Consider the following 576,716-nt stretch of genomic DNA (forward strand, 5'->3'; position numbering starts at 1 on the left):
GTCCCCATCCGAAACTGCTCTACTCTATCTCAAGTTCTGTCTTCCTTTCTCTCCTGCTCAGTCACAGTCTCTAGCCTTTTAGTACTCAATCAGAGACTATTGGGGAGCATTCTTTACAGCACATTTGTCAATACAATGTCCATGTCCGGACTACAACCTGATCATGGGGGTCCGTACTCAGCATCTGAATACACAGCACACAAGACCAACCCCAACATTTCCCCTGAGGCTGCTTCATCCTCTGTATCCATCCTTTGAAACGTGTGTCCTGCCAGGCCATAGGGGTGCATGCCTTTAATCCCAACTGGGGAGACAGAGGCAGGTGGACTTCTGTGAGGATAGCCTGGTCTACAAACAAGTTCCAGGACAGTCCAGGATATACACAAAAGCTTTGTCTTGAAAAACAAACGAACGAACAAACAAACAAAATGAAACAAAAAGGAAGAAAGGAAAAGAAAAAAGGAAGAAAAGTTGTGTCCCATAGTCCTTGTCACAGGAAGGCACTCAAGACTCAATCCCTTTTATCATGGAAGCTTGACTGTGGTGTGAAAGTCCACAGTTCCTCCTTCTCAAAGGAGAAAATAGAAATTCTTTTCTTGCAACACATTTCTAAACTTTCCCCATCAGAACAACCCAGTAATAGATTTTAACACCTATTGTATAGTAGGTTATTAAAATAAAGTGTGTGGATACTGGCCCAGTTCCTGCATGGACACAAAAATAGTGTCATGGTCTGTCATACTGTAAAAATGTGGCATTTTAAGAAAACCAAAGCTAACAAAAAGTACTGCATCTCAAAGTTGTACTAAGTCCTGCACACCACTTCAGCATTTGTGTAAAGCTTTGATACAATGAGATGCTTCATATGTACAAAGACAGTACGAAATTGTCTGGTGATATATTATATTTTAATGGGAGAAATCCAAATAATAAGTTAGGAAATAACATTATATTTATTTTTGTGCTCTCTTCTCCTTGTTTTGGATCCATTTGCATCCTTAAAGTATCCCTCATAGTTGAACATATGGTATTTATTAAGAAGATTTATTTTTAAAAAATTTATTTACATGATTTTTTAGCTTGCATATATGTGCATGCCAGGGTCTGCAGAGGGAAGAAGAGAACATGATTCCCCTGGCACTGGAGTTATGGATGGTTGTGAACCACTATGTGGGTGTTGGCAAGTGTCCTCTGCAAGAATGGTAGGTGCTCTTGACCACTGAGCCATCTCTCCAGCCTCAAACATACGGTGTTTGTCTTTGTGCGTCTCTCTTGGTTTGTTTAATGTAAGGATTTCCAGTTGCATATAATTTCCTGACAGTGTCACATGGCCCTGGCATCTAACTGTTTTGTTTATCTGGGCATGGTATGGTCTCTCTTCATTGCCAGCCTTCCTACTCAGGGCACATTCACGATGGGTGTATGTGCCAGGATTCACAGAGGACAGTCTAGGGCAGAGGCAATGTACTTCCACTTCTGTCCAGAGGAGACCCTACCTCTTGCCACTCTGGAGAAGTGTCTAATTGGTGACACATGTGGGTACTTGTAAAGGGGTTCTGAGTGGCTGCATCCAATTTAAGTGCCCCATGAAGCTTGCAAGTCTTGGGTTTCCTGAACCGTATCAGAGTTGAACAGCTCTGGAAGGGAATGGAGCCACTGATAGCAAAGAATTAAAATAGTGTCTTCTCTCTGGTTTTCTGTTCCCATTCTACTCCCCTTCATGGGATAGAAAAAGGAAGGAGAATAAAAAGAGGAGAGAAGCAGCAGAATAAACATTCTACTGCTAGGCAGTGATCAAGAGGCATTGAAAGAGGGACGGCAGGATTCATCATGTTCCCATATTCCCACTGCTTGGCCTAGAGACTGATGTAACATCAGGGACTCAGTAGGTGTCAATTCACTGACTCATAGGAGACTTGTCACAGCATTGGGTATGGAAGCAGGGGCTGATTGAGCCTTCATGTGAGTGAAAATGCCATCCAAACTGACCCTGAGGTGAAGACAAATATCTAGTCATTGAAGTCCCTGGCAATTACTTACAAATAAACTATCTGCTGATAAAAGAAACCAGTAAAGTTGATCTCAGGTGTGTGACTATCCAAACATAGAATTAGAGTATTTGTTGATGAATGATAGTGGAAGAGATTTAAGAAAAATCACTTAGTCATAAGGACTTACATGTAGTCTCACAAATGCTATGTGCTATTATCCCGCAAGAGTGATGCCCTATGCAGACTGAAAGACCACTATTAAACCTGAACTGAGTCCCTCACAATGCCATTATTTCAGGTTAAAGAGAGGAGAACTGCAGAGTTTGTTAATAAGCCCAAGCCCTACACAGCCCCTGAGTAGCAAAACCAGTATCCAAATCTTTGGTTGTTGTTCACACAAACATGCAGTGAGCCCTGAGTGATCAGAGAAACAATCCTGCCTTCTGCCCCACTACTGTTGTGTTGAGGACAGTCGTGTGTCAAGGGCAGTGGATGAGCATCTGAGGAGCCTGGTGGGAGGCACCATACTGTCTGGAGGAGTGTGGAAGGAGGGCAGGGAAGATGAGAGTATGTGTGGAACCCAAGGTAAGCAGGTGTTAGTAGATGTAGGAGCAGGGGGTCACAGAAAAGATGGCATGGAACTGTAAGGAAGCAAATGATAGAAGGATGGTTATAGGAGTGGGCACGCAGACCCTAGGTGGAAATGGAGTAGGGATGAGGGGGAGGGGAGACATCAGCCACTGCCTTGGCTCTACCCCGGTTACTGGCACCTGAGTAGAGCCTTGTCACCTTAAGTCAGTGCTCTAAGACTAAGACACAACCCAACTCTCTCTGTACCCTGAAGGTGAAAGTGGATCTTTGTGAGTTCAAGACCAACTTGGTCTACAAAGAGAGTTCCAGGACAGCCAGGAAGCCAGGATGAAACACAGGGGAAATTAAGAAATGTCTGTCTTGGTAAACAAACGAACAAACAAAAATTAGAAAAATCTTGTCTTCTAAATAGGGTATGTATTTCTTCTGTCTAAAATAAAAGATAATTAAAGGTCAATTTGACTTTAAGCTACCATTTGTCTATTGCTTTCTATTTATATAACCTGAGTTTTCGTCCTTTCTTCCCCTATCCTTGGTTTCTAAAGGATTATTTTTAAGTATTTTATTTTTATGTAGTTATGTGTATAGGTGGCATGCATGTCTCTGTGTGGGTTTGTGTATGTGAGTACAGCTCATCATGAAAGACATAAGATGTTGAATTTCCTGGAGCAGGAGGACTTAGAAGTGGATCTCCCAGTGTGAGTGCTGGGAATGGAACTCCGGGACTGTGGAAGCGTAGCAGTGCTCCCAGCCACTGAGGAATCTGTGCAGTTCCAGAATGAATCATCTCTAAGCCTTCTGTCTTCTCATTAGCTTATTGGCTATTTAACCTTTGGCTGTTTATTGAATGCATCTTTGATACTTTTACACTTATTTATTTAGTATGTATGTATATATGTATGTATGCATGTATGTATGTATGTATGTATGTATGTATGTATGTGTGTATGGACATATATCAGGGTGTATGTGAGGAGGTAAGAGGACAACTTATGAGAGTGAGTCAGTTCTCTCCTACTGTGTGTGTGTTCATGGAATGAACTCAGACTGTCAAAGTTGGCAGCTTTTACTGACTAGACCAGCTCCCCAGCCCAAGGGAAGAGATTTATTAAAATCTAAGCTAAATCGATAACTTCATTCTAGGCCAATGCCCTTGATGATATGACTTTAAATTTTCACTTCTCACATCTCTTTCTCTATATAACACACAATAAATCACTATTTATATTGTCCAGTTTTATGAGGATAGACCCATATATCAAGTCTTTCTGTTGAATTCCCTTGTTTTTCTGCATTTCTGAGCTTCCATTTGGGTCCACTTCCATTTGTATAGTCTGAGGCAGGATCTCTGTGTTGTCCAGGTTTGCATATTGAGTAGGTGGTGCTGCTTGTGTGCCCAGCTTTAATTACTTTCCACACTAAAACCATTGAGATAGGGCCTCTGTAATTAGCCCTGACTGTCCTGGTCCTCTATGTAGACTGATACGGCCTCAAACTCACAGAGATCTGTCTGCCTCCTAAGTGCTGGGAGTACAGGCGTGAGCCACTATGCCCATGACCACTCTATGTTCAGCTTTTCGTTTTGTTGTTAGTGGTGTGTGTGTGTGTGTGTGTGTGTGTGTGTATTGGTGTTGGTTTTGTTTTTTTTGTTTTGTTGTTTGTTTTGTTTTGATTTTTTTTGTGGGTTTTTTTTTTTTTGGTGTTTTGTTGGTTTTTTTGTTTTTGTTTGTTTGCTTTTTACTGTCGTACTGATGGGATAATCCAGGACCTTCTAGGCAAGTATTCTGCCCGGACCTACTTCCTTAGCCTAACAAGTAATAGTTTGGTTTTTGTTTTCATCTTTCCCCTTAATGGTTTGGAAGTAATTAAAGTAATTTGAATCTATTTTTTCTTCCCTCAACTATCAGATTTGTCTTGTTCAAAATTTAATCATACTCTTTTTTTTTTTTTGAGGCAGCTTCTTACTGTATAGTTCAGGCTCGTCTCTAACTCAGAACTCATGGTCCACCTGCCTCAGCCTCCTGTCAACCATTGTTTTTAGTGTTGATTCTCTTTTGTTGGCATTTTTCAAGATAGGGTGTCTCTGTATAACCCTGGCTGTCCTGGACTCACTCTGTAGACCAGGCTGGTCTTGATCCACCTGCCTCTGCTTCCGTGGTGATGAGATTTAAGGTCTGGGCTACCACCACCAGACTTCTGTTGATTTTTTGAAGCTAGTAAGCTTTTTTCTGTTCATTGTTGTTAGGTTTTAACTTTCTGTTTCTACATGTTGAAGTCCCAAATTAATTTTTCACCAGAGTGTGTTGGTTATTTTTGTATTACTGTGACAAAATACCCACAGAAGCTCCTGACAGGAAGGAAGACTGACTTTAGCCCATGGTTTCTGAAGGTTGCAGCCTATCACAGCTGACAATGCAGAATATCACCATGGCAGCAGGAGTACTGAGCCATGGCTAACTAGTCACACCCCAGCAGACCAGGGAGCAGGGAGCTCTAGGCAGAAACATGATACATTATAACTGTCAAGAGCCCACCCTGTGACTTTTTTCCTCCAGATTGGTCCTACCTCCTAAAGGTTCCAGTCTTTCAAAACAGCACCAGTCAGGAGATAATCACTGGAGATGTGAGCCAGTTGGGGACACTCAAGATTCAAACCACTACATGTAGTTGGGTCTCCTTCCTTCCTTCCTTCCTTCCTTCCTTCCTTCCTTCCTTCCTTCCTTCCTTCCTTCCTTCCTTCCTTCCTTCCTTCCTTCCTCCCTCCCTCCCTCCCTCCCTCCCTCCCTCCCTCCCTTCCTTCCTTTTTTCCTTCTTCTTTTTTTCTTTTTTTGAGATAGGATCTTACTTACTATGTAGCCTTGGCCATCCTGAAACTCACTGTGTAGACCAAGCTGATGTCAAACTCACATAGATCCATCCACCTTCTTCTCCCTCCAAAGCACCAGGGTTAAAGGCCACCACCACCAAACATGGCAAAGTATTAAATTTTTTGTTGTTGTTGTTTTTTGTTTTTTGTTTTTCGAGACAGGGTTTCTCTGTGTAGTCCTGGCTGTCCTGGAACTTACTCTGTAGACCAGGCTGGCCTCAAACTCAGAAATCTGCCTGCCCCTGCCTCCCGAGTGCTGGGATTAAAGGCGTGTGCCACCACGCCCGGCTCAGTATTAAAATTTTTAACTCAATATTTTATTTTACTTTTTTCCCTAAGAGTTCTGGTCTGTAGAAGAGACTATTCTATCCATCACATGTTCTCATTTCACAACATGACAGGATACATGACAAGTAAATATTTGATGTCATGAATATTACAGGGTTTCTCTGTATAGCCCTGGCTGTCCTGGAACTCACTTTGTAGACCAAGCTGGCCTTGAACTCAGAAATCCGCCTGCCTCTGCCTCCCAAGTGCTGGGATTAAAGGCGTGCGCCACCACGCCCAGCCTATTACACTGTTCTTTTAACCATTTAGCAGAGTCTTAGTTTGGATTTTATTGCTGTGAAGATACACATGACCAAGGCAACTCTTATAAGAGACAACATTTAATTGGGGCTGGCCTATACTGTCAGAGGTTTAGTTCATTATCATCATGCCGACCCACAGTTTATTCTTCATTCCAGAATTGTATTCTTAATCATCCTTAGGAAAATAACGATCCATGCTTGCTATCTGGACCAAACAACACCTATGCTGTCTTGGGACTCTGCCAGCAAGAGGGTCATCACCTGATGCAGACCCTCAGTCAGGGATCCCTGGAATCATTCGTCAGAATAAATCTGTTTTTCTAATAGGGACTGTAAACGTTCCTGTCTGTCCCCATTTGCCTTGAAAGACTGAATCAGTCTGCGATTTGTCATTGACAGTGTGAGTTAGTCAGAGTACTCAGTGAATGCCATGGATTCTCCACCGCTTTAGAAATGTTAGGAGGATGATATTTCTTGGTATCGATCTGGGTGAGATCCTTGTATTTTCGGCAACAGTGATTCATGTTGCTTCCTGGCTAGAGAATTTGCTTGCATATCAGCTCTATCTAGCAACCTCCTTCCTGTTGGTTAGGGTCTATTTTGACCTGATGAATAGAGAACCCTTGCTGACTCACAGTAAATGTTCACTATTGAGGGAAAAATATCTTATGTGATTTTTGGTGATTAAGATTGTGAGGCTACTTATAGCCATCTGTATCAGTGCTCTACCATAAGAATAAAACACACACATACACTAAATATAAACCTATACTATATATACAAACATACAATACACATACACTATACATACGCTACCCATGTGCATACACTACACACATGCTAAACACACACTATAAGGTACATACACCACACACACACACTACACACACCACACACATTGCACACACACATACTACATATCCACGTACATACACTTACATTCATACACATACATATGATTATTGAAATGTATTGATAGAGATTGTATGGGATGCTAGGCAAGAGTGAAAGCCAGAGGGCAGCCTGTCTTACTGATGGGATGGGATTCAGGTAGGGATGAATCTGACCCACAGTGGGATTTCTTCTTGAGAAAGCTTTAATTCTGTCTTTACCTCTTTCCATTGATTGGTCCAACCTCTCACAGGTTATTGAGGATACATGACAAGTATGGTGGTTTGAATGAGAATGGCCCTCCCATGGCTCATGTTTGAATGCTTAGTCCCTAGCTAGTGGAGCTGTTTGGGAAGGATTAGAAAGTGTGGTCTTATTAAGGTAGGTTTGTCACTGGGGGGTAGGCTTTGACATTTCAAAAGCTTATACAATTCCCAGTTAGCTGCCTCTCTCTTTCTACCCTGTGCTTTGCAGATCAGATGTAAACTCTTAACTACTGCTCCAGCACTGTAGCTGCCTGCCATGTTCACTGCCATGATGATCATGGACTCTAATCCTCAGAAATCATGACTCTCCCAAATTAAATACTTTCCTATATAAGCTGTCTTGGTCATTGTATACTAACAGACAAAAAGAAGAATAAGTCAGTAGCTTGTAACTGTCCTTCACTTCTAAGTGTGTGCTCACTCACTAGGGAGGCAAACTTAACTCTGGGCCTTCTGATCTTACCAACCTCTGCTCACACTGAGCTGGAACAAAGCCAGACTCCATGGGTCATGTTCCCGCCAAGACTTCTTCCTCTCTCCCAAGTCACCTCCAAGCCCACTTTTTTTTTTTTTTTTTTTTGGCCTGGTTTCTAAAACCTGCTTTCTCTTCTGTCTCCTAAAAAGTCTTGTAAACTATTTACTTATATCAAATATTTAGCATATAATTAGCATCTTATGCATTTATTTAGTCATTAGAATTTATACTTAAAAACATTTTCTAAATTTGCCACACATCTGCCTCTATTTAACTCAGTGTGTGTTTTGTTCTTCATTGCTCTCATGAGAAAAATAATGGTTGATACTTTAAGACTTCCATTTTCTCTTCCATCCCAACAAGTTCTTCCTTTCCTTTCCTTTCCTTTCCTTTCCTTTCCTTTCCTTTCCTTTCCTTTCCTTTCCTTTCCTTTCCTTTCCTTTCCTTTCCTTTCCTTTCCTTTCCTTTCCTTTTCTTTTTTCTTTTCTTTTCTCTCCCTTTCTTTCTTTCTTTCTTTCTTTCTTTCTTTCTTTCTTTCTTTCTTTCTTTCTTTCTTTCTTTCTTTCTTTCTTTCTTTCTTTCTCTCTCTCTCTCTCTCTCTCTCTCTCTCTCTCTCTCTCTCTCTCTCTTTCTTTCTTTCTTTTTTCTTCGTTTTGAGATAGGAGCTAACTTTGTAGCCTGGAACTCACTTTGTAGACTGTGATGACCTTGAACTCACACATATCCATACAGAAGAGGTAGCATCTGCCTCCTGAGTTTTAGTCCAACAACTTCTTTCATGTAGTTATTGTCTGTGTTCATGATATCTGTGCTCTGTGCCTCTAATTCATCTTTATGAGTCTAGCAATTTTTGTTAACTATTGATTTGGTATTTAATACTTAGGGGCAGATAGCATGGTTCATCACAAAGACAATTGGACAGGAATCCATGACTAAGAGGTCAAATTTCACTGTTACTTCTTTTTCTTCCTTTACTTTCAAGTTGTTTATGGGGCTTGTCCCCATAAACAACTGTAGCAAACAACTGTAATTCCCTCCCACAATTGGGAGGCTGAGGCAGGAAGATTATCCTGTCTTTGAGATCAGCTTGTGTTTTATAATGAGCACTAAGCTAGCCCCTTCTATCCCCAGTTAACCAACCACACAAAACAAAAAAAGAAAGGGGGAAAAAACAGAAATTAAGAAGGGATGGCTTTCACTTCATTCCATTGTAAGTCAGAAATCTCTGGACCACAAAGAATAAACAGGTAGTTAAGATATGCCAGTTAATATGAGTTTATTTATACCAATACATATGAAAGTAAGGAAGATAGGAAAACAACCCAGTGCCCACAAAGTTTAAAGTCCTTGGTAAGACTCAGCCATTTCTTCAGCAATAAAGAGCAGTAATGGTGACTCAGAGAGGATGCTGGCTGTCACTGTGAACACAACTGTCTTTTCTGCTTAAAGATGGCTGGCCACACAGAGAGGGAGGCCTGCCCTGGGTATATCTTACTGCTCCTTGCTTACTTTCTATCTCTCATACTGAGACTCACATGGTAAGGCCATCCACTTCTGGCTGCATCATCTTTTCTCTGGGCTTCTCTTTGCCCAATCTGTCAATCTGTCCTTGGAAGTAAGGTGAGCAGCTGTGGTGGGTGTGGGGAGAATGAGCTTCCCTGCATGGAGGTTGGCCTGATCACTGGGGCAAACTTACATCCTGGCTTGGAGTGTAAGAAGTAACAGAAAGCTTTACTGCTGGGAACTGAATACCTTTGTTTCCCAGTGGCACGAAGTCCTCTCTCCAATACAGTGTTGATTCTGACCTTTGCTCTCAGTGTGGGGTTTGGATGCTGCCTGTCATATATGCATTTGATAAAGAAATAAAAGTGAAAGAAGATAGAGGTGTAGGGGAAGGCATTAGTCACACGGATGTTGTTAAATTAGATGTTCTGAGTTGTCTTTTTAAAACATCCATCTTTATTTAAGTTGGAAATTCAGATGCAATTTCAGTAGGTTTAATCCTGGAAATTGAGGTCACTGCTCCCAAGATGGTTTGTGAACCCACACAAGAACTTCTCGATTAGAAACCATGCTTGTCTGTCTGCTCAGTATTTCTGTTGTGCTTTAGGATTTTCTACCTATGGCAGTGGCGGGGGGGGGGCAGTAGAGGAAGGTAGAGTTGATAATTGAACTGTTTTCAGTAGATCTATGGCCCAGAGGAGTAGTTTCGAATGCCAGTTATCTATTTTGCAAAACAACATCCCCCTTTACTAATATTCCTATCAGAGGAAATAAAAATTAATTATAAGTAATCTTTACCTTGCTATGACTTAGTTGCATACATTTCCATAGAATTATATTATCATGATTTTTAAAAACCATGAAGCTATAGGACCGAGACACAGCTGATCAAATACAATTACTGACTTGAAGATTCAGAAAGTTCACTTTACTAAGTATCTGCTAAAACCTCAAGTGACAACTTTGAAGAAAGTATGCCTCAGACTTCTTCCTACGAGGGTGCTCACCTTATGCATGTGCGAATACCTTCCCTCAGAGGTAAGTCCTGCCATAAGTCCAAATTGCTAGAGTAAATCAGCAATTCATTCCATGTGGGCCCCTAGCAAGGCTTTGTACTACGTGCTTTGAGTTGTTTGAATAGGATCACTTCCTCAGCCCCTGCATGGCAAATTGGAAAGGGGGTTCATGATATGATAGTTTGCTGGCTTAAACATCTTTCACTATAAGTTCTAGACTTCAGACTCCGGATGGAGTTGGGTGGGGCTGGGGTGTAGTTCAGCGGGAAAGCACTTGCTAGCATCCTCAAGGACTTGGCTTTGGTCCTCGGCTTTACAAACAGAGCCCAACACCAAAGGGACTTTGCAGAGAAGACACGGTGTATTTACTATAGATTTTAGGCACAAATCTGAGATAGGGCAATGGATGAATATCATAGACAGCTGGACCAGCTCTAAGTCCAGGACATGGTCTACATGACATCTCTTCATCAAACAGCATTTGTTTGTTTGTTTGTTTTCTCAAAGTCTATACACCCTGACGTCAGTATTACAAGGATGACGTCAGTATTACAAGGATGTTTGTTGGGTGAAGCACTCCACAGTGGTCCAAGCTCCATAGGGTCAACTGTAGCTCCCTCATTCACTGCCTAAAGCAGTACCTGCCTTCTAAGATCAAGCTGAGGGAAAAAGAAATGGCTAGCTTCACAGTATGACAAAGATTTATAATACTTATGCTTGAAAAAGAAAGCCTTAGTGTTTGGTTACATAAAAGAATTGATCACTGTAAAGCCCCCCCTTCAGCCTTTTATTAGCCAATTTAGTTAATTGTCTGAAGATTGATATCCCCAAATATAAGTTTATATAAGGGTGTATTCGAAACACAAATGTCCCTTGAAACAGAATTAAGTCAGTAGTTGCATATAACAAAAGAAAATGCAGAAGAATTTATTACATCTTACATTTCTTACCTTTTCTGTATTTATTTTAAATGCTTATTATTTATTCATTTAGTGTATACATGTGTGTGTGTGTGTTTATCACACATGAGTGTGTGTGCCAAGGCACATTTGTGAGAGTCAGAGAACAGTTTGCGGAGTCAGTTTTTCCTTCCATCCCGCAGGTCCTGGGGATTGAACTCAGTTTGTTCAGTTTGGTGGTGCATGTCTTTACCCACAGCCATTTTGTCAGACAGGGTCTCATGTAGTCCAGGTTGGTCTTGTGGTTGCTATGTGGATAAAGATGTCATAGAACTGACTCCTCACCACTTAAGTTCTGGGATCCTAGGTATGCACTTAATTCACACAGCTAAGTATCACATTTCTCTTTGTTAGATTTCCAACTGAAGCCAACTGACCAGTGGACTTTTATAATCCCAGTATAAAACTGCCTGTGGATCAAAAGTAAGAAGACTCAATTTCACAGTTTCAAGAAACTGCTTTAGAATACCCATCTAGTTACCATAAAAAGCAGTGCCTTCTAGTTCATCCAAAGGTGGGGATTCTCTCAAATGGAAAAAGTAGGCTAAGAGTTGGGGATAGCCTTCCTTATTTCATTTAGGTCAGAAATGACAGGCAGCTCTCTGGTTAATTAGCTATGTGATGGTATGTATATGCTTGGCCCAGGGAGTGGCTCTACTAGGAGGTATGGCCTTGTTGGAGTAGGTGTGTTACTGGGCACATGACACTCACCCTAGCTGCTTGGAAGTCAGTTTTCCACTAGCAGCCTTCAGATGAAGATGTAGAACTCTCAGCTTCTCTTGCACCATGCCTGCCTGGATGCTGCCATGTCCCTACCTTGACTGGACTGAACCTCTGAGCCTATAAGCCAGCTCCAATTAAATGTTATCTTTTTTTGTTTGTTTGTTTGTTTGTGTTTGTTTTTGTTTTTTGTTTCTCGAGACAGGGTTTCTCTGTGTAGCCCTGGCTATCCTGGAACTCACTTTGTAGACCAGGCTGGCCTCAAACTCAGAAATCCACCTGCCTCTGCCTCCCAGGTGCTGGGATTAAAGGCATGAGCCACCATGCCCGGCTTTAAATGTTGTCTTTTATAAGACTTGAATTGGTCATGGTGTCTGTTCACAGCAGTAAAATCCTAACTAAAACAAACTATAAGGGGACAAGGAAGGCAGTTGAAAGCATGGGCTACAGAATAATTTATCTAATATATCTAATATAAATTATAATATATCTAATATAATTCTTATAATAGGGTACAGCAATTCATTGGGAATACAAAGGCAAAGGAGAAAATTCACCCATTATCCAGGGCTGTTGATAGGATGGAGTTTGAATAATAACAACAAAGTGTTTACATTACAGGAGCTGACTGCTCTATGCAGGGGAAGGACACAGTTTCACATGAAAATATGAAATAATATTTAAAATATTTAAATTTAAAATGTATGGAACTTTTAAATAATTTAAAGTATTGGAATTAATTTAATTATAATGGTATTTAAGTTTTAATTTAATGGAATTAAAAATAATTTAAAAATAATAGAATAGAATTTGGAGAGAGAAACCCTTACAAAAGTCATGCATTTAGGCGAGAAATATAAATTTCAAAAGGATAGCATTCCTGAGACAGATGGAGCCTGGATCTGATTCTACCAAGAAATTCTCACTGTCTTGTTGTTTTTGTTTTTGTTTTTAATTTTCTTCCCCTGGAACTTAGTTCCACAAATTTCTATAACCAAACAGGAATCTCAGGATGAACGAATCCAAGTCACTTGAGAAGAGCTACAGTGGGATACGAGCCTCTCTACCCATCCCAGGTTCAATGAGATGCTTCTGACAAGCCAGTAACCATGCGTTAATAAAACACCTTTTTCAAAGAGTAAGATCAATCAACAGAATGTGATCCAACCAATCCGACTAAGAATGGCGTCAGAGTCTCAGATCAAGCAGAGCAGATTCCAAGGGAACAGTGCCCCGAGCAACACAGAAGCAGAAGCTTCACACATCTTTCATTTCTCTTGCTGAGCCTGCGAGACTCAAAGACATCAATTTTCACCTTAGGTTCCACAGGACCTTGGCAGCATTTCTTACACACTCCTTAAAGTCAGCACAAATGGGGGGTGGGTTGGGCTGGGGGAGGTATTTGCAGTGTATCTTGTTTCTGTCATTTTCAGGCTCAGAAAGTATAGTATTTGCAGAGTGTGGTTCCATGTTCCCCTTCCTTTCCCATGGCCTGCTAGCTCTGTGACTTCATATATGAGTAGCCAGTGACAGTGTAGTGGAAGTCACCAGGACAAGCATAGGAGAGTGTGTGCCAGTGACTGGTGAGGATGCTATATACATTTTATGTGTCTTGGGAAAACTGCAGGATGCATAGAAACTGTGGGTTCCACATGTTTGCTTTCAACCAGTTGGTCTGTCTGAGGCCATACTGACTCCAAAGTGAGCAGATATGGCCCATATGGTGGGTCACTGTTGAATTTTGAAAACCAACATTTGAGAATAAATAAGGCACTAAGTTATTGTTAGTAATGGAGGAATCTAAAATGTATCTCAAACTGTGTTTGGTCTCCATTCCTTTGAAGAACAGACCCCAGAATATTCATGGAGAAAAAATGTAGGACCGAAGTCACCTTCTTCATATTTTCCATCAGGGTATATCTCCAAATTACAAGTAGTCTTGGAGTGTTTTTTGTTTTCTGTTCTTGAGAAATAGATCCTAAGTTATTTGGAAGGGGAAGAATGGAAGTTAGTTATTTATCTTGCAGAGACTTAAAGTCTAAAAGATAAATGTCCCCTTTGTAGGACAGCATCCTGCTGAAAGAGAACAGTCTCCTGAATTAGACATTCTCTCAGGGGACAGATGACACTGGGCACTCTGCACAGGGATCATTTCTCTGGGTGCTGCAGAAGGAGAGTGTTGCATGGTGGGGTGATGTGCTTAGCTGTGATGGCACAGACAAGGGTTACCAGGTCAGGCAGGGCTCCTGGTGTGTGGCAGATGCCTGTAATACATGCACAGGGCTGCCATGATGGTAGGTTTGGGAATAAGTGACCTGCCAGTCATTTCATAAGTGACAATGATCTCTTTTCCTATTGCACAATACCCAAGGCAGCAACAGGGAGAGGGCCCATGTCCCCAAACCTTTGTTTGCCTCATGAGACTATTGACAAGGAATCTGGGCGACAATGGAGGGAGCCCAAAGGGAGACAACCTTTGAAGTTTCCCTTTGAATCAACCCAGGTTCCCTTTGTCTGACCAAGAGTGAACAGGCTAGTATGTCTCCACCTTGAACCATTGCCTCCTTCCTTCCTTTGAAAATTATCCCCAAAGCTATTTTCGGACACCTGCCAGGATGACATCCAATTCAAGGATGGAGTATATGGTAAATACTTAAGAGTCTTGTGGGCTGGCCATTATTAATGAAAAGTATCACTGAAAGTCTTCAAATCGGCCCATAAAACTTGATACCCTTAAATCATAGCTTTCTCATGGGGTGCTCTGTCTCTGTCCCCTCTCTTTATCTCTGTCTCTCTCTCTTTTTCTTTCTTTGTTATTTTTTGTTTGTTTGTTTGTTTTGAAACAGGGTCTCTCTCTATGTAGCCTTGGCTGTCCTAGAACTCTCTATGTAACCTCTATCCCACAAAGATCTTCCTGCCTCTGCCCCACCCCCACCCCACCCCCAGCGAACTGATATTAATGGCATGCATCGCCATGCCTGGATACTGTCCCAGCTCTCTTGACTGGTTTTAAACACCCAGTGAGGTGACAGGTGTCCTTGGCAGGAAAAGAACAGGGGGGTGATCAGTAGGACTGTGAACAGCCATTCTGTGTCAGTGAACCTTTGAGTAGGGAACCCTTTTTGACATCATTAAAACCAAGTCTCTCAAGTTTAAATGAGATTGCTCATCCTTGTTCTAAAAACACATGTATACACTGGTGCTAATGGACCATTTGCAACGCAGCATCTAGTTATGTGTTATTATTTATGTCACCGTGACCAGGCTGCATGTTCCATTCAAATACCTACCATTCAGATGGTCACTCTGACCAACCTTCTCCACCCCTGGCCCCCATTCGTATCACCCGTGTTTGCAAATAGATGGTGCTTTATTTTGCCCTCTGGATTCTTCAGGAGAGTGCCTGGTATCGGTGCTACCAGGATACCACAGAGATTATTTCAAGAAAAAGATTATGCAATGTTAATGCTTAGCATTTATATAGGTTCTTTTGATTTCAAAAACAACTTATAAATATCGCCTACCATGACAGCATCCTTGCGAGGTAGGTGAGTATTATTGTCTACATTAACAATAGAAAACGGAGGCCAAAGAGGGCTCTGTTCTGAGCACAGAGTCAGGAGCCACACTGGGCATAGGCATCTTGACCACTTACTTGCTCTGGCCCTGAAGAGGTCACACCCCTCTCGTGTAGCAACAGTCTTTTTTAATACAGGATTATATATTATATAGATATAAAACAACACACAATGACATTATAGAACAATAATCCAATATTTCTGTTTCTTAGTAAAATATGTTAAGCACAGTATTTAAATTGCATTTGTCTGAAAAGCATTTGGTATATTAAATAGCAGAAGGTATATTAAATAGCTCTATTATAAACATTTGCTGGCATACTCTTAACAGCATAATAATTCTAAATAAATTAAAATCCACCGACGCATAGACCTTTCCTTTATAATACTGTTAACCAAACAGAAATGTGAAACTGCTTTGTTCTTCAAATGCAGACTTAATGGCTTGCTGGGTATTAGCAGGGGCACTTCATTTTTTTTTTTTTTTTTGAGCTTGAGGAAAGGATATGTGTGTGTGTGTGTGTGCATGTGTGTGTGTGTGTGTATAAAAAATGTAATTGAAAGGAGAAAGTGAAAGACTGATTTCCATTCTGTGTACATTCTGGGGAATTGATATCATTTCCCCAAAACATTCTCACTTTTTGAACCAAATGCTGAGATGAATCCAAGGATGATGTAAAACAAGAACATGTTTGTCAGAAGACAGACTGATACCCTCAAAACCCTGGAATCAGAAGACAAGGAACAAGGGGACAGAAATGAGTGTTTTTCAGAAGTCTTGAAGGTTGGCATGAAATGGAGGCGCCTATGCTCAGCTGCCTGGATAGGCCTTAGAGAGGATATGTCAGGGCAGATGCTTGGTTCTGTCTGCATCGTCTCTCCCCCCCCCCCCCCCGCCCCCGTCCTCTAATTCCAGAATTCAGCAATATTAAAGGAAAGGGCTCACCTCATGTTATTCTTCTTAAAACCAGTGCAGATGGGTCAGCAGAAAAGATTCTAAAACCAGTAAGAATCAGGAGACAAGAACCAAGTCATAAAATGTGTTTGCAGTCATTAAAAACTAACTCCTAGGCCAGAACAACATTCTCTGTCAGAGCTCATAGATACAAAAGTCTTAAATTTAATATACAGTGCTAAGATGTTGTTAGCTAGATATTACATGTCATTCAGAGAATATTTTAAATAAGTGTGCTTTTTATTTCTCCTTAATAAAAGAAAAGATGTAGTAAATTGTTGTCTTTCCTCTAGTCCTTCCTGCATTTGGTCTGAAGCCTTGCGTGTCTGTTAGTGAGCTATACACTCAGTGGCTCCCTCCCGGTGGCATTGGCAATGGCAGGTTGGTTGGAGGGAGACTTGAGTTTGGACAGGCTTGAACAGTTCGGCTGTTTGGTGGGCTGTATGGATTTGGCATAAGGCGAATACCAGTCCCTCTCAAACACGTCCTTCAGTTGCTTAATGATGCTCCTGTTGTCTCTCACATCTGCCTGGTTGATGACAAGGCCCGTGCCAGCGTTCTGGGTAAAGTCATTCCCTACCCAGTCAAAATTTCCTACAAATAAAGAAATGATGATGAGAAGGTACAGTCTACTGGGAAAAGTCCCAATATAATGAAATACAGAACAGATTATATATATATATATATATATATATATATATATATATATATATACAAACAAATAAATAAACACCCAAAAATAATAAGAGAGGCAGAATCCTGTTGACAGCTCCCGAGGAAAAAAAATTGCTAGAAGCTCCACATATGGCAGATTAATATTTGCATATTATTTTGGCATTTTCTTCAGCTTCGCTCAAGTCGAAACTCAAAACAAGAAATCTGCTGTTCTTTTCCGGTAAATGTTATTTCTTATTGATGTTCACAAGACACACTAAATACAGCAACATTTTAAATATATAGGAATACACTTAAAAATCCTGTGAACAATTACTACCTTCTCAAAGAGACAACATCGAATCCATATGCATAAACATTATTATGCAGGGATGCTTCGCCACTGAGACAAAGCAGAAGGCAGAGATATGACTACAGCATTCCCTAAGGAGACTGGAAGGTATCTCCCCAGGGTAGGACTGGAGGTTTGGCCAGGATTGATGGCTGATTTGGTTTTTCTCAGAGCTTTCTTCACAAAGTGCCAGAAACTAGTTGGTTTAAATGGAAGAAATGTTCTCTCATGCCTTTGGAGACAAAAAGCAAGGTTGTTTCCTTCTGAGAACTACAAGAAATATGATGGCTACATTTTGTTGCCAAGTTGACACCTCTAGGAAGAACAATCACCATCAGATTAGCCTCTCGCCAGGTCTATGGGGTATTCCCTTGACTGCTAATTGAGGTCGAAGGGTCCAGCCCATTGTGGGCATCACCATCCTTGTGTAAGTTGGCCTGGACTGAATAAGAAAGGTAGCTGGCCATGAGTTCTGAGATCAAGACAGTAAGCAGTGTTGTGCCTGTGGTGGCTCTTTCAAGCTCCTGCCTTCTCTTGATGGATCATAATCTGCAAGCTGAAACAAACCCTTTCCTCCCCAAACTTCGTTTGCTCATGGTGTTCATCATGGGATTGGGGACGCAAACTAGGATGGAAAGGATGCATTGCAACTTCGTCTCCTTCTGGGTGGCCCCTTTCTCCCTGTCTCTCCATACCGTCTTTCCTCTATGCGTGCCCTTATCCAGCCTCCTTCCTTGTTTTCTTTCTTTTGAAGCCAGATGTTACTATATAGCCTCACCCTCACAGCAATCCTTCCCACTCAGGCTTCTGAGAGCTGGAATTGCAGGCAGGGGGCACCCTGGGTACACAGTTCCTCTGTGGTTTTGTTGTTGTTGTTGTTGAAGGACATGCGCCACATTAGATTAATGCCCACCTTAATGACCTCTCTTGAGAGTGATTTTCTTTCATCACATTCTCTCATACTAGGGACCAGGACTTCCACAGATGAATTTTGAGGTTGGGATCATCTCAGAAGAAGCTGATAATGGCAATGCTATTAGTGCTGAATGCATCTCTAAGGCTAGGGCGATTTGAAGAAAAATGGCCCTCATTGGCTCATGTATTTGCATGCTTAGTCCCCAGTTGGATAGCTGTCAGGGAAGGTTTAGGAGCTGTGGTCTTGGTGGAGGTGGGGTGTTACTACATGTCGTGGTTTGAATATGTATGGCCCAGGGACTGGCACTTATTAGGAGGTGTGGTGTTGTTGGAAAAGGTGTAGCTTTGTTGGAGGAAGTGTGTCACTGTGGCGTTGGGCTATGAGACCCTCCTCCTAGAGGCCTGGAAGCCAGTCTTCTGTTTGCTTTCAGAACAAGATGCAGAACTCTCAGCTACTCCAGCACCATGCTCCATGTCTTGATAATGTACTGAACCTCTGCACCTGTAAGCTGGCCCCAATTAAATGTTGTTCTTTATGAGAGTTGCCTTGGCCATGGTGTTTCTTCACAGCAATGGAAACCCTAATGAAGACACTAGGGGTGGGCTTTGAGGTTTCAAAAGGCCACAACAGGCTACAGTGTCTTTCTCTGTCTGCTTGTCTGCTGCCATAGGGTCAGGTTGTAAAGTTCTCAGCTACTTCTCCAGCACCATGCCTGCCTGCATACTACCATACTTTCCACCAAGATGATAATAGAGTAAGCCTGTGACATTGTAAGCAAGCTCCCAACTTAAATACTTTCCATTGTAAGATTTGCCTTGGTCATGGTTCCTCTTCATAACTATAGAACACCAGTACAACAAAGGTACAGGAAATGGCTCACCTCCCATGTATTTCTCTTTGGTGTCAAAACCAAGGTCTGTCCTTGGAAGGGGACAGTGCTAATTATTTATTGGATCTTCATTCTCCTGTGCTATTCACTGAGTTACCCAATGTCTACTGGGCCTGATATTAAGAGTGTAGATATAAAACTGAAAATGAAGGTTCCTGCCTTCACGGAGTTCCAGAAAGAGTCACTACAACAGAGATGGTAAGAAAGAGCACACTGGGATTTCATACCCAAGCACCAGAGAGAAGGATTTCCATCCCTGGCTTAATATGTCAAGAAGAAGCTGTGCCTTGAGTAAATGAGAGACACCCTCAAGCTTAACTAGGACAAGAGATATCCAGATTCCAGGAAAGGAGAGCGACACCTTGTGATCTGAAATCAGGTTGGAAGTCTGGAATATATGGGGTTGTAGTCAAGCTGCAAGGGAGTCTGAGGGGAGACCAGCCTTGAGTTACTAACTGTCTACTTTGGGCAAAGCATAATACTTGTGTTTATGTCCAATATTTTGTATGATGGGAGGGATTTGCCATGAGAAAGGAAATGTTCACAGAGATCCCTACAGCTTCCCCATGTTTTATGGCTAACCAATGGTGCTTCACAGAGAACTATTGGAGCTGAAGTTCAAAGCCAAATTTAAGTCTATAGGCTGCATTTCACCTTTGACCCTAAAGACATCCTCTGCCCACTTCACCCTGAACAATGACTTCAGCTCAGGGTCTGGGGCATTGCAGCAGCCATACTGAGATTTCTGCTCTATGCACTGGCAGATGAAATTTTCTGGAGGAAACACATATAGGTAAATACTAAAGGGGCATCCCTGGGAAGAGAAAGGAGGATAGAGGCGGGTGAGGAGTTTGAGGCCTTAGCCTGTAAATCTAGCCTTTGCCCTGCCATAGAGAATGAGCCAAAAGCATGGTGTTTGTGGATTGCAAATGCCTTAGTTGGCTTCTTTCACGACAGCTCTGGGAAGCATCATGTTGACACAAATTTTGGCGGACCTTCAAGGTGACATATGCCTCCATAATTTTTTTTGAAGCTGGGCTACAATTTTTTTTAATCTTTTACCTTTTTAGACTATTTTAGTTCCCTCTCCCTCTCCCGCCCCCTCCCTCTCCCCGCCTCTCTCTCTCTCTCTCTCTCTCTCTCTCTCTCTCTCTCTCTCTCTCTCTCTCTCTCGTGTGTGTGTGTGTGTGTGTGTGTGTGTGTGTGTGCGCGCGCGTGTGTGTGTGTGTGTGTGTGTGTGTGTGTGTGTATGTGTGTGTGTCTTAGGGTGCCAGAGAGCTCAGCTTCTTGGTAGGCAGCCTTAGGCATCTTTGAGCACCTTCAGTTAACCTCCCCACCCCTCCTTAGCTGTCTAGTTGCTCAGACACCTTCCAAACAAAATTTCCAAGCTTAACTCAGATACACTGGTGTAGAATATAAAATGAGAAAGATCATGCTCTCTGAAGAGTCTTCGGCACATCTCATACAAACTTAAGGGAGTTATACTCCCATGTCCTGAGATTTTTTTTTCTTGGTTCCACACTATCAATGAGTTAATTTCCTTTTTGACATGCTTTGAATGTTTTTGTATTAGAACTCTGCTTCTTTCTAGAGATCAGTGTTCTACTAAAACTGTTGTCTATAAAATGAAGTTATTTAATAATGTCTTATCCTATGTTTACTAAGACTCCAGAGTCAATGTTTGGAGCCATTCATATATTATCTCATTTAATCACCACACCATCAAAGAGTGGGTGCTATTATCCCCCTTTCACAGATAGAGAGACTGAGGCTTACAAGAGATTACATGGATTGCTACTGTCTCCCAGTTTGTGTCAGTGCTATAATTCAAATATAGATTTCTCTGATCCCCAAACACTTAATTAATTTGTCCAAGAAATGTTTGTATATCAGGTGAGTCATTTCAAGACCAATAAACATTAGTTTACAATCTACTGCCAGCCCATGTGGTCTCGGCTGAGTTCTGTTTTCTTCTTTGGTTAAAGAGTCACTGAATGTGCACATGACACCTTACTTTTAATGAATGCTATAATAAAATATCTTGATTTGGGGGTCTTAAGCCAGTAAGTACACCTGGATTCATCCCAAAGTTTTAGATAATTTATCTAGAAGTTTCTATTTTTCATAAGCAATTTTGGTGGTTCTTCACTTGCTTTCAAATTTTTATGGTTGTTTATTACTTATTTATTTAATATTTTTGAATGTTTCACCTGCATGTACATATGTGTGCAATTTATGTGCCTGGTGTCCTCAAAGGTCAGAAAAGGACAATGGATACCCTAGAACTGGAATTAGTGGATATTGTGAGTCCCTTCATGGGTTCTAGGAATTTAACCCAGATCTTCTCTGCAAGAACATTGAGTGCTCTAAACTGCTAAGCCATCTCTCTGCACTTTGCCACTTGCTTAAAAAAGAAAAAAAGAAAAGAAAAGAAAAGAAAAGAAAAGAAAAAGAAAAAGAAAAAAGAAAGAGAGAAAAAGAAAAGGAAAAAGAAAAGGAAAAAGAAAAAGAAAAGGAAAAAGAAAAAGAAAAGGAAAAAGAAAAGGAAAAAGAAAAAGGAGCTTGCTCTGGTGTGATGATGCATGCCTTGGGAAGTAAAGACAGGTGCATCTTTGTGAGTTCGAGGTCAGCCTGACCTACAGAGCAAGTTCCAGGACAGAGAGGACAACACAAAGAAACCCTGCCTCAAAAAACCAAACCAAAACAAAAGCCCAGGAGTAGTGTTGCATGTCTCTAATCCCAGGACTTGGAAACTAAAGTCAGGTTTATCTTTGTGAGTTTAAGGGAGGACAGCCAGGACTTGTTACTCAGAGAAACCCTGTCTTTAAAAAAAAAAAATCAAAACCTAACCAAGCAAACAAACAAAAGCTAGTTTCATTCTATTTTCCATAAACTGAGAAAAATGAGGAAATTCAAACAATCCCATTTTGAATCACCTTTGAATGTGCTTATAATGTAAAACAATCACAATTACATATTTAATTTTTTTTTGAGACAGTCTTTCTATATTACCTTGGCTGTTTTGGAACTCACTATGTAGACCACACTTGCTTTGAACTCACAGAGATCCATCTGCCTCCTCCATCTCAATGCTGAGTTTAAAAAGTGTGCACCACATGCCTGGCAAAAATCTTCTTTTAAAAAAATTTATTTTATCTTTAATTGTGTACATCTGTGTCTGTGTATGGGTGTGCGCATGTGAGTGTAGTACCCATGGAGGCCAGAAGAGGATGTCATATCCACTGGAGTTGGAGATAAAGGAGGTTGTGAAACTCTCAACAGAAAGTGCTGAGAACTGAACTCCCGAAGAGCAAGCAGTAAATGCTACTGACCCGTTAGACACCTCTGCAGCCCAAAGTATCAAAAACAAACAAAAACAACAAACAAACAAACAAAACCCTAAATGCTCTATTTTTAAGAAGGCAATGACATACTTAGGAAAAAATAGAGACTGATATCTTGGGGCTGAGATTGCAGTGACCCTGTGGCCTGGGCTGGACACCTGTGTGGTCAAGTTACCTCTTTCTTCACAACCCATATCCTCACTTCTAAACCTGGATTAGAGTCTTCTCTCCATTGGCAGCAGTGTTAGGACTAAGTTCTTTACTCCTTTATGAAGTAAAGATTTCTTTTTTTAATTCAACCATGGAACTTAGAGAAATAATTGAGATGGATTCCATATTCATTTCTGCATCCCACAGATGTGTTTTTCTTTTCTGCGGAGGCTGCTGCTTCACCTCTGTGATGTAATAATCACCCTGATTCTTCAGGTTTGAACGTCTTCTTTTTATAGGCAATGTCAGCTCTCTCTGTGATAAATCCAGTGAAGGAGTTACCCTTGCCTCCCACTCGCCGTGAAGACTTAGAATAATCCCACCAATGTAATGGTGTATGCACCTGGAACTTTAGTGCCTTAATAGTAATAGCTAGCATTAACTGGGCATTGTCAGCAGGCCAGGTGCTTTGTGTATATTATCTCTCATTTAAACTTCACCCCATGAAGTCAAAACTGACACCAGCTCCATTTTACAAGCCAGTGAATTGAACTTCAGGGAATTGTTCCACATTAGGTATCCACACAATGGTGGCAGAGGTGTCATAAGGAGATGGTGTGGATTCCTTTGCAGCCCAGAAAGTGTGATGACTCCCCAGAACCTCAAGACAGGGTGTCGCACAACACTGCAGACGAGCGAAAGAGCACTGTGCTTGTTCCATGCTGGAACTCACCTCGGCTGAGCCCTTTGCCTCCTCACTTATAAAATGAGCCAAACAGCAGAGAATGTCTGCAGAGAATAGATGGAAAACTGTCTTCCATGAGCTCTAGCCGTGGAGTAGAGATAGTGTCTGTGGGGCTGAAGAGCTCTTGGCTCCAGTCTTCTGCTTCTTACCTGCACAACCTCCTTAGTGGCTACAGCTTCCAAGGTGTCAGCTCCCCCTACTGTCCTACTGTGACCCCGGAGGGGCTTCTCAACCCCCACACCTACCGATGTAAGCAGCCCCGTCTGTCACCATGTACTTGTTGCGGTTTAATTTGGGAAAGGTCTGGTTCTTTTGTTCTTTCGTTGCACAAGCATTCTCTCTTTCCAGATCAAAAAATTTCTGTAAGACAAGAGAAAAGTAAGAAAGCAAAGCAGGTCAATTGAGAATGTTTTCGGTCTTGTTCACAAGCACAAAGGAGTCTATTATCCAAATATCAACAATAGACCTCATATTGAGTTACTAAAATGACACTCTCGTTACATCCTATAGAGGAAGCTATTTTTACTCTTCATCCATATAGGGCAACAACAAAGAAAATTAGCATGTTCAACTAGCTCTATAATTAACTCTGTGAAGCTAACAAATGAACACAAAATTCATTTTCTGAGCAGGGTGAGGGATAGAAAGCTGTTTAATTCTCACAGTCGTATTCAGCAGGGCGCACTGGCATTGGCAGCAGCTCCCAGGCGCTGTGTGCCAGGCATGACAACGAACTGAGTGAATATTCTTATCCACTACATACATTATGTCAACGACTAGCTGATTCACCTGAGAATCTGCAAAGGTCAAAAGAGATTTTGCTACAAGAACAAATAGTTGGAACACCTAAGCCTACAGGACTTTTTTTGAATGGGCAACTAAAAAATAAATAAGTAAATAAATAAATAAATAAATAAAAAATTCACAAATTACAAACTATGTAATTCTAATGTCAGTGTGACTGCAGATGACAAAGATGATGATGATGTTGACGATGAAGATGATGATAATTAGCAGTCTAATTCACCCAAGGCCCAACTGGAGGAATATGGGAAATGATCTATAGAGAGGAAAGGCCTTAGCAATTCGGTCAGTGTTGGATTAAGTGTCCATTGTGAATGAGCCCATGGGACTGTGAAGGCTGAGCTGAGAGGAGGAGATACACATTGGAGACAAGGATCTCAGGTCTCCACTGCAGTGGAAAACTTGGGTTCTAGAATCCCTTTCAGCCCTAGCCTCTGCAGGCTAGGAGGGAAGAAGCGGCAGAGAGCATCCATGGGAGATGGGTCTTCATGGATGATTTTGTGTAATATCCAAGGTTGGCCCGCCCCTATTTGGTTCAGAGAGACAATGAGAGTTGTTTTATGCTGAGGGAAGGGTAACCTGGTGATCACTAATGTTCCAAATGTTACCCAATACTCTATTCTGAGCTTTATCTGGGAGACTGATGAGGTAGTAGAAACCAGATGAGGAGAGTCTCTGACATTATTAGAGGCGTTAATGCATTGGAAGATAAGCAAAATGACCAAAAAGAATTGGGTAATTTATTAACTAAATTAATTCAAGTCAGCCATGATAAATATTATTTTGGATTACATTTTTAAAAAATTAAGTGTATGTATGTATGTATGTTGAAGTGTGGATATGTGCATATATAAGTACAGTGTCCACAGAGGCCAGAGGTGTCTAATTCTCCCCAGATGGAGGTTTAGATGGTTGTAAGTCACCTGAATTGCCTTGTGTGGATGTTGGGAACTGAACTCTGGTTCTTTGCAAGAGCAGAACATGCTATTATTTGCTGAGCCCTCTCTGTAGCCCTGAACTGTGACAATCTGCCAAGCAGCAGCCTTTCTGTTTTCCTCAGTGGTACTGAGCTACATCTGCGTAGGTGATGTAAGCATCTACTTTCCAGAGACAGAGCATCCCGCTCGCTCCCAGGTCACCTATCTGTCTTGCCAGGGCTCTGTGCCTCCTGAAGACATACTGTCTCCAAAGTTCTATACCCTACTTTTCTCTTAAGTGCTCACCAGCCATCTGTGTCCTAGATGACAGGACCACAAGCTGCCTTTACACCCAGGCTTGTCTTGACATTTAAAAATACATGGCCTCTGTTTCATAAAGTGGCCAGCAGCGAGCTATTAATGTATGGTTTCAAGATTCATGACCATCTGTGTCCAAATGGTGAAGCTGATGGAATTTTGCAGGGGCTACTATCATGGATTTTTCTTTTCCTTGTAGGATTTCAAATGCAAGGGCCTTAGATTCAAGCACACTGTGGTTCAGAAAGCAGCATGGTGGGGAAGACCCCTGAAGGGCGATCAAGAGTAACCATGGGAATGAATGTATGGGGCTGTATGCACAAGCTCCTGGAAATCTCATAAACTTGACAGCAGATCCTCTGATTTCCCTCACTGACCTCCAGGATGTGTGATGCACACTGGGGATACCAGATCATAGAGGACAATTAAGAAAACTCTGGGCAATGCTTGATCCACAGGAGGGAATCCATATCTGGTACTATAAACCCAGACAAAGGCCCATGTCTTGGGAGGCACATACTGTATTAGGAAAGCTATTGCCTTTGTTTTGATTAATGAGCATAATGTGTCTGTCAAGTTGCCTTCTAAATAGCTATGTCTATGCACTCAGATTAGTGTAGCAATCAGCTTTGGTCTGCTAAGCCTTTTTTTCTACAGTGTTCAGTAGTTAATACAGAGGCACATGACTGACCAAAGTGTTGAGGAGAAATGACTATTACATGCCCAGTAGATAGATAGAATCTATACTTCAAGGCACCGGGACCATCAGAAAGTATGTAAGAATGTAAGAGCTGGGAGAAGGAGCAGGGAGAGGTGGAAAAAATCCTTACTTTTTTTTGGCAATGACATGGCTGTTAAATCCTTGAAATTGAAAAAGAAAAAGTTGTGATAATGTGCACAAAAATTTCCATAAAACTGGGTCTGTCAGCACTCTGTTTTGGAAGTGAGGTGTGGGTAGGGGTGTGGGGGAATGGGAATGGGACCGCATGGTTCCACTCTTCCCTGATGATTTACAAGCAGTTTGTGGCTGATGGGGGATGGGAGAGACATTTCCTTTAGGGGCATATACTCCTGTAAACAAGTTGCCACCCATGTTTCTGCAGACAACCACAGTGAGACTCACTGGGGAGAAAAGACCTGGACCTTGCTCTAGGCTCTCTCTTCTCTCCTCACTGATGATAGAGCCTCTCCTATCACTGCCTTTCCCAGTCCCTTTCTTTCACTGCCTTCATTTGTGAATCTACCAGTTTAGCACATATTTTGAACACTACTAGCCTCATGGCAGGCATTAGGTAGAGATAGTGACTAGACACCTAGTCACTGCTCATCTGACTTCCCTGGAGTCCTGAATGCCACTTTAGTTTTCTGGAGGATGCTGTCCCCAAGCTGAATTGACTCCAGCATTCTCTTCTCTATGAAGAGGTATCAAACACAGCTGAGCTGGTATTTCAGGCCTTGCTTGGCTCCCTATTATTAACCTCTGCTTCCATCCCCAGTATTTGGCTTCACATTCCAGTTAGCGTCCATACTATGGCCATGTCGTACATGCTTTTAAATCTGACCTACAAGACAGATAATTGGTGGTAATCACTGACTTGTTTTCATATTTCCAACGCTTACAATGATTTATGAACTCATTGACATGAGGGGAGTGTCTGCTTCAGTTTTAAAAATTAAACACTTAAGTATAGAGTTGTACAGAGGCGGGAATGGAAACTCTAGGGTTCTCTGTGGGAAGAAGGGAAACATATAGCTGGTGCTGAGACTGTCTTACCAGGATAACCCTCAAGCCTAGTTCTTTGTCTGGGTGGGCACAGCTCCTAAGCCTCCCTTGCCCTTTGGTATCAGCCTGTGAGTGATGTCTGTAATGGAGCAAAGCTGAGAAGATACAAACCACCTCTAGGCCTAAACCCAAGTCTTCCACTACTCTCCTCTGTCTCTTGGATATGGAGGCTCAGAGACTTGCTGGAAGCTGACTCAAGAAGGATACTTCATAGGAGACTTGGTTTGAAAACTAAGGCCTAAGCGATTAATAGTCACCAGTCAGATGAAGGTGGAAGAGGGTATTGTAGGAGAAGAGAGCACATACAAAGGTCCTGAGGGGAGGAGGCAAGAAAACTCAGAGAAGAATCTGAGAGTTAAGGTCACACATTTCATGTGTTCTATGGTTTGAATGTGAAACGTCTCCCATGGGCTCATGTGTTTGAACACTTAGTCTTTAGTGGGTGGTATTATTTTGGGGGGATGGGGAAGCTTTAGGAGGAGGGCCTATCTGAGGTAGGTTTGTGGGCAGGAGTGGAATTTATGGGTTACACCTTATCCCTAGAAACAGTCCCATATCTGTACTTCATGACAGAGCAGGATGGAACAAGTTAAATTATCAATTCATGCTAGACCATGGCACGAATCCTAGTCACCACGGAACTGTGGACTCAGATCAATTGTTCCTCCTTTAAATTGTTTCTTGTCAGGTAGCGACAAAAAGTCACAGAAACAGGGAACCAGCAGTTTCCCACCTTGCTTTCCTGCAGGCATTCCGAGGTGGATTAGCATGCGACACAAGAGATTGGACTAGTGTGACAGCGGGCAGGGGTCAGTGCGTATTGATGGGTGATTCAACTCTTTGTCCATGTTACAAATAAGGTCAGTAGGGAAATGAAGCAGTTCAGATGAAGTGTGCACTGGAAGGGGCTGAGGAGGCTGAGGAGGTGGCTAGGATGGTAAACTGTTTGCATTGCATGCATGAAAATCTGAGTTTGAATTCCTAGCATCCACATAGAGCTTGGCAAGCAGCTGTCAATAACATTAGTCCTGGGGGTAGATAGAGCCATGAAGCCCCAGGAGTTTGCTTGGTGACTAGCTACTCAAGCCAAATCAGCGAGCTTCAGGTTCACGGAGAGACCCTGCCTTAAAACAATAAGGTGGAGAGTTACTGAGGAAGAGACATGATGTTGACTTCTGGCCTCTACATGGCCCCCCTCCTGTGTATATGTGTGTGTGTGCATGTGCATACATGTATGTGCGTGTGTGGATGTATGTGCGTGAGTGCATCAACAACTTTCATGCAAAGGGAATAAGCCTTTTTTATTGAATCACACGGTCACCATAACACTTACAACTTTCAAACTGCAGTTGGCTATTTCAGTGCAAATAGCTTTAAGAGACGAGATGAAGTTGAACGTGAGGGGGTCAGTCTCCTTCCAGAAGCTTATGAGCAGCCGGACTTTAACGCTTCGTAAAACTAATGCTTCTCTTATCTTCCCATCTAAATCTGGCCAGTAGGTCCTGCAGAAGAACAAATGGAGAAAACTATCTGTGAAAGAAATTTTACAAGGATATGGAATGTTTTGTTATTGCTTTGCGTATTATTTCATTCTGCATTGTGGCAACCATTTTGTGGGATAGATTGATGATGATACAGGCCTTTGGAGTTAGACACTAAGAGAGGAAGCTTTTCTGGGACCTCTTACTGCCTTATAGAAGGTCTCCGGTCCACAGGATGAAGCTATACAGATCTAGTATTCACCACTCTGGGTTGCCTTCACTAGACCTTCAGCGCTATTCAGGCCTCATTGTGGTGTAAGCATTTACTTTTGAGCGGAATTCTAGCGAAGAGCCTTGCATACCTTGTACTGCATGTCATGCCATACCCATGTCATGGGGCCTCTTTGGTAATACCATCCCGTCTCCAATGGACTTCTGTTTAGTTACCTGAGCTGTCCCATGTTGCAGATTGTCCTTAGCACCATCTTCCCAACCCTGCCTTCCACAGCTCCCCTCCTCTGGGTGGGGCGCTGGCATCCTCCATCAGTTTCCTCTGTCACCTAAGCCTTTTCCCACTCTAACTCTTACAGAAGGCATGGCTTCTCAGCTCTTGATGTGTGTTTCTATTACCATTTGGCTCCTTGGCTTAAGGTGTGTGTATACTCTTCTGCTCTCTCTATTTCCCATCAAGTCAGTTCACAAGTGTCATGTTAAGACAAATCAGGGCATTTGATGGGCCTCAAATCAGGCTGTCTTCTCTCACCTCTTTGTAGGGATTCAAATATTGCCTTGATTCCAGGCATAGTCACTGTTTGGACTCAGGCCATGTTATTGTGCACCGTGGCCTGTCAGTGTTCTAACCACAGCATCTTCCGGTGGGCTGCTGTTTGTATCCAACCCCCTGCCCTGGAAGTTCCCTCTCTTCTCACATGCACTTTGTCCTTTAGTCCTGCAGGGTGCAGATTTATGATCTCCAGGCCCCAGCTCCTTGTCTCTCTTGCCTGGACAACTCCATTCCAGTTATGCCCACCTATCGGGCACTTGTCCCCCCACCTTCCTCTTGATCCCTGTATGACTTAATTAAATCTTGGGTGGTGCTAACATTCTTTCTGTCGGTTTCCAGGGACTATTGGGAACAGGCACCTCAGCCTTGTGTTCTACAATGGTTCCTGTGCCTCGACTCTTATCCCTGTGACCACCCACATGACTGTCTAAAAGCAAGCATGGTCCTATTACTCCTTTTATTAGAACACCAGAGCCTCTCCCAAATCACGAGACTCTAGCAAGCCGCCCCCTTTACTCCCATCCCTGCCTTCTCTCCAGTGTGGTTTTCCAGGGCCTTACTTTTTAGGCTTTGCAATCCAGCACTGAACCTGGCAGCTCTTTTTCTTCATCTTAATGCTTGCTTATACTGTCCCTTTCATCAGGAAAAATCCCTCTAAATTTGTCATGGCATTGTGGGTGCTTTTCAGGGTCCTGTTCTCTGAACACACCTTCAGTCCCATACACATATCTGTGTTCTAATAATCTCCCTTGTGCCCCTCTGTCCCCTTCAGATGGCATTTCAGGGACCACATATGTTCATGCTTTAATCATAAATGCACACATGTCAACAGACATTTGTTAAATTCATATGAAGGAAAGCAGTTAGCATAGTAGTTTCCCCGTATTCAGAGCACCCGCCTCACCACCCCCTCACTTCCACTCAAGTGGAGGCTCGGAAAACTGCTCTTCAGTGTGCAGACTCAGCAAAAAAGGAATTGGCAATAACGACTAATACAATTTTAGCAATATAATATACTATGATAAAATCTATTTAAAACTCATAAATTCTTTTTTAAAGCAGTGTTTTATGACTTCTTGGGACTTTCATACAATATATTTTGATTGCATTCATCCCCCTCCACAAATTGCTTTATTTCTGCAACTTTCCATTTGATATTTTCAGACTCTGGTTGACTGCAGAAGGAGAGGGTTACTGAAGCTTAAAGGTAAATCAGATAACATTTTTACTGGTCCTTCACACATTTACCTATCTCCTTCTGAAAGATGCATGTCACATGACTGAGGAGACAAACCAGAGACAGCTCAAAGCTGGGACCCAGGCAGTGAATCATTTAAAGAAAGCGTGCTTGTCTGTTTATCAGGAACAGCTGAAATCAGCCTTTCTGCTTTTTAAATTTTTATCTATATTTTTATTTTTATTTTATTATTCTACTTTCTTTTTTCCTTTGATTTAAGTTTTATTGCATTATGATGATAAAAGATACGTAATTTCAATTCATCTGAATTTGTTAACATTTAAAAACATATTTTGAGTAAATAGACTTACATCACATTCTTCTTTCCCTTTTGTACCCCAACTCCTCCTGGAGAGCCTCCCTTCTAAACCTGCAATACCTTTTGTTTTTTTATCATATTCTTTAAAATTTATAAAATATTGTAACAATAAAAATGAGTAGTACAAAAGTTGTTTGATATAAAACAAAAATCAATTGAACAGTCTTATGTAGATGTTTATCTACAGCAATACTGAAAATACATACGTTTTTCTCAATATACATTTTAAATAACTCCAAGTATACTAACTGTATGATATTTTAAAATAATATATCACTATTAGTTTTTTTTCTTTTTTAGAAAACAAAATGGAACATTTATTTTTTTCTAAAACTCAAAAGCAATGCCAAGTAGATAGGGTAAGAAATTAAATATAAACACAAGGTCCACCCTAGCCCTGTTTATCCAAGGCAGCATAACCAAATGGACTTGTAGAGAGACCACCCAGTCAACAGAGGATTTATCAACGGCGTCTCCGGTCTGGACTCCTGCTTCGTCTTCGGCCTCTTCTCCTTTTGCCCTTTGGTGGTCCACGAACAAAACACCAGTCAACACTGATTGGCTGTCCCATCAAATCTTGACCATTTAGTCCTTCCATGGCAGCCTGAGCCTCTTTGTATGTTTCATATTCAACTAGAATATACCCCTTCAAGTATCCCGTGCGCCTGTCCAAATTAAGGTGGATATTTTTTATTTCCCCATATTCAGCGAATTTGTCATGGATATCTTCTTCAGTGGCTTCTTCGTGGACTCCAGTGACAAAGAGAATCCAACCTTCAACAGAGCGCTGTGGTCCAGGTTCATCGCCGTCCTGCTTCACACTATCGTAATCCTCCTGCATCCGAGCTCGGGACCCCTCTTGGGAGCCAAAGCCGCGGCCCTTCCGTTTCTTCGCTTTTTCTTTTAGTTTGCGGATGCTTTCGTCCCCATCCTCATCCATGGCAAAATCTTCGCCCCCTGCCTCGTGAAGATACAGCACGTCCGCCATCTTGCTTCTCTCGGCGCTTTCTGAGTCTCTAGAAGCTAAGCACCTCGGGAAAGGGCTGCAGTCCAGCTAATTGGAGAGTAACTAAATGTGTCCAGAAAGTCGAAGAATCTAGTAGTTGCTTAGTTCCACAAGGCTGGATGTCTCAGCTGGTCTAGAATCCGGAAAAAGTAGGCTCCAATGCCTGTGAAGAAACGGACTTAAGAGCAAGGCGAAGTGCAAGTTTCCTTCATCCGTGTTTTTATGTAGGCTTCAGCAAAAGGTGTGGCACAGGTTAAAGGTGTGTCTGCCCGCTTTAAGATTTAAGGAAAGCGCGGGGTGTGGTGGCACACGCCTTTAATCCCAGCATTTGGGAGGCAGAGGCAGCCTTTAATCCCAGCACTTGGGAGGCAGAGGCAGCCTTTAATCCCAACACTTGGGAGGCAGAGGCAGGCAGATTTCTGAGTTCGAGGCCAGCCTGGTCTACAGAGTGAGTTCCAGGACAGCCAGGACTACACAGAGAAAACCCTGTCTCCAAAAACAAAAACAAAAACAAAACAAAACAAACTAACAAACAAAAAAAGATTAAAGAAAAGCCTGTGTCTTCCTGCCTCAAGATGTGGCTCAGAGGTGTTCCTTCCTACCTAAAGTCTGGACTAGAGGTGGATCTACCCACACCACCACCAAACAGAAAATCACAGGTGTGCCCCTCATTTCTGGATTTGTAGTTCATTCCAGAGAGAGTCAGCCTGACAACCGAGAAGAACCATCACAGGTGTTTTTGGTTTTGTTTTCTTTTCAAGACAGGGTTTCTCTGTGCAGCCCTGGATGCCCTGGAACTCACTCTAGGTTTTTTGTTTTTGTTTTTGTTTTTTTTTTTAAATGAACACAGATAAAGTCTTTTTGTTTGTTTGTTTTGTTTTTAGTAGAGCTTAAAATCTTGGCGCTTAATGTGGTACAAACACAAAATAAGAACAGTTTTTGGACATTGGAGTTCACTGTAATAAGGTTGTACTTCAATGTCCCTCACATCACCAAAGGATTTTACCTCCATAGTAGCTAAGCTAAGAGTTGACAGTTCTGCTGTGCCAAGGAATGAATTGTAGGCACGATTTTTGGATACAGATTTCCTGCTACGGTCAAAGCTATTTGACTTGAGTGATTGTCATCATTCTCAGCCCACAGGGGACAGTTTACATTCATTTAAGAAGTGGTGTGTGTATTAAGATGGTCTATCCACGAAGTCATTCATCAACTGTTTCAATAAACAATAGTTCTGCTTGGAGGGTGGCACAGACTTTTCATTGGCTATGATGAATTTGAAAAGCATTCATCTCAGAAAAAGAGTAACTTATAGAGTCCTCTTCTTCAAAATTGATATAATAATTATAATTATCAAGCAAAGCCTTCAGCTTCACTCTTTGCTGTTCTCTTACAAGCTACCTCCCAAATTAATTGTCTACATTTAATTTGGCTGTATGAATAATTTTGAAATATGTAAGCTGTTCTGAAAAACCATAGTAGAATATAAAAACATCAAATAAACAATCCTACTAATACAGAGGCTAAGGAAGGAGAAGAATGATTTCAAGACTATTATGTGGCATACAGCAAGAGCCTGTCTTGTACAAACAAGCAGAAAGTGTGTATGGATTGGACAATATTGGACCTATTTCTCCCATTACCAAATTAGAGAGACCACGAGATGACAACTGACAAATTTCTAATTTCTCATATTTTTGAATTTCAATTGATTATGATATGTTGGTGATATTAATTTTCATATTAAGGAAAAGTGATTGTTACTTCCTGTTAATTGTCTTGTTAGAGGTGGAATTCTGTTTATGTGGGTTTGTTGAAAGATTACTTTCTTGCTTTTTCTAGAGTGTAGTTTCACTCCTTGTGTTGGTGTTTTCCATCTATTATTCTTTGTAGGGCTGGATTTGTGGAAAGATATTGTGTAAATTTGGTTTTGTCATGGAATATCTTTTTTTCTCTGTCTATGGTGATTGAGAGTTTTGCTGGATATAGTAGCCTGGGTTGACATTTGTGTTCTCTTAGGGTCTGTATGACATCTGCCCAGGATCTTCTAGCTTTCATAGTCTCTGCTGAGATCTGGTGTAATTCTGATAGGTCTGCCTTTATATGTTACCTGACCTTTTTCCCTTATTGCTTTTAAAATTCTTTCTTTGTTTGGTGCATTTGGTGTTTTGATTATTATGTGACAGATGGAATTTATTTTCTGGTCGCATCTATTTAGAGTTCTGTATGCTTCTTGTATGTTCATGGGTATCTCTTTCTTTAGGTTTGGGAAGTTTTCTTCTATAATTTAGTTGAAGATATTTACTGACCCTATAAATTGGTAATCTTCACTCTCTTTTATGGCTATTATCCTTAGGTTTGGACTTCTTATTATGTTTTGGGTTTACTGGATGTTTTGGGTTAGGAGCCTTTTGTTTTTTTTTACGTTTTCTTTCACTGTTGTGTCAATGTTTTCTATGGTATCTTCTGCACCTGAGATTCCCTCTTCTATCTTTTGTATTCTGTTGGTAATGCTTTTACATCTGTGACTTCTGATCTCTTTCCTAGGTTTTCTAACTCCAGGGTTGTCTCCCTTTATTGTTTCTAGTTCCATTTTTAGATCCTGAATGGTTCTGTTCCTTTCCTTTGCCTGTTTGATTGTGTTTTCCTGTAACTCTTTAAGGGATTTTTGTGTTTCTTCTTTAAGGGCTTGTATCTGTGTTCTCCTGTATTTCTTTAAGGGAGTTATTTATGTCCTTCTTAATGTCCTCTATCGTCATCATGAGAAGTGATTTTAAATCCAAATCTTACTTTTCTGGTGTGTTGGGGTAACCAGGACTTGCTATATGGTGGGAGAATTGGGTTCTGATGATGCCACATAACCTTGGTTTCCGTTGCTTATGTTCTTACCCTTGCCTCCTGCCATCTGGTTATCTCTAGTGCTACCTGGCCTGGCTATGTCTGGCTGGAGCCTGTCCTTCCTGTGATCCTGGATGTGTCAGAACTCCTCCAAGTTAAGCTGTCTCTGTGATCCTGTGATTCTGGGATTCTGGGATCCTGAGATCCTGCGTATGCCCGAGCTCCTGGGAGTCAAACTGCCTCTGGGATCCTGAGATCCTGGTGTGACCAAACTCCTGGGATCCTGTGATCCTCTGATCCTGGGCATGTTAGGGTGCCTGGAAGTGGAGCTGTCTCTGGGTGTTGTGGGGCTGGCTCCAGAGTTTGTGCCCAAGGTCTGCTCAGGGCTCTGGCCCAGACTGACTGGAAGGAACTTGTGCCATTGGTCTGGTGGAGTTCTTGCATGCCTGAGTCCCACCAGTACCAGTTACTCCCGGTGTTGGGGACAGATGTTGTGTCCTCCTCACCTCTGATCCTGGGCATGTTGGAGGCCCTGGGGTGGAGCTGCCTCTGGTTGTTGTGGGGTTGGCTGCGGAGTTTGCATCCAAAGTCTGGCTTTTATTTTATTTTTTAATATAATTAAAAAAAATAACATTTTAGTTAAGCATCCAAGGTAACAGGTTTCATTATGGCATCTTCATGCATATCTGCTGTCGTGACTTGCTTTTATTTCTTATTTTTGACCATCATTGTTGGTTTGTGATACTGGGGATAAACTCAGAACCTTGCAAAAGTTAGGCAAGGGCTCTCTGTCTGCTTCTGCTTTTTTTTTCCCCCTTTGCAGGATTTATTACTTCACTATGAGACTCTCTGTTACCCTGAAAGGCAGAACTTCTAACACCCTTTCCAACAGACAATGTATGTTTAGATCATTTCTGACTCAAGAGTTCATGACTTACCACCTTTCATTTAGGTATTCGGCATTGAAGAAACTAAATTTTAAGTCAAAGATATTAATTAGTTCTACAAACACACTGAATTCGCCTTTGAACATCCCTTTTTTTAGGGTTATATAAACACAAGGCCCGATTGATTTCTGAATAAAATGCATTCATACGATTGAGAAGAATGTAATTATAATCTGAGTCTAATCTCCGCATTTCTCTTTTGTTTAGAAAGCGGAGTATAAGTTTGATATTTTATTTTGTTTCCATCCACATCTGTGTAGGTAGCCCCAGTAAGCTTATTTATTTGCTGAGCTGGGTTTAGTGGAAGCTTTCTTTGGTTTGTTAAGTCTTACTATATTTGAGGTGAATAAATGTTTCTTTTTAAAAATTATTTTCTTTTTTTTTTTTTTTTTGGTTTTTCGAGACAGGGTTTCTCTTAATAGCTCTGGCTGTCCTGGAGCTCACTTTGTAGACCAGGCTGGCCTCGAACTCAGAAATCCGCCTGCCTCTGCCTCCCGAGTGCTGGGATTAAAGGCGTGCGCCACCACGCCCGGCTTAAAATTATTTTCTTAAGGTTACCACACAAAACAGTGAGTTGCATCATAGTATCTCCACACACAGTACCAGAAGTATTTAAATAACAGCAGGAATGATAAATAATTAAGAGGAGATTTCAGTTTGGCTCTGAAACATTTCAGTTTCTCTGGCTTTTTAACATTCTTTACATATTCCCCTAATTGTAAGATTTTAGTCTCTTTGAGACAAGTTTTCACCCTGTAGCCTAGCCTGGCTTTAAACTATCTTGAACTCATGAACCTCCTGTCTCAGCCTCCCAAGGTCTGTGGTTACAAGTGTGTATCATCACCCACCAACAACCTCCCACCCTATGGAAGACCTGGTTTGCCCATGGGAGGCCATGGGACAAAGTTTTAGTCTTGGCCATCATCATCCTAGAACTCCATAAACTTGCCCCCCGTCCTCCTTGGCCACAGGACAACCAGGCACCATGTGTTAGTTATGTTTCCAGAAGGAAGCAGACATCGAAAATTTAGGCTAGTGCCAAATAAACAAGAAACGAGAGGGGCATAAAAAGGAGGACAATGGGAAAGTGTGTGGGAAAATCCATGAACATTCAAAAGGCAGATAATATTTTAAAGTAGCTCTGTCTTAATAATGTGCTCTTACAGCTCAAAATGCTTTCCTGCTGTCATAAAGTGATGTTTTTTTCTGGCAGGCTTTTTGCAGTCTTGCAACCATTTGCATAAAGATGGTACATATTATGCACATGTGGGATTGGCAAGATGAAAAAGTATTCAGGTAATATTTGGCACACCTAATCATTTAAGCTAACTAAATGGCTATTTTGAAATTATAATTTTCAGGATGATGAAGGTCTTCATTTCGAAAACATGCATTTTGGAAAGCATTTCCTGGTTAAACTTAATTGTTGAATACACTGACAAGCACCCAAAGATCTGCCTTTACAGCAAGCAAGAGCGGGAATGCCTGGGCGTGGTTCCGCATTATGTGTGATTATTGTGCCTGGAGCTGTGTAGTATCTTCTGTCCCTGAATCATTTCCAAGTTACTGTGTGATCAAACAGGAACTGAGAAGCTACCCACTGTAAAGATAGCCTTCTCATTCAGAAGGGCCCGCTCTCTGAAAGCATGTGTTTTAAACCCCCTTCACCTTCGCATTGAGAGCACAGAAGGATACGATTTTCTATTAATTACCCAAACCTTTTTTCTGAGACTGTTCCTGTGATTGTGGGATAACCTAGTGACGCACTCCTGTAGCGTGAGACTCTGAGTATTTAAATTGGACCCGCTAGGGGAAGAAAGGCATGATGGGAAAACTGCAGATGCACACGAGGCGCACTGGAAGAGAGTGTGCTCTTCCTGATACAGCCTGACAGCATCTCAGAGCCCAGAGGCCGGAGGACCACACGGTACAGGTCGGAAAGTCCCTGACCTTTTGCTGCTCGTGCTGGAGATAGGCAGGTAGTCGGTGACCGCAATGTACACGTACTGTTTGGCATCGTCAATCACGCTGTAGATGGCATCGATGTCAAAGCTTCTGTTTTTAGGGCAAAAGAGTTTGGGAGAGTTCTGTGAAAATACAAAGCCCAAGATGTTAGAGGTGAGCTGTAGGCATTTCAACATTAAAAACATTTGAAGTGTTTTTCATTTGTGTTGGTAGGTCTTGGTATATTGTTAACTACATGCTATTTCAACCCCCCATTTGGTTTCTTGATCAGATTACAACAAAGATACTTTGTGTTTTGTCAAAGCTGAGGCGGGATTTGTTTCAAGTCCTTGAAATCTGTCTCAAGAGGGGATTTTTGCTTCCAGTGCAGTTCTTGCTCCTTTGAGAGTAACCTACTTCAATCTTATTTGATTCTAGGACCCTCTTCCTGTTGTATGTGGCTGATGAATTTTCTAAAATATAATTTACAGACATATACACATATAGTAAGAAATTTATTCTAGAGTAGGGCCACAGGCCTCATCCGGCCGGATCAGTGCCTGGGTAGCAGGAGCTCGCAGGGTTGCCTGACACCCGCCAGCTACCCACGACCCCCGCCGCAGGATTTTGGGACTGCTGGTGAGTGGAACACAGCTTCTGCTCCAATCCAATTGCGCGGGACCTGAGACTGCATTAGTTAGGGAAGCAGAAACCGGCCTGAGTAGGGCCACAGGCCTCATCCAGCCGGATCAGTGCCGGGGTAGCAGGAGCTCGCAGGGTTGCCTGACACCCGCCAGCTACCCACGACCCCCGCCGCAGGATTTTGGGACTGCTGGTGAGTGGAACACAGCTTCTGCTCCAATCCAATTGCGCGGGACCTGAGACTGCATTAGTTAGGGAAGCAGAAACCAGCCTGAGTAGGGCCACAGGCCTCATCGAGCCGGATCAGTGCCGGGGTAGCAGGAGCTCGCAGGGTTGCCTGACACCCGCCAGCTACCCACGACCCCCGCCGCAGGATTTTGGGACTGCTGGTGAGTGGAACACAGCTTCTGCTCCAATCCAATTGCGCGGGACCTGAGACTGCATTAGTTAGGGAAGCAGAAACCGGCCTGAGTAGGGCCACAGGCCTCATCCGGCCTGATCAGTGCCGGGGTAGCGGAAGCGCAGGGTTGCCTGACACCCGCCAGCTACCCACGACCCCCGCCGCAGGATTTTGGGACTGCTGGTGAGTGGAACACAGCTTCTGCTCCAATCCAATTGCGCGGGACCTGAGACTGCATTAGTTAGGGAAGCAGAAACCGGCCTGAGTAGGGCCACAGGCCTCATCCAGCCGGATCAGTGCCTGGGTAGCAGGAGCTCGCAGGGTTGCCTGACACCCGCCAGCTACCCACGACCCCCGCCGCAGGATTTTGGGACTGCTGGTGAGTGGAACACAGCTTCTGCTCCAGTCCAATCACGCGGGACCTGAGACTGCTCTGGTTGGGGAGAGAGAAATCCGGCCTACATAGGGCCACAACCCTCTTCCAGTCAGAAAAGCACCTGGGCAGCTGGAGCGCAGGGTCTGCTGACACTCACCAGCTACCCACAACACCCACCACAGGATCTTAAGACTTCTGGAGAGTGGAACACAGCTTCTGCTCCAATCCAATTGCACGCGGGACCAGAGACTGCATTAGTTAGGGAAGCAGAAAAACGGCCTGAGTAGGACCACAGGCCTCTTCCGGCTGGACCAGCACCGGGGTACCATCAGCTACCCACGACCCCCGCCACAGGATTTAGAGACTGCTGGTGAGTGGAACACAGCTTCTGCTCCAATCTTTAAACAGTGACAACGATAACAACTAACCCCAGAGATTACCAGATGGCGAAAGGTAAACGTAATAATCTTACTAACAGAAACCAAGACCACCCACCATCATCAGAACCCAGCACCCCCACTTCGCCCAGTCCAGGGCACCCCAACACACCGGAAAAGTTAGACACGGATTTAAAAGCATATCTCCTGATGATGATAGAGGACTTCAAGAAGGATGTTAATAACACACTTAAAGAAATGCAGGAGAACACTGCTAAACAGGCAGAAGACAATAAAGAGGAAGCACAAAAATCCCTTAAAGAATTTCAGGAGAACACTGCTAAAGAGTTACAAATCCTTAAAGAAAAACACGATAACATAATCAAACAGGTAGAAGTCCTTAATGAAAAACAGGAAAACACATCCAAACAGATGATGGAAATGAACAAAACCATACTAGACCTAAAAAGGGAAGTAGACACAATAAAGAAAACCCAAAATGAGGCAACACTGGAGATAGAAACCCTAGGAAAGAAATCTGGAACCATAGATACGAGCATCAGCAACAGAATACAAGAGATGGAAGAGAGAATCTCAGGTGCAGAAGATTCCATAGAGAACATCGGCACAACAATCAAGGAAAATGTAAAATGCAAAAAGATCCTAACTCAAAACATCCAAGAAATACAGGACGCAATGAGAAGACCAAACCTACGGATAATAGGAGTGGATGAGAATGAAGATTTTCAACTCAAAGGACCAGCAAACATCTTCAACAAAATTATAGAAGAAAACTTCCCAAATCTAAAGAAAGAGATGCCCATGAACATACAAGAAGCCTACAGAACTCCAAATAGACTGGACCAGAAAAGAAATACCTCCCGACACATTATAATCAGAGCAACAAATGCTCTAAATAAAGATAGAATACTAAAAGCAGTAAGAGAAAAAGGCCAAGTAACATATAAAGGCAAGCCTATCAGAATTACACCAGATTTTTCACCAGAGACTATGAAAGCCAGAAGATCGTGGACGGATGTTATACAGACACTAAAAGAACACAAATTCCAGCCCAGGCTACTATACCCAGCCAAACTCTCAATTAACATAGATGGAGAAACCAAAGTATTCCACGACAAAACCAAATTCACACATTATCTCTCCACGAATCCAGCCCTTCAAAGGATAATAACAGAAAAAAACCAATACAAGGACAGGAACCACGCCCTAGAAACAACAAGAAGGTAATCCCTCAACAAACCTAAAAGAAGACAGCCACAAGAACAAAATGCCAACTTTAACAACAAAAATAACAGGAAACAACAATTACTTTTCCTTAATATCTCTTAATATCAATGGACTCAACTCCCCGATAAAAAGACATAGACTAACAAACTGGCTACACAAACAAGACCCAACATTTTGCTGCCTACAGGAAACTCATCTCAGAGAAAAGGATAGACACTACCTCAGAATGAAAGGCTGGAAAACAATTTTCCAAGCAAATGGCATGAAGAAACAAGCTGGAGTAGCCATTCTAATATCTGATAAGATTGACTTCCAACCCAAAGTCATTAAAAAAGACAGGGAGGGACACTTCATACTCATCAAAGGTAAAATCCTCCAAGAGGAACTATCAATCCTGAATATCTATGCTCCAAATACAAAGGCAGCCACATTCATTAAAGAAACTTTAGTAAAGCTCAAAGCACACATTGCACCTCATACAATAATAGTGGGAGACTTCAACACACCACTTTCACCAATGGACAGATCATGGAAACAGAAACTAAACAGGGACACAGTGAAACTAAGAGAAATTATGAATCAAATGGATCTGGCAGATATCTACAGAACATTCTATCCTAAAACAAAAGGATATACCTTCTTCTCAGCACCTCATGGTACCTTCTCCAAAATTGACCACATAATTGGTCACAAAGCAGGCCTCAACAGATATAAAAATATTGAAATTGTCCCATGCATCCTATCAGATCACCATGGCCTAAGGCTGATCTTCAATAACAGAATAAATAATAGAAAGCCAACCTTCACGTGGAAACTGAACAACACTCTTCTCAATGATACCTTGGTCAAGGAAGGAATAAAGAAAGAAATTAAGGACTTTTTAGAGTTCAATGAAAATGAAGCCACAACATACCCAAACTTATGGGACACAATGAAAGCATTTCTAAGAGGAAAACTCATAGCTCTGAGTGCCTCCAAAAGGAAACTAGAGAGAGCACACATTAGCAGCTTGACAACACACCTAAAAGCACTAGAACAAAAGGAAGCAAATTCACCCAAGAGGAGTAGACGGCAGGAAATAATCAAACTCAGGGGTGAAATCAACCAAGTGGAAACAAGAAAAACTATTCAAAGAATCAACCAATCAAGGAGCTGGTTCTTTGAGAAAATCAACAAGATAGATAAACCCTTAGCCAGACTCACTAGAGGGCACAGGGAAAGCATCCTAATTAACAAAATCAGAAATGAAAAAGGAGACATAACAACAGATCCTGAAGACATCCAAAACACCATCAGATCCTTCTACCAAAGGCTATACTCAACAAAACTGGAGAACCTGGATGAAATGGAGAAGTTCCTAGACAGATACCAGGTACCAAAGTTGAATCAAGATCAGGTTAATGATCTAAACAGCCCTATATCCCCCAAAGAAATAGAAGCAGTCATTAATAGTCTCCCAACTAAAAAAAGCCCAGGACCAGATGGGTTTAGTGCAGAGTTCTATCAGACCTTCAAAGAAGATCTAATCCCAGTTCTTCACAAACTATTCCACAAAATAGAAACAGAAGGTACTCTACCCAACTCATTCTATGAAGCCACAATTACTCTGATACCTAAACCACAAAAAGACCCAACAAAGATAGAAAACTTCAGACCAATATCCCTTATGAATATTGATGCAAAAATCCTCAATAAAGTTCTTGCTAACCGAATCCAAGAACACATCAAAACAATCATCCATCCTGACCAAGTAGGTTTCATCCCAGGGATGCAGGGATGGTTCAATATACGGAAATCCATCAACGTAATCCAGTATATAAACAAACTCAAAGACAAAAACCACATGGTCATCTCCTTAGATGCGGAAAAAGCATTTGACAAGATCCAACACCCATTCATGATAAAAGTCTTGGAAAGATCAGGAATTCAAGGCCCATACCTAAACATGATAAAAGCAATCTACAGCAAACCAGTAGCCAACATCAAAGTAAATGGTCAGAAGCTTGAAGCAATCCCTCTAAAATCAGGGACTAGACAAGGCTGTCCACTTTCTCCATACCTATTCAACATTGTACTTGAAGTCCTAGCCAGAGCAATTCGACAACAAAAGGAGATCAAAGGGATACAAATTGGAAAAGATGAAGTCAAAATATCACTTTTTGCAGATGATATGATAGTATATATAAGTGACCCTAAAAATTCCACCAGAGAACTCCTAAGCCTGATAAACAGCTTCGGTGAAGTAGCTGGATATAAAATTAACTCAAACAAATCAATGGCCTTTCTCTACACAAAGAATAAACAGGCTGAGAAAGAAATTAGGGAAACAACACCCTTCTCAATAGTCACAAATAATATAAAATATCTTGGCGTGACTCTAACTAAGGAAGTGAAAGATCTGTATAATAAAAACTTCAAGTCTCTGAAGAAAGAAATTATAGAAGATCTCAGAAGATGGAAAGATCTCCCATGCTCATGGATTGGCAGGATCAACATTGTAAAAATGGCTATCTTGCCAAAAGCAATCTACAGATTCAATGCAATCCCCATCAAAATTCCAAATCAATTCTTCAACGAATTAGAAAGTGCAATCTGCAAATTCATCTGGAATAACAAAAAACCTAGGATAGCAAAAACTCTTCTCAAGGATAAACGAACCTCTGGTGGAATCACCATGCCGGACCTAAAGCTCTACTACAGAGCAATTGTGATAAAAACTGCATGGTACTGGTATAGTGACAGACAAATAGACCAATGGAATAGAATTGAAGACCCAGAAATGAACCCACACACCTACGGTCACTTGATCTTCGACAAGGGAGCTAAAAACATCCAGTGGAAGAAAGACAGCATTTTCAACAAATGGTGCTGGCACAACTGGTTGTTAACATGTAGAAGAATGCGAATCGATCCATTCCTATCTCCTTGTACTAAGGTCAAGTCTAAGTGGATCAAGGAACTTCACATAAAACCAGAGACACTGAAACTTATAGAGGAGAAAGTGGGGAAAAGCCTTGAAGATATGGGCACAGGGGAAAAATTCCTGAATAGAACAGTAATGGCTTGTGCTGTAAGATCGAGAATTGACAAGTGGGACCTCATGAAACTACAAAGCTTCTGCAAGGCTAAAGACACCATCAATAAGACAAAAAAACCACCAACAGATTGGGAAAGGATCTTCACCTATCCTAAATCGGATAAGGGACTAATATCCAATATATATAAAGAACTCAAGAAGGTGGACTCCAGAAAGTCAAATAACCCCATTAAAAAATGGGGCTCAGAACTGAACAAAGAATTCTCACCTGAGGAATACCTAATGGCAGAGAAGCACCTGAGAAAATGTTCAACATCCTTAATCATCAGGGAAATGCAAATCAAAACAACCCTGAGATTCCACCTCACACCAGTCAGAATGGCTAAGATCAAAAATTCAGGTGACAGCAGATGCTGGCGAGGATGTGGAGAAAGAGGAACACTCCTCCATTGTTGGTGGGATTGCAAGCTTGTACAACCACTCTGGAAATCAGTCTGGCGGTTCCTCAGAAAATTGGACATAGTACTACCGGAGGATCCAGCAATACCTCTCCTGGGCATATATCCAGAAGATGTCCCAACCGGTAAAAAGGACACATGCTCCACTATGTTCATAGCAGCCCTATTTATAATAGCCAGAAGCTGGAAAGAACCCAGATGTCCCTCAACAGAGGAATGGATACAGAAATTATGGTACATTTACACAATGGAGTACTACTCAGCTATTAAAAAGAATGAATTTATGAAATTCCTAGCCAAATGGATGGACCTGGAGGGCATCATCTTGAGTGAAGTAACACAATCACAAAAGAACTCACACAATATGTATTCATTGATAAGTGGATATTAGCCCAAAACTTATGATACCCAAGATATAAGATACAATTTGATAAACGCATGAAACTCAAGAAGAATGAAGACCAAAGTGTGGACACTGTGCACCTTCTTAGAATTGGGAACAAAACACCCAGGGAAGGAGTTACAGAGACAAAGTTCGTAGCTGTGATGAAAGGATGGACCATTTAGAGACTGCTGTATCCAGGGATCCGTCCCATAATCAGCTTCTAAACGCTGACACCATTGCATACACTAGCAATATTTTGCTGAAAGGACCCAAATATAGCTGTCTCTTGTGAGATGATGCCGGGGCCTAGCAAACACAGGAGTGGATGTTCACAGTCAGCTATTGGATGTATCACAGGGCTCCCAATGGAGAAGCTAGAGAAAGTACCCAAGGAGCTAAAGGGATCTGCAACCCTATTGTTGGAACAACATAATGTACTAACCAGAACCCTGGAGCTCTTGTCTCTAGCTGCAAATGTATCGAAAGATGGCCTAGTCGGCCATCAATGGAAAGAGAGGCCCATTGGACTTGCAAACTTTATATGCCCCAATATAGGGGAATGCCAGGGCCAAAAGAATGGGAATGGGTGGGTAGGGAAGTGGGGGCCGCTATGGGGGACTTTTGGGATAGTATTGGAAATGTAATTGAGGAAAATATGTAATAAAATAAATAAATAAATAAATAAAAAAAAAGAAATTTATTCTAGAAGTCATTTCATCTGGGAAGTGATATTGGCTATAAAAACATTCCGACACAAGTTTTAAAATCTTATTTTTTTTATCCCTGGATCTTTCATAGGGTTAGGAAGAGGAGTGCTGGTTGTATAGAGTGCCATCAATAACCCTCCAAGGAAAACGGAAGTGACTGTGATGCCAGAATCCATCAAGAGAGACAGAGGACAAGGATATTCTGCCAGACATCAGCAAAATGAAAAAAGAGGAAAAATGATTCTGGGGGTATTTTTCATACATCTAAACTTCATATATATATATAGTCCTTAAGTAGAGTTAGTGTATATATATATAATCAAAAAGGCTACCTCTCTTGTCAATGTGATTCCAGACCATATGCTGCTTTCCCTTTCTTTTTTTATTTTTTTTTTGGTTTTTCGAGACAGGGTTTCTCTGTGTAGCCCTGGCTGTCCTGGAACTCACTTTGTATACCAGGCTGGCCCCGAACTCAGAAATCCAACTGCCTCTGCCTCCCAAGTGCTGGGATTAAAGGCGTGTGCCACCACACCTGGCGCTTTCCTTTTCTTATCATTTCCTCCTCCTTCCTTTATTCTCTCTGTCTTTCCATCCCTGGGCAGGTGGGAACCAGGGCTTTCCTTAGGCTAGGCCAGCACTTCACCACTGAGCTATATCCCCAGTCCCATCTTCACCATTTCAGTCATGTCCAACGGCATCAAGTGACTTGTACCATTGCACAACCCTTCCCACAATCCACCTCCAAAATTTGCTTCCTATCTTATTTAGCACATTCAGAGATATAATTGCCTGTGCTTGTCTCTCGTCAGCCAGACTGTTTCTAGCTTGATTTTAGGGGGTGTGCTTTATTCATTTTCCTATATCATTAGCATCATACATACACATGATTCAATTTCCTCAGCCTTGTTTGGTCTGTGCATGGCTCCGGGTGCCAGGGAACAGCTGAGGAACTTATCTCTGGAAAGGTCCCTGGGCTCTGAAATGTGTCAAAACACCCAGGGGTTTGTTTCAGTTAAGAACTTCCTGTGTTTTATCTTGGGGTCCTAAACTGGACATTGCTCTTGTAGAAAAGCACATTTTGGCGAGGGCTGGTTGGGGGCCACTGTGAGAGTGTTGGTGGTTTAGGCCAGACTTCACGCTCATATCCCAAGAACATCAGCACACCTTCTACCTTTAGTCTCCTTTCCTTCCCACCTTAGCCACCACCCACCTCTGCCCCCTTCATCTCCCTCTCTTCCTTCCTTCCTTCCTTCCTTCCTTCCTTCCTTCCTTCCTTCCTTCCTTCCTTCCTTCCTTCCTTCCTTCCTTCCTTTCATGAGACAGGGTCTCATTGTGTAACCTCAGCTGTCCTGGAAATCCCTCTGTAACCCAGGCTGACCTTGACTTTGTAGCAATCCTCCAGCCTCTTAAGTACTGGGATTACAGGTACCACCAGGCCTGGCTAGTTTGCTTCTCAATGGCGTTAATAAGAGTCTCACCGGTTTATACTGGTATCCTCTGAGGACTGAATAGGAGAAGAGTCTGTTCCCTGGTAGGGTCATAGGCATGCTGCTGCTCTATCAGAATATATTCCCAAGTGCCTGTCATACTCCGGGCTTAGGTCTAGGGGTGGCATATATCAGTGGTCAAGGTAAGCTCTGTGCATTGTAGAACCTCATTCCAGCACCTGCTATGTGGCACAGCTTCAGTTGAACGGATGCTTGATTATCTGCCAGCTCTTGGGCTGTGCTATTGGTTTTTTTGTACAGCTCCTATATGCTGCACCATGTACATATCATATCATATTATATGCTTAGTAAGGAGCTGTGAAATGAACATGAATGTATTTCATAAACCGATAAATGTCAAAAGTTTGTCTCATCCCAACCTTCCTCCCTTCCTAGTTGGAGTAGCTTCAGTCTATTTTTTTTCCTCAAACACACGTGGACACCTTTATTGGTGGTATTTATATGCCTTAGTCTTTCCTGAGGTCCCTTTGCCTAGCACAATGCCTTGGGTTTGGCAGGCGCTCACATTCGTTAAGGGAGGGAATGATTGTTTACACCAGTGTCTTTACGCCCAAGGTGGTGGTTCTACTTTACCAACAGTATGGATGTTCCTTAATATAGAACAGCACAAAAGAATGCTGTCCTGCTTGGCTAGAATGCCGACAAGTTTCCACTGTGCAGAGGTGGCTTCTATATTCCCCTCTGCATTCTAGAAAGAATGTGGTAAGTCTGGTTTTCAGTGTTTTTTTTTTTTTTTTTTAAATTTATTTTTTTATTAGGTATTTTCCTCCTTTACATTTTCAATGCTATCCCAAAAGTCCCCCATACCCACCCCGCCAATCCCCTACCCACCCACTCCCCCTTTTTGGCCCTGGGGTTCCCCTGTACTGGGGCATATAAAGTTTGCAAGTCCAATGGGCCTCTCTTTGCAGTGATGGCCGACTAGGCCATCTTTTGATACATATGCAGCTAGAGACAAGAGCTCCGGGGTACTGGTTAGTTCATATTGTTGTTCCACCTATAGGGTTGCAGTTCCCTTTAGCTCCTTGGGTAATTTCTCTAGCTCCTCCATTGGGGGCCGTGTGATCCATCCAATAGCTGACTGTGAGCATCCACTTCTGTGTTTGCTAGGCCCCGGCATAGTCTGACAAGAGACAGCTATATCTGGGTCCTTTCAGCAAAATCTTGCTAGTGTATGCAATGGTGTCAGCATTTGGAAGCTGATTATGGGATGGATCCCTGCATATGTCAATCACTAGATGGTCCATCCTTTCGTCACAGCTCCAAATTTTGTCTCTGTAACTCCTTCCATGGGTGTTTTGTTCCCAATTCTAAGAAGGGGCAAAGTGCCCACACTTTGGTCTTCGTTCTTCTTGAATTTCATGCGTTTAGCAAATTGTATCTTATATCTTGGGTATCCTAAGTTTCTGGGCTAATATCCACTTATCAGTGAGTACCTATTGTGCGAGTTCCTTTGTGATTGTGTTACCTCACTCAGGATGATGCCCTCCAGGTCCATCCATTTGCCTAGTTTCAGTGTTTCTTTATTCCACAGTTGAAGTAGAAGGCAACACTGCAGAGCCCAGTTTATGTTTCAGCTGCCTTTTACCTCTCAAGAACGATTGAGGCACCCCATGTCTGGCTTAATCTAGGTTTTCTCTCGAATCAGTAAGTGCTACATGTATGCATATTTTATTTTGTACACTCATTCAGTATGCACTTTGTAGAGAATTTAGTAGGTTTCTGATACTTTATAATGGTGTTCTGGTATTTAGAAAGCTCACTCTATCTTTCTAGACTATACCCACTGAGATATAACCAAACACAGACTTAAAAAAAAAAAACCCTAATGGAGGAAAAGATTCACAAATCACCCTTCTGTTAAGGGCCACATATGGAGAATGTTTTGAACCTCCCCAGGAGGTCTCTCGGTGGACACTGAGTACAACTGAAAGATGCAATCAGCGCACAGTGATGTTTATGCCACACCCACCAGGATGTTAATGTGAGACAAAAATAATAAGTGTTGACAGGAACACAGCCACACTAAGGGTGGGACTTTAGAAGAGCACAACCCATTTGGAAAGCAAATGATCATCACTCAGCAATTCTATTTCTAAGAGTAACCCCCAAAGACCTGAAAAGAGGTCTTCAGATAGAGTCTTGGATAGGAGTGCTCACAGGGGCCATATGCACAGATCTAGAAGACAGAAACACTAAACACCTACCAACAGACAAACAAAATATGGCATATTTACAATACAATATTATTTAGCCAGAAAAAGGAACTACCTATAAATCTACAACCTTAGGCTAAAAACTTCTTGGAGAAAAAAAAAAAAGGTGAAAAAAAAAGTCACAAAAGACATTTTGTAATAACGTTGTATTTAGATAAAAATTCCCCCAGGGAGGGTACATACATGAAGGTCTGGGTTAGACCTTTCCGAGGCTGAGGGAGGGAAAAACAGGATGTAATTGCTTATGATTATAGGGGTTCCCTTATGGTGAAGAAAGCATTCTGAAATTTGAAAGTGTTGATGACTACAGAGCTTGTGGGCACACCAACTCTAAAAGGAATAAGTTCATGGTAACTAACTTGTATTTCAATAAAGATGCTAAAGTGTAAGTATTAAAGTAAAGTGGAAGCTTTAAGAAGGAATGTGGCATTTTTTTTCCCATGACAGATGTAAGTTCTTCTGAGTGTTTTCCCCTCTCAGGAGTACAGCCCAGTCTCTATGACAGATGGGCATTTGAATAGAGAAAGAACAAGAAATGAAGCCTACCTCACACCCAGATCAATATAAGCAGACTGCGAACAAACTAAGCTCTGTCCTAGAAAGCAAATGTAATTTTTTCAAATACATTAAGGTCTGTGAGAAGAAATCTACAAGACATAAATTATACAATCTCTCATTTCCACCTTCTGACTTCAGATACTCGATAATTACAATTATCTGGAACCCAGTCACTAGAAGTCATTTAGGTAATTCTAACCAAGTATCAATTTGTGGTTCAAGAGATAATGAAAAATAATCCCTATCTATAATCAAATTGGAAATTTGTATTTAACTGAGCTAAGTTATGAATGATCAAAACTCTATATTGTAACTGGAAATTGATATTTAATTGTGGTGATTTAGCAATGATCAAAACTGTAAATTTAGGGCTGAGAATTCTTCAAATCTTCAGATATTTTCTGCATGTGTTCAACTTAGTTTTGGGACTGCCAGCTTCCAAAAATATGAAGTACTATTTTAAGGTTTATTTTTTACAACAAATATATTGAACTTAAATTTGTTTGCCTTAGCATTTGCTTGGCAATTACTGAAAAAGCTATATATGTTCTGGAACTTTCCACTAATATCACTACCAATAAAGTCAACCTAATATTTATTTATTTACTGATTGATTGATTGATTGATTGCTGCTTTCAAAGCACTGAGTTGGATCCTGGAAATATCAATTATAAAGAGGATATGTAATTTTCAAAGCCTTACAGAATTATGGGGAAACCATCATGAACAAATAATTACAAAGTTTTGGTAAACACCAGGGTGAGAGCAAGGAGCCCAGTTATTATGGTAATACTTCTCTGAGATTTTTTTTAAATAGAGGTAAGACTTGATATTTACTCAAAACTAGGTTTATTTATGCATGTGTATACACATAGACAAATACATATACATATGTATGTACACACATATATTTAAACTGTATACAAGTGCGCTGGTCATTGTCAGTTTTATATAAAACTTAAACATATTTGGGAAGAGGGACTCTTTTCTTCTCCTATACCTCAGTCCTTTTTAATTTAGAGGGAGATGATTTTGATCTAACCTTGCTATAGCTACCACAGATTGCCCTGGGCCTTTAGTTAAACCCTTTGAAATGGCAAAGCCTTTTGATTTGTTTGTTTGTTTGTTGTATTTTGAGACCTTACTAAGATTCACTCCTTAAATTCAAGCTATATGATTGCCCAAAGCATTGCTCATTTGTTAATTTATTTCTTGTTGCCTCTCATCTAGTTTTCTGGATCCCTTGCTTGAGGCATCCTGTTACCTTGTTCCCCATTGCTGCTTCTGTACAATGGGAATTCACTCAGCCTTCTGGTACTATTGTTATTCTTAGGTGCAGTGGAAGTGCTTCTTCTAAAAGGCTCTATGTAGAGCTTCTACTTGCTACTGCTTTTAGGAGTTACAGAGACAATGTTTGGAGCAGAGAATGAAGGAATGACCATCCAGAAACTGCCCCTCCCGGGGATCCATCCCATAAACAACCACCAAACCCAAACAGTATTGTGGATGCCAACAAGAGCTTGCTGACAGGAGCCTGATATAGTTGTCTCCTGAGAGGCTCTGCCAGTGCCTGACTAATACAGAAGTGGATGCTCACAGTCATTCATTAGATGGAGCACAGGGTCCCCAATGAAGGGTCTAGAGAAAGTACTCAAGGAACTGAAGGTGTTTGCAGCCTCCTAGGAGGAGCAACAATATGAATTAACCAGTACCCCCAGAGCTTCCTGGGACTAAACCACCAATCCAAGAAAACACCTGGAGGGACTCGTGGCTCTAGCTGCATATATAGCAGAGGATGGCCTAGTTGGTCATCAATGGGAGAAGGTTCTAGACCCCAGTAGAGGGGAATGCCAGGTCCAGGAAGCAGGACTGGGTGGGTTGGTGAGCAAGGGGTGGGGGTGGAGGAAGGGATAGGATTTTTCAGAGGGGAAACTAGGGAAGGGGATAACATTTGAAATGTAAATAAAGAAAATATCTAATAAAGATAAAGGAAAAAAAAGATGGCGGTGGTGGTGGTGATGGTTTCTACTAAGAAATTAAAACTTTTTGAAGACAAAAAAAGTCTCACTGCTCCATTCAAATCCTTCATATCCATTTTCTGTTCTTCACATTTATGTGATATTTTTTATTTTAGACAAACAACTTCAACCTTCTCTTGACCATCTTGTAGTGTCTTTTGAATATTCAGGTCATGTGTACTTTCATTTGAAAAGGTAAAGAGGATGTCGTTTTCTACTCTCAGGTAAATGCTCTTGGGTACATAAGGGTCCTTGGCATGAGCATCCTGGTATCTCTACAGGGACAGAGAACAACAGTCACTTGGGAACATGGTCTAGAGAATACTTACTAAGCATGAGATTATGACCCAGGTCAGACTGGTGAAGCCCCACCCTAGATTCTGTGGGTCAGATCCAGGGTGACTTTGGGGGCCTATAAATCTGCACTGTAAAATGCTCCCTAGCTAATTCTTAGTTGTTCTAGAATTTGGAGACCAGGGTTGGAGGCCCAGGTATACACATTATATACACATTCCCAGTTCCTAGTGACAGCGTGACCAGATGGGTAGTGGGGTTGTTGGGGCAGGGGGGTGAGGATACGGTGTTAGTCTTCATCAAAGTCAGAGAAGCCTCAGACATCAGGGGTGGCTTTGTGCTGGCCTGCTCTAAGCATCAGTACTGGCTTTGTATGTTTTACATATTGGGTTACCTCAGATTTGTCTTACCAGGGATCTACTGTTAGATACATCTGGAAATCACAGATAAAGGGCTTATCAGCTTAGGTATCCATCAGCCCAGGAAGCTCAGGCCTCCGTGGTGTTTCCTATGTCATGGACTTTGTGCCACCGGAAGTTTTTAGTGTCTTCTTTATCACCCCACCCCCATAAGCTCAGGGAAGTTGCAAAAGAAAGTGCAGAAATATTTTAAGAGCCAGAGGTCAGTGGGGACTGTCAAGCAATAGTGTCTTCTGGATGTGACAGCGCTATTGTACTTATGAACTCACGTTACAATTGTGGTTGTTTGTAAGACATGCATGATTGACCCACCAGTCAACATTCCATGATGGGGGCAGGGTTTATAAGACACCACCCTTAGCTGAGACTATTGGCAGTTCGTGGTGTCCAGGGGAGGAAGGTTCAGTTTTCGAAACTTAAAGACCTTTGGTAGGCTGCCCTTCCTCTAGCCAATAATGGTCTTACCCATGGGCAGCGCTAACTGGAAAGGACAGAAAGAAATAGGCTATGAGGCTGGGATGTGAGGGAGCCTGAAGGAGTCAGAGAGGCCAGTAGACATAGCCTTTGGAGGACAAAAGTTGGGGAATGTAGCAGCGACGGGGCATGACTCACCGACACAAAGGCCTGTGACTTCGTTTCGTTCAATTGGAGCTGAAGCTTCTTCTCATTGTCATAGACTCCATAGAGTCTCTTGGACCAGGTCTGAGGGACTCTGCTCTTGAATTTTAATGAGCTATATAAAGCGAATATCCTTTGTAAATCTAGGACCAGGCAGCTGCAGTTGTAGAAGATGACACCGAGTTCTTTCATCTGTGAAATTAAAATCGAGAGCATCAACGTGGGATGCAATTGATGCTGTTATTTTTCAGAGAAAAAAATTCATAAGAATGCTATAGCAGAGACATCTTTTTATGCATTTTTTGTTACATGGAAGTATGTAGATAGAACCACATTATAGCATATAGAAGAAATGTATCCTAAAATGTTCATGTACAGGAATAGAACTTTTCCTCCCTTTTTGCATTTGGCCTTTTACAGAGACAATTTTACCAGCTACAGTTTTAATATTTGGCTTTTCATATTTTTTCCCTTCAACACCATTTTTAAATGAACAATTAAGCAGCAAGACAATGGCCCTCCATTGCAACATCACAGAATGGTTATCATCACAGATTCTGGAGCCAAGTTGCCTAGAAATTGGCCTCAGCTCTATAGAGCTGTGGTTTTAGGGTAATATACTTCATCTCTGGACCTCAGTGTCTTCTTCCATAAAGTGGAGGTAATCGTGTTAACTGCATAGCTGCAGTTGCTATGACAGACTGGCTAGTACACATAAGAACAGTGCTTACAATCATTAAAAAGTCTCAATGGGAGAAGAGGCACCTAACCTTTGACTCCAGGGAGGCCTGATGGGGGTCTGGGGGTGGGGTAGGCATACATCCTCTTGGAGACAGGAGGAATGGGATGAGGAACTATGGAAGGAGGTACCAGGAGGGAGGCAAAGGCTGCACTGTTAAAAATTAAACATAATAAAATAAATTACTTTGGAAAATAAAAGTACGGCACTTGCTACTCTCACTAAAAGCACACAGTAGACTATCACCCTGTACCGTAGAGTCCGCGGAGGTCATTCTTTGTTCCCATTTCTTCAGTGTAAGAGAAGGAAAGGGAAATCCAAACAGTTAAGTAAAATTACAAGCCAGAGAATGAATCAGTGGCAAGTTAACAATCGGACTACAGGTTTTGTGAGTGGTGGGTAGATGTACGAAGACTGCAATGGCTTTTTCTGAGTCTACAGTACCCTGTGAAAACTCTTCATTATATCTGAGTTACTCAAAGTAACATGTAAAAGTTTGACTGGAAAATAGCAGGCTGTGCCTGCTTTACATAACTTCAGCTCCCAGCTAAGGTTTGTTTGGGAGTCCTGAGCTACTGAGGAGCCATAGCCCAGAAATATGAAATTCCCTGCCTATCTATCTCTTTCTCCAGGAGAGACTGTCCACAGTGTAGGGATATGTATGCCATTGACCGCTAGGGATCCCAGTACAGCACACTATGGGAGCCTCTCTATGTTCATCTGTTCTGACTTGTCTTCATTATTCTAGGTCCACAACAACCACAAATTGATATATGGAGATTATTTAATCAGCTCAAGGACTTCTCTCTATTTTCTTGCTAATGCAAACAAAACAAAACAAAACAAAACAAAACAAAAAGAACATCCTTGAACATGTTCTTGTCTGTGTTTGTAGCAGTATTTCTTCAGTATTGAATATTACAGTCAGAGGAACAGATATATTAAGGTTAAGAAAATGAAAGGTTTAAGTGGGCAGGTGGCTCAGGAATATACAAAGACACCGATTCCACTGGACATCTAATCAGAGCTGAGTGGCTAGAGCAAAGAAGGAAGAGCAGAACAGATATGCAGCTCTAAGTGTGCACACATCTGTTTCTAGGCAACAGGGGCAGAACTAGAGGCTGAGGATATTGGGACCCAGGAACTTTTGGGCTGCGAGGAGCAGTTTGGTGTTTCTACTAAAGACCCTGGGGAGGCAGATAACAAGGAGAGGGATATTGTCAAGCTGTGATTTGGGGATTTTCCTTTGGCTATAATGTGGAGAGGAGGTGGAAAATGTGGGCAGCTGAAGTCAGGTGATTCAGTCCTCGGGCTTTGGCAATGTCTGACAGGGCAATTTCCATGTTCACATGTGTTTCCTGGTCTCAGAGATTTACAGAAACAACCCTTAGTAACAGTTTTAACTTTTTAAAAAATTATTTGTGTATGTGTATGTCTGCATGTGGGCATGTGTTTATGAGTGCAGATGCCTGAGGAGTCTAGAAGATATCAGATCTCCTGGACCTAAAGTTATAAGCAGTTGTGAGCCTCTCTGGCATAGGTGCTGGGAACCTATTCAGGTTCTCTGCAAGGTCAGCATGTACTCTTAACCATGGAGCCATCTCAGGCCAAAGCAACCCCTTTGTTAAAAAGCAAAATCTTCTGTTTTATACTTGTGTTCTTTTGTGAGTTTCACGAGCATCATCTGCATGCACTTCATGCAGAGGCCATAAGAGGGCATCAGCTCTCTGGGAACTGGAGTTACAGATGCTTGGGAACCATTATGGGGGTGTTGGAAACCAAACCTATGCAGGAGCAGTAAGACCTTTTGGCTGCTGAGACTGCTCTCCAGCACCTCACATTAACTCTTAAATATTTCTTGTGGCAAGTTAACTGTCTGCAGTGTCCTCAGAGATAAACACTGGTGTGTCTAACTGAGTGTGTAAGTAGCATGCCGTTATGTGTCTACAAGACACATTCACTGAGGACACCATCTGCTCCATTCAGTCCATGACTTAAAAAACACACCCTGTGTTAGGCTCTACACCACCACCTTGTTATAGGTGTTGGGAGCTTTGGCAGAGGAGAGATGGCTCACTGACCCATCGAAGGCCAGACTTTCTTAATGATGATTGAATGTCAGGCTTCTGGAAGTCTCCAGATGAGTCTCGGGTTAGCTTCACCAGGTGATCTCTCTATGACCGTCTTCAGCTTTGTTACTCCTGGGTGCCTGCACTTCGAAGACTGTTCAGTTAAATTCACATCTCAGGATCATCATCTGGTTAGAACAGGGCTTGTTTGCTTTTCAGACTGACAGTTATTTCAAGGGCCAGACAAGCACACAATAGACAATTTCTGACCAGCTACTGTTAGCGGGTCCTGAAGCTGGCACAGTTTCCATCTCTGCACGCACAGAAGAGAAATAACATGTATCACAAAATCATGATACACTCTAAAAATGAGCCTCACTGGAGATCATCAATTAGCTGTGTTTCCTCATATAGGTGTGATTAGGTGAGCAAAAGCCCGTCTCCATCAGAGATGGGGAAAAGGGAGGGAACCCAGTTGCCACTGAAATTAGGTAAGTTAATTAGGCTTGGGGTCTCACTGAGATCAGCAGACAGCACTGCTCTGCAGACTGAATGTACATCTCTCCATGGATTCTGCCGAGAAGCTCAGAGGGACTCTCCTGGGAAATCAGGCAGATAAAATAGACTTTTTCATAAGCTTGGATCACTACCATGTGACTTAACTCAGGGACAAGGAAGAATTGTTTTAGCATCGTGGCGCCTCAGTTCATTAGCTGTGTGACAGTAGACAAGCCTTCACTGAGAAAGAGAAAAGCCACCATGACACCCGAGCACTGGCTGGCATGCAATCCACAGCCAGGCCTTTGTGTCTCTGGCATCTGGTCCGAGCCCTCAGCTTGCTGTCAAACAGTATAGAACATTGTCTCAAACAAGGTCACTTTGTGTGCATTCATGGATGAAGCAAGCTAAAAGCAAGACTGAGTAATCATGACTGAACACACACACACACCACTTACACATGCAAATGTGAACATCATTCAAGCCATGAAAATGACCAAACATCCCTCAACCAAGCCGGCTCACTGGCTTATTTTCTACAGTTAGATGAAACTTACAAAGACTTCCAATCATAGAATCTCCATCCCCTCCCACCAGCATCCAATCATGAACAAAGCTTCCTCAAGCACTTCCCCAAACCACCCAACAGAAATCCCCAAACCATAACACATCCTAGAACCCCTTTCCCGAGATGCCTTACAAACTTCCCAACAGCTGGTTGTCTCCCTATTCCTGTTGGCCTTTGGCTGAGGGCAGTGGCACTACCTGGTTCCTACATCCATGTCATAGACTGTGAGTTCAGACAGGCCAGTGCAGCAGCAGAGTGTGCAGTGCTCCACAAGTTACTTCTGGACAAAGTTCTGGGTATCCAGTATCACTTTAGTTAAAGTGTCAAGTTGTTTGGCAGTAGTGTTGAGCTCCTCCAGGGGTAATGAACAAGTGAAAGCAGTAGTGATGCCCGTGACAAGCACATCTTCAGAAGGGTCTTGCCTGCTGGCACATAAAACCAAATAGTGCTCTTGAGATATTTCTGTCCCCTTTCTGTGATAGAGTTTGTCGTGAAATGTGTGCCACCACCCACTTTAATCTGGGTATCCGGTGAGTCTTCAAAGGAAAACGGGGACATTACATTAGGAGCATGAGATAAACGCGTTTATTTCATAGCACCACAATTGTGCGTGATATTTGTCCCGTTAGATATGATCAAGTGGAGGGAAGTGAGATTTTTAAACATTCTCAGCCCCCAACTCTCCTCACCCGATGCTCACTGTGAAGATACAAACGGGCACACTTTCTTTGTTCCTTCTAGAGTTTCTCTTACTGTAGCTTCTTTATTTCAATGACTAAGTTTAAGCAAAGCCTCGGCATCCCCTTCCCCCTGTTGTATGAACTATGGGGTGTTTCGGGAGCTCTTGTTTGCTCTGCCTAGACCCACTCTATCCTGGGACTTACTGACAGCTGTAGGATCTGAAGGCACAACGGAAAGCACAGCCCCATTTGCTCAAGATGCAGAGAACAAAACTTGAGAGGCATAAGCACATTTCTAGTTATATATTGCAATAATGTTTTTTCATTGCTGGGGCCAAATACCTGATGGGCAGTAAATCAAGGGAGTAGGGATTATCTGGGCTCTAGTCTATGGGGAAATGGTTAACTGTGGTAGGGAAAGATCCATAATTGGGATTAGCTTGGTCCTGAGTTGAGGGCTTCTGTAACTCACCTTCCTCACATCTCCACAGATGAAGAAGCTGAGGGCACTTAGGTTAGATCTAGGCTGCTTATGGTCCCTGTGGCCATATATATGATAACTAGGCTTCTTGTTCAAGAGGCTCCACAACCTCTGAAGATTGTGTCACCAGCCTGGAAGTAATTGTTCAAACATGATATTGTGGAGAACCATTCACATTCTAACCCTAAAATACATATTGGCTTTAGATTGCTGTTGAAGATGTAATGTTGAAACTGGCTTTTTGTCTTGCAGATTTTTTAATACAGAAAGCAAACTCTGCATAAATTCTCTACATGAATTCACTCTGGTAAATTTCAACATATATAAATGAGAGAAAACAAATCTAAAGGTGTAGTAGATTGGTGGTAGCCATATTTAATTGTTAAAATTGGCAGCAAGACCAATTTTTCCTGCCAGAGACTGCCTGTGCCTGATGCTCCACCCAATTCAACCTCAGCACACATAAACCGGGCATCCTGCTGGCTGCCCTGACTTTACAGTTGAGGTATTCAGGTGATTAATACAGTTGTTGCTTGATGGGTGGTTCAGCTGTTCAAAATAAACCATCTTGAAAAAGCTGATGGCTTACCTGCTGCTTACTCTTGCAAGAGGGTTATTCTGGGTTATGAGGTCACTTTTCTTTCATTTCCAAGAAATGGACAAACAATTCTATGGTGCTAAGAGGGGCTCAAGGCCTCAGGTGACCACTCTGTACAATCAATATGCTGCAATATAGTGCTTATTTTGCCTAATACAATCTATCCTAATGTTTCTCCTCCTTGTTTGCACTGGGGCGCTGAAGAGCAGGAGGCTTGGTGAAGGGCATTTGGGTTTCATAGGATCTAGGACCTCCTCTCAACCAGCTTTTTGGGGGAGAAATAACAGAAGCAGCATTCATTGGTCACTGTGTTGTGGGGACTGCTGCAAATGTCTCCCACACCTGTAATTTAAAGTCATTTTCTTTAGTAGGCATCCTTTTATTCTGGCACACACAAGGATGAGTTTTCCAGAGACATTTTCACGTAAGTCTGTCATGTACTTGGACCACATTTACTGTCCTGCCCTTCCACATCTCTCTATCTTGTTCACTTAGGGCAGGCTATCTCACTGGTCTTTTCACATCTTATACATCCTATGGTTTCATAGATCCTCAGAAAACAGAAGATCTACAATGTGCAAAAGCATGACATTTGTTTTCCTGAGTGATGCAGGTCATGTACTATTAGAATCTGTTGCATTTGACTTCATGGAAATGGCCCACCTTTGTCCTCCCTCAACGCCACATAATATTGTGTTGTGTATTTATTCCACATTTTTTCACCCATTGAGCTGCTGGTGGATACCCAGCCTGATCTGCAACTTGACTATCATGAACACATGTGCTTTCTTAAACTTCTCGTGGCATCAACCTCAAGTGCAAGGAAACTGATGTCTGAAGAGATCAGATGTAGGTGAAGGCCAAGTTCTCTGTTGATTTCTGTGTCCTCCTTTTGTCTGATCAGGTGTTCTGCATCTCAAAATTAAGTAAAAATTAGGAAAAACATGATAGCACACTAAATCTTTTGTTGTTGTTATTTACCTGTTATTTGTTTGAAATAGGGTTTCACAATGTAGCCTTGGCTGGCCTAGAAGCTCTTATGTAGACCAGGCTGACCTTGGATAAACAGTGATCCCCTGCCTTTGTCCCTAACTTCAGGGTTTGCAGAGTGCTATGCATATCCATCATGCATAGCTAAAAACCATTTCTATTTACTGTTTCCTTAGGATTGGTGGGCGGCAGGGATCAGAGTGAAGAGATTCCTTGTCAGTAGGACACCAATAGAAGCTTAGCATCAATCAGGCTGGAAGGGTTTGTAGCACAGGAGCCAGGGCGGGCATCTGATGGATGCTCTTGTCAACATCACAGGGAGTAGAGAGGCATTAGCCTCATTGTCGGCTGCACTTCAGAGTAATTACTGCAACTAGCCAAACTATAGCTCAATTTATCATTGGCTCACGTCCAGACTGTTGTTTTCATAATTTCATAAAAATGTAAACAAGTATTTTTTAAAAATTCCTGACAAAGACAAAAGAATCTGCAAGTATGGACAGCTTCCAGGTACCCAGTTAGCTGCTGATTAATATTTTGAGTTACTGCAGAAAAGTTAATCACTGCGAGGTCTAGCTTCATTTTATTTCAACCTTGAAGGTGAACTCTTTGGTACTTGTGATAAAAGAATAAATAATAGCACCTTGAGAGCTCTAAGACAGCTTCCTGTACAGAAACACACCTACTGTCCTGGTCTCTTACTCCCAGGCAGGTAGCTGGTACCATTTAACTCACTATTTTCTATGTCTGCCTATTTTTTATGTCTGCCACATGGACTAACAGAGCCTGCCTGAAGGAGTAGAACTAATGGAAGAGACAGGCAAACAACCAACGGCTTTCTAATTGGCTTTAAGGCCAGTTGGACAGGAGGGAAATCATGTCTGGTCCTGGAAACCCAACTAACCATACGTGGCTAGTGGACCTATACATCTCAAAAGAGAACCTCTTCCTGCTACTTCCTGGTACAATTCCCAACGGTATTGTAAATTCATATCCTTATAGCCACAGACAAGCATGGCTCTCATCCCTCAACAATGAAGCTTCTTCTTGCAGATGGAGACGGCCACAGAAAGCCATAACTGTTAAAATTCATTAACTGTGGGGTGTCCAGCCCCAGTCAATGCATCCACAACACTCCCCTTACTTCTAATGCTCGCTCCGGAGGGACATTGTGGAAGAGGGGCTGGTAAGATTGAAAAGAGCCAGAGGAAGTGTCCTGTAAGATTGAGTCTTCTGTGTATGGCAAAGGAGCTACACCCATGAGATCTCAGCAGTATGGTCACTTAAAGACCTGAACAGGGGCAACCCAGCTGACAGGGCAATGTGCTTGAGGGAAATCTTGAGGATCCTATTCCCCAAGAAAGAGCTTTAGGGAACTCAAAATCTGCTAGGGAAGAATTAGCTTTTGCCAGAAAGGAGCACCCCAAATAATTATCTGATCCCAAGTAGTCAGTCCTGAAAAATTATCATACAAATAGCACTGAATGGGCATAACACACACACACACACACACACACACACACACACACACACACACACACACACAACACACACACACACACACACACACACACCGATAATGAAATTATTCGAAAAGAAGCAGGGGAAGAATATGGGAGAAATTGGAGGAATGAGAGGGAGGGGGAAATCATGTAATTATATTTTCATTTAAAAAACAAAACAAATATATGCTTGACCGTATATTCATGCATACATATCCATAAATATGCATATACATATAGGTATTAGCTACTTTTCTATTTCTGTGATAAAACACCATGATCAAGACAGCTTATGAAAGAAAGGGGTTATTTGGGTTTGTGATTCTACAGGGATAAGAGTCTATCACTCTCATTCTCACAGTGAGGGAATTGAGGCATCAGGCAGGCATGGTGAGTGGAGCCGAGCACTCAGATCTGGAACTGCCAGCAGGAAGTGGAGAGCAAACTGGGAACTGGGTGAATCTTTTAGCTCTCAAAGCTTGCCCCCTAGTGACATACTTCCTCTATGAAGAGTATGTCCCTTATCCCTCCCCAAACAGATTTATCAACTGCCTAAGTCTGTGTGGGAAGGAATATATCATTTGAACCACCACAGTACGGATCTACCTCTGTGTGTGTGTGTGTGTGTGTGTGTACAGGTTGAAGTCTTGCACATAGAATAGTAAGCATTTACTATCATCTTTCTCCTTCTCTCCCCGATCCACCATCCTTTTAAGCAAACAGGAATCAGAAGAGATCATGCTGGCTGGCTAACAGCTGGCTCCTCGCTTCCATCACTTCCACACTCTTCAGTAAATCCATACTCTTCTGTCAGACACCCAATGACCTGCTGCACTTGCGTATAGGACTCACAGAGAACCCCCTGTGCCCTGCTGTGGCACTGCCCTTCTCTCTCTTCCTAGTTCCAAGAGGCAAATTCACCTGATTTGATATTTTCCACAGCTCACGTTATCACTATTGCAAGCTGATAAACAGAATATCCAGGGAAGCTTCCTAAGGGAAATTGAGAGAAAGAGGCTGCAGATTATAGCATGATGAGCCATTCACATAAAATAGCTAATAAGGTTGTCTAAAATACAGAATGGTGAATCACGACTGAATCTTCACCTACAGTCTTCCAAGGTAACTTGGTCATCAGTGTCTCTATCCAGACTCTCACACCCGTGCTCTCCTCTCCTCGCTATCCCACCTTACCCAAGGCTTGCTTTGGTCCAAAGATTAAGGGCTTCCACTGACTTGGAAGTATTGAGAACTATAACTTCTACCTTCTCATTACCCCTCATTCCTCTTCCTGCGGAGGGCAGAGTGAGGCCATCTAGTGAGACTGGTAATGAGTTCAGCAGGCAGCTCCCTGTTTTTTTTCCCCTTAGCCCAGCAGCCTAGCCTCTGGATATCTTGAGCCTGCACAGAAATGAGATTTTATATAGAAATAACCCACAGATTTATGGATGGTACATTCCTTTAATTTTGGAGAAGTCATTGATAGGGGAGTGGAAGGAGGCCCAGGTTTGATCACACATAGAGCATTTCTTAAACTACACTTTCCGTTTTGACCTTACCAACAACAAAAGGACATGTATCCACCATTATCTGATTCTTAGAGGCATTAAAAAAATGTCATAGAGCTCGTGAAATTAGAATGATATTTTTGGCATCTTTACAGTTCCACAGTCTCTGGGTCCAACACTCTCAGCTACATTTTCTCTTGTGTAGTTACTCTTACATGTTTGAATCAGGTATGAACATTCCAATCAACTTCCATTTTCTTTCTTAGTATTTACTACCACTTCCTGCACAATGATCTGAATGGAACATTGACTAACACATTCCAATATTGATTAATAAATGCCAGGGAGTAGCCCCGGTAGTTGACACAGTTCCTGAGAGGAGATGAGTAGTCAGGAGCAGAGGTTAGGGGAATCTTGCAGCTCTGACTGACCAGCAATCAGTTTGCTTCTTTATTTTTACAGGTGTCACAGAACAAGAACAGACCAATGATTACCCAAGAAGTGCAGATTACATCATTTTGTTTCTGGACATGCTTTTGATTTTTCATTACAGGTCCAGGATTACAAGTTCAGTCACAATTAGAAAGTACAAATAGAAAAAAAATTATTTTTATTACCAGCCCTATAACTCCAATTCAAAAAATCTAAAGAATGTTTCCACCAAAGCAAACACATTTATTATATGACAGCCTGCTTTTAGGCCAGCAGCATTTGTAGTGCTTCAGACAAATAGAAAATATCTGAACCAGTCTTTTAGGAATAGCAAATACTAAACCTAATTCCTGCTTGTATCCTTTCATCGTCTATATTATTAAGTAGGAAATTATCTTAGTCAATCTACCTTATTTACTGAGTTCTATTTCTCTGGGGTGTACCCTATATGATCCCCTATGTTTAAACTACATTTTCAGAAACCTCTATACATATTATAAAAAGAGGCCTTAAATCTATGACCAGTCTGAAGATGAATCCTGGCCAGCCAGAGTTTGTCAACTATCTCTAAGGTTACACTGTTCCAATTATACTGTTTCAGTTTGTGTAGGGGCAGATACCCCCAAAAGATCCCTGGGATCATAGCCTCAGCTAAATATCCCTAACTTCTTTGTGCTTGTCTGTGCTTATTACGGTCTCCAGGGCATAAGGGAGGCTTCCAAATAAGGCCAAATAAAGTTATTTCCCTAAAAGCAGAAGGGATAGTAAGTTTAGGGCTTTCCTAAAAAGACACAGACATAATTTTCTCAGGAAAAGACATAAAATGAATGACAATGCAGAAAGTCTCCAAAAATGCAACACACAGAGACTAAAACCTAAAAGTGAGAGACAGAATGACGGGGATTGCTGGAGCTGTGTCAAAGAGCTGCAGGCTTCATGGCTTTCAACCATTTCCAGTGGACATGGCTGTGCCAAATAAAATGAAATTGTACCCTTAGAAAGAAACCACAGGTTAGACTTTGAAAACACAATTAACAAGGACTATATCCTTGTCTGATTCTAGATCCATGTTCCTAAAGCTTAATCTCCATAAAGCAGCCAAAGCAGGGCCAGGTGAGATTGTGGCAAAAGGTTTGTGACCCTGTGGTGGACAAGTTGTCCTGCAGTGTCCATCTCTTGATCTTGAGACAGCAATGTTGGAGAAAGTACTGAAACTCTCAGGTAACCAAAAATCCCAGCATCTTATCTTGTAGGAACTTCACAGGTACAAAGTTCTCAGAATCAATTTTGCAGCTCCCAAGATGGAATTCTCTTAAGGGTCACAATGGATCCATCTTGAAAGGAGCCAGGAGACACAGTCCAAAAGATGCTGACAGTGGCTTTCAGAAGCTATGAAAGGGACTCATAGTAGCAGGAAAGCTTACAGCAAACAGCAAATAATGTAATCATGTTTCCCCATGAATAGGACCAACATTGTCTTTAAATCAAACAACAACATCCAGGTCTTAGAGGCTTCTTACTAGGAAGTACATTAGCAAACGTACACAATGGGAATGTATTAAAGAATCCAATAGAAAGAAAAGTTTGAGCGAGCGTTATCCATCAGCCAGCCCAACAAGGTTTGAACATGCAGAATTCTGAAAAGTTAGAACCATCATATAGAGTGTGTCCAACTCTCGAATGACTGGGACAGCAACAGAATCCAGGGCCTTGGGCCCAGACTGGAAACACCTTCAAAAACAAACATTGCAACCTCAGAGAGACCAGATATCAGGGAAAGAGTCAATGAGGACAATGCCTGTTGGATGCCCAGAAAGGAGATGGCAAATGCCATGTTGCTGATTTCAAACGACTTGTTTGGACTGATAATGGAAGCTGTATTATTCCCTTCTTTACAAGGTTGGGAATTACTAAAACATGGCTGTCATCAATAATTCAAATGAACAAAGGCCCAAGGGCAGTTATATCAAAGGAAACAGTTTGGCAATCAAACATTACCAGGAGGGTGTGTTGTCATATGTAACAACAAAATAATTTCCTAATCTTATTAGTAATGCCTTTTGTATAGAAAGCTGGCAGCTGCTTAATCAGCTCATAGCATGGTGTTCAGGGTTTGTAAATCAATTCAATCCAACAATTAAAAATTTGGCATCTCTGATGTGTGAGGCCCTAAGTTAGGCACATAGGACAAGCTGACATCTCTGATGTGAAAGCGAATACACAGGAGTGGCTGGATGTGTGAAGCAGCCAGTGATGGTAAGTAGGAAGAAAAGCACACCCGAATGGTGATGAGAGAAGTTGGAAAGATGGCTCAGTGGTTAAGAGCACTGACTGCTCTTCCCAAGGTCCCGAATTCAAATCCCAGTAACCACATGGTGTCTCACAACCATCCGTAATGAGATATGACACCATTTTCTGTAGTGTCTGAAGAGAGCTATAGTGTACTCACATATAATAAATAAAGAATGATGAGACAAAAGAGAATTGAATAAGCAGTGTAAAGAAGATACCACCATTCTTCTGCAGAATTTGATGTAGGGGAATTCTGCCAGATTAGGATGGGTTTACAAGCCCTGGTCCAAGTGTGGGGCTCAGCAGTGAAGTATGCACCTACATGGCTTTAAGAAGAGAGTTCACAGGCCTTTTCAAAATGCTCTGGGATTGAAATAGCTACAAGCTCGACTGGTAGATCACTGCTGAAGAGGATGTGTGGAGATGCAGAGATCTGAAATGATCTTGAAACTATAACCAAAGTTTCAAAAGATCGTTGGGAAGATGCACCCCAAAGGGATCAGAAAGATCATGAGCAGAGGTTGACACAGAGGGTGTCTGGTGAATTGTGGGCTCCAGTTTGTAGGACCACAGAGGCTAGAGCGCTGTCTGTGCTCTGAGTCAGAACTGGGCCTTGGACACTAGGATAAACACCTAACATGAATTTTGTTAAACCTCCACAGGGACTCAGGACCCAGTGGAACCTCTGTGCTTGCTTGTTCAAGAATATTTGGAATTACTAGAGTGCTCTGTACCACCAGACTGCTGATATATGAAAATATATTCATTTTAATGACAGTGTTTATTTATTTGAAAAATCTTTATTTTTATTTTATGTGTATGTTAGTCTGGATGTATATGCATGATGGCACCATGTGCAAAGCTGGTGCCATCAGAGACCAGAAGAGGGCATTAAATCCCTTGGAACTAGAGTCACAAATTTCTATGAGCTCCCATATGGGTACTGGGAACCAAATCTTGGTCCCCTGAAAGAGCAGCAAGTGCTGTTAACTGCTGAGATGTCTCTTCAGCTCCCAGTGACAGTTTTAAAAGCCAACACAATTATAGAACCACAGGCATTAAGGAAATGATTTTCTATTTGTATTGTGGTGCAATTTATATATCATAGAATTCACCTTCCCCATGAAACTGCTACAGCTATCAAGAAACAAATTAGTGCCACCACCGGACCCTTCCACCCCCAGGCCTCTTTGTACCCCAGACATGGATAATCATTCATGTGGTTTTATGTACCCTAGGCTTAACATTTGCAAGTGTGCAGAGCACATCCTTAGAACATGGTTTCTTCAGCTTAGCATGAGGCATTGAGATCTATTCACCATGCGGAGCACAGTATCTCTCTTTCTCTCTCTCTCTCTCTCTCTCTCTCTCTCTCTCTCTCTCTCTCTCTCTCTCTCTCTCTCTCTCTCTCCCTCCCTCCCTCCCCCTCTCTCTTTCTCTCTCCCCCTTCTCTTTCCCTCTCTAATTGCTGAATAGTATTTCATTGTATGTGACATTCCACAGTTTATTCTCCAGCTGTGCAGTTTTGTGTTATCACTTATCCACGGTTATCACTTATACCAAATGCTCTTGATATATCAATTCCACTTGAGCCATTTTTCCTTCATAGATACTGCTTTGTATATTTTTAGAAAAAGTTCCCTCTCATTTAGCTATAAATATTTCTATATTTTCTTCTGGATTTTTTTTTTATAGTTTTAGTCCTTGTGTTTAGGTCTACATCCCATTTGAGTTGTTTCTTTTATAAGGTATGAAGCCTGAATCTGTTTTAAGTTTGTTTATGGACGTCCAGTTTAAAATATTTTAAAATTTCTATGTATGTGCATGTTTGCCAGTACAGAGTAAGGTTAGGGGTTGCGCCTGTGGTTGCAGTGTCTGTAGAGGCCAGAAGAGGGAGATGACTCCCAGGGAGCTGGTTTTACAAGGGATTTCAATCCACCTGATGTGGGTGCTAGGAGCCAAACTCTGACCATGAAAGAGCAGCAAGAGCTCAGAACCACCAAGCCACCTCTCCAGCCCACAGACACCCAGTTCCTACAGCAGTATTGCTAGTTATTGATTGTCAGTTGTTTTATGCTAATGTTAAAAAGAAATTAGCCATACCTCTGTAGGTCTATTTTTGAATTCTCTGTTCTGTCTTATTCATCTACATGCCCATCGTCTGGCTAGAATGACACTGTCTGAATGTGCTAGCTGAAAGTAGGTCAGAATATCAAATCCTATAAGCCTTCTGCCATTGCTCTGTCTCAAAACTGTTTCATCTATTCTCATGTTCTGGTCTTTCTGAATACATTTGAGAATACAACTGTCTGTTTCTATGACGGTGATGATTAGATTTGGATTTGAATTGTATTGAAGCTGACGAGTAGACTGAGGATGAGTAGAGGAGTAGAGTAATATTGCAACTACACTATTTTCTAACCCTGAAGCCCATTACTCTGTTTAATGTACTTCCTTTTTTTAATATATACTGCATGTATACATGTATGTTTGCATGTTCACATATGTGTGGGCATGTGTATTTATGAATTTATGTGTATGTATGTGTGTGTGTATGAGAGTGTGTGTGTGTGTGTGTGTGAAGATCCAATGTTGATGTCAAAGGTCTTCCTCAATCATTCTTTTACCTTATTCTCTGAGGCAGGATCTCTCACTTAAACCCAGAGCTGACATGGCTAGTATCATTAAATAGCTTGCTCTGGGGAGCCCTTGTTTCTGCTTCTAAGATGAAAATTACAGGTAGGCTGCCTGACACACCCAGCATTACATGGGTTCAGGGATCTGAACTCCAGTTTTTTTGATTGAATAGCTAGCTTTTCAACTACTGATCAATCTCTCCAACCTCTCCATTAAAATTTTTTAATTTAATTTTATGTGTATGAGAGTTCCATGTACCATATGTGTGTCTGGTACCCACAGAGGTCAGAAGAGAGTATCAAGTCCCTTGGAACTAGAGTTGCAGATGGTTGTAAGCCACCATGTGGGTACTGAGAATTGAACCCAGGACCTCTGCAAGGGTAACGAGTGTTTTCAATTGTTAAGCAGTCAGTGCTGTTAGGCACTGAGCCATCTCTCCATCGAACACTGGCATCTTTATACAGAGACATTGAATATAAAAATGTACATACCCAGAGAGCTCTACAACCTACTACAGAAATGTCTGCATCCCCATGTGTATTGCTGCTCTATTCATGAAGCAAAGAAATGACATCAACCTTAATTGTCTAAAAAAAGATAAATGGATAATGAAAATTTGATCCATGACCATAGCCACTATTATAAAGAAAAATATTTAGTTGGGGCTGGCTTACAGGTTTAGATGCTTGGTTCATATATCATGGTGGGAAGCATGGTGGTATGTAGGCTGGACATAGTGCTAAAGAAAGAGCTAAGAGCTATACATTTAGATTGGCAAATAGCTGGAAGAGAAAGAGACACTGGCCCTGGTTTGAGTATTTAAAACCTCAAAGTCCATCCCTTAGTTATGCACTCCCTCCAACAAAGCTGCACATCTTCCAACAAGACCACATGCCCCAGTTCTTTGAGATAATGCCTATGAGGGCCATTTTCATTCAAATCACCACATAGCACATCTATAAAACATAAAATGAAATACTATTCAGCTCTAAAGAAATGTGAAACCATGAAATTTACATGGACTTAGACATATAACATTAACCAAGGTCGTATAACCTCAGAAAGAAATAAATCACATGTTCTTTATATGCAGATAGTAGCCTATTATACACACACACACGTGTATATATGTATGTGTATACATATATACATGTGTGCATATATACACACATATACACACAAATATACATGTGAGTACAGTGGCCTGTAAAAGGGAGAACAAGAAAGGGTCATTTAAGTGATAAGGATGAAGTCCAGACATGGGCAGGTATTTACGAGAGGACATAAAGCTGATTGTTTTCTTGTTGTAACTGTCATTGATGTTTTGGGTTCTTTGTAGTGGATAAGTATATAAAAATATAATTGATAGTAAAGAGTAAACTCAAAGGTGAGTTTGCAAAGCTTCAGAATGTCTGTTCTAACTGAATAGAAGTCCACTGAGATGTGTAAGCTTTGGATCTGGTGGATCTCACTGCATAACGTTCTTTATATGAAAGCTACTTAACAATAAAGTTTAAAAAAAACATTTCTCTTTGTAGAAACACTAAATCTATATGTTGCCTTTATATTATAGAAATTCTAAACTTACACGGAGTGACTATTTTTTAGCTTCTTCTGGACCCCTTATGTAGAGATACTTCTATTTTACATAAAGTTTCATCTCATCTTTCTTACTCATGTGCTTTTGTTTCCTCTTCTTGCCTCTCTGCACTGGGTGTGGCAGGATTGGTTCAGTAGACATCTTTGCCTGGTTGTTGACCTCAGTGGGGAAGCAACTTGTCTTTCATCATTAAACATGACGTTCCCTGTGGGTTTTTGGTAGATAAGCTTTTGGGTAGATCAACACACTGGCCTTTTAGTTCTATTTCTAAGAGTTTCCTGAATGGCTACTGAATGCTGTCCAAGTTCTTGTCTGGGGCTATTGAGTTGGCTCAGTGGGTAAGGACACTTGCCAGCAAACCTACTGAGCAGAGTTCAATCTCTAAAACCTACGTAAAGATAGGAAGAGAGAACTGGCCCTACATAGTTGTCTTTTGACTTCCACACACAATGTCATGCCCATCACATACATCATCCACATACATGCATAGTAATAGAAATCTCTTTTAAAGGTATTATCTGTACCACTTTTGATGATAATTTTATAATGCTTTTTAAGCATTCGGATATATTATTCTGGTCAGATTTTAAATGCTAAAGTGACTTTGAATTTCTGGGATCAATGCTACTTGATCACAGTATATTATCTTTTAATATATGGTTGCATTTGATCTACTTTTGGGTTGTTGGAACCTTCACATCTGTGTTGATAACTGGTCTTCCTGATAATTGGTCTTCCTGATCAGCTATCTGTCTAATGCCAGTATCTGGGAGCTGCTGGCATCATGAAAGAGGTTGGCAAGTTCTTTCTTCTTCCATGCTGTGGAAGAGTTTATGCAAAATTGCTTCTGTTTCATCCTTAAATATTTAATAGAATATTCAGGTGAATCCATCTGCAGCTGGCATTTTTGTGATATGAATTATTTATCTCTGATTCAATTCCTTTAGAAGACAAAGTAATGGTATTCTGGTCATTTTTTTTTTCTTAATTGGACTTTGATAGCTGGTGGCTTTCAAGACACTCTACTTCTTCTAAATTGTTAAAATCATTGTCATAGATGTGTTAAGGGTCTTCTTCCTGTTTACATAAGCCCTCTTTATCCCCAGCAGCCTGGGAAGGTGATGAATGGCCATTTCCCTTTGCATTGCAAATGCCCCCATGGTCTCACTTCCTGGAGGCATGCTTCCCTGTATCTGACAATTTGGGAAGCCTTTTAGTTATTTAGGCTTTTTTTTTCTGTCTAGTTTTTTTTTTTTTCTTCTCGTTTTGATAATTCAACCAAAGGTCCAGTCTTTGACATGGTTCAGTGTTTGGACTCTGACCCCTTTAGCTTTTAGGATTTTTTTTTTTCCCTTCGTCCCTTCAGCTTGAGTAGTTTCTACTGACCAATGGTCTAGTTCTCTGATTCTTTCCTCAGTTATGTCCAGTGGTCTGATGAGACTAGTTGACCCATTTGTTTGTTGTCTGTCTACTTTTGGGATCTAGAACTTTCACTTAAAATTTCTACATATTTCACCTCTCTCACAAAATTGTCTGTCTGTCCCAGAATGGACTTATTTCTTCTGATAACTTTATTAATATATTGGCCATAGTTCTTTTAATTCTTTAATCTGAATGTGGTGATACCTATTTCATGTATGGCTGTGGTTCTTTGGATTGCTGTGTCTTTGTCAAAAACATGCTTTTATGTTGTATAGCTTAGACATTTTTTTTTTTCTTTCAAGAAAGCTGGTTGTCTTGCATGAGATAGCACAGATGGAGACAAACAACTTTAATGCTTGTAGATGACAGGCACTTAATTACTGAGTGAGGAAAAAGTGAGCCAATCAGGAGCTTCATATTCCTGCACCAATTGCCTTGGGGTGAGCATGGCTTGCAAAAGGGGGTGACATCAGTGCCTCCTCTGCAATCCCCATCTCTGCTTTGCACTAGCTCTTAGTTCCGATTCCAGTCTCTGCTTCACACTGGTTCTCAGTTCCATTCTCCACATGCTTTCTCCTTTTCTAACAAGAAAATCCCTCCTAGCTCTTGTTAGAAATCAATTTTCTTTTCTGGGAAGCTTTCCTCTCAGTCACTGTGTGTATGATTCTCAGAGGCAGATGGTTTCCAAGCATACCTCTCTACCTCCTACCATGGCTCCATGACTGGCAGGTATCTCTTTCCCTACCTCCCACAAGGTTTGGAGTTCCATCCCCACAACATAAATTTTATTTCTACCAATCCCCTAAGGGCACAGTTTATTGTCCCCCTCCCTAGTAGTCTAAGGACAGCCAGGGGAGAAGGACCCAGGTACATTTTATGCATTATTTTATTTTATTTTATTTTATTTTTGCAGCTGCTGTTTCTGAACCCACACTCATACGATAAGCAAGGCTTCCACACAGTCCACACTCACGTGATGAGCAGCCTCCATGTTAGTCTGGACAGTAACTTTCCTGATACCTGGTGAGGTCAATCCATGGAGAAACTTGGGGTCGGGTTCTGTATCTTCTGGTGATACAGAAGTGCTTTGGTCGTTTGGGGAGACAAAATGGCTTTTATGAAACCTTTAGAAACAATACTGAGTTATTGGTATCTACAGAGAGAGGTGACTTCTTCAGCTAGCTCAGTGCCTGTGTCATGTTTCTTTGTCCTGTAGTGACTGATTACACTGTCAGTTCCATGCTTTAGTCAAGAAAAAGACCTCGGTTTCTTGCAGCCAGGAAGCCCATTGAACGCATCAGAATTACAGGGCACATGCATAGCCCCTCCCAGCTTTCATGTATGTGTTTACACAGCTAATACTCCTCTTACTGAACTATCTTCCTACTTCCCTACTTGGCATACTTTTTAAGCAAAATAAACTTCATCAAGATGACATTTATTCAAGTAACAAGTTGGATTGGAAGTTGAAGTCTGCTTTAAGTCTTTAAACAAAACTAGATTTCCAATTATAATTTCCCAAGGCTGACATCCCCATCCTGGAAGGAAGGAACGGGAAGAAAAAAAGCAGAGCCTTTGTTTAGACTCAATAGGGAGGAGCAGCTCTTTCTCCTCTGAATAAATTGAAGCTTTTTGCTGAGTGTAGTAGCAGCTAAAGTGCCTTTCCATTGTCACCCTTCATCAATTGTTCACCCTCAGCAGGTCACTAATTTGTCAGCTGAAAAGCTACTAGGCAAGACTACAGCCATTACCTATAGAGCAGGTCAATAGAAGAATGGTCAGTCTGTAACTGAGAAACCTGACATACAAAGGAAACCGTCTAGTCTGGGACCCCTAGGAAGCCAGTGTCTATTATTTCTGAGGCTAAGCTATTTGGTTTGGCTTGGTTCTGTGGACAACTTGAATGTATTAAAAAGAAAGAAGAAACCTGCCCCAGGAAGAGCCTCTTGCAATTACACAGAATATCAATGTGCTTCTGTTTGAAGATTTCCAGCAAACGTTCATTTCCCTCTTAGGATCAAGATCTTGGTATTTCCAGTGACTGTGTCTAAGGTACAGGGAATACCATGGAGGGAGTGGAAGGATTGTAAGAGCCAGAGGAATAGGAAGGTTCCTGTGTGACTGTGTTTCCTAACTATGACAAGGAAGCCCCATCCATGATACTGTAACAATATGGCTGCACAAACAAGACCCAAACAACGACAGCACTGAGTTACATGCTAGTGAACACGGGAGTGTCAGCATTGATTTTGTATCTGAAAGTAGAGGTGGGAATGCATGCAGTTATGTGTGATATATATGGAAAGTCTTTTGTTGTTGTTGTTGTTTGTTTGTTTGAATGCTCATGGTTATGAACTGTGTACATATGTCTGTCTGTGCACCTGTGTAACCACATGCATGCCTGGTGCCCAAGGACCCCAGAAAGGGGCAGCAGATCCTTCTTGACTAGGGTAATGGATGGTTGTGAGACACCATGTAGGTATTGGAAATGAACCTGAGTCCTCTGGAAGAGTAGCCAGTGCTCTTAACCACTGAGATGTCTCTCTAGTCCGCCCTCCCCTCAAAAAAAAGGTATTTTAAAATGCTGCTCTATTAGCCCAATGGATATTAAAACTGTGGGGGTTTCCATACTTTATGCAAATGGAGCTATAAGACTTCACCGTGTTTCTCCAGTGTGCTGGCTTGATTTCTTTCAGCTTGCCACAAGCTAGAGTTATCTGAAAGGAAGGAACCTCAATTGAGAAAATGACTGCATAAGATTCATCTGTAAGGTAGTTTTTTAATTAGTGATTGATGCGGAGGGGGCAGTTTGTGGGTGGTGCTATCCCTGGACTAGTGGTCCTGGGTTCCATAGGAAGCAGGCTGAGCAAGCCAGGAGGAGCAAACCAGAAAGCAGCACCCTTCCACAGCCCAGGCCTACATCAACTCCTGCCTCTAGGTTCCAGCCCAGTTTGAGTTCCTGTCCTGACTTCCTTTGACGATGAACAGTGATGTGAAAGCATAAACCAAATAAACCTTTTGGTCATGGTGTTTCATCATAGAAATAGAAACCCTCACTAGGATATCCAGTATGTTTGGGGTATGTTTTAGAGCTTCAAGAATGCTCACCAGTATTATTCTTGAGGCATGGCTAGTGTCTCAGTTCACCGATAATCTTGCAAATACTGAACAATCAATGTGTGAATAACCATGGCGTGGATATTTCATTGGCAATGGAATTTAAAGCTAGAGAAAGATGCATGAGAAGGTGAGGAAACGGAGTTTCAGAAATGTCTCTTTTAGGGCTGGCAAGATGGCTCAGTGGGTAGAGCATTTGCTGCACAACCCAAAGCTGGAACCCACAGAAAGGCAAGAGAAGAGAGCTGACTTCATAAAGTCCTCTGACAGCTTTGCATGCCACCGGGCACACACCCACACAACACAACACTGAATAGAACTGAAAATTAGAAAAATGTTTTTCTTAAGCACAATGTTTTTCTTAAGTGTAGAAGTTAATGCTCAGTGGGGTGCATTCATTAGTCAGAGGTGCTGGGCCTTTGTGAGGGCTGTAACTACAGGGGAACTCCCACCTCTCCTGTACCTGAAGGAGTCTTTTCACGTTCAAGCCTTCAGAGTCCGAGCACACATTGGAAGCCCCTCCTAAGTCTCACTTGAGGCTCCGACAACTTCTGCAACTTACTGTACAGCTGCCTAACACCTCTGCCCTCGGATTAGATGTGATTCATTTCTGCACATTTAAACCACACTTGTAAATCTTTTTGGTCCTTTTCTTTTATAGGTTTCCCACTGCTCTGACTAAAGGGCACATTCTGTTTCTAGCCTGGCACAGACAGCGGGTCCCACTGTTGTCCCACCTGCCACTATCCACCCAGGCTTCACAGGAAATCTATCACTCCTTTCCAGGCAGAAGAAGCCCTTCTCCCTAGGGGAAGACAATGCCAGCATAAGACCCCTGCCCCTGATGACATTTCTACCCACCCCTCTCTTCTCATTCCCTTTTCACTTACAAGGCAGTAAAGCCCTCTTTCTGGTGAGAGAGTGAAAGCAGAGACCTTGCTTGGCTTTTCTACAAGAAAAAACAAGGGATTGCAGTGGAAGCTGCCTGGCCCAGCAGTAGCAACAGGATACAGTGCTCACATTAACTTGAGGTTTCATTGACCTTTTGCAGGGGGTGTTTCCTCTACCACAAGATGTAGCTTTTCTTTATGGAAAATTAAGAAAAGCCTGTTCACAACGTTATAAATAGCATCTGTATGTGGCCTTGAAGAGAACTAACAGGTCCTAGCATCTAGCAAGACATGAAATACAGGTTGTGTAGAAATGTCTTTCAAACCCTCACAAGTGGAAGAAAACATCCAGAAAACAACAAGCCACCCATAGGTCCTTCCTGAACTTAGGTACGCGATCGAAGGACAAATGAAAACCAAAGCACAATGGCCTCTGGCACGGACCACATAATTAACTGTTTTTGTCTTTGGCATGGAAGCATGCATTGAACTCAGGCTCCCTAAACTCCAAGATAGTTAAAAGAGAATATATCAGGAAAGCTACTGAATTTACTCACCAAATCATCTTCTACCTCGTTAGCTACTACAGTTTTTATTTTAAACAGAGAAAGCATTTGTACCTAGGTATGATCATTATGGAGACTTGGCACATGCATAGAATCCATAATAAATCAAATGGGGGAGTTATTTTTGTGTGTCTGGCTTTCTGTGCCTTCTTTTTCTTGCCATTTTGTAACACATCGTCGATTGTTGTAACCTTTCTGTGCAATAGAAAACCAGAACTAATTCCTCCTCTCTGATCTGTTGCCCTTTATCTGCCTCTTTCCCTGTCAAGTCCTCCCGCCCCTCAGTCTCATGCCTACTTCTCCCCATCTCTTCTTTTCAGGCCAAGGATCCTTTCCATGAATGATGAGAGCTCCTGATCTTTGTCTTTTTGTGACTGGCGCTTTTCACCTGAAGGCTTCCAGTTCCATCCATGTTGCTAAACATGAAAGCATTTCCTTCCTTCCTTCCTTCCTTCCTTCCTTCCTTCCTTCCTTCCTTCCTTCCTTCCTTCCTCTCTCCCTCTCTCTCTCTTTCTTTCTCTCTTTCTTTCTTCCTTTCTCCCTCTCTCTATATCTCTTTCTTTCTTTCTTTCTTTCTTTCTTTCTTTCTTTCTTTCTTTCTTTCTTTCTTTCTTTCTTTCTTTCTCTCCTTTAGATTTACTTATTTATTTTATGTATATGAGTACACTGTAGCTGTACAGATGGTTGGAAGACATCATGTGGTTGCTGGGAATTGAACTCAGGACCTCTGCTCATTCATGCCCCACTCACTGCATCCCAGAGATTTTTTTTATAAGTACACTGTAGCTGTCTTTAGACATACCAGAAGAGGGCATCAGATCTCATAACAGATGGTTATGAGCCACTGTATGTTTGCTGTGATTTGAACTCAGGACCTTCGGAAGAGCAGTCAGTGCTCTTAACTGCTGAGCCATCTCGTCAGCCTAGGATTTCTTTTTCTATGACTGAATAATAACTCGTGTACATACTGTCTGCTTAAAATTATCCATCCACTCATCCACTGATGGGCATCTAGGCTGAGTTCATAGCTTTAACTGTAGTGAATAAGTATGGATCCGCAGGCATCTCTCATAGGGCGATAGTCCTGTTGTCCCCAGCAGTAGAATTGCTGAATCATATTGGATTTTGTTGTTAGTTTTTGAGGCATCTCCATACTGTTTGTTTCCTGTAATGGTGGTCCTACTTACCTCCCTACAGTCTATATAAGTCCATGTTCACAGAGGACCTGGGAATTAGCCTGTTAACTTTTAACACTGTAAATATAAAGTTATGATATTTTGCTAATATGGACAGGGGAAGGCTCATTAGGCCTCAACCCTACACACACACACACACACACACACACACACACACCAGCTAAGAAATACTCAGAGTGGGAGAAATCATCTTCCCTAAGAAAGAGCACAGTAACTGCTTATACAACACTAAACAGGCAACCATAGAGCATATATACAAGTAATATTATTATACAGTCTACGCAGGTTGTATTTATATATTTAGGCTCTCTCTCTGTCTCATGTGCATATAGATATAGTATGGGAAGGAAAGAAAAGAGGAAAATGATAAAATTATAGTATAATTTCAAGATATAATTAAAAAAAAAGAGCAGTGGGGAGTAGGGGGGAAGCTGGTAAGAATGAAGCTGGAACCAGTTAGTAGTGAGGAGAGAGGACCTCGAGGACGACTGGACCAGCAATGCAAACTTAAACATATCAGGGGGATTTGAATACCACCACTGGTGTGCAAGGGAGGCTGCTTAAGGATGAGTTATTGGTTCATTAGCAGAGCAATCTGCTGCTGCACAGCTGTGAGGGAGCGGGTGTCTGTAGCCACTTTGGTGCTGCGTATGAAATATGTGTTTTAAACATCAAACTAGCATTTCCTTTAGTATATTCCATATATCAAGCTTCACTCATCCACACAGATTATCCATAACAGTTCCAAATTAATTTCATTTTATAAGCTGAGCTTCTGGGCCTCTGCTCATCATAAAGACGAAGAATGAGGAGGCCTTAATGAACATAAGCAGTGGAGAGGTGTTTTAACTCCCTCATAACCAGCTCAGGGTAAAAATTAGAAGGTACACAGGAACCGAATAAAAACGACTTCCAGAGTGCCATAAGGAGTGGCATTATTAGGAGGTGTGGCCTTGTTGGAGTAGGTGTGGCTTTATTGGAGGAAGCAGGAAGCGTGTCACTAGGGGGTGGGTTTTGAAGTTTCAAGTGCTGAACCCAGGCCCAGTGTCTCTCTCTTCTTGCTGCCTGGTGATTTTGATGTAGAACTTTCAGTTAACTCTCAAGCAACATGTCGGCCTGCATGCCACAGTGCTTCCCACTGTGATAATAATTGACTAAACTTCTGAACCTGGAAGTCAGCCCCAATGAAATGTTGTCCTTTATAAGAGTTGCTATGGTCATGGTGTCTCTTCACAGTAAAAGAAACACTAAGACACTCCCCAACCATTACTATATCTCAAAACCCAGAGAATAATAGTCCCAGCTAAGTGGCTTTAAATTATATTTTGCAAGTCTACCCTAATTGGCTTCCTCTTGGCACACTGGAAACTCCTGATAAACTCACAGTTTCTCTTAAAATCTGTAACTGTTCTTTTGAGAACACTCCCGGGGAACCACACCTTTCAGAGAACAAGTCAGTCAGTTATTTGCATCTAGTAAAATGAGCTGAACATGGACAAATGGATCCTTTAAGAGGCTCAACTGTCAAAAGCAGCCTCCGGGTTAAAGATGGCCATCTTCATTCCTCTCTGTATACTGAACTGCTACTGTGATTGTTCCTGTTAGAATTAAGTGCTGCATCATTGAGGACCACTAACTTGTCCACTTCTCTGTAGGTATCATAGGTGTCCTCTTCTAGCCTATGTTTCTGCTTCTTCTACTCAGCTGGAGACAGAACAGGCCTTCCCATTGATGGCATCTCCCTAAGTCCTCACACAGTGCCCTGTGTTGCTTTTTCTATGGGGTCCAATTCTGTGCCCTGGAGTGAAATGAACCCTGCAGAATGAGACTCTTTCTTCAAACTCGTTCTAGGGCTGGAGTTTTCTTCTCAGTGACTTTCTTCTAACTACTTTGGTGTTGATTTTCCCTATCATCAAGCATACATTTTCAAGGAAGACAAGAAGATTCCATTTCCATGGTTCTGTTTAATGAACAGGATATTCATATTTTGTTGCCAGCTATGAATGCCTTAATTAGCACTCAAAGCACAATGTAATCTTCACTGAATTACAACCTGCTGCTATGTTGTAGAATTTGTGCTGTTACAGAAAGAAACAAAAATGATGGCTGGCTTCAGAAAACAAGTACTGAATGGGGCTCCATCTCAAAGCCACCGACCTCTCTACAAGCGGAGAAAGGATGCGCACATTTTATGGTTGAGGAAAATGGCCTCCCACTGAAAATGCACTGTGCCGTGGGACTGAAAAGAGCTGAGAGGATGTCAGGGTTCTCCTTAGCTTTACACCACATCTCCTATTAGAAGCTAGATACCTGTGGGCCTCTGAAGAGACTACCTCAGCAGCTACATTTAAGTGTTAACAGGATTGCTCTGGATGACGCCATGAGCAGACACTGTCAGGTGAGTCACCAAGACGTGGGAGACAAGGGACGTAAAGAGCTGTCTTCTCCCATGAAGATGTTTATGCAGTTGATTTTGCCATGGTGGTTTTGTTGTTTCTTTTCTTCCCCCCCCCCTTTTCTTTTTGGGGTGTGTGTGGTGGTGGTGGTGAACTCTGCTCCTTAAAGTCGAAGTCTACCACATCCAGATAGCTCCTCTCACCCTGGAGCAAAAAGAGGACTCCTTTTTTTTTTTTTTTTTCCCAGCAAGGCTTCCTCTTCTATGACTGCATCTGGGGAGCCAGGCCCCCACCTGAGGAAGATCAATAGGCCTACAGGTTCAACTTCTTCTTTCGTGATAGGAACCCACACGGCAGGTACTTAGGATTCCTGGACTGCCTCTCCATACAAATGAGGCACAGTATGTTAAATTCTAGCCAGAGATTTTGCATTCACCCTAAAACTCCTTCCCACTCTCCAATGTTCATACACAGCCCATGGTCACCCCAATAAAGTGTACATGCACCAGCTGTTTCACTGAAGATCATCTAACAGAGCTGTAATATTAAAATCCTTGGTGAATGCCTTTTTGGGAGAAGTGACCCCACCCCCACCGCCACCGCCACTCTCCCAGCTGGACCAGGATCATGCAGTAGACCTCACCCACTCCCAGCTTTGCTTCATCCTTCTAGTCTGGTGTGCAGCAGTGCTTGGACACCCGAGGGAGAAAACAGAGGATGTGGAACCACAGCCAGTCCCCAACACACACACCACATGTGTGTATAAGCAAGTGAGTGTGTGCTCATGTAGAAGGCAGAGGTTGATATCAGTGTCTTCTGCTGCCACCTTTTATTGTATTTTGGAGACAGAGTATATCTCACTGAGCCCAGAGCTTACTGACTGGATAGACTGGCTGGAGTTCTGCTTTTACATGGATGCTGGATGCTGGGGAGCTGAACTTAGGTCTGTGTGCTTGGGTGGCAGACATTGTACTAACAGAGCCATTTTTCCAGGCCCTGGTGTTTGTCTGGTTTGTTGGTTGGTTGGCTTGGGTTTTTTTGTTTTTTGTTTTTTGTTTTTTTTTTTTTTTGTTTTTTTGTTTTTTTTTTTTTTTGATTGGGAGTTGGGAACACAGGGTCTTACATAGTTCAGAATGAATGGTCTGAGAGTCAGTACATAGGTGGCCTGGAATGCCTCATTGTCCTGCTTCTGTTTCCTGAGTGTTAGCATTATGAGTGTGAGCCACTTCACCTGGTTTAGAGTTCATTTCTTATGCCCCCTCAGGTGAGTGTTTCATTTTTTGGGAAATCAGCAAGAGAGACCCTGAGCAACTTCCCCCACCCCTGCCCCATGATTTTCTGTAAGGAAAAGGAAGAACAGAGGACGGAGAGGGCAATGTGAAGCAGTTTACCTCACATTGCCTTGGCTAAAACACAGACATTTACATTGCAATTCATAAGAGTAGCAAAATTGCAATTCTGAAGTAAAACAAAACTAGTTGAATGGTTGGGGTGCCTATAACACGAGGAACTGTATTAAAGAGTCACAACAGTAGGTTGGTTCTGAGCCACTGCACTAGAAGAAGGTGATTCTCAAACTTTACCATGCAAACCTGAACAATGTCCTTAGAACTTAGATGAAGAGTCAACAGGTCAGACAGAGACCGGTAGGAGAATTTTGCATTTTTAGGATGTTCCCAATGACATCACTATGGTAGTGCTCTGTAGATCACACTCGCAGAGTGACGCTCCAGAGCTGTCCTCTCCTTGTGTGGCAGCAAAGAATCCCACGTGACTACTAAGCACTTCAGACAGCCTAGTCTGAACTGAGAAGTATGGATGAGCATAAAACACACACTGGATTTAGAGCGAAAAGATGTCAATGTATTTCAAACTGATTATATCTAAAATGCTAATATTAGTGATGTCTTCGGTTAAATAAAATATAGATTACTCTTAGTCTTTAATTTTATCCTTACTAATGTATGTATGTGTTGATGCTGGGTGGAGCAACATGTCCTATGTTGTATGTGTAGAGGTCAGAGGATGCCTTTGTGGAGTTGGTTTTCTCCTTTCATCTTTATGTGACTTTCAGGGATCAAACTCATGTGGTCAGGCTTGTGTAGCAAGTACTTTTACTCTCAGAGCTATTTTCCTGGCTTAGTTATTTAATATTTAAAATATTTTTAATATGTAGAAAATGTAAAGTAGCACGCATGAGCCTTGTGAGGCTACTGTTTCCCATGGCTGCAGAGCACAGGCTTTGCCTTCTACCAGTGAGTCCAACATTATTCTTTTTTTTTTTTTTTTCTTTTGTTTTGCTTTTGGTTTTCAAGACAGGGTTTCTCTGTATAGGCCTGGCTGTCCTGGAACTCACTTTGTAGACCAGGCTGGCCTCAAACTCAGAAATCCACCTGCCTCTGCCTCCCAAGTTCTGGGATTAAAGGCGTGTACCATCATGCCCAGCCCAACATTATTCTTGAAGATGCTCCTGAAAGAAGGCTCTTAAAGCATCACTGACTGCTTTCTCCTCTTCCTGCTGGTTTTTTTTTTTTCTTATAAGGACAGCATTTACTTGGGACTGGCTTACAGGTTCAGAGGATCAGCCCATTATCATCAAGGCAGAAGCATGAGAGCATCCAGGTAGGCATGGTGCAGGAAGAGCTGAGAGTTCTACATCTTTATCTGAAGGCTGCCATCTTAAGACTGGCTTCCAGGCATCTAGGACTAGGGTATTAAACCCATGCCCACAGTAACACACCTATTCCAACAAGGTCACACACTCCCTTAGCTGAGCATATACAAACCATCACATTCCACTCCCTGGCCCCCATAGACTTGTTCAAACATATGAGTCTATAGGGGAGATACCTAAACATAGCATAATGCAAAATACATTTAGTCCGACTTAAAAAGTCCTCATAGTCTATAGCAATCTCAACAATGTTAAAATTCCAAAGTTCAAAGTCTCTTCTGAGATTCATCCAATCACTTAACTGTAATCCCCAAAGCAAGACAGAAAACTAGCTGGGCAAACTCCAAACTCTGTATCTCCATGTCTGATGTCAAAGTGATCTTCAGATCTTCCATTCCTTTTTCATCTTTGTTGATTGCAACAAAAACTTCTTTCTCCTGAACTTGTTCCATTCCCTGTTAGCAGCTTTCCTCAGCAGATAGCCCACAGCTCTGGCATCTTGAATATCTTGGGGTCTCCAAGACTTTAATGTAACAGCTTTTTGTTTCAATCTGGGATCCAAACATGAACTTCTGGGCTCTCTCAAAGGGCTAGAGTCACTTCTCCAGCTCTATCCTCTATAGCACTCTAAGCTCAAGTTGATCCACTCCATTGACACTGCTGTTCTTGGAGATCATCCCATGATACTGGTATCTCCAATATGCTGGAGTCTTCCATTGCAACTAGGCTCCACCAATAGCCTCTCATAGACTCTCTTCATGGTTTTAAGTCTCTAATCCTTTTCATGACCCCTTCAGTTCTGGGCCATCAACTGCAACTGAGGCTGCCACTTCACCAATGGCTTTCCCTGGCTTCTCACAGTCCCAAGCCTCAGCTGCTATTCAGGAACCCTTCATGCTTTCAAAATCAATATCACTAGGATGACTCTGACACATTATCAAGTACAGCTGCAGCATGAGGTACAACCTTGGCTATCTCAGGAACACAGCTTCTTTGTGCTCTCAAAAGCACTTCACAGAAGATTTCACCTCAGTGTTGTTGGTCTTTTTCTTTTCTTTTCTTTTCTTTTCTTTTCTTTTCTTTTCTTTTCTTTTCTTTTCTTTTCTTTTCTTCTTTTCTTTTCTTTTCTTTTCTTTTCTTTTTTCTTTTTTTTTTTTTCAGAGACAGGGTTTCTCTGTATAGGCCTGGCTGTCCTGGAACTCACTTTGTAGACCAGGCTGGCCTCGAACTCAGAAATCCGCCTGCCTCTGCTTCCTGAGTGCTAGGATTAAAGGCGTGTGCCACCATGCCTGGCTGTTGGTCATTCTTAATCACTAATTTCTTAGCTCCAGCTAACCAGCATCAATTGTCCCAGTAGTCCCTTCTATTCTGGACTCTCAAGCCAGAGCTACTTGACCAAAACTGCCAAGTTCTGAGGCTTGCTGGGGCTGGAACATGGCCCCCTTGTTCTATTACATTATCATCAGCTTTCTGTTTTCCAACTCCTTCACTGCCTAAGCTTGGCTGACATGAAACTTGCTCTGTAGACTGACTTTGAACTCAGAGATCTGCATGCCTATCTCCTAAGCACTAGGATTAGAGGTGTGGTCCACCAAGCCTGGTTTTAAGTTTTTCTTCACCTAGAACTTGCTCTAGGCTGGCCTTAAACTCAGAGATCTGCTTGTCTTTGCCTCCTGAGATTAAAGGCTTGTACTACCATGCCTAGACCTAAACTTAGATGGGTAGGATCTTGCTCCTTAATTCAATTTAATATCCTTGAACACAGGATTCAGTTCCATTTCACTTCCTGGTGCCCCTTTAATACTCAAACCATATATTTTATATTTTTCCTTTCTCAGCTTGCTACACTTGTTTAAAATGCTCTTCAGGAGACTTAACCAGAAAACAAAGTCTATGATGGGCATCTCCAAGGCTTCCTTTGTCAATGCAATAAATCTGAGTCTCTTCACCTTAGCCTCAGGCAGACTCTTCAGATAAGGGCAAAAAGTAGTCACATTCTTCACCAAAATATCACAGAACAGTCTCTAGGCCACATGTTGAAATTCTCCACTGAAACTTCTTGGGCCAGGTCCACACAATTCAAATCACTTCAGTAACAACTCTTCCATATTTCTACTAAGATAGCTCACTAAGCCCCATCTAAAGCATTCTACTGCCTTCCAAATCCAAAGTCCCCAAATCCACATTCTTCTAAACAAAAATATGGTCAGGCCTATCACAGCAATACCCCAGTCCCTGGTACCCACTTCTGTCTTAGGGTTTTCATTGCTGTGCACAGACACTATGATCAAGAACTCTTCTTATGAAGACAACAACATTTAATTGGGGCTGGCTTACAGGTTCAGAGGTTCAGTCCATTATCATCAAGGCAGAAAGCATGGCAGTATCTAGGCAGGCATGGTGCAGGAGGAGCTGAGAGGTCTGCATCTGAGGGCTGCTAGCAGAATACTCCTTCCTGCTGTTTTTAATGTCAGCTGCGATGCATACGATGCATTGGCTTTATACGATGCATAAAGCCAATATCAAATATCATTAATGGCCTTCCATTGCCTTAAAAGGTAAATGTCAAATTTGACTCTCAGCTTTCCAGGTCATTTGTGTTCTATCTAATATTCTTTTCCAATTTATGGATAATTGCTTATTTCAAGATACAGGTTAAAATATCAGCTTTCTATTTGACTAATGATGATTGTGAACAACACTGAGAAAGTGTTTACCAGAACAGCCTGGCCTACCATGTGCTTCTGGGGGGAGCTTATTTTAATCTTTACTTAGTTGTGAAAGTCAAAATTATAATTTCTACCAACAATAAGGTTTTATTGAGGCAACTAAAATGATGAATTACTTCAAGAATTTCAAGGTGACCAAATACAGCAATAATTTTTGCTGTACATTCTTTACCGATATGGATCTGCTGCAATGTCTCAGAATACCTAAATATGTAGTTTGGGACATCTGGACAATCTGTGTTAACTCTGAGGAGTGAAAAGGGATTTTTAAAAATTGAAATTTCAAACTCGTTACTCTTCATTGATGGCAACCACCATTTAATGTTCTAGCAGGAAAAGGTAGAATGTTAAGAAAGAGAAGGCTGTATATAAAAGAAGGACTGTTTCAGTGTAGGGCAGGGCAACACATGCTTAGATGTCATCCAATAACCAGGTCTGGGGTGAACCACGCAAACTTTCAAGCAGTCCAAAGCAATTCTTACTTCTTCTCAACATCATAGCTGGGTTCTTAAGCATGGTGGATTGACTTAGATCCCATCTCATAAAACAATGAGCTGAAGACCTGGGCAGTGATGACTTACAAAGACCTTACTGTCTATGCTTATGTCCTGTGGAACCCACCTATCCACACATACATTCATGACGGGTGTGTTTCTGAAGCAGATAAGAGCAAATCCCAGCCAGCCTCCAGACATCAAAGCAGTTCACACTGCCATGTACACAAGCAATGCCTTATTTCTCAGATGCCATGGAAATCTACCACAGGCCCAGGGCCTCCAAACCTGTGAAGCTCAGAACCTGTGAAGTAAGGGAGAGTGAAGCTCAGTAAAAGTAATTATCAACACATCCAAGTAGAAACTTCTAGAAGACAATGATTTCACAAACATGTTATTTTGGAGAATATTAATAACGATGACTAATATATATCCTTTTTATAATTTTGACTTGAGGGCTATTTTCTAGATGGCCTGATAGAAGATTCTGTTACTTCCTCAGATAAGAAACTACCACAGGGTTTGCCTGGGGCTTAAAGCAATTATAGAAGGGAAGTTGTTTATTTGCCAGGGGATCAGACTCACAATTTCCTGGGGGCTCTCATTCTCTTAAATAGAACGTTAATGCCTCTCCTCACCATTTAAACTCCCGATGTCACTGAACACAAAATGAAAAAGAAGCCTCCACTTGAGTAGTTGTTTTCTTTTCTTTATTTCTTTTTTTTTTTTTTTTTTAAAGATTGGTGGTTTAAATTTAACTTGAGATTTTATTTTGTTCCCTTTTTGAAAATTCTTGGAAAGAAAAAAAAAAAAAAGAAATCTTCACAGCTTGTGGTGTTGACAGTGTTCCAAAAGACCCAGGACCCCTGCAGCTCCCTGATCACTGCTGTGGAGCCAGCATCTGTCAGCACTGCTCCCAGGGATCAACCAGAAATAGGTGCCTGGTGACAGTCCCAGGTCATTACCCATATTGCAGCCCCAGGGATGGGAGAAGGAACCATACAGTTACCTAGCACTTAGCCTGTTATGGATAATTCAATTAATAAACTAACAGCTCAACCTTAATCTATTTATTGGCCATGTATTGAGGGATAGAGACTATTTTGTATTCTATGGGAAATTAAAAAGAAAATGTCATTGCTTTCATAGGAAAAAGCTGAGCTTATGCAGCTACTATAGGAAACAACCTAGAGGGAGCATGAGAGAAATACTGCATTTTGTGAGTTCCTTCAAGGAAGAGAAGTAGCTATGGAGAAATTACTAAGCATCCTTGGCATGTCTTCATTGAATTTCCATATACTCTCCAAAATGTTCATAAGAGAAGGGAACCATTATTTTATAGATCAGGAAATAGGTTCTTCAAAGGCTGTGCAATTTTGTCATGGACATAAAAGGAATAGAATTTTAGTTTAAAAAAGCTACTCTCTTTCCACATGTTACTTGAAGCAAACAAAAGAAAACAAAACAACACAATAATTCATTAAAATAAGGTCTTCACAACAAGCTCACCAGTGATAGAGTGTGACAGAATGACAGTTTTTTTTCCTTAACACTTTCAAGTAAAATTTTCTTTTCTCTGTCTTGCTCGTATTAAAAAATCACACACACAAAACCATGTAATACTGGAAGTGATTAGCAATTTTCCACAGGGTAATTCCCCAGGCATATTAGGTAAGCATGGTTGCTTGGTTGGCTCAGTGTTCAATCATAACTCAGTTAGACATGTCCAGGTGGCTGGAGGTAAGAGTAGAGGCTAGGGAGGTCACCCAGGCCAAGAGTCACACCCCTCGGAGAAGATACTTTGTTCTCGGCCTTGTGCACTATTGGCCATCTTATTATCTGTATCCTGGAAGGTAAAGTTTCTTCCCCCTTGTGAGCATAATGCCCCAGATGTAAGCATGAGGGTGAAACACTGACATGATTATGGCTATGAGATTTTTCTTACATAAAACAGCTGGACTCTGAAGACCCTACCTCAGGAGAGGGAGAGAGGGGTGTGGGGCTGGGGATAGATATGATGGATAGTAGTTCAGAAATGATTACACCAATATTTCACTTAGATGTTATTTTCTGGCTTACACACACACACACACACACACCTTGGATCTATTCAAACCTATACTAACTTTTATTGTTATATGTAGAAATTCATTGATAATTGAGATGTGCACTATGAATGTTATGATACATTCAGACACCCTGCCATACATACAAGTTTGAACACTAAGCTTTTCACTATGTCCTGAATGTGTAATGTTTAATGCCTGCATGTGGATTGAGTAAATTTGGTACTATTCATTTTAGAATCCTTACATCATAGTTTTCTTTCCTTTTCAGTCACTGTACATTAATATTTGTATCTATCTCATTGTTTTACATCATTGAATATGTGATTTGGAAGGTTGTTTTTGTCTTTGCATACTGACAATTGTAAAGGATTTGTTTCTAGTGAGCCTGTAATCATCGGAAAGTTTTGCTTCTAGGAATGGTTAATAGCCTTACATTATGTTAAAAAAAATTGTCTCTGCTTCAATACAAAAAGCTAGGACTTTGAATCTTTCAGTGTATATTGTATATTATATAGAGAGTATTTTATTAGCTAATCCTTTCAAGGAAAACTTACTACAAACCTTTGCTCTTACACAATGAACTTTAAAATTTTTGGAATAGTTGTTGCTCCAGAAAAGATTCAGAGGCAATATCTTTTTCAATATTTGGGCCTCTGTTATATCCTAGAAAAATTGTGTTGCAGAAAATTCAGGAATGAAAAGATGATTTGCTTACTTCAAATTATTTTCAAAAGCTTCTAGGAGATGTTAATTGACTAAGACCTCACCTTAAGCTCACCACAGGAGGACTTAAGCCTTTGTTGGATGTTATCAAGGGGGATGCAAATCAACTAGTGAGAGACAAATAGCTTTGCAGAAAGTAGAGGAAGCTTCTGCAGTCAATTGTTAGCTATTTATGTTAGTTATTGTAACTCAATGTGTTCACAGCAATTCTTTGGCAAAGGGACCATTAATGTAAATTCATCTTTCTTCATCTCCAAGTAAAGTCTTAACATTCTATTATGAATCTTTTGTGGTGTTAATAAAGAATTGTAGGACAGAATCATGAAAGTATTTTGGAAAGAATGTCTTAAAAACCTGATGAGACATCTATTCCTTGTTTCAAACAGCAATTAAATTGGTTATTGCAGAATACTGATATTTGGCATACCACATGGTAAAATTTTTAGGCAAAATTGATAATCATTATTCAAAAGACAAGTTGTTAAAATTTACTTCTATGCATGCTTTTGTATTTCCTGTAAATTTATGCATGCATCCCATAAAGAATGCATCTACTATATTTATAAACAGCCCTTCTATGGGAGAGAAGTATACGTAATTGGATCACATGTTTATTCATGTGCATTTCCCTCTACTTCAGCACAAATAATCAAACTATATGCTATAACCACTGTTTTTAAAGAGTTGAAAATCAAGCTTTTAATTTGTATACTGATAGCAATATATCTCTTTATCTATCTATCTATCTATCTATCTATCTCTATCTATCTATCTATCTATCTATCTATCTATCTATCTGAACACTCAGGGCTTACAATAGCTTGAAATTGTTCCTTTTTAAGATACTGCTGAGAAATCCGGCCTCAGTAGGGCCACAAGCCTCTCCGGTCAGAAAAGCGCCGGGGTAGCTAGGGCGCAGGGTCGGCCTACACTCGCCAGCTACCCACAACACCCGCCACAGGATCTTAAGACTTCTGGTGAGTGGAACACAGCTTCTGCTCCAATCCAATTGCGCGCGGGACCTGAGACTAGATTAGTTAGGGAAGCAGAAAACCGGCCTGAGTAGGACCACAGGCCTCTTCCGGCCGGACCAGCACAGGGGTAGCTAGAGCGCAGGGTCAGCTGACACCCGCCAGCTACCCACGACCCCCGCCACAGGATTTTGAGACTGCTGGTGAGTGGAACACAGCTTCTGCTCCAATCTTTAAACAGTGACGACAACAACTAACCCCAGAGATTACCAGATGGCAAAAGGTAAACGTAATAATCTTACAGAAACCAAGACCACTCACCATCATCAGAACCCAGCACTCCCACTTCACCCAGTCCAGGGCACCCCAACACACGGGAAAAGCTAGACACAGATCTAAAAGCATATCTCATGATGATGGTAGAGGACTTCAAGAAGGACTTTAATAACACACTTAAAGAAATACAAAGGAACACTGGTAAACAGGTAGAAGACAGTAAAGAGGAAGCACAAAAATCCCTTAAAGAATTGCAGGAGAACACTGCTAAAGAGTTACAAATCCTTAAAGAAAAACAGGATAACATAATCAAACGGGTAGAAGCCCTTACAGAAAAACAGGAAAACACATCCAAACAGATGATGGAAATGAACAAAACCATACTAGACCTAAAAAGGGAAGTAGACACAATAAAGAAAACCCAAAATGAGGCAACACTGGAGATAGAAACCCTAGGAAAGAAATCTGGAACCATAGATACGAGCATCAGCAACAGAATACAAGAGATGGAAGAGAGAATCTCAGGTGCAGAAGATTCCATAGAGAACATCGGCACAACAATCAAGGAAAATGTAAAATGCAAAAAGATCCTAACTCAAAACATCCAAGAAATACAGGACGCAATGAGAAGACCAAACCTACGGATAATAGGAGTGGATGAGAATGAAGATTTTCAACTCAAAGGACCAGCAAACATCTTCAACAAAATTATAGAAGAAAACTTCCCAAATCTAAAGAAAGAGATGCCCATGAACATACAAGAAGCCTACAGAACTCCAAATAGACTGGACCAGAAAAGAAATACCTCCCGACACATTATAATCAGAACAACAAATGCTCTAAATAAAGATAGAATACTAAAAGCAGTAAGAGAAAAAGGCCAAGTAACATATAAAGGCAAGCCTATCAGAATTACACCAGATTTCTCACCAGAGACTATGAAAGCCAGAAGATCCTGGACGGATGTTATACAGACACTAAAAGAACACAAATTCCAGCCCAGGCTACTATACCCAGCCAAACTCTCAATTAACATAGATGGAGAAACCAAAGTATTCCACGACAAAACCAAATTCACACATTATCTCTCCACGAATCCAGCCCTTCAAAGGATAATAACAGAAAAAAACCAATACAAGGACAGGAACCACGCCCTAGAAACAACAAGAAGGTAATCCCTCAACAAACCTAAAAGAAGACAGCCACAAGAACAGAATGCCAACTTTAACAACAAAAATAACAGGAAACAACAATTACTTTTCCTTAATATCTCTTAATATCAATGGACTCAACTCCCCGATAAAAAGACATAGACTAACAAACTGGCTACACAAACAAGACCCAACATTTTGCTGCTTACAGGAAACTCATCTCAGAGAAAAAGATAGACACTACCTCAGAATGAAAGGCTGGAAAACAATTTTCCAAGCAAATGGTATGAAGAAACAAGCTGGAGTAGCCATTCTAATATCTGATAAGATTGACTTCCAACCCAAAGTCATTAAAAAAGACAGGGAGGGAGAGGAGCGCTGGAGCAGCTGGGGCACAGGGTCGACTGACACTCGCGAGCTACCCACAACACCCGCCACAGGATCTTAAGACTTCTGGTGAGTGGAGCACAGCTTCTGCTCCAATCCAATTGCGCGGGACCTGAGACTGCATTAGTTAGGGAAGCGGAAACAGGCCTGAGTAGGGCCACAGGCCTCATCCGGCCGGATCAGCGCAGGGGTAGCGGGAGCGCAGGGTTGCCTGACACCCGCCAGCTACCCACGACCCCCGCCACAGGATTTTGGGACTGTTGGTGAGTGGAACACAGCTTCTGCTCCAGTCCAATCACGCGGGACCTGAGACTGCTCTGGTTGGGGAGAGAGAAATCCGGCCTACATAGGGCCACAACCCTCTTCCGGTCAGAGGGTCAGAGGAGCGCCGGAGCAGCTGGGGCGCAGGGTCGGCTGACACTCGCCAGCTACCCACAACACCCGCCACAGGATCTTAAGACTTCTGGTGAGTGGAGCACAGCTTCTGATCCAATCCAATTGCGCGGGACCTGAGACTGCATTAGTTAGGGAAGCGGAAACCAGCCTGAGTAGGGCCACAGGACTCATCCGGCCGGATCAGCGCCGGGGTAGCGGGAGAGCAGGGTTGCCTGACACCCGCCAGCTACCCACGACCCCCGCCGCAGGATTTTGAGACTGCTGGTGAGTGGAACACAGCTTCTGCTCCAATCGTTAAACAGTGACAACGATAACAACTAACCCCAGAGATTACCAGATGGCGAAAGGTAAACGTAATAATCTTACTAACAGAAACCAAGACCACTCACCATCATCAGAACCCAGCACCCCCACTTCGCCCAGTCCAGGGCACCCCAACACACCGGAAAAGCTAGACACGGATCTAAAAGCATATCTCCTGATGATGATAGAGGACTTCAAGAAGGACTTTAATAACACACTTAAAGAAATGCAGGAGAACACTACTAAACAGGCAGACGACAATAAAGAGGAAGCACAAAAATCCCTTAAAGAATTGCAGGAGAACACTGCTAAAGAGTTACAAATCCTTAAAGAAAAACAGGATAACATAATCAAACAGGTAGAAGTCCTTACAGAAAAACAGGAAAACACATCCAAACAGATGATGGAAATGAACAAAACCATACTAGACCTAAAAAGGGAAGTAGACACAATAAAGAAAACCCAAAATGAGGCAACACTGGAGATAGAAACCCTAGGAAAGAAATCTGGAACCATAGATACGAGCATCAGCAACAGAATACAAGAGATGGAAGAGAGAATCTCAGGTGCAGAAGATTCCATAGAGAACATCGGCACAACAATCAAGGAAAATGTAAAATGCAAAAAGATCCTAACTCAAAACATCCAAGAAATACAGGACGCAATGAGAAGACCAAACCTACGGATAATAGGAGTGGATGAGAATGAAGATTTTCAACTCAAAGGACCAGCAAACATCTTCAACAAAATTATAGAAGAAAACTTCCCAAATCTAAAGAAAGAGATGCCCATGAACATACAAGAAGCCTACAGAACTCCAAATAGACTGGACCAGAAAAGAAATACCTCCCGACACATTATAATCAGAACAACAAATGCTCTAAATAAAGATAGAATACTAAAAGCAGTAAGAGAAAAAGGCCAAGTAACATATAAAGGCAAGCCTATCAGAATTACACCAGATTTCTCACCAGAGACTATGAAAGCCAGAAGATCCTGGACGGATGTTATACAGACACTAAAAGAACACAAATTCCAGCCCAGGCTACTATACCCAGCCAAACTCTCAATTAACATAGATGGAGAAACCAAAGTATTCCACGACAAAACCAAATTCACACATTATCTCTCCACGAATCCAGCCCTTCAAAGGATAATAACAGAAAAAAACCAATACAAGGACAGGAACCACGCCCTAGAAACAACAAGAAGGTAATCCCTCAACAAACCTAAAAGAAGACAGCCACAAGAACAAAATGCCAACTTTAACAACAATAATAACAGGAAACAACAATTACTTTTCCTTAATATCTCTTAATATCAATGGACTCAACTCCCCGATAAAAAGACATAGACTAACAAACTGGCTACACAAACAAGACCCAACATTTTGCTGTTTACAGGAAACTCATCTCAGAGAAAAGGATAGACACTACCTCAGAATGAAAGGCTGGAAAACAATTTTCCAAGCAAATGGCATGAAGAAACAAGCTGGAGTAGCCATTCTAATCTCTGATAAGATTGACTTCCAACCCAAAGTCATTAAAAAAGACAGGGAGGGACACTTCATACTCATCAAAGGTAAAATCCTCCAAGAGGAACTATCAATCCTGAATATCTATGCTCCAAATACAAAGGCAGCCACATTCATTAAAGAAACTTTAGTAAATCTCAAAGCACACATTGCACCTCATACAATAATAGTGGGAGACTTCAACACACCACTTTCACCAATGGACAGATCATGGAAACAGAAACTAAACAGGGACACAGTGAAACTAACAGAAATTATGAATCAAATGGATCTGGCAGATATCTACAGAACATTCTATCCTAAAACAAAAGGATATACCTTCTTCTCAGCACCTCATGGTACCTTCTCCAAAATTGACCACATAATTGGTCACAAAGCAGGCCTCAGCAGATACAAAAATATTGAAATTGTCCCATGCATCCTATCAGATCACCATGGACTAAGGCTGATCTTCAATAACAAAATAAATAATAGAAAGCCAACCTTCACGTGGAAACTGAACAACACTCTTCTCAATGATACCTTGGTCAAGGAAGGAATAAAGAAAGAAATTAAGGACTTTTTAGAGTTCAATGAAAATGAAGCCACAACATACCCAAACTTATGGGACGCAATGAAAGCATTTCTAAGAGGAAAACTCATAGCTCTGAGTGCCTCCAAAAGGAAACTAGAGAGAGCACACATTAGCAGCTTGACAACACACCTAAAAGCACTAGAACAAAAGGAAGCAAATTCACCCAAGAGGAGTAGACGGCAGGAAATAGTCAAACTCAGGGGTGAAATCAACCAAGTGGAAACAAGAAAAACTATTCAAAGAATCAACCAATCAAGGAGCTGGTTCTTTGAGAAAATCAACAAGATAGATAAACCCTTAGCCAGACTCACTAGAGGGCACAGGGAAAACATCCTAATTAACAAAATCAGAAATGAAAAAGGAGACATAACAACAGATCCTGAAGACATCCAAAACACCATCAGATCCTTCTACCAAAGGCTATACTCAACAAAACTAGAGAACCTGAATGAAATGGAGAAGTTCCTAGACAGATACCAGGTACCAAAGTTGAATCAAGATCAGGTTAATGATCTAAACAGCCCTATATCCCCCAAAGAAATAGAAGCAGTCATTAATAGTCTCCCAACTAAAAAAAGCCCAGGACCAGATGGGTTTAGTGCAGAGTTCTATCAGACCTTCAAAGAAGATCTAATCCCAGTTCTTCACAAACTATTCCACAAAATAGAAACAGAAGGTACTCTACCCAACTCATTCTATGAAGCCACAATTACTCTGATACCTAAACCACAAAAAGACCCAACAAAGATAGAAAACTTCAGACCAATATCCCTTATGAATATTGATGCAAAAATCCTCAATAAAGTTCTTGCTAACCGAATCCAAGAACACATCAAAACAATCATCCATCCTGACCAAGTAGGTTTCATCCCAGGGATGCAGGGATGGTTCAATATACGGAAATCCATCAACGTAATCCACTATATAAACAAACTCAAAGACAAAAACCACATGGTCATCTCCTTAGATGCGGAAAAAGCATTTGACAAGATCCAACACCCATTCATGATAAAAGTCTTGGAAAGATCAGGAATTCAAGGCCCATACCTAAACATGATAAAAGCAATCTACAGCAAACCAGTAGCCAACATCAAAGTAAATGGTGAGAAGCTTGAAGCAATCCCTCTAAAATCAGGGACTAGACAAGGCTGTCCACTTTCTCCATACCTATTCAACATTGTACTTGAAGTCCTAGCCAGAGCAATTCGACAACAAAAGGAGATCAAAGGGATACAAATTGGAAAAGATGAAGTCAAAATATCACTTTTTGCAGATGATATGATAGTATATATAAGTGACCCTAAAAATTCCACCAGAGAACTCCTAAGCCTGATAAACAGCTTCGGTGAAGTAGCTGGATATAAAATTAACTCAAACAAATCAATGGCCTTTCTCTACACAAAGAATAAACAGGCTGAGAAAGAAATTAGGGAAACAACACCCTTCTCAATAGTCACAAATAATATAAAATATCTTGGCGTGACTCTAACTAAGGAAGTGAAAGATCTGTATAATAAAAACTTCAAGTCTCTGAAGAAAGAAATTATAGAAGATCTCAGAAGATGGAAAGATCTCCCATGCTCATGGATTGGCAGGATCAACATTGTAAAAATGGCTATCTTGCCAAAAGCAATCTACAGATTCAATGCAATCCCCATCAAAATTCCAAATCAATTCTTCAACGAATTAGAAAGTGCAATCTGCAAATTCATCTGGAATAACAATAAACCTAGGATAGCAAAAACTCTTCTCAAGGATAAAAGAACCTCTGGTGGTATCACCATGGCGGACCTAAAGCTTTACTACAGAGCAATTGTGATAAAAACTGCATGGTACTGGTATAGTGACAGACAAATAGACCAATGGAATAGAATTGAAGACCCAGAAATGAACCCACACACCTACGGTCACTTGATCTTCGACAAGGGAGCTAAACACATCCAGTGGAAGAAAGACAGCATTTTCAACAAATGGTGCTGGCACAACTGGTTGTTAACATGTAGAAGAATGCGAATCGATCCATTCCTATCTCCTTGTACTAAGGTCAAGTCTAAGTGGATCAAGGAACTTCACATAAAACCAGAGACACTGAAACTTATAGAGGAGAAAGTGGGGAAAAGCCTTGAAGATATGGGCACAGGGGAAAAATTCCTGAATAGAACAGTAATGGCTTGTGCTGTAAGATCGAGAATTGACAAGTGGGACCTCATGAAACTGCAAAGCTTCTGCAAGGCTAAAGACACCATCAATAAGACAAAAAAACCACCAACAGATTGGGAAAGGATCTTCACCTATCCTAAATCAGATAAGGGACTAATATCCAATATATATAAAGAACTCAAGAAGGTGGACTCCAGAAAGTCAAATAACCCCATTAAAAAATGGGGCTCAGAACTGAACAAAGAATTCTCACCTGAGGAATACCGAATGGCAGAGAAACACCTGAAAAAATGTTCGACATCCTTAATCATCAGGGAAATGCAAATCAAAACAACCCTGAGATTCCACCTCACACCAGTCAGAATGGCTAAGATCAAAAATTCAGGTGACAGCAGATGCTGGCGAGGATGTGGAGAAAGAGGAACACTCCTCCATTGTTGGTGGGATTGCAAGCTTGTACAACCACTCTGGAAATCAGTCTGGCGGTTCCTCAGAAAATTGGACATAGTACTACCGGAGGATCCAGCAATACCTCTCCTGGGCATATATCCAGAAGATGTCCCAACCGGTAAAAAGGACACATGCTCCACTATGTTCATAGCAGCCCTATTTATAATAGCCAGAAGGTGGAAAGAACCCAGATGTCCCTCAACAGAGGAATGGATACAGAAATTATGGTACATTTACACAATGGAGTACTACTCAGCTATTAAAAAGAATGAATTTATGAAATTCCTAGCCAAATGGATGGACCTGGAGGGCATCATCTTGAGTGAAGTAACACAATCACAAAACAACTCACACAATATGTATTCACTGATAAGTGGATATTAGCCCAAAACTTAGGATACCCAAGATATAAGATACAATTTGCTAAACGCATGAAACTCAAGAAGAATGAAGACCAAAGTGTGGACACTGTGCACCTTCTTAAAATTGGGAACAAAACACCCAGGGAAGGAGTTATAGAGACAAAGTTCGTAGCTGTGATGAAAGGATGGACCATTTAGAGACTGCCGTATCCAGGGATCCATCCCATAATCAGCTTCTAAACGCTGACACCATTGCATACACTAGCAAGATTTTGCTGAAAGGACCCAAATATAGCTGTCTCTTGTGAGACGATGCCGGGGCCTAGCAAACACAGGAGTGGATGTTCACAGTCAGCTATTGGATGTATCACAGGGCTCCCAATGGAGAAGCTAGAGAAAGTACCCAAGGAGCTAAAGGGATCTGCAACCCTATTGTTGGAACAACATGATGTACTAACCAGAACCCCGGAGCTCTTGTCTCTAGCTGCATATGTATGGAAAGATGGCCTAGTTGGCCATCAATGGAAAGAGAGGCCCATTGGACTTGCAAACTTTATATGCCCCAATATAGGGGAATGCCAGGGCCAAAAGAATGGGAATGGGTGGGTAGGGAAGTGGGGGGCGCTATGGGGGACTTTTGGGATAGCATTGGAAATGTAATTGAGGAAAATATGTAATAAAAATATTAAAAAAAAAAAAAAAAGACAGGGAGGGACACTTCATACTCATCAAAGGTAAAATCCTCCAAGAGGAACTATCAATCCTGAATATCTATGCTCCAAATACAAAGGCAGCCACATTCATTAAAGAAACTTTAGTAAATCTCAAAGCACACATTGCACCTCATACAATAATAGTGGGAGACTTCAACACACCACTTTCACCAATGGACAGATCATGGAAACAGAAACTAAACAGGGACACAGTGAAACTAACAGAAATTATGAATCAAATGGATCTGGCAGATATCTACAGAACATTCTATCCTAAAACAAAAGGATATACCTTCTTCTCAGCACCTCATGGTACCTTCTCCAAAATTGACCACATAATTGGTCACAAAGCAGGCCTCAGCAGATACAAAAATATTGAAATTGTCCCATGCATCCTATCAGATCACCATGGACTAAGGCTGATCTTCAATAACAAAATAAATAATAGAAAGCCAACCTTCACGTGGAAACTGAACAACACTCTTCTCAATGATACCTTGGTCAAGGAAGGAATAAAGAAAGAAATTAAGGACTTTTTAGAGTTCAATGAAAATGAAGCCACAACATACCCAAACTTTTGGGACACTATGAAAGCATTTCTAAGAGGAAAACTCATAGCTCTGAGTGCCTCCAAAAGGAAACTAGAGAAAGCACACATTAGCAGCTTGACAACATACCTAAAAGCACTAGAACAAAAGGAAGCAAATTCCCCCAATAGGAGTAGATGGCAGGAAATAATCAAACTCAGGGGCGAAATCAACCAAGTGGAAACAAGAAGAACTATTCAAAGAATCAACCAATCAAGGAGCTGGTTCTTTGAGAAAATCAACAAGATAGATAAACCCTTAGCCAGACTCACTAGAGGGCACAGGGAAAGCATCCTAATTAACAAAATCAGAAATGAAAAAGGAGACATAACAACAGATCCTGAAGACATCCAAAACACCATCAGATCCTTCTACCAAAGGCTATACTCAACAAAACTGGAGAACCTGGATGAAATGGAGAAGTTCCTAGACAGATACCAGGTACCAAAGTTGAATCAAGATCAGATTAATGATCTAAACAGCCCTATATCCCCCAAAGAAATAGAAGCAGTCATTAATAGTCTCCCAACTAAAAAAAGCCCAGGACCAGATGGGTTTAGTGCAGAGTTCTATCAGACCTTCAAAGAAGATCTAATCCCAGTTCTTCACAAACTATTCCACAAAATAGAAACAGAAGGTACTCTACCCAACTCATTCTATGAAGCCACAATTACTCTGATACCTAAACCACAAAAAGACCCAACAAAGATAGAAAACTTCAGACCAATATCCCTTATGAATATTGATGCAAAAATCCTCAATAAAGTTCTTGCTAACCGAATCCAAGAACACATCAAAACAATCATCCATCCTGACCAAGTAGGTTTCATCCCAGGGATGCAGGGATGGTTCAATATACGGAAATCCATCAACGTAATCCACTATATAAACAAACTCAAAGACAAAAACCACATGGTCATCTCGTTAGATGTGGAAAAAGCATTTGACAAGATCCAACACCCATTCATGATAAAAGTCTTGGAAAGATCAGGAATTCAAGGCCCATACCTAAACATGATAAAAGCAATCTACAGCAAACCAGTAGCCAACATCAAAGTAAATGGTGAGAAGCTTGAAGGCAATCCCTCTGAAATCAGGGACTAGACAAGGCTGTCCACTTTCTCCATACCTATTCAACATTGTACTTGAAGTCCTAGCCAGAGCAATTCGACAACAAAAGGAGATCAAAGGGATACAAATTGGAAAAGATGAAGTCAAAATATCACTTTTTGCAGATGATATGATAGTATATATAAGTGACCCTAAAAATTCCACCAGAGAACTCCTAAGCCTGATAAACAGCTTCGGTGAAGTAGCTGGATATAAAATTAACTCAAACAAATCAATGGCCTTTCTCTACACAAAGAATAAACAGGCTGAGAAAGAAATTAGGGAAACAACACCCTTCTCAATAGTCACAAATAATATAAAATATCTTGGCGTGACTCTAACTAAGGAAGTGAAAGATCTGTATAATAAAAACTTCAAGTCTCTGAAGAAAGAAATTATAGAAGATCTCAGAAGATGGAAAGATCTCCCATGCTCATGGATTGGCAGGATCAACATTGTAAAAATGGCTATCTTGCCAAAAGCAATCTACAGATTCAATGCAATCCCCATCAAAATTCCAAATCAATTCTTCAACGAATTAGAAAGTGCAATCTGCAAATTCATCTGGAATAACAATAAACCTAGGATAGCAAAAACTCTTCTCAAGGATAAAAGAACCTCTGGTGGTATCACCATGGCGGACCTAAAGCTTTACTACAGAGCAATTGTGATAAAAACTGCATGGTACTGGTATAGTGACAGACAAATAGACCAATGGAATAGAATTGAAGACCCAGAAATGAACCCACACACCTACGGTCACTTGATCTTCGACAAGGGAGCTAAACACATCCAGTGGAAGAAAGACAGCATTTTCAACAAATGGTGCTGGCACAACTGGTTGTTAACATGTAGAAGAATGCGAATCGATCCATTCCTATCTCCTTGTACTAAGGTCAAGTCTAAGTGGATCAAGGAACTTCACATAAAACCAGAGACACTGAAACTTATAGAGGAGAAAGTGGGGAAAAGCCTTGAAGATATGGGCACAGGGGAAAAATTCTTGAATAGAACAGTAATGGCTTGTGCTGTAAGATCGAGAATTGACAAGTGGGACCTCATGAAACTGCAAAGCTTCTGCAAGGCTAAAGACACCATCAATAAGACAAAAAAACCACCAACAGATTGGGAAAGGATCTTCACCTATCCTAAATCAGATAAGGGACTAATATCCAATATATATAAAGAACTCAAGAAGGTGGACTCCAGAAAGTCAAATAACCCCATTAAAAATGGGGCTCAGAACTGAACAAAGAATTCTCACCTGAGGAATAATGAATGGCAGAGAAACACCTGAAAAAATGTTCAACATCCTTAATCATCAGGGAAATGCAAATCAAAACAACCCTGAGATTCCACCTCACACCAGTCAGAATGGCTAAGATCAAAAATTCAGGTGACAGCAGATGCTGGCGAGGATGTGGAGAAAGAGGAACACTCCTCCATTGTTGGTGGGATTGCAAGCTTGTACAACCACTCTGGAAATCAGTCTCGAGGTTCCTCAGAAAATTGGACATAGTACTACCGGAGGATCCAGCAATACCTCTCCTGGGCATATATCCAGAAGATGTCCCAACTGGTAAAAAGGACACATGTTCCACTATGTTCATAGCAGCCCTATTTATAATAGCCAGAAGCTGGAAAGAACCCAGATGTCCCTCAACAGAGGAATGGATACAGAAATTATGGTACATTTACACAATGGAGTACTACTCAGCTATTAAAAAGAATGAATTTATGAAATTCCTAGCCAAATGGATGGACCTGGAGGGCATCATCTTGAGTGAAGTAACACAATCACAAAACAACTCACACAATATGTATTCACTGATAAGTGGATATTAGCCCAAAACTTAGGATACCCAAGATATAAGATACAATTTGCTAAACGCATGAAACTCAAGAAGAATGAAGACCAAAGTGTGGACACTGTGCCCCTTCTTAGAATTGGGAACAAAACACCCAGGGAAGGAGTTATAGAGACAAAGTTCGTAGCTGTGATGAAAGAATGGACCATTTAGAGACTGCCGTATCCAGGGATCCATCCCATAATCAGCTTCTAAACGCTGACACCATTGCATACACTAGCAAGATTTTGCTGAAAGGACCCAAATATAGCTGTCTCTTGTGAGACGATGCCGGGGCCTAGCAAACACAGGAGTGGATGCTCACAGTCAGCTATTGGATGTATCACAGGGCTCCCAATGGAGAAGCTAGAGAAAGTACCCAAGGAGCTAAAGGGATCTGCAGCCCTATTTTTGGAACAACATGATGTACTAACCAGAACCCCGGAGCTCTTGTCTCTAGCTGCATATGTATGGAAAGATGGCCTAGTCGGCCATCACTGGAAAGAGAGGCCCATTGGACTTGCAAACTTTATATGCCTCAATATATGGGAATGCCAGGGCCAAAAGAATGGGAATGGGTGGGTAGGGAAGTGGGGGGCGCTATGGGGGACTTTTAGGATAGCATTGGAAATGTAACTGAGGAAAATATGTAATAAAAATATTAAAAAAAAAGATACTGCTAATTCTCAAATTTTGCAATTGTTTATGCATTTACAACTCAAGTTAAGAGAAAGTACTGTTCCTTTAAAGGACTGTCCTTGGATGATTAAGAACTCATCCTGGAATGCTGGGACAGGACCCCTTAAGGCAATGCCCCAGCAGATTTGTATCTCAGGCAGATTATATAGGCCTTATACAAGAACAATTGGCCATACAATCTCATTCTTTACATCATCAAAATAGTGATGGCTTGAGATGATAATTTGGTATTTTTAAAGAATGTGCATGTCAAATTGTAAAGAATTGTTCTCAGTGTCCTCAGTTTCTACCTGTTCCACATAATGGTGTTCATTTTTGAGGAATTATACTTAATCAATTATTGTAAATGAATACTCATATTTCTGATTTTAGAAAAATAAAATATGTATATGTGACTATTGACACCTTTTCAGGCTTTCTAGTAGCAACTGCTTTAACAGAGAAGCAATTAAAAATGTAATTGTTCATTGCCTGCATTATTTTTTTGGGCTTGGTGTTAGATAATGGAACTGGCTATTACAGTCAAGCATTTGAGATATTTTGTCAACAATTTAATGTTACCAATATTACTGGGATTTCTTATAATTCTCACAGACAAGGTGTTGTGGAACTTTAAAACAATACCTTCTTAAAAAAAAACAAAAAAAGGGGAAATTATACCCCCCAAAGTCACCAGAAGCACATCTTGCTTTTGTCTTATTTGTTTTAAATTGTTTGCAAACTGATGCTAAAGGTTAGTTTGAAGTAGATCACCATTGGCATCCAGTCATTCCAGCTCATATGCCATGGTTAAATGTTGAGATCCCCCCTAACTAATGCATGGAATGGTCCAGATCCCGTTTTAATATGGGGGAGAGGTTCTGTCTGTGTTTTTTTCCCAAAAAGAAGACAGAGACCAATGGCTGCATGAAAGATTGGTTCGTCAAGTGGACACAGATCCCGAGTCTTCTAGAAAATATTATTCCAATTATGAAGATGGCTAAAAATCTTTATCAGCCAGCTGAGTTAATTTGGAGCACAGCCTCATCTATAACCTGAGAAGTAACAGTTTTTTTGTTTTTTTTTCTGTTGATTCTCAAAGCCACCTCCCCCACAGGCCTTGTGTCTTATCATTGCTAATTTACAACTGAATTGAGTGCTTGGGACATTCCCCACAGACAACCTTAATCCTGTTTGCTCTTAACTTTTGACTTTGTATTTTAAGCAGTTTGGTTGTTTCACATAGAATCATCTTTGGCAAGCTCATTCATTCACTATGGCATTTATTCATCACTATGAAGAAATGCACTGAGTGCATATTGTCGCTTTGGTCTGAATGGGAAAATGGTGTGCTATGAGGGCTGGCAGTCAAAGATAGGCCACTGATGTTCTATGACTCTTATCAACCTAAGACAGAGGCATGTGCCAAGATGCCGTGTTTGTTCATAATAAATACTAAAAGGCCGTGTTTGTGCACATAAACACAAACAAGCTGCACGTGTCCTCCAGGATGGGTAAGAAAGAGTATAGACACAGACTTAAGCCAGATGTGGGCGCCAGCCACTATAATTCTCAGGCGGGATCATGGAACATAAGTAAAATCTTATGCCCCAGTCCAGCTAATTTTTAATAAATAAAAAGGGAGGAACAGTGTCCTTCCCCCAGCCGGGAGCAGGTTAAATCAGACCTTGTTCTTCCACAGTTGGCTAGCCCACCTAGGGTGTAGTCTTCTGACCTAGGTGAAGTCTATTGTCCTGCCACATCTGCAGCTTCCTGCAAGAAGCCACTACCTGCTGAGCTTGTCTTCCTGAAGAGATCCTGGCAAAATGGGGGATGGGTTCCCCCCTTTATATTCAGACTTAAGAATTAAACATTGGGCCTTGATCAGAAACTTTGTCTTGGTCTCATTCTTCTCTTGTCCATCCTTCCCATTCCTCCCCAGCTTTCCTTCCAGGTACCCAGTTCTCTGTGGCCACTGGTGGCTACATCAGTTGGCTTATGAGTGGGGCCATAGAAGTTACTGGAAGAGCTGTTGATAAATGGGAATGAAAGCAAGGAGAATGGTGCATGTCATGTTGAGGAGAGTTTCTGAAGTGTCTGAGTACTGGGAGATTGGGTCATTTACAGATATGAACTCTGAATAGAGATTCGAATCAATGACAATAAGAAGCCAAAAGCAAATACAAGCTACCAAGGTTCACCAGTTTCAGTAAAAGGTGGCTGATGTCATACTCTAGTGTGCATAGAAGTGATGAGACTATCTATGGAATGAAGAGTGAAGACCTTTTACCCCTTAAGAATTAACTGTATGCATGAACTAGGAAGGAGGAAGGAGAGAGAAATTAAAGATGGCTGCAGCTTTGAAGGGAAGTGGCTGAAGAGCATACTCAAAGTGTAGAAACAGATGATTGTTAGGGGAGGAAAGAGATGAAAAATTTCATCTGCATTTATTGGTAAGGCCACGGTAAGGTTGGGGATATGCAGGCAGAAAAAGAAAAGAAAGACGCATGCCTGTCTGCTAATACCTTTACAGAGACTACTAGAAGGTATGTCTAGGCAGAAAGCTGGCAGCTGAACAGGGCACAGTGTTCTACCAGGGTGTGAGGTCAGCATAATCGCTCAGTAATACATCTGTCTCCTTCATCACTAAGCTTGTTGCTTAAGTGCTTAGATGACACTGCTTCTTAGATTTCTTATAGGTAACTTAAATTTGAAATTCCCAATTTTTCCTTGCCACCTAGATGTCAGATAAGAGGCTGACATCCCAATTGCATGGGTCTCCCTGAGTCTAGGTGTGGGACTGACCACCTGTGTCCATAGGAGGTCACAAACCCAGTCTCTCTCCCCATGTGCTGTTTATAGTCATACTTCATTCTATCCTATCCCATGCATAGATCAATAAGAGTAACCTAATCTCAGACAGTTCAGACATTTTGACATAATCCTTCATTGCACTTCCAATGAAAGCTATAAAAGAGATGCATAGACAGGGAGGCTAATCACATTCCTGTTGTGTCTAGTCACAGCATTTTTGTTGGGAAATGTTCTTCAAAAGTAAGAAAACACAACGAAGCAGATCATTGTACCCAGGAGCCTCATTACATGGGTGGCATACTACTGCAGCACAGAAAGCAGTACAATAAAGTTCTTGACATTCTTGAAGCTACTGAAGGTTCTGGTGATGGCATGGTGGATGAGGTGATGGAATACAGACTGCAGAATGGCAAGGAAGAAAAAAAAAGGCTAAGGGAATGCATGGTCTTGTTCTGGCCCTCAACCTGCTTGTGTTGGAGTTGGATATTTGGAACTTTCCTATAATTCCTTGGATAAGAAAACCTAGGAAAGTTCTACAAGTCCTCCATTTCTTCCAGGGACTCAGGCTCTTCCATCTCTTCATCAGTGATAATTACCATCAGACAGGTTTATGTCTTGCATTTAAGAGACCTCCCCTTCTTCTTACTGTGCCATTATCATTTATCACAACACCCTGTTTATTCCTTTCTTGGTGTCATTCAAAACCTACTTTATTCCTTCATCTTTTTCTTCTGTAGTCAGACATTTCCTTCAAATTCTAAGTTCACTGACATCAGTGCTATACTTTTCTGTTGCTCTATTTTTATTGTCATGAGCTATTTGTGTTTCTTGTGAGCAGACTCTGAGAACAAAGCAAGAACCTTTGTCTCAGACTTTTGTTTGTTTATCTAAATGCCTCTCTGAGATCTCTTGTCCTGGAATAGGCTGCCTCCCTGACACTGTGATAAAGAGAGAGAACAGCAAACTGGCAAAGGGTATGAGAAACACTGTACCTTTGAGAATAGCTAGTAAGTAAATCCTTTCCAATAGAGGCCACTATTGTGTATCCCACAGCACAGATGAGCAAGATTATTATTTCTGGATGCTATAGTGCCTGATTAGATGTTCTGCCATGGTACATACCCACCACTTGCTGTTTGTTCTTTTACTTTTGCTTGCTATATATTTATAAGGTGACTCACTCAAAAAATTATAACTACAGCTATGATAGGTAATTCTCCAAATAGAACAATCACTAATGTCTGCCATAGTCTAAATAAAATAAGTAATGAAAAGTAGAAGTGATTTTCCAGTTCTTCTCTATACTTTCATTGCTACAGTTAGGATTTGAATGGTTCATGTGTTAGTTACTTTTGTAACTAATCCTCCTGTGTTAGTTACTTTGTAGCTAATTCTCCTGTGTTAGTTACTTTTGTAGCTAATCCTCCTGTGTTAGTTACTTTTCTAGCTAATCCTCCTGTGTTAGTTACTTTTCTAGCTAATCCTCCTGTGTTAGTTACTTTTGTAGCTAATCCTCCTGTGTTAGTTACTTTTGTAGCTAATCCTCCTGTGTTAGTTACTTTTGTAGCTAATCCTCCTGTGTTAGTTACTTTTGTAACTAATCCTTCTGTGTTAGTTACTTTTCTAGCTAATCCTCCTGTGTTAGTTACTTTTTTAGCTAATCCTCCTGTATTAGTTAATTTTGTAACTAATCATCCTGTGTTAGTTACTTTTGTAACCAATCCTCCTGTGTTAGTTACTTTTGTCACTGCTGTGGTCCCCAACAGTGAGGAGTTTGAGGGTAGATAGTTTATTTTGGCTAATAGTTCAAGAAGTCATGGTCACATGCCATCACAGCCATGAAGGCATGGCAGAGGACATGGTAGGGGTGGGGGTGTGCAAATCTGGGGCTCTTCACATCTAGACAGAGCAGGAAGAGAGCATGGGATTCTGGTTTCCAGATGGCCCTTTTTCTTTAGGCTAGGACCCTAGCCCATGGGATAGTGCTGCCACATTCAGGATGGGTATACCTTCCTCCATTAATACTCTCTGGAAACTCTACAAACACATTCCCAGAGGCTTGTCTCCTAGGTGATTTCAAATCTGCCATATCCCCAAAGGTCCACATGTCAATAGTTTGCTTTCTACCATGACATTACTATAGTAGAGTGGATGAGGTGGAGCTATTAGGAAGTGGAGCTAGTGAAAGACTTTCAGGAATTTGAGGACTTGCTATTGAATTCGTGCAATCCTAGGTTCTTTTTCCTGTCTTGCATTTCCTGTCTTGCACTTCCTGTCTTGTACTTCCTGTCCATGATGTGGTTGTGTTCCACCTTGCCCTCCTACCACAATGTTCTGCCTCATTCTAGCACCAGTTCATATTGGGTTTAAATCAATACAACTTTGAATGAAAATAGTTTATCCTCAGAGGCTGACAAACTCCTTTTGAACAAACTTTAAGCACATTCCTCTGACTTTCTAAAATGAAAATAAAAATCTTTTCTTTGATACTGGCTTCCAGCCTGCATAGTTGTTTTTTTTTTTAAACAAGAATTCTGATAATTCATTTAAGCAGTATTACCCCTTACCCATGGAACATGATGAAGTTCACCCATATCCTTGTTGAAATTTTTGACCTGGCCTTAGGGAGAATTCTGGTAGGCCAGTTTAGTATAATCAGAGCTCTTCTTAGCAACTGTCTATCCACTGATGTACCTGACCCTACTTGCAAGAAATAAATTCCAAGTCCTACATTCATGTGTACAATTGAGCTCAGTTGCATACTGTGATCCACCCTCAGAATGACAGCACAGTTCATCTTTATCACCTTTAGAAAAATTCAAAATTTGCTCTTTATAAATTGATGGCAGGTATTGATCAGAGTAACAGAAAGCTAACAGACCCCTAATATTGTTGGGGGGGGGCATCTGAGAATTCAGGGAGACTGTGTGTGTGTGTGTGTGTGTGTGTGTGTGTGTGTGTGTGTGTGTCTAAGATGATAAGAAAAGAGTCAAGGGTTTTAAATAGCTTCTTCTGGGGAGAGAACAAATCCCCTGGAGAAGGTCAGCCACAGTGGAACAGTCTCTCCACTGAGGAGCTCACTTTGCAAGTAATACGGAGCCAGGGTCACTACTTCCCAGATTGCTCCCGGAATTGGGACCAACGGAGGCATTTTCCTCTGTTTATTCTTTGGCTAAAGCTGGAACAGTAAGTCAATAGTCTAAGTGCCTCTCACCCGGCTGCTACCCATTCATTTTCCATGGTGAAGAGGAGAGCTGTTGCCATAGTGTAGCCACTTCTTGGACTCATGGCCTTGGGTTAGCCATTTAGCATCTGATTCACAGCCCACCTGTGACTCTAGAACTGTAACAAAAGTTCTTGTTGCTGTCATAGGCTTTGAGAGGATCAGAAAAATAAACATGAAAGGAACTATGCAAAATCCACACCAGTCGTTATTATTTGCTGTGATAGTATTTTACTTGAGTTTACCCTCCAAGGAGCTCACAAGCTGTAGAACTACTTATAAAAACTCAGATAAATAACTACAGATATCTCCTCTGGGCATCTGTGGTGGGCTTAGACCTGAAGGGTGCAATGCTACACTTCTCCATGAAAGGTCTAGATAGAGTTCCAATTAAGTACCAGAACCCCATTGTATCCTGCCCAACTCTGGAATGTCTGGCCTCAAAGGCCAGGGTCCTCACTTTCCTGTTTTCTAATGGATTGCTCACTGGATGCTCACGCATGCCATAGTGTGAATTGGTGTCATTTTACTGGAGTCTATGAGAACTTGCATCCCAGATCTTAATCAAAGGCTTGGAATTAACACCAAGGAAGATGATTTTTAAGAGAAATCCAGGAATAAAATGCCTGGGGAGAAACCCCTGTCACTTGCGTGCATACAGTGAAAGCTTGTCACTGATGAAGGCTGCTGTCTGGGAGAGTCCTGGTATAAATAGGAAGAGAGACAAGCTCCCCTAAATAATTTTTTTTTTCTTAGACAATGTTCCCAAGCTGGGTTCTCCTGTCCTTTAGTTCCTTCTGCTTTCTGTTTGTGTTTGAAACAGTAAGTCGAGTGTTTTCTTTAGCAACAGCTCTTACTTCTTCTGAGCGCTGTGCGCAAACACTACAGAAATGACAATGACAACTAAAAATAACTTGAAAACAAAAACATCCAAGGCTGACATTTTCCATCTGTTTGAGATGAATCTCGGAGATTCTGGCAGGTAATTCTACACTTAGAGAAGGATCTAGTGCCAGCTTCTGAGCCCCACTCTGTGCATGTGTGCCTACATCTCACGGAGCGTTCTATCTGAGGCCTCTGCTAGGAGGGTATCAAGGGATCTGGGAAACTGAAATCTCTCTCTGAGAAGAGCACAGAATATGAAGAATAATCACCATCTTATTTGACCTTTAATCAAACTAATAAGTCAGAAATTGATACGCAAGGATTCAAAAGCAACAGTTAACTAATGCAAACCCAAATATGAGTTGAAACCAACGTGACTGAGGTAGGGAGGGGAAAGAGAGAAAGGGGGATAATAGGCAGGAAACTGGCATTTCATGTCATTAACCACACTCAGGAGACATCGATCATAATCTTCAGTATTGGCTCCTAATATCCACAAAGGATTGAAAAAAATCAATTTATGGGGAGACAGTATATGGGTCTGAGGATGTTTTTATCCTATCACTGATCTTGAATATGCAATAAAGTCTGTACTGGTTGATTATGTGTGTCAACTTGACACAAGCTACAGCCATCAGAGAGGAAGGATCCTCAGTTGAGAAAATGCCTCCATTAGATCCAGCTGTAAGGCATTTCCTCAATTAGTGATAAAGGGGGAGGGTTCAGTCTATGGTGGGTAGTGACATCCCTGAGCTAGTGATTCTGGGTTCTATAAGAAAATAGGCTGAGCAAGGCCAGAGGAGCAAGCCAGTAAGCAGCACCCTTCCACAGTCTGTGCACTAGCTCCTGCCTCCAGGTTCCTGCCTTGTTTGAGTTCCTGCTCCAACTTTCTTTGGTGATAAACAGCAATGCAGAAGTGTAAGCCAAATAAACCCTTTCCTCCCCAACTTACTTTCTGGATATGTGCTTCGCTGCAGCAACAGAAACTCTAAGACACAGCTGGAAGACAGCAAGACAACATGTAAATTTGGAACTCTGACCTATACAACCTGCAGCAACCCGCCAATGCTCTCCTGGCTGCCACCCTCCTTGTGTCCTTGTAGCAGAGCCCAGAACAGCAGTTTTAGGCAATCAGCACCAGTGGCCAAAGCCTGACCAATGACTTCTAGTTTCCTTTGCTTCTGTCTTTGCTTCTAACTGATAGAGAAAACATATATGATACACCCTTCATATCCTGAGCCCAGCTCAAAATATTTCTCCATGTGTCTGTGCCCCCCTCCACTTTCTTTGGTGAGCATTGGTCTGATTCCTGTGAACATCCAAGTCTAGTTTCTAAGTGCTATGGCTTTGGCTTCATTGTTTGTATTTGTTTAACATTGCTTAATTATCTAGGCATTGCCTGTGATAATTAGCACAAAAGCTCTATAGCAAGTCATTAAAGTATTGCCTTCAGTGAGTCACAATCAGTGGGCCATGCCCCCGTCATGTCATTGCGCCCCATACTATGCTGTTAAGAAGGTCATGTGTTTATGAAAGGGACCATTGATGACAGGGAATAAGCATTAATGCCAGCATTCCTTCTCAGTCTAAACAACTCTAGTTCCTGGGGCATCAGCTCAATGCTTAGTTAATTGACAGCTCCCACGTTTTAGGTGTGATGCCAGCTAAGTTTTAGTGACCCTTTTGGTTCCCCAGCAACACCATCAGTTCAATTGTAGAGATGAACAAATGAAAACTCAAAGAGATGGCATGACTTGCTCTGAGCCATACAGCTACAGGAGCAAGAAAAAAAAAGTCAGTTTCTCCTCTGACTCTAACCACTGTGTTTCAGTGCAGAACAACAGCTTAGAAACAGCCAACACAAACAGTGAGATGGGAGAACGGAAAACCTAGCAGCAATACCTGCCTCCCAAGGTCAGAGCATCACTGAAGAGGGGGACGTCCACAGCTGGGGGGATTTTGCATTGGGTTTGAAGGCAAGTCTCTTACTTGAACTCAAGGGAATCATAATTTAGGAGAGCCTTTAACCCACTGCTCTATATCTAGGGGAAAGCAACGATCAGGAGCCAATAAGATGGCTGAGCAGGCAAAGGTTCGTGCTGCCTGACAATGTAAGCTGAAGGAAGGAACTGGAGTTCAATCCCAGAAACCCATGTAAAGGTGGGAACCAACCAAATGCAGTTCACCTCTGACCTGCACACACATGCACAGGCACACACACACACATGTGTAGGCATGGCACACATGGTCTGTCACACACAAAATAACAAAATAACACACACACACACACACACACACACACACACACATATTAAAGTGAACAGGACAGACATCGCAAGGACAGGACACATTAGGAGACTCCAGGCCATCAAGCCATTTGGAAAAGAGGAGAAAGTGAAGGTGGAGAGGACACTGACTATTAGCTCAGATATAAACTTTACTCAGAAATGATGCTGTTACTGTGCCTTATGCTAGCATGGACAGGAGAAAGGTGAAACAAGTTCTTGTTCTTCCATGCCACCGCATAAACGGAGGCAGGAGACAATTCAGTAGCTTTGAAAGAATGGTTCCCATAGGAAACAAGAAGAAAAGATTTATTTATGCTCTTTCAAATATTACTTGCAGAATTGCCACTATAGAAACTGTAGAAAATTTGCATAACTCTGTTATTGAAAACACTGTTTCCTTATACATATATTTTATTAAAAGCAGGGACTTCCACCCCCTCATTTACTTTAAAATGCACGTGCAAACAAAGCGGCCTTTCTGAGCTGCACAGGTAATCTTTCAACCAATAAGGAAGAGCTAATTATTTGCTTTCCTTTGTTAAATGTTTTCTAAGCACTATTAATTATTCCCTGCTGTATTTGCGCTTGAATTGCCTTTTGCCTTTCATTTACATTCTGTTCTTGATAACTGGTTACCTGAATTACCCGTGCACCCCTTCCCGAGGAGCTAGAGTGTCTTCTAAAGCTTGTACATTTTAAGAAAAACATCAGCTCAGTGCTAGCACCAAATAGGAAAGACTGAGCCGCCTTCCCCAGTGACTCCTGCCCACTGAGCTCCTTGGAGCTTCAGCTCTCTGCCTGTGACCTTTTCTTTGAATAGAAAAAAAAATCAGGAACAAGACAGACTCAAGGGCTGGGGAGATGGATCAGTCAACAAATTACTTGCTGGGTAATCATGAAGGACCCGATTGTCATCCCTAATTCCTCAGAATCCACTTTCTATAAAGCCACACACGGTAGCATGTGCTTGTAACCTCAGAACTGGGGAAGCAAAGATGGGTTGAGTCTCAGGACTAGTCTAACTGAAAAACTTCAGATACAAGTGGGAGGCCTTGTCTCAAAGGTGAGGGTGGGTTGGGGTAAGGTGGGATGGGGGAGGGCAACAGGGATGCCATCCTGAGGATAAACACTTGCAGCTGACCTCTATCCTCTGACACATACACATGTATACATGGACACATGTGCACACACACACACACAATGAGATACACGAGAGGGACTCAAACACTGGGTAGGTCTTAGTGACTTTTTCATCATTAATTCCAGGCTATAGTAACATCTGGTGAAGGACTGTGATTTTGACTCATGTCACTGTCCACCAAGTGATCATGCTAGAAACAGCAGCTACGACAAAATCAGCATCTTTAGGCTCAGTAATGTTATCACTGTCCAAGTGCTCCAGCTATAAACAGCCACAGTGGTCCATCTCCTTACTGTTTCTCCAACAAACCAAAGGACATCAGGAATACCTTCTGAAGACAGACTATCTCTGTTGACAGTCTTATCCTCTTCTGGGGCCCCAGCTCCAGGTGATGGGAACAGTGTCACCTGCTCTCTCTGGTTCCTGTCTCATGGCTCACCAGTCACTGTGACACCACTCTGCCAGCTCTTTCCCATCAAATATTTCTTCCTGCTCTTGCTCACTGTCTCTATCAGTCAGAGTGACTGCAGTTGCTTGAGTTTGTGGATATGAAACTCCTAGAGTTACAGAGCCCAGATTTCTGTAGGTTAGAGGTAAATGAACTACCAGCCTTCAGCTCCAGATTCTGCCTCACCTCAGTGTCCCTATGCGTAGGCTTCAAGGATCTATAAAATTAATCATGAGAAGTGTCTCAAAGTCAACCAGGCATGATGAGAGGCACACCCTCTCCACCCTTTCATAGTGCCTTAGCACACTGAAGAAATTTATTTAAAGGAAGCACATAGTTTCTCAATCTTAGATAGTGAGAGTCTTTTTTTCCAGGCAATGATCAATACCATGTCCCTGAAATAATCTATCATATATACATCTTAGAAAATGAGTGACCACCAGATTAATTTCTAGCTCTGAGATTAAAAGCTTATGATCCAACTTATCACTCAGATCTTGGGCTGGACAGGTGGTCCCCTGTCCATGCAGCAGAAGTCTGAACAAATTGCTGAGTTTTAGGGTCTTCCTCATTGTTCTGGCAGGTTTTGTGTGTCAACTTGACATAAGCTGGAGTTATCACAGAGAAAGGAGCCTCCCTTGAGGAGCTGCCTCCATGAGATTCAGCTGTAAGGCATTTTCTCAAATAGTGATCAAGGCTGGAGGGCCTATTGTGGGTGGTGCCATCCCTGGGCTGGTAGTCTTGTGTTTTATAAGAAAGCAAGCTGAGCAAGCCAGTAAAGAACATCCCTCCATGGCCTCTGCATTAGCTCCTGCTTCCTGACCTGCTTGAGTTCCAGTCCTGACTTCCTTTTGTGATGAACAGCTGTGGAAGTGTAAGCTGAATAAACCCTTTCCTCCCAACTTGTTTCTTGGTTGTGATGTTTGTGCAGGAATAGAAACTCTGACTAAGACACTTTTGTGGGTTCTGCTCTCCTGATCCCCACACCCTCCTACCCAAGAACTGATTTATTTTCATGTGTACCTTTTAATTTCTTCCACAATAAAAGTAGCTGTGATGAAAATGTGCACACGCTCAGGGTTTAAATAAGCCTATTCTTCTTTGTTGCAATCCCACTAAAGAACACTATTCAATAACTACGTATAGTATAATACAATAATCCCATTAAAGAACAATAGTTAAATTTCTCTCCTTTCCCCAAGTTGCCAGGTTCTTGATGTCAATGGACCTATTGAATCCCACCTTTCAACTCCAAGCTAAGAGGGTTTGCTCAAAGACTATAAATGTAACTTTTCTAAAAGCCTGATTTTCATATTTCCCTCCCCAGCTTCTCCCATTTCAGCTTCCCGCCTCCAGAGCCTGAGACTGTTGAATGCCTTCCTTTCTCAAACTAGCTGGCCTTTTGTTCCATTTTTTTTAATGAGCTACAGTTCTCCTTTCCTCCCTGGGGTGTTGAGGTGCTCATGAAGTGGGAAGTGTGGAGAGGTGTTCTTTCTTCCCACAGGCCTCCCTGTGGGCGGGAATCCTAAGGGAGTCCTTGAATAAAACAAGAGGAGATGAGGAATGCAGAAGCAAACATATATGCAGGGCCTCCTGGTCTTTGAAATCCACCCCTGAGATGTTGGGAGTTTGCAAAGCTTCAGAAATGAGTAAGAGATGTCATTTCAGGGCCACCACATTGTATATTGTTGGGGCAATGCAGGGCATGTTGTTGGATGCAAGCGAACAGGATTTCTGAAAGAATTGTGACTTGATTTTTCTCATCCCAATGAAGTAATATAAACATAGCTTTTTGGTAAGCATACCTTATTTTTAAAAATTAGTGGTGGTAAAGGTCAAATAAAAGCAAAAACTTCAGCATTGAAGGGCATAGGTTTGAATTTTAGCATCACCATTTCCTGGAAGGACACAGGACCCCAAATTGAATGATTTACAAGCAAGAGACATGGTGAAAATGGAAGGAACTCATGACCTTCCTGCATGCATAGAGAAAAGCCAGGACACAGGGAAGTTGGAAGATCAGCTCTAATCACTTCTTTCACTTAGCACAGATTTCAGATAATCATTATTAGCCGTAATCTAGATTTCACTAGAGAAACTCACAAAATATAAAGCTGAGGGAACAAGTTGAACTTGACTCCTGGCAGGTGTATTCCGGTGAAAAGGAACACTCATTCAAGGTGACACAGTGTTGAGTAACTATTAGGTTTTAGGAAGAGTGAGTGTCCGGAAATGACAGCCTAGGCTCAATTCAAGCTGGGCTATAGAAGGATTTCTGACTGTCCCATAAAAGCCAGCATTGCTCAGGAATTTGTGAAACAGGTTTCCTTTTGCCTCTGACAAAAAGGGACACACAGCTCTTTATTGACATGTTCCTGCAGCAGAGATGAGCAGATCAAAGCCCAGCAATCATTCAGGATCCCCCAGTCCCTAGTCACAAGTACTAGCTATACATTTCAAAGCCCTGACACTAGCCTTCTCACTCTTCTCCCCTCAGAAGTTACTCTCTCTACAGTCAAGGTTTTCACCCCGTCCTTACTGCTTTTACTTTTTCATTTTCTGCTACCTCCACTGTTCCTTCCCACAACTCTCCCTTCTCACACACAGGGAACCTTGTCCTTGTCCAGTTCTCTTTTTTCTTTTTCTTTTTTTCTTTTTTCCTCTCTCTGCTCTGGACTCTTCCAGATGCCTCTAGATATTTTCTCTCTCTGGTCCACGATAAAAACCTTCCCCAATCATGACCCAACTGTTTTGATGGTTTCTTCACTGTGCATACAATAACATAGCACCAAAACCAAGAATGGTGTGACAAAGATGGGCCAGACAGGAGGCAGTATTTATGCTTAGGTGTGGAGGAGGGTCAGAGGGACAAGGAGAAAGAGGTCCTGGGTATATGGCAGTTGATGGAGGGAAGCACTTACTATTTCCAGATGGGATCTGCATTACACTTCTATCAAAAGAGTGCAGCTTCCCTGTGGAACACAGGGAAGATGCCTGAAAGCACAGAAACTAGATTTGGTTTTGTCTTTGTGGTGGTTTGAATAGGTGGCTGCCATAGACTCATGTGTTTGAATGCTTGATCCATAAAGAGTGGTATTACTTACTAGGAGGTGTAGCCTTGTTGGAGTAGGTGTGGCCCTATTTTAGGAAGTGTGGTACTATGGAGGTGAGCTTCCAGGTCTCAGATGCTCAAGCTAGGTCCAGGGACACAGTCCCCTGCCACCTTTGGATCAAGATGTAGAACTCTCAGCTCCTTCAGGTCTCAGATGATCATTATTAGCAATGATCATACATACTGCCATGCTTCTCACCATGATGACAATGGGCTAAGTTTCTGAACCCGGAAGTCAGTCCCGATGAAATGTTTTCCTTTCTAAGAAGTGCCTTGGTCATGGTATCACTAGGCAGAAATAAAATCCTAACTAAGACAGTCTTTAGGACTTTTGTTCAGCAGCCACAAAATAAAACATGGTGACTTTGGGTTAATTGATGTGAATGGTTCAGATCAATAACAATGAAATGGAAGAGGCAGATTTGGCTGATGTGACTGTTCTAAGATTGTCAACATCAACCCTAAACAGGCTACAATGTGTTTTATTATTTTGAATGAAGGAATGGCAGGATCAGGATCTGTTTGTTATATTTTTTTTTCTGGGATCAACATAAAAGGAGGATAGAGATAATATCTACCATTAGATAATTATGACAAATGAAAAAATTATCACAAAGACTAGAAAGACGACCCACACAATGCTTAAGTTTGGTTACCAGCACCCAAAACTGGTAGCTCATAACTGTCTGTAAATATAGTGCTGAGGGATTCAATGTCCCTGGTCTGAGGGCACCTACACTCCTTTGGATGCCTACACACACACACACACACACACACACACATACACACACTCACTCACACACTCACACACTCACTCACGCACATGTAAATGCACACTTGCACAATTAAAAATGAAATCTTTAAAAAATATTCATAAACTCAGTGTCTGACATATAAATGGAAGCATTTAGGAAATGACCCCCTTCTCCTGTCTTGGCCCACATCTCTGGTCTACAAGGAGTTTGACTTGTTATTAAATTTACAACCAGCAGAAGAACATATTTCCACAAGAAAGCCCATATGGGGAACATCATATGGCTTAAACATTTCCCACCAACACATCCTCCTGCTTTAGCCTCCCCAGAACATTTCTTAATTCTGTAGATACCACTTAATTTTCTGAATAGATACAAAATATGCATTGTTTTCTTTGACAATGTCTTCCTCTCCAGAGAGTTGTGGCATGTTTTCCAATCTATAGCTGGAATGAGAGACTGTCATATTAATAATAGTCTAACTTAGATTACTTTGACTTTCTTTTAAAATTGAAACCAGAAAGTGCACCTTGGCTGTGGTGTGGTGGAGATGGGGAAGCACCTGTTGTCTCAGAAGAGAGTGAACTTTTGCCAGCTTTGCAGCCATGTTCATAAAATGCCTTGTGATCATGAAGACCTCCCAAGCAAACTGCTATCTACTGTGCACTCAGCTAGTTTAAGCTTAACCTGCCTTTAAGCAAGCAATGTAAGAAGCTTACTATGCCTTGGATTTCCCATGTAATCAGCTTTTACAGCCTAAGCTAAATGCCTATTAATCTTCAGTTGTGGGCTCCTTCATGCCCCAACCCAGAATAATATATGTGTGTGTTGTAATCATTTGCTGAAAACAGCCAACGGTTGAAAACAACCTTAAACAAAACCAATATCCACTATAAAAGTTGGAAGAATTTATATCAGCCCATGGACACAGGCTGATAATACCTGCTTGTGGTTTGAGTGCTATTTTAGGTCAGTAAAGTCACTTTTTCCCTTGTAAAACTCTGTTAAATGTTTCTGTTAAGAATCTTTCATTTTCCTCCCATATGTTTTCTTTGGTGTTCAACGAACACAGAATAAAGCCCTTTGCTAGGGACAGGCAAAACAGATAGACACATCAGACAGAAAGACAGACAGACAGACACATGCACACATATCTACGAACACACTGGCTAGTAACCATACTATGATGGATGACCCAAGGAGAGAAATTGAGAAATCAAATTTGGGCTTGCTCTTGCTCATACTATTCTAGAAGGAAGCTCTGTCATTCCTTAATGTAACATCAGCACACTTGATAAGTTTTCTTTTAGATGTATACCAACACTTCAGTGCAAAGGGAAACAACTGGGTTGCTGACACCCTGTTTGCATAATGCCTATTTCTTCTATATCTCAGCATGCTTGCCTACTTCACCATAAACTAGGAGGACTAGATGGGGGAGCAGGAAAGGCAGAAGTCTAAGAAGGCGAAGGAAAGAATGGAATCTGAGAGGCTAATAGTTACATTATGCAAAACAGTCAGTGCTCACACAGCCTCCCATTTCCAGTTATCTGGCACAATGCCACCTTTCCTCATGGGTCAGATAAATACTGGCACCTTGGTGCTGTCTCCCTTTAGTGCTTCTTACCCAAAGGCCACCTAGGATAGGTATGTGTGGGGTCTGTAGAATAAGTGGTCAGGTGCCCGAAGCACCCAGTGACTGGGAGCTTCCAATTCCCATAGACACACGGAAATACAGCAGTTTTAGAATCCTCTATGGATCAGCTCTGGCCAGCACAAATATATGAAAATTGCAGGACTGCCTAAGTTTATTTTCAAGACATTTGACATTGATTAGCTGTGAAGAGTATGATAACATTTCCATCTGAAGACCGTCTACTGGAATATGCCACATGATTTCTGCCCTAATCACATTGTGTTGAGCTGGCACGGTTTCCTGTTTCACTGATAGTGTAGTAGCGTCCCTACTCCTCGAATCTAGGTACTACAACCCCATATGCAACTTGTTCTGAAGACGCTCACAGTAGCATCTGAGTTCCTAAGCTTTGACTCAGCGTCGGCCACATTATTTACCTGATAAAATGATCCTCCAGAGGAAAGGTTTGTTTTTCCACATTAAACAAAGTCAAGCCTCTTAAAAACCAGGCAGATAAATGTAAGAAACACTGGATTGGGGAATGTGCCTCAGTGGTAGAAAGCATCCTGAACTCAGTCCTTGGTATCTCAAAAAATGCTGTACATATCTGAGCCCTCTCCGAAGGCAGACATTTTGATGGCCACAGATGTTGAGTTTGGGTATGGTGGGTAAATTACCTGTCCAAGCGATCGCCAGTCTAAGCCTGCACTGCCAATGTACACATGCTGTTTGTCCACAATCCAGAAGGACGACTGCAGCCGGCCCTTGTTGTAGGCGGTCATGTTCATGTATGTCACCTCAGCACCTAGGAGGTCAAGCAGACACCAGTCAGCCTCCACTCCCAGACCCTGCATCCATGAGCAGTCAGGCATCTACATGCACTAAATACCCAGGGCTGTGCTGAGTGCAGTGGAGACTGGGGGAAGCCAGGAACTTGCACAAAGCATTGGTGATGAAGGCGCTTATGATGCTACATTGTTCCCCGTGCTAAAAGAAGAAAAAGGATTTGCTGTGTTTATGCAGCGGAGGCACTGCCCATTGTGACAAGACTACAGCTTCTCAAGTGACCCTGATCAACAAGAAAACCCCATTCCTGCTGGTTACCTGGATAGTGAGGTTGGTACAGTACGCATCTCTTTCTTATGACTTTGGAATAATGGCAATAAAATTGGTGGTTTTTAAAAGAACGTCTCATTCACCGTTACATCTGCCCCAATAGGAGACCAACTGGCTCATCTCTCCCATACCTTATTTCATCATTTAGCTCTTTCCATTGCTTTTACTTCTTCACTTACTATATTTGCTGTGTAATTTGGGTTTCATCTCTTCTCACCCTTTATTTAATACTTCCTAATTCAAGCCGTGATTATCCAGGTCTTAATGAGATGGAACCCAGAGCAGCAAACTGTCACTAAGACTGTCATGAAACTCAAAAAACACCTCAACAGCTGAATGTGACCAGCTGTTTGAGTCAGAGGGTGGCATAATCCTCTGGCATATATTAAAGCATTGCCATCCCAAATGCATGTACAGCATTCGTTCATTCTGATGCAAGGCCACTGTGAGTGTTTTAAAGTCAATTCTCTCAAAAGAGCAGGCTTACATGTACGTAGTTCATGAACTAAGCTAGTCTTTAGGTATTCAGAAGTAATGAAGAGAACACATCCTGTTGACACATTTCCTTGTGAGGATCGTGATTACCAGGGATATAGAACATTACATGTGTAAGGACATTTGATATTTGAAAGGAGAGAGGATTGGAGGAATGTACCTCAGTGATAGAAAGCATGCTGAACTCAGTTCTTGTCATTCCAAATTTAAGAAAATGCTGTGTCTGAGTGCTCTCTGGAGGCAGACATTTTGATGGCCACAGATGTTGATTTATACACGAACCTGGCCTCTCACAGGGAAAACACAAGCTATACTTCCTGGCTCCATGCAACAAGGATGAAAAGAGGAGCCACAGAGAAGGATGTGTGGTCATAGGGACACCCAAGCAGATTTTCTCTGAGAGTGGACCAGCTCTGTTCCTTCTGCCCTTTTTCATTCTGGAAGCAGTGCCCATGTGGTTCCTAGCTTTTAGCCAACCTGGCAGAGTAAGAACAGCTGAGGAAGACTGGTAATTCCCAGGGGAGGAGCCACCTGGTAGAGCAGAATTTGAATATCAAAACAGGCAGTCATCACCCATGACAACAGTGGAGGTTCTCAAGTCTGCTTGGAGGGGACACAGAGAGCAATGGTGTTTGTCCTTGGAGATGGCATAGGGCTTCCATGTCCGAGTGCCACAGGGGCTTAAAACAACTGAATGTCTCAATTCTGGGAGTTAGCAGTCCAAACTAGGGCTGGGTGTGAGTGTACTGGGGGAACACTTGCCTGGCATGCAAGATGCCCTGGACTGTTCAGTTCTCAGCATTGCCAAACCAGACCAGACCAGACCAGACCAGACCAGACCAGACCAGACCAGAATAGATCTGCCTAGATCAGAACAGACTAAACCAAACGAACTCAAGCTACCTGAGAGAAGTCCAAACTCAAGGCTTTGAGGAGGGCCACACTTCCTCTGACGCCTCTGAGAATCTTTCTGACCTCAGCCTGGCTTCTAGACGCTCTTGGCTTTTGGCTGCAGCACTTGAGTCCGCCTTTCTTTTCACTTGTTATCTTCTTCTTGGGCTTGCTTTCTTATCAGGACCCCAGACCTACACATCTCATTTTAACTACTTATATCTGCAACAGCACTATTCTCACTTAAGGTGACATTCTGTGGCACAGAGGGAAAAGTCTTCGGTGTGTCTTGTAGGGGATGTAATTCAACTTTAACTGGCCATAATTTTTCGACAGCAATAAAATAGCCGGCACTGAAGAAGGGACATTCCCATCCCCTGCAAGAGAACAAAGGCACCTTTGGGGCCTGGCCCGGATTCTATCTGTAGCACCCAGCTGCAGCCAACTCCTTCTTACCCTGTCTAGAAACAATGGGAATTCTCTGAGATATTGTCTGCCTCTCATACAGCATTTAAATCTTGGCTGAGGACCAGTTGTTATCTCCTGTGTACTCTTTATTAGGCTCTAAGTTTCCCATCTGCTCTTGCTAGGTCAGCTGAAGCCTCAGCTCACTAAACCACTGGAGCCAAAAACGTCTCATCTGCAAGGCCCATGGAAACTCTCCTCTTTGACTTCACTTCACGCTGCTTACATGTTGCTATATATTGCTACTTGCAGCAAATTCACTTGCAATTTAGCCTAAATAGTTTGCATTTGGAGCCCATGGGTCCTGGCTGAACCTCTGGCCACATAGCCTCTGTAGATACTTATAGACACCGAAAATTATTATGTTACAAAGGTGACTTTTCTTTGGCAAATGTTTATTGAACAGTCTATGTCAGACTTCTGTTCTGGATAAAAGTCAAGATAAAAGGTATAACCTGACTGATTACAATTCAGGCTTGCTAAAGTATTCTCAGATCATCCAGGCTCAAGAAAGCACTCTAAACCAGACAGTTATAAACACCAAGTTTTTTGTTTTGTTTTGTTTTTTATAGTGCCAGAAGCCGAGGGGCTCAAGATCCAGCCATCAATTGACTCACTATTGGCCAAGGGTCTGCTTTCTCTTTCATGGATGTCCTTACTTTATCTTCTCATAGTTGAAGGAGCGGAGAGCTGCTCTCAGTCCTGTCTCTCTGTATCTGTCTCTGTCTGACAAGGCCTCACTATGTAGCCAACACTGGCTTCAAATTCACAATCCTCCTGCCTTAGCTTTCTGAGTGCGGAGACTAGAGGAATGTAGAACGTCTTCTAAGGGTCACTAATCTTAGTTTAAAAAAAAAAGCCTCATGTTTATGATACAATAACTTCCTAAAAATGCTGTCTTCTAAAACTATTACCTTAAGTGTCAGAATTTCAATATAGAATTTTCAATATAGAAATCACAGACCAGAGCAGTGTACTCTTTACAATAACCAGGGCATGGCTCATTATGAGAGAGAGGAAAGGAGGCATTCTCATCTCTGTAGTAGGGAAAACCAGGAGAAGACTGAGACCAAGAAAGACAGTGACTGATTCATACTTCTGCCCAGGGCTAGAGGGACTCATACAAAAGTCGGGGTCAACAATACATAATAATTTTATTTCTCTTTTGTTAAATATCTCTGGTAGACATGTTGCAATTTCTGGGGACACTTCCAGGATTGCAAGCCTCAAGGGAATATTATTAGCTAGCATTCAGTAAATATATTGTTAAATATTCCACAAAGTGTAGACTAAGCCTCAGAACAAGAGTCACCCAGTCCTCAGTGTCAAACAGTCCCTAGGACGAGGGATCCTGTATTCAAAATTCTCTGTCCACCATTCTCTTGTTCCTAAGTATGTATTTTCTCATATATGAAGTGGAAACTTAGGACTCTTTGGAAAGTCGGTTGTGTTAAATGGTGTTTTGCTGGGGCAAACACATGCAGGAGCATTTCATTAAAGCAGAACACAGGTGAAAGACTAAGGCAGACTCATGAAGGAATGTTTCCTTGAAGCAGACACAGGAGAGAGGATGTTCTGCTAAAGCAAGCACACGAAAGGACACGTGATGAAGGATTCTTTGCTAAGGATATGCTTGTATTGATTGGTCTTACACTTCATAGTTGAGCTCTGTTTGTTGGAACTCTATAGAGAGGAAGACACCAAAAACTTCTGGTTGGTGTGCCACAGCTTCTTGCCATTTCCACAGACTCGGGATGATTGGCAGAGTGATGTCAGCTGAGACAGAGGCACATGCTGAGGCAAGACCCATGGAGGACATTGGTGTTTGGAGAGAATATAAAGAGGGCTTGATGGACAGTGATGGAGAGGGAGCTAGGCATGCATATAGAGCCAGCTGTGCAATGCTTGTTGGTCTTGCATCTTTGCTGATCTTCACTTTGCTCAGAGAGGCACAGCCAAGAGCTTTTCCTGGTGTTCCTCCCTAGACCCTCCTGCTGACTAGTTTTGAGGCTGAGGCCTGGCTGTTTCTGCTAGGTCATGCCACCACTGCTGATATCCAGACTCTACTGCTGGTGTGTTAGTGAGTGGATGGAGCTGCCTGCCACTGCTAACCTGTGAATTGCCAATTTACAGACAACACAAAGAACCTTTCTAAATGGGTCCGCTTCCCTCATATCCTTTCTTTTCCATTACGTCTGGTAGGTGGTGAGCTCAAAGGGAGGTTAAAGTGTTTACGAACCATCATTAAAAATAGGCTTTGAAAAAAATTTAAGTTACACACATATATGGGTCCCAAATAGCAATACGAAAACCTGTCTGTCATTAGCTTTTGAACCAGTTACTAATGAGCCTCACACACGTATCAACAGGAGTCACATTAGTCATTATAGATTTCTGGAAAGGCTTTCAGATGTTTCCTGAGAGTTGGGTCTGTGGCAGAATCTATCTTATTAATCCATCTTCTCCTCAGAAAAGGATCACAGTCAGCCTGTTCCTATAAGCTTCATTTGTATTACCTAGCATGGTTCGATCAATTTACTTCACAGCATTTAGAAGTCGTTGGTTTGAAGGCTAAAGGGGAGCATTGAAGAGCATAACGAGACATCTTTGCTCTCAAACCATTCAGAAAGGAAGAGGAAACTTTCAAAGTATCAGTTAAAACTCCAGTTGTGGAAAGAGTGAATCCTGGGCTAGGAGATGGCTCAGTGGTTGAAGCATTTGCCCCACAAACCTGACAGTATCCCACACCTGTAATTCCAGTGCTCCCATGGTAAGAGGGAAATAGACAGGGGACTTCCTGGTAGCTGTGGGCAACTCAACTGACATATGCAGAGGCCAACAGGACATTGTGTTTCAAACAAGGTGAAGCATTTGCCCCAACATCCAAGGTTTATCTCTGACTACAACATTCATACTATGTTACATATGTCATACACACATATGTACACAGACACACAAATACATGTACACAATGTGCATGTACACATATGTATGTACACACATATACATATATATACACACATTTACACATGTATTACATACTCATACACATATGTACACATATACATATATACACTCTCACACATGAATGTGCTCACATGTAAGTACATACCTACTTTTACATACACACATGGACACATAGTGAAACTTAAGAGCTCAGTGCAGTTCCAACGTCTATTCAAATATCCTGAAACCATGAAGAGGAATTTTTTTAAGTGGCTCATAAAAATCTGTCTTTACTTTTCTGGTTTGGACTCACAAGGGCAATTTTTAGGTGATGTCTCCTCCACCTGACATGTTTTTCTGATAATTGGGATATCTTAACTCCTGCACAAAACCATGCTTCTATCATTATTTCATAATCTGTCAATTAGGTCACCTATAGAAATGGTGATTTTAGAAACTACTGGCTTAAAAGTAAAAATTCTGATTAAAAAGAACAATTCACTCTGGTTAGAAAATAAAATTTTCTTAATAATGCCCCTTCAAGTATTCTTAAACATAGTAAAATTCTAAACTCAAAATTGATGAGCAGAAATCTTTACTATAGTGGCTCACCATTAAGTTAGATGATGATAAGGCCCAAAAGCAAGAACCCATGCTTGTGATGCACACTCTCCCCCTTCTATGAATCCCATAGCTACCTTCTCAATCACCAAGCTGAGGAGGGAGACTAAGGAACACTTTTGATCACCACGCGGGCTTTGCTTGCTTTGCCATTTACTATCCAGTAGGGCAAGCCTCTAGAGGCTGCATCCCAAGAGTCTGAGAGTGATTTATATGCTTATATTCCACACGACACTTCAATAGTTTAGAGGCTCACCAGGGAGAAGAGTCACATGGCTACCATTGATCAGATTGAATGGAAGACACAAACATTCAATGGAACATTAAAAGGGACATTTTTTGAAATAATAAAGAATAATAAATAATAAGAATAAGGCACTTTGAATATCCTCTCAGGATCCCATGTTTAAGGTTAGCTACTACTCTGTGTTCCTACTAGGAGCTAATGAAACCTCCAAGAAGTAAGGCTTTGCAGAAGGAAATTAGGGCACTGTGATGTGCGTTTGAAAGGGATTGTAGGGGTCTTTCCTCTCCTTGCCTCCTGGACACCATGAGATGAGAAGCTACAGGTGAGAGAACAAGAGACTAAGACTCTGGATTTTAAATCTATGAAACTGAAAGCCGAATAAACCTTCCTTTCATCTTGGTTAGGAATCCCAAGTGTTCTCGTTCAGCAGCCAAAAATTAGCCCAGTGAAATGATTAAAAGTGTTTTGTTCTTGTTTTTGTTTTTGAGATGAAATCTCAAGATACAGCTTTTGGCTGGCCTGGAACTCATAGAAGTGCACTTGCCTTTGCCTCCTGACCACTAGGATTAAAGGTGTGCTCATGATTAAAAGGTTTAAAAATTCAATTGAAGCAATCAGTTATTGGATTGGCAGTGCTGGAAACAAGCGAGGATCTAAACTTCTAATAAGGTAATAATTGACAACACAGGACATGAAGAGATTAGAACTTATTGAAAAAGTCCATGTATAACAGAATTATTTGGGTCAGTCCATACCTCAAGGGAAGTCTCTAGGGAAGGAAAAGAAACTTCCTCCAAAGCAGGGAATTTATAAAGATGGTGACTGAAGCACAAAGTGCGAAATGGCAGAGTTTGACACAGACGGTGGTTTAATCACAGAATATTATTAAAATGTCTCTCAAGTGGATCATGGGTGGGAACACTTGGTCCCCAGCTGGTGGCTGTGAGTTGGAAGTTGGTAGAACCTTTAAGAGGTGGAGCCTTGCTGGAGGAAGTGGATCACTGGAGACTGGCTTTGAAGTTCTCTAACCTTTCCTACTTTCTGTTGACTTGCTGTTTCACTTCCTGACTGATGAGGTCATGTGACAAGATAGCTACCTGTTTCCAAACCTGTGCTTCCCTGCCACGGTGGAGTGTGCCCCTGAAACTATCGGTCCAAATACATCTCTATTTCTTTAAATTGCGTTGTGGTAGGGTTTTAGTTAAGGTAACCAGAACAGTCACTATTGCTATGTCTGTAGTCCAGTACTGGTAGTTCTAGAGAGAACCAAAGCCCGAGTGGAAGAAACTATAAAATAAAGCCAAATCTCTAAAAACTGAAGAAAAAGACTTTAAAAGCCTCCTGATAGCTAATAAGAAAATAGAATAGACTCCCCCACATCATAAGCTGCCAATGGAGATCCCAAAAGCTCAACAGCAAAATGAATTGAACAAGCAAAAATGATAACATATGAGAATTATTTAACACGATTTTTAATGGTAAAAACAAAAAACCTAGGAAGCTGGGGGCAAATAACTCTGTACTTGTAACAAAGAAAACTGTCTTGTTCTAGCTAAGGAAGTCTACCAGGAACTGATAAAAATTTTTAAATATTATTTACAAATAGAAAGATTTTTATACCTATGTAATTTGGGGTAGGTGAATTTAATTTTACTGAGGGCAACAGTGGTGAGAACTGTAATACTGCATGCATTGTCATATTTATTAGAAGGGAAACTAATTTTAATTTAAAGATTTTAATCTTTAAATGCATTTTCAATGTCATTCAATCAAGCAAACAGTCACGAGTGTTTTACTAAAGTGACTGTGTTCACATGATGCTTGACAATAAAATAGACACCAAAGAATTACAGAGAACTGGCTCATTGTTATGTATAGATGTACCAACCTGAACATACCCAGTCTGATTTTTCAAACTGAACAGGGTTAGGTCTGGTTAGTACTTGGATGGAAGAATTATCTCACTCTCCTCCAGTTTTATATCTATGGCAAGCACAAGGAAATGAGTCTCAGGAGAAGACTATGACCAGCCCGATGCTATAGTGATAAATTCTCCCATCACCTGCTCTCCCTTTCTCTTTTTGCAGCACTCTGGGGATCCATGGCTTTGCATGTGGTAAGTAAATGTTGGGCTCTGAACTACATCCTCAGACCTGGACCCAAGGTCTTGACTGCCAAGTCAGGACTCAGTTCAATTCATAATCAGAGTCATGTGACAATTTTTTTCTTATAACTATAGAGACTTTTACACGTGGAGATGCTCGAAACAAATGAATCAAAAGATACTCAATATCCTTAACAAAAGGTCAAAAGAAAATGACAAAGAATAAGAGGGGGAGGAAGAACAGAGGGATGGAAGAAGGAAAATGAGGAACACCTTCAATGTCTGGGCTTCATTCATTAACTCGAGAGGGTTGCAGGATGATGGCCATGTTTTAGGCCAATAGACATGAAAAGATACCTGGGACAAACTGAATGAATAAATGAATGAATGGATGAATGTGAGCATCTAATGTCTGTCTAGGGCTTAGGCAATCACTTGTGACCTCTATTAAGATCAGAGTAGACCTAGTAAGCAGCAATGGCCCCAGCACTGTGAAGATAATGAGATAGGAGAACAATCCTTTGCATGTGGGAAGTATGGTTCCATTCCAAGCCAAATTCATAACAAAAGGCAACATCAGACAGTTAGACAGTACTTACTAACGTGACTTAAATAAAACTCCCAAATGTTGACATTTTAATTGTTCCTTCCTTTGAGAACCAATAGTTTCAACAGTATTCTTCTTTCAGGAATGTTGTGTTCCCTTGCAAAGAAGATAGGAATTCATTCCTTTATCAACTTCTCCCAGAACTCACAGAAAGGAAGAAAGGCCCTTAAGTTCTTGTTGGCTTTTTTCCCAGTCTTCTTACCAACCCAGCCAGTGGCCATTAATTCTGAGCTCCTATTAAATGTGTGTGTGTGTATGTATGACAGGGCAAAGGCAGGGATATTGAAACACTCTGTGAAGTTGACATGGGTAAAAATTAAATAAAATATGAGAAGAGAACAATGTACAGAGGCACCAGATAACCAAGTGAGAACCAAGTCGCTGTGGGGATGGGGGAGACAGTTGGTGGGGCAGGAAACAATGACTTAGTATGGGTGTACTGGCTGGTTTTGTGTCAATTTGACACAAGCTGGAGTTATCACAGAGAAAGGAGCCTCCCTTGAGGAGATGCCTCCATGAGATCCAGCTGTAAACAATCTTCTCAATTAGTGATCAAGGCAGGAGGGCTGAGCCCATTATGAGTGGCGCCATCCCTGGGCTGGTAGTCCTGGGTTCTATAAGAAAGCAAGCTGAGCAAGCCAGGAGAAGCAAGCCAGTAAGGAACATCCCTCCATGGCCTCTGCATCAGCTCCTGCTTCCTGACCTGCTTGAGTTCCAGTCCTGACTTCCTTTGGTGATGAACAGCAATGTGGAAGTGTAAGCTGAATAAACCCTTTCTTCCTCAACTTCTTGGAGGACTTCTTGGAAAGAGCTGAGCCTAAAACTCCTGGACAAGGCCTTGCTCCCAGCTCCTCTGTGTTCTTGGCACTAACTTGAAACCAAAGAGGGTTCCACCCGTGTGGGGCTCTGCCTTCCCCTTCCTGCCTGGCACCTGAACACTGGCTGAGGAAGCCCCAATTGGGAATCCTGTTCCCAACTCCCAGCAGTCCGCCAACCACGGGCACCAGAGTACACCAGAGCCTGAGAATCACAGCAATCGTTCCAGACTTCATTGTTTCCCACCTGGGGAACCTTGGACTGAGGATCCCCATTTCAGACTGTGTTACCTCCCCTGCGCATCATGATGGTGGTGCTCTCTGCACCCCAGTGGCCAGACAGGACATTCTCCCAACTTAGGTTCCGGCATTTAACCTATCGGCTCATAATGTGCCTTCTGGAAATTTACTGGCCTATTGAGGTCTGCCTGAATGATGAAGGCATACATAGCATGATCCAAGAATTTCCCTATATGTGCTAGCAATAGACATGCCTGAACTCATCCACTGTTCTATATTTTCTCAGTTCTACCAATAAACCTAATGAAAGCATTAGATCGAAGAAAAAGAGTACAAGATAGGTGAGGGAGGTGAAACTGTAGGTTTGAGAGAAAATCATAAATATGGAAGACATCTCTAGCTAGTTCTAGGCTTGAGAAAATGTCCTTGTGTCAAACCTCCTCATTTGAGCCTCTAACACTTAGCATGTGAGAGTCTCCGAGCAATACTTTTAGTTTCCTGTGCCTTAGATTTCTTTGGGGATTTGCTGAGAAAAGACTTCTTAGGTAACTATTGTGAGACCTGTATTCTAAGAGACAGAGGCAGGTGTGTGCAGGAAAGACTGTGAAACATGAATCCATGTGAAACTGTTTTCTTTTTCTTTTCTTTTTCTTTTTTATTAGATATTTTCTTTATTTACATTTCAAATTTTATCCCCTTTCCTCATTTCCCCTCTGAAAACCCCACTATTACATCCCCCCTCCCACTGATCACTAACCCACCCACTCCTGCTTCTCTGTCCTGGCATTCCCCTACACTGGGCCATCGGCTTTCACAAGAACAAGGGCCTCTCCTCTCACTGATGTTCCACAAGGCCATCCTCTGCTACATACGCAGCTGAAGCCTTGAGTTCCTCCTTGTGTACTCTTTGTTGCGTGGTTTAGTCCCTGGGAGTTCTGGGGTTACTGGTTGGTTCATATTGTTGTTCCTCCTATAGGGCTGCAAACCCCTTCAGCTCCTTTTATCCTTTCTCTAGCTCCTCCATTGGGGACCCTGTGCTCAGTCCAATGGATGGCTGTGAGCTTCTACTTCTGTATTTGTCAGGCACTGGCAGAGCTTCTCAGGAGACAGCTATATCAGGTTCCTGTCAGTAAGCACTTGTTGGGATCCACAATAGTGTCTGGAGTACTACTCAGCTATTAAAAATGATGAATTCATGAAGTTCTTAGGCAAATGGATGGAACTAGAAAATATCATTCTGAGTGAGGTAACCCAGTCACAAAAGAACACACATGATATGCACTCCTTGATAAGTGGATACTAGCTCAGAAGTTCAGAATACTCAGGATACAATTCACAGACCACGTGAAACTGTTTTCTGTAACCATCCTTCATAGTCATTTTATTCCTTGATGAACCCAGTCTTCCTTATTAGGGTGTAAATCTCATGAAGGAAGTGAGAGTTCTGGCTTATAATATATGGAAACATTTAGCTAGTTTCTGTAAAAGAACCATGTATAGATGCTGTTTCTTCAAAAGCCACTGAGAGATCACAGCATACATGTTATAATCACATGATAAAATTATCATATACCATCATTAGTATTGCTCAAGCTCTAAAATTAAATTCTTCATGAATAATATTGATTGTCCACACCCAGCAGAAAACTCAGTGCGTAACCATGGAGTCCCCAACTCTTCATTAAGCCAGGGAAACTCAAAAGTTTGAAATAGAAAATGTTCGCAAGACATGAAAGAAATTGAGACCAAGGGTATGAGAGATAAAGATAGGGATAGATAGATAGATAGATAGATAGATAGAGATAGAGATAGATAGATAGATAGATAGATAGATAGATAGATAGATAGATAGAGGTAGAGTGGAGGAAAGGAGAGTACATGGAGAATGAGAACACGTGTGTTTGTGTTATGAAGGAAAATGGACACATATTAAATCCAGGTCAGGTAATGATGAGAAAGTTGAGAAACTATTGTGCCCCCTGCTCTCCCATAGCTCTTGCTGTCCTCCTTCCTTTCAGTGAAGGGCTGTTCTGGCCTGAGCTCCCTGTCACACACCTCCCAGATACCTAGACTATAAACTGCAATCCTTTTGTTTCCTTCCTCTTGGGCAGTTAATGCAGAGAATGGGAGGAATTCTTCAGGAAACAGCCACCACCAAGGAAGAGAGAGCTTGAACCAGTTCCTGTGACCACAGTCATGGTCAGTGTAAGCATTTCTCAGGTAGGTGTACAGGGGACTGAGATGGGTGAGTACTCTGATCTAAATGGGGTTACATGTCACACATGAATAAGATTGTGTCCTCATAAAGAAAGCCCCTTCTACTATCCTGTGTAGCACACCCATGCCATCTATGAATCAGGAGGCCAGCCCCTGATAGACACCAAATCCGATGGTGCCTTGCTCTCTAACTTTTCCACATCCACTCCCCTTAGAAATGAACTCTTGTGGTTCACAAGATCAGGAAGACTTTGAATAAAAGCAAGTATGAATGATTTATTATTTTTATAACATTCCCCATTACAACAATCATATATTAGATTAAATGTAACATCACCAAACTATAGAGAGCTTCATTACTTGAAGCATATGAGTTATAAGAAATGCTTCAGAGGGATCGGATAGAAATCAATAGCTCTGAGAAACTACAAAATGAGCAAATTCTGTAATCGTCTTCACAAGTTCCCCACTTGGTCTAAAGTGTTATGGAACGTTTTGTTTTTAAATAAAAATCTTTAGTCAAGATGTGAGTAGCTATTCTCCAGGCTCCAGAAGGAATTGCTTTTGCTTTGGAGAAATATATTTTCCGCATAATAACCTATAAGCCTTATGCTTTCAAGTCAATACAACTTAAATATTATTAAGTGACATAAAGGGGGAATTACAAAGTGGGAAATATTTTGCTCTCCAACAAAATACAATTCCTGAATAGAGTTTTCATAAACTCTTTTCTACGAGGTGGGGGAAGGGGGCATTACTTGTTTCTAAAATATTGGCTCATTATTGTTACAAGGGCAAATATCAGACTAAACTGTCCTTGTCATAGGTTCTGGTGGCCATTTTTTCCAACTCTGAATTCTTCTTTTTCCAATTCCCCTGTTAGAAGAACATGGCCTTGATTGAGGATCACACTTTGGGCTGAAACCATTGAGAAAGAATTGGGCTACACTCAACTGAACTTTCTAGTTGACAGCTGGGACAGCCCAGCTAAAAATATGGAAGCCAGAACACAGCAAGGTTATTATTACCACTCCTTCACAACTGGCAGGCAACAGCCCCTCCCACCGTTAAAGTGAGGGGCTGAGCTTGTGTGGTGTGGTATGGAAGAGTTGAGGAGAATCCTCTAAGTTTACTTCCTATATTCTTTCCTTCCAAGTTCTTGAAGAAAAAGAAATACTGAGGGGATTGGGCAAAGAAATGTCCAAATTCCACAATGCTGTACAAATACCAAAGATAGGATATCATTATCTACTGCAAAAAAACTGCACATGAGTAATGCACTATATCCATCATATCTCATGTCACAGGAAAGGGACTTCATAGAACAGGTAAATAAAAAATATTTCCAAGGGTGGCTGGGAGAGGAAAAGGCTTCATTTGGTGGTTAATAACTTATTAATTCTTGTTCCAGTCTGCTCTTCAGTACATACTTCAGAATATGGAAGCAATTCTCCTAAGTGTCCTGTCCAAATAGTGAGCACAGCTTCGACTTTCTGAGTAGAGGTGATCCAGGGACTATGCAAAGGGAAGGGCTCTCCTGCTATGTCCAGCTGGCTCAGGGTGGTGTGGGTACGAGGATAAACACACACACACACACACACACACACACACACACACACCAACACACACACACACCAACCTTGAATCCCTGCCCGGTGGTAGACTTCCCATGGGTTTAGAGTTGCCTTCTGTTACTAGAGCTCCCATTTTCTTGGTTTCTTTGCTAGCTGGGCACCCATATAGCTCACCTGTGCTCTGCCTGTATCCCAGACTAGACTGCGAGATGGAGGAGAATAAAACAAACTCCCAGTTAAATTAGAATTTCAAATAAACAGCAAAAGCATTGATGTAGTACTTCCTAGAAGTATAGGCTATACAGTATTTGAGACATACTAACATTGTGACTCTTACATTTTTATTCTACTAATATTACTCTGAGGAAGGCTACTCTTAGATTCCCACACACTAGTACATGCAACATAGCCTATGAATCTGCCATAGCGTTACAGTTTGGGCATATTAGCATGCTTTGGTAGGACTTAGCTGTTGTTTTTCAGTTGCCCAGTCACCATAGATCAGGTAAACTAGGAACTTTGAAATCCACTGGGTCACAAGCATACCTTTTCCAGTGTGGCTGAACTCTAGCCTCAGTTTCCCACATCTGTAAGGTAATATGATATGAATAGTTTCTATAGTATCCAGTCACTTTTGAATATTAGAGGGAAGTAATTCTTCACACCAATTTTCCTTTCCTCTAAGCTGTTTGTGGTCTCTATCTGACAGTAACACATACACAAGTATATGGCACTTGCAGAAGAAAAGAGAAAATGGCATGTGCAAAAACATTAATTGGGTAATGTTATCTGTTTTTGTTTTGTTTTTTGTTTGTTTGTTTGTTTGTTTTTGTTTTTCGAGACAGGGTTTTTCTGTATAGCCCTGGCTGTCCTGGAACTCACTTTGTAGACCAGGCTGGCCTCGAACTCAGAAATCCGCCTGCCTCTGCCTCCCAAGTGCTGGGATTAAAGGCGTGTGCCACCACTCCCGGCGGGTAATGTTATCTGTATGTGGTGGTTTGAATAGGTTTGGCCCCATAGACTCATGTGTTTGAATGCTTGGCTTGCAGGGAATGGCACCATGAGGAGTTATAGCCTTGTTGGAAGAGGTGTGTCATTGTGAGGAATGGGCTTTGAGATCTCTTATGCTTACGCTATACCCAGTGTGTAATTCCAATCTCCTTCTGGAAGGACAGTCTCCTTTTGGCTGTCTTCAAATCAAGATGTAGAACTCTCAGCTCCTTCTCTAGCACCATGTCTGCCTGCACACTACCATGCTTCCTGCCATGATGATAATGGACTGAGTCTCTAAACTGTAAGCCAGCTTTAGTTAAAATGCTTTATTTTATAAGAGTTTCCTTGTTTATGGTATCTCTTTAAGCCATAAAATCCTAACTAAGTCATTTATTAGTTACTTTTCCAATGCAATATCCAAGTAACCAATCATATTAAGGAAAGCAAAGAAAAATACAGACAAACAAACATTACCTTTAAGAGTACCCAGGAGTTATAAAGATCTCAGAAAGTCTCTAAGTTTTCTTTCAACTCAAGAACCTAAAACTTAAACAGCACAAGCAAACCATCTGAACATGATGTTCTTTTCTTATAGCACATGTCATTTCCAAGTGACAGCCGAGCTTTCACGAATCTCATTGGAGCACATCTCCCAAGCAGCATCCCAGACCTGACAGCATCGTTATTTCAATGAGCTGTGTGACAGATAAGGTGATTTGCTAGAATGTGCTGCTATGTCAGCTATGGTGAGTTAGCTGCTTGGAAACCAGCTCTGCAGGACAAAAATAACAATAATTCAAGATATTTGGCAGATGCAAGGGGTCACTGGATGGACATAGGTAGAGGTTTCTCCAGTCTTCATGCCCACCAGGTCATTCAGACTGGCATCCATACCTGCCTCAAATCCTGCTGATTCTCCAGTATTTATTTCCAGGCTAGTTATGAGGGCTCTTTAAAGAAATTGCTTTATATCAGTTTATTTATGTACATATCACACACATACACATGCACATACATACACATACACACATACACATGCATGCATGCATACATATGCACACACACATTTATGTAGGAGGAAATAAAGCCCCAGAAATGAAATTATCCAAAATCAAGTACATTCAAATCAGACACACACACAATGTCCATCTCCATTTTTATCTTAATTATTTTAAATATTTTATAAAGATTTATTTATTTATTATATGTGAGTACACTGTAGCTGTCTTTAGACACTCTAGAAGCAGGAGTCAGATCTCATTACAGATGGTTGTGAGCCACCATGTGGTTGCTGGGATTTGAATTCAGGGCCTTTGGAAGAGCAGTCAGTGTTCTTAACCACTGAGCCATCTCTCCAGCCCTTAATTTTTGTTTTATTGCAGTGATTTACTTATTTTGTGTGTTTAAGATGGAATGCATGTGCACCATGGCAAGTTTGTGCAGGTCACAGGACAGTTTTCAGAGCTTCCAAGGACCAAGTTCAGATCATCAGCCTTGACAGCAAGCACCATTGCTTGCTGAGACATCTCACGCTCCCCCCCCCCCCCCCCCGCCTTTAAAAATCTTTTTAAATATAAGAGCCTTTGATAACATTACTTCATTGATATTTTAAAAATAATACACCCTGCTCTAGAGATGTTATGCATGTAGCTGCTGTATCACACGTTAATCAGTAGGTTACAGAGAGGAGGGGGCAAATTTTGATATATTGTGTCATGAAGAGTTTTAAAAATTCTTTATTTCTATTGTGAGGTCTTGGTTGAACAGTATACACACACACACACACACACACACACACACACACACACTTTTTTCCCTATTGGTTTCTAGCTTGATTTCACTGTAGTCACAGGATAATTAAAATTCTATGATATGTGTTGAGTTTGCTTTCTACATCATCATTTTCTGCTTTTTAGGACATCCCAGTTGGAAAGAATGCGCACTTGTCCAAGTGTTCTGCACGCATCACTTAGGTCACTGCTCAAGCCTTTAGCTATGTATTGACTTTTCATGTGGCTTTATTGGTGTTCAGATTTCTAATTCAATGTGTCTCCTTTTAATTCTGACAGCTTCTGTTATTCACTGTTCGACACTTTTTCTTCATTAGGGAATTAGAATAGTTACAGCTTCCTGTTGCAGAGGCTGTTTAATTTTTATGGAAAGACTGCTTTGCTACTGATAATGACAAATGAAAGCACCATTTGGTATTAGGGTAAGTGTATTAGTTTTTCTGTAGTAAATATCTCATGTCAGATATTCCCACTCATTTCTCTGCCACACTTTCTGTAACCTAAAATATAAAGTGAGGTGTGTATAGATGTAGACATGTGCACATATATTAATTCAGCTTGATCTAACCCACAGTCGTTCAGTAGTAACCATGAACTTCATAACCATGTTTTTGAATTAGTGAAGCTGACCTAAATTGATACTTCCATAGTACCTACTATATACTATGGGCATGGCACAAACTCGCACTAGCACAAACTCTTTGCCTCCCTCTCTGTCCTGCCCTAGTTTTGTCTTTATTTTAATTCTCCGTATGTTTTAAGTCTCAGAAGCAAGAGTCTTATCCAGTTCTGTGGCTACAAATACTATCTAGAGGCTGGTGACTTCCCAGACTGTATTCCTAATCCTAACTCTTCTTTGTACTTTAAACTCACAGAAGTAAGACTTAATCAATCTCTCTGCTTGGCTGTGTAGGAAGCACAAAGCTGAGATTACTAAATCAGACAGTGCTCTGCATCTGTCCCAAGTGGCAAGCTATTTCTCCTACTAAACTTCCATGTCAGGAGATGTTGACAGCTTGTACCCTGTCATTCATAGGAAAGCTCTGACAGTTACTCTTGATTCATTTCTAACCTTCCTCTCATAATCCACCCCCCTCTCTCTACATATATATATATGTATATATATATATATATATATATATATATATTCCCAATATGTACTTTTGAATATGTATGTGTATTTCCTTCTGTCTGTGTTACTCCAGGACACCTTTGTCTCTTGCCTGGGGTTCACCCACACTCCACTAGCTTTTTCTCCTCCTTCAATTCTCCTCTAGCACACCCTCTACAAACAGCCAAAATAGTCTTTAAAAATTCAGATAATTTCCAACAGAGCTTGGCATGTTGCAGAAATGCAATAAATATTCTTAAAATTAGTAGATGGATGGATGGATGGATGGATTTAACATATTGCTGAAGCTCCTAGAACAGTGGTTTTCAACCTGTGGGTTGTGACCCATTCAGGGGTCAAATGGCCCTTTCATGGAGTCGCATATCAGATACTCTGCAAATCAGATATTTACATTATGATTCACAACAGTAGCCATTACAGTTATGAAGTAGTAACAAAAAATAATTTTATGGTTGGGGGGTCACCACAACATGAAAAACTGTATCAAAGGCTCACAGCACTGGAACTGTGAGAACCACTGGTCTAGAGGATCTTAGCTTATCACACCATGTAGCTTTACTTGGGACCTGGGAATAGTGCCAGCCCTTATTTACTAGCTAGTCTTGCTGAAAGTCAACAACTGTGCTTTGCAAAATGTCACAACAGATATTATAAAATTATTAGATTATATATAAGTAGGGCCATAGAATGCATGTGTGTGTGTGTGTGTGTGTGTGTGTGTGTGTGTGTGTGTGTGTGCATGGAGACCAGAGTTTGATGTCAGGTATCCTTAGTCACAACCCACTGTGCTTTTTGGGAGGGTTTCTCACTGAATTTGAAGCTCACAGATCCACTAGGCTGGCCAGTGAGCTTCAGGTACCCACCTGCCCTGCCCACCCCAAGCACTGGGACAGAAGGAATGTGCTGCTGTGGCCTGCTTTTGCATGAGACTGAGGATCTGAATTCAAACCCCCATGCTTGTACAGCAAAGCAATTAAGCACCTTAGTCAGCTTTCCAGCTTTCCAGCTCTTTGATTTGATTTCAAAGCAAGTTGGACAGCTTACAAACACCTTGTAACTATAGACACAGAGATCGGATGTAGTCTTCTGGCCTCTATGGGTACTCACATACAGGTGGTCCTCTCCCTCTCCCTCCCCCCCTCTCCCTCCCCCCTCTCCCTCCCCCCTCTCCTTCCCCCCCTCTCCCCCTCCTCTTCCCCTCCTCTCCCCCTCCCTCTCCCTCTCCCTCCTCTTCCCCCTCCCTCTCCCTCTCTCTTTCTCACACACACATGAAAATCAATTATTACAGGAATCTCAAGAATTCTTCCAAGTGAATGTTATGCTGTTGAATTACCAAAAACACATGAGATATTCCTGTTTTTTCCTCCTCAGACTACTACAGCACTGAGTGTAGATTTGGGGGAGGGGAGGGGAAGGAAGGAAAAGCCTTTTAAAAGTTAACTTAAAGTTAAGAATGGCCTGCACTGAGAACATGTAAGGAGACTAAGAGGCTCAGGCTGAGCTCCCAAGGCCGTATGTGCCTTCTCCTCAGCTTTGTGTGGGAACAGATTTGTTCATCAGCATCTTTAGTGAACCTAACAGTCTCCGATCAGGGCCCTCTTTTCTTCACACTGTGTGCAGCCCCAAGGTGCAGGCTCCCTGTGGAAAATTTGGCCTCAAAAAAGTACAGACACGAACCCAAGGCTTGGGTGTGAGTTAGGTCCTGTCTTCTGTGAAGCAGGAAAGATTTAGTTGTCACTGGAGGTTTAAGTGATTCATATGTAATATTTATGTGCTAGAAATTTTAGCCAAGAAACTCTTTTGAGTCTAAGAGGAAAGTTCCCAGGAGAGCAGGGGAGGGGTGCTGAGCTGCCCTTCTGGCCACAAGTCCCAAGGATTTATGTGCTGATCAAGAGTCTGTTCTGGTGTTGTAGCACTCAGCACTGTAGCCCTCTCTACAGGGACCATTTGCGAACTTTCAGGCACCATTCATAGACCAGTGTCCACCCTGATTCTTCTCCCCTGTGGTCTTTTCTTCTTTCTTCTTCCCTCTTTTCCTAGTAATTTCCCCTTTATAAAAGTGCTCATTTTTATAATTTTAAGATTTATTATTATTATTGTTGTTGCTGTTGGTTTTGAGACAGGGTCTTTCTATATGGTCCTGGCTGTTCTGAAACTTACCATGAAACTTACCATAGACCATGCTGGCCTCAGCCTCACAAGAGATCCTCCTGCCTTTACATCCCAAGTAAAAGAATTAATGACATGCATCACCACACCGAGCAAAAAATCCTCATTAAAAAAAAAAAAAAAATATATATATATATATATATATATATATATATATATGCCAAGTAGTGGCAGCATACCCCTTTAATCTGAGCATTTAGGAGGCAGAGGCAGGTGGATCAATGAGTTCAAGGCCAGCCTGGTCTACAGAGTAAATTCCAGGATAGGCAAGGCTACACAAAGAAACCCTGTCTCAAAAAGCCAGAAAAAAATTGGTTTTGAATTTTTTTTTAAAGTTCCTAACAGGTACCATATTAAATACATCCTGTGAACTATCTCATTGATAGCATTATACAGCACCTACTACTGTTAGTCAATGTAGAAATTAGGAGACAGGTTTTAAGATGTTAAGTACTTCAGAGTTCCACAAGAGCAAAGCCAGAGACACATTCTCCTCTCTAGAATCTGAGCTTTGAGTCTTATACCTTACGCTTCCATAGAAATGCCACCACAGCATTCATTTCCAATGTCACCATCATTACTACCAACATCCACTATCATTACCACCACCACCACGACCACCACCAATATAACTACCACCATTGTCCTCCCACCATCACCAGCATTACCATCCTTACCACCACCATTACTATCATCACCACCATCATCATTATCACCATCACTATGCCATCATCTTAACCTTCATCACCACCATTACCATCGCCACCACCATCACACACACACACACACACACACACACACACACACACACACACACACAGCAAAAGCAGCTGTGATCTCATCACTTATAAACAACCATATGAACACTCTATTTTTTTGGTTTTTCGAGACAGGGTTTTTCTGTATAGCCCTGGCTGTCCTGGAACTCACTTTGTAGACCAGACTGACTGGCCTTGAACTCAGAAATCCCCCTGCCTCTGCCTCCCAAGTGCTGGGATTAAAGGTGTGTGCCACCATGCCCGGCCATATGAACACTCTAAAGCCATTCCTGAAAGGATGAAATGACACGGTGGTTTCCATCTTGCTGATAGGTACTTTTCTCCTAGCTACAGCATCTGAGCATTTCCCACATCACTGACTAGTATCCTTCAGCATGTTCTCTATGGGATGACTGGCTCCCTATTGTGTATAATTTTCTTGTGAACCTTTCTCACAGCAGCTGCTATGGCAACCTGAGGAAAACAGGTCTGGAAAACAATAGGTTGGCTCAAGAAATATCCCACCTTAAGTTCATTTCTATTGAGGTCATGACCATTTACTAGCAAAATGCCACCACCACTCACATACCTCTGGTCTTGCTACTTTCTGCCAAGTTGTCATAACTATGGTAAAAGCACATGCTGTACAATAATTTGTCTTCTGTCTGTTCATGAAGTTACAATGAAACAATTACATAGTTATTAGTTATTTTACATTTTTCCATATAGTTTGCATGTGACCTTTGCTCAAGATGAACCCAAGTTTAGCTTTTCATAATAATTCTACAAAATTATACATCTCCATTTCCCTACCAGTGGGGTTTAACTGTGGCCCCTTCAAAATGCATAGAGCTTAATGGCCATTATTACAACTAGGTGGTGTCTAAAATGTGATTAGAAAATGCAGGCCACTTGTGATTCTTGACCAGGGTCCTTGTAAGTCTCGATCCTCTCTTTGGTCTTTCATGCCTTCTGCCATGACACAGAAAGAAAGCCTTCATTCTCTGCCTAGAGCTTGCCCTTAAATTCCCCACCCTCTCAAATTGAGAGAAACTTCTGTTCTTTTAAAATTACCCAGTCTTTGAGTATTCTGCCATAGCAGAATAAAAAAGCTTCAAGCCTTCTTCCAAAGAGAAACGACAGTCAGCAAAACCCTAGAAGGGAAGCAGTCAAGCATTCATGCTCTTAAGCTTCTGTTCAGGAGTCACTCCATGCCTCTGCCTGTCTCTGTTAATTAGCCACATGGATGAAGAAGTCCGACACCTCAGCAAACTGCAAGACTTCCTGCCCATCCACCTGGACATGTGACCATGGGGAAAGGCACTCTGCTCTGATCTCCTCAGGGACTTATTTAAAAAAAAATACTGACAAGCCAAAGTAGTTTGAACTTCAACAACCCTTCTGCCACCCTTTTCTATTAGGAGGAAGGTACCATGTGCATTTCCATAGAGTCAGCATTGGTGCTCGCTTCCTGTTACTATAACAAGCAACTAAGACAGATAACTTGTGAGAAGGACAGAGTTACTTTTCTCAGTTTTGGTTGGTTCCAGTCCATGATCTAATCACTCCACCTGGGTCATGTGGTGTCTCATTGCCTGATGGTGGGAGCTTGTGGTAGAACAAAAACTGATGCTCTCCTGGCCAGGAAATAAGCCAGACTGGGGAAGAGTCCAGAGTCCCATGGTCCCCTTCAAAGGCCTATGCCCCCCCCCCCCCCGTGATTCAAATATCCCCCACCCCCAGCCAGGCTCCACCCCTTAAAGGAGCTACCTCCCAATAACACTACCCTGAGGACCAGGATCCACCCCTTAACACATGCATACAAGGAAGACTGTCAGCATCAACATTATTTGCAGGGGCATACAGCATTTACGTATCAAAATGCTTGTCCCATCATCTGGCAACTAGGTCATCCACTGAGAAGCATCTTAAAGATGCAACTGCAGGGCATCACTGGTTACTAGATTTCTCTTATCACAGAGAAAACTATGCCTTCGAAGTTCCCCAGGCCTTTATCACATTGGATAAAATTGTCCAGCTCTATCAACTCTCCTGATTTTAAACTTGGCAAATGCACACAGTGCCTGTGTTACAAACACCAGGAAGATGTGGAAGAGCACAAAGGGTCTGTGACCTTCCACAGGCAGCCTTGAGTTCTTTTAGCAAACATTTATGTGGTGGTTTGAGTATGCTTGGGCCAGAGAGTGGCACTATTAGGAGGTATGGCTATGTTGGAGGAAGTGTGTCATGTGAAGGTGGGCTTTGAGATTATCCTCCTAACTTCTGGGAAGCCAGTCTTCTCCTGTTTGCCTTCAGAACAAGATATAGAACACTTAGCTCCTCCAACATCATGCCTGCTTGGACACTGTCATGTTTCCTGCCATGACACGACAATGGACTGAACCTCAGAACCTGTAAGCCAGCCCCAATTAAATGTCCTTTATAAGAGTTGCTGTGATCATGGTGTCTCAGCAGAGCAATGGAAACCATAACTAAGACAATTTATTTATTGCCTAGGTATGCAGGACACCAACTATCCTTCCCACCCTCACTTAAGTGAAAGTCTAGAGGAAGAAATGGTATTGCAGCATGGTGATAGCAATGAGGGAGAATGTTTTGGGGCTTGGGGCAATGCATAGGAGCTTAGAACAGCTGAAGAGAGAACCCTGAGGAAGAATCTTTCCTTTCATCAGCCATTTCAGTGTCTTTCTTATTTGTTTGTTTGTTTGTTTGTTTGTTTGTTTGTTTATTTCCTCCCTACTTCCCTCTCCCTCCCTCCCCCCTTCCTTCCTTCCTTTCCTCCCTCCCTCCCTCCCTCCCTCCGTCCTTTCTTCCTTCCTTCTTCTCCAGTAGAGGTTTCATTCTGCTGTGCAATCTGATCTGAGCCTCAGGGCTCAAGTAGCCTTTCTGCCTCAGCCTCCCAAGTAGCCAGAACCACATGCAAACTGTGCCTGACTTCATAGCATTGTTCATTACCAATCCTATCTTAGACCTGTGCATTATTAATTATATTGATGTCAAATTTAAAGTGACTGGGTTTGTAACTTAGCATTGTCTTATCATCATATTATAAAATAACATGTCTAGCATACTAGTTATTTTATCCCAATATTTAGTAAACAAATACATTCAAATTTAAAACAATGAAAAAAAAAACAAAGAAAAAAGAACTTTAAAACCAACTCACATACCTCCTATGAAATTGGTACTCTAAAACCAACTCACATACCTCCTATGAAACTGGTGCTCTCGGTTGGGGCATAAGATTAATGATGAGTATAAGCTGCTGAGAAATGTTCAGCAAGGAAGGAGGGCATTTGCTTCTTAATTTTATTGTATCTTTTTTAGCAGCATCCTTTTATGTGGAGACTAGACCACAGCAAAGCTAGAGTTTTTATGATGTCATTTGTGTTTGTTCCCAGAGACAGAATATAAAAGCCCAAATTGGAAGAGAAATTTCAGAGGGTTGTTTTGGCAACTGCCTGGGTCTTTGAATACCTACAGAACTCACTGAACATGGAGAAGTCTAGCTGCTGCCTTCCTAGAGCCACTGCACAAACATGAATGTTGGGGAACCTATAGTCTTCTCAAAGATGTCCTGTAACAGAGTTAGAACTGGACTGCCCTTTCACAAGAAGATCACAGGGCTAGGGGTAAAGTTGTAGGGCCAGAAATGAAACAGTATCGACTAAGACACAAAATACTAGAGTAATATATTACAAATTACACCAATGGCCAAGGCAAATAACATTTGTTTAACTCCCATAACTTTCAGGGAAGTTACTATTGTCACCATTTTATTGAAAAGGACACCGAGGTTCAGAAAAAATTTTTTACCTAATATTTCCCTTCACAGTAAATGGCAAGCCCAGCATTTCAGCATGGTCTTTGTGTATGACACAGAAGGACCTGTGTCTAAACGTTATGCTGGTCACTGCCTGATAGCAGGAGAGTATAGTGTGTGCACATGCATACAAGTGGAGTAGTACCTGCTCCACTAAATATTTAGTGTGCTGTGAAGAAAAGAGGAAGACAGAGCTCTTTGAATGCTAACTGGAAGATACGAAGCAAAGGTGCCAGCTTTATGTTCTATAGCATGTGCCCAATCAGCATCACCTTTGAAGAGGGTGATATGAGAGCCAAGGCCAGCCGAGAATTACACATGGGTGGCATCAGGACATTGTGACCTTTGCCTGGGTCACTGCCAGGAGAGATTGAAGACATAGCAGATGCTTCAGTTCAAGGATTCCGCACCATGTAGAAAACGTTGGAATAAAGTTTCTCAGCAGCAAGGGACCACTTTGACCTTCAAGTTCCTTCCTATTGGCAAGCTTCCAGATGGGGGAAGCTGGAATACTATGGTGTGACCTCTAAGGAAACTTCCGAAATAGACTTCTCAATACTGATGTGAAGTTAAGACAGATACCCTTGCCTACCTGAGAGCAGGACTTAGTAATAATGTTAAATCAGCACGAGCCGAGTCACACACTACTTCAGTAGTCACGGCGTCTTAAGTTATAATCTGCTCATCTGGAGTAAGTGGCTCAAACACCACCGTAAAATGTTCAAGTCGGAAACCATGGCAACTTTTATTAATGTTAAAGTTTGAACTTCAACCTCAGATATAGAATGCCTTTCTCTGATGTCTTGTTAATTCCAGCTAGTGGATGTGAAAAATGAAAGTGAGTTATCGTGGAAGAATGAATACAGATTCCTTGGATTCAAATAAGCAAAGGCGAGGATGGTTCTCGGAATTAGATAACAAAAACTCAATGCTTTTCTTTTTAAATAAATGGCAAAAAGAAAGCCATAGCATGGTAACTAATAAACATGTTGTTGCTGGTAAAAGGACTTTTTTTTTAATTGTTTCACATTTAAATTTTTGCTGTAAAGTCAGCCACTGTAGCTCATGCCTGTCATTCTAATACTTAGGAGGCTGAGGTTGAGTGAGTGCTGTGAGTTCTAAGCCAGCCTGGGCCACATTATGAGTTCAAAACCAGTCTAGGCTACACTGTCTCGGAAAACAAGTGCAGATGAATTATGATCATGAATAAATGTCAATGGAATGTCTGCTCTTGAAGATGCCCCAGTGGTCAGTAGGGTTCCTTGTCTGTCTATTGTTCAGCAGCACAGGAAAGGCTGTTTACTGAGCTCACCTGCTAATGAAGGAAGTCCCAAATGTCAGCTCCATTCAAACCACAGCTGGCATCTGTGTGAATCACCTAACAAGATCTTAGTCACAAAAGACACAGATGATGTGATTCAGAGGATACAGAGTTTGAGCACTGTCATGGTGATGGAGAGTGTACTCAAGCACACATGCATTGTCCTTACAACAAAGGATCATAGAATTGAGAAAGGTCAGTGGTACATGCCTGTATGTGCAGCTACTCCAGACACAGACACAGGAGGATTGCTCCAGCTCAAGAATGCAGGGTCAACCTGGGCAACATAGTGAAACCTCTCTCGGATTGTTTTTTTTTTTTTTTTTTAAGAAGACAATATGAGCAAAAAGAATAAAAGAGGAAAAACCTGGGACTTTAATTTTAAAACCTCATAGCAAGATATGAAGACTTATCAGTCACAGTCTATCTATCTATCTATCTATCTATCTATCTATCTATCTATCTATCTATCTATCATCTACCTACCTACCTATTTTTGTATTGACTATGATCTAAAATTTCCCCCAAATTCTCATGTAGATATTTATTCTCTTGTGGTGGCAATAAAAAATGAGTGGCCTTTGGGAATTGCTATGTGGTGTCTACCACTTTATCTTTTTCCCCATGCTGACACAGCAGGGGGACACTGACAGAAGGGTCTACTTTAGAAATAGAGAAGAGGCTCTTGCCAGATACCATTGAGTTCCTTGATGCTGAAATTTCAGACTCTATACTGTGAGAATATATGTTTCTGTTCTTTATAAATTTGTCAGCCACTGACATTTAATTGGAGCAGCATAAGCTATGATACTGTCTACGTATCATCTACCCAACCATCATCCATTCACCCACCTGTCCTTCATTCATCCATCCATCCACCCACCATCTATCCACCCATCCATCCACCTACCCACTCACCCATCAATCCATCGATCCACTCACCTAACCATGATTTATCTGTCTATCTCTTTCTCCATCCCTTATTGGCAAGCTTCATTCTCCTATTCTTCACAGAATATTTGATTCTCTTCTGAATTCTGTAACATCCCTGCAACTGCATTTCTTCATGGACAGCTTTATATTGTTTTTGTGTAGATTTCTGTATATTTGGGCATAACTCTAAAAAACTATACTGAAAGACTAATTTCTTCCTAAAAAGGTTAAAGCTCTTTCTCAAGCAAGATACTGAAAAACAAATAAATGTTAGATGATTTTGTAAAAGCTATTTCTAAGTCATAGGAGGCTAATATTTAATTTGTGTCTACTAAAGGGTGATAGTAGAGATCAGTAGTGCTTGGACTTTTAAAGCTTTGTGTATCTTGGACTGAGGCTATACATACATGAACACCTACTAAAAGCCAGGGATGCCTAACTCCACGTACACGGGTACTATTGATTCACCAATGTAAAAGCAAACCAATTCTTTTCTTGTTGTGATAGAAATGTTTCTTATGAACAGGACCTGCATAGACTTGAAAGGTCAGACAGCTTCCTTTCTCTGAGACACAGTGACTGTCCTGGAGCTTAGACCTCCGTTCACAGCAGGAAGGAAAGCAGGTCTTGGTCAACAGCTTTGCTAATTCTCATTCAGCAATGTCTAGGATGTGCTCCCCGAATGCCTCCTGGGTTTAACTTTTCATTGAGTTTACAAAGATTCAGCCAGGGTTACATTTAGGAAGCCATGGTAACTCTCAGGTCCCCTCTTCCTCCATTTATATATCCAAGGAGATGCAAGCAGATTCTCTGAGAAAGACATCCTGCAAACTAAAAATGTAGTCCCAGACCACCACCACCCCCATACACACACCTCCCAGTTAACCAAAGTGAATCCCTTCCTAAAAAGTGTATGTTAGATAGGAAATGTTCTGATGGCAGGGACTCAATTTGACATTTTCAAATGAGAAAAGTAACAACACATTTCAGAGCCACACTGTATGAACTGGGTATTGACTAGTTTTAAAAGAGTTTAGCAGGTTGGAGAAAAAGGATAATTAAAATTTTTGAGACGGCGAATGTATTCTGCACAGGCCCCAGACATCTGGCCACTTTTCCGGCCAGAGGAAAGGGGTCCACCCGGCGTGGGAGCGCTTAGCCTGAGCATCGGCTGCAGACATCTTGGTTCCAGGACTCCTCCGAGAGTATTCTGCACAGGCGAGAGTGTAGAATACAGAAGCTAACAGCTTCTGGGACAGGCCAAAGCAACTCAGCTTCAGGACAGGTCCTGTTTTGGGCCTTCGTCTTCGGACAGGAGGGAGGTCCTAAGGCCAAATATCTGTGCACCTTTCCTGTAAGAGGAGAGCTTGCTTGCAGAGAGTGCTCTGACCACTGAAACTCAGAGGAGAGAGCTAGTCTCCCAGGTCTGCTGATATAGGCTAACAGAATCACCTGAAGAACAAGCTCTAACCAGAGACAACTATAACAACTAGCTCCAGAGATTACCAGATGGTGAAAGGCAAACGTAAGAATCCTACTAACAGAAATCAAGAACACTCACCATCATCAGAACGCAGCACTCCCATCCCACCTAGTCCTGGGCACCCCAACACAACTGAAAAGCTAGACCCGGATTTAAAAGCATATCTCATGATGATGGTAGAGGACATCAAGAAGGACTTTAATAACTCACTTAAAGAAATACAGGAGAACACTGCTAAAGAGTTACAAGTCCTTAAAGAAAAACAGGAAAACACAACTAAACAGGTATAAGTCCTTAAAGAAAAACAGGAAAACACATCCAAACAGGTGATGGAAATGAACAAAACCATACTAGACCTAAAAAGGGAAGTAGACACAATAAAGAAAATCCAAAGTGAGGCAACTCTGGAGATAGAAACCCTAGGAAAGAAATCTGGAACCATAGATATGAGCATCAGCAACAGAATACAAGAGATGGAAGACAGAATCTCAGGTGCAGAAGATTTCATAGAGAACATCGGCACAACAATCAAGGAAAATGGAAAATGCAAAAGGATCCTAACTCAAAACATCCAGAAAATCCAGGACACAAGAAGACCAAACTTAAGGATAATAGGAGTAGATGAGAATGAAGATTTTCAACGCAAATATCTTCAACAAAATTATAGAAGAAAACTTCACAAACCTAAAAAAGAGATGCCCATGAACATACAAGAAGCCTACAGAACTCCAAATAGACTGGACCAGAAAAGAAATTCCTCCCGACACATAATAATCAGAACAACAAATGCACTAAATAAAGATAGAATACTAAAAGCAGTAAGGGAAAAAGGTCAAGTAACATATAAAGGCAAGCCTATCAGAATTACACCAGTCTTTTCACCAGAGACTATGAAAGCCAGAAGGGCCTGGACAGATGTTATACAGACACTAAGAGAACACAAATGCCAGCCCAAGCTACTATACCTGGCCAAACTCTCAATTACCATAGATGGAGAAACCAAAGTATTCCACGACAGAACCAAATTCACACATTATCTTTCCATGAATCCAGCCCTTCAAAGGATAATAACAGAAAAAAACCAATACAAGGACGGAAATCACGCCCTAGAAAAAGCAAGAAAGTAATCCCTCAACAAACCAGAAAGAAGACAGCCACAAGAACAGAATGCCAACTCTAACAACAAAAATAAAAGGAAGCAACAATTACTTTTCCTTAATATCTCTTAATATCAATGGACTCAATTCCCCAATAAAAAGACATAGACTAACAGACTGACTACACAAACAGGACCCAACATTCTGCTGCTTACAGGAAACACATCTCAGGGAAAAAGACTGACAATACCTCAGAGTGAAAGGCTGGAAAACAATTTTCCAAGCAAATGGTATGAAGAAACAAGCTGGAGTAGCCATTCTAATATTGAATAAAATCGACTTCCAACCCAAAGTTATCAAAAAAGACAAGGAGGGCCGGGCAGTGTGGCGCACGCCTTTAATCCCAGCACTCGGGAGGCAGAGGCAGGCGGATTTCTGAGTTCGAGGCCAGCCTGGTCTACAAAGTGAGTTCCAGGACAGCCATGGCTATACAGAGAAACCCTGTCTTGAAAAACCAAAACAAAAAAAAAAAAAAAAAAAAAAAGACAAGGAGGGACACTTCATACTCATCAAAGGTAAACTCCTCCAAGAGGAACTCTCAATTCTGAATATCTATGCTCCAAATGCAAGGGCAGCCACATTCATTAAAGACACTTTAGTAAAGCTCAAAGCACACATTGCACCTCACACAATAATAGTGGGAGACTTCAACACACCACTTTCATCAATGGACAGAACGTGGAAACAGAAACTAAACAGGGACACAGTGAAACTAACAGAAGTTATAAAACAAATGGACTTAACAGATACCTACAGAATCCTAAAACAAAAGGATATACCTTCTTCTCAGCACCTCATGGTACCTTCTCCAAAATTGACCATATAATTGGTCACAAAACAGGCCTCAACAGATACAAAAATATTGAAATTGTCCCATGCATCCTATCAGACCACCATGGACTAAGATTGATCTTCAATAACAACATAAATAATGGAAAACCAACATTCATGTGGAAACTGAACAACACTCTTCTCAATGATACTTTGGTCAAGGAAGGAATAAAGAAAGAAATTAAAGACTTTTTAGAGTTTAATGAAAATGAAGCCACAACATACCCAAACTTATGGGACACTATGAAAGCATTTCTAAGAGGGCTGATTCATAGCTCTGAGTGCCTCCAAAAAGAAACTAGAGAGAGCACACGCTAGCAGCTTGACAACACATCTAAGAGCTCTAGAAAAAAAGGAAAAAAATTCACCCAAGAGGAGTAGATGGCAGGAAATAATCAAACTCAGGGGCGAAATCAACCAAGTGGAAACAAGAAGAACTATTCAAAGAATTAACCAAATGAGGAGTTGGTTCTTTGAGAAAATCAACAAGATAGATAAACCCTTAGATAGACTCACTAGAGGGCACAGGGACAACATCCTAATTAACAAAATCAGAAATGAAAAGGGAGACATAACAACAGATCCTGAAGAAATCCAAAACACCATCAGATCCTTCTACAAAAGGATATACTCAACAAAACTGGAAAACCTGGATGAAATGGACCAATTTCTAGACAGATACCAGGTACCAAAGTTAAATCAGGATCAAGTTAACGATCTAAACAGTCCCATATCCCCTAAAGAAATAGAAGCAGTCATTAATAGTCTCCCAGCCAAAAAAAGCCCAATACCAGATGGGTTTAGTGCAGAGTTCTACCAGACCTTCAAAGAAGTTCTTATTCCAGTTCTGCACAAACTATTCCACAAAATAGAAGTAGAAGGAACTCTACCCAACTCATTCTATGAAGCCACAATTACTCTGATACCTAAACCACAGAAAGATCCAACAAAGATAAAGAACTTCAGACCAATTTCCCTTATGAATATTGATGCAAAAATACTCAATAAAATTCTCGCTAACCGAATCCAAGAACACATCAAAATGATCATCCATCCTGACCAAGTAGGTTTCATTCCAGGGATGCAGGGATGGTTTAATATACGGAAATCCATCAACGTAATCCATTATATAAACAAACTCAAAGACAAAAACCACATGATCATCTCGTTAGATGCAGAAAAAGCATTTGACAAGATCCAACACCCATTCATGATAAAAGTCTAGGAAAGATCAGGAATTCAAGGCCCATACCTAACCATGATAAAAGCAATCTACAGCAAATCAGTAGCCAACATCAAAGTAAATGGTGAGAAGCTTGAAGCAATTCCACTAAAATCAGGGACTAGACAAGGCTGTCCACTCTCTCCATACCTATTCAACATTGTACTTGAAGTCCTAGCCAGAGCAATTGGACAACAAAAAGAGATCAAGGGGATATAAATTGGAAAAGAGGAAGTCAAAATATCACTTTTTTCAGATGATATGATAGTATATATAAGTGAACCTAAAAATTCCACCAGAGAACTCCTAAGCCTGATAAACAGCTTCAGTGAAGTAGCTGGATATAAAATTAACTCAAACAAGTCAATGGCCTTTCTCTACACAAAGAATAAACAGGCTGAGGATGAAATTAGGGAAACAACACCCTTCTCAATAGTCACAAATAATATAAAATATCTTGGCGTGACTCTAACTAAGGAAGTGAAAGATCTGTATGACAAAAACTTCAAGTCTCTGAAGAAATAAATTAAAGAAGATCTATGAAGATGGAAAGATCTCCCATGCTCATGGATTGGCAGGATCAATATAGTAAAAATGGCTATCTTGCCAAAAGCAATCTACAGATTCAATGCAATCCCCATCAAAATTCCAACTCAAGTCTTCAACAAATTATAAAGAGCAATCTACAAATTCATCTGGAATAACAAAAAACCTAGGATAGCAAAAACACTTCTCAAGGATAATAGAACCTCTGGTGGAATCACCATGTCTGACCTAAAGCTTTACTACAGAGCAATTGTGATAAAAACTGCATGGTACTGGTATAGTGACAGACAAGTAGACCAGTGGAATAGAATTGAAGACCCAGAAATGAACCCACACACCTATGGTCACTTGATCTTCGACAAGGTAGCTAAAACCATCCAGTGGAAGAAAGACAGCATTTTCAACAAATGGTGCTGGCACAACTGGTTGTTATCATGTAGAAGAATGCGAATTGATCCATTCCTATCTCCTTGTACTAAGGTCAAATCTAAGTGGATCAAGGAACTTCACATAAAACTAGAGACACTGAAACTTATAGAGGAAAAAGTGGGGAAAAACCTTGAAGATATGGGTACAGGGGAAAAATTTCTGAATAGAACAGCAATGGCTTGCTCTGTAAGATCGAGAATTGACAAATGGGACCTCATGAAACTGCAAAGCTTCTGCAAGGCAAAAGGCACCGTCAATAAGACAAAAAGGCCACCAACAGATTGGGAAAGGATCTTTACCTATCCTAAATCAGATAGGGGACTAATATCCAATATATATAAAGATATCAAGAAGGTGGACTCCAGAAAATCAAATAACCCCATTAAAAAATGGAGCTCAGATCTGAACAAAGAATTCTCACCTGAGGAATACCGAATGGCAGAGAAGCTCCTGAAAAAAATGTTCAACATCCTTAATCATCAGGGAAATGCAAATCAAAACAACCCTGAGATTCCACCTCACACCAGTCAGAATGGCTCAGATCAAAAATTCAGGTGTCAGTAGATGCTTTAGAGGATGTGTAGAAAGAGGAACACTCCTCCATTTTTGGCGGGATTGCAAGCTTGTACAACCACTCTGGAAATCAGTCTGGCGGTTCCTTAGAAAATTGGACATAGTACTCCTGGAGGATCCAGCAATACCTCTCCTGGGCATATATCCAGAAGATGTCCCAACCGGTATGAAGGACACATGCTCCACTATGTTCATAGCAGCCTTATTTATAATAGCCAGAAGCTGGAAAGAACCCAGATGTCACTCAACAGAGGAATGGATACAGAAAATGTGGTACATTTACACAATGGAATACTACTCAGCTATTAAAAAGAATGAATTTATGAAATTCCTAGGCAAATGGATGGACCTGGAGGGCATCATCCTGAGTGAGGTAACACAATCACAAAGGAACTCATACAATATATACTCACTGATAAGTGGATATTAGCCCAGAAACTTAGGATACCCACGATATAAGATACAATCTGCTAAACGCTTGAAACTCAAGAATGAAGACCAAAATGTGGACACTGTGCCCCTTCTTAGAATTGGGAATAAAACACCCATGGAAGGAGTTACAGAGACAAAGTTTGGAGCTGTGATGAAAGGATGGACCATCTAGAGACTGCCATATCCAGGGATCCACCACATAATCAGCTTCCAAATGCTGACACCATTGCATACACTAGCAAGATTTTGCTGAGAGGACCCAGATATAGCTGTCTCTTGTGAGACTCTGCCGGGGGCTAGCAAACACAGAAGTGGATGCTCACAGTCAGTTATTGGATGGATCATAGGGCCCCCAATAGAGGAGCTAGAGAAAGTACCCAAGGAGCTAAAGGGATCTGCAACCCTATAGGTGGAACAACATTATGAACTAACCAGTACCCTGGAGCTCTTGACTCTAGCTGCATATGTATCAAAAGATGGCCTAGTCGGCCATCACTGGAAAGAGAGGCCCATTGGACACACAAACTTTATATGCCCCAGTACAGGGGAACGCCAGGGCCAAAAAGTGGGAATGGGTGGGTAGGGAAGTTGGGGGGAGGGTATGGGGGACTTTTGGGATAGCATTGGAAATGTAATTGAGGAAAATACGTAATAAAAAATGAAAAAAAAATTGATATTCAGCAATATAGTGTACATATTTAAACTTCTGTACACGTGGGGGGGAAAAACAAGTGAAACAAGTGTGGGTGTACTTGCTCATGTCTGGAATCTTAGCATTCTGGAGACAGAGGCAGAGGCATGGCAAATTTGAGGTTATCCTGGTCTACATAATGAGTCCTAGGATAGCCAGGGCTATATAGTGAAGTTCTATCTAAAAAGATCAAAACAAGATGAAACAAGATGCTAACATTGGCCATAATAACATGGGATAGGTTTTGGGATAAATTTTCCTCCAAGCCTCATGTCTGAAAGGCTTTGTCTTCAGCCTGTGCTGCTATATGGAAAGCTGGTGGAGCCTTTATGTGGCCTAAAGGCCTAGAGGAGGTAGCTACATCCTGAAATCATTCCCTTGAAGGGGTGATCAGCACCTTGGTTCCTCTCTGTTGTTCTGATATGCTTTGTTGCTGCCTCAAGCTGCACAGACTCCTCTCCCACGAGCTTCCTCCCACTCTGAACTCTTTACCAAAGGCCCAGGCAACAGGGACAAGCAACAATAGACTCAATGACAAAACAGTGACCTGTCAAAGTAAAACATGTCCTTACTAAGTTCGTTTTGGATATTTTGTTACAGCGATGTAAGGCAGACTATACAAGGATGATTATGAATCTATCCATCACAAGTAAGTGATGGATATTTTTATTTCCCTGTTTCAATGCGTCTGATGCCACTTGGGCTCATTTACTTGTGTCGATCTGTCCTAGGTTTAGAAACTGTTATCATGTCAGGATATAGGGACAGCGACAAAAAAGCATGTGCGCTATGTTCTAACAGCAGCCACCCGAGGTCCTCCACCACCAGGTAAAGCATGAAGACTCACTGTGGATAGCACCTGCTTATCTTCCTGCAGCCTGTACATGCTTGCTGGTTTTCATGCGTCAATCTTTCCCACAGATTAGCAGTTTGCATAGGAAATGCTGTATAAATGATTTTTTTCTTAAACAAAATATTTTAAAATATTTGGAATTGAGAGTCCAGCTAGAGAAGATTCCAGGAAAAGATTCCAGGATGAAGCTCAATGTGGCCGAGGTTATTTTCTGTGGGATTGTCCTGAAGTCAGAAACCACGGGCTTCAAAGGTCTCCAGACCCAACTGCAATGAGGACTGCATAACACAAAGAGGATTTCCAGTGGACTGAGGGAGAGAGAAACGGGAACCAGCACTTGATTCCCTGGAAGTGGCTCTTTCCTTCTTTTTCTTCAGATCACACTATTGATGTGTGTTGAAGGACTGCTTTGATAACTAAATATCATTTAGCGGATAGTGGATTATCTCTTATAAACTAATACACAAAACACCGTTCTACAAACCCAGTAGCACTGGTTAATTAGTTCTTTCAGGAACTTTAATCAGACTGTTTTTTTTTTTTTTTATTGTTGTTGTTTATGTTTGTTTGTCAAAGGAGAACTAAGGAACATATTACGTGGAATGTACTGATGAGAGAAACGACATCATTTTCACATGAAATTCAAGGAATTGTCACAGAATGTCCATGGTAAAGTAGCATCAACCTTGGCCTTACCCTTTAACTTCAAGGCTTCTAATACCTTTGAATCTGCAGTCACGTCGCTCACCAGCTTGACTTCGATATTTTGCGACGTCAGCTGGAGCAACTTCTCAAAGAGACGTTGACCCTGGGAAAAATATTCAGAGACAAAGGAAGAGAGAAACCTAAATGTTTGCCATTTGGAGTGTGGTATAAATGAGCTTTTTAAACTTTATGTATTCAGTTTGTAAAAGGCAAGTGCTTCCATGACAGATATTCACAGATGTGTGAAATTCCCTGGGTTTCACGACTAGAATAGAAACACAAACGTAGAAGGCACTCTTGTTTTCAAGCCCTGTGCAATCCAGCAATGTGCAAGAATTTTGATAACACAATGCAAATTTACTTCCCTTTTGCTTTTAAAGAGACAGTGAAAAATATTCAGTCATTGCATTTGGCACGGAAGACCAAGTTTTCTTCTCATTTACAAATTGTGCTTTGTAATCTCACAGATCTCTGGCTCCTTCCTTTGTAAATACAGACTATACTTAACTTTGAAAGGTTTCTATAATGTCAACAGAAATCCTTGAAACTACAGTGGGCATTTACAATTTACTTCGTCTCGTTTAAAACCTATTTTAGAGAACAGAACAAATGTTCTGTATAAAAATAAGTAGAAATGTAAAACGCAGGCTTTGCTTATAAGCATGTAATCTTGATAAGATTTATTTCCGGTAGACTGAGAGATGATGGACCCAGGTATGATTTTATCTCCAGGTCTGAGACTGCAATATTATAGTATTTGTTTCCCCTCTATGTTTAGATAGACAGTTCTTATCTTAAATAGGAACTGGTCTATTGTTACTGACTTTCCATGTTTGTTTGTATGGACCTTAAACACAAATACCTTCCGAAGAGCCAGCCAGATAATAAGGCTTAGGTCTTAATGGGCCCCAAGTGCACCATTAAGCTTATCTTGATAAAAATCTGTGGTTGGTAATGATTATTTATAAAGGATTTGGTGACTGGGAGGAGTTGATGAAGCAAATGAAGATGCAAATGAGGATTCAAATGAGCATGCAAATGAGCATGCAAATGAGGATACAAATGAGGATCCAAGCAGTGATTCTTGAAAAACCTCCTGGTGGAGGAGAAAGATCAAAGATTAAAAGTCTAATACTCCAAGGAGCTGGTGTGACAGCTGACAGCAAAAAAAGGTGTCTGGCACAGTCACCCAGCAGTGTGCTCAAGCCCAGAGCTGGCCAGCAGCCAAAGTTTCATATCCTGTGGGTACTGGAGGACACCCTCTGCCATGCAGCCTGTTAGTAGAGGTTAAGGTTGTGCCCCAGACCCTCAAAGTTCTCAGTATCCCAGAGCCTAGGGCAACTTCACCCTTAACAAACAGTGTATGTGTAAGGGGTGTATTAACAGATTCAAACACCTTTTAGTAAAGGCCTAATGAGAAAGTTGAGGAGGGCGACCCCTGGCTGCTTGTTTGCTGTCTTGGTATGTAAGGCTTTTTCCCCCCCTTATAATTTAGTGTGTGTGTGTGTTTCTTTGTGTATGTCTGTTATGAGTGTGAGCCATTGTGTTCCATGTATGCAGAGGTTGGTGGAGTCCACACACAGATACCAGATGCCCTGGAACTGGAACTACAGGTGGTTGTGGGCTGTGGGACATGTGTGCTGGGAACTGAACATGTGTCCTCTGGAAGAGCACAAGTGGTCTTAATCACTGAGCCCCCTCTCCATCCCCCTTGGAGTGTGAATTTTAAGTGAAGGCATAGCGAGATGAGGCTTCATACACAATACATGAGGCCGAACCCACATTGTGAGGCCTATGGCTTTTTCTGTTCTACATAAACAACTCTTCCTGGTCAACTTTGGCCCTGTGCTGTGCCTGCCACATACTGTTGAAGGGTAGGTTCTGTCTGCACGGGGCAGATTGCTATCCCACCCCTCAGCCTGGTCAAGATTTATTCACACAAGTTGGTTGCAATTTCCTTTTTCACACACACAAAAATACCTTTTTTGTGCTTGGCAATATCCCGTAGATAGTATTTTTTCTTAAGTTCCTTTATTTTTTTAAATTTTAGTTAACAAAACATATTCAGCACAAATAAAATATAGGCTGCCACCTGTACTGTCTTCATTCATGGCCCTATACCTTGAGCTTACTCCCCTTGCATTCTTTTGTGTAATTTAAAACAAAGACCAGAACTGGGAGTAAGTCCTATTCTGGGACTTAGGGTCCTGGGATTAACAAAAGGGAGAAAAGTGAGCTGAATATTAGCATTCATCTTTCTCTGCTTCCTGATATGGATGCTACCAACATGAGCAGCTGGCTCAGTTTCCTGCCACTGTGACATCCCTGTCATCACGTACCATATCCTGGAACTATGAGCCAAAATGAACCCTTTCTTAATTTAATTTTGTTGGGCTATTTTGTCACAGCCAACAGAAAAGTAGCTAAGACAGATTCTCCAGAAAGAAAAGAGACTTGATGTGGCCGGATGAGTAAGGCCTTTATACATCTTAACATAGACAGTGAAAATGAGGCTGGAGCCCTTAGACAAGGAAGACATTTAGGGCAAAATGATCAGAGGGAGTGTGTGGTCAGGTTGGGTAGCCTTGCTATGCCTACAGGAGATGAGTCTCTCAGATGCTAGGAGTTGTCTTCGAAAGGAAAAAGCAGAGATACTCAGCACAGCAGAGGAGTCATGCTCGGAACAGTGAACAATGAGCTCGGTACAACGGATTGTAGGGAAGTGTGGAGCTCCTGGGGCTCGCTCTCAAACTTGCCTTACAGTCAAACATTCTGTTCACATAGAATGTATTTTTATTTCATGTGTGTATGCATATGTGAGTGTTCATGTTTGCATATATGTACACACGTGCATGTGTGTGGAGTTCAGAGGACAACCTCAGGTGTTGCTTCTTAGGTATCTTCAAACTTTTGTTTAAAGGGTTGCTCATGGGACTGGAACTTCTAGAAGTATATAAGGCTAGCTGGCCAGCATACTTCAGGGCACTAGTAATGTAACTCCATCTTACCAGTGCTGCTATTACAGGCATGTGCTACCATGTTTAGCTTTTATGTGGGTTTTGGGAATCGAACTTGCATTTTTGTGGTTATTTCAACAGGAATGGTCACCATAGACTCATGTGTTTGAATGCTTGGCCCAAGGGAGAGGCACTATTAGCAGGTGTGGCCTTGTTGGAGTAGGTGTGGCCTTGTTGGAGGAAGTGTGTCATTGTGGGGTTTGGCTTTCAGGTCTCCTATGCTCAAGCTATGCTCAGTGTGGCACCAGGTCTCTTATGCTGCCTGAGGATCCAGAGGTAGAACTCTCAGCTTCTCCAGCACCATGTCTGCTTGCACATGCCATGCTTCCTGCCATAATAATAATGGACTAACCTCTGAAACTGTAAGCCAGCCTTAATGAAATGTTTCTTTTATATGAGTTGCCATGTCATGGTGTCTCTTCACAGCAATAAAACTCTAATACAGTCCTCATGCTTACAAGGAAAATGCTTTACCAACAGAGCTATTTCCCTTGGCCCTAAAATCTTAAGCTTAACATTTCCTTGACCCTTTCTGTATTCTCCGGTAGAGAATCCAAGGGCTCCACAGAGCACTTGGGAAAGCCACTGAGTTTTATCCCTTCATCATGAAGTATGGTATAGAATCAAGGTGGTAAAATTTGATAACTAAATGAGAATCCCATAGATGGAAGATACTCTAGAGAGCTGCTGGTCTCTTTTTGTAAATAAGGACATGAAAGAACAAAGACAACAAAAGCAACAAACAAACAAACAAACAAAAGAACAATGAACAACAAAAACAAAGAAACAATGCTCGGGAGAGCTGATGATACTCAGCTTGCTGGGGCAAGGCAGGCCTAGGAGCTCTAGCTGCTCTCAGTCCTGGAGTTCTGCCTACAGAGCCATTTTGTTGGGAAAGAGGTTACTCCCAAGTTTTTGGATCCTTTTTCCTGAGCTAGAGTTTATTTGAGTCTTCTAAGCCAAGCAGTTCAGGCTAGGGGGAAAACTTATGACTATCATGTGGAGATGCAGCATGAAAGAAAAAAGACTTACTCTTGGTGCTGTTTGCCTTAGAGTGGGTCTGACTTATCCCACAGTGTTTTGGTCTCTTCTGATCAAAGAGTCTACTCTAAGAAAACCTGAAGTAAAAGCAGCCCAGAAGGCAAGCCAGCCTCTTTATACAATGAACAACAGCACAGGAAATGCGATAACAACAACAAGGAACTTTTATCTCTGTCCTCCTTTTACAAGTGTCTCAAGGGAGTGTGTGTGTGTGTGCTGTTTTTCCTGTCTGATTGAGGACAGCACACAAAGCCATACTCTGGTCTTATCACATACTATAATGTCGCTCCCAACGTATTTTGTGTGTGGGAGGCTCTTTCAATGCCTCGTTACTTACAGTGAGTGTTTTTTAGACTTGGTCACCACATCTCACTCATATGTACATTCATTGTTCTGAGTCAAGGCTGGGGACGGGTCACAAGGGGGAAGTAATGTGATACAGCCGGGGCTGTGCATCTGAAAGACCCACAACGTGAGGACTACCTCACGTTCTGACTCAGGAGAGGCGACACCCCAAAATCACCCACAAGAAACGGTCTTGCTGCAACTTGCAAGAGGATTTTTATTCGAGAGCGTTCTCGGGCCCATGGTCATACACCACGCAGGGGTAGAGGGCCATGGCGCCCCGAGTAGCTGAGTAAGGGGGTATTTAAAGGAAGAAACCACAACTCAAGGAAGTGGGGAGGGGTTGTTGGAAAAATACCAAAGATACCAGTTAAGAGTCATAAGGAAGTGTAAAGTCACAAGAGTCACAGAGAATACCTGGTAATTGTTTTGGTTAACTCTCAGTTTCTAAGAGCCCCTAACAATAGCACATTTGCATGGCAGTTTCCGGCGTTGGTCAGGGTGACTTTCTTTGAATGAACACTCTTTGAACTCAGGAAGCAGGTAGGTGGAGGAAGGAATGTCGCTATCAAGGTATGATTAGCATACCTTGGAGCAATGAGTCACAAAGGTTACATTCCCAAGCCTCGACCTAAAGGCCTAGAATTTTGTTACTTCTTCACATCCACTGAGCTTGGAGGAGTTAATGACATTGGAAGTTCACAGTAGAGTAGGACTGATTACAATGTCTTTCTTAGAAGACAGCTAACTCTGAACAGGTTGCCTACAGAATATTTAAGCAGAATGAGAGTAGACAGCTGTATATATCTCAAAGTACATTATTAACTTGGTTATAGGTTGGGTAGGTGAAAGGTTGATTCTTTAGACAGCATTTCTCAGGAAAAAAAAATTCCCACAGCAGCAGAGTTAAAGTCTAGGGATCAAAGGCACCTGAGGGGTGTCTTCACCTCACTTGAATGACCCAGAGATGTTTGTTCAACAAGAAGCAAGGCAAGCACTGAGGCAGCATTCCCAGGCCTGGGGGTGAGAAGAAGGAATCCCAGTGGGAATCAAGCATTCTCCTCTTGCCCAAGGAAAGCCTTCCAGCTTTTACCTTTCGACACATGAAAGACAAAAGCCATCATCACTCTGATAGAGAGAAGCACCCGTACATTTAAATGGATCCAACACAAAAGGTATGGATGTCTGAGCAGTGCCATAGCTGGAGTCTTGAGTGTCCTCCAGAATTGCATGTGTTATTGTCTAGATCTAGTTGACATTACTGGGAGGAGAGGGAGACTTGAGGAGGTAGGTCCTAGTGAGAGATCTTCAGATCTTGGTGATCTCCCTTGAAGGGAGTGGGAGACAGTCTTTCCCCTTTCCAGTTCTACTGCCCATCCAACAGCTGAGTCCTATTGATCTGCCTTAAGCTTCTAAATATTAGAGCCACCTGATCATGGCCCACACTTTGCAACACTGTGAGTTGAAATAATGTTTTGGTCTTTATAAATTGACTGTCTTAGGTTTTCACCAGAGGGATGGAAAGATGGCTTAACACAAACACAGTGGGCACCTGATGATACAGAAGCCAGAAGCCAAGACCCAACCACATGTGAATTCTCCAAGATGGAGAGGGGTGGTTGGGATGAAATGTAGGACTTCAGCATGAACATAGACAAGTAATTAATGCACATTACAACCATGCTTCAGGTTCAAGCTAGCAACCTGCGGTCATTTGAATATGCTTGGCCCGTGGGAGGTCTGGCCTTATTCAAGGATAGTGAGCCTTGTTAGAGGAAGTGTGTCACTGTGGAGGTGACACTTTGAGGTCTCACATGTATGCTCAGATCTGGCCAGTGTGATCCAAAGACTGCACCTGGCTCCCTGCAGAAGACAGTCTCCTTCTGGCTATCTTTGGATCAAGATGTAGAACTCTCAGCTCCTTTTCCAGCACCATGTCTGCCTGCACACTGTCATACTTCCTGCCATGATGATAATGGACTAAGCCTCTGAAACTGTCAGCCAGGCCCAATTAAATGTTTGCCTTTGTAAGAGTTGCTTTGGTCATGATGTCTCTTCATAGCCATGGAGATCATAACTAAGACACAGCCTGAAGACCAAATGTTGAAGTGTTTTAAAGCATCTATGTGCATGCATATATACATGGGCTACACACACTCCAGTGTAGTCTGCTTGACAGGCCGATAAGCCTGGAAGCATTCATGAGGCAAAGAGTTTCAAGAGAAACTTAACCTCCTGGAACCAGGCATTCTCATAACCTGTATACTCATACCCTATCCCCGAATTAGTCTTGTGTATGGATCCATGTGCTCTCTTTCAGTATTATTTTATTATAAGTGCCTTTAAAGATTGGATTCTGACATGGCTAAGCCCTCGTCAGTGTTCCAACGTCCCAGAAAATCATTGAAACCTACAAACTTGGAATTCAGTAAGAAGGTTATCTATTCAGTAACATTCAAATTTACTTCTAGTAGAGAGGGTGAAACTAATTAGGCATTACAAAGAACGGAGCCAGAATAGCTCAGGGCTGGTCTGCAGAGTGTTTACTTGAGACAATAGCCAGTCTTACCCAAACAAGGGAATACACAATGGCCTAGCTAATAGGTAGGTTTACCATGAAAGAGTTAGAGAATCCCCCTGAGATAGGCTTCACTAGGCCCAAAGAAACAGCATAATCAGGCATTTACTAAGAACCCCTGGTGGTGGGCTTAACAATAGACTAGCATTACATCTGGCTCCCTTCTTAGTGGCAGCAGCCTGGTCCCCACCTTCTTTTGATGTATACATTCCTTATGTTTTGTGTCACTGTAACTCAGAGGATGTATCTCTGCTTGGTTTCTTATTATTCTTCTGTATAAAAAGTATGATGCTCGACCTGAAAAATTACATTCAGATTCTACACAACCTCTCATGTTGATCTGTCTGTCACTCATTTTGCCAAGTCCTTGTCCACCTGCAACCAGCGACCCATTCTATGCAGACAGGTACCACAAGGGTCTGTGGCATACATGTACATAAATACACATATATTCATAATATTTACATATGTACAAACAAATAATCTCCTAAGCACAGGGAATATTCAGCTAATCACTGCATTGGAAGAAAAAAAAATCTGTCCAACTCAGGAAGGATATAAATCTAGAAAATAAACAAAGAAAAAAAAAAAGAAAGAAAAGAAAAGAAAGCTGAGAACACACCTGAAGCAGAGGCACATTTTCAGGTAGAGAAAGACCTAGATCCTTTTGTGAAGCAGCTGGACATCAAGGATTGAAATTCTTACATGTCTCTGGTCAAAGGAAGGGATGGAGTGACTCAGAAAGAAATTCATATGTGACTGGCAAGGAGCCAGCCACCACAACACTAAGTTCCACCCAGTAGGCAGATCATAGCCAAGAATCCTGTGCCCATACAAGAACTTCACATGTGGGGGTGAAACAGAAAAATTTGTAGATATTTAGAGACTTAGCAACTGTCCTGCCTGCATACCCCATATGAGGAACAGCTTTAAGGAAAGACACTAACTAAATATAAGAAAAAAAAATCAACCCTCTGAATACTGTAAAAGAAGATAGAGGGAAAAAGGAATGAGTGGGGCATAATATTTCCTGCATTAATATTTAATGCATTTGCTAAATAAAGACTCTTAATAGAAGCGATGCATGATGTAAAACAGGAGCAGGTGCATCAGGGCCCCTGAAATAATAGACCCCAAAGAGTTAAAACTTCTTCAGGGAATCCATGCAGGGTGAGTTGTGGTGCCAGAGGAACAGCTGTATCCTGTGTAATGAATCCATGTGTAGGTGTATGTGTGTGTGGGGGGGGGGGGGCAGTGAGTGAGTGTGTGCACATGTGAGTGTGTATATCTGTGTGTGTTTGTGTATCCATTTGTGTGTATAAATTATTCATGGACTATCAACTGTCCAAACCTTTTTAATAGCCACAGAGAGATGATTTGCCTTTTTTTTTTAAACTGCAGTTTTCCAGATATTTATAGCAAGAGGCTACTGCCATATAATGAGAAAATATCCAATTGTCCTTTTCAAAGTAAAGCACTAAGCCACTGATGCTGGTGTGCAGCCATAAGCCTTGCACTCAGTTGGTAGAGACAGGGAAATTGCAGCAAATTTGAGGTCATTTATGAATATTTAGTGAGACATTGTCATAACTCAAAACATCAAGCCAAAAATGACAAGTAAAACAACAGCAGAGAGAGAAGAGGAGAGAGAGAGAGAGAGAGCGCTGAAAGATAGGGAATGCATAGAGGGAGAAAAGAGAAAACAAACAAGCAAACAAACAAAGCCCCAAGACCCAGATAGGACAAGCCTAGTCCTCACTTGATCCAGAGAATGAAGAATAATGCCTTTGGAGCCGTGATTTATTGATACCTACATTACTGGCTTTGGGAGAAATTACACAGGTTAAAGACCTGCCAAGAATGTTCTTTATGCATTTGCATCAGAATAATGATCTCCCTTGAAAGTATACTGGAATGCAAGCAGGGGCATAATCATAATTTGTCAACAGATGGGGAGAGAGGAGCATGCAGAAGCAGCAGAAAGTACTGAGGGAGAATAGACTAGGGGAGAACAGAATCCACTGGATCCTGAGAGCTGCTGAGCCCCAAAGGACAGAGTCAGGGGCAGGGGCAGGGGCAGGGGCAGGGGCAGGGGCAGGGGCAGGGGCAGGGGCAGGGGCAGGGGCAGGGGCAGGGGCAGGGGCAGGGGCAGGGGCAGGGGCAGGGGCGGAGTGCATTCTCTTGCGCTCCTTGCATGGCTGTATTCCCTTTTTGAAGGTTCACAGGTGTTTGGAGTGGGGGGTGGGGTCTCCCTTGCTGTAGTTCAAGTTTGTATTTCCAGCAAACAGAACACCCCCTGTCCCCCCAACATTCTGCTCAATGAATGCACGTTGAAAACGGTTCCTTGTCACATTTTTAAAGCTGGAGAATGCTGATGTAAGTAAGCATTTGCTGAGGGCAGAGCTGGGGAAAGGCACTATTTTGACGAGGGACACCTTTCCTCTTAGGCTCTGCCAGCTCATGCTGACACTGCACCAGGAAGTCTGCTGAAATCATGTTCGGTCTGGAGATGACAGGTAGCTCTCAAGAGTCATTTATGGTTTGACACCAACCCACAGCTCCCTGCTCCTCCTGGCTACATGCTAGACAATCAAGACACGGGGATAAATACCACTCAGGCTTCACAGTCCAGGAATCCATGAGTTTTTCAAACATATGCTGTTGTCTGGTTCCAGAGAGAATAATGTTGATACATAGGTTTAAATTGAAGTGGGCAAAAATCAGGCTGACAAGCCAGCTAGGGAAGAGAGCAATCTGGAGGTGTCTTAAACCATGAAATTCAAACTATGTTTATTAGACTGGCACATTTTCCATCAGCCATTCTCAATCTTGGCTGCCCAGCGGACTCCTCTAGTTGTTTCTAGGCTTGGCCTCTTTCCAAATGTTATAATGTAAAAGTACTCCGGGAGGGTGGAGGGGCACATCCATCTATTTTCGAAGCCCCCCAGGCTATTCTGGGAAGTCATGGCTATAAACCATTGCATCAGGGGTGGGAACTGAGGATCTACAGAGGACAAATTTGCTTTGAAATTTTGGACAAGTTTGTCCAAAGCAAATTTGTCCTTCTCCTTCTCTTTTCTCTTCTCTTCTCTTCTCTTCTCTTCTCTTCTCTTCTCTTCTCTTCTCTTCTCTTCTCTTCTCTTCTCTTGTTGTTGTTGTTTTCCGAGACAGGGTTTCTCTGTATAGCTCTGGCTGTCCTGGAACTCACTCTGTAGACCACACTGGCCTCAAACTCAGAAATCCGCCTGCCTCTGCCTCCCAAGTGCTGGGATTAATGGCGTGCACCACAACGCCTGGCCCTTCTCCTTTCTTTACTTAAGACTGAAGGACAATGCAAATCCATGCTCTGGATAGGATCTTGGCTGCTTCTCACAGAAGTTGAAATCTTTGTGGGCAACAGATATCATTTTTGTTTTACAACAATTCAGAGCTGGGTGTCCACTATATTTAAGGTCCTGCATGTGGAAAACAGAAGTAGTGCTGTTTTGAGTCCTGTTTCATCATTGCACAAAGCAATATGAGGCAGACATCATCCTATATGTTTTCTAGAAAAGGAAATAAGAATCATAGGAGTTATGGCACTTGTTCAAACTGGCCACAGCTATTAAACCACAAAGTATATAAAATACATCAAATGCCAAACCCTATAGCTGTGGTATGTTGGAGGTCCCCCATGGGTCCCTATAGTCAGTGGCATATACCATAGTGAAAAGACTGTGGTTATATTAGTAGGTTTTTTTCATATTAAAACAGAATATAATGGCAAACATGGATTTACTTATTTATGTGGCTTTTACTTTTGAAGCTTCTGTGATCAATGGCTCCACAACTTTGGGCTTCAGATGAAGCAGTGCCTCAGAGTGGGAATCACATCTGAAGAAGTCACTCACCACAGGGGCATGAGTCTGAAGAAGAGGAAAAAAAAATCAGCCTCTCACAATCTTCTTTGAGAGCTGATGGCTCACCCTCACTGGCCTAAGGACTTTCCACAAGGCCCATATATCTCCAAGTTTCCACTACTTTGCAATGGTCCACAGTGCTTGAGAGTCTGTCACCATGACAACATAGATAGAGTTGCAGGGCACTGTATTTAGTGAAACAAGTTAGGCACGGAAATAGGTTACTGATGGTCTTCCTCATAAGTGGAATCTATACAACAAAACTCATGGACTACTAACGGTGGTTACCAGAGAATCGAAAGAAAATAGGGTTGGTGGAGTAGAGGCGAAAGGGACCCATGGGACCAAGAGGTATGATTCCATTGTTTGGCAAGAGGAATATGTTCTATTATTCTGTGTCTCACAGGGTAAATATAATTGACACTAATGACTTAGATACCTCAATATAGCTAGAAAAATTTGGATATATTTGCCATCAAGAAATGACAGAAGAAATGCATATGCTAATTTCTCTGAGCTAATCATTATTATATATATATGAATCCATTTATCATACCATATCTCCTAAATATGGAGAAATATTTGCCAGTCAAAAAACCTTAAATATAAGAGATATTTAATAAATAACCTCTAATACCACTGAGAAATAGGATTCATCTGGGCCCCGGAAATAGTATTTTATTACAAAGTGGATCCTGACAATGGGTGGGAGAGGTGAAGAGACATCACAAGTCTTCAAGCTGCAAGACCTAAAGAAGGAATAAGGACCATTGTGAGAGGGAGGGACAGAGATGAAAGGGAGAGGAACCTTGAGAACCACTGATGACAGAAATAGGGAACAAGGGGTATGGACTAATATGAAAAAGTAATTATAATACAAAATGCTACTATCACTTATGAATTGATCATAGGATGGATGTGAAACAAGTGTGACAAGGACAAGCTTTATAAGTTAGAGGAAACAAAGGCCCTTGGATGTTGAGCAAGCCAGAGCAAGAGTCAGTAATAACATTGGTATGGCAAGGGAGGAATGGGCATGGTTCCAGGAAGACCCCGAAGATAGGAGTCCACCATAGGTATAGTCAATGAGTTAGGACACCAGGCTACATCCTCTCTGTGCAGTGTAGCATGGACTAGCCTCAAGACCTTCATCTTCTGCGCACTGGGGTTATAGACATGTGCCACCAAGCCTGGCTTGTTTTAATTTTCATCTCAGAAAATATAGATGGAGGTTGAAGGTTATTTTCTAATAAAATGTTACTTTTTCAGGATCTAATATATCAAAAATATTATTTCTAGATAAAAACTATACCAGATAACAACTGACAAAAATCAATGGAAAGGTAAAAAGAGAAGCATATAGAATTCTGAAGAATGGACTTTGGCATGTTGGAGGGGCATATGTTTCAGGTCTTTTCTAAAGACAAAGTGGACCCTGACTTCCTGAACACCAGGGGTAGGAAAGATGTTCTTCAGTGGGTGAGCAGATGGTGTCTGTTCTCTCTCTCTCTCTCTCTCTCTCTCTCTCTCTCTCTCTCTCTCTCTTTCTGTATGAGTGTGTGTGTATACATACATAAAACTCCATGACAAATAAAATGAATGTCAGAATTGACACACACACATTATGATAGTTTATCTAATCCTCATCTTTGAAAAAATTGCCTTTTTTAAAAACAGGTAATCACCAAGTTTCTGTCACAGTGAAGCCTCTAGCTCATGACTGGTGAACAGTGTTCAACTGACTGGAACATGAGCTGAGGTATATGCACAGAGGAGCGAATATACACGATGACATGTATGGTAGTAATAAGCACACACACAGGCTTTAACTTAGTCTACAGCATCTGCTACCACCCTGGCTTTGATGCTGAGAAAATGGAGGCACAGACAGTCCTGTATCCTGGTCGAGGTCACACAGCTGCTAAGTAGGCAAATCCTACAGGCTTTCTGAAATCTGCTAATCACCCAGCTTGTGGTGAGAGGAGCCGAGCTGTACTTTGCAAACGGCCTTCTGTATCATTGCACGCTCTCTCTTCTCATTAACTCCGCCAAATCCTGTGCAATTTAAAAACTATCCAAATTTTCCCAAATCAAACACTTTAATGTATCATCAGTTGGCAATCGTGCCAGTTGGGAGCTCTCTGGGAGGCTGACATCTAATTGATTTCACATAAATGCATCTCTTTAACATTCCATTGTTTCAGCTCATTAATTATTTCATTTGGTACCTCACTGAAGTCGGAAAGAACGGGTACTCTCTGCATGGATCAGGTCGGTCTACTGATCAGTCCCCAGCAGCCACATTTCTTGGCTTTTCCTAAAACATCTTGATTTCATAAAAAAAAAAATTCCCATCATTTTATCTCATAAATTAGCAATCAAATGTCCTGTAAATTTTAATAACGTATTAGAAAAAGTCATCATCGTGGAAGAAGGAAATAAAATCTCCTTTTCCTAGACAAGCATTTTCACTAATTTCAAAGTATGGTTGCTGTAGCACTGTGGGATCCACTAGCCTTCAACTGGACCTTGAGACAGTTCAAAGAATAGAAAGGAACAGGCACGAAGGCCGATGACCCCAGTGAGATGTGAGGAAGATGAAATGAGGGTTGTACGGTGGGAATTAAAGCAGCATCCTTTGGAGACAGCTCAATGGGTGCTTTTGGTGTAAACATGAAGGCCCATGCTCAATTCCCAGGGCTCACAGGATAATCTGGGCTTGGTACAGCGCTAGTGTAATTCCAGTGCTGGAGGAGTAGACGGAGGCAGATCCCTGGGCTCACTGGCTCAGCAGTCCAGCCAATCACCATTAAGGTGACCCATTCAGAGACCCTGTCTGTTTATACGAGGTGTGCAGTTTCTAAGGAATGGTACCTAAAGTTGACCTCCCTCCTTTCACAGGCAAGCACACATACACATGTGCACCCTCGCACACATATATGTGCATACACATACATTCATACATGCAGTACTTTGGAATCCAATACATAACACATTTTAAAGGAATGTCAGTTTCCAGGCAATATTTTTGTAAAGTCCACATTTATCATTCATGCTGATAACAGGCACTATTCACTCTTACAAGCTTGCCTCCATCTAGATGAGACACAAATCCCAGGGACGTGTTTACTTGTGTCTGTCTGCTGCTGAGCTGGGCTTGCCTGCCAGAGTGTAGAGTTCTGTGGAATAGTTTGCTTACAGCCACACTGTAATAAATAGGTGCTTTGGGCTATACTTCCTGCTCATCTCTCTGTTGTTTGTGGTCCCCTCGAGCAATTTGCAGGCTCTGTTAGTTTAAAAATAACTGTCATGTTTGACTATTATCCATTAGCTAAAAGATGGTTTCTTTAAAAGAGATGACAAGAGCACTGGGAACATGACTCAGTGGGTAGAGAGCTTGCCTAGAATTCAGAAGATGCTGGGTTCAATCCCAGCACTGCATAGATATGGCAGTTTATGTCTGCAATCCCATAACATGAAAGGTAAAGATAAGAGGACCACACAGTCAGGTCAACCTTGGCCATGCAGCAGACTTGAGAACCGCCTGAGCTATTTAAGCTTCTTCTTCTCCAAAAGAAGAAGAAGGGGGTGGGAGGAGAAGGAGGAGGAAGAGAGGGGGAGGGAAGAGAGAGAGTGGGGGGAGAGGGAGAGGGGGAGGGGGAGAGGGAGGGGGAGAGGGAGAGGGAGAGGGACAGAGAGAGAGTGGGGGGAGAGGGAGAGGGGGAGGGGGAGAGGGAGGGGGAGAGGGAGAGGGACAGAGAGAGAGAGAGAGAGAGAGAGAGAGAGAGAGAATCTACTATCATAACAAAGAGCATGAAGGAAATTTGATCTGTTTCCTATGGGAAACGACTATGGACTGAGGGTATGGCTTCACAATAGACCATTTCCCTGGCATGTCCAAGGACCTGGGTTCAATTATTCACTGCACAATTAAAGAAAAACACACAGCCATACACAGCATATGGAATGATCAGATTAGAAACCACTTGTAAGGAACTAGATCCTAGCTGAGGGTGGGGTCGCATAGCTTGAACCCAGCACTTGGGAGGCAGAAGCAGGAGGATCTCAAGCCAAGTCTGTGTAGCAAGTTCCAGGACAGCCAGGGGTACCTAGGCTATCCTTCTCAAAACAAACAAACAAACAAACAAACAAACAAATAACAAAAAAGCCACAGCTAGATGCTAGATCCTAGAACACTTTCGTGCTTCTAAAGTTGTGAAAGTCAAATTTGCGCCAGGCTGGATCTGGCCTCATCACAGACTAATGGTGAATGAACTTTCTTAGTCCATATTCTCCTTTTCCCCTTTTTGAACAACAGTGCCCATGATCATCTCATCTCTGTCTCGACACTGCATGTTTGGGGTGTCCTTCGGGCATATAAACAGTCTTTTAAACTTATGTGTTTCCAGAGCAAGAGAATCCCACACGTAGATCCAGAACTGTGAGGCTCTCATACCACGGATTTAATTCCATTTGAGGATGCACTGATATGTATTTTGCATGTGGAAGAGAACGAATTGCTGTGGTCAGAAAGTGGTCTGTGTTGTATCACTTCCAAAGACTGCAACCAGCTGGTCCACTCAGTTCCTGGTATCTTGTGCATGTGACTTGCTTAAACCAATGAAATACGATGGACAGATGCTGCACTCTGGAATGCCAGATCTCAAGCTAACAGGTCTCTGAGCTTCTGTTCTTCTTTTGTGGGTCCAACCACAATATAAAGAATTCAAGTTCATTTACAGAATTCCAAGAGATTGCCATCATTTCAGTCCCCCCTCTCTCAGTTGAGAGGCTGAATGTATTCTATTCAGTATGGCTCCTCTGGCCTCAGGTAATCCATCCCCCAATCACTGCATAGATTTTTGTCTGCTAAACCCTGCCCCGAACCACAAGTAAGTGGATGATCTTTGTTTTCCAAGTACTAAGCTGTGGATGATACATTATGTAACAATACAACCTGAAACATATGCTTAAAGTGGTAGAAGTAGGAACATGCTGAACACAATATACTTTTAATAAGCTTACTCAAAGTCTTCAGTATGACTGTTATGGTTTTTGTTTGTTTTTACTTATTTTCTGATAACCACTACTTTAAAATAACCAAAGTGGTATAATTGAATGAATAACACATTTCAAGACAGCAATCAAGAGTGATGATAAGCCTTGTCAATATGATTTGTATGCAAAGAAACAAAATTGATTTGGCCCAGGACCCATACAGGGCATTTAAATATAGCCCAGTATTCATATACATGAGTAATAGCTCAATGCAAACCATCATAGCTTACCAATATAAAGAAAAAGACATTAAAGTTATAAGGATCTTTTACATTTTTCCTTCAGAGTATTTAATTTGAAATCACCTTTTCTTCTCTATACAAAAGTGACAGAGCCAAAAATATCCAACTAACCTGAGATGTTGGACTTTGTTATTTTAAAAAGGGAGTTCAGAGTCATGAAAGTGAATTGTATAACACAACTGGACCAAATGCATGTCTCAGCAAGCAGATAGATGTGTAAGCTGGCAAACTATACAACACAGAATTCTAGGCCATGCTGTAGGAAGGTGCTATGATGTGGGTGGCATCCTCAAAGCCATGCTGCTCGACAGCACTCTACACAGAGCCTCTTATAGACAAAGATGGAACATGATCTAGCCCTGAACAAACCTGGAGTGATCATAGTAGTGAAATGAAACATGCTTAACCATGGCACAGCTCTATAAATGATAAACACAGAACTCTTGTGCTCTTGGGGGAGGTGGGATTTGGAAAGTGAGCTGGTCTGGTCTTGTTGAGAGCAAGGACAATACGGAGTGTTAGATGCACATAAAACCAGTACAAGCATAGAGGGTGTGGCTTACCTGACATGCGGCTGGGTGAGTGTGGTTGAGGTCCCAATGGGAAGACACTATGTCCACAGATTTTTTGGCCATGTTGAGTAAGTTCATCCAGCCTTGGAAGAGCGGTAAGTGGAACGGGGCATCTTCAGAGTAGTTAAGGCCTTCAGGAATGTTTTCCACAAGAGCAATTCTTAAAAAAGATTTTGAAAAACAAAACAAAACAAATAAAACTTGTTAAATTTGAAGCTATTGATCTTATCACCTGCATTTAGAGAAACATGGAAAGTGATCTTTAAGTTTTTTGGTTATATATATATATATATATATATATATATATATATATATATATTCTAACAATTTCTGTTTGTCAACCAAATTCCCCTTACATATTCCATACTCGAACCTAAAGTGTTTTGAAAGTTGATGCTGTTTTTCTTTAGTCAGCATTCACTTGTACTTCAGAAAAATCTAGCATATGCCATTGATGGGTTCTAAATTAATCTTGAAAATGAAAATATACCAGTGCTTCCTATGAATGTCTTTTCCTCTTCAGAATCATACTCCTAATGTTTCCCCTGGCACAATCCAATTCTTTTATAAAATACCACTTCTGAAAGCTGTTTGAGAGCATGAATTAAATTTTTCATATCCGTACTGTCTAATACAATGTTGGATATATTGGAATTCAATAAATGTAGTTATTACGGCTTAACCCTCCTCTCAGTGCCTCCCAGCTCAAGGAGAAAAGCAACACGGAGAAGAAAGTTACAAAACTTAGAGTTGCATTAAAGTCAGAGATAAAGAATATGTAAAATACCTAGGTGGTAATGGTGCCCACCTCTAAGCCCAGCACTTGGGAGGCAGAGGTAGAGGTAGAGGCAGAGGCAGAGGCAGAGGCAGAGGCAGAGGCAGAGGCAGAGGCAGAGGCAGAGGCAGAGGCAGAGGCAGAGGCAGAGGCAGAGGCAGAGGCAGAGGCAGAGGCAGAGGCAGAGGCAGAGGCAGAGGCAGAGGCAGAGGCAGAGGCAGAGGCAGAGGCAGAGGCAGAGGCAGAGGCAGAGGCAGAGGCAGAGGCAGAGGCAGAGGCAGAGGCAGAGACAAGTAGATCCTGTGAGTTTGAGGCCAGCCTGGTGTACAAAGCAAGTGTAGAGCCTGCCACCAAATAGAATATGTAAAATGATAGTAATAATCATAACTTAGATAAATCAACAGCATCCTAGAGTTCTTTCTGCTTGTATATTTTTAGTATAATGGGAACAAGTCTACCACAGACACCTCTCTTTGGCTACTTCAGATTGTTTCCCACTACTGATTTAAGTGACACATAGATTTTTTGTTGTTCATTTTTGAGATTGCATTTTAACTACTATATTTCCCCCTCCCCTTTTCTTCCTTTAATCCCTCCCCTATATCTCTCTCCATTCTTCTTTAAATTCATGCCCCCCCCATTTTTCATCAATTGTTATTGTAGACACATAGATTCTTAATAAAAGGATGAAATTTTTTTTCCAGTTTACTAAATGTACATTCTTCAGTAAATGGAGAATGAAATTTTGTGTTAAATGCTTTCATCACAATGTTCCGATTTATTCACAGTTGAATGCCCAGAGACAGGTACATAGTTCAGGACTGAAATGGAGCTCAGTGGTAGATCATATACTCATCATGCATGAGGTCATAGGTTTGATTCTTAGCGCATGCGCACATGCACACACAGACACACATGCACACATACATGCACACACATCTTTACAATCAGAATTCAGTAGATGATTATCAAATGAGTTTTAGCTTCCACCACACAATTTAGCATTTCTTAATAAGATTATTAACTGGTAATCCTTTTGAAACTCCATTTAGCCTGAATCAGAAATAAAAAAAAAATATTGCAAACAACAAATTCATGAGGGATGAATCTGGAATGTCAGAGCTAGACTGTGATTTGGGTTCATGGCCCAAGACATTCTCCATGTTGGAGAGCGAGAGCTATCTATCAATCTATGTCTACCCATGAGCTCACTAATGTTAGTTGATTCCCCAGTAGGAAAGAACAATCAAGTCACAAAATGTAACACAAAAGTGACTGTTAATGTCCTCCTTGCCCCTCAGGAACTTACAACAGATAGAGAGCTTGTCCCAGACACACTGATTTGAGTAGGAAGCATACCACAGTAAGAGATAAGATGTGGGTAGGTAAGAAGTGATTGATTGGAACATGAGCAGAGAGGAAAATGGTAATTCTAGGCAGGGCACCTGGAATTGGAGGAGACTGGATCTGACATGAATCTGAGACACGGGAGCTTTGATGAGTAAGCCAGAAGACAAAGTTGCTTAGGGTTGAGGGAAAGGATTAGTACATCTGGACATTTGTGAGTTGATGAGCCAAGAAGCAAGTAAGGTAAGAGAGTGTGGTAGCAACTCATGAGGTGGAGGAGACCAGAAACTTCCAAAGAGCCAATCCAATGGAGACTGCGGACAGAGAGGAGGAGCTCGGACATGGTTTCAATGCATTTGGCAGCAAGTGGATGGGTTTCTAAGGGCTAACACTGGCAGCAAACCTGCATGTGACCTGAAGGGAGACATGGGGGATTAGCTGTTGACTAGAATAGGGTGGAGGAGGTTGAAATACTTCTGGCAAGAAAAACAGGAGGTTTGAATTAAGTACATAGGAATGAAAAGCATGCAGCAGGCATTTTAGAAGTACAGGAACATGTAAATGAGAACCAGACAGATCACGTGGACTCTGATGTTCCTGCAGGAACCACATGCTGACTCTGAGCTGGCTCTAGAGTCACCACCAATGGTTTCCTGACAGGGCCTTGTGCTCTTTCTCAAACCATTTTTTTTCCCCATGGTTGGACTAATCATTTGAAAGAGTGAATTCAAGGGCTTTGCCCAGTTTGAACTTGCTTCTGATGGTTTCCACTGGCCTTAGGCTGCTTCCACCCCCACAATGAGGATGGCATATATTTCCATTCTGCCTGCCTCTGCAGCTCTACGAGGTTTCAAATGCCTTGTCTGAGGTTTGAACTACAGTAGCACCTTCCTTTTCCTTTGCTGCCCTTCTCTCTGGACTCTGAAGAAGCAAGTGCACCCTCATGTCCCAATTTCTATACCAGCCATGCACGGATCTCTCATACTTTCTAATTTCTAATTTAAACATCATTTCTCTATGACCATGGCAGAGGTGACATTTCCTTATTATTAGTGCACAAGGTAACATTTTCTTCCCCTGCCATCCTATACATCACTCTGAAAATTTCCATGTCCAAGATTGTTTTCCTAGATTGTGTGGTATGGTGGTGTGTGTGTGTGTGTGTGTGTGTGTGTATGCGTGTGTGTGTCTATATCTCTGTCTGTGTGTCTATGTGTATGTGCTTGTGCACATCTGTGTCTGTATGTTATATGGGTGCATCCCTGGGTGTATGTATCTCTGTGTGTGTTGTAGTTCATTGTTGAGTATCTGTGTGTTTGTATGTGCTGTATGTGTGATATACATCTGTGCTTGTATGTTATGTATGTTATGTATGCACATCTGTATCTCTGTGTGTGTATGTATGCATCTGTGTCTGTATATCTATGTGTGTATATGTGTGCATCTGTGTATGTGTGCTGTGTTGTATAATGCATTGTTGTGAGTGCTGTTTTATGTGTGTGTCTGTTATATAGATGCATCTTGGTTTGTGTGTATGTCTCTCTCTCTCTCTCTCTCTCTCTGTATGCATCTGTGTCTGTGTATGCATCTTTGTCTGTGTGTGTTGTGTGTGTGTCTGAGTTTCTCTCTGTGTGTGACTATGTGTCCATGTTTCTATGTATGTATGAAATAAAGAACATGTTTCTTTGGTCCAGTTTTACATCCTCTGTACCTGAAACACTGTGCACAAGGTTCTCAAAGAATCTGTAAACCATCTTTCATTAAAATCTGAACAATTGGATAGACAGGGATTGGGCCAGTTAAAGATAATATGTAACTTGAAGAAGAGGATAAGATGGAATTTAACATGGTTATAAAAGTAGAAAAGTTGAAAAGAAGACCACCCTAAAATCTGATGTAAAAGGAATCCCTATGTTTCTGGTTGGTAGCATGTGAAGCCAATGAGAAGGTTCAGGGGGACCTTTCATGAAGGGAGCCAAGCCAGGTTCAGTAAATGAGTGTTTGAGAAGTCAAGGTGAGAGAGAGTTAAAAGCTGTCTATTCTAAAACACACAGAGGCAGTAAACACTGGCTGAAAGTAGATATTTTAATTCCATCCACATGTGAAGTCCAATTATCTGATAGAAGCTAGACAGAGTGAGAATAAATGATTCAAGATCATCAGCAGTTTCAGGCCTTTGACAAACAATTCACATATTTGAAAACCATACAACAAGCAGTAAAGAATCCCCCCACCCCATCAGTCTGAAAACACAATTGAAGGTCATAGAATGATGGTACAATTGTATATCGATTTACGCCAAGCCATTCTTTCTAGGGTGCCATGTGGTCTCTGCTGAGCATATAAATCAGTCAGAATCCCTCATCTTATATGGAAATCCTAGTGTTCTTTTCATTGAATCTATATAGAATTCATGGATGATTCATAAACTTGGATTTTGAAATTTTTATTTTCCTTAATCTCTAATTCAAATTCAGCATTCCCATCATTTGTGAACACAAGGAATAAAATAAAGAAATCTTAGCAGAATCTTTTATTTGGGCAACATTAAGTATTTTCATACCATTGATCTCTGAATTGGGAAGCAGAATCAGGTGTATCTCTGAGTTCAAGGTGCAGATTGAGCTTCTGTCTAAATTTTTATTTTATTTTGCTATATTTATTTTTGATATCCAGGTTGTTTCTATTTCCCACAAAAGAGGGGGACAGGAAGATTGTAAGAACCAGAGGAGGTATTACACCTGTAGTGAAACAACATTGCTGGGTATGACAATTCCATACATGAACTCACAGAGGCTGGGAACTGTATTTACAAGACCTGTACAGGATTAAGCCAGTCAGAATTCCAGCATAGATGAAGGAGGGCTCTGAAATCTTCCCAAGTTGAGTGCTATTGACAGTTGATGGCTGATAGTCACTTTTCTTCAGGGATGCAGGCTCTGAGACACTATTACCCATGATCCATAAATGGTCCTAAACCTTTTTGCACACAGGAAACACTAAACAAATTTAGTAGGTACCAAATTTGAGAGGTGAAGAGAGAAGTGAAATGAAGTTGAAAGGGAGAAAGAGGGGAGATGAAGTAGTGAGGAAGAGGAAAACTGAAGTTGAGGGAGAAAAGGGGGTAAGGGGAGAATTTGGAGAGGAAGGAAAATGAATTGAGTGGGGTGGACTGGATCAAAGTAAGCTATATGTTTGCATAAATAGTAAATAATTCCAAAGTAATTTTTCATTTTTTCAAGAGCAAGATGATATGATATCATATACACCACTCTTTACAGTGCAAGAATAATGGGTATGTATGGTGAGTGGCCCACCACATTTTACAAGAAAGCACAGGTTTCTAAGGTGGTCTGCTGCATTTTCCACAAACTCTCCACGTTGAAAGCCTTCTGCCTTCTCAATATCAATGTTGGTCACAATTGTGAAGTCAGGAGAAATTGCCAAGTCTATACTTTTAATAATACATAGCTTATTTGTCATGGTCAATGGAGAGAAAATAAATACAGAAAATTCACAAAACAGTAGACATGGTGGTTTGAATATGCTTGACCCATGGGAAGTGGCACTATTAGGAGGTGTGGCCTCATTGGAATAGGTGTGGCCTTGTTGGAAGAAGTGTGTCACTGAGTAGGCAGGCTTTGGAACAGAGTCTCCTGGATGCTTTCATCAAGATGTAGAAGTCTTGGTTTCTCCAGCACAATGTCTGCCTGAAGGGTCTCATGTTTCTCACCATGATGATAGTGGACTAAACCTTTGAAACTGTAAACCATGCCCAATTAAATGATTTCCTTATAAGAGTTGTCTTGGTCATGGGTTCTCTTCACAGCAATGAAAACCCTAAGACAACAGACCACTGTGTTCCATGGTTTTCCCAAAGGCAGTTTGGTATGAATTCTCACCAAGAACTAGTGTGTTAACTTCATGGCAAGATTTCATTGCTGTCAAGAAGATATTGAACCTATAATTTAGCATCTAAAAAGGGGGTTACATTAGAATCTTCCATCTAGGGAAAGAAAACGAAAAAGACAATTGGTACCAATCCAGACCTGAAGATACAATCACTTGTGACTGAAATGTTGCTGGTAAAGTTTAATTCTTTGAAAACATCAACTCTAACACAACTCCAGATAAATTACATTTGAAAAACATTTAATGGTTCATGATATCATCTCCAGTGCAAGTATAAGTGTGTTAAATTCCAACAAGTAAAGATGGACCCTCACATGTTCGACTGTCCCAGTACTGTCCCTGCAGTGGACTGTGTTGTGGAGCTTGAGCCAACAAAGTCCTTTTAAGAATGACAGGTCACAGCTCTAAAGAATAAGGAAAGAGTGTGACTCAGATGGCCACTCCTATTTCATACCTCAAAGTAGCTCCTTCATATGTCCCAAAGATGGCACATGCAAGCCTTTAAAGAGTAGTGAAAGAGGAGAAAGAAGAATGTGGAGGAGGAAGACAAGGGGGAGGAGGACAGGTACTAATGGGATAGACACAGAGACTCACAGGAGGTGAGCCAGAGCCAAGGTCATTATATGCAAGAAATGTCATAATAAAACCTAACATTCTGTAGAGTTAATATATACTAACAAAGGAAAAGAAAAAATGAAACATTGAAAGACCATCATTTATCACGAGAAATCATTTCCTTGCTTCAATAACATTTGTTTATTTGTAAGGTGTGTGCATGCGCATGAATGTGTGTGTACGTGTATGTGTTAAGGGGGAGATTAAAGGAGAACTTGCAGGGATCAGCTCTCCCTTCCACCATGTTGGTTCTAGGGATTGAAGTCAGGTCTTCAGGCTGTGCAAGCAAGTGCCTATACCTGCTGAGCCATCTCACCAGCTCCAAAAGGAATAATTTCCTACCCTCAAATGCCCTATATAAGTGCAAATCTTGTAGGGCTACAGACACCAATCCACATGACTTAGCTTGTGTTTTGAATAACATTTCTACTGAGCTTCATGTTGCTTATGCTTTCAAAATGAGAATTTTCATATTGAAATGTGATCCTGAATTTTCTACTGTGGAGACATTCTAGACCTACCTAGATTGGAGACTCTGACAGAATAAATGGACTGTGAGGTTTTAAATACTACACATTTATTTCTTTATTGTGGGTTTAGATTCTACAGTTTGCTTGTTGTCTAGATAGTCAGCCATGCTGTCTTCAACCTATGCTCACAGGTCACATTTTAATTCTGGGTACATGATTTGACTTTATACTATGCCTCATCCAAGGAGAATTTCTGTTAGATCCAGAATTACAGCAGATTTCTTAGCTGTGAGTTTTGAATGGAGTATTTCCACAGAACAGTAGCTTACCAAGCAGTTCCACTTGAAGTACTAAGCAAAGAGACTAGACTTGTTTAAAGATCCCAGTTTCAAGAAATCAGCCAGCAGGATGTGGTGGCACACACATAGTCCCTGAAAGCCAAAGGCAGAGGCTGAGGCAGAGGCAGACAGGTCACTAGTTAAAGACCATTCTTCAGTATATAGCAAGACCTTGTCTCAAAGCAAAATAAAATAAAAACAAACAGACATACACACACACACACACACACAGAAAGAGAGAGAGAGAGAGAGAGAGAGAGAGAGAGAGAGAGAGAGAGAGAGAGAGAGAGAGAGAGAGGAGATAGAGACAGAGAAATGTAGAGAAAAATTAAACAAATACAAATGACTTAGAAGGACAGGAAAACACTGGAAACAGAAATCAATCAATCAATCAATCAACCAATCATGGGAGATTTGAAAGCTATAAAGCAGGAAGCAAGAAGTAACAAGAACCCAGATTTGGCACTGATCTGTCCTTTGTTTTTTATAAGTGCTGGGAATTGAACCCACGTCTTCCACATGGCAGGCAAGGACTCTACCACAGAACTGTACAGACCCAACCTAGCATTCATTCTTATCCTATAGATACAACCATTAGAAGCTGCCTTTCAGTCAACTTCTGGAGACCTTGTAAAGGACCCAAGTAAACTAATTGTTTAAGTAATTAATTAAATGATTACAATGTAGGATCTAAAGAAGAACCTGGAATCCACTGAGGAAGAAGGAGGAGGAGGAGGAGGAAGAGAAGAAGGAGGAGGAGGAGGAAGAGTGTGTCTTTCAGGCTGGAAGACTTGAACATGGGTGAAGATTCAAAACTGAGTTAAAATTCACAGAAAGTCATTTGATTACCAGAAATCAAACACACACATGCACACACACACACACATACACATTTTGTTTAGCATGTTGATGTGCACAGAATAGTTTATGCCCATCGGTGCACATATGCAATTGTAACCACTCAAGATTCTCCACATTTTTGAAACTGTTTGTATCTATGATCTTGTATGTTCTGGAACTTACATCATGGTAATTCACCCAGTGAAGAAAGATACATGACTCTTTTCAGCTATAGACACATTAAAAGCAAATTTTTAGTGAAGGGTTGTATCTGCCCTATAAATAAATAAAGATGTTTTAAATTTTCGAAATAAGCTGGGCATGATGGTACATGCTAAAATCACAGTACTCACAAGGCTGAGGCAGGAGAATTGGGAGATTGAAGTCAGCCTGTGCTATATAGAGTAAGACTCCTGTCTTCAAAATGAAGAAAAAAATTAATAAAAGCAAAAACTTCATACAGTGACAGCCATTGTTAAGAGCTCCCAAGATGCCATCACTGGTTTAGAACTGTGAGAACGGTCCCAGTGTGGTGTCCTTGGCATGGGAAAGGTAAAGAAGGTCTCCTTAGATGGATGAGTCCTTTGACCATAGATCCTTTGGCCAGTGATCCCCTTTCTTTATCTCATGTAGCTTTAGTTTCTTCACGTCTAACATCTTGGCAATGGAAGAGATTTTCAAGAGAATTGGGTCAAAGCCAAATATAGTAAATGCCTAATTGATTTGATTAGTAGAGAAACTGAGACCGGAGAAAGACAGAAAGAAAGTACTGGAGAGAACGGAACAGAGGGAGTGTACACTTCCCTGGAAAATAAGAAAACCAACTTTATTTTTACTTTTAATGAATGTCAAATTATGAATTTAGAGTAAAAATACAAATGGAGATAGCACTCAAAATGTGTGTGTGTATGTGTGCATGCGCGCACATGCACACGGGTTCAGATTTGCTTTAGAAAGGAATTCCAGGGGAAGATTCCAGAACAGTGACTGGTCTTTGTCCTCTCCCTTTATCTGAGGGTCTTCACTGCCTCCTCTGTTTGCTTAGTATTCCCTGCAAGGAAAAATGCCTAGAAATCAGCTTCGAAAAGATTTGACTTATTGCTGTGACCTGTTATTTTATTTCCTTTTACAACCAACAGCTGGCTCCTCTCCAGGGGCCCTCTCTAATTAGTCAGTGCTCAGAACTCATTTACATGCCATTACCAACCCCAGCTATGGTCTCCAGAAAGGGAAGAAAGAAAGAAGTAGGCAGAGCTCATTAAAAAGCGTCTTGGGGCAAATCCCTGTGAGGGCTGCTCTGTTTCTAGGAGAACTCAGCCTAAGGCCACAGCACCTTCTGACACCAAATAATAGGGAGGAAAGGGGTAGGAGAACAGGAGGCAGCAAAAAGCTTATGTCTCTTCTCATGGTGCTTCAGAATAAACTATGGACTCTGGGAGCTGAGGGAGCTCGAAGGAACAGATGTAGGAAAAAGCCTCTTACCTTGTTAATAAATTTAAAATAGAATTCTTTTATTAATCATATGTGTTTATTCTCTAAATTTACTGTGATCAATCGTTTTAAATCTAGGAACTAACACCATACAATCTTGTGTGTGTGTGTGTGTTTCCCTGCACTAAACTGGTAAAAGGTGAAATCTTTTTAGATTATAGATGGAATGTATTTGTACTTGCCAGGGTTCTCTGAACCTATCTATTCATCCATCCATCCATCCATCCATCCATCCATCCATCCATCCATCCATCGATCAATCAACCGATAGATAGCTTGACAGGTGTTCTAAGTGTTAGTCTGAGGTTTGTTGTTTTCTTGAGAGGAGAACTCATTGTGGTGACCAAGCTGGATTTGAACTTTCCATTCTCTTGACTCAACCTCCGAAGAGTTGGAATTATAGATATGGGCCTCCATGCCATGTTGTGAAAGTCAAATTTTCTAAATAACCAAAATACAATATCACACGGGAGATAGGACATTAATATGGCTTTATTGTTTAACATGCAGATTTCCTTGTCCCAGCCACATCTTTGTCTCGGTTTCATAATTTTTTTTGTTGTTTCTATACTTGATGTCCTTGCTTGCTGTGTCTTTCCCCTCTGTTAGCTTTGGAGAGTTCACCTTTTCCAAGTACAGCCCAGGGCACTGATATTTCACTCGCTCCATGGTCACTTCCTTCACTGAATAGTACTGGATTTAGATTTGCTTGATCCTCACCCCATGATTAGATTGAGGTTAAATATTTTTGGCCGGGAAACAACATGGGTGATGTATTGTTTTCAGAGTATTGTGGCAGGTAGTGGGGAGATATTGGTTTCTCCCATTAGTAGTAACATTAAGTTTATTCATATGTATCCATAGGTGTGTACTGTTTCTCCAGCTAACCAGGGCCTCTATAATTAGTCATTTGTGCACAGCTGGCTTAGGAGGCAGAAATAAGTTACTCTTTAATATTTTATTTGGTGATTTAATATACTTCCATCTGTGATTCTTGAATGCCCCGGTTTACTGAGCTGCCTGCAGATTGACATTTTAAAAATTATTATCACTTGTATATTTTTATTAGATATTTTCTTTATTTACATTTCAAATTTTTTTCCCAATTTTTTATTAGGTATTTTCTTCATTTACATTTCAAATGCTATCCTGAAAGTCCTCCATACCCTCCCCACCCCTGCTCTCCTACCCACCCACTCCCAGTTCTTGGCCCTGGTGTTCCCCAGTACTGGGCATATAAAATTTGCAAGACCAAGGGGCCTCTCTTTCCAATGATGGCCAACTAGGCCATCTTCTGCTACATATGCAGCTAGAGATACAAGCTCTGGAAATACTGGTTAGTTCATATTGTTGTTCCACCTATAGGGTTGCAGACCTCTTTAGCTCCTAGGGTACTTTATCTAGATCCTCCATTGGGGGCCCTGTGTTCTATCCAATAGATGACTGTGAGCATCCACTTCTGTGTTTGCCAGGCACCGGCATAGCCTCACAAGAGACAGCTATATCAAGGTCCTTTCACTATCCCCTTTTTCATTTCCCCTCTGAACCTCCCCCCATATCCCCTCCGCCTCCCCCTGCTCACTAACCCACCCACTCCAGCTTCCCTGTCCTAACATTCCCCTATACTGGGGCATCGAGCCTTCACAAGACCAAGGGCCTCTCCTCTCATTGATATTCCACAAGGCCATCCTCTGCTACATATGCGGCTGAAGCCTTGAGTTCCTCCTTGTGTACTCTTTGTTGCGTGGTTTAGTCCCTGGGAGTTCTGGGGTTACTGGTTGGTTCATATTGTTGTTCCTCCTATAGGGCTGCAAACCCCTTTAGCTCCTTTTATCCTTTCTCTAGCTCCTCCATTGGGGACCCTGTGCTCAGTCCAATGGATGGCTGTGAACCTCCACTTCTGTATTTGTCAGGCACTGGCAGAGCTTCTCAGGAGACAGCTATATCAGGCTCCTGTCAGCAAGTACTAGTTGGCAACCACAATACTGTCTGGGTTTGGTGACTGTATATATGGAATGGATCCCCAGGTGAGACAGTCACTAGATGGCCTTTGCTTCAGTTCCTTCTCCAAACTGTCTCTGTATCTCCTCCCATGGGTATTTTGATCCCCCTTCTAAGAAGGACCGAAGTATCCACACTGTGGTCTTCCTTCTTCTTGAGCTTTATGTAGTCTGTGAATTGTATCTTGGGTATTCTGAGCTTCTGGGCTAATATCCACTCATCAGTGAGTGCATAGCATGTGTGTTCTTTTGTGATTGGGTTACCTCATTCACGATGATATACTCCAGATCCATCCATTTGTCTAAGAATTTCATGAATTCATCAGTTTTAATACCTGAGTATTACTCCATAGTGTAAATGTACCACATTTTCTGGATCCATTCTTCTGTTGAAGGACATCTGGGTTCTTTCCAGCTTCTGGCTATTATAAATAAGGCTGCTATGAACATAGTGGAGCATGTGTCCTTATTACATGTTGGAGCATCTTCTGTCAAAGATCAAGTGACTATAAGTGTGTATGTTCATTTCTGGGTCTTCAATTCTATTTCATTGATCTACCTGCCTGTTACTTTACAGCTTGAGGTCAGGGATGGTGATTCCCCAAGAAGTTCTGTTATTGTTGAGAATAGTTTTCTCTATCCTGGGTTTTTTGTTATTCCAGATGAATTTGCAAATTGCTCTTCTAACTATATGAAGAATTGACTTGGAATTTTGATGGGGATTGCATTGAATGTGTAGATTGTTTTTGGCAGGATGACCATTTTTACTATATTAATCCTATCACTATATCATCGTGGGAGACCTTTCCATCTTCTGAGATCTTCTTCAATTTGTTTCTTCAAAGAAGTGAAGTTCTTGTCATAGAGATATTTCACTTGTTTAGTTAGAGTCACACCAAGATATTTTATATTATTTGTGACTATTGTGAAAGGCGTTGTTTCCTCAATTTCTTTACCAGCCTGTTTATCCTTTGAGTAGAGGAAGGCCACTGATTTGTTTGAATTAATTTTATATCCAGCCATTTTGCTGAAGTTGTTCATCAGGTTTAGGAGTTCTCTGGTGGAATTTTTTGGGTCACTAAGTATACTATCATATCATCTGCAAGTGTGATATTTTGACTTCTTCCTTTCCAATTTGTATCCCGTTGACCTCCTTTTGTTGTTTAATTGCTCTGGCTAGAACTTTGAGTATGGTATTGAACAGGCAGGGAGAGAGTGGGCAGCCTTGTCTAGTCCCTGATTTTAGTGGGATTGCTTCAAATTTCTCTCCATTTAGTTTGATGTTGGCTACTGGTTTGCTGTATATTGTTTTTACTATGTTTAGGTATGAGCCTTGAATTCCTGATCTTTCTAAGACTTTTATCATGAAGGCGTGTTGGATCTTGTCAAATACTTTCTCAGCATCTAATGAAATGATCATGTGTTTTTTTCCTTTGTGTTTGTTTATATAGTGTATTATGTTGATGGATTTCTGTATATTGAATCATCGCTGCATCCCTGAGATGAAGCCTACTTGATCATGATGGATGATCATTTTGATGTGTTCTTCGATTCAATTTTCAAAGATTTTATTGAGTATTTTTGCATTGATATTTATAAGGTAAATTGTCTGAAGTTCTCTTTCTTTGTTGGGTCTTTGTGTGCTTTAGGTATCAGAGTCATTATTGCTTCATAGAACAAATTGTGTAGTGTTCCTTCTGTTTCTATTTTGTGGAATAATTTGAAGAGTATTGGTATTAGGTCTCCTTTGAAGGTCTGATAGAACTCTGCACTAAACCCATCTGGTCCTGGGCTTTTTTTGGTTGGGAGACTATTAATGACTGCTTCTATTTCTTTAGTGGTTATGAAACTGTTTAGATAATTTATCTGATCCTGATTTAACTTTGGTAATTGATATCTGTCTAGAAAATTGTCCATTTCATTCAGATTTTCTAGTTTTGTTGAGTTTAGGCTTTTGTAGTACGATCTGATGGTTTTTGTTTTGTTTTTTAATTTCTTCAGTTTCCGTTGTTATGTCTCCCCTTTCATTATTGACTGTGTTGATTTGATACTGTCTCTGTGCCCTCTGGTTAGTTTGGCTAAGGGTTTATCTATCTTGTTGATTTTCTCAAAGAATCAGCTCCTGGTTTTGTCGACTCGTTGTACAGTTCTTTTTGTTTCTACTTGGTTGATTTCTGCCCTGAGTTTGATTATTTCCTGCCATCTACTCCTCTTGGTGTATTTGCTTCTTTTTGTTCTAGAGCTTTCAGCTGTGCTATCAAGCTGCTAGTGTATGCTCCTTCCAGTTTCTTTTTGGAGGCACTCAGAACTATGGGTTTTCCTCTTAGCATGGCTTTTATTGTGTCCCATAAGTTTAAGTATGTTGTGGCTTCATTTTCATTAAATTCTAAAATGTCTTTAATTTCTTTCTTTATTTCTTCCTTGACCAAGGTATCATTGAGTAGAGTGTTGTTCAGCTTTCACGTATATGTAGGTTTTCTATTATTTTTGTTGTTATTGAAGAACAGACCCCCATGATGATCTGATAGGATTCATGGGATTATTTCAGTCTTCTTGTATCAGTTGAGGCCTGTTTTGTGAAGAATTATATGGCTAATTTTGGAGAAGGTACCATGAGGTGCTGAGAAGAAGGTATATTAATTTATTTTAGGATAAAATATTCTGTAGATATCTGTTAAATCCATTTGGTTCGTAACTTCTGTTAGCTTCACTGTGCCTCTGTTTAGTTTCTGTTTCCATGATCTGTTCATTGATGAGAGTGGAGTGTTGAAGTCTCCCATTATTATTGTGTGAGGTAGAATGTGTGCTTTGAGATTTAGCAAAGTTTCTTTTACAAATGTGGGTGCCCTTGCATCTGGAGCATAGATGTTCAGAATTGAGAGTTCACCTTGGTAGATTTTTAACCTTTGATTAGTATGAAGTGTCACTCATTATCTTTTTGATAACTTAAAGTTGAAAGTCAATTTTATTTGCTATTAGAATGGCTAGTCCAGCTCTTTCCGCCATCTTGGTGCCTGTGGAGGCCTGCTGGGAACAGGACTTCTAACAGCAAGTATGTCTGGAAGGCTGTGGTGCAAGGCCATTTTTGCTGGCTACAAGCGAGGTCTCCGGAACCAAAGAGAGCACACGGCTCTTCTTAAAATTGAAGGCGTTTATGCCCGAGATGAAACGGAGTTCTAGTTAGGTAAGAGATGTGCTTATGTGTATAAAGCAAAAAATAATACAGTGACTCCTGGAGGCAAACCAAACAAAACCAGAGTGATCTGGGGAAAAGTAACTCGGGCCCACGGAAACATCGGTATGGTTCGTGCCAAATTGTGAAGCAACCTTCCTGCAAAGGCCATTGGACACAGAATCCGTGTGATGCTGTACCCATCCCGGATTTAAACTAATGGAGAATAAATAAATAAAAGTAGATTTGTTAAAAAAAAAAAAAAAAAGAATGGCTAGTCCAGCTTGTTTCTTGGGATCATTTGCTTGGAAAACTGTTTTTCAGCTTTTTACTCTGAGGCAGTGTCTGTCTTTGTCACTGAGGTGGGTTTTCTGTATGCAGAAAAATGTTGGGTCCTGTTAATGTAGCTAGTCTGTTAGTCTATGTCTTTTTCTTGGGGAATTGAGTCTATTGATATTAAAAGATATTAAGGAAAAGTGATTGTTTCTTCCTGTAATTTTTGTTGTTAGAGGTGGAATTATGTTTATGTGACTATCATCTTTTTGGTTAGTTAAAAGAAGATTATTTTCTTGCTATTTCTGGGGTATAGTTTACCTCCTTGTGTTGGAGTTTTCTATTTATTATCCTTTGACGGGCTGGATTTGTGGAAAGATATTATGTAAATTTGTTTTTGCCATGGAATACCTTGTTTTCTCCAACTATGGTAATTGACAATTTTGCTGGGTATAATAGTGTAGGATGGCATTTGTGTTCTCTTAGCCTCTGTATGACATCGGCCCAGCATCTTCACGCTTTCACAATTTCTATTGAGAAGTCTGGTGTAATTCTGATAGGTCTACCTTTATATGTTACTTGGCCTTTTTCCCTTATTGCTTTTAATATTCTTTGTTTTGTGCATTTTGTATTTTTATTATTATGTAAAAGGAGGAATTTCTTTTTTGGTCCAATCTATTTGGAGTTCTGTAGGCTTCTTGTATGTTCATTGGCATTTCTTTCTTTGGGTTGGGGAAGTTTTCTTCTATAATTTTGTTGAAGATATTTACTGTCCCTTTAAGTTGGGAATCTTCACTCTCTTCTATCCCCATTATCCTTAGGTTTGGCTTCTCATTGTGTTCTTGGATTTCCTGGATGTTTTGGGTTAGAAGCTTTCTGCATTTTGCATTTTCTTTGACTCTTGTGTCAATGTTTTCTATAGTATCTTCTGCACCTGTGATTCTCTCTTATATCTCTTGTATTCTGTTGGTGATGCTCACATCTATAACTCCTGACCTCTTTCCTAAGTTTTCTATCTCTAGAGTTGTCTCCATTTGTGATTTCTTTATTGTTTCTACTTCAAATTTTTGATCCTGGTGGTTTTGTTCAATTCCTTCACCTGTTTGGAACTGTTTGGTTGTGTCTTACTGTAATTCTTGAAGGGATTTTTATGTTTCCTCTTTAAGATCTTCTACCTGTTTACCTGTGTTCTCCTGTATTTCTTTAAGGGAGTTATTTATGTCCTTCTCAAAGTTGTCTATCAGAATCATGAGATGTGATTTTAAATCCAAATCTTGCTTTTCTGTGTGTTGGGGTATCCAGGACTTGCTGTTGTGGGAGAACAGGGTTTTGATGATGCCATGTAGCCTTGGTTCCTATTGGTAAGGTTGTTGTGCTTGCCTTTTGCCATCTGGTTATCTGGTTATCTCTGGTGTTAGTTGGTCTAGCTGTCTCTAGATTCAGCTTGTCCTTCCTGTGGTCCTGTAAGCCTGTTTCAGCACTCCTGGGAGACCAACTCCCCCTTGGCAGGACAGAGGGCTGTAGAACAGCCCCAGCTCCTGGGTGCAGATTGAGGCAGGAAGGACCTTATCCCAGCTGCTCTACTGCTCTTTTGCCCTATGTACTCCTGGCTGATGTTGGCTTAGACTGTCACCAGAGAGATAATTGTGATCTCACCTCCAAGCTTGGGAATTAGAGCTCTTTCTTCCTCTACCCAGACAGGATCTGTGCACAGAGGGCTATGGAACAGCCCCAGCTCCTGGGTGCAGATGGAGGCTGAAAGGACCCTGTCCACTGCTCCTGCCTACTTGTATATTTGTTAATTAACAACCCTCTGTAATAATCACCCTTTCATATTAAAAAGTATTTAATTAATATAGACTTAACTCCTGTGTTAATTTTAAAATTCCAAGTATTATCATCTGTTATTTCACTCGCTATAATGCTAAACTCATTCTACATATTGCTCTTAGTAGGAGGCCTGGAAGATGTGTTTATCAATGTCTTTAATTTTATTTCTTGTTTCTTTGCTTCTCTGGTTGTTTCTTTTTGAAATGAAGCCTTGCTATGTAGCTCAGGCTTGAGGCCATAATCACTCTGCTTAGTTTTCTAAGTCCTCAGCGCTGGGTTTACAGATGTGAGCCAGTACACGTGGCTTCATTTTATTTTTAATTTTATTATTTTGAATTATGTGTAGCTGTGTGTGGGTATGAGTGTATTGTGCACTCTAGTGAGGCCAGAGTCATTGGATCCCCAGGAGCTGGATTTATAGGAGGTTGTGAGCCACTTGACATGGTGCTAAGAACTGAACCCAGGTCCTCTGCAAGAGTAGCAATCCTCTCCAGCCTGTGGCTTCAATGTCTGATGCTTTATTTTTCTCACAGGGGTTTTACTTTTATTAGCACTTAAAATGATTTTTGTTGCTTGCTTGTTTGCAGTGCTCTTTGTGTGTGTGTGTGTGTGTGTGTGTGTGTGTTTGGGTTTTTTTTTTTTTTTTTTTTTTTTTAAGATAGAATCTCAGTAAGCAACCCAGGCTAGACTCCAACTCAGGTCATCTTGCCTTAGCCTCTGGAGTGTCAGGTTACTAGTCATAGCTTAAAATGACTTTCATAGAGAGCAGCTGCAGAGAGCTCATGTTGAGTTTGAGTTGGTCATTACTGATCCTTCTGCACAGATGACTTGGGCAGATGAAAACCTGGCAATGTTTTAAATGAAGAACAACTATGGGGGAGGGGCGTGTTCTGTTGCTTTACAGAAAGGCACCGTGCCTGTCAAGCTTTATAATTATAGCTAGTATTCTCTGCAGATTATAGATGGAATGTACTTGTATTTGCCAGGGTTCTCTGAATCTGTCTGTCTGTCTGTCCCTATCTAGAGAGAGAGAGAAAAACAGAGAGACACAGAGACAGAATGGTCCTTACACTCCAGGTTTGCCAACACCTTGCAGTTGGTTAGCAAACTGTTGCTAAGTAGCAGTTGAGTGGAGGCTAGAGAAATTGCCAACTCTGTCCAGAGAAAGGGAATTTATTAAGTGGCTTACAGCTGTGACCCAACCAGTCAGTCCAACAATGGCTATCTACCAATTGAAAGTCCAAGAATCCAGTAGCTGTTCAGTCCATGAGGCTGGGTATCTTTGCTGATCTTCAGTATAAACCAGGGTCCTGAAGAGGTAGGCTCTAATGCCAGAAAAGGAATGGACTTGCTAGAGAGTGTGAGAGTAAGCAGGTAAGGACAGAACAAGCTTCCTTCTTCCATGTCCTTTATATAGGCTTGCCTGCAGAAAGTGTGGCCCTGATTAAAGGTATATCTTCTCATTTCAAATGATTTAGTTAAGAAAAAAAAATCTCTCAGCTGTGTCAAGTCACTTGGGTTTCAGTTAATTCTAGATGTAGTTAAGCTGACAATAGGAATAGTCATCACAGCACTTTTGAGGACATTGAATTTTCACATTGGATATGAAGAGGGAATGGACGCTATGGCCAGATGTCATCTAGCTATCGAGAATGCTTACAGATCCAGCCACTCCCTCAGCATCGTACATTGGATGAACCATGGCTGGTACTAAGTCTTTGCCCAAGGCATCTGCTCTAGGAGTCCATGGGGAGTGAACAAAGGGGATTGATGCTGGAGAGGAGAGGCTCCTGCTTCCAGGGAGCAGGAGCTTGGACTAAAATTCCAATCTCATCTGGAGGAAAAGGGCAGGAAGATGTGAACAAGTGGCTTCCTTCCTCAAACCCCATTGTTCTTTGCATTACCCTGTCAAGTCTACAGCATCCAGGGAATCTATAAAGCCAGAAAGATATATTTTTTCTTGGTTTAATATTTCCACACATCGGAGCAAATAGGAAATGAAGACTAACAGAAACATAGGGAGGGCAAGGGGCTCTTCAAGAGGCCAATTAGACGGTGCTGTAGGGTGGGGATAGAGCTCAGAGGTACAGTACATATTTAACACATGTGAGTTACTGGTTTCAGTCCCTAGCACAAGAGGAAGAAGAGGGGGAAGAAAAAAAGGACCAGGAAGATGAGGGGGATGACGATGACGACGACGACGACGATGATGATGATGATGAAGAGGAGGAAGAACCACCCAGGGCTAGGATGGAAAGTTAGGGGATGGAGTTTTGGAGACAGAAACAGTTACACAGATGTGGCATATTTTAAAGGTAAGGGCTCCAACTTCTATATTGGGTCATCTACGAATCTGGTTTCTAGCTGGATTTATTTATTTTAAAATAAATTTTAAACTAACAATCTTCAGATCTAAGCTGTCTCTAATTTAAATTAAAGCCTGGTGATTTTTTAGTTAATCAAGAGTCAGTTATCACTATTAGCTACTTCTGATGTAAGGGCCAGGAACTAGATGGAGGGGATGACTTAGGTCTGTTAACATTAGCTTGGTTATTGTTCTTCCCATGCTAGGGATGGAACCCAGAGGGATTGTGACCTACCAATGAGCCACAACCCAGCCATGATACTAACTCTTTATCTAATAGCCAGAAAGCAATTAAACTTTGCTCTGTCACAATTGGAAGGTGGCAGTCTAGTCTTTTGCTTCATATTCTACATTTTTTTCCCCTCTCCCCAGCCCTTGCCCCTGATGTTGAATTCCAGCAACTCTCAGAACTCAAAGCCATCTTACTTTATCATATTATTTAGTAAATTCTTCTTTGCCCTGCACCAAGAGCTGTGCTGTGCTGCACTGATGTGTGTGCCTCATGGATACTGGTGACTTTTGGCCTTTATGGAGTCCAACACCTTGTTTAGGTAAATTCTCTTTGCCTTGAGAAGACTCCTCAAACTCTTGTGAGAACTAGGATTGGGAAAGCAACCCCAGTTTTCCTCATTCAGTGACATTGCATATCACTGGTACTGCTTGAAGATGACATAGTGGGTTTTGATAAGGACAAGTGTGAAAGCAGTGGCCCAGTTGGAGTGAGACACTTGGAAGCCATGAGGTACCTCATGAGTCCTTCAGCAGCCTCATCCCTGGAGAGCAGCATTGTTCAGCATGAAGATGTTTTAAGCGGTTGTATTCCATGTTCACCAGGCACAGTCAGCATCATCTTCAAACATGTGCCATCAACAGGCATCCTTGTAAATGTGCCTTTTCACAGTTCAAATGTGACTTAAGCTTCACTGGAAGGTGATGAGGGAGGAAAAATGGAATGACTTTGTCATGACTGAATTGCGCTGGATGATCAAATGAATTCTATCAGTTGATTCCCTCTCAGGGAACACATACACCTACATTCAGAGACTTTTCTTAACACGTTTCTAATTTTCTTTTTTCTTTTTTTTTTTTTGATTTTTATTACATATTTTCCTCAATTACATTTCCAATACTACCCCAAAAGTCCCCCATAGCGCCCCCCACTTCCCTACCCACCCATTCCCATTCTTTTGGACCTGGCATTCCCCTATATTGGGGCATATAAAGTTTGCAAGTCCAATGGGCCTCTCTTTCCATTGATGGTCGACTAGGCCATCTTTCGATACATATGCAGCTAGAGACAAGAGCTCCGGGGTTCTGGTTAGTACATCATGTTGTTCCAACAATAGGGTTGCAGATCCCTTTAGCTCCTTGGGTACTTTCTCTAGCTTCTCCATTGGGAGCCCCGTGATACATCCAATAGCTGACTGTGAACATCCACTCCTCTGTTTGCTAGGCCCCAGCATCGTCTCACAAGAGACAGCTATATTTGGGTCCTTTCAGCAAAATCTTGCTAGTGTATGCAATGGTGTCAGCGTTTAGAAGCTGCTTATGGGATGGATCCCTGGATACGGCAGTCTCTAAATGGTCCATCCTTTCATCACAGCTACGAACTTTGTCTCTGTAACTCCTTCCCTGGGTGTTTTGTTCCCAGTTCTAAGAAGGTACACAGTGTCCACACTTTGGTCTTCATTTTTCTTGAGTTTCATGCGTTTATCAAATTGTATCTTATATCTTGGGTATTCTAAGTTTTGGGCTAATATCCACTTATCAGTGAATACATATTGTGTGAGTTCTTTTGTGATTGTGTTATTTCACTCAAGATGATGCCCTCCAGGTCCATCCATTTGGCTAGGAATTTCATAAATTCATTCTTTTTAATAGCTGAGTAGTACTCCATTGTGTAAATGTACCATAATTTCGTATCCATTCCTCTGTTGAGGGACATCTGGGTTCGTTCCAGCTTCTGGCTATTATAAATAGGGCTGCTATGAACATAGTGGAGCATGTGTCCTTTTTACCGGTTGGGACATCTGGATATATGCCCAGGAGAGGTATTGCTGGATCCTCCGGTAGTACTATGTCCAATTTTCTGAGGAACCGCCAGACTGATTTCCAGAGTGGTTGTACAAGCTTGCAATCCCACCAACAATGGAGGAGTGTTCCTCTTTCTCCAAATCCTCGCCAGCATCTGCTGTCACCTGAATTTTTGATCTTAGCCATTCTGACTGGTGTGAGGTGGAATCTCAGGGTTGTTTTGATTTGCATTTCCCTGATGATTAAGGATGTTGAACATTTTTTCAGGTGTTTCTCTGCTATTCGGTATTCCTCAGGTGAGAATTCTTTGTTCAGTTCTGAGCCCCATTTTTTAATGGGGTTATTTGACTTTCTGGAGTCCACCTTCTTGAGTTCTTTATATATATTGGATATTAGTCCTTTATCTGATTTAGGATAGGTGAAGATCCTTTCCCAATCTGTTGGTGGTTTTTTTGTCTTATTGATGGTGTCTTTAGCCTTGCAGAAGCTTTGTAGTTTCATGAGGTCCCACTTGTCAATTCTCGATCTTACAGCACAAGCCATTACTGTTCTATTCAGGAATTTTTCTCCTGTGCCCATATCTTCAAGGCTTTTCCCCACTTTCTCCTCTATAAGTTTCAGTGTCTCTGGTTTTATGTGAAGTTCCTTGATCCACTTAGACTTGACCTTAGTACAAGGAGATAGGAATGGATCGATTCGCATTCTTCTACATGTTAACAACCAGTTGTGCCAGCACCATTTGTTGAAAATGCTGTCTTTCTTCCACTGGATGTTTTTAGCTCCCTTGTCGAAGATCAAGTGACCATAGGTGTGTGGGTTCATTTCTGGGTCTTCAATTCTATTCCATTGGTCTATTTGTCTGTCACTATACCAGTACCATGCAGTTTTTATCACAATTGCTCTGTAGTAGAGCTTTAGGTCCGGCATGGTGATTCCACCAGAGGTTTTTTATCCTTGAGAAGAGTTTTTGCTATCCTAGGTTTTTTGTTATTCCAGATGAATTTGCAGATTGCACTTTCTAATTCGTTGAAGAATTGATTTGGAATTTTGATGGGGATTGCATTGAATCTGTAGATTGCTTTTGGCAAGATAGCCATTTTTACAATGTTGATCCTGCCAATCCATGAGCATGGGAGATCTTTCCATCTTCTGAGATCTTCTATAATTTTTCTTCAGAGACTTGAAGTTTTTATTATACAGATCTTTCACTTCCTTAGAGTCACACCAAGATATTTTATATTATTTGTGACTATTGAGAAGGGTGTTGTTTCCCTAATTTCTTTCTCAGCCTGTTTATTCTTTGTGTAGAGAAAGGCCATTGATTTGTTTGAGTTAATTTTATATCCAGCTACTTCACCGAAGCTGTTTATCAGGCTTAGGAGTTCTCTGGTGGAATTTTTAGGGTCACTTATATATACTATCATATCATCTGCAAAAAGTGATATTTTGACTTCATCTTTTCCAATTTGTATCCCTTTGATCTCCTTTTGTTGTCGAATTGCTCTGGCTAGGACTTCAAGTACAATGTTGAATAGGTATGGAGAAAGTGGACAGCCTTGTCTAGTCCCTGATTTTGAAGGGATTGCTTCAAGCTTCTGACCATTTACTTTGATGTTGGCTACTGGTTTGCTGTAGATTGCTTTTATCATGTTTAGGTATGGGCCTTGAATTCCTGATCTTTCCAAGACTTTTATCATAAATGGGTGTTGGATCTTGTCAAATGCTTTCTCCGCATCTAACGAGATGACCATGTGGTTTTTGTCTTTGAGTTTGTTTATATACTGGATTATGTTGATGGATTTCCGTATATTGAACCATCCCTGCATCCCTGGGATGAAACCTACTTGGTCAGGATGGATGATTGTTTTGATGTGTTCTTGGATTCGGTTAGCAAGAACTTTATTGAGGATTTTTGCATCAATATTCATAAGGGATATTGGTCTGAAGTTTTCTATCTTTGTTGGGTCTTTTTGTGGTTTAGGTATCAGAGTAATTGTGGCTTCATAGAATGAGTTGGGTAGAGTACCTTCTGTTTCTATTTTGTGGAATAGTTTGTGAAGAACTGGGATTAGATCTTCTTTGAAGGTCTGATAGAACTCTGCACTAAACCCATCTGGTCCTGGGCTTTTTTTAGTTGGGAGACTATTAATGACTGCTTCTATTTCTTTGGGGGATATAGGGCTGTTTAGATCATTAACCTGATCTTGATTCAACTTTGGTACCTGGTATCTGTCTAGGAACTTCTCCATTTCATCCAGTTTCTCCAGTTTTGTTGAGTATAGCCTTTGGTAGAAGGATCTGATGATGTTTTGGATGTCTTCAGGATCTGTTGTTATGTCTCCTTTTTCATTTCTGATTTTGTTAATTAGGATGCTTTCCCTGTGCCCTCTAGTGAGTCTGGCTAAGGGTTTATCTATCTTGTTGATTTTATCAAAGAACCAGCTCCTTGATTGGTTGATTCTTTGAATAGTTTTTCTTGTTTCCACTTGGTTGATTTCACCCCTGAGTTTGATTATTTCCTGCCGTCTACTCCTCTTGGGTGAATTTGCTTCCTTTTGTTCTAGTGCTTTTAGGTGTGTTGTCAAGCTGCTAATGTGTGCTCTTTCTAGTTTCCTTTTGGAGGCACTCAGAGCTATGAGTTTTCCTCTTAGAAATGCTTTCATTGCGTCCCATAAGTTTGGGTATGTTGTAGCTTCATTTTCATTGAACTCTAAAAAGTCCTTAATTTCTTTCTTTATTCCTTCTTTGACCAAGGTATCATTGAGAAGAGTGTTGTTCAGTTTCCACGTGAAGGTTGGCTTTCTATTATTTATTTTGTTATTGAAGATCAGCCTTAGTCCATGGTGATCTGATAGGATGCATGGGACAATTTCAATATTTTTGTATCTGTTGAGGCCTGTTTTGTGACCAATTATGTGGTCAATTTTGGAGAAGGTACCATGAGGTGCTGAGAAGAAGGTATATCCTTTTGTTTTAGGATAGAATGTTCTGTAGATATCTGCCAGATCCATTTGATTCATGATTTCTCTTAGTTTCTCTGTGTCCCTGTTTAGTTTCTGTTTCCATGATCTGTCCATTGGTGAAAGTGGTGTGTTGAAGTCTCCCACTATTATTGTATGAGGTGCAATGTGTGCTTTGAGATTTACTAAAGTTTCTTTAATGAATGTGGCTGCCTTTGTATTTGGAGCATAGATATTCAGGATTGATAGTTCCTCTTGGAGGGTTTTTCCTTTGATGAGTATGAAGTGTCCCTCCCTGTCTTTTTTAATGACTTTGGGTTGGAAGTCAATCTTATCAGATATTAGAATGGCTACTGCAGCTTGTTTCTTCATGCCATTTGCTTGGAAAATTGTTTTCCAGCCTTCCATTCTGAGGTAGTATCTATCCTTTTCTCTGAGATGAGTTTCCTGTAAGCAGCAAAATGTTGGGTCTTGTTTGTGTAGCCAGTTTGTTAGTCTATGTCTTTTTATCGGGGAGTTGAGTCCATTGATATTAAGAGATATTAAGGAAAAGTAATTGTTGTTTTCTGTTATTTTTGTTGTTAAAGTTGGCATTTTGTTCTTGTGGCTGTCTTCTTTTAGGTTTGTTGAGGGATTACCTTCTTGTTGTTTCTAGGGCGTGGTTCCTGTCCTTGTATTGGTTTTTTTCTGTTATTATCCTTTGAAGGGCTGGATTCGTGGAGAGATAATGTGTGAATTTGGTTTTTTCGTGGATTACTTTGGTTTCTCCATCTATGTTAATTGAGAGTTTGGCTGGGTATAGTAGCCTGGGCTGGAATTTGTGTTCTTTTAGTGTCTGTATAACATCCGTCCAGGATCTTCTGGCTTTCATAGTCTCTGGTGAAAAATCTGGTGTAATTCTGATAGGCTTGCCTTTATATGTTACTTGGCCTTTTTCTCTTACTGCTTTTAGTATACTATCTTTATTTAGAGCATTTGTTGTTCTGATTATTATGTGTCGGGAGGTATTTCTTTTCTGGTCCAGTCTATTTGGAGTTCTGTAGGCTTCTTGTATGTTCATGGGCATCTCTTTCTTTAGATTTGGGAAGTTTTCTTCTATAATTTTGTTGAAGATGTTTGCTGGTCCTTTGAGTTGAAAATCTTCATTCTCATCCACTCCTATTATCCGTAGGTTTGGTCTTCTCATTGTGTCCTGTATTTCTTGGATGTTTTGAGTTAGGATCTTTTTGCATTTTACATTTTCCTTGATTGTTGTGCTGATGTTCTCTATGGAATCTTCTGCACCTGAGATTCTCTCTTCCATCTCTTGTATTCTGTTGCTGATGCTCGTATCTATGGTTCCAGATTTCTTTCCTAGGGTTTCTATCTCCAGTGTTGCCTCATTTTGGGTTTTCTTTATTGTGTCTACTTCCCTTTTTAGGTCTTGTATGGTTTTGTTCATTTCCATCATCTGTTTGGATGTGTTTTCCTGTTTTTCTGTAAGGACTTCTACCTGTTTGATTATGTTATCCTGTTTTTCTTTAAGGATTTGTAACTCTTTAGCAGTGTTCTCCTGCAATTCTTTAAGGGATTTTTGTGCTTCCTCTTAAGTGTCTTCTGCCTGTTTAGCATTGTTCTCCTGTATTTCTTTAAGTGTGTTATTAAAGTCCTTCTTGAAGTCCTCTACCATCATCAGGAGATATGCTTTTAGATCCGTGTCTAGCTTTTCCGGTGTGTTGGGGTGCCCTGGACTGGGCGAAGTGGGAGTGCTGGGTTCTGATGATGGTGAGTGGTCTTGGTTTCTGTTAGTAAGATTATTACGTTTACCTTTCGCCATCTGGTAATCTCCGGGGTTAGTTGTTATCGTTGTCACTGTTTAAAGATTGAAGCAGAAGCTGTGTTCCACTCACCAGCAGTCTCAAAATCCTGCGGTGGGGGTCGTGGGTAGCTGACGGTACCCCGGTGTTGGTCCAGCCGGAAGAGGCCTGTGGTCCTACTCAGGCCGGTTTTCTGCTTCCCTAACTAATGCAGTCTCTGGTCCCGCGTGCAATTGGATTGGAGCAGAAGCTGTGCTCCACTCACCAGAAGTCTTAAGATCCTGTGGCGGGTGTTGTGGGTAGCTGGCGAGTGTCAGCCGACCCTGCGCCCCAGTTGCCCCGGTGCTTTTCTGACCGGAAGAGGCTTGTGGCCCTATGTAGACCGGATTTCTCTCACCCCAACCAGAGCAGTCTCAGGTCCCGCATGATTGGACTGGAGCAGAAGCTGTGTTCCACTCACCAGCAGTCCCAAAATCCTGCGGCGGGGGTAGTGGGTAGCTGGCAGGTGTCAGGCAACCCTGCGCTCCAGCTACCCCGGCGCTGATCCGGCTGGATGAGGCCTGTGGCCCTACTCAGGCTGGTTTCTGCTCCCCTAACTAATGCAGTCTCAGGTCCCGCGCGCAATTGGATTGGAGCAGAAGCTGTGTTCCACTCTCCAGAAGTCTTAAGATCCTGTGGCGGGTGTTGTCGGTAGCTGGCGAGTGTCAGCCGACCCTGCGCCCCAGCTGCCCCGGTGCTTTTCTGACCGGAAGAGGCTTGTGGCCCTATGTAGGCCGGATTTCTCTCTCCCCAACCAGAGCAGTCTCAGGTCCCGTGTGATTGGACTGGAGCAGAAGCTGTGTTCCACTCACCAGCAGTCCCAAAATCCTGCAGCGGGGGTCGTGGGTAGCTGGCGGGTGTCAGGCAACCCTGCGCTCCAGCTACCCCGGTGCTGATCCGGCCGGATGAGGCCTGTGGCCCTCTAATTTTCTTTTTTCAACTGTGATAAAACCCTTTGTCCAAAAGCAACCTGAGAAGGAAAGGGTTGATTTGACTTTTATCTTCAGGTCACAATCCATCATTGAGGGAACTCAGTTCTTGAGGCCAGAACCAGGCAGAACATTGAATTTGGACTCCTTCTCTGGCTTACTCACTGGCTTCTGCTCAGAGAAATGCTGCTACCCACAATGGGCTGCGTTCTCCTCCATCAATACAGAATCAAGATGGCCCTTCACAAACATGCACACAGACCAAACTGATCCAGGGAATTTGTACATTGAGGATTCTCTTCTCAGAGGTCTGTAGGCTGAGTCAAGTTGACAGGGAAGGCTAACCAGGACAAGGTACTAAGTTAGTTTCTGCCAAATTTATGTGCATAAATAGTTTTAACAATCAAATCTAAATTTGAAGGTAATATAACATTATCTGATTTTTTAAATAAATCAATTGAGAAAAATAATAATTTCAAATGGTTTGTTGAAACGAAGTAATTTATTTAATGCTTCTATGAATGAAGGAGCCTTTTTGATTGACATCCAGTCTCTAGATCAGGTTGCCTTATTACTTTAAGCTATAGCTGAAGGTGACCTTGACCTTCTGTTCTTCTTTCCTGTTCTGGGATTACCTCCAGAATGCTGGGACTACAGACCTACATCACCATACTTACAGTTTGTTTGTTTGTTTTTGTTTTTTAAATAACTAAGAGAATTGTTATTTAAATCAATTGTTCTGTTTCACTTTCCAGAGTCAAAGAAACTTCTCTACATATGCAGGAAGCCTTGTGTGCATAGGTTAAATAAATTCCAATGCTGCAGATGGTCCTCAGGATAAAGCAAACCCACTTCTTGTGGCAGTGTGCCCAAGATCTCTAGTTCATAGTCAGCCATTATTAGCAGCAGTTATTTCCTGTGACTGAAGTATTCTCTGCATACACGCTCATGCACCCAACAACTCTCTGCAGTTTGATCTTTCAAAGCATGTAGGATAGTTCATTAAGATGCTTGTTTTCTTCCTGTACTCATCTGGAAGAAAACAAAACCTTAGGAGAGGCTTTATTCAAGGGCTCCCAAATCAAGGATCCCCACAGTCATAGCCTTTCTCTTTCTGTACTTTGTTGTCCCAAATCCTGAGCTGTGGAGAAACTACACTGACCAGAAGGGGGTAGAGGAATGTTGCTAGAAACAGGGAGATAGAGAGGAATATGTTGCCATGCCTAAAACTGGGGGAGAAATACTGTCTTGCAAGCAGGAAAAGATTTATCACCAGCACCCAGAACAGCCTAGGAGAGGGAAAACTTCCCCAGGCCAGCAAGAATTAAAATATGTCTCTAGGCTCAGGGACCCAGCCTTGTGGGTCCTAGGATTGAAAGGACACAAAGTATATGGGTTGTAGTGATGAACAGGCCCTGGGAAATAGCCCAAGGGCTTCAATGATTGATGCTGAAAAAAATGTGTAGGCTTTTGTAGAGCCTTGGAGAGTCAGTGCTGAGCCTAAATTCTTACAATCTTCACTCTGGCAGGCCAGTAACACTTGTAGTTCAAGCCAGGCTTATTTAAATCTGATTTTTAAAATAATTGGAATCCCCAGTGCATGGAGTTTTAGGAGCTGAGATCCATAACAGTGACACAAATGCAGCCCTTGGTCAGACAGGTAAGGTGATCTCAAGAGTCATTTCCTGTGCTGAAGTAGGTTATGATAAGGGAGTGGCTTATGGCATACGCAGAGCGTCCTGTGGCTGCACCTAGCCATGTAGCTCATGGGTAGGGACCAGAAGTCAATAGAAGAAAAACAAAGTGTTCTCTAGGCAATACTGTCTCTTAAATATAATGTATGCAAGATGGACATTTGATCCTCTGAGATAAAGGGAAAACCATAGGATGTTTAGATTTGTAATTTTGTTAGGTGATGAGGGGGTCTCACTATGTTGTTCAAGCTGGCCTTGAATTCCTGGGCTCACTGATCACCCTGCCATCACCATCGAAGAGTTAAGGACTACAAATAGCAGCCACTACACCCAGCATAATCTATGCTTTCCCCTATATAAGCCAACTCTATTAGGGAACAAACAGAAAACTCTTATAGCCAAAAGTATTACATAGGTGATAATATAAATTGATATCATTTTAGTTTTCCAGACAGTCTCATTATAGCCTTGACTGGCCCTGACCTCTCATGCCTCCTCCATGACCCTCCTGAGGGCTTAAACTAGAAAACCACCATGCTTGGTGAGAATATGGATTTTGTCACAATCACAATGCACATCCTTATGCACAAACATCTTTTTAAGTACAGGATGCAAACAGAAAAACTGGGCAAAACTTAACTCATCCCTCAAAACTATTAATTTTATGGCAGTGACACACCAATTCCCTTGTCGGAAGGCAGCATTTCCCATTAACTTTTTGATAGAGAAATTGCAGCAAGCCTCCCAGAGGATGGATCAAAAGAGCCAAAGTTGCGTGTATTGGACAGAGCTGCTATTTGCCCTTGACTCGTTATTGGTTTATAGGGCAAAGCTTCGTTAGATGACTTGTCTCTGGTGAGAGATTTAAATGTTACTGAAAAGGAACCCTCCACCTACCGTGGTCTAGATGCAGAATATTACGTTGGATCCTCCTGTATCTTTACCGTTTCTGCAGCATGCATCAGTAAGGAGTTGCACAAGCTTGTGGTGTGTATAACTATGTTTGTCAATAGATGATGCTTCTCATCTCAGAGAATGAGCAATATCATGAACATTAGAAACTATTGGAAAAATGAACATGGGTACCCTTATAGCCATTTACTATTAGATATCGGAATCATAACAGCAATGGCGATGATGAATACAATGCTAACCGTGGTGAATACGGTGGTAAGGATTATGGTGGTGGTGATGATATTAGCTGTCAGTGATTGAAAATGAACGTGTGTCAGGTATACAATCACATCACTTGTGCATGTGTGATGTAAGCATCATCTATTTTATTGTAATGTTTCTGTTTATCTAATAGACAGACTAAAAACATAAAAGTTGTATATATTTGCAGAATATCAGGTGCTGTTTTTATACAGGGACAGACTGTCTAATGGTCAAATCGGGCTAAATCTCTCAGGCAATCAACATTTCTTTGTGGTGAATACATTCTGATTCTTGTCTTCTGGCTTGAAATACACAGAACATAACAGCTACACGTAGGGCCCCTGCCATGCAACAGCACACTGCAGCTTCTTGCTCTGGCTGAACTGTACCTTTGTACCCATTGGTCAGTCTTTCCCATGCTCTGTTCTCACTGGTCAGTCTTTCCCATGCTCTGTTCTTACTGGTCAGTCTTTACCATGCTCTATTCTCATTGGCCAGTCTTTCCCATGTTTTGTTCCCATTGGTCAGTCTTTCCCATGCTCTGTTCTTACTGGTCAGTCTTTCCCATGCTCTGTTCTTACTGGTCAGTCTTTACCATGCTTTATTCTCATTGGCCAGTCTTTCCCATGCTCTGTTTCTTGTGCTCATCAGTCTCTGGTAATCACTTATGTGTTCTCAGCGCCTATAAAGTCAACTCCAGCTCTTTTATATCCACATGAGTGAGGAGTTTCTCTTACTGCATTTAATGAAATGATCTCCAGAAACATCTAACATATTGCAAGTGTCAGGAAGTTATTCTTTTTTGTGGCTACATACTACGCCATAGCGTATAGGTACCACAAGCTCATTATCCATGTATCCACTGTACACATATAGGTTGTTTCCACATGGTGGCTACTGTTGTGTGTTAATATAATTAAGAAGTGAATAACAAGTAAGAGGTTAAAATAATTAAGAAGTGGAGTATGTCTCTTGACTAGGTTCATTTCCTTAGTATGCACTAATTTTTAATGCAAAGTGGGATCACTGTATCATGAGTTCAGATTTCAGTCAATTAGGTGAGGACGGGGGTCTTGGGCACAGTGCAATGGATAAGAACCCAAAGCATAATTAGTAGCAGAACCAGTTTTCCGAGCTTGTTCTGTATGGTGTCTACCTTGTTTAACATTTCACCCTTGATGTCCACTGTGTCGTTTGTAATGTATATTGCCATACTAGGCAACATGCAAAGGCAGCCCAGAGAGTCTGAGCAAGATCAACTGTGTAGGCATGAGCTCAAAAGGATGCTCTCAAGCGAGACTTTCCCTTTGTTTCCCTTTTGTCGTATAAAATCATCTTTATTATCTCTATCAAATATTGTCTATACTCCATTAACACATTGATAAATTTTTAATACTGTAACTACTACATTAATTAGCCAATTCTAGCTACAACAGCTGTTATCAATCTTTCAAAAGACTATTCAGTGCTCTCAGGAGTATAATTTCTCTCCTTAATGTCTCTATGGATTTTAACATATTTTAAAACTTATAAACTGTTACACAATATGATGGAGTTATTAGGTTAGTATATAGACAAGAAAAATTAGCATTCAAGTACCTTCTATGAAGCTTCTTATAAATATGTAAATATTTTAAATAATGAGAAATAAACCTTTCATCCATATTCACATTATAATTAACTTTTTAATTTAAGTAGCACCCTCGAAGCTATAAATTTGGGCTCCTGATTCACTTCCAATCACCTTCTAATTTATATTTGCTCTCATTATAACAAGGCCTTGAAAAAATTCAGTATTATAATTCTCTAATCTTGGAAATTTAAAAATTCATACGGCAAAATTAGAATCTGTGTAGAAGACATTGAATTTAGTAAAGAAATGCTGATATTGAAGTTACAAGAACTTGACACCAGGCCAGAGTCTGTCTCCACTCAGATTACAAACTTTATCCAGCTGTACTATGATGAGGTTACAGTGGACACTCTTGGAGGCCGTATCTGTGTAATATAAATATGTAAAGACTTAGAAATAGTAATGTAAGCTGGGCGTAGTGGTGCACGCCTTTAATCTCAGCACTTGGGAGGCAGAGGCAGGCAGATTTCTGAGTTCAAGACTAGCCTGGTCTACAAAGTGAGTTCTAGGACAGCCAGGGATATACAGAGAAACCCTGTCTCGACCTCCCCCCCCCCACAAAGAAATAGTAATGTAGATATTATTCATTTTTAAATTAATAAGATTATTTAAATTCACTAAAATAATGAAAACTTAAGATGTAGATATATATATATAATATACATGCATATAAAATATAGATATTATATTTATATATTATAGTTATATATGATATCAGAAATAACTCATTTATAATAAGGAAACTATAGTAAATGCTGACAGTAGGCTCTTGGTTGAAATATGTTAAATGTAAAGGAATCATTAATTAATTTTTAAAAAACTTTTCAAGACAGTGTCAAAACAATGCAGCCCAGGCTGGTCTTAGACACTAGCCCTAGTTTTCTAAACGCTTGGATTACAGGTTCCTCTGTTTAAAGACCATTCAGTTATGAACAATTTAGCCTTTTCAAGCTGTTACTACTGGGAATGGCTTACCCAGTTAATCCTTTTAAACGGTTTAGTCACTTTTTAATGCAGTCTTCAATCTACACCCTATTGAGAAATAATCTCTTGATCAGGAAAAAAACGAAAGAAGAAGAAGAAGAAGAGGAAGAAGAAGAAGAAGAAAAAGAAGAGGAAGAAGAAGAAGAAGAAGAAGAAGAAGAGGAAGAAGAAGAAGAGGAGGAGGAGGAGGAGAAGGAGGAGAAGGAGAAGAAGAAGAAGAAGAAGAAGAAGAAGAAGAAGAAGAAGAAGAAGAAGAAGAAGAAGAAGAAGAAGAAGAAGAAGAGGAGGAGGAGGAGGAGGAGGAGGAGGAGGAGGAGGAGAAGAAGAAGAAGAAGAAGAAGAAGAAGAAGAAGAAGAAGAAGAAGAAGAAGAAGAAGAAGAGGAGGAGGAGGAGGAGGAGGAGGAGGAGGAGGAGGAGGAGGAGGAGGAGAAGGAGAAGGAGAAGAAGAAGAAGAAGAGGAGGAGGAGGAGGAGGAGGAGGAGGAGGAGGAGAAGGAGAAGAAGAGGAAGAGGAAGAGGAGGAGGAGGAGGAGAAGAAGAGGAGGAAGAGGAGGAGGAGTCCTCATTCTTGCTTATTCAACCTTGACCACCACTGAACAATCAGGTATCCTCTTCTGAATTTGTTACTTTGAACTTTGGAGGGGTATGGGATGAGACAGGTAAGGAAGGCTTAGATAGGGGTCTAGCCTTAGGCAAGAATTTAGGATAATAAAAGCCTGATAAAAATTGAGGATAGTGTTTCTTTAAGGAGGAAGAGGCCATGGAGAATGTGCAGGCATCTTTTATCCCTCAGGCTTTGTCACTTTGTCCAGTTCTCTCTCTGGAATTCAACAAGCTATTTCAGATCACATTTCAGGATGAAAATGGGAACCTCCAAGGCATCAATGATTCCTCAGTATGGACCATGATTATGTGAGAATTTGAGATTCCATCTCAAGCACACACATGCTGTGAGCAGACAGCCTGAGATCTTGGCACCTGTCTTACTTTTTCTCTCTTGCAGGATGTAGGCAGGCCTATGTGATTACTGTGGTTTAGATATCCTCCAAGGGAGACCAATAGGAGTCTTTTACTTCTTTCCCGGAACAGTTGATAGAACCATATTTCCCTAAACCTTAAGTATATCAATAATACCTGTCAAACTCACTAGGACTATTATTCCATGATATGAATGATAATAACTGCATCCCTGCAGGGAAGCACATAGAATCATTTATTTTACTGGTCTTGAGTGGTCAGAATATCTGGTTTGGGGGCACCAGGTTGAAGGTCAGGTGGGGAGAAGCTGGGGAAGAGTAAGGATAGGATCAAGGATATAGCAACAGCTCCATGCTGCGGTACACAGAGCCCCCCCCCCCCATAGGAGTACAGGAAATGGTGTGATTGACTACCTCAGTGTCTATCTTCAGGGTAGAAAGTGAGACAAAGAGAGATCTTACCACACTTATTCTCAACCTATGTGTTGCAATCCCCATGGGGTCACATATCACATATCCTGAATATCTGATATTTACAATTCAATCCGTAACAGTAGCAAAGTTACAGTTATGAAGTAGCAATGAAATAATTTCATGGCTGGGGTTCACCATAACATGAGGAATTATATTAAAGGGTCGCAGCATAAGGAAGGTTGAAAAACTCTGGCCTTTTGCCTTTCAAAGGAGCAGAGCCAGCTTCCTCTAGAAGAAGTAGGTCTGGTTTAGCCTCAGGCTTCCAGGAGCTCAGCCCAGTAATCCTTCATTATCAAGCCAATGCATGGTTCTTTGTGTAAAACTTTAGGGCCATGTATACTCACCATGCCTACCTTGCAAACAAAAAGCCTTGGCAGATGCTGGAGGTAATACCTTAGGGTGGAATAGGTTTGACCCTAGAGGTAAATGTAGAGGTAAATGAAATTATTCACATTTTGCAAGATGAAACCCTAAGTAGCCAATTGTTTTACATTTTTTTTGTCACCACGAATTAATTTTTTATTGCTTAGTATGTGTGTGTATTTATGTATGCCTATATGCATGTGTGCATGTAGGCAACACATGTGCAGAAGTCAGAGGAACAGTTGAAAGAGTTGCTTCTTTCCGTCCACCACATGGGTATTGAGAATCCAACTCTAGTTTTAACGCTTGGTCGCAAGTGCTCTTATCTACTAAACTCTCTTGCCAGCCCTTGTTTTGATTTTTAAAACTATACATAATGAATTGTACTTTCATGCAAACTAAACATCTTTCACAGAAGGGAGTGAAGGCAGAATGTCCAGCATTTCAGAGTAGAAGAGCTGTTGTACTTTAATGGTTAAGTGTGGTTCCTGTACTAAGGGAAGGATTGCTACCCCTCCCCTGCAGTCTCTCCTTATGACCTCTAATCACTTCTCAGGTCACAGTGCTGTTGCTGCCTCAGAGCTACACTCAGAACCACTGGTTACAAACATAACCTTAGATTGTGGGGCCTTGAGTTCAAGTTCATTATTTGTCACTTACTGATTCCAGGAAAGGTACAAAGCTGTTCCTGGGTGTCTGGTGCTGACGCTCTTATTGAGGACCCTTGTAGGTGGTAGCCCATTTTGTAAAAAATGAAAATGAAGGCTTTTCATACAGTATTTGTCCCTAGTTCTCTTCGGTCTTAGGGTTTTACTGCTGTGATCAGACACCATAACCAAAGGAACTCTTATAAGGACATTTACTTGGAGCTGGCTTACAGATTCAGAGGTTCAGTCCATTATCATCAAGGCAGGAGCATGGCAGCATCCAGGCAGGCATAGTACAGGAGGAGCAAAGAGTTCTACATCTTCATCTGAAGGGTGCTAGTGGAAGACTGACTTTCAGGCTGCTAGGACAATAGTCTTAAAGCCCACACCAACAGTAACACACTTCCTCCAACAAGGTCACACCTACTTCAACAAGGTCATACATACTAATAGTGCCACTTCCTGGACCAAGCATATTCAAACCAGCACACCTTCCCAACACTGACATCTCACTAATTCACATCAGCACCTATCTTTCTCTGCCAAGTTACCGTATCTCTGTTATTTGCAAAGAGTACTAGATGTATAGGGAAGACCTTTGGCCACCCTGCTTCAGGTTTCTCAGGTTACATTTGTTTCCCAGTTTTCAGAGAAGTTTTCCTTCTCATCCACCATCTTGGTGATGTGTAGACCCTGTACATAGATGCTTGTCTTATCTTTCACTTATGGATTTATTTTATCACCTCACATGTGACAAAATAGTAGCAGACTAAACCACTTTGTTCTGCTCCCAGCTATAGGATTGCTCATGTTTCTAGTAAGGACCTGCCATTCCCTACATGATGGTTAAATAAAGAGCCTGGTTCTCTCATTTTCAATTGTCTTTTCCTCTTCTCCCACTTCCTCTGTCTCCTTCTCTCTTTTTGGATGAACAAATACAATAAATTATTTTGCAAAAGATATGTACTGCCTTTGTACAGAACATGTTTCATTAATTTTTCTAGTGGAGAAGACATGCCTTAGCCAATGAAGCCAGTGTCACTGTCAAGACACCACAGGGCTTGCAAGGTGACAATCACTTTGGAATAATGCAATCTGGGGACAAGATGACCTTGAAACACCTTTTCAGCTATGGTTAGCTTCATTTCTGACTACCATCTTTACCAATTAGGGAACGTGCAAATGTAAAGTTATTAATTATTTAATAATTAATAAATAAACTATGAATTACCTTTATAAATGAACATATAGTTGAGAATACTCAGGAGTTTGTCAAGTTTTCATTTTCTTAGAAAAACATTAAATCCGTCCTCCTTCCTACTCTGATTTAGACAATCATAAAGAGGAGCTCAGACCAAAGCCAGAGGCCTCATCTCAGAATGAACAACACTTTTTCTTTAAGACTTTATCCCATTCGTTTTTTCAACTTCATGAAGCAGTAACTAGATTCTGTGTTAAGCTCTGCTTCAGAGGATAATCTTATGAACTAGGTCAGAAGGTAGTTAAAGAAGAAATAGATTCAGAGCTCAGAACCTCATTAAAAAAAGGAAAAAAAAAACTTGGCAGTGTTCTGTGTTCAAAATAAAGCTATTCTCTATTCCAGGGCAATCATGAGATTTCTAAGAAAAGTCCCAAAGAAGTATTTGGTGGAGAAGATGGAGGGTGCAGAGTCTGCCAGCTCGGTCAGGATGTTTCCTTGCTGCTCTTTGGATGGAGGGTCAGTGAATTTCACTCTCAGTCAGTGCTTCTGAGTTCTATGGTTGAAGAGAACAAGGTCTGTATACCTGGTCCAGGAGGTTTACAAACACTTTACTTAAGTCAGGCATGGCAGCCTACACCTGCGACCCCAGTAACCTGGAAGGTCACAGAGGGAAGGAAAGGGTTTCAAGCTTCGTATCAGCTCTGTAGTGAACTCCAAGTCACCCTGGATCACATGAGTCCCTGTGTCAAACAAACAAAAGGGTTTGCTTATAATAGAGATTTTTATCTGCTACTTGAAGGAGAGAGCTATGGAATGAGACTGTTGGAACATTCTGGAATAGACAGAATAATGTGTCCTGGGGCTATGAAGGAAAGAGTTAAGAAGGAGCAATGTAAGCTCTCCAGGCCAACTTGACAAGAGATACTGGTCAAACAAGGTGGTTGGCCAAGCATATGTGCTTTGAAAGCCCTGGGACCCCGAGAGGCCATTATATATTCCTTTTGTGGTAGGGGAGGTGGGTTTACTATCTTTATCTGCTGCCCTCCCTGCCATGTGCTGCCAGGACCTGGCCATCTTTGTGCCAATCCTCAGACAAGCTTGTGGGGTTGGGGTGGGAGTCCACCTCTTCCCTCACAGAAGACCCTACACTCTGCGAGGTCACACAGTTTACTACTTTGCATCTTGGGCTACATGGAACTACTTGGTGTATTGTGAATTCTCAAGCAGCCTGCCTCAGGAAAACGTTAACCCCACCTGTAAATCAGCACATTTCTAAAAGGTTCTGAGGGTCATACTTTGGGCCGGGCATGCTAAGCACGCACTAGATCACTGAGTTATACTCTCAACCTCAGATTTTGTTTTTTTAATGTTGAATTTGAGAAAAATCAGGCATTTAGGAAATGAAAGGAAATCAAAGGGTGGTGAAAACCTTGATGAGCTGAGGGCTGGGGATGCGGCTGAAGAGCTGACACTGTGAGACATGCAGGGCAGGAACAAATTCAAGAAACCCTCTGGAGACTGGAGCCCTATATCCAATCTCCATTGGTTTTGTTTTAAAATGATGAACCAGTAAGACTAAGAATAGTAATGTTAAATAAGACTGAACTGTTTACCTTATATTTTGCAGAAGGGGGGAAAATCCCACAACTTCAATGGGAATGTTATCAATAAAGCATGGATCTCACATTCTTCACCTCAATGGCAAAACAATTCCAGGATAAAAATAGCCTTCTGAAGACATGGCAGCTGGTTTTCAGGCAAATAATAATACATATGTGCACTGATCCATATACTTGCATGCACATAAGAACTTGTATACCTACTGATGGAAGGATTGTATATGTTCTTTCACATGCTGACATACATAGATGTTTATTGCAAAGGCAATTCCATAGTTAACATTGCATTAATTTGTGGTATTTACATAGTTGGTGATTATTTTCCAGTACCAATGAAGTCAATGGCGAGACCACACTGCACAGTGAAATATGGAGTATGGTTGTCAAATGTTACTTGGAGACATCTGGTCTAGCCACATTTTAAACCTACATTTCCTTACAGACCTTCTAAAGAAAATGGCAGAACAGAGTCAGCTGTCATAGAGACAAGAGTAGAGTGACCAGGCAGAGCTGAGTGGGACCCTTGGGAGTTGGCCCACAAAAAGAGTTGTTCCACTTTCAGAGTCCCTAGATCTATATCTGGAGAGCTGTCCAAAACACAAGCAGCTGGAATGGATGTCACAAGCAGACAGAAGTTGGATCATATGCCAGCTCTGGTTTTGGTCCTAGGGTGTGTGAACAAGTCATAAATTAAGCTGAGAAGATAGGATAGGATGTTTTAAGGTCTGGCCTTTAGAGTCATAGAAATTGAAAAAGCAGATGCCAGCATACCAACAGATCAAAAACCTTATTGGCACTCGCCTACAGGAAGTTAGTGGCCATATTCAGTCCAATCACTTGAATAGGAGTTTTCATCTTGGTGGAACCTTCAGAGAAACTTAGAAGAAAGATCCCCCAGCTGTACCTGCAGGACAGCGGTATAGTGGAGTGTTTTAAAGCTCTTGTGGTTCTAAGACACAGCTGAGAATCATTTCCCAAAGAGTCGAGAAAAAGATCCCCTTGGAAGAGATGCTTAAACTGTCTAATATTTTAAATGACATAGAGTAGAATAAAGTAAAGCAGGCCATAAGCAGTCATTTACAATTTCCTTTTCACTATAAAACCTTGATGGGTTTAATAACCTGAAAGACGGTTTGTTCATCAAAGTGTCAGGGACAGTGGTGGGCAATGCAAAATGGTGTGAGTGGGTGTTCTTAAGACAGATATCAGTGTCACAAAGACACCAAGGACCACAGCTGTCATTCATATCTTACATGTCCCTCAAGGGCCCGTGTGTGAAACATGTTGGTCCCTAGCCTGTTCCTATTGAGAATTAGTGGAACTTTTAGAGATGGGGCCTACTACTATTGGCAGGAAATAAGATCATTGGGATCATGCCCCAAAAGGGGACATTACGAAAGTGCACATTCTTACCCCCCACCCCAAGTAGCTGTAAGTTATGAATCTTAGAAATAAAATAAATAATTTCCTTTAATGGTTGGAGGTAGGGAGGACTAGGTGGCCTGGGACTCATAGCAATTGTCTTGCCACAGCCTACAAGGTCCTGGGATCACAGGCATTCGCTATCAAACATGCTTACCTTTCATCCTCTAAGTTGTATTTCTAAGGTATCTGGTCACAACAACACAAGTCTCTGAGGCAGCTCCTAGGACAGTCCCTAAGTTACTTCAAGAAGGTTTTATAGTTCTCTAGTTGATAATAGCTCCTTGAAGGCAGTGCTCCCACTGTCTACAGCCATGGTTCTATACCAGACACTATGCTATAGAGGCAGTGGTTCTCAACCTTCCTAATGCTGCAACCCTTTCATACAGTTCCTTGGGTTGTGGTGACTCCCAACCACAAGAATTATTTTCATTGCTACTTCATATCTGTAATTTTGCTATGTTATGAACTCTAATATAAACATGTTTTCTTGATGGTCTTAGACGACCATTGTAAAAGGGTCATTTGAATCTAAAAGGGGTCAAGACCCATAGGTTCACCCTTTCCTTGATATCCATCTCCTTCATGTCTGCATCCAGTGCCCTCCAACTCTGAGGATGAATTGAGTAGAGTAACTGTCTTTCCCTATACATGGCCTCACTGTCTACAGACTCAGTCAACTGTGGTCTGAAACTATTCATGTATAATGTGTATAATTTACATAAAATGTACATTAAAGGCTGTTCTGAATAGCAGGGCCAACTTTAATGTAACACCACTGTGTCCCAGGAAGATGTGAATGAGCTTTTTGTTCAGTTCTCTAGGTTGTGTGTACCAGCAGCCATCCTAGCTATGAGATGGACAGAACAGTAGAGGCTCCACAGGTTTGTGTTCTTGTAACCCCTGCTAACCCAAACAAGGGCTCTAACATTTGAGACTAACCACTTTTGCAAACCAGATATGTAAGAAAGAAAGCAATAAACTTGAGGCAGGGGAATGAAACAGAGAGTGAGATTCAGAATGTTTTGTGCAAACTCTCTAGGTGGAGAGGCAAGATGCTAACCAGACCTATAAGCATGGAGGTGGATACAGAATTACATGCAGCAGAGAATCTGAAAGCATGCATTATGCAAATGATCCTAAGGCCTTCCTTAGGACATAAAACTCCCATCTATTTTAGCCAATCCATTTTGAGTTCTTAAGCCATTTTCTCAGATCCTTTCCCTTGTACATGAACTACCTCTCTCTTTTTAAATTCCCCCCTTTCCTGTTTTCTTTGTTGCATATGCACATATCTGTGTGCATGTGTGCAGGTTAGAGGTCAGAGGTTGATTTTTCTCCATCATTCTTTATCTCAATTTTTGAGACAGACTCTCTCACTGAGCCTGGACCTTGCTAAATTTGTTCAATGGCTGGCCAGCAAGCTCTAGGATTCCTCTAGACTCTCTCTGCCTCTCCAGTGTTGCAATAACCGGTGTATACCAACATGCCTGGCTTTTTACATGGGTTCTAGGGATTGAAGTCAGGGTTGCACAGCAAGCACTTTGACTGACTGGGCCATCTTTCCAGCCTCAGAAATGTTCAACTACTTGTGCTTCTATTGCAAATGGGTGCCTCTGTTCAGTTCTTGTACAGAGTCATAGGAGCCTGGGACCACCTCAATAGTGCCTCTGAGTCCTATATCAGCCAATACCAAAGTGCTTCCTGTAAGTGAATGGGCAAATATTCTCTGCTGAATAAACAAAGCAAATAACTTTATACTGAGGTTTCTAAAATCACTGGTAAAAACAAAATTATGTACAAAATAGTGCACCCTCCCTATGTAGGCACGTCTTTCTTTCTACTGTATCTCTACTCTCCAGCACTATTTACCCATCCATCCCTGTCGTGCTGATCTCTTCTGGGTTATTCTTGGTTTTCCCCTTCTAGAGTCTAAGGTCCCCAGGATAGTGCTATGTTGTCTGTCTTGTGTGCCTTCTCCCTGGTCCCCTCTTTTCCACCAAACAAAGTTCAGTCTTGTTTGTCATTAAGAAAATCACTGGGTGACAAAAGCTTTGGTAATGTTATAGTATATTGATATATCTATTTTTAATTTTCATTGTATTTAGTTCATGTCTGCGCACACACATCAAACTCAATTTATAAGGCTTGGCAGCAAGAACTTATGTGAAATGAGCCAGCTTGAAGCTTGCTATTTCAATTATCGATGACAGACAATTTTTTTGAAAAAAGTAAAAAATGGCTTGTTCAGTTAAAAACAAAGCAGATAAAAGCAGATTCCAAAACACGAGGCAGAGAGAAAGCTTTAGTTGGTTGGCTGTTGATTTTATGGGCTCTTACTCCAAGACGGTCAAAGGACCTGCATGTGATTTGCAGCAACAGGGCTGGCTAATTCTCTTTGGTTATCTTCCCCTCCCTCCTTTGAAGTTAGTGAACTAATGTCATTTCCAAAGGAGACATCAGATAGTCACTTTCCAGTCTGTCAACAGGCACTCTTGAGCTGAGACTGGGAGAGAACACCACATTTACGTTTATGCTTTGCTTTCTACAGCTCTTATTTCTATCAGGGGTCATTCTGATAGTAGTGGAACACAGCAGATTTCTGGCAGCCCCTTGCTAGCAATGCCTGTAGCTTTTCCTGAGTTCTCTACAATGCTGCCCGGTTTAGAATTCTACATGTAAATGTGAAAGCCCTCACCCACTAGGAAAGTACATCACAACATTTAGTTTTGCTTCCAGTGTAACAGCAGAAGAAAAAAAAAAGTCATTTTAACAAGATGACCTCTTCTAGCCTTGAACTATTTTAATGAACTAAGTGCCTAAGATCAGAGGTTGGTCAGATGTTCAGTAGGTGATTATTTCAAGGGAAGAGGAAGCCATAGACAACTCAAGGAGGAAAGAAATAAATTTAACTAATGGAGTGTGCTCCAGGCTGGATCCTGGAGAAGCATTCTCCTTTCAAAGGAAGAGAATGAATGTACCCAGAGAGTCGGGTCTCTGCAGCCAGGTTCTGAGATCCTTATCTTCACGAGTGCATCAAATGGAAAGCAAAATTTTGAGTGAGAGAGACAGAAAACGGGTTTCACCCTCTGCTTCACGACAAGGCAATCTGTTGCAGCTGCACTCAGAGAGGTAGCCCTTGGGACTATTTTTAGGCAAATGGGAATGCCTAAAATATAAAAGGAGTACTGAGTTCTAACCCACGAAAGGAGAATAAATCTAGATAAGTCAGGCTGGGTTCATTATAGCGATCCAAGGCAGAACCGCATTTCACTGACAAAGATAATCTGCGTGCTAAGCAGAAATGATTTCAATTATTCTTTGCTAAACACAGGTAAGCAGTCTGTGGGGTACATACTTGCATAGATAAAATGTTCACTGAGCATAAAGGTTTTTTTTTTTTTATGCCATGCCTCTAGAACATCCTCCACAAAAATAACCAGAGGGTCTAGAGTCTAGATGGTTGGTCTCCAGGCTGTTGCAGGTTCTTTGTACACCATCTTTACCCTGCAACCAGCTATGAGAGGAAAGTTAAGGTCCAAGTGATGGATGGCTGATGCCATGGATTAAAATTTTGAGTCTATAGGTGCTTTTAAAAACATCAGGACCAGGGAAATGGCTCGCTCAACAGAGTACAGCCTGTGCAAGCATGCAGACTGGAGTAGGATCCCTAGCATTCACACAAGAACCCGGGAAGGCATCAGTGTGCCAATAACCCTAACACCGGGAAGGCAGAGAGAGAAGAAGGCATCAGTGTGCCTACAGCCCCAACACCGGGAAGGCACAGAGAGAGGAGCTCCTGTGGCTTGCTAGCCAGGAAGTCTAGCCAAAGCAGTGAGTTCTGGATTCAAGAGAGATGCTGTCGCAAAGACCTTAAGTGGAAAACCAATTGAAGAGTGAATACACACACACACACACACACACACACACACACACTCACATATTCACATACACCTTAATTCTTACATACTCAAAAGAAATGGTGCTGGTCTTTCTTTGATTCCAGTATTTGTTATACAGCTAACACACTCCATCATGTCTGGAGCCTGAAGTCTTTGTCATCTGGAGTAACAAGAGTGACAGAGACTCACCCACGCAGGATCTTTCAGGAGGTGTGCCCTTTCCTTGAAATCCTGAAGCTCTCCTTGACTATTTAGAATGCTGAGATAAGGCTGCAGCCTGCTCTAAGTTAGTTGATATTGTATAAAACAATGTGTTTTCAGGTTGTGCCTTGCCCTGGGCAACTCTATTTGCAGCATTTAACTCCATTTGAGTATAAATACAGGCAGAATGACTACACCTCAGTGAGCACACAAATAACACCATCTGTCCTGTACCATCCATTAGGCAAAACCTGGTGATTTGTTACTAAATGGAAAAACGGTGCCATCCTATCAGTTTACCACAGTGAAACTGTGCCATGTGAGCACATTGATATATTAAAATCATATCTAGAAAACCAGGTCTGAAGACCTACTGAACACACTAGACCGAAGAAAATGTGCAATACTCTCACCTTTCTTCCATAAAGAGGACAGCAATCACTGTGGGGGTGACTGATATCACTGGCCTGCCATCTGACCACCCAGTGTATACATAAAAAGACCCAGGAGTGCTCTATCTGTCCCAGAGTCTTCAGCTTGGTCCTCCCCTTTGCTTCTTTGGCTACCATGGTCCTGTAATTCCCCTAGATAACCCAAATCAACCCAAGGCTTGGTGTGACTCTTCAGTTGTGCCTCCAGCAGACTTCCAAAAAGATTTCTTATCTAATTCCTACAGAGACTTCCTTTGCTTCTGTACTAGCCTCCTCTGCTTCTGAGGAAGTGCTTTCTCTCTCTCTCTCTCTCTCTCTCTCTCTCTCTCTCTCTCTCTCTTACTTTCTCTCATATTGAGCTTTGCTGCAGCCTACTTCACTCCTTATAACTATCTGTAACATAGACATGTCATATAGACAGAGAAATTACTGTATGATATTTCATGTGTGGTCAGAGAGAAAATAAGACTTAGATAAGAGAATTTGTGTTTGCCCCACCGAGCTATCAAGGGAAATCTGGAAGACTTACCAAATTGTGGCCAACAAATCCAATGTAGCTTATTGTTGCTTAATAAGTACGGACACTGGGGAAATACACAAGCATGTCCAAGTATGTTTCTGACCTAGTGCACGCACGTTGGAGGGTCATTTCAAAGTTATGGCAAGAGCTAAGAACTTCAGATAGAATCTTACTGTATTATAGTTAGGCAGCATGGCTGATTAGAAGTTAAAGCACCCACATTGTCTTTCTTCTACTTGTTAAAAATCTTGCTTCTGTTGGGGCTCAAAACCCCAAAACCCCATAGATTGGCATGATGACAAGATAGCCTAGAAGCTGCTGTACAATCAAGAACCTTCCCTCTAACCTTGTCTTGTCTCTCTCCCAGCCACGAATGCACAGCGAGAGGCTCTCTCCTGAACTCTCTTGACCCACCAAAGAGGATTATCAACAAGACAGGACTGTAACCATGTCTGGACATGTCCATTGGCTCATGCAAGTCCCATAGGATCACATTCCTTTCTGCCTCCCCAGTTCATCCCCTCTCTCTAATAACCATTGACTATCCCTCTAAAATTTCCCTGAACATCCAACTCCACTGTCTTCTCTCCTATGAGATGAGGTCTAAGCTCTCATCACTCTGGCTTCCTGGAGTCTCATCTCATACTTTGTGTAACTTTCTGTTTCTCCAAGTCAGTACACTTGTTAGGGCATCTCCTCCTGTGAATCTGCTTACTGTGAGTTTTTTCCAGGAAGCCAGGAGAGTGCAGAAAGATTTTCAGGACTCTGGCAGTCAAACCTAGCTGCTATTTTTAAACAAATGATAAATAATGATATTGCTTTGGTTATACTTGCTTTGAGTAGGGACACATGCTGATTCTGGGCTCCTGGGCAACAGCCCTGGATTCCCAGCTACGGAATCTGTTTGTGTGTGGATATATCATGTGGCTTCTCCAAGCCTAGTGAAAGCATGAGAAGACACAAGTTATTTAACTTTTCTTGCATATGACTATGATTGATTGAATGAAAACAGCCCCCATAGGCTCTTAGGGAGTAGCAGTGTTAGGAGGTGTGGCATTGTTGGTGTAGACATGGTCTTGTTGGAAGAAGTGTGTCATTGGGGTTGGGCTGTGAGGGTTTAGGTGTTTAAGCCAAGCCCAGTCTCTCTCTCTCTCTCTCTCTCTCTCTCTCTCTCTCTCTCTCTCTCTTATTGCTGTCTTCGGATCTCCAGTCCCATGTCTGCCTGTGTGCCACCATTACATGTCTCTACACAGCAATATAAACCCTAAGACAATGGCCATGGTAAAAAAATCCCTGGAACCTTTACCATTTCTATTCCTGGCTTCAGAAAAGAAAAAACAAAGGTAAACACTGTATTCTTTCTCTGCTTGAAATTTGAGGGGGGGGGGGAGTTGTTCGAGATCTTTTTCTATCTTTTATGAAAAAATGTTACTGCTATGACTACATTTGGCTCATTTAATAGGATGGATTTTGAAGAAATGAGTGAATCAAGCAATTTGTTGACAAATTTAAATCCACTCTGTAAATACAGCAAGCTGCAGCCTTGGGTATAAGCACGAGGCCAGTGTTTAACATGCTGAACCACCCCTCAAGATTTGCTAACAGTTTTAAATGATACTTATAAAGAATAGTAAAACTTAAACTGGAAACTTCAAGGCTGAGGATAATTCCCCCTGGTAAAATGTTTGTCTAGCATATGTGAAGCTCTGGGTTCAACTCTTAGTACTAAGAAGGGGAGAGAAATCTGAAATCTTCTGACTTCTTTGAAATATTGCAATGAAACTACACAGTTCAAATTAAGAAGAAGGGGCAGAAGAAGCACCATCATTAGGACTAGGGCTGTAGCTCAGTGGTAGGACACTTGCCTATAATGCAGAAGGCCCTGGGTTCAAGTACCATGGATGGGAGACAAATAAGAATCTCTAGTATACATATTGATAAATTTTAACATGTTTTATAATTGAATTGAGCTGGCTTGTGGCATTCATTGCATTTGGAGTATGTGTTTTTGTGAGGTGAATTCCTTCACCCCCAAATGTTCATTCTATGGGGGAAAGAGAGAGTCTTTCCTTCAAGTTCAGATCTTTCTTAGGTGGTTAGGAGTGTGGCTCTCTTTAGAGTACAAGCTTAGCATGTCTAAGGCCCCAAGTTCTACCTTCAGCATATATGCATGCATAAATAATTACATTTTTGGATGGAAGACTGGAGATATAATTGGACAAAACAGTTATTAGATAACTAACTAGAGAGGAATTCATTAGGAGGAGATGTGAGTTCTTAACTAAAAGGCATTGTGGTTTTTCCAGAAGACAGAGCCTTTCCAAGATTATCCCTCATGTCAGCTATTCATAGAAGATCATTTTAGAAACCAACAGATCTTCAGAAATATTCTCTCCACTCAAAGAGTAGCACACAAACAAGTTTCTCCCTTTGGTTTTATTAGATATTGCTGGCAAGAATATAAAGCCAAAAGATGCCATGTTTGTCTAGAATTAATACCATGTAACCAGCTACCATGCCCAAAAAGGGCAGAACAGGGTTTCTGCTTTAAAGTACTTCTGTCTTGCTTGGCTTCCTGTGGCATTATGCAGCATCTTTTAGTGTATTTATCTGCTTCTCTTACCCTTTGCATTTGTTTTCAATTTTCCTTGCTATATTTATTTCCCTGAAAAACTGTAAAATGTGGTGTTGACATGAAGGTAGTCATGATCTCCTTTTGTACTCTTCATCAGAATCCTGGGAGACCACACCCCTTTGTGTTACCACAGTGACATCTCACACTTGAGCACCTCCCCAGGACTTTGTCCACCAGCTTTGTTTGTTTACATTTTTGCATTAGCTCTGGGCATCTCCACATAGAAGACAGTGATTTCATGGCTGGAACCCAGAAATCTGTGAGTTCGGGGCAAACATTCTCCAAACTGAGCTGCACCCTCACCTTTCCACGTAGCTAACAGTGGTACCACATCCAGACAGAACTGAACTTCCTGTCCACATCTGACACAGTTAAAAACTGAACAGTCATCTATGCATGGTAACCATGGATAGTGCTTGTTTGTTTGTTTGTTTGAAATCTCAAATTTACCTCCTTCTAGCCCAGTGTGATGGCATACTCTTGTAGTTCCAGAATGAATACGGTGGAAGCAGAAGGTATGGGAGTCCAAGGTCAGTTTGGGAAAACTAGGGAGTTTGCAGGTAGACTAGACTAGGCACATGAGACTTTGTCTCAAAAACAAGGACAACATTCTACTTTTGACTTCCTATTTTTTCATGGCCACTCTCTTTCACAAGAAAGAGTGACATTAGTTAGCTTTCTACTGCTGTAACCATCAACCTGAGACCAATCACTTTACAAAGAAAAGGATTATTTTGGTTTCACAGCTTTTCATCCATGGCTACTTAGCCCTGCTACTTTGGACACGAAACAGAGAAATGCACTATGGAGAGAACATGTGACATGTACCAGAGGAACCTGTTCGCCTCCTGGCAGGTAGAAAACAAAGAGAAAGCAGGAAGGGTATGGGATCTCACTCCACTCTAAGGGCATGCCATCTAATGACCAACTTCCTTCCATGAGGCTCCAGCTCTTGAGGCTTCTACCATCTCCCAGTGGTATAGTGTCCTGGACTGGGGACTAAGCCTGAAAAGCACAGATCTTTAAGGACCATGTAAGATCCAAACTATAGCTAGCAGGAGCTACATACTATTTTGCGTGATTCTTGGTTAGTAACTAGAATTATCTGGGAGTTTCTTGCATGTCGTATGAGTGACTTAATTGTGAGATTCCACATGGCACATACTGTTGGTTGTCTTAAATCTACTATCCTAACTAACCCTAAGTGCAACCCTACAAAGCAGGTACTCTCAAGCTCATCTACTGAGAGCCAAGAACAGCCTCAGAGACAAGATTACTTGGTTAAAAATGAGACCAATATTAGACAGAGTTGAGACTCAGTGTTTACCTAGCTTCAAAGTCTCTTGAGATTGTTGGCACCAACTTTCCATCAAGTCACCCAGATCTTCCCATGCTATAAGCTGCCAACAGCAAGTTGTATTTCATTAATGAAGATTTCTAAGTTGAACTCGTGGGATGTCTGATTATTTATGGTTTGTCAAACCCAGTAATGGGTGTTTGTATACAACTACATGATTCTAAGGCAGACATATAGGAATGTGTTTGAGAAATAACTGGTTGATCCACCCACCATGAGCAGATCACCATGTTCCTGAAATGCAAATAGAATCACGCTCACATTCTTTTCAAAGGTTTTAAAAAAAGATTTATTGTATGAGCTGTTTTGTTTACATGTATGTAGGTATACCACATGTGTACCTGTCCACAATAGAGCTCAGAAGGAGGCATTGGATTTCCTGCATCTGGGACTATAGGGGGTTATGAGTCAGCATGTGCATGGTGGGGTGTAGCCTCCCCACCCCCAGCCTGGAACCTGCTGGCTCAGGGGTGGAGTTTCCTGCTCATTCGTTCTGCCACACCTACTGCTGGACCGTACCACTTTGCAGCTTGGAGCCACACACGTGCCCACCCTGTTACTTGATCCCGAGATTGTTTGGCGGGAAATCGGGTTCCCTCCCCCTTCCTTTATAACTGAGTGTCTGAACTAGTAAAATTGAGCTTTGATCAGAATGCCTGTCTTAGCTGCATTTCTTTCTCTCGCCGCCTAGCCCCTCTTCTCTTCCAGGTTTCCAAAATGCCTTTCCACGCTAGAACCCAGGCTGTGATCTGCTGGCCGGACACAACAGTGGGGAGCAAATCTGAGCTCTCTCCAAGATGAACAAGTCCTCTTAACCACAGAGTCAACTCTCCAGTCCCCGGAGTCTTAACTATGTAGCAGGCTCCCAGGGAATTTCAAAATGAAGCCCAGGTTTCTAAGTCTGGTACATGTGGCCCAGTGTAGTGATCATAGTCTATTCCTTCTTTCTTTGTTTCTTGCTTGCATTCTGTGCTCCAGCACAGAGTCCAGAGCCTGCTGTCCTTAGGCTGAGCTTGCATCTCAAGTCTTTGCTAGTAGTGTTTTGATGCAGTGGCCAGCTTGGCTGTTTCCTAATCATCAGCTCCTTTCTGTGACTCCTTGACAGTAGCCATCCTTCAGTTTAAAACTCTTACCAGTGATGAGTGATGAACGTGTGTCTGAACTCATCCATCTCAGATATTCTTAATGAGAGTGACTAATCATTTCTCTTTGAAGCTTTAGATTTAACATAGCCCCTCCACAACACAGCTCCTTGATAGAAAACCCAGCCCATTCATCAATTAAACTTTGACAGATAATCCCAAAAGCTTAAAAATTCTGTAGCTATGTTTAGGCATTTTGCAGATGTATTAATGAAACATGTTATCAGCTCTCTCAGATTTGGGGTATTTTATAAACTTAAATAGTTTAGAGAAAAAGACATTTAATAGGTCATCTTAGATGGTTGCCTTTTTTTTTTTTTAACAGATAGAAAAATTGGAAACCAGAAGAGGGTTGCTTAACTAGTTCAGTGGATATGTGAGTTTTGCTTCCCCTGACCTGGTTTCTCTTCCTTTTCATACCATCTTGCTCTTCTCCTCCATAGCCTAGTTTATAATTGATTTGACTGCCCACTCTTCGTGGGTGATATTAGAAGACATATTATGTCAGGGTTGGATTCCTTCATCCCTTCTGTCCTCGGCATTTAGGAACTTCAAACATTCTGGCAGTGTGCCAGTTGCCAGAAACTCAAATATCAATAAGATAAGCATTTCCAATTTCAGCAAACATGCAGTGGAGAAGAGCAGACAGCCTAGGATGCAGCAATGAGGATGCATTCTCTCAAGGGCTTGCAGTGACAAAGAGGGTGTGCTCCTTGACATGGCAAGCATCCCTGGGATCCAACAAGAAATGCAAATTGGATGATAATGTTTACAAAGACAAATGTCTCTTCTCCATTATTTGCCAAGCTGTAACAGTGACCAAAGGGTCAGTCAGATAAAGGGAGATTAAACATATATACAAGGAGGCTTGTCTAGTCTCATCTGTCAGACAAATGCCAGAAGTAAAGAAGGGAGGGAGGGAGGGAGGAGGAAAAGCAGGAGGAGGAAGAGGAGGAGGGAGAGGAGGGGGAAGAGGAGGAGGAGGAGGAGGAGGAAGGGAAGAGGAGGAAGGGAAGAGGAGGAAAAAGAGGAACAACTTCTAAAGGGAGATTGTTTTAATGGAATATAAACGGTGCCATCTGAAGGTAGAATACTCTCTCCTCTCTGTCTCTGTCTGTCTGTCTGTCTGTCTGTCTGTCTGTCTGTCTGTCTGTCTCTGCCTCTTTCTCAGTGTGTGTGTGTTTGTGTGAGTGTGTGTGTGTGTGTGTGTGTGTTCACTTGTGGTGTGGCTATGACTCCCAGAGGAAGGCATTGGGGCCCCTATTGTTTTTCATATGTGTGTGTGCTCCTGTCTCCAATCTAACCTGTCAAACCTGTCTTCCTTCCTTCCTTCCTTCCTTCCTTCCTTCCTTCCTTCCTTCCTTCCTTCCTTCCTTCCTTTTTTTCTTTCTTTCTCCTTTGGTTTTCGAGACAGGGTTTCTCTGTGTAGCCCTGGCTGTCCTGGAACTCACTCTGTAGACCAGGCTGGCCTCGAACTCAGAAATTCGCCTCCCAAGTGCTGGGATTAAAGGCGTGTGCCACCATGCCTGGCAAACCTATTTTTCTTTCTAGACCGCCTGGTTCATGAACCTCTGGGATCCTCCTGTCTCCTGGTGATGGAGTTACAGGTGCACCCTGCTCCAGTGACTTTTATTTGGGTCCTGGGGATTTCAGCTTGGGTGTAATTATCAATGTCTAAACCTGAAAGGAGTTCACATAGGTACAAAGCAATATAATCAATCTGTAAAATCACATTTCCAGGCTAGACTGATGCTACTTCCTTTAATTTAAAACATCCTTGATTCAACTTTCACTTACAGCAAAGCGAGATCTAAACTCAATATTCATCTAAGAGCATTTTGAGAGATAAAAAGGCATTGATCTGAATGTTTTGGGAGTTCTAGAACGTTCAATGTGCAATACTCTTGATGTGTTCAAACTGGGGAGGAAAGTTTCCCCTCTTAACCACACTTCTATGGTTTGTTTTCTTGTTTGTCCTAATGACAAACAAAATAAACAACAGGACAAAGTGTGACAACCAGACTCAAGACTCCCTACATCCAGCAATTCTGTTAATGCTGTGGGCTACGCTGAAAACATTTATTGGTTTATTGTTTTTGTTCTTTATTTTGTCTCTTTCTCCTTTTCCCTCCTTCTAAGTTTTCTTTCTCTCTCCCTGAGGAAGGGTCTTGCTCTGTAGCTCATGCTGTTCTGGAACCCATGCTTTAGCCTCTTCAGTGCTGGAATTACTGCTATGCATGGCCAAATCTGCCTCATCCAGATTTCTAATGGGAATTTTCATGGACCTCAATATAATTATTTGACAGCACATGACTACTGTGAGGATGGGACGAGTTAAATGACTGGGAATAAAAACCCATAACTAACATTTGTCAGTTGCAAGGGTGTTCTGGCAGAGGTTAGCTCTGGGCAGTGTGAAAGCCTCCAGAAGCAGGGTAGCCCGAACTTAAAACAAGGCTGTCTCCTATGAGGCCTGTGAGGTGGAGACAGGCACAATGGCTGAATTCAGCCAAGTGAGTGATGCACAGACAGATACGGATCTGGCGTTTGTGGCTCATGGAGCCATATGCAGAGATCACAGCTGTGGGTGGACATTGACAAAGATGGGAACATCCAGAAATGGATCGGATGGCAGATGTGAGCAGAGCCCTGTATGTAGTGAAGCAGAGGGATTCCCGTGGCTTCCAAGAGAATTAACTTCCTGTAGAAAAATAATCTAAACCAGTGATTTTTCAACCTGTGGGTTGGAACCCCTTTGGGGGTTACATATCACATATCCTGAATATCAGGTAATTACATTAAGATTTATAGCAGTAGCAGAATTACAGTTATGAAATAACAATGGAACAATTTCATGGTTTGGGGATCACCACAACTGCATTAAAGGCAACATTAGGAAGGTTGAGAACCAATGGTCTAAACCAATTCTACAAACAAATTTTGGACTCAAGAGGTGTAGTAAAGGGCTGGTGAGATTGCTCAGCTGGTAAGGGCACTTCAAGCCAAGGCGGGAAACCTGAGTTTGAACCCTGGGACCCATATGATGGAGAGAGAATTGGTTCCTACAAGTTGCCGCTCTGACCTTCACTGTGATGCATGCACGCCTTTGACCTCTACCGGGACGCATGACAGCAACAGTCCTGTTTTCTGTCAATGTTTTTGTTGCCTCTGGTTAAATGTGGGTTCTCCTTGGCATGTTCTGAATGGCTTCACAGAGATTTGATCCTTGCTGTCTGTCACTGACAACCTTTCTTGCCATTCGTCATGATCATCAGGTATGGCTCTGCCTATAAGAGTTCAGTCAACTTTCTGAGAAGCGTACACCACATTCAATAATCTTCCTAGAGAACCAAACCGGCAACAGGAAATGTCAGCATCATTAGTTGTACATTAAGTTTCATTAAAATCAAAACTTTGAAATAATTAGCTTCTGCTGCTTCCCCGAGTGGTAATTACAGACGACTAGGAAGTGTCACGTTACCCAGATTTCCTCTTTTAAAGCACTACATGTTAAAGATAAGGAATTATTTAAAAAAAAAACTCAGATATTTTTTAGCTAAGGGTTATATAAATATAATTTTCTGAGTATGATTACTAATAAAAATCTCTTATAATGTAGGGAATATGAATCTGATTGGACTCAATAGTGAAATAAAATGTTAATATGTGCCATTATGTTTGAAAGTCAAGTTTAGAGCTAAAAATGTCTTCACTAACATATGTTTAGAGGATTCTCTTTTCCTTCACTCAGAATTAAGCTTTTATCTTCTGCTTCTAATTGTTGTTGAAAGTTATTTACTCAATGCCAGTTAGAAAAAAATCATAGTCGTAAATTATTCAATTTCACTTTAGTAGAGCCTTCTCTTTCTGCTCCTGCTCTCTCTGCCTCTTAAGGGTTAGCTGCCATCCACTGCATCCCGAGGTTAGCTAGTGATTCACAAACCCCTCTCCTTCCTGACACCTCCTAGTCCTGATCCCAGGTTAATGAAGAAGGTTGTCCGTAGGGGAGGAACTTGTCACGCACACCAGTCACAACAGCCAAGCACAGGGTGCTTTTGCCACAGAACTCTGGTCAATTAAATCTTCCTGAGATGTACTGGATCCTACTGTCATGGGCCCGTGTAAATGAGGCACAGCTACATTCCACAAAGAGCTGCTTTCTACATCATTGACAGCCAAGGCACCCATCTGTCTGGGGTTCATGTGCCTTCCTTTGAAAAACTATATCAAAGATTATCCTCATAGGGGAATGGAGACAGTTATCAACCAAAGGCAAAGCTTGTTGCTGTAAAGCTACTTCTTTTTCCATATCTCTGCTATTGAGAAGCAGATGATCAGAATTTTGTCTTTTCATCATCGTTTCAAGTTGTATCATCTACACTTCCGGCTTTGTTCTCATAATCCCCAGCTGTTACCCCACAGAAAGTTCCACTATGGAAACATAAGAAATGTCACACATTTTCACCCCAGTGAACAGTATAATCTCAGTAATTTAGACTTGGATCACATGAAAATTATCGTCTATTTAAAAGCTCAGTGTTGAGCTATGGAGTACTATGTAAGATGGCACCAACAGATCCCAAAGGTGTCACAAAAGATCCGGTCATGTACATGTAGGAAGTAGGAAAACTACAAAGACTCACAGTGGGTTATAGCCCTGGACCAGGAGTCTTGAGATGACAAGAAGGCAGGTGTCCTTGCAACACAGTCTTAGAAAGACAGCAGAGAAATGCCAGGCCAATCGCAAGAATAAGCAGCCTGGGAACTGCGGCAAGATTCCATTTTAAACTTAAATAAAAGGTATGGGGAACAACGTTTTTGAACAATTTGCATTTTGTAATCTATGATAGGTGGATGTATGATTATCTCCTATTAGTGCAGTCATGTGGCAAAAAAAAGTAACATGTGGGACAAAGAAATAGAGCAAAACAGTCAGAAAAGACCATGGCGAGACACATTAATAAAAGCATAAACATTGGGGCAGCTAACTGCGCACTGTGATTCAGCCCAGAGATCCATCACAGAATAGATGGGCTAGTGGGTGGAACGAGATGAATTACAGGGAGATACTTGGAAAAGAACGTGGTGTGAAAAAGGACTTGGGGCTATCAAAACACAGAGGAGAGAGTGGGGAGACAAATACAGGCAGACTTGAATTTCTAAGTCAAAAATCACAGCACAGGTTGCACTAAGCACATGGTACTATTTTTAGTAACACCACCAAGGGCAGGGAAGCCTACAGAGAAACTGCATGTACATCTGTGGGATCTCAGCCATTGGAGAGTAATGTCAATCGATCCACTGTGTGCCACCATAGAGTAAAGTCTGAGAAGAGCAGAAGCAGTAGGCAGTGAGAAGGAGAAGGGGATGATGTACAGAAGGGGAGGTGTGAGAGACCAAACTGTGGGAAACCAGACCTTCAACAACTCTCACCCTGAAGATCCTCCGACTGACCCTTTGATGGGAACAGTGTCACCCCCTCCTTCTTGTCTCCACTTGGCGCCTGGGACTGTTTAGATAGAGCCAGCATTCCAAGATAAGCTGCAAGATGTTTGAAGCCTGCAATCAGCATCCACCCCAGATGTCCATCCCTCTCTCTGTGCTTTTATTATGCCCCCTCAGCCCCTCCCTATTTTCTCTCATTGTGTGCTTATAATCAGGCTCCTAGCCTCCATTAAACAGACCTTGACAACTCTTTGCTTGGTCTCGCCCCCTTTTCTGGCCCATTTCTTTTTCAGGCTTGGTCCCCTTCGATCCCACGAATAACTAGGTCCTGCAGGTCGGGATAGGGAGGCTGAGGCCAGCCTTCTGGGGAGCACCTACTGACCTGAACCTTTCCCCCTGCTGGGGGTGGGGCATCAGTCTCAGGAACTCCAGCTCTGTTGGAAAAGCTTGGTCATTTTTACTAGTGGCATCAGTGCCTGGAGGAATGCAGAGCAATGGATGAAGGAGGGGAAAGAGTCCTTCCTCCCCACCCCCCAACCCCTTTTGCTAGAACATTCAAATTCAAGGCAAAATATCCAGGGTAAAATGTTGTTTACCCATTATCAGGCTTCTGCAATAGGGTCTCTTTTTATGTAGATGCCACTGTAGAGCTGAACTGGGCTCACAAAGTTCAGATAGCAATTATGGAGTGGAGCTGAGCAGGAATGTCAGTTGTAGTTTACATCCGAATGAGCTCCCATATTTTCTAGCTTGACATTGACAACAGCCTCTTCTTGGTACGTTTCTACCTCAGCCCCCAACCTCAAAAATGAAAAAAAAAAAGTCAGGGCCAGGAAAATGGCTCAGTGGGTAAAGGGGTTTGTTACAGAGCCTCACAACCTGAGTTTAATCCCTGTATCTTAGTTAGGTAGTTAGGGTTTCCACTGCTATGAAGAGACACCATGGCCAAGGCAACTCTTATAAGACAAACATTAACTGGGGCTGGCCTACAGTTTCAGAGGTTCAGTCCATTATTATCATGGCAGGAAGCATGGCAGCATCCAGGCAGACATGTTGTTGGAAGAGCTGAGAGGTCTACAGCTTGATCTGAAGGCAGCCAAGAGGAAGCTCTCTCCTCCACACTAGGTGGAATTTGGATACTAGGAGCCCTCAAAGCCTGCCTTCATAGTGACACACTTCCTCCAACAAGGCCACACCTATTCCAACAAAGCCACACTTCCTAATAGTTTGACTTCCCATGGGCCAAGCATATTCAAACCACCACACCCTGGAAGGAAAATATCAACTTTCATGGATTGTTCTCTGACCTCCACTTGAAAGAAAGCTCTGGCTCATGTGTCCATATATTTACAAACACACACAGATACATACATACATACATACATACATACATACATACATAAGAATATAAAATGTCACAGCTCAGGGAAGAGTGAAAAAGGAAACCTCTTGTGCTGAATTTATGCCACAACAATTCTACAGATAGGGAAGAATCCCAGGGAGGCGCTATATAATACAACTGAAGTCACACAATACAGTCATGTATATGCAAAAAGACTTGCTCTGAGAAACATATCTTTAATTGATTTCATCACCATGTGAACAGCACAGTGTATTTGCAGTTATGCCAATAGGTAATAACTCTTATGTGTCCCCAGGCATATCTGAGTTACTGAAATCTCAAGATATAGTCTGTGATAAGAAGTGACTAGTAAAGCTGGTGTTACATCTAGATTAAAATGAATAAGCAAATAAACAAGTATTTGCTAAGGTGCAGCCAACCCTGACATGCATGAGTTAACTTCTTCTGCATAAACAAATAGAACTGTGTTCTCTGTCCATGGGGGCACTCCCCTTTTCCAGGCTTTATTAGGAAGTGGATCAAAATGTCATACACAGAAGTCTCCAGAAATGCAGACACATATTTTATTTGGTCAACCAGCTCTTTTTGTAGAATAGGGCTGGGTTGTAGAGTGAATGAAATCATTAATCATGCCTAGGGCCTGACCTGAACACCAGCATCTCTGCAGAGAGCAAGGCCTCAGTTAAGTCCTGCTGAAAGCGGATCTGAGCAGGCATCTCTTCCCTGTCCAGGCCCGTCCCTGAATTCCTCACCCACCCCCTAAAAGAGAATTTTTGTTTGTTACCTCTTACCGACATTTATTTTGGCAATTCTTCTCTGAGAGTCCATCCTCATCCTCTCCCATGATGTCCACCGCTGAAAAAATGAGCGCTACCAGAACCGCGAAGCAGCAGACCAGAGCGAAGATCACGATGCACTTCTGCTGAGACTGGAAAGGGAGAAGGGAGAAATGTCAGGGGCCTCAGGCAGGAAGGAAGGACCATCCAGAGACTGGCCCACCCGGGGATCCATCCCATAAACAACCACCAAACCCAGACACTATTGCACATGCCAGCACGATTTTGCTGAAGGGACTCTGATATAGCTGTCTCTTGTGAGGCTATGCCTGGTAAATAAAGAAGTGGATGTTCACAGTCATCTATTGGATGGAACACAGGGCCCTCAATGGAGGAGCTAGAGAAAGTACCCAAGGAGCTGAAGGGGTCTGTAACCCTATAGGTGGAACAACAATATGAACTAACCAGTACTCCCCTAGAGCTTGTGTCTCTAGCTGCATATGTAGCAGAGGATGGCCTAGCAGGCCATCAATGGCAGGAGAGGCCTTTGGTCTTGCAAAGATCATATGCCCCAGTACAGAGGAATGCCGGGGCCAGGAAGCAAGAATGGGTGGGTTGGGGAACAGGGTGGGTTGGGGAATAGGGTGGGGGAAGGGTATAGGGGACTTTCAGGATAGCATTTGAAATGTAAATGAAGAAAATATCTAATAATAATTAAAAAAGAAACAGAGTTTCACTTAAGGCACCTCTGTAGCACAGGTAGGCCTTGAACTTGTCATTCTCCTGTCTTACCCTCTGAAATAGACAGGGATACAGGTCTGTGTCAGTATGCCAGGCTACAATTTTTAAGCAATTATTCTAGTCCAGTTTCAGAACTCAAAATATTAAAGAAACATTATTTCTAAATGTCAAAATGTATTAATGTATTTACCTGGAGGGTTTATAACAATAGATATATCTGGGCTCCAATTGTAGTGTTTCTGATTTAATTGGCCCAGGGTGGTGCCCCAAGGATATGCATTTGTAGTGTGTTCCCAAAAGATGTTGATGCTGTTGGTCCCACAAGCTGCCCTGACCCCACAGTCTTGTGTGCTGAAAGGACATATTTCAGGAGTCCCCGTTGGTGCCCAAGTCTTGGATAGTAAAGACTGAGCACGCTATGTTTTTGGCTGGACATACCCTATGGTAAACTTTATTTATAAATTAGACACAGTAAGAGATCAATAGCAATAGCTCGAAACATGATTACTCTGAAACTGTGGGGCCAGTATTAAGTAAAATAAATGTTACTGGTGGCAATTGGTTTTGTTTCTAGGCCAAGATCTCACTCTGCTACCCAGTCTGGCCTTAAATTTATGATTCCTCTGCCTCACCATGCAAATGGTTAGATAATAGGAATGTGCAACCACACTTGGCGTTCAGTCTCTCTGTTTCTTTCTTCTCTCTTTCCCTCCCTGAAAACATGCAGTGTTTGTCTTTGTGAGGCTGGCTTATCTCACTTAGCATGATAATCCTGAGTTCTATACACTTTCCTGCAAACAACATGAATTTGTTTTTCTATTGTGAGAACTGCAGTAATGAGCGCATGTGCAGGAATCTCTGACTAGGTATACAAAAGTGGTACAGCTAGACAATAGATTTTTCAGGACCCTCCACATTGATTTCTAAAGTGACCAGACAGGTTCTTAACAGTGTCACATATAATGGTTCCCCTTTTCCTCAGCATCCTGACCAGTGCCCCACACCCCCGGTGATAACGATTATACCTGGAGTAAGACTGAATCTCAATTTTGTTTTTTAAAGTTCTTTATTATTATTTTTAATTAAGTATAGATATATGTGTTTGCATGTGTACATGTGAACTTGAGTGCAGGAGTCCAAAGAGGTTAGAGGTATCAGATGTCCCAAAGCTATAGTTACACAATTGTGAGCCACCTGATGTGGGTGCTAAGAAATAAACTTGGGTTCTCTCAAAGAGCAGCCAGTTTCTCAACACTGAATGATCTCTCCAGAATCTCAGTTTCATTCTAATTTGCACTGGTGACTAACAATAGTGAACATGTTCCATGTATTTATTGGCTGTTTGCATGTTTATGTTTTATACATGTGCATGTTTACGTATGTATGCAAACATGTGGAGCTCAAAGGACAGCCTTGCAGCTTTGGGTGTCATTGTTCAGGTACTGTCTTTTAAAAAAAGTTTTGAAACAAGTCCTGGGAGTCATTAAATAGACTAGGCTGTTGGGCCAGCGAGCTCCAGCAGTCTGCATGTCTCTGCCTACCCAGTGATGGGATTACAAGTGTGCACCTCCACACCCAGCTTTTTAACTATAAATTATGGAGATCAAACTCAGGTGCTTGTAGGCAATCTACTGACTGAGTTGGGTCCCCGTTTCTGTACTACTGCTTCTGGAAACTGTGCACTCAGCTTAGTTGCCAATATAGGAACTAGACTATTTTGATTTCACTTGTTTAAGTTTTTTTTTGTTTGTTTGTTTAAGTTTTTGAGCTCTTTATGTATTCTATATACGAATCCTGTGTCTGAATAGCTGGCAAGGGTTTGTCACTTGTTCTAGGGGTCATTTCTGATGCTTTGTCAAGGCTTTCTAACTTCATGTGAGCTGACATGTCAGTTCTTACAATTATTTCCTGAAAGATTGGAGTCCTATTCAGAAAGTTCTTGTGTGCTTGTATTTTGAGCCATGTCCCCTAGTTTTTTGTTCTCAGACTTTTAAAGTTTTAGGGCTTCCATTAGGGCCTTTGATCACTGTATAGTTTAGATTGGCTTCAAATTCATAATCTGTTGGTCTCATGCTCTCATGTGATGGGATTAATTTCCTACACTTCTGCTAGAATTTGTGCACAGAAATAAACAACAAATGCTTTTAGAAGAGTTTAAAGTAATAAAAACTTATTCACTCATTAAAAGCATCAGTGTAGGGAGCTAAACTTGGGCAATATAATTAAACATAATCAAAAAACAAACCTGCAGATAGCATCGTTAACACATCATATCAGGTACTGAGTAGGAGCTGACGAATGAGCCCTAGTGAATACTAAATGCCTAAACTATAACAATATTGATTTGTTTCTCTTTGTTCTCAATGTCATGGAAAATCAGTAAATGAAAATTCTGTCTAATTTATTTTTTATTGGAAGTTCTTTGATGTAATAAACCTTCACATTTTCATTAACTTCTATTAATTTAATTCCATGTTATTAAATTCCGTTCGAGCAGTTCAGCTAGTATTTTCATTTTAATTTAACAAAGAAGAGACATCCAGACTCTGACCCTTATTTCAAAATGAGTCCTTGGAGCACTGTACTTTAACAACATAAGGTCACGCTAAGACTATTTCATTTAATTTCTATCTCATCAAAGTGAAAAATTTTATTCAAATGATTGTGTAAAAGTCTCACGAGACCAAACTGCAGGTTATAAAGAGAATTTTTCAATCTAACTCCTGAATAGATCATTCTAGAAACTGGTATAAACCATACTTTCATATTTTTATTGAACCTACTCAAAGGAAATAGTTTTAAGAAGAACCAGTAGACATGCATACACTCTAAACTTCATTGATGACCTCAGCATGTGAAAAGACACTGAGCATTGCAACAATCAGTCAAGCTTTCCACTGAAGTGCTTCTATAAATGCAAATGAGTTACGTTCTTGGTCAAGAAATACATACACTTGTGCTAACATTCAAAATATTTGAAAGTCATATGTTTATGCACTTTACCTCAAGTAAGAAATAGATACATAAGATCTCTGACTAGAGACAGAGTATTATACTTGAGAATTAGAAATATTTCCAACAAGGCCTTTATATTATTTAACAAGCAGTAAGGAATTTGCACCCATGAACACAAAGATGAAATTTAAAAATTCATGTTGCCTTTCATTATTTACAAGTTCTATTTATTTTTGAGTTTATAATATAATTATAATAGTTCTTCTACCTTCCCTCTCTCACTCCAAACTTTTCCAAGTATTCCTCTCTATTCTCCTTCAAATCATGACCTTCTCTTTCATTAAATGTTATTACATAAATATATGGTATTTATATACACGTATATTCCTAAATATAGCCTACTCAGTCCATATAGTCTTAAAGCTCTTTTCAAAGCAAACTAACAAGATTTTAAAAACATAGTCAAAACATTTAAAAAAAAACATAGTCTAGTTTAAAAATACAAGGCATTTTATTTTTTTTTTTTACCTCTTAATCACTGCAAAGCTGGAATTTCTATAAAAATTCTTTTCCAAGGAAGTTGTGCCAACAAAGACTCAAAGACATTTGAGTGATTCAATGACAAAGATGACCCAAAAAGTGGGAAATAATCTGGTTGGTTAATTCAGGTCTCTAGATTCAAATACTATAGGTGTGTTTTACAAATTTAAGTATTTTCCTTTATGATTTTCAATTCTTTGCCTTCATTTTCTATTAAACATTAAATTTCATTATTATAATTATTGCTATTAGTTTTAGTCAGCAGATCATCCAATTACCAAGGTTGAACAGTTGTCTCTGTGCCATGACATAACAGACTTGCTGGGTCTGTATCATTTTCCTGTAATTCAGAGCATATTATACTTTGAGTTCTTACCCATGTTCCCAGGAAAACACATCACCCGGAAGATCCAGTGTCATCTCGCTCAGTGACTTACCAAGGTGTAAGATAATGATTTCACTGTAGAACTAAGCCAGGAAATTTAGAGGATGTCCTGCAAAAGGGGTTTGGGGGGAATCTTTACTGTGAACTCTACTTCATCCTCATATTCTTTAGGGTCCTAAGTATGATACCCCTGTCACCTTCCATGAACTATACAAATTTCCTTCCAAAGTCATATATAATGTAGTCAGCAACCTAGCATGGATCCTGCTGCACACCAGCACACCAGAGGAACACTGAATGACCCCTGCAAACAGTATAGCAAAGGGGAGGCATGCCCGTAGTCCACTAATCTAAGCCAAGGAGAGAAAGCTGGGAGTTTAGAAAGACCAAGGCAGCTAAAACTGGCGGTAGAGAGAGCTCCACAGAAGGGCTTCAGAAAGTCTCACTGAGTTATGAGTTGAGTACAGATCAGTACACATATGTGAGTGAGCCACTTGTAAGAGATACCACTTGAAAGGAATGAGTAGTACAATCTTTGACCTACAATAGGACCAAAGAGAGCTAGCATTCCTAATGCCCAGGGTAGCCAGGGGAGGATTACCATAATACATGCTAACCAAGCACCAGAAACCACATAATGTTAAAAAAATAGATAGTTATGAAAAAGTAAGATAAATAAAATATATAAATAACATAATCTAAATTTTAGACATAAAAATGTCATCGAAGGGAATTAGAGGATTAACTACAATGTAAGAAACAAAGTAGTGATCTCTATGAAAACAGAATATAATAGAAAACATTTTCCTATCAGTATCCATTCAGGAACTTTATTGTTCAGGGATAGGGTACATAAGGGTTCTTAGGGTTACAAGTGGAAAGGGCTAATTGGTCATAACACAGTACCTAATTATCATATGGGTGAGGCGCCAAACTGGGACCTGTGCTGAGTCATTCAGCACTTCCGGAGAGCTCTGCACAGGGTAATTCTTCAGATAAGGTTAGGCATCTGTGTTCAGAGACTCCTTCCTAGTAAGGTTAGGCACAGAAAGAGAATCCCCACCGAGAAAGAGTCCTCCATTTCGTGTGGAGCTTGGAGAGCCATGTGGACATGATGGACTTCAACCTTAATAGCAGAGTTTTCCAACACAGGACCAAGAGGACCAGTACAAGGCATATATGTAATGAATAAGTAAACATAAATGCATTAGATGAAAATGACTCAAACAGAATGAAAATGAGAAATTCCCATCTATTCAGTGATTTTTAAAACCCTTTTTCTCATTAATGAATTGAGTTATGTGGTAAGAAACCAGTATGTGTGTAGAAAATTTGAAGAATACTAATGACTAATTTCATTGACTTAAGATTTATGGAGCATTCTAGCAAAGACTTAGCAGAAGTCAGCCTTTATTTGAGATCACATAGAACATTCACTCAGAAGACCAGATTCTGAATTTCAAACAAGTTTCAATGGAGCAACAGGGACTGCAGTACTCCTGAATTCTAGGACTATAACAAAATCAAACATAAACCAATAAAAGAAAGGCCTCTGATAAATCTTCCAATATTTGGAATTTAAAACTAATTTGCATAAACCATGGGTTTAAAAAAAAGAAATCAAGAAAAGAATCCTAATCTTGAACTGAATGAAAATAAAAGTATACTATATCAAAACCACGTTGAGAGTTGCACGAAATGCTTACAGAGGTGTTTACAGAATTAAATACAGATCCTTTAATTTTAACATATCACTTTAAAAAATATAGAAAGGAAAAGAGTCCGTTAAACTCAAAATAGGCAAGTTAGTGGGAATAATGAGATATTGTGCTAAATTAAAATTATGCAAAAGCACCTGTGTTCTAAGGACACCCAACTCATGAATCACTATATTTCCAATAGTTTTTTCTTTTGGGGGTGGTGGTGGTGGTAAATGTAATGTGCTCCAGTTAATCTTGAAATAATGTGAGGGGGAAAGTCAGAGACGCCGAGATTATTAAATCTAGGAGTCAGTAACTGTCAAGTAATTTCTTCTCATTGCAAACACTGAGAAAGTAGGGCTGTTACGAAGAAACAGAGGAAGGAAAACTTCAATAGGCGAAGTCGAATTCGTCCAAATACATCCTTTCCTTCTTCACATCAGTCTGGCAACAGTCCAGGAGGCTGACCAGGAGGTGATGCGGATCAGGGCTATGAACATTCGTTAGACACTTGACTCTGCAGAGTTAGCTTAGATAACAGTTGAAAGTACACAATATCCTCCTCTTTCATGTTCCCATTTCAAGACGTATTTTCATGAAAGGGTTTGCAAATGTGCACATGTGCACAAATGTACAACCATAAAGAAGTCCACTGCAGTGTTTTAAGGAAAAAGAATGAAGCTGTGAAGGCAATGAGCCTGAAAACAGAAGAGTTCATTCAGAGATCTATGTGATATTTTCAGCCACTAATAGGTACATGCATGCTTGTGAATAACCAAGCAAGATCGTGGGATCAAATACAACACAATCAGTACATATCTATGGGGAAGAGAGAGGCCTTTGAGGGAAACTGAGGCACACTGTTTATGATATACAGCTTTACTCTGTTTTCCCCGACTATTTGTAATTTTATATTAGCCCCGAATCTAAACTGTCGCTCATAGCAAGAAGGAAGAGAACTAACAGTCTACTGAACTACATCTGCCCCAGGACAAGTTATTTATCTACAATACAATGTTCTTTGATTGATTGGTTGGTTAATTGATTGACGACTGACTGACTGACTGACTGACTTTGGAGCACTGGGGATAGAACTTAAGGCTTGTGTGTGTTAGGAAAGTGGCCGGCCACTAAGCTACACTTCCAGACCTCCACTATTCATTAGTCTCAATTTACTACTGATCACAATCAGCCATGACCACTACCTTTACTTAAAGCAGATGATATACCCTAATCCACAGTTTACAAATTATAAGGGCAATTGGAAAGTCACAGAACTTTTAAACATCCAGGACACCAAGAGATCATGTTGTTCAACCTTCCATTTTATATTTTTCATGGTAAAGACATCACTGGCAGTAGGAGACTGGTTCCCAGTTGTTTCTCCACCTGCCCCTATATTTAACTAATTGAATGACACCCCATCATATAAAGGGAACTCTAGCTTTCACAAAAGACCAGTGTGGCAGTCTGCCTGAACAGCAACTGGTCCTGACACTCCCAGTGGGTTGGGCCCTGCAAACATTAAAGGAATCTCACAAGTGCCTTGCTTTAGCTTGCAGTCATTGGAGGCCCTGGGGAAAAGAAGGAAGATGTGCTTTGTTCCATTAAAAACTGTGTATCAAGCACGTAACACATATATGTTTACCAAGAAAAAGATAAGATGGATGGTTGAACAAGATGATTTCTGGGTGTTCTGGATGCTTCAAAGAGGATTTTGCACGGAGCAAAATTTGTCTTTTTGTATACCTAGTGTTTATTTTCTTCATTATTTTATGAAGGTAGTGTATGCATATTATACACACATGGGTAATTAACATTCATAGCCCCTTTATTAAGAAACTCTTGATGATAAGGGCCTCACAATTGAACTGTATTCCAGCGTGTGTGCGTGTGTGTGTGTGTGTGTGTGTGTGTGTGTGTGTGTGTGTGTGTGTGTGTTTTGCAGGGTATGTAGACATCACTCTAGTATTGTAAGGACTGAGTCAGAGGCAGGAAAGGCTAAGTGTTTCATTTCACAACAGTTGAATCTTCCCTAATTCAAGTAATTCCTACATATAGAATAAAGGATTCTCCTTGTACTCACATAGCTGACAGCGATTTTGGACATCAACACTGTGGATGTCAAGGCAAAGCAGCCAGGATTCAACAGCTAAGATGCTATACTTTCATGTTCTCAGCACTCCTCCCCCTCATTACAGATAAAAGTGAGCAGCAAATGACAAGAAATTGCCAGCTGGCCTTTGATAAGTGGATGGCTGTTTGGGCAACTTGAGTTCCACACTCTGCCTTAACAAGCTAAAGAAAGCTTTGAACATTTCAAGACATCAAACCAAGTAAAGGTTCTTTCAGCTTTGATGGGGATTTATTCTGAAGTTAGATGATCACAATGGCTTCAGGTTTCTTTTCTAAGTCATTGGTTTTCCAGTGGCCTCAAAGGTTGATAGTTCATCCAATCAGTAGGAAAAAACAAACAAACAAACAAAAAACAACAACACTTCTGACAAAAGTCAATAACCTTAATACTAAATCAAATGCCAAGTTGACTTTGGGTGAAATAGCAAAGCAATTAAAAGGCAAAATTCATCTTTGGTATCCTCGGCATTCGTTTTCCTATTTCTTTTAATAAAGAAAATGCCTGCATACAGTACAGATACCTTCATGAGCATGCACTCCAAACTTAAACAAGGAACGGGAGGGAAAGTGGGACTGCCCACTGTCAAGACCTTACCTTAAGTACTCCTCCCCTAAGGACCCACAGCATCCTCTGATTAGGAACTGCTAACACCCACACCACTACTTAATGGGATACCATGGATTTCTAGGTTTCTTTTCACAAGGTATAATATGTTATCACCTTCATTTTCAACTTGACTGGATTTGGAATGGGCTAAGAGACACATCTGGGTGTATCTGTGAGGGAAGTTTCTAGAGAGTTTTAACTGAGGAGAGAAGACCTACCCTAAATATAGATGGTGCCATCTCATGGATTAGGATCCAGGGCTGATTGAAAAGGAACAGGAGAGAAAGCATAAATAAGAATGTGGTGCTTTGAATAGATTTGGTCTCCATAGATTCATGTATTTGCATGCTTGGCCATAGGGAGTGGTACTATTAGGAGGTGTGACCTTGTCGAGAAAGTGAGTCACTGTGTGGGGTGGGCTTTGAGGTTCTATGCTCAAACTGTGCCATGTACAAAAGTTAGTCTCTTCTAGTTGCCTTTAGATCAAGATATAGAACTCTTGGCTCCACCAGCAAGAATCCATGCTTCCCACCATGATGATGATGGGCTGAACCTCTGAACCTATAAGCCAGCCCTAATCAAATGTTTGCCTGCCAAGGACCAGTTTTGCTTTGGTCAGGGGACGGAAGAAAGGACTGTTTGGGAGTAGTGTCATCCAGATAGCTCAGCTCTTGCAGACCAAAGCCCAGTCTTTTATTTGCATATCAATTCAATCGTTCACTATAGATTTTCCTTTGATTATTACACAAATCAATCTTAGAAAAGGACAGCAAATACATTCTTTTTTCTTTTATTTTTTTCTTAACATTGCAAATGAATTCAGAGATCTTTCAGACATTAAGTTAGCTGGGTGGGCTCTCACTCTGAGATTGCCATTCCCACCACACCTGGGCCTAAACACCTCTCTCCCAGGCTGACTTTGCAGGAATCTGCTTGCCTTTGTAAGTACAAACAATAAATTTAGCCGGGTGGGATCCTGCTCTGCCATCACTACTCTCCAAATCTCTTTATCTCCTTCCTTAATATCTTTCTGACGCACTGGATTATAGTGCAGCTGCATCGGTTCTTTTAGGTCCATGAAGGTTCTTATACAATTTGTTTTGCATCCTGATATTTTGTAGAGTTGAAAAATTATATATTCTTTGAACTTATATTTTCATAGTCTTTCCTATATCCTTAAGGGTTGTCCCAAACGTTACAGTGTTCACCATTTTGGCTAAGGACATAGACATACCTTCACCTTCTAGGCTCATGCTGTCTCTGATTATCAAGGAGTCATTAACTTTGGCAGAAAGGGCATTCCCCAAGAACCTTGGCAGGGAGAATATTGCTCAATAACTTTAGCAGGGAGACTATTTCCTGAAGGAGGAACACAAGGAAAATTATGTACATTATTATACAAGTAAGCCTCATACCTAGCAACCATCAACACTCGTGGAGGCCCACACCCTGCTGATTCTGCTCCAGGGGCTGGAATCATGTCACACTGTCACTTCCATGATCACACAGGACTTGGCATTTGCCTTTGTAAGAGTTGCCTTGGTCATGGTGTCTCTCCACAGCAATACAATCCTAACTAAGACAGAGAGCATCTGTCTCCCTGCTTTCTAGTGGCAGATGCCTTGTGACCACATCTCCCATGCTCTTGTTGACTCTCTCCTCCATCCTTTCTCCACCAGTTGGAATATATTCTTGAAAGTTGTAAGTTAAAATAAAAGCCTTCCTTCCTTAAGTTGCATTTTTCAGGCTATTGTCATAGCAACAAGAAAAGTAAACAATGATGAACAAAGGATGCTGACCATCATAAGCAAACATCTTCATGGACAGCCCCCAGCCCCCTAAAAGCATATTCCTGGCCCTGTTCCCCGTGAGATCTTTCTTCCCCATCCCACCTTCTGGCTTTCCTCTCTCTCTCTCTCTCTCTCTCTCTCTCTCTCTCTCTCTCTCTCTCTCTCTCATTCTTTCTTTTTTTTTAATGAAAATGTACTCTACCTTGTTTATATATTAAGTAATGTTATAAAAGAATGACTTAAATGGAAGAAAAAAGGAAGATGAAATATTTCAAGTTACAAAACCCTTCCCTCAAAAACATTTTTTAAATCACGCTTTGTGATTAAAAAAATATATTATAAATGTATGTAGTGACCAGTCATGTTTAACTTGTTTTGACACAGTGGTCAATGAAATTAAAAAGAAATCCCTGGGGCTAGAGAGATGGCTCAGTTGTTAAGAGCATTCGCCTCTCTTGCAAAGCCCTCACCTGCCATCTATGGATATCCACACACATGTGTAGACATACACATACATACCCATAAAGAAAAATAAAAACAAATAGGCAATAATACTAACAAAAAGGGAACCCAGTGTTCATAAGCAACACTTTAAGGAATAACTTGCATTAGTCTTATGGATGCAAACATGATTCTTGCTACTTTAATATCCAGAAAGTCAAAACACAAACAAATCCAGCACAAAATGAATGAATGAATGAACAATAACCAAGAAGCTATGATAGAGTTGAAACCAGAAAACAAAAAAGCATTATATCCTCTTTCATGGCCTGTGCCCTTTCTCATCACTCTTTCTAAATCAGCCATTATTCTTGTTCCCTTTCAAATCTCTCAGTGCTGTCCCATTGTCCTCTTTATTCTATGGTGCTCACTCTGGCTTGCATCTACAACTGAATCTGTGCTGGGCTTTCTTGCAGGACACAAGGACCTTCCCTCATCACATGAAGTCTATAGACACGAAACAGGAGCATCCTTGAGTATGGGTGAAGAGACCAGTGGGGCCACTGAGCTAGAAGAAAAGGCAGGGCTAAATATTTCAGCAGCTGGAGTGACAGATGCAGAGAATCTTGTCTAATATTCTTCACCATGAGAATGAAGCGTAGCCCACTGCTACTGTGGAAGCCAGCACTATTCTATCCATCACCATTAATTTACCAGCCTCTGTTTTCAAAGACTCAGGTAAAAATCCCATCACAAACCATCCACACAGCTCTTCTGTTTCCATCCATAGTAGGGCCATCTCTCAGCTCATGACAGGAAGCCAGATAGAGTACAAGGAAATCTGAATGCAACTTGGGCCACCAAGCTTCCTCCACTGGCCTTCTTACACCTACTGCTTTCTTTCTAATGGAAGGGTAGTTGTGACTCATGCAGGTCTAAGCAACATTCAGGCTGTTCATAAGTCTTTGGCTTAGTTATTGACAGCCTTGTTCTTAGTCCCTCCATGCTTCCATTGCAGGGCATAAATATTTATCACTTCTTCAAAAGCAACACAAATACCTTACAAACTCCTAACCACAGAATAAATTATTAGCCCATCATAGACCCAGAGAGAGGCAAAGAGCAAGCATGGTTTACACATTCTTTCTTTCCTCAGAGAAATGTTCTTTCTCCCGTCTTTGCCAGCTGCCTCTGGCTCTCCTTCAGAGCTAATGTTTCCCACACAGCACCAGTAAACAGCACTTCTCACTTCCTACTCTGCTCTGAGGTGACAGTCTGCTTACCTGTCAAGTCATTCCCTCTTCTTACCTTTCCTGGTGCCCTCTCCTTGGCCACTATTCCTGAGCTGCTGATCTTCCAGTCTAGCCTTACCATACACACCTAGTCTCTCTCTCCCAGGCTATGGAGACAGATTATAGGATTAGGGCTGCATCCTGACTATACCTCATAGGATTATTGCAGTGTTGTCTGCCCATCTGTAAAGGGACCTCATTCTTCTCAATGGTACAAGGGTACTGGTTCCAGAGCCTGTGGTTTTAGTCCTCTGAAAGATCAGACTTCAGATTGAGAGTTTCATAACATAGCCGGGAAGTGGCAGCACACGCCTTTAATCCCAGCACTTGGGAGGCAGAGGCAGGCTGATTTCTGAATTCGAGGCAAGCCTAGTCTACAAAGTGAGTTCCAGGACAGCCAGGACTACACAGAGAAACCCTGTCTCAAAAAACAAAACAAAACAAAAACAAATACAAAAAAAGAAAAGAAAGAAAATAAAGAGAGAGTTTCATAACTTTCCTACAACACAATTTAATCTTTAGAAACAAACAAATGGCATAGTGGTACACTCCTTTAATCCCAGCACTTAGGAGGCAGAGGCAGAGGCAGACAGGCAGATCTCTGAATTTGAGGCCCACCTGGTTTACAAAGCAAGTTCCAGGACAGTCAAGGAACAGACTTGTTATACAGAGAAATCCTGTCTTGGAAACCAAACACAACAAAACTAATGAACAAAACTAATGAAAACAACAACAACAAAAGATGGTTTTCATAAAAGCTTAGTGAGCGCTGCCCTGCTGTTCTATCTAAAAAATGGGATTTCACATTTTGGCTAGGGCTGCTGTTCCATTCTCAATATAATTATGCGATGGAGGCTTCTTACACCAGCTCCAGAGGTGTGGATACAAAAAGCTGATAGAAAAAAACAAAGTAAACAAAAACAATACAAAGCCACAAAATAACCCTGTCCAACACTGGAAAAGACCTTGAAGATGCATTTCCCAAAGATGATGACATGCAATGACCAATAGGTACATAAAAACCACCCCACATCTCTAAAGGAAATTGTAAATCAAAACCATGAAGATAGTTCACACTCATTGAAAATGCCAACAGCAGACTGATAACCTGGTTTAGTGGGTAAGGCATGTTTGCTGCCAAGCCTGATGGCCCGAGTGTCATGTCCAGAGCCCACATTGTGGAAGGAGATAAATGACCCTTACAAACAGTCTTCTGACCTCTACACACATGCCATGGCACACATGTTGTATGGCACAAGTACGTGTGTGTGTGCACGTGCACGTGTGCATGCACATACATGTACACAAAAGGGGCAAGACTTAAAACTAAAAGGGCAAAGTGAAACAACAATATCCAAAACGACAGAAATCAGTCTTGACCATGTGGAGGAACAGGAACCCTCCTCATACACTGATGACAGGAATGTATAAAGAGGACTCTGGGAAACACAGTATGATTTTTTTTCCCAGAAATATAAACAGATCCATCCACCACTCAGTAGGTGAAGTTGCTCTTCTAGGTAAACCCACCCTTGCTTATCTAAAAGGATTTTATTCCAAGATCCAGTAGATATATAAAGCCACAGAGGCTATCACACCCAGACTATACAAACACCCCCTCTATATATACATGGCTATAATAAAGTTTTGTTTATAACTTAGGCACAACAAGACATTACCAGTAATTAATAATCGAACAATCAAAACAATGTCACATGAAAAGACTATGAAAGGGACTAAGTGTCTTGTACTTGCATGCTTTTGTGTCATTTGATGATGTGAGAGAATATGGTACCTCCTTGATGAGATGCAGTGAGCTGACTAACACAGGCATTGTAAAGGGACCTTACCATACTAATAACCTTTGATCACATGCCACAGTTATAAATCACTTATTTCTAGAACTTTCCATTTAACATTTTCAGACTACAGTTGATAATTTGTAACTAAAGCCACGGGAAAGGAAAATTGTGGCTAAGTAAGAACTAATGTGCTGACAAAGGATTGGGTAACAGGGTCTCCATAGCAGAGCTGTATGCCAATGTTTATATCAACTTAATCCATAACTGTTGAATATGGAAATAATTAAAGTTAGCAGGTGAACAGATAAACAAAATGTGGTATATCTAGTCAAGGAAGTATTACTTATCCCTACTAAGGAGCCATGACACAGGAGCAGCTAGACAGTGCTAAACTGATTGAGGCCCACATAAAAAGATAAACTCTGAATAATTCCATTTACATGAGACACTTAAAAAAATCAAGTTCATATAGACAATAAACAGTGACCAGGACAGGAGTATAGTATGGGTATAGAATAGAGTTGAATATGGTGAGGGTTGTGTCATGTAAGCATTCCACAGCATTGAGCTGTACAAACATGTTAGAATGCAAGCTACATCACAATAAAGTAGTTTAAAGAAGAAACCACAACCAGCTGAGATCTGGACTCTTGCAGGTCTCCTAAGCAGACCAATGTTGTGTATAGCCCTAGGGCTAATTATATTTGATGTTAATTCCATTCTTCTGTGAGGTGTTGCAAACAAGAATGAGTCAGCACTCAGGTAATTTCCTGTAAACTAGCTTCCCACCTTAATCTGTAAAATAAAGGAGAGCTGATGATTGGGCAGATAAAGGGAAGGTGGAGCAGAAGGTGGAGGGAAGAAGGAGAAAATGGAAGAGGGAGAGGATGCAGAGGAGGAGGAGGAAGAAGAAGAAAGATGGAGCAAAAGCACATGACCTGGAGAAACCACAAGTTCTAAGGGGTTTGTCTCATAGATGGAGAAAATGGGAGTATAGCGGTAGATCTGCCCAATCTATGTGCACAGCATGTATTCATATTAATTAAGTTGTGTTTTCATGGCTGGGGCATATTTGTGTTGGAGATTTACTGCAACAGACCAAAGCCCCCTTCTGAGACTTTAGCTCCCTGTCATCTCATTCCCTGATCTTCAAAACTTCAAAACCTTCCCTTCACATTCTATGAGATGCATATTCAGTAATTTTAGATCTTGTTTCATGTTCTTTCTGCCCATGGGACAGCGAGCAGAATTGGTTAAGTCAGCTGTAAGGAAGCTGGGGCCAACAGATTTGCATCAATATACACACAGTGGTAGGCTCTGACATTCTGCAGGCAGTATTCAGTCCACTCCTGTGCTCAGGGCTGAGTACCTGAATGACAACTGTGTTTTCACCAATAACCCGCAAGGCTCCCTAGTACTGGAGTGCCCTGGAATGCACCTAGATACTAGGGGACCAGCCTTCACCTTCACAGACTGTCCTCTGTATTTACCTGGTTTTGGCTTCCTTTCAACCAATCTCTGCTTATTCCCCTAAACTCAAGTGATTATGTGGATAAACTGTGTATATACATTTGCTAGAAGGGGTGGAGACACAACCAGCACTGATAAGATATGAGATGTTGAGGATAAGGGGGAAAAGTGTTCCAAGAACCATGGTGCTATGAGAATCCTTCCTTGAACCCCAGCACAAGGGCTTCCTGGAAAAGGGTAATTCAGTTATGCAATCCCAGCAGAGCAGCAGCAAATCTCTGCTCCCTTCACCTTAGTCTCTTCCTTCCTCTTGTTACAAAGAGTTTCCATGGTGTTTGAGATCAAACAGAGAAGCGGAGCTAATGTTTCAAACTGTTTGCACTGCTATTTCTTTTCCTGACATTTCAACAGTTCTATTTGGAGAAGATGGATATCCTCACCCATTTTCTTCTGCCTTCTATTGTGCTTATGCAAAAGACATCATTCAAAGATGGAGCCTTCTCTTCTGCTGTTTACTGCCCTCACCCTTTCACAGTTCCAAGACTGCAACATCAAACACTCTTCCACAAACTACAAAAGTAAGCCTATATCAATACATTGGTGGATGCTAACAACTTTGTCCAGAATAGTTTGTTTTAAAAATAAAAATATAATGACCTCATTTCCTGTCCTTTTCCTTCCTCCAAACCCCTCCATGTATTCATACCTTGTCTCTTTCAAGTTTATGGCTTCTTTTCTTTAATTATTGATATGATACGCATATACATACATATACATGTACTATACATATAATATATTATACATATATACTCCATATATATATATATATACTATATATATATATACATATAAATACACACACACACACTCACACACACACACACACAGGATCATTGTGAAAGAGGAAGCTGAACGCTTGTAAGAGCCAAAGAAACAGAGTTTGCTAGTCTCCTAGGAATGTCAGAAGTGTCACCTAAGCAAGACCCAAACAATAATGAGATACCCATAGATTTACTAACATTGATGGGAAAAAGCCCACAGGCCTCAAGCATAGACAAAGAACTACAGGCAACTGAGGAATGTTGAGACAGGGAGAAATAGTCATCTCCAATACCAAAGGGCCAGCCTTGAAAGCATTTCCTTTTGATCATTTTCTTGAAGACCCTTTCAGAACATTTGGGGCCCACTGCAGATCAATAGGATGATGTATCAAAGCTAATATTTATGGAAGTTCTTGACTCTTCAATCTTTGGTACAGAGTGAAATGCTCATACATCTTATTTTAATAGTGTGTGATATCACGAGGAAATTTCCTATTTACAGGGGAAAAATCCTTAAGCCCCTGGAAATGGTCTGTGCTTCTTCCTGCCTTTAGAGTATTCCAGCAGGAAGTTTATTCATGGATCCTGCAGACACACTGTCATTCTGATAGATTAGAGAATCAGCCAGGAATGAGTTATGAGCCTACAGATGTGCTGCAGTGAGGGCATGAGCTTGAAGGCAAACATAGCCTAGCACATCCCTGAACTGCAGCCCCAGAGATAGCCTTAGATCTCAGGGGCACTCACTCTGGGTGCCCTTCTTAAAGAGACCTGTCCCTCCCTATTGGGTCTAACTCACCACCTCAGAGCCCATTTTAGAGTATATATTTCTTCATCCCAGTTATAAACTGCTTATGGAAGCTTAGGTAACCTTTGAAAAAATTCTCACCCATAGCTCATCATAAAAGATATGAACTCATGTTCAGATTTTGTTATCTCTATGTTCAAAGTACCTTGAGATCCATTCACAGGGATATCTTTTAACACAATCCTATCTTTCCTGCTATCTGATATTTCATAACACGCTTTAACCCTAATGCTTGTGTTGGTATACTTCCCACGATGATACACAGTACAGTCTCCAGGGCCTGTGGTTGATGTTGGAGGAACAAGTACACTTTGAATCTCCATGCTTATGCTTTATTTGCAGCAAAAATAAAAAGTTAAGACTTTGTTTTGTGAGTCAAAGCTTTGCTTGTGTACAGATGTTTACCTTCAATGTGGCAATCAGGGTATATGTGAACTAGAGAATAATATTCCTTGAGGTTACAGTATATTTAAGCCCTATTTCCAAACACAGCTCACTACTCTGCATGAATTTGCACAGAACACAGAAAATAACTAAAAAGGACAAGAGGAATGGAGAGGAAGTAGTTAAGTTATTTTGGCTCCTGTCAAAGGTGTCAAAACAATAGAACCACAAATCCTTGGAGATTTGAAGATGGCTTAAAAATATGTTTTCTGTGTTGTATAACTGGTTTGAACTATAATTATGATTTTATTTCTCAAGTATTATAAAAAAAGCAATAGAGAGATTAGTAGCGTGAAGGAAGAGTTTAGAATGGACAGAAACCAAAAGGAAGGAGCACTCCATCTTGTATATGGCCACACAAGAATAGCAGTGTTAGCAGACATGAAAGTGAAGGGAAAGCAGAAGCCAGGGCTTTTATGTGGGAAGAAATAAAAATGGCAGGGTAGGTAAACTTGAGCAAGTTTAGCTCTGGATAGTTAGAATAATGTTAGAGGGCTCTGGAATACAGAGGTAGTCTCTAGCTGTCTGGTACCTAAACCACAAGTGAATTAGACATACTACTTTTGGTGAGAAATTAAGATCAAGAAAATAGTTTGCATATGAAAAGCATATCTGCAAGCAAATTATTTTCTATATCTAGAAATTAGCTACCATGGAAGAGATCATCTCCTCTGGATTAACAATGCCGAAAGCCCCATAAAACAGATAAAGATGTGATTAACAACAATAAAATATCAGCTTAACCAATTTCAACCTAAGATTAGTATAAATCAACAGAGGATCTGTTAAGAATAAGTTCCAGTGGATCCATTGTACCATAGTTTATGATTAACAATACACAAATACATATGCATAGATGCACACATATACACATACATGTGCATGTGCACACACATAATAGAAAGACAATGCATGTGGGTTTCCATCTGTGCCCAGAACTGATCCTGTGCCACAGTGTTCCATACCCAAATACAAGTGGGAGAGAGCTGGTCTCCCAGGAGTGCTGACACACCTGTGAACACAGGTAAGACCACCACTTCTCCTAGAGACCTGTCCAGAGCCCTCAGGACACAGGAACCAAGGAGCAGCCTGTAACAGGGTCCTTATGGTTTCTGTCTGCACCCCAGAGTTGACCCTGTGCCACAGCTCCCTATACTTAATTTCTTCCCAAAGAGAACTAGTCTCCCAGGAGAACTGACACACAGGCATGAAAGAGGGACAAGTTCCAGTCAGAGATAGCAAGGACAGCTAACTCCAGAGATAATCAGATGGTGAGAGGCAAGGGCAAGAACATAAGCAACAGAAACCAAGGCTACTTGGCATCATCAGAACCCAGTTCTCCCACCACAGCAAGCCCTGGATACCCCAACACACCAGAAAAATAAGACTCTGATTTAAAATCACATCTCATAATAGTGATAAAGGACTTTGAGAAGGACATAAATAACTCCGTTAAAGAAATACATGAGAACACAGATAAACAAGTAGAAGACTGTAAGGAGGAAACACAAAAATCCCTTCAAGAATTACAGGAAAACACAACCAAACAGGTGAAGGAATTGAACAAAACTATTCAAGATCTAAAACTGGAACTAGAAACAATAAAGAAATCATAAAGGGAAACAACCCTGGAGATAGAAAACCTAGCAAAGAAATCAGGAGTCACAGATGCAAGCATCACCAACAGAATACAAGAGATAGAAGAGAGAGTCTTAGGTGCAGAAAATACCATAGAAAACATTGACACAACAGTCAAAGAAAATGCAAAATGCAAAAAGCTCTTAACTCAAAACATCCAGGAAATCCAGGACACAATGAGAAGATAAGGATAATAGGTATAGAAAAGAGTGAAGAGTCTCAACTTAAAGGGCCAATAAATATCTTCAACAAAATTATAGAAGAAAACTTTCCCAAAGAGATGCCCATAAACATATAAGAAGCCTACAGAACCCCAAATATATTGGGCCAGAAAAGAAATTTGTCCTGTCACATAATAGTCAAAACACAAAATGCACAAAACAAAGAAAGAATATTAAAAGCAATAAGGGAAAAAGGTCAAGTAACATATAAAGGCAGATCTATCAGAGTTACACCAGACTTTTCACCAGAGAGTATGAAAGCTAGAAGATCCTGAACAGATGCCATACAGACCCTAAAAGAACACAAATGCCAGCCCAGGCTACTATACCCAGCAAAACTCTCAATTACCATAGATGGAGAAACCAAGATATTCCATAACAAAACCAAATTTACACAATATCATTCCATAAATCCAGCCCTACAAAGGATAATAGATAGAAAACTCCAACACAAGGAGGGAAACTACACTCTAGAAAAATCAAGAAAGTAATCTTTTTTTTTTAACAACCCCAAAAGAAGATAGCCACACAAACATAAAAATAACATCAAAAATAACAGGAAGCAGTAATCACTATTCCTTAATGTCTCTTAGCATCATGGACTCAATTCCCCAATAAAAAAGACATAGACTAACAGACTGGATACCTAAACAGGACCCAGCATTTTGCTGCACACAGGAAACTCACCTCACTGTCAAAGACAGACACTAACTCAGAGTAAAGGGCTGGAAAACAATTTTCCAAGCAAATGATCCCAAGAAACAAGCTTGAGTAGTCATTCTAATACTGAATAAAATAATCTTTCAACCAAAAGTTATCAAAAAGGACAAGGAAAGACACTTCATACCCATCAAAGGAAAAGTCTACCGCGAACTCTCAATTCTGAACATCTATGCTCCAAATGCAAGGGCACCCACATTTATAAAAGAAACTACTAAAGCTCAAAGCACACATTGCACCTCACACAGTAACAGCGGGAGACTTCAACACTTCACTCTCATTCATGGACACATCATGGAAACACAAACTAAACAAAGACACATTGGAACTAACAGAAGTTTTGGACCAGATGGATTTAAGAGATAGAGCTGTTTTGACCAGGAGAAACAACAGTGAAGAATCTCAACCATTTTAAGAAATGACTAAATGGCCCAAGGAGCAGGAATGTAGTCTACTTTTATTACGGTAGCTTAATGACATGTAGCATTCCAGCATGATGCTGCTGTGAACGAGTTTTATGGTTTGGAGCATATGAACATCTGGTGGAAAGTCACTTGATGTCTTCTATAATCAGAGAAAGAAAAGACAATAAAATGTTTAGTGTGCCTGTTTAAAAATAAAATAGATAACACATATTAGTGAAGTACAAAACTTCCTCATACTGATGAGAAATTCATTTTCAATTTAGAATCCAATTGATGTCATTCTCTATGCCATAGTTTTGATGAGACTGAGATGACCAAGGCCGTGATGAATCTATATTATCTTGAAGCTTCACTAGTGTATACTGTATTATATACTATTTTAACATCTATAATACAGTGGTAATAAAAGACTTTCCCCCAATGAAACCATGCTGAAACAACAAATATAATGTTTGTAGAAAGGCAATACAACTGTCAGTATATTCTTGGTTTACATTTTAGTCAGTGGAGGGTAGGAATGTGTCTAAGGCTAGAGTAAGAAACAAGAGACTGTCATTATTCTTTTTGTTGTTTTGGTTTGGTTTTGTTGAAACAGGGTTTCTCTCTGTAGTTCTGGCTGTTCTGTAACTTGCTCTGTGGACCATGCTGGCATTGAACTCAGAGATTTGCATGCCTCTGCCTTAGAGTGCTGGAATTAAAGGCGTGTGCTACCCCCACCTGGCAGAAAGGATTGTTATTAAGGGGGAGTGTAGTCTCTCCACCCCCAACCTGGAACCTGCTTGCTCAAGGGTGGAGTTTCCTGCTCATTTGTTCTGCCACGCCCACTGCTGGACCGTGCTGCTTTGCTGCTTGGAGCCACACACGTGTTCACCCTGTTACTGGACCCCGAGACCATTCGGTGGGAATCGGGTTCCCTCCCCCTTCCTTTATAACTGAATGTCAGAACTAGTAAAATGGAGCTTTGATCAGAACCTGCCTTGGCTCTGTTTCTTCTTTCTCCCCGTCTAGTTCCTCCCTTAGCTCGAGTAGCCACCTCAGTCAAACCGTTCACGTTGCGAGCTGCTGGCCAGCCGCAACAGGGGAGAGCTTCCTTCCCAAGCCAAGGTCTAGAAAAGAGCTGTAGCCATGGAAACCAAGACTTTTCAATGACATTGCTTATCATTTCATAATAAGCAACTAAATCCATAGATAGGAAGTTGAACTAGCAAAGAAACAATGAAATAGTTTATATATTTGTGTAGACTTTAGTTTCCCAAGACCGAAGTTACACATAATGGAATATTTCATAGATTAATTTTGAAGAGAAGGTTTTGCATCATGTAGAATGCCTAATCATTAAAGTGCAGAGGTAACCAATGAGGGGTGAGGTGGCTATGTGTACAGCACTTAGAAGCAAAATTATTCCATGCCTCTTCAGCCATGGACATTACAAGTCAGTGATCATATTACAAGGGCTGCATGGGTCTCCTGCCTCAAAACAGCTACAAATGCAGGGGTAGAAAAATTCATCCAAGAAACAAAATATTTATCAGAGCTTCCCAATCCTGTGACTGTAGTCAACACATCCTGGTGTTGTCTTGTTAAGAATCAGTAAGAGCACATTTAAACCAGCAAATAGGAATTCCAGTTTGATGGCCCCTTATCAGTTATGTATTGCCATTGCTTTCTGTCTGCCTGTGTCTTGTCTACTTCCTATCTAACAACTGACATAAGGGCAAATCACTTGGTATTTGCGTTATAAAATAGTCAAAATGAGTAACTGCTATTGCTTTAAAGTTTTAATCTTTGATTTTAAGAATACTTGGAGCCGGGCGTGGTGGTGCACGCCTTTAATCCCAGCACTCGGGAGGCAGAGGCAGGCGGATTTCTGAGTTCGAGGCCAGCCTGGTCTACAAAGTGAGTGCCAGGACAGCCAGGGCTACACAGAGAAACCCTGTCTCGAAAAACCAAAAAAAAAAAAAAAAAAAAAAAAAAGAATACTTGGTCCACATAATAAGTGTGTGTGTATGTGTGTATGCGCACGTGTGCATTTATCTATATACATACATATATATGTATACACACACACACATATAAATAATGTTATACATATACTAGTGCTTAAAATAGCTAAGGGTATTTTAATATACAGTTATTAAATTGTTTATTAGGATTTATTTTTGCCTTGTGTTTTCTTTTTGAGATAGGGCCTGCTATGTAGGGTTGGTTGGTCTTTAACTTATAACAGTGATTCTTTATCTAGCAGTAGTCTTCCAATAGCTAAGATTATAGTGCCTAACTGATATTGCTGTTTCTATAAAAATTGTCATATATTGTTTGTCAAAGATGTTGGATAAATTTCTATGGCATAAACCTTCCTGCTCATGATGAAATCCTGGAAGATACCCAGCCTGTCTGAACAATAGCACTTGGGGTTGGGTAGGCTTTTGTTATTGCTCCAAATATAATATTAAGTTTTGCCAAGAAGGGAGGTGACAGATGTTTTGCATTTGAGGGGCAAATTATAAAATGTGACTTTGCCAATTCTCAGAAGTCTCCAGATAGCTTCACACTAGGCAAATTTGAAATGTAGATTTGTGAACTAAAAGAATAAAACTTGGGAGACTGGGTATATATGCAAAGACAGTTTTGCATAGCTTCCAGGAGGCATGCGAGAATGCAAGAGACACATGTCTATTTTATAGACATTAAGGGTGGCTATTTCTGCCACTAGTATAGAGTTGCTACTCAACATTAAGGCAACTCAACATTAGTTCATTGATGATAGGTATATTGTATGTTTGACCATAAGCAATGCTGTTTGGTTCATTTTTTTGTTTGTTTGTTTGTTTGACAGGGTCTTTCTACATAGCCCTATTGTCCTGGAGCTCACTATATACACAAGGCTGCCCTAAACTCACATAGATCAATATGCCTCTGCCTCCTAAGTACTTGGATTAAAGGTGTATGCCACCACACCTGGCCTATGTTTAGTTAAGTATTTTAATACCTAACTGGCCATATGCATTATGACAACTATAAATGCTTACAAGGTTATTGGGATAGTCAGTGTTACTTATAAGAAGCCATATTAGATTCTCTGTGTTCACTGAACCACTGGGCTTTGGTGTGTTTGTTTGTTTGTTTTTTGTACTAGACACAACAGGAGATGTTCTCTACTTGTCTGCTTTCTTGCATTCTGGACAGACAGTTTTCAGATTCTGGGGCTCACCTACTCCGGTATGAGAAAGAGAGAAGAGGGGACTTAAGGGGGACTTTATTGGGTCAGATTAGCCCTGCTTTTTTTTAAACAAACAAACAAACAAACAAACAAACAAGGATTCATGGAACTCACATTGGCTTTAAAATCCCTATGTAGGAGCAGGACAAATAGCTTAAGTGTGTAAGAGCATGTGCTGAGGAAGCATGAAGACCTGAATTTGAATCTCCAGCACCCATGTAAAGAGTTCACTGTAGTGGTGTACATGCCTGTAGCCTGGTGCAATATGGGGTTGGAGGCAGCAGGGTTCCTTTGGGCTTCATCTGTCAGTCTAGCTCTATAGTCAGTGAGAAACCCTGTCTCCTGGGAACGAGGTGGGATGCTAGAGAGCAGGGAAATGGACCTCTGTATCTAGCCTTTGCTCACATGCACAGGCTTAAACACGTGCACACACAGCTGTGCATATATCACCTACACACAGAAGTTAAAAATTTCCCCCATAGCAGTGATGACCTTGGACTTATGACCCTTCTGCCTCTATCCCTCAAGGTCTGATGTACCACCATGCCCATCTGACTAACTCTTAAAATAAGGATCATAAATCTACATGATAAGCCTCAGCTTTGGACTTTTATTTATGTATGTATGTATGTATGTATGTATGTATGTATTTATTTATTTATTTATTTATTTATTTATTGCTTTCACTGGCCTCTTAGGGCCTTCTCTGCGACACTGAGGTTATGTTCTGTGTCTCTGTAGTGGCTTTGAACTACAGCCATGGTTTTGAAGTACAGATTTGGGATTGAGGGCTGTTTAGTGCCGTGGGGGAAATAAGCAGAGCTGCCCCCTAAAAACCTGTAAGATAGTGACTCTAACTCTAAAATCCACGTGCCTATTTTATGTACAGCGGTGGATGTAAACAGTACATGTCTAAATGCACACATGTTATACTTGTATATTGTTTCCATGGTACCAAAATAGTTCATAGGTAAATGAGTGCTCATATAAATTGAAATTGTTAAATCATTCCAAACTCCTCTTAGCACATAGGACTTAAACAGATGTTTAAGAAATGGTATATTTGTTGTCAAGAGAAAATAGAAAAATTTCCAAAAATGTGATCACATGTCTCGCCTGTATTTGTACTTATTACCATTACGTCTTTAAAAGTCAGGGTCCATCTTTTTTAATTTCAAATAAAGCTTCCTGAGACTTTATTAAATTATAAGAAGCCACTAAAAGCTTTCTGAAGACACTGACCTGCCATTAGTAATGCCTACAAACACTGGTTTAAAGAGAATACACTAATATTTTGTGTTTATCAAGATAATATCTTTTGCTTTCTGCTGTAGGTAGTAGGTTTTTGTTGCTTTGACAAATTAAATCATCAAAAGCGGGCATTTGTTTTAAAGTCTTCCATGATTACATTTTAAGACTGGCTAAGTACACAGTGCTTCAAGTTATTATGCTTGGTGCCCTATGTAGTGTGTCTGTAACTCTAGATGTATATGCATCAGCGTGGTTAAAATGAGGTATGGCTAAGCTTTATGTAAATGTTATGAAAAGTCTGTAGCATTAAGGGCACACAGGTTTAATACACACAAGTTAGCCAATACATATTGCCTTTTATATAGTACAGGAGGCAGCTAGACTAGACCTTAAATACCTCCAATGCAAGAAAGGTCTTGGCTTTTCTGCTGTTAGCATTTAGTAGCATTCTGATAAAGGGACTTTGTTACTTGGTAGTCCTGATACTGAGAAGATACTCTGCATCTGTTTGCTCTAAATTACCAAATAATTGTTGGTGCTATTGTGTATATGAGCTATACCTGTATATACGATAATAAGTCTACTTTTGACCATAAATACTCCTCACTAAATTTGTATAGGTCTAGTCTAAAGGTGTAAATATTTTAAATTTTACTTCAAAAGTTAAAGTTAACTTTATATACATATATACACACACACATATATATATACATATATACATATAAACACATATGAAATTAACTTTCACTTTTGATGTAGATATAGATTACCCCTTATACTAATTACTGTTGGTTGGTTTGTAAATTCATGTTCCTCCACTATTGAAGCCTGCTAAAATACAAAGCTTAGACAGGCACTCAACCAATCCAATGTCATCCTATTATATGACAATCATTGTATAAGGTATAAATAATTCTATGTGCTTAGACTCACTGCTCTCATATCCCTACAGACAGTAGGTCCTCAGCGTGCCTAGCGAGGGGGAACTGTCTGAACTCAGGTTTACTGAAAAGGACTTGCAAGGAGCTTGCACACTTGGTGTCAGTTCAGTGGCAGACCTTGTCTCAGAGTAAGAAAGAGAATAGTAAAGGAAGACACACGCAGGACCTCTGGCCTTAACATACTGCTGCACACACCTGCACATACACCCACATGTATTACACACACAGAACTGTATAGGTGTAAGAATGGCTACAGGACACTGAAGAGTGAATAAATGACATTTTTCCCCAACTTTATGGAGAACTTAAAAGAAATCTTACTGATTGAAATAGTCCATAAAATGTTCATTAATTGTGCCTTTAAAAGTAAGTCTGAGGGGATGGAGAAATGGCTTGGCCTCTAAGAGCCCTTTCTGGTCTTGTAGAACACTGGAATCCTTCCTGGCACCCACATTGTGATGCTTCCTGCCACCTAGAACTCCAGCTTCGGGGAGCTGTCCTTTGCAGGCATCTGAACTCACCTTCACACATCCCTCCCCTGACACACATATGCATACTTATACATTTCAGAGGGTCTCAGGAGGAAGCAATAAAGCATCCCCAGAAAAAAGTATATGTTTTATCAAAGATAAGCTTCGTGTTTCAAATTTCTTCAAAGATTGCTATGTTTTCATGAACTATTTGCAGGTGTAAAATCATTTCTCTTGGGTGGGAAGTGATAGCTTTCAGGATAGAATTAGCTTCTCCAAGGACAGTTTGGCTTGCACCAGAAACAAACATCAGCTGTCTACTGTACGTGGGTCTAGCACCTCATTCCATTCACGTTCTCCACAAGAGGCGGCTGGGCTGCTGAAACAAAATCAGCAGTTCTCAGTTCAGACTCCTGCTTCATTTACCTTGGATTTTATTTGCCACTCAGGAGTGTGTGCTTACCAAAAATTTCCCCATCCAATTCTCTTTTAACTTTTAAGATTTTCCTCTATAGTTACACACACACACACACACACACACACACACTTGAGATGTGTGTGTGTGTGTGTGTCTGTTTCCCTTGAGATGTGTGTGTGTGTGTGTGTGTGTCTGTTTCCCTTGAGATGTGTGTGTGTGTGTGTCTGTTTCCCTTGAGGTGTGTGTGTGTGTGTGTGTGTGTGTCTATTTCCCTCTTTTTCTTGCTTTATATTTACCTCTCCCATCACCTATTTTTTTCCTGAGATTTCTACTTTCAGCTCTCCTTTGTTTAGTTTTCTTCTCCTTTGCTGCTCTGAAAGCTTCCACATAAGCTTGGTTTTGTTTCCTATTTCTATGGAAGCTGTCTCTGCTGGTTTTCATAAACACAGCATCTGCTCATTCTTCTGTCTTTAGTTCATCCATTTAGTACAACCTCAAAAGAGTCCTGGCAAGACTAAAAAAAAATCACGAGTTTTTAATTTAAAGACAAAGCTGAATTCACACTTTGCACAATTCTACACATGACACAAAATGCTTTTGTGTGCTTTTGCAATTGAAAATAGCCTTTGCTGTCAGGGGCTCCTGACGGGGAAGACCCAGTGTGTTTGGCTGGGTTACTTTTCCTGTACTGCTTTGTATGTTTGTTTGTCCAAAGACAACTTCTAGCTCTTCCTGGGTGACTAAATCCCCTGAGCTTGGCATTCACTGTGACAAGAGTCAGTGCAGCCAATGGGATGAATACTTGACCAGATGAACCTACTGCAAAGCCCAGTTTACCCAAAGGATGGCTACTTCCCAACCCACCACATCCATGGGCTTTATGACTCCATTTGCAACCAGTACTGTTTGTGTTTGCATTTCACATTCTTTTCAATCATCCCAGGGACTCCAGCCAGCGTCCTCCTACAACATCCCAACTCATTACACATGCAAATGAATGAATGGGTGATGTTCTTGGTCCTGATTTTGTAGAAAATGTACCATGAAATTACATTGTCTTCTCTCATGCCAACCATGAGGTGAGGGCTTCCATGTGCTGTTGGCTGGAGCTCCATTTTTCCTACCACAGGACTCCATTACATTGAGTATGAAAACATAATAATTAACAAACTTTAAAAGCCAGTTCCCGGAAAAGCCAGTTCCCGGGTGTACATGCTCAATTATGGATAATTAATAAAAAGAGGATTTGTAATTTAATACACATCTTATTCTCCAAAGGTTTGTTATCTATGATAATTTGCATAAGCTGAGTGACCAAAATAAGAAATATGTATGTATCTCTTACGAAGAACCCTGTCTAGATATTTTTTTATGATACTTCTATGGTTATACATAATATCTATAACTATACCTAATAGATTCCCTACAAGATGATAGAAACTATACTAGGAAGAAAACCTCTTAAATATCCATTAGGCAGTGGTTCCCAACCTGTGGGTCATGACCCCTTTAGGAGTCACATACCAGATATCCTACACATCAGTATTTGTATTATGGTTCTTAACAGTAGAGAAATTGCAGTTATGGAGTAGCAACAAAATAACTTTATGGTTGGGGGTCACCATAACATGAAGAACTGTACTGAAGGGTCACAGCATTAAGAAGGTTGAGAAACGCTGCTTTAAGGAAATGAGCAACTAAGATCTATGGTTGTAAATCTAAAGCAACAGAACAAGGAGGCAGCCTATTTAGATTTCCTATGCTCCCTTGTCTAATATAAAGTGATATAAAAAGAGTCAAGTTTGCTTGAATGATAGGCATGCATACCAATCATCTCTCTACAATGGGCAGTTAGGTTTCATTGGGAGATTAATAAACAATAGGATCATAAAATATATATCATTTAATAGCTCCAAGGAGCAGGCAAGTGTGTGGATTTATATACAGCCCACTAAACCTAGACATACCAACCTTTCTCTTTTATGAGCCAAAGAGGCCATATATAATCACAACTGGAGGACATGTTCTCCAGCCTGTGAGATACAATGAGACTCTGCTATGCTGTGGCTACAATAGCCCTGTGCTGGACATAAACATGTACATCAGGAAAGGTGCTGCTCAGAGGAATTGTACTGAGAAATTATGAAGGTCACCCCCCCCCCCCAGTCATCTGAGGAAAAAGACTTCACCAAGTGATGCTTATTCCAGAGTCAGGCAGAGATAACTAAAGATACAAGAAAAACGTTTGCTCTCCTCTTTTCTGCTTGGACTTTGTTCAGCTCTCAAATTTCAGATTCAATCCTTATTATAATACCAAACAAAGGAATATGCTTATACAACATGCTGTGAGGCAAATTCTATAAAGTGTCTGGCATTTGATGCCATGGTCGAATGACCCCGGGGGGATTGTTTATCCTGATCACTAAAAGGCTGAAAATAACTGAAATGGTTATTTGCTGCTGAAGGAGAAAAGTAACAGAATACAAATGCCCAATAGCATGTTGACAGTGGAATAGAAAAAAATAAGATCTTTTCATTTCAGTATGCAGCCCACCATAAAATTCTGTATTCAGTAAGACCCAGGATTATACATCGAGCTTAGTCTGCAGGAAGACTCTATTCACCCTAATGAGAGCTTCTCCCTATTCCTCATGCAAAAGACCTTGGGAAATGCCCGAGGAAACATGTCTGCGTTTAAAATGACAGCTTCTAAGATGATCAAAAGTTAGGGCTCTACCTGATATGTACATTGATTTTACTTTTACAGTTTTTAAGGGGTGATCATTATTTCAATAATTCTATTATATAGCAAATAGAAAATGAGAGGCAAACAACTGCTTAGAAAATTTTAAGTACAATTTATAAGTATGGAAAGATACTAAAGTCTGGCAAATGATAAAACTAAATATGGTTTAAAGGGGGATTTTAGTTTATGGGAGTGGTGATACCAAGGATTTAACTGAAGAAAGGTTTTTACATTCTTTTGCCAGACAAGTGAAGGAATAATTTAACCAGACAAAAGTTTTCCTAGGACTTCACAGTTCCTACTCTATATTTGGTTGTTTAAAAACCAGGGCATCCACCTGGTGAGAAGTGAGGTTTACTGTGACTAAAGCAAGTGCAGTCTGATGTCTGGCATTACCGTTAAACTCTCTCTCTCTCTGCCTCCGGGCATGCTTTGGAGAGGGGTAAGAGGAACACACCACTCTGTCAAAAGCAATGTCATTCCAGGGAGCACGTCAGCCTGCAAGCTCCTCCCCCAAGTTAGCTGTGCTGTCTCCTGCAGACCTGGGCTAGAAGAAGCCTAGAGCAAAAGCTGACTTTAGAGAATCACACCTGGCTCATGACAGCAAGGAGGCTCAGAGGGGAGCCAGCCTATGGGACAAAGCAGATGGCCCTTTCTCTTCATGCCTCTAGGATTCCTAGCAGCCTGTGACCAAAATTGGCTCTACTCAACTAACCTGCATTCTTGTCCCCTTTCCTTACATGAAATTTACTTTCTGCTTATGTTTTTTTCTGTTTAAATAAAGACCCTACTTCTTCCATGAATACACTAAAGCAAGCATATAACACTGTAATTGTCTAATGAGCCTTCCATTTTTCTGAAGACTCATTAGACAATTACAGAACAAGAAGTGGATGGTATAGCCAAGAGTCAGGAGGTATAAGAGCAACTGAGGTTTGCAGTATATGCTAAATGCTGGAAATGCTTAGAGGGCTGGGGGCAGGGGGAAAGGCAGTCTTGGAACTCTCTCAAGTGACAAAAGAGAATAATGACTCATGGCAACAGAGACTACAAAGAGATATTGGCCTTAGTGAAAGAAGACTAAACAGGAGTTTACACAGCAACCACACTGGCAATCATAGCTGCCCCAAGAGCTGAGAATAAGAGACAAGTGCACAGGCCTGTGTTAACCCATCCTGTGACTTAAGGAATGTTACAAAAGAGGAGACAGAAAGAATGTAAGAGCTTGGGAAGTGGGGAGCAGTACTATGAAACCATCCTTTAGTCACAGCATGGGGAATGTGCTCGTGAACACACAGCATCCATGGGTAACTGTACAAGACTGGGCTCACAGATGTTCCACCATGGATGGAGAGGGGAACATGTGCCCTCACACCCTGCTCCTGAGGGACTAACTATAGGCTATGGGCTCTAGAAGAAGGCCTGACTGTTTCCTTCAGCAGATTTCTCATGGTCCAGCAGATAAGTTCCCAACCATGCTCACACAAGCCATGCTACATAAGCTCAGTGGCCTCCTCCCACCGAAACACACAAGAAATAGAAGCTTAGTTGGGAAGAAGGGGTTCAATAGGAGTGGGAGAAAGCAATAGGGGTGAATATAATCGGATGACATAATCTATGAAACTACTGAAATAAATAATAAAAAAAGAGGAGAAGCATGAAATAAAGAAGTATAAGACATTAGTATGGAAGAAGAATCCATGACCTTGCTGTCAGGAATACCCACAAGGCCAGTGCACACGAACTACCCTGATCTGTGCTCTGTTACAAAAGGAACAAGAGAATAGAGATCTCTGTTTAGGTAGAAACAAAGCTTAGGAGACACAGTGTCTTCCTGCAATAATGTGCTCATGATCTAGACCACTTAAGATTTCCCTGTTATCACCTTTCCTGGGAATGCCTTGCACATCCCAGAGTTTCTGTAACAAAGCAGAAACATGTACAAATATTTACTTAGAAACAGTGTACGAGGTAGGAAATGCTTCAGATTGCCATTCATGCCATTCCAAAAGCTGGGCAATGACTGCCAAGAAGGAAACCTAAAAGAAGAAAAGAAAAAGCCTCAATTCTAGGCACATAAACTCCAGCACCTCTCATGAAAACACTTGAAGATGTATTTTCCAGATTAAAGCTCCCCTATTAATTATAGGAATCAAACACAGACTTTCAGGAAATAAGGATAAGTCAACTCCAAAGAAAAACTAAATAAAGGCACAGAGCAGGAAACCTCTCATATAGTTATACCACTGGTGGCCAAAGGAGCCAGCATTACAGGACACACCCATCACCCACAATACAGGGAAGCAAGCTAAGGGGAAAATGACTAGCCCTCTACTCTATAGGCTTACTGTGGATAAAATATACTACTGTGTATAAAATACACTTACTATGCATGACATATTGTTAAGGGCTGTGTCTAACTATAGAAAGCTCTCACTACTCAAACAACCCTTTTTTTAAAATTATTGCAATCCATTGAAAACATCTCCTTTATGATGTTTGGGCCACTGCAAGACAGGGATGAGAAAGAGATATGTTTCTTTCTTCCATAAAGCCCTATTATTTGCCTAGAACATAGCAGGTGTCTTTCCCCATAGTGTTTGGCTATCAATCCTCAAGGGCTTTGTAGTGCCTCTTATAATCGCAGATGCCATGGTTAGGTGGAACATACACAGATTTCAGAGTCACAACTTCAAGGTTTAAATATTTGTTATCTAGCTGGGATGCATAGCAGATCTGTTTAACTCTAAGATATGATATCCTTACTGATAAATGGGGAAATAGTACTCTATTTTTGCTATGGTTTAGATAAGTATTCATAAGAGGTTTCTGTGTTAAAGGCCCAGTCCCCAGCCCTTGGTATTGAGAGGTGGTGGAATATTTAGAGGTGAAGTCTTAAAGACTACTGTGGGACTCCATCTCTCCATCCCTGTCCTGGAAATGAGGCAAATGATTTTGCCATACCATGCCTTGCCATGGTCCCAAAGACAAGAACCTGCAACCTCCGAAACTGTGAGTCTAGACATACTTTTCTTCTTTATAACCTGGTTGTTTCACACACTTACTGCAGTAACAGAAGGCTAGTAACATGCCTCACAACCACTGTAAGGAGAAAGCGTGCAAAGTCCTTTACAAACTTTCAACATTATGTGGACACTAATACACCAAACATGAAAGTTTAGAGATCTTCAGGTTTTTGTAGACCTGGAGGGGAATGGGAATATGAAGGTCAAGGAGAGCACTCAGAGATCCATATACCAGGCTATAACAAAAGTCTAAGCATCGAAGCTTTCTGAAATCCCCAGAAGAAGACCCAGCGACTTGATCACCTCCCACATTAAAAAGCAATCAAGTGGAAGGAAAGGGTGAGAGAGAAGAATCTGAGTGCAGGATCCAGTTGAGTTGAGCAAGAGGTAAGGAGGGGCCATCCTGGGCTCCTTCAAGCCTTAGGTTCCTCTGGGATTGTTCTTCCTCACAGAGGTGGCTGCTCAGCTTCCTCTCAATAATTAATTTTTGAGCCAGAGACCAGACTACACTCAAGGTTTTGAATCCCTCCCCTGCTTAGTGCTGGTTTCCACACACATTACAGGCTCAATAAATATTAATTGATTGAGAAAATCTATAATAAGTGTCAGTCTCCTGGAGGTCTGCTCAGCATGAAGAGAAGAGATTTATGTGAAAAGAAATAACTAAATTGCTCATGTTCAACATAAACATTATTAAATCCAATTTGTGTTTGAAAAGATGTTGGCACTCACTTTTACATGTCTTGGGAATGATTCCAAATTAAATGTGTTCTGGATGAAATAAAATAAAATAAATCCAGCTAACAACAATTAAGAAAATGCAGGATATATAAGATTAGCTGAGCCTATTCATGCTTTCCAAATAGTCCAGTCATTGGAGTGCTACTGGAGAATAAAGCCCTACTTGGTCTCAGAAATGTGTTTTCATCATAAAACAAAAAAGGATTCTTAGTGGTGAGTTTAACCTGTTATCTCTGGACTTTGTCAGGGAGGCAATGGTGGTTAAGTGGAGAAAAATAATGCCATCTTATGATAATATTTTTCTCACTATGTACTGAACGTCAAACAATTCTGGTATAATGCTTTAAGAAAATGAATATACTGTATTGAAGCTGCTTCTGATGAAAAGCAAACTTTCCCTAAGACTTTAGCTATAGAAAGAAAGAAATGTGTAATCCCAGGTGGATACCTCAAGGTAAGATTAAAACTCATCTTTAATTAAAAGCACCAAGCACATATTGTATGCCCATCTACTTGTCTGTGGTTTGGCAGATCTCATACACAACAGTGATTCCATAATTCAGGAAATGCTAGTCAGGGTGATGCAGGTCAGTAATACTCATGCTCTGGAGGCTGAGACAGAATGATTGTAAAGTCAAGGCTGGGCCAGGATGCATAGTGAGACTCTGTTTTGGGTTTTTTGTTTGTTTGTTTGTTTGTTTGTTTGTTTAAAAAAACTAGGCAGTGGTGGTGGATGCCTTTTACCCCAGCACTGGGGAGGCAGAGGCAGGCAGATCTCTTAGTTTGGGGCCAGCCTAGACTACAGAGTGAATTCCAGGACAGCCAGGGCCACACAGAGAAACCCTGTCATGAAAAAAGTATGGGTGGGGGATGGGGAGAAGACGGGAAGAAGAAAAAGAGGAGGAGGAAGGTGAGGAGGAGGAACAGGAAGAAGGAGAAGAGGAGGAAGAGGAGGAGGGAGAGAAGGGGGAGGAGAAAAAAGAAACCTAATGGAAGTAGAGATTCCTATTACCTACAGACATAACAATTGTGCTACTGCAAAGCCATCTATTACTCCTGAATGGGAGGGGCTGGTGGAGGCAGGCTGCTGTTTACACATCATACAATTATACTCAGTATGTGATGTTGGGGAACAGTGAGCAGCAGACAGTTCCTTCCTTCCTGTACAGGATGTCTACTGTGCTAGGGTGCACTCTACTTCCTAACTTATTTTTATTTTTTCTTTTGATGGCATCAAACACAGGGCCTCATGTAAAAAATAATTTTTGAATTCCCAGTTTTTCTTTCCCAGTTCCAGCTCCCAGAATAAAGACTCTGAGACTAATTAGTTATTATTAAGTGCCTAGGCCATAAACTTTGGCTCATTTCCTGACTAGCTCTTAATTTATTTATGCATTTATTCTATGTCTATTACTTGGTTAGTTACCTCCCCTTCAGTCCAGGCCCACTTCTTTCTTCATAAGCATATCATCATCACCTCAGAGTTCCTCTACCTGCTGGTTTAAGTCTCTCTCCTCAGTCTGTCTCCTCAGTCTGTCTGCTCAGTCTGTTTCCTGCCTCATCTCTCATCTCATCCCCTGTGGCTCTCTTTTATCTCTTACTATTTCCCAGAATTCCCTCTCTTCCTGCCAATGTCCCACCTCTTATATCCTGCCTCATCTTATTGACCATCACCTTTTTTATTGGCAGGTGGTGCTAATAAGAGATTCTCTCTACAGATTCTTGCAGGTTAAACATTCCTTATACCTAATATTCTTACTGTAAAAATGGTATGCTGTGTTCAGCAGTCAGCTTCCTCATAAATCATATGTATAATGAATCACTTAGTTACATGTAGAGGTCACACTGAGGGACAGGTTGATATATAGGACTGTATAAGCACAATCTATATATATATAGTCTATGGTGTTTTCACAACTCTAAAATCATGTAATGATGCATGTCTCAGAACTCATCCCATTGTTCAGTAATACCTGACTACAGCATACACACAAGTCTTAGTCAATTGATGTTAAGCAACCATGATTATAGCACACACAATCTCCTGTCATCCCATGCACAATATTCTCAGATATGGAACTTGAGCCTGAAAGGGAGAATGGCCCAAGACAGACCTTGAGCCAAGGTTCTCTGGTTCAAAATCCTGGGATCTTTCCCCATCATCAGGATGCTCTTCCAGTCCCCTAGGAACTTCAGTCAAAATCAATGCACATTGATGCTTTCAGAATATACTGGGGAGAAAGATAGATCACAGAAGGGATTAGCCTAGACGGACTGTGGCTATGGCACCAGGGAAAATACTGGAATTAATAGAAACACACACACACACACACACACACACACACACACACACCACGAGTGGAGGTCATTAACCCTTTAAGCACCAAACTTAGGGATGATCCTTGATTATGTCTTCTCTGTATTGACTGCATCACTGATCTACACCAGCTTCTAAACTCCAATCAAAACTGGAGTTCTTCCTTCTATTCCCACCAACATGATCATCTCAGCTGTCCTCACCTCTTTCCCAGGTAGTTTCACAGATCTTTTGTGTCCAATGAGAACCCCTTACCCTATGTTCACCCGGTAGCTAACATGGCCTACATAGCCTGAAAGGGGATATTTCTAACTCTTCTCTCCACCTTCCCCATCACTCTTGAGCTAGAACACAGATTCCTTCCAATGGCCTTTATGGGAGCAGCCATGATCTGGTCCACACTGACTCTTCATTCCCTTGTCCTACCATGTTTCTCGCCTCAGGGTTCCTTAGCCATGTGGTTGTGACACACAGGACCCCATCTTGACAGCTCTTCTCCAGGATCTCTATGTGTACCATGTTTTTTAGACATGTGGGTGTCATTCTCCCGATGTCTGTACACTCTTTTGAACCACCTTTGACAGACCTACTCAAGAAGGACAACTGCATGCTCTCTATCCCTGATCCATTTTATTCTTCTATAGCTGCTACTGGTTTGAATGCTAGCACTTTCTCACACGTGCTGCTAATCTGATTACAGACCCATAGCAGGGTATCAAACCTGTCTGGGTTCACCTTCACATGCCCAGTCCCTAGAGCAGCTGCTGGCATAGGCTCAGCAATTGTGGAATGAAGAAATGTAGGAGACGAGAGTCATGTTCCAAGGTCAAGGGAAAAGAATCTATTTGTTTTCCAAATACATTGTTTTGTTGCATGTGCTTCAGCCTTTGTTCTACACGTGGTCTTCTCCCAACGATCGGGGCTCCTTTAAAAACATGACCAGGAGGTTTCAAGCCTATTCATGCTGAGAAGATAAAATGGAATGCATTTCAGGCACCAGGCTAGTCAATTATGTTTGTGACAGGATAACTGTAGGATATAATTTTATATAAACTAAAGAATAAATGGGATAAATAAGATTATTCATAGTTTTACCGCTCCCATAATAAAAATAGAACATTACAAATAGGACACATCTTTGCACAATCTTTGCCACATTGACCTTTGTTGAGTTAATCAAGTATTCCAAAGAGCTATTTTTACTGAAGATTTGTTGCACATTATAAAAAGACAGAATATAGAGTTATAAGGGAAATAATAAATGTCAGAGTAGCTTCATATAACACAAAAGTAAGTCATTTAAAATAGGAATAATAATTAAAGTATATGGCTGCCTACTTTAGAAAACATTTACTTATGTACTGGAAGCAGTATAGTATTAAATTATTATTTATCTGTCCATGGATATTCACACAAACACAGTATTGGTACTATTTTTTTTTATAAAATATGGATTTAATATGTCCATGAAAGATAGATTTTATTTACTATGCCTGCAGATGAGATAATTCCCCTTATAAATCAAAACACTTTGTTGTTTAATAGCCAGGCTCATTTTTCCAGATAATATGAAAGCGTTCAAGAGGAAGTTTCCATTAAAAATGAAAAATGGCATCACATCTCACTGTGGATGCAAAGGGAGTTGGGGATAGGGAGGATGTAATTTTTATATCGACTAATCATGCTATACAGCGATTGGGAAGTAAAGGAGGCCTTTAGAGTCCAATAATGGTGACAGAAGTTACATGCATTATGCTACAGTAATAAAATACACAGTGCTGAATAGGAACAGGAGAACACTGTCTGAGATATTTTATTGTGTAATGGATTATATGTGTTCTACCTTCAAAATACAATTTTAAGATTTATTTTAAAACAAAAAGGACAGGAGGACAATTTAAAGTCTGCATTTTCATGTCATTTCCAGAGCAGAATCTTCTACAACCCTCTTCTCAATTTTCCCACCAATCCTTCAAGCACCAGACAGAGAGAGAGAGAGAGAGAGAGAGAGAGAGAGAGAGAGATCTTGTGGAGGAGGCTTACTTTCTGAAAGATGCTTGCCGACCTCCTTGGGGGGGGCACAGCAGTGTCTTTAGCATGATTAAGCAGCCGAGCTGCAAAGGCCATCGATCAGAGGCTGTCCAAGTTCAATTACTATTTGTCTCTCAGTCTTGTCTCATGGACCTTCAGTCTCTGCTACTGGCCTTGGCCAGGCCTATGTGGTTCCAAACTCCCTTCCCTCTATAGAATGTCTTTGAAACACTGCACACAATCCTGCTACAGGAGCATAGAAGTGCATACCAAAATCATGGGGGCTATTAACACCCAGATCAGTTCTCCACCCAAGGCGACACAGGTTTGGCCCTCTCTCCATTAGTCACTAAGTAAACATTCTCTGTATTCCTGACTGGGATGGGCCCCATATGCCCACAGGGAAGCCTTGAGAACACAAAATGCTTTGTGGGCTTTTCTTCCTTTGCCAGCCCTCTCTTCAGTTCCACTTAGTGGGAATGTGAAGTGGAAGAGCATTGAGTTTTCTGCCAATTCTGTGTAAACAAACACACATATGCACACACACACACACACACACACACACACACACACACACACACTACTACTGCCTCCAACCTTGGAAAAATGTCGAAATTGGAACAGTTGGTCAAACTTATTTATTGACCATCCACATTATTATATAATGATTAAAAATTGTTATTGTCTTGCAGTGGTTGGAATGGGACCTAACATTTTGAACATCTATATCATTCAGCTACATCTCCAGCCCTGGTTACAATCTATATGACAGGCTCTATGCCACATGCTGCAAACCAAGCAGTAGCAATGTTAATGTCTATCTGTTCCCTTTGCACTTACACACTAACACAGCTTACAAGGAGAGGCAGAGCAAGCAAACCATCATTGGAGAAAAGCATACCCCCTCCACACACACACGTGCACACATACACATGCACACACACATGCTGAAAAATAATAATACAAGCACATCTAAACTAGGACTGTAGAGAGAGATCATGGGAGGACTTCTTTTTTTTAATGTTCTTTTTTTTAATTGGGTATTTATTTCATTTACATTTCCAATGCTATCCCAAAAGTCCCCTACACGCTCTCCCACCCACCCACTCCCACTTCTTGGCCCTGTCGTTCCCCTGTACTGAGGCATATAAAATTTGGACGACCAATGGGCCTCTCTTTCCACTGATGGCCGACTAGGCAATCTTCTGATTCATATGCAGCTAGAGACATGAGCTCTGGGGGGGGGGGTACTGTTTAGTTCATATTGTTGTTCCACCTATAGGATTGCAGATCCCTTTAGCTCCTTGGGTACTTTCTCTAGCTCCTCCATTGGGGGTCCTGTGATCCATACAATAGCTGACTGTGAGCATCCACTTATGTGTTTGCTAGGCCCCGGCATAGTCTCACAAGAGACAGCTATATCAGGGTCCTTTCAGCAAAATCTTGCTAGTGCATGCAATGGTGTCAGCGTTTGAAAGCTAATTATGGGATAGATCCCCAGATATGGCAGTCTCTAGATGGTCCATCCTTTCGTCACAGCTCCAAACTTTGTCTCTGTAACTCCTTCCATGGGTGTTTTGTTCCCAATTCTAAGAAGGGGCAAAGTGTCCACACTTTGGTGTTCGTTCTTCTTGAGTTTCATGCGTTTAACAAATTGTATCTTATATCTTGAGTATCCTAAGTTTCTGGGCTAATATCCACTTATCAATGAGTACATATTGTGTGAGTTCCTTTGTGATTGGGTTACCTCACTCAGGATGATGCCTTCCAGGTCCATCTATTTGCCTAGGAATTTCATAAATTCATTCTTTTTAATAGCTGAGTAGTACTCCATTGTGTAAATGTACCACATTTTCTGTATCCATTTCTCTGTTGAGGGGCATCTGGGTTCTTTCCAGCTTCTGGCTATTATAAATAAGTCTGCTATGAACATAGTGGAGCATGTGTCCTTCTTACCGATTGGAACATCTTCTGGATCTATGCCCAGGAGAGGTATTGCAGGATCCTCCGGTAGTACTATGTCCAATTTTCTGAGGAACCGCCAGATTGATTTCCAGAGTGGTTGTACAAGCTTGCAATCCCACCAACAATGGAGGAGTGTTCCTCTTTCTCTACATCCTCTAAAGCATCTGCTGTCACCTGAATTTTTGATCTGAGCCATTCTGACTGGTGTGAGGTGGAATCTCAGGGTTGTTTTGATTTGCATTTCCCTGATGATTAAGGATGTTGACATTTTTTTACAGGTGCTTCTCAGCCATTCGGTATTCCTCAGGTGAGAATTCTTTGTTCAGTTCTGAGCCCCATTTTTTAGTGGGGTTATTTGATTTTCTGGAGTCCACCTTCTTGAGTTCTTTATATATATTGGATATTAGTCCCCTATCTGATTTAGTATAGATAAAGATCCTTTCCCAATCTGTTGGTGGTCTTTTTGTCTTATTGACAGTGTCTTTTGCCTTGCAGAAGCTTTGCAACTTTATGAGGTTCCATTTGTCGATTCTCAATCTTACAGCACAAGCCATTGCTGTTCTATTCAGGAATTTTTCCCCTGTACCCATATCTTCGAGGCTTTTCCCTACTTTCTCCTCTATAAGTTTCAGTGTCTCTGGTTTTGTGTGGAGTTCCTTAATCCACTTAGATTTGACCTTAGTACAAGGAGATAGGAATGGATCAATTCGCATTCTTCTACATGATAACTGCCAGTTGTGCCAGGACAATTTGTTGAAAATGCTCTCTTTTTTCCACTGGATGGTTTTAGCTCCCTTGTCAAAGATCAAGTGACCATAGGTGTGTGGGTTCATCTCTGGGTCTTCAATTCTATTCCATTGGTCTACTTGTCTGTCGCTATACCAGTTCGATGCAGCAATCTACAGCAAACCAGTAGCCAACATCAAAGTAAATGGTGAGAAGCTGGAAGCAATCCCACTAAAATCAGGGACTAGACAAGGCTGCCCACTCTCTCCCTACCTATTCAACATTGTACTTGAAGTCCTAGCCAGAGCAATTCGACAACAAAAGGAGATCAAGGGGATACAAATTGGAAAGGAAGAAGTCAAAATATCACTTTTTGCAGATGATATGATAGTATATATAAGTGACCCTAAAAATTCCACCAGAGAACTCCTAAGCCTGATAAACAACTTCAATGAAGTAACTAGATATAAAATTAACTCAAACAAGTCAATGGCCTTTCTGTACACAAAGGATAAACAGACTGAGACAGAAATTAGGGAAACAACACCCTTCTCAATAGTCACAAATAATATAAAATACCTTGGCATGACTCTAACTAAGGAAGTGAAAGATCTATATGATAAGAACTTCAAGTCTCTGAAGAAAGAAATTAAAGAAGATCTCAGAAGATGGAAAGATCTCCCATGCTCATGGATTGGCAGGATCAATATAGTAAAAATGGCTATCTTGCCAAAAGCAATCTACAGATTCAATGCAATCCCCATCAAAATTCCAACTCAATTCTTCAACGAATTAGAAAGGGCAATCGGCAGATTCATCTGGAATAACAAAAAAACCTAGGTTAGCAAAAACTCTTCTCAAGGATAAAAGCACCTCTGGTGGAATCACCATGCCTGACCTAAAGCTATACTACAGAGCAATTGTGATAAAAACTGCATGGTACTGGGAGGACTTCTTGATGAAGTAGTTTTTAGGACCACTAAGAAAGCGGCAGATGAAGAAAGGCAGGAAGCCCTTATGGGTAGAAGAATTTGACTTTGAAATTACTTGGGGGCAGGAAAGAACATGGCATATGGAGGTCCCAGGAGAATCAGTCCTTTTCACTCTTAGTCAATATGAAAACCTAACTGTTTACAGTTGGTTTCTAGAAGATGATGTGCAGGGCAGGAATGAAAAGACTGGAGAAGGCATCCTGGTGTGCACTGCTCAGAAACACTTCCAATGGACAGAAACACTTCCAATGACCACCATTCCATCCTGTCTCAGGCAGGAACATTCATTCCATCAGGTTTCTGCCTGACATGGTGCTATTGATTGTGCCCAAGCCCGACTGCTCCACTTTCTCTCTCCCTCTGACTGTGATCATGGAATTGAGATGGAATCCTTCCTTCCATTCACCTTTTCACTCCCCCACCAGACTTTCATGATCAAGTTTTCAAACCATACCATCCTCCTCTGTGCTGTTCCTGTATCCATCCTTCCTCTTCACACATCTGTCTGATTCTCATGACAGCTCCATGTGGTTCATGTCTGATCTCTGAGAATGCGTTTTTGTATCAGGACAAACCCTATATTCTCTATGACTTGTTTCCATACTTTTCTGGGTTCAGATCCTTTTTTGGTGTTTCTCAACTGGGGCAATGGGCTCTGACACCCAGGAGGACCTCTGCCAATGTCAGAGTGATGGTTGCTTCGTTGTTGTTGTTTTGTTGTTATCACAGCTGATAAAGAAAGGGTAACTGATTGGAGACCAGAGATTCTGATCAATATTTTATAATTCACACAACCGGAATAACTCAGCTTAAAGTATGTGGGGGGTGCTCTGTCCACATCTAGCCCTACCCTGCTCACAACTCACCTTTTGCCATTTCATCTCAGCTCTCTCTTCTGCAGCCACAAGAAACTGGTAGTTTGCGCTACATGAAATTGCCAGTTTGACCTTAAAAGCCATCAATTTAATGATTTCATTTGATCTGACAAGCTATTTGTAGTTTCTTGAGTGCAATTGCACATCCCCTGCCTATAGTGTACTCCTTTCTTCCCCACTTCTTTCTCCTGTGTATTTTCTAACAGTTGCAATGGTGACACTTTCCCCAGCAACTGTACCATGATTTGCAAGTATGATGTGTGTACCTCTGTGTATGCCCTCTGTGTCCTATGCTTCTCTGGCATCTCATCCTTACCCTTATCTTCCTGGGGACAGCTGACATCAGGTATGGGCAGTAAGAGATTCATCACCATGTTCCCTACTCACTTTCCTCTAACACTCAAGGTTTACTACTCAAGAGGCACCTCATAAGATGCAATGTAATGAATATATGAATGAACAAACTTGCCTGTTACCTGCTTCTGACTGCTTCCATCCAGGGAACCTGGCAGCAATATAACCTTGAGAAACTAGGACATGCTTTCTAATGTAATTATAGCCATGAAAAATATCCGAATGAAAACTTGTGGATTACCGAGTCAATTCAGCATCAGGCAGGTATTAAATAGGATAAACCCAACTCATCTGTGGTTTGCATTTCTTGAGACAGCCAATGAGGTTCTCTAAAATAAAAATATAGAAAAACTCAAGAAGACACAAACGCTGGCATTACTTTTTGTGCTGTTCAGTTGGTTGGCTGCTTGGTTTTGATGCTCAGAATGGAACCTGGAAGTTTCATCCCACCTAAGTACCTGCTTTGCTATGAACTAAGCCCCTCCCCTGGCCTTGGCATTAGTTTTTAAAAACATGCTCAGTTACATCAAGATTTTGAACAAAGACAAACTTGTGCCAGGGTAGTGTTTATAAAGAGACCTTATCTCATAACATTTCATCCTAAGTATTAAAAAGTACAGCTAGAAAAAGACACAAAACATCTCCTAGGTTTAGTAACATATGAAAGAAACTTAAGTTATCCATTAGTGTTCTCTGTGGGGACTTCCAAACTGGAACACACATCCATTTAACAGAGATCTGGGCCATACAAACCTTTGTTAACAAACTTAATCAATTAATTGATCAATTAGAAGCATTTATTTTTGTGGTGACATCATTCTACATGGCCTCTGGTTTATTTTCTGCTTGCAGATCTGTATGGTAGTTACTCGTTTAATTTTATGAGAAACTATGAAGGTGTCTTCTGGAGTGGATTTTCCATTTTATATGCCTAGCAGTGATGGATGAGGGACCAATTTCTCTGCATCCTCTCCAGCACTTCATGTTTTTGTTTGCTCAGTCATTTGATACATATGTGATGACTTCTTACTAGTGCTTTCTAGAAATATCTAGTGATATAAAGTCTCACAGTTTCTTCTTTAGAAGTTGATATTTTATGTGTATGGGTGTTTTGCGTGCTTGTATGTCTGTGTACCACTTGTATGCCTAGTACCCATGAAGGCCAGAAGATGGCATCAGATCCCCTGAAACTGGAGTTGCAGGAGCTTGTGAATTGCTACCATATGGATGCTGGAAATTGAATCTGGGTCCTCTGGAAGAGCAGACAGTACTCTTAACCACTAAGCTAGCTCTCCAGCCCCGCCATTTCTAAGGGAGGCTTCCATTTCCTCTGCATGAAGTGATCTGTCACTTGGTAGCATCCTTGCCCTGGCCTCTGTTCTACCTTTTAGAGCTTCTCTCTCCTTCCCTTGCCTGCTATCCTGTTTCTTCCCCATATTATAATATGTTGTGTGTTTCTAAGATTGTTGTTCTCAGTTATTCAATTATCTATGCAAAATCATGTTTAAAGACTTCTGTCATTATTCTTTCTCTTTTTTCTTTTACTTAGTAAATCATCTTTCTTTAACTCCTATTACAGGTGACACTCTGCTCTAGGCTCGCTCAAGGAAATATGGACAAATAAAATAAGGTTCCGTTTCATGAGAAACCCCCAATACAATTGGAGGGAAGACACATGAATAATGCTCTATACTACATGAGATAGTTAATATTATTTGCATGTATGTTATGCAAATGTGTATATATGAAAAGAGGAATGAATGTACAATCAGTCAAAGACTTGAAATAATCCATCCTGACAATAGTTTGTTGAGCTATGCAGTTTTCACAGGCTGGAGGTACCCAACCCTCAAACAAAATTACCAACCATATATTTGTGGAACCCATCCCAACAAATAGTATGCATCAGACACAAAGGTAATTAAATCATCATAATAAACTATGAGGCTAAAACAAAATACTATAAATAAGGAACAAACGCTCTACATTGGCATGCTCATGATTATAGAATAGTTTTCCTCTAAAGTACTTTATTTAATGGGTTTGACTTACTTTATACAATCATAAAGCAAAATTAACTTTAAAAAGTAATGCCTAAAGCATTTAAATAAACTCAAACGAAATCAAACTGATTATGCATATACTTGGATACCTATTGTCTTAATTAGGGTTTTACTTCTGTGAGCAGACACCATGACCAAGGCAAGTCTTATAAAGGACAACATTTAATTGGGGCTGGCTTACAGGTTCAGAGGTTTAGTGTATTGTTATCAAGGTGGGAGTATGGCAATATCTAGGCAGCCATGGTGTAGGCAGAGCTGAGAGTTCTACATCTTCATCTGAAGGCTGCTAGTGGAAGGCTGGCTTCTAGGCAGCTAGGATGAGGGTCTTAAGCTGATGCCTACAGTGACACACCCACTCCACCAAAGCCAAACCTCCTAACAGTGCCATTCCCTGAGCCAAGCATTTACAAACCCTCACACCCATGTATCTGACGGAAAAAAAAACGCAGCAATTGTGAAAAGTTCAGTGATTAGTTGATGACAATGTTGTGTTTTGTTTTCTGAGGATGTTTTCTGTGTGCTTTGGGGACTGAGCAAAAAGAAACATAAGGATTGTTCTATTTGTAGCCTTTCCATTGTCACTAACTGGGATATGAAAGAAGGAAGGTCAACAATACAGCAAAAGGCACAGAAATTCCCCTCACATGTCAAGGCATTTTGAAGGTGCATTATCGGTTCAGACAGTCTTCTATCTTCTGTGTATGCTTGAAACAGTCCATAGTTAGTGTTCGAAAATTGAAGAGGCTATGCTAATGCGGGGAGCATACTTTTCTATGGGCGTTAGAAGAAGAAAATTCCATATGTTAGTTAACAGAGACTATGCAAATGTAATACTTCTATAAGAGGGCAGAATGTGAGCAGGATCTGGAAATACTGTGTCTATAATCAGTTCTTGGAAAAGATGAGAATCCAACACATTTGACTAATGACATGAACTTTAAAATCCAATAAAATAAATAATAATTATCCTTTAGGAAATGATTACTGCAGAGACCTACTGCTCAGAAGTTCAACGTTTGGCTTCCAAGTTCTTGCTTGAAGAATGTTATTGTACCTCCTGTGCTGACTTACATTATTACATCACACGAATGGGTACCACAAAGCATTTCTTGAGTTACTGACACTAGCCTGTATATTTATCTAATGTAACTTACAGCTTTAACAAATGAATTTTTGAGCCAGGGCCTTACTATATAGTCTCAACTGCCCTGTGAATCCCCATGTAGACCAGGCTGGCCTACTACTCACAGAGATCTGCCTGACTCTTGGGTACTGGTTTAAAGGTGTGCACCTTTGACAGTTTGGTGCTGAGTCTGGAGAAATGCCAGCACTTCCCATCATACATCTGACAGCATGCTATACCCAAATGGGACAGAAAGAAAAAGTAAACACTCTTCTGGAAAAACTCCACCCCATTCCTGGAATGCCCTGCATGTTCCCCATCTTAACTAAAAATGAATCCTTTGTTTGAAAATTTTCAGGAAATGGTTCTTTCTTTCAAAGCCCACACCCAACTCTTGAGTGTTTATTTAAGACTTTCACCAACTTTCTCCCAATCCCTTTTTTTCTCTTCTGGGAATTCTTTCTCTTTTAGACATAAGAACTAGGAAATACTTGGCAGAGGGCTGAACCTGGTTTACCTGTGGAGGTTCACTGGGTAAAGACCCAGTTGGTTAGCAGAAGAATGGGCAATCTAACAATTTCTATTCTAAAGACTCTGAGGGCAGAAACAGGACTTTGTTGTCTCTGTTTAGGGGGCAAACAGAAAAAAATGTTAAGGTAGGACATCCCACTAGAAGTTGTAAAAAAGTTATTAAAATTTGAATATGGTTTGAAAACATCTGTATTTATAGACAAGGACCTAAAATCTAAGAGCAGAGATCAGAGTCAAGTGGAGCTCTGATGTTTTTGACCTTAACAACTGAAAGAAGAAGGTTTCCACTGATGAGAAACAATGCAGTTTAACCTCATTGCAGGGTAAAAAGCAAAGGGCTTGGTAAAGTCAAGGGGCCATTGGACAGACACAGCGAGCATCCACCAGGAATGAGCAAGCCATGGGAACAAAGTTGAAGGGCAATGGTATTTAGAGAGACTAGTTGGTGAGATCAAGAGAAGTACACTGGTGATAGAGAGATGGCTCAGAGGGTAAGAGGACTTACTGCTCTTGCCGAAGAGTTTAGCTCCCCGCACCCACATCAGTGTGTCACAACTACCCATAACTCCAGTTCCAAGGGACTCCGGCTCCCTTGTCTGACCTCTATGGGCACTCTGATCATGTGCACAGGCCCCCACACGTGTGCACATAATATTTTTAAAGAATTAATTATTTTTTTAAAAAAGTACATTAGGCTACCTCAACAGTTCAATGTCAGTAAACTGTAGTAGTAGTAGTTCATCCAAAGATGAACTCAGGAGAGCCAAGGGATGAGAATCTTGAAAGCTCAGCAAGGCTGGCATTTTTGGAGGAGAAATCAAGCTACTTGACCAGTCAGGGGCTCCTGGTAGACTAAGGAACAGTGGCTGAGCATTGTGAAGCCTTGCATCATTGAGTGATTCAACATCTGCTGCACATCCTGTGTTCTGCTCCACCCAGCATCGCCTCTGTTATGTATGAAGCCACACACTCTTGACCGAGAGTCCCCAAAAGACGTTTTCTTTATCCCAGAGGCTTGTGGCAATGCTAGCACTGTTAAATAACTTGTAATAACTGTAAGAGGATCACTGGGATCTAGGCACTATTAGACTGAGAGTCATTATCTTAGTTCCAGGGCTGGATCTAGAAATGAGCTCTAAGTGAATGAGACTTTGTATAAAGACATGGAGTCCCCATCAAGTTAGAGCTAAGATAGGCTTTAATTCTGCCTCCTAAGTTCTTCTTGAAGGAAGGAGGAAGATACACAGGATCTATAACTCAAAGGGGATAGTGGGATTCACACCTGCACCATAGCTGGACTCATTCTTAGGAAGGTGATGACAGGTGGGTGGTGACAGGTGGGTGGAGTAGTAATCTTCTCTTCACCTGAGAAATGTTTCTCATCTCTCATGAAGGAAAGCAGAGAACTCCTCTCAGTGGTCACCAGAGGACAGAGAATTTATAACAAAAGCTAGTAGTGCAACTTGTGGTCTCACGCTGTCTCATATTAGAGTCAGTTTATGGTGCACTCTGAGTATGTTCCTGAATTTGATTATAAGCAACTGGGAATACTGGGCTCAGACTACCCAAGAACAAAGTAGCTCATGAGTCTTCTGAGTCCATCCTGGCCTGTTGCGTTTTAAAAGGCTTTAGTAGCTCAACTCACACCCGTAAATCAAAGTTGAATTATATCAGCCAGAGTTTAATCCATGGCTTTTCTGCCTCAGCTACCGTACGGGATGTTCTGGTAATAAAATCAAATCCCATTAAAAAGTGGTGCTTGCTCAGGGATTCCCAGGCAGGAAATAAGACTATACCTGGGACGTTTAGAGAATTCCTCACTAAACTCACTGCATGTGAGGCTCTTGATTCTTGCTAAGATTTCCAGCCTTCCTGTTGAGGTTGCAGACACAATGACCTGTGTTGGGCAATTAGTTACAAGGAACCTGGCATCACTCCCAACAGTTTAAGCGTATGATCTCATTAAGACTCGCAACACCTTTGTGAACTGGATCCATCACATGCATGAGAAAATGGAGATTACAAAAGATTAAGTTATTTTCCCAAGCTCTCACAACCACCAAACCATCAGACACAGGACCAACCCAAGCTTTCAGTCTCCAGAGCCCCAGTCACATGTCAGGCTTCCTCTACTGCTGGGAGAGGGTCCTGGATGAGGTGGCACTTCTGTTTTATAACCTCAAACTCTATATCTAGGCTACAGTGTAACTGAGATGTTTTATGACTGGCTTCTTACTCTTGGGCTATTACTTAACTCTGTAAATATGAAATACTTAAACACAAATTATATTGTATATATAAATCTTGAGTATATATCTGATATATAAGTGACAGATTTCACAATGTAGAAATGGAATTATTAATGCTACAAATAATCTTAGTAATGCTCCTCAAAGGTTTGCTTTTGCACCCACTTCTCCTGATGTAATTCAATGGAAAATTCCATGCCTTTTTGGATTTATTCTCCTACATGGATACAAGGATTCCAGGATGAGGAAGACTCAATAGATGCATGGCAGGGGCTCCAACTCTTCTATTTAAACACCCCAATCTCATTTCATATTTATACCTGCCAGTCAAAGCTTCCTGAACTTTCCAGCTAAAATGGATGCCATGGTATGTACCTCAGGCTATGAGGAGTTTGTTGAATCAAAAATATAAACATTCACAACATTGTAATATTTTAAAGGGCTGTCATCTGGGTGTGGCAGGCATGCTTATAATCCCAGGACTCCTGTAGATCAAATTTCCAGGCTAGCCTAGACAACAGAGTGAGATAACAATAAACAGATTAAAAAAAAGATAACCATCAATCCTGTATTTTCTTCCTAGTGGTTTTAGTATTTAGTATTAATAGGGATACTTACATTATTTAGTTTTAGCTGTATGAAAATAAGGATTGTTTTTATCATTTCACCAATGCCTACACATTTCCTAACAATTTGTCAAATAAGTAAATTATATTCCAGGTAGCAGGCTGGGCTCTGGAAACAAGGCTGAAGAAACTGCTTCCACTGACATAATCCCTCCCATGGGCTATGACTTAGTTTCTATTTGCCAAACAGATCATAGCCAAGCTTGATCATAGGATGTTGAAGTTAAAAGACAGGGAAGCAGGATGTGAAGAGTCATGCAATTGTATCAGTTAAGAACATCTAGAAGTTTCTCAGAGATCCAAGTCCTAGTTGCTATAGATGGAGTGTTGCCTGCAAGTTTCCCACATAGACAATTTTGTCCTTGCTGTGCTTTCAGTAAATTCAAATGCATGTTGAAAGTATTAAAGGCCCCAGTTTTAAAGAAAAGAAGAAAAAACCTGATGAAACAGAGTTCTTCTGTAGTGCAAATGTTTTGTGCAGCATGTGATGAGCCAGCCTGTCTCCATCTTGGGCTGGAAAGCCATCTTCTAATAAAGACAAAGTAGGCTCATTCCTGTTTATGGTTAAAACTGTTTCTCAAGGATTGAGCTATGTCTCACCTGTAACTTTAACCGCAAATAGTTCTGCACCACCTGTTCCAGAAAATGGCAACCATGTCTTTATTTTAAAAAATAACCACCTTGAAATCCTACCTGTTTCAAAACCTTGTTGTTTATGATCACCTTGCTATGACTACCTTACTATGTTCTGATTCTGTAGCCTTGCCTAATTTTTCCCTCAAAGTACCCCATTTAGAAACCTACTACCCATGAGCTATAAAAATTTTGCCTTCCTCACATGCAAAGTTGATCTCTTGAATCCCACCTTTAGAGGGAGGCAGCCCTTGTACATAAATAAAAACACTAGCTTTGATCAATTGCTTCTGTTAATTAATGTGGCTATGATAATCTAGGTCTGTGGTGTTCCTCCTCACATTGTGTTTTGGGGATTAATACAGGTGTTTAGCAGCATGTTTCTTGTAGTTGTCTTGGTTCACTCAAGCACAACATCCCCTATCTTGCTTGCAGAAGCATAATACAATTCAACCGAAGAAAACATGGCATACAAAAAGGAATTGCGATTCAACCCCTAGACCTGATTCTAATTCCATCTGGCTCTAGAAGGTCCTCATTCTCCAGTCTGCTTCCTAAGTATTTTTATGAGACAGTCTGCTTCCTTTTTGCTAGAGATGCTTAGTTTTATGCAAAGCACTATGTCCCAGATAAATGAAAAGTGCTAAATATATACACGGTGTTCTCTACATATTTACTGTGAAGAGGAAGGGCAGAAGAGGAGGCACTGAGAAGGGCAACATCTGCTGGAGAGCAAACTGCCAAGTGCTTAGCAAGGTATGTCCATTTACCTCAAATGTTTCCAGACCATGCCCGCTTCTAGATCATCATCCTCTGCTAGGAGGGAAAAAGTTGTACTTCAACATGAAGGACAATTGCAAAACATTTTTGTAATAAGAGAATAAGTATAGTAAGTTATTATTAGGTACATTTCTTGGAAGTTGCTGGGATTTCAGCTTGCACATATATTTGCATGTATATATGTGTGTGTGTGTATATCTGTATGTATATATACATATATATTTATATGTATGTGCATTGTGTTTATGTGTATATGTGTCCACATACACAGATATGTATGTGTATATGTATATAAACTTGGGGATGGCAGATGATAATTGCAAATGCATCAGAAAGTGAGAAATAGGATGACATCTCAGCAGAACTCAAGGTGATATGGGAGATGTGAGATCACAGTGACACATGGCAGAGTAACCAAGGTCTCATTTCTGGGAGGATAGAATATTTTGACCAAATACCTACACGAAATGTATTCTGAGTTACCTTTATATTCAGACTTACTGCTGACCCTGGAGACTCTTAGCCTGTGTGGCCTGTACCCTCTTCATTTATAAAAGGGGCATGAACCATTCTGGCACATGGTGTGCAAATGCTCCTATGGGAAAGTTTGCTCCCACACACTGCCATGTCCACCACTTTTTGGAAGGCTAGACTCCACGAGTAACATGCTCTCTGGCTTGCTGACCTACCTGGCCATCTGGTGGGACATTATACACAGCACTGGAGAATTTGGTGACTATGGGTGGAGTGGTGGCAGGAGGGAGGTCATTCATCACAGAAGTGAAATGCTTCCCCTCTCACCTCCGTCATCATCTGATAAATCCTCACTCTGCAGGTGAAGCTCAAGCACTCCCCTTTGAGTGAGACAGGTGCCAGACAACTCTTTGGGACGTTCAACTCCACATATGACAGGCAAAAAAAAAAAAAAAAAAACCCCGATGTCATCATGGTGACAGTAGCACTGCTGTCCAGGGTCACTTTCCTCTGCTCTGCATTTGCTTGGGGGTCATGGTTAGAGTGAGATTCATGTGTATGTCCCCTTCTTTATAGATACTGCTTTCTGCCCAAATGGCTCAGCAGGTAAAGGCACTGATCCCAGTGCAGTTGGATTTGATGCCCAAGACTCAGGGGTCAAAGAAGAGAACTGAATCCTAAAAGTTGTGGCACATATTCACATCATGTATGTACAAAATACATAAATGAATAAAATTTATATGTTATGTCTATCTATAGATTATCTATCTATCTATCTATCTATCTATCTATCTATCTATCTATCTATCTATCTATCATTATCCAGAGACTAATCTTTCCTATTTCCACTTTTTAAAACTTATTTTCCACTTTACTTTTAACCCACTTCAATCCAACTTCTGCTTTCCCTGCCCTAATGATAATCTCTCCAGTATCTCCTAAATACCAAGCCAGGGTTCTTAGCCAGTAGCTTGCTTGAGGTCCCTAATCCACGCACCCCATCCTCCCCACTCCCCACCCTGCTCCTGTTCTCTTCTTTGGCACTTTTCTGGATAAGCTGAGCTGATCCCATGACTTTGAAGACCTGGCTGATAGGCAATGGCCCAACCTGGGTCTTCTCTCAGTTACAGATGTAACTTCCCATTGTTTCCAGAACATTTCCTCCCTCTGGCTACCACAGAGTTCATGGGTAGAACTGAGTTCATCCCTCCCTCTTGTCATGTTCCTAAGCTTTATTCTAAATGGCTTTACTTTCTAAGGGGAAAATCAGAAGATCATTGGCTCCTCTCTTCCTGAAACCTCAGATCTACTTAAAAAAAAAAAATCAAGTCTCCTCCTCCATATCCGAGAACTGTCCTTGAAGTGGGTCCCTTCTCTCAGACACAAAGCTATTGCTTTACTAAGTGACAAAAAATGCTAACTGCATTTTAAAAGGTATGCAAGCACATTGCCAGGGTATTTGTGCAGCAACTCACTCATGACATATTCTCTTCCCCATTCCTCTCCCTCCCTCTCCCTCTGTGGATGTGTCTTTCCCTCCCACCTCCTTATCCCCCTCTCACTGGCTCCCTCTCCCCATTTTTTTCTTTCTTTCTCTCTGTCTTCCCCCACACACCTCTCTCTCCTTTCCTTCCTCCCTTGCTTCCTGCCTACACAGCTAAAAACTTCCCTAAATATTTCTCTATTTTAAATTAAGCATAAATGTGACAGGACCTTCTATTTAAAACTTGGGAAAGGCAATACAAGCTGCAGCAGGAACAACAAAGATTATATAAATCTGCTGTTAGATTATTAGGAAAAGAGAAGTTTCTGGTTAGTTTGTTGTTTGTTTGTTTGTTTTTGTTTTTGTTTTGATAATTCAGCTAAGCTGCACCTTCAGCTTTCTTGGTAGGTGGGCATGGCCCTATGCCCGAGTTTCAGCCAATGGGATGTGAGCAAAAGTAACACAGTTCTAGCTCTCCCACCCTGGCCAATAAGAATTGTTCTTTTATGGTTCCATGGCTTCAGTTAATGAACTTTGGCACCTATGAGCCACAAGATGAAGGTTATTTTTAAAAAGGTGAATGCATCACTCAAAGTCAAAGGGCTACATGGGTTGAACTTCAGTGGAGACAAACAAATAATAAAAAAACAGACAAAATCTTCTAAATCACTGCTATTTGGGAATGGCTGAAACATATCCTAATGACCGCATGATGGTGAGCTACAATTATTATCCACTGAGCATTAAGTTGTCCATCAGGAGGATCAAAAATCCCACTGCAGATGATAGCATCTACATTAACTGTCACTGACGACAGAACTGCTGCTGTTGCCAAATAAAGTCCCCCAACTAAGTTCCTTTCTTTATATTTTGATGAGGAGGAAATACCATGACATCCAAATCTCTGTCTCTTTTTGTCCCTGCCTATCTCCTTCTCCCTCCCACTCCCACTCTCCCTCTCCCCCTCCCTCCCCCTCCCAATCTCCCTCTCCCCCTCCCCCTCCCCCTCCATAGTGTCAACACATGTCTATCAAGGGATGGTATGACAAGTGCCTGTTATCACATCTGACTTTTCTTATATGTTCTGGGGATGGAACTTAAGTCTTCTTGAGTGGCAAGCTCTATACCAACCGAGCTACCCTCCAGCCTGTAAATCACGGCTTTTTATACTGTGGGCCATGACTATTGGGTGGCCATGACTATTGGATGGCTAGTCACAAAGCTGCAGTGACTTGGTGAATGGTTGCAGGGGTTGCTATCTAGGGGGTTCTCCTCAGAAGAGAGAGGGGGAGGGGAGGGAGGAGGATCTGTGTGAGGGGTACTGGGAGGAGAGCAGGGCTCACATCAAGATGTAAAGTGCATAAATAAATTAATAAAAATTCTAAATGACAAGAAAAGTTGAAAAGATGGGAAAGCAAAAAAAGAAAAGAATGTAATCAGATCAAAACTGTTCTGAATCCCAAGTGAATTTCTTCTGAACTAATATGGGAGCCACTTCTCCCTAGGAATTGGTCAGTAACTTCCACAATCAATTCTGTGATAATTCTTGTGTCCTCTTGTCTCCACTTGAAGCAGACATAGGAAATTTTAACAGATGCTTAGGGAAGGGGCCATCAAAGCCTCCAAGGAACAGCTATTTTACATTTTCTGTATAGTGAGCTTTTAAAGTAAAGGAAAATGGTGATGGCTGAGATCTGCTGTAGACACAAGCGAAAGCCAAGATCGCTTGCTAGCTTGCCTTCTAATGTCTCAGTTTATAAACCAATCACAAACTCTCACAGTTTGGCTCTGGATGGAGGAAGTATTTATTTTATGGTTAGAAAAAAAATAATCCAACTGCTCTTCCAATATTTACTCTCAAACAAAACTTACCTTGTAGGTAGAGTTTCTATTGAGTAGTCAGAAGTTGGGATGGAAGCTTCCATTCTGAAATAGAAGCACCTTAGCCCGGTTTTGAAGCAAGTCTGCTATCTCTGCAAAATGTTTCTTAAATTCAGGGGTGTGACACACAGTTTCAGTTGGCTCAGCTCTCAGCTACAGGCTATTTATTCATTCAACAGCATAGTTGACCTGATCAGCTACTTCCATGACACAAAGTTCCCCAGGCTGTGTTTTCTTAGATCTTCATAACCTGCCACTATAGTCTTATACTGACACACATGCCCTCGTAGAATAAAGTGTACATTGTACTGATTTTGTGATTGGAAGTGGTAGCAGTGAAAGGACAGGGGAAATGGGGAGAGGTCATTGTGATTGTGCTACTATGACAAAACACCAGAGAGAATAACTTAACACGGGGAAAGGTTTGCTCTCAGAGGTTTCTATCCGTGGTCATGTGGCCCCATTGCTTTGAGTCTAAGCACAGTGCATCATGGTAGAGAGGAGGTCTCTACGTTAGGGAAACTAAACTAACAGAGAAGAGAGAGAAGGGGCCACACTCCTGATATCCTTTTTGGAATATGTTCCAGTGACCTATCAGCCTCACACTAGGACAATGAGCTACTTCCTCCCAGTAGGACACATCTCTTATGGATCCCTGCCATTTATTTATCTATTTATTTTGGTAGGCCTAACAGGCTGGAGATCAAATATTCATGTGGGCTTTGGAGAACAGTAAAGATTAAACTACAGCCATACTGATAATAGTCACAGGCACACATGAGACAAAAGAAAGCTCAATCATTCAACCAATCAGAGTCAGGGTCCATTGCCTTCCTCAACTGATTCCAAAACAGAGATTTTAAGCCTATCTCAGACACAAGCCTGCATTAAAGATGGATGTGATCCTGCCAGGCTATTTCACAGTCCATTCAGTCCTGATGACACCATGGATCTTGAACAATGAACTCCAGTTCAAAGATGAAGGACCAAAATCAAACGTCAGCAATAAAACCTTCATCTTGTGAGAAACAAGGTGTCACCTGTCCTATTGAAATGAAAGGGACATCTGATCAAATAACCCTCCACACCAAATGGAATTTCCTTGGATGCTAATCCAACTTTAAAGTCTGCCAGAAGCCATTTGACTTCCCGCTTGGCAGAAAACTTTTACATTTAACTCAGGGGTGAGAAAGAAAGTGTTCCAGAAATAATTTAAGCCACAGAAAAGCAAATCAACAACCTATGTTTAACAGCAGGAGCTGTGGGCCACAATGGCACAGTTCCTCCTGGGTTTATCAATATGGATTCAGAGAGCAGCAACCATGCAGGAAAACTGCGTGAAATACTTTAGCTGCTTGCCTGGTTACCATTGTTTACTCTTTATTGAGAGTACATTCCCAACAGCACCTAAATCATTGTTTCCTTCTTCTAATCAAGATTAATCACCACTTCTGCATGGTGAAGTCAGCACGACTGTTTGACCATAAAGTAAAAGGCCAAATGCAAATAAGCAGATTAAACTAGCCAATCCCCATTCTTCCTTCAAATAACATTTAGCTATGCAATAATCTTCAAGTGAAAATATTTATAATATGAATGTAATTTTCTTTCCTAAGGCAAATTTGGAATTCATTTATGAACAGTTTTTCTAGACAATTTATTCTTCCCACCACCAAGTTCCTAGTACCCCAACCAAAGATACACGAGTCAATATTTTTTAGTGTCTAGCTCCAACACAGAAAAAACACTAGCTAAGCCTTGGACCATGATGCTTAAATATCAGTTCAGTGGCTCTTGTCACTTTGGAATCTGCATGTCTCTTAAATCCAAAAATTATACTGATATTGCATATAGTTTTCAGACTCTTGCAGGGACTTCAGGCTCAGCATATGACATCCTAGATGTCATTTTCTGCTTGTATCACTATAGCCAAAGGACATGATTTGAAGTGGCAGCAGTAGAGGAAGAAGAAGGGGAAGACACCATTATGATTGTGTTACTGTGACAAAAGACTAGAGAGAATCAACTTAATATAGGGAAAGGTTTGGCTTCAGAGGTTTATGTTGCTAGTCTCTCAACCGCATTGTTTAGGTCTGAGCACAGTGCATTGTGGTAAAGAGGAAGCCATCATCTTAGGGAAGGTTGCCTAGGCAACAATAAATGGACTTTTAAAAAAATTTAAACATTGCATTTAACTTTTACATGTGTCTATTTTATGTGTGACAGTGTTTTGCCTACATGTACGTCTATGCATCATGTACATACACGTCTGGTGCCCACAAAAGTCAGAAGAGGGCATTGGATCCCTTGGAGCTGGTGTTATGGAAAGTTGGGAGCTAACATGTGGGCATTGAGAACCAAACCTAGGTCCTCTGCAAGATCAAAACATACTCTCAACCACTGCACCATCTCTCCAGCCCTGGAGAAATGGATTTCTAATAGTTCTGGAACCAGACGTTCAATAGCAAGGTGGCTGTCAATTCAGGTCCCTAAGTAAGGCCTTCTTCTTGGCTTACAAAAGACTACCTTCTTTTTGTGTCCTCATATGTCTCTTTTCCTCTAATCATGGGACTTACCCTGATGACATTATCTGAACCTTATCATTCCTTAACAGTCCTGTCCCCTAAGAATCCTAGTATAAGAATTTGGGGACACCAACATTCAAGTCCATAGCACCTAGAAATGACCATGGATCATCCAGTGTCCTTATCCCACCCCACTCTTGCTCCTAGTGGCTGCCTTCTTTGTCTGCATAGGCAATCTGCTTCCTTCTTTATCCAGGTAAGTTGTTCCTGATGAAGAGCCACTTTCTATGCCTGCAGCCTGACACCCAGCTGATGGAGGTAGTCCCAACAAAGGCTTGACCTGCTTGCTCAGCTTAGGAGTTGCATGCGGCATCCCCAACACTTGCTCTCAACAATCACCAGGTCAAGATGAGTTCTGACAGTGCATTTCCCGTAAATCCTTATGGATGTGTATATGTGGAGGAGGGGTCAGGGCTCTGAAACGGATGCCGGCATTCATTTCATTTTGCACTGGGATACAGGAACTGATCCCGAGCCTGCCATTTTCCCTGCCTACTCTGTGCTCCTGGAAGCCAACCACAGCTTTGTGTCTAAGTCCCAAGTCATTACACATGTCTCCAACACTTTTCAAGAAATGTGGTAAAATACATGCAACATATATTTCCCAATCATTATCATTTGACAAATGTCACTCAGTGTCATTAAATATGCCTACAGTGTTGTGTAACTGTCACTGCCATCTATGAGCCCTTTTCATTTCATAAAACCTTCACCCTCCATTAAACATAAACTGTGTGAACTAAGTACACACATCACAGTTTCTCTCATGTGTGGATCCTAGTTGACAATTACATGCGTTTGTATGTAAAAATTAGGCTACACAATGGAATACAGTTAAAAATTTTAAATTATAAATATTGAAAAATAATAAAATTGTGATTTATCTTTGGCTAGTGGGATTACAGGTGATATTCTTTGTTTTTAATCATTAAATTTACTTCTCAAAGTTTAAAGAATGATAAATGTTCATAGGGTTCATCCGTATTTAGAAATTATAAAGGAGTAGGTACAATCATGACTTCTATACTAATATTGCTGATTGTATTAAAGTGAGGAAAAATATGAGAGTTAGGAGAAGACAAAATCATTCTTTACTGGTGATCTGACTATGGGAATCATGAATCACTGATATTTACAAAAATCTGGGTGGAACTATTTTATTTTGCTTTTTTGAGACAAGGTCTTACTATTTAGTTCTGGCTGTCCTGAAACTCGCTCTGTAGACCAGGCTGGCCTCAAGCTCACGGGCTCACTTGTCTCTGCCTTCCATGTGCTGGGCTTAAAGATATGCATCATCATGTGCAGCTGGAACATTCTATTACATTCCTATAGAACAGCAACAATCGGATAACTAAATCACAGAAGAACAGTTTTTGACACTAACTTAAACCCTTCAATTAGCTTGTAATAAATGCCAGAGGAATGCATGTGATCTCTATAGAGGAATCCAGGAAATGTTTCAAAGAATAGAAAGAAACCCCACTCCAACCAGCAGAGGATATACAGAAAAACAAGCCAAGAAAAGACTGACTGGGGTACAGCCCAGTGGTAGGACATTTCCTTAGCATGCTTGAGGTCTTAGGTTTGAGCTACAGAGCTCCAAATCAATTCATCTATTAGAAAGTGTTTATTAAAATTACTTCCTAAATATTGCTGTATAAAGTCATGACTCCACCAGGCTCCAAAAAATGGTTGCAAACCAGTAGTCACACAGAAGACACCCATTTAACTGATTGGGTTACGAAACAAAGCCAAAGTTGTGATTCTGGGAAAGAGACAGGTAGTAGGAAGATAAGAATGCTTAACGGAGGGATAGCTATCAGAATACACTATACTTACACGTGAAATTCTCACATAAAAAGATTGATCAATTAAAAAAATGCAAGTCTGGATCAATCCATTCTCTTGGAGGAACTCAGATGCCTGCATAGGCTATGCATAGAGGTTTCTGTTAGCTTGCAGGTGATTCAACTGGGCTCCTTCCAAGAACCTAGGGCTTGATCTACAGCTACAGTCAAGTGAGGGATGCTCACCACTCCGGATGCTTCTCCCTTTTTATTTCCAAGAGTTCTTGCTGGTCTCTCTCTCCCCCTTTCTGTCCTTCTTTGTCCCCTGTTCTCTGCCCTCATGGCTCTGCTCCTGCCTGCCTGCTTCTGACCTTTTTCCAGGCCTTACTACCCCCCCCCCATCAAATAATTCCCCTTTTACACCAGGTCTGTTGCATGACAAGATTTCTCAGGAGGCAACTTGGCATGGGGACCTCCAGGTACTCCCCTGCCCCTGCCGCAGTATGTTTCATAACAGGATCTCTTTTAAAAGAGAAAAGAAAAGCTATTGAGTAAGGCTTAGCAGAGATTTAAGGTATGAGCTAAGTCAGTTCCCTGTGGTAATAGAATCTTTCCACCAGGCTCCTCCTAACTTGAACTCTCTGGGTCTCAGTGTGTGGAGTGGGTTTGAATAGCACTAGTCTTCCGCACCACAGGCCCACTGCTTCTCCTTTATGGCTTGTGTATGATGCACTCTTACTCTTTGAAGTAGAAACAAACGCAAGAGGAATTCATAGCAATTGTCAACTTTGTCCATCACCTGCCTCACAACAGATGGGATTTTTTTTTTCACCAGAGCCATAGAAATTAGCATCTGAGATCTGAATAGACAAGCCTTCGATTATTTCCGAGGTACTCCTTCGTTCTCTGAGTGAACTTTGGTTCCAATGGCATAAAAAGAAAATGTCTTAAGTAGTCTGTGTTGTTGTTATTTTTGTTGTTGTTATTTTTCTCTAGCTGATAAAAATCAGATCATGGAGTCAGGGTTGTGTTAACAGATCAAGTACATCTGTGGTTATATGGGTCACTTAAGATCTTCTTCCCAACCCCTGAGGTGAGTCAGTGAGAATCAGGGCATCCCACAAGTGAATTCAAAAACCATCTGTGTGCTCATCCAGGAGCTAAAGGGAAACAATCCAAAGTTACCAGCAACGTGGAGGAGGGAGGCAGAGGATACTGATGGAACTACAAGCTGTAGTTAGTAACCAGTCATGATTTAAATGGTTTCATGTATCCCAGGTTAGCCTCACACTCGCTATGTCGCTGAGAATAACCTTTATTACCTGTTCGACCTCCTAAGTGTTGGGAGTATGTATATGTACAATGATACACAGCTTATGAGGTGCTGGGGATCAAACTTGGAGCCCTGTGCATGTTATTCAAGCACGCTATCAACCAAATAACATCCCAAGTCTATCTATCTATCTATCTATCTATCTATTTATTATTTGTCATGCAGTCAAAGCTGGCTTTGAACTCACAATGCTCCTCTCTCCACTTCTCAGGTGGTGGAATGACAGGTGTGTACCACCACAACTGGGGTACTGTTTTATGCTTTGTGCGATGATTTTTTGGGGGGTGTTACTATGGTGATACTTTGCATTGTATTATTTTTGCTTTGTTCTAGGCTTTTAACTTACCATGTAAGCACAAAAGCTCAAAGCTCTCAGAGATCATTGGGTGGGACAAGAGGAAATGGAATAGAAAAGTATTTATGGAAATTCCAACATTAGAGTGGATACTGGAAAGAAGTGGATCAAAGGAGAAAAATGGCTCCTTGCAAACAAAGCCAGGACAGACTGAGATAGGGGTTCACTCACCTCTTTGCTCTGTGCTCATAAAGGGAGCGTGGCTTTAGAAACCTGCCATTTATAGAAACGGAAGCTCCTGATGGCTTCATCTGCTTTCTAAACATATTTATAGGCAGATATGTGCATGCTACAGCACATGTATGGAGGACAGAGGACAAGTTTCTGTAATCAAGTCTCTTCTTCTACCATGTGGATCTAAGGAAGTGAACTTAGCTCACTAAGCTGTTGCAGCCAGCTCCTTTACCTGTTAGGCCACCTAGTTCGGCCCTCCTGATGGCTTTTGGGATTTTTATTTGCAGACATTCAGGCTGAGGCATAGCTACAAAAAAGTGAATACCATGCACCTTATTCCAAGGTAAGCTCCGGAAGATACCTAGGCAGATAGCCTGGCTGGCTGCTGAGTGTTTGAGGTCATAGGAGTGACGCCCAACAAGAGGATGGGACAGGGCTGACAAAGACTGTCTCCAGATCTTCCTTGTTCACTGTGCCCAAGTGTATTTGCAGTGCCAGTAACCCAAATGGAAGGCCATAGGGGAAAAGCCACAGGAAGCAAGAAAAGTCCAAGAGACAGAAGGAAGATTTTAACTGTACAAGGTGGCACTGTACGATGAGACTGCACTTCCAGTTTACAGATGGAAATAGCATTCAAGACACTGCCAACTTGACTCACTGCCCATCTTTTCCCGGTCTCAAACCTTCAGTGGCAGATGGCAGGGCACAGAATGACCCAGAAATGTCAATCATTTTATTATTTTTCTTATAATAAAAAGAATAAAATCCACACATAAGCAAAAGTACACACACACACACACACACACACACCTTGAAAATACATGAAGCCACGAAATGCTCAGGAAATCTTCAGGAAGGGGCGACACATACTGCTTTCCTGAAGTAACTCACACCATGGCTCCTGCTAATGGAGTGCTTTAGGGCAAAGCTGAGCTTAACCTGTCCCCTTGGTGTACTCCAGGGAGGGTGTATCATGTGGCTCTAAAAGGTGTGCAGTGTTTAGTGAATGTGGCTACATTCCTCTGCAAGACAGCTCTCCCTTTCAGCTGTCCTTTCTAGACTAACATGTGTCCCGGGAAATCATTTTAATGCTAAGATAGAGCGGACAAAAGCTTAGTCCCCTTCATATGAAAACAGAGAGGTCTAAACAACTTCTCTGCACCCTAGTTTTTCTCAGTTACTATTTTGAAGGTACTATTCTATCATTCATTCATTCATTCAACTGAATGTGCCCCTATTCATAATCTGAGGACTTGGTATTCCAGGAACCATCTCTTTGCTTTGAAGGATTTTCTATTTAGTTTAGAATGTCATAGAATAAACCAATGTCCAGAAAATTGACACTGTATCAGATTATGCTGGGGAATATTTAACAAACTAAAACAAAGTATGGGAAAAACTGTCATGTTTTGATTTTTTAAAGCATTGGATGATATAATATGTATCTGAAACATTCCTAAATGTTCATTGAATAAAATGTAAATACAACTTAACACAACAATGACATTTTTAGGCAGAATATAAACTCTATCTCTATTACCACTTACATGTCTCAGAGACACTTTATTTATTTTTTCATGTAACTATACTGTATATTGAACATGCTCCCCACTTAAGTCACTCCATTGGTTCCTTATCCCTTTACATGGTATCACTTTTGTTGTTGTGTCACATATTCATAAACAACCTTACATATCTCTGTAAAATCTAAGAAACACAAATGAAACAAAAAATAACACTGATAATTTCTGAAAATTTCCCTTGATATGATTGTTTCCAGTTGTATCCATAGAAACAGTATGATTTGAGAGTGAAGAGGCTCATCCTACCTATAGACACATCAATAATGACCTCAACAATGGATCGTGCAGACATTGGAAGGACATCTTTCCAGAGAGAAGGCAGAATATCTGTAAAAGTCCCAGGAATATTATAGTTACTGAGGAGGGGCACAAGGTCACCATGGCCAGCACAGATTAACAGGAGAGAGAGAGAGAAAGGAAGTGAGGTCAGGGAATAAGGGATGACAGCTGGATTATGGAGATAATGGTAACCAGAGACCAAGCACTGTTCATTCTGAGTGATATGGGCAGTCACTGACACATTGAGAGCACAGGAGGGACATGACAGATGGATTTCAGGATGGATATTCCAACTACAGTGATGAGGAGAAGCCAGGAGACCCATAAGGAGATAGTGAAGTCTAAAGCCTCTACACAGTTTATGGTAACATCAAGATTTACTCACTAGGTCTATACTCAAACATATTCAACCACTCTATGCTTTCCAATCTCCTATGTAAAATTGTCTTATCTACTTTAAACATTCTTTCTCAGGGCTTATTTTTTTATCCTTTAATTCCTTCCCCGTTGAAAGATCCATTGACTATGGCCATCTCCATGTTTACTACTTTCAGAGCCCACAACTAGTCATGAATATTTAACTGGGAAGCTCCCCATTAGCAACTATTTTAATATGTAATTATTCTCTTGCTCTTCCTACTTAAGGATTCACTTTTTAAAAACTAGATGTACCTTTAAATGAAACCATGTTAATTTTTAAATTCAATAGCTAAGGCACACAGACAGTAAAAGCTTTTAACCCCCCTCCAAAAAATGAAATAAAATAAAGACTGTCATCCTATAAATGCAAGCTAGCTAATTATAAGGAATTTTGATGGGTTATTGACTTGTTTTTAGAACAGGCTCACTTTGGGGGCTCAGGGACCCAAGTAAAAGATCAGGTGTCATTTGTTTTCGGTCCTAACTGACATTGTGTCTTGTAATTGTCTTATTCTTCAACTTTTGTAAAAAGAAATAAATCCCATAGTTTGGACATTGCTTCAATTGCATTGTTCGCTGTCTACCATTGTGCGGTCAAGTATTTATCACATATAATAACTATCCCAATGAGCCGGATGTGATGTTATACGCCTATGATGGAGCATTTGGCAGGTGGAGACAGAAAGATCAAGGGTTCAAGGTCATCCTTAGCTACCTAGCCAGTACAAGGCCAGCCTGGGCAACATAAGACCTTGAATCTGAAAACAAATATATATTCCAAGAAATGAGTCTGGACATTAAGAGAATGAAGAGAAATTCTTTGGGTTATAAAGCTAAACCATTATGTAGTTAGCAAAAACAGTGACCAATGTACCATCGAGGGATCCTGGGAATTGGAGCACTCTAGTAGAAGGCTATCTGAAGCTTCAGGAGAATCACTTGGGCTTCTGGAATCTAAGTATGTGATGAAGGATCAGCAAACTCTTTGCAGCTTTGAAAGCTTGGCTTACTTGGTATTCTCCAGGTCAATAAGAGACCTTGTTTTAAATAAAATAAAATAAAATAAAATAAAATAAAATAAAATAAAACAAAGTAGGTGGTTGGCATGTACACACAGCCTATGCTTATAAAGTTTAGACACAGAATAGTGACAACACAAATTGCATAGGTGATCAATACTAAATTCCTAGGGTGAATATGGGATCATGGTTAGCTTTGCTTACATGACACAGTCTCAGATCACCTGGGAAGAGAGTCTCAATGACAGTGTAGTGGTTTGAATGAGAACTGAAAAGAAGGCCTAACTGAGAGACTATGGGAAGTTTTGAAGTTGGATTAAGTGCATTTTTGCATTATGATGCGGCTAAAAGCTGATGAGAGCCAAGGAGGCAAGGAGTGAATGTGGTGGTTTACATGAGAATAACCCCCATAGGCTCACGTATATGCATGTCTGGTTCCCAGTTGGTGAACCACTTGGAAGGCTTACATATGGAGTAGCTGTGTCTGTGGAGGAGATGTGCTACTGGAGTTTGAAAGCCCATAACAAGCCTAGTGTCTTTCTACTTCTGTTTGTTGATTGGGATGTAAAGCTCTCAGTTACCACTCCAGCACCATGCCTTCTTGCCTGCTGCTATGTTCCTTGCCATGGTGATAGTGGACTAATCCTCTAAAACTGTAAATAAGCCCCTAATTAAATTTTTTCTAATAAAAATTATCTTGGTCATGGTGCCTCTTTACAGCAGTAGAACTCTAAATAGGACAAAGGGTTTGTCTACATTTGGGTTTGCCTGTTTGTATGTCTATGAGGAATGGTCTTAATTAAGTTAATTGATGTTGAAAGACTCAGTTCAGACTGGGTAGCACCACTCCCTAGGCAGGAGGTTTTCTACAGTATATGAGTGAGGAAATCAAGCTGAGCTCAAGAAAGCAAGGAAGTGAGAAAATATGCATTCATTCTCATATGTTCTTAACTGTGAGTGTGATGCTACTAGATGTATAAGATTCCAGTCTTGGGATTCCCCTACAGTGATAGACTGTATCCTGAAATTATAATAGGAAATAGTCTTTTCTTTCGAAAGTTACTTTTAGTCAGAGTATTTTATGAGAGCAAAAGAAGGAAGCCAGAATATATGGGGTTATATGTGAGTGTTTAAGTTATGCCTCTTTATAGAGTCTACCATACAATGTCACAGCTCACATCCGGAGATCAAGCAAAAACATGTCATTTTCCAATAGCTCCAGTGTAGCCTGGCCAGTGCTGCTGTTGAGCTATTTCCTGCAATTCAATCTGGATATTACTACTTAGTACACACACACATACACACACACCCGGGAAAAAGTTAAGGATAGAGTCCTGCAATTCTGAGATTAACTATTCAGAGTTAGCATAAATCCTACATGATAAGACAGCATGCCCCACTTCCTCACACCTGCCTGGAATGAGAACCTTATATGTCTGTACCTCTGTCCAGGAGACTATTCAACAGTGATGCCTACAACTTCCCTTTCCTAGGTTCAGTTGTTCTATAAGACAATTCATGGAGCACAGGAGAAGCACTTCACTTACAAAGCCAGTTTGGAATAGCCAAATGGAAAAGATCTGTATGGCAAAGTGTAAGGGAAGGTGCTTACTCCAATGCCTTCTTCAGGCATTACAGGGTCTTATAGCACATCAGTATGTGCCCCACCTAGAAGTTATCTCCCTAGCTTTGCTGTCTCAGAGATCAATGGAAGTCTACTGTGATCACATAAATGATTAATGGGATTTCCATTGGCAAGTCAATTCAATTTCTAATCTCTTTCACTTTTCCAGAGGTACTGGAAGGAGTATATAAAGACCGAGAGTGACAGGTTCTGACTGTAAATTAATGTTATTTCTTTTTGGTCATGTCTTAAATTGTATATGGGTGGCTTGGAGTCATCTGTTGCAATTACTATAACTGGGGTCTAGGGGAAAGGGTTTCGTGGATAATGTATTTCTACCACTCAGGAAATCCAAAGACCTTGGGTAGTTGTCCCAGGGAACAGGGACAAAGATCAAATATTTGTTTTTTGTTTTTGTTTTTATTATTATCATTATAGAATACAAGGAATCAGAGTTCTCTATTTTGGTGGCCAGGCCTCAGGCCTGAGAGCAGTGGTGACTTAGGGAGTCCTTATTTGTGGGGGAGTCTTTCCCAAGTCCTCATAGGTGGCAAAAGACACTGGAGACAAATGTGTGTTCTTTCCAGTAAGTGGTGTCTGGAGTAGCTGACATTTTAAGATAACAGCAATCCTGCTTACAGAGGAAGCAACTAGGAAAACTAACCCCTGTGACTCATCCTTCCTCTTCATTCCCCTCCTACCTCTGTCCTCTGAGAGTTAACGGAGCTTACGTAAATACTACATGGCAGCTTTATAAATACCCTCTGCACTTCGTAAGTATTTACTTATTCTCATTTCATCCTTTGAGGAAGTGATGAGTTTGAAGAAACTGAGACACAGAGAAGTACTTTGCATACGGCCACACATTCAGTGACTGGCAGGACTGAGATCCAAATCTGGTCTCCCCGCTCTCACACTCCCACCTTTGTGCTGCTTGACTCAGTGTGATGTTGTCAATGAGACTGCACCCTCTAGGCTTAGATATTTGAACACTGGGTCCTTGGTTTGTGGTGCTGAATGGAGAGGTTTGGAAGTACACCCTTGTTGGAGAAAGTTTGTCCCTGGGAAGTCAACACGGACAGCCAGCAACCTTCTCTACTTCCATCTTGCTTTGTCTTCTTAATTCTTGCTGTTGGGGATGTGAGTACACAGGTCTCCTCTGCAGCCACCATGCTGGCCTGCTGCCATGCCTCTCTGCAGTGAAGGACTCGGGTCCTCTGGAACGATGAGCTCAAATAAACTCTTCTGTAAGTTACCACAGTCAGTGTTTTAGCAACAGAAAAGCACTTACATTCTGCAACTCACAAACAGTGATATCATGGAGTTCTGTTCTCATTCCTTCATTTGAAAGTTATACTTCTTTCTCTTCCTTCCAGGTCTTTATACTTCAATGAGGACAAGGAGTTGCAAGCATTTTTGAGTGTTTTGACTAGAGATGTTTGAATGTTATGTCTAAAACTAACAAGGAACTTGTCAAAGGTCCCCAAATCTCCTCTGGATGCACTGAGTAGATTCAGCCGACACATACTTGGGGAGGGGTGATGTCATATATGGCTGATTGGTTGTTTGGGCATTTGTAAGACTAGGCCTGGAAAGCAAGGCTGTATAGATGAGAAGAAAGTATACGTAAATGTTGGTCTCTCTGTGAAAGAGACGTTATCTTTTATCAGGTCCTCACGTGACCCATGGTAAGCCCAAGTTTGACTAGGATGAGCTATGCTCCCAGACACAGGTGACCAAATCTTCTACACAAAGAAGAGATCGGGTGAGCATTACAGTGCTGAGGTTTCTGAGGATGGGGTGCAGACACCCCAGTCACCGAGATTTGGCTGCTGTGTCAGAAGGTCTAGTGAGAGGCAGTCTTGTGTAGTGATGTGTTAATGAATGTGCTATGAGCAGGAATCTTTAGGGAAAGCCAGGAGAACTAAGGCAGAGAGTTTTGCAGGGATAGCTCGCTAACACGTGACTCCTATCTGCTTTGAGTTATACACATACCCTTTACAAACAAAGTGGAGGACATTCCACCCCAACAATTCCTAGTAACTTCCTGGTAGTCTCTAGTCAGTACCCTCTTGTGGTCAAACACATCCTGGGTCATATCTTGGAATTAGAGACAGTGCACCAATCTTGCCTGGAGTATATCTAATACTATATATTAAAACAGAACTCCCACCGCAGCCTGCACAAGCAACTTCTTCAGGTCCCACAGAGGGAAATCTGCAGCAGTAAACAGGGGCTCTTGAGCAAATACAATCTGGAGGTTGCTATTCCTTGGCAGTGGTGCCTCTCTCTGCTTTTACTTTGCTTCTGAGTAAACTCCTTTGTTACATTGCTATTTGTGTGTCATCCTTCATTTCTTTAAACAAGTTGCCAAGAACCTTGAACACTCAGTCCAGACAGAGGCTAGTGATAACAGAGCTGAGTTGACAAAGCAGGGTTATGAGAGAGAGGGGGACACTGGAGCCTCTGCTGGAAGACTCTCCATGATCAGAACACCCTACTTGCTCATAATATTAATTTAAAAATTAACTTAGGTCATTTTGAATATTCTTCCATATCTTAGATAAAACATAACACAACAACAACAACAAAAACTTCCATGAATAAGATTTTAACCTGTGACACAGGGTAAATTTGTACTTTCAGTGTAAACTCAAAGTCCTAATTTTACCCATGTTTTGAAGGATATGAAAGTAAAATAAAAGTACATCTCTCAAATTACAGTTTCACAAAGGGTCATTTAAACTTTACGGAAATCCCCCTCGTGTCCTTTACTCAATGCTATTTTCCCTTTGATCATTAAAGGCATCAAAAGAAACAAAAATCAATACTAAGCCAATTGGGACCACTGAGAGTAATCACCTTTGCACTTGCGTTTGAGATCTTCAAGAGCCCTCAAGGACACTATCCCAGACCACACGTCCTAAACAACCACCTTCAACTTGCTAAAGTAACACAACCTACATTTTTGTTGTTGTTGTTGTTTTTGAGTTTTCATGGAAACTATGAGGAAAGGTTGAAAAGGTAAGTGTGGGATGCTGTCGTATGTTTCTATGATAGTTTATCAATACTTATTTTCCTCCTTTCAAACTGTAACAAACAACTCCTACTTAAGGTAAAGATCTTCATTTCCCACAAAGCCAGATGGCTTCTGAGGGACTTAATAACCTTCCTCCCCTATTAATTTTCTCCACCATCGCACTTATCCCCAGATGTAAAGTTTCTGTTTATTCTTTCCATGTTTTCTGTTTCCCTCCCCCATGGAGACCCAAGTCTCAGGAAGAGACCACATTTCCCCTGGACATTAATATATCCTCTTCACATGCCATGAAGTCTAAACCTAGGAGATAAAACAAGAATTATTTGCTGCTGAAAAAAAAAAAAAAACAGAGCAAGATGAGAAATGGCTCAGCTACAAGCAAATGTTACTTTTTGCTCATGCAGAAATCAAGTCAGGAGTAGGTGTGGAAGAAGGGAGTTTTGCTTAGAAGGGTCCCCTGAAGACTGATGATAGCTTAGCCACATTCACAACATGGCTTGCAGGCATTGCTGGCCAAGATTGTGTAGGGAGTGCTTATGACAGGCCTGGAAATATCCATGTGCAACTGACCTGGTCTTCACACCCAATTGCTGGGAAAGCAAGGGAAATGGGGTATACCTCTATGTCTGGGGGATGGGAAGACAAGTGCCTGCTCACTGGAGAGCAGTCGGCAGGCCACATATACCTGCTTCAGAAGCTGTTGCAAAGGGAGCAAGAAAGAAGGAAGATAGGCTCCCCTTGCTATGGTTGAGTAGATGGCGAGGAGAAAAGAAAAGGAGGAGCCTAGGTCCACTCCCCATTCCAATTACCAGACATCTACTTAGCACCCACTGCTTAAAACTCCACTGCCTTCCAACAGTGCTAAGCTAAAGATTTAGTTTTGAATACATGGTCTTTGGGGGGACACTTAGGATCCAAACTTGAGGACCACCCAGTCGGAGGTGACACCACACTGTTACTGTAGGTGTGAATGTATGTGTTCTCTGTGTCCTCCCACGTATGGCAAATGCCAAAAATTTCAGAACCTTTCCCTAAATTCCAGCTCTCTAAAATAAGCTCATGCAAATCATACTTGTGCTAAATATTAAATACATTTTTGAAGGGAAAAAAATAAAGCAAAATTTTTACGTTGCCTAAGTATTGAGACAAAGAAAGGTGGCTTTGGGTAGCCCTAAATTCTACATCATCCAGGGTTGAGTCTGAGAGCTTTGATGTCATTGTACACTCCCAACAGTTACTGAGTGCTGGGGCCAGCACTGTTATTTTTCCCCCTAAACTTCAATCCTTTAAATGTCTTTTTGAATAACAAGTAGAAATAAGAAATCTTTCAAAGAGGTCTTCATAGGTCTCCTGACCTTGATACTGGCAAGCGAATCCTAGGATATAGTTCAATCTGCAATTCATTAGACAACTTCCAGTTACGTGAAGTGCTTTGTTGAAAAGTAACTAAAGTACTTTTAGAAGTTTAAAAACGTATAATTCTTCCCCCTTTTAAAGGCAATTGTATAATTTTGAATCATTCTAGTGAGCAAGCACTGGTCTTCCAAAACGTTAGAAGCTTCAGATCAGGTTACTAGTAGGTCATGACTTCCCTGAGAAGCGTCAACTCTTCTGTCCCGAGTGGGTAAGTTGGAATGATACCTTTGCACACCCAGGGTAGACAGGCTACACCCCACCTGAGTTCTGTCCCTAAATCATCAGGTTCCATGTACAGTGCTTAGAGGCTGACCAGTAAGTACACAAGGCTGATTGTATTCTATGCCTAGTCAAAGGCAGACCATAACTCATCTGCAAAAGTCTATACATCCGAACCAACGGAACCAAAGGAAGAACGAAGCTGAGTAAGAGAGTCTGTGCTTCAAGGTGGTGCAGCTTTAGAGTCAGAGACTTAAGCTACAAAGCATCTGGGGCTAAACCCTGCTGGACCCGTTCATGTCAACCTTGCTTGACTACCCAGCCCCTTCTCTAGGTTCAGATTAAACACAATCCACAATGTAAATATACAACTCTGTCTTCTTCAAAAATGTTCATCTCTTCCTCACCCTGCATGCTCCTGTGACTCTGTCCACCTTTCCACTTAAAAGTTCTGCTTATTTGTTTGTGAAGGTCTCTGGTGGCCTTAAACTCCTCCTCTTTTTGCCTCTATGTCACTTGTACTGACTTAACAGGCACGGGCCACCACACTTGGTTTAGCCCTTTTAAATTGGGTCATTTGCTCCCTCAATGTGGAATGAGTTGTTACGAGAAGGTCTGCTTGGCAGCTGCTGAGATTTGGATGTTCAAAGATGCCCATGCAGCAATGTTTATATATATATATATTTTTTTTTCTTTTTTTTTGAGGAAAATTTGGAAAAAAAATCTTTGGGCATTCAAATGATGATGGAGAGCTATGTTTACTAGAATGCAATGAAAGCCATAAAAATATATGCAGGAAAAAAATTGGGGCTAATTAATATGCATAACATTGAAATTTCAACATGAAATAACTGAATAAATATTCAGCAGAACATTCACCATGCTGCTGTCATCAAGATTCTGAGCGGGGCGTGCTTCGGACCCACGGAAACTCATAGTCTGTTAGGGAGACAGACAACTGAATACAGTAAATAACAGCATGAGGGCACAATTTCAAAGTGGTCACCACAGGAGGCAAAGTGGCAGGACACAGTTTAGCAAAAATGGAAACCTTACCAATGGCCGCTATCAATGCTCGTGCATGTGTGTGTGCACTGCATATGTGTATGTGCAGATGTGTAAGAAAAAAGTCCAGAAGCCAGCATCTGCTGGTCTTGAGCCATCTCACCTTTTTCAGCATGTTATCAATATTCTGTAATTACCACAGGCATCTTTGAAAAATGCAAAAGACAATCTTTATTTATTTATGAAAGATTTATTTGTGTGTGTGTGTGTGTGTATGTATGTGTGTGAGTGTAGGCTGGACCTCTTGGAGGTGGAGCTATAAGCAGATTGTAAGACCACTGGCTTGACTTGAGTTCCAGAACTTTAGTCTTCTGAAAAAACCAGCAAGCACTCTTAACCACTCATTCAGTTCAGGAAATTGTGTGTGTGTGTGTGTGTGTGTGTGAGTGTGTGTGTGTGTGTGTGTACACTAGGCTTGCTAAACTTTGCTTGCTTTATTATTACATATTAGGCTATATTTACACTTGGAATTATAAGTGCTTCCCATTTTTCCATAAAGTAAGTAAAAGATGTAGATTTCCTGACGTTTGAGCATATATGACTTTGGCACACTTAAAAGTAAGCAAGGCCTGGTAGTTCACGCTTGTAATTCCGATGGTAAGAAAGGCGAGGCCGGATTATAGGTCCCAGGAAAGCCTGCGTTCCATACCAAGACCCTAACTAAAGAAACAAAAAACATACAAAACAATAATGACAACGAAAGATAAGGGTAATAGTAAGCTTTAACAGAAAAGTCCTCAGAGGCCCAAGGCGGCTGATGCTGGAACTTGGCAATTTTGTACAACTGAATCCCTGCCAACACCAAAGCATCCATTACATCTCAATATGACAGTCCTCAAAAGGCTATTGAATTATTTCTGAGTTCTCATAAAGATATGCAGAAATTAACTTGTGACATACTTTAGTCCTTGCCATATATAATTTATCTCTTCTATTTAAAGGTCCCGGTACTTTTACAAGATCAGCCCTGAGCTTCATGTAAAGCAAGAGGGAAGGGCCTTCCTGCTGACTGCTTAGAGATTCTCCAATGGGCACAGAACCCATACCCCGGGACACAAAGGGCGGTCCAACCTTGGCCTCCAGGGAATATATAGGGTATCTAGCTCAGTCCATTTTAGAGTACCCCAAGGGCTTACTCTTAACCTAGCTTTCATGAAAAATATTTGTATGTGTTTTTCTTTGTAGAAGATATATAGTCATTCTTATAAGAAGATCTATTTCAAAGGGAAAACAATTTTCAACTATCCTCCCAGCTCTACCATTGTCAGAGTCGTGTTAAGCTCACTCCTCCTCTCTGCCTATGTACAGGCAGCGCACCCCAATGGGATTTCAAGCAATGAGACCATTCAGTTATTCTTAGAACAAAGAAGTGCACATAAAGCTCAAACATAAGTAGACCTGAACTGGAGGGTGATAAAGGGGACTCCGAGCAGCTGCGCCATGGCTTCCAGGAGCCAGTGATAGCATAGTCTCCAAGCTTATCTTGCAAACATGTGAGTGGTCCATTTATGATTTATGCACATTTTCCAGTTCTGATGTTAGCTTAACAGATCACTTTAGTAAAAGAACCCTGCTTAAGTAAGTCAACATGCCAAACGAATTAAGAAGACAGGCAGGGAGAAATGTATACAGTCCTGAATGGACCAAAATCAATTTTTGTGTGTGTAGTATTTAATTTTCTGTGCCTTAAAAAATGAATTCATTATTTGTTAATGCATTTGCACACAATTTAAATAGGCAATTCTTACAAGTGTTAGGTTGGATAAATGAGTATTGGTTTTTCTTCACCCCGGTATTATGGTTAAGTTACAAGCATAACCAATATTCATTACAATGGTATTTATTCAATGGTTACATTCATAACCAATGAATAAAAATTGGGAAAGTCTTACATATAGCAATAGGGTGTGAATTGGGGAGGTTACTCGACTACTTAAGGGCTTAATCAAGGTGATATACAGTGAACACTACAAGGAGCTTGGGAGCTGACCATTGAAGAGAACTCAAACAAGAAAACAGTAAGGAAAGGAAAGAGGATGGCAGTGTAAGCTTAAGCTAAAGGAACCTGGAAGCCCGCATGCTACTGTTCTGCGCACATTTAGAGAAAGACATTTCAGCTACAGTCAGAGATGAGGACACATGTTAGCAGCATCTCCTTAGAAATCTCACTCTAGCTACCGGCTTACTTATGTCTTTCAAAGTCGTCTGTCTATCAAATGATTTTGCACCCAACATCAGACAAGAGAGTTATAGCCATTAACTAGGTCAATGGCGTTTTCTCCGGTACCCACATAGAGAATTCTTTTGTCTTGTGACCTAATGGACTGGTGCAGTATCCACAGCACACCCTCTGTCCATGCGGCACTTCCATCTGATGAAGATATGAGTCAAGTCCAGATTTGTTTATTTTCACCTTCATGAGCAAGTCCTCCCTAAAATACTGCAAAAAATAAATAAGAGAGACATTTGCTCTCATTATAGCACTGGCATATGTGCTATAATTTTTAATGCTCTTGGCACAATCTTTAAGAAGGAAACTCAGAGCCAAACAACTATCTATGAAGTGTCACCAGACACTAAAGTTACAGGAGATGTGACCTTGGGCTTGTGGCCACTGGAAGGCTAAGAAATGAGTCTGTGTTGCTTATAAAGGACCCAGTGAAAAATATTTTGTTGTAATAATCTGAAGAAACTCAGGCAAGGACCTGAACAGCGATGATGAATTACAAGGGGCCCTTCCTTCACGATTCTTGTGCTACTTGCCCCCCACCCCCATCTTTGCCTCTTTCTACACTTGGCTCTGATCAGTAGCCAGTGTGGACAAATGTACCTTTACAGCATAGCCTGCCTCACTTTACTTCTCATGTCTCCCAGCAATCCCGATTGGATGATACTTTAGATAGATTGGATGCAGTGTGCCCCGAAGGCTTCATGTGTTGGATTCTCAGGGTAGCACATAAGGAAGTGAGGCCTGGAGGGAAGTCTTTAGGTCTCTGAGAGCCTTAAGGGATCAAGGTAATTCTTGTAGGACCCTTGACTTAGATCTCAAAAAACACAGTTTAGTTTAAAAGTCAAGGTCGACAAGAACAGCTCTCAACCTTCCTGCCTGGCAACTTCACTCTCACACTCATTTCTGCCACCATATTGTTAGCCATGAAGTCCATAGCAGACATGAGCTGATCCTAACACTGTGTCTTTAACCTCCAGATTGGGAGCAAAATAAGCATCCTTTCTTTACAAAGTTAGCCTGTTTGTTTGTTTGTTTGTTTGGTTTATTTTTGTTGTTGTTGTTTTGTTTTAACTATTTCATTATATGACCCAAACCAAACAAATGACAAGAAACCCAAACAGCTGACATTGGAAACATAGGAGGAAAAATGACCTCAGTGAGTTGTTTTGAGACTGCCACGAGCCTGCCTAGGCCTGAATCTCCTCCAATAAGCTTGCAAGACTGTGTGGTGAGTAGGGTTTCTGGTATGGGAAGATGGTTCTGTTATAAACTGATAGCCAGGCAAGCAGGCAGACCCAATGTAAATGCCCTGTATGTGCATTTGAACCTCCCAGTGCTGAGGGAGAGGAGGCAGGTGGACACTTGGCACTCACTGACCAGTCAGTCTAACTAATCTGTGAGCTCTAGGGTTAGTAAGAAACCCTGTCTCAAAAGAACAACAACAAAAGGGAGAAAGAGAGGAACAGAGACAATCTATGCCAATCCCTGGCTTCCTACTACATGCATACACAGGTATACACGGCCACATAAACACTCGTGCACACACATATACACACATACTCACACATTCACACACTATAAAATCAATGTGTGTCCATACAAAAGCACTTCAGTGTGCCACCCATTGATACAAGTATAATAATTCTAAAATATATATTTCAAGACAAAGATAAAAAAAAACCTACTAAATACATGTTTGTAAACTACTGTCTGGAAGTATCCACACATTTCCTTTGCTTTGAAATAACTTTAAACTGTTTGCCACTGTACAGGTTGGCTTTCCTTATCCACGTGCCCTTTATGTTTCTAAATAAAACAAGTTTCAAAAAAGAAGAAGAATCAGAGGACAGAGTCCAGGAGGGACTGGTTATTTGCTATAACACACAGCAAGCCCCAACAGGCTCCCCATTCTAATGGGGTCAAGGAGAATATTCTAGGCAATGTCTTCTCTCTGGGAAGCAGGAAACCTCATCAGGTTTGTATGGTGAGAAGCTTGATTGGTTTCATTCCCTTGGGGGGGAGAGGGCGGGGACAAAAAACAAAAAAACCCTTCATGATGAACTAATTCTCCCTTCCAATCAAAGACTGCCTCACTTGCAACTGGTTTTAGTCTATAAGTGGAACTGAACTACTCCTTAGAATGTCTCTCCTGTAAGCACTTTCACTTTGGAGTCTGTCATTAAGAAAAGCCCATTCAGAATGGGTGTAACTAGGGAATTCTTTCCAAACTCCGTAACAGCAATTAATAAGCATACCCAGAGGACAGCGAGATGCAAGTGTCTTGACGTTCCCATCCACACTACACCTTCCTTCCGACTCCTAAGGTTAAGTCGGCTGTCCTTAAGGACCTGCATTTTTTTTTCCATGCTGCAAGTTTAACTTTACTCTTACAATTCAACAATCTCAGCCCCTGACTTCTTCTTCATCTTATGTCTGACCTGTACAAGACTGGCCTTGTGTTTATGCCCGTGACTATGCCCAGTGTGCACAGCAGAGCCCTCACTGGCAACAGTTCAGCCTGGTCCTTGGTAATCCCCAAAGGAATGCTCTCAGAAGAAAGAAGAAAGGAAAATCACTGTGCTTCAAAACTTCAAGCACAAAGCATCAGAGCACCAAGAGTCTCATTTCGGGTTCAGGCTGAGAATGCCCATTGCTGGTTTTCTTTTGGGTTTGTTTTCCCATCCTGGTGGCTGGAGAGAAAGGGATGAGGCTTATAGTTCTCAACAGGTCGAGGAAGCTGCTAAAATATTCACAAGAATGGATGGCAGCAGATGATCACAAGAGAGTGGGAAACTTGACCTTGGCCTTGCTGTTTTATTTCTTGGATCTGCATGCTTAGGAGTGACCTAGGTGAGCTTGGGGTGGGGGTTGGGGGGTTGGGTAGGGGAGGCAACAAGGGAAGGGAGGTATCCCTGGAAGCCAGCTTTTCAGTTTCCTCTCTTTCAGAATAACTGGAAAGACAGGCATCTAAAAATCCCCACACTCCATCAGAAATCTCTTCATTCACCCAGATTATAAACAGAATAATGATTTCCCACACGTCAGCTGTGCAGTCAGATAAGTATATTTCAGGCAGCCCTTCTGTATAATTAGAGTTTTTGTTTTCTTTTAAATGTTATATAATCTTGTGGTCACCAACATCCTTCACCCTTTCATTCTTCAAGGAAAACACTTAAAGTCTTCACTTAATATAAATTCTTCCCCACCCCCGCCCCGTGTCAGCGATGACAATGACTAGGAAATCAGTTGGAAAAGCTACAAAGGCAGCAGAGACCATGGAATACCCTCTTGCCATGTCCCCCATGAGAATTCTAAGACCCTGTGTTTATGGTAAGGTGCACTTCGCTCTGGCAATGACTGGAGTGAATTGAACTAACTTCCCACAAAGCTTTCCTTGACCTCTTGAGCTCCTGTTGCTGTCACCTGCAGACAGTGTTGAAAGAGAAAACCACTTAGAAGTTTTCTCCAGGACTGTGGCATGTCTGCAGGAGAGTGTGTGAGGCTCACAGAACTCTGACAACTCAGGAGGCAGAAAAGAAAGCGGGCTTAGTACAAAGAGTCCGTGCCCCCATGAAAACATCGAGATGACAGCCCATCCGTTCTTTAAAGAGTCACATGGAAATTAAAGCTATTTTCAGAGGGAAAAGTATACTCAGACACAGTAATAGGGCAAGGCTGGAATTCCAGGTCACCGGTGGAAATATCCTTTCTTGACAAGGCCAGCAAGTGCTTCTTATTAATTATTATTAATTACAAGGCACAGGTACCTATTACCCCTGGCGTGAAAAGTGTCACTTAAGGAAAAAAAATCAGGCTCTGGTGTGAAGGGTGTCCTTTCCCCTCTAGTGATACCTGACTGTGTCTCAGAGCTCAAGTGACTGTTCATTCTCAGGCTACCAATAGCCATGGTCACCAGCACCCGCTAATCCTCCTCCCCCAGGTTACAAATGAAGTCTGAAGAAAACTCCCAAGAGCCTTACCATTGTGGTGAGATCCTCCTGCCTTGCAGTGTCTAGCTGCTCCAGCTGCTGCTTCCCACTGGAGCCCTCCGAGGCAGAGCAGGTCTCATGTGGTGGTGCGAATATATCACCACCGATTATATTTCAGTCCCTTAATCGCTGGCCTCGATGCTCTGGCAATCAGCCAGCCCGAGCGTGGAGGAAGAGGGCTGCAGCTCCTGTGCAGCTCCCATGGAATATGCTCTGAGAGCCATGGGCCCCTCGTTTAGCATTTTAGCAAACACGGAGGGCTGCAGAGCTCAATCACATTTCTTTGGCTTTTCCTCTTCAGTTGAGAACAGCCGTTTGGCTTCCTGGAGTGAAATTACAGCACAGGCTCACACTGACCCTGGAGATGGAAGATGCAGGCACTCAATGTGTAGATGGCCACACGCCACCAACCTGAGCAAAAGAAATGACTGCTTCCTAATCAGAGTAAAAGACAAGCCTACCTAGACAGAGCAAGGCAGAGGAGCTGGGCTGCAGAGCACTCTGTGGCTACAGCCTCTGGAGTTTATGCAAAAACCAGACTAATTCATTCTGTGAGGCGGTCGGATCTGGACAGGTGGGAAGCAAAGTTCTCCGTGGGGATTGCCTATCTTCCAGAATAAACTCGAACTTCTTCAAAGGTGAGGCTTTCTTTCCTAAAAGGCATTCCTCCGGCCTATCGTACCGTCACAAGCTAATGGGCTCTTTCCTTTCCCTATGTGTTGACTGGGTTTTATTGCTTGAATATTTCATCTCTACACTAAACTATTATTAAGGGTTCAATTACTACACAGTGACGGCTCCCCATCGAAAAAGTTCAGCTCATGAGTAGCAGTTTATGTAAGTAAGAAGCAGTGCTGCTGCTCCAATCACTCACCTGCCTTCCCCTCTTGTAAGTTCTAACAGCTAACCATCACCCCAGCACAGAACCCGTGTCATTTTAAGTACTTACTAGAGGAATACTCTCAGTCTACACGGAATTCCTTCCAGAATTGCATCTCCTCTTTCAAAGAGGGAATACTTGGCATCTGGGGAGATGTTAGTGCCTAAGGTGCTTCTTATGCAAGAATAAGGACCTGAATCCAAATCCAGCACCCACATAAAAAACTCAGACACAGTAACATGTACCTATAATACCAGAACTCAGAAGCAGAGTCGGGGGTTGCGGGGGTGGGGGGACCTCTGGAGCTAACTGGTCAGCCAGTCTAGCCATGTTTCAAAAACAAACAGTAGAGAAGTGGTTGAGGAAGATATGCCTATGTTGAAGTCTGACTTCTCCAAGCACCTGTATGAGTGAGCTCATCTACATCCACACATACATCATACATCACAAACAGGTGCACAGAGGTAATAGCCACACTTCCAGTTAGATCTAGAAAGAGCAGACGAAAGTTCCCACACAGTTAGGCTCTTGTCTCAGAACTCATCAAGCCAAGGACTGAAATTCATGCAATGGCTAAGGAATCTGAGCTTGTAGAAGACGGTGTGGCATTTATCAGCCTGGATAGCATTTAGATGTAGCTGACTCAAGACTCTGGGACAATCTCGTATATTTCTGCTCCTGGTGGGCAGCCAGTCATTCAGAATAGAGAAGCTGGCAGGGAGGGCAAATACAGTACCCAGAGAAGACAGTATCTGGACAAGATGTAGCTTGGTGCTTGCAATCTAAACACATTCTGGATGCTTCTGATACCTACAAAGTGCCACTCTGGAGTTCTGGAAAGTCAGGTCCTTGTTCTTAAGCCTGCTTTGGGATGTAACTTAATCCCCTCCTTGAGGACAGATGGGTACACAGCCTCAAATCATCCTTCTCTGCCCCTTTCCACAAACCTTTGTTCTTGCAAACAATGGAAGCCCACAATACACCATTAGGAAAACACTGTCTTTTTTTCTATTGGTTATTCAAGGGCAAGACTATTCTTTCCATCTTCAGGAAGACGCCTCAGATGGCTTCAATCATGATTGAACGTGGTGGGACAACCTCTCCCACCAATGTGGGAAGCACAGGTCTCCCACTCATGCATTTAATCACACGTTAGTTTTGCTGTGCTGGGGGAGGGGGCTCCTACTTGCTTAACCCGTATTCTCTACTGTACCCTGGACTCTGTTTAAAATTCTCAGATTTAGTCCTTACTGGTAAATAACACACGTCACGATTATTCTCCGTGCTGTTTAGGATTCTGCACTCTTTATCCTGTTATACCCCTACAGGTTCTTTATATTTAGTTGCAAAGAACTCTTCACAGCCCCCTTGACATACTGTGTTCAATCTTGCTACCTAGCTTTGCTACCTGGTGTTCACTACCAGGGATGGTTTTGAATCGTCCCCATAGACACCGCTGCTCACTCTGCACAGTCTTTGCCATCTCCCTTCCCACTCCCCAGGGACCAAATGACAGATTGAAGACAGAACATGCATTAATTCTCAGTGTGTACTGTCCCTATGGCTTTGTCAGAGACCCACACAAACATGAGTAGATTTAGGATCAGTGCTCTGTCTGCATGACTAAGACATGTCCATACAGTGTATTCCCAGTAAGACAGGATGGAAAAAGATTTCCATGCAGTCATTTGCCTGGTTTTGAAAAAAGGGAAGTAGAATTTTACTGATTTTTTAAAAAATGAACACTTGTGCTCTTTGAAATTTTCAGACTTCTCCTGATCTGGTTAGACCACATTGAGTCATCTCACTGTCTGAGCCCCAGACATCAACAGAAAGACAAAATTTAAATGTTTGCAGAGAGAAGTAGAAAAACATTTTTTTTGAAAATTTCTATAAATCAGAAATTTGTATATTTTCATTAAAGGGGATGTGGATATCCAAGAGGCCAGTCTTTTCCCTGCAGTCCTGAAATCATACCCTCTCACATATTTTACCGGCTGGAACGTCCACCTGGCGTAACAAAATGCCTGAGGTCAGCAGTATAAGGGACTCAGGGAGAGCTGCCGTGGTTGTAAAGGTTCCAGGAAGGGGCAACCCTCACCAGGTAAGTGTCTGCCTCTCCCTTCCTTGTCAGCACTCCACTGTGAGGGTATACAGAGGAGGAGGTGGAACCTTTGGGAGGTGACAAGGTCATGTTCCCTTATAAAAGAGACCCAAGGGAGTCTGCTTGCTCCTCTGCCAGGAGCACACGCCCTTCTTAGAGGGTGCGAAGGTGCCTCTCAGAAGTAGAGACCTAGTCTTCCCTCATTAGCAGCCTCTGCTGCCAGGGCCTTCATCTTGAACTGCCCAGCTTCCAGCACTGTGAGCAGTAAGTGTCACTGCCTGTGTTTCACTTAATTGACAGCAGCTGGCATCTGAATGAAGACAAAATGTATATTAGTAGTACCTATTTCATTTAGTGTTTTCTTATGGTCAAGTCTCATCTTTTTAATGAAAACTTTATTACACTTATAAAAGGTGTTTAAAATATATTTGAATAGCCTAACAAGAAAATTATTACTTCTCTCTATAGAATACTCATAATTCATCATTTCAATATCTTAGAGTGTTGAATATGTACTGATGGAAAATATACTGCATATTGTAACACATACTCTTGACTTTGGACCCTTCTGTGGTTGTGGTGACACCCACTCAAACCAGGGCTCTCCCATGGGCAAGAATGTAGAGGAAATGAAGAACAGAGACTTTCAGGTATTCCCAACCAGCAACCTAACATCCATGTACACTGCTCCCCAGAAGAGAAGGAGAGAGCCTGGACTATTTCTCTTTCCTGGCTGGCCTCTCTTGTCTCCAGTTTCAAATCCCTATCCCATCATCCTGACTTGTTCTATGGCATTGGATATATTTAGACTCACACATTTCTTTCCAGTTCCATCAACACAGACAATCCAAGCTGTCTCGCTAGAGAGCCTTCATGGACCAGTGACTATAGAGTTATCATATAGGCAGGATGGTTGCCTTCAAATGGATTCTCAAGTCATATGAGTCTAGGAATCATGGAGCATGGAAGGGCATGGAGCATGGAGGGGTGCCTCTCAGTTCTTAGTACTGTTTCAAATGTTTATCTTTCAATGGACCTAATAGATGTTGACAGAGGCCAAATAGGTCAGAGCTTGGAGAAGGAGGAGGGGGGAAGTGGGGGAGAAAGAGGGGGAAGAGGAGAGGGGAGGGGAGGGGAAGGGGAGAGGGGAGGGGAGGGGAGAGCAGGAGAGGAGAGGAGAGGAGCGGGGAGGGGAGGGGAGGGGAGGGGAGAGGGGGAAAAGAAGAGAAGAGGAAGAAGGAGAGGAAGAAAAGGAGAGGGAGGAAGAGGGGAGGAGGAGAAATGGGAGAAGAAGAAAGGAAGAGGAGGAGGAGGAGGAGGAGGAGGAGAAGGAGGAGAAATTACTTCCTAAAACCACCGCAATGGATTGCCCACATTCCCATGGATGAAAGGAGTGATGTGAGGTTACATTTCAGGAAAGTATTCCCATCGGCATAAATCAGTTTATCCTTTCTGAGATATAAAATGTAACAGGATGGCTTCTAACCCAACCGCAATAGGGAAGAAGCTAAGGCAGCAATGTAAACTACTGGCAAGGCAGCTGCACTCCTGAATCACAGCGCTTTGGTTACTGAGTCCTCCAGAGAACAGAGTCTTGCGTTCAGGGGGGAAATGTGCATTACATATAGACACTCTCTGAGGCCATCCCAATCCCAGGAGTCACCTTCACTTGCACCCAGAACTAACCTCCTGTGTACCTGGCCCTTTCCTCCACAAGAGGGAGCTGTAACATGTAAGGGCCGCATGTCCAGCAACAGCATGGTTTTTACTACCAGTGGCCACCCTGGCACGCATGCCTACAATCAAAACCACAACAAAAGTGATACATCTGTTGTTCAACACATACTTCAGAGCTAGGTGTAATACCACATGTTTGCAATCCCAGCACTTGAGAGGCAGGAGTCGTGAGATCAAGAGTTCAATACTGGCCTTGGCTACACAGTGAGTTTGAGGCTAGCCTGGGCTCCATGTAGCCTTAGCTCAGACAAAATAAAACAAAGCTTCCTCAGTTGTCCTTCAACCGATACGCTCATGTGTGCAAAAAGTGTGGTGACAGCTTTAATCCTCTTCTATCTACTTTTACACCAGAATGCACAAATCACTTGAAAGATTTTATTTAAATAATAATCCAGATACACTTTATGCTTGATTTTCTTCAACTAATAACTGTAGTCCAATAGAATTTATTGGACTAATTGGTTTTTTTTTTAACATGGATTAAAAGGAGTCTGTAATTTATCTTCCACTCATTGATTCCTTCGGCATAAACAATTAATCTAAGCACACAGTCTTCCATGACACACTTTGAGGACATTCATTGATGGTGAATGAGCAATTTAATGAAGTAAACTTCGCTTATTAACCTTTGGCCAAAGTCACATCGGTAGCTGTCCCTTGCTTCAGCTCTTCAGCTCATTCAAAGCAGCAGCTAAGCGTGCTTGTAATTTGCCTCAGAAGAATTCAACACATGCCCATTTAGAAAACAAACAAACAAAACACCCGACACACACACACACACACACACACACACACACAAATTATCCTTTAATTTGTAGGCAATGAAGTGAGTGCTCACACAGAATCCCAAATGATATCAATCAGACCATAGTAGCTGTCCCCATGGGGAGTTCAGACCATAGTGGTTGTCCCTATGGCGAGTTTGGTTCTCAGATCAATATACGAGCTCAAATCCTGTGGCAGTTCCATATAACTTTGTGTCATGGGTTCATGTCAATGCCACCACTACATCCACAGGGCAGAAAAGTCACACCGTAGGAGGTGCAGGGGCTACTCTAAGATGTCCCTAAGCTCCAGTTTTGTGAAGTTCTCTCTTTTCAGGCTACACACAGGGACCACCACTTGCCTGTGGTCAGAGGACAGATGCCCTCAGACTACTGTGTCCTGAGGAAGAACCCTAGTAGTCTAAGAACTCCGAATTTGCAGTGGTCTTCTAGGCTGTTCTAAAGGAATGCTTTTATTGACTGGAGATGAGACTGTGAATATTTTATTTAAGACTTTATCAACCTGAATATTAAATTTCGTAGATTTAGACATGAAATTTTGTCACAGCCCCACCCTTGCTGGGTGGACTTGCTTGTTTTTCTCCTTACCTACTGTTTCATCAAAAGTGTATCTTGGTTTTGCTCAACAAGTCAGTGACTCCAGGCTGGGTCTCTGCAAGGGTGAGAATTACACAGGAACATCCAGGCAAGGCTTGCTAGCTAGTGGCTGCGCGTGGCCATCTGCACTGGAGTATAGATTAACTATGATTAAATAAAGTATAAAACTCAGTCCCTTAAGTCACATGGGCTGAATCTCAAGACCTTCATTGACTCCAGGGATGGGAGCTGTGCTGGACAGTGCTCTTTTAGAACTCTAGCATCACTTCAGCATGTCTGTTAGGCACAAGAGTTCTGTGGGACTTTAAGACTGTGTAAAATCAGAGAAGGTGATTTCTTCACAACATGGGCATGGGCCAGCAAGTGGACTTGTTCACGAGACTCAAGGCCTACAGCATACTGGTGGTTGTAAGAGAGAGCAGTTGTTTGATGAGGCCCCAGGAAACTGGCTTCCTGCAGGATGGATGTGCTATTTGGCTTCTGGTCTGTTGGCTACATGGTAGAACTTGTTTCCAACATTTAAAACTGAGGACCTTGGAGAGAACCAACTCCTGCAAGCTTTCTTCTCGTCTCCACAAATGTAACAACAACAACAACAACACACACACCATATTTATCCACATCTAATTGCATACATAACACACATACCACACAGATACGCATACACATACGTATACCACATTGATATATGCCCAACTACATACTATACACCACATACTCATACAATCACTCAATACACACATCACACACAGTAGCACATATACACACACAATACAGGTACACGTACACACACACACCTCAAATCTGATGGGCTGAAAAGGGGGTCTGTTTACACATAAAAGCTCACTTCTGAATAAGATTTTCAGTTATATTTGTGGGCATAATTTACGGTATTTGCTTCAGCAGCACAAATCTAATGCCAAGGAAATCAAGGAAATAACTGTGACTTTTGTGTGGAAGTATCGATGCCTCTGAATCATATGCTTTAAAATTAGGCGCTTTTAGCCGGGTGATGGTGGTTCCTGCCTTTAATCCCAGCACTTGGGAGAAAGAGGTAAGGAGATCTCTGAGTTTGAGTCCAGCCTAGACTGCAAAGTGAGTTCCAGGACATCAAGACAGCCAAAGATACACAGAGAAGCTCTGACTCAAAAAAAAAAAAAACCAAAAACCAAGGAAACAAAAAACAAACACCCCCCCCATACACCAAAACCATGTTTTGAATCAAGCAAGTCTCACTTCAATAATAATAATAATAATAATTTAGAAAAGACTCCTTTACCTGTTGTTCTGAATCTGTCAGAATTTTGCCTTTACTTTCAGGACACACCCAGAACCTGGTCGCTTCACTTTTTCATCTTATTGTACATGACTAAGCTTTTCCTTTCCTTTCCTTTCCTTTCCTTTCCTTTCCTTTCCTTTCCTTTCCTTTCCTTTCCTTTCCTTTCCTTTCCTTTCCTTTCCTTTCCTTTCCTTTCCTTTCCTTCTCCTTGGTGACTACAATATACTCCTGGCTGCCCCTTTTCATTTTCCTTATGCTGGGTTCTCAGCACAGGAACCATTTGGTTCAGGCATTTGATTCAACCATTTGAACCCTGGGGTGGCTTAGCATTCTTCTTAAGGGTAAAAGCTAAAGTTTTCAGGATAGTCCTAGAAAGCACCTGGGTGCTCATCCTTGTTCACTTTTTTTCCTTTGATTTGTTTTCTCCAAAGCATCCCCATTTGCCTCCTACAGATCAGAGATGCAGAAACAGCCATCCACCCTGAATGCCTTTCTTCTTGAGAAATCTCTCCGCTAATTCTTGTATCTCTTTCAAGTCTTTGCTTAAATCTCTCCTTGTCAAAGAGGCTTATCTTGACTGACCCATTTTGTACTACAAACTGCTCATGTATTACATTAATTCTGATTCTCCCTTACCTATGCCAATTTTATTTTTCCCCCCACTGTGTGCTTTTTATCTAACACAATAGATTGCTAGCATCCACTCATTAGAGTAGCATATTGCTCATAACTCGTTAGAATAATATATTCCTTACATTCCCTTCTTAGAATGGAAACTTCGTGAATAGGAGTTGTCTCTTTGTCTATTCTGTTTCCTAACATATCCTAGGTGACCCAAACAGTACCTGACGTCAATACAAGATATTTTGTGATATTTACTGAGTTGAACTTCAAATTATAAAAACCCGCCTTAAAGATATTAACCCAACTAATAGTAGTAATTAAAAAGAAATTAGGAACCACATGAAACTATGGATGAGTTCAAAAGAGATTCATCTTCGATATGGAAACCATGAAACATGCATTTAGTAGAATGTAATTTATCCTCTAAAAAAAGAGAAAAGAATAGTAGCCTAGTGGGTACTGCGTGGGCCTTATCAGATGTAAGGTTCTGAGTCTGAGCAATGCACACCACACACACACACACACACACACACACGTAGAAAAATCTGTCATTAAGGAATTTGTGGGTGAGCCCTGAGAAAATAGGCTAAATGAAGGACTTCAGGCACAGAGAGACAAATACCGTATGGTCCCACTTATTTATGGACTCTGAAGGAGTCAAACTCATAAAAGTAAGATTAGCAGTCATTTTAAGAAGGATGGAGATAACGGGAAGCACACGAGTAACAGAACTAAAAGACAAAGGGTATACAGGTTCAGTTAAGAGGAGTGAGCCTTAGAGACTCACTGCACAGCTCAGCCACTGCTAGCTCGACTAACACAGATTGCAAACATGCAAAAAGCATATATTTTAAATATACTGCCATAAAAGTAAATATAAGGATATTAATAAAGAAATTGATCTATTTATCTGTTTAGAGTGGAGGGGTCTTGCCATGCTGCCTAGGTTGAACATAAATTCCCAGGCTCAAGCCATCCTCCTGTCCCAGTTCTGAGGAAAGAGTAACTGAGATTCCAAGCGTGAATCCCAGGACTCTGGTGATGGGTTTATTCTATCCATACTTTGAATTTACTCATTTAACAGTAGAAATAGGTATCAAAGTATCTTGCTGAATTACATAAGTATGTGCAATTATCATTTTCTAATTAAAAATAACATTTTCAAATCAAATATTTTTAACTGCCGGAACATTCTTTGCCCTTCTAAGACAAACAAAACAAAACAACAACAAAAAACAAGGTCTTCCTGTTAGACTTCCCATAGAAATCTCCTTTATTGATAACATACAGTCAATTGCCAATTACCACATCCATCTCTTATCACGTAAGGATCCTGCAGAGTTGTGGATCCAAATATAAGGTCTTTTGTTGATCATTAACTCGCTCTCAGAAATGGCCAAGCTGCGACCAAGTCGGCCCACTCTGAAGTTAGCATGAGTGCCCACCAGGTGGCGTGCGTGCACGGGCGTCGCTGTCTGTCCTCGGGAATATGGGCTCCCAAGCGTCCCAGGAAACCTGTTTGTAAACATCCCCTGTAGCAGAGTTCACAAGCTTTTTCAGTCGAAGTGTGGATAGGCCACTGCTACTGAAGTTCAGAATTCCCAGGAAAGCCCCTTTCCACACTTCCTGAAAGCCCCTTCTCAGGAGTACCCCCATATTTCATAGCATCACGATACGTAGGCAGCATTAAATGTGGATTTATTTCGAAACAACAACAACAAGAAAACTGAAACCCTCAGTATCTCTCTGTACTCATTTCTTCCTCTAACATTCTACGGCAAAACACAGGTTGCATTGCCAAGAGTTATAAAATTAGAGAGGAAACGAAAATCTGTTATTTTCAAAACAAGGTCTTTTAATTTAGCCAAAGAATTTTGAGTTTCAAAACAAGGCTCGTTCCCAAATGGTAGAGTTTTTACTAATTCACTGCTTTACGCACTTGTAGACTCTAACTTCACCAAAATTTGAATACATTCATTTTCAGCTATACCAGCAACTGCCGGATAACCCAGCACTGTGCTTAGATGAACCCATCACAGGTTATATAACACGCTCATGACATTCTGGCCGGGACGGTAAATTCTGTTGACTTCCTCACTGCAGAAGCGACAGAGCCTTGCAATAAAAGAAAGTCAAGTAGCAAAGCGATGTGGACAATGAAGTGTAGCGTTTCCCTTTTCCCTTACTTCCCATCCGGCTTGGCTTCCTCAATTATTTAAGTAGCTTCCTGCTGCTTTCATGTCCTCACTTGGAGACCTTTAAATATAATTTTATTTTTATTTTACTAAATGAAACGTCACCATGCAGACTGTTCCAGAACAGCCCTTTCTATCCCTAGCATTTTATGGTAGAATCATGTGTGCCTCTGAAGGTCACTTGGATACCATTTAGAAAAACCAAAAAAAACCAAAAAAACTAACATTCCTGCAACATCCTTGAAGGTTTGGTACCCACAATGGTGTTCAACTGGAGGTGCTGTGGTAGACCTTGCAGAGATAGGGTCTTATAGGAGCTGTTTGGTTGAGGGGTTGTGCCCTCAGAAGGTGGTGGACCCTGATTCTTCTCTCTGTGCCTCAGCTGTAGGAACCAAGGTTACCCCACACTCACCAAGAACTAACCTATGGGGTTGCCTAATCTTGAGCTTTGATACCCTCAAAATTGAGATTAAAGCCTAGCTCGTTGTGCTTTCAAAGGGGGTGTGCACCAGGCTTTTTACTCTATTGACAGAAAGCCATCCGGTGGAGAATTACCAGACTAAGAATAATACAGGAGCGCCTCCCTATTGACAACTGTGGAGATGATGTTTATAAAGTGACCACACCTGGAGATTAACCACCACCGGTAACAAGGTTCACAACCGCTGGTAATATAATGCAAAAGAATTACAACAGCACACTCTAATGAAAGGTGTTTTAAACTCGGGAGTTGTTTATTTGTGGAATTTGCTACTTAATATTTTGTTACTGAGGTTGGTTGCAGTTCACAAAAACTACTGAGTGTGAAACCCCGGGTAAGGGAAGATCATAAAACTTCTGTTAGGCTACCATGTACCTGCCTCTGAAGGTGTGCACAGTTTAGTTCAATCTCACTCACAAGAAACCTTTAAGGCACTGCTACTTATTCCTTTGCATGGGTAGGAAAATTGGTATATCAATAATATCCTCAAAGGTCGCAGAGCTAGCGAGATGCAGGTAGCCCGTTCTATGCTTTCAAGCAGCAGGCTACACTAATTTTGACATGTCGGATTTACAGCTAAGGACAGCTAAGAACATGGTCCAATGTAAAACCATATGCATGCTTAATATTATGAGATTAATTAATTTCATTCTATTATTTTGCAACTTGATTTTAAGGTTCTCAAGAGTGAACCTTATACACAACAATGTCAAACGTTTGGGTATATCTGAATATAAATTGCTTTAAAATCTTCTTAGAAATTGACATTTGGAGTTTTAAAAAGGGGCGTGTGCGTGTGGCAGTTTTGGCTAGCTACTCTGTGCTCCTGGCAGGTCAAGCTCCCAGCCACCCACCAGAGCCCTCTGGATTCTCCAATAAAAGACACACACACACACACACACACACACACACACACCAGTTAATTTTAAAATGCCTTTGCTAGCTCAAAGACTGGACACTTCTAATCCTTCCTGCGGCTAGCAGAAACTCCCCTCTGGTATCCCAGAGACCCTGTCCAGAGTGATATGCATCAGATATGACAAGGGAAGACCCCCTGAGGATCTTGGCTACTGAAAAGAAAGATTCAAAAATATCAAACAGGTCACCAGCCACACTCCTCCATTGTTGGTGGGATTGCAAGCTTGTACAACCACTCTGGAAATCAGTCTGGCGGTTCCTCAGAAAATTGGACATAGTACTACCGGAGGATCCCGCAATACCTCTCCTGGGCATATATCCAGAAGATGTCCCAACCGGTAAAAAGGACACATGCTCCACTATGTTCATAGCAGCCTTATTTATAATAGCCAGAAGCTGGAAAGAACCCAGATGCCCCTCAACAGAGGAATGGATACAGAAAATGTGGTACATTTACACAATGGAGTACTACTCAGCTATTAAAAAGAATGAATTTATGAAATTCCTAAGCAAATGGATGGATCTGGAGGGCATCATCCTGAGTGAGGTAACCCAATCACAAAGGAACTCACACAATATGTACTCACTGATAAGTGGACATTAGCCCAGAAACTTAGGATACCCAAGATATAAGATACAATTTGCTAAACGCATGAAACTCAAGGAACGAAGACCAAAGTGTGAACACTTTGCCCCTTCTTAGAATTGGGAACAAAACACCAATGGAAGGAGTTACAGAGACAAAGTTTGGAGCTGTGACGAAAGGATGGACCATCTAGAGACTGCCATATCTGGGGATCCATCCCATAATCAGCTTCCAAACGCTGACACCATTGCATACACTAGCAAGATTTTGCTGAAAGGACCCAGATAGAGCTCTCTCTTGTGAGACTATGCCGGGGCCTAGCAAACACAGAAGTGGATGCTCACAGTCAGCTATTGGATGGATCACAGGGCCCCCAATGGAGGAGCTAGAGAAAGTACCCAAGGAGCTAAAGGGATCTGCAACCCTATAGGTGGAACAACATTATGAACTAACCAGTACCCCGGAGCTCTTGACTCTAGCTGCATATGTATCAAAAGATGGCCTAGTCGGCCATCACTGGAAAGAGAGGCCCATTGGACTTGCAAACTTTATATGCCCCAGTACCAGGGAATGCCAGGGCCAAAAAGTGGGAGTGGGTGGGTAGGGGAGTGGGGGGTGGAGGGTATCGGGGACTTTTGGGATAGCATTGGAAATGTAAATGAGAAAAATACCTAATAAAAATATTTTAAAAATGTCTCCAGCCAAAACTTCAGCTAACATTAGACAATAAAGCTTGTTGGTTATGGAATCCTTAAGATTCTTTGTGCTTTCCTTCATATGGCATAAACAAAGATTTATTATAATTGGTTATTGATCAAATTAACTCATAAAAGGATAGTTGTCTTTCACCTGTTCAAAGAAGGAACAAAATTCAGCCTTAACTGATCTGTACACCTTGCACAATCAATGCAAATATCTTAATGTTACTAAAAGTTTGGTTATGAGATTCACATATTACATGTTACAGAATTACAGCTTTGGCAAGATTCATCCTCAGAGACGCTGAACTCCTGCTGTGTTAGCCCTTTGCTTCCTGAGGTTGTCCAGAGACTTGCTTCCAGAACAGTTTTGAGGATTCCCACTGGATTCCATTCATCTAGCCTTTCAGACAGCTCTAGTCAAAACTTCAGTCAAGCCCTGAGCCTTCTAACCATACAGAGGCTAGAAAACAGATGCTAAAGACAAATTCTTAAATCTAACCAATTTTTCTAGTTTTCCTACCCCTGCCCACCCCTTTAAAGAATTTCTCACCACTCTCATCTTTATCCTAATCCCTTGGGTGTTCGTGTCTGGTTATGGTTATTTTTATAAATTATAGATAAGTTGTCATTTTAAGAGATAATTTGGAAATGGTCATAATTTTGAACATGGAGAAAATAGATAGGATGGATTACTAATTTTATTCTTAAACAAAACATTGTATAGCCATAATCTTACATTAATAAAAATCTTTGTAATTGATATGTAGCCAGCCTGGGATTCCCACTTTTCGTCTCTTTAGACTTCATAGCCCAGAGTAGCAGAGAGAGAGAGAGAGAGAGAGAGAGAGAGAGAGAGAGAGAGAGAGAAAGAGAGAGAGAGACAGAGAGAGACAGAGAGACAGAGAGAGACAGAGAGACAGAGAGAGAGACAGAGACAGAGACAGAGAGAGACAGAGAGACAGAGAGAGACAGAGAGAGACAGAGAGACAGAGAGAGACAGAGACAGAGAGAGACAGAGACAGAGAGATAGACACAGAGAGACAGACAGAGAGAGATAGACACAGAGAGACAGACAGAAAGACACAGAGAGAGACAGAGAGAGAGAGAGAGAGAGAGAGAGAGAGAGAGGTCTATCTCTTTCCTTCTCCAATTGCCTTGAAATCCAGTTCCCGTGGACTTCTCACATCCTGTCCTTAACCTACGAATCTCTTTCTTACAGCCCCTTACATTTTTCGGTTGTAGAATGCAGGTAATTATTTCAGGTAAAAAAAAAAAAAGATCATTTTTTAGGGTTTTTCTTTCCTCTATCTTCTATGGAAGAAGACCCCATCGTCTCTCAGTTTCTCTGGAGGATCCCATCTTTTCAAGTTGCCTACAAGAGAGTAAAGAGTGAAGAGCATGAAGGCCAACCGTGTACCCCTTAAAATGTCTAACTTCCATGAGTCCCTGTTAGGTTAAACATAAAACATAGCCAAATAAAATTTTAAAACAAAATAAGAGTGAAATGTCTTACTTTCCTGGCTCACAGTCTCCATTTTATCCAATACATACATCACAAATATATGGCTTCCAAGTACAGAGTCCATGGAAGGACAGGATACCTTGGTGCCTCCTTTAAAACACAGGTCTGGCTACTTTTTAAACGCAACTTTGGGATCATCTAGGCCTTAAAGACAGTTTTAAAAGCAAATCATAGTAAAGAAGAAATCTCTCCTTCTACGTTCTTAATCTCCAAGTCCCTTGAGACTTTTATGAAGAAGAGAAAGGAAGAAGAAAGGAGTCGAAAGGAACATAGAGAAGAAAGCTCTAGTATAAGCAGAGGCACCAGTCTAAAATAGTATGCAAGCATCCAGTAGAGCAAAAATGTGTCATGAGAGCCCCCAAAGGACGTGTCAATTAGTAATACATGTCATGCTGTCAGATTCCCCAAGCTGAGATTTAAAGACTTTCTATCGTTCTTCCGTGTTAAAAATAACTAGAGAAACTTAAAACAAGTACATAGAAATAGAACTGAGAAGACAAAAGGAACTGGAATCTGGGCTCTCTCTGACTCAATACCGATTTGCAGTAAGTCTGAGTCAAATGCAGCTCCTCAATTTTGATCCATCTTCCTTTGTGCAGGGGCAGTGTGAAGACAAAGGAGACGACAGGACACAGTAAGTACAGAGACTGCAACGGTGCACCCACGAGACACAGGCTAATTAAAACAAAAAACGCTAGTGATATTAGAAAAAGGAGCGCCATTGGGTTCAAGTCTTGCTAAATATGAGAGAGTAGGTGTGTTCTATGATGTGCTATGAGTTTATTGAAATACACATATCATACAAAAGCTCCCCCACCCCCATGAAATAGAATTATTTTGTAGCAAATGGGCATGGGAACAGACATCAAGACTCACAGGTAAGCTGTGGGCACTAGGGTACTGGCAAGAGCTTCATCCTTCCTGGTAACAACAAGGGAAGAAAACTCAGTGGGTTTATTTGTTAAGAGGATTTACTGGCTAATAAGAGTTAGTGTTGGATCAAAGTATTGATATCATCTCTTATAATAGTAAGAAGTTTGAATAAAGGGATTACAGAAACTAACGCATGCCTGTTAAGTTGTAGATTTTAGTTTCAGTTTTCCTTTTAAGATAAGGTTCAGCTACTGGAGAATGTTCTCTTTCCCAAGAGAGTAATTCTGTAGAATTACTGTAAATTACTACAAATCTATTGAGTTTCTAATACAAATAAATCCAGCACCAAATGGCCTGTTAAACTGTGTAATAACAGCTTCATCACTTTGGCATGACAGAATGAATTCCAAAGAGACGCTTCTCTGAATGGGGACCTTCAAAGGGACGAAGGAAAGGGTCCATGTCACCTTCTTGGCCATGTCTAGAAGGACTCCTATGTCTAAGGGTCTCCAAGGTGAGTGTACACATAGGTGAAGAAGTTATGCCCATGCCTAAATCTGTGCTTCATCTATGCTCAACGCTCAGCCAATAACTTTAGGATCAAGATACAAGGTACACTTCTTCCTGGTCACTAATCTCAATCTTGTCAGTTTCCAAGTCTCTTCTGTGGCATTCCTCAAGGAAGTCCCTCACATCAAGTCCCTCACATCAGCTGCCATTTCTTTAACATAGCTCCTTATTGACTCTTATCCAAAATACTGCAGCAGAGAGAGTCTCAACCGGCTCCTCTGTTGTGGCTTTTTATAATATCACAAAAACTATCAGCTAAATACAGAACCTGATAGGACTGCACCTCTCTGAAACTCCCTCCGTGAAAGCAGAACATCCACATTGAGCTACTCCTTCCTTCATCTCTGTGCATCTGCATTGCCATTCTCAAAAGCATATACAGCTGCCATAGCATCCATCAAACACCATGCTAATTGAAACCTTTTTGGCAACATCTTCCTCTCTGTGAGTCGGTACCTTCTCTGTACCAGGTCTGTTGACTGCTCCTAATTCTTGACTGCAGTTAGCACACTGCATTGTAATATGTATAAATATGCAAATTTTCCATAAATTTTGAGTTTACAGGGCAGAGCTATTTCTTATTTATTCTCGTGTCTTTGGGTTCATGTTATCTGGAGAAACAGAAATCAAGAAATGAATGTTAAGCTGGAAATTTTGCTCCGCTGAGGAGGGAAAGTCCAACTATTTCTCTCTGTCAGGTAAGAGAGAAATTGATCTTGGTGGCCAAGCAACAGATAAAAGGCATGCATTTGCCTGCACACACAAACACATACAATGCACACACATACAAGTAACAGACAGAAGCTGTGTTGGCTAAAAAGCATGGATTCCTCACTTGGGCCTACAAGCTAAGTAAAAAGAGATGGAAATGAAGGCAGAGACCCCATCTTTCTCCTCCATGTTGGACAAAATGCTGTTTCTGTATGCAGGCATGTTAATCACATAAAGCTCCCACAAGGGAGTAGTAACAATGAACCTATGTCATTCCCCTTCAAAGATCAAGACACAAAAATTGCGGACACTCCTGTTTCCATTCCAGATCTCCATAGGGCACTTAAATTCCCTAGTCATCATCCTAACAGTCAGTCACCTTGGATGGCAGGAGCAGCAGAGCCAGACAAGGGCACCTGCCACTCTCTGAGGTTGTACCCTGAAGCATTGATGGGGACTTGATTATGCAAACCTCCTAACCCTATGCCAATTCTTCCTAGACTCATACTGAAGTTCATAGCTAAACCGTGAGGATGTTCTGGGGTATAATTCTGGGGACGGACACACACACACAGAGGAAGAAAACAAAGATCAAGAAAACAATAATAGTCTAGTTCTACCTTGAGTTTTCCATCTATTCTTCAAACCATATCTGTGTCTGAAATTACCTGTGCCTGTCCCTAAGACAACTTGTTCAAGACAAGGTCCAGGAACATCACACCAGACAACCAAATCATGCAGAGACTCTCAGCACCATGCTTTCCTTCAAAATGCAATGTACAGACCATTGTTCCAGAGCCTCATCCAGACTAGCCTTGAATTAGCTATGTAGTCAAGACAAGGAATCCCAGGCTACCCCTGAAGTCCTCTGCCTCAGTGGCACTAGGGTTAGAGGTGAATGACACCAATCTTGATTTTACATCTTGCTGGGGCTTGACCCCATGACTTCATAGCCCAGAAATTGAATGAAAGAAAGAAAAAGAAAGAAAGAGGCAAGGAAGGAAGGAGAGAAAAAAGGAGGGAAGGAAGGAGGGAGGGAGGGAAGGAGGGAGAGAGGGAAGAAAGGAAAAGGAAGGAAGGAAGGAAGAGAAAAAGAAAGAAAGAAAGAAAGAAAGAAAGCAAGCAAGCAGGCAAAAAAAAAAAAAAAAAAAAAAAAAGGAAAAAGAAGCATCCAAAGAAACGAAACAGATATTTAGTTATCATCAAATTAAGAGTGAAGTTGAGGCTATCCTAAGAAGGACCAAGGACAAGAAGGCAGTTCTGTAAAAGATGTTTTACCCCTGTGCTCTCAGAAGAAACCAGACCTGCTCATACTTGATCTTGGGCTCCCTGCATGAAGAATGGGTGAGGATGACAAACTTTATTTTTTTTAGACATCCACCCTGTGGAATTTCATTTGTTATAATACAATACATATATGTACCTGATGTGGAGGATCTGTTCAGGCAAAGATGGCCACTACATGAAATGAGGTTTGTCTTCAAGTATGAGAAAGTCTGACACTAGGTAGAGAAATATATTGGAATCACATTCCATTTGACTTGTAGTTCAGCTCAACATAAAGAAGGGTCAATCATTAGGATGAGGTCACTGTCAAGATAACATCTAGTCCTGATATTCTATGATTGTTGAAAAAGACATCCTCTTCAATTACACCCAGGGGCAAGATCAAGCCTCAGGTGTTCAAAGCACTTCTGTAAATAGACTACATCATTGGTGAGACTTCACTTAAGAATCACAGGATGGCAGAGATCAAGACCAGATCAAACTGGCATTCTGGTTCTTTGTTACCTTGTCTGTCTTTCCCCCACAGTAGAATTGTTCTCCTCCATTGATTGACATGAAAGGCACAGAACTTCCCGGAACATGATATGATAGCTGTGCATTATATAGAGTAAGCACCACAGAAGCCTACTGTAGTGTATATGAATAAAGCAACAGAAGAAGTAACTAGGAGACCCTTAGAAAGACATTCTTTTCAGGACCAAAAAGTATAGGAAGGGTATCCTGAATGAGTGTTTCGTCGATGGGTTACAAGTTTGAGTTACCCTAGAAGAGGGTACCAAGAAAAGGGCTGCATAAGATTGGCCTGAAGCCAAGTCTGTGGAGAATTTTCTTGGTGGTTGATGTGGAGAGCCATTAGCTCCTGGGCAGGTGGTCCTGGTATGTATAAGCCATGGAGAGCAAGGCAATAATCAGTGTTCTTTCAGTTTCTGCCTCCATTACTTCCTACCTGTATGTAGTTCCTGCTCTGACATCTCCCAGTGATGGAGTGTGACATAACAGTTGTAAGCTGAAATAAAACCCTTTTCCCTCCAAGTTGCTTTTGGTCATGGTGTTTTATCACAGCAGGAAACCTAACTAAGACAGAAGGGAAGCTATTTCACGGTAATTGTTTAGAAGTGTTTGAATGTAATGCTGATCACACTCATGTCACAAAGACAGCAGGGTATGGGTAAGGTTGATAAAGCTGCTTTCCCATATCCTGTACAATGTCTGGACCTAGCAACATGGCTTGGGGCCACTTAAAGCAATAAGTACAGAGAGGTAAAACTTCCTGGTGATTAAGGGGAAGAATGCCACGACCTACTCCCCAACTAGAATGCTGAACAATAGCCACTGTGGATGCAGAGGGGAGTAGAGTGGTATTCTGGGAGGGAGGAGTGTCAGATCTAAGAAACCAGGATGGTACCCAGGTGAGCAGCAGGTGACCACCTAAAGTAATTGTAAGCTTGACTGATGGGAAGAGCCAACACCTGGCCATTGTGTTTGGAACAAGTAAGGGCTGGCTCAAGTTGTACATGAAAAGTGTCCTGGAGGAAAGAGAAGGTACCATGAATTCAATCATGGAAATTCAAACACAGTCATAGAAAGCTCATAGTGTTTGTCTGATGTTGGAGAAGATTATTCAACATCAGAGCACACACTATCAAGACTTCTAGGTGGCTGTGCAGGCTTAGAGGACACAGTCTGAGATGATAGAAATAGGAGCAGGAGTAAATATATGTTATATATGTGAAGCAGCAAATATTTCTGGAAAATCTAGTAGCTTACATACATAAGAAGGTATATTTCCAGGTAAGTCACTTCTTAGAGAATACTAAGACCTATTTGTTTTCTGGGAGGAAATAAGGTTTTAAAAGATCTGTGATAACAATATTTCAACTAATAAAAGCCATCTAATAGTCTGACACTAAAGGGATTACTGAATAAACTACTTTACATTCATGTGGTGGAATACCAGCCTTTCAAGGGAAGCTTTTATGGAAAAGTTTTTAACAACATGAAAATAATTAATGATAACATCCAGTTTAAAAGTAACAAAGTAAGATGCTGAGAATAAGATAGACTCTGTTAAAGTTAATTTCTTAAGAGACCATCTTCTAGTGATGATAAGCTATTAGCCAGATTAAACCTAGCAGTGTGAGCAGTTGGTAAACTGAACAAAACTCACGGAATTTGATTTTAGACATGGGACTGTGGACAACACAGCAGATGAGGCAAGGAATGCAAAAGGCACACTAAGAAATTCAGCTGTCTACTCCCACATGACATGAAAGCCTATGGAACGCAGTTATGAAGAACCCATATAAAGCCATTAGAACCTACTGAAGTTCAGAAAGGTCATATAATAATCAATAAAACTAACCAAATAAAAATTAAAAACAAACAAACAAGCAAAAACAAGCCATAGTCCTATATCCAGGGAAGGAATTTGCAAGTGTGTGAATGTGATTAAGATCATGATTTATTAAACCACCAAAGCATGCATGGTTTAGGACAAGTTTAACAATACCTGGCCAAATGTGGATGAAAGAAATAAAAGAAATTCTAAATAAATGGAGAAACATTCTGTGTTCAAAGACTGAGGGATGGATTTTGTTACAAATTCAGCTCCCTTATATCGCTTGATGATTTAACACAACTGCAATCAAACTTCCAGCAGAACGTAACATGAAAGTGGTGTAGATCAGCCAAGGACCAACGTTTGAGATGAGGAGCACATGAAGCTTACAGAATCTGATTTCAAGGATGGCTGGAAAGCGGAAGTAATCAGGAAGAGTCAGGTTGGCATGGGGTAGCACATAGATTAATGGAAGAAATAGTGACTCAAGAGACAGATTAACCTAAATCTGGTCAATTAATTTTTGTAATGGTGCTAAGAAAAATGAATAGAGCCTGGGTAATGTTTTCTACAACTCATTTCTGGAACTAAGGGACAGCAACCTCAATTTTTTTAAAAAATGGACTTGGGTCTCCACTTCACATTCAATGATACATTTTTTTTTAAAAGGTAAATATCAGTCAAGTGTAAAAGCCAATATTCTAAGACTCCAAAAGGAAAACATTGATAAAATTTGGGATTGGCAAAAATATGTTTTCAAAAAACTTTTTTTGAGACAAGTTCAGGTTTTTACAAGTATTCAAGGCTGCTCTCAAACTCATGACCCTCTTGCCTTAACCTTCTGAGTGCTGGGGTAGCAGGCACGTGCCACCAAGACCATGAGGCCAAAAACACCTCAGTGAGGGTACAAACACTATTAACCATAAAAAGATCCAATACAGAGGATGTCATCAAAGCAGAAAAGATCTGCTCTACAAAAGACACCATTATAAAAGTGAACATGCAAACCAGAGAGAGAGAGAACATATTCGTATGACATACCTGAAAAAAAGATTTGTGTGTAAACACAGAGAGAGATTCTTAGAATAAGATAATATATCAAAATATGCAAAATCCTTGAGTGGATACTCAATAAAAGTTTCCACATAAAGAGACATTCAACACCATTAGTAACTAGGCAAATGAAGATCTAATACAGATGAACTGCAAGTACTCATATTAATGAAAGAGTAACACAAAAAGTGTTAGCAAGAATGTGGAGAAAATTGATATTTTTACATTGATAGTACGGGCTTAAATTGATATAATCATTTGAGAAATAGTTTAGTTTTTTTTTAAATTAATTTTAATAAAATAAGGGTACATTTAGCGCATTACCTGCCCATTGCAATCCTCAGCTTTAATGTATGATAAGTAAAAACTCTGACCCTATAGAACTCTCATAGTAACTAGAACAGTATAATGTTAGCATAGGGACACTAGCATCTACTTACAACAGACAACTGGAATCTCTATCGATAAATTAATAGCAAGGAAAATGTGGTATATTGATACCAGAATATACTACCTGTTATTACTTATCATCAACAAAGAAGACTGAATTCCATGTGCTTAAAAAAACACACAGAATAAACAAATAGGAAAGGGGGATCTAGTTTATATCTTTTACCTTTCACAAAAATTCTCCAGTGAGCCAAAGCTATAAATTTTACACAAAATATAAATTTATAAAACACCTAGAATATCTATAGGTGGCCTTGGTTTGGCCACTTACAACATTTTTTGTTGTTGTTTTTTTTTTAACTTTAGCATATGTATGCCTATAAGCACACACACACACACACACACACACACACACACACACACACACACACACACACACACCATAATACACATGTAGAAGGACCATTATTTGGTGCTAAAAAGAAATGATCATGTCATAAAAAGACATGGGTCTAAGTGCATAAGGTTAAGAGAAAGCAGCCAGTGTGCAAATGCTACATGCTGAGTTGAAGTGGGAACTTAAGGGTTCTTTCAAAAGTTAGTTGTGTTAGGTGGTGTTTTGCTGGAGCAAACACATGAAGGAATGTTTTTCTAAAATGGGCAGAGATATAAGACTAAGACAGACTCATGAAGGAACATTTGGCTGAAGCAGACACAGGTGAAAGAATGTTACCAGCTTAACAGCACACCTGAAAGCTCTAGAACAAGTAAAAGCAAATATACCCAAAAGGAGTAGACAGCAGGAAATAATCAAACTCAGGGCAGAAATCAACCAAGTTGAAACAAAAAGAACTATACAAAGAATCAACAAAAACAGGAGTTGGTTCTTTGAGAACATCAACAAGATAGATAAACCCTTAGCCAGACTAACCAGAGGGCATAGAAACAGTATCCAAATTAACAAAATCAGAAGTGAAAGGGGAGATATAACAACAGAATCTGAGGAAATTAAAAAAATCATCAGATCATACTACAAAAGTCTATATTCAACAAAACTGGAAAATCTGGATGAAATGGACAGTTTTCTAGACAGATACCAAATACCTACGTTAAATCAGGATCAGATAAACCATCTAAACAGTCCCAAAACCCCTAAAGAAATAGAAGCAGTCATTAAAAGTCTCCCAACCAAACCAAACCAAACCAAACAAACAAACAAAAAAAACCCCAGGACCAGATGGGTTTAATGAAGACTTCTATTAGACCTTCAAAGAAGCCCTAATACCAATACTCTTCAAACTATTCCACAAAATAGAAACAGAAGGAACACTACACAATTAATTCTATGAAGCCACAGTTGCACTGTGTATTCTCTGGAGATGGAATGGTTTCTGTCTAATCAGGAACCTGTCACAATTTCGTTTCATAGAGGACTTCATAAGAGATTTTTTTTCTACCTCTATCATGTTTAATGTTCCAAATAGATTTTTTTTAATTTTTAATATTTTTATTACATATTTTCCTCAATTACATTTCCAATGCTATCCCAAAAGTCCCCCATAGCGCCCCCCACTTCCCTACCCACCCATTCCCATTCTTTTGGCCCTGGCATTCCCCTATATTGGGGCATATAAAGTTTGCAAGTCCAATGGGCCTCTCTTTCCATTGATGGCCAACTAGGCCATCTTTCGATACATATGCAGCTAGAGACAAGAGCTCCGGGGTTCTGGTTAGTACATCATGTTGTTCCAACAATAGGGTTGCAGATCCCTTTAGCTCCTTGGGTACTTTCTCTAGCTTCTCCATTGGGAGCCCTGTGATACATCCAATAGCTGACTGTGAACATCCACTCCTCTGTTTGCTAGGCCCCGGCATCGTCTCACAAGAGACAGCTATATTTGGGTCCTTTCAGCAAAATCTTGCTAGTGTATGAATGGTGTCAGCGTTTAGAAGCTGCTTATGGGATGGATCCCTGGATACGGCAGTCTCTAAATGGTCCATCCTTTCATCACAGCTACGAACTTTGTCTCTGTAACTCCTTCCCTGGGTGTTTTGTTCCCAATTCTAAGAAGGGGCACAGTGTCCACACTTTGGTCTTCATTCTTCTTGAGTTTCATGCGTTTAGCAAATTGTATCTTATATCTTGGGTATCCTAAGTTTTGGGCTAATATCCACTTATCAGTGAATACATATTGTGTGAGTTCTTTTGTGATTGTGTTACTTCACTCAAGATGATGCCCTCCAGGTCCATCCATTTGGCTAGGAATTTCATAAATTCATTCTTTTTAATAGCTGAGTAGTACTCCATTGTGTAAATGTACCATAATTTCTGTATCCATTCCTCTGTTGAGGGACATCTGGGTTCTTTCCAGCTTCTGGCTATTATAAATGGGGCTGCTATGAACATAGTGGAGCATGTGTCCTTTTTACCGGTTGGGACATCTTCTGGATATATGCCCAGGAGAGGTATTGCTGGATCCTCCGGTAGTACTATGTCCAATTTTCTGAGGAACCGCCAGACTGATTTCCAGAGTGGTTGTACAAGCTTGCAATGCCACCAACAATGGAGGAGTGTTCCTCTTTCTCCACATCCTCGCCAGCATCTGCTGTCACCTGAATTTTTGATCTTAGCCATTCTGACTGGTGTGAGGTGGAATCTCAGGGTTGTTTTGATTTGCATTTCCCTGATGATTAAGGATGTTGAGCATTTTTTCAGGTGCTTCTCTGCCATTCGGTATTCCTCAGGTGAGAATTCTTTGTTCAGTTCTGAGTCCCATTTTTTAATGGGGTTATTTGACTTTCTGGAGTCCACCTTCTTGAGTTCTTTATATATATTGGATATTAGTCCCTTATCTGATTTAGGATAGGTGAAGATCCTTTCCCAATCTGTTGGTGGTTTTTTTGTCTTATTGATGGTGTCTTTAGCCTTGCAGAAGCTTTGCAGTTTCATGAGGTCCCACTTGTCAATTCTCGATCTTACAGCACAAGCCATTACTGTTCTATTCAGGAATTTTTCCCCTGTGCCCATATCTTCAAGGCTTTTCCCCACTTTCTCCTCTATAAGTTTCAGTGTCTCTGGTTTTATGTGAAGTTCCTTGATCCACTTAGACTTGACCTTAGTACAAGGAGATAGGAATGGATCGATTCGCATTCTTCTACATGTTAACAACCAGTTGTGCCAGCACCATTTGTTGAAAATGCTGTCTTTCTTCCACTGGATGTTTTTAGCTCCCTTGTCGAAGATCAAGTGACCGTAGGTGTGTGGGTTCATTTCTGGGTCTTCAATTCTATTCCATTGGTCTATTTGTCTGTCACTATACCAGTACCATGCAGTTTTTATCACAATTGCTCTGTAGTAGAGCTTTAGGTCCGGCATGGTGATTCCACCAGAGGTTCTTTTATCCTTGAGAAGAGTTTTTGCTATCCTAGGTTTTTTGTTATTCCAGATGAATTTGCAGATTGCACTTTCTAATTCGTTGAAGAATTGATTTGGAATTTTGATGGGGATTGCATTGAATCTGTAGATTGCTTTTGGCAAGATAGCCATTTTTACAATGTTGATCCTGCCAATCCATGAGCATGGGAGATCTTTCCATCTTCTGAGATCTTCTATAATTTCTTTCTTCAGGGACTTGAAGTTTTTATTATACAGATCTTTCACTTCCTTAGTTAGAGTCACGCCAAGATATTTTATATTATTTGTGACTATTGAGAAGGGTGTTGTTTCCCTAATTTCTTTCTCAGCCTGTTTATTCTTTGTGTAGAGAAAGGCCATTGATTTGTTTGAGTTAATTTTATATCCAGCTACTTCACCGAAGCTGTTTATCAGGCTTAGGAGTTCTCTGGTGGAATTTTTAGGGTCACTTATATATACTATCATATCATCTGCAAAAAGTGATATTTTGACTTCATCTTTTCCAATTTGTATCCCTTTCCAAATAGATTTTAAAAACTGTCTGAGTGCATATTACTTTTAGCTTCAGAAGACATCATGTATACTTAAGAGGCATTTAACTATTATAAATAATTTTGATGACTTAAAAATGTCAATACTGAGTGGTATATTTTAAAATGAATTTTATTAGTTAAAAGAAAATGAAAAAGAAAAAAAGGTGAAAGACTGTTCTACTAAAGCAAGCACATAAAAGGACACGTGATGAAGGATTCTTCCCTAACTACCTGTATGTGGTGGTCCATCTTACACTGTCTGCTTGAGCTTCATTTGTTGAGACCCCATAGAGAGAAATGCAACAAAAATCTTCTGATGGTGTAATGAAGATGTTTCCTGCTTCCACACATGCTGAGGTCATGCTGAGGCAAGACCTATGAAGGACACATAATGTTTGGAGGGTATTAATAGGATTCGATGAACAGTGGCAGAGGCTGAGCTTGGCTTACTTACAGAGCTACCTATGCAATGCTTGTTGGTCTTGCCTCTTTGCTGATATTTGCTTCACTGAGAGAGGCACATCTGAGAACTTCTGGCATTCCTGCTACCCCTGGTCCCTCCTGCTGACTTGTGCCAAGGCAGAGGCCTGTCCGTCTCTGCCAGGTAGTACCACTGCTTCAAATTCATGCTTACTATCCCCGCTCTACTGAACTGGACTTCTGGTGTATCTGTGAAGTGTTTGCAAGTAGATCAAGCTGCCGCTGTTGGGGGTTGCTCCAAAGAACCATTTCTTTCTTCTCTGTCTCTGTCTCTGCCTCTGTCTCTGCCTCTGTCTCTGTTTCTTTCTTTCTTTCTTTCTTTCTTTCTTTCTTTCTTTCTTTCTTTCTTTCTTTCTTTCTTTCTTTCTTTCTTTCTTTCTTTCTTTCTTCCTTCCTTCCTTCCTTCCTTCCTTCCTTCCTTCCTTCCTTTCTTTCTTTCTTGAAAATATTTGTTTGTTCTTTGTATGTGAGTGAGTACACTGTAGCTGTCTTCAGACACACCAGAAGAGGACAGCAGATCTCATTACAGGTGGTTGTGAGTCACCCTGTGGTTGCTGGGAATTGAACTCAGCACCTCTGGAAGAGGAGTCAATGCTTAACTGCTAAGCCATCTCTGCAGTCCTTAAAGAACCATTTCTAGACAGGTCCGCTTCTCCCATATCCTTTCTTTTCCACTACTTCTCATGGGTGGCAGACTAAGAAGGAGGTTAAAGCATTTAAGAACCATCATTAAAAATAGGTATTTGAAAAAATAAAAGTTACACTAAGTTATTCCAACTATACAGCACTCTGGAAAGGAGGAACCTACAGTATAAAGATCAATCAGGGGAGGCTACTGTTTCAGGTAAGAAATGGACCAGTCAAAAACAAAAGGAATGTTTAAGGCAGTGAAACTATTCTCTATAACATTGTAATAAGTGATACACACCATTACACTCTTGTCAAAGCCCATAGAAGTTATCACTCAAGCTGTGGACATCAGCTAGCACTATAAAACATTGGCTTATCTGTGATAGCACTAATGTTAGATGTTACCAGGGGAAGCTGTATAGGGGAAGGGAGAAGGGTTGCTTAGAAACTTTCTGTAGGTTTTACTAGTTGTTTTAAAATGGTGTATTGTGAATTTACTTAGTCACATGCATGAATAGTTGTATACAACCCTGCTTTTGTATGGGTCTAGAAGAGACTGTTGGCTGAACCTCCATCGCTCTCCACCTGTGAAGCAGGGTCTCCACCTGATCCTGCCACTCACATTTTCTCAGCTATGCCAGAATCCAGCAAGCCCCACCCATCCTCCTGTCTCCATCACCCACAGAGCTTGGGTTATTGGTGATTGTGGAGATGCTCAGCTGTTACATGGGTGCTGGCATCCGTAGTTTGGTCTTCATGGTGCTCAGTGCCTTTCTTCAGCCATCTACATACAGAAACTTTGTGTCAGTCTGGTGCATTCTAATGCCTGCCACTGATGTCAGCTTGTGACAATCTCAGTGGCTTTTTCAGAAAGGCTGTCAGGCCTGAGTCTTGATGTTCCCCAGGATTACCTCTTAGCTGGGAGATTTTGCATCATTTGTTATAAACCAAGAATTCACAATAAGAGGGCTGACTCATGGTCCTTTAAAGATTACTAGTTTTGCTAAAGCTCTAAACCAAACCAATTTTTATTGTGTGTTCATTTAGATTTTCTTTTGGTTTTGTTTGTTTGGCTGGTTGGTTGGTTGTTTTTAGTCTTTAGGTGTTTGTTTGTTGTTGTTTTGGGGGTTTGGGGGGTAGGGGGTTGGTTGGTTTGTCGGTTGCTTTTTTCAAGGGCTACACAGGCTACACAGGGTTTCTCTGTGTAGCCCTCGCTGTCTTGGAACTCACTCTGTAGATCAGGTTGGCCTTGAACACAAAGATCTTCTTGTCCCTGACTCCTGAGTGCTGGGATTGAAGGTATACACCACCACCACCACTCAGTTTGCCTGTTTTAACATTAAATTTTTAGATATAAATGGGGCATGGGATTGATAACCTTTGACACACAAGTTATCATCTCTGATGGTCCAGGTTCCTCCCTTGCTGCATCAAACAGCTCACTGAGTGCACAGATTCATTTTTGAAATACTTTCTGGAGAACATGGTAAGGGTGCACTCTCACCCACCCTTTGTCATGAGCCTGAATCTGTATTATAGAACATTCTCATTGTATATCTTCTCTTTAATCTTGAGGATTTCATCAGCATCTGGAAATTCTGCCTAGCAAAACCACTCAGGACCCCAAGAGGAGTTCTGCCCAAGCTCTAATGTCCTTCAAGAAGTCCTGCAAACTAGGTAACTGTAACACCCAATCCTGTTCTGTTTCTGCCCTCCATCACCTCTGGCTCTCATTCTTTCTACCTCTTCTTCAGCAATGATCCCTGAGCATTGGAAAAAAAGGGCAGGAATGCAGTTTAAATGCTCCATTTAGGGATGAATGTTCTCTAGTCTCTTATTCTCTGTACCTTGGCCAGTCAGAGATGAGGGGTGATCTCTGTGTTAATCACCCTTACTGCAAATAAATGCTTCTCAGATGAGGGTGAGAGATGCCTTGATCTAAAGATGTAACTATATATATATATATATATATATACATATATATATGCATATATATAATATGCATAACTATAATAATTATTGGTTTAATACTATGTTCATCTGCCAAAAGAATGGTAATGGATTCTCCCTATGGCCTACTACCTACCCATAAGTTTTTGCCCCAACTATGGTGCCAGGTATGTGTTTCATCTTGTGGAATAGGACTTAGAGTCAATCAAAATGTAGTTGGTTATTTTCATCCCTGATCTAGTTCTGTTGGGGGAGACATCTGAGATTCTGCATTTCCAGCAAGATTCCTGGAGAAGCAGCTGGCCCTTTGCAGACATTTAGAGCAGCAAGGTTTGCCAAGAGCTTCAGGCTTTCAGGCATCATTATTTTTTTTAAACTACATAGACCCTTGGGGAATGGCCTTAACCTTGACTAAAAGATTTTTCAGGTTCAGCTGGTCTCAATTATACTTCTAATTCCCACAGGCAATCTTGTATGCTCAGAACTTCTTGGCAGTGCCTCCTCTTCTTCATCATCTAATTTCATCTCTTACTTACTTTGCATTCTTCAGTGCTTTCAAATCCACATATATTGATACTTTTTGGACATTTTTTTGTTGTCTTTGCTTTTCACAAGCATGTATTTAACGTTCATCTGTTTGCCTCTCTTCAAGTGTATGTGTGTGAGCAGGCTCCAGCAAGCAATCCTCATTTCAGTCTCTTCCAGGCTGAGGTTAAGGCCTGTGTTATGCACTCATCTCCTTATGTGGGTTCTGGGATTTGAATTCCAGTCCTCATGATGTGCAGCAAGTGCGTTTAACCACTCCAGACCCATCATTCTTGTGCTGAGATTGGGTTTCACGATGTAGAGCTGGTGTTGCTTTCAAACTCTTCCTTCTCTTTCCTCAGCTTCCAAAGTGCTAGAATTTGATATGTGCATCACCTCACAGGGCCAATCAATTATAAGTTAAGTCACTTCCTCTCTGGGTTTGCAATTTTCATTCTAGAAGAGAAGATAAAAGTGAAGTGCCTCCCTCTCTTCCGTATCACTCATAGATTGGTAGGAAGATTGGCAGATGGATTGATTGATTGATTGATTGATTGATGACTGATTGGCAGATAATCCACAGAGATTCATAGAATACACAGAATCATTAATGTACATACACACGCACACACACATACACACACACACACACACACACACACACACACACACATTGCTGCTTAAGAAAACTGGAAAAAGCCAGGTCTACATGACTTTAAATCCAGCACTTGGGAGGCAGAGGCAGACAGATGTCTCTGAGTTTGAAGCCAGCTTGGTCTCCATATTAAGTTCCAGAACAGCCAGGATGGTTATAAGAGATCCCCCATCCAAAGGAGAAAAAAACTGGAAAAGGTGTCACACCTTTACAGAATAAACTTAGTCCAATTTCAGACTTAAGAAAACTCAAAATGTAGACTAGTGAGTATGAGAAGCTGGGAGGGGGTGTGGTTGGCGAGGAAGATGAAGGTGAGCTGAATCTGATCCATACATGAGTGCACTTTGAGGAAATATCATACCGAGACACAATTAATATCTATAAGTAATACATATTAATCAAAATAAAATAATTATTTAAAATAGTAGAAAAATAAAAATATCTAAATACTTAAGAAGTTTAAATCATTCCATGAGATTAGTTTTATCCTATGGAGAAGTTTTCCATTAGCCCCACTGCTTCATGTCCTCATGACTTTCCCTGCTCCTCCTTCCCCATGGGCGGTGGTGGCCTTCTCCTTTCTTCTAAGCTGCCTCTGGAGCTTCCTATGTTCCTGATGGCAGCCTTGTGCTCTTTGCTTTGAAAACTGACTTTGTGCTATTGTTTGGAGCATCTATCTTTAGACATGCAGATGAAGTCATAGAAGTTTGTTTCTGTGCATATTCTGAAAGCTCTGCTCTCTCATGCCTCTTCGCACTCTCCTTACAGGAAACTGAATGATTGATAGCATTCATTGCTCCGGAACTGGAACTCTGGCCATTTATTGTAGGTCTGAAATCCACAATCCATCTCTCTGCTGGTCAGCATCACTTTTATCTATGTAGGCAACATGTCAGGCTCAGCGTGCCTTTTTGTTATCATCTTCTTGTCTACTGCCTTTCAGTGTATCAGATAATCTTTCCCAAGAGCATCTGCTGTCCATTCGGGCAGACCAGATGTCTATGCACACACCCCACTCTCTAACACTTTGCCTCCTCTTCCTAGTTACCAGTGCCAAAGCATGTGTACTACTATGTCATAACAATGAGCAGAGCATGTTATGACTGTATTATGTATTGAACTGTGTATCATTACAAAACATTGCAACTCCATACAACTGATGAGTTCGCAAAGCAACCTGCATCTCTTAGGTCAAGCTTCTGTACCTGCTAGGGGCTGTGTGATTAAATGACAAACATTAATTTCTCAAGTTCTGGGTATGAGGAAGTCCAAGACCAGGGCAGTGATAGACCTGTCATCTGTACCCATCACATGCATACCTTTCTAACAAAGTCACATTAGGAAAAGCTGTCTGAAATAATCTAGCATTTACTTTCTGCTACAGTGTATATCATAGATGTCCTCTAAAGGACTGTGTATCAAACAAAGGCTTGGCTCCCAGGCTGCGGTGGGATATGATGGCACCTTTAGGAGGTGGGGACTAGTAGGAAGAAGTCAGGTCACTGAAGTTGTGACCTTGTTGGAGATATTGGGACAGTGATCCCTTCCCATTGATATCCTTTGTCATCTCTGCTACCTCAACTAGCTTCCTTCCTGACTGGGATGCATTATGCTGTCATGGACCTCAAGCAACAAAGCCAATGGACACAGTGTTAAACCACTGTACTGGCTAGTTTTGTGTCAACTTGACACAGCTGGAGTTACCACTGAGAAAGGAGCTTCAGTTGAGGAAACGCCACCATGAGATCCAATTGTAAGGCATTTTCTCAATTAGTGATCAAGGGGGAAAGGCCCCTTGTGGGTGGGACCATCTCTGGGCTGGTAGTCTTGGTTTGATAAGAGACCAGGCTGAGCCAGCCAAGGGAAGCAAACCAGTAAAGAACATCCCTTCCATGGCCGCTGCATCAGCTCCTGCTTTCTGACCTGTTTGAGTTCCAGTCCTGACTTCCTTTGGTGATGAACAGCAGCATGGACGTGTAAGCCAAATAAACCCTTTCCTCCCCAACTTGCTTCATGGTCATGATGTTTGTGTAGGAATAGAAACCCTGACTAAGAAAACCACCAAAATTAGGTGCCAAAAGAGATCTTTCTTCTTGTTAAGTTGCTTGTCTCAGTTATTTGTTACAGCAACAGAAAGATGACTAATACACTCTCCTAGGATTCCCCAGTTTTCCAAATTGTATTAAGAATGTCATACTTGCAAATTGTATCTTGTATCTTGGGTATTCTAAGTTTCTGGGCTAATATCCACTTATCAGTGAGTACATATCATGTGAGTTCTTTTGTTACCTCACTCAGGATGATACCCTCCAGATCCATCCACTTGCCTAAGAATTTCATAAATTCATTCTTTTTAATAGCTGAGTAGTACTCCATTGTGTAAATGTACCATATTTTCTGTATCCATTCCTCTGTTCAGGGACATCTGGGTTCTTACCAGCTTCTGGCTATTATAAATAGGGCTGCTATGAACATAGTGGAGCATGTGTCCTTCTTACCAGTTGGGACATCTTCTGGGTATATGCCCAGGAGAGGTATTGAGGGATCCTCCGGTAGTACTATGTCCAATTTTCTGAGGAACCGCAAGACTGATTTCCAGAGTGGTTGTACAAGTTTGCAATCCCACCAACAATGGAGGAGTGTTCCTCTTTCTCCACATCCTCGCCAGCATCTGCTGTCACCTGAATTTTTGATCTTAGCCATTCTGACTGGTGTGAGGTAGAATCTAGGGGTGGTTTTGATTTGCAATTCCCTGATGATTAAGGATGCTGAACATTTTTTCAGGTGCTTCTCAGCCACTCGGAAGAATGAAGACCAAAGTGTGGACACTTTGCCCCTTCTTAGAATTGGGAACAAAACACCCATGGAAGGAGTTACAGAGACGAAGTTTGGAGTTGAAACGAAAGGATGGACCATCTAGAGATTGCCATACCCGGGGATACATCCCATAATCAGCTTCCAAACACTGACACCATTGCATACACCAGCAAGATTTTGCTGAAATGACCCTGATATAGCTGTCTCTTGTGAGGCTATGCCGGTGCCTGGCAAACACAGAAGTGGATGCTCACAGTCAGCTATTGGATGGAACACAGGGCCCCCAATGGAGGAGCTAGAGAAAGTACCCAAGGAACTAAAGGGGTCTACAACCCTATAGGTGGATCAACAATATGAACTAACCAGTACCCCCAGAGCTCGTGTCTCTAGCTGCATATGTATCAGAAGATGGCCTAGTCAGCCATCATTGAGAAGAGAGGCCCCTTGGTCTTGCAAACTGTATATGCCCCAGTACAGGGGAATGCCAGGGCCAAGAAGTGGGAGTGGGTGTGTAGGGGAGTGGGGGGGCGAGGGTCTGGGGGACTTTTGTGATAGCATTGGAAATGTAAATGAAGAAAATACCTAATTAAAAAAATAAATTAAAAAAATACTAAAAAACAAAAAGGATGTCATATTTGGCCATTTTCCCTTACTGTCTAATGTGCCAGCCACCTCCTGTGCACACTACTTTGCTTTTAGAATGAGAAAAAAGAATAAGCTATATAGACTTGAGGGGAAAAAAATAAACTTGGAAAACTCTACAGGGATAACAAGGGGTTAGCTTACCCTTTCCTGCCGTTGCGATTTGATGTCACAGCAAGCCTCAGCTCAGTCAAGCCTCAGCAACAAGGGTTAATCAGAGAAAGAGGGAAGGCTGGTTAAAGCCAAGTGACTGCTTTTATCTAAAAGGCCAGAGGCTAGCCCAGAGCCCTCCAAGGGAACCAGTGAAAGAAACCTCTTGAGAAAGATGGTCCATTGGTGACCAGGCTGAGCCTCATAGAAGTCAGAACACATCACTCCTCTCCCCTGTCACCCAGAATAGGTCAGTTGGATATTGCTCATACCCAAGCCACCTCAAGCGAGGCATTATTCCTATCTGCGGCACTACCCAAGACACTTCGTCATGGAGCCAAACCTCCCAACACAGAGCTCCCATGGAAAGGAGCTCACAATTCAATGTATTCTAAACCATGCCCACCGCAGCTCCCTCTTAGCATTCTAGACCACAGTCTCTTGTCACAAATGAGCTCTGCCAGAATGGAAGAAAGCAATGAGCTTTTTCATTTATGGCCCTTAGGGCATTCCAGGCATCTCAAAAACAAAACAAAACAAAAACAAAATTAAAAAAAAAGAAAGAAAAAGAAAAGAAAAGAAAAGGGAAAAGAGAAAAGGAAAGAAAAACTAAACCAACCGAACAAAACCAACCACCAGATAAAAACCACTGACCATTCTTCCTACTGGTCATACAAGATGCTATTTCTACCCCTCAACCCACAAACTCTCCTCTCTGTACCCTCAGCACATTTTGGTATGTTACAGTCTCTAATTACATGTCCCACAGATCCACATGAATTGCTGGCTACACACAGGTAGGTCTGCAGTGGAGAGCCCTTCCCACTAACTGCCTGCACAGATAACTTATCCCAGACTCTGAGGACACAGGTTTCCCATCACCCCTGCTGTCCCATCTCAGGGATCACTTGCTCACCTACGCTGCCAATCCCAAAACCAGCCAGGCTGCCCGCACATCAGGCTTTACATAAGAGACCTACCTAGCACAAAGAGTTCTTAGTTGTATATCACCTCAACCCTGCAAGGTTTATGACCTGTTGTTCTAAAACGACCACAAACAGTCCCAAATGCAGCTCTGACTCTCTCACCCACAGAGCTTCAACAACAGAAAGAGAACATTGCCTCCTCATTAATTATTGTGAGGAAGGTTCTAGTGTGATGTCTGTGTCTCAGTTGCCATTCTTCCTCTGCCATCCTTTCCTTTATCAGAATACAGACCATCCCCAACTTATGATGACTCAGCTGTCAACGTTGCAATGATACATTAACAATGAACCCTTAAGAGAAGCCACGCTTCAAACTCCAAATTTTGATCTTTCCCCAGGCTAGCTACAGATGGAACAATTCTCCATTGTGAAGCTGGGCAGGGCCACCAAGCCACAGCTCTCAAGTCACTTGGACAACCAAAAGGGGAGTAACCTGCCTACCTGTGCCTTCTCAAAGTCTGGGCACTAAGAAGGTTAGATACACTAACCTGCATTCTCAACTTCCTATGAGGCTATCAGGCTGTAATGTTTGTTTGTTTGCTTATTTGTTTCTGAACATTGGCTCCATGGGTCTAATTTATTTTCCCAATTTTTATTAGGTATTGTATCCCGAAAGTCCCCCATACCCCCACCTCCCCTACCCACACACTCCCACTTCTTGGCCCTGGTGTTCCCCTGTACTGGGGCATATACAGTTTGCAAGAGCAAGGGGCCTCTTTTCCCAATGATGGCTGACTAGGCCATCTTCTGATACATATGCAGCTAGAGACACGAGCTCTGGGGTACTGGTTAGTTCATATTGTTGTCCCACCTATAGGGTTGCAGACCCCTTTAGCTCCTTGGGTACTTTCTCTAGCTCCTCCATTGGGGGCCCTGTGTTCCATCCAATAGCTGACTGTGAGCATCCACTTCTGTGTTTGCTAGGCCCTGGCATAGTCTCACAAGAGACAGCTATATCAGGGTCCTTTCAGCAAAATCTTGCTGGTGTATGCAATGGTGTCAGTGTTTGGAGGCTGATTATGGGATGGATCCCCAGATATGGCAGTCTCTAGATGGTCCATCCTTTCGTTTCAGCTCCAAACTTCGTCTCTGTAACTCCTTCCATGGGTGTTTTGTTCCCAATTCTAAGAAGGGGCAAAGTGTGCACACTTTGGTCTTCGTTCTTGAGTTTCATGTGTTTTGCAAATTGTATCTTGTATCTTGGGTATTCTAAGTTTCTGGGCTAATATCCACTTATCAGTGAGTACATATCATGTGAGTTCTTTTCTTATTGGGTTACCACACTCAGGATGATACCCTCCAGATCCATCCACTTGCCTAAGAATGAATTTCATAAATTCATTCTTTTTAATAGCTGAGTAGTACTCCATTGTGTAAATATACCACATTTTCTGTATCCACTCCTCTGTTCAGGGACATCTGGGTTCTTTCCAGCTTTTGGATATTATAAATAAGGCTGCTACAAACATAGTAGAGCATGTATCCTTTTTACCAGTTGGAACATCTTCTGGATATATGCCCAGGAGAGGTATTGCGGGATCCTCCGGTAGTACTATGACAGATTTTCTGAGGAACCGCCAGACTGATTTTCAGAGTCGTTGTACAAGTTTGCAATCCCACCAACAATGGAGGAGTGTTCCTTTTTCTCCACATCCTTGCCAGCATCTGCTGTCACCTGAATTTTTGATCTTAGCCATTCTGACTGGTGTGAGGTGGAATCTCAGGGTGGTTTTGATTTGCATATCCCTGATGATTAAGGATGTTGAACACTTTTTCAGGTGCTTCTTAGCCACTCAGTATTCCTCAGTTGAGAATTCTTTGTTTAGCTCTGTGCACCATTTTTTAATAGGGTTATTTGATTTTCTGGAGTCCACCTTCTTGAGTTCTTTATATATATTGCATATTAGTCCCCTATCTGATTTAGGATTGGTAAAGATCCTTCCCAATCTTTTGGTGGCCGTTTTGTCTTATTAACAGTGCCTTTTGCCTTACAGAAGCTTTTCAATTTTATGAGGTCCCATTTTTCAATTCTCGATCTTACAGCACAAGCCATTGCTGTTCTATTCAGGAATTTTTTTCCCCTGTGCCCATATCTTCAAGGCTTTTCTCCAGTTTCTCCTCTATAAGTTTCACTGTCTCTGGTTTTATGTGGAGTTCCTTGATCCACTTAGACTTGAGCTTAGTACAAGCAGGCTGTAATCTTACTGCAAGTCAAGGACCATCAGGTAACAAGATAATGCATTGCTCTTTTTAACTTTTATGATAATACATTCAAGTTTCCCATACTTGCTTTGGTATTCTTTCAATCTGTTCTTTTCACTCATGTGGATTCCTCCTCTACTGCAGCTTACTTAAAAGCTCTACCAAGCCCAAGTGAAAATTCAGTCTGAAGATGAAGCAGCCCCTACGGCCACCCCCTCAGTGTCCAGTCCCTGTCTGTTGCCTTGCCTTATCTGTTGTTGTTTGTATGACTGTTTTCCAGCACTCTCATTCACTTCTCGTTTGTCAGTTTTCTCTCTCTGATCACCCACAGTTAGTCCTCAAGACTCCCAGCCAAAGCAAGAGCCTTTACTGTCATTGCAGTAGCTGGATTCAAAAGGCATTTACAAAATTATTATTACTCCATCTACTTTAAGAGATGTTTGCACACATGGAAACATCACTTCGGCAAGTCAGACACACAAGTCTAGACCAAAAGCCAGATTTAACAAATTACCCAGATCTCTAGAAGGAACCAACCTTTCTACTGCTCCGTCTCCAAGCCTCCCCACAGTCACCCACCCATTGTGCAGCTACTGGCTGTGCACCTAGCAGGTTGTCCACCAGAACCTGGCACTCTGCACCCAGTGTGGGTCTTGAGTTGTACCAACTCAGATTCCTTCTGCACTGATCTACTGGTTTCTTTCTTTCTCCCCCCTCCCCTTTTTTTTTTTCGTTTTTCAAGAAGAGAAAAAAGGGAAAGTCCTAGAAAAACTAGATAGCAAACAAATACGGAAGTGAAAACAACCAGGCAGACCCAGCAGAGTCCCAGGCAAAGACAGAGCAACCCTTCTCAAATTAGACGTGATATAATCCATTCACTACTGCTCAGCTGTTATTTCTATTTTGGAATGCCTTGAACATAAGCTTGTTGCAGACATGTGCGTGTTCAAGGAAAATCTCTGAATGAGAAAGTGGGTGAAGGAGAAATAGGGGGAAAAATAATGAGACCGTGAATGAGAAAAGAAAAGACTCAGAGGGTAAATATGATTAGTCTGATTTGCATTTCTAATAACTGTGGGCCAGCACTCCAGCGCGGCCTCATCTGGACTCAGACTCCCAGTGGCTCAGAGAACGCCGCCTCAGAGAACGGACATTCCCATTATTCATTTACATGTTAGAAATACCAAAGTACTGAATATGCTTTTTATAATCAGAACTCACTGTTATAAAAAAAAAAATAGAAAAAGTATTAGCATAAGGTCCTAATGTGCCATATTCTGTGTTAAATTACCGAACCACAAGACCCCCCGTTAACTCTGAGCATCAAAGTGGTAAAATGTAAGTAAAGAAATTATTATGACTACTTACATTCCGAAGCTGCCTTTTGTTTTTGCAACCATTGCTGGCACAAAAAGCATTGCTTTCTTTAGTGTGCCTGCTAGCCTGCTATTCAACCAGGGATGCTTCTCAGACCACAACAGTGTCTCAGAACTCTGAATTACATGCCTTCTGATTTTTTTTTTTTTTTTTTTGCAATGGGGAAAAAAGTCAGCCAACTAAAATAGGCTTAATTGTCTTTTTAACTGTAGAAGGCAGATAAAGCCAGGAGGAGGAGGGAAAGACCTGTCTTGCTTGAATTTTCTGCTCTCCCACGACAGAAGGCAGCTTTGAAGGAAATATTATTCCATATAATTACTCTTGAAAATGCCAGTTTTGACTTCAGTGGGCACAGGCTGACACTCCTTTCAATAATTCTTTCAAAATGAAAGTTTCTGTTCATTAATGTCATATAAGGTAAGAATTTAACAGCTTCTGCTGCAGCCTTATCAAACATTGCTTGATCATGCACCTGCTGCCAGCTTTTACAAAAGCATTTCTGGGTGGATTCGGGGTCTTTGCACGTCATCTGACTTTTAAAAGATTGCTTTGCCAGGATGATTGAGTAGAATGGCAACTTTCAAAATTACTTATAGTCTCATTTTAATTCTCTCCTATTGTCTTCATACACATGCGTGCGCACGCGCACGCACACACACACACACACACATGCACACATGCACAAAACAGGTGTTTTTAGAGGTAACTCAAGAATCACATAGTACTAGGACCAAAGGACCTAAGGACCCTTAGGAAATTGTGGCATGGATTCCCAACTGTGTTCAGGACATTTCACTCCTAAGAGAAAGGCACACAGCTACCCAGCCTCCCATGCTATGAGGTGTGCATGTGACTGAGCTCCAGACAATGAGGTGAGTGGGGTTTGCAGTGATGCAATCTCTAGCTAACAGGGAGGAGGAAGGCCTCTTCTTGCATATCTGCCATCCTACAGCTGAAAAAAAAAGGACTGGTCTTGGAAGAAAAGGATCCACATACTGTAGAACCTGGGTGACAGGTGAAGGGATTCAGAGAGACATCAGGGTCTCTGCACAAGCTCATGAGCTGCCTGCATGTGGGCTTCTGCATGAGAAATGAAGTTCCAGCTTCGAAAGCCATTAGCCCCAGAGCTCTGAGATATGTGGCCCAAACTGTAACAGTAGAGATGCCACGCTACTCAGCTGAGACTGACATCCAGGCCTCCTGGGTGCCAGTGTTCTTGCTTTCTCCTCTTTTGTTACTGCTTGTGGGTGGGTGGGGGGAGGTGTTGTTTGCTTGTTTGGTTGATTTGGTTTGCTTTTGTTGCTGTTGTTTTGTTGTTTTTATAGTGCCAGGCTGTGTTGGTTGGTTTCTTGTGAAATTGACACTAGTTAGAGTCATCTGGGTAGAGGGACCCTCCCATTGAGGAAAAAGCCTCCATCAGATTGGCCTGTAGGCAAATCTATGGGTATGTTTTGATTGATGTGAGAGGGCCACTGTGGGAGGTATCATCCCCTACTCAGGTAGCCATGGATGGTATAAGAAAGCAGACTGAGTGATTCATGGTGAACAAACCAATAAGCAGCATTTCTCCCTGGCCTCTGCTTCAGTTCTTGACTCTAGGTTCCTTTGTTGAAGTTCTGCTCTGACTTCCTTCAGGGATAGATTCTGACCTGGGACATGTAAACCAACTAAACCCTTTCCTCCCAAAGTTGGTTTTGATTGATGTTTTATCATCACAATAGAAAACAAACTAGGGCATGGGTGTTGAACTCTGGGCCTTCTGTGTGTCAAGTATATGTTTTAGCAGTAAGATACATACTCTCTTTCCACCCCATGCTAACCCAGTTCTATATCTACCAAATAATCCTAGCAAAGAGTTGACATGTTTAAAACTATATCCTGCTGTCATATTTTACAAACTATTAATAATTTCTTAATATTCGCCAGCATCAAATTAGGCCTCATTCATACTGTAATATTAGACCTTGGATCTGAAATATACCCTCTCCCAAAGTCTATGTCGTGTGGAATTGGTCTCAGCTTGGTGCTTCTCCAAAAACAAAAACAACAAAACAAACAAACAAAAAACCCAAACGTGTCTGGTGCTCCTGAGATACAGTGGAAGCTTGAGGAGTCACATCGTTAAAGGAAAAAGTAAGGTCGTTATGGAGAGTGCTGGTCCAAGGATATGGGAAATGCGGCCCCTTCTATTCTCTCCTTGTTTCCTGGATGCTGTGAAGAACCATGCAACCACACAGTTGGAAAGCAATGGGGCCAAGCTACAGTCTGAGGACATGAGCTGTCGACCATATATCTTTCCTTCTGACACCATGCAGCGCTGGAGGTTAAACCTAGGGCCTAGAGACATGTTAGGCAACTTTTCTTCCTGACCCACAGTCCCAGCTCCAAGCCTCTTGTTTTGGAATTCTTGTTTTGGAATTGATAATCTCCAGTATTTTATCTCAGAATAGGAAACTGACTAACACATTATGTTCTTGCTAATAAAAGAGAAATGACCTCTCAGGTCCATATTATCTAAAAACACCCCAAAAGATATTTCTCTTTTTAAAAAAATTATTTATTTATGAGTCACATTGTACGCGTGTTGGGGGGTGGTGGTGTGTGTGTCTGTATGTGTGTGTGTGTGAAAATGCCCCACAGACTTGAGTTGACAGGAGCTGGGACGAAGTAAGGCTGATGCTGGGATGATAAAATTGAGACCTATCATCCAATGCAACAGGCTGGGGCTCAAGGCTCGGCTCACCTCCTTAACTATTTAAACATATTATCTAATTTCTATAAGCCTGTTTGCTGGTCATGAAAAAATTTCATCCTGCCAAGCTGTTGCTGCAGACGTTAATTGGGATAGCATATATTTTAAGTACTGACACTTGGCATCAGAAGGAGTATTTAATAAATATTTTCTTCTGCACCTGCATGTATTTATTCACTCAGTAATTATTTATAAAGTATCACATACCATGATCTTGGAAAATAATTGGAGAATTTAGGAGAGGGAGATTGTCCTTGTGGGGCTTTTCTGTGGGTGGCAAGAGAATGGCTATAGCTTAAAAGAAGAGCTCAATAACAGTTTTTAAAACTTCTTTTTATGAGGCAATCCATATAAATTGTGGTACTTTTAGAATACATATTTATTCTTAATTTGACCATTTGGAAATAAGCATTGATAATGTTTGGGAATATATCCTTCCTTTTATTTCATCTATGTTGAATGTAGCCTGGCATTCAGACAAGCTATAAAAATATGCAAAATGAGCCGGGCATGGTGGCACACGCCTTTAATCCCAGCACTTGGGAGGCAGAGGCAGGCGGATTTCTGAGTTTGAGGCCAGCCTGGTCTACAAAGTGAGTTCCAGGACAGCCAGGGCTATACAGAGAAACCCTGTCTCGAAAAACCAAAAAAAAAAAAAAAAAAAAAAAAAAGAGCAAAATATATTAGACTCTTTTTCTTTAAAAAAAAATCAAAATTAATTTGCAGAATCGTGTGCTATTACCATTTCAACTGTTCAGTTGTATTCCCTTGCCTAGAAGTACTGGCATTCATTTGAAAGTCCCTGTTGGAGGACATTGAATTCTTTCCCCTTTCCATTAACACTGCTGCTAATCTAACAATACATTCTTGTGGGTATTTCCCCAATGGCTCTCATGTATTTTCCCCTCTCCATATCTGTTATTTGCTTCCTTGTCACAATTATAGTTTTCAAAATAGATTACATGTGGATGACTTATTGCTTGGTCCCTCATCAGAACTGAGGCCCAGCACAGCCACCAACTTGACCAACACCTCTGAGATCAAGACTGTTGCTTGTATTAACATGACTATTAAGTAAATGACTGAAAGAGGGAAAGACTTGAGAGCCAAAGAATATTAGCATTGTTAATTCTTCATGTATGACATCAAATTATTAGACAATAATGGTTATAAATAACTCACCCCAAAGAAAAATCTCATTTTTCTGTATCCTCACTAATATTTCATATTTTTGTTTATTTTGTTGTTGGTGTTTGAGACAGTTTCACATTGCATTTCAGTCTGGCTTCCAACTCATGATAATCCTCCTGCCTTGCACTCTCCACTAGTGATTTTACAGGAATAAGCCACCATACCCATATTCTTCAGTGTTTAATAAGTATCATTTCTAGAACATTAAAAGCTCTTCTATTCTTTGATTTCCAACTCTAACCTTTGATGAGATGATCTATTTCATGTATAAGTTACTCACTAACATCTGAGAGAAAACGACTCAGGGAGACATTTGGACGTTTCTTCTTTCTTAGGCTTTAACATGTAACAAGTAGTTTCCACAGGAAAACATAAATTAACAGAAAGAATAATAATTGCTGAGAAGGAATTTCAATAGATATAAAGGTACAAAGAATTGAAAGCTAAAACGTACTAATAAAAGGACTATGTCAAAAGTATGGTAAAGTCCTTGCTATCTGTATCTTATTCTCCATATCTATCTGCAGCTCCATCTATACACCATTAACATTAGAATCCATATGCCAGCTATCTATCACAGTATTATTTAACATTAAGTCAGCTCACTTCTTGAAATCCTAAATATAGCCATTCCTGGGTAGTCTTAGGTGATTCATTATTAGACTCTCTTTAGCATCAAGGTCCATGGATGACAAATCCTTCAAAGTGTCCTATTTGCACCTAACCTGAAATCTCCACATTACTTATCTCTAGGTTACTCATTCCAAATAAATGTGATTGCGACATGGACAGACAGTGCCCTGTCTGGGACAGTGGTTCTCAACCTGTGGGTCGTGACCTTTCTGAGGGCTTCATATCAGATATCATCCTGCATATTGGATATTTACATTACTTATTTATAAAAGTAGCAAAATTACAGTTAGGAATAGCAAAAAAAATAGCTTTATGGTTGGGGTCACCACAAGATGAGGAACTATATTCAAGGATCACAGCTTTGGTCTAGGGGACAATGACAATGAGAGGGAAAGTCTGCCTGTTCAAAGGCCACTTTTTCCCTTAGTAACTTTGACCTAAAGTTGACTGAATCCATGCATCAGAATCCAAAAATACAGAAGACAGACTATATGCTTATATAAAATGAAAAGAAAGTTTGTATTCGTATCATACATGGGAAACTATTACTTCTAGATTTTTCTTTCCCTGTCTTTTTTTCTAACTACCAACAAGAGATTAACAACCAACAGTTGTGGTGCATGCCTTTAATCCCAGTACACAGGAGGCAGAGGCAGGTGGATTTCTGAGTTCAAGACCAGCCTGGTTTACAAAGTAAGTTCCAGGACAACCAGGGCTACACAGAGAAACCCTGTCTCGAAAAACAAACAAACAAACAAACAAACAAAAAGACTTGGTAACACTGAATTGAGATTTTTTGTTTTTGTTTTTCTCTTTGTTGCATTGGCAGAGTTAAAAGAGAACAGATTATTCTCTTTTTAAGAAATACTAAAGTCTACCCAGAAAACCTACACCTCCTAAATTCTCTCCTCCCCAGGAGCTATGAAAAGTCTGCGAATACATCCCTGAGCAAAGAGAAAAGCAACTGAAGGAGTCACCTCCCACCATACCAGCAAACATCAAGTTATAGCTCTAGCTGCTGTCCTAAACCTGTAACTCTTAACAGTGTCTCTTCTCCCTCCTCTCTTTCCCATGATTACAGTCTTCCTTAGGGCCAACTATCCTCCTGTTTCATTGACACGGACACTGTACATTCTTAATGCTGAATGTTAATAATAGAAATGAAGTAAGCCAAACATTTCTATATTTGTCCTGAGGCCAAATACTTCTTACTGGAATTGAGAGACCTGAAATTCTGAGGAATAAGTCAAGAAAAAAGAAAAATTCCAATATTGCATCTTTTAAGCTATAGAATGTGTTGTGTGCTCAGGGGCAGGGGGCAGGGAATAAATATAAAAGATTTATTTTTATAATGTTTGTTTGTTCAATGAAGGTGTTCATTGAACAATGAATTGCATTGAATGAATTGAATTGAACAATTGGAAATCAAGGCATTTAAACTTTAATAGCATTGTGTATAGAGATGGTGAGACTCGAAAACTATGGTAGACTATGAAAGATGGTAGACTCTGGTGCTGTGAAGGAGTTCAGTTGTTCATCTCATCTGTCATTTGCTGACCACTCCTACATCCTCATCTTCTGGAACCTCATGCATACTTCTAGTTCTTTATTGGAAGCCTAAACCTGTTTCTTGTTACCTCCCCAAGAACCTCAAACTAAACACACTCAAAACACAATTCATCATCAGTCACTTCAAATTCTGAGCCTGTTTCTAGGCCAACCGTGTTGACAGTCACTATCTAGGATGCTATCCAAAAGAGGGTAGGTAATATTTTGATCACACCCCTTATCCATTAGCAAGCAAGTTCACATATGGCCCTCTTTAAAAAAAGTTCATTTTCTTGTTGTTATTATTTAAGAAGGTCTCAAGATGCCTATAAGTAATCCATCAAATCACATACAATTACTTCTTTGTGGGTGCTTGCATGTGCTCATGTGTCTAAGCATGCATGCATGCAGGTTTGTATATCTCAGCTTTTGTAGACAACTTGAGGTGAAGAAAGATAAAATCATAGCATAAAGGTCCTCTAAACTACTCCATTATCCCCTTAGTCCCTCTGCCATCTTCATTGAGAAGAAGTTCCCGGTTTGGATGTTCTTACAAGTCCTGCATTTCAAAGAAGTTCACCTTGCTCCTAGACTAATATGGAAAGTTTGCAGTTTCCCTTCCCAACAATTAGTTAAGAAATGGTCTTGTATAGCTCTGGCCAGGGACATAAATTCAGGTGGTAAACTAGCTCTTAATGGTTTTCTCATTGAGGATACTAATTTTTATCCTCATTGGTGGCATTTTATAATCTGGAACAGCTAGAGGTTGGGACATGGTAGAAACATGAAGAATCTAGGGACCTCAGCCTTGCTGTGAAGCTACTGAATTGTCAGTCTAAACAAAGTTTTATGTGATATATAGGTTCCCTTATTATTCAAGGCTTCCTTATTTGGGTGTCTGCTTAGTTAAGGCTTACACTGGTTAATTTTACCTTTGAACTTTGTATGGCCTAGAATTGCCTGGGAAGAGAGTCTTAATGAGGAAATATCTTGACTGATATCTGATACAGGAAGAAAGGGTCCATTGTAGGTGGCACCATTCCCTAGGTTGGGAGAGGGAGGCACTTCTCAGCCATGTATGAGAGGAGAAAGCTGGCTGAAAACCATCAAGCAAGGAAGAACCCATTTATTGGATTTATATATATTATCTTCTCTCCACTGTTGACTATGGGTATAGCACTTTAAACTAGTGCTTGACTTCCCTGCAGAAATGAACTATAAGCTGGAATTGTTAGCAAAATAGAAAATAACCTTTTCTTCTCTAAGTAGTTTTATGTCAGGACATTTTATCACAGCAATGAGCCTGAAACTACAACAAGCCTAAATGTATCAGAAATAAGGAAGATTAAAGCATGCTTATTTTCTAGTGCTTTCTGTGCTTTTTTGCATGTAGTAAGATAGATGGCATTTCTTTTCTCATAAAACAATAGGAAATGATTTTTACATAATTTGCAGATTTAAAATAATCAAAACTTAAATATACCAAAAGAGGAAGAGAGGAAGTCCCATTGACTTAAAAAAAAAAAAAAGACAAAAAGAACTGAATGTTTAGATGCCTTTCAAAAGCAATCAAGGTGGTCCTTTGACTCCTGTCAAAATCAAGGACTTTATCTGCCTTCAGTTGATTCCTTAGGCTTTTGTGAGTTCAAAAGGATGGATATAGGTATCAATCACTATCCTTCAGGGTTCCATTAAACTTAAATTGTATGCCATTGTAACCTCTAAGATTCTACAGTCCACCAGGCCCTTTGGTATCGTCATCCCTGTACAAAGCCAGAAGGATCCCGATTTGTTTTCAGTTTAAACAACTTGAATACTCACAGGATGGTTATAAGATCCATGAAAACATCTCTTATACTGGGACTTCTAAAAAGAAATTCTAAGATGTCCCTAAAATAAATTCATTTTTTAAGCTCACTTTTTACCTTACTTTGTTAACTCTAAAAAATAAATAGTAAGCACTGTCCCTAAATAAATAATAAATTACCCCATTTGGATTTTGAAAATTTAACTTTTTAAATTATTCTTCAAAATATTTCTTGCAAATTATAACTGTTGAAATGTAGCATAATAATATATGACTCAAAATTATAAAATTAACACTATTATGAAGTTATTTTTATTGATTGAAGTCATCTTCCTTGAATATACACATATATTGAGTGAAACAATGTGCTTTTCGTCTGTTTCTAATAAACAGCTTTCCTTCTCTATGGCAAAATACCAGAAGCTATTATTAACTTAGTAAAAGAAAAAGGTTTTCTGGTCATGTTCTTTCACCCTATGGTTGTTTTGATCCTGTTGATTTTGGGCCTGTGGCACCACGGCCCATGGCAGGGGCCCATTTTGGTGGAGATTGTCCAACTTTTCACATCACTGTAATTAGGAGGTGAAACAGTGAGAGAGGAAGAGGCTCATGTGTGTGTGTGTGTGTGTGTGTGTGTGTGTGTGTGCGTGCGTGTGTGTACGCATGTGCGTGTGTTAGTAGTCTATAGCAGGGACATTATGTTGCATGGCAGCTATTCCCTAGTGTGAGGTTCCCAGGTATGAGACCCAGTAGTGATGCTATACTGTTCCTGGACCATCTACCTTTGCTACCCATGAAGATTTCAGGCAATGAGGAAAAACTCGCTAGTGAGAAGCATTGGGGAGGGGATAGGTATGGATTCCAAGGAACCAATGCACCCTGGGAATGGTGTAAAGGGTTTAGGGTAGGATCATGAGGTATGATGAACTTCCCAAGAAGAAAGTCTCTGAAAGAAAACACAGAACTTCAAGACGTGCTCCTGGCACCGGAGAGCTATGTTCAAGAAAGATGTATTTCTTGCCTCTCAGTTCTACCCTAAGCTTTGTCTCTGTAAAGTTATTGGTCCTAAGAAAGAGATGGAGATGGAGATGGAGATGGAGATGGAGATGGAGATGGAGACAGTAAAGTTGGTTTCCACAGAAGATCTCAGAGACTCTGTAAAACAGCACTGCTAGAAAATCCAAACATCAGTGGAGAGAGCAATTCTAGTAAGAAGACAGCAGTTAGCAGACTCAATTGAAGTACTGGCCTCAGTCAGTCTGAAAAGGGATAAAGAGCAGAATGGCATGGCCGAAAGGATGGTGACACAGTGTGGCCACTGTGCTCAGCAGAGGGAGCAGCAGGACCATAGCCAGGCAGGTTCCCCCACAGCTTTGTGGGCAGCAGGACACATTACCCTTATATCCATTTCCCGGACTGGCTAGGCTGCCTCTGTGGTTCTTTGTCTCTCTACCGAGCTATGGGAATTAGAAGAGTGATCTTTGACAAAGCTAGGATCTTGAAGTTATTTTGGTTGCTGCTCACTAAAAATCTTAACACTCAGATAGTTTTGCTCCTGGTTTTAAGTGCTGTAAACTAGACGATGACACCTGCCTGTGATCTTTGCACTCGGGAGGTTGAGTCAGGAGTAACTTGAGTTCTAACACACTCAAGGCTACAGAATCAGACCCTGTCTCAAAAATAAATGTATAAGTACTTAAAGGAAAACATGAATAAATATAAAAGGCTATAAGAACAACAAAGGTGTTTAGTGCAGTTAGTCTAGAACTTTCACAAGCAATCCTGAAGATCACTGAAATGAAATTCTTTGAACACAGATATGTATCTTAGGTGTCATACATTAGTGACTCAGGCCTGCCACTTTCTACCCTCTATAGGTGAAGGAAGCCTTGCTGGTCCTATGTTTAGGAAAGAAATAGTTGGCTTCACTTTTTCTTTAGGAAGAAATATGTCTTTAGGGTAGACACTTAATGCCCTGTCACAGTGGCAGTTACAGCCAACAGTGTCATATTCACCACATGGGTGTCTATACCTTGTGGATTTTTGTTGAAGTAAATACTGAGGCCACGTTAAATCTACACAACCAGTATAGCTTCAAACTAAATGACTAATCTTGAAAGTATGTCTGACAATTGTTACATCAGGTTTCCTTTTCATTTAAATAAGCCTATTGACTACAATGATACAGTTCCAAAAGTCTTTCTAGATCAACAGCTCAAACTACAAGTCAGGATTTACCCAAAAGCAGTTATCTTTATTTCAATGTAGAAGCATGCATACCAGACCCTCAGAGCAGGTGCTGGCATTGACTGTCTTGTTTTAGTGAGAATCAAATTTAACTAATGATTATGGAAATTATTTTCTCCCTCCATGAAAAATATTAACTTTTTCCTTCTGAATAATTTTATCAAGGAAGACTTGCTTAATCATTTTTTTTCCAATACTGATCTTCAATCTTACACAAATACCCTCTAGCTAATAGCTGGCTGGTTTCTAAACTAAAGAGAGATATTTTAATATCACAAAAATTAAATGCATAAGTAAAAAGATCAAGTGTATTGCAAAGCTTTTAGTCAGATGTCCAGCGGCTCCTTAAGCTGATATGATGGTGAGAATATACCCCTCCTTTTCAGCATTTAGACACAGGAAATAAATACCTAAGGAAGGCAACTAGGTTACCCATACCCATTGGCTCACTGCCACCTGTAAGCCTTCTGCCTGAATATGTTTTTTTAAATATCATTTCTATTTTGTTCAAGCATATCAATCTTTCCTTGGTTTTGTTACCAACTCTGTGACAGTTATTCTAAACCTAGTCAAAACTTCACTGAAATGAAAAAAATGGAAAACAATAGTCTCATAAAATAAGAGCAGCGGCCATGGAGAAGCCACAGAGTGTCAATGTTTGCCTGTTTTGAATGTCTCCTTGCACTTAGCTCATTGTTGAAGTCCTTATAGTATTGACACAGCCATTGCCTGTCCGCTGTTCCCCTAGGGCTCTAGGAACCTGCAATCTCTTCTTCCTCCCACTCAGAGGATGGGTTTCCAATTCATCTGTGCTAAGCAAAACAGGCAGGGATATGAAACCCATTCTTCACGCCGCTGCTTTCTGCAAGGCAGCAGGACTTGTCTGTTATTCCATTATTATAGGCAGGGCAGAATGGAAGACAAGCATCCTACAAGCAGGTGGTAGAACTGACACAAAGGTCACTCTTCATGGTTTTCTTCTCCTGATGCATCCCACCAAAAGCCAGTGTCTGTGATGTGGTACAAGACACAAACAGTTCAATGCCTATCTCATGAGAGCTCTCCCCCTTTTTTTTTCCTTGTGTTTTCTTAGTCTCTTGGAGATCCTCTCTTGGTATTGAATGTTGGTATTGAGACATTCTCAGCATAAGTTTTTGAAGAGAATTTTAAAGTTCAGATGATAGTATCTTAGCTCAGAAAACAAAACATAAAAAACAACAAGACACATGATCACTGAAAACCCCTTTTCTATACCCTGGCCAAATATTCTAAGCATTAAAAAGGAGGACAGAGGGATGATTCCAATTTAGGAAACAGGAAATATGAATGAGGATATTAATTCCCAAGTAGAGGGCTAGGAATTGCAGCTCAGAGGCAGAGTCCTTACCTAGCACACACATGGCCCTGCGTTTATTCTTCAATGCTTCAGAAAGATCCTAAGTCTTACAGGAAGAGGTTGATGTTCTGATAACAGAAAAGGTATAGAAATACATCCATGCACATACAGGCATATATACATGCACATGAGCTCACACACAGAGACACACATGCACACACACCTTGAGATACATCATAAAGTCACTGTGTCACTTGGTATCTCTGCTATTATCTTATTTTCAGGATATAAACATTATATATGTGAGGGCTATACTTGAAGATGTATCTGAAGTTTTTTTAATATAAAATTTATTTTATTGTAATGACCTCACAAATGAAAAACATCATGCAGCTGTATCAAAGCATGGACTCAAACACCTAATCCAAAACTCGATGCAGCTCGATGAACTTCTACACAGTTAGAAAAGCTACTTTGAAGCTATGGAGCTTGGCTTAGGATTTTACAGGTTTACTCTCAACTACATGTTCTATGCACTTATCAATGACAAGAAAGAAAAGAACCATGACAGAGTTAAAACTGGAAAGCAGCCAGTGTTATATCCTCTCTTGTGATTCAAGTGCGTGTGCCCTGCATTCTGTCCTATTGTCACCTAAGAGTACCCTTTCTAAATATTATACTCTACCCAGGCTTACCTCAGCTTGCACATATACATTAAAGACTAGAATCAGTTCTAAAGATGTTTCAGCCTCATCAGAACGTGTCCATTGAGCTTTTATTGGAAATGTTACATAACTGAAGACTTTGCTCTCTGGAGCCTTGTGAGATTAGACTTAGTTAAACCAAAGAATACTTAATATTGTTTTTAAGTCTCTAAGATCATATTAAGAAGGAGTAGGGAAAATACAAAACAAGCTTGGAGAACTCTGGTACACCAGAAAGTAAGGGAAGGTTCCAAACTGAAAGTCTGCAGGCATGTCCAGGGTCAGAGAATTCAGTCTTCTGCAGGTCTCCAATGATCAAAGTGGAAAGACCTTAAGGAGCAAACAAAAACTAGATGATAATTCCAGTATTAGAGAAACACCAGGTGCTGGGAAGATGACTCAGCGATTAAGAATGTGTACTGTTCTTGCAGAGGGCCCAAATTAGGTTCCAACATCAACATCAGGTGGATCACACCCACCTGTGACTCCACCTCCAGAGGAATCTAATGCCTTGGGCCTCTAAGAGTGGCAGCACGCAAGAGCACAGATTGACACTAAGACCCAAACATGCATGCACCTGTACCACATATATGCTTACTCAAAGATTAGAATATATCATTTTGACCATATAAACATAGATGAGTTCTACCAATGATAACAAAAATTGGACAAATGAATATTAGAGGGAAAAAAGATAAATCTCCCTAAAAATATATTGAAAAAATAAATGCCATTTCTCTTTATTCTAGGAGCTGTTGAATGTGGGAGTTTGGGACTTAATTTTGGACACTAAGCATGAAAAAAAGAAAAAATTAACAATGTTACAGTGAGAAAACTTGCCAGATACTTGGGATTTACTCAAGGGGCCAAACGGAAGATAGAGCATAAGGCAATTTTGAAAACTCGTGTTGAGTTCTGTAACTAATGCCTGCCATGGAGTTGCAGGATAAGACAAGAGAGCTGTGTTAATTCATCTTGATTGTCAATTGAGAATCTCCCAGCAGACACACCTCTGATCATGTCTGTGAGGTTGTTTCTATGGGGATTTAACTGAGGAAGGAACACATCCTGAATGTGGAGAACACTATGTCCATGGCCTGGTGTTCTAGACTGAATGAAAAGGGGGAAAAAAGAAGAAATGAATTGGCAATGCCTTCATCATTCTCAGCTTCCTGACCACAGATGCAACATGACCACCCACCTCACATTATAGCCACCACGGAGCTATGCCTGCCACAACTTCTGGCTGCCACACCTTCCAGGCCACGAGGGTAGAGTACTCTTAAAACTGTGAGTCAAAATGAACTCTTCCTATCTTGTACTGCTTTTGACAAACATGCAACAGCATTTTTTTTTTAAAGCAACAAATATAGGCACCCAACCAGACTTTGGGATTATGGGTTAGGAAATGTCATTTGAGTTCTGAAGGACAATTAAATCATAACTGACCCAAGAGAAAAGACTAGTTGTATACATCACAATCTTTCATAGCTTGAAGTTAGTAATGAGCAGGTACTGGTACCTAGTGATGATCAATAATAATATTGATAATATGGATTGAGACAATACCAATGTCTTGGGTCCAACAAACAAAACTGAACATGACAGAATTCCGACTCAATGAGTTTTTTGAAAACTGTTCTGTTCATTCTTAGATTCTTAATGTCAACTGGAATTTCTGGGTCATTTCTGGCCCAGAAATGAAACAATGAAAGTGCTTCTTCCTAAGACACTCAATGTATAACCCAGCACCAAGACCTCAGAACTCTTAATTGGCAGTACGTCTTATCTGTGTGCCTCTTTGATTCTTCCAACACTTCTGTGATTTCTTTGGTAATTCCCATACAGATTCCTAAAAGAATTAATACCAGCCTCTTCAGTTCCAAGCACCCTCTCATAGCAGTCCAAATAGACAAGGTAGCTCGCTGGGCTCTCACTTGCTTGGTCTTCCCTGTTGCCTCTGAGTTGATTTACTCACTCGCTGCTGACTCCTTCACTGGTTTCAGAACCAGCACTCCTAGGTTTCCAACTCAGACTAAGGACCAGTAGCCCCCCAGGAACCACTGAGTTTCTCAACACCAGATTGGAACTGCTGAGGCAGACCGTCACTCTAGGACTCCAATTTCTGAGGCATGCAGCCTCCAGGATGAGCAACTAGAGGGTTCAGTGGCTCTGAGGTGTGATTCAGCTGTTGGCTGTCTTTACTCTATTTACATAGTTAATTTTATAAATTCCTGAATATGTTCATCCCATTGGTTGTTTTCCTCTAGAGAACCCTGACTAATACATAGGCCATCATCAGAGGACGTCAAGGCATGAACTGGAGCAGAATCCACGGAACAAGGCCACATACAACTACCTTTGTTAGACAGCCCAGACCTCCCAGATATTGAGAAAATGCCTCACAAACATAGCCACAGGCCAATTTAATATGGTTAATATTTCAGGTGTGTGTTACTCTTGCCAAGTGGCTCTATTTTGTGTCAAGTTGACAAAAATGTAGCAAGTACAGAAGGTCTTATTGCTCAAGTCCCAATTCACTGAGCTCCTGGAGAGACCTTGGGAAGAATTTATCATAGCCCTCTAGTAGAGGTGGTAAATAAACGTTCAACTCAAATACACTTTAAAATGTGTACAGGGTAGCATAGCAGGCTGAACTGAGGTGAGGGAAGGACCCAAGAAGGAGCCACAGGAAGGAAGTGAAAACAGGAGTCATCTGTGTTCAGAACCACTCACTATTCAAAAAAGAGAAAACATTACTGGCTCCATAGACCCCTCCCTTTAGACTCACTCCAGTCCTCAAGGTGGTCATTAAAATTTTATCTCCCTAACTGAGATTTGTCTGCTTGTCATTATAAATGGAATCCTACTGTCAGTATCTGACTCCTCCTTCTCATTACTGCTGTGTCTAAATGAGGCATCCACAACATCACAAGCCTGTGCAACAGATATACATGTACCATCCCTTCTCACAGCAATAAATTATATGGTCACTTAGCTATGGATAGATATTGGAGATGCATCCTTTTGGATGCCATTAAGTTAATGGTTCAGTAAGCATTTTTGTATATCCTTGGTGTACATGAGCATACATGTAATTAATACACGCATTGAATCCTAATCACTGGGACACAAGATAAACAATACACTTAATTTTCCTTCTTCTATCATTGCTCTATGAATTAAAATCTTACCAGGAGATATTGAGGTACAGATGATCTTTATTTTCATTAACATTTCGGATACTGTCTACCAGTTTAATTTTAGCTGTTCTATGGTTACGTAGTATAAGACCAAACCTATGCATACTTTTGGTATCTGGTAACAAGTGTCATTTAGATATTCTTTTTTGTTAAGTTCCTGTTCAAGTTCCATGCTCATGTTTCTTTTGGGTTGTCTGTTTTTTACTGATTTGTAGGTAGGTGTTCTATATATTATGGATATGAACCCTTTGTGGCAGTATAAATTGAAAATATAGCATTCTAGTGTGTGACTTACCTTCACCCTCTAAATGTAATTTTTTCCAGAAATAAAATGATTAATTTCAATGTAGTTGAGTTTATTCATCCTGATAAATCGAGATTAAAAATACTAAGACTTTTCCTGGTCCCAGTTAATGAAGTTTTTTTTTTTTCTTACTGATTCTAGAAGTTTCATTGTTTCAATTGATACCTTAATTCTATAAGTCACATTAAACTGACAACTGTTGGTCATTTGAAAGAGAAATCAAAATGTATTTTGTATGTGCACAGGTCTATTCCTATACCTTCATATATATCAGTTCATTTGTTTGTTCATCCTCTGCCAAGACCATACTCATATTAGTTATTTTTTAGGTGCTGCGATAAAATCCTATGACCACATCAACTTATAGAAGAGTTTATTTTGGCTTATGGTTCCAGGGGGCTATGAGCCCATGATGGTGAAGCAGAGGAATGGCAGGAGACAGGCAGGGCAGCAAAAACAGTAAGCTGAGAGCTCACACACTAACCAATCACTAAGCACTGACAGCAAGTGGAAATGTTCCATCTTTAAGATCTTAAAGTCCCCCTTTAGAGATACACTTCCTTTAACAAGGCCACATCCCTAAACCTCCCCAAACAGCACCACCCACTGGGGACCAGGTATTCAAATCCATGAGCCTATGAAGCCATTTTCACCCACACTGCCACAATACTGAGTAAGTGAATTCATCTTTATTATACATGTTGTTGTCCATAATCAGTCTCCTTCCTGCTTCACCACTGTCTCATCTGCTCTCAAACAAACCTCTGCTTTCCATATAGACTTCAGTTTGCAATACATATACAGACAAACTTGCTGAAATCTTAATTAGGAATTGCTTCTGCTGGGAGATTAAAAAGAACCTTTATATTAAACTTATTCCTAGTGTTGGATATTTTATGATAATATAAATGATACCAACTCTAATTTTACGTTGGAATTATTTTTAGTTCTTAATTTTACAAAATGACCCTTTATCCAGTGACCCTGACAAGTCCAAGGACATTGCTAATTTGTTAAATACGTTTGTAGCTTACCTTGAGTCTTTTGACGTTCACAGTTGCACTGTCTGCTAATAACCAATAACTTCCTTTTAAATTCTCATTTTAAGTATCTTTTTCTTATCTGATTGTGTTACCTGTCAAATCTAATAGAATTATTAATCCATATAGGATATCTATAGTTTATCTTTGATTTTCAAATGTGGACAATCAGATCATTTGGCAACAATAACAATTTTATTATTTTCTTTGTAATTTTTATACTTTTTATTTCTTTTTCTTGCCTGATTGCATTGCCTATGAGTTTTGATACATTGATGAGTAAAAGTATGATATGTGCATCTCTCACACAATCTAGGCAGATAATTCTTAAAATCTCACCATTACATAGGATTCTTCTTCAAGAAATCCATTATCAGAATATTAAGGTTGTTTGTATTTCTCTCTGAGAATTTTATCATGTTTGGATTCTTGTTCTCATCAAATAATCAAATGCTTTACTTTTTCTTCATCTGTTATCTTTAGGGAAGTCAAGGGACTGGGAGCCTAAAACAACTAGTCATACCACTCCTGCACACAGGCGCAGAGAGGAATGAATACATACACGCCCCTCTTCTCCTTTTCATCCCCACTTGCTCTACTCTGACAAAGTCTAAGATCCAAATCCAGAGAACAGTGCTCCCCACACTGGCTGGGCCTCCTCACCTGAATTAATGCAATCAAGCCAGTCTCCCACAGACGTGTCACAAGCCATCATGGTCTAGAAAATTCCTCACTGAGACTCTCTTCTCAAGTGATTCTAAATTGTGTAAAATTAAAATTAAAACTAACTACCACAGTTACTGAGCCCATCTATGTACTTTTTTTCTACTAGTCTGATAATGTGATAAATTACATTAATTAATTGTAAAATTTTTGTTTAAACTTTATATTATTGGAGCAAACTCGTTTGTCATGCTATATTATCAATATCCAACAGTACTAATTACTTATTTTAAACTGTAATTTATCCCATTCTAAACAATGAGACCCTTGACAACAGTATTATATTGTTTTGCTTTTTCTTTATTAGTCCCAAAACTATAATCATATTGTAACTGTACTTATAAAACTATAAGTAGGTTGCCAAAAGGTATTCTAGCCTAGTCTTTGTGTATTATTCAGGTTCAACAAGTTCATATTTTTTTAATTGAAGCCCTCACCTCACAGTCTCCTAACAATGTTTTTCGCATAAAAGACACTCTCAGCAACTGTGCCTCTACAGATGAGATTTTTTATGGTGGTTTTGTGTTTGCAGTTACCATCTTCCCAATCTAAATCTTCAGGCCATTTCTGGATCTAATCTCATAGCTTCCTGCGAAAAGGACAGTGGTCAAGCTCATTGACAGTAAATATCACGTCCACAGGCTTCCTATGTTCTGGAGAATAAAGAAGCACATTTATCTCTCAGTGGTCATAGCATCCATCCTTTGGACTGAACCTTATACACAGGTCAGTCGAGAGTGAACTTTGTAATGAAGGTAAGGCTACCTGGGAAAATTTGCCAGTCTCCATTTAAATTAAGGGCTAGGTTTGTGATGTTTCAAAACTTTACTCATCTTTCCATGTTTAAACAAAAATTAGAATGTTGGGTCTCATAGCACACACATCCATCCCTAGAACAAGAGAGGCCGAAACAGTAGAATCACTTGCAAGTTGGACTATGCTGAGAGTTTCAGGACAGAGGGACTACATGATGAGCCAGAGAGAATACTGGGAGAAGAATGAGGAGAAGAGGGAGGAGAGAGAAAGGGGAATAGAAAGAGGAGGGGAAAGGATGAGGAAGAAAGGAACAAATTACATACCTTTTGTTTAGAAGGTATGTATGTATCTGTAAGCATGGCAGTTTGACATCTCTGCTATACCAAGACATTTATGTTTCATCTTAAGATTTCATTGCACAACTTGCAAAGGTATGGACCCCAGGTACCTCACTGCCCAGATGTTGCCAGCTCAGGTGACGTTTTTGGGGTGAGATTTTGCCATGCCGTCCACCTTTCTACCTGCGTACTATCTCCCTGTCGATTCGGTATGAGAACATATATTTGCTACTGTCACACACTAGAGGCTGAAAACCATTATCAGATCTCTTGAACCTTCAAGCTAAAACAGAAACACTAAAACCTGTTCTACATGTGTATGCCTGGGATAGATGCAGAAGTCTGTAAGAAAAACTTAGAAACACTAGCCAGAAATTAGTATTTTTAAACTGCTAGATAGATGGGGAGATAAAGCTTCAGTTCGATAATCTTGAGTTTCTCAAATTCAGTGTAGTGTCCCGGACCATGGTTAAATCCAATAATCAATAATGAGCCACACCCAATACAGTTTAGCAGTTTAGAGAAAACAAAACTTCAAAACAAGCTGTTGCACTGATCCTTAGGGAAAGAAGTCCATTAGTGCCAAATACATGTTAACCGTGGCTGGGACAAGGGCAATATATGGACCCACTGATATCCATTAGAAGGAGCCCTTGAGACACCTAATGTACCCTTCTCGGTGGCTGAGTTAGAGAGGCAGAGAACATCATCTCTGCCCAGATTGTCCGTTTCTCTATCTAAAAATCACAAGGACTAATCCTGATGAACATCATGGTCCTTTGGGATTCAAACAATCTCTATGTTTGGTTGATTTTTAATGGAGCATTTTAAAGATTCATCCCCTGGGGTTGACTTGTGTCTCCATGCTTTACTGATTGGCTCAGTGGGGCACAGTACTTTCATGGGTGTGCTCTGCAGGACATTAATGGCATTATATAACACAGGCCTACACCACGGTGTAGGCTTTTTAGTCTATTCTTTGCCCACCATGTGAATAATTCACTGCAGGAGACAAGTGTGAACTTGACATTTATTTACTACTTCCTGGTAACACCAACAATTAAAGCAAGTGTAAAACACATTTAGAGGACACAGTTTTTTAAGTTAAGACACTAGACCAAAATACAATGGTCACTAAAAGTGAGAACATTAGAAATTATCTTTTATTCTTTGTGAGTGTGTATGTGCTTGCCTGTATGCATATATGAAAGCACAGGGGTGCATGTATGTGGCCAGAGCTCAATGGTAGGTATCTTCTTTAGTCACCCTTCCCCCCCCCCCCTTTTGAGACAGAGCCACTTAGTGAGCTTCACCAGTTCATCTAGAATGACTGGCCAGTGAGTTCTGGAGACCTGTCAGTCTCCATCTACCTCAGCTCTGGAATTACAGACACATATTGCAGCTCTAGGCTTTCATGTAGGTGCTAAAGATCCAAACTTGGGTCATCTTCATGCCTGTGCAGTAAGCACTCTACCCACAGAGCCAGTCCCTGGTCACTTACTCATCACCAGTCTCCTCTTCATCTCTCCCCTTCCAGTTTAAAGAGATTCCATTGCCAGTCTTGCAATTTCATCTCACTGGCCACAAGCCAAGAAGGACACAAAGGTTGTAAAGAGCTGTAAAGCGCTGGTCTCCACTGTGGGAACTAAACGGGGGCTGGGGAAGGAGGAGAAAGGGAGGCTATCCCATGTCTGGCCAGAGTTCCTCCTATGCTCTGGGCAGACGGACATGGGAGGGCTGCCAGACGCCTTCCACTCAGCCCCGGGTGGGCATCTGAGCCACTGACCCCACTCGATGGGGAGTGACCAAGGGGAAGCCCCGACTGGGGGCCCGGGGCAACACCCTGTAGACTAGGGGTTACAGGAGAGAGAGCTTAGGGAGAGAGGTTCCCATATAGGCAAGAATCTGCGCAGTGGGCCTTGATGAGCATAGACTGTCTATGGTTTTAGAGCTTTATTGTAGAAAGGCAGGGGGAAAGAGAGAAGGTAGAAAAGAGAGAGAAACTGGTCATGGCCAAGAGGAAAGAAGAGGGAAATGAGAGAGAGAGAGAGAGAGAGGGAGAGAGAGAGAGAGAGAGAGAGAGAGAGAGAGAGAGAGAGAGAGAGAGAGAGAGAGAGAGAGAGAGAGAGAAGAAAGCCTGGGGAGAAAGAGGGAGAGAGAGGAAGAGAGTGAGAGGAGAGAGGGATAAGAGCAAAAGAGTGAGTAGTGAGAGAGAAGAAGAGAGAGGAGAGAGGAGAGGAGAAGACAGAGAGGAGAGAGGAGAGCAAGAGGAATGAGAAAGTGAGGAGGGGCCAAACAGCCCCTCTTATAGTGGGCTGCTTTATCTTACTGTTGCTAGGTAACTGGGGAGGAGTTTAGCCTGAAGGTCAGAAGTTTGGGGCGTTGCCTACATGACTACTAACCATGCTTCTCTTGTGGAGGCTGAGGGAGGCTGTAACTTCAGCAGGAGCCAGTCTGGGAGACATGAGAGAACTCCTTCCATCCCATGTAGGTTAATTATCACCACTGGGTCCCGGGGTTCTGACCTCAGCTCGACTGGAAACCAGACTGTCTGTGTATAGCCCAATGCCCAACACTCCACTGCATTGGGCATCAGAGATCAAGAGAGGGCAAAGAAGTCAGATGAGAATGACCAGGCAGGTGCTAAGCAAAGAGCACCTGGAAGAATAAAACTCCCAGAAAACCAGACAAAGACTAGAAGCATCTTTAATGGCCCAAAAAAGGTCTTTATGCTTTGGGGCTAGGACTATAATATGGACAAAGCTGATGCTAAATGTGAAAACTGGGAAGAGGACACATGCTTAAGCAGAGATCAGGGAAGACCAGAGAAGCCATTTTATCTATAGGTGTCTGCCTGATCGTCTAACTCAGTCCTAAGAATACACTGGGTTCTTCGTGGTGGTCCTATGGAGGGATAGGAAAAGATCTATTCCCTTCCTTTTTGGTTTTTGACCTTATCCCCTTTTACATCCCTTTCAAGTGAACCCCTGCCATGAAACTTTCTTTGGCTAATAGGTATGGGCTATGCAGATGCATCACTTGTGGGTAGACACTTCCAGAGCCATCTCTAGATTCTCTTAACTTCTAAGCAGTGGGAGAAATGAACATTGGCATTTCCTTCTGCCAGGCAGGTAGACTCAGAAAAGGAGAATTCCTACCAGCCTGTCCAGATGAGGAGGGCGATAAAAATGTCTGCCTGACACATATAGGGCATCTGTTCCTGAAAAACAGACAGAGAATTCACCATTGAATCACCATTATAAATGCATAGCTTTTCAAATATGACTGAATAGGACATAAAGCCCTTCACCTATAGTTGTCTATTTTTTTTTTATTGAAAATAGAGTGAAATTCAAAGTCAGGTCTGTCTAACTAGAACCTTTATTTGCAACCAATGGACTACCCAGAAAACAAGGCAAAGCTTCCCTTTACCCGTATAACCTGGGAAGTCACACTGCTGGCATAAAACCGACAACTGGGCAGAGCAGACTCCTCTCACCCTCTCTCCAATAAAAAAAAATATAGCAGAAAGTTCAAGAACAGCATCCAGTGCCAAATGACACCAAATTTCATACTGTCCTCTGGGAAAATCAAAATCTTCAAGGGGACCCAACCTAGGGAGATTCCAGGGGTGGCTCCTGCCCCTGTTGCTTTGCTAAACCGTAATCCTTTATAATGTCCCTCAAGAAAATACTAGAATCCTACACCAAATAAGACTTTTATTGCTTCCCAAACCCATTGCTCTCTTAAGCCATAGGAAATCTGAAATAGAACAGGATGCAAAAACACTTTAAGCCAGCAGTTCTCAACCGGTGGGTCACAACCCCTTTGAGGGTCACATAGCAGATATCCTGCATATCGGATATTTACATTTGAATTCATAGCAGTAGCAAAATTATAGTCATGAAGGAGCAACAAAATAATTTTTGTGGTTGGGAGTCACAAAATGAGGAACTGTGTTAAAGAGTCACAACATTAGGAAGGTTAAGAAGGTTCTAAGCACCAAGAGCCTCACTTATAACAAGTAATAAAAATATTCCGTATGCAACCAAAACTTACAATTTTCTCAAATGTACAAGCAGAATTTGAAGTTCAGAGTTAACCATACAGATCACAACCTTCTTGCACATTCTAACCATGACTTAGGAATGGGACATTTCCCTACATATATTTCTGTCTTTCCGTTGGTTACATCAATGTTTTGAAACAACACATTTTGTAGCCCAGGCTGGCTTTGGACTACAGATCTTGTTGGTTCAGCATACTGAGGACTGGGGTCTTGGACATGTGAACCTATGTCTGAGCTGGTATTTTCATTCTGAGGCCCCAGGATAACCCAGAAATCACACTGCAGCCCAGGCTGTCCCTGCATTAGCACTACCCAGTACTGGGATTTTGGGAATTACTTACAAATCTTCATTTTATGTCTCAACTAACTAATGTAACCAAGCACAAGATCAAGTGAACATTTTCTAATCCAACTCATGTCACTTTCTTCTTGTATAGCCTGAGATTCAACTGATGTCTTTCAGACAAAGAAAGAGGCAACTTACTCTCACTTTTAGCAAAGTGGGCAGAAATGTATTATTTAACTGTCACTTTATACCGTGTTATTGACTTTCAGATTAAGCCATACCTCTAAAGTCTGGCTAGAATCCACACACTGCCACAATTCATCTTGGGGAATCCCGTTACTGTGATGACTAAATGTATGTGTCATTTGAAGTCATAATTTATTTATTCCATAAATATTTAGATTAGCTTTCAAAGCACCAAACGGCCAAGTAGGCTGTTTTCGGGCATATCATCTCCATCATAATTATTTCTACATTTTTCACCATAATAAAAAAGGGTGGTCATCTATCTGAGTAAACAGACCAGAGGAGTGATTTTTAACTTACCCTTGACTTTCTATGATACCTGCAACTTGCTTCCTGTGACACCTAAACTAGAGGTGTGTGGTTTATAATGAACTTAATGTGATATTTTCATGCTCTATGTTGTACCTATATACCAAGTTACATATGTTATAGGCTTTTAAATCTCACATACTGAAATATAAATTAATAGCAATCTGCCTAAATAACATAGCACACAAAACAGGATATACAAACACTGAGTGCTTGATTTCAAATAAAATGTGTATCTTTATATGACTTTGTTTTCATAGCATGCTTGTAAACACTAAATCATTAAAATGGCAATATTTCAAAGAGGCCAGAGAATGTACCAAAATCACTTGAAATAAAAGCTCCACTTCTAATTGAAGGCAAATATAGAACATACATCTCATATAAACATTAAAAGCCAAACAAATGATACTCTGATTTCAGCATTAAATGAGGCATATGACTTTTTTTTTTTTTTTAATGAATGCGGTGCTCTCTTTAGGACATCTGAGCGAAAAGTGCAGATGCTAAAATTACCAAACCTCCCCTTTGCTGCATCTCTCATCCTCAGGAGAGCCAAGCATCCTACACTCAAAGCAGAAGGTGAAGCTGCTGCGGCCCATGAGGTAGACCTAATACTTCGAGCGCAAATCAAACAGTGGAAAAAGCATTTCAGTATAATGCATGCAGCAGCGTTTGGGACTCCGGATGACACACTTGCAGAAGGTTGCGCTATTGATTTTCAGTAAGAGTGTGAAGGAAATGAGGCAGCCTAAAGCTGCCACTGCAAATGAACACACAATTATGATTAAATGAAAATAAAGGGTATTCTGTTACCACTCTGAGGCCTGAGGCTGGGGCTCATTTTCTCATGAGCATCCGGAGCTACAGTACATGAAGATGATAACTCTATCTATCCTCTATAAACTCCAGACATCACTGATCCTTTCCCCTTCAAGCATCATCCTGGAGTGAGCATTTTTTAAGAGCGTTTTAAAACAGGTATTGCTGTTGCCTTTCAAACAGCCAACTTGCACTGCTGCCCTAGCAGTCCTTTAGGAGCCAAGGCATCCTTTTGGTTCTCTCCAGGCAAAACAGAGCCTGTTACTCAACTCAACTAGGAGCTTTAAATACGGGCTTTAGAATTAGTCATTGGTATGACTTAATCCAGCCCTCAAAAAAGGCACAGGCTGTCCTTTGGGCTTCTAACAGAAATACTTACTTCCACGCTTCTTCCTAGGTACACTGTTGATGAGGCAAAGCTCAGGAAGGCTTGAGGGGCCAGATGGGAGTCAGGTGGTACAGCGCTGGGGGATTCGTGAGTTCCCAGAGTTTTCCATAATCTTATCTTTTATCATTATTGATGTGACCCAAACACCAGGAAACAGTCACATACCAGTTTGGATTCTGCAGGTCTGCTGAGGTTAACAGCAGTTCTCACCTACTGCTGGCCCCCCCGGAGGTTGAGGTTTTTAGTTTCGTTTTAACATTTGGTTAAGGGGATATTGACTGGTCAGATTTTTAAGTATGGATTCCCAAAAGTCCTTGTTGAAAGACTTGTTTTCTTTCTAGAATGGTTAGTCTTAAGGACTCAGCCCCAGAGCCAAAGACCCAAGACCTCACTGGAGAGAGAAGGGGTGTGGAGGTGGGGAAATCCACATCTCCTGGGTCTCACTGTTCAGAGTGCAGATTGCCTGGGACCTCTGGTCTGTCCTTTCTTAGTGCAGAGTCTCTCTCCACTTGGGCTCAGGTGGAGAGACTACCTAAAAACTCCTGCTAGCATCACAGCACACACTGCCAAAAGCTCTGGTTCATCAGCGACAACTTTATTGCAGTGTTTTTGTAGTTTCTGCACTGAGTAAAACAGCTTCAAAGAACTAGGTGAACATCCCACTGAAACCCTTCTTGTGCAAAGCCTATTTCCCCGTAATCAGCCACTCTTTTCACAGGTAACCCAAGAACACCGTGCACATAAACCTTACAGGGAACAGCCAACCAGGAGCTCTCTAGGATGCTGGGACTGGGGTACCTGAAGGGAACCTTTCTTTTCTCCATGCAGTTGAGTCATTAAGGCAAAAAGTGCAGGAGATGCCTCAGGGTTGACAAACTACACAAGCATCCTGGCCCTGAGGGCGGGGTGCCCGCTGGAGTCCCCACTAAGGGTGCCTACACCTTTAGTGCTTCCGTCGACCACCTAGCCGCCCCCAGTGCTCCCGGGAGGGAGCGAGTGGTCCTTACGTGTTCCAGTTTATCTTTCCTTCGGAGCCAGACGCTGGCGCTGTAGTCCTGCTGCTTGACACTGCTGTAGAAGTTCGCGCCCACTCGGGTCAGGCTGGGCGAGGGTTCCTTGGGGCGGCTTTTCAATCTCATCTGCTCGAAGCCCTCGTGGGGGGAGGCCGAGAGCCACTCGTGCTGCCGGATCTCCATCCTGACATGACCAGGCGGCTGCCCGACGCGCAACCCACTCGGGATAGGAGCAGGGAGCCGCCAGAGAGCGAGAGGCCAGGCGGGCAGTGAGATGGAGCTGAAGGAGAGAGAGGGGTGCACAGGGTGCCGGTCGCCCTCGGAGAACACGGGGTGCTGATCGTCCAAGGGGTGTGCAGCGTGCTGGCTAGAGGCACCAGAGCGGGGACAAGGGGAGAGGGACAGAGGCAGGAGGGTGTCGCAGGGTAGGGGATGGGAGAAGGGGTGGGGGAGGGAGCGGATGGGGGGACTGGACAAAGGGAGACCGGGAAGGAGTGGATGCCTGCTCCCGAGTGGCAGAAGTCAGGGTGCAGCGGAGGTGGCCGCGACGTCGCCTGCCGCTGCGGTCCCGAGCGGGAGCTCCGCTCGCGGCTGCTCCGCACCAACTGGAACCCGGGCCCCGAGGCGGGCGGGCAGCGGGGGTGGGGTGCGGTGGGAGGGGCCCAGCGGCCGAGCGGGAGCCCGCAGGTTGATGCAGTGAGCAGCCGCCCAGAGGCGAGCTCAGAGTCCGGCCGCCGCCCTCTGCGCGCGCCTTTCTCCAGCCAGCCTGCCCGCCTCTCCCTGCCCTAGCCCTCGCCTGCGCGGGTTCTCGCCGGCAAACCACCGAGCGGCTGGTGAAGTGAGCGCGGTCCGCGCGCGATTGCGGGCAAGACTCGGGAGGAAGATGCTCCAGGAAGCCTCCACCTCCGCTCCGCACAGCTCCAGTTCCTTCTGACTCCGCTATCTATCCTTGTTCTGAAAGTTCACTAACTTCCCACCTCGGGCGCCCAGGCATCTCATCCCTCGGGATGTGAACGAGGGTGTCCCTAGAAAATGGCTTAGAGGACAGACATATATTTTTGTGAACCTTGCACTGTACTTCATCCGAGGATGCCGCGATGCGATGCGTGCCTCTCCACTAACCAGGGTAGCCCTCTCCTGTCCACCTTGTAGGATCTGTCACTTTTTGGCTTTCAGGGTCCCGAAGCTGTCTGGACTTGATACTTCAGTAGAGGCCACCCAGCAACAGCCTACATCTAATACTTGGATTTTGTTCCTTATTTGTGTGTGGCTGACTCCTGTACGGTTCTTTCTGCAGCTTCCAGGCTCACAAGGGCTTTGCCATCAAGCCTAGTCTAAGACAACCAAGCCTGAGAATTAAAGTGGTAGTTAATAACTGAATCTTAAATTCCTTATTCTTCACTCTCCCTTTTAGTCGATGTCTGAAAACATCTTTTTGGTTTGTTGTTTTAATCAGAAAAATGAAACTTAACTATTACTAACAACTGCAACGTCCGAGTTTAAAAGCCTGGAAAGTCCACGTAAATTTGAGAACCACCCGGAGGGTTGGAAAAATCTGCAAGGGGTAAACTTATGTAGCCCTTGTCAATGCCTCCACACATCCCAGCCAACTTCCAACATTCTTACTCAGATGTTGGTTTCAAAGAAAGACATTCCAAGTTGGAATATGTCAAACTCGTGAAGATAAATGTCTATTCAGAGTGGCTGGAGAGGGCTATACCAGGAGGTAGAGTCCAGACTTTGCATGTCCAAGTCCTGGCTCACACAGTCTCTCCAAATGCTATGCAAAAAAATAATGGTTGAAATAGAATCCCGTGGGCAGACCATGTGAGGAAGAAACAACTGAATGCAAATAGACAATTTTCAGTCTTAAAGTCTAAGCTACGGGGCAGAGTGACCTATGGGCTGTAGTTAAACCTCACAGCTAATTCTGCAAGATAAATGTTATGAAGCCCATTTTCCAGTGAGGGATCTGTGGCTGAAGGAGAAACCACACTTACAAACACAAGTACCTAAGCCAGGCTTTTAAAACTGTGGAGCCTAGGTTTGTAACTCTTTGGTCATCTGCTTATCTAGGAAGGGCAAGGTCTTGTCTCCAATCCCTTCAACAATCGATTAAGAATTCCATTGTATAATACATTCCATTGTATAATATCTTCCATTTTAAACTATAATAATCTATCATATTATTCATCATCTCTGTTTTTACTATTACAATGTTTAAGTATGAACATACATTGTAAAGGGATACAATTAGATACAATGGATAAGCCAATTGCCTTTCTGGGAAGAAGACTTTTGTCTCTTCCTCGCAGGGATGGTGCTGAAGAGAGTATGTAACTTCCACACCTTGGCTTGTGATGGTCAACTCGGAGTAATAACGAAGTGATGACTTGTCTTAACACAGAAGAATTTAAACAAATGGTTTCCACATCAGGCAGTTTTTAAAGGGAAAATACTCTGGAAGTTTCTTTCACCTCCAGTTTTTCAGGACTGCAAAAGGAGTGTGTATCTACTGCTACGTATATGTGACAGTAAACTACTGACCTGAGCATTATCATTGAGGCACAGACAATGTCTGCTGTGCTCAAAAGCCATCAGGCCAAGCATGAATCTCTACAGCATCAGGGTGACCCTCATTAGTGTAGCACACCAGGCACAAAGTGGACTCAGTGAGTCTAGTAAGTGTGTGCATTTCTACTCACAGGCTTTCCTTCTAGCTTTGACTCTTATTCAAGTTTATTGTCTGTGACACTAATATGGAACTTCCCAATTGATGTTCAGAAGAACATTTTATATCAAATTCATTTTGATTCCAACTACTGGAAGGAAGAAAAAGATGTCTGAAGATGACCAGTTATATAGGATTGCTGCACTGGAAGAAATATTAAGAGAAGATTAACCTTATGCAACTCACAAATGATCCCCACAACATGTATTCCTGAGCATCTTCACAACCCTTTGGTCTGCTGAATGCAGTGTGAGTATTATACATAATTTACCTTACCAGCCCATTGGCTTCTTGTAAACTGAAGCCATGCATGATCCTTTACTGTGCCGATAGATCCTCACTGATGATCACACAATAAACCATGCAGAATAGACTAATGAATGCTAACACCCCCATAATCCTGTTTTGTTTCTTTTTCTTTGAGAGAATTGAAAATTACAATACTCAGAGTTTAGGGCCAGCTAGATGGCTCAATATATTAAGTGCACTTGCCACCAAGCTTAATAACTTGTGTTTGATTCCTGAACATGGTAAGAGACAACTAACTCCTGCAAGGGGTCTTCTGCCTCTACAGGCCCACCGTGGGACCCTCTCATTGCCCCTGTCCCCACCACAAAAGCAAAATGAATAAATAAAATACTCAGATTTTAGAACCACCTCCTTTAATTGCTTAGATATGACTTCCTCAGATTATATATTTGGTTTCTACTAGCTTCAAGGTCGTAAAATAAATGAGGGTGTGTCAGTCAGCTTTCTGTTACTGTAAGAAATACCCGAGGCAGTCAACATTTAGAAAGAGGAAAGGCTTTTTGGAGGGGGGTTCGATGTAGGAGGGCTCCATCCATGACTGATTGCCTACTGTTTGGGCACATCAGTAAAGCAGTATGTCACAGCAGATGGCAAGCTGTTCTCCTCCTAGTGGGGAAGCCAAGCAAGGGAGAGGCAGTAGCTGAGGTCCCCATATCCCTTTAATGGCATCCCTCTAATGACAGGTATACTCCCCACAGGCGTCCATGTCTTAAAAGTTCTACCACCTTATAATGTTGTCCCGGGCTGGGAACCAAGCCTTTAAGCAACATGGGCCTTTAAGGAACTCCTATTTAAAACCACCAGAGGAATAACTTTTGCTTGCTCCAAAAAACTTGATTTGCAAATCAAGTTTTGATTGCGACAGGAATGGACTGAGAAAATACTGCCTGATCTACGGGAGATCTTATAGTTGGAGGAATTGCCGGGCACCAGGATGTTCTCTGCATTACCATAACAATTGTTACCTTTCCCTTCAATGCTTCTATCACTTGAGTAATCAAAAGTGTTTCGTGCAGAAACTGCATTCAGCCACAAACTCACGTTTTGCTGATATTGTATTTATTCTCGGAGAGCTTTATTGTGCAATGGCTATCTGGGCTTTTATGCTTTAAAACCATGTGAAAAAGCAAGGAAAACACATATCTACTAATTTCAAACCCAAACTTAAAAGATGTCCTTGACTGTGACCTGTTAATATTTCATGGATCTAACCATTCAGCGTGGGCTTGAAACCTAAGACCTAGCATACTGAGAAGTAACAGATATCTTGTTAAAACCCCTACACCTATGGGGATACCTGATATTCCCATAATATCATCGTGTATCATGTATCATAATACAGCGGTGGCACATCCCTATTCCCTTTGTCATGTTCCTTTCAGGGGAAAAATGACCTGAAAGCACTTCTGCTATTTGTTTCCAGCTCCAGTTTTTGTTTGTTGTTTGTTTGTTTTGTTTTTGTTGAAGAAATTTAAAGTTCAGAGGCATTAAATACCCACTCAAATCCACTGTCTAGTAAGTCAGAGTGTGAGACAAAATGGCAAGTTGCCTAACTCTAGCTCTAATGATGGTCTCCATCATATCCGAGTTTAAAAACCTCAAGTGATTACTTCTTAGTGTGTATGTACATGTGTGTGTGGGTAGACACGTGTGCGCGCATGTGATCCCAAAAGTTGACACTGAGTGGCTTTCTCAATTGCTCTCCACCAGGGTCTCTTTACTAAGCCTGGAGCTCACCATATCCGTTAGATTCCTTGGCTGGTGAGCCCATGGGATTCCCCTGCTCTCCTAGAACTGGGGTTACCAATGCAAACCTCCCACACCCAGCTTTTGATGTAGGAGCTGAGCATCCAAACATATGGTTTGTTCTCCTGGTTGTGCGGCAAGTGCCTGACCACCAAGTCATCTCAGCCACTTCTCAATGACGGTATTTTTTTTTCTTACATGTGTATTTTCATTAAGTATTACTGGGTTTTGTTAGAGGCTTACCACTAATGAGCCAAAAAAAAGTTCAACAATTAAGACTTCCCTGATAAATCTTAATGACTTTTACACTATGCAAGTCTGTGTTGAGACACGGGCCCAAGAATGTCTCTATTCTCTGTTATCAAAAAGCATGTGTAACAGCTAAGATGACATCGCTTTTCAAAATAGATGTTAATTGTAAGCTTATTTCTGTAGAAAATTTAAACAAAAGCACTCCTATTTGAACAAAATTAGAGGATTCTCAGATTTAAAATGTTTTCTGAATGGCTATGCAAACATTCATACTCACTAAGAAGTATGCTTTATTTTGTGTTATTGTTTTTATTTTAAAAGTTATTAGTTAGGTAGAAAATGAATTTCTAAAAGAGGTTAAATTACTAATAAAGTAGGTCTATCTACCCAGACATATATTTCAGACTAGCAGTTCCCACTTGGCAGTCTGTGCTAAGCATTGTGTTGCCTGGTCTTTGATGGCATCTTATTATTTAATTCAAAGATCCTATAAGATAAACAGAGGCATCCCCGTGTGTAAGAATCTATTTTCTAATGTTAGATCAGAGCAGACTATATAATTTATGAATAGAAGTTTATTTAGCTGTTAGTTAGGGAGGACCTATGGTCATGTATGGAGAGGGATTTCATGGACATACAGGTCATGTGTGGAGAGGGCTTTCATATATGTACAGGTCATGTCTGGAAAGGACTGTCATGGACATACAGGTCATGTATGGAAGGACGTACAGGTCATGTATAGAGAGGGATTTCATGTTGCATTGGAACAGACGGTGAAATTGTGCACAACAGATAAAACCCACAGGCCAGAGATACTGTTGCAACCCTTTTTCATAGCAACAAACCTACTCAGTCTGTGACTGCTCTACCCTATGTACAAGCAAACTTACCACGTCTCATTAGGCCACCTCCTGGTATCACTGCAGTGGGGTCATGCTTCCAGTAAGGAGTTGGGGTGGCACATTTCAAACCATAGTACCATGTTGAAAATGAGGAAACAAAGACTCAAAAGTCACAAGGGATGTAAAAGTATCATGATGCTCTAGGGGCTCCGTCCCAAGTGCCTTTACACACAACCAGTGTAAGAGGAAAGGCAGGCCTCACTGACAAGGTGGTGGCCACTTTCACATAAACTTCAGCTTAGCCATGAGTGGAGCCTGCATAGCCTAGGAGGCAACTTCCACATGAGAGCCAAACTGAAGCCTGCCTGAGAGCCTAGAGATTGGTGATGCGGACAATGTCAGCCTATCAAGAACTGCCACTTGGAGGACAGGCTTGCTTTGGACCAATGGGACGAGGGTAGAGGGTATAAAGGGCGTTCTCTGAGACTTAATAAAGGAGCTTGTTTCTGCATTCTCACCTGCTCCCTGAGTCTATGTCATTGATTCAGTGCCCTCTCATCCACTGCCTCCACTGGGCAGAATGGAGGACTCAGACAACAAGCCAATACACTAAATTCCTACGATGCTGTAGAACTTACAATCTTATCAACACAAGAGTAACCAAATCATATGATATTGGAATGTTCTGAGGTTTGCCCAGCTCAGTTAACAAGGTACCAAACATGGAGGCTCAAGTGAGTTGCTTTGCTTAGTCAATCTTTCAAGTTGCTAATGTCTGGTCACTGTCTTGGACAGGAAATGTAACAATGCTTCACTGGGTAACAAAAGCATACAGAAGGTAGCTGAAAGAGTTACCAGATAATCCAGTATACCTCAAAGTTTCTAATAAAATACACAACATTCCAGTTCTCTCAGCTCATGGTGTGGATGGATTAGTCAGACAATTGATTAAACTGACACCTCATTTTGTCATTGTGCCCGTGGCCTGGGTGTTATGATTAAATAATTGTAAAATATTAATTGAGTACTTCAAAGTTATTTCCCCTGATAGTCCAAATTTTGTTTTAATTTTTTATTATATTATTCAACTTTCCATTAGTATAACAAAATAGCTAGGAAATTAATTTAAAAGAGAATAGGTGTGTCTTAATGAGAAGGTGGTTGTTATAGTCCATGATTGAGGAGCTCCGTTAGTTTGAGTTTCAAGTAGGAAGCTGAGGTGGGGCAAGAGTTGGGAACAGATGGCAGAGTGAAACAATTACATCCCTTGTCCCATAATCTCTTTCAAGGATGTGTGCATAATGACCTAAGACTCACTGGATAGACATCACCTTCTAAAAGGTTTAATGTTTCCGATAGCACCGTATAAAGGTTTTAATACACCTTTTAGTAATGTACCTAGGATGATCTGCATATTTAACACTGTCCCCAGACAAAAGTATGTCCAACTCAACAGTGAGGAAAGAAATCTCTAACTGAACTCTTTCTTACACATCTGTAGATCCTTGAAACTGATAATCTACTCTTAAATCAAATGAGGTGAGAATGATACTTACTGCATGTAGTCATCTTGAAGAGTGAGTGTTGACTGCGCTCACATTCAGAGCTTGTAGAGCTTCCCTTCTGCTTTAAGAGCCTGTTGTTATTGAGAACCACAATATAGAATTAGTGTCATAAAACAGTCCAAACATCTGACACACGCCATCTGCTCGCTGTGCTAAAGAGGGGCCTGCTGACTCCTCAGAACTTCATTCCTGACACACAGAGTAAATGTTCCCACAGTAAATCACTTAAACAAGTATGTCCCAATAAGCAGTCGAAGTGCTGGCCCAGGTCATTGTTGGTAGCTCTGTACACATCACAGCACATGTTAAAAGAGGAGGGGAGTTTGTATTTCCTGATAACAAAGTTAAGAAAATCACCAGAGGTGATTTTTTTCACTTGCCTCTTTGTTCATTTTTCTGTTTCTATTTTTGAGACAGGGTCTCTTATAGACTAGGCTGACCTTGAACTGGTGACCATCCTGCCTTCACCTCCCAAATACTAGACTTTTCGGCATGAGCCACTGCACCTGGCTCACAGAGCTAAATTTTATGTTTAGAGACGCAAGTTTTCCTTGCTCTTAGGTTTTCTGAACCAATGACTACTTTTTTCATCATGATTTTTAAGTTCTGGTTTTGTACTTTCCAGTGATGATGTGATTTTTGTGGCCTTTGTTTTTTGTTTTTCTTTTTTCTTTTTTTCTTTTTTTTTTTTTACTTTAGACTGCTCTAATGACATTTTTAATACAGGCAGAATATAAATAATAGATGAAGAATTAGTTAATCTATCATGCACCAAGACTGCTTCACAACACATCAGACTGATGGATAGGTTCCAGGTTATATAATGTATTAAATTGATATACAAAGTTGGAAGAGGAATATTAAATATCTGTCATTCCCTTCTTTTAATATTTTTTTCTAATTATGTTAAAGTCAGTTCTGTTGGATTTTTTTCTTTCTGAAAGCATTCATTTTAACAATTGATGTGTGCTAGACACAAGATATAAAAAAAAAAACAAGGTTAAATGTCACCCTAGCTTAGTCTGTCCAGGAAAGCAGACAAACATTGCAATACAACTCCTGGTTCTTGCCAATCTTCCTGGACTCGGGTTAAGCTGGGGAAGGTACAGAAGATAAGGTTTTCAAGGAAAATAAGGCCGCACATTTGGATATTTGGATAATCCTAGCTAGGAGAGTGAGAGTTGGATTTGCTGAGCTAGAACTTAAAATTTCTGCTTGACAAATATGTATTGAGTTTCTAGTGAACAATAAGTTTGGCAAATATCATGGAGAGTCAAAATTCTGAGAAACCATGATCTCCAACTTAAAGGAACTGGAGGTTTTATCAACAGACAGGCTCTAATAAAGCCACGAGTATCATAAGCTTATGGTGAGATGGTAAGGTTAACACAGAAAATAAATGTTAAATCAATAGTTCCCAAATGAGATGCCATTTTAAGCTGGTAGAAATACTTTTTCCCAGAATTTGGAGTGTGCATAGTTTGGGGGTGGGGGAGGGTCCAAGTGGATGAAGGTCAGTTCATTGTAAGTACGAAGTTGGTCTTTACAGTTGCTTGAACTAAAGTAAAAATACCTTCACTAGAAAAGAAACAGTGCTTAAAAGATAGAGCTCAAGTATTTCTGTGAATAAGATGAATGCTTAGGCCACCTTCAAAACTAAAGAGCTAAACCTACTCTTTCCCCAGTTGTGGGATTACAATGCATAATTTCCAGTTTGAAAAATGAGAAAATAAGCTTTGTATCCTTAATCTCTTTCTTGTAAATGGGCAATGAAATGTCTCATAATTAATGCAGTAATAAAGGGTCTATGCTTTTTCTCTCCTTTAATTGTTATTCATGTGCATGATGCTTTGTCTGCTATCTACACATCTGTCAGGATTCTAACATGGTAAACTTTCATAGTTCTTAGAATTATTCTGAATGATCCTTTGTTAATAACCTATTTTTTCTTTCCCAGCCCCAGATCCTGGAATGACAACTCTGAGACTAATTATTTACTAATAAATGCCTAGGCTATAAGCTTTGCTCATTCCCTGACTATCTCGTAACGTATTTAACATATTCAAACTATTCTATGTCTACTATTCCATGTCTATGTCGTTCTAAACTTTCTATGTACACATTATGAAGAAGGGGCTGTCATGCCATGACTTCCACTTAGCAGAAGTGAGGTCACCTGCACATGACTGACTGGAGAGGCTATTCCAGCAACGAGGAAACAGGTTCCAATGGAATAGGAACAAACTATATCCAGAAGCAGAAGTTTTTCAGTGTGTAAGAGAGGAAAATTTCTCTCTCTCTCCAGATGGCAATCTTAGGTAAAAACAGGAACAGAGAACAGGAAACAAGTGCACAGCATCTACAGATGCCTGTTTTCTCAACAGACTGACAGGATCCTGCCACATAAGTACAGAGGAAAGCATTTATTCTCGCCAGTGGATCTGGTTAAAGGAATACAACTTGTCAAAGATACTGCAACCAGCTAACTGAAGCTGCAGAGAATTATTGACTCTATTTTTAATTTTATTATGGGGAATAAAATGCTGAGAGAATCCATATGAAGCCTTGTCCTGATTTTTTTTTTCTTTTGTGCCTTTGCACATGAGAAGAGACAAATCATGGCTGGAAACATCATTTTCCTGTCATGGGCAGAAAAGACAAAATCTACTGAGAAGGGAGCTGGATGCTGCCTGCCTGCCAGGTGCTACACTAAGACATTTGCTTACATTCTCATTTTCTCGTCACTACAATCTCCTCTTCTCTCCGTCTCATATTTCAAGATGATGACATCAAGAAGTTGAAGTCAATGACACATTACAGGTAAGTGACACAGACTGAAACTGAACCAAAGATTGACTTCAAATCCAGATTCTTAAGTCTCGTGCTATTGCAATCGGCTCCTTAAACAGTGAGCACAGCTGTGCACCAAGCCTGTGTTAAGGCACTCAATGTTCCTGCTCGAGAAAGACATATTTGTTTTATTTTTAATCTATTCAATTCACTCTTTGATTTTTCAATTTTTAAAAAATTAACCTTTATACAATATATTTTAACTAAACATTTTATTCTTCAACTCCTCCCAGGTCCTTCCCACCTCCCCTCACCCAACTTTATGTTCTTTTTCTTTCTTTCACTCTCAAAAAAAAAATCAAAGAAGACAAACAATCTCATAAAAGACAAAAATACTGAAACAAACAAACAAAAATGAATGCCCTCCCCGTGAAAAGCAACATGGAATTAGTTTTGTGTTGGGCATGGGGCCTGACCTGGAGTGTGGTTGATATAACAGAGACACTCCATTGGACACAACTGATTGTCTCTTTGCCCGTGAGTATTGACTACAAATAGCCTCTTGGTTAAGAGTGGGACCGTGTGTACACTTTCCCTTCTCAGTGCTGGAACACCATATGACTTGAACCTGTGCAGGTCCTGTGAGTGTTGTTGCCACAGCCCCTGTGGGTACATATGTGCATCAGTCCCTTCAAGTCTGTAAGACACTGTTTCCTTGAAGTCATCCATCACGTCTGGGTCTTAGTATCTTTGTGCCTCCTCTACCACATAAATGTCTGAGTCTTAAGGGGAAGGGGTTGATGAAAACATCTATAAGTACAGCTGTTATGTTATGAGGAGTTATTTTATTCCTATGCTCCTTTAACAGAATAATAGTAATAAATTTTCGTCTAACCCCATGGCCTATCTAGTCTCAGGTTCTTGGCCACTTTAGCAGTATGTCAGGTATGATTTCCATTTAATGGAGTGGACCTTTCATCTCATTTTTAGAGTAGTTGGCTAACCCCATAACATATGTGCCACTCCTTCACTAGTGTCTATGGCAGGCAAGCTGCTGTTGCAGGTTTTAGGGTTGTTGCTGGGTGAAGCTGATGATTATGTTTCTCCTCCATTAGCATCACACATAGGACAACTGGATTGCTCTGTGTGCAGAACTGACATCACCTTTTAATTTTTAAAAATCCAGCCCAAGAATCACATGCAATTGAAACACCTGCTTTCCCCCACTTTAGAGTCAGAATCGGGCTTAGAATCTCACAGTAGGGAAGGGAGGCACTTCCATGTCACCTAACCTTTATTAGTTACTCTGTGTGGCTCTTGTAGGTCTGATAGAGGATGAACAATTTTACAACTTAAGTACCCCAGGAAGCAGACTTTGAGGAGAAGAAGGTGACAACTACTCCTGGGATCACACTTAAGGTGGAGCAAAGGCAGACTTTGAACAATTCTAACATAATTTAATTTCTAAGACCCAGCTAAGGATGTCCTTCTGAGTTGTCCATATTGTGTCGGAGCAAGGTAAAGTAGTTGGTCACATTTTACAAGGTGAAGATTCACTTGTGTTCCACTTTGATCCGTTGGTAGATGAGATGCTTCGCTAGAAAGAGCACTGGTCAAGGCATCCTTCAGAAAAGGCAATCAATATTCAAAGAAAGCAGAAGGTCAGGTGTCATCTTATGCATTCTTCTATTCTTCTTTCCATCAGTAAAATTTTATTCAACTTGATATCAGATGTATAAATTAAAACAGAAAATGAGACAGGATTCTTTTCCAGTTGGCATTACAAGACAGGAGAAAGAAGTGGCACCTTGGTATGGTGGAAGCCACACCCATCTGGATGCCAGAATTGAAAGCACACCCCTCCCTGGGAGAGCTACTATGCACATTATTCTTAAAACTAAGCAATAAGCTTTCCTTTTGGGGGGACTTATCTTGGTTGTAAACCAAAGCATCCACCATAGAGAAGAATGAGAAGGTTGTCTGGTCCAGATGCTATTACATGTGGCACACCCCTAAGACTACTAGGTTTCTCTTCTGGCTATTCCAGGTTCTTTGGAGGTTTTCTTAGCAATATATGACCTTTCTCCTGAAGTTTGTAGTTGGCACTGTCACTGAGGCTGCCATTTCTTCCCAGTGTGCTTCCATTCTGGTCTCTAGGTGCATCTCTCTTGTGGATCATTTCACCCTCCACATATGATCTTTGATGATGAATTACCCAACGATAGTATGTCAGAAATATCTATTGGGAGCACTTTTGCCCACAAGGTTGAACATCCTGGTTGTAATATCTCTGCACATGGGCAGATATTCAAGGGGAGGAAGCTTTTCTATGGCTAGGCTTCCCCAGGAGTAGATCTGCTTTTAAGTTTAGAGTCCACCAGACTTCAGAAATCACAAGCTGAGCTCCCAGACTCCCTTTCTGAAAGGCCCTCACTTTTGGTGTGTGTTGGTTAGAGGGCAGCATCCCTTCCTTTGGAAAATCCTTCTCATCTGGCCCCCTTCACTCCTCTGGGAGTTTTATGTTCTCTAGTTTCTCTCTCTCTCTCTCTCTCTCTCTCTCTCTCTCTCTCTCTCTCTCTCTCTCTCTCTCTCTCTCCTTATAATGAAAGAACTGATTTTGAAATGGGTGTTGCAAGAATGGTCTAGCCCCTTGGGAGTTCTGAAAATCCTTCTCTAAGAAGGTTGTTGTTGAAGTTCTAAAACCTGAATATATCATTTGACATCCTTTCCCATTAGACTATCTCTGTTAATTATTTCTCCAAACTGGCTTGCACTCCCTGAGGGCAGAGAGGGTATTCAAAGTTTACCATCACATAGCAGATTTTTGCTCACCTCAGAGGCTCACCAAAGAGAGAGAAAATAAGAGAGGAAGAGGATGAGAAGGAAGAAGCAGAGAAGGAAGGGGAGGGGAACAGAGTGAGCAATAAGAAAGAAGAACACACACAGCTCAAGGCAACAAGACCTTCCAAAAACAGTGAATGGGGCTCTTGAGAGATGGATGAGTCAGCAAGAAAAAGGCTTGCTATGCGGGCATGAGAATCTGATTTCAGATGCAACATAGAAGCCTGCAATGGCATTGCAAGTCTGTAACACCAGCTCTGGGAATGTGAGACAGGTAGATCTTGGAGCTCACTGGTCGTGAGCCCAGGCAACAGTCAGTAAGAGACCCTCTCTCAAAAAATAAGTTGGAAAGGAATAGAGGAAGATTCCTAACATCAACCTTTAGCCTCCACATGCCTACATGTGTGAGTTTACCTGCACACACACACACACACACACACACACCCCACATGGCTGATAGGATATGTCTCCAATGCCCCATGTTGCATATGTTCTTTTTGCATGATGCTATCACTTAATCGATTTAGAATGGACTATCCCAATTTGCTTGCTTACTGTAAAGATCTAACGGAAGTTTCTGCAGGCATCGCCCCTCAGCAAACTACTGACCTTGACCATTGACTTGAAGAATTAATCACTACCCACCTGAATTTTAGTTTACTTATCCCAAATAGTGTTACATTTTTATGAGTCATTAATTCAGCACAGGGGAAAAGTATCATTGTCTATTTTTAAAGCAACAACATCCTGCTTTCTGATTACCCCAGCGAAGAGTAGCGACTGTGTGGTTTTGACATTGCAGCCCTCACAGAGACAACTTAAGCAGATCACAAGGGCATCTTAAGCAGTTTTTCTGGTTTCCATCAATATCTCTTCCTAAATGTGCCAGCTCGAGTTTGAAGTTTTTATCTGGCTATACTAACTGAATTCTTTCACTCTTTGCCCAGAATTGCTTAATTCTAGAAATTTTGAGAGAATCCACTGTAGAGATGTCAGTAACACCCATACTAGCCTTTCCTATACAATGTCAAGGACAGACAACAGGAGAAAGCAATCTGGACTCACACTGGAAGGGTAGCATGTACAAACCTGCCTTCCTATCTCTTCAACATGTTGGCTCTGTAGGTAAGATTTATTAATAAGTTATATACATTCCCATACATTTTAAAACTTAACATCCTTTGCCAAGTTCAGGATCTTTCCTATTCTCCTTTCTGTTGCTGTGATAAAACTCTGAGCAAGAGCAACTTAGGAGAACAATGGGTGTATTTCTGCCTACAGGTCACAACCCACCATTGACTGAAGTCATGGTGGGAACTTAAGCAAAGACCTTGGAGCCAGGCCTGCTAGCTATTCCATACAGCATTTCCTCTGACCAAGAACCTCACTCACAGCCAAGGAATCAGAGAAGATACTATAAAGGAACACTTCTTGCTGGCTTGCTGCTAACTCTTAGACACATGCTTAGAAGACTTCCTTATAGAGTTCAAGACGACCTGCCAAGGGAATGGTGCTGCCCACAGTGGGCTGAACACTTCTACATCAATTAACAATCACAACACCTTTCTACAGATATACCCACAGGCAAATCCGATCTGGGCAATCCCACAACTGAGGTTCCTTCTCAGGTGACCTAGGCTATCTCAAATTGATAGTTAAGGCTAATTAGGACAGGCAAGATAAGGGTGATACATTTTAAAGAAGAAAGTCCAGGCAATCTTCCTGACCAAGGACATTTGTGTTTTCCTTTACTCTGATAGTTTGCTCTCAGTCATTCAGGAGTTGCCTTCCCTTTTGCATTTGGGGAATTATTAAGGTCACTCCTGTACTTTGCCAGGCTGTGAGAGCCAATTTCACAGGGTTATCAGAGAATATATTTTGTATAGGAGAATATAAGCAATCCCCACACCTTAGACCTGAACAGCCATAGGTATCCTAAAATGATCTAGTGGGACTCGCAACTTAAGTGGTAAGGAAAAACAGTTCAAATATCAAGCACCCATTTCTAGTACCTATGAGTACGCTGTGTTCTGTGGTGGCCACGGTGTTTTAATCATTCCTATGGGACTTGGCAGGAACTCAGCTCCATTCTCACTCTGACATCCAGGGTGTGAAGAACATATAAGACACTGTGCTCTGCCTCTAGCACAGCCAGTGCTAAGGTTAAGAAAGAAATCAGCAAACACATCCCAGGAAGTAAAAGAGAACAGGTCTTGATTGAAGTGCAGGACAGGCTCTATGGTAGTCACCACTAGAAAGCTGGTTCTTATTACCCTGGGTTAATATCACGGTACAGTTTTCAATTGCTTTCGCCCATGCCTCCACAATGCATAGCTGAATAGCTCTACAAGATGGGCTAGAAACTCCCATCACCCCAATCATAGTAAATAAATTATTGGGCAAAATATGTAGGGATAACTGATACCATACTGAGCCACCAAACAGACTCTCCAGCTAGCCCCACTCAGTTTGGAACTCCCCACAGTCCAAATCTGAGCCAGGAAACTCAGCCTCTGTCCTGTTATGACTTTTTCTTCATCCACGCTGTGGGAAGTGCTTATTTTCTTGACGGAGTTACTTGGTCTTGCCCACAAAGGTACAGGTATCTTTATTAATTCATTCATTTCCTTTGGCAATTATATGACAAATGACAAGGCAAGGAACAGATACTCATGGTCAGTCAGCAAGGGCTAGCACTCAGAGGCTACAGAAACAATCGGGCTGCTGAGCATGGAAGCTCACATTTGAAATCTTAACACTTAAAAGGCTGAGGCAAGATTGCCATGAGTTCAAGGCCAACCTGAGTTACATAGAGTTCCAGGCCAGCATGAGACTCTGTCTTGAAAGAGAGAAGAAAAGGAAGAGAGGGAAGGAAGGAGAGAAAGAGGGAAGGAGAGAATTAGGTGGTTTATAACTAGAAAATATTTTAGCTTTTCAAAAGTAAATCCAAAAAACAAATATAATCTCAAGTACTTCTTAGATTCAGGTGACAACCATCACCCAGAGACTCTCGCAGGCAGTACCTCCTTTACCTGTGCTTCTCCAGCACAAAACAGAAGAGAGAATATCTCCAGGTTATACCTCAAGGACTGTTTTATTATTCATGAAACATATTTTTATCAAGTAGATACTCTGTTTCAGGACTCAAAGGCATTATGGGGTGTTAAGGCACTGGACAGTATTGCTAAGACAAGCTGGAGAATACTCTCCTTTCAGTGTGTGTGTGTGTGTGTGTGTGTCCAAAACCTGGAGAAGGATGTCAGGGGTCCTGCTCTATGGCTTTCTATTCCTTAGATCCAGGCTGGCTGAACCTGGAGCACTGCTGGTTGGCAGCCATTGAGCACCAGAGACCCCCTGCCCTGGTCCACCACAGTGCCAGGGTTAAAGGTGCATTTGTGGCTATATTTGATTATTTTTCATTTGTGAATGTGGATTCTGGAGATCTGAACTCAGGTCTGTTCATGCTTGGGCAGAAAACGCCCTTTCTCACCAAACCTTCTCCCTAGCTGCAAGAGCCATCCTTGTTAAGAGCTGCTCTGAGGCCAGGTGGTAGTGGCGCACGCCTTTAATGCCAGCACTTGAGAGGCAGAGTCAGGTGAATTTCTGAGTTCGAGGCCAGCCTGGTCTACAGAGTGAGTTCCAGGATAGCCGGGGCTACACAGAGAAACCCTGTCTCGGGGAAAAAAAAAAAAGAACCAAGAACCTCACCTTGAATGCTCTTGGAAGGACGGATTGTAATTCTTTCTCTGGGCTTCAATAAAACAAAAAGCGTAGTCTGTAACTTGTGGGGAAAGGGATCATTGCGTTTCAATACGTCCACAAGTGTTTATAGGAAATCCTGGATTATTCGTTCACTGCTTCAAATGTAACGAAGAAGCAAAGAGCATAAGGACATCTTCATTGTACAAAGACACTGAGCTCCTTACAAAGTGTCACCAGCACCTTGCTGTCCTAGCCACAGATCCTCTGCCTCTGCCTGAACCATGTCCTTTCTCTCAAATGGATCTACCCTGGCAGGCTACTAGCATTCTTTGTCTTGTTCTGTCCCTTGTGGGCTCTTAGTCAAGAAGCCAGAGGAAACAATCGACTCAAAGAGCTAACAAGCCAAAACTGTGAGGGAAGCTAAGTTCTCTGCTGGTAGGCATTGTGGGCAGGGCAATGCATCCATTTTAAATAGCTGCAGACATCATGACTCCCTTGCACAGAGAGAGGACTGTAACACCTCTGGTTCCTAAGGTGAAACCTACAGGAGAAGAGGAAGAGAGGACAAGGTGGAAGAAGGCATAGAATTTTGTGATGGACATGGTGTGAAGTCTTACATTGACAGCACAGAGTGATGGATTGTGTGTCTCCTTCCTAGGAAGAGTTCACAGGATGACTGGCTCTGTGCCAAAGGAAAAGGCAACAAAGACAAGAAAGACCATGTGCCTAGCAATCACATGAAGTCTCAGAGTCCTAAGTATTCTGCTCCAAACGGATCTCTGCTTTCATTTAAAAATCACTTCTTTTTAAAAATGTAGTTAGCTGTGTATGCACACACACACACACACACACACACACACACAGAGGCACACACACAAGTACCTGTGTGTGTGTGTGTGTGTGTGTGTGTGTCTGTGTGTCTGTGTGTGTGTTTACGATGTATCCATGGATATGTATGCTGCCACTCAGCATACAGAGGTCAGAGAAAAACTTTGTGGAGTCCATTCTCTACTTCCACCTCTCTTGGGTGTCTAGAGATTGAATTCAGGTCCTTTGGATTGTATCCTTACACAGCCAGCATCTTTACCCACCGAGCTATTTCACTGAGCCCTAGAAATCATTTCCTTTTATTTGCCCTAACTTGTCTTCTTGTCCCAACACTGATATAGCAATCTGAACTCCACGGGCAGGCTATCCAGAGGAAAGGAGATGAAATTATTTTAAGAGCCTCAACCAAAATTGTTTGATGAAAATATTTCCAAAGGTATTCCCTTCTACATTACATTGTGGCCATCCCAGAGTGCCCCTGGGGTTACAAATGACACTAAGGAATTACAATCATTTACCAAAAGAGGCTCTGTAAAGTATTTATTTCTATGACTTACCAGGAAAGCACAGAGCCATGTGTAAATATAGGAAATGAGGAATCAGTTTTAAGTGGTAGCTCTTATTTTTAGGGTCAATCATGCTGCTATGGTCTACTTGGACAGGAAACACATAAAAAAATTAGTTCTCACTGTGTGATGATATCATAGTAACTCATTTGTCCTGGTTGAATGCAATGCTTTGCCAAGCCAGGACTCAACCATAAGAGATACTGTGGGGTCATTCTGCTGTGTGGTCCAGACTACAGTGTCCCTTGTAGATTCCTGCTCATGCAGTGTAGTGTGTGACACCCAGAACACTGCCATCCCCAGATAAGAATGACTTCCAGACTGTGCTCAGTGACTTCTGGTTGAGAACATGACCTCAGCAATGGTAGAGATATATTGAGGATCTGTCACCACTCCAAGGCAGGACTTCACTTCCACCCCTGTTCCTAAGAGTCAATTGTTAAAACATTTTCCAGGATATATATATATATATATATATATATATATATATATATATATATTCCTAGAAGAAAAATTAAAGTGGGGGAGAGGTGGTCTTTTTTCTGTTTTGTCACAATGCAACAGTTTTATTTTAGCAAAATATTAGGTCGTAGAGGTACAGTCCTTACCCAGCATGCCCCATGCCTTAGGTTTCTTCCCCAGCGTGGTAGGTTGGGAAAGCAGGTGTTATTCTGCACAAATGTTGGTAAATATCAGCAGGGTGCTTATCCAGCTTAAGTCGTTGCTCCTGATGAAAGTGGGCAGCTCAGACTTTCTCTGTGATATTGTCTTTTGGCTGGAAATGCTACAGAACTATAGCATTTGTCTTGCAAAGGTGTCTGCTGCAGCCATTTGCCTCCTGATACTGAACACCACCTCTTGGGTTACCGGTGTTGTATGCACGAGGGATGCTGTTTCTCATGACCCTTCCTTGTCCTATTATCTGTGAGTTTCATAGCGTTTGCACTTCAGTTTTCAGCCCTTCCGTTCTTTGCTAATAAACTCAGCATCCAGACATGGCATTTCTCTCCTTTCTGTGCATCACGTTAGTAACCTTCCATGAACTCCATTTGTTTTCTTGCAAAACGATTTGAAGGCATTTGGAAGTGATCAAGACAAAACATCAGAAAATAGACCAATTAGAATTCACCAGGGCTGCAAGAGTTATGGAGGGATATACAATTGCATTTGGCCTCTGAGAGTAAACAAATTGCCCTTCTGGGAGAGGTAAGGAAGGTTCCACGGGTGTTGACTTGGGAGCCATGAGGATACCAGCAACCATATTCATTTTGGAAGGATGTAGCTATCGGCAAGGAAAGCCTGATCACACACATGCATCTGATTGAATGAAGCTCAACAAGCCATTCTCCTCCCTATAAATCCCCCTGGCACCAAGTACAAGCCATAGGTCTTGGTGGATGGCTCCCAAGGCATGCCCTGTAACTCTTACTATTAGTCATTTTGTGAGTAGTTTGTTTAAGTGCAGGAACAAAAGGTTTTTTTTTTTTTTCTCCCTATGTTTGTGAACTGAGCCTTGAAATTCAAGGGCAGTGAAATGGTTCTCATATTTTCTCCTCTTATGTTTAAAACCTTGATCACTCCTTGTTTTTCTCATTTGTCTCCTTGTGTGTGATACTTAGCATATGTTGTCCTGTAAGAATTTGTTAATACATCTTGTATTGTGTATATGTAGGAAGGTGCTACGTTTTATTTGTTCCTTAACCCTAGTCGTTCTAGCATAAGATCCTATTGGGTGTCCATAAACAGTGGTAATTCAACTTTCTTTTTACCTTTGTGGAAGAAAATTTTATCCATATCTTATTATATATATGTGTATATATGTGTATATATATGTGTATATATGTGTATATATGTATGTATATATATATATATATATATATATATATATATATATATATATATATAGTACACAGCTTCTTATAACTGACAAGCCTGAAACAAAAATACCAGTCAACTCTCAAAATATCCTGTAATCAAATATTCGGTTAAGATTATTCTTCTATGTAAACACGAACATATATATTGTTAATGTTTAAATTGTCTTATGTATATAATATATAAATTGTGTTGTTTGTGTTTATTTGTTTGTGTTTGTGGGGATGGAGTTGAGCACCAGGCCCTGTGGTAGCTGGGAGGGAAGCAGGTTTTCATTGAGCAAAGCCTCAAACTCCAAAGAACTGTTTTAAAGTAAATGACTTTAGGATTCATTATCAGTAAGTATTCAATTGGTGTATCTATTTGATGTAGCTATATGCACAAGTTGTATAAATATGTCTAAGTGGAAAAAAATGTAAGAATCCCTGACCTAGAGTATGATCTGTGAATGTACGAGACTCAAGAAAATCAGTCTTCCATAGATCTTAGGACTGGAAATACTTAGTTTCTTTTCTTTTTTTTTCCCCGGTTTTTTGAGACAGGGTTTCTCTGTATAGCCCTGGCTGTCCTGGAACTCACTCTGTAGACCAGGCTGGCACTGAACTCAGAAATCTGCCTGCCTCTGCCTCCCAAGTGCTGGGATTAAAGGCTGGGATTAAATGTGCCCCCACTGCCCGGCTTAGTTTCAAAAGCAGAAATTACTTATTATTTTGTTGATTAAATCTACCATACAGTTTCTTGCCTTAAGTTCCTAGAACTCTGCTTGATATACAGTTGGTTCTCAGTAGATGTATGCCTCTTACCAGTCCCCTAATGGCCTGAGCTTATTTTCATCTTTGCTCTCTGATTTGGGGTGCTATTAGCAACCCCTGACACCTGAGTGTCCAATAGCTTCTTCAGTCCCACCTGTACCCACACTTGGCAGTGACCACGAAGGGTGCCAGTGAGGGCTTGTGGGACGTAGGATAATGGGATCTGGGGTTAACAAATCTTGTTTGAAGCCCTGGTTCTCATTAATTGGATATATTTTTAACAAGTCATTTATCTGTCTGAATCTCAGGGTTGAAGATACAAATGAGAGCGAGAAGACCTGCAAATTCCTGTCAGGGCTGGAAGACTTGGTTGTCAGTCAGTTCTTGGACTCTGAATTCCATTTTCTTCCAATTGTGAACAACGATGTTGTATAAAACAAGGTAGACCATAAGGACCAACACCCTGAGTTGACCTCTGAGCTCCACATGGGAAGGTTGTCTTTTGACCCCTCCACCACGTATTTGTGCACCTGCAAAGAAACATACAGACACACACACACACACACACACACACATCAAGATTTTTAAAACTGAAATAAAAGCAAATAATAACTAAATAAAATTCAAAACTTCAGACAAAGAGGGAAATATCCACCTCACACACCCCTTCATAACTCGTTCACTTTGCAGACTGAATGAGGCTGGGTGGAAAACTCCAGTGGAATCGGCACTTCCCAGTTTTAGTTTGGAAAAGAGCACCCCCGAATAATCTGGATCCTCAGAGATTGGCTGAGTTGTTCATTTAGTTAATCCTCTTTTATCATGAGAAAGTAATTCTGCCATTTCCTTAGGGAGACTGTGCAGCGACATTTGTTAATCAAAATCTCTTTTGCATGTTCCTGTTGCCTAGGTCCATTTCTGTAGGCTGACTTGATTTGAATGACAGGAATCTGCTAGTGCAGTGAATGGACCCAAGAAACTGGAACATACTTATCTTGGAGAAAATGGAAACCCCAATGTCAAGTGCATATTCGGAATGAAGCTGGTCTCCTGGGAATATTGTAGATGCTTTATTACTACGTCTTCAATTTAAAACTCATTTTTCATTTGACACTTGACTCTTTATTCCCAGGGCTTCTACGATTTTCATGCAAAATATGATTCAGGAACACTTATCAAATACTCACTAGGTACAAGTCATTGAGATAGGCCTTGGGGGGAAAGAGAAAAATTCAGAAATAGCAAGTTGAATGAGACTTGGTTTCTGCCTGAAGGAACTTAAAATTTACCAGGATGGGACATAATAGCCAATAGTACCAATTTGATGACTGAATTGGTTTATTAATTAAACATACTTTAACCAAGAGACTCTTTAAACATTGCAGAGAAAATGTCTTAAGAGTCATAATTGGAAAAAAAAAGTGATTCATTATCTTACCATGTCTACATTTTATTCGAAGGTATTTTAATTTTCTGATATCAAATGAAAATGTGTACCAATTCAAGATATTTTTTTCTTTATGAAGTACTTTCTGATCACTAAAGAGTAGGTATCAAGATTATATGAGAATTTATCTTGTAGGACAAGGGAGCAAAAAGTTAAGATTAATAGCAACACGGTTGAATGAATGGAAGCCCCCCAACAGAAGCTGAACCTTCACCTGAACATTCCACAAGTCACTGATCAGGAGGGCTTCAGTAGTTGTGGAAAGATTGGACTATCATAGATCCAGAGCATAACGAAAAATTATCTTGCTTGATCTTAGCCCCCTCTAAATAGTCATTTATACATCATTTCTGTGCCTGTGACCATCTTTGTGACTATTGGTAGATCCTTCGGAATGTGTGTACAGAGCCCCTGCCTTCTACTAACCCCAAAGCTAAAGGTGCCATCCCATAACATCTGAAGCCTAGTTGAGCTTCCCTCTACCTTGCTATGGCACACACCTTCCTGATGTACTCTCCAATATATCCAAAAATAGTCTTCATTTAGGACTCTGTTTTGCTACTAGGAAAGCATCATAAAATTGTTAACATGTTGAACATGGAAGTGGTGGTAACTTAACTCTGTTTCCATGTTATGATCACTCATATGAGGCTCCAAAAATAAATGATCTCTTATCCACTATGAAGCAAAACCTGCACTTTTTACATTGTCAAACAGAATTTACCATAATAGTGTCCTCCATGTGAATCTGTAGGTTATAGACACACACATATACGCATGGATACAATAAAAGATGGATACATATGTCACAATAGGCTTGGAGGCCCTGAAGCTTTGGGTCTCACCTTCCATTACCTTAGTTATGCAAGAAATGTAAAACTCAACTTTGCCACCCTTTCAGTCCTAGTCAAAAAACTGGGAAAACCTCTGATCTTGGTTGGAGACATGACATTCTGACCTTCTCCAAAGATTAGAACATTCTCTACTATTGTCTCCTCCCAGTTGGCCTGTCAACCTGGGCACAAAACACCCTCCCAGGAGGGCTGGTTCACTGAAGGTCTTGTTAAAGACATGGGCAAAATAATTATCCCCTCAGTGAGCCCCAGTCTCAGTCCAGCCAGTTATGGGACCACCATCACGAGGTTCTTCTGATAAGCTTGCACACTTGTCTGAATTACTCAGAAAAGTGAAAGGCTTCCTTTTTCTTTAAAACAAAAACAAAACCCTTTTTTCTGTCTTTTCACTACTGGTCAGAATCTGGCCACTTTTTCTCTGATGCACTCTCCCATTTAGCATGCACTCTCCTTGACTGCCTTGTAACTGCTTGATGGTCTCCATGTCCAAAAACTACAGTTCGCTTTCTTCCTTTCCTCTTTAGTCCTCTTCTCAGTGGCTGCCAAAACCGACAGCTTCTTGCTCTGTTGTTTTATCTCAGACTCTAATAAAATTGTCTTCAGACTTCCTACTACTGAGTCAGTTTTCAAAAATTATTTTATTAAAAACACTAAACACACAAAGAGGGGACCTCCCTGAATTTAACAGTAACATACAAATAGGTGTTTTCTATAAACATTCAGGAATTTCACATACATATATGTATACATCACAAACTCTAGAATGTGCGAGGAGGGATCATGGGTGTTTTGGTTTTCTGTCCCTTAGATCTTTTATTAGAGGGACCATGGTCAGCTAGCCAGCTATCTCTCCCTACTTTTACTAATACTAGTGGCATTTCTCAGCACCCAAGTCCATGAACCTACCACTTCAGTTTCTCTGTGATCCAAAAGAAAACAGGAAACCAGAATTGATAAAAGAAAAATGGATTTTTCTTTTTACAGTTTGGATAATTAGAGGGGGAGTTAATTTTGTTTAATTTTGTCTCCACCATGCCTGTGTCAGTAACTATCTTCTTTATTTTTTAAGATTTATTTATTATATATAAGTACATACACTGTAGCTGTCTTCAGACACACCAGAAGAGGGCGTCAGCTCTTGTTACAGATGGTTGTGAGCCACCATGTGGTTGCTGGGAACTGAACTCAGGACCTTTGGAAGAGCAGTCAGTGCTCTTAACTGCTGAGCCATCTCTCCAACCCCGTCATTACTATCTTACAATTTTAAATTTATAGAAAGCCATAAGACAAAGGTGAAAATGTGGATATTCAGTTATAATCCTTTCCTAGGGGAAGGACCCCTGGTGGTCTCTCTTGACTATGTTCTCTGTGTTTTATTTAGGTCCCAATCACGCTTCACAAAGGTTATGCACAGAAGTTAATGTATGACTTTTCCTACATTTATAGGAAAATGGAATTTCTTATGAGATTCCTAGAGATTTTCAGATTTTTACCTAGGAAAGGAAAAAGGCTATCTATGTGTAGGCCTTTAGCTCATTCACTGACATTTTAGAATTCTCATTTAAAATATAGCTGTATAAAAGGAACACTGCCACCATAACATTCACAATATATGCTAATAATTGTGCCTGCATTCTTGATTCTCAGATCGCGAGAGGCTAGGCCAGAATCTAGAATGAGGAGCTTCTCTTTCTGTGAACCTCCAGTTTTCATTCATTCATTCTCTCTCTCTCTCTCTCTCTCTCTCTCTCTCTCTCTCTCTCTCTCTCTCTCTCTCTCTCTCTCTCTCGGTTTATTTATTATGTATACAGAGTTCTGCCTGCATGTGTGCCTGCAGACCAGAAGAAGGCACCAGATCCTATTATAGGTAGTTATAAGCCACCATGTGGTGGCTGGGAATTGAACTCAGGACTTCTGGAAGAGGAGATGATGCTTTATTTATTTATTTATTTGGTTCTTCGAGACAGGGTTTCTCTGTGTAGCCCTGGCTGTCCTGGAACTCACTCTGTAGACCAGGCTGGCCTTGAACTCAGAAATCTGCCTGCATCTGCCTCCCAAGTGCTAGAATTAAAGGTGTGTGCCACCACTGCCTGGCAAGCTCTTAACCTCTGAGCTATCTCTCCTGCCTCAGTTGAAGCAATAGTGGTGGATAGTAAAGATCACATGATGGGAACATGGCTCTGAGTTGAGGTACTGATACCACTGATCATTGCTTTGCCATCCCTGGGAATGGTAGAGGTCCCCGGTAGTCTACCTGGATGGACTCTGCAGTAATGGAATGGCCAGAAAGTTCTTTGCTGAAACTCAGTTGGTAGAGTGATTGGCTAACTTCTACAAAGCCCTAGGTTTGATTGCCAGTACCACGTGCACCAGGCCTGGTGGTGCTTGCCTATAATCTCAGGAGAGGAAGAGTGGAGACAGGAAGATCAGGATGTTAGGACCATTCTCAGCTACATCACAAGTTTAAGGTCAGCCCAGAACACAGGAGGAAAAAGGAAAGAGAGGGTAAAGGCTGAAAAAACTTTGACCTCCCTTTGTTACTGGGAAGTTTGTGGGTACTTTGTGATCATGAGATAATACTAGGAGGATGAGGGCTCCTCTTGGGGCTCTTAACCTCACATTAATGAAGGCATTCAAGAACACATGCATGAAAGCTTGAGTATAATTTTACTAAAAATTGGAAGAAAAACCTCAGATCAGGCAAGCTGTAAGGGGCAGCAGCTGCCCAGAGGAGTACAATAGAGAAGAGATCAAAAGCTCTAGCACTTAGTTAAGCTATCATGGAGCCAGCCAGGTGGCCAGCAGTGACATGTAGGAATTGTGACATTACAGGAAGAGGAAAGCACAAAGCATTGGGAAGGCATGGTTAGAACAGGGCAAGACTGGAGAAAAGGAAATGTCATTCTCTTCTGAGAATAACCCAGGACAGGAGTGAACTTACAGAGTGCCAGGGCTGTGCTTTCTAAGCTGCTGAGCTAGAGGTGGGAAATTCTGGGAAGGAAAAGTTCAGTACTTCATTACATTATTCCACTCACCTCTTTAGCATGACTTAAGACAAGCCTGCTTTCCTCTGGGTTGTTTCTGAGAGGAGGTCCTTTGGCCAGGTGATTGACGGGCCTAACTGAAATATTACATATCTGCTCAGGCCAAGGATTACAGTCTTGACTAGAAGGACTTTTTCCTTAATGGACCTTTATTGCTAGTCTAACATCTTGGCCTATGTTTCTAGAAACTCTTTGGAATTCTAGTCTCCCAACTCTGCACCATACTTTGCTGTTTGAAGACCACCCCACAGACCCCCACATTCCAACTCCAGACATTATGCTTGCTTATAGCTTCCACTATCCATCCATCTCCAACCTCCAATATGGAGGGTGCCTCCATGGCACAATTACACCAAGATTGGGTACAAATACATCTTATATATAAAGTCAGGTGTTTTACCAAGGGTCCACTGAGGACAAAGTCTTTATAGCAATTGCTTTAGCATTCATGAGCATCCTCTCAATTAGCATTATTTTCGTTATCTCTCAGGTCTACAGAATGAGGTGAAGAGATCCAAAGTAGCCTGCCCAAAGAAAGCTAATTAACATGTGCAAGAATTAGTGTGTCACACCAAAGCTGCGCCGCAGTGCTCCAAAGGAACCAAGGACAGACTGACCCCTTGCATAAAACCTTCAGAGCTGCAGATGGTTTGCAGACCCAGGGAAGGATGGAAGAGTTCCTATGTAAAGATAAAAAAAAAATCTGTTTTATATAAGTCTGATCCACAGTCAAGGCCATGCTGCCAGGGCCAAGAGAACAGGAAGGGAGGGACAAAGGGAGGGAGGAAAAGAGGGAAGAATTGGAAGAGGAAGGGATAAGCTGCAAAATTTTAGCATTTGCATAGCTACACCCAAAACTTCTCTCCCCAGACATTGGCTGTGGAATAGTTAGTAAAGTCCATATATATCACTCTGCTTAATCTTTTTCCTTCTTTTCTCTAGGATTCTCCAAACCAACTGGTCTGTCTTTACAATACTCCAATCTTTCACTTCCATTTGGAAGAAGACCTCCCCCAAATCAGGCTGCTGTAAACATTGTGAATGTTGGAAAAGAATATCAGTCAGTACGAAATTAACTTGAAAATTAAGAACCTGCGTTAATACAAAACTGGAGGACTTGTTTTTAAAGTGGCCAACACTTTCCCCTGCTTAAGGAGCACTGAATCTCATATGTGCTTTCTTGGAATTTAGGGAAGACATTACAAATGCAGAAGCAAAAACACATGAAGAACTACAGGAAGTCCAGTGGCAAGAGAGAGATGGGAGCAGTGATTTCTGTCCAGGATAAAGGGAGAATGAAACCCAAGTTTCCAGAGACTTACTGGTCATCAAGAGGTGAATGACAGGTTGTATCTTAGTGCCTAATCACACTGTCCCTTCAAAACAAACAAACAAACAAACAAACAAACAAACAAACAAAAGAAACAACATCAGACAGGCCATGTGCAAAAGTGATGACCTCCAAGCTGTTAGCATCTAAACTATAACATGCTTCTCCAAGGTCCCCCTTCCTATTGACCAAATCCTTAAAGTACCCACACTGACTTAGACCCTGGAGAGGACAGAATCTCTGGGATATGACATATTGGAGACAAGAGGAAGAGAGAATGGAAATCACACCCTAGTGTTGTGGAGATGCCATGCTGCTTGCCTGGCATGAGATTTTTGTGTTTATTTCTGTGGAAATGAATCTGCTAGCTTATAAATTAAAATGACCAAAGGAAGAGACTTCTTTTCTTCTCTCTCATATCTTGCCATCCCTTCTTGGGTGTACTGGTGGCAATAATGAGATTAGGCAGGTCCTAAATGCCAAGGTGAAAGATTTGCAACCTCATCCAACCTTCTGATTATTGCTTTCATCCCGCAGCAAAAGAGAACCCATGCCTCATTACCTACCCAGTGGAGAGCACAGAGGCATAAATACAGTTTTCATTTCCACTCTTGTCAATTTAATGTTGGAAAATGGAAGTTTCACCCTGACTTAGGGAATTAATAGTCAATAAGTATATTGTAACATGTAGAGGTATGCATGGTGGAAAAGACCTCCAAAATGCTTACCTTTGCGTGTTTAAGTTTTAGTAAGAAGTACAATTTAATTTTTTGAGTCCAAAGTTATATTTGAGGACTGAAGATGTAGCTCAACTGGTAGACTGCTACCTTGTATGCACCAAACACTGGCTTCAATGCACAAACCATAAACTCAGTCCACTGCTCAATCCTGGGATCCAGCTGTAAGATGAGTAGACAGCCTTACAAGGCTCAAAAGCCAGGGAAACTAAGGAGTCTCAGGACACTCAGGGCATTACAACATTCTTAAGCATTGTTCTGGGGGCTATTAAGGCAGTCATTTATTGCTAGGGTGAGAACAATCTCTTTAGTAGAGCTGACTTCAGTTGTGCAGAGAGCTCTTGAGATCCAGCTTCCATGAGCAGTCGCCCATGCTGGGGTGGGCTTCTGTGGTATTGCAACTGTCTTTAAGTCACTTTGCTCCTATAAGTATCCTCACCCCCCACCCCATGCTCCCCTAAATAACCCCAGTAAGCCTATTGGCTCACCACACTGAACTGGGATGCAATCATTTCTTTTGCCTGTTGTTAATGCCCTATCTGGGATGACATTTGTCCACATTACTCCATGAAAAGTCATGCAATGATTCATTAATGGGAAGATACATCAAAATCTCTGCAGTTCCAGATTCATAACATCTGGGGGGTGGGGGGGGGGAGAGATTAGACAAGTTTAGGCAATATGAGGCTCGGAAAAATAAAATGGAGGCACAGCAGAAAAATAAAATGGAGGCACAGGCAATACAAGACAATGACTTTTAACGAGAGGACATCAGGGAAATTAATGCTTAAATTCTAGACACACTTTGAAGATGAACCCATGTACTTCTGATAGTGAGCAGACTCCTAAAAGCAGAAGACATTTGCAATGAATACAAAGCTTCAGGCCTGAGAAACTGAGAGGACAGGTGACACCTCAGGTCACTCCACTCATCAAAGCCATAGCTAGAGACAGTATAGTACCTAAGTCCCTTACATACATACAGGAATGATGTCACTGGAGTCTGCTGTTTTGGCCTGCAGAGGGAAAGAAGGGAGCCAATGCTGTGTAATGCTATGGAGAGTTATTGCCTATCCTTTCTTTCCATTTTAACTTTTGATACATGCCCACAACTACAAATCATTCCTAGGCTTGTGTTTTACTCTTGTTCATTAGAACTTACACAGATACCAGAATAGCCTGTACCTATTAATAATCCATGGGAGGTAGCATTTGCTGAAAGAGTTTTGAGCTACTCCTGAGATCTCTGTGCTTTGAGACATGGTGAAGGATTGAAAAGTGATGTGGGAAACAGAGCTCTGGTGTAATTGGCTTGACAGAGAGATGTGGAGGTGGGGAAGACAGTGGAGCAAGAAGGTGGATGCTATACAACTTGTTGTTGGCTCAGATGCTCATCATTGGCTTCCCAGAAGTGAGACTCAGTAATTATGACCTGAAAAGGGTTTCCCTAAATGATGACAGTAGGGCTCATAGTGTTCACTTGGACTGAGTTTGAGTCTGAGTCACAGATATGAGAGGAACAGTAGAAGGGAGCGAGGGGGTCTCCTGACCATTCAGTGGGTATTCTTTTTTTTTTTTTTTTTTTTTTTTTTTTTTTTGGTTTTTCAAGACAGGGTTTCTCTGAGTAGCCCTAGCTGCCCTGGAACCCACTTTGTAGACCAGGCTGGCCTCGAACTCAGAAATCCGCCTGCCTCTGCCTCCCAAGTGTTGGCGTGCACCACCACGCCCAGCTTCAGTGGGTATTCTTGAACATATACTGTGAACTCCCTGACATTTTGTAGATCCTGGGGATACAGCGATGCAAAGAAGCACAAAGATTCTTGCTATAATTAAGAATATTATACAGAGAGAAAGACAGTAGATGGATGACTCCATGTACCACGTCACAGAGAAATGGGAGCTTTAAAGAACTATAAAGCAGAAGGGTGAAGAGCAGGGTGAGTGGGTCTGGTAGGGGATGTTCTTGTGCACAGAGAACTGTCAGGAAGGCTAGGCTAATAAAATGCTATTTGCTATGAGTCTCAAAGGAAGCTAGAAACTATTGTGAAACCTTCTGACAGAAAGAGTCCTAGCCAAGAACAACGAGACCAAGGACCAAAACAAAACTGTTTACTGTACGTGAAGAAACACAAGGAGGCAAGAATGGGACCGTGCAGGGGAGAGAACTTAACAGGTTGGGCCAAGGACTTGGTGGACTTCAAGGATGCAGAAGGGACCAAGTCAACTATGGTCTTTAAATCTACCAAAGACTTCAGTATTTTCTTCAAACGAGAGCAGAAACCATTAGAAATTCTTGGGAGAGCAATTAGATGATTTGCTTGAGGCCTTAGCAAAGTTTCTCACAGCTATGTGGATAAGAGTATCAAGCCCAGTGTGGTAATGGGTGAGATGGAGGTGGGAAGCTGGAAGACTAGAAAGGAAGTCTGTGATGATCCAGGAATGGTGGCTTGGAGCATTGGAACAAGGCAATATCAGGGATCTGGGTGTTAGAATTCTAGTTGTGGTTTGAAGACAAATTCACAGGATTTGCTGTCAGATTATCTGCAAATTCTTAAAGTCGAATCAAGAGGAATTCATGGGTTTTGACCTGAGCAACTAAAGGAATGGTATAGTCATGTCCTTTGGAGAGACAACACAGAGAGAGTAGGCTTTAGATGAAGAACTAGTGAATTTCACTCTGAGCATGTCTAGTTTCAAAGGTTTCTTACATACTAAACTATAACATTAAATATGTTATAATAATACTATATATAATTATAAATTAAATGTATTATTATACAGTCACCTATGTAATATTATATGTTATAAAATACATACACACATATGTATATATATATATATGTATATACACATATGTATATATATATATACATATGTGTGTGTGTGTGTGTGTCTGGAGTTCAATAAAAAATATAAGCTCAAAATATAAATCAAAGAGTGGCATTCTGATATAAGGGTGGATAGGATTATTCAGTGAGAAGAGTCATAACTATGGATAGATGTAACAAAGTACATTTCCATTCCAATAAGAAGTAAGGAATACTGGGAGACCCATGCATCATACACACACACTCACATACACACACAGAGAAAGAGAGAGAGAGAGAGAGAGAGAGAGAGAGAGAGAGAGATACAGAGACAGAGACAGAGAGACAGAGACAGAGACAGAGACAGAAAGACAGAGAGAGATAGAGACAGACAGAGAGAATATCAGCCATGGTGTAAGGCAAGAGTGAGTAGAGACTGATGTTTTAAGAACCATGTGAAGCACAGTGACAACATTTGAAGAAAAATATGATCAGTTATGTTATATGGTCAGATAGAATCAGAAGACTAATTATTAGCCACTAGATTTAGTAACATAAAAATCATTGTTGACTTTAACAAAGGATGCTTCACCTGAGTACTCTGAATGAAAGAAAGCCTAACTGGAGTGTATTAAAAAGAAAAACGAGGCCCTGGAAGATGCTCTGGTTTCAGTGTGAATGATATGAAAGTTCTTTGTTCCTATGGTAACCAAAAGAAAAACATGGGACAATGATAATCATATTTTTCTTTGGGCCTAGCAAATAAATTTTGAGGCAAAGATGTTGTGATAAATTGAATTCCCAAAAGAAATGATCATGCAAAGGAAGTCAGAAAGACTGATGGCTTCCACGTTGGTCTAGGCAAACAGAAAAGCGGTCTACACAGAAGAAACACTTGGCAGAAGCAAGAAAAGTCAGCCAGTTCTTAGACCGAAGGCCTTCAAACCCAGCACTATCACCCATCACCAATTTCATCTCTAGATTGAAATGCAGCTTTGGCTCCTCTGGACCACAGCTTCTGTGTGCTGACTTCCAGGAAATACTCCAACATTGTGCCTCAGTGATGCTGACCTCATATTATTCACAGCTGGCTTTTCCATTACTAGTAACCAGCATCCATTGTCTCAGTAAGCAGAGGTTCAGCTGCCACAGATTCTATTTGTTTCCTTTTAAACTGTTAATTTCTTAAAACTAAAATACAAGTATCACACAGTGTGTGTGTGTGTGTGTGTATTTTGCTTAGGGAGATTCCCTCCTTCTGCATCACCATGTCTATTGATAGTATCTTTGACTGAGCCTTGTTGTGGTGGCCATATTGTTGAAATATCTTAGGTGAAGCTTCCCTGTCATTTCTAGGAGAAACAATCTCACAGCAGACTTCCTAGTTCCCTGGCTCTTACTATCTTTCCATCCCCTCTTCCAAGTTGTTCCCCAAGCCTTAGGTCATGAGTCATATGGTAGAGATGCCTTAGGTCAGGAGTTGTATGGTAGAGATGCCTTAGATCAGGAGTTGTATGGCAGAGAAAAGTGGCTAATAAAAATGTGATACAATAGAATACTATTCAACTGTAAAGAAAAATGAGATCTAGTTCCAACCTCTAAATCTTCAGATGTGGGTATATAACCATATAACAGAAATCAGGAAAATATAAAGGGGTCAGGTATAGGGAGACTTGAGAAGGAAATAGCAAGTTACAGATGATATGAACAAGATGATGAGAAAATGGGATGGTAGGTTGTATTTGTGCAGGGGAGAGAGGTAAATATGGACGGAGGAGATGGAGAAAGAAGAGAGAAATAGTGCTAAGGGCGTTTGATAAAGCCTCAAAATTTTTATTATTCTATATCTACCTAAAATTATAATATATACTTTGTCTCTGTCTCTCTGTCTTTCTCTCTCTGTGTGTGTTTATTGATATGTAATGCTACTTAATCTAACAATATTCCTCACAAGAGCTGTAAAAACCATCATATTAGGCATGAAAAATATTCTTTGAGTTGTTGGTCAGCATAGTCCAATTAATTTCCAAAAGAATGTAGGCTATTGTTGCTGCCCTTGGTTTCCCTCAGAGGTTGGCAGTAAATCCCTACTGCTTAATACACTGTACAATTTGGACACAAGACATGGAAGATTCTTGCTGGATCTAAACTGAGAGCTTCCTTCCTGCAGTCTAGTTTCCATAGTGCCAGAGAGTACTGTGTATACTGCCAAAGGAAATAAACAATCAGTAGTCCTCTCCATCTGTGAACTATAACAATGTCCAACAAAGTAAGATAGCACTAAAGATGCTATAGTGGCACCCATATCTTTGAATTAGCCAACAGCTGTCTAACTAGAGTCATGGCCCACTCAACAGAAGGGAAATTGCATCTGGCACCAGAAACCTAGCCAACTACCCAGTGCTGGGGAAGTGATGCATCTAGGAAAAGAACCTATTATTATCAGTTTACTAGACCAGATCGCCATAATTCCTAGCTGCACTAGAAAACTTATTCTTATACCCACAGGTAAACATAGCTCTCACTCTTCATTAAAGAAGCCTCTCCTTACAATAGACTGTGACCATCACAGAAAACCATAACTGGACCCAATGCAGAGATCAATAGTTTGTGCAGAGCATGGCTCCAACTTCCAAGGATTCTTGATTTAAATATTTAACATAAACACCACCAATATAAGGAATCCTTTTTTCCCTTTGAAACTTTACAAGCCAGCTTTCCAGTGTATATGTTTCAACATTCCCATTTTACAATCACTCAAAGATCAGTCCATTAAACTCTGAGCACTCAACAACTTTCCCAGCCCAAAGTTCCAATCACTGAAGGTCATCATCCCCCCAAGACAACATGGTCAGGTTAGTCACGGTACTATCTTACTTTCTCGTACTAATTCCTGTCCTAGTTTGATTTCAGTTGCAGTAAGAGACACCATGACCAAAAGCAACTTGTGGAGGATAGAGTTTATTTGACTTACACATACCTATAACAGAAGATCACTGAAGGCAAGTCCGGGTAGAAACTCAACCAGGAGCACAGGCAGGAACCACGGAGTAAAGCTGCTTACTGGTTTGTTCCCCATGGCATGTTCAGCTTTCTTTTTTAGATAACCCAGGACCACCTGTCTATGGAATGGCACTGCCCATGGTGGGCTTGGCTTTTCCCTATCAATCACTAATCAAAAACTGTCCTACATATAATAACCACGGGTCAATTTGATGGAAGCAATTTTTAAGCCAAGATTTCCTCTTCCCAGGTGACCCTAGTTTTTGGCAAATTGACAAAAACTAACCAGCACAAGATTCAAAAAGAAAAACAATGAAGAGAAAAAATAGTCAAGAAGAGAAGGATGGGGAAGGAAGGAAGGAAGGAAGGAAGGAAGGAAGGAAGGAAGGAAGGAAGGAAGGAAGGAAGGAAGGGAGGGAAGAAGGGAGGGAGGGAGGGAGGGAGGGAGGGAGGAAGGAAGGAAGGAAGGAAGGAAGGAAGGAAGGAAGGAAGGAAGGAAGGAAGGAAGGAAGGAGGGAAGGAGGGAAGACAGGCAGTGACAGAGACTGAAAAGGAAACAACTGGTTTATCCTACCTAGCTCACCTCTCTTGTTGATTAGTTCTAAGTCAATGTGACCTAAGCCAGAGTTATCTGAAAAGAAGGGATGTCAATTGAGAAAATATCTCAGTAAGATGGAACTGTAAGGCATTTTCTTAATTAAAGAAATGGTGTGGGAGGGCCCAGCCCATTGTGGGTGGTGCCATCCCTGGGCTGCTAATCTTGGGTTCTATAAGAAAGCATGCTGAGCAAGCCAGTCAGGAGTACCCCTTCATGCTCTCTGCATTGGCTCCTGCCTCCAGGTTCCTGCCCTGTTTCAGTTCTTGTCCTCATTACTTTTGATAATGAACTGTTATATGGAACTGTGAGTAAAATAAACCTTCTATAACCTGCTTTTTGGTCATTCTGTTTTATCACAGCAAGACATTGCCTATCATTACATAAATGTTGTAGAGAAAATTACAGTGCAAAAAGAGAAGTGTGCAGACATCAGAAACTTTCTAAAACTGACTCCCAAGGTGTGTGTATGTGTGTGTGTTACGTGCGCACACACACTCACATTTACCAGAATTTGCCAGTCCCTTTCCAATTTGACTGATAACACAATTAAAGGGGCATAAGTAACATGTGAGAGGTTAGAGCTGGAACCAAGATAGCTTCAATTTAGAAAGATCCACATCACATTTATCGCTCACCATAATTCTTAGCCAAATTGAATAGCTACTGTTTCAATAAACCCCCCTCCCCCCCAAAGCACGAGGAGCTTACTTGAGAATGAAGAAACAAAAGGACAAAACATAGTAGAGTTGAACTTTGTCATATGTGCAAACATTAAATGTTAATGAATTAAATAATACAAGTAAAAGAACCTGTTTGTTGAAATGGATTTTTAAAAAGATTCAACTGCATACTATTTACAAAGAAGTCTTTTGTATCTGAAACCACCATCAGGTGAAAATAAAGGGTGCATGAGAAGTGCACCTTGTTGCCTCTAATCATAAGAAATTCTGGGTGATCATATTGTCATCAGATAGTAAAACCAGAGGGAAGGAAAACATTGTAGAACCATAAAAGCAAGAAGTCATCAGGACTGCACAGCAATCCTACCTAACAATTTCCTAGGAGCCCAAAGAGTGAGCATAACCAGACCAAACAGAAACTTACCGTGTGATGGTTTCTCATCAGTGACTTCCTTGCAAAGGAACGAATTTAGCAGAGAGACAGCTAAAAGCAGAAGTGTATTTAGGAAAGCCAAGCAAAAGACAGAAAGAGATGGGAGCAGGCTGACCAGAAAAGAGGGGAGTTGGGTGCTGCATTATGGACTTTAAAGACAGTTTCATGAATATTCATGAGGTGTATGATATATTCATGAGAGTAAGGTAGCCTTATTTCCTTCTCCAAATCATGGTGTCCTTCTTAGGGCAGGCTTTCCTTAGGACAAAATTAACACAAACCACATACAAATTATCCAGTAATGAAAGTGGGTGTTCTGAGAATGCAGACCTTTGTAGTGTGTGTATGTGTGTGTGTGTGTGTGTGTGTGTGTGTGTGGTATCAATTAGGAAAGTGTCATAGCTAGTGGGTTTCTGGCGAATATCCAAATTGTGACTTCAGGAATGTTTAACCACAAAGGGGAATTTTGATCAGTAGGAGACACAGCTCCCAAGACACAGCTGCAGTTTTCCCAGGTTCTGTTTTATCTAACCCCTTGCAAATTCAATCTCAAAACTAGACAAAGCCAGATGGAGACTGACTAATAGCTGCTGTTCTTGTTGATGTGGAAGAGTGAGTAACTTAGGGAAAGAGGGTGTGTTCTGGCTCACAGTTTGAAGGTCCAGTCCAACATGGCAGGGGAAGGAACGTAGCTATGGTAGTGGCCTAGCTGTTGGGGCAGGAATGTAAGGCACTGGGTCATGTGTCCACAGAGAAGAAGGAGTGAGGGGGGGGAATGCTGGCGAGGTGCCCTTTTCTTTTAATTTAATAAAAGCCCCAACCCATGGCATGGCGTTGTTTACACTGAGGGCAATCTTCACAGTTAAGTCTCTCCAGAAAGGCCCTCAAAGACACCCAGAGCTGTGTCTCCTACATAATTCCAAATCCAGTCAGGTTGACAGTGAAGATGAATGACTACCGGTATTTGAACAACAACCATGAACCATGGACTGAATGACACACCTAACAATACCTAATAACTGTAAAATGAAAACAGTGTTTTCAAGTGTATAAAAGACATTAGCCAAAAAAACAAAACAAAACAAAACAATACAAAACAAAACAAAACAAAACAAAACAAAACAAAAACCCAACCTAGATCTTAAAAACAAGTCTCAGTAAACTTCTCACTGAAGTTTGAAATCTGTAAAAGTATAGTTTAAGAACCAAAAGAAATCTAAATTAAAAACTGGCAACAAAATGACAGATGAGAAAAATTTTAAATATCAGGAGATTAAAACACTCTTTTTCCTGTACCATATGCCAAATCATTGTGTCCTTGGTAAGGGAAAAGAGAACTAATTTTAAATGAATGACAGTGAATGTTTCAATGAAAACATTGACTTTGCGGGGTGAAGCTAAAGAAGTCCTTAGAAATTTATAACTATAAATGTTCGTAGCAGGGCAGAACAAAGAATCACAATCAATTATCTAAGCTTTCATGTTAAGAAGCAACAAGGAAAATCGAGTCTAACCCAAAGTGTGTAAAAGCAAGCAATAAAGATAAGAGTGGAAATCGGAAAACAGAAGATGAACAGTGCTGATATTTATTTATTTAAAAGCTTAATACAACTTAAAACCTCTCCACAAAACTGATCAAGAAAAAGTAAGAAAACATAAATATTGTGATTGCCATATCAGAGGGCTAGGAAAATAGCTCAGTGAGAAAATTGATCAGAGATCAAGCATAAGGGCCCTAGTTGTCAGCCACAGGCTGCAGGATGCAGCAGAGTTTGTAACTCTATCTCTGAGGGTGAAGACAAGTGGATCACTAGGAGTTCCCTGATCTGCCAATGTAGCCAGTGTGGCAAGTCTTTAGCACAATGAGATCCTGTTTCAAAGGAACAAGATGCAGAGTGGTAGAGCAAGACAATGGTATCCTCCTCTGGTGTCTGCACACATGTCCTCAGGTTGTCCATGAGCTCAAACCCTCACATGTATACACCATCCCTGTTTCTCTCCCTCCCTCCTTCCCTCCCTTACTGCTGAGTTTCTGCTGGGAACCAGAGCACTAAGGGAAGGCAGAACACAGTCTAGAACAGGGGTTTCAGTCTATGTTCTTCAGGGCAAGACAGAAAAAGTTAAGTTCTGGGATAGGTATGTGGTTCTCAAATTCCTGTGTACCCTGATACCATAGTTCCCAGCAGGAGTTGAGAATGGGTCTGAAGGCCCACACTGAGGCCGGGACAAGGCAGAATCTGACTTGTCTCTGAGTGAGTGCCAAAGTACAGAGGAGTTGGAAGAGGGGCCTTAGCCCTCTACAGGAGACTTAGGCATGGCTCTATATGATGAAGCATAACCCCACCCACAGCAGTCCTTGATGAAGGAGAAGGTCCTCACTTGTCCAAATTGTTTTATTCCTATCAGATGAGAATGCATATGTCTTACCTAAGGTGAACCAGAGATTAAAAGGGTTTTGCAGGAAGAGATGCCCAGGAAGGGAAGCTCGCTGACTAAACACTCAGGGACTATCTAGATGCCTCACTATCATGGAGATCTCAAGGCTTTTAAGATACTTGCCCGGGTTGTCATGGTCTTCTTACTGGAGTATCATGGTCACATATTCCAGGACAGGTAGTCTGACCAGGAGCTGATTCTAACACCTACCTTTTCTCAATTATGAGATTTACTGGAGGTGGGAGGATTGAATCTGCTTTGACCTTACCAGTCCTTTTGTCTGATGGCACAGTTCAACTTGCCCAACACATCCCTGCCACCCAACCCAATCCTCCACCTCCCGCCCCTGACACACACACACCTAGAAAATTAGGAAAATGGCTCCAACTGAATGTCTCACTTTGCAGCCAAGGTTGTCCTTAAACTCATAATCTTCCTGCCTCGGCCTCCTGAGTGCTATGATTACAGATATGTTCAGCTATTGGATCACTTTTGTATCATTCTAGAAATTCTAAATCAAAACACTGTAATGGAACTGCCTGTGTCAGGAAGGAAAACACACACACACACACACACACACACACACACATGCCAATGAAAATCATATGACAACCAAAACCATAACAACAAACAAACAAAAACATGGGAGTAAACCCCATGATCACAATGTATTTTAGATCACTCAAAGATGCATAGTCCCCGGGGAAAACAGCTCGAAATGTCAGAAAAGAGAGTCCCTTCTTTTCTTGGAGACAAGACATGAGGCTTCTCATCTGTGAGGCAAGGAGCCAGAGCCATGCAAGTGGGCAGTGAATGACGCCAAGGCAAGTGTGGGCTAGTGTAACAGGACAGAGTCCTTCTGAAGCAGTGATACAGAGAGGATCTACTCATCCCAGGCTCCATTCACAGGCTTTCTCTGGCGTGTGAACAAAGATGACTAGGAAATGATGTTCCTGCTGTCACTGCAGCCCTTATAGTGATCATAGCTGGAGGACATTATATGATTATAAGATTTATACTAACAGAGAGTGTGCTCTTAACATAATGGTTGTCATGTAGATTAGACGGACAGGGGTTATAAGGGACTGATTTTTGGTGAAGGCATCAAAATAATTCAGTAGAGATATAAAATGTTTCGGTGGTTTTTGCTTTATTTTGTTTATTAAACTGTACATGGATGAAAAATGAACCTGAATCCTTTCTCACAGCATCTGCACCCACACACATGCAATGTTTGTTAAGTAGATCCTAGGCTAAATATACAAGCAACACTTTGTAGCTTTGAGGGGAAAAAAGCCTACAAGCTATAAAAACAATATATGGGGAAGACAACATGTCTTGAACAAGAGATAAAAATCACTAATCATAAGAGAACATAATTATAGACTGTCATTTATTAAAATTTAAAATTTTTGCTCATCGAAAGTTATTAATTATGCATGGCGGACCAAATTTGTAACCTCAGCACTTGGGAGTTAGGGGGAGGATCAAGAGTTTAGAATCATACTTAACTGCCTAGCAGGTTTGATACCAGCGTGTTCTACACAAAACCCTGCCTTAAAAGAAACAAAACAAAACAAAATGAATGCACAGACAGATGGCCCCATTAACTAGGTGTCCTGAAACTAAAAACTGGGAGAAAACATTTGCAATACCCATATGTGATGAGGGACTTTTACTCAGCAGATATTTGGTCTATCACTCTATCTAGCTATCATCTATCTATCCATTTCCCCATCTAACTCCCTAGAGAAATATTATATAGCATAATTAAATTGTCCCCAAGGTTCTTGCCCATGGGTCATAAACCTGTCCAGTATCTGCCCTTGGTGTGGGCAGGCTCTGAGAATGTACTGCTTGCCACTCTTAGGATTATAGCATAGCATATGGCAAAGGTGAGAAGATTTTGCCAAGTTAGTTACTTAAGGCCAATAATGAAATCATTATTAGTATTAATTTCCATAATAAAAAATCTCATAACAATAAAATTAAACATAAATAATAAAAAATAATAATAAAATAATTTCCATAATAAAAAATGTCCATAATAAAACAAATACTGATGCAGCTGAGGCTCTAACAAACTCTGTTAGGAAAAGAAGCCAAAGGTAACATATTTAATACTGGATAATTTCTTATGTATGAAAATAAGTAATACGTGATATGAATCTGCAGCAAGAGAAGCCAGAGTGATGGGTACTTCTAGGGAAGAAAAGATCATTGTAAAGGAGCACAAGGGAAGTGTGGAGGTAGCAGCCAGGTTCTGCATGTTATCTGAGCTATCCAGGTAAAAGTACTTGATAAGCCTTTGGCTTCATGTTAAACAGTTCTTCTTTTTAAAATGTTTAAGTATTAGGCAACATGGGCTTAGAATTAATGAGTAGCAGTAATAGTCAACATTCTTTGAAGAAGAAGGCAAGGAAATAATACCTGGTCCCTGGCATGGGGTCTAACGAGGAATTTTTTTGAAGCACACATATAGAGGAGCTTATTTGTATGCAGACACAATGCTCAGAAGAGAGCAAGAAATCAATAGTGGAGGTGAGACAAAGGAGATTAGCTGCAATAATGGCCTTGAGTAGGCGAGGTAAAGGGGAGCCAGTACCTGGATGAGTAGGGTGGGTTTATACAGACCATACTTCATACACAATCGGGGGGGGGGGGGGAGAGGCTGGGATTATAGCACAGATGCTGGCTCATAATGTCAGAGACAGACAATTTAGAATCCATAGTCCCAGCTTCCAGCGATCAATAAAGTAACTCGTATTTCCTTCCCTCACAAGATGGTAATGAGATTATTCACTAGGCCAGGCTGGTGAGATATTAGACCCAGTAAAAATACAAACATAATTATTGATAAGACTTGTCCTCATGAAGTCATGGGTCTCCATCTTGTACTGTTTACAGAGAAAAGAGCCTGGTGGGTGGATGATTGATCGAATCCGGTGATCTCTCAGTGCCTATGGCTCAATATGAACAACAGCAAAGCCTACCTATTGAATGGAGATGATAGTGAGAGAGTTGTACAAGTGGCTTGTTTTGTGGCAGAAACACAATACCTGACAGAAGCAACTTCAGGAAGGCTTTATTTTGAGGAGAGTTCAAGGTTACAGTCCATCATGGCAGGGAGTCATGGCGGCATGAGTCAGATGCAGCTGGTCATATGACACCCCTAGTCAAGAAGCCGAAAGCAGTGAACGTTTATGCTCAGTTTGTTTTCTCCTTTTTATGTAGTTGGAGACATCAGCCCAAGGAAGGAAACAAATTTAGGGTGGATCTTCTAGCTAGGTCCGTTAACCTAGTCCAGTTGACCTCCCACAGATGTGCACAGAGATCTGTCATTCTAGATCCTGTCAATGCCAATGTTAGCCATGATAGGCATCATCCTTCTGATGAAGGATTGCAGGTATGCTGTGCACTGCTAGATTTCAGGTTGAGTACTGTTATGGAAGGAAAGCAGGCTTCAGAGCTGCTCATTCATGGTCATGGTTGCCACTTAGAGTAGGAGTGGTTGGTAGAAAGTATCGTTTCTTCAACCACAGTATAAATAAATGAATAATATAAATCTAAATAAGCATATTAAATTAACACCCCCTGCTCTTGTTGAAAGGATAAAGTGCTGTAATGCTTACGAAGTATCCAGATTAGAGCATGGCTCTCACAGACATCCCAGTTCCTCTTAGTGTGGGCAGGCATGATGCATTAGACAGCTCCCCATCATTCCAATAAAGACCTAGAGAATGTTTATTTGGGTTTGTGGTTACAGAGGTTTGAGTTCACAGTTAATTGGTCCTATCCCTTTGGGCCTGTGGCAAGGCAGCACCTAATGGGGAAGATAGCAAATTGAGCAGTCATTTAGTGTGTGTGTGTGTGTGAGAGAGAGAGAGAGAGAGAGAGAGAGAGAGAGACAGAGAGAGAGAGAGACAGAGAGAGAGACAGAGAGAGAGACAGAGAAAGAGAGATTATGCACCCAGTGACCCAAGGCCTGGTCTCTACTGATGGTACCTTGAAGCTTCCATCACCCCCAGTAACATCATCCTGTTGAACAAAGCTTTGACACATGTGACTTTGAGTGACAGTTTTGCTATGTAAACTACAATATGCACCAACTTAAGACAAAAGCAGAGGATGTGAGTCTGGCTGAGGAAGGAAGGGCTGACAGCAATTCAAGTGACATTAGCACATCTAAGGCCACATTTGCATTCATCTTCAGTCCCATGTGATCAACAGTTGAGAAACAGTTTATTCAGTAATAAAATTTTCCCCTGAATCCCATCCTCAGACAGCCTTCCCCATCCACAGCCATCCACAGCCAGAATTAAAGTCTGCTGAGACATTTGAACATCTTACATCTAACTTGCCAAAATGCACCTCCACTCTGAGGAAGAAAGCAACACACAATACGGTCCTACTCATGAGTGTCTTCCATCCATGTTTACTTACAAATGCAATCATCTAGTATCTATCTGACAAAAGTCCTGGACTTCTGGTTAAGGCAAAGGAAGTGAGGCACAAAAAATGGACATCTGATTATACGTAGGTTGGTGTGTTGAGGAGAGTATCAGTAGAGGAAAATTATATTGATAATTCAGTTACTAATTTGAATTCCTATTGATCCCATCATTGCTCTAAACCTAGGGTCTGCAAATATTCCCTTTAAAGGGCAGATGATAAATACCTTTGGCTACGGGGTCCTCTTAGATCCCCATGAGCAGCTTGCTAGCTTTGTAGCAGGAAAGCAAGTAGACAATATGAAATGCAAGACATATGAGCTCCAACAAAGCTTGGTTTCTTAGAGATGGTGTCAAGCCACAGTTATCATGATCTTTATGCATAGAGACCCAGGCCAAAGAATGCTTCTGAGAGAAGCCTAGAAGATGGAGAAAGTGTGGGAGATGAGTACTAATGAAGACCGGATCACATGCCTGGAACTTTCATACTAATCCTCTCCCAGAGTTGGCACTCACTTTCTGAGAAGGAGACACGCGGTCTCTAACTTCCACGGATGAGAAACTCGACAAACCACATCTCCAAAGCCCTTCATGTGCCTGACTGTAGCTTTTAAACTCAAATCGATTTGAAAAGCCTCTGTTTCTTCCACCATTTATCATGGGGAACTCCACAAGCACAGCTTTGAAAAGGAAAGGTGGTTACTAAACAGCAAAGGTGTAAAAAGCATCGAGAGTAGCTAGAAATACTTCCAATCCCCCATAATCAAGTTGAGTAGTGAAGGTCATTTAATAAGACAGAATTGCTCTATAATCCAGGCAATGACCCACTAAAGAGCACAGAATAAAATCACCTCCCAACAGGGCCATAACTGGCTTGTGTCAATGAAAGACTGTTGCTATAGTTGATTAATTCATTCTAATCACCTGGGCCGTGGTTGCATGAGTTCCTCACTACCCAGCCCAATGCTCTGGATTCTCAAATGAAAGACACACGTATGCAGCCTCATATTTAATCTGGCTTAATTAGCTCAACAGCTGGGACACTCCCAAACTTCCACATCCCTAATGACTCCCCTCCTATACTTGTAAGTTATTACTTACTAAAACCTATATTTTATCTTTGCCTCTCTTCTTGCCACTCTCAAGCCTGGATGTTATTCCTTTCCTGGCATGGTGATTCCAAATCCCTCCTCTTCTCTTGGTTCCTTTGCCTGGGAAATCTAAAGTCCCACCTCTGTCTCCCTACCCAGACATTGTCCACTGGCAACTTTACTTACCAATTAGAACTAACTGTGGACAGGGACCCGCAGCAGCATCTGGCATTCAGAATTCTCATGTAAATTTCGGGGAACCCAATTAACATAATGCAAGTGTCAAATCAATTCCACGATAAAAGATGCGAGGATGGATACTGTTTTTATCTCCTGAAAAAAAATTCCTCTACTCTCTCAGCAGCAGTGTCTCCTCTCTGTCAGGGTACTGGTGCTTGCTTTTTCTTTTTCTCTGAGGAAAATAGCAAGTGTGTGGTTACCAGTCACTTCCTCTACTTGTTTCCCTGGGAGACTTCCTTCTCTGATATTGGCCTATGGAATTTGAGACTCAGCACAGCCCCCTTCTGCCCACCTCAGTAGGATGACAATTATCTGATAGTGGTGTGTCATGCTCCGCTCTACCTGGAGATCCGTGTGATGGTTCAGTGGACACCATCCCTGCACCTTCCATTTGACGAGCTATAGATCCCAACAGCTACCTAACAAATCACTGTTCTTCTAGAAATATCAGGCACTGATGAGTACGATCTGCAGGTCTAAGTGTACAAAGCCAGCTTCCTTTCAGTTTTCTAGGTGGTGTGCGTGTTGGAGATGGACAGTGTGACAAAGAGTGGTGGCAGATAAAAATAGGAGAGTTGCTCTCACTGATCATGCCACTCTGGATCCACCCCATCTTTTCTGTCACAGGGAAAAATTATTAGCTCTTTAAATACCAGATTGCATGTCATAAATACACACAGTCTTATCTGTCGGATAGAGAAGAAGGAGAGCAAATAACTCTTGTGTTCCAGTTTCGTTTTTGTTGCATCAATAAAACACTGACATAAAAGAGCTTAGGGAAAAAAAACTTTATTGCTGCTTACAATTTCAGATTACATTCTATCATTGTGGAGAAGTTAAGGCAGGGACTTCAAACAGCTCCTCACATCATGTTCCCAGCAACATCAAAAATAGAAAAATGGATGCATTCGTGCTCACTTGCTTTGCTTGCTTATGCTTAGCTCCATGTCTCTCGTCCTCATGTAGTTGAGAACACAGAGTTCTCATGTAGAGAATGTTGTCATCCACACTGGGCTGGGTCTTCTCATATCACATTAACTTAAGATACCCCCATAATGTCATGCACACAGGCCAACCTGATGTAGATCATCTGTCATTTAGATCATTTTCCTGGTGATTCCAGGTTATGTCAAGTTGATAGAGAAAGTTAACCATCACATCCTTGAAGCCTTAGGTATGTTGAAGAGTAAAACCTATGCATTGTAGGTACCAAGGACACTCCACAATGCCTTCCATAACTGGAAATCAGCATCAGACTTAGCCTATCTCTAACTGAAGCTCGTCCTTCTAAGACTTCCCATTCACAGAGTGACTGCTCCCATCCCGTTGGTCCTTTTTAGACTTGACACCTTTTGGTTCTACCTGAAGGGCATTATTCTTGAAGTTCTTGGGTTCTGGGACTCCCTGGCCTTAGGAGATATGTTAGAGGCTTGGCAGGTAGACACAGAGAGGCTCATGCCCTCCTTTATTGATTACCTCTTACATTTTTCTTCACACACTGACACAAGACTGCACCAGCTAGAGTGCTCTTTCATGTTTGAAGGCCTCTGAGAGATGATCGGGTGGTGTAAGATGGGTAAGCAACCAGAGGTGACAATTTAAAATGCAGATGTTGTATTATAGTTGTGGCAATGCCCTCAGATACATCTTTCCCAATGGGAATTTTCTCCAGACAATTCTCCACAGAGCCTGGTCTACTAGTATGCTGCTGGCTCCTCTTCTTCTGTGACCCAGTCTCCCTGCTTATGAAAGGGCAAGTGTATTTCTCAGTGGTAGGCTTAGCAGTTCTGAATCTGTAAGCATTTAGCCACAGGGTCCATAGCTGTGCACAGCACAGCAATATGCTTACTTGTAACCACTGAGAAAACACCAAAGTTTGAATTAAACTGCCAGGCAGCTTAGATGATCACAACAGTATAACATAAAATGCAGTCATGCTTAAGTGAGAATTGGTCTGACCTAATATCACCTGCTTCTTATGAAATTAGAAGCCACCAACGGTCATATTTCAGTTTTTAATGGCATCTAACATTAGTGGAATGTATAATAAGCCAAAAGAAGATCTCTAAAGGAAAGTGGAAGCAAAGACTAGTTCCCTGAACTAATTGGATGGATCGCTCTGCAGTACAAGCCTGATGTGAGTGTGCCCTTAGACCGCATGGTGAGAAGCAATTTGTCTAGGATTGAAGTTCACCACTCAGGATGATTAATGTGTGACCCATTTACAGGAAGGGAGCTTCCTCTCCTTCTGCTCTGTTTGTACTTCTAATCAAGTCTCCAACACATGGGAGAGTTACCACGATTCTATAGCATTCAGAATACTTCACCTCAACGTTTAAGACAAACACTTCGCTTTTAAAAAATATATATCTGTGGGTGCCATGTAGATCTCATGTGTGTGATGCCTATGCTCAAGCATACATATGCGTTACTTGTGCATGCACGTGCAGAAGTTAGAGGAGGACATGATGTGTCTCAGTGTCTCTTTACTTGTATCTATCTATCTATCTATCTATCTATCTATCTATCTATCTACCTACCTACTATCTATCTATGGATCTAAGCACCTACTTACCTATTATCTATCTATCTATCTATCTATCTATCTATCTATCTACCTATCTATCTATCTGAGACAGATTCACTGAACCTTTCTGTTTCAACTAAGCTGAGTGAGCTCTCAGACTGCACCTGTCTCCATCCCTTAATGCCAGACTTACAGGCACACACAGCCAGCCACATGCAGTTTTTATTTGGGTTCTAGAGATTTGGACTTGGGTCCTCATATTTGCAAAGCAAGTGGTCTTAGCTACTGTGCCATCTCCCTAGGCCATAAACACATCTCATTTGATATTAAATGGAATATAGGTTTTAATGACCTTGATTACCAGGAGCTAATGACTGGTGAGCCACATTTTCTACCAACCAGAAGTCTTGAGAATGAAGCTGGAATAGGATTTTCTCTATGTGTAGGCAATGTTATTGCTAAAAAGGAAGTATCGAGGATATTTACGACTCCAGGGTAGAAGTGTGTGTAGCATTTTCTCAAGATTTACAGAACTCAATGCCTTCTGCAAGACTTGGGATCACTTGTGTATAAATCTGGTAGAGAATTTTCCATCTCTGATGACAAATACAGCCCTTGAGAAACAGGCCATGGGAAAGCAGTGCTCCATCCCGGGGCTCTGGGGACACCCATTGATTGTATTGCCAGGCTTAGCAGTGGGGCCCCCAGAAATAATTAATTCCACCACGAGAGTACACAGAACAAATGAAGGCTAAAATTAATCAAAATCTGAGCCGAGGTACAGCCAGGCAGCGCAGGATTTCACAGGAAGGATGTAAATGTTATTATTGAAGTTAACATCAAATTTGACAGAAAATTAAACCAGAATCCAGAGAGTGGAACTGGTGTCTGAGAGACCCAAAGCTTGGGGGAGGGGGACTCAGAAGCCCTTCCCCCAAAGATCAGAAATGACAGCAGCCCATATTGCTACAGACCACGTTTAGTTAGAAAAATCTCAAAGCTTTGAATGTGTGCTACTGGGAGTCTCATTTCATCTTTGGGACTTTTGAGACAATATCGTCATATGTAGCTGGTCTTGAATACATGATCCTTCTGCCTCAACTTCCTGAGTGCAGGAATTAAAGGTCTGTGTCGTGTGTGTGTGTGTGTGTGTGTGTGTGTGTGTGTGTGTGTGCCAGGAATGGGTTTCTGGAATTTTTTTTTTTTTTTTGAGGCTGGGTCACTCACAGAACCTGGATGTCACAATCTAGGTAGGTATGCTGGGTAGTGAACCCCCAAGATCTTCATGACTCGACTTCTGCGGTGCTAGGATTATAGGTGCACACTGCTAGGCCCAACATCTTGGGCAGGTTTTCATGCTTCTCTGAAAAGCAATCTACAAAGCTAACCATCTTCCAAGTCCCCTTGGCGTTTTCTTCTTATTTCCTCCAAACTTATAATGTAATCTTTCAACTGTACTACTGGAATGATTGATCTTTGAGGTCCCAGGCCTTCAAAGTCCAGAAGAGAAATTACAGGCATTACCAAAAAGTACATGCTAATACCAATTTTGAGGACAGGAAGAAACTGGTGTGTTTGGTTTGTCCTTGAAGCGCTGGCTTCACACACCTCCTCCCCTCCCCAGAGTTCTTTAATTCCTGATTGTGAAGTAACAAACTCAGTCAAGGGCTTCATAAATCAGAGTAAGGCTCCTCAGGCAACATTTTGTTAGACCGTAGATAAGCTTTCAGGCTCTTCAGAGTAGCACAGTTCTGTGACACATGAGGCACTGCAGGTGTGACAGCTCAGTAGCCTATGTTAAAGTGATCTAAGGGGCTGGCACTCAAGCAGACCACCGTCTTTTTAAGTGGAACACTTCAGGGCTTCCCAACCCCCGACTCCAGTTTACCCTGCTGGCTCATGAGAAGACTATGAAGAAGTCCTGCCCCTCCATTGGCCAGATTACCTTCAGAAGCCCCGCCTTCCTGATTGCTCCTAACCAATGACCATGACCAAGTGGCTCTAGAACACCTGTTTCAAAGAACTGGGGCAGACCTCACAATAACGGGGATCTCCAGTGGTTGCCTTGCACTTCATTGGCTCCCCAAAGCTTTACAATGACTCTTCTTTAGTGCCAAAGGCCAGGGTACTTCCTCATTTTCCTCTCCCTTCTACTAGAAGTAATCCGGATGATGCTTCCGCTGCTGTCAGCTCTCTTCCCTGACTCTCAGAGTTCCTGCCTGTGACTCCACAACTTCATCTGTGCTGACATGCCAGGCAAAGAAGTGCTTGTGTATCGAGGCAGGCATAACTCATGAACCTGTCCCTTTAACTAGGATGAATATATGGGATGTGTGTGAACACTCCAAAGAACTACAGAAAAATCAAGAGCTCAGATCTAGAGTGATGGCCACACAATGGGAACCTGATTTTGATGATCAGCATCAACACAAAAAACCAGGTGTGGAGGCAAACACAGAGGTTCGACTATGGGGAGGCAGAAGCAGGCAGATCCCTTGCCTGTAAGTCTTCTTGCCTTTTAATCAATTTGAAGTCATAGGGAAAGAATCTCTCTCCAAACAACAAGGCAGTTTGCTTATTAAAAAGAAAGATTGGCCGGGTAGTAGTGGCACATGTCTTTAATTTCAGCACTCAGAAAGCAGAGGCAGGAGGATCTCTATGAGTTTCAGGCCAACCTGGTCTCGAGAGTGAGTTCTACAATAACCAAGGCTACACAGAAACTAATCTTGTCTCAACAACAACAACAACAATAACAACAATAAATACATTTTAAAATAAAAAAGAATGTGTGTGGCATCCTATTGTGGATCAGATAGTACCAGGGCTCCCACTCCAATGGGACCAGACAACACTCTGGAACCAGGCTTCCCACTCCAGTATCCACAGAGAACTTCAGGGATACAAAGGCTACAGAGACAAATGGCTACCATGTTCCTGTCTCCCAGCACTACGTGGGACCTGTTACTCTTGCACAGATGAAGAAGTCCTGCCCCTCCATTGGCCAGATTACCTTCAGAAGCCCGCCTTCCTGATTGCTCCCAGCCAATGACCATGACCAAGTGGATCTAGAACACCTGTTACACTTACATCATGTCTCGTGATGATTTTGCTTTTGTCTGTATACTGCTCAACTAACTTAGGACTGTTAATGATTTTAAAAATTTGAGTGTTTGCTTATAGGAGTATGTGAACATGAGTGCAGTGCCTATGGAAGCCAGAAGAGGGCGCGGGATCTCCTGGAACCACTTACAGGTGATTGTGGTCTGCCTAGTGTGGGTGCTAGGATCTGAACATCCAAAAGAGCTGTATGTACTCTTATCCCCTGAGATGTCTGTCTAGTTCCCACCCTATCTTTTCAAAATCAATCTTATACTTAATTCTTATCCTGCCACTCTACTTCTCTCTCACTTGTAATCTCATTAACAAATATCTAGGTACACTCCACACCATCCTTCATTATTTATCCTCCAACAAATATTGAAGCTCAAGGGGCCACGGTTATTAAGTGGCTACCACGGCAATTGCATAGTGGTGATATCAGACAGCTTCTGTTGCTATCCCAGTTCATAGCCCACTTAGGGAGTAGAATAGAGCTTACACCAGGTATCCAGAGCCTGTGGTCTGAGGAACTATCTTTTGAAATACATATTCAACACATCCAAGTCTCCCATGAATATGGGAGATACTTCAACTGAAAGAACACAGTTGATAAAAATAAATAAACCAAGCAAAGAACTCATACCAGATGTGTAAATCCCAATGCAGTAGCGTAAGAAACATGAAAAACTAAGACAATATCACTCCTCCAAAAATTATTAACCCTACTACAATGGAATCTAGTGGGAGTCAGTAAGATAAAATCCTAGAGAACACAAAACATTTTTTCCGGAATAGTTTATTTGAAACTGAATAACTTTAAGTCGAGAGGGCAATGAGGCTGGAGATGTGGATGTTGGGAGAAAGCACATTCCGCAGAAGAAATGGATCAGGGGCATGGCTTTGCAGACTCACTGGCCAATCTAGGCATAGCAGCCAAAGGGATCCCATGAGAACCTAAGCTAGCTCACCCTCCACCCCCAACCCCATCCCTCTGTTCACATCTGGGCAGACCATGACTTACACTCACATTTGAGTCTAGGCACTACACCACACCACATATTTCCTGCAGTCCCAACTCCACCTCCCCTCCCTCTTCCTCACTGGCTGTAGATGCTCAGGACAGGATGTTCTCATGCTTTTTTAGCTTGAATGCTGTTGTGAATCCTAAGGGCACTGCAAAAACTGCAGGTAGAGGGACTAAGATGGCACACACAAAACAGATCTGTTTCACAGATCTCTCCTGTAGCCATTAAAGACTCCTACCCCTTGGTTGCCAGACAAGACCAGAGTGAATTACTGGAAATTCAGAGATCAAGAGCAAGAATTATTTTATCTAATTATTTTTCTTTTACAATTTATACCCGATTGGTGAAATCTCATAAATTCAACTTAATTAGGATACATGGAATTTTTTTAAATGATAAGAGTATACATTGCTGACTATTTTTGAAAAATAAATGTGCAATTTTCTCTCATATTAACTAGCCTTGGGGTGACATTATGTTGACTAATAAAATCATTAAAAGGTACAGTTAAAATAAGGAAAATAAAATCCTTTAAATTTATTCACATGTTGATGAACACCAGCATGCTTGATTTCTTCCAGAGGTTTGAACTTCTGTTTGGTGACATTTTCTGTTAAACACAAAGAACTTTAGCTTTTTTTGTTTTCTATCTGAATATACTTTAGCTGGAAGCAATGGCATGATCCTGTAATCCCAGCACTTTGGAAATGCTGCGGCAGGAAGATCTCAAGTTCAAGACCTGCTTGGGCTGCACACTGAGTTCAAGACCAACCTAGGCAATGCAATGAGAACTTGTCTCAACATTAAACGTAAGTGGAAGACTTGGCTGTAGCCCAGTGGTGCAGTGTCTGTCTAGCATGTATAAAGACCAGAATATAACAGTCAAGGAAGACCCCCACAAAATACAGGTTGTCCTATCTAAAATTTTACACATATATCATACAGACTGTTTTTTTACTGAATAATATTGAAAATACTTTATTATAATTAAATCAGAATCTAATATAATCATGAGTTTACTATCTGGCCCTTAACTTGCATTTCTTAATCTTCCTAAACAGTCTATAGTTGCAGCTTATAGAAGGACTGAGTCAAAGCCTTATATTCTTATACTATACCAATGTAAGAAATTATAACTTCAATTTTTCATCAAATATAAATATTTCTACCAATGTAAGATTGTGGCTATACAATGCTTTAAGAATAATTTTAGTAATCCATCCCTTATATCTAATTTCTTGTAATTTCACTCTTCTCTTCCCCCTTTCCCTTTCAACGCCCTTCCTTTTACCTGGGAAGGGAAGGGCAGAGAACAGGAAAGGAAAGACCGGAAGCCCAAGTCTAAGTTCTCGAATAGTTCCCTCCCTGTTCAAAATTATGACCATTTCCAAATCACCCCTTAAATGACTATAACCTATCTATAGTTTATAAAAATAACCATAACTAGACAGCCAAACCCAAGAGATCAGAAGGAGGACTCTTCACAACTTATTCCTGATGAATTGGGGTGACAAAAATTTTTTAAAGGGGTGGGGAGGGGCAAGAAAATCAGATTTAAGAAAGGTAAATTTATTTTGCTGCTTTCTACCTTCTGTCTTCTATTTTGATTAGGATTTAAAACTCATTCATATTGTTTGAATTACTTTTCAGTAACGTGATAATTATGCAATATATGTTGGTATAGTTGATTGTTTTAGTTAACATTTGTGGTGCTCAGGATCAAGTACAGTACTTCAGAAATGCTAGAAAATTATTCTAGCACCAAGCTTCATCCCCAGGTTCTTTTTCTCTTCTTTTTATCTTACTTAGATACTATTCTTCTGACATTCTCCAGCTAGATAAGAATGTTTAAAAACCATTACACCAAATTCTAAGTGAGTTTACACATAGCCCTTAGAATCCTGAATACTACCAGCTGTCATCATTAACTGTGTTTTTAAGTTAACTGCAAAACATGTGCTATCACTAGGTACTACTAATTAAATAGTTATCATTCAGGAAAACTTTATATCTAATCAATAGGGCAAAGATAAATGACAGCCTCACATTATGCATGATTAATACACATCCTAAGTGAAATGAATACAAATCAGCATGGATTTTTCTGCATCCTTGTACCCCAAAGAGAGAAATGTAAATGTTAAGGTTCACTGACGACATCAGAGTACTAACTTCGCACAAGTAAGCAAATGAAAGACACACTTGTTTCTGTCCCAGGCACAAGCTGTTAATACTTTTTAAACTAGAAAGTATAAATGCATTCTCCAAGAGTCATAAAAACCTTTAAAATCAGGTCATGGGAAGCATGTGGGAAAAAGAATGCATTTCTTTTTTTAGAAACATGACCTTTCTGATGACTCTTCCTAGGAGGATTTTTTTGGGGGAGGGGAAAGTCCAAAGGAATGATACGTTTAAGCGATCAATAACTAAGTTATATGTGGCACTTCCTAGTTTATAAAGAAATTTTCAGAAGCGTTATCTCATTTAATCTTTCAGAAGTCATAGGATCTGCACAGGACACCTCTGTAAGTTTTCTGATACAACGCATCCAGTTCATGGTAGAAGCAGACAGCGGTATCATATATTTCAATGGCAAGCTCAGTCCAGCCCAACACCCCAACACATTGCCAACCCAATTAACTAAGAATGTCTCTCAGATACTGACAGGAAGACACAGTACCTAAAATACAAACAGGTTTCAGCAGGTGGAGTGTTACCAGAAGTCCGGGCACAGAATGGAGTTCTAGAGACATGCAGGGGCTGTAAAGGAAGAGGAAAAACCAGCAGCAGCCCATACCAGAGGGAAATACAAGCACAGTTTTCTGCAAGTGTACCATAGGAGGATGCAGAGAAGAAGATAAATAGAAGAGAGGGGATGTGATACCGAGCCCAGTGTGGGAGATGCTAAGAAGACAAAGGAAGGTAAATGGAAAACTCAAGAGCAAACAAAACCACAGCATCTGCACATAGACAGTTAGCAAAGGCTTCGGATGTACTACTTGATGCACTGAGAGGTTAGTACTGAGTCTGTACGCAGAGGAGGAAATAGACAGGGACCAAACAAACTGGGTCACGAGGCTTATAAGAGATGATAAAATATTTAGACCAGATTGACTGACACTGGAAGTTGCCATCTCAGCATCTCTGGGAATTTGGAACAGTGTGCATGTAATGTGCACTGTACTGGTAAACTGTCGTTTGCTATTTAAACCCACTGAGAAGCTGGCTTTGAGAGTGGGATTGTCTCCTTGCCCATTTAAGACTCTAGCATGTTTGCTTCAAAGTGTCCCTCAAGACTTCTTATCTGGGAGTGGACAGGTCCCCCTAACTCTGGTCAGGAGAGGAGAAGAGCAAGACAGCTCAAGATCAAAATGTATCTTTGAGAACAGCTAGAAAGTGAACTATCTCTACTATAGGTTCGTATAGTTAATCTCATAGCATAAAGCTGTCTACAGTGGGAAAGACAAGTCAGAAGGCCAACCATGGGACACTCATCCATGGAGAGAGCTCAAATAGACCCTTATAAAATGTCTTAAGGAGACTTGGAGCAGCTAATTGGTGTTTTTCTATCTATCTATCTATCTATCTATCTATCTATCTATCTATCTATCTACCATCTATCTTTCTACATATGTATCTGTCCATTCTTTTACTTTGGTTTGCTGTATACTTGAACTAATTCAATACTGCAGACAGGACTATCATAGATTAATCCCTGGATTCTTTACAGGACAATGTATGGAGGGCAGCCATCCTGCATGGAAGACGGTTAAGGTAAATCACAGGATAATGTGGTAAATCCATGTACAGATGCAAGAGAGCACATTATACCAAGGTATCAGGAAGGCAAGATACAGGGACAAGTGATCAACACTGAAATAGCAATGTCTGCATTCTGATAAAAATGGAGGTGTAGGTTAGAGAGCAAAGTTAGAGATAAACTGTAGCTTGCAAATCCATTGCCAAGATTTCAAAACGATGGCTTCATATTGAAACATCCTTCTTGCATTAGCAACTTCGGGAAATGGAATGATGGATGGCCTGTGGCTACAGTAGTCAATTATAAGATGATGTGGTCAGGAACAAAAGCTGGAATAGACTCCCAGTTCTCAAGTTTATGTATCACTTTTGGAAGCAGGATGTATAACACAGCAGTAATATATATTTATATATTTAGCTGTAAACTCTACTAATTTGATCAATGAAAAGAAGTTTGAAAGTGTTCATGGTTCTTGCTTTTTATCTGTTTCTTTCTGTCTTGTCTATATTCAGTAATTTTTCCTTTAGTTAGAAATTTGGTGGCAAAAAGCTTCTCTAGTTTCAAAATCATCCTACTATATGAGATTGTAGACAAAAGAAACATTATCTAAATTATTTATGCAACAATTCACTCATTCAATCAATAAATATTGAATGGCTCTAAAAACCAAACAAGAGAAAAAGGAAAAATAATTTAAAATCTGGGATAATTGAAACATCTGTAGTAATGAATTATGTCTGGGTTTGCCCAGACTGGGGCTGCTACTCTCAGGTAATACCGATTTCCATTTAAAATTGCACAGAGAAATCCTCCCAGACTTTACTGGAAGCAGTGATAATATCTACTGGTGTACTTTCTTTTTACAGCTTCAGAGAGACTTTGCACACACACATTCCAGTCCACCAACCTTCTGAGATGCTACAAACGGTTCAAGTCTATAGAGAAGTAAAAATGAATCAATCAGTTATAATTATGGCTGGAGTAGAAAAGAAACCTGAGCCAGACATTACATAAATTTGAGTTTGCTTCCTGGAAACAACCTGACAATTGCATGTGGCACTGAGCAAGTGTGGAGTCATGATTTTTTTTTTTAAGCCAAGAAAATGATAAATGTTCCAACCGTGTCTGGAACAAAGTCACAGTTCAATTAGGAAGACTTTGTTTTTTCAAGTTAAGGCGAGGCAGAACAGAAAGACAGCAAGTTATGGGGTCATGGGGTCGTGAAAGGAAAATGAGTCTTTCACTTCCGAGTCACTGATCATCTTTCACTGATGAGTTGGTGCCTCTTTTCAGATGTAAAGCAGAAATTCCCAGTGGAAAGAAAAGCCTGCTACCAATCCTGACCACCTGGATTCTATCTCCAGAGGTCACATGACAGGAGAGAACTGACTTCCAGTAATTGTCCTCTGGCCTCCATACATTCACACGTGTGCTCTAGCACACTTGTGTCACACATGTATACACACAATAAACAAACAGAATGTAAAAATAAAAAGTAAGCAAATTAACATCTGCTTAGGCAATCTTTCCTTTTCCAGCTACAAACCTAAGAATTCACCAGAAACAACAAGACCACAGTGCATTAAAAGAACACATTAAAAACCCTTTGTGCAACTCTCATGGTACCTGAGGGTTCTTTTATCAGAATGTAACCCATACACTGCCAGGGCTATGTGCTACAATCACACTTATCAAAAAAAGGAGAATAAGAAGATGTTTTAAAACTTATTGGTAACATTTTTACTGGATTAAAAAGAAACCCACAAACTGGGAGCTGGCTCAGTGGCCAAAGTGCTTGTTTTGGAAGTGTGAGGACTTGGGTTTGAACACCAGAATCTACATTGTTTTTAAAATATAGGCATCATGGCATGCTTGTAATGTCTTCTGGGGAGGTAGAGACAAGCAGCTTTCTGTCCAGTCGACCTAGCCTACTTTGTGAGTTCCAGGCTAGTGAGAAACTCAGTATAAAAATAAAATAAAAAACAAAAACAAAAAATAAGCAATGTTTAAGAAAAAAACACTCTAGATTGTCCTCTGACCTACACATGTACACACAAACATACACATACAAACACACACACATTCATGCACTCACACACACATCACACATGCTGACATACCCACAAGTACACTCATACTCAAGACATGTACACACATAGTCACACTCACAAGCACACACACACACACTCAAACATAACACACATTCTTGCAAACACACACACACACACACACACACACACACACACACACACACACAAACAGCATGTATCACAATCTATCTTTATAGCCCAGCTTCTTATTTCTGTACCTGAGTAGCTCTTAGTTCTTATTTATCAGCCTACTGAGCTGTTCCTTTTTCAGAGACAGAAATACTATCTCCAAATTTTTGGCTATCCTTCTCTTTAAAAGTCATGGCTTGCTGAATGAAAGCAGCTGAATTTGAATGAGTTCAATGTCATTTACTTCAAGGATTAACTCATCTTTCTGGGCTTGAAATACAGAACAAGCAATCCCCGCCCTCATCTCAGCCCTGTGGATGTATTTTTCACCCAAGACATTTCAATTTTCAACAAGACTGATTCTCCTGAATAATGATGTTGATGGGCACATGAGCATACACAGACTTAATGAAAGCCCAGTGTCACACTCCTGATTGAGTTCTGGTCATGACTGCAGGTAGTGGGAATGACAGCCCATTCCTTTCTCTCACCTACATTTTTCAACTACAAGCCTCTTAGTTTTTCTTTCCAAGGAGATGGGGCTCCATCTTGATGTGACTGGAGCTTACAAGCATCTTACCAAAATGGTGTGCCCCATCAGAGAATATCCATGTTCTCTAAACTGTTGATAGTCTGGGTGCTGAATGGGGGTCTTCCTCATTTTACAGTAGAGCTGGGCAAGCTGGCTGAGTAATAGATCCTATTTTAGACAACATTCTTGGCCTAGATAACAAAACATCTGACCCAACAAGGTGTTTGTGTCTTAGAAATGATATATCCAGAAATTGAATAACCAAACAGCAAGAGAAGCAGAAATCATTTGAGCCTCAGAACTCTAATCTTCAATGTGAAGGCAGTCAAGAAAGTACTTTTCTTCTGATTTTTTCTCTGATATCCTTTCACCCTTTTCTTTACAGATCATGTTTCTTCACACAGTTGTAGGCATGGCTACCAAACTCTACATCCTTTATTACTAAACAGAATTAGAATTTGGTGGTGAGCTAGGGTCCAGTATCTCACCCTGTATCTGTAGCCTGAGGGTTGCCACCACATAAGAACATGGCAGACCTGATTACTCATCCAAATGTCAATGTGAGAGTCTCGGTGCCCAAAGGAGGTAGTTATTGGAATGAAATCCCACTTAGTCACCAAATACTTTAACCAAATCAGACCAGTGTTAGAAACGCAACTTCAATGTAGATCTGTCTCTCCTCTTTTTTCTTGTATAGCAGTGCATTACGCTGAGACAAGCCTCTAGTTATTTGGCACTGATGGCAGTAATCGTCTGTCTCTGCGTGGGTCCCTGGAGACCCCATTTCTTGACTGTGAAGAGAAGTAAGGTGAAGCAAAGGCTGTAACTTGCATCAAAACAGTGACATCTATATGCCAGGGACCATTGCTAAGACCAGCAATCTTCTGGGATCTACTTTGTCATAGTAATCTGATGACACACAACTTAGGGGCAGTCTTTAGGTGGGGTCTGAATGCAAGGGGCATGGCTGGCTCCAGAAAAAATACCAAGTGTTCATCCCTCTACGTGAAGATGCTGCTCCTCAGGGCCTGATCCTCGTTCTGATCAAGTGGTAGTCTACTTACCTTTTATTATTGTAGTGATCAAACTCCCCAACAAAAAAGCAATTTAGGAAAGAAGGGCTTGAATTGTCTTTTAATTACAGAGGGGTGGTGGCTATCATGGCAGGGATGGCTACAGGAGCAGAAAGCTCTCTGATCACATTTTATCCACACACAGGAAGCAAAGAGAGAGAAAGGGAGGGAGAGAGGGAGGGAGTAAGGAAGGGAGAGAGGGAGAGAGACAGACAGAGAGAAGGAAGGAAGGAAGGAAGGAAGGAAGGAAGGAAGGAAGGAAGGAAGGAAGGAAGGAAGGAAGGAAGGAGAGAACAGGAAATAGGGCAAGGCTATAAAGCCTCAAAACATAGCCCCAAATGTTGTACTTCCTCCAGGAAAACTCCTAAAGGAGTTAGAGTGCCACTAACTAGGGCCAAGAGTTCAGATATATGAGCCTATGGGGACATTTCTCACTGAATCCACCTTTAATGGCTCCTTTAATGAATGTCTCCTTCTCCTTTGGGGTTGATCTCCTAGTTATATTTGGGAGATCAAGGATGACTTCTTTTATAAATCCTGCTGTCACTTGAGTTCTTGATGAACCACACACACACACACACACACACACACACACACATACCCCACTAATATAGTTTGCCAATATTTTAGAAATTTTATTTGGAGCAAACAAGAACCATGACTTGGAACACACAAAACTCTACTCCAAACTCACAACAATGACAGCTCAAGCTCAGAGACCCTCTGCTCAAACCTATCCTTACACAAACAGCCCTGTTTGAAGCTGTGCCCAGTACCCCATACACTGTGTAGAGGATGGAGGGGAACCTAAAAGAACATTGACTTCTCATGGAACCATCAATCTTTGTTTCAGGAATGTTAAGGTGGTAGGTTGCTTTGACAGAACACCATAGACAAATGTTCATTTCTAATTGTTTGGGGGGCCTAGCAGTCCACGATCAACTTGTCAAGAGATCTGATGTCTGGTGAGGATACTTTCTGGTTTATACATAGATATCATTTCTTTTCCTCACATGGTAGAGTGCAGAGAGCAAGGTCTCATGTCCCAGCTCATCAGGGTATAAATATCTTTAGAACTCTACCCTCAGGAGCTAATCACATCCCAAGATTTCCATCTCCTAATACTATCCCACTTGGGAAACTGAGAATGTAACATAGGGATTTGGGAGGAACGCAAACATTCCATTACAATGGGATTCTGAAACATCTGCCCATAAACCAAATGACTTTTGGCTCTGGCACTTGACTCTGGGCTCTTCCTCTATGTCTAGTGACATAAAGTATAAATAATTCTTTTATAGACAGAGACAGAGAAGAATGCTTAATAGTCATATTAAGACCATTCTGTCATAATAGATGACAATCCATAGCCCAGAGAATCCTAATGGTGCTAAACTCTGAAGTAGCTCCAGGGCTCAAACTTAATGAGGAGCCCAGAATGGTGGCCTAGTCCTTTATCAGGGTGTGGACCAATATTACTTCATGTTTAGTTACTCTTTATTGTCAACTCAACTGAATTTAAATTACCTAGGAAACTCACCTCTGAATATGCCTATGCTTTCTAGAGATGTCTAACAGAGGGGAGGAGAGAACACTCATATTAAACATGGGCAGCACCAGCCCATGGACTTGGGACCCAAACTCAATAAAAGAAAAAGAAGAAAGTCAGAAGAATTTTGAGATCTGCCCCAATGTGAGCAATTGGACTCTCACCACCACACCCTTCCCACAGGATAGATAGCACATTCTCAAAGTGCAAGCTAAAGTAAGTCCTCATTTTAAAAGCTGTCTTCCATCAGGTATTTTTGACACAGTGAGAAAAGTAACTGGATCCAAATATTGGGGTGCTAGCTCACCAGGCACTAAAAACAATCATTAAATAAAACTGAAATTGTTATCAGTATTTATGGTTTGTTAAGTGTTATAATGGACTTGAAAGGCCTTGTCAATAAATTGGTCAATAAATCTGACTTCTGCATTGCACAGTGATCCATCTTAGAATGACAAATTCTAAATGAATAAGTTAATTATTTGATGCCTATATGAACTGACATTACTTTTTCTTTTTCTAGCTCATAGAGAATGCACAAAATACAGTTCCAGGGGAAGTCCATTTATGTCTGAAACAATTCATTCAGTTTTTAAAATTCTTTCTAATCACATTTTTAAATTTTAGAGTTAGTAAGATTTATATATAAGGAGGTAACAGGATTCACTGATGTGGTGGTTTGAATGAAAATGAACCCCGTAGTAGTTCATATGTTTGAATGCTTGGTCCGCAAGTGGTGGAACTGTTTGGGAAGGATTAGGAGGTGTGGCTTTGTTAAAGGAAGTGTGTCACTGAGGGGTGGGCTTTGAGATTTCTAAAGCCCATGCCACTCTTAGCTCTTTCTTCCTTGTGAATTTTGTCTCAAGGTATATATAAGCTTTCAGCTGCTGCTATGGCTGCTTTCAGTGCCATCCATGCCTGCCTGCTCTTTGACGTTATGATCATGGACTCTAACTCTGGAACTTTGAGCTCTCCAATTAGATGCTTTCATTTTTAAGTTACCTTGTTTTTGTCACAGCACCAGAAAAGTATCTGGATGAATGATGAACTTTGAATTTTAACTCTTGGTTTGGCTGTTAGCATTGTGCTCATTTGCTTTAAAATTTCCTGGAAGTTCACGTTAAACTTTCTTTTTCACTGAGTATAGACCCACAGGAGTGCCTGCCTGCCTGCCTCTGCACACCACTGTTCCCTTGTCATGTGACCCCATGCAACAGAGCACACCTGGGGAAGAAACACAGTCTACCTCATCATCCACACTGTACATCCCATAATCTGGTTTTCTGAAACAAATAGACGATATGGGGCCTTGATCTTGTTCCATCAAAATCCATATTCCTTGGGAGATGGCAGTCTGGTCTGCAGTCATTCCAGAAACTTTGTGAACCATGTGGAATCATGAGAGAACATGAGCCTGAGGTGTAGATGCATGAAACTCTTACCAGAGGTAAGTCCTAGGTGCACTGTTCCCCACAAGGCACCCTTGTTTCCTACATGCCTTGACAGTACGGTCATCTACTCTAACTCTCAGGAAATATGGAATTACCCACGACTATCTCCCTGACTCTAATCTATTGGTCATGTGACTCAACAAAACTCTTCTTCCTATGCATTGAAGATAGTAGCAGAATATATTTCACCGGGATTCGGTGAGTGTTAAAGAAAGCACTATTCCTTAAATGGCTGATATATGCTAAGAGAGTTACTGCTCACTAGATGTGACTATCCTGTCTTGCAGAGAATTTGTGGATTTGCTTGTAGGTTTGCTTACCAGGTAACAATGGGATCAGGAGACACTCAGAGAACTCTATGTAAGCTCTCTGCTTTATTTTTCTGAATCCTGCCCATGGGGAAAATCGACATTAAGAAGGCTCTTCATATCTAAGGGAGCAGCATGGAGAACAAAAGACAAAGACTCCCTTGTTAACTCCTGAGATATGCCTTTTCCTGATTAGAAGCTCGCAGTGAATTCTACCTGGCTGGTTTCTTATTGTGCTCAGGGGAACTGCAGTTTTCAAGGAACCATGCTGGTGAATCAGCATTTGCAAATTCGCTTTCTTTATACTTAGCTCTTGGGAATTCAAAGAATAGATTTCCCTGAGGAAAATTCCTAGTGCTGACACTCACAATCCTTTGAACAAAGTTGCTCGGGAGTGTTTGTGCCCTACTTACTTATCTGTTTAATCTACTCATCCTGGAATAAGCTAGGAAACCTATCACACCATGTTTTACTTGATATTTAAGCTAACTCACCCTTTGAATTGTGATATTTCTTAAAAGGATACAGCTTGAGCGGTTTTTCTTTTGTCCATATCATAGCACGGATCCTTATGCACTTCTTCAAAGAAACATGTATTCAACAAACAAGAAAGTGTTTAAATCACCACTGTTGGCTAAGAAATATGTTTTTATATGTTTTCATTTTGCTTTGGGTGCTGCAGTGACAGGCTCCTGGAAAATAATTTTTCCTAAAGAAAGACACTAATTAGAGTCATAGCTGCTCTCTTAGTGCCAATTACAATGAGAAAAGCCTAAAAGTCTAAACTCCACTATGCAGTGAACCAAATGAAAATTCCTGTTCTCATCCATATTCTCACACTTTCATGCAGAAGGCAGAAGTCACTCAAAATGGAGTCAGACCGAGGAAGGGAGCATATAGCACATCGTCAGAAATGTTGAAGGGACTTGCGACTAGTGTTAGCTAACTCTTCAAGAAGGTATAGAAAAGGACACATTAATAGAAAAAGACATTATAGAAAAGTACTCCATTAGAAGAGCTGTTCCCTCCAAGGACACCCCAGGAGCTCTGCTGGAAGCAGTAATAACCTGGTAAACAATTGGTTAAGGAACAGTGGCAATCCAGGAACTAAGGGAGCCTGATTATAAAACAGGAACTCTCTCAGTGACTTCTTGACACCAAAGAACCTGGGGAGTAGTTCTAAGCACACTATCTTTTCAGGTCTGTTTCCCTGCAGTGAAACCCTAGGTGCTCACTTAAGATGAAAATAAATGTGGTCCGTGCACAGTCTTAGAGCCTGGGAAGTCAAAGGCCCAGGGGCCTATAGCTGGCAAGAGCCTCCAGTCTGGACCATGGCATGGTAGAAAGGATCAGACAGCCAGGAAGCATGCATCCAGGAAGGGATAGGGAGGTCTAATTCAACCCTTTATAAGGAACCCACTCCGACTATATGTAAGTCATCTCACATAGTGATGCCAATGGTTAATCCTTCAGGACAGAGGTGTCACTTCGGGAAGCAGGAGCTGATACAGAGGCCATGGAGGGATGTTCTTTACTGGCTTGCTTCTCTTGGCTTGCTCAGCCTGCTCTCTTATAGAACTAAGACTACCAGCCCAGAAATGGCACCACCCACAAGGGGACCTCCCCCCTTGATCACTAATTGAGAAAATGCCTTACAGTTGTATCTCATGGAGGCATTTCCTCAACTGAAGCTCCTTTCTCTGTGATAACTCCAGCCTGTGTCAAGTTGACACAAAACTAGCCAGTACAATTGACCCCTTGTCAACTTGACACACAAACACATCACTAGTAAGCCTCAACCCTTAGTTTCTTATTTATCCCCAAGATCTAAACAACTTTAAAAGTCCCAGAGTCTTTACATATTAAAAGTTCAATCCTTTTAAAATACCCAATATCTTTTAAAATCCAAAGTCTTTTTACAAGTAAAAGTCTCTTAACTGTGGGATCCACTAAAATATTTTCTTCCTTCAAGAGGGAAAAATATCAGGGCACAGTCACGATCAAAAGTAAAAATTAAACTCTAACTGTCCAATGTCTGGAATCCAACTCACAATCTTCTGGGATCCTCCAAGGGCTTGGGTCACTTCGCCAGCCATGCCCTTTGTAGCACACACCTTGTATTCTAGGCTTCAGCTGCCTGTACTCCACTGCTGCTGCTGTTCTTGGTGGTCAACTCATGGTACTGGCATCTCCAAAACACTGCTGTCTTCCACTGTAACTTAGCTTTAACAATAGCCTCTCATAGGCTCTCTTCATGGTGCTAAGCCTCAAATCCTTTGCATGACCCCTTCAGTCCTGGGCCATCAATTGCAACTGAGGCTGTACCTTCACCAATGGCCTTCCATGGCCTCTCACAGTGCTGAGCCTCAACTGCTCTGCATGACCCCTTCATGCCTTCAAAACCAGTACCACCTGGGTGACTCTTACACATTACCAAGTCCCACTGAACCATGAGGTACAACCTTTGTTATCTTTGGAGCCTCTCTGCTCTCAAAAAACACTTCCCAGAAGATGTCACCTCAGTGATCCTGGTCTTTTCTTTATCACTGCTAATTTCTTAGCTCCAGCTAACCAGCATCAATAGTCCCAGTAATGCAAAGTTTTTGCTTTAGTAGTTCTGGTATCTTGTTAAACATAGCTGATTCTTCAGCCTCAGCTAACCAGAACCACAGAATCTTCATAATCCAAAATATCAATGGCCCTGAAAAGAGTCTTTAATTTTCCCTCTGAAATTTCACAAGCCACACCTCCATTTTCTGCACTGTTCTCAGCATTATTTTCCAAGCTCCTACACAATCTGACAGAGCTCTTAACACTGAATGGATCTTCTAGCCCAAAGTTCCAAAGTCCTTCCACAGTTCTCTCTAAAACATGGTCAGGTTGTCACAGGAATACCCCACTTCTGGTACCAATTTGTCTTAGTCAGGGTTTCTATTCCTGGACAAAATATCATGACCAAGAAGCAAGTTGGAGAGGAAAGGGTTTATTCAGCTTACACTTCCACATTGCTCTTCATCACTGAAGGAAGTCAGGACTGGAACTCAAGCAGGTCAGGAAGCAGGAGCTGATGCAGAAGCCTTGGAGGGATGTTCTTTACTGGCTTGCTTCTCTTGGCTTCCTCAGTCTGCTCTCTTATAGAACCAAGACTACCAGCCCAGAGATGGCACCACCCACAAGGGGACCTCCCCCCTTGATCACTAATTAGAAAATGCCTTGCAGCTGGATCTCGTGGAGGCATTTCCTCAACTGAAGCTCCTTTCTCTGTGATAACTCCAGCCTGTGTCAAGTTGACACAAATCTAGCCAGTACAGGCACTTAGCACTTCTATAATTATCCATCAGCCTCAACTAATCCTGAACTTTATATAAATAAAATCATACAGGAGAAATTCTTCACTGTTTATCTGTTATTATCACTGAGATTGTTCAATCTTATGCCTGTGAGATGTTTTCCATGGTGTTGGTTTCTCCTGGTGATTTTAATAGACATTTCTCTGATATTAATAGCTCTGACATCTTACCACCTGACTGTTGGCCATTTCAATGTCTTCTGTGATGTTCCTTGTTCAGTCTCTTTTTTAAATTTCTCATGGGACGCTTTAGGTTTCTTATTGATTTGCATGTCTTTATATGTTCAGGAATCAGCACCTTAGTTGGCTTGCAATGACTGAACATACATTTTCCCCTTGGTGCTGAAATCTGCTTTCTGGGAGGCAGTGCTGGGTGGTGGGGCTTAATGGGAGATTTGAGTTATATGGGTGGAGGTCTTGTGGAGATGTGGTTTTCTCTTGGAAAGAGGTAACTTATTTTGAGAATTTGGCTTCCTCTTCCTTCTTGCAAATATACCAGCTTTCTCTTTCTGTTTTTGCTCTTGGTATTTTGATTTTTACCAAAAATTGCAGCACATGGCCTTTGTCATTAGAGCTTCGACTTTTCAGCCTCCAGGACTATGAGCAAAACCAAACCAAACCAAACTGGAAAAAACAAACAAGCAAACAAACAAACAGCAACAACAACTCCTTCTTTCCAGTATAAATTACACAGACTGGGATACTTTTTGTTATGGGTACAGAAATAGTACCCAGATATGCATGTATGATACCTCTCATTCAGTGGACTCACATTTCATCATGCTAGCTAAAAAAATATTAATTAACTTATTTGTTGTGCCTCTCTCTCTCCCTTTCTCTCTCTCTTCTCCTACTCCTCTGTGTATGTGTATGTGTGTGTGTAAGTTCATGCTACAGCATGTGGGTGGCAGTCAGAAGATAACTTGCAAGAGTCAGTTCTTTTCTTCCATCTTCTTCCATCGTGTGAGTTTTGGGGATCAAACCCAGGTCTCAGGCTGGTGGCAAACGCCTTTACCCACTCAATCAGCATTCAGTATGCTTCTTTAAAAGGATCTATCTTTGAGGACTGATCTCCCATTCCCTGCCTCTGCTTCCTCCTATGAAGCCACTCCCTCCCAAGTTCCTGTCCTTTTATAGAAGCTGTTGAGTCCAGCCAGTGTTGAATCGTCTCTTGTAACTGTTGATTAACAGAAGAGCTTGGAAGACCCAGCCTCAGCTTTTCCTTCACTACTTTTGCTTAAAAATTCTTTCATTGTCATGAGAACCTAAAGAAACTCCTTGTAGTGCTTTCTAAAATTCCTGTATGGCTTTTCTCACTTAGACCTGGAATTGACTTTTGATGGGGAGCCAACATTTCCATGGATATTTATCTGCATCTACATCATTTATTAAGGAGAGGCATTTACCCCCTACTGTCCTTCCATAGTGCCTTTGTCTTAAATTAAGTCTCAGTGCACAAGGAAACTTATCCTGGCATCCCCTATCATGTTCTGGTGTTTATTAGCCTATCTCCTCAGCAATGATAAATTGGACATTTCTTTCCAATAAATATTGTTGCTGATAGAACAGCCTCTCATAAATTGTTTTCCATTTGGGTTTTGGCTATTTATGCTCTGTATTTCTCCTACATTTTCAAATAAGATGATCAAGAGGTACAAAACAGCCACCTGGGATTACATTGAGCTGTTGATCAACTTGTGGGTTATTAACATTTTAAAAGACTTGTTGGCACATGTCTTGACTCATTCAGATCATTTGAAGTTTCCATCAAAATGGTGTTCTCTACATAAAACTTTGTCTAGTTGTAAAAAATTCATTTGTGGGTAGATTATATTTTAAAGTCGGTGAAAATAGTAGTTTTAATGTAAATTTGGATATTGATAAGATTAAAAGCTGTGCATTGCCATTAAATCTATAAATTCCAAATCACAAATGAATAATTTGTTCAAGTATTTTTAATTATAGGGAACACAGTTTTCTCTTTCCTTTTATGTCCCTTCTGTGGTGCTGGTACCTTTTACATGTGCCTATTGCTGCAATGCTCTTATTTGGTTTCAAGCCCATCAACCGAAACTGCTCATAACATCCTCCTCCTGTGATTTAATGACCATGTGCTCAGTGGCTGCTTCTGGGGATTAGCATTCATGATCTTCTGACTAAGTATGTGTGCTTGTATACATGTTTGTACACATATTGGGTATTTATTTGTATATATGAATATATTTGTTCTGCTTGAGAGGTACTGGGTTTTTTATTTCAGTAATTTAAAAATATTGTTTAGTTATGTATATATGAATAATAAATATTATATATACGTGTGTGTGTGTGTGTGTGTGTGTGTGTGTGTGTAAGACTAGCATCACAATGATCTGTCTTGCCTTTTTGGGATGTGTACATGCACGTGTAAGTATATTGGTTATTTTTTGTTCCCTGTGTTCTTTTCTCAGGGTTTCCTTCCATCTAACTCCCAGACCCCATTCTTTAGTCTTCTTGCTGTAGCCATGTCTGAGCTTCTGAGATGTAAACTCCATTCTCCACTGTTTCTGACTTTCTGTGACTCTCTGCGCAGCCATGTGTGATCTCAGAGGTCATTCACCACATGCTTTATTTCAGCTCTTGACTTTTTAAAATGTTAATTTTTCTGGTTGATTTGTCTCCAGACCTATGCCCCTTTTAAATGGTTTTAGTCCTTGGCCAAACTCTCCAACCTAGACAAGAATATATTAAATGCAATTAAACAGTCTGAAATATGGCTGTAATCTATGGAGTCTTAGAGGGTCTTCTTTTTTTCCTAGGGTATCTGTAAGGGTTTTAGTATTCCTAGTAATGTTTCATGTTCCAGAAATGTCATGTGTAGGGAGAGTTGAAGCCTGGTAGAGCTGTGCCATATATCATGAGATCTCTGTCGAGCTCTCTGTAGAGCCTCTGGGTCACTTTAGAACAATGATTGACTGGTGTTTGGGCTTCTTGTTTGCTTTCCCTGCTGTTTGGGAAATTTGTGGAAATTACCCCGTCTGCTCTTGCTGTATGAGATGATCTCTCTGTGCATAATTATGAACAAGCCACTTTCCATCCTAAGCTCTCTTTGACTGTCTGTGGTGCTTGGAAGAAAGCTTTAAATTCTATTCACACGTAAAACTCTGGAATAGGCAGGCCCCTTTCAATTATTAGGGTCTTTAAAAAAAACTGTTTTCTCTGATATGAATCACTTTGTTTTGTTTTCAAAACAAAGCCCTGCTTTCTCCTCAACTATTTGACTCTGGCCCACTGCATGCTGACTCGGTTTTGTCTTTTAGTTTATGAGTTATGATTTCCATAGGTTATGTCTGACACGGCTCACCTTTCTGATATCAAAATCAATTATTAACCAACAGAGAACAGAACTTAGCAGCAGAGTAGCTAACCAGAATGCATGAGGTCCTATGTTCAGTTGCTGGAGGAGGGAAGGACTATAATCATTGACTATTGTCATTTTTATTATGTTTTGTTTATTTTTAAAAGATGTTTACATCTTTGAGAGCTGAGGCTGTTTATTTTCAGTAACTGAGATGATAGATTTTTATATCATGAGGTCATTACTCAGTAACTGATGGTAGCACAAGTCAAGGTTGTCTTAAATGCAGAAAACATAGATAGAAATAAGATTAATTATTTCTTTGCTATTATCTTTGTACTAATGATAGAATTGTGGCTATTAAGAGAGTAATAAAGCATAAAGCATTTAGTTATGCTGACTGAGCTTGCCTATCCTGAGACCTTTTAGCTATGTGACCTTGAACAAATTAATGTCTCTGTCAATCAGTTTCCTTGTCTTTAGAAGAATGATAATCAAGCATTCATCCTTCATCCAATATGGTGCTCACACTCTGTATGGCTTGGAACTCAGATTCTGTTCTATCTTAAAGAAGTAACACACACACACACACACACACATACACAAGCAGTTTCTAGGATACTCCTAACCAAACAAGCTAATTATTTCACAGTGAGGCATAGACATATTATCCACAGTGGAATAATCAGAATATAAATGTCTTTGTGTCCAGTCAGTCCTGGTTTTACAATGTAAAAGTTAAAAGTTGGTTTTCAGAGCTTATTCTGGAAAACTTGGATGCGTGCAAAATGATACAATTTCTTACTGCAGTTGTTACTACTACTACTACTACTACTACATTTTTGTTTGTTTGTCTTTTTATGACAAATGTCATGTAGCCAAAAGCTGGACTCAAACTTCCTAAGTAGTTAAGGGTGGCTTTGAAATCGAGGTTCTCTTGTATCCCTCTCTCAAGTATTAGAACTATGGCACATCCCACCATACTTAGTTTTCTGTAGTGCTAGGGATTGAAAAGAAAAATTTGTATGTGCTTAGCAAGCACGCTGCCAACAGAGCCAGATCCTCGAGCTTGTTTCCAGTTTTATTAAGAAATTAAAAAAAAAGAAATTAAGAAATAGAGATAGCTTAGGTAAATGTGTGTGTGTGTGTGTGTGTGTGTGTGTGTGTGTGTGTATCTTAGATTACATATATCTCTATATGGAGATAGATATCTTAGAATAAATCTCTTAAATTCCTAACCACATAGCTAATTTCCAATTTTGCTGGAACATAGTTTTCAGGCCAGTGTTCTCTCAAGCCTAGAAGAACTTCTTTTTTAGCCTTAAAGACAAAAACTAGATAATCTTTCATGGGATCCCTTCTGGTCTTTCAACCATGACTTTTTTTGTGTGATCAGAAATAATTATCTTGATCACCCTAAAATGTGAGTTTCTTAGCAGATAGTGATCTTAAGAATAAGAAATGTTGTAAAAATTCACCAAGGTGGTAAAGAGACAGGAAATGATACACAACAAATAAGAGTCAGTGTGTACAGGTTCCTGTTGGACACTAAAGTAGTTATCATTTCATGTTATAGAAAGAGCTATGGAGAGCTGATAAGGAAGTCAGGCATAGCAAGAAGAAGTAGACTCCTATGGACACTTCCCTTCTCAAAGTGCCAAACACCCCACCTTTTACTATTTACTATACATAACAAGTCACATAAAAGTAATAGACAACCTGTCATACAGCTGATGGTGACAAATTATTAGTAGTGACATACTGAATATAGAACACCTTCATGTGATGAAAATACTAAACTTTCCAACAGAGGACATTATTGTACAATTATATATATGTGTGTATATATATATATATATATATATGTATATATATATATATACATATGTGTGTGTGTAGAGAGAGAGATTTTATATATAGATTATATAGAAAATTTTCATATATATATATTATATAGAAAGATTTCATACACATATATGGGAGGGGCAGAGAAAAAGCTAGAAAGAGACAGAGTCAGAGAAAGAGGTGCATTTTAATCTACTTTAAAAAACTGCAGAGCCCAGCCTATTTTGGAAAAACCTTTCCGGGTCAAGCTTGAAAGAGCAAGCATACAAGGGTGTGGCCATGGGCTTGCATGTTGTTAAACAGTAGCTGAAGATGCATGGGGTGGAGTCACTGTTGTCATAACGGCTCCCTGAGTGGGTTCTCCTGGATCCCTTCAGGCTGGAGATTCTCTGAAGCCAGAGAGAGGAGGGCACAGAGAAAAGGCTGGTCTCCAGCAGGTGTTCACCAGCAGCAGTCAGAACCATACTTCAGACACAAAGGAAAACCAGATGCAAATCTCTGTCAGCAGGTGCATCGTCCCAGTCACAGATTCACCAGTGGCCTCCCGATAGGGTGTAGTTGCTGGCAGTTTTTTGAAAAAGAAAGCTCACATTTTTAGTAAGTGAAGCTGAAGATGTATTTTCACACTTCTTCAAATGCCATGAGAGTATAAAATTATAGGAGGCAGGGATGGAGGACTCATTATCTATAAGCTATGTGCCCCATGCTGTACACCTAGTCTGCCTTCATTTACTTTTTGTTGTAAGAACTCTAATGCTCTAGTACACAAGGTCACTAACAGCATACACAGAGGCTGACCATTGTCTGTCTACAACTTGGAGCATCTTCTAGATTTTCCTACACTACTTCTTTTCTTTCTCCTCCTCTTCTCCTCCTCGTCCTCCTCCTTCTCCTCCTCCTTCTTATTATTATTTTGATTTTTCAACTACAAACATTCAGCATCCTAAGCAAGGAGTTTTGAGGACTATTTTTCCCCCCACAGAATCATAATACAAACTCCTTCCATTTCAGTAAATGGTTTCCTGCATAATTTGATGACATGAGCTTAAATAATGGGTCCTTGTATGCATAGGAACAAGTGGGGGGACACAGAATCATAGTCCTGACCCAAAACACCCAGCTTTTCCTTGGCATGCATAAGCCACAGATGTTTAACCCTTCCCTGTTGTTAAACCTAACAGCTTCCTCTCCTCTCTCCCTTTCCACTTCCCTTCAACTCTTGCTTGCTTTCTTCTTTCTCCTCCCCTCTTTCCTTTCTTCTTTTATTTTTTCCCTTCTTCCACTCTAGATTTCAATCATTTCTTTTTAGCTTTTTGAGACAAGATACCACATAGCCAAGAGCAGGCACCTCACTCCTGATCCTACCACCTTCACCTCATATCTTCATTTCTATTGCAAACAGCTTTCTGTTGAGCATCTGGTAAACAAAATCTTGTTGCATAGCCTGAAGGAATGATGATCTGGAAGCAGCTACTGTTTACAGAACCGCTGAACCTGGTGCCCACATTCTGACCCATTGAGCTCCGGCAGAGTCACAGAACAAGTTCTGGTCATGTGATCTACAGCATCTTGTGGATAAGACATCTAGCAGAGTTCTTCAAGGACTCCTCCCTATATCTTGGAGTGATGACTCACGGGATACAAACCTTTGTTAGCCTCAGTTTCTGGGCCACCCCACAGCTCAGTATGGCTTGAGGCTACTGATGTATTGAATAACAAAAAATAAAAAGAGGCTTTATGTTAAGCCACAGGGCTGCCAGGTTTAAACTGGTATTCCTTCAGTCATTAGGCAGATAACTAGCAGGACCTACATCCATCTACCATCTGGTTAAGCTTTCTAGTTCTAGGATTCTTCTCTGGTCATAATGGAAAGACAGGGAAGGAAGAGAAAGGGGGGAATGTGAGATGAGGATGGAGGAAGGAGGAGGGGGAAGGGAGGAGGGAAAGAGATGGGGAAGGAGAATAATAGATCCATAAGACTATAAAATGTGGAGGAAGTGACCTCTAAGTGCATCCAAACTACTGCACAACTGCACAATGAAGGGCATAACCTCATGCTTTACTTTTCTAGAGCTTAATATGTTGTCCATGAGAAAAAAATAACACCCACTGATCTTGAAGTCTCATTCTGGGGACATTGGTGCTCATTTTCTTCTCCTCCTCCTCCTCTTCTTCCTCCTCCTTCTCCACCACAACCATCATCTCCTTGTCCACCACAACCATCATCTTCTCCACCATCACCATCCCCATTTCCTCCTTCTCCTTTCTTGTCAAGGGTGAGGACAGAAGAAGTCTTTTATTGCAGCAGTCTAACGGCCCCCAAGGCTGGAGGAGGGAGAATTGTTGTACCCTGAGTTATCTGTGGGAGATTGACTTCTATTTGTAAGAATTGAGTTAAAAATTGTAAGGAGCAGGGAGATCTAGGAGGACTCTGGGCTTGGTTTTCCACACAATGTGTCACATCCTTTCAATTTGTCTGCACACAACACAACATATAATAGTCCTCAAGGGACCACTGGGGTTCATTTGCATTTGAGAGAATGCAAGCTTGCAAGGTCTGTTTTCCTGTTTCCCTGGGAGCAAGTAGCCAGTCTCTGCAACCTTCTGGAAGGCAGGCTGCCTTTCAGATTTTCTCTCAAGGGCTCAGTCATTAGAGTTTCTGAGGAAACAGGCACTCTCTCTAATGCTCTCCACTTCACACTGCAGTGTGTCTGTCTGTGAACACTTCTCAGTGAACTCTGGCATTCAGGATACATCTCCTCCTTTCTCAGCACTGACGCCCTGGTCTCCTGCCACACTCAGAACCTGACCTGTGACCACCTGCACACAGAAATGGAAAAGTCGCCAGCGTGTGGAGAATACATAATGCACCCAGAGCAGCCAGAGGTGGCAGAAGCCGGCCTTGACAAATCACTGTGTCACTTCGCCCCTGTGCACAGTGACGTGGGAGGATGCTGAGGAGGGAATCTCTGCCCTACGCAGTTCTCAGCCCAGGCGTGACTGCAGTGCACAATGAGCAGGCAGCTGCTGTGCTCAGAATCACAAGGATGCCAGCTGTAGTGAAGCCTGTCCTGTTCTGGCAGCCACAGAGCAATAAACAAGATGCAAAATGTAAATAATAGGGTTGCTTCACACATTCATAATAACCATGTCTTCCTAGACCTGGCTATACAAATATTGTAAATGGAAATGAATGGTTAGAGGGAACTATTTCTGTTTAAAGAGCCTAAAGGGAGAGAAATTCCTAGGGAGATGATGTTTGGTCATCAGAAGGAGTAGAGCCTTTGATCGTTTAACTACATGGGGATTGGCTTTTTTTTTCTAGTGGGTTTTTGGGAAATCTGTGCTCTTTGTCTCTGTCATATTTCTGGTGAACTATTCCTTTGTATAGATAGAGCTACAGGGTGTTGGTTGACCTGTGGTATCCTGGGTCATGGTAAGGCTCCTTATCCCCAGTGGGAGCATCATTCTCGGAGGTAAAGTCAGAAAGGAAGAGTCTGTAATGAGTACCACCTTTGGTGTGTTTGCTTTAAACTCACGCTAGGATGTTCCATGGATGTTAATGATACAGGATACAAGGGAGAGAGGGTACAATCCCAACTCTCTACTTACTGCTTTGGTTTTCTGCTTACCAACCTTTGTCCTGACGCTCTTTCCAAGTGGCATCTTATTGATATGCAAAAGATACTCTCTATGCTGGAGCTGCACCAGAAAAGGAAGATGACCTGTATCCCGTGTGTGTGTGTGTGTGTGTGTGTGTGTGTGTGTGTGTGTGTGTGTGTGTGTTTGTGTGTGTGTGTTATGATACATTAAGTTGTGGAAATTCTTCAAATGTACTGTTTAGGCTGGGCTCATCTTAAAACTCTCCTCTCTGAACCTTGTCATCTCAGAAATTTGGTCCTAGTCAGAATACTGGCTTTCACTTGGTACAGTGTTTGTGTCCTTCACAAGGGCTGAAGGATGCATGTTTGAGCAGACACATGCTAACATGTGAGAAGTGCTGTCTTCTGTCATTGGATGTTCACTTGTCCTCTATCTTGGTACCATTTTTTAGTATCAGAATCCCTGTTATGCCAATATAGCAACCAAAAGACTGCTTGATGAACATTTATTGGAGTTGAGAAAATAGAAAGCATATACAAGCATGTGTGTGTGTATGTGTGTTTGTGTGTGTGTGTGTGTGTGTGCGCTCTATTTGAGAGTCCTCTTTGCTGTGAGGAGCACAAATCTTAACTGGGGTTTCCTATCTCTAGAGCTAACAGGAAATTTTTAAACTTTATTCTAAGCAAACAAAACACATTGTCTCTGTGAATGACCAGTCTCTACACAGCATAGTTTCTAGTTAGTGTTTCTGATGAAGACATGATTCTCATTTCCCCGACTCTGCTTAGAGTCTGTCGTGCTTCTAATCTGCTAAGCAGCATATCTAATCCTGGGTCATTTGAACTCTCCTTCACCTGTCTCGTCATTTGCCACTTTCCTTGCTAGTTTGGCTGGATTTGACTCTAGTGCTTTCTGAATTTCCAAGTGGATAACGATAACTTTCTTTTGGTGGGGGTGACCTCGGTGTGCTTCTATTTTAATTAAAACTCTTTGGGCTGTTTATAAACTAATTCAAGAAAAGAAAAAGGGTTGGGGAAAGAAGGAATACTGTAGGTTAGGAAACACAAGGTTGTATCAAAAAGCAGAGATTTGCCATGTTTCACAAGGCTGCTCTGAAGAAATTATTGACAATAATTATTTTTGGCTCTTTTTTTCCTAAGGTATTTGACCATGAAAGGAACTCAAAGACTTTCAGATGTTTGATCTATTTTCTTCTTTCCATTATCCCCAGCTCCTATTCTGTGTATCTTTCCTCACAGCCATAGCTTCTGCTGATTCATAATTGAAATTTGTCATGCACCCTCATGGTCTGGACTGCACTTCATTATCTTTCTCTGTCTCGCTACTCTGCTGCTGACAGTTAATTGTCTCGGTGTTTTCTCAATCCACATTTCAAGGAAAGCGAATGATTAGTCCAACTCATCTTTCTTAGGCATTTTTATCTTTACAAGAAATTAGCCACTATATACGCTGCATTGTGTCCCTGCCATGAGTCTCTGCGGAGGAAAGTCTGCACAACTTGCTGCTTGAGGCAACTGTCTCTGCAGATGGTGGGAAGAGCCGTTTCTTCAGTACAACAGACACCAAGAATGGCCATTTTATTGAATGTCTTGCTAAGTTGCATACATTAGCTCATTTCATCTTTCCAAAAACATATGGGGGGATATTATTACTTGTCCTTCTTTGTATAAAAAGAAACACTGTCTTACCAAGATTAAAATGGACACCATCCATTCTATAAGCATTAGATATACTACTGCAATGTAGAATATTATACTTTAAGTGTGCCTAAAACCAATAGCTTAGAAGCCTATGTTTCTTTAAAGCTAGAGACCTCTAAAGGAGAGGACATGGCTTTAAGATCATATCAAGAATGTGTTCTATCATAAGAGAAAAGAAACATTTTCTCAGTGTTTTAAAACTTAGCATTTCTCCTTGAATTCGCCAATCTACCATGTGAACTTGTCTAATTCTTAGCCGCATTTAATGAAAATTGAGACAGAAAAGGAAGTAGCCATTCAGATAACTTGTTAAGGGCATATGTGGGAAGTGGGTCCAAGCTGACCAAAGTCACACCCTCCTGGAGGCGCTAACAACTGAGAAGGGCATTCCCAACTTTGACTGTTTTTCTTGAAGAAAGAACCCTGGTAACCTTTCTGATCAAGGGAGGGGAATAAGGAACACACACTGGTGACAATTTCATGTCTGTAAATCTTGGCTAAATAGAATCATTTAAGAAGTTTCCAAAACTCTTTTCCTATGCAATAATCTCTTACCATTTGTCTCTTCCTATCCAAAGCCTACCTCCCTCAAGGACGCTACTCATTGTTCTAAACTTGTTTAAACACATGTATCCTATGTCTTCGGCTCTGAAGTCATAGAAAATTCTTCTTCCCACGTCCGACAGATGTTGACAGAAATTAAGAAGACAGGGTAATGTGCATAAGAGCAGCGATGGCTGTTAAGAGAATAGGACTGACACAATTCTCAGTGGAAACACATCCCCAGGCCCCTACCTGTTCATCTGTGCTACCTAGTAGGATATATTCCCAACATCATCTGTAGTCAGAAATGGTCAATTCTGTGTTTACTGATCCTTCTTTGGCTGCTTGATGATAATGAGGTATTTGAAAGACAAATGGCCAGAATTCTAGAAGACAGGCACATTTCATGCCAGGAAACCTAGCAGACAGGAAAAGGGCTATCATACACAAGGTAAAACGAAGGGGACAGGATGTGCAAAGTCATATCTGTGTCCTCTGCTTCTCAGACCTCTGCTGTGCCTGTTGCCACACTGAGTTGGTCAGCATCCCTGTGTGTCTCACTACCCTGTGAGCTCTTTAAGGCCACTTCAAGTGGCCAGGTCAGAGCTAATATTAATTTTTTAAAAATCTGAAGTTTAGCATTGTTCTTCATAAACAGTGACAAAACAAAGATATTCAAAACAGTGTCACTGTGATCATTCAAGAGTCAGTGGCACCTCCATCTACTCCTCTGTCCAGTCTTGTCTCATGCACCTCGGCTTCAAGTAGGCATCCACACTGGCTGGACTCTTCTCTAGGTTTCTGTCCTACTGAGTTCTTACTTCTCTTGGACATTAGGAAGACTCTGTTTTGTAACCTGACTCACACAGCCCTGCATTTGAACCCTCAGAGGCCCAAGTTCACAGCCTCTCAGCTTCAGATTTTTGCCTGCCATGGGTGAAAATCCAATTCAGAACAGCAAGAAAACCCAACCTGGCTAGTGGTCGTCTGGTGCCACACTTTTAGCTGCAAAACTCCCCATGTCCCTATTTCCACATCTGCTATTTACCAGAGGATAAAGGGACACTCTGAGACCCGATAAGGACTGATACTTATTGTGTCTGACTTTGGGTCAGACAAAGCACAGCACTAGAGGAAGCAAATTATAAATAATATAGATCCAACGACGGCATCTTTAATCCTTCATCTTTGCTGAGGGAATGCCTAGCAGGAGGGTAATGACTATGGGGGTCTTCAGCACTGAGCACAGTTTCTCAGAGGTCTGAGCTTGATCTGTGGAAGGAGAAAACAGAGTGGAATGAGCCCATTGTTCTTTCTGCTTCAGACATGCTTCGGCCTTCATTATATTTGGCTTCTTTCTGCCTTCCCCTTTCATTGTCTTCCTGTCCATGAAGTGCAGTGAGGCAGAGGGCAAGGGGAGGGTCAGGATGGGCATCAGTAGAGTTTTAGAGTCACTTTTTGTCTTACACAGAAAGGATGAAAGACCTATAGTCTATGAACCTTGCTTTCTAAATAAAGAAGGTGTTGTGTTGCATTTAAATGACCCGCCCTCCATCAAGGTGAGACTGGGAAGCAGGGAAGGAACTAAATCTACTGTCTAAGGCTTTCAGCTTTGATGCTCATGACATACGTTTACTTGACAGGACAAGGCAGATGAAGATGAGACGTATCAGTCTTGTTGCCATAGCGGGTCTACCACAGAGCAGTACACAGCTTAACAATACTTGGCTTATGTTAAGACACTCCCTTGTGCATCTGGAGTTCTAGCAAAGATAAAGGCTCATTTTCCATAATTTTTTGGGCATTTTACTTCTTAGTATCTTAGAACCCAGCTGGATTAATTTTCCTTCATATTAAAAAGCTTTCATCCATAGCTTTCAGGCACCGAATTAATTGGTCAGCATTTTGCTCCTGAGGTTTCACAGCGCGACTGTTTCCATTTTATGGCTTTTGATACCTCAGATTCGACAATAATGGCCATAAGCGCTCCCCGTGACTTCGCAGAGTTATGAACACATCCCGCAGCTGTGCTCTGAGAAAGGAGTTTAGTTATTATAAATTCAAAGAATGGACAGCTGAGCAGTAAAACCAAGTCTCCAGCCATGAATGGAGCCATCCAGGGGGTTAAGTTAGTAGGCACCAGGGATGAATAAAGCTTTAGTAAGTTCTGTTAACTTTGATATATTATGCAGGCATTCTCTGTCCTGGCGCTTTCCAGTTCTGTGTAGTAGATGAAATAGGAAAGTTGGGTTCAATGCCAGGCTTGTTAGATTTTCAGGTTGAGACAAATAGCCTTAGAGGTGAAAGCAATGTTTAAACAGGTTGAACATTCCCTTGGCATTTTCCAAAGCTGGCTCCTGGGCTGGGAGAACTATCCTGAACAGTTTTGAGACTGTGTATTTCTCAGTCTCTGGGGTTGTTTTGATGAACTTGTGGGTGGAAATAAGAGGAAGAGAAGAGATGAGAGCCAAATTACAGGGCACCGGTCCACTCTGCTGTTACATAAGTGCTCTCCAGCACAGAGTTCTAAACAGATTCCAAGCTAGGAGGGCAATCTCACCAGCTTCTTAAAAGGAAGATGGTGGACTAGGGACTTTCCCATTTGCCTCCTCCCACTGCTGGTTGCCAACAAGTCCCATTTCCTTCAAAGGGGACACAGAAGATTTACATCAGGAGGAGACTGCAAGCAGATGAGAAAACTGAGCTCTCTTATAACAACTTTGTCATGACCTACCACCTTCATCCTTCTTCTTTCTCTCCTAGACAGGATAGTGACAGGTCTACTACTCCACCCACCCCTAACTGTAGGTCTTACTGGGAAACAGCTCCAGGGGCATTATTCATTTAATATTGCCCTGAGAGAAAATCTTGGTACTCACCCCTGCCCCTGCCTCCTCAAAACGTTCCAGGAATCCCCTCCATTGCTGGCTAAATTGATGGCCAAATAAATGGAGCGTTCATAGGTGCCGATGTCTGGGATGACCTAAATTTTTTAAGATTATTTTGTGCCTTTAATTTTCATTTACATTTTTTGTTACATTTCATGTAACTCAGGCTGGCCTGGAACTACACAACAGAATGGCCTAGAACCCCAGTTCTCAACCTGTGGGTTGAGACCCCTTTAAGGACTACTTATTAGATATCCCGAATATCAGATATTTACATTAGAGTTCATAACAGTAGCAAAATTACATTTAGGAAATAGCAACAAAATACTTTTATGCTAGGGGGTCACCACAGCATGAGGAACCATATTAAAGGGTCACAGCACTAGGAAGGTTGAGTACCACTGGCCTATAATCCTTGATCTTCTTGCCTCCACATATCAAGTGCTATAATTGTAGATGCATAGCCTGACACATAGATATCGGGAAGTAAATAGTTTCCTCTGCCACATAGGGTCAAGAAACCATGGGCTGAATCTGCAAATCTTTCCTTCTCATAAGTTGGTTGTGTTTGGTGTTTTGTCAGAGTGATAGAAAGCTAACAAACTTGGTTCTTTTTAAAGTGCAAAACTAGTACTCTCCAAACTTGATTTGGGGTGGGAAAGAATACATTTTCCTCAGGAAGATCCCTTAACTCTTGTCAGTCCACACAAGTAGACATCCTTGTACTAGCTAGGCAAGAGTTACCTTGGAGTAGCTCAGCCCCTAACTTTATTATCAGTCTTAATGAAACTATCTTTTTATTTCCTAATTGAGAAAGATATATCACTCATCACAAGAAATAGACATGATGAAGGTGAATGAAGGGGTCCAAGCCCATCACCACTGAGAGAAAATGAAATTCAAATATTGAGTCCTACTCTTCCTATATAGACATGCCTCTTCACTTGCTGTTTGCAAACACCAGTCAGAAAACTCTAACTATGTCTGACTTTAGTCCTGGAGAATAGGTCAGGGTGATCCTTTAATGGAAGGTTGAAAATAAGAATGTCATTGTGCCTGTATCCAAGCATGCTTTTTCAAAACAGCCCAGGTTTCACAGGTAATGTGTCTGAGACTCATGCAGACTCTGGCCTTGAGGCCTTCTTCTGAGCTCCAGGAGAGGAGTCAAAGAGCTCTATTGAGATAAGAAAGGACTTTGATGTCAGAGAAACAAAGGCGAGCTAAGAATTAAAAGGAAGAGGAGGAGAATTAAAAAAATAGCCCTGCTGCCACTGTCCTATTCAGCTCCTTCACCAGGACACTGCTAGGACTGCTAAGACACTGCTACTGCATTTCCTTTGTCAAGTCTAGAAAAAATGGTGCGGTTTCCAGGTGCTTTGTCGTAGTTATCCCGCAGCAATCACCCTGACTTGACAGTGAAGCAGTTCCTCATGCTTTGATAGTCTTTTTAAAATATATTTTTATTAATTCCTTGAGAATTTCACGTCCATACAATATATGTAAGTCATGTTCACCTCCTTGTTTGCTTCCCCCTCAACACTTCTTTCAAGTCTACCTTCCAACCCTTTATTTCGTCCATAATTTAATAAGCCACTGAGTTCAATTTGTGCTACCCATATACTCACAAGTATGGAGCCATCCACTAGAGAGCACAGCCAACCTATCAGGGGTCACACCCTTAAAGAAAACTGGCGATCTCTCCTCCTATTAGCTAGGGGTGGGGCTCATGAGCTCCTCCCACTGAAGGTGCTGAAGTATTGACTGGCTTGTTATTGTGCAGGGCTTGTGTAGGAAACCACAGCTGCTGTGAGCTCTGACTGTGCAGATTCTGCCATACTCAGAAGGCACTGTTGCATCTCAGTCTTCCAAGACCTTTGGCTCATAAATCCATCAGCCCCTCTTCTAGGATGCTCAACAGAATTTTGTGGGGGAAGGGGTGTGATCTAGATGTCCCATTTATGGCTAAAAAATCACCCAGCCTACCCAAACTCTTATTTCCTGCACTTTGACCAGTTGTCAGTTTCTGTGTTAACCACACTAACTTCTGCACATAGAGACTTCTGTGATGAGATCTCAGAGCTGTAACAATCATTGGCCTTGAAGATGAAAATTTGAAGGCAGTCTGATTTCATGTCCAGTTAGCACCTTAATATAGTAGTAGATTGGGGCCTGGAAGTTTCCCAGTTATGACTTCTTGGCCAGATTTACCATATCAGGAATGTGCTTACTCCTGTGACACAAGCCTTAGATCCAGTCATAAATCAATTGGTTAGCCTTATAACATTTGTGATACTACTGGAATCATGGGCTAACTTGCCAGCATGGTCGTTATTATAGCTCAGTGTTCATGGATGGATAAAAGCTGTTGGTGACTTTTCTCCCCCAGCAGCATGGACAGCACCTCCCAGAGCCATGAAAGCTAGTCAGCAAGGAGGAAGCTTCCTGTCAGCAAGGAGGAAGCTTCCTGGCCCAAACCAATTCCATTTCTTCACGTCCCGGGACCAACGTGTGTGGTTTTTCATCATAGGGTCTTGCCATCTCCTTCTGATGGGCAACAAAGAGCAATGGCAATAGTTTATATTGCTTGGGAGATCTCCATAACACCCTGGCTCAACCATTTGACAGGAGGTATCCCACACTGGGCAATAGGCTCTTTATTTGCAGCCTATAGCTTTTGGAAGGAGACTTTCTGTGTAGGGCAACTCTATATAGTTATCCTATGTAAGATAACTTCAATTAAGCTCTTATAGGAAGATTACCAAATAGTAGGTTTCTGTGTGGATTTTTCAAGCAGCCTTAGTGTTAATTATTACCCTTTCTCTCCTCTTCTCCTCCTTCCCATCCTCTCCCCATTTAAATCTCCCTCCTCCTCATTCCTCTTTCCCCATCAAATCATCTGTAGTCTATTATTGCCTCTCCATCCCCTCCAGTGGTATCTTTCTCCTCTCCTGGCTTCCACAGACATTCTAAATTAAACACATAAACCTAAGGATAAGAAATAAGGTATTAGTTAACCTTATATGTTTTTGGTCTACAAAGTAAGGGATAATGGATATGGGCTCAGTCATAGGCATCAGAAACAGCGGTAAGCCAGGAATACGAAGATAACAGTTCTGAACCTTGTCAAAAGACAGGCATAAACAAAGCACTCTACAATGTTGCCCAGGTAGGCTGGTGCAAGCCTGCAATCCATCTCAGCTGCTGTGATCAAGGTCATGTCTGGCTACACAGAGAGTCTAAGATCAGTCTGGGCTGTGTGAGACCCTGTGGGAGAAAATAAAGAAGACAGTGAATGAAGGAAGAAATGAAACAATCAGACAGATTTCATGAACAAGGAAGGTAGACAATGAATGAAGAGAAGCAGGCAGTGTTTGTAGGAGAATGACTTTGGTGCTTTAGTGACCAACCAAGCTTGAAGCACACTCTCCAGAGAAGCATTGCATAACAGCTCACCCTCCCTTTATTCAACGTAAGTAAACTTCATTTGGAACACAGAGAGATAGACAAACCAACTGGGAAGACGAAGCAGCACTTATCCATTGGTAAAGTGGGAAAGTTAATTAAATAAAGGGGCTTGTTTCGGTTACAATACCTTCTTGTAAATGATGCCTACAAATAGATGGAAGCAATGCAAAGATAGCTGATACTCTCTTTCAGGACCCTGATTCCCAGATGGGTTCCTGGCATTGTGGTTTTCATTGAAGTTTGACATTCAAGTGCAAAAGCATTGAAAAGACAAATTACAATGGATTTCATTACAGACCCAAATGACTTAGATTTGTGGTTCACGAATCAGAGCAGCCACATCCTGCAGGCACATAGAGCGCTCTCACCCGGTGTGAATGAATGGTACACTCTGTTAAAGTAAAAAGGAAAGAGAACAGTAGAAGAGAGGCTAATGCCCACAGTGCACTACTTCACTTATCTTCTACCGTTCGTTCCATCTAATTTTTGACAGTTCCACATATATGGCATGTTCATCCTGCTACTCACTCTTACCCCTCTCTCACTCCTGCAGAACCCTTTCTTCCCAACAAGTCTTCCTTTCCTACTTTGATGTCTTGTATGTGTGTGCGAAGCTCTTGTGCTGGTAGCCATGACCAAGTCATATCTAGAAGAAGGTATTTCATGGACTCCTTCCCGTCCTCCAGGTCTATAAGACCTTTTCCCATGATGCTGACACCGATAGGTTGGAACCTGATGCTTTCAGAAGCACCGGTCTATTGTTAGGTCTCCAGGCTTAATGTTGGATTTAACTGAGTGCATTTAGTGTGAGTAACTGCAGTTTGGTTTGGTCTGGTCTCCTGGAGCCTACTTGGTGCAAGAGCTCAGTTCTAAACAATGTCCTATGATTTTAATGAATGTAGATATTCGAAATAATTGGAATTTTGAAAGTATAGATTTCAGTCCCAGTATGACAGGGAGACAGTGCAGAGGTTCCTCCATCTTGTATTCTTGCTGAGGACATTTTAGGATTAACTAGAACTTGCTCTCCTTGATGGAGAAGCCGGTGGAAAATTATCGAACTCTAGTTTAGGACCTGAGACCAAGATGCCCCAGCTAACTTACCTAACCTTAGCTTCTATTAAACTGACTGATTGAGCAAACCTCCGTGTGCAGCTGCAGAGTGAGATATCAGGATGTGGTTTTTATATTTAAAATCTCTTGCTCAGGACTATACTTAGGTCCTGAATATTTTAGTGTATGCCAGCTGGCTGAAATAAAGACTTTTAGTTGGCTCTAGCCTCTGATTGAGTTGTCCTCTCTGATGGTCTCCTTGTAGCACCAAAGCAAGAAGGAAATGTCCACATGCAACATTCTCAACAAGGAAACTGAGGGATTATCCATGTGTGGGTATTCTCATGTTAGACATGCTCAGAAATGCAGCAGGTCATTTTCTTAGGCAGCGGGGAGTTTGAACTTGATCTTCAAAAGTCGGTCCATCACTAAGTCCTAAAATCAACTCTCTTCTAAGTTTAGGTCTCTGGCTTAGCCTGGGGTCCAAAGAAATATGAAGCCTGAGGTAAAAACACATGAAGGGTTGACTGGAAAGCATGCTTCTGGGCCAGTCAGCATAAGGTAGGGGAGAGGATGCACTATAAGGAAAGGAGAGAACTGCAGTTCAGGACTTCTCCCTGCAGTGGGATGCAGAACAGAAGGAGAAGTTGTTCGCTGGCTCCTCACTATCTCCTATTTCTTTCTTGTCAAAGTCAAACCCCAGAGGGAACTCAATATAATTGCATTTCTAGCTTGTGTCTTCTGGCCATTTGGCATAGATTCTAAAAGCTAGATCCCATGTCTTTCAGTGAGGTTCCTTCTCTACATCTAGAAGTTGTTCTGGGAGCCACCCATGGTCTATCTGGTGAAGTGTGGCCATATGAAATACATTCCCCAGTTTTGCAGGCCCCCTCCCTTATGAGAAGCTGAAAAGCCTGAGATGTTAAGAAATCAATTCCACTAGTAGTAGACAGCCCCTAGCACTGCTAGCACCAGATAGCCCCTAGCAGGAAGTCACAGTGGAACCATGGGGGCTGGACAGATATGAGGAGGCCAAAGAGCCAAGTCCACTGGAATAGCCCATCCATCCTTCAAACTGTTTAAGCAATGTTAAAATAGTGTGTTGAAGAGGTCAGAGTAGAAACTATGAAAAAACAAAGACCAAGTTAGTCAAACACAAAGAAATAGAGCTGAAAGGAAAGAAGCTGTGGTTGGAAGTATCAGTACTGGGCCTCCCCCATATTGCTTTCCATTCCCCTGAGACTCAAATGCTCCATTCTTAGCTCATGGGTTGGAATAGTCATAAACTCATCCCCAGAGCCTCTACGTTGCAGTCTACCTTGGTCTATTCCTGGCACTCTATGTCAGCCCTTCGATGCACTGAGTATCCAGAGCCATCTTTCTTCATCCTTTCCTTTGTTTGGCATTGCAGCTGGCTTTAGGTTTGCCTGTCTCCCTTGGAGCTTCAGTGATCTCCCCAGATGCTTCCCCCCATCTACAGCAGCTCTCCAAACACTGTCTCCAGAGCTTGTTCACAGCCTATTCCTATCCATACAAGGATATAGTTTCAATTGGCATCTAAACGCTGATGCCTCTTAGATCGGCATTTCTGCCCAGCCCTGTTACCTAGAATCTAGAATCTGATTTCAAACTATTTCCAGGTAGGATATCCCAGAAGAGTCTCAACTTAAGAAGCAGCAGGCTGAGTTCATTCTGCACTTTGCCTCCCAGAGGGGCTTTCTCTCTTTCCTTGTCCCTTCAGTAAATGATATTGAAGACCATCCTGCTGCCCTCAAAACTGGAGGATCAGCCTGTACTTTTCCCTGCTTCACATACCACTCTGATAAAATACCCAGGAGATGAAATCATGTCTCCCCACCCCCATCTTCCTGATGAAAGCCCTGATGCAGCCCTTTGGTAACTCCCAAATCTATTATCCCTACATTTTTCCTCTGCTAAAATTCCACATTCAACCACATCTCATTCTGAAACATAACTTTGATCAGTTTATTTACCAATGTCTTCAGACAGGTCGCTAACAGCAGGGCCTAGGATGGAAATTGGGGTGTTTGTGACTCCCAGAGAGAGTCCTCTCTTGAGAAGTTTTCAAGTCAGGAAGAAGTAAAGAGGGCAGAAAGAATAAAAAAGGGGGTAAGAGAAAAACAAATTGGGTGAATACTAAGTGTGGGGCCCAGAAGGAGATTCTGAAGCAAACACTGATGTTGTTTCCTTGAAGGTAGAGTGGCTGATGCTACATCTTTTGATAATGCTATTACAGGCTGTTGTTTGCCCATGATAATGATGGAGGGAGAATAACAACTTTCCAAGCAAAACAGCTTGCCCCAACAATTCTTCCATGTTAAGCAGCAGTTGTAAGCCTTGAGTAGCCAGTGCAAACACCATAAGAAGAAGTGTGTACAGGCTCAGGAAAGGGGCCCTTGGGCATGGCCTCCAAGCAGTTTTTTGCATCGTGCTTAATGGCCTGTTTCACTCTACATTCAATTGGGATAGAATAAAAGACAATTGCATTGTCCTTCTCTGACCCTAGCCAACCCTATATGATGTCATTCTCTCCTTCACCTGCCTCTCACTCACCTTGCCTCTCTCCTGGGTTGACTCTCTGTATGGCCACACTCGCATTTTTTTTCCCATTCACCTTCTGCATGACATGTTTTTTATTCTCGCTTACCAGAAAGACTCCAGATCAGGTTTCTCACTTGGAAGGCCACTGTTGAAATTCTTCACAGAGTTAACTGCTCCTTTATCGGGTTGCCATTGCATTTTATATATTGCTCTGTTATGTCAATCTCTGGCTTGTAAGATTTGCTAGCATATTCTTCACTAAATCATCTGAGGACAAGTCATAGGTCTTTGTAATCATCACCAGTATTGAATTAAAGTACACATTTGCACCCTTTACATAAGCACCAGTTGGTTCATCTCTGAAGCAGATGATACTCACAAGATCTTCTACAACATTGTCCTTGCTGCTTTGATTGCTCTCCAATTTTCTGAAACAAAGTCCTCTGATTCCCCCACTCTCCCAGTGTTTACCACATCCTTAACCACTCATTCAGTCCTTATTTCTTGTATTTATCTCACTCTGATGGGACTCATACAACGCTACCCCAAACTATGGCTCCTTAGCATGATGTGTGTAGCAGTAAAGAAGATTAGAAGCTCTCAGAAGCAAGTTCCCCCAGGCCTTCTGTCCCTTTGTCTCCTGTCCTTCATTTCCCTCTGAACTGGGTCATAGAAACTAGAATCTTCATAAATCCTAAAAGGGTCATTTTCCCCTTCACCCTTGCAGGCTATCCCTGAAAAGGCAGGTTTCATCCAATACACAGAGACAAGAAAGCTATACAGAGACACAAGAAGAATCTAAACCAAATTTACAGGCCCCACTGAATTTCCCTTTGTCAGAATATTCCTACGAATCAATTGCTCCTATATCTGATTGGATAAATGATCAAAACATTGTCCAGTCTCATTTCTACACATCATTCTCATCACAGAGAATTCACATATGTAAGTTCTTACTGGGTCTTTGGTCTTCACTTCCAAAGGGTCCTTCTGGCATCAGGTACAGCTCTTACTAGATAAATCTGTTATACTATTTGCCTACTGACACATACTTTATTACTGAGCATTAGTGTTACTGATAATTAGCATTATCCTTATGGGCAGAAAACATATTATCACTTCCTACCACTACAGGTTCACAAATATTAAAACTACACATGTCACTTTCTGCAGAAGGAACTCGAGAGTCCTCTAGAATATTGGCCACGTGATCCAGAAAGACAAGGCAGAAGGATTCTGATGAAGGTCTTTAAGGAGGCAACTTTTCTGAAAGTGAGATGCAACAGGTAGCATTTATACTGGAAGGAAAGGGTGATGAAATCCACCGTTGGGCTTGTGTGTGTGTTTGATCCAGACATCCAAGCAACAGCTGTCTACAGTCGCATTTGTTTCTGTTTTCTCCTCTTATTCCCCAGTTATTCAGGTTTCACTCACCACCACATTCATTCTTTGAAATGTACAGCATGGAACATAGTCAAAACCATCATCTCTTTCCCAGCTATTGCCCCAATCACCTCACCTGCTTCTGTTAGAATTTCATAGAAATGTAATAATACAGTGTAATTTTTTTTGTGTCTTGTTTGGCTTGACACCTATTTTTCCGATAATAATTTATGTTTCTCTGTGTGTAACACCATGTTACTTTGTATGAGCCTTCTACAGTTAGTTTGGCTATTGACTATTCATGAATATAGAAGGCTTATGTGAACATACATCTTTGTTCCTTTTGGGATGAAATTGGTAAATGATAAGACTAGTGTATGTTTAGGCTATTGACTATTCATGAATATAGAAGGCTTATGTGAACATACATCTTTGTTCCTTTTGGGATGAAATTGGTAAATGATAAGACTAGTGTATGTTTAACTTCATAAAATGTTGTGTTTTCTTTAATTTTTCAAAACCTACTTCTAATATGGGTTCTTAAAACACTTTAACCTCCCTTCTAGTGCACCACTCACCAGAGGTAGTAGAAAAGAAAGGTTATTCGGATATGAGTGAAGTAAACCTATTTAGAAATGGTCCTTTGGAGCAAATCCTTTCTGCACTGTCAGGAAATCAGCAGTTCAGTTCACAGGTCAGCAGCAGCAGCTCAGTCCACTCACAAACACTTCATGGATATACCAGCAGTCCAGTTCAGTTGAATTGAGTTAGTAAATCTGCTTTAGTGGCATGGCCTAGTAGAGACAGCAAGGCCTCAGCCAAATTGGCACAAGTCAGCAAGAGGGACCAAGACCACCAGGGACACCAAGAGAAGTTCTTTGCCATGCCTCTCTCAATGAAGCAAAGATAAGCGTTGTAAAGATAGCTATACCTACAAGCCTCTCCAAAGCCTGTTGAGACCCAGCTATACTTCCTGCAAACATCATATGTCCTCTATGGGTCTTGCCTCAGTGTGTGAGTCTGTCTCAGCTGGCATCACTTTGCCAATCAGCCTGAGTCTGCAGAAGTGACAAGAAGCCACCAGCACACCACGAGAAGATTTTGGTGTGTTTCTGTCTATGAAGTCAAGACAAATCAAGCTCAACTATGCAATGTAAGGCGGACCACTACATGCACGGCATTAGCGAAGAATCCTTCATCACGACTCCTGTCATATCCTTGCTTTAGCAAAACATCCTTTCACCTGTGTCTGCTTCAGCAAAACATTCTTTCACTGTGTCTGCTTCAGGAAAACACTCCTTCATATGTTTGCCCCAGCAAAACACGATTCAGCACAGCTGCTCTCCAAAGAAACCAGAAGTTTCCACTTTGGATGGCAAATGGTTTTCCAAAGTCCTTGCATAATTTTAGAATGTCAAAAGCAATGTGTTAACGCTCCAGGTCTGTGTCTGTTCCTTTGATTTGGGTCATACTAGGAAGTGTTAGCTGACAATGGTCCTAGTGCTGAAAGGAAGGGGCAGGGCTGAGTGCTCAGCCCAGATGAGATGTTGCCATCAATCCCTGCCCTTCAAGCTCAGGGAACATCACAGAAGAGAAGGCCAATGTTCCTCTTATTCATTAATGTCTACCAAATACCTGGGGCAGTGTGTGGCTTATTATACATTCTCAGTAATACTCGTTGAATGAAAAACGTTGTTAAGATTTAATTGCCCTTATAAAATCTACTTTTTTCTTTACATTTTCTCTGACACCTAGACAGCCAGCACTTATCTGAAATCCCACTTTAGTGATTTCTACATTGGGGTTTGTGATTTCATTTATTGTTGTTGTTGTTGTTGTTATCTTATACTGTAGCCCAGACTGGGCTGGACACACTTTATAGCTTGGTCTGGCCTTGAACTCATAGCACTCCTTTTACTTTAGCTTCTTGAACCTTGGGATGATGGGAGGAACCACCACACATGATTTCCTGTGACTTCTTTAGGTCAAGATATACATATATACTTCAATAGTGATAGAACTCATCTAATTGTCTCATAGCTTCTTAGAATTATTCTTCACTATTAACAAAGCACCATGCTAGGCACCTTGGGGGCATAGAGCTGAGTCAAATAGATACTGCATTCAAATCAGGCTTATGTTTTCTACTGAGGTGGTATCATTCTCTCAGGAGAGAGACACAAGGTGCTTCACAGAGAGCCACCACTGATGGCAGTGGTCCTCTTCAAACTCTCCAACTCTGACAGTATATTTCTAAAAACAGAGAGAGTGATGAATGGGGGGCAGGCTCAACCATTAATTTCCTTGGCTCTTCATTAATTTCACATATATTGACTTGGTTCTCTGTGCCAGGTGTTTCTAAGCCCTGAAAAGACAGCAGCGAGTAAGCAAGATAGAGCCCTTGCCTGCAGGGAGGTCACAGTTAGCTAGAAGGTGCATATTAAACAAGAAACAATCTATTTTAATGTAGCAAGGTTTTCACAGGAAATACAGGCACATGGTAAGGGCCTGGACTCTACTCCAGGCCTGGAACTGGGGCTAGTTGTATATAATGCCTCCATGAGAATTCTGGGGACTGTTCAGGTTTGTTGCTGAACCCTAGATACACACAGAGAAGAGAGTTTAGAGTTCTGTGCTATGGCCTTTGCTTCATTGCTACATTAGTTGCTTAAGCATCATCATGACCAAAATGCCTGATGGAAATCACTTATAAGGAAATTTGTTTTCATCTATGACTTCAGAGGATACAGTACACACTTTATTGGCCTTATGTATTTGAGTAGAACATCATGGTGACAACACATGGCAAAGGATAGCTGTTCACATAGTGACAAACTGAAAGCAGAGGGTTCTCCAAGGATCCTCCTCTAGGAATCTACCTCCTCCAGCTAAGTTTTAGCAGCTAAAGTTCCCAGAACCTCTCAAAACAGCACTAACAGTGGGGATCAAGCATACAGATCAAGAGCCTGTGGGGGACAGTTCAAGTTCAAACCATGACAGTTCAGGTTTAAACTACAACAATTGTTGTCCATGGTTGGCAACTGTGATGCTGACATTATGCTTTGTGTTGTTGTATTTTATATGATGATCATCAGGAGACTTTAGGTTTCAGCTTCCATGTGCGATGGTAGTAGCCTTTGCTCTACAGCTTATCCTATTCCTTGGAGAACTACTAGGCATATAAATACTGTTGTCTTCCTAGAACCCTGGTTTTAGAACTCACCACCCATGGCCAATACCTCTAAGAGTGAAGTCAGATTGTTTGTCCTGAGCCTCTTGAGAAGTCTTAGCTTATCTACTAAATCCCCACTTATCAAAGGCTCAGAGGTAATGCCCTAGGATTCTGGATATTTACCCCCTTTTTAATATAATATTGTTTTGCATTGTTGGCATCTTTCAACTCCATGGCAAGTCTCCCAAATTAATAGAATTTCCTTATTTATTTATTTATCTATTTACATTTTCAAACATAACTGATATTAATTGAATGGCCACCATAGACCTATACTCTTCTATGTGTTTGCAAAATATTATAGTAAGAAACTGGCAATATTACCTACTCCAGTAATGATCTAACATTCTAGAGAGGAGAGAGGACTAAATATTCTCTCTGGTCACAATACAAAGTGCAGGGGACATATTTAAAGGGGAAGCCAGAAAACTAGCAGAGTTAAGACAGGGATTTCTTTTTGTGTGCACAACAACCTGTTCTTCGGAACATTCCGTCCAAGTAAACCAAGTACACAGATAATGGGAACAAAAGGATGAGTTTAGAGGTTAAATGAAGATCCAGGGTCAGTTGTTGTCTTGGCTCTGAATCTTCATTTGGCCTCAAATCTTCAGGGTCACCCTCTCCTTGAGACTAAACAATAGGTCAGGCTTGCTGTGTGGCCTCTCAAAACCCTCATGCTGTTCATGACATAGATGGAACTTAACTAAATCTTTCTCCTCTTCCTACACATGTGGACTCGGTATCCTAGAAGCTTCTCTAAGTCTCCAGCCCAATCCTGTCTCTTCTGCTCACTTCCCACATAGCTGGACATTCTGATTTCAAACTTAGCAACCAAACATGCCCGTTGTTATAGCAACAAAGATGCTCTGCTGGTTACACAATAATCACTTCACCTGGAAAGCTGATCTCAGGAATGAAAATGTCAGAACAAGTTTGTTGATAAGGCTGAGAGGACCCCAGACCATATCTCACTCCCAGGCTCTATCTGTGATAACCCCCCAGGAGTACTTATGGGATATAATTTTTGTTCCTGCTTATTGGAGATTTGAGAAAGACTACATATAACTTCCAAACTTTGTGGTGTGGTTTTAAACCTATATGGAAGATGGAGGCTGAGGCGTTAGGAAAGGTTCGTGGCTCTTAGATGAACCTATTTCTATTGATGGTAGCAAACTACTTCAATATCTGGGGATACAAAACATTATTCATTCAGTTGCTATGAGTTGACAGTTGAGTATTAGCTAGGTGGCTCTGGCTCAGGGCTGCTGATAGCAGGAAGAGTCTAGCTGTCAGCTTTGTATTATCTAAGTGCTGAACCAGAAGTAAGGGTGCTGCTTCCAAGACGTCCCTCAAATGGCTGTCTAATTAATGCATGAGAGATGTCTGTGGAGGGCAGCCTTGAGTCCTCACCCTGTGGACCTCTGCATGTGTTGAATCGACCACAACTCAGTGACTAGCTTTCCTGGATGACCAACCCAAACAAGATCATGGGGGATGGTACAATATGTGGAAGTTACTGTCATTATTTCAATACTGTGCTGTTGACACAGTCAGCCCTATTCAATGTAAGAGGAAAACCATACAGGAAAGTGACCATAAGGAAGGAGCCATTGCTAGAGACCACCTTGGAGTCCAGTTACCACCAAAAATAAATACACAAACAAATAAACAAACAAAAAGGGACTAAGAACACAAGGGAGCTTCTTTTTTGGAGGTGGAGGTTGGGAGGACAGGGTAACCTGTGACCATATGCTGGCAAAGACCTGAATGCCTTTATTCTTAGAACAGCCAAGAACCTTCTACTCCACAGCTTTACAATGGTGTTGAACCTGTTTACAGCAGTGAGTGATTTAAAAGGGCTTTAAGAAAGGGATCCCCTCAAGCCCATAGGGTAGCTGAACAGAAAGTGATGAAACACGACCAATATTTGTTTTGTGACTATATGCAAGCTATGCATATGCATACTGTATCCAAATATATAGCCTTGGTTGGAGGGAAAGTTCTCTGCCCAGAGTTTCTAAAAAAAGCATTAGGCTGTAGCCATATGGAAACAATATAAGCACAAAGACAGTAATGTGTGCCATGCCCACCTTGCATAAACTCTTTGGCATTGTTCAAATCTTTTTATTTTACCTGCTTCTGTTTTCTGATTTTTTCAGGTGTGTATTTTAACCCTTTATAAGGGCAATAGATTTCTCTACTTGTTTTGTTTTTAGTTTGGTCAGTTTTTATCTCTTATATTTTAAAGCTATGCTATTTGTTGCCTATAAATTTAAAATAATAGCAAGTTCACTGTGAATGAAAAACTTTACCCTGAGAAGTGAGCTTCTGCTGTTAGGGCTGCCCTTCAATTAGGGTAAGCATCCCTGTGTCGCTATCAGTGTATTTATGACCTTACTCTTTTTCAATGTATTGTCTGTACATTGGATGTATGTGTTTTTAAATTATCTTTTGTAGATGGTGTACTGCTAGACTTTCTTTTTTGTTTTCTTATAAAGTACAGGCCAATAATAAACACTTAGCTCAATGCTTTGTTTCTCTACAATTTCATCTATAGATGCATTCTGCCCTGCTGTTTTCTCTTTGTCCTCCTGTCTGTTTGCTATTCCTTTTTCTGTTGTGGATTGTTTTGATTTATTAACCATATTTTATCATACCTTTCATTTCTATTGCTTAAATGCTTACCCTAGAAATTACATCATACCAACTTAACTCACCTAATATTAATCTAGACCACTTCCTCAGAGACAATGTCTATGTTTAAGGATGATTTCATTTTCCTCATCTTCCTCTTGACCTGTATGTTATCTATATTTGATGTAATATTCTTAAATTTTCTTTTTGCTCTTGACCCCTAATCTTACTATGTTATTACTGCTGTAGAGTCACAAAGAGTTTAGAGGCCTGAAATCACACACCTGCTCAGAAACTTTTCATTTTTCCTTCTGTTTTTTTGTTTGTTTGTTTGTTTGCTTGCTTGCTTTGTTTACCATCCACACAGTCCTGTCTTTCTGCAGACCTCTGAGTTGAGGATACAGGTAAGTTTGGTTGGATACAGTTTGTCAGTATGTCTTTATGCTGGGCAATTAGTGAACCTACCTAGCCTTGGCTTCTGCCTTAACCTGCACAGCCTGGGAGCCAGCTCCCAGGTTTGCTGCACTAAAAACCTCAATTCACACGAGTACAGTTCCTGTCCTCCGATTCTATGATTACCTCTTGATTTTAGGACTTCATCCAAAAATTAATTAGCTTGGGAGTTCTTGTCTGTCTTTGAAACTCTTCAAATTAACGAGCAGTTTAATATGTGATGTTTGTTATAAAAACATACAGTTGTTTTGCCAGGAGAATTTATCCAACTACTTCACAGTTAGAGCATCTGAAACCACAACAAATGCTGTTTTCTTTCAAAATGTAAAAGGCTATAAAGGCTACCTACATTTTACTTAATAGAAACAAAATAATTAAAGAATAATATGCTAAGTGTTTATATATGCTGGGTAGGTAGTAGCCTAAGTATTTCATATAGATTATTTAATTAGTATAATTTACAATAGTTTCTATGTTTTATACTCAACAAGTTTGAGCTATTATAGTTACTTTTGTATTCACTTCTCACTTGAATGGTTTTACGCTTGTTTTTGTGCCCTTCTGGAACAGAAAGTTACAGACCCAAGTAGGTAGGCTTCTGAGAGTTTTCTAGACTTCTCCCCTAGAGTTAGGTCAGTGAAGCATCGGATAGTGTTATAACAAATGATTAATGCATGGCCTTCTTAAATAAGTTTCATCTTTACAGGGTCTTAGCCTCTAAGCCTAAGGCATGATTTGAGGGGACATAAGGTGTGACATTCTCAAATCACACCGTTTGTCGGTGGCCCACGCAGAGAATATTGGCCTCTTGAAAGACTTTTCTTGAACCCTATGTTTTCTCCCTTTCTCTCTGTGCAAACTGAGTAAGATCATTTTTGGATCAGGGTTTGGAATCCCTTCCTCATTTCCAATTTTCTCAATAAGTCCCATGTATTGAAAAACATTTTAAAATTTAATTTGAACAGGTGCGGTAAAAAGCATTTTAAAACTATACCCTGGACTTTGATTCTGTTTGTTTGAGCTAGATCTCAGTGTCATTCTAACATTTATTGCACTGTAAATAGCTTAAGTTCTAGTGCCAAGAACCAATTATCACAGTGAGAAAAAAAAAACAAAAGAAAAAAAAATGATTTTATACAGAATGAATCATGCGGGCACTTCAGAGGCTCAGCAGGCAAATTGGCTTAGATAAGACCAAATACTGTTGTTGCTTGATTAGGGATGAAATCGCCAACCTGAGGTAGCTGCTCTAAGGGACTGAGGGAGACACAAATCAAATAATATTTGTGTGGAATTCCCCAAGTTTCACCATGATGCAAGGATTCTGTTCTTTTCCACCCTGTCTGAGAGTAAAGATTAAAAATTGCATTTGCAAGCAACAATAACTTATTTTATGAATAGACAACCTCAGTGGTACCATATGCTGGGTGCTTTTCCTGAGACCTTGATTTTTTTTGTATATTTTGAAAAGTGTATTAAGTTTCTAGGTTTTAAATATACATGTAATATATTTAATGTATATATAATACATTTTATGTAAGTTTCAAGTTTATATATACATACATATTTTTTTTCTCAAGTTCACTTGAATCATGAACTTATTTGGATGTTGGTGAAAACTACAACCCAGTACTTCTGTGGTGTTATCCATTATGATTCTACTCCACCACAGCCAAGGATGTTTTCAACCAGTTTTGTTAAATGACTGTCAATAATGGTTCACTCACGCATATGCTGCTCAAGCTACAGGCCAGTCTGCTCCCCAGTGTAGTAGAACCTGGTAGATCTGCTGCTGTAATAATCTCAGACTTGCTCATTCTCAGGTCATCTTGCCGGATATTATACCCTCTGTAACTGAAGTTATCATCGGCCCCATTACTCCACAAGCTTAGAGAATGGGGCAGGCTAACAGCCTTTGATGTTGTCATTGTGCATGTATGTATTTGTGTGTGCTCCTTTGAGACAAATTTTCTCACTGGCCTGGAACTGGTCAAGTAGGCTGGGCCACCAGGCTAACAAGCCCAGGGGATCTGCCTCTTTAGTGATGGGGTTGGAAGTACATTCCACCATTTCTGGGTTCACAGGATCAAATCCATGTCTTCATGCTCAAAGAAGCATAATGATAGCATCGGAGAAAAGCCTCTATCCCTCATCACATGACCATACATGCGCCTGCACATCTATATACACAGAGTGCAGCTGAACACACAGGAGTGCACACAGATACATAGTTTAGCTGCTGAGCTCTCTCTTCAACCCCTCCTCTCTTACAAAGCTAAAACATGTCCTCATTCATTAAGCAAATTCCCAGCTCTTCACTCCATGTGGCTGCAGTGGGTGCCTCAGAACAGTTATGTAGGAAACCGGCCTGAGTAGGGCCACAGGCCTCATCCGGCTGGATCAGCGCCGGGGTAGCGGGAGCGCAGGGTTGCCTGACACCCGCCAGCTACCCACGACCCCCGCCGCAGGATTTTGGGACTGCTGGTGAGTGGAACACAGCTTCTGCTCCAATCCAATCACGCGGGACCTGAGACTGCTCTGGTTGGGGAGAGAGAAATCCGGCCTAAATAGGGCCACAACCCTCTTCCGGTCAGAAAAGCACCGGGGCAGCTGGGGCGCAGGGTCCGCAGACACTCGCCAGCTACCCACAACACCCACCACAGGATCTTAAGACTTCTGGTGAGTGGAGCACAGCTTCTGCTCCAATCCAATTGCGCGGGACCTGAGACTGCATTAGTTAGGGAAGCAGAAACCGGCCTGAGTAGGGCCACAGGCCTCATCCGGCCGGATCAGCGCCGGGGTAGCGGGAGCGCAGGGTTGCCTGACACCCGCCAGCTACCCACGACCCCCGCCGCAGGATTTTGGTACTGCTGGTGAGTGGAACACAGCTTCTGCTCCAATCCAATTGCGCGGGACCTGAGACTGCATTAGTTAGGGAAGCAGAAACCGGCCTGAGTAGGGCCACAGGCCTCATCCGGCCAGATCAGCGCCGGGGTAGCGGGAGCGCAGGGTTGCCTGACACCCGCCAGCTACCCACGACCCCCGCCGCAGGATTTTGGGACTGCTGGTGAGTGGAACACAGCTTTTGCTCCAATCCAATTGCGCGGGACCTGAGACTGCATTAGTTAGGGAAGCAGAAACCGGCCTGAGTAGGGCCACAGGCCTCATCCGGCCGGATCAGCGCCGGGGTAGCGGGAGCGCAGGGTTGCCTGACACCCACCAGCTACCCACGACCCCCGCCGCAGGATTTTGGGACTGCTGGTGAGTGGAACACAGCTTCTGCTCCAATCCAATCACGCGGGACCTGAGACTGCTCTGGTTGGGGAGAGAGAAATCCGGCCTACATAGGGCCACAACCCTCTTCCGGTCAGAAAAGCACCTGGGCAGCTGGGGCGCAGGGTCTGCTGACACTCGCCAGCTACCCACAACACCCGCCACAGGATCTTAAGACTTCTGGTGAGTGGAGCACAGCTTCTGCTCCAATCCAATTGCGCGGGACCTGAGACTGCATTAGTTAGGGAAGCAGAAACCGGCCTGAGTAGGACCACAGGCCTCATACGGCTGGATCAGCACCGGGGCAGCGGGAGCGCAGGGTTGCCTGACACCCGCCAGCTACCCACGACCCCCGCCGCAGGATTTAGAGACTGCTGGTGAGTGGAACACAGCTTCTGCTCCAATCCAATTGCGCAGGACCTGAGACTGCATTAGTTAGGGAAGCAGAAACCGGCCTGAGTAGGGCCACAGGCCTCATCCGGCCGGATCAGCGCCAGGGTAGCGGGAGCGCAGGGTTGCCTGACACCCGCCAGCTACCCACGACCCCCGCCGCAGGATTTTGGGACTGCTGGTGAGTGGAACACAGCTTCTGTTCCAGTCCAATCACGCGGGACCTGAGACTGCTCTGGTTGGGGAGAGAGAAATCCGGCCTACATAGGGCCACAACCCTCTTCCGGTCAGAAAAGCACCGGGGCAGCTGGGGCGCAGGGTCGGCTGACACTCACCAGCTACCCACAACACCCACCACAGGATCTTAAGACTTCTGGAGAGTGGAACACAGCTTCTGCTCCAATCCAATTGCACGCGGGACCAGAGACTGCATTAGTTAGGGAAGCAGAAAAACGGCCTGTGTAGGACCACAGGCCTCTTCCGGCTGGACCAGCACCGGGGTACCGTCAGCTACCCACGACCCCCGCCGCAGGATTTAGAGACTGCTGGTGAGTGGAACACAGCTTCTGCTCCAATCTTTAAACAGTGACAACGATAACAACTAACCCCAGAGATTACCAGATGGCGAAAGGTAAACGTAATAATCTTACTAACAGAAACCAAGACCACACACCATCATCAGAACCCAGCACCCCCACTTCGCCCAATCCAGGGCACCCCAACACACCGGAAAAGCTAGACACGGATTTAAAAGCATATCTCCTGATGATGATAGAGAACTTCAAGAAGGACTTTAATAACACACTTAAAGAAATGCAGGAGAACACTGCTAAACAGGCAGAAGACAATAAAGAGAAAGCACAAAAATCCCTTAAAGAATTGCAGGAAAACACTGCTAAAGAGTTACAAATCCTTAAAGAAAAACACGATAACATAATCAAACAGGTAGAAGTCCTTACAGAAAAACAGGAAAACACATCCAAACAGATGATGGAAATGAACAAAACCATACTAGACCTAAAAAGGGAAGTAGACACAATAAAGAAAACCCAAAATGAGGCAACACTGGAGATAGAAACCCTAGGAAAGAAATCTGGAACCATAGATACGAGCATCAGCAACAGAATACAAGAGATGGAAGAGAGAATCTCAGGTGCAGAAGATTCCATAGAGAACATCGGCACAACAATCAAGGAAAATGTAAAATGCAAAAAGATCCTAACTCAAACATCCAAGAAATACAGGACGCAATGAGAAGACCAAACCTACGGATAATAGGAGTGGATGAGAATGAAGATTTTCAACTCAAAGGACCAGCAAACATCTTCAACAAAATTATAGAAGAAAACTTCCCAAATCTAAAGAAAGAGATGCCCATGAACATACAAGAAGCCTACAGAACTCCAAATAGACTGGACCAGAAAAGAAATACCTCCCGACACATAATAATCAGAGCAACAAATGCTCTAAATAAAGATAGAATACTAAAAGCAGTAAGAGAAAAAGGCCAAGTAACATATAAAGGCAAGCCTATCAGAATTACACCAGATTTTTCACCAGAGACTATGAAAGCCAGATCCTGGACGGATGTTATACAGACACTAAAAGAACACAAATTCCAGCCCAGGCTACTATACCCAGCCAAACTCTCAATTAACATAGATGGAGAAACCAAAGTATTCCACGACAAAACCAAATTCACACATTATCTCTCCACGAATCCAGCCCTTCAAAGGATAATAACAGAAAAAAACCAATACAAGGACAGGAACCACGCCCTAGAAACAAGAAGAAGGTAATCCCTCAACAAACCTAAAAGAAGACAGCCACAAGAACAAAATGCCAACTTTAACAACAAAAATAACAGGAAACAACAAGTACTTCTCCTTAATATCTCTTAATATCAATGGACTCAACTCCCCGATAAAAAGACATAGACTAACAAACTGGCTACACAAACAAGACCCAACATTTTGCTGCTTACAGGAAACTCATCTCAGAGAAAAGGATAGACACTACCTCAGAATGAAAGGCTGGAAAACAATTTTCCAAGCAAATGGCATGAAGAAACAAGCTGGAGTAGCCATTCTAATATCTGATAAGATTGACTTCCAACCCAAAGTCATTAAAAAAGACAGGGAGGGACACTTCATACTCATCAAAGGTAAAATCCTCCCAGAGGAACTATCAATCCTGAATATCTATGCTCCAAATACAAAGGCAGCCACATTCATTAAAGAAACTTTAGTAAATCTCAAAGCACACATTGCACCTCATACAATAATAGTGGGAGACTTCAACACACCACTTTCACCAATGGACAGATCATGGAAACAGAAACTAAACAGGGACACAGTGAAACTAAGAGAAATTATGAATCAAATGGATCTGGCAGATATCTACAGAACATTCTATCCTAAAACAAAAGGATATACCTTCTTCTCAGCACCTCATGGTACCTTCTCCAAAATTGACCACATAATTGGTCACAAAGCAGGCCTCAACAGATATAAAAATATTGAAATTGTCCCATGCATCCTATCAGATCACCATGGACTAAGGCTGATCTTCAATAACAAAATAAATAATAGAAAGCCAACCTTCACGTGGAAACTGAACAACACTCTTCTCAATGATACCTTGGTCAAGGAAGGAATAAAGAAAGAAATTAAGGACTTTTTAGAGTTCAATGAAAATGAAGCCACAACATACCCAAACTTATGGGACGCAATGAAAGCATTTCTAAGAGGAAAACTCATAGCTCTGAGTGCCTCCAAAAGGAAACTAGAGAGAGCACACATTAGCAGCTTGACAACACACCTAAAAGCACTAGAACAAAAGGAAGCAAATTCACCCAAGAGGAGTAGACGGCAGGAAATAATCAAACTCAGGGGTGAAATCAACCAAGTGGAAACAAGAAAAACTATTCAAAGAATCAACCAATCAAGGAGCTGGTTCTTTGAGAAAATCAACAAGATAGATAAACCCTTAGCCAGACTCACTAGAGGGCACAGGGAAAGCATCCTAATTAACAAAATCAGAAATGAAAAAGGAGACATAACAACAGATCCTGAAGACATCCAAAACACCATCAGATCCTTCTACCAAAGGCTATACTCAACAAAACTGGAGAACCTGGATGAAATGGAGAAGTTCCTAGACAGATACCAGGTACCAAAGTTGAATCAAGATCAGGTTAATGATCTAAACAGCCCTATATCCCCCAAAGAAATAGAAGCAGTCATTAATAGTCTCCCAACTAAAAAAAGCCCAGGACCAGATGGGTTTAGTGCAGAGTTCTATCAGACCTTCAAAGAAGATCTAATCCCAGTTCTTCACAAACTATTCCACAAAATAGAAACAGAAGGTACTCTACCCAACTCATTCTATGAAGCCACAATTACTCTGATACCTAAACCACAAAAAGACCCAACAAAGATAGAAAACTTCAGACCAATATCCCTTATGAATATTGATGCAAAAATCCTCAATAAAGTTCTTGCTAACCGAATCCAAGAACACATCAAAACAATCATCCATCCTGACCAAGTAGGTTTCATCCCAGGGATGCAGGGATGGTTCAATATATGGAAATCCATCAACGTAATCCAGTATATAAACAAACTCAAAGACAAAAACCACATGGTCATCTCCTTAGATGCGGAAAAAGCATTTGACAAGATCCAACACCCATTCATGATAAAAGTCTTGGAAAGATCAGGAATTCAAGGCCCATACCTAAACATGATAAAAGCAATCTACAGCAAACCAGTAGCCAACATCAAAGTAAATGGTGAGAAGCTTGAAGCAATCCCTCTAAAATCAGGGACTAGACAAGGCTGTCCACTTTCTCCATACCTATTCAACATTGTACTTGAAGTCCTAGCCAGAGCAATTCGACAACAAAAGGAGATCAAAGGGATACAAATTGGAAAAGATGAAGTCAAAATATCACTTTTTGCAGATGATATGATAGTATATATAAGTGACCCTAAAAATTCCACCAGAGAACTCCTAAGCCTGATAAACAGCTTCGGTGAAGTAGCTGGATATAAAATTAACTCAAACAAATCAATGGCCTTTCTCTACACAAAGAATAAACAGGCTGAGAAAGAAATTAGGGAAACAACACCCTTCTCAATAGTCACAAATAATATAAAATATCTTGGCGTGACTCTAACTAAGGAAGTGAAAGATCTGTATAATAAAAACTTCAAATCTCTGAAGAAAGAAATTATAGAAGATCTCAGAAGATGGAAAGATCTCCCATGCTCATGGATTGGCAGGATCAACATTGTAAAAATGGCTATCTTGCCAAAAGCAATCTACAGATTCAATGCAATCCCCATCAAAATTCCAACTCAATTCTTCAACGAATTAGAAAGTGCAATCTGCAAATTCATCTGGAATAACAAAAAACCTAGGATAGCAAAAACTCTTCTCAAGGATAAAAGAACCTCTGGTGGAATCACCATGCCGGACCTAAAGCTCTACTACAGAGCAATTGTGATAAAAACTGCATGGTACTGGTATAGTGACAGACAAATAGACCAATGGAATAGAATTGAAGACCCAGAAATGAACCCACACACCTATGGTCACTTGATCTTCGACAAGGGAGCTAAAAACATCCAGTGGAAGAAAGACAGCATTTTCAACAAATGGTGCTGGCACAACTGGTTGTTAACATGTAGAAGAATGCGAATCGATCCATTCCTATCTCCTTGTACTAAGGTCAAGTCTAAGTGGATCAAGGAACTTTACATAAAACCAGAGACAGTGAAACTTATAGAGGAGAAAGTGGGGAAAAGCCTTGAAGATATGGGCACAGGGGAAAAATTCCTGAATAGAACAGTAATGGCTTGTGCTGTAAGATCGAGAATTGACAAGTGGGACCTCATGAAACTACAAAGCTTCTGCAAGGCTAAAGACACCATCAATAAGACAAAAAAACCACCAACAGATTGGGAAAGGATCTTCACCTATCCTAAATCAGATAAGGGACTAATATCCAATATATATAAAGAACTCAAGAAGGTGGACTCCAGAAAGTCAAATAACCCCATTAAAAAATGGGGCTCAGAACTGAACAAAGAATTCTCACCTGAGGAATACCGAATGGCAGAGAAGCACCTGAAAAAATGCTCAACATCCTTAATCATCAGGGAAATGCAAATCAAAACAACCCTGAGATTCCACCTCACACCAGTCAGAATGGCTAAGATCAAAAATTCAGGTGACAGCAGATGCTGGCGAGGATGTGGAGAAAGAGGAACACTCCTCCATTGTTGGTGGGATTGCAAGCTTGTACAACCACTCTGGAAATCAGTCTGGCGGTTCCTCAGAAAATTGGACATAGTACTACCGGAGGATCCAGCAATACCTCTCCTGGGCATATATCCAGAAGATGTCCCAACCGGTAAAAAGGACACATGCTCCACTATGTTCATAGCAGCCCCATTTATAATAGCCAGAAGCTGGAAAGAACCCAGATGTCCCTCAACAGAGGAATGGATACAGAAATTATGGTACATTTACACAATGGAGTACTACTCAGCTATTAAAAAGAATGAATTTATGAAATTCCTAGCCAAATGGATGAACCTGGAGGGCATCATCTTGAGTGAAGTAACACAATCACAAAAGAACTCACACAATATGTATTCACTGATAAGTGGATATTAGCCCAAAACTTAGGATACCCAAGATATAAGATACAATTTGATAAACGCATGAAACTCAAGAAGAATGAAGACCAAAGTGTGGACACTGTGCACCTTCTCAGAATTGGGAACAAAACACCCAGGGAAGGAGTTACAGAGACAAAGTTCGTAGCTGTGATGAAAGGATGGACCATTTAGAGACTGCTGTATCCAGGGATCCGTCCCATAATCAGCTTCTAAACGCTGACACCATTGCATACACTAGCAAGATTTTGCTGAAAGGACCCAAATATAGCTGTCTCTTGTGAGACTATGCCGGGGCCTAGCAAACACAGGAGTGGATGTTCACAGTCAGCTATTGGATGTATCACAGGGCTCCCAATGGAGAAGCTAGAGAAAGTACCCAAGGAGCTAAAGGGATCTGCAACCCTATTGTTGGAACAACATGATGTACTAACCAGAACCCTGGAGCTCTTGTCTCTAGCTGCATATGTATCGAAAGATGGCCTAGTCGGCCATCAATGGAAAGAGAGGCCCATTGGACTTGCAAACTTTATATGCCCCAATATAGGGGAATGCCAGGGCCAAAAGAATGGGAATGGGTGGGTAGGGAAGTGGGGGGCGCTATGGGGGACTTTTGGGATAGTATTGGAAATGTAATTGAGGAAAATATGTAATAAAAAAAAAAAAGAACAGTTATGTATGAGGGAAAAGCTGATATCCAGTTGCTAAGTGGGCCTTCAACATTGTCTGAAGCCGAAGAGTTAACTCTAAGCTCACCAATAAAAGGACTAAAAAGCATGGCAGACCTCTGAACATCTCTAACTACCTGTAGCTTTCGCTGAGCCCTTTCCCCTGTGTAATAGGGAAATAGCTAATGACCTGACATTTCCTTGTGGAAGTGAAGTTTCCTTATGGCCTTGACCCTTAAGCAATATCTAATTAAACTGATTTTTCTCAGATCATGAGAAGAAAGGTTTAAATCAGGTACACGTTCTTTGAAGATAAACAGTCTGATGTTACTCTCCACCCCGTTCTCTACAAGCTAGGAAACATTGTACCTAGTGCCTAACTCTTGCGCCTCGCTCGGTTTTCTTCTTTTGTATAAGCCTACTTCTAAGGTTTCTGTGACGATGTGATGTGATGCATAGCACATAGAGGAGCTGTCCACGAGGGGCTCCAATAGGGGATGATTACAATCTTTTGGCTACACTGTAGATGAGGTTAACAGGTGAGCTCGGGCTGGTGAAATCAGGCTTGAATATTGAGATTCTTGGAACTCTGTCAGCAGCGGCAGGGACAGAGCCCCATCTTCACGCTGTTACCAGCAGCAGCCCAAGGAGTTCCTTTAATCCTTTAGGGACCTCAAATCAGATAAATGGGTCCTTGGCTTTGACCCAGAAAGAATTTCAGAACAAGCCACCATGAAGCAGAGTTGGAGTTTATTACAATAGGGAGGCACTCAGGGAAAGAACACAGCTCACTGAGAACACGGGCGAGGGCTCCTTGGAGATGAGTCGCTGTTAAATGTCTTGGCATGTCTACCATTTTGGTTGCTCTTAAGCTGCATCTCAAAGGGCTGCTAAGAAATCCTTTTTGCTTCTTGGTAAGTGAAATTATGGAGTCACTTCTGAGGTTCTTTGATGTGAAATAACACCAGGAGTTAGTTACAAGAGGTTAGGGCTTTTTCTTTCTTCCTTTCTTTCTGTAAGTGGAGAAGGGTTTCTGATAATGTTTCTCGAAAAGTGCAGGTTTATAGCTGAGAAAGAAAAAGCCTTAAGCAGATACCATGTGTGCTGGACTACTGCTTCTCTGCCGGGAAGATGCATCAGCCAGACTCTATAGTGAGGGCCCCTGCCCCCATGTCCTCATGATTTCCCCTGTCTTTCTATCCTTTCTTTTAATGTCCAAGTTTGTGTCATGTGTACTGAAAAAAGACTAACCTTTGGATAACTGCATCCAGTTTCCACATCTGTGCAGTAGATGTGTAAGGGGCCAGGAAGAATCTTCATTATTGTGCAAGAGGATTTCTGTGTCACTTTCCCATTGGCTTTCACTATGCTTAATGAAGCATCAAAGAATAGAATTTCTTAACTCTCCCTAACATCAGGGTGGGGTTGATACCAAGTGAATCAAACCCAAAGGAATGATTAATCTCATCCCCAATTAATATCTTCTGAGCACCCTGTGGTTTGATTTACACATAAAAAGCAAATTTGAGACATCATTAAAATAACTCTAATCAAAGACTAAAAGACTATTTTTTAAAGATCAATTAGGATAACACTTCGGTGCCAGTGATTAATGTAGTGTTGCAAGATAAGATGAAGGTGACTTAACATATCTCCCCTAATTTAATCCATTTCTTTATAATGCTGTTTTGGTTACTTTGAAAACTCTGGCCTGATCCTGGGCGAACATTAATGATTCATTAATGCTTGTTTACCTAGCTCAACACACAGAGGCTGACATTCATGAGAGGCAAGAGCAATTAGCAACTTTACAGCTTAGGGTCTTGTTTATGCAGGTTATATCAAAGTAAATCATTTTGTCAGTGTCTATGAAAGCTAAATGGTAATGCATTTGGAGTGTTTTCAATTTCATTTTTAGTGTGAAAATACAGTATTAATTAATCCTCTTAATACACTGGTGATCAAGGGGTGCTTGCTTGTAGACTATAGTACCGACAATAGAAAGGCCTTCATTCATTCTGTGTGTGTGTATGTGTGTTAGATGTGTAGTGTATGCATGTGAGCATGAGAGTGGCATTATATGTGTGACATGTGGATGTGTAGATGTATGATGTGTGGTACATACATGTGAGTGTGAGTCTGTGTGAGCCCGTGTGTGTATGTGTGTGTGTGTATGTGTGTGTATATGTGTGTATGTCTGTGTGGTACATGTGGTGTGTGGTACATGCATAAGAGTGTGTATGTATGTATGTGCAGTTAGGTGTGAACATACTGAAGCCAAAGCAGGATACCTGGCATCTTGATCCGTGGCTCTCTGGCTTACTGTCGTGAAGCAGGGACTCGCACTGAACCAGAAGTTCACAGTTTGGGGTAGCCTGATTAACAAGTGAGCTCTCAGCATTTGCCTGCATCCACCTCACATATCCGTGTCTCTCTCAAACTCAGACCCTCAAAATTGCAGAGCAAGCTCTCTTACCTACTAAGTTACCTCCCCGGTCCATTTTTAAAGGACAAATATAGGAAAATACATATTGAAAGTGAAAGAATAATTCTTACTAATGGAATTAAGGGAAAATATTTCCATCTCCTCTTTTATAAAGCATTTATTTTTAGAAAACCTATATATATTTTTTTTCTTTAAGTATGCATGCGTCTCTGTGTGTCTATCATCTTTTAAAGCCTGGACAGAGTTTTGTGAGTTTTGTGGCACACATATCTTTCTCAATGACCTGAGCTACCCTAAAACTGTGACTATCAAAGGAGCTAGCACTGCTCCCTGCCAGATTCCTGACAGTACAGGTCTAACTTCAGGGAACTCCTTGCTTTGATTTGCAAAATGATCATATAGCATAAAGATATGAGAAATTAGGTATTTCCTCTCTAGATAAAACCTGTATGTTCTCATGGATGATCATGCTACCCTCCAGGAAATAGTAGGATGATCTACATGTGAAGAGTCATGTCCTCTGCTTTCAGGTCCAGTTTCTGTTTTTCTTGGAAATGGATCTCTAGGGGTTGTAGCTACTTGAGCATTACATTGTATGTTATTTAGTGTGTGTTCAGTGTATAGGCATATGCAGGTACACTTGTGTTCATATGTGTGTTGAGGTCAGAGGACAATCTCAGGTGGCGCCCCTCGGAAGCCATCCATTTTGATTTCTAAGACAGGTATGTGCTTAATGGCCTAGAGCTCACCAGTGGGCTAGACTGGCTGGCTCGGGAGCCCCAGAGATCTGCCTGTGCTTGCTTCCTCTGCAGTGTGTCTACAAGTACATGCCATGATGCCTGGCTTCAATAAATAACTTCTGGTTGAACCTAAGTTCTCATACATTCATGGGAAGTTCTTTTGGAATTGAGCTATCTCCCCAGCCCCACATACTGGTTAAGGGATTTATTAATAAGTGTTTTTGTTTTTTTATCATATTTGTGGGAAAGATTTTTGGATTGAAAGATTTGGTTTTGAATTTTGTTTCCATTTTCAGATGCATTTTCCATGAGTTATTTCTCCATCAGTGTAAGATGCCTGGTGGAAACAGCTCATAGCAGGAAAGATTTGCTTTAGCTTATGGTTTCAGGAAATTCTGGCTATTATGGTGGACCAAGATACCAAGAACAAGGCAGGAGCCAGAAGTGGCTATAATTCTCAAAGGCCACCCCCAATGACCTAGTTCTGTCCATTAAGATATGCTTCTTACAGATGTCACAGCATTCCAAAAGCTGGTTAACCTGCATTTAAAAGGTGAACCTGTGGGGAAAACTTCACATCCAAACCATAACAGATGTCTATTTGTACCAACTTCATATTAAGGAATGAAAAACAAAGCATCCTCTACTTGGAGTGGTTTGAGCAAAAGTGAGCCCAGCTTCGAATTCTTCACTTCTCTCCATGTGTCTTAAACCTGTTTGACATCTGTGTGGTTCTGGCCTGACTGTAAGCCGGCTGGGGGTGGGTGGGTGTGTCTGGGGGGGTGTATGTGTGTTTCATTCTCTCTAAGAAAGGTCTGTTATCTTTATTTATTGAACAGCACAGTGTATGGGAGAGGACACCTTTTATACAGAGATCTCTAACAGAGTCACACAAGCACACAAGGGAAGAAATGACGTTACTGACTCCCAATTGACCCAGAACAGCACTTAAAACTGCAAACAGATGTTGCCAACCTGTATCCACATGTTGATTCCAACATTTAAGAGATATTTGTTTTGTTTAAGGCTGCTTTTAACTATAGGTTGCTTTCAGCAAATGATTAGAACAGCACATGCATACACATACATATATTATTCTGGGTCAGGGTCTTGGAAGACTACATGACATCAAAGTTATGCATTAGCTTAGGTTGTTAAAACTGCTACAGAGGAAGTGCAAGGAATGTAAGGTATGTTACATTGTTCTCTTTAAGGCAGGCTAGATTTTAACAGTCCAAGTACACAGTAGGGCAGCAAGTTAAGAACATAGTCTTAAATGATCTCAGAGCTGTTATTAACTTTGTTGTAAAGTCAGAGATTTTGGTCTCTTTGAAGGCAAGAAATGCCATCAAATTTAAAGGTATATCTAAAATCTCTAGATAAAAAAGAAGCAAAGATACCCAAGAGGAGTAGATGGAAGGAAATAATCAAAATCAGGGCTGAAATCAATCAACTAGAAACAAAGGAAACAATACAATGAATCAGCAAAACCAAGAGCTGGTTCTTTAAGAAAATCAAGATAGACAAAACCTTATCAAATCTAACTGGATTTAACAGAGAGAAAGCATTCAAATAAACAAAATCAGACATGAGAAGGGAGACATAACAACAGACAATGAGGAAATTCAAAGAATCATTAGATCTTACTTCAAAAGCCTGTACTCCACAAACTTAGAAAATCTACCCTTTTAGGAGCCATCATAGGACAAGCAGGTATTCTTCCTGAAGTGAGTTCACTTTAGATTAATATCAACAATGAAGCTCTGATAGGCAAGGCCCAGGAGAAAATTATTTTAGGAAAGATTCCTAAATATGCTTTTCCTGTTGTTATAATTAAACATATATAACAATCACTAGGTATTATTAGCCCACCCCTTTTGAGCAAATCTCTGCAAATCTACTAAGAGATCTTGTAAGAGATCTACCAAGAAGTCTTGTAGTGATGCTATATAGACAAATTGATGACTTCTTAATTATCAATGATAATTCTATAAGAAATCCTAAAATTGTATCAGTATTTTATTACTATTGCTTTGTAGTACAGCTTAAGATCAGGGATAAATATGCATCCAGAAGTTCTTTTATTGTTCAGGATTGTTTTAATTATTCTGCATTTTCTGTTTTTCCATATGAAGTTGAGAATTGCTCTTTCAAGGTCTGTAAAGAACTGTGTTGGGATATAGCTGTCTCCTGAGAGGCTCTACCAATGCCTGACAAATACACAGGTGGATGCTCTCAGCCAACCATTAGACTGAGCACAGGGTTCCAAATGGAGGAGCTAGAGAAAGGACCGAAAGAGCTGAATGAATTTGCAGCCCCATAGGAGGAACAGCAATATGAACCAACCAGTACCCCCCAGAGCTCCCAGGGACTAAACTACCAACCAAAGAATACACATGGAGAGACCCATGGCTCCAGCCACATATGTAGCAGAGAATGGCCTTGTCAGGCATCAATGGGAGGAGAGGCCCTTGGTCCTGCAAAGGCTCGAAGCCCCAGTGTAGGGAAATGCTGGGACAGAGAGGCAGGAGTGGATGGGTTGGTGAGCAGGGGGCAGGTAGTATGAGATAGGGGTTTTCAGAGGGGAAACCAGGAAAGGGGATAACATCTGAAATGTAAATAAAGAAAATATCTAATAAAGAAAAAATTGTGTTCGAATTTTGATGGGAATTGTAATGAATCAGTAGATTGCTTTTGTTAAGATGGCCATTTTCACTCTGTTAACCCTTGAGCATGGGAGATCTTTCCATTTTCTGGTATCTTCCTCATTTTTTTTTCCTCAGAGACTTGAAGTTCTTGTCATAAATATCTCTTTCACTTTTTGGGTTAGAGTTACACCAAGATATTTCTCAGCCCATTTATCATTTGTGCAAAAGAGAGCTACTGATTTTCTTTGTTTTGAGTTAGTTTTGTATCCAGGCACTTTGCTGAAAGTGTTGACCAGCTGTAGGAATTCTCTGGTAGAATTTTTGGGGTCTTTTATGCATACTATCAGATCATCCAAGAATAGTGATACTTTGACTTTTTTCCTTCCCATTTGTATCCCCTTGATCTCCTGGAGTTGTCTAATTGCTCTAGCTAGAACTTCCAGCACTGCATTGAATAGGTATGGAGAGTGGACAGTCTTGTCTTATCTCTGATTTTAGTGGAATTCTTTTAAGTTTCTCTCCATTTAATTTGATGTTGGCCATTGGCTTGCTGTGTATTGCTTTTTTGGGGTTCTTTTGTTGTTGGTATCTAATTTCTTGAATTCTTTATAAATTTTGGATATTAGACCTCTGATAAATGTAGGGTTGGTGAACATCCTTTCCCAATATGTAGGCTGCCATTTTGTCTTATTAACAGTGTACTTTTTCTTACAGAAGCTTTTCAGTTTCATGAGGTCCCATTTATCAATTATTGATCTTAGAGTCTGAACCATTGGTGTTCTGTTCAGGAAGTGTGTCCTGTACCAATGAGATCAAGACTAGTTCCCACTTTCTCTTCTACTATTTTTAGTGTATTTGATTTTATGTTGAGGTCTTTGATCTCCTGGACTTGAATTTTGTCCAGGATCATAAATATGGATCAATTATTTGCATTCTTCTATATCCAGTTAGACCAGCACCATTTGTTGAAGATGTTTTGGTTTTGCTATTATATAGTTTTGCCTTTTTTTGTCAAAAATCAAGTGTCTGTAGGTGTGTGGGTTTATTTCAGGGTCTTTGATTTGATTCTATTAATCAACCTTTTTATTATTATGCCAATACCATGCACACTGCTTCTGAGTACATGGAATGACAGAAAATAAAAAGGTCAGCTCACAATCCTCAGTATGACGGACTCTACCTACTATAGACAGCTATACAGCTCCAAGATGGATAACCTCTCCCTTCACCACTAGTTCTTACAAATGGATAATTTAGAATGTGTTGCAAAAATAGCCCAGATTAAAGGCAATCTAGACAAAAATACTGACATAATTTAAGGCTCCATAGAGAAAGATTACCAAAAGAGCAACACTGAGCACAAGAAACCAGGAGTTCCTTAGCTAGGGGTGGGACTTTTGTTGTTATTGATTTATATGGTGAGAGTTCTTGTGATCAATGTTTTTCTTTTGGCCTTGTAGCAACCTGAAATGGTTTGTGTACAACCACAACGTCACAGAGTTCACAGCTGAGCAAGTCTGTTGACATCTCCATCCAGGAGCTGTGTAGCACTTACCTTTTGGTACCATGAAAGCTAGCCAGCAAGGAGGAAGTTAACTGACCAGTTGCATCCAGATTTCTCCTTGTCTTATGGTCAGAGTATGTGACATCATCAACAATAGAGTTTTGCCATCAGGTTCTAAAAACAATAACCAAAAGCAATAACAATAGATTTTATTATTGGGGGGGGGAGGTGTCTCTGGGACACATGAGAGCAATTTGAGGAGAGGTAGCTCACACCTGATACTGGGCTTTTTAGTTGGCGTTCTATAGCTTCTGGGGAAAATACTACCCCCTATGTAGAATAACACCAATTAAACCCTTCTGTGAATACATAAATATAGTTTATAAAATAGTTTCCACTTTGCTTTTTCAAACATCCTTAACATGAGTGCCAATTGTCAAGAATCTGCTTGTGGTATTTTTAGAAGACTTTCTTGAAAATAGACTACTATGCTAATACCCTGGCTCATATTTTACATTTACACAGAATTTGTCAGTGTATCATTTACCTATCTTTTCAATTTATTCTCTGTAAAGATCAAATCTTACTTGATTTATACCCACATCAAATGAAAATCATCCCAACGGAATTATGCTGATAACCTCTTTGGAAAGGTGGGCTGTGTGAAAGAGGTGTCGGTAAACAGTGATTACCATGGAGGATGCAATAAGCATTCACATCTATCAGTGTTTTCTTCCCTGAGTCAATGAGCACAGCCTTTCGGCTCCTTGGTAGACAAGCAGACCAGCATTCAATGTGATATAACTAATAAGTGTAGGCAGGAGCAGAATCTGACCCCAGACAATCATTTTCAAAATGTGTAGTCATTGTGGGGTGTGTGTGTGTGTGTGTGTGTGTGTGTGTGTGTGTGTGTGTATGTGCATGTGTGTGTTAGCTCACTGTTTCATATATATTCTTGTGTGTATTCACATACATGTATGTACATACATTTTAGCTGAATCCTCCTTAAAGCAAAAATAGCCATAGAGCTGAAGACTTACCATAAGCTATAAAGACATAATAACTGAGCTAATTAGACAACTGAAATAACCATAAAAGATGCTAGTTAGGTTATTTTTTTTAAAAAAGAAAAGAAAAATATCTGAAAACTCAGGTAAGAGAAATAAGACTAAAAAAGTTCTGTCTTTTTACATTACCACAATTGCTACTAAGTAATCACAGCAGACAAATTATTGAGAAGAAATATACTACAGGCTTGCCTTCTGTGTCTGAACCTGTCAGGAAGCCTCCTTGGGCCATTCCAAGACAGTGCAAACTCTTCTTTCCTCTTGCAAAGACTTTCAACTGCTGAAGTCCCCTAGGCTTTTGAGACTTGAGGGGCCATGCTGTCCATGCAACACATCGCAGACTGCCTAGGAGAAACCATCTCCTATAACAACATCCTTGGAAGCCATGTGTGGTGGCTCCCGCTTGCAATTCCAGCAGGAGACTGTGACAGGGGAGTACCACGAGTTCTAGGCCAGTCTAGCAGAATGAATGAAGCCCTGTCTCAAAAATAAACTGTTCTCTTTGCTTTATTCCAACATGAGATATTTGCTGGTAACTTTTTACTCCATGAGTCTTAAATGCGAGGTCTCCACATGAATGCTTTCTGGGAAGCTATACAAAAACTCAGTTTGTCACAGTTCAGGAACAGTGTTCTACTGATCACAGCCGTGACTCCTAAGCTCACCCATGTTTTCATGAGCACATTCCTACCCTTTGTTTTTAGCATCAGTGTTCAGGAGCTTCGGATGTTATTTACAAATTAAATGTAATTACTATGTTACCACAAACCTTAGGGCAATCCTTTGTCAAGCACGGGGCTTTATATTTTGCAAATAGAGAGTATGGATTCCTGATGTTCTACCAACTTAGTACCATACCACACCTCCCATATCTCCTAGCACTAACACTTCAACAGACTTTCATCAAAATTCCCTTTCCCCCTGTATTTTAAAGGACACTCAGACTCTCAGGTGTGATTACCACCAGTTTCTTGCTTTGCTTCTCAGAAATGCCATACTGATCCCACCAACCTTGCCTTGTCTATGACTTTCAGCTTCCCAATGTTCTTGGCTGAGTTAACTGTCTGGTCTTTGCCCTCTCACCTCATCCTAGATTCAAAATACATTTGTGTTCTTCACCTGCCAATAGACCTTCCATTCATTCTTTAAACAATGATTTGGCAATACCTCCCCCAGTAACTAAGCAATGATTACCACAGCTGACACCCAGCATACAAGATCTGCTCTGTGTTATGAATAATTCTTCCAGTCAGTTAGTTGCTCTGTCTCTAATCATATAACTATGATGTTGGTTGAACAGTCAAATGATTCTGCCACCAATTGGTCTGGTGGTGTTAATGGGCAGTGGCCATGTCAAGGAGTGGGTGTGTGGACTGAAGACATGATTCAAAGGTGAAGAGCACAAAACCTGCTCTTTCAGGAGACCTGAATTCAGTTCCCAGCATCCATATAAGGCATCTCATATTGTTTGTAGCTCCTGTTCCAACAGCCGCTTCTGCTTTGCATGGGTGCCTGCACTCACATGCACATATAACACAGACATGAGCATCATACACATAAATAAAACAAATCTTAAATCAGTGAGTCTAACTCTATGACTCTACTTTTATCTTAATTGTTATTATTAAAACTATTTTTAATTTTAAATATGTGTTGGGGGCTTTTAGCTTTTATTTTGATTTCCAATTCATTTGAGATTTTTGGCTTTAATAATGTTAAAGCACATTTTATTTGTTGGATTGTGTAGTATATTAGTTATTTTTTTTCAACATGGCAAAATGCCTGACAGAAGCAACTTAATGGAGAGAGTGCCAATCTGGCTCACAGTTTTAGGAGTACAGTCTTTTATGGCAGAGAAGGCATGGTGGCTAGAGTAATCAGTGTGTGGTCCTACTATTTGCAGCTGCAGCTCACTTATATCTAGATGAATTAGAAAGCAGAAATTGTGTATCAGAACCAGAAGCAGGTGTCACCTTCAATGCCAATCTTCAGCAGTCCATGTCAGCCAGAGAGCCATGACTCAAAGGTACCACAGTACACCCAATAGCACCAACAGTTGAGCCAAATACACAAACTAGGAGCCTATGGGGGTCAGCAGAGGCCTCTGGCAAGTGTAACACACAGCCTCTTGTGAGGAGCGGGTGTGGCCGCGGCCCCAAGATGGCGCCCGGGACTGCTGCCAAGTCTTATGACTGGCACCTGACTTCCTCATATCCCTCAAGATAGCCACATACCTTGAGCTGCATTGCGCAGATGCACTATGACATGACGTATGATTGAATGATGTGACGAATGTAGTCCTGAGCCAATGAACTGTGCCTACATGGACTGGGGTGAGGGGGAGTGGACTGGAGGGGAAAAAGGGGGATGGCCGAGAGAGGTCGGGGCATTCCTTTTCCTACACATTTGTGAATTTCCTGAATAAACTGCCTTGAGAAGGATGTCAGTTTCGTCGCTTCTTTTCTGCTGGTCGGAGACAGTAGTGACAGCCTCTCTGCTAGCTTCTACAGTTATCTTTCAAATCAAAGCTCTCCTGTGAAAAGCCAGAACGTTCGCAGGTGTGCTGTTAAAGGAACACCCCACTCTTTGTGGGTGCATTTGCCTTCAGAAACTTTGTTTGTGGGTGAAAATTAATCTTTTAAATATGTCTAATCTGGTTATCCATGTCTAGTGCTCACAAGCCATTGCAGGATGTACATGGCAATATTTGGCCTAATAATATTTTCTTAACTTTTAAATTACTGACACTTTTGATGGCTAAGTAAAGGAATTTAGGGGAAGAAGCCCCTCCCACCTTCTGCGGAGGGGTGAAATTGTGGTGAGAATCATGTAAGATTTTTTTTCATCAGAGGCTGTCTTTCGCAGAACATTTACTGACCTAGCAGAAGAGATCTAATGTGATTATGTCTTATCTTGGAATAAATATTTACATATTTATGCTTACTGTGTGACAGGAAATTTTCTTTTCTGGGATCTTTCTCTTTCTCTATTTTCATGCATGTAAATGTACTCAGAAAAGCAGGAAGAGGAAGAAGAGGAGGGAGAGGAGGAGGAGATCTATCTAGTCATTTACATGTTTTAGGCATATGTATTCCCACCTTTCCAATCCTCAAGTGTATGTGCAAGGACATTTTATTACCTATTCTTTGCAGACTATAATGTAAGGATTTGATAACATGCATACCAAAGAGCAGCTAAACATTATCTCCAACATGAGACATATTCCAATGTTCCAAATACTGAATAAACTTTATGCATGCTACTTCCATAACTCACCTTAACAGTTTTGTCTCTAATTTTTCCCTTTTCTGTAAATATTTTCATCAAAGGTGTGATTGTTTCTCTTTAAATTGCTTTCAATCTGAACTTATACTGAGTATTTTTTTACACCGAGTCTTCAAAATGTCCAATGTGATGGTCCTAAGTGACATAATAATATCTACTCAGTGTTCTACCTCTTGACTTTTAGGGGACATGTGTACATATGTCACATAGATCCTGACAACCAGTGGTGAGGAGGAGAGATGACCATTGGTTTGGGATAAGAGTGTTTATTTAACTGACTGAGCAAGATTCCCCCTTGGTCACGGCATGACTAACTTAAATCTGTGTTGCTCTGACAACAGAGACAATGAGAAAACGATCAGAGATCTCTGAAAATCTGCAATACACCTGACACACGAAAGAAAATGTCTGCCAAGATTTGGAGGTTAGTGGTTAACACAGCACAACTTAGCTCATCATAACCAAGAAGGAAATTATAGATGAGGCAATGAGATACTAACAAGTTCACAGGCAAATAAACATTTCCATTGTGTCCTAAGAATTATATCAACTTAGGCTTTATATCTTTGGGTTTCCAATACAGAATATCAGTCGTTCACAGTGCTTCCTCAGTTCATCCATCTTTCTCTGGGAATAATGCTGGGGCCTATGGAATCTTGACAAGGCTTCTGTAACATCTTAAGCTTTCATTAGATTTCAATTACTTAACTGCACTTCATTGAGCCATACTTGCTGCTAATTTTCATCCAATTTGTTGCCAAATCAGAGGGTGTTTGCACCAAAATGTTTAGCTTGATTACATAAGTCAGAAATATCTCCTGGAAGGAGCCTTCTCCGGTGTCAGAATAAAAGGCTATTCCTTTCAATATCTGGCATCTTATTTGTATGTTTTCCCAAAAGCATACACTAATATTGCCATATAATTGGGAATTTGTATCTGGTCTTCAACTCTCTTTCCTGACACTGAGATCCTAAAAGACCTGGAATTTTCTGAGTGATATTGTGAGAGTCTTAACTTTGGTATGCATAATATACTTCTTTAAATCATAGCTGAGCATATGCTAGTGAGGTGAAGGCTTATAGCATCTACAGAGTGTGGGGTACTGGTTGCAAGACAATCAACCATAGGACGGGAACACTGGAACCCAATGCCTGCATAGGCCTATGAGAGTGGAAATTAACCTAATCATAATATCTAGTGATTTCTCAACCATGCTAATGTATATCAATCATATCTTCAGAGGAGCTCTCAGTAATGGAGCTCAGAGAACTTCTTGGCTGGTGAACACAGCTGGGAGGTGCAGCTTCTGGATAGATTATGAATGTCCTCAGCCATTCATTTCTTGTCCTCTGCATCTTCCATTTGGACAGTCCTGTGCAGTCTGATTCTTTACAACATGCCAGTTATGGTCAAGGGAACTATTTCCTCTTTACTGTTCTAGCAAGTTCTCAGACACAAGGGAAAGGTGCGTGAACCTGATTATAGACAGTCAGAACAATAAGTAGCTTGGGCTTGCATTTGGATTATGAAATGGGGCAGTCTGTAGTACTTAGCTTTGTGACTTGGGGAATATTATATACCAGTTAGATTGTTAGTTTATGGGGTAGTGTTAGAATTGAATTAAATTGTTTGATCCCAATTTAGTGTCTGAAAACTAGAGAAGTTATTGTAAACACATACACACATTTGCTGTTAGAAGCATCAGGTATAAAATAACTTATTTTTATATAATTGTATTATATATAATATCAATTATTTATTATATTTATTCTATATAATTTTATATAATATAATAATATATACCTTTATTACATACTAAGAGCACTAGAAAAACACTCTTGGTGCACAAGTCACACTCACTGCATATGACAAGCTCTTGTTGGAAATTTGACTTCATCCTATAAACTGTGTTTACAAGGCCAGCATACATTAAGGAATCCCATGGTCCCCAGGTTTTCACACATGAAAAAGACAGACTACTATGTTCTGTGATCCACACAGTAAAACAGTTAATAGGAATCTTAACATGACCTAATTAGAAATATTGATAGGATAAAATAATTTAGACAAACATTTAAAGACATATAGTAGTTAATACAACTAAGTAGCAAATAACTATTCAGTATATTGATTTTTTTCACTAAAGGTGAGGATCTAGGAATCACATGATTTCCTTTCTGGAGATGGGATCTTTGTTAAGAATGCCCATAAGCTTCTGCTTTTCTTTGTGAACAGCCTTATAGACACTGTCCTGCAGCAGCTACTTCTTCCTAGAAAGAGAAATTTCTAAAAACAAACAAACAAACAAGACCCCCCCCAAAAAAAATCTTAAAACTTCAAGAAAATGTCATCTCTTAAGCCACTGGGATCATCTGTTCAACTAGGAATGCCCATACATACATACATTTCTCCATCTATGCATCTATTCATTCATTCACCCATCCATCCATTTATCCATATATTCATATATTAATCCATCCACCAACCTATCCATATATCTACCAGCTCATGCATCCACCAATTTACCCATCTGCTCATTCATCTACTCACCTGTCTGTTCATCCATCCACACACCCACTCATCTATCCATCCATCCATACATACATACATTCACCCAACCACTTTTCTAGCCACTCATTCATCCACCCATCTACCTGTCTATCTGAGCATTCATCCACTCCTCTATCTATCTACCCATCCATCATCTATGCAGGATGAAGAGGAAGACACTAATCCTAACACATGTTCTGGATCTTTTGTCAGTTTGAACACTATGGAGCCATAGACTATGGCCACAACCCCTGATCCTTGGGTCCAAACTCAGAGTTTTCTTGTTGAACTGGTTGATGGGTTGCTTCAATTCATGTGTGAGATTGAAGTCCACTCGCTGCATGGTCAAGGAGGGTGAAGGTTTGCTTTTCAGACACCTCAGATCTCAGAAATCCCTCCAAGATTTAATTAGCAAGACATTGTAGTTGAGCCTTGGTATTCAGTTTCTGTCATCTCTCAAAGCCATTTGAGCAAAACAATTTTTGTGCTGTTTGTAAAAACCAGCATTCTTCTAGATACAGCAGTTGTTACAAACACAGGAAGTAGGCCAGGAAAGTTGTACTTCCAGAATGAATGGGTGGGCTCTGAGTGAGCACCTCATTTACTACAGAGCTTTATCAGAGCCCAGTCTGGTTGGGACAGGTACACAGTCAAAGTAGTTCAGAGAAGTTCCAGTAGGAGCTTCACCAACTAGAAGTTATTGGGAGAAGACCTCTAGAATGTAGTTGATAGGCATGATCTATGACATCTTGACGAAGAAGATTCCTGGAATGTCAAGAAGTTAAAAGAACCACTGCTTTGAGTTTCATAGGTGAATTAACTCATCGCCTGCTGATCCCTAAACACCTCCTTAGAATTCCCCTACACCCAAGTAGAACGTTGATGCCTTATCTGAAAAGGGACTGTGGGGGAAATAATGGGATGCACTGCTCATCAGAACAGTTTGTGACTACATTTTCCAATCAGTGATTTCCCTGACAGTTTCTAAATTGCTTCAGGTTCTCCTCTTCCATTTATTTCTAGCAGTCGGATGTTTACTGATGAAATAGTTTTGCCTGTAATTTGTCTTAAGCGCCCTAAAGCTAAAAACGAACACAGGCTCTGTAGTTTTCCAATCACTGCCTTGGTAATCTGGGGCAAGTCATTAGAACACCCTACTTGAAAGGTTTTCACCCTTGAAAGGGGATAATCAGTTCAGACCACCTTCTCGAGGTTGTTGCACCTACAGAGTACAAGGACTTTACAAAATGTGACAATATAATAACTGGATTGAGACAGTGGCTTCTCTGTAGATAATCTTGTAAGATATATATACAATTTAGTCAAATTCAACTTTCATAAATTTACATTTCTATTATTGGTGTATTTACTAAAAATGTTAAAACAATACCCTCCAAGTGCTAGATATAGTAAAGACTTAGGGAGATTAAAATTATAGAGTAGTTTTTTATTTATCTAAAAGAGGATTTGGTATTTATTCTCTCTCTCTCTCTCTCTCTCTCACTCTGTGTGTGTGTGTGTGTGTGTGTGTGTGTTCCTGTGGTGCACATAGGTGAGTATGTGTGAAGTATAACTTTGAGTGTTATTCCTCAATCACTGTCCATCTTCCATCTTGTCTTTCAAGACGAGGTCTCTCACAGACCTGGGACTTGCCCATCAACAAGGTTTGGGCAGAAACCCCCCAAGTTCTCTGTCTCTGCCTTCCCAGCACTGGGATTCTAAGATTACGCCACCATGGTTGGCTTTCTTCTGTGGGTCAGATCCAACTCAGTCCATCCTGCTTGCATGGAAGATATGCACTTTACCGAATGAGCCATCACCTTAACCCAAGAGAACTACTTTGAAGATGCACCAGTGGGCTGGATGGGAGAGTCATTTCACTTGAAAGAACTGGGAAGAGGCAGAATATGGAGGTCAGAAAACTGAGCAACTGTTTCCAAACTGTAGGCACAGCTAGATTTCACTTAACCTTTGGTGGAGCCCAGAGAGGGGGTGCCACAGCTGCTTTGCCTAATGAAGCTGTGTTTGCATGCCAAAAATCAACACCTGAGGCCATATTCAAATTACTCTGCAAGAGGTTACCATAGAGAATTTAAACTTCCGTAGATCATTTACAATATAATTTTTCCATCACTTCATCCACAGGGATGATTTCATTTCTAGCAAATTAAGCAATATTGTTTGAAAGGATATGTGAATAGCTTGTATAATCACTCTTAGTTGCTACATTTGAGATATTAAATGTTCCCAAAGGCCTGTGTTAAAGGTTTGGCTCCAGGGTGACAACATGGGGAGGTAAGGAACCTTAGGGAGGTGGCTTCTTATGAGAAGTCTTTATGTTATTGGGTTACCAAGGAGGGGTGCAAGGACTTGAGTTCCTTTGTGTTTTCTCTTCTGCTTTCTGGTCATAAGATGAGCAGTTTTGTTCCACCATAAAAACTCTGCCAATGCCATCAAACCCCATCACAGGGGGTTGGAAGGTAACAGGTTCTCTCCATCATGAACCTTCAAATCTATGAGACAAAAATAAACTTGTTCTCCTTATAAATTAATTAATGGGTATTTTATTATGGTGGCAGAAATTGACTGTCACTGAGGAATCCAGGTAGTTCTGCATTTATGAGCTACTTAGATATGAAGTTTCAAACTCTGAGTTTGGGAAACATCACAATAAAACAAACGATATCCCGGCATATCTTAATCTGATGATATCTGAATAGCCATTGTAAGTGATTTCGTTTTTAAGCAGTTTGTGATATATATTCAAAGGCAATAAGTGACCTTTGTGAATAGGCAGTGTGGGTACAACCCCAGACTGATGTCCAGATATCTGATGAGCGAGCTCCTGGGAAGGTAGCCATAGTGGCCTGTATGGGACTTGGGAGATGCCGGGAAAAGGAAAGAAATCTTTAAGGACTAACACTACCTAATATTGTATCCTTGCTAATTGTTAGTCTTTTTCCTGGTATTTCCTCTGTTTGTTCATAGCAATGTCACAAAGTTGAATACAATCATCAGAGCCACTGTGCATTTGTGGAAACTGAAATTTGAGAAAGAATAAAAAACTAAACACATTGCCTTGAATCAACTTCCCCTTCTCGGCAATGGAATTTTATCTGGTTTGAACCCCTGAAGGTCTTGTGCGTGGTGTCACAGTCTCTGCAATCTCATATGTGCATCCTTTTCTTTGCTGTTTTCTCTGCGTGTTTAGTTGCAGGAGAGAGTGGTATGGACAATGACCAGACCTTGAAAGATCCCCATGTGTCAGAGGCTATAGTAGACTGGACTCAAGCCAGGACAAATGAATGAAAGCAGCCCCGATGTTTTCATAAGAGAGGTTGCCCGATGTGCAGCCCAAGCTATCAACTTGGCTGGCTATGTTTGTTCTCTCCAGCCTGGATAGACTTCAGGTTGAAAGGGCCGAGGTTCTCGTCCATCTACCCCTCACCTTGTCCTAGCTCCAATATGGCTTCAGGGAGCTTTCTAATGCAGCGTCTGCCTCTCTAGGTAGAGTTGCATCCTGCTCTCTCATTGCATTTATGTATGCTTACTGCCAAGTATTCCTTAGCCACATAAACCAACGTGTTATAATCCTTTAAAAAAGCTGATAGAAAATCAATCATCAGTTGGCCTATTTCTATTCTAATTCAATTAACTCTCTAAAAAACATTTTAGAGAGATATCTGAAATCTCAGTCGCAGGCTCTGCAGAGTGACAGATAACAAAGATTTATTGTATTGATTTATCTGGTACTGTGTGAATGGCCCTGAATCCTCAATGCCAAGGAAATAATACAGTAAATTTCTATCCTGCTTTTTTTCTTTGACATTTATCTAGCTTTATAGGGTTATTCTTCCATCTTCTATGTCCGTTCCCTTCTATCTCCTTACCATCAAGTTTGAATTTAAGCATTACCTCTTCATGACCTCCTTCATCTTACTCCTAACCCAGGTCTCAGACATCATGAGGAATGCCTGTGTTTTATGGTATCAAAGAATTGGTGTGAATCTAATTCTGATAATTCATTCTCAAATATATCCTCCCAAGAATATGTGGAGGTAGGTCAAATGTCAGTCCGAACCAGTGAGTCGAAAAGAATGCTTTTCTTCAGTGTGAATTTTACTTGAAGGTTGGGGAAATATTTTAATCCCTTAAATTTTGGTCTGTATCTAAATGTTAAAGTACATATTAGTAAAAGTTGTCTTCTTCCATGGTGACCTACTTCAAATTGGAAGTATCTCTATGTTTAGACATGCATATGTCTATAGAAATATCCAAAGATGGCCACAATTTCTTTCATCCCTGGATCCACATCCTTGTGCTGTGACTTTCTAGTATTTTTATACCAAGTGCTACAGTGTTCATCTATCCCTCGAGTCTGGAAGAATTTCAATGTTGTAAATGCGATGGTGCCTAAGATTTGGAGAGTGTTGTGCACTGGCTTGTTCTCACCAGAGCATGAAGTGCAGTTAACTTGCCAGAGAACAAAAGGCCCAGAATAGTACCAGGATACCCCCTATAACCCCAAGCATTGTTAGAGAGCTCCAAGAGGGGTATGTGTATGTATGTATGTATGTATGTATGTATGTATGTATGTATGTATGTATTGGGACATCTGAGTGAGCCCTAGGAAAGATATGTCTGGTCCACAACAGAAGAACCACCGAGCTGAACTCAGCCAAAATTGACCCCCTATGACATCATGAGCAGTACCAATGATTAGTCTTTCAGGCTTCCCACATTGAGGGTTGTCTACAATGAACAAAACTAACTCACATAGTGAAAGGAAGAGAAGGGAACACCCTAGTACCCTCCCATTGCTGTTGGGAAGAAATGATGAGAAAATCTTAGTAACTAAGGTTATCAGAAAATCCAGTATTGTGGCTCATTTTACCTGTACTCCTCCATATTACCAAATATCCTGGGCAAGCAATACAGTTATTGTTACCATGGACATGTCTGTTAATTAACCATGAATAATTTTAAAGATATCTCCAAGAGGATTTGCAAACAAAATAATACAGTCTTGTCCAGACCAGGACACCAAATACAAGTCAATTTCAGACACACTTTGCAGAGTCAAGCAAAGGAGACAGAAGTGAAGAAGCTGTGTTCAAGCTTTCTTAAAGAAGAATAGTGGAGGAAGGAGAGAGAGGAGGGGAAGGAAGGGGGAGGAGGAGGCAGTAACAAACATACAAGGTACCATTCAGAAAAAGAAATATTTCTTTTGCTGTTGTCTAGTGATATTCTTACAACTGGGCAGAAAACAAATTTAACCAGGGGTTGATATTATATTTGAATGAGCACATAGGCATGATGAACTGTTCCTTCATGTTTATAGATGATGTTTACAAAGTGCTTGTATGTGTTCAATGAGGTGGTTAAAAAAAAAAAAAGATAAATTTTACACAGGAATAATGCATTAAATAATCACTTTGGAACCAGGCTGTAAGTACACTAAATACCTTTAAATTTTTATTTATTTATTTTTATTTTTTTTGTAGCTGAGTTGTAATAGAATTACTGAGAGTTAAGCATATTGTCCAGAATGACTCCTTAACTAGGGCAGTGAAAGTCATCTGTCACAGGGACATAACAAGGGGCTGAATTGTTTGTAAAAAATTTAACATTCTTTCATTTAATTTTTAAGTTAATAACAGTAAGTTTCCTTGCAGCCTCATCTTCTATACTTATCTTGTTTGACCACCACCTCCATCTTCTCCTCTTTCTCAATTTGCCTATCCACCATCCCCTTTATACCCTTCTCCCCCAAGTATTCCTACTCCACTCAAATAAAACCTGTCTTCTAGCACCTCTTCTACACTCTTCCCTCAGGCATTTTCTCCAGTCTCCTGGCTCCCCCTCTGGTTACCTAACTTCTATCCATATACTCTCTTGTGTGTGCATGGGTGGGGGGGGGGGGCAGATGGGTGTACATACATGGGAGAAAAATGCAATATTTGCCTTTCTGGGCCTGAGTTATTTCACTTCATACAATTGTTTCTGTTTCTACCCATTTTCCTGAATTTTTCACAAATTCAGTTTTTTTTTTCTTATAGCCAAATAAGATTCCTCTGTATCGCAAAGCTTACTAAAATTAGGCCTTTTACTGTTATCACTGGACATCCTGAAATCTTAGGTAGCTTCAAGGATTTCACGTATACAGACAGACAGACAGATCCCTCTGTTCCTTCCCAGGCTGCCCTGCTCCACACACTACTGCTCTTCAGCCGGATGCTGCCTTAGCTGGGAAGGAATGCTTGCAGAGTGATGGACACATGGCCTCATTCGTTTCCATCCTGAGAAAAATTACAAGGGAGAAAACCTTGAGTGAGGTGAATGTGTTAATTGTTAATCATAAGAATCAAATATAATTCACAAAGCGATACTGAAGAATGTTGCTATTCATAGGCATGGATGTAGGTGGGGCCTAGATTTCAGAAAAATCCTGAAATTGAGAAGAAATTTCCAAGTCCAGAATCAACCCTCTGCTATGAAATGCTAATTTCATTTTCTAAGAAAAATAGACCCAGTACAATAATAACATTTTTATTTATAAGCAAAAGATAATACTTTAATAAAAAGTTATTTTAAATAAGAATGCATACTTTAATTATAGTATTAAATAAGATCAAAACCCCCCCACAAGTATTTTTTCAAAAAGTAAACTAGAGCAACAAATATATGCTTTCTTTTTCTTCTTTTTTGTTAACTTTTCTGTTTTTTTTTTTTTTTGGTTTTTTGGTTTTTTTGAGGCAAGATCTAATGAAACCCATGATGACCTCAGATTTTCTGTGTAGACAAAATGGCCTTGACATCCTGAGCCTCTCACTACTATCTCACAAGTGCTGAGATTACAGATGTGTGTCACCACACCCAGCTTCATTTTTTTCTTTGGGATAAGATCTTCGTAAATAATTGTCGCTTCTGTCTCTGACCAGCAGAAAAGAGCGATGACACAGCGTTCTTCTCAAAGCAGTTTATTCAGGAACCTTTCAACATGCAAGCAGGAATCTCTCTCTAGCCCCCAATCGCAATCCCTTATATAACCCCTCAACCACGCCCCATCAGCCCAGTCCGTGTAATCTCAGTTCATTGGCCTTCGTCAAATGGCCTGATCTTGCGTCATGGTGCGCCTGTGCAGCTCTCACGATGGACGTGGCTTATTTTTGGGTGAATGAGGAAGTCAGGTGCAAGTCATTAAGACTTGGCTGCAGTCCCAGGCACCATCTTGGGACTGCCGCCACACCCACTCCCCACAAGTAATTGAGGCTAGCTTCACACTCTTGATATTCCTACCTCACTCAGTATTTAGGGCCAGAATTATTAGCGTATGCCACCAAGCCTAGATGTCACTCTCAATATGTAAAGAACAAACTTAAGCTGCATCTGCATATTTGTTTATAATTCAGGAATATTTTAATTAAAAATTAGTCATATGTCCCTACCATAAAATTTATCCTGTTACCTTACAATTGTTTTTCAGTTCTTCTTTCATATGAACCCCTTGGAGGATACTGTCTCAAGTGTTTATATAGTCAGAACCTGGTTTAAAATCTCATAGATGCCTGGGTATCACAAGCATTTAAAGAGACTTGTTCAAGGGATATGTGATCAGTCATGTTTGGTACATAACTCTGCTCCAGCCTTAATGTACTCTCTCTCTGTTTTATATGTTGTATATAAATGGTTACACTTGCAAATAAATGTTGCATACATGTATGGATGTCATATTATGAAATAAACACAGAAAACTTCTTCTTGGATTAGTTTGACCAAGAGGGAGTCAAAATGGGATTCTCTACGTCTTTCCCTGTGTCTTTTGTTTGTCTGTGGTGACTGGCCAGGCTATAGCTGTTTGTTGTATATGCCTAATCTGTCTGTTTGCCTGTCTGTGTTGTGCCTATTCTGTGCTTCTCCCTAATACAGAGCTTTGGTTTGTATTTATTGAACAGCATAGAAAACATGGTATGGAAAAGGAATGGAGAGACATCTGTTTCAGACAGAGATCTTTAACAGAATTTCACAAAGAGAAGAAGTGACTTTATTTACCCCAAAGTGATCCAGAAACACTCAAAAAACACAAACAAGTATTATTTGCTACTCATATCTACATTTGCTTCCAACACTTACAGAGTGTTTGTTTTGCTTATGCTTTCAACCTGTGATCACCACAACATACACTATAGATGCATACATTAGTCTGGTTCAGAGGCATAGAGTGTATAAGTTAAGATTAAATCTATGTATTTAGTTTAGGCCATGAGGTGGTTTAAATATGCTTGGCTCAGGGAATGGCGCTATTAGGAGGTGTGGCCTTGTTGGAGGAAGTGTGCCAATGTGGATGTAGGCTTTAAGACTCTTCTCCTAGCTGGCCATAAGACAGTCTTCTGGCTGCCTTCCAATCAAGATGCAGAACTATCAGCTCCTTCTGCCCATGCCTGCCTGGACACTGTGGTACTTCCTACCATGATAATGGACTGAACCTCAGAACCTATAAGCCAACCCCAATTACATGATGTTCCTTATAAGAGATGCCTTGGTCATGTTGTGTCGTCTCAGCAATGGAGACCCTAACTAAGACAAGTTGTAAGTGGGGATTGAATGGTATGGTGGTTTGAATGAAAATGGCCCCATAGGCTCACTGGGAGTGGCACCATTAGGAGATATGGCCCTGTTGGAGTAGTTGTGACCTTGTTGGATAAAACTTGTCACTAGGTGTGGGCTTCAGGTTTCAGGAGCTCAAGACAGGCCTGGTGGCTCTTTCTTTTCCTGCTGCCTATAGATCTAGATGTAGAATCCCAGTTATCTCTCCAGAACCATGATTGCCTGCATACCACCATGCTTCCTGCCATGCCAATAACTGAGTAAGCCTCTGAACTATTAGACAGCCTTCCTTTATAAGAGTTGCTGTGGTCATGGTGTCTCCTCATAGCAATAAAACCCTACGACACATCAGAAATCCAAAGAATAGGAAGGCTGCTTGTGCTGCCCTTTTAAAGGTGGGTTAAACTTAAATAAACTAATTGCACAGTATGAAAGCAGGCTAAATACACAGTCTTAGATGATCTCAAAGCATATTATTAACTTCACTGTAAGGTCTGGTAAAAGTTTAGCCTCTAAAAGCAAGAGATACTTTCAGGAAAATGTATCAGCACACACATATATGTTCCATACTGATATAAATATACAAACCTACTCCCAAATACAAATACAAGGAAAATTTAAATATAATTATAAGAAAAACAGATGTGAGCCCTCACATACTGTTTGAATTTTCTTTTAGAGCTCTTTAGTGTGAGCTAATCCTGGATTAGTTTGTATACAGCTGTATGATAATGTTATTAGATGTGAGGGAGCTTTCTATAGATTAGTTTCTGAACACATGCTCTAATCCTTTTGTGAAGTTACTTATTGTATTGTTAACGTTTAAAAAAAAAAAGTAAAACTGCCTGTCTCCAGGCTTCATTGCAGCTGCAGTTCTCAATGGTTTGCAAATGGCCACTCACTAAATCACAACTGTTCAAGAGACCTGAGATGAAGAAACACACCGAACATGGCACTGTGAGGAGGATGGAGCTTGTGTTGGAGACAGCATAGTTTTTAGGGTGCAGTGTCATCAGCTTCCTGATATGTCAGTGTTCCCACTTAGGATACAAGCAGAATATTTCTAGAGGTCATCAGTCAGTGCAGGAGACTCCAGCTACAGCCTGCTCTTCTAGGCTTTGTGATGATTCTATAAATCCCCTGATATTTTAAGTAAAGTATGAATCAAAGTGTGTGTGTCTCTGTGTGTGTCTGTGTGTATGTGTGTGTTTGTGTGACTGTCTGTCTGTGTATGTGTGTGTGTGTGTGGGGGGTGTTGATTAAGAGTAACTCTGCTGTGAAATCAAGTTAATGAAACTGCTATATAGCAGCCATCTAGCATCATATCTGGAGCTCAGATCTCCTCTTCTCTATTCAGCTCAACATGAAATTAAATTTAAAACATTATGAACATCTGGCAGTCCAATTTCATGTACTAAAGTCTATTAGCTAAAAATGTATGTTTTTCGAGGTCATTGTTTTAAAAAGTCACATCTACAAAATCAGGTTTCATTGAGTTATTTGGCCAAGGCAAATTAAAAGAGAATGTGAATGTGAAGGAAGAGCTGAATAACAGCAAGATGTGCTATCTAACTTCCTGACAGTGAAGAATGAGCCAGGAAATTAAGAGCAAATGTAAGAACAAAGGAAAGCTTGGTAACTGGTCCATTAGTGCAGGAAACAGGGAACTCTGCACCTCACCAGCCCAAAGGACGCCAACCGCTCACAATGTAATTATGAAGCTAACACAAGGGGAGAAGTCTTCAATTGTGTTGTCTTTCCTTTCTTTAAGAATCAGGAAGGCTGCATCAGAGAGACAGATCAGTGGGTAAGAGGACTTGCTCCCATACCTGGTGACTTCAGTTCCATCCCCAAGATCCACATGATAAGAGGAGAGATTCTATTCCAGGAACTTGTCCCTTGACCTCCACATTTGTGCTGTGACATATGCATACACACCAAACAAATAAATATCATAAGAGATATAGGGAAAGTTGCTGCTTAGAGTTTGCATGTTTTAATTCTCAAGAAGCCAGCAGCATCTCCCCCAAGTTCAGGAAGAAGCTAGTTGAAGGAAGTCTACTCTGTGGGAGAGTCTCCCCTATTTTCTCTGTAGCCTGCCACATCCCACAGTACATAGAGGGTGAAAAGATGTCCAGGATCAAGAACTGAACAAAGAATTCTCACCTGAGGAATACCGAATGGCAAAGAAGCACCTGAAAAAATGTTCAACATCCTTAATCATCAGGGAAATGCAAATCAAAACAACCCTGAGATTCCACCTCACACCAGTCAGAATGGCTAAGATCAAAAATTCAGGTGACAGCAGATGCTGGCGAGGATGTGGAGAAAGAGGAACACTCCTCCATTGTTGGTGGGATTGCAAGCTTGTACAACCACTCTGGAAATCAGTCTGGCGGTTCCTTAGAAAATTGGACATAGTACTACCGGAGGATCCAGCAATACCTCTCCTGGGCATATATCCAGAAGATGTCCCAACCGGTAAGAAGGACACATGCTCCACTATGCTCATAGCAGCCCTATTTATAATAGCCAGAAGCTGGAAAGAACCCAGATGTCCCTCAACAGAGGAATGGATACAGAAATTATGGTACATTTACACAATGGAGTACTACTCAGCTATTAAAAAGAATGAATTTATGAAATTCCTAGCCAAATGGATGGACCTGGAGGGCATCATCTTGAGTGAGGTAACACAATCACAAAGGAACTCACACAATATGTATTCACTGATAAGTGGATATTAGCCCAAAACTTAGGATACCCAAGATATAAGATACAATTTGTTAAACGCATGAAACTCAAGAAGAATGAAGACCAAAATGTGGACAATATGCCCCTTCTTAGAATTGGGAACAAAACACCCATGGAAGGAGTTACAGAGACATATTTTCGAGCTGTGATGAAAGGATGGACCATCTAGAGACTGCCATATCCAGGGATCCATCCCATAATCAGCTTCCAAACGCTGACACCATTGCATACACTAGCAAGATTTTGCTGAAAGGACCCAAATATAGCTGTCTCTTGTGAGACGATGCCGGGGCCTAGCAAACACAGGAGTGGATGCTCACAGTCAGCTATTGGATGTATCACAGGGCTCCCAATGGAGGAGATAGAGAAAGTACCCAAGGAGCTAAAGGGATCTGCAACCCTATAGTTGGAACAACATGATGAACTAACCAGTACCCGGGAGCTCTTGTCTCTAGCTGCATATGTATCGAAAGATGGCCTAGTCGGCCATCACTGGAAAGAGAGGCCCATTGGACTTGCAAACTTTATATGCCCCAATATAGGGGAATGCCAGGGCCAAAAGAATGGGAATGGGTAGGTAGGGAAGTGGGGGGCGGTATGGGGGACTTTTGGGATAGCATTGGAAATGTAATTGAGGAAAATATGTAATAAAAAATATTAAAAAAAAAAAAACCAGTCCACCGGACCATTTCTAAAGACTTGGTGGTGATTCATAGACTGGAACCAAAACACAAAAATGAGCTGATTCTCTCATTGTAGAGATTAAAAGGTGTATGGGAGGTGAGCTTTATCTGATTTAGAATTCAACATTCAACATTACAGAAGCAAATTAAATTGAGTTTGTTCTTATGTGTCTCCTTTCCAGTCAGAAGAGTCTGTTTGATATCAATTACCTTTCCTAGAAGTGAAGTTCCAATCATGGCCCATTGAGGGAAGGGGTAGGCCTCACCATTGCCTGAAAGTTGCAATGAGGGGGACTTGCCAAACTCCCTGGCAAACTATAAGACACATGCTAATTTTATGCCATGAAAGATTAGGAGGTTATGCTAAGGAGACCCTGGAACTTCACCAGTCAGAGCCCCAGAAGTCGACCCCAGGAAACAGTAGAAGAGGACTTATGTTCTCCAAACTCTGAACAATGCCACCAAGGAAGCAATGTAAAGGATTTTATTCTGGAAGCTATCTCCAAACACCATGGCAACAGGCCACCAAAGAAATGAATCAAATGTGAACACTGGCATGGTAGCGCCGAGAAAAAAGAATTTATTAGGCAATTTCCACAGGAAATACAAAGGCATGGCTCCTACCCATATTGCAGTCTTTAATACAAAACTCCCTACACCTAGTTCACAAATCTACAAAATCTGTCCTCCAAAAGTATCATTGAATTTCTGTCCTTAGAGATGGGAAACACTCCAAACTCAACCCGACGGGAGCAATTGCCAGGGAAAGTGCATTTGGAATAGTTTTCAAACATCAATTGTGAATAAATAGCTTTGAACTCCTGTGGATGATGCCAGAAAGAAAACATCGCCCTTGCCCTGGACCACGATCCCTTACCTCCTTTTGGTACACGGTGGCCTACTGGTACACATAGGTCCTCACTGACTCCCTGACTTCTTTTCTGGTTCTGTCTTCTAGCACTGGCAACACATCAGCACAGCTATGAAGGAGAATACAAGAGGCATCATAAAGACTTGATCCTGAAAACAAGATGGTGTTAGACCCTCAGTGTTCCGTAACAGGAGAATGACTAATGATAGCACATTTTTCCTCTTTTCTCAACAAAGCCTACTTTAAATTCGATACAGCTGTTGAATCCATTTGGTTTTGGTTTTGGTTTTAGTTTTTTGGGGAAGGGTTGTTTGTTTGTTTGTTTGTTTGTGTGCTGCTGTTTGCAGCTGCTGTTTTGTGCTTGTTCTTTATTCCAGTCTAACTTATGAGCTTGGAGGGATCTCTAGAAAGTCCCTGAAATCAAGATGAAGTACTCAAAGCACAGACCTTGCAGGAATCCATTATAATGACAGGTAGCATGAGAAAAGTATGTGCCAGGGAGATTGTTGATGTAGGATTTGAAGAAGCAGGTGGGACAGAGAAAGCATAGCATAACCCATCAAACCTTAAGGTGAAGAGAGCATCACTGAGGAAGATGTTTGGTCAACTAAGTCAGTGTGCTGAGGGAAATAAGAGCTGGGTTTCTCGCTATAGTAAATATAGAAAGGCAAAAAGCAGAAATGAATTCTGGAGTCTTGGGTTGATCTAGGTGGTATTGATGTGAACTTTCTAATTTTATGTGCAGAAATAGAAAGATATAGATATAGATGATATAGATAGATATAGATAGGGAGATATATATAGGTATATAGATACATATAGACAATATACATTAGATGACAGACATGATATAGATGACATAGATATAAGTGTCATGTATATTAAACATAACTTAGTTCTGTCCCCTGAGATGGCGCTAGAGAGCCAACACCATAAGCTCTGAGCACCAATGAGAAGCAATGTTTGGTTCCTAAACACCATTCCTCAACATAAGCTCGGGGGAATTTGGAACAAAGGCTGAGGTGAGAAAAATTACAATGCCAACCCAGAACACTTTGTTATTGTAACAACTGTCAGATCTTCCAAGGGATTTGTGACTTTCCTGATGGTAAATGCTGTGGCTGTATGAAAGAATGCCCATATCTGTGAGAAATATGGAGTCTATCAGACAACAGTGGCAGCCATCACATTCACAATGTCTTCTCTAATGGCTTGGGTGAAAAACATTTCCATAGCATAGTCTTCTGTAAGCTCTATTTAAAAAGGAAAGGAAATAATTAGAACTGTTAAAAAAAAATAGAGAGAGAGCATGCCAATCCAGCCTCAAGGAAATCTCTTTCTCTTCCCTGTCTTTAAGACTGGTTTAAGTCCTGAAGGCAGGTGGTGCATGTGCAGAAAATGGAGAAAATTTAAAATGAGCTATGTACTCATTTTAATGGGATAATCATTAAATTATACCATGATCAGGAATAACAAAGTTTATAACGAGACAGGCTCTGTGTCTCGCCAAATCACAGACGACATTGTGGCTAGTTTTCAGAAGTTTTTATTTTCATTTTGTTCCAGCCAGCTAAAGAGCTTCAGAAGCTTCCAGAAAGAAATAAAGGCAAAATGTCAGTCTTCCAAAATGGCTACCTAAGGAAGAAAAGCCAAGAAAACCATGTGAATATATAAAGATCTAGTGTTTGAACAGAAACAGGATGGAAGATGCTACAAAGATAGGTCATCAAGGGTTGGGTGCAGCTGACCAGGCTTTGCCTCCTTGATGGTCACAGAAGGTGTCAGAACTGAATTCACAGGTTTCAAGCTGTAGAGCCTAGGTTTGTTGTCAAGTCAGGCAATTTGTTTATAGTTTAGTTGAGAATTAACCTGTTTCCTACCTCAACGGGATAACCACTGATATGTTAACCCTGTTCCAGTACAACTACCACTCAGGCTCATGCAAGCAACCTTAATTAAATTCAATGGGTTGAAAAGAAATCAAAGTAGGAGGGAGGTGTTAGAAAGATGAAGGGTTTCAGCAGTAGTGGCTACCACAGTTGAATATCCCAACCAAAGGCAACAGGATACGTGTACAACAGAGACAGGTTCCTAAGGAAGTCCCTGATCCATGAATCCCCATTGGTGAAATTACTTTGCACAGCTGTTTGTGAATTTGGGGCTTAAAAATCCTGTACAATCTTAACTTGGGGTCATGATTCAGTTCCCAAATTAGGACCATGGCCCTAATCAATCAGTTCTAGGGTGTATGCTCAATAAACTATCCCTGCCTGACTGAGATCAGTGGTCCTGTGGTTTATGAGGCAATTTCTGGACCCACAGATACAGGGTGTTCATGGACGAAGCAGCTATGGCATGTCCAGAAGGCATCATTTGACAACATTCCTTTCCAATCTCTGGCTTCTTTTTAGCCCATCTTCCACAGTATTATCTGAGCCCTGGGAGAAAGGAAATACAGATGTTCTGATTAAGGCCAAGCATTTCAGTTACTGATTCATTCTGCCCAGCTGTAAGTTTTTGTATTAACTTCTACTCTTTGCATGAAGACATTTCTCTGCCATAGACTGACAGTAGCACATATCTATGGGTATAAAGATATGTATTTGAAAGCATTTAACACTGTGCTTCAAAAATCCAAGAGCAGCAACAACAGAAAAACAAAACAAAACAAAACAACAACAACAAAAACCATCCCATTAATTAATCAAATTCCTTCATTACTATTTCATAAATTATGGTGTGTGGCCACCAAAAGCAAAATTAACCATTTATGAATTAGCTTACGTTGGGTTCTTTTCTTAAAACAAAAATGGAAAAATGAGCTTTTTTTAAAGTATGAAATCAAGGAAAATGGCATTGCTGACATGAGACCAAATTGTGGAAGGAAACGTAAATTAGAAAGTACGTAGTTTGAAAGCCCATTTAGTAATATTATGTATTTCCATCCTATTTCCAACTCACAATTAATTAAAATTGATTTTTATAGTGTTTACCTGATACTCTTGAATATATTAAGACAGTTGTAATCATACCTCAGCCATGATAAAGTACTTGTAAGAGCCCAGTTGCTTGGGAGACTGTTTTTATCTGCACTAAGTCCTACAAACTTTAGTATTTCATCCCCATTCTCAACAATAATAATGAACCTGTATCTAATATCTAATTGTTGTTGGGTTTGGTCCTATTAAGTATTTTTTACCTACTCTCATATGATAACATGACCCACATTATTCCAAATAAATACCCTTCTTTACCATGATGGATAATTTAATGATTAATCTTAGAAAGGCTTGCTCCCTGGTTCAAATTCCATGGAATCTATTCTGTTTTACACTCTTTATTTGACAGTCTAATCAACAGAAATTATTCACTGAAATTAAAAACTCAAAAAACAGTGTGCAAGACTTTATCTTAATAAATTTAAAAGGCACATTCTCATACATATTCATATGCATATGGAGAGTCATATGCACAGGACTTCATACGACAATCTCTGGGGAAAGATTATAAGTGTGTGGTGGGAGGTGGATGGTTATTTTTGAATTCTCTACAGTCAGCACAGGAAGAAAAAGCAAGGAGCACAGTCAATGAAATTGAAAACCTAAACACAATAGAAAAGTCAATGAAAACAATGGAGAAAAGTAATGAACCTAAAAAAATCAATGAAACCTAAGAGGTGAAATATTTGTTGTAAAAAAAAAAAAATCATCGAACTTGTAAACCTCATTAAACTAATGAGTGAAGGAAGGAGGAAGAAATGAAGGCAGGGAGCCAAGAAAGGAAAAATTGAAAAAACTGTCAATATCATGAAGGATAAATAGACAATAATGCTATAGATGTCATAGAAAGTAAATAGTGAATATTGCAAATAGATTCAGGCTAATACATTTGACATTGACAAGAGTCTCAGTCTTGGTATGACTGACAATAGGGGAAGATGAGCCTTGGTTGTGTGTACACATAGAAGTGTAGCAACCTCCCGCCAGATGCCAGTAATAGCTCCTCAATATGTGACCCAAATGTCTTCCAATATTAGGAACTGTTCCCTCAGAAGAGAATTCTCCCTTGGAGAGAACTAATGCCCTAAACTACCTGAAAAGATCATTTAAATTAAGAATAACTAAAATGCATGCTTAAAACCTCACCAGGGAGTTCTATCAAACACTTAAGAAACAAGCAACGTGAATCATACAGTAGCTCTTTCTGGTATCAGTGATGGGGGGAACATTTGCCAACTCAGCTTTTAACACTGTCCTTGTCTTGATACCTAAACCACACAAAACATCAGAAGAAAAAGAACCACTGGTCAATAGCTCCTCTGTAAAGACAGGGAAAATATCTTTAAAGGTACAGCATTTCCAACATGTATGGGCAAACTTGGTTTGTTAATAGGAAAGCAGGCACTCCCTATCTACCATCTTAACAATAAACTAAGAAGAATGATGGACTCAGAAGAAAAATCTTGTCTACATAAATACAAAAAAAATGTGACAAATTCAACAATCTTTCATGAAAAAAAAAAAAACAAATCCCAGAAAACTAGAAATAGAAGAGAACTTCCCCATTGTAGCAAAGGATATCTGCAAAGGCAAAACAGAGAAGCATCAACCTACAGCTAGCTACCATCATATACAATCACAGGTAAGAGCAGAGTCAACCTACAGCTAGCTACCATCATATACAATCATAGGTAAGAGCAGAAAGCTTCACCTCTCCAGACCAAGCTTAAGGTAAGAAGCAAAAGACATGTAGATTGTGTGCAAGTGTGTGTGTGTGTTTATGTGCATTACATCAATGCATGTAAGAATGCACATGAATGTGTAAGGCAAAAGTTGACTGTGAGAATCTTCTTCATTTACTTTCCATTCAAGATATGGTTTCTCACTAATTTTAGCACTCTCAAACTTGGCTATTGAACTCCAAAGATTTTCTTGTCTTCCCACCCCTTCCCAGTTCTGGGACTATAGAAGCACACTATCATGCCTGACTTTTTACATGGGTCTTGATGCTTACACAGCAGGCATTTACATACTGAACCACCGTCCTAATTCCCACCCTAAACACTTGTTTTATTTTATGTATATGGGTGTTTTGCTTACAGGTATATCTGGTCCCCATCTGCATGCCTGCTACTCCTGGAGGTCAGAAGAGGGTACCAGATCTTGGAACTGTGAGCCATTCCAGTGCTATGACCAAGCCCAGGTCCTTTCAAAGAACTATCAGTCTCTTAGCTACTATGCTATCTCTCCAGCCCCATGAACATTCTTAAAAATATGGAAAGCTTTTTTTTTGTTTGTTTTACTCCAAATCAACTAACTGTATTTTTAGAAATTTTTGATGAATCTATGGAAACTATTAGACACTATCAATGAATTTAGGAATCTCATAGCATCAGAGATCATAAAAGAAATCAGTAATTTTTTATATTTGTGAGCAAGAAACATTTCAAAAATTAAATGTAAACAACATCACTTATAAAACTTAAAAGATATAAATGTTCGTTAACAAATTATATAAAATTAAAACTGTTTCTATGAGAATTTAAAGAAAAATTCAGATCTGGTATCATATTTAGAGATGAACCACCATCCAAAAAAATGTACATAGATTCAATGTAGTCACAACTATAATTTCAGCTTGCAGAGACCAATGAGATAGCCCAACAGTTAAAGACATCTGCTACCAAGCCTAACAAGCTGAGTTTGATCCCAAAAAGCCTTAAGGTAGAAGGACAGAAGTGAGTCCCTTAGGTTGTCCTCTGATCTACAAACACACACACACACACACACACACACACACACACATACACACTGTAATTGCACGTATGCATTCACACATATACACAGACAGGAAATAAATAAAATGCCATAAAATAATATTAAAACCTAATCTGGACATTATTGTAGAAATCATCAAGCTGCTGCCAAATGTATATGGCCATGGGAATAATTCAAAATAGACAAGAGCAGGAAATTACAGAAGCAAAATGCAGGAGTCAACTGTCCTGTAGGGTTTATCATAAATCAACAGTGGTTAGACAAGTTTTCTCCTCTTGGTACAAGGTTAAACAGCAGTGGAGTATATAAAAGTTTCCAAAATTGTATTAAGAAACATGGCATCTTCTAGCCTTCCATGGCTATTAAAATATAAATTTAAGGTAAGTACAAATGAATAAAATTAAAATTTTAGCTTTTGTTGGACTTAAAGAGTTCACAATTTAAGTGGCTAGTAGCATCATGCATATCCTTGTCATTGTAGAAAGTTCACTAGTGGACATTACTAATCTGGAAAGTGACTATTTTATTGACAGTTGTATGTATATTTTTAGGGTAAAGTTTGGGAATTTGATACAGAAATACAATATATAATGATCAGATATCAAATCTTAATCTCCTGAATTATACTTTTACATGTTAGGTACCTTCCCCCATTCTAGTTATTTTAGTATATATCTTAGATGGTTGTAGATTATATTATCTACTAGGTGTAAGATTACCATAACAGATGGAGATGATGTCCTATGCCTGTAGTATTGGCACTTGAGAGTCTGCATGAGGAAGGATTCCTATGAATTGAAGAATGAAGTGACTTCCAGAATAATATGGGTGAGAGTGTGAGACTTCATCTCAAGAAATAAACCAAACTAAACTAACCAAAATGAGAGGCTGAACAGATTTGTCTTATTTATGTTTAATACTGCTTGGATAGATGGTTTGTGTCCCTTTCTTCCTATCATTTTCAGGCTCTAATCCCAACTACTCCCTCTTCTAACAGATTGGGGGGGGGAAGGAGTGTGTCTACAAATGAGTAAAAACAATGTAAACGCATACTATGTGGTTATTTTATACCTAGCTAAAATTGAATTTTAACAAAGATGCTAAGTCAATTTAGTAGAAAGAAAGCATTAGTTTTTTACAGATGGTGCTGGAATGATGGATATAATGAATCTTTGTTCCTCAACTCTACATACTACAAATGAATACATCATATACATAGACATACACATAGACATATACATGTGTGTGTGTGTGTGTGTTTGTGTGTGTGTTTCAAAATTATAAAATTCCTACAAGAGATCTTCATGGTCTTGGTCATGATCTGTGTGCAGAGTCCCTAACAGGATGCAAACTTTATGATATATTAAAAACAAGATGAGGGGGCTGGAGAGATGGTTCAGCAGTTAAGAGCACTGACTCCTCTTCCAGAGGTCCTGAGTTCAAATCCCAGCAACCACATGATGGCTCACAACCATGTGTAATGGGATTCAATTCCTTTTTCTAGTGTATCTGAAGAGAGTGACAGTGTACTCACATACATAAAATACATACATACATACATACATACATACATACACACATACATATATAAGTCTTTTTAAAAAACAAGCTGAAATTTCAAACATTGAAATATAACCTTATAAAAGTTAATATGAAGAAAATAAAAACCAGGTCCAGTTGACAACAACCTACAATTTCAACATTTAGAAAGCAGAGACAGCAGGATTGTGGGTTGAAAGTTATCATGAGCTAATGAGATACTATCTCAAGGAAAAGAGAGGGAAAACAAAGGGAAGGTTAAAGAGAAGGGAAGAGAAGAAAGTAGAATGGAATGGGAAAGAGGAAAAGAGGGGAACAGATGAAAGAAGGAAAAGCTATACACTAAAGAAAAATAATTGAAAACAGAACTAACAAAAATTTGTATCAAGGAAATTCTAGTATGCAACAAGGAGATGATCAAGCCAATAGGATTGGTAGGGGGTTGATGAGATAGTTTACCAAGGAACATGTGTACTTGGCCATAACCCAATGGTAGAGAGAGCTATGGGGGTCTGGAACTCTTCTCCCAAAGAGTGAAGTTGAGAAAACATATTGTGATCAAGACAATGACACTCTAATTTGAGCATGTATAATCCTTCTTTGGAGGATTAGAAAAGCCCTGATGTAGAAATGAATGCTGTGTGGGGAAGGTATTGTGGATGTTTAGACAGAGAAAATTATATCCTTGGTGTGTTTTAATTAACAATGGAAGATTATATACTTCCCAGAAGTCTATGTGGAGAACAGACTATAAGTAGACCAGGAGTAGGACTGGAAAAGTGAGTTTGGGACTCTAGAGCTCTCCTAATAAACATGAGGCCCTGGATTTAATCCCCAGCTGCACATAAAACCTAGTCTGGTGACACAAGACTGTTATCCCAGCATTGGGAAGATGAAGGCAGAGGGACAGAAGCCTGAAGCCATTCTTAGCTGTATAGCAAGGCCAGACAGGAATACATGAGACCCTGACTCAAAAAATAAATTAATTAAATAGAAAAAGGAAAGTGAGTTCAGGATTGCCCTGATGTTGGGGCAAATGAGGCTCATCCTTTTCTGTTTATTAGGAGAACAAAGGCAGAGGAAGGGGGAGCTGCGGTTTATTCCATGTTTTATATTTTGAGGAACCAGGTAGAAGGCACCATAGTTCACTAAGAGGATCTAGATTGCAGGGAAACATTGAGATGCCTTGCTTGCTTGCTTGCTTGCTTGCTTGCTTGCTTGCTTGCTTGCTTGCTTGCTCTTTTTCCCTGCTTTAAGATGTATATTTGCGATCCGATGGAAAATTATTTTGGAGTTTAACTGGAAAATATGGCCAACACGTATGCTCTGGCATCATCTGCTTATGGGAGAGACTCAAGGCCACAGTGTAGACAGGGAAGAAGAGAGAACTGAATCACTCATATTCAAGTGAACAGTAAGAGAAACCAAGGCAGGAAGAAATACAAAAGCTCCAAAGTCCAAGAACGCTCCAGGAAAATTATTTCAAGATGGTAGGTGATGCATGTGCATTAAATGCTATTGAGTAGTAAAAATTAAAGCAATGTGTAAAACTTGGAAAAATACAAATGATATTTCTAAGTCTTACTAATACCAACCCAGTATTTTAGAACCATTCTAGAGACATGTAGAGACTGGTTCTAAATAAGTGAAATGAGAAGACAGTAAGAGATAGAAAAGCAAAGTCGTGTACTTAGTCAGGGTAGAAGAGATGGCTCAAAGGTAACATGCTTGCTATGCAAAACTGAAAACCTGGGCTCAGGTTCCCAGCATTCCTGTAAAAGCAGGGTATAATAGTTCATGTCTGTAAGCCAGGTTATGAGTGGATAGAGGTGGGGGCTTGCTGGCCAGCCAGTCTAGACAGAGTGGTGAGCTCCATGGGTACTGTCTCAGAAAATAAGGTAGAGAGTGAGAGAAGAGGATACCCAATATAAGCCCCTGGCCTCTACAAACACAAACACACACACACACACACACACACACACACACACACACACACACACACAATTTTTTAGTTCTTTTATTCCATAAATGCGAACAGAGGATGGCTGTAGCCAAAAGAACATTCCAGCTTGAAGAAGCAGTTGTTTATATGGTTATTAGAATTTGAATGCTGCTATAAATGAGAGAGTAAAAGGAGAAAAAACAATGAATCAATTGAAAACTTTCTGAAACTGCAAGAGGAAAGAAAGGATGAGATTACAGTTCAGGAGTAAAGGGCCAACCTCTCAGGAGCAAGATGCCTTGTGTGATATAAGGGGAGAAAAGGCAGGCACACTGAGCCAGGTAGGCTGCTGGATTTGGCACTGAGAGGACAAGGTTATCGACCCGCAGCTGCATCTATTGTTTTAATGAATTATTAGCCATCAGTTGATGACAGCTGAGAATGGATATAGGATATTGGAAGGCAAGTCGGATGAATGAGATGGTCAGGAAGTAAAGTTATGGGAGAATAGAATGGAATATCAATACCCATTTATGGGTTCCAGCAAGAACACTAAAGTTTATGTGATTGTCTCCATCAAGCTCCAGGGTCTGGGGCCCAAGTGTGCAGTGGCTGGGCTCATCTAAGTTTGGAGTTTTGCCAAGTAAATACAATTATGGGACGAGGGAATGGAAGGTATTTACAAGGTAAGTGTCATTATGCTGGACTGGGAAATATGAGCTTATTCAGCACGAGCTTATAACTCTTCATGGCATCTTTTATGCCCAAACCCTCAACTTCAGTGGCTCATCAGTCCCAGTGTGTGAGAGACAGAAGGATCCCCAGGGCTCAGGGTTTCAGTGCTAAAACATAGGGGGGATGGTAACATCTAATCCAACTCCCTGCCTGCTCTTCCCAGGAGCTGAAACAACAAACCAAAAAACCTCCCAATTTCCACTAGTCAGTTACAGCAGCCAGGTTCCTCGGACCTCATATAGATTCTAAAAGACATGAGTCTCATATCACACTTAAACCCATACTATATATGGGTAATTATATCTATACTGGAATGGAACACTTTAGGTATCTAACCTACTGATTCAACAAATATTTGTGTGCCCATGGTTTAGTACCTTGAAGTAAATCCTCATTAAATAATTATTTTATACTTATACTTCCTAGAAGCGAGATTTCCTTTCGTGAACACCAACAACATCGAAATGAACTCACCTACTGCCACCCCACAGATTCCGCATCAGAGCTGAAGGATGAACTCTTGTGATTGGTCCTATGCTTTCTCCTGCCCAGACTCTAAGTAAGAATTTCAATAGCAGAGGCTATAATTCTGTACATTCAAATAATTGCAATGCCAATTTATAATATATAATGTCATATCAATCATAAACAAGAACATGGATGGTGAATTTGGATGTATTGTTGCAACAAGAAACCCATTGATTAACTGTTTCAAACTTAAGAATGCATTAAACTAGTCAATAATGCCAAGAAAAGAAGATCACAGAATCTCTTCTTGACAATAAATATTTTCAAAAAATAGTTATAATATAAAAACAATATTTATAATTTGGAGGAGCTAATGCAAAGATTCAGAGGAATTGCTAGTTGATACACCTTAGCCAGAAAACTTAGATTTTTAAGAACAGAAAAGATCTTTGAACTATAGTTTAGAGGGGTTTCTGACTCTCACAGGTTGCCTATGGGCCAGGGTTGCCATCCAGACAACCTAGTGCACTTCTCTGAAAGATAAGGAATGCTGGACTCACCAAAATTAGATGACTTCAGCTCTTATTTCAGGGTGAATAAAAGTTTAGGAAGTTATTTACAAAGTTCTGAGAACTGGAAAACCTACATACAGAACTAGAGTCTGAAGTTGGTGATAAGGGTGGTCAGTGAGTCAAAAGAAACTATGACATTCTGACCAAAGTCTGTGGTTTTGTAGATATCAGTGAATAAATACAGTCTGGGGAACAGCCAGATGAGGAAAGAGCTAGGACCAAACCTGACTGCTGCATGCCACAGCATGGTCGCAATCCTCTGGCTTCCAGATCAGCAGGGAGGCTCTCACTTCTTCAGGAATGAGAGCAGTGGCTTTAAAGGAAGAGTGGATGACTCCTGAGTCACTAGAGCACAGCAACAGATGATGCAATGTTCACAGCTACATAATATCCAAATATTATCCCAAATTAATAATTAGTAATATTTTCTACATGAACCAAATACTGATAATAAGGCATTATACGCTTTTCTTTTACAAAATAAAACAAAACAAAGCAAAACGGGTGTGTTCAAATGTTTAGCCATTTTGTGATGATGAGTTTAGTGTTGTGTTAACCAATAAAAACCCAAGACAAGAGCCTTTGCCTCAGGATTGGCGGGAGCCATCTTGGTTCCAGGACTCCACCTAACGAAGTCTGCGGAGGTGAGAGTGTGTACCACAGAAGCTGACAGCTTCTGGGACAGGCAGGAGCCACAGAGCTTCTGAGGCAGTGCCCTTTTCAGGCCCCAGACATCCGGCCACCCTCCCAGCCAGAGGACAGGTATCCAGCCGGCCCGGGAGGCTTTTGCCTCAGGGTCAACTGGAGCCATCTTGGTTCCGGGACTCTGCAGAACGTAGTCTGCACAGGTGAGAGTGTGTACCACAGAAGCTGACAGCTTCTGTAACAGGCCAAAGCAACACAGCTTCTGGGAAAGGTCCTGATTTGGGCCTTCATCTTCTGCCAGAAGGAGGTCCAAACGCCAGATATCTGTGCACCTTCCCTGTAAGAGGAGAGTTTGCCTGCAGAGAGTGCTCTGACCACTGAAACTCAGAGGAGAGAGCTAGTCTCCCAGGTCTGCTGATAGACTGTAACAGAATCACCAGAGGAACAATCTCTAAACAGAGACAACTATAACAACTAACTCCAAAGATTACCAGATGGCAAAAGGTAAACGTAAGAATCTTACTAACAGAAACCAAGACCACTCACCATCATCAGAACCCAGCACGCCCACTTCATCCAGTTCAAGGCACCCCAACACACCGGAAAAGCTAAACCCAGATCTAAAAGCATATCTCATGATGATGGTAGAGGACATCAAGAAGGACTTTAATAACTCACTTAAAGAAATACAGGAGAACACTGCTAAACAGGTAGAAGACATTAAAGAGGAAGCACAAAAAACCCTTAAAGAATTGCAGGAAAACACAACCAAACAGGTGATGGAATTGAATAAAACTATCCAAGACCTAAAAAGGGACATAGACACAATAAAGAATACAAGAGATTGAAGAGAGAATCTCAGGTGCAAAAGATTCCATAGAGAACATCGGCACAACAATCAAAGAAAATACAAAATGCAAAAAGATCCTAACTCAAAACATCCAGAAAATCAAGGACACAATGAAAAGACCAAACCTAAGGATAATAGGAGTAGATGAGAATGAAGATTTTCAACTCAAAGGACCGGCAAATATCTTCAACAAAATTATAGAAGAAAACTTCACAAACCTAAAGAAAGAGATGCCCATGAACATACAAGAAGCCTGCAGAACTCCAAATAGACTGGACCAGAAAAGAAATTCCTCCCAACACATAATAATAACAACAAATGCACTAAATAAAGATAGAATACTAAAAGCAGTAAGGGAAAAAGGTCAAGTAACATATAAAGGCAAGCCTATCAGAATTACACCAGATTTTTCACCAGAGACTATGAAAGCCAGAAGGGCCTGGATAGATGTTATACAGACACTAAGAGAACACAAATGCCAGCCCAGGCTACTTTACCCAGCCAAACTCTCATTTACCATAGATGGAGAAACCAAAGTATTCCACGACAAAACCAAATTCACACATTATCTTTCCACAAATCCAGCCCTTCAAAGGATAATAACAGAAAAAAACAATACAAGGATGGAAAACACGTCCTAGAAAAAGCAAGAAAGTAATCCCTCAACAAACCTAAAAGAAGACAGCCACAAGAACAGAATGCCAACTTTAACAACAAAAATAATAGGAAGCAACAATTACTTTTCCTTAATATCTCTTAATATCAATGGACTCAACTCCCCAATAAAAAGACATAGAAAACAGACTGGTTACACAAACAGGACCCAACATTTTGCTGCTTACAGGAAACTCATCTCAAAGAAAAAGATAGACACTACCTCAGAATGAAAGGCTGGAAAACAATTTTCCAAGCAAATGGTAGGAAGAAACAAGCTGGAGTAGCCATTCTAATATCTAATAAAATCGACTTCCAACCCAAAGTCATCAAAAAAGACAAGGAAGGGCACTTCATACTCATCAAAGGTAAAATCCTCCAAGAGGAACTATCAATTCTGAATATCTATGCTCCAAATACAAGGGCAGCCACATTCATTAAAGAAACTTTAATAAAGCTCAAAGCACACATTGCACCTCACACAATAATAGTGGGAGACTTCAACACACCACTTTCACCAATGGAGAGATCATGGAAACAGAAACTAAACAGGGACACAGTGAAACAAATAGAAGTTATGAAACAAATGGATCTAACAGATATCTACAGAACATTTTATCCTAAAACAAAAGGATATACTTTCTTCTCAGCACCTCATGGTACCTTCTCCAAAATTGACCATATAATTGGTCACCACAAAACAAGCCTCAACATATACAAAAATATTGAAATTGTCCCATGCATCCTATCAGATCACCATGGACTAAGGCTGATCTTTAATAACAAAATAAATAATAGAGAGCCAACATTCACATGGAAACTGAAGAACACTCTTCTCAATGATACCTTGGTCAAGGAAGGAATAAAGGACTTTTTGGAGTTTAATGAAAATGAAGCCACAACATCCCCAAATTTATGGGACACAATGAAAGCATTTCTAAGAGGAAAACTCATAGCTCTGAGTGCCTCCAAAAAGAAACTAGAGAGAGCACACATTAGCAGCTTGAAAACACACCTAAAAGCTCTAGAACAAAAGGAAGCAAATTCACCCAAGAGGAGTAGACAGCAGGAAATAATCAAACTCAGGGGCAAAATCAAACAAGTGGAAACAAGAAGAACTATTCAAAGAATCAACCAATGGGGGAGCTGGTTCTTTGAGAAAATCAACAAGATAGATAAACCCTTAGCCAGACTCACTAGAGGGCACAGGGAAAGGATCCTAATTAACAAAATCAGAAATGAAAAGGGAGACATAACAACAGATCCTGAAAAAATCCAAAACACCATCAGATCCTTCTACAAAAAGCTATACTCAACAAAACTGGAGAACCTGGACGAAGTGGACAAATTTCTAGACAGAAGTTCAATCAAGATCAGGTTAATGATCTAAACAGTCCTATATCCTCTAAAGAAATAGAAGCAATCATTAATAGTCTCCCAACCAAAAAAAGCCCAGGACCAGATGGGTTTAGTGCAGAGTTCTATCAGACCTTCAAGGAAGATCTAATCTCAGTTCTCCACAAACTATTCCACAAAATAGAAACAGAAGGTACTCTACCCAACTCATTCTATGAAGCCACAATTACTCTGATACCTAAACCACAAAAAGACCAAACAAAGATAGAGAACTTCAGACCAATTTCCCTTATGAATATCGATGCAAAAATCTTCAATAAAGTTCTCGCTAACCAAATCCAAGAACACATCAAAACAATCATCCATCCTGACTGACCAAGTCGGTTTCATCCAGGGATGCAAGGATGGTTCAATATACAGAAATCCATCAATGTAACCCAGTATATAAACAAATTCAAAGACAAAAACTAATCATCTCGATAGATGCGGAGAAAGCATTTGACAAAATCTAACACCCATTCATGATAAAAGTCTTGAAAAGATCAGGAATTCAAGGCCCGTACCTAACCATGATAAAAGCAATCTACAGCAAACCAGTAGCCAACATCAAAGTAAATGGTGAGAAGCTGGAAGAAATCCCACTAAAATCAGGGACTAGACAAGGCTGTCCACTCTCTCCCTACCTATTCAACATTGTACTTGAAGTCCTAGCCAGAGCAATTAGACAACAAAAGGAGATCAAGGGGATACAAATTGGAAAGGAAGAAGTCAAAATATCACTTTTTGCAGATGATATGATAGTATATATAAGTGACCCTAAAAACTCAACCAGAGGACTCCTAAGCCTGATAAACAGCTCCAATGAAGTAGCTGTATATAAAATTAACTCAAACAAGTCAATGGCCTTTCTGTACACAAAGGATAAACAGGCTGAGAAAGAAATTAGAGAAACAACACCCTTCTCAATAGTCACAAATAATATAAAATACCTTGGTGTGCCTCTAACTAAGGAAGTGAAAGATCTCTATGATAAGAACTTCAAGTCTCTGAAGAAAGAAATTAAAGAAGATCTCAGAAGATGGAAAGATCTCCCATGCTCATGGATTGGTAGGGTCAATATAGTAAAAATGGCTATCTTGCCAAAATTAATCTATAGATTCAATGCAATCCCCATCAAAATTCCAACTCAATTCTTCAACGAATTAGAAAGGGCAATCTGCAAATTCATCTGGAATAACAAAAAACCTAGGATAGCAAAAACTCTTCTCAAGGATAAAAGAACCTCTGATGGAATCACCATGCCTGACCTAAAGCTGTACTACAGAGCAATTGTGATAAAAACTGCATGGTACTGGTATAGCAACAGACAAGTAGACCAATGGAGTAGAATTGAAGACCCAGAAATGAAAACACACACCTATGCTCACTTGTTCTTTGACAAGGAAGCTAAAACCATCCAGTGGAAAAAAAGACAGCATTTTCAACAAATGGTGTTGGCACAACTGGCAGTTAACATGTAGAAGAATGTGAATTGATCCATTCCTATCTCCTTGTACTAAGGTCAAATCTAACTGGATTAAGGAACTCCACATAAAACCAGAGACAGTGAAACTTATAGAGGAGAAAGTGGGGAAAAGCCTTGAAGATATGGGCACAGGGGGGAAATTCCTGAATAGAACAGCAATAGTTTGTGCTGTAAGATCAAGAATCAACAAATGGGACCTCATAAAATTGCAAAGCTTCTGTAAGGAAAAAAGACACCATCAATAAGACAAAGAGGTCACCAAGAGAATGGCAAAGGATCTTTACCTATCCTATATCAGATAGGGGACTAATATCCAATATATATATAAAGAACTCAAGAAGGTAGACTCCAAAAAATCAAATAACCCCATTAAAAATGGGGTGCAGAGCTTAACAAAGAATTCTCACCTGAGGAATAACGAATGGCTGAGAAGCACCTGAAAAAGTGTTCAGCATCATTAATCATCACTTGAATGCAAATCAAAACAACCCTGAGATTCCACCTCACACAAGTCTGAATGGCTAAGATCAAAAATTCAGGTGACAGCAGATGCTGGCATGGATGTGGAGAAAGAAGAACACTCCTCCATTGTTGGTGGGATTGCAAGCTTGTACAACCACTCTTGAAATCAGTCTGGCGGTTCCTCAGAAAATTGGACATAGTACTACCAGAGGATCCTGCAATACCTCTCCTGGGCATATATCCAGAAGATGTCCCAACCGGCAAGAAGGACACATGTTCCATTATGTTCATAGCAGCCTTATTTATAATAGCCAGAAGCTGGAAAGAACCCAGATGCCCCTCAACAGAGGAATGGATACAGAAAATGTGGTACATTTGCACAATGGAGTACTACTCAGCTATTAAAAAGAATGAATTTATGAAATTCCTAGGCAAATGGATGGACATGGAGAACATCATCCTGAGTGAGGTAATACAATCACAAAGGAACTCACACAATATGTACTCACTGATAAGTGGATATTATCCCAGAAACTTAGGATACCCAAGATATAAGATACAATTTGTGAATCACATGAAACTCAAGAAGAACGAAGACCAAAGTGTGGACACTTTGCCCCTTCTTAGAATTGGGAACAAAACACCCATGGAAGGAGTTACAGAGTCAAATTTCTGAGCTGTGATGAAAGGATGGACCATCTAGAGACTGCCATATCCAGGGATCCACCCCATAATCAGCTTCCAAACGCTGACACCATTGCATACACTAGCAAGATTTTGCTGAAAGGACCCAGATATAGCTCTCTCTTGTGAGACTATGCCGGGGCCTAGCAAACACAGAAGTGGATGCTCACAGTCAGCTATTGGATAGATCACAGGGCCCCCAATGGAGGAGCTAGAGAAAGTACCCAAGGAGCTAAAGGGATCTGCAACCCTATAGATGGAACAACATTATGAACTAACCAGTACCCCGGAGCTCTTGACTCTAGCTGCATATGTATCAAAATATGGCCTAGTTGGCCATCACTGGGAAGAGAGGCCCATTGGGCTTGCAAACTTTATATGCCCCAGTACAGGGGAACGCCAGGGCCAAAATGTGGGAGTGGGTGGATAGGGGAGTGGGGGCGGGAGGGTATGGGGGACTTTTGGGACAGCATTGGAAATGTAAATGAAGAAAATACCTAATAAAAAATATTTAAAAAAACCCAAGACAAAATAAAAAGTTAATTTTTCCCATCTTTATTCAGGTAATAAATAAATGAGAATAACTAATCTTGAAGAGAAAATATATGCTATAGTAAAAAATATTTGATAAAAATAATGCTTTAAATAGAATGATTAATAATAAAAAAATTTTTTTAAATGCTTGGTACTCTTTCTATTCTTATAAAATTTTGGTATAAAGAACTTCGGGTAGTGAGGGATGGCTCAGTGGTTAAAAACACTGGCTGTTCTTCCAGAGGCTCTTAGTTCAATTCCAAGCACCCACATGGTAGCTAGCTACTGTCTATAACTGCAGTGCCATGGGAACTGGTAACTTCTTCTATTGTCCAAATGTGTTTGCAGACAGAACACCCATATACATAAATAAATAGCCTTAAAAATAAAAAAGAACCCAAAGATTTTGGTATTAACAGGTTTGGCAGCTAAAAGAGATGACTTCCTTTGTTGACACTAAAAGTTTGTAGTGCCAAGTGTTTGGGACTTCAGTTTTAAAATGTTTCTCTCTACTCATCCTAAGAGAAGATAATGAGAATTTATTTTAGTAGTTTTGTATTGAGGTAAAGCATGCATAGCCTAACATTAATAGATGAATGTACAGTTATGTGGCTATATATGCTATATGTAATAACTGCAGCTTAGTTGTATACTTATGGTATGCAGAGCACTATGAGATAGATCATTCTATTTGGGGCTCACTACCACTTGTGAGAAAGAGAACTTTAGTATTAAGCCCTTTAAGTTCTAGAAAATGCCAGAACTGTCATTTAAATGCTGATCTCACATCATTCTGTGAAGTGTCTTTTTTTTCTCCATACTTTCACCAAATCCAGACATATCTGGTAGCCCCAAACTTTCTCCTAGATTACCTCAGTAATTGTCTGGCACAGAACACAAATGGCTGTAGTGTTGATGCCCCAGACTGGATATTTAAGATCCCAACAAGTATTAGAGTCACAAGACTAAAGAGATCATATATTACTTGTACCCTAAACATAACGCACATTTATGATACCATTCTCCTCCTCCTGTGGTCTACCTGCAGAGGCCAAGGGATGAGCTTAGGTTTGCTGGAAGTCTAGTGTCTGTCTCCTTTCATGTGCAAAGCCTCATTGTATTGTTTTATCCCCTTTCTTGACTCTTCTATAGCCTTGGTTCAGAGGCTAGGTTTCTAACTAAGCTGACCTCCCTGAGGTTGTCCCCTGGCTACCCCTTCCCATCATTGGTCACATCCTTTCATGACTGTCCAGTTTTTCTGCTGTGCACGGAGCCCTGGAGGCCCCTGAGCATAAAGTGGGTCATGAATCAGTTCTCTATGTCCTTGAGAAGGATGGCAGAATGTGTTCATAGATATCAGTCCGTGTGAAGCTTCCTTCTCTACTGGTGACTAATAGGTCTTTTCAAATACAGACCAGGATGTCCTCAAATCTTGGTGACAGGGGGAAATGAGAGCCAAAATCTCTTTGGGAGTCACAGCAGCAGGTCCATTTATTCAACTGGGCTCTCTCAGTTGAGATCTTCCCCCAGGTCTGAAGAGCAAGGTTTTTGGGTTTGTTTTTGTTTTTGTTTTTGTTTTGTCTCTGGAGTTACCAAAAGTCCAATTCTCTCCTTGCCCTTCTTTGTGTCCCAGCAGATGCCCGCAGATCAGACTTGTGCAGGCTTGTACCAACAGCTGCTGAGTGCTCTTGCTTAAGCCTCTGCCAGAAAGGTCCTGGCATCAAAACTTTTGGGTCATAGAGCAGGGCTGGTCCAGGGATCCTTGGTCCCTCAGAAGCTGCCACTCTGGACATGTTCTACCACAGAGCAAAATGTCAAACTCAGGAGGTCGACAGCCAGGAGAGGTTCCAGTTGAATCTTGGGGGGACTGCATTGCTTATTAATTTATACTTGGTAGACCATAGCAATAATGCACTCTCAGCAATGATCCACCTGTCATGAATAGCACAAGCCAAGCAAATACTGATGCTGTTCTGTAGACAGGGATGCCTGATATTACATAGACACATTCTTGGTGTAAGAAGCTAAGATCAAGGTTAATGGATTCAATGATGACAAGTGGATGCTCATCTACCTGACATACCTACTAAGTGCTACAAGCATGTTTTCACCCCTGCTAGAAAGCTGTCTCTGCTCTATTTAAAATAAATAAATAAAAGAACAAAGTAAAATATATTTATGGCCAAAGAGTAGGCACCAAATAAGAACAGTCAAAGGAAGATGTTACTGAATGGATGGAGACTTTAAAATAGAAAAGTTTCCTTTACCTCAAATCCATGCATAATTTAGAATTCTTTACATCTTGGCTCAAATCAATGCATTAATAAATGAGCTATCACTTTTGCAAAGAAGGGGGAAAAATGGTGCTTACTGCTTTTGAGCCTAATTGGCAAGATGCATTGGCTCTCATACAGAAGCTGCTGTTACCTCAACTGACCTTAAGTAGCTGTCTGCTGAGTAAATGTAATCTGACCCATCGTAGCCTTTTTTCTAAAGCGGTGCAGGATATTATGCTTACCCCATGCTGGTAGCCAGGAGGTGTGATGGAGGAAAGTGGAGAAGGCAAACCCAGGGACTGTCCAAGATTGTGGCTTCCAGCGAAGGCAGGGACCAGCTGAAGAGATTCTCTTCCTCCCCACCTGTGTCTGGCAGTGTTCACTAAAAGATTTGCAAATGTGGACGTGGCTACAGCTCACTCTCAGATCTTTCCTTCTGGACCCCTGGCCATAGCAGAATCAGAGTTCAGGTCTGCATTCCCCACTCAATCTGCTGCTCGAATGGAGAAGTCAAAACACAGAAACCCATATTTTTGTATAACTCAACTGAGTTACTAGATTAAGATTAGGGATCAGGAAAGGGAAAATGTATAAAAGCCTGTGCCAATTAATATAGTCTAGGGTGTAACGCTAGCAACTAATTGCCAAATTCCTTGTTGGGTATCCACTGACTCAGTTTGTCTGACACAGAGGGTGGGTCCAACCTGATTCTTCTACACAGACACTCCATAGCACCTATCCACAAACCTGTCCAGCTATCCCAGGACTATACATAATGATGCTTCTCATTCAGAACCAAGTCCCCTGACAACACTTCATTTCTCACCCCCTGCTGGTGAACCAGGTATCTGCCAGGAGTGCGCATGGAGGACATCAGAGGTGTGTTGCCTTTTTTTTTTTTTTTAATCCTCCAGGGAGGCAATTATCTATTAGCAGACATCATCTTAGTCATTTTTTTTGAAATGTTGACTTCCTCTGCTCTATAAAATAGAATCAATGATAATTAAACTTTATTTCATAGCATTTTTCCCTGTGCTACAATTTTATCTTTTCTGAGCTATACAATCACTGAGAGTGAGTGACAGAGAAAAGAAAACTGAAGCAATGCAGAAGAGAAAACATTTCAGTTGTTTCAAAATGACACTGAGCAGTTGAAGTGACGAGATGAACAAAGCCCATTTTTTAGGCAAAAAAAAAAAAAAATCCCAACACATTGCTAGGACAATACACACACATGCTCATGTCCATGTCTGCATATAGATCACACACAAACAACACACACACACACATATGCACACACATATTGCATGCATCACAGCATACACAAATAAAATGCATGCATAACACACATACATCACACAAACAACATACATAAATTATACAGTTATCAAGCACGGCATATATATGTATCACACACATAATACAGACATCATATATGCAAACATAGCCATTAGCTTCCTACAGGAATGGCATCTTGAGCATCTTCATACTGCAACTGTTCACCAATCACAGTGATATTCCAGGGACCCAGCAAGGCATAATAGTGATGAGGCTGAGGCTGAGGCTGAGGAGGACTTTACTCAGTGATGGACATTCTCAGCTGGACTCCGATCAGAAACTAGAAACGGTGTTAGGACATCTGTGAATAGCTTAAGAGCCAAATGAACTTCTTCATTTTCTCCTCAGGGAATGCAGCAATAATGGGCTGAAGCTTCTTGTGTCATGGATGGCTAAGCAGAAGGATGAGCAGGAAGGGGGCGGGGCCTGCAAGAAGCCTCCTTGGATGGGGATGGTTGCTGCCAAGACCAATGACCTTGAGACCCACACATTGAAAGTGGGGAATGACTCTACTAAGTTGCCCTCTAGCCTCCACACATTCTGTGTGGCACACGCATGCCCCCACATATACATATGCACAAATAAATAAACGTTAAAACTTGTATTAAAAAATGGGAGTTTAGAGTAAAAGTCACCCCACCCCCCACCCCAGATAAAAACCGAAGAGGCACAATCAAGAACGAAGCTTGAGATTGCTGCTCCTCTCAGTTCCGTCTCTGACCCAGTTTGTTTCTGCTTGCCAAAGTCCTGCTATTTCCCCATCACTCAGGTATGTCTCCTCTTTCCTTCTCACCTCCGTCCACCCAGCCCTCACTCCTGCCAGCGTCACAGGAACTCCCGAGGCGCTCCTTGCTCCTGACCACTCAGCACTTCCGGAACAGTATTAGATACTGTCTATAAGTGTTTATTAATGTGTGTACACACACAAGCATATATAAGTCTTTCTTTTATATTTATGCCATCCACAGATATTAACAGATCTATTAGTGCAGTGTTGAAGTCATAATGGGAAGCAACTATCGATATGTGTTCTCGGTAGGAAAGCTGGAAAAGGAAAGAAGTCATTTCAGTGTAGTATGATAATTAAACTGAAGAGGTGTGACCAAGTTCCTCAAACGATCTCATTAGCAAAGATTTAACAACGTTTCTTGGGAAAGGTGAGATCTGTGCTAACACGTGCATCATCCGGAGAAAAGGAGACTCCACGCTGATGCACAGGTGGCCACGCCTCCCGTCGACTCCGGATTGAGCACCTTGCTGTCCCCGCCATGCCTTCCTAAACCCGCCATCAGCAAGCCATCCAGACCCTCCATATAAATGATAGATTGCTTGTGCTCTAATGTCTTGTCAGCTGTACGTGAAGCAGTTTGGCCATAAACTTGTCTCTGTGCAGTCAGCATGATTTTAAGTAACATAATTTTCAATCTGTCCACATTGAGCAAGATGAAAACTCTGCCTGTGTCCTCACTTATTTGTGTCCTGGTGGCCTGAAAGTAATGATTCTGATGCATAAAATTGAGACGCGATCAATAGTCTCTTGAATATTTTCCAACAAAAAAAGCTTTTAAGAATCATTTTCTCTTTAGCAGCTCATGTTGAAAAGACAAGAGAGATAACAGATATCTAAGTTTTATAACTGAACTCCAATATAGAGTCATCTACTTTTTAAAATATATAGTCAAATTTTCTAAAACTTGACCCTTTGATAAAATCTGGTATAAATGCATAGTGAATTAAAATACATTAATCAACCATCCATTTTTTATTTCACTTCACTCAATAAAGTATGTATGGTCCATAGTAAAACTCAAAGTCAGCAAATGCCTATATTTCCGGTAATTCCCCCATAGAGCCATCATGTGTCTATGAAATGTTTGCATGTCTCCAAAGCATATGATTAACCTGAAAATTCCCTGTCTCAAATTTTAACCTACTCTGAGACCAAATTCATCAGCACATATATGACATAAAGTGAAGTGATTCTTTCTCCAAGAATGGTTTTTTTTTTTTTTTTTTTTTTTGAGACAGGGTTTCTCTGTGAAGGTCTGGCTGTCCTAGAACTTACTCTGTAGACCAGGTTGGCCTTGAACTCAGAAATCCACCTGCCTCTGCCTCCCAAGTGCTGGGGTTAAAGGGTGCGCCACCAATTCGGCCCACGAATGGGTTCTAACAATCAATAGTTAAAAGGAGACAGCAGAACAGCACACAGTGTTTGGATCTACCCAATGAGGGTGTCTCAGACAGAATGCATGCCTCTCCTGAAGCTCAGTGGGCTCTCTCATCAGGGCCACCATCCCCAACCAGAAAACCTCGTTGTTAAGTTGTTTGAACCAACAACTAATTACATGGCTTTGCTAAGTCACTCTGAGCCTTAGGTTAGGTTACCAATAATATGAGCATCATAATTGGAGATGCCTATGGCTTCAAACCTATTGTGGCACGGGTACTTTTCCTCGATATGCCAGCTTTCCTGGATCCTGACTCTGTTTTTTGCTTTGTTTTTCAGTAGAAGCAAAAGGAAATTGTATAGGAAGAATTGACCATTTAAAATTTTACAGTTTTATGTGTTGATTTATGTCTGCCTTGCATATCTACACACAGTCAAATATGTGGTTCAATTATGGAAGACTGAAAGAAGCTGAGGAGAAGGATCCACGCTATGATCTGCTTCGTGAAGATACACCAGACTTTCATATCTGTTTAATATCTGTCGTATCAGACACCAAGATCATGATCAGACATCATGACACAAAACAACCCCAAAATAAGGGGGATGAAGAAATGGTAGGAGGGTGGAGAGAGTAAGGGGCATCAGACAATGGATCAAGTGAGTGAGGTAATAAAGATTGGGAAACGCATCTTTCATTTGTTTGCTCCTTTACTTAGTTTTACAATGTAGGGCTTTCTTTTATTGGATATTTTCTTTATTTACATTTCAAAAGTTATCCCCTTTCTCCATTTTCCTCCCCCCTGGGAACCCCCTGTCACATTCTCCCTCCACCTGCTTCAATGAGGGTGTTTCTCCACCCACCCACCCACTCCCACCTCCCTGCCCTTGATTCCCCTACACTGGGGCATCTATTGAGTCTTCATAGGACCAAGGACCTCTCCTCCCACTGAAGCATGACAAGGCCATCCTCTGCTACATAAGCATCTGGAGCCATGTGTATTCCTTTGTTGATGGCTTAGTCCCTGGGAGTTCTGGGGGGGGGGGGGTCTGGTTGGTTGATACTGTTGTTCTTCCTGTGGGGTTGCAAAGCCCTTCAACTCCTAATTTCATCGATGTAATGACAGTTACTTAGATGGATAAAAATAGAGGAGGAAGAGAGAATCCAGGTTCCTGTGAGGCAGAATTAAGTATTTGTTTCAGAAACTGTAAGTTTGAGTGTCTATTGAACCACCCACACATTATATATACACAGCAATCTGGAGCTTTGGGTAGAAGTTGGGGACATAACTTCAATGTAAGAATCATTGTCCAAAAGGTGGCTTTCAAAGTACTGAGACTAGAGAACCTTAGGTAGCTGAAGGAGCCCAGGCTTGAACTTACAGAACTCAGCACTCAGAGGTCAGAGAAAGCAGGAGGTCTTGACATAAAAGGTGGAGAAGGTAAGCTGACCATGTGGGAGGAAATCAAAGAGATCAGGGTAAGTGAAAGCCAAGAGAAAGGACTTTCTAAAAACATGTAACTACTCGACTATGTAAAAGCCTATGCAGGAGAAGAGAGATACAAACAGGAAAGTATTCCTTTGATTTGGCTAAGTGAGAGGCCACGTGCCAGACTGTGCTTTCCAAGCTGTGCGAGAGGAAGCCAGATCCATGAAAGAGGTAATACTAAAATCCTTTCTCATGACTGTAAAATTAGTAAGAAGAATTAGATATCATCAGGACTTCTAAATTTAACCTGTATCTGCCGCTTCTCTATGAAAATGTGATATTAGAATCTCCCTGACAACGTCATGGAGTTCTGAAAATTAAATAAGATGTGGAACAGCAAGCTGCCTACCAAGGTGGACTCCCCTTGCAATTGTTCCAACGAGTGGCAGGCACAAAGGATTGTTTAATTTCCCATGTTAATAACCACTGCTACTGAGTTCAGCTTTGTTCCCTCCCCACACACAGCTCAGTTCAGTATAGACATTTCAAACTCATTCTTGGATATTCTGTACCTTTTTTTTGGCTAATATCCACTTATTATCGAGTACATACCATGCTACCATGCATGTCCTTTGGGGTCTGAGTTACCTCAGAAGGGAGGGAAAGAGGGACCTGGGAGGGAAAGTGGAATGGACAGGGGGTTGGAGGGGAAGGAGAACCTGATCTGGTATTGGGAGAGGGAAAATGACTGAAGCCCTGAGTGTCAGCAGAAAGAATAGAAACAGGCAACTTCATGAAATAGGAGGTTGAAGGGGACTCTCCAGAATGCACCAGAGACCTGGGAGGTAAGAAACTCTCGAGAATCAAAGGGAGGGACCTTAGATGGCATGCAGACAGTAGGGAGAGGGAACTTATAGAGCCCACCTCCAGCAGGAAGACAGGGCATCAAGTGAGGGATGGGGTTGCCATGCCACAGTCACATCTCTGACCCATAATTGTTCCTGTCTGAAAGAATTACAAGGATGGAAATGGAGAGGAGTCTGAGGAAAAGAAGGTCCAGTGACAGGCCCAAAGTGGGATCCAGCTCAAGGGGAGGCCCAAGGCCTGACACTATTACTGAGGCTATGGAGTGCTCACAAAAAGGGATCTAGCATGACTGCCCTCCGAAAGACCCAACAAGCAGCTGAAAGAGTCAGATGCAGATATTTGCACCCAACCAATGGACAAAAGCTGCTAATGCCTGTGGTTCAATTATGGAAGGCTGAAAGAAGCTGAGGAGAAAGGTGATCCTGTAGGAGGACCAGCAGTCTCATTTAACCTGGATCCCCAAGATCTCTCAAACACTAGACCACAAAACAGGCAGCATACACCAGCTGATATGAGGCCCCCAACACACATACAGTAGAGGACTTCTGAGTCTGTGTTCATTCAGAGATGATGTACCCAACCCTCAAGAGACTGGAGGCCCCTGGGAGTTTAGAGGTCAGGTGGGGTAGGGGGTGGAGGCATCCATGTGGAAACAGGGGTGGGGGGTATGGAGGAGGTGTGGGGTGTAGAGCAGTCAGAGGGTGGATCTGGGGGTAGGGTGGGGAATGGAATATGGAGTGTAAAAAATAAATTAATCTAAAAAAAAAAGAAAAAGAAAAAAGAAAAAAAAGAAGACATTCTTAACCAGTAAGCAGTAAGCATTTGAGCTGGGGTTTGAACTCGTGTTCTCTGGCACAGAAACCAGGTGCAGTTCTGAAGAGGAAATAGAGACATTTCGTGGTACTGGCACCAGTCCAACTTAGAAAAAATAAAAGCAGACAGTACCACAATAAGCAAGCTACCCAGTGCCAGGTCTACTGGGGAATAATTCACAAGAAGAAAGTCAGGGGTTTCAATTTCAACAGTTTCAGGGTTTCTAGGACACTGGACACTTCCAAAAAGTTGATACACCTTAGATATTGTGGTCACAGTTCTCTTTTTCCCTGGGAAAGGAGAGGCACAAAAAGGAAGCTTTAATTATTTCCTCAGATGCACTTACCCACCCCTGAGGGGATAGTATATTTCCAACAGGGAAACAGTGTGAGAATTTGTATCCCAGACAAGAGATCGAGGTACAAGTATGACTCAAGGAAGAATACTTAAAGGGGCCTCCACTGCATTTGACTGCCACAGCTCTTATCAGACTTGCTGATGAGGTCAAAATGATCCTTGCTTATCTACTAGCACTTGCATGCTGGCACAGAAACACACACACACACACACACACCAATGCCCCTGAGTCCATGAAAGATACTGAAAGCTCCCTTTGCAGCCAGATGACTCCTGTGTACCTCACCCAATCTTTTTTTTTTTTTTTTTTTTGGTTTTTCGAGACAGGGTTTCTCTGTGTAGCCCTGGCTGTCCTGGCACTCACTTTGTAGACCAGGCTGGCCTCGAACTCAGAAATCCGCCTGCCTCTGCCTCCCGAGTGCTGGGATTAAAGGCGTGCGCCACCACGCCTGGCTCCTCACCCAATCTTTTATGGCCCCCAGGAATTCCTGTCAGGGGACACTCTGCCCAGGGTAGCCCCTGAGAAGGACATTATCTCTTCATTCTCTTTTGCAATATTCTCCGGTATCCTTTTCTCACAAGATAAAAACAGCCTTTCCAAGAGGGGAGTGTGTGTTTCAACTCCAGTTTGCAACCACGCATACACCCTGATACCCCACTCCCAGCTTTGGAGGGGCCCCAGAAGTACAAAAAGTCAGGAGAGGGTCCTGGGTTCAGTGTGGGGCAAATGGAAGAGGCAGCACCAGGTCCCTCATCCCTTAGGATGAGATGCCCCTCGAAGCCAGCATCCCTGTGCTTTGAGTTCAGCACTCCTTTGCTGCAGCCTACAATCACAAGCAGACATTTTTTCCACAACGTTGCCAGGATCAGTGGTCAGTGTTACTCCGGGGCCCAAGGGCATTCTAGGACTCCTCAAGAAAAGCAGTGACCAGATTTCCTCATCTCCATCATGGTCTTCATCATCGTCCTCACCAAACCCTCTTTTCGTTTTGTTTTGTTTTGTTTTGTTTTGTTTTGTTTTGTTTTGTTTTGTTTTGTTTTGTTTTGTTCTGTTCTGTTCTGTTCTGTTCTGTTCTGTTCTGTTCTGTTCTGTTCTGTTCTGTTCTGTTCTGTTCTGTTCTGTTCTGTTCTGTTCTGTTCTGTTCTGTTTTTAAGAGACAAGGTTTCTCTGTGTAGCCCTGGCTGTCCTGGAACTCACTCTGTAGACCAGGCTGGCCTCGAACTCAGAGATCCGCCTGCCTCTGCCTCCGAGTGCTGGGATTAAAGGCGTGCACCACCAACCCCGGCTCTCACCAAACACTCTTATTACTTCACCTACACCCGTCATGCACTACCCCAAGTATGGGGCAGCTGAAAGGCAGAGCCATGGTCGGACAAGCCCTACCTTACTTAGGGCACTAAGAAGGCTGCCTACAGGGGTAACCAGTTCCAGTATAAGACATTCCTTTCTCCTGTCCCTCGACAATTCCCCTGCTAAGTCCACTGTTGGGCGCTGGGTTGGACACCATGCATACACCTTCTGGACCACTCTTTATAAATGGGTTTCAGACTTTTCTCCATGCTGTGACCCTCCCATGTCGCTCCATTAGGTGGACCTTCACAGTATCCCGGCAACCAACAACAAAACTGGACCAAGGATTCAGGTGCAGAAGGAAGAAGACCTTATTTCTCTTACAAGGACTCACTGCCACTTGGCCCCATTGGCATCTATAGAGCTGGCCCCCAGAACGCCAAAGGAAGATGGGGCGGGATCTCAGCCATATGGAACATAGCTGTGAAGATCTCGGCGCAACAAAACAAATTAAAGAAACAATTGTTCCTGAGCCAGATTTTGGCTGATATTTTGGGGAACTTGGCTGATGGTTTAACCTGTTCAAAAGATTTTTCTTTCTTTTACTTTTTCTTACTTCTTCTATTGCTGTCACTGTTTGTTTTGTGAGAAAATATGATCAAATATACATGTGATGATCCAATATATGTAGTTTTGAAATATACAGCCTAATTCCTGAGAACATACAACATGACAATGAGCCTTTTGGTATCATAATCTGGGATTCTCAGGAGAGAAAGTTCTAGGATGCTGGCTGTGATCTGGTTCTTAAGCGTGGTAGTTATTGGCATGGTCTCTGTATAAAAGTTCATAGAATAGTATTTTTATGAGTTGTGGGTTTTTCTGTATAAATTCTAGTCTTGAAAGTTTACTTAAAATACTATTTTAAGACTATATCATTTGCCCATGGGTTCGTGTTTATTTAATTTACTTATTCTTGCTGTCCATGTAAGATATTCACTTGTAATACTCTATCAGAAACTTGTTGTTGATTTATTTCTCATGGTGCACATGTTTCACCTTTCTAAAAATCTTGGCCTATTTTCTGGAGCTCCTGGAAACAGAGGTGCTGGGTCACATGAGAGTTTCAGTGTGTTCTAGAGATGGAACCCGGCACCTTACACACGCTAAATACGCATCGCACAACTTAGCTACAGCAATGTAGATGTGAACCCTTCAGACCACACCAACACCTTGCTCAGCTGTTCCCTTGCAAGACTTCACTCTTGGCAATACCAAGGGTAGACCTTATTCCAGACAGAGTTTCATGTTTTCAGCCCTTATCCTTCCTGACCTTTAAGAGGTTTGACATGTCAACCATGTCTTCTCTCATGAAACTATGTTTGGCTTTGGCTTTCTGGTTGCCTCCCTGCCTAACCTGCCTTCCCCCTTTCTTGCCTAGGTACACTGCTTGCTTCAGTCCACGTCTGGGCTTTGTTTCTCACCTTTGAAAGGATGCGTCTCGTACTCTCCCCTCCTCTCCACGTATACAGTTCTCTCTCCAGTTTCAACTCCCCACCTTTTCAGCGCTGGCTGCCAACAGCTGGCTGGCTGCTTTCATGTCTTGACGTTATCTGGGATGTAATTAAGTATTACAAATGATGTTTAATGGCCTGAAGAATATTTGAAAAGGCAGAAGGCAAGACTGATAATATTTAGATGCTCAGAGACCATAGGAGTCACACAGCATTTCCTCCAGCCTCCAGCTAGCATTTCCTCCAACCCCTGGCACCCTCTCCCTCTCCCTTCCCCTCTCCTCTCCCCCTTTCCCCTCTCTCTCCCTCTCTCCCTTCCTTGTTCACACTATTGTCAGTTTTTTTTAATTTACTTTGCCTCTGAATTGTTTTCCATCAATGATTTCCCCCCCACCTTTTCTAACCAGAAGCACTAAAATTTAAAATAAGAAACTAAAGGTCTTGTTTCCTAAAAATAAATACTACAATTTAACTTGCTGCTCTGAATTTAACTCTCTCTCCTCAACCAGAAAAAAAAAGCATCAAATGATTATTTTACATTGCTTAAAGTGTTGAACTAATGTTGGTTATGTTTATTATATCAGATACTTGTAGTGAATTCTTTTTCTGAGATTTTTTAAGACCAGTCCTTGTGGTAGATGTATATATTGTTGGAAGAGAAGCTGCAGCACAGACTGGGCATCTTAGTTAGCTAGGTCACTGTGTGGCAAGGCAAAGATAGTTTCATTCAAGCCTGGGCTGTCTTTATTCCTGACTCCAAGGTCTTCTTCGCCTTTGTGCTGGGAGCTCTAGGGATGTTGTTAATTTGAGCAATATTAATCTCTTTGATCCTCACTCTCCAGAGAAAGGAGCAGAGAGCATGCCACTCTGAAACGGAGATATCCACGATACTCTCTTCCCCCCACATCACCCTCTTTGATCATCACAAGGCAGATTATTAAAATTAACAGTGCGATTGGAGCCCTGGGTGGTAACCAGAATCCTCAGGAAGGACAGAGGCCCGAGCCTGCTCAGAGTGGGAGATGGAGAAACCACAAGTCACATGCATTAGAAGCTTTGAAGGGGCTGAGGAGGTATCATAGTAGATAAAGTGCTGGCTGGCAAGCATGAACCCGAGTTTGGGTTATCAGGGCCTGAGTAGATCTGGGTGCTGTTAATAGCCCCAGTGCTCTATGGCTGAGATGAGAGGCTCAAACAAGTGACTTGGTAGAAGCTCAGTGGATAGCTAGCCTGCTGCATACAGAGGCAAGCAAGAGACTCTCTCTTGAACAGAGTGGAAGGTGAGATTCAACCCCCAAGTTTGTACTCTGACCTCCACACATGCACTCCCAGCTGGACTCCCATATACATCATATGCATCCACTCAAAAGGATGTTTAAAGAGGCTTTTAAACCACAATGACATCCAATATGGGACACTGCAAATGGCCTCTGTTTTTTTTAGCCCCCACCTTCTTCACCCACCAAGACTATGGGATAAAAGAAAGCAGAGAAAATTGGGCACATTCTCCATTACTTATAAACTGAGTGGCCTATGTATGAGCTGTTCAAGGTAAAGTGCATACTAGGAATGGCTTGACTGAAATTACATTTTTAGTGTGTAAAGCTTTTGAGGCCAAGTGATTTATTACAGGCATTGGACCACTCTAGACTCCTGGCATATTACATGCAGCCCTAAGAATTTTGAGCTGGTAGTTACTCTGATATTTAGGAGCACAGCAAGATGTTTATTGAAGCTCTTGCTTTCTCTTTTTATTGGCTTGTTACAAAGAAACCCTACCATCCATTTGTTTGCCTGCATCATTCACACCCATTTATTACACAGAGAGGGAGAGAGAGAGAGAGAGAGAGAGAGAGAGAGAGAGAGAGAGAGACTTGGTATTTCCACCCTATAGTAATAGTCAAGAAGTGAGTGCAGTTAAATTAAAGAGTATCGTGGCTTTCAGAAAAGGAAAGGCATTGCCTATGCTGAGCAGCCCATGCTAAGGACTGTGGCTGAGGACAGGGAGGCACAGTAGGGCTGTTACTGTGAAGAATGCGATCCACACTTTCGAGACAGATACTCAATTTATATGAAGCTCTTTCTGATTCCTCAAGACCAGACAGGCAGGGTGCTATGTAAAGTCCCCGGTGATCTGCCAGGTGATCACACTTGTTGCTTTCTTGCTATCCACTTTTGAATCCAAAAGAAAAACATAACAGTCCCCGAATTCCTAAAGCCCTGGGTGTCCACTGGCCCCCAGGCTAGAATCAGGACCTGAACTTTCTGCTGTGAAGGCAGGAAGAACATTTGGTTGAGGCTCTGGAGGGAAAACAGACTTCAGAGCAAGTAGGGGGAGCATCAGGGTTCAGAGAAGCAGCTAGCATCCAGATCCACCACGGCACGGATGCTAATGCACGAGGTACATTTCTGTCTCTTCAACCAACAAGAGATTTTCCTAAGGCTTTCTCCAGTTCATGCTTTACTCTGTCACCCATATAGAGGCTGGAACAGGGCAGATACACAATGAATGTTTTCTTAAAATGGCAGAGCAGCCTGTACCCATCCATGACACAAGAAGCTTCAGCCCATTATTGCTGCATTCCCTGAGGAGAAAATGAAGAAGTTCATTTGGCTCTTAAGCTACTCACAGATGTCCTAACACCATTTCTGATCGGAGTCCAGTTGAGAATGTCCATCACTGAGTAAAGTCCTCCTCAGCCTCAGCCTCATCACTATTATGCCTTGCTGGGTCCCTGGAACATCACTGTGATTGGTGAACAGTTGCACTATGAAGATGCTCACGATATCATTCCTGTAGGAAGCTAATGGCTATGTTTTAAATTGGGTTATATTCTCCTCCAAGGCCCACAGACGAAAGCACTGGATCCACTGAGATGTTTTTGTAATATGCTCCATCAGCCCACAGTCAGGCCACGAGGCACCAGCAGTGAGCTGGGCCGGGAGCCAAGCCAGAGCTGAGTCTCTCTGATGGCTGAGGTCCTTTGCCTCTCAGCTGTTTATCAATATCTTTCTTGAAGGAAAAGAGAAAGGAGCCAGGACTTGAATATTGAAGTGTGATTCTCTTAAGGATTCCCCTTCCTAATAACAGTCTGGCTGTTCCACTGTTGCTCCTGCAGGAGAGCTTCCTGTGTTGCTCGATTTGTAAATTCCAAGAATAAGAGGCTGAGGAAAGGACCCAGCCAGTCTTGTTATTTGCAGAACTAAGAGAATGTGTCTGTGAGGGCACCATGCACTTGAGCCTTCTACCTGTGACCTAGCCCTGGGCACAGTTTAAGGGAAGCATCCATGGATCCCTCTGTCACCCTAACCGGCAAGGCCAGAAACTGTCTCACTCTTCAGTGGATGTCCTCTTACCTTCAGGTAAAATTGGAGGCTTACAGAGGTGGGGTGGAGCCAAAATTCTAAAAAGAGAAAAGATACTGGGATACATGGAATATCTGTGCAGACTTTCAGTTGGTACAAACAAACAAAACATCAATGTACTGCAGCGGTATTTCTTTACCCCACAACACACACACACACACACACACACACACACACACACACACACACACCAATGTCCTCTAAGGGAGAGACAGTCCCTTTGAGTGCAAACTGAAATCTAAGCCTGTCTTCTTAGGAGTCCGGTGCATTTGAGACTGTAAGCCTAGTTAGGGATCAGGGCTACCCTCTCAGAGAAGGGTCCAAAGTGATAGGGAGAAGGCAAGAGAGCCATTGCTATCACCTTCCCTCAGGCTGGGAAGGCAGTGTTCCATTCTGATGTCCACCCTCATAGGACAATGTCAGCCTTTAAAAATATCTGCTCTGATATGGGCTTAGGAAATGGGCTCTTTCATTCTCTCACAAAGCCTCTTCCTCAGATTCCGTTTGTGGCAAATACATACAAAGTCAAATGCTCTTTGAATCATCCATGTTTTGTCACCTGTTATCACTGAACCCTGAGGCCAAAAATCATGCTCTCTGTTCATTGACATAACAAATGCTTACCAGGAATGTCGACTCTGCCAGGGTAGGGACTTTCTGTGACTGTGACAAAGTACCCAAGTAAAAGTGGTTATTTTAATTCACGGTTTCAGAGTTTGCTCTGAAACTTACAAGGTGGCCTGGCTTCATCATATGGAGTGTGGAGAGGGCATGGCAGAGCAAATCTATCGACCTCACCTTATGGGGCTGCAAAAGCAATCAGGGGAACGGTTGGGGAAGAGATATAGTTCCCAGTTATCCTCTATGAGACTGAGACTCATCTCCTAAGTTCCTACCAGTTCCCAACAGAAACCATCAGTGGATTAACCCAGTGATGGCATCCAAAAGTCCTCAAGACCCAACCTCTGCATAGTGCTGGATTGGGGGACAACACTTCAGCACAGAAGTGGAAAACATTCCAGATCCAAACTGTAACACTCACACTCGGGTACAATGCTAGATTTTTCTAAACTAACACATGCCGCCAGCTAAGGTTTTTAGTGTGGCTTCGTTTCTGAGTAGATGCTAAGGAATCTAGTGTGTACTAAGCATTTGGTCCTGTCCAGTTTACCTGTGACCTGGCAGCCTGCTTCATTTAGTCACACCATCTTTCAGTGACTCTCTGCCATGTGCCAGTTACATGGAAGGTGGTTGCATAGCTCTAACAGTCCAACTCTGGAGTCCACGGAAGACTTCCTGGAGGTTGTCTGACTCTAGCACTTGCCAGGTGGAACTTAATCTTCTACTCTTTGGTTTCCCTACTTTTCAATGAAGCATAAGAACAGCATCTAGCTGATCAGGCTGTGTTTAATACTTAATGAGAAAATCGCATAAAATATACACTAGCTGAGCTGGGGCTATGCCTTAGTCAGGGTTTCTACTCCTGCACAAACATCATGACCAAGAAGCAAGCTGGGGAGGGAAGGGTTTATTCAGCTTACACTTCCAAATTGCTGTTCATCACCAGAGGAAGTCAGGACTGGAACTCAAGCAGGTCAGGAAGCAGGAGCTGATACAGAGGCCATGGAGGGATGTTATTGTTTGCTTCCCTTGGCTTGCTCAACTGGCTTTCTTATAGAACCCAAGACTACCAGTCCAAGGATGGCACCACCCACAATGGGCCCTCCTGCCTTGATCACTAATTGAGAAAATACCTTACAGCTGAATCTCATGGAGGCATTTCCTCAAGGGAGGCTCCTTTCTCTGTGATAACTCCATCTTGTGTCAAGTTGACACACATAACCAGCCAGTACAGGCTACTAGCTACATGTAAGGAATGATGCTGATGGCTGTTTAGAAGGAGAACTCTGAGGTCAAACCTAGGGAAATACATTACAGAAAGAAGTGAAGCCAAAGAAGTCTATGGTTATAGAGAAGCAGAAGTTGGGCTCCAGTGAATATGGTAAACTCTGCCCCATCCATGTAATAAATTTCCATGGAAACTAAACAACAGCAGCTGTAGCCTTGTATCTTTGCATGATCTACTACCCTTATCATCATTACCAACATCACCATGACTACCAATACCACCATAGCTGCATCTGCCAGCTCCACCAAAACTTATTATTACCACTAGTATATTACCATTATCTTTATCATCATCAGTGTCACTATTATCACCATCTCTATCACTAGCTCCATTACTATCACTGTCAATATCTCTGTCACCAACACCATCCCATACCATCCCTGTCATCATCACTGTGTCTCTATCTTCCTTCTCATTATCATCACCAGCAATATCTATATCAATGCTATTGGCATCACCACTGCTACTGCTAGCATTCCAACTACTATTTCCAGACACTCTAAACTTTTCCAGCATTCAATGAAGCAAGAGCTATAATGCTGAGCATATCAGTGTGTGTAAGATGAACAGTCGCCATCTGTTTCAGAGTCTTCTAGGGCTCTCATTCAAATTCTAGCAGTCTCTGTCTCACTCCAAGTTTATTGAATCTTGAATCTGTAAGTATTCTCCAGAAGTCTAATTTTTTTTTCCTGGAATGCCCCTCCAGTTATTTTTAGGATTTATTTACTTATGTAGATAAATGCTTTATTTGCCTGTATGCTTGTATGACAGAAGAGGGCATCAGATATCATTATAAATGGTTGTGAGCCATCATGTGGTTGCTGGGAACTGAACTCAGGACCTCTGGAAGAGCAGCCAGTGCTCTTAACTGCTGGGCCATCTCTCCAGCCCCAGGAGTCTACTTTTAAGCAATATTCCAGTTGATTCTCCAGTAGGTAAGACAGGAAGTCACTAATCTAAGAACTTTTCCTAGTAAGCAAAGATCCCTAACTGACCTGCTGGGATTCCTTGAGTTTCTCATGAAGCCTCAACAGTGAAAGCATTGGATTAGAGTCCATTGAGTATCAATGATGTCAATGCAAAAAGTAAGAACAGAACTAATAGGATGCATAAAGACTACATTGCACACAGACTACGTGTACATTTGTTCTAGCAAGCTTTCCCATCTCTCCAGCTACTTCTCACCTATTAACGGAAGGAATACACCCAACTTCCATGTTTGCAAATGGCTGAACTGGAACTGGAAACGGTGTCTTCCAACTTCCTGTTTAAGCTAGTTAGTTTTCTAAGCAGCTGGTCCAGGGAAAGGGAGGCAAGGGAAACACCAGCAAACCCAGACTACTGTGTGTGTAACCTGGAATGTGCAGCAAGGGCACTGGTCCTGGGCAGAGAGCACAGGAGAGTAAGTAGATTTGGGGGACAAACTACTCTTTACTTTCAGCTTCTCCTTTTCTTTTACCACCCCAACCCCAATTGTCAGTCCATGGCAACACCAAAGCCTATCTTCCTGTTCATGTCTCTCAGGGTATTTCCTACCAGGCTTTCCTGCTGCTACCTCCACCCTCTACTGCCCAGGAACTCTTCATTTCTGCCACATTACATGATCCCATCATGAGCTCCTGCACCAGAGGCTCCAGGCTCCCTGGGCATTCCACTGAGATTGCTGCTATGGCATTCCTTCATTCCATTCCATTTTTTACTGGAACTCTTATCTTGTCAAATAATGCTGGCCTGATAACCCCAGATAAAAGCCCCTTCCTACCCTTTCCCTCCCTATACCATGGTTTCTTTTCACTATCTGACACATCCAATCAGTATATATTAGGCTCCTTTGTAGTCTCTCCTTTTAATAAAAGGTAAATATTTTGAGAGCAATAACTGTCTGCTTTATTCAAATGACACCTGACATGTGGTAGGTGCTCAACAGAAATGTCCAAAATAAACAAGTCACCCATTTTATCAAATGTCTAAGCAGCAGTGTGAGTGATAGTTCTTTATTTACCCTTTCCCAAACAATACATTTGCATTTCAAAGTGACTTTCGGGGGGGGGGGGGGAGGGGACTCATTCCAATACAAAGAAATTATCCTAGTGGTGAATATTATAGCCTTTTCTTTGGCCTGTATTAATTGACATTTTGATGAACATGCTCAACCACCATACAATTATCTTGCCATTGCTGTGAGTCTAGCATCTTGTCCCAGGCCTGACATATGGTAGTTGTTCAATAGTAGTTTATTGAACTTGACTTTGTGGGATGCTCTGTTTTGCCCACATGCACTGTTTGTTTTAGGCATCCTAATTCAACCTTCACACCCAGGCGGGGAAAGGCTTTCTTTCTTTCTTTTTTTATTAGGTATTTTCTTCATTTACATTTCAAGTCCCCCATACTCTCCCCCACCCACTCCCCTACCCACCCACTCCCATTTCTTGGCCCTGGTGTTCCCCTGTACTGAGGCATATAAAGTTTGCAAGACCAATGGGCCTCTCTTTCCACTGATGGCTGACTAGGCCATCTTCTGATACATATGCAGCTAGAGACACAAGTTCCGGGGGGGGGGGGGGTACTGGTTAGTTCATATTGGTGTTCCACCTATAGGGTTGTAGATCCCTTTAGCTCCTTGGGTACTTTCTCTAGCTCCTCCATTGGGGGCCCTGTGATCCATCCAATAGCTGACTGTGAGCATCTAATTCTGTGTTTGCTAGGCCCCGGCATAGTCTCACAAGAGATAGCTATATCAGGGTCCTTTCAGCAAAATCTTGCTAGTGTATGCAATGGTGTCAGCGTTTGGAAGCTGATTATGGGATGGATCCGTGGATATGGCAGTCTCTAGATGGTCCATCCTTTCGTCTCAGCTCCAAACTTTGTCTCTGTAACTCCTTCCATGGGTGTTTTGTTCCCAATTCTAAGAAGGGGCAAAGTATCCACACTTTGGTCTTCGTTCTTCTTGAGTTTCATGTGTTTCACAAATTGTATCTTATATCTTGGATATTCTAAGTATCTGGGCTAATATCCACTTATCAGTGAGTACATATCATGTGAGTTCTTTTGGAAGGGCTTTCTAATTGCTAACTGCTAACCTCTTTTGCTTATAAAACTATCACCTTCCAGCCAGGCACAAATTCAAGTCTTACTTCTTTTCAGTGATGGATTCCTGGTCCACTGTCATAATTTCACTATGTGTGACATGCAGACAATGTCAGATGTCCTCAAACAAACAAACAAACAAACAAAAAACAGAATTTTCTTCCAGACAACAAATAGTTATCTGAGTTCATGTGCAAATTAAAAGTTCGGTTATATGTTTTACACCAGGCTTTCCGAGAGAAATTATAATTTCCCTATGAGGAAGAGAAAAAACAACTGTGCTAGGTGACTGTGCTTCATCTTACAGCCCAAGGATTCAGTGTTTAATCAGTGCTAAATTTATCAGATCTCACTTGGATTTGAAAGAGAATGAACAGCTGCCAAGCAAACTGTGAAGGAACAGAACGCATCAACGTTCTGCTGAACCTGCAAGGAAATCCTGCCTAATTAAAACCTGCAGTTGCATCCCAATGAGCACACATTGAGCAAATTGCCTCTGATGTGGGGAACGTCCTATGTCAGAGGCTCTGCAGAGATCCTGAACACGTGTCTACAAGCAAGTTTTCATATGAAGAAAAGGTTCCAGCCTCCAGGGAAAGATGTCAGTACCAGCAATCCTCTATTTACTTGTGTGTGTTGGGTTTTTGTCTGTTTGCTTGCTTGCTTCATTTTGTTTGTTTGCGTGTGTGCGCACATTCTTGTGTGTGCATGTGTCCATTTGTGCACATATGTGTAGAATCGAGAAGCGTAACCTAGTGTGTTATTCCTCGAGACATACCATGCTCCTTGATTTTAGATAGTCTTTCACTTGCCAAGTAGGTTAAGCACCTGGCCGTCGAGCCCCAGCAATCTACCTGTTCTTACTGTCTTGGCTCTAAGATTCCACGCATTCTCTGTCACATCCAGCTTTTTATGTGGCTTCTGACAAATTCTCATGTTTGCACTGCAAGCACTTTACTGGCTGGACTGCCCCCTTAGGCAAAAGGAATCTACTAAACTCTTTTTCATACATTTTTTAAGTACCTTATTTTATTGGTGTGTATAGGGGATTGAGAGTTGTTGATAAGTGCTCACATGTGTGGAGGTCAGAAGGCAGCTTGCAAGAGCGCTTTACCTCTACCATATAGGTTTCAGGGATCAAACTCAACGCCTTTCAACTTGGTAGCATGCACCTTTATCCCCTGATCCATCCCACCAGCTCTGTCCTGTCATGGTCACTGTCATGCGCATTTCTTAATGCATCTCAGACCATATTAATAGTTCACTACTTCCCACAAGTTCGATATACTAGATGGCTTATTTTCAAGACTATGTTGACCACTTACCTAATTTAATCATTATAATCTATTTCTTGTTTAATAATGTCTTCCTTTACATAAACTAAGGTTTTGGTTTTGGTTTTGTTTTGTTTTGTTTTGTTTTATTTTGTTTTGTTTTAACCTTCAAATCTATCTGGCATATAATGACTTACCTCTTCTCAATGAAACCTCTGACAATACTAAGACCTATATTAACTCTCAATATTCTTTACTATATTTTCCATTTGATTACCCTTGAAGCACTTGACATCTAACATACTATTGCTTGCTAATGTATTGTTCCTGCCCTACACACCCACTCCCACAATGTTCACCACTAAAGGCTGATTTTTGCTTGCTCTATTGACATCGACCATGTGTACAAAAGATATCCAATTTACACTTGTTGAAAGAAGCAACAATGGTTGAGAATGTTGACTTCAGGGTCAGACTGTTATTTCAATTCAGATTCTATTACCCAGAAATGATGTTAAAGGTATAGGCTTCAGATTCCTTCTCTGCAGTGTGGGGTGATAATGATGGCCACAGCTTTGGCTTCTGTACTACTGTGAGCCCCTAGTATGTAGTTTTTGCAACTGACTCATGGTATCATTGTCCATTCCACCTGGAGGACAGAGCTTGACAAGTCAGCTGAAAAGAATTATAGAAGCCAAGTCAGGAACCATCCCTGGTACAAAGCCGGCACTCAAAAAGTGGCAGTTCACACCTCTTTCCAGGAATGCAAAAGACAGAAAACAAACACCCATCCAAAGAGGCAGAACATTGTTCTTAGTTGCAGCATCCCAGCGTTCCTGATAGAGGCCAACCCACCACTTTAGTCTGTACATGGAGTGGCTTCATGCCCAGGAAGAGATAGAAGTCCAGCCTTGTAATATCTTGCAAAGCTTTTGGGAACTCCAGTCTGATCATTTCTATTTGTCCATCTGTATGCCCCAGGGAAGGTATCTGTGCTTGTCCCCGGATGAGTCCTTTATCTTTCTTGATCTTTACCTGACTCCATTCACCTAAGAGAAGATGCTTTGGATTCTCCCTTAAAAATATTCTGTCCAAAGTAAAGGCCACGAGCAAACATCACAATACACTTGCTGCAGGGAGCCCTTGGCCTGGCTCAACCCCACGGCAGTGCCTGCGTCTGGGCGACCGTGGCTACCCTAAGAAACCTAGGTACTCTCCTGAATTGAATCCTTCCTATTTGCCCCTACACTGCCACATGCTACAAACCCAGGGAAAGGCCTCCCCCAGCTGATAGACCAGAATGAGGGACAGGTGTGAGACCACTGTGGTACAGTAAAGTAGATCTAAGAGACACTCACCTGGGGGAAGAGAAACACTGGGATTAGAAATGGGCCACTTGGTAAAGAATGAGATGGAAGCAATCAGCTAGGAGTCCTAGTGGGGAGCCCAGTGTTGCCAAAGCAGCAGAGGGATACTGGGAAGTGCAAAGAAGAAAATTGCTGCTATGAGAGGGACTGGAGGGAAGGGGTGGGGTAAGACCTGGGCAAGGCATGGCCATAGTAACTGTCTGACCCTGACTCCTGAAACTCAAGTCACAGCATTTTCTTTTATCAAGGCAGAACAGAATCTATGACTCCAGACTTGCCTTGCCTCTGACTTTGACTATCACCCTAAAGATGATAGTCATATTGACCCAGAAATAGCCACAGATCATGACAGTGACTACCATCAACATAACGTTTATACCTGGACTTGTAATGTTTTATGCTTACCAGGCCTGCTTGGCTAGGGTCACGGACACTTATAAGTTACCTCCTACCTTGACCTCTAACCTCCAACTCCAGCTTTGCCCTTCTCAACATAAATGCATTCAGATCAGTGGATCAGATACTATGTTAGGTCCCACAAGTGCCTGTAGTCTAGGACAATATCTACAGAGACCATTTTTCACTCACAGTGTGAGGTAATTTCACATGACATAATGCATGTGGTTACAAAGGTAGGTATTGATGTGTGTGTATGAAAACAAAGCAATTTTGATTTTCCCCAACAATATTAACCACAGTGTCAGAAAATAAACTCTGTTATTTTCTATTCTATCCCACTCTTTAAAAACAAAACAAACCACAATCATAGCCTACTAGCTCAGTATTATGTCTAAGGTTGGAAAAACCCTGAGGTAGTGGAGGAGAATCACTAGGAATCATCCAGGCTATTGCAATACAAAAATGGGAAGTTTTATTCAAAGGTCATAGCCAGCATACCAACAGCCACAAGGAGACATCCTTAGCCCATGGAAGGCAAGGGACAGTAAGAGGCTTCTTAAAGTGGGAGACATCTCCAGGACAAGACAGACCTGGGAAAACAGAGGCACCCCAAAATCAATAGGGGTGACCTTAGCTGTGACTCACAGCTTTGGGGATATGGAAGCTAAATAGGGTACATCCTATAGACAATCAAGAACCCCAGTGGAGCAAAAGGGACACCAACCCACCCACAAAACTTTAAATCCAAAATTTATCCTGTCTATATGAATTGTAGGGATAAGGGATGGAGCAGAGACTGAGGGAATAGCCAGCCACCCAATAAGCAGTCTAACTTGAAACCCATTCCATGGGCCAGCACCAAACCCTGACATTATTAATGATACTTGGTTATGTTTGCAGACAGGAGTCTACCATGGCTGTCCTCAGAGGCTTCACCCAGCAGCTAACTCAGACAGTTGATGGAGCTTTGGGTCATGGAAGAGTAGGAGGAAGGATTGTGGGCCTGAAGGAGATAGGAAACCCATAGGACAACCAACAGAGTCAACTAACCTGGACCCTTGGAATTCTCAGAGACTGAACCACCAACCAAAGAATGTATAAAGGCTGGACCTAGGCCTCCCTGAACATACGTAGCAGATATACAGCTTGGTCTTCATGTAGGTTCCAAATAGCTGGAGCAGGGGTATCCCAAAAACTATTGCCTATACGTGGGATATGATCTTCTAGCTGAGCTGGCTTGTCTGGCCTCAGTGGAAGAGGATGCACCTTAGCCTTGCAGACTTGATGTGCTGACAGGGGAGGGATACCAGGAGCGCCTCTGAGAGGACCCAGGAAGGAGACAGTAGCTGTGGCTACTTGGATCTTCACCTTTGCAGAGCAAGTTCTCTCACCCACTGAACCATCTCAGCAGCTCCACTGCTTTTCTTTTTACTTAAAATATTTTCTAGAAACTAATATATGTACAGTGGCCCCAGCTGCATCTCAGATGCAGTCCAGGGGAGGCAGGCTTCTCTCTCCTTCTCACACAATTAATGAAAATCCAATAATCGCACACGAAAGAAGGGGAATTATCAAACAAGAAACCAAGCCGAGAGCATTGCTGTCTCTAATTACATGCTCTCTGGCTGTGGTTTGCAACATTTCTGTTTCCTCTGAAACTTGCTTCTGAGTGTGGCCTGGCTTAGGTTGGGGGGAGAAATCAGAGATCCTCCCCTCTTAAGATAAGTTGCTTCTGGAACACTCCTGGGACCACACCTAGAACTATGTTCTGACCCTGAGCTTGCCTCCACATCAAGCCCTAGAGACACTAATCAGGCCGCCCACCAGATGCCACCTCTTACGACTGAGGAAAAATGGCTTGTTGAAAGTTGCAAGTTTGATAATGGAAAGGCAGGGCCCTAGAGTCTAGGTCTTTGAAAAACACCTGGCATGGGACTTTCCTAATCAATATTGAACAGTTTTTTGCAAGATTATATAAATTTGGAGCGCATACTTCTTTTCTTCACAGTCTGATGACTTTAAGTACAGTGCCATTTGAATATGAAGAGGTAAAAATTAACATGTAATTTTGTTGTGTACTGAAATAAAATGTTTTTCCAGACCTTGAACTCATGACAACCCTCCTGCCTCAATATTCCATTATATTGATGATATATATATGCATATATATGCATATATACACATATGTATATATAATATAAATATATATATACAAATGTGTATATATGAGGTTATATGTATAAGTTACCACTTATATGGTAACTTATATAATACATATGTTGTACATATAATATATATATACAATGATATATATAATATTTATATAACATGATATATAATCATGATCTGTAATAGATATGTTGTACATCATATATATGATATGTTAAATGTAATATATATTATATAAAATTTATGCTATATATGTGTGTGGATATGTTATATGTGCTAAGGGGGGAGAGATCATATAACAGACCTAAGTTAGGCCATATATATCTGTGTTCTATGAATAAATTATCACTCTGTGAATGGTCTCTCTCAATGTTTTACAAAGTCTTTAATAAGCTGCTCACATCAAGACAATTAAGGCCATTCTAACCTTGGTGATCATGTAGTAGTCTGTGGCTATAAATCTTGATTGTGAACTTGACTGGACTAAAAGATGCCTAACAGTATTAGTAAATCCTACCCTGGTTATGTCTTTGAGGGTGTTTCCAGAGGATTGACAAGTGGAATAGCAAATGAGGGAACCATCCGTTCTGAGTGTGAGATCCAATAGGCTGGGACCCTGGTGAAATCAACATGGAGGAAGAAGAAGCTGGCTAGTTCAAACAATGTCCATTCTTCAAGAAAGAGTCGCCCTTACTGTTGCAACAGCTGTGTACATTAGATTCCAGCTTTTCTCTTATCCTGCAGGATGGACTCACACCAGTGAATCTTCAGCAAGCTTCCAATCCTTCAAGCTTGGACTTGACTGTATCTCTGGTCCTTCTTGTTCTAGGGTTCCAGCATTTGGAATTAAACATCTGCCAAGTTGTCTATCTTCAGTGTGCAGATGGTCATTATTGGACTATCCAACTTCCAATTGTAAAAATCAATCCAATACATAATTTCCTTTATAATTGTATCCTCTCTGCAGCTGTACCCATAACTTCTTTTCTCCCAAAAAAAAAAAATGGCATCAGGGCCATCTAACAAACTTACGTAAATCACAGGCTTACTCTAGAGAACCCTGACCAATGCAAAGTCCAAGCCTATTGATGCTCTAGCTTTAGGGAACCTTTGGATATAAGAGATTTGAGCAAAATATGAACTGGTGAAATACCTACAGACATGTGTTATAAGTGATATCTGTCTGGAAGGTGAAACAAACTAAATTAGTTGCTTTCTCCACTTTGACAAATAGCCTTTTCTCATTAGCATCTTCAGTAAGGGGTCATATGTGAGAACATGCCTGGTCTGCTTTTAAAAGCTGTGTAAGAATATCACTGATCTTCAGGATAATCTTCAGGAAACTGAAATTTCCTCCTACCCTATCTTATTCCTACCAGCTGACTGTGATATACGTTCGTCAGATTTGCATTCATCACCATACTACATTGCACTCAGCATGGTTTGGTCAAGGACTTTGCTGTTCTTATAATAATTAGTACCAGTACACACTGGGAGACTTAACAATTATAATGCAACTACAGTTTCAAACTACTGCAGTGTTTCCTCATTTGAGGTATGATTTTCTGTCTTTTTGGCCATGATTAAGGAAAAAGTACAACTACATAAAATAAGTAAATGTATATAAATTGTATACATAGTGATGACAATCCTAAAGCTTTGTGCATATTAGACAAGTGCTCTTGCAATGAGCCCTACCCCAGCTCTATAAAACATTACTATTCACCCTGATGTATCAAGAATGACCATTCATGTGTTTTCTCCATATAATGTCATAACTGTTCTGTTAGATGACTAGCAGTTGTTCCTTTCTTACTTCATCTAATCTATTGTCATAGAACCATAATATAAGAGAAATATGATATATGTAGGGTTCCCTACCATTTGAGGTAGTAGAGGGTCTTGATCCCTATCCTGTGGGCATAAGTGGTATGTATGGCTATGTTTATGTAATCAGACCTCTTGAACCTCTTTGATTGGGGTCACATCATATGTCACCTGCTTCTAGAAACCTTTTGGCATCCAGCAAGTAGAGCCTGGTGTACCAGCGATCCTCCCCAGAGGAAGATGTATGAGTGAAATGCAATGATGAATGGCTTTGCTGATGAGATAACAGAAGGAACATGTGGCTATCCCCTGAGCACTTTGCATCTTCTGCAAAGTAGAGAACCTACCTCTGTTAGCCTTGATAACAGTGCCAGTCATGGCTCCTAAAATAAAGAAAATGAAATAAAATATAATCCTCTCACCTTATCAGGTAAGACACAAGGGGACAACACAAGGAGCTTGGGTTTTCTCTGCACATCTGTGAAGGGACAGGGACCATGTTACTGCTTATTGCTTCAGACTGGGATTTTACTGGATTCTTCTCTGGTGTTCCAACCAGGTTCCTACCTCGGTTCTAATGCTTCCATTGATTGCTCAGAGTTTTCTTTCTAAAGGACATAGAGTTCTCTGTCATTTCTGAGACAATGGCTTTGGCTTTTTCCCTTTGCAGTTATTACATAAAGAAATGAATAACATTAATGCATTATTTATTTGTGGGGGATAAATAGAGATAAGCCAAAAGTCATACCAGCGCCTGTGGCATCAGCTGAGCCCTGAGAAAGGATGGAGGTGCAGGAGGGGCTACAAAGGTTCCTCCATCCCTGTCTGCCTTCAGACCCAGACCTAACTGCAGCCAGCCCTTTACTCAAGTGCGGTGGTTTGAATATGCTTGGCCCATAGAGAGTGATACTGTTAGGAGGTGACGCCTTGTTGGAGGAAGTGTATGTATCACTGTGGGGATGGGCTTTGGAGGTTTCCTTCTATGTTCAGGTTCCACCCAGGGCAGAAGAGTGTCTTCTTATGGCTGCCTTTGGATCAAGATGTAGAACTTTAGGCTTCTCCAGCCCCCCATCTGCCTGGATGCTACCATGCTTCTTGCTGTGATGATAAAGGACTGAACCTCTGAAGTTGTAAGCTAGCCACAATTAAATGTTGTCCTTTATAGGAGTTGCCTTGGCTATTGTGTCTCTTCACAGCAATGGAAACCTTAACTAAGACACCAGGTTTCCAGAGACTACTCTCGTCCAGTCTTCCTTTGGACTTTAACTAACCAAAACAAAGGGATTCAATGCATTTTGTTCAGAACTTTCAAATTTAGAGCTGCCTGCCTGACAGTGAACTCAATGCTTAGCACCCATTAAAACCTTTGGGAAAATAAGCATGCTAGTAAAGAAGGTGATATTTTAACACAAGAGTCTACATATGACCCACCTACTTATGACCCAGGAGCCACAAATGTAAGCAACTCCTGTTTCCATAGGCTCAAGCTTTCTCTGTGACTCCTTAGAACCTAAAAGCTCATGCAGCTCCTACTTTAACAGTGTGGGTTTTCCCAGACTAAATAGAGAAGGCTCATTGTCTTGCAGAAAGCATATAAACAGGACTCTGCAGAGCCATGCTTCTGACAGGCAAGAAGCTCTACCTCAGAAGTTTGTCTCTTCTACTGAGAACCCATAATCTTCTCAGACAGAGTATTGAGTGTCTCACCATGCAAGGTGCATGATGGCAGAGCTGCTAAACATGGAGGGTTTGGGAGAAGGAAGGGAGCTGGAGGCATATGTATTGCTCTGACCATCTCAAACCCACCTCTAACAAAGATGAATCTTTCTGAGCTGGAAAATGTAGAAGTTGGTAGAGGGCTTGCCTAACATGCCCAAAGCCCTAGATTAGGTCCCCAACACTGCATAAATTTGCTGAGATAGTTTATGTCCATAATCCTGGCACTGAGAAGGTGAAAGTTCAAGGTCATTCTTGACCATGCAAGGAAGTAGTAGAAGGTGAGATAAACATAGGTTGGCATGGCTGTCAGCAAGAAGTAGAGGAAGAAAAGGGAACCCAAAAGGGCATCGTGGGATATACTTCCATGAGAACATCATTCATTTCTTATCTGAGGTTCAAGTTCAGCTGATAATCCTAATCCTACTCTGTTTCTGGCACTCTGGTCCCTATGTCCTTCTACCCTCCCGCTGAAGTACCTCCAACACATCTATAGTATACAAAATTATTTTAAAGGAGGTTCTAATGCATGGAAAACATTTTAAAAGGAAGGAGTTCTTGCAGGACACAGTTATTTACATAGTAGCTGGTGACTGTTGCATCTGTGTATGACAAGAAAAACTTGTGCCTCCCCTGTGTCACTATCCTGCAGAAAGAAGTGAAGAGCCATATTTTTGAAAGTTATAAAGTGTATTATTAATGAGAAACTTAAAATAGTTTATTACCATTTAATATATTAAATATAATCTGCAAGTTGTATGTTGAATTTTGGCCCCAGGCTATTGCCTTCTGAATCCCCACAATTTTGCCCCATGGTTTTACAGTTCTTCATATTAAGGCAGTTTAGGGGCTAGAAAGATAGATCAGTGGTTAAGTGAACCTGATTTCCTTGCAGAATATCTGAGTTCAACTTCCAACACCCACATTAGGAGTTCTCACAACCGTTTGTAACTTCAGCTGCAAGAGATCTGTCAACTCTAGCTTCAGTGAACACCTACACTCATGTGTGCACACATAATTTAAAATAAAAAATAAACTTATTAAAGGCAAATTATATTTTACTGGCTGATTTAGTAGGGTTTTATTGCTGTGATGAGACTCCATGACCAAAGTTATGATTAAAAGATAACATTTAATTGGATCTGGCTAACTGGTTCAGAGATTCAGTCCATTATCAGCAAGGCAGGAAGCAGGCAGCCTCTACACAAGGCATGGTGCAAGAGGAGCTGAGAGTTCTACATCTTGTTCCAAAGGAAACAAGGAAAAGACTGACTCCTCAGGCAGCTAGGAGGAGTCAAAGGTCTCAAAGCCCACTCCTACAGTGACACACTTCCTCCAACAAAGCCACACGTACTCCAACAAGGTCACACCTCCTAATAGTGCCATTCCCTGACCCAAGCATTCAAACCACCACACTGGCCCCTTTTGGTTAATGCATCAGTCATTTATTACATTCTGTATTTTCATGACTAGGCTTAGCCTCTTGCTTCTTGACATCAATATGAAAAGAATATGCTAGACAAGGGAGACATTCTCATTTGTCTCAGAAAAATAAAATAACTGTATACAGATATTCACACTCAAGGTTTGAAACCAAGTCCAGTTGAGGACCAATTCACATATTTATGAAACATAGGTAAGTGCTTCTCATTAATGGCCTGGAGATAAGGGGTGGCTATTACAATAGTATCACTGTGACAAACAGTGACTAATGGGGTACACTCTATTTCATCACCCTCAGGGATGCCGAGTCCTTTGTGAACACAGACTCACATGAATGTGCATGACACAGACTTATCAATTTATCTAAGAGATCTGTCATCAGAAAGCTGAGTAGACAACACATTCCTAGGGTTTCCCAGGATGCACAGAGAAACCACCTATGAAAGTGAGTATCCAGATTGCTAATGAGATTAGCAGAGATCAGCTTAACTTAAAAAAACCAAATGCTGTTCCTGCAAGTTGCAAAAACCATTTCAAAGGTGGAAATGAGAATTAGTGGCCATGAGAACTCGTAGCACCAAACAGCTGTGTAACAATTCATTCACCAGAGTCAACATTTAGTCAGGGAAAAAAATTGGATGGTATTTTACACTGAAAATATATGTTTCATTAAAGTTAGTATTTGTGGGATGAATCCAGTATGTACCAGATGGGAAAGTTAGAGAATCCGGTTTTAAATTTTAATTAGCAGTAATCTCCAGAAATGTCTGCCACAAAACCACCCGCTCCCTTCTCCCTTGAAATAAATATTTTGAGACTAATTTCTAAGTTGTGTGGTTTCCACGTCACCACCTTTCAAAGTGATAAAGCCAAATATTTAGATGAATATTGCTAAACTACAAAAGAGAAAATGGGAACTTTTTTGAAAACCATATTGTACACACTACCATTTGATTTGCCCACATTTAAAAACTAAAACAAATGCCCCAGTAGAGCTGGATCAGAAGCCACAGTCAAGCAGCCATGGAAATGAAGGAAATATGATTTTTAAAATCTGAACTGTAGAAATGACTTGCTAGGCTATCCCGGTTTGCCTTTCTCTTGTTGTTATGAAACATTTGCTTGCTTTCAATACTCATTGGTCAATAAGAGCTATAGAACATCTATTCATTTCCTGGGTGTTGTTCTAAAAACCAACGACAATTTTGGAAGGAAAGGGCTTGTCTGGCTTATAGCTTACAGTCATTGTCAAGAGGAGTCAAGGTTGGAATTCAGAGGCAGGAACTGAAGCACAGACCATGGAAGAGCCATGCTTCTTGGCTTGTTCCCTCTAACCTGATCTACCTACAATCTTTCTTATACAGTCTAGACCCATCTGCCTAGGGGTGGGGACGGGCCCTCTCATATCAATTAGCAGCTTTAAAAATGCCTAAAAGATACTCTCAGAAGTCAATGTGATAGAGGCAATTCCTCAGATGAGATTCTCTCTTCCCAGATATGTCTAGGTTTGTATCAAGTAGACAGAAACTAGGAAAGGGCATCAAGGGAAATTGGGGAATAAAACCAAAACTACTTCAATGTACAATATGTAATCTGTAGTCATTAATATAGACAAGCTTAAAAATCTTCCTAAAGCACCAGGAATGGGAGTGGGTAGGTTGTGGAGCAGGGGAGCGGGGAGGGAAAACTAGGAAAGGGGATAACATTTGAAATGTAAATAAAGAAAATATTTTTAAAAATGTTCTGACAAAAAAAAATCTTCCTAAATCTACTTTCCAGCATCAGCTATGATGTCAAGTCAGGAATGGAGGGTGATTGAACCAGTATGGTGTTCCCCAAACACTTCTGGTAAAAATAAACTTTCAAGTAGAGGGCGACAAGACCTTAATAGATCTGACACCAGTAGAGATCCCAATGGCTTATAGAGAGTCTGGCATCTCCCCTTCACTTCCTTTCAATACTCACTGGTCGATAAGAACTAAAAAATGTCTATTCATTTCCTGGACATTCTGCGCAGGTGAGCTCAGGAGGTACATGCGACTTGTGTCTGGCTTTTTTCTCTTGGTTCTGTGTTTACAAAGCTCATCCAAACTGTGACTTGTAACACTACTTCATTCTTTTTTATGGCCAAATTATATTCCACTAGATTGACTGATGGATATTTGGGTTGTATCCACTATGCTAAGAACACTTGTGTAAAAGTTTCATGTGAAGAAAGGAGTAGTTGGAACCCTGTGGTAACTACATGTTTCTGAAATCTCCTACAGGACCTTTTATTCATATTTGGACTGGTTTGTTTTTTCCATATTCCAACCAACAACGTTTAAAGCATCAGATATCTCTAGATTCTCCCAAACTTTAGTCTGTTCTTCTAGTTTCAAACACCATCATAGTTTGAGGTCTACCTCGGTGCGCTTTCTTTTTCTTTTTTTTTTAATTAGGTATTTTCCTCAATTACATTTCCAATGCTATCCAAAAAGTCCCCAATACACTCCCCCCCTAGCCCCCCACCCACTCACCCCCACCCCTTGGCCCTGGCATTCCCCTGTACTGGGGCATATAAAGTTGGCAAGTCCAATGGGCCTCTCTTTCCAGTGATGGCCGACGAGGCCATCTTTTGATACAAATGCAGCTAGAGTCAAGAGCTCTGGGGTACTGGTTAGTTCATAATAATGTTCCACCTATGGGGTTGCAGTTCCCTTTAGCTCCTTGGGTACTTTCTCTAGCTCCTCCATTGGGGGCCCTGTGATCCATCCAATAGATGACTGTGAGCATCCACTTCTGTGTTTGCTAGGCCCCAGCATTGTCTCACAAGAAACAGCTATATCTGGGTCCTTTCAGCAAAATCTTGCTAGTGTATGCAATGGTGTCAGCGTTTGGAAGCTGATTATGGGATGGATCCATGGATATGGCAGTCTTTAGATGGTCCATCCTTTCTTCACAGCTCCAAACTTTATCTCTGTAACTCTTTACATGGGTGTTTTGTTCCCAATTCCAAGAAGGGGCACAGTGTCCACACTTTGGTCTTCGTTCTTCTTGAGTTTCATGCGTTTAACAAATTGTATCTTATATCTTGGGTATCCTAAGTTTTTGGGCTAATATCCACTTATCAGTAAGTACATATTGTGTGAGTTCCTTTGTGAATATGTTGCCTCACTCAGGATGATGCCCTCCAGATCCACCCATTTGCCTAGGAATTTCATAAACTCATTCCTTTTAATAGCTGAGTAGTACTCCATTGTGTAAATTTACCACATTTTCTGTATCCATTCCTCTGTTGAGGGACATCTGGGTTCTTTCCAGCTTCTGGCTATTATAAATAAGGCTGCTATGAACATAGTGGAGCATGTGTCCTTCTTACCGGTTGGAACATCTTCTGGATATATGCCCAGGAGAGGTATTGCTGGATCCTCTGGTAGTATTATGTCCAATTTTCTGAGGAACCGCCAAACTGATTTCCAGAGTGGTTGTACCAGCTTGCAATCCCACCAACAATGAAGGAGTGTTCCTCTTTCTCCACATCCTCGCCAGCATCTGCTGTCACCTGAATTTTTGATCTTAGCCATTCTGACTGGTGTGAGGTGGAATCTCAGGGTTGTTTTGAGTTGCATTTCCCTGATGATTAAGGATGTTGAACATTTTTTCAGGTGCTTCTCTGCCATTCGGTATTCCTCAGGTGAGAATTCTTTGTTCAGTTCTGAGCCCCATTTTTTAATGGGGTTATTTGATTTTCTGGAGTCCACCATCTTGAGTTCCTTATATATATTGGATATTAGTCCCCTATCTGATTTAGGATAGGTAAAGATCCTTTCCCAATCTGTTGGTGGTCTTTTTGTCTTATTGACGGTGTCTTTTGCCTTGCAGAAGCTTTGCAACTTTATGAGGTCCCATTTATCGATTCTCGATCTTACAGCACAATCCTTTGCTGTTCTATTCAGGAATTTTTCCCCTGTACCCATATCTTCGAGGCTTTTCCCTACTTTCTCCTCTATAAGTTTCAGTGTCTCTGGTTTTATGTGGAGTTCCTTAATCCACTTAGATTTGACCTTGGTACAAGGAGATAGGAATGGTTCAATTTGCATTCTTCTACATGATAACCGCCAGTTGTGCCAGCACCATTTGTTGCTGTCTTTTTTCCACTGGATGGTTTTTGCTCCCTTGTCAAAGATCAAGTGACCATAGGTATGTGGCTTGATCTCAGGGTCTTCAATTCTGTTCCATTGGTCTACTTGTCTGTCGTTATACCAGTACCATGCAGTTTTTATCACAATTGCTCTGTAGTACAGCTTTAGGTCAGGCATGGTGATTCCACCAGAGGTTCTTTTATCCTTGAGAAGAGTTTTTGCTATCCTAGGTTTTTTTGTTGCTCCAGATGAATTTTCAGATTGCCCTTTCCAATTCATTGAAGAATTGAGTTGGAATTTTGATGGGGATTGCATTGAATCTGTAGATTGCTTTTGGCAAGATAGCCATTTTTACAATGTTGATCCTGCCAATCCATGAGCATGGGAGGTTTTTCCATCTTCTGAGATCTTCTTTAATTTCTTTCTTCAGGGACTTGAAGTTCTTGTTATACAGATCTTTCACTTCCTTGGAGTCACACCAAGGTATTTTATATTGTTTGTGACTATTGAGAAGGGTGTTGTTTCCCTAATTTCCTTCTCTGCTTGTTTATCCTTTGTGTACAGAAAGGCCATTGAATTGCTTGAGTTAATTTTATATCCAGCTACTTCACCGAAGCTATTTATCAGGCTTAGGAGTTCTCTGGTGGAATTTTTAGGGTCACTTATGTATACTATCATATCATCTGCAAAAAGCGATATTTTGACTTCTTTTCCGATTTGTATCCCCTTGATCTCCTTTTGTTGTCTAATTGCTCTGGCTAGGACTTCAAGTACAATGTTGAATAGGTAGGGAGGGAGAGAGTGGGCAGCCTTGTCTAGTCCCTGATTTTAGTGGGATTGCTTCCAGCTTCTCACCATTTACTTTGATGTTGGCTACTGGTTTGGTGTATATTGCTTTTATCATGGTTAGGTATGGGCCTTGAATTCCTGATCTTTCCAAGACTTTTATCATGAATGGGTGTTGGATTTTGTCAAATGCTTTTTCAGCATCTAACGAGATGATCATGTGGTTTTTGTCTTTGAGTTTGTTTATATAATGGATTACATTGATGGATTTTCGTATATTGAACCATCCTTGCATCCCTGGGATGAAACCTTCTTGGTCAGGATGGGACACATTGAAAGCATTTCTAAGAGGAAAACTCATAGCTCTGAGTGCCTCCAAAAAGAAACTAGAGAGAGCACACATTAGCAGCTTGACAACACACCTAAAAGCTCTAGAACAAAAGGAAGCAAATTCACCCAAGAGGAGTAGATGGCAAGAAATAATCAAACTCAGGGGTGAAATCAACCAAGTGGAAACAAGAAGAACAATTCAAAGAATCAACCAATTGAGGAGCTGGTTCTTTGAGAAAATCAACAAGATAGATAAACCCTTAGCCAGACTCACTAGAGGGCATAGGGAAAGTATTCTAATTAAAAAAATCAGAAATGAAAAGGGAGACATAACAACAGACCCTGAAGAAATCCAAAACACCATCAGATCCTTCTACAAAAGGCTATACTCAACAAAACTGGAGAACCTGGATGAAATGGACAAGTTTCTAGACAGATACCAGGTACCAAAGTTAAATCAAGATCAGGTTAATGATCTAAAGAGTCCCATATCCCCTAAAGAAATAGAAGCAGTCATTAATAGTCTCCCAACCAAGAAAAGCCCAGGACCAGATGGGTTTAGTGCAGAGTTCTATCAAACTTTCAAAGAAGATCTAATCCCAGTTCTTCACAAACTATTCCACAAAATAGAATCAGAAGGTACTCTACCCAACTCATTCTATGAAGCCACAATTACTCTGATACCTAAACCACATAAAGACCCAATAAAAATAGAGAACTTCAGACCAATTTCCCTTATGAATATTGATGCAAATATCCTCAATAAAGTTCTCGCTAACCGAACTTGGTGCGCTTTTGAGTTGTTTCCCCAATGACTAACACTATTGAACATTTTAACATACTTATTTTCTATTTTGGGTATTGATTCCTAAACTGGATTTCTTAAATTTTAATTGAACCTTCTATCTGTTTTTAAATTATTGAGACATAAGAGTTTTTATATAATATCTTGGTGTAACTCTAACCGAGCAAGTGAAAGCCCTGTATGACAAGAACTTCAAGTCTCTGAAGAAAAAAATTAAAGAAGGTATCAGAAGATAGAAAGATCTTCTATGCCCATGGATCAGTAAGGTTAACTAGTGAAAATGACCATCTTACCAAAAGCAATCTATAAATTCAATGCAATTCCTATCAATATTCTAACAGAATTCTTTACAAACCTTGAAAGAAGCACAAAACCCTGACACTATTACTGATGCCATGTTGTGCTTGCAGACAGGAACCTATCCTGGCTGTCCTCTGAGAGGCTCTACCAGCAGCTGACTAAGACAGGTGCAGATAATTACAGCCAACCATTGGGCTGAGGTCAGTGACCCCTATGGAAGAGTTAGGGAAAGATTGAAGGAGCTGAAGGGGATGGCAACCTCATAGGAATTGCAACAGTATCAACTAACCAGGACCCTTCAGAGCTTCCAAAGACTAAGATACCAACTAAAGAGAATATATGGGTTGGTCTGTGGCCTCTGGCATATATGTAGCAGAGGACTGCCTTGTCTGGCCTCAGGGAGAAGGAATATGCCTAATCCTATAGAGTCTTGATGCCCCAGAGAAAGGAAATGCTGGGGGCAGTGGGTATGGGTGTGTGTGAGAGGTTGGGGGTGAATGCAAGAGCACCCTCTCTGGTAAAAAGGGGAGGGGAGATAGAGTGAAGGACTCTGAAAGGGTGGACTGAGGGAGGCAACATTTGGAGTATAAATAAATAAAATGATTTAATAAAAAGTAAAAAAGAAAGAAAGAAAGAAAGAAAGAAAGAAAGAAAGAGAGAGAGAGAGAGAGAGGGAGGGAGGGAGAGAGAAAGGGAGGGAGGGAGGGAGGAAGAAAGAGAGAGAGAGAGAGAGAGAGAGAGAGAGAGGGAGGGAGGAAGAAAGAAAGAAAGAGTCTCAACTTCATATGGAAAACAAAAAACCCAGGGTAGATAAAACAAATCTATACAATAAAAGAACGTCTGGAGGTATTATCATCCCTGACTTCAAGCTGTACTACAGAGCAATAGTAATAAAAACTACACAGTATTGGCATAGGAACAGAGAGGTGGATCAATGGAATTGAATTGAAGACCCAGAAATAAACCCACACTTTATGAACACTTGTTTTGTGAGGAAAAAAAAAAAAGCCAAAGGCATACCGTGGAAAAGGGAGAGCATCTTCCACAAACAGTGGTGGACTGGGTGTCTGCATGTGGATGAATGCAGCTAGATCTGTACCTATCACCCTGCACAGAACTTAAGTCCAAGTGGATCAAAGAGTTTTTATACAATTTGGATGTAAAATTCTTGTCGGATGATTTCAAATATATATGCATATGTACATATTTGAGTACACAGATATTTGAGACAGTGTCTCCCTATGTAGCTATGGCTGACCTAGAACTCTCTATGTAGACCAGCCTGGCCTCAAAGTCACAAAAGCATTACTTCTCAAGTGCTGCAATTAGAAGTTTGTGCCACCACACCTGGCTATCTTACTCTTTGAGTTGCCTTTTTATTTTAATCACGACTTTTGAATTTGTTGAAGTACAAATTAAATTTTGATGAAATCTCTTCTCTCTCTCTCTCTCTCTCTCTCTCTCGCTTGCTCGCTCACTAGCTTGCTCGCTTTGCTTGTTACTCAATGTCCTTTTAAGGAGATCATAATTACTTACATGACACTCTTTCCTTGGATATATAGAGTTTTGGGCTTTACATTTAGATCTTGAATGTATTTCAAGTTTTATGTGGAAGAAAGCCCTCAACATTCATTCTCTATGTGAAGGTCCAATTGCCTCGACATCATTCATCTGGAAAACATCACTCCCACCACCACCTAATTAGTTGTCTTGGTATTCTTGTGTGTGATCAGTTATCCATAGACAATGAATTTATTTTTGAATTCTCAATTCCATCCCATTAATCTCTACATCTATTTTTATGCCAGTATTCTGGCCTTGAGTAGAATACCATTTTATTCAGTTACAATAATAAAAAGTATGTCTTCCAAATTCCTTCTTTTTTTTTTTTTCAACATGATTGTCTTTAAGGGCTGATAGGGCTCTTAGATTTTCACTCAAGATCATCTTATTGAATTCCTCAAAAAAACCCCAAAAAATAAAAAAACAAAACAAAACAAAAAAAAACCCAGTGGTCTGTGCTGTATGCCTGAAGTAGAAACTTAAGGGGTTTTTGGTGAGTCAGTTATGTTGGATGGTGTTTTGCTGACAAACATTGAAGAGTGTTTTCCTGAAGCAGACACCATTGAAAGGATGTTTCAGTAAAGCAGACACAGGTGAAAGATGTTCTGCTAAAGTGTGTGGCTTCTTGCCAGTCCTTGGACTCGGCACAATCGACAGAGTGAGGTCAGTTGATACAGAAGCACATGGATTTTTGCCTTTAAGACCGCTAAGAGGCTGAGGCAAGACCTGTGGAGGATACATGATGTTGAAGGACTCAGCAGACTGTGAGAGGGGCTTGCTGGTAAGACTGCCTTCACTGAGAGAGGCACTGCAGAGAACTTCTGGCATTCCTTCTGGTCTGAATCCTTCCCGCTGACTCATACCAACTAGGCTGAGGCCTGGTTGTTCAAATTAGGCCATGCCACAGCCACTTCTAGCCCGACTCTACTGAACTAGACTGCTGGTGTATCCGTGAAATGTTTGCAAGTAGACTGAGCTACTGCTGCTGACCTATGAACTAAACTGCTGATTTCCTAACAACTCAGATAGGATTTTGCTCCAAAGAACCATTTCTAAACAGGTCCACTTCCCCCATATCCTTTTCTTAACCACTACCTCTGGTGGGTTGTGGGCTAGACAAGGAGATCACAGCATTTAAGAACCATCATTAAAAGTAGGTTTTGAAAAAAACTAAAGTTACATATGTCACATTAAATCTGCATACTAATGTAAGAAATTCTGACACCATAATTATGTCACTGCTTACCCCATAAACACAGCGAGCTCTGTCTGCTTTAACTTGGATATTTCGTCTTTATCAACCACATGTCTTAGTATTTCATTTCTTTTGCTGATTTCCTTCCTATAAAGTTCATTACTTTGGTCCTATTGCATGTAAAATTTATCTTAATTTTTATATTGTCCATTTCTAAAACATAGAAATATTTAGTTTATGAGCAGGGGAAATTGGGCAAGTTAAGAGTGTTTATTGCACACGAATGAACACCTGTGTTCAAAATCCCAGAACCCATATAAAAGGTCGGGTGTGGTTGCAAGCACCTGTAACCAGCGCTGGGTCATGGGGCAAGAGAGCAGAAGAATTCATTGCTAGTGCTTATTTGCTGGTCTACAGCTTAGCTCTAGGTCCAGTGAGAGATCCTCTCTCAAAAGAATAAAGCAGAGTCATGGAGCAGGAACCTGACATCCTCCTTCAACCTTCACCCGACATGCATCCTCGAGATGCATCACACAGGCTCACAGCAAAGCCCCGATGTACACAGCATCCATGTACACACAAATAAATTAAGAAAACCCAGACTTTTGTATAGTGATGATCATTCGTGCAAGAAGCTGAACTTTCCTACTTTTTTTAATGGGTTTTCCTTCGTGTTGCCTATATACAGGATCGTGCCATCTGCACAGACAGGCTTCTTTCTTTCTGGTTTTGAGGTTTTCCATTTCAGTGTGCTTTTGAAATGTGCTGGTACAAAGTGGTGACAGTCCCTTGTCCTGTCCTGGGTTACTGGGCAAGTGCCAGCCTCTCACTGAGAAGTGTGTTCCCTAGGGGATCTTCACAGCTGAGAAAGTCCCTTCTCTTCCCACATTTTGAGCATTTTTTTTAACTTGAAAAGGTGTTGTTGGGCTTTTGTTAACTGTTCTTTCTGTGTGTCCTGAGATCCCCTTGTGTGACTTTTGCCCTTTGCCCTACTCATATCCTGAATATTGTATCATACTATCATATTTATATCCTGACTAGTTTTTAGGTCAATTTGACACAAGTCATCAGAAAGGAGGAAGTCTCACTTAAGAAAATGACTCCTCCATAAGACTGGACTGCAGGCAAGGACGTTTTCTTAATTAGTGATTAATGGAGGAGGGCCCAGCCCACTGTGGGTGATACCATACTGGGCAGATGGTCCTGGTTTCTGTAAGAAAGCAACCTGAGCAATCCACAAGAAGCAAGCAGCATCTCTCCATGGCCTCTGCATCAGCTCCTACCTCCAGGAACCTGCCTTGTTTGAGTTCCTGTCCTGACTTCCTTCAATGATGGACTACTTGTGAAAATGTTAGCCAAATAAACTCTTTTCTCCCCAGCTTGCTTTTTGGTCATGGCATTTCAGTGCAGCAATAGAAACCTTAACTAAGACACTACAGAAGATTGCCCTGACATGGTGGGAACAAATTCCACTTTGCCCTAGAGTATGATCCCTTTCATCATCACTAGATTTGGCTCGCTAGCATTTTGGTGAAGAATTTTTACATCTGTATTCACCAGGAATACTATTTCCATTTCTCTTGTAATATCTTTGTCTCATTTTGCTAGCAAGGTAATATGGGGCTGAGAAAAAGAATTGAGATGTATTCTCACTTCTATAATTTTTCCAAAGAAATCAATTTATTAAAAGAATATGAAGCTGCTGTATTTTCATTATCCCTTTTTCTGAAAGTTTCTATAACCATTGGATATTTGACTGAGAGCAGGTAGAGGGAGGTGTTGCAACAGAGCGGGTGTGGATCTTGCCATCGAAGGAATGGTGCAGTGGTACACACCACAGGTTTTCTCTTTGCTGCTCAATACATTCCATCCTGAAGCTTAAAAAAATTCACAAAATGTGTGGATGCTCACAGACATGGACAAACAGTCCAACAGAAGCCTGCTTTCTTAAAGAATAGGGAAGATGCAATGCAGCGAGCCAAAAACTATTAGACAAAAACTACTCTAGGCTGGGCAAAAACTACAGGGTGAGAATGTGGACCAAAATAATGCCCTGTCTTCTCACCCCATCCATTTCTGCAATGACTGGATGATATGTGTAGACTCTTATAATGCTATAACGAGGTTTCTAGTTCTTTCTAGACAAGATCAGAGATGGCTAAAACTGTAGCCATGACTTCCATCCTCTCTAGATGGCACCTAGGATGTCAGTGGAGTAGAAACCATGGAAGAGAGTGATATGCTAAGCAACTACATTCATGAGATGACACCCACCCACACATGTATCAGATGAAAGTCCAACACCCTGGTTGTCCCAAACAACAGCAGCAGGAGTGCCATCCTAAGAATATCCTTAGGGACTGAATGAGTGAGGTTCAACTTTCATCCTCATCCAGCCCCCACCAGGATGACTTCAGAAGCAGCTAGTTAAAACAGAAAGGTTAATTAGCCTCTCTAGGTGCCATGACACCCAGACAGTGGGGCTTCATTAGGAAATCAATTGTCAAACAAAAAGTGAGGAAGCTCTTAACCAAATATGTTTTGTTTTTTTCCATGCTGGGGGATTAAATCAAGAGCCTTCCATATGGTAGGCAGGAACCTCACTGCTGAGTGAGAGCCCTAGCCTTTTTTTGTAACAAAGTCTCACTCAATGGCCCAGACTGGCCTTGACCTTATAATCCTCATGCCTCTTGTTTCTGAGTAGCTAGGATTATAGGCCTAGATCGTTGGGCCCAGCTTTAACCAAGGTTTTTGTTTGCTTTGGATTTTGAGACAGATTCTCCTTATATAGCCCAGGATGGTCTTGAACACTTAGCAGCAATGGTCTTGTTTAAACATCCCAAATGCTAGGACTACCAGGACAATGAGTATATATTGATATTGAGATGACAGAAAAACTGTGATTATCAGACAGGGCTTCTGACCAAGTTTCAAAAGATATATATATATGATTAATTTTCAAGTAAGAGCAATCCCAAACCTTAGGATGTGTTAGAGAAAGTGCACAACCAGTTGAAGCAAAGCAAACTGGCAGATGCAGCTTGTTAACTCCCATCCTTACATCGGATGGTAAGTTCGTAGGTATCTGTTCTATAATTAGCACAAGTTCTTAACTAAAGAACATAAAATTGGTTTATGGGTAAATTAAAGATGAGAAGATGGCATGTAATATGGTGATGATTCACCAACATTACACTCCTGGGGTCCATTTAGGGAAAATAAATTCTGATAAACTCTTCCTTCTGCCTATGCCAGCTTTCAAAGGCCTTTCTCAGTGTTTCTGACAATTTTTCCTTAAAAGATTAAAATTTTAAGCAAGCATTTTTTAGAGAAGTTATGATATAGGTCCCCACACTTCCAAATGGACACATGGGGAGTGTGGTAAGCTTTCCTTCCCAGGGGAGGTGTCTTGGTCAAAGGTCTGGCAGGGTCTGTTTTCTCGGGTGTACTGCCAGTCTGGGTGTGAGATGGCCTCATTCTCAGCTCAGCTCTTCCAGACATGTCTCCATCTGCGTACATGGCCATGCATTTCTCTCATCAATACAGTGCTTGCTAAATGCCCCGTGCATCTTGTTGAGCATGTCTTCAGTAGTTATTTTGCAAAAAGTCCTTTAGGAGGTAACATTTTCCCAGACAGCATCGTTATAAGTACAGCCACCTAAAACCAATCAAGCAAGCATATTTATGCATGTCCGTGCCTTCTGCCATCTGTATGGAAAGATCCAGGTCAAATTCAGCCTCTGAGCCAGCTGTTTAGAAGTGTCTGTTGTATATGTCAATATGTATTTTATAAATGTGTCACTTAGTAATTGTCTGCCATGTTGGTAGGCACATGACATCCGAGACAGATGCAGAGTTTCACACAGGACTCTCATGTTAGAGACCAGCAATAGCTGAAATGCCAACTGCTGTCCCTGGGGTTGTGACACACTCTAACAACTGTTTACTTAGAGATGATATTTCTCTCTATATGGCTCTGACTCAGACTTGTCTGTTTTCAGTTAAATGTTTACTATTTCAAATTATTGTCACTTGTTTTTAAATCATAGGGTTACAAAATCATAAGTGGTTTCTTGTACTTCTGACCTCTCATCCTAACCAAGGCTCTCAAGTACATCCTCTGCTTTGGGAACAACTGTCAACCTGGCCCCATGTGTAGTTTTTATGGTGAGTCTGAAATGCCTCTCCAATAAGGTCAACTACTTGGACACCTACTCTCCAGATGGTGGCGCTGTTTTGGGAGATTGCAGGCCCTTAGGAGGTAGAGTTCTAGGTCTTTGTGAACTGGCTTCTGGGGGTTACAGCCTAGCTTTGTTTCCTGATCCACTCTTGGTTTCCTGTCTGCTGTGAAGAAGTCGCTTCCTTGGGCTCCCAATTCATGCTTTCCCCATCATGATGACCCCCTGAAACTGTGAGATAAAGCTGCCACCCTTAAATTGTTTATGCCTCAGCAGCAACACACACAAAAGTAACCATTGTACTGATTAATGGCCAATTCCTCTGATGTATGGCCCACTGTGACCTTGAACAAAGCCTCTAGATAAAACAAGAAGAAAAAAAAAAAAAGCTTCTAACTCTTCCTGCCTGAGCCATAATGTTATATCTCCTTTCAATGACATAATTTTGAAAATTATGTACTATTTAAAAGTTAGTAATACTAAATTTCGTTTTTCAAATTGGGGTTAGAAGAAAGCGAAATCTCATCTTATGGCAAAATCAATACATAAAAGTGCAGGTGAAAGTCTGTCAATCCGACAGTTTACCATCATTAAATTAAGACATTTGGGATGATTGATGGTAGCTAACAGTTTTTCATTTAATTATGTGCTTTAAAATTCCCTTGTGTGTACAAAATGTGTGAGAACATACAAGCAAGCAAAGAGCCTGACTATCTGTGCCTGCCCATGTCTCTAAGAATGCAGGCATGACACCCTCTTCCCTGGCAGCCCATAGTCGCCTACGTGAGCCAAGTATCACTTACCACAGCATCATTTCTCATCATACTTCTGTGACATCATTATAGACATTTCCTTAGAGTTAAAAAGTGACTAGGTGTTCCCAGTTCCTTCCTCCACACAGATCTTAAAAATTCATTGCAATGAACATTTGCAAGGAAAGATGTGTGTAGAGAGGTATTTTGTGGGACACACAGGGACACACCACAGCCTCTACAATGAGGTGTTTTCTATGCCTTCTTTTGTTGTTGGTTGGTTGGTTGGTTTGTGTGCTTTTTATTTTGAGGGGAGGTTGCAAGGGTGAAGGGCAGAGATAAGAGGATGGGTAAATGGGTGGGACTGGGGTGCATAGTGTGAAATTCATAGAAAATCAATTAAAAAAACTAAGAATCATAAGAATTCAAATCTTCACTTCTCCAAATTGTCAGATCAAATTCCTTTTCCAAGACTATGGACCATTTTGAGCCTTGTGAGTTACCTTTGACTAAACCAGTATGAGATATACAATATTGAAAATAGAGCTAATAGAACCTCATGCCCTTCAGCAAGGATAAAACAGAAAGAAGATAAAGAAATGAAGTAGACATTTCCAAAGAAAGGTTGTTTTATAAGCCCTACCACCCCTGAAATGTAGATCTCAAGGAAACCAGACCTCACTTTTTGTCATATGTATTATGCTGGTGTGTCCACAGTTTAAACCTGCTGAAGACCTACTCTCCAATAAAACAACAAAATCCTTCTGTGATTCAGAACTGCACTGAACAGTCTCTAGGTGCCTTTATTGCTGTGTAAGGATGCTATCAGACTTAGCAGTGATTTATCATCTCCTAGTGCCTGTGGCTCAGGAGTCTGGGCTTGGCTTAGCTAGGCCTCCTGCTGTAGGATCCCATAAGGCTTAGCAGGATGATATCACTGAGATGAAGTTCCTCAAAGAGCTGGGTAGTGGCCAAGACACTATTTATAGGTCTTTAAAACAGCATTGCTGAGATCCAGCTCCTGCTCTGCCCCCAGTAAGCTGCCTTTGTACAACTTCCTCAATACCATCAATGCCATTTCCTCAATCTTTCTAGTTACTCAGACAATCAATCAATCAATCAATCAATAGAGTCATCCTATGCTGAGTTAGTGGTGAGACCAGCAGGGCTAGCAGAGAGTCCATCCAGGTGAGACAAGAAAAATGTCTTGTTCAACATGACTCAGTAGCCAGTGTTGGTTCAAACTTCTAGAGTCAGGCAGTTTATTTTAGGCATATTTAAGTATAGCACGATTTGGAAAGAAATTTTCCCAATGATAAATAACCCAACCCTGTGTGTGTAAACAAAGCTGAAGACATTAAGAAACTCTATAATATGATCTCTTCCATAAAGATGGATTCTATTGACTGAGAAGCAATGGTCAAGCTAAAGGTCTAGGGAGAATGACTGGGATGAACATAACAGTCTGGGGAAGCCATTTGTGGCCTGGCCCTACAGATACCACAAAGGCTATTAACCATGTCCATTCCCCAGACTTCTGGAAAAACAAACAAACAAACAAACAAAACAGGTTATACATCTCTTTCTTTGAAGAGACAGCATGTGTGTTTAGCATTTCTGGGTTCCTTAATGCTTATCTTTGGGTACAAGGACATTGTGCCCTCTACACTATAGCCCTCCCTTTCTTCCAAACCCTAAGTTCAACCTGTGAGCAAATCCCCACTCCACTTCCAAAATGTACCAGCAGTGATCATTCTCAGCATGTCTACTGCTACTGCCCTCCCAGACACACAATAGCCGTCTGCTTGAGACCACAACCTTACTCCTTTAGGTAATTCTTAACACAGGGTACCATAGGAACCATGTCAAAATGTTATTTATTTCTACCCAAAACATTCTATTATATCATCTTTCCCTAATTATGAAGCAAAGTTGTCCATTAGTGACAAAAACTTGCGTGTCTTATTTCCCATACATCCTCTGATTGGTCACAAACCCCAACCTTTGCTCCTTGATTTTTGACACAAGAGATTAATAAGGAAAATCCAATCCATGGTCTAAGGGAAACCAGCACATGGTGGAACCTCAAGAGGAATTGTAAATAAGACAAAACCTTTCAGTTCTATCAGCCTCACCCAGGAGATAGAGAACAAGGACAGGGCTAAGTAGTGGCACTGGATCCTGTTGAGATAACCTCATCAGAGACCGTGGTAGTTGATACTTCAGCGATGTGTAGCTAGACTCAAGTCTTGATGAAAAATGAGGTAGGAATATGAAAAGGTAATATAGAAAACTCAGTCAAATATCACCAAAAACTTTGCCTTATTGGAAACAGGGATGGTGGGAGAAAATGGGGAAATTCAAGATAAAATGTGTAAGTGATTCTAGGGATATTATGTCTGCATATATTTGTGAGTATGTTCATGTGTGTGTGCAGTCAAGTGTATGTGAGCACTGGAGGCCAGAGATCAAAGGAAGGTATATTCTCTGCACCCCTCTCTCATTTTTGAGGCAGGGTCTCTCACTGATTCAGTGAGGCTATCAGATCCAGGGACCCACTTTTGTCCTTCTCCTTAGCACTGGGATTATAGATGATCTCTGCCAAGCCAGCTTTTTACATAAGTGCCTGCAAGGGCTGTTCTCTACCCATATGAAAGGATGATAACAAATTAAATGTGAGTCATGGGTGTATTTTGTGGTCAAAATTATTCAGCTTTGAGAGTATATGTCTAATAGGGCAATTCATAAACAAATGCAGAATTAGCATTTTTTTCTGAAAAGTTTATTATGTGTAGAGAGATACAGAGACAATTCAGGAGAGAAGAGATGTCAGGAGTTGAGACTGTATAGCAGCAAGGATTCCGTAGCATCAGGAATCAAAACAAAGCAAGAATAAAAGGGGAGACAGGATCAAGGAAAGGGCAATGGATGCACAGGAGGTCATTGTGCTTCTAAACTTCCTTGTTAGAATTTCAGGGGACACTACTGTGGTGGAGAAGACCCAAGCAGGGTGACTAAGAGCAAGGAGGAGCCTCAGAGACTGGTGGACAGTACTGAGATGTCTTAAATCTGAAAACCTGGAAAAATACACGGTCTACATCAAGCTTAAGAGAATCTGATGGGTATCTCTCAGGTATGACCAGGGTAGTAGATATTTTTCCTGCCTGGCCACTGTGATTCTTGTATAATCTATTTAAGGAAAGGAGCTGGGGACCCTGGAAAGTCAGTGATGAATGTGCCACTCTGGGTTCTGACCTCTGAGGCTCAGGCAGTGAAAAGCCACTCAGAACAATCGAGATTGAGAATTTTGAGGACATACTATTGGCTGGCCATCACTCTGAGGCAATCCATCACTCCAGGACCATCCAGAAATGACTTGCTTCTCTAGAAATAAGCTTCTTGGAAATTGGAGATATACATTTCTCTGGGAGTAGAGAGAAAAAAATGTTCACACCAACACAAAGAAAATAAAACTAAGGCAAACGTTAGGTTGCAAATCCAGGTTTCCTAGTGGAGCCAACAATGACCACACAAACATCACTGTGAATTAGCAGCCTGGAGACAGTGTCTCGGTGGGCCCTGGAACCCTGACAGATACTATCCTCTCTGAAGCATCTAATACCCTCTATGGTCAGAGGCCATAGAGACTTTTCCAAGCATGAGTCCATCCTGCCTTGGAGGTGGTCCCCATGTACGTCTGAGGAAGGAGAAGAGATGCACTAGACTACTCTCTGCCAGTAGAATATGTGTGTGTGTGTGTGTGTGTGTGTGTGTGTGTGTGTGTGTGCGCGCGCCTGAGTGCTGATGTAGGTGGGTTTGGGTGTGAGTGTTTGTATAGGCAGGAAAGCACAGAGGTCAGAGGTTACCTTGGGCGTTTCTCCTTGGGTACCACCTTGTTTTATAATTTTGTATTGTTCATTTTATTTACATTTATTGACTGATTGCATATGTGTTCATGTGAGCACACATGTGCCATGGCATGCCTGTGGAAATTAGAAAGCAGCCTGTGAAGTCAGTTTTCTCCTTCTATAATGTGGCTTCTAGTGACTGAACTTCCAGTATCAGACTTAGTGACACACCGCTACTTGCTGAACCATCTTGCTGACCCCAGGGGTTTTGTTTTGTTTTGTTTTTATTTGTTTTTGTTTTTGAGACAAACTCTTTTATTAAGACCTGGGTCTCCCAGCCCAGCTCTTGGGTGGCAAGTATGTACCAGCACCGTATATGGTTATAGCCTTTCACATGGGTGCTAGGGATTGAACTCAGGTCCTTATGCTTACATATCAAGGGTTTTACTGACTGGGTTAGCTCTCCAGCCCCAAGAAATACTTTTCTCGACTTCATGTACATGCTTAGTATGACCACCAGTTTGTCTGAAGGGCCAGGTCATTTTGAGAGGAATGTTTGGTGAACATTAACTGAAGAGTACAAAGAAGATGAACACACATGGCTGGGTGGATAAAATTCTAGAGTGAGAAAAAGGAAAGAAAATAAATGGGCCATCCAGAAATGTGTATACATCCACATTTTCCCTTACTGTGACAGGTGAACAGATTTATTCAGCAACCACAGGGGCAGGTTGCTGCACAGAAGGCAGGAAGTGTGGGAAAGGCCATTTTCTTGGTTCTATCCAGTCTCTGGAACTTACTAGGTTTACAACATTGGTCAAATCACCTACTCATTGGATATCTCAGTTTCACTATCTACAGAAAGTTGATAGAACCGTGTAGGCCCTAAGATGGTCTTAGAATGTTAATGAAATCACAAAAAGCAAGCCCTTAGCACACAGCCTGGCTCACTGTAAATACTTAATAGGTGCCAACTATTACAAGCTATCATTCAGTCTAGTAACAACCTCATAAGCTAATCCCAAAGACAGCACAGCAAAGTCCGATATACATGATACACTAAGGTGAAAAAAACAAGGTGTAGTTAAATGGTCCACCTAAAGCACTAAGAAGGAAATCTCACATAAGCCTGAAGCTGGCAGGACCAAATCAGAGTATTAATAGCAAACAGTATAGGATAAGATCTTAGTTAATAAGTGATGAGAGCACAGTGTACCCTTCAGCCTTCCCATCGAGCAAACGTCTGTGTCACCAGTTGTATCTCTACGACACTGAGTTGCCACCAGACAGACACCCTCCTCATCTACTTCAGCTTGGCAGCCACTTGCCCACTCTTCTGTGACTGTGCTAAAGACCGAAGAGAATGGCATGAGAAAGAGCAGCGTAGGTGGTAGAATGTGAGCGAGCACTGTGGTCAGGAGTAGCCTGAGGTGCCAGTCATGTGGAAACCTGGGGTGTTAACAAAGCTCCATTTCCTCACCTACGGCATGAGAGAGACCATTGGACTTGTTTCTATGAAGTCATTGGGGTGGTGATATGAGTGAGAAGTTAGTAGCTTCCTGCTGTTGTTTGGTGGTGATTGCTGATGCCATTGCATATATGTTCCCCAGTCCCTGTTCCTGTTCCTGTTGTTGTTGTTGTTTCTGTTGTTGTTTTGGTTCTGTTCTGTTTTCTGATCACCATGCTCTTCCCTCCTCATCTTCACTGGGAAAGGTGAGAACACTTTTCCAACCTCTCAATCCACTATCCACTCTGCCTCTAAAAGATTGAATACAGCTCCTGATTTCAAATCCTCTACAAGGCACAGCAGGGTAAAGCATTCCAGACTCTAGTCCCCTATCAAATTTGGGAACAAAATTAAAAAGGGGAGCCCTGGGGCCCTGGGGAAGAATGGAAGAAGAAAGATGCTCACACCCCACCAGAGTTCCCCTATTCTCTGGTCAGTCAGGTGTGGGAAGGCTATCTATCCTATCCACTCATGCCTGGGTGGGCATTCCTCTATCCCACTCTTCATGGGGTGGTCAAGGGGCAGCCTTGCCTGGGGACCCCCCTCCCCTGGAGATACTTTTCTAAAGCCACCAGGGTTGTGCGAGAGAGGGAAGAAGTTCCCAACAATGACCAGAGTGCGCAGCAGAACTTGAAGGAGCAGAGCAGAGATGCTATGGTTTTAGAGCTTTATTATAGAAATGCAGGGAAAAGAGAGAAGGTAGAAAGGAGGAAGAGAGAGAGAGAGAGAGAGACAGACAGACAGAGAGAGACAGAGACAGAGAGACAGAGAGAACGGGATGGGAGGGGAGGGGAGGGGAGGGGAGGGGAGGGGAGGGGAGGAGGGGAGGGGAGGGGAGGGGAGGGGAGGAGGGGAGGGGAGGGGAGGGGAGGGGAGGGGAGGGGAGGGGAGGGGAGGGGAGGGGAGGGGAGGGGAGGGGAGGGGAGGGAAGGGGAGGGAAGGGGAGGGAAGGGAAGGGAAGGGAAGGGAAGGGAAGGGAAGGGAAGGGAAGGGAAGGGAAGGGAAGGGAAGGGAAGGGAAGGGAAGGGAAGGGAAGGGAAGGGAAGGGAAGAGAAGAGAAGAGAAGAGAAGAGAAGAGAAGAGAAGAGAAGAGAAGAGAAGAGAAGAGAAGAGAAGAGAAGAGAAGAGAAGAGAAGAGAAGAGAAGAGAAGAGAAGAGAAGAGAAGAGAAAGAAGGGAAGAGAAGAGAAGAGAAGAGAAGAGAAGAGAAGAGAAGAGAAGAGAAGAGAAGAGAAGAGAAGAGAAGAGAAGAGAAGAGAAGAGAAGAGAAGGGAAGGGAAGGGAAGGGAAGGGAAGGGAAGGGAAGGGAAGGGAAGGGAAGGGAAGGGAAGAGAAGAGAAGAGAAGGGAAGAGAAGAGAAAGGGAAGAGAAAGGGAAGAGAAAGGGAAGAGAAAGGGAAGAGGAGAGAAGAGAAGAGAAGAGAAGAGAAGAGAAGAGAAGAGAAGAGAAGAGAAGAGAAGAGAAGAGAAGAGAAGAGAAGGGAAGGGAAGGGAAGGGAAGGGAAGGGAAGAGAAAGGGAAGAGGAGAGAGAAGTGAGAGAATAGAGAGGTGAGAGGACAAAGGAATAAGAGAGTGGGGTGCAGGCTGAGCACCCTTTTTTATGGTCTTTACTGTTGCTAGATAACTGGGGAGGAGTTTAGCCTGAAGGTCAGAGCTTGGGCCATTGATTATGTGACTACTGACCATGCTTCTCTTGTGGGGGCTGTGGGAGGTGGTACCTTAGGCAGGGGCCGGAGTTCCAGGAGCATGAGGGAATGCCTACTGTGTCATGTAGGTGAATCATGACCATCGGGGTTCAGACCTCGGCTTTACTGGAGAGCAACCTGCAATTCCCCACAGGACATCAAAATGAATAATAAACATTATGAAATAATCAATGCATGGCATTTGGCACAGTATCCCCTGAAACACAATGAAGTCCCTAAAAGGTCTCACTGACATCAACATAAGTAAAATACGAGCAGTCATTTCCATTGTCTCAAGCCATGATGTATCACTGAACCGGCTCCTCTCAGAGCCTCAGAACTATGTAAACAGCAGCCACTGGACACAGCATTCTGTTTTTCTTTTCAGGTTTTGTGCTTTGCTTAGAGGGGTAGTATTGCTTGTTTGTTTGTGAGGCAGGACTTGCTGTGTGGTCCAGCTGATTTGGACCTTGCAATCCTCTTGCCACAGCCTCCTCTGTTCTGGGACTCCATCACATCTGGCATTACTACAACACTCATTTGCATAGTTGCATAGCCTCACACTTAATATGGAAAAAATAAATGTTTATTTTATATCAATGCCACCTTTTCTCTCTGGCTCCTACACACACACACACACACACACACACGCACGCACACACACACACATGCACACACATACACACACATTCTAACCTGCTATTTCCTGTCTTAGAGAACAAGTGTATCACTCAGACCCAAGGGAAAAAGGACCAAAACTTTCTTTGCTCCGACTTTTCTTTCCCATCCACACCAATCTATCCATGAGTACTGCAGATGCCAACTTGAAACACTCCCTTGAATCAGCTTCTCACACATCCACTACTCCAAGTTCAGTCCAGACAATCTTCAGCTCCACCCTTGCCCACTACAGCAGTGACAGTGGGTCCTCTGGTTCTCTTCTCTCCCCCACAGAAGCCATATGCTCTTCTGCCAGGACATCCCCACACATGCCACACATGTAGTTCCCCACTGTGTTTGCAAATAGCACACACAACTTCTTCCACATCTGTTCCACTTAGACCAGAAACCTTTGTCTTTCCTCTGGACCTTGGATGGAAAGGAACACTGAGCAGCATCCTGCACTCAGGGTGTGCTGCATGCTGTTTCTTCTACAAGAAACACTTAACCCACATGTCCATCACTCACTACCATGCACCGTCAGCAGATCACAGGTATATGTGTATTCTGCAATGTTAGGTCTCTTTTGTTAATGGTCTATGGCTAAAGACACTGCAGCATCTATTGTCCCAGCTCCAGACATACAATATTGGCTGCCATATATACAAGTACTAAGAATATATTTTTAAATGGGAGCTTATTAAAGCTATTTTAAAATTATAAAATTAGAAACTCTTTAAAAGTTTTGAATCTCTGGCTCTAAGTGAAATAAGTGTTAAAAATTCCAATTATAACACATCCGTGTGTTTTTAAAGATTCAAAACTATATTAAAAACTAATATTCACTATGGTTATCTCTGAATGAGTGTATTAAAGATCATTTTCTGTTCTACTTTCATATTAATTTTAGTTTTTCTTCAGTAAATAATTTATCATTTTAAGGTTTGAGAATAGAAACAAGTCTCCAATAATTAATAGCATTATTAAAGCTTTGAAAGCACAAAACCAGGGTTGGAGAAATGGCTCAGTGGTTATTAGCACTGGTTCCACAGTCATGAGCACCAGAATTTAGATACAGAACCCAAGCCAGACATCTTAAAAATTCCAGGCGTGTCAGCTCTGAGTAGCATGGAGACAGGAGGTTCACTGTCTTGTGGGCTTCCAGTTGAAGTGAGAGAGAAGTCTGGTGCAGATTCCAGGTACCCAACCAAGCCAGACATCTTAAAAATTCCAGGTATGTCAGCTCTGAGTAGCATCGAAACAGGAGGATCACTGTCTTGCAGGCTTCCAGTTGAAGTGAGAGAGAAGTCTGGGCTCAGGGAGTGACCCTGTCTAAAAGTGCTATGCAGGGAATGGCAGAGGAGGAGACTCAATGTCTTCTTTTGTTGGACATTCAAATACTTGTGTACACACACATACATTTACAGGCATACACACACATACATACAAGTGTGCACCCCTGTATACACACATATACACACATGTATGTACACCTGTATTTACACACACAGAGGCAGGCACGCATTCTTACAGATACACACAGATGACAGCCCACTCCTCTCAACGGTCAGGAATCATTAAAGAAGATGGTTAAATAAAAACAAAGTACAAGGGGATATATTATAAAAACACCATAATAAAACCCACTACTTTGAATACCAACTTTAAAGTAAGTTTATCAAAGAAATGTACAATACATATTGTTTTCAAGCATACATGTTCATAAACAATACAAAGAAAAATATTGAAAAAAACTGATAAACTTAACAAATCTCTAATGAAATGAACAATTTGAGGTGTGAGAGTTGGATAGTGTCTATGTTCTCTCTCATATATAAAATCCAGCCAGTGACACATGTGCATATGTAAAGAAATGTACATGTGGGTTTGGAATGACATGAGAACAAGAAAGGTTAAATATAAGGAGGTGAGGAAGGACTAAAAACAGGCGATGGTCACAAACTTGAATGGTGATAGGAAGATAAGGTTTTCTAGTTCTAATTCTGTCATGGAGTGTTTGGTTTGGGTGGTAGATAAGTGAAGAAAATGTACTTGATAGTGGGGCTGGACAGATGGCTCAGAGGTTAAGAGCACTGTTTGTTCTTGCAGAGGACCCAGTTTCTATTCCTAGCACCCCCATGGTGGTTCACAATTGTCTGTAACTCCAGTTAGAGGGGATATGACAGCCTCTTCTGAATTCCACAGGTACCAGGCATGCATGTAGTACATAGGCACACATGCAAATAAAACATTCATATGCACAAAAATAAATAAATCTAATATCATATATATATATATATATATATATATATAAAATAAAACTTTGGAGCTTCCATTTTGGATGTCAAGTCTAACTGAACCTAAGTTCAATACGTTCTGATTAATTTTGGTGTGTATCTTCTATTTATTTGCCAGGGTTTTTTATTATAACAAAGTTTATTTTAAAAATCACCCAAGAGTAAAAAGACAAGAATATGAATGACTTAGATGAACAACCATCAATATAAATTTTTAGGAAAGTTAACCCATGGTGAGACAAAACAGGATGCTTGCATAGCCACAGCTGTAACCCAGGATGAGCCAGGTCAGTTGTAACTCTTTCTACAACAAAAAAATACTAAGCTAAAACATTTCACAGACTGCTATAAAGTGGTCTGTAAAAGGTCATTCCAACAGTTCATTAATTTTACTTGATAATAATTAATCCTCCATCCATTCTATGAAATAAACAAAACCATCTCCACATCTTGCATACTCTTTCACTCACGGACATCTCTGATGCAGGATTACATGTGCAGACATGCATGTGCAGGCCAGAGAACAACGTGTGAGATTTAGTTCTCTCTTGCTACCATATAGGTCCTGAAGATTGAATGGAGGTCATCAGGCTTGGTGGAAGGTGTCTCTACCTGCTTCTCTATCTTGCTAGTCTGGTCCTTAGACCTTTTAAAAGTGGCCAAGGAAGCCGGGCGTGGTGGCGCACGCCTTTAATCCCAGCACTCGGGAGGCAGAGGCAGGCGGATTTCTGAGTTCAAGGCCAGCTGGTCTACAAAGTGAGTTCCAGGACAGCCCGGGCTCTACAGAGAAACCCTGTCTCAAAAAAAAAAAAAAAGTGGCCAAGGAATGTTCAAGACCCCAGGATGAGTCATTTCCAGCTACAAGGAGTCTAGTTCTTTTACTCTAGGAGGACAAGAGATTTCCATCTTAGCACAGGACAACAGCTCTTCATTTCAAAATGGGTAACTCTTACATTGAGGGGAAAGGGCAGGTGGAGTGAGAAGCCATTTGTGTTCATCACAGGCTCAAGATAAATAATGCTGTTTAGTGTGGACACATGAATAAAATAGTTACAAAAAATGAAGAAAATGGGCATAACAGTCTGGACTCCTGTTTCCTGAATAGTAGAGGAACAAAGGGTGTGGTCATGCAGAAAGAGGGGGTTCTCTGCCACACAGAGAAGGCTGGCAACCTGGAGGATAAGTTAGAAGCTACTATTTATCATCTTTGTGCTTTCAATATTCACTATATCCCATATTACTTGTAAGAATAGTTTTCCACAGTGTGAAACTCTTAGGTATACAACATGGTAAATTTTCACAGACATACATGTATCTATAACATTATTTTTATTTTAAAAAATTACTATGCAAATGAGCAGAAAATAGATTTCGAGATAGATTCTCAATTTGAACTTACTTTTTAAAAAACATGTTCACTACAAATAAATTCATTACTCATTAATTCTTGAAGAAGTAGTTGTTTCAAGAAGAAATTTAATGTTTCTGTTAAAATTCAATTAAGTGCAAAAAAACATTTTCAACCTAAAATATTTGTTTAAAAAAAAAACTTGTTTATAGAGAACCTGCTATAGTAAGCAATCATGCACATGACTGATGTAGAGCATAGTGAGAAACAGTGCTGTAACATTCCATTTGAGGAAATGAATCCAAGCAGCAGACACCAGGGGCTTCTACAAGGACCACTGTGTTTCAGCTTCCCTCTGTGGAGGAATAGGCACCATCTCCTCACTCTGCTCTTCATCAAACCCATGAATGGAGTGACAATTTTGGAATTTTGGTTTCTTTAAAAACCACAGAAATGAGTAAGAATAAGAATATGTTTCATTTTAATCCCAGGTATGAGATACGTGGCTGCTTTGGATTTTCCATAGCAGCTGACTATGATTTGCCTCATGCTCTAGCAGGGGTGTGATTTTGCCAGCAGCAGATAGTTTCTATGATGGTGTCATGTTTGAAATTCTGGGCACTTTTCAGAGTGTATATAAATGTTAGGGCCCCAAGAGGCAAGGTGGGTTGTTGGTTGTTCATTGTTGGTTGTTGTGGGTTGCAGTTTGTTAGTAGTCATACACAAAGAACAACACAAAGAAATTAGATATCTTGATGGTGAAGATCAAGCTTGCCCCAGGAAACTCTTCACCCTTAATCAGCAGGAAGTAGTCTAACAATAGTATTGTTCCCTTTCCATTCTATCCTGTTTTCTTTCCTATCTAGTGTTAGGAGACTGAAAGGGTAGGAAAAGGTGGAGAGGGATGAAAGAAAGAAGAACCCACAAAGTAGCCAAAGCCTGGCTAAACATAAACACTTTAAACATTCTCTATCCCTTTACAGTGCACTGGCTTCATCGTAAGTATGATCCTTTATGTTAATGTTTTCTGGGAATTTCATTTAACTTCACTTCATGTCTTCTGCCCTAGTCAGCTTTCTGTTGCAATAGCAAAATTCCAACAATATCAACTTATAAAGAGGAGAACATTATTGGGGCTCATAGTTTTGGAGGCTTCAGGTCATGGCTACATGTCTCATCTTCATGTTTTAGGTCTACAGAGAGGTAGCATGTGTGGAAGATACAGCATGTTCTCCTCAGCAGCCAGAGAACATAAAGACTATGACAAAGGACCTATCCAGGCTCCAACTCTCAGCTTCCAACACCTCTCCCATGGTGCTTGCTGAACTGGAAATTAAGACTTATTTTAACATATTGGTGATATTCAATATCCAAACAATATCATTACCATCATCCATGCATATTAAACTTGAATCACTTGATTATCTTACATTTACTAGTTCACTTAAAAACCAAGCTATAACTTGAGCAATGTGACCGCCAACAATACTTGGAACAAGTCATGATAGGACTAGTATGGGTGGATGGGCAGGTATGAGAGGGCAACCTATGATGATAGAATCAAAAAGAATAACACCTTCCCTTTTGCAATGAAACAGTTATCATTGTCTGTCAACTACTTCTACTTATACACAAACCCATCCAATTCTGTAAGTACTGCTTACAGAGAAAAGGACATGTCTACTTAAATGCAGAAGCATGCCTATTCTGTCTCCTCATACTAAAATGAAAGCAGTACATCCAAGGCTTCAAGACCATGTGCTATTCTCAAAGTTAGATACACACACACACACACACACACACACACACACACACAGCTTTTTCCCATGAGCTTAAGTAGTTTTGTGTGCTTGAGGTATATAATTTGTGATTATTTTGAATTCACACTCTATTCCTGGTATTTTCTAGGACACACAGAAGGACATTTTTACTCTAATATCCACTGGATTAAATTCATTCTTAGCTCTTTGGAAAGTCACATTTCTCAGGGACAAAACTCTGGTCTCTCATTGCTTCAAGGAGAAAGGCACAGGGCAAAGGAAAGAAAGGAAACTGTGTAGTAGAAATAGGCACATGGAGTTGTGTCTTCCCTTGTTTTTAATCCTTGCCACTCATTACTGCTAACGGAATAGAAGATAACTTCCCTCTATTTTCTGTCATTGCTATTCTTGTTTGTTTCTTAGCTGATGAATGAACAGGCATGCAGAGACCGATTAATTATTTGTGGCCACTTAGTCATTTAATTGGCAACTTAAACCATGAATTCGTGACTCTAGACATATTTTGGTTTTGGTTTTATTTCTTTTCATTACTAAACGGTGGCTCTTTTGCTGTTGTTTTATATCTAAAACTCTACATCAGACAACTGAAATGACATTTTGTTTGTTTTCTTTTTCTGGTTCAGATAGGTTAGAGTGAGAGACAGTGAGATTTTATTACTAGCCTTTAGTAATTCTGTAATATGTAATAAAGTTTTTCACCAAAAACTGGCTAGAGACCTCCCAAAGCTCCGGCCAGACAGAGATGATGCTTGATAGAGAGGCACGGTCTGCCTGGGAGGTGTATCCTGAGAAGCCATGACTAGGTTTGAGAGGGAATAAAGTTCCTGGCCGATGGATTTTTCTAGGATAATGAGAACTGCTATTAAAATGGAGGATTCATTTTATCTGCCTGTTTTGCAGGAAGGTAATTAAAACACAAATCAGAACAAGGAAAAGACAGAAATCTGGAACT

The 576,716-nt window shown here is 41.2% G+C and overlaps 1 protein-coding gene and 3 pseudogenes across 5 annotated transcripts; 2 read left to right on the forward strand and 2 right to left on the reverse strand.

Moving 5' to 3' along the window:
• Positions 1 to 16,391: 16,391 nt before the first annotated feature.
• Positions 16,392 to 369,888, reverse strand: Pld5 (phospholipase D family member 5). 5 transcript variants are annotated; one of them, XM_021158929.3, is made up of 10 exons: positions 369,516 to 369,888; positions 227,859 to 227,995; positions 170,705 to 170,873; positions 153,953 to 154,064; positions 118,439 to 118,566; positions 53,085 to 53,282; positions 37,836 to 37,972; positions 28,607 to 28,775; positions 23,697 to 23,811; positions 16,392 to 16,995 (listed from the first exon to the last, which is right to left on the reverse strand). In XM_021158929.3, the coding sequence occupies exons 1-10, from the start codon at positions 369,702 to 369,704 to the stop codon at positions 16,739 to 16,741; spliced, it is 1,611 nt and encodes a 536-aa protein (XP_021014588.1). In that variant the 5' UTR covers positions 369,705 to 369,888; the 3' UTR covers positions 16,392 to 16,738. The 5 variants fall into 5 exon arrangements, with proteins under 5 accessions (XP_021014588.1, XP_021014599.1, XP_029339375.1 ...); XM_021158940.3 differs by lacking the exon at positions 369,516 to 369,888 and adding an exon at positions 305,805 to 306,165; XM_029483515.2 differs by lacking the exon at positions 369,516 to 369,888 and having other exon boundaries at positions 227,852 to 227,934.
• On the reverse strand, positions 31,389 to 32,092 carry LOC110291694 (RNA-binding protein 8A pseudogene; annotated as a pseudogene).
• Positions 134,716 to 134,790, forward strand: LOC147006279 (small nucleolar RNA SNORA17; annotated as a pseudogene).
• On the forward strand, positions 185,507 to 185,921 carry LOC110291702 (large ribosomal subunit protein eL33 pseudogene; annotated as a pseudogene).
• Positions 369,889 to 576,716: the final 206,828 nt, after the last annotated feature.

The sequence above is a fragment of the Mus caroli genome, unplaced genomic scaffold, assembly GCF_978045245.1.
Source record: "Mus caroli unplaced genomic scaffold, Mus_caroli_1 scaffold_1, whole genome shotgun sequence".
Classification (NCBI taxonomy): Eukaryota; Metazoa; Chordata; class Mammalia; order Rodentia; family Muridae; genus Mus; species Mus caroli.

Coding starts and splice junctions, on each gene's coding strand:
- Pld5 (XM_021158929.3), bottom strand. CDS start 369,704: ATGGAGATCCGGCAGCACGAGTGGCTCTCGGCCTCCCCCCACGAGGGC. Junction 118,567..153,952: donor AGAAGCCTTGAAGTTAAAGG/GTAAGGCCAAGG, acceptor TTGACCTCCTAG/GTGCTGAGGTGACATACATG. Junction 23,812..28,606: donor CCAACTGCAGTTTGAAAGTT/GTAAGTGTTATG, acceptor CTTGTCTTACAG/AAATTTTTTGATCTGGAAAG.